Source organism: Nipponia nippon, unplaced genomic scaffold (assembly GCF_047370975.1).
Source record: "Nipponia nippon isolate SJK-2023a ecotype South Korea unplaced genomic scaffold, ASM4737097v1 scaffold_7, whole genome shotgun sequence".
In the NCBI taxonomy this organism is placed as follows: Eukaryota; Metazoa; Chordata; class Aves; order Pelecaniformes; family Threskiornithidae; genus Nipponia; species Nipponia nippon.
The window spans coordinates 12,893,808-13,435,969 of NW_028262391.1; the positions used below are offsets into that span (position 1 = coordinate 12,893,808).

Consider the following 542,162-nt stretch of genomic DNA (forward strand, 5'->3'; position numbering starts at 1 on the left):
TGCTTGTGTTTTTGAGCAGTTCAGATATCCACATGGCTGGTTTTCCCCCTTCTCCTGCTGGTCTGTCACTGGTGCTGCACTGGACCTGTGCTCCGCCAGTTGAGGTGCCCTGAGCAGGACATGGGGCGGCTACAGGAGGGGAGGAGGATGCCACACACAAGGCAGAACAGAGGTTTGCACACCAGACTTTCTGGCTTAGTAAAGCACTGCAAGTCAAGCAAAACTGCCTAGGATCTGAAGAGCTTTGAGGGAAGCAAAGAAACTGCACCAGCTTTACTCCTGCTGCTGCCCTTTAGAAGTCTCTAGCTGTGCGCACACAGGCAGCCAGTCTGCATTGCTCATTCTGAGCTCCTGTGTGGTGAATGGGGACAGCAGGAACCTTTGCCAACTGTTGGCTAGTAGCAGCAAGGATGTTTTTAGTGGTTAAGGCGTAAGACAGGTAGCAGAGACCAGGCTTCCATCCTGGGTGTTGTTACCAGTAAACTGTGTGTGAACAAATCCCTCAGGGCAAAATTTTCATTGCCCTGCCCTTCTGAAAATCAGGCCACGAGTTGCGTAAATATGGGTGTAGGTACTTAGCAGTAGGCAGCCAGGTTGGAACATTTTGGCTTTAATCCCTGTGCCTGAGTTACCTCCTTTATAAAATGCGGATAATTCTCTGCTACCTCGAGGGATGCTCTGAAGCACAACTCTATTGATGCTGGTAAAGCATGTACCAGCTCGCTGGATAGTTATTATTCTACACTTGACAGAAATTGAATATGGCAGAGCTGAACAAGTGCTCTTGGTGTAGTTTTCTCTGTTTCCACTGGACAGCCTTTGACTCACAATTCCTCCCCTCCCCGCAGTGAGATAGAGCAGACTAGGTGCACTTTTGGCATTGCCAAAGCTCCATGTTGCAGCTTTAAAAAACCCAAGTGTCCCATTAGCTCTGCCACTGCCTGTCACTGCTCCAGGGTACTCTGACTGGCAATAGGACATGCATCTTTCCCCCTGGGAAGGGAGATAAGACTTGCCATGACACTGTCTAGGGTAACTTTGGAAGCTCCTCTTGTTAGGAACAAATTGTGTTTACATCTTCTCAAGTTTATGCAGTTTGCTTTCTGGTAGCATGAATCCAGCATCTCTGCTGCGGGGCCAGCTACATGTAGAAGCCAATTAAAAGAGCAAACTGATACAGAATAGCTCTGGATTTGGACACTTCTGGGATAAGAGGGTCTCTTCCTCTGCTAGCATGAGCTGTTGATAACAGGAAGCATTCCCATCATTTTCCCATATAGATAAATCCTTAATTCATCCCATGATTTCTGCATCATTTTCATAGTCATCAGCAAGACACTCTTCCCAATAGAACTGTTCTCCATCTTCCTTTTCCCCGGCACCCTGTCTCAGATGCTCCTGGGAGAAACATAGATGATGCATCATTTTATACTAAGAAACACATTTTTATATTTGAAAAACGCTAATGCAACAAGATTCTTATTTGCACAATGCTGGCAGAACAAATACCTCAAAATCTTGCACTTAGAGTCACTTCCCAATTTAAATCATAAGACGCAGACAATAAGACTTTCTGATTGAATTGGAACTGGCTGCTTGGTTTTCATCTTCTGTCCTGTTGGAAACTAAAGCATAGAGGAAACCTTGAGAGAAGCATATTATCCTAGGATTCCCTCTTTGGCCTCATCTTCACGGTGAGGTGATTTAAGTTTGGGTGCCTATCTTCAATTACAGCTGCTCTGTCTTCTGAGTTTCAACCCTTACCATAATGACAAATGAACCTCCATGCCCACCTTTGCACCCAGCTGGTTTCATATCAGGTAGTTTCACTGCCTACACATTGGTTAGATAAAAGAGGAGTCTTCGGCTCTTTTGCAATCCTCTTACCTCCTCAGAAACCTTCTGCAATCTGCATTGTCTTGAACAAAGGGCGAGCTAAAAGATGAGTGGGATACTTCATTATAACCTCTGGCTGTGCAATGAGTCACACCTGTGATTTTGAAATGCAAAATAATAAATTAAGAGGGCAGTAGCGAGACTGAGCTGACAACCTGATAATAAAAATACTGGGCAACTTGTCAACTTCAGCTGAGTAACCAAAGAACGACACTTTCTGCCAAGCATAGGCAAATGAAAGGCTCTCTTTGCTGCACTGTTGTCATGTTGTGGCCAACAGCAATGTCTACTGGTTCAATAAAATGTAAACACCAACTCTATTTTCTAGAGCCAACTTTTCTTTTTGTCCTCATGGAGAAGGAAGGTTGGCATCTAGGAGTCTGAAGTAAGGAATGAGAGCTGGGACTCTTGTCTTTGTCCTATATTTGTGCCAACACAAAAATCTCTATGACTCAGTTTACCTAAATGTAGATGACTTCATAAATGGGGTTTAGAAAAGTTTAATTACTGTTAGTCTGATTCTCAGAGGGAATAAATATTCTTTAAGTTTATTTATCATCATACACAGTCATTTCACTGCAGCTGTCAAACTAACTGTCAAACTCTTTTCTTAATTTACTTCATTTGCTCAGTGGTACAAGACTGTGCGGTGCAGGGCAGGCTCGTTACACTGAGCCAATTCAGTGTACACCATGCCACAAAGCCATAATGCAAGGTGTTGCCAACAACTTGGGACAAAACTCCATGAACTAGCTTTGCAGAAGAAGGAACAGCAAAATGCCATGCCCCAATCATCATGTGGGTTCAACAGCAGTTTAACACCCTCTGCATGGTGATGCCTTTTTCATAAAACAAAAAAGAAAAAAAAAAAACCAGAATCAGAATTTGGGTAGGAAACAATGCCCCTCCCCATGGAAAGAACAAAAAAAGGAAAAGACTTGTCACCAACATGTCTTCTCCTTTGGGTGATTATATGAATAGGTATTTGCTACCAGGAAAGCCAGGCTCCTCTGTTGCTCTGGGCAAAGAGCTCACTCTCTTTGTCTGTGAGGGGAAGGAATGCTCTTGGTGTTTCTTCGGAGAAAGGTGGGGCTGCAGCTGTGTAACTGAGGTGTTCATGTGGAGGTCTGGCATGATCCAAAATTGTCATCAGGACAAAAACTTCCCCAAAAAAACCAGAAAACTTCTCAATGGAGTAAAATCCCTACTGAAATCATATACAGAAAGCTACTGTCAGTAGCAAGGTGGGAAAGCTCCTACCCACAAGCACAAGATTTCTGGTTTTAAGAGTAAAAGATAAAGTTTAAAAAAAAAAAAAAAATTGCCAATTTTTTAATCTTTTCCTATCATTCCAATAAATATGGTGTTGGAGAATGGACATTTTGGTGTGAGGCAGAGCCATTGTGTTGCTTGTTACTGGGCAAAATTACAGAGTATTTTACTTCTTGGATATTCTAAGCAGGAACTCTTGGCTTTTGAGCATTGCTGATACAAAACAAAGCACTGGAGTTTTTGCCCATCACTACAATTGCACATTTAGTTTCATGATGTGACATCTTGGCTGAGCCTGTGTATACTATAATGTCTGAAATAATGACATTTCCAGCCGATGGGATAGCAATGATTGAACTGCCAAGGACATACCCATTTGGAGTAGCTGTGAGCTGGAGGACAGTTCATGGGAGTGGATGGGTGATTTCCTTGCACGTACAAGCACCTCTGACCCAATCAGCACTATTCCACTGGTCATTTTTCTGTCTTCGGTTTCAGAGTTTGTTAGTGTTTGGCTTGCTGGGCACTGGATACTGCAATGACAGAGATCTAGATTGCACCTAGTTGGCAAGTGGAGCATGCCCTTTTCAGCAGGAAGTATATCTTTTTATATTGCAGCAAGATAACTGATGTATTACAGTAGGTCAGCACTGTCTTGAGGGATTTGGGGCCATGGGGCAGGCTGTACCCCAGTGTCATTCACAACCTCGTGTTCACGTTACATCCTGCAATAGTACATGCCTGTGTCTGTACTTTATAAAAACAGCTCCAGGTCAAGATGCAAATTGTTCTTTAAGTAAGTGAAACTGGCACTTAGAGGAAAGACACAAGGAAAGAGTTCAGCCTGTCTTCCTGGCCATACAGTGGCGATGCAAGGGTGAACAGAATATATGGTGGTTGCTATATCAGCTGCCTGGCGCTGCTCAGCCTTGACTCTCCCTGTTGTTTTACCCAGAAGCCTTAAGAGTAGTTCTGAACCCTGCCAGGATGATCACCCCCGCTTCCCCAAGCATGTACGTGGATTTAATCCAGTGGGACGTAGAAAAGCCAATCGGACACACGCCCATAGTGAACAACCCTTCAGAAGGTGTCATGGCTACTATTGCAGCCTGTAATCTTTAACTCCTCGAATTGAATGATGACATACCTATTTACAACCAGGGGCATCCATCAGCATGACCAGAGAGAGACTTGAATTCATACTCTGACCTATGCAGTGAGACACCTCTGTTTCTCCACTGCTCCTGCCTGTCAGGGAATGCATAGATAAAGCAAGATGCTACCTTCTGTCACCAAGGACAATGTCAATAGCTGTTGGTAAGCCCTGGAGGCTGGACATGTTTCTCATTTCAGCAACCTGGAGTGAACATGGAAAGCACCTGGCTACTGTGGCAACAAGGGCTGTAAACAAATAGAGACTTGACTGGGAGTTGCCACCGCAATCCTGCACATAGCACAGGTGTTTAAATGAGATACAAAGCAAGGCACCTCCTATTACTAAGGAAAACTCAAGCCACCATTTGTCCCTGCACGGTTCTGTTTCCAGTGCCGACACACCCAGTCAAGAGACAGTTTGGGATGGAGGATTCGCCGGGCCTGATGCAATGTTCTCATTCTGGGATCAGATTAGTCCTAACCCAGGATCTTATGCAAATCCGAGGCTGAAGGAAGCTAGAGAATGAAATAAGAGAAAATCCCCATGATCAAGGTTGCTGATAAAAGCAACCGCCTCCAGCCGGTGAGCAGCACCGCCCACAGCCTGGCTTCTGGCATGCCAGGCTGGGCAGAGGCTCAGGTGGCTAATGACAGTCCAGCACGGTGAGTGCGCCCATCGGGTAAGAGCATAACAGGATGTTGTCCCATCCCACACACAGAACAACTCCATCTGAGCAAGCAGGAGGCCATGCCAAAAACGTGGACAGATGCAAACATCTATTACACACCATACGCAGGGAGTCCTGGGGCAGCTGTACTAATCTCTCAGCTGTAATGGCTGTGTGGACTGGCTGAGTGTAGGCACCATGCAACCCTCCGTTTTCCTGGGCTTTCTAGATACCCTCTGTTCCGTGCATTATACATCTACTTTCTAGTGTGGACAAGATTTGGGAGTTAAGAGGATCTCCAGGGTGACCGTGTCTCCTACCTGCTCACAGACAGTGCTCACAGAGTGTTTGTTGTGGCGTCCCTTTAACAAGAAGGGATCTGCTCTAGTTATCCCAATTATTAGGAATAGAACCAGGTCCCACCATTTGTTTCACATGAGCTGATAAAAGCCATCCAAATGGCGGCATCTTGTCTCCCCTGCACTCAGTGCACAGGGTGCACACTGCAGAGGGTGCACATAGAAGTAGAAAGCACTGCAATTGCAGAAACAACTTCTACTAAACATTGTGATCCCTGATAATTACTCTTCCTAACCTTCCCCAGTGCCTTACGGATGCTTGATGGATGCTCAGCAAAGCCAACTGCATGTCCTACCTGCACAACACTCTTGGTATCTGGTATCAATGTGACTAAGACCGACTTGCAGGTTCTGTCACTTACCGTTCCCAAGAAACTTTCTCCCAAAGGGAGTGAAGACACAGGGTTGCAATGGCAGGTATGTTGCCCAATTAAGCAAGTGAACAGCACTATGCTGCTGGTTGACATTTAGAGCACAGCAGCGCAAGACATATTGGAGGAAGATGTTGCAACCTTGTTTATGTTGGCGGTGGATGGGGTTGCGAAAAAGCCCTAAGAGAAAGTAACAAACAAAGGGTGTGTCTTGAAAGGAGGCTGAGTTCAGAAACCTTTGCACAATGTGTAGGCAACACGTGCAAGAGCCAGGTGATTCAGAGCTGCCTTTCCTACGCTCTTGTGACCTAAATCCTCCAACAAAAGGGAATAGTATGTGCAAATATGACAAGAGCCTCCTGGCCTCTGGAACTGGTGTTTCCAGGAAGAGCTCTTCCTCCTGGCCCTGTTGTACAGAATTGCACGCTTAGGTGCAGCACGGTACGTTTTTAGGTTGTGTTTCAAGCCTCAGGGATTGTCTAAGACCAGACTCAGGGGTAGTGGCCCAGTATTTTAATCTTTGTGTGGCTCGGTTCCTTCTAACATAAAGCTGCTCTTTACATTGCCTCTTGTAAGTTGACCCTTGTATAAATATTTTAGATTCTTTCCATTTGTTTTTTGCCAAAATAGGAAACAGCTTTTGTTTCCTTGGGGGAGCAGAGGGTTAGTACCCCGTGCTGAGTGTGATGCTTTAAGAAGTCTTCTCTCAGCTCCAGGCCTCTAGAAGAGCGCAGCAGGCAGAATCAGCAGTATATGTTGGTTACAGGGAAAACGTGCTTTGCAACTTCTTTTGGAGCTCCAGGAGGTAGTGCAGGTGTTTCTTGGTCCTTCATTTCAACCCACAATATTACTCTTCCATCTGCTGTGGGAGCTCCTCCATAGGACAGTGCTGTGTCACTTCACAGAAAAATTTTCTGAGCCCATGTTATTTCCTGGGAGGAGTGTTCATGAGATGACCATGAGCTTTTTACTCCCTTTAGGGACCTCTTGAGAGGTCAGGCCCAGCTTTCTACCATTATAGACAGACCTTCTCCCCATCTTGCATGGCCAAGAGGAGATCGCACAATGATGCTGACTCAGCACTACAGAGAGAGGTTGTGTTATGAGGCACTGATGAGGTGAGATGATGCAGTGATGTCATGAGGGTGGAATCTGCATATCCTGCTGGAATAAATGGATGAATGCCAAGCTGAGCTCCTCCATCATCTACTGCATTCTTAGATGTTTTTGCCATCTTGTTTGTGACTCAATATTTTGAGACACCTGGTATTTGTCTGTTTTTCCCCACTACTGAATCATATTCTCATTTGCACATTATTCCTTGCCTGAATTTCCATGATCAGTGTCTAGACAGATATCGCTGCTCTGCAAGGAAGACAGGTGGAAAAGCACATTTTTACTCCTGGGGATCTCAGAAGCTTTTCTGAGAGGCAGAAAGTACGCTCTCTTCTTTGAACAATATACAGACTATCTAAAATCAGACCACGGCATGGGCAAAGATAGGAACACAGTGTGTAGGAAATACAATATTCAGGTAGGGCAGCCAACACAGAGCTCGACTGTGTCTTAGTCTCTGTAAATCAGCCAGATTTCTTGCAGGCAGAACAGCACAAATAAGGTCTCCAGAAAGCACTCAAATACAGTGAAAGAAGAAACTTTATGAATCAGCTCGGTGTGTATTGAGGTCAGTGAGGAGGAAGGCAGAAGGACATTAACATGAGAAGAGTCATTTATTAAAACACTGCAGCCCTGAGAAAGAGGAGTAGGAATTGTTGATTTTGGAGATCATGTGCAACAACTGCCAGACGGGGGACTTCCCTTCTTCTCTCCCGGAGTGTGACCTCCACTCATACTTCATCTGTTCTGTTTTATATCTATATGTTGTAGCTCCCAGACCCTCAGAGCTGAGTTCCTCTGCAATATTTTTATGTAATGCATTTATTTTAACAGGTTCCCTACATGGACTGTGTGCAGTTCTTTGGGGACAAGGCCATTTTTCAAAGTTAGTGCTGCAGAGACAATAAAAAAGAGTTAAAACAGATTAGAGTTTTGACTCTTACTATATATCAGGGAAATCTTACTGGAAACCTCAGACAGATGCACAGTAAAAAGGCTAAGCATGCTGCTTCTGTGATATATTTGCCTGAAATTGCTAGAAGACTCATCTAACTTTTCCCTGTTTGCACTTCAGAAACAGATTGCTTCACTTCTTGATCCAAAGTTTGAGCAGTTCACGCTTGAAAAACTGCAAACCAAGGCGCATTGGCTGATAATCATGTAATTGTGCTGCTTTTTTCTTCTTTTTTTTTTTTTAGTGTATTTTGACAGCACATAAATCATTGTAGCTTTCCAGATAGTTATAATGGTAGAGCTCTGCTCCCAAGATTTTAAGGCAAAGTCTTGCAATATGAGGACTGAACATCAGCTGAGCCATGGTAACTATCACTGTCAGCTTAGCTGACAATAAAAGGAGGTTAAGCTAAATTGCATAGACTGCAAGCCTATGCACTGCAAAGTCACACTGGTTTTGTTTATTATGGGCTGAGGGAGCACATGGAGAGTTACCACAGCTCAGCTGATATATGGTTAAGTTGTTAAGCTTGTAAGTCTTGAGTCCCTATTTTCTAATTTAGACCTGACACAGGAAATGGAAGACAATAATTAATGAGTGGAAGAGGCGATATGGCTTTACAATAGAGAGAGATGGTGAGATAACCTTATTACATATTTCATTGGATCTTTTACCAAACAGATGATAGACTCATTATAAAGGGTGCACAGAACAAAGGGAACATTGACATTTAAAGAGATTCTGCTCCGGAAAGCAGCCACAGAATTGGCATGATGGGTTTCCGTGACTTTTGTGTTTGGTTTTCGGGTGAAGGAACAGCTTTGTGTCTATGAGACCTGCAAACTGTTGCAATGTGGGAGTTGCACTGATTTTGAGTCTGATGAGATTACAGTCTTGAAGTAGGTTTCTGTTTCTTTCCCTCCTCTCTTTTTTTCCTTTTTTTCCCCCTCTTTTTTTTCAGGAAGACCAGGTAGCAGCAGGTTTTCCTCCATTGCTTTCTTTGTTTTGTTTTTCTCATTTGTTCACAGGGTAGGGCTGTTTTTCCTGCTATATTATTGCTGCTTCAGAGTGGCCTACACACAAGCTTATCTCAGCTTAGTTCAACCAGTGTGAACTTTTGCATTTGATGCTCTTTATCAGCTGTAGAATGTCTTATTCTCGTTCATTTAAAAAACTTTTCTAACCAACCAGAGCTGAAAAAACAGCTCTATTGATAACTAAATAAGAGGGTCTGCACAGCCTTGTGCCCTGATTTAATTAAAACTTCTTAAAGTTGCACTCTTTTAAATTAGTGTCATTTGATATGCACTCGATATGTTGGAAATATCATGCTGGCCTTGCACAACCTATTGTCTTTGAATTATATCCTCAGTGAGATATAGTAAAAGCCTTTGCTTTCAGTGAGGCTGGAAAATAAGAATTTAAATGCTTGTAAGCTCGAAGTACATAAGTGCACTGGTGGAATCGAAGCAGCGATAATACTAGAACAAGTACACGGGGTGAGACAAAACTGCATCTGGCTCAGTGTCACATCTCCAGATGTGTTTCCTTACTCCGTCTCTCTGGCAGAGCACCCTCGGCAGAATATGTGGCTCCCTGGGTGTCTTCGAGAACAGTGGGTGCTGCCTGGGTGCATTTGGGATCACTTGGAATGTCATGCATTTTAAGCTAGCTTAACTCTCACATAAAAACCTGTAGGTAACACCCAAACAAAAGGCTGCAGTGAGGCCATTTTGCTCTTTCTGAAATGACGTTTCTCTGAATTTGGGTTCAAAGGAAATTGCAACTTTCCGGTTTGATTCAGGAAAACATGAAATGTCAGATTTTTCTGTGGAACAGAGATTTCGGCGTTCATTCAGCTCAGCCAGCAGGTGAGGAGAAGCTTAACAGTAGCACACGGAGTTAGCAGCCACTGCAGTAATCCCTTGAGCAAAGAGCACATGAGGCTGGAAAGCTCTGAAAGGGAAGTCAGAATGACCCTAGCAGAAAACCTTTCCTAAAGGAAGCCACATCTGTTCGAGCTGGCATGCAGGACTGTTCTCAGGAGGAGCGAGATGCAAAGTTCAAGGGAACTGCCTGCGAAGACACACCGTGACTGCGCTGGGGTTCTATAATGAGCCTCTGTGCGAGGAAGCTCTTTGTTCTATTTACAAATCTCTGTATTACTGACAAGGAAACTTCGGTGGCTGCCTTCCAAAGAAAACAATGAGAAAGAAAGAAAGGGGTTTTTCTTTGTCTTGCAGCTCCCATAAATCCCCTCCCATTCTGAAATGTGATTTTTAAAAATTATTTTCCCCCCATGCGTAACCCCATTGCACATTTTACAAGTATAATTACAAAGCAGTCAAAGGTGGGAGCAGTAATGAAGAGTGCATCAAGGAACCCTGAGCCTATTTGTTTGAAAACTCCACAGGTACTGGTTACAGCTTTGAACACCAAGGCTACTGTGTCTGAAGAATATTGTTTCAGCCACAAAGAGGTCAAATACTAGAGAACATTCTTGGATATTAAGTGAGATTTAAGTCAGACTTGTTCCTCAAAGACAACCTTCTGCTAAAGAGGCTTGTAAACCAGCTTCTCTGATACAAAAGCCCCCAAACCCTGAGAAAACTCAGGGTGAGATGAGAACACCAAGGGAGAGGATAGAGCAGAGGTCGGAAAATCATGAATAATGCAGAGAAAAGGAATAGGGAATGATTAATCACTGTTTGCTATAGCATGAGAACACTGATTTTCATTTAAAAAAAAAAAATCACAATCATTTTTCTGTGCAGCAACAGGCTCTCATTAAAGAGACTTCACTAAGCCAATCTCTGGGAGTCTGCCTCTACCACTCAGACACTTTTCTCTACTCCTCAGTAAATATTTAGACTGAATGGTGTAGAGCTGTAATGTCCTCTGGGAATTAACCCTTGGTACCTGCTACTAAATCTATTCTGTATATTTACTGGTGAACAATTTGACTGTAGACTAAAACCGAGCTGCAGTTCTTATGTTGCTCTTGCTATTCAATGAAAAATTTATTCTGTGAGATCCACATCTTCATCTTTAGCTATTAACAAGTCCACATTTAATTTCCTAGGTATTTTGGGGGGAAAAGGCATTCATTTGGTAAAAGCACAATACAAAGAACTATAAGGTAGGGATAGTCCTTCTGAGTCTTGTTCAAACTCCATTTCAGACATCAGGAGTCCTTTATCTCAGCTCTCTATCTAGGAAAATATTTACCCATTATAATGATCTAATCACAGAAAGGGGCCAGGGCCCTATTTTTCTCATTTGCCTGCCTGTCTCATCATGGGGTGAGGCTTGACGCAGGGCGTGTACCAGTCCCAGATGCTTGTGCAGAGCTTTCAGTTGGTGTTCAACACCAACAGCGTCAACTGGTGCAACGCTCTGGGTGGCCGTGACAGAGTCCGGGTGCTTTCAAACGCTTCCATGTGACATTCAGCTTCTCCGTCAGCGCCTTGCTACCACGTGTGCGGAGTGGTCACCTCACCTAGGCATCTCTGGAGCAGCGCCAACTTGGCTAAAGCAAGGCTGAGTAGCTTGTTCCTACCTGAAGGTAAAGAAGGAGTGAAAGGTCTTAATTGGAAGGTGCTGGAACCAGTCTATTTAGGACAAAGGCAGAGCAGGAGTGAGCCCAGATGAAGTCTTGGACATTCAAAGAGTTGAGCTGGCTAGTTCTGCTGTGTTCCCATAAGCGAAGATGAAAGCTGATCTCTGATTGTAATAAGATAGGGTGGGAACAGTTACATTCTTAGGTTGCTTGTTGCCTTAAACCCTCCCTCTCTGTAATGCTAAATAAAACAGATGCTTCAAGGATATAGGTCATTATCCCTGGTCAGCTGCCCAAAGGGAGGGAATGGAGGGTGTTAAACAGCTGACACAAGGGTGTAGCCAGCTTTTGATTTAATAGTGGAGAAAAGTGGCATTTTTCAGCCTGTGCTCAGGAAGGGTGAGATGCTGAACACGTGAGATGGGCGTCCAGATGTTCTGCAAATGCTGGAACTGTGTGGTTGAAACATAGACAGGATAATGCAAATACCAATTGAAAACTTTTTTTTTTTCCCCTGTGGCAGGTGTGATCCTGAAAAATATGGGTGACACCAAACTGTCAGCTTTCCTGAAGTTTTGAAGCCATCTGACCCTTTCTAAAAGCTCTATGCAGAACAGGTATTTGTAAGCGTATCGCTTCATATTCACAAGCTCAGTCCAGAGTGCCAGCCCTTGCTTGGACCGTTACCATGTTCCTGCAGCTGCAGTGGCTGTGGTGGGTCTACAGCATCAAACAAGTAATTGAAGTAGACGTGTCCTGCAAGTGTGGAAAGGATATGCATAGGTGGCTCTAACATCTTATGCACTTGCCAAGGCACTAGCAAGATCCTAAGGTTTCTCCAGTGCAGCCATCTCGTAATATCTGTGCACAAACTCAATGTTCTCAAGTAATTATGCTGAAGGGGCAGCGGGGGGGGGGAAGGGGGGGGAAGACAGTGCTCCCCGTGCACGTTTACTCTCAAATTGTCTGCTAGATTAGAGGCGAGCAATTTAGAAGAGATGTATGAGCAATCTGGTTTAGCTCTCTGCAGACATTCCTCTCCAGCCACAGGCAGCTCAGGAGCAGCTCGAGCCCATCTCCAGTGCCAGGGATCTGTCACCTCACTGGCAGCAGGGCTGGGCTGGCTCCTCAGCAATCCAAATTCCCGATGGTGTGAGGAAATGTGCATGCGGGAATGGCTGAGCCCAGGGCTGCTGGGGTGCCCTGCGTTGCCTCCGTGTCCCACAGGAGCAGATGGAGCAGCCCATGGGCAGAGATGCTGCTGGTCAAGGTCAAACACTTGGGTTATAACAGGCCTATAAAAATTCTTGATCCAGTCTATACTTATGTGCTATAAGGTATACAGAGCTCTTAGGGTAACTAATGGAGGTAGCGAGTCCATCACTTTATTTTCTGAATGTATTCTCCCAGCGGCTGGGAAGGGCTGTTGTTTCTTTTTATAGATGATGCGCTGAGGCACAAAGCTCCAGAGTCACTGGGGAGGAACATGTTGGATAAATGTTTCTCATTAGAAAATGTTTATTTGTCAGACGTGATTCCTTTCATGTTGTGTGTGTGGGAGTGTATCCATTTCAGCAAGACACTCTAGGAAATGTTTTCTTGGAATCAGCATGGGATTTCTGGCCGAATGGTCCTCCATCATAGCATGGTCATTCCTGGGGTGGCTGGGAGACTGCAGGTCAGGTCTTGGAGCTGAGGCTGGCAAGACGGGGAAATAAAGCAGGCAGAACAGTGCCCTGATCCTCAGTCAGTTCTGGCACTGATTTGTTTTTCATTGCATGCTTTTTGTCCTTTATTACAAGGGAGAAAAGTCCTCCAAAAATGTTGAGAAGTCCTGTTTTTGTCACAGTAGAGATGGGAAAGCTTCCAGACTCTCCAAGATATTGCCAAATGGTGGAAGCTGTTTCCAGTTTAGCTCAATCTGCAACTTTCCCAAGGTCCCACATCTGCTCTGTTGCAGAACAGGAGACTTAACCCTGGTTTCCTGCAAAGAAAATGATGGTACACGGACTGCCTAATCATGTAGCTGGAATGGCCAAAGCTGGCAGCCAAGAACTGGGGACCCAGCAGCCACATCCTCTTCTTTTGACTTCATTGTCCTCTGTTTACAAGCTGGTCCGTCAAATTTGTCACACCCGTCAATCCTCATCCCTTATACCATCTTAAACTCTTGCTCCTTCAAGGCTTTAAACTATTTAGGACCTCTGTAGGAGACACCTAGGGATTTTGAAGCACTCCATGGAAGATAGATACCTCCTGAGCCAGCAAATCCAGACTTTTGCTGTTACACAGGGAACTATTTTATGGCATGGGATCTGGGCCTACCTAGTCCTCCTGGAAAGTCCACCTCAAGTTACTCATCTTTGGCATTAGCCAAACTGCACAGCTTTTGATTTCTTAAACTCTTCCCATCAATCCTGTAGTTCTTCCCTCAAGTCTGCCCAAAGCTCAGGGAAATGGAAATGCCCAGGGGCCAAGCAGAGAGTTCAAGTTTTGTTCAGATGAAAACTACCTTTGAGCAGGGAGGCCAGAAGGTCACTGGCTTATTTTGCAGTCTTGTCAAACAAGTCCTCTCCGATCTGTTGTTCACCACAGCTCAGACTGTTTTTCATCCAGAATAGCTCTCCATATTTCAATTTTGGTTTCTTTCCCCCCCCCCCCCTTTTTTTTTTTGTGAATTACTTCTCTTATATTTCACCAGGGGGGATCTAATTTTTTCTTCTCCTCCCTTCCTAATATTTTGGATCTCTCTAGCTGTCTCTGTACTACACCCATCTTCCCTGATTGAAGGAGTTACATGTGCAATTCACAGTTGGCATTTCTAGCTTGCAGAGATTATATTCATGTGGCTGTACACATTTTTACGCGCTGTAACTCTATTTACTTTAGAAGAAGAGCCCACAAGATTGATGAGTGAGGCAACATATTTAAAATATACATCTTGTAAATGTGTTAATGACTGTATAGGCTATAGGTCCCTGTGGAAATAAGAAGAGGCATTCTTTTAATAAACAATGGAGTGAATCCAGTTTTTCTTCCTACTTAAGTTATTTCCAGCACATTCACTAAAATGCTACCAGATTCAATAATATTTGTCTCTTTCTTGGCTTCTTACATACATAGCTTTCTTCCTTGACAACAAGTCCAAGATTTTTTGGAGCCAAGGCAGGAATGATGATGTGTTTTTGTTGTTGTTGTTCTTCTAACCAGCTGTCTCTGCTCATCTTGCTGTCACTAGGAGAAGACATCTGCTTAGTACATTCAATATTTTTGCTTTGATTCTCAACAGGGAGGTCAGAGCCTATGCAAAAATGCCCCCCAAAAATGCCCCCCAAAATATTTGTTACCGCAAACATTTCTTTTAAGACTGGGGTACTCCGTTGTTTATTCAGTGTAGACTCCTTAAAGAATTTGACCAATTCCCTTCCTGTAAAGCAAAGCACTCATGATTTCAATGCTAAAATCTGGACATGAGACATTCACCATAAGCAAGATATCGTGCAAGATACCAGATGGTGTAAAATACCAAGTCTAGTGACTTCTGCTTTAATTATATCACACCATTCTGATGAGATACTATAAACCTGTTTTTTTCCCCACTAAGCTGAGACCCAGAGAGTGAGGATTCTTAATGAAGTTGTCAACTTCTTTACCAATTCTATTTACTAATTTCATCAATTTTGATTAGAAAAACGGAGTAGTGCTAGTTATGGCTTGCCTGTGGACACAGAGCTCCAGGCAGTTCTTTCTTCTAGGCACTAGCAACCCTCCTTCCTCAGGAACCAAAGATCCAGTCTAGCAAAACACTTCAATCCTTAAATCCACCCCTGTTCAACAGAATGCTTAAACCTAAGCTAAAATCTCTCTGGGCTCAAATTGGATTTAAGTATGTCCCTAAAATTAAGTATGCTACACTGGCACATTGCTAAACCACACTTTTCAGCATTGGGATTTAGCAGTTTTACAAAGCTTTACTGTTCCTTCCAAGTGTGGCACAGGCAGCTACAGCTGGATGGTGGATGGAGCAGAGCAGGGAGCAGAGCCTGAAACGAGTGCAGGGAGGTTTATACTTCCCTGAGCTACCCAAAACTCACTGTGGCCAACAGTAAAATGATATGGAATTATATAGAACTAATTGCCAGGTAAAACGGAGTGTCTGGTGAACCACGTGCAACTCAAAGATGTGCGCAGAGATGCAGAAGGGTTTGATGACGGTCACTTTGTCTGATATACTCATGGGAAGTTGGGGAGGTTGTTGGAAATTGTATTTCTCATCAGTGAAGATTCCCTCGGGGTTCTGGCCCAGACTCGATCACTGTCAGTGATCTGTGATTTACTAATGCCTGCCCAGTACGTGCCTTGCATTCCTGTCTGGATGCAAACATACCTGCAAAATGGGGAATGACAAAGCTTGGCCCAATGCTGTTCCTAGATGCCTTCCACCAGGCAGCAAGCACGCCTGTATCTCTAAATCAGGAACACGCACCCTGGTTGGAAATGAATTCAGGCTTGCAGGTTGAGTCTTTTCTCTCCTGTCTGCCTAGCGTCCATGCTGGTGTTTCCTTATTCCTTCCCCAGTGCCACAGGAATGCTATTGCTGTGAGCTCAGATTTTCATGTCCTTCCAAGAACACCCTTTGGAGACCAAAGGGTCAAGTGTGCCGCTGCAGCCTGTGTCTTGATGGAAATGGGCGTCCTCGTGGTGAGGTGGGTGAAAAGTGCTGTGGTTTGGGGCAGAGGAGTCTCCAGTTGATCTAAGGCTAATTGCATCTGATCTTTGTCTGAAAATTAGGTGGCAACTCTCCCAAGAACACGTGCTTAGTGTGTTTTCCAGCCTCTCTGGCTTTTACCCACAGAAGGATTAGTTCACCAGGTGGGCGACTTTCCTGTTGTTCTGGAATTGTTGCTAGTGAGGGAATACGTCAGATCTCCACAACTTCATCTGATTAAGAGTTGAATTGCAGCAAAAATGACTTGGGTTAGAGATAAGGAAAGTTCTTCTAACTGTGAAGCTCTGGAATGGATCCTCTAGATATCCTCGTGAGCAGGGTAGGTGAACCTCTGCCTGCTTCATGGCCCGAGGGATGAATTCCCATGGCTTCCCAAGGGCTCTCCCCTTCCTTTTTGGTTTTCTTTTGTGATTTTACATCTGAAATCTCACCAAAAAGCAGAGACCCAAACTCTGAAAAGCAGACATGGGGAGGTGAACCAACTGGTCTAAAATCGTACAGCACAGGAAAAGTAGGAACAGAGGCCAGGTTTCCAGGCTTCTAGTCATGCACCTTAACCACTAAAAAACTTCATTTCCTTGAATTAATATTGGCCCAGGCTGACTCTTGTATTACTGCCTCCTAAGTGGCCTATGCAATGTCAGGCATTTCAGTCTTTCGCTGTTTAATTCATTTTGCTGCTATGGTGCAGGGTGCGGTAGATATTACCGAAGGAATGATTGCACGTTGCCAGTATTTTTTGATTCTTTCCAGGCAAAGAGCAGATTTTCACAGCCAGGCTCAACACCTTGAATTTTCTACTTTCATTTCCAAAGTGTATGATATTGCTCATGATAGGAAACTGAAAAAAATAGAAAATTCACGCTGTGCTTGACAAGGCAGTGACCATTCTGGGCAGCGCGTTACAGGGGTAATGGGCTGCGAATCAAACTTCTGCTGCTGTGCTGCAGAGGATTAGTCACAGTTCATCTATCCGCAAAATGGAGGTACTAGTAGTTACTATCTCACATTCTGGAGGCTCAAAGCTTAAAACTTTTGGGATCATTCAAAGGAGGCTGCTACGAATGTGCAAAGTATTCTCTCTTCTGTTAACACGACTGGAAAATTGCATAAGCTTGATGGATAAAGAAGCAATAATTGTTGGATACAGGACAAGGAAAATATTTGACCACTGGTTTTCCCTGAAATACTAAATGGAGAACACTTGTCTCTCATCTTGGGCCAAGCAGTTTCTTTCAGTTTTCAGATGCTTCCCCTAGATACCAGTTGACTCAACACAAGGGTTGTTGCAGATTTGGAAGAGAGATCGAACAGAAAAGAAAAAACTCAGGCAATGATCTCCCTGTAAATCTGTTTCTCCAGAGCATTAAAAACCAGGACTCCATCGAGAGCCCCGCCACGCTGGGGCTGACAGACATCGGTGCCAGGAAGTCCCTCATGATGACTGCCTGACCCATGTGGCAGAAAATACCATCATGAGCTTTCCTCGGAGCACGATGAAGGAGGAGCATGACCTTGCAGCCTGGTGGTCAAAGCACTCAGCTGGAAGGAGACACTTGAACCGTAGGTTCTCCAGGGAGGGAACTGAACCCAGGTTTATAGGGCCTTGGGCAAAGGCTTTGGCTGCTCAGCTTGTGCTGGTGCTACGGTTTCATACAGCGGTGCTTTAGAAAGCAGCCATGCCCTTCTCTTTCACAACAGGCCATGTTCACAGAGCACTATCGGCACTCTAGGTACACCTATGGCATGGGGCCCTAGTGACTCATGCGCTATTCTGCTTTGCTTTTGGATCTCAGCAGGGTTTAAACACAGGGTAGGCGGCTAGGACAAGGCTAGAGTATTTCTAGTCATAGTCATAATGCCTAGAAAATGTCTGTGGCTGTGATTGACAGGCTTATGCAGATTTAGCTGCAGTGCTTCTAAGATAGCATCTGACTCTGCCAGCCCTCTCCATCCCTTGGGAGGAATTTAGCACCCCTGGTACAGCGGGCCAGTGCAGGACACCAAATCAACCATAGACGGGGGATTTTCACTGAGGACTGAAACTGGGATATGTCATGCTTCCCCTGCTGCAGTGCCTGCTGAGGAAGGGGTGCCCGTTGGGGTGGGGTGGTATCGCCTGGGATCTTCAATCTGTCGGAGCGCTTGGGTCAATCTGGGAGCACGCTTGCTTGTTTTAGACACTCTGGCAGCCAGGGAAGGGGGAGAAAGGCTGGATCACAACTCTGTGCTCCAGCTTCTGAAGTCTTTTAGGCACTCCATGTCCTTTTTTGGGTCCTTACGTGCAAACTTTCCCTCCCAGGGCTGTCAAGGGGTGACTGCGGACATTAAAGCTGGTAACAGGATGAGATTGTAAACGTCTTCTGGAAGCACACAGCAGAGCCCTTTATTGTCAAAATGAAATACATTTAAAGTGCTTAAAAACTCATCCAGAAATGTCTTTCCAAATGAGTAAGGCTTGGCAACTCTCCCCCTCCACAGCCTGAACGCAATGTAACCCTTCTGTCTTCCCCTTCTCTTCAGGGCAAATGCAGATACCCAACAGCTACTTAAAGGGTAACGTTCCGTTATAAAAATAATCACACTCAAAATCCAAATTATTTTAATTGCAGTCCTTATAAATAGCCACAGAACAATCACACGGAAAGCGATCAGAAAACAGTTTCCCTTCCCCCTCTCCTTAGTATGCTCGACAGGTTTTGTTTTGAATCTCTGAGCAAGCAGCTCCTTTGTAGCTCCGAGCATCGTTTACCTCCCCCCACCTTCTTATGCGCCCCGGCTGGGAAAGAACAGAGAAAAAGTTGGTTGGAAAAGCACCAAAAAAAAAAATCATCAAGAGCCCTGGACAAAACTTCTCCGTGAAAAGTTGAATACTGCAAGCCACGGTGCGCATTTCTGGGCCTAACCCTCCGGGTTACAGGGCAGGAGGGTGATGCTCGCAGGGTCGGGACTGCCTCCAGCGCCGTCGTTCCCCCCCCGAGGTACCGGTAGCTGCCCCCCCCGCCCCGCCGTGCGCGCAGCGCAGCCCCCTCCCGCCCTGCGGCCGCCCCGGCCCCGGCCCCGGCCCCAGCCCCGGCCCCAGCCCTTACATGGACAAATCTGCCTGCAGGGAAAGGCAGGAATTTGGGCCCTTGACGTCAGCCCCGGGCAGAGCGCAGCAGCCCGGCGGGGCGGGAGGCAGCGGCCGCCGCTTTCGCTTTTTGTTTCGGGGGCGTCCCGCCGAGCTCGGGGCTGCCGGTCCCCCCCTTCCTCCGCCCGAGGGGAGGTAAGGGCCGCGGGGGGCGCGGAGGGGCCGGGGGGAGGGATGCAGGCGGCGGGAGCGCCGCCGCCGGGGGATGCAGGGGGGCGCGGGAGGGGGCTGGCAGGACCGGAGGGCGGGATGCGGGGGGGGCCGGCCGGGGGGGTGCCGGCGGGGCGCGGGGGGGCGCGGAAGCGGGGGGGGCGGGAGGGGCCGCCCGGGGGACGCGGCGGGGCAGCGGCGCGCAGCGCGGAAGGGGCCGGCGGGCGGAAGGGGCCGGCGGCGGGGCCGAGGGGCGGGCGCGGCGGGGCGGTCCCGGGCACCTCCGCGGCCCCGTCCCCGCCCCCGGCCCCACCTCCCCCCGGCGCCTCCTCCCGCCGCCGCCGCCGCCGCGCTCGCCTCCGCTGCCTCCTCCCCCCGAGGTATTGTTGCAGATAATAACTTGCCCCCTTCCTCTCCCCCCCCCTCCGCCCGCCGAGGCAGCTGTGCAACAGCTGGGGCCCCCGGCCGGGGCGGGGAGCGCTGCCGGCCGCCTGGGGGGGGGGCCGCGCCTGGCTCCTCCCTCCGCCCGGGGCGCCGAGGCCGCCGGGGGGGGGGGGCCCGGCCCGGTGCGAGCTCGGCGGCGGGGCGGGGGCAGCTCCCGGGTGCGGGGCGGGGGGAAACTTCCCCGGTGCTTCAGCGGCTGGGCTGCGCGGCCCCCCCTCTCCGCGCCGGGCAGGGGCTGCCCGCGGGCCGGGGTCCCCCCGCGGACGGCCGGGGCTCCCCCGCGGACGGCCGGGGCTCGGCGGCGCGGTGCTGCCGGCCGCAGGTGCACCTGGCCCGGGCGGGGGCAGCCGCGCCGCCGCAGCACCTTGCGCCGGCCGACCCCTCGGCCGCGGCTCGGTAGTAAATAACACGTTGAGTAAAGCCCTGGCACTTTTTATACGCCAGGGGAGGCCCACCCTTCCCCAGCAGGTAAGGACGTAAAAGTTTCCCACACCCTTACGTCACCCTGGGCTTTTTTTTTTTTTTATAATTTTTTTTTTCTCCCCCTTCTCTTGCCCTCCCCTTTTGAACAGTGAAATCTTATTCCTGCCATTGTTCAGGAGCACTCTCCACGCCCTGGGGCTGTGCTGGGGAGAAGGCAGTGCTCCGGAGTAGGAGGTGTTGATGGAGAAACTCATGCCGTAATTGCTCTGGCTACTGTACCTCGAGGTGCAGTTTGGCCCGTTGGTGAAACAAACGAGTGTTGGATTATCCTGCTTTGTTTTGATTATTTTTTTTTGTTTGTTTTTTCTATGCCTGTACCAGTTGACTTTTTGGCCCAGTTGTTTGTTTGTTTATGTTGGGTTCCTGTTTGGTATCTTTCTCTCTTGCTGGGTGATTGGTACACAAAGCTTTAAAAGCTTGCAGGAACCGTCAAGCTTGCTGATGTGTTGTCCTACACATCCACGACACCTTGGCCCGGGTGCAGAACGTGGTTTTGACCCCTGTGAAATGCAAGGTCTTTCATGGAAATGTTTAAGTTTTTGTAAGCACTCTAGATTTGAGAATTTCTTTGCCTCCTTGGACTCATTTACCTGTGGAGTTTGTGCTTATACCTTCCAGGAATGATTTTTGGGGCAAGATCTGAGAGAGAGAGAGAAGGGTGTCCCTGGATGTGTGGGAGCTGGGTGATAGCAGGTGCTGGCTCACCAAGTAATTACAGATAGGGGTAGGGGATATTAGGAAGGCTTGGAGCCAGGAAATGGGACACAGCATTTCATCTGTACCATGTCCACTACCAACCGTGTTCATGGTGGAAAATGGTGGTCGCTGTCCTGTGTGTAGCCCAGCTTGCTGTGCAGTGGCACAGTTTGGGGATCTGAGGGACTTTCTGATTATCTCCACCCTTGCTGCAGCAGGACTGGCCCAGGCAAGGCTAAGTAGTACCCTGGAATATGGGATTTCCCTTGGGAAATATTTTCATCTGAGGATAAAGATTTACTGTTGCAAACTTCCCTCTGCCCGTTGGCTTACTCTGTCCCCGCCTGTCCGCCCCATGACCTTTCATCCTATCTGTCACTCCTAAATTTAGTAGCTCTGTTATTCCCCTCTTTCGGTTGTTTAGCCTTCGTTGGAGGGTTTTTTCCCTGCAGGATGGGCTGCCAGAAGGTGATGGTGTGGGTGGTGGCTATAGGGCCACCTGGAAGCGAGCTCCTACCTTCAGTGTCGAATCCTGCCTGCAGCTCCAGTGAGATGCTGACGCTGCTAATGGGGCCTTCAGCCCTGCTGCCCTCTGATCGTTGAATTTCATATATAGTTTTCCTTTAATTATTTTTTTCAGTTGGTTTTTTTTCCCCACCAGAGTCAGCTTGTTTTGGCTGTTGTTGGGAAAAGCTACCAAGCTGCGGGAACCTGGTCCAGGATGGTGGCAGCGCAAAGTCCTCATCAGTTATGGTGCTGGGGTCTCTCCTGCCATCAGATGTCTTCTGGTTCTTGTAGGGTCTTCTCCCAGCCCTGAGGTTGGAGGGCCTGTTTGGAGCACATGGGTTGCTGAAGATCACCATAGGCTTTTTGTGAGTCTCTTGGCTGGAGAGAGGTGCCTGGTAGTGGGTGGGTGGTGTGCGATGAGTCTGTTGGACTGTGAAAATGAGCTCCTTGTGCACAGAGAGGGCCCTTGAGTGATTTTTTTAATGCCCTCTTCCCAAAAGTCATCCCCAGAGTGTGTGCGTTGTGTGGAGGCCGTGGACATGTTGGCTGTGCACATGTGCTGTGTTGCCAACGGTCCTGCTGTCCAGAAGTTCCAGTCAGGGATACGCGGCCTTTGTATGCTGCCTGGGTAAACTCTTGGGTGGAAATGGAGGACGCGTCCAGGAAAATGACGCTAAAACTGTGTCTCATTGAAGCTTCTGTAGGTACAGCCCCAAACTGCAATGCATCACTGTTGTGCGGTCTCCACGGTGCGTGGTGCCCAGGTCGGTGAGGATCACAGCTTTCGTTGTTGCGCGGCTGTCTCTGTCGTGCAAGTCCCAGTCTCTCGGTGTGGTTGGTACCAGCTGCCGCCCCATAAGCTGGCTGGGCAGAGAAGCTCCAATTTCCGTTTCACTGAGGTGAGATTTTCACCTTTGGAGCATGTTTGGAGATCAGCCCGGGTGTTGGGGCAGGATACTGGTGAGCAGGCCCATCTCGGTGCAGGCTCCAGCTCCGTGGGTCCTGTCCCCTTCTGTTAGTTGCCATTTGGACAAGCAGTCACCCAGCTTGGGGGGGTAAAAGCGTTGAATGATATTGTCTGTGATGTGGTCTAGTGAAACCAGGGCAAACTGGCAAAAACCTGCCTCTAGATTGATGGGCCAGGAGTGGATTTCAGGTCCTGTATCCCGGCAGTCATGGTTAGGGTACAGAAAATCCCAGGTTCCTGTGCAGTTTAGCTGCCTTGTCTCATGGAAACTTATGGAGCCCATCGGGTCTCAAAGTTGCATTGCTCTGAATATCATCTTCAGCTGTCACTAATGAGGGGTAATGGGCTCTATCTTACCAGAATCGGGAACTGGTGGAGTGTAATTCAAGCTTTCAAATAATGAAAGTGCAGATTCAGCTGTGTATGCCTTGCTAAAGCACTCGTTTCTCTAGGATGTTCAGGCGTGAAGCTCCAGAGCTGGACTAGTGAGTTTTGTGAGGCACCTAATAGTGTCAGCTACGGTCTAAGTGGAGCTGGAGTGCTTTTAAATATATAATATGATTGTCAGTATGTACTTTTAATTAAAACTCATAGTATGAGTTACGGTGTGGGGGTTCACGGTCAGAGTAGAGACAACACTCACTTAATTTCAAAGCCTGACTGTTGCCTTGTTTGTTAAAATCGCTGCCTGTGTTTGTTTGTATAACGCCTGACTATAAAACTTAAGTGACTCCCTTCTGGTCAGTGAAGCCTGGTGTATGCAGTTTTGCAGAGGGATAGTAAAAATGGTGGGTAGCTGGAAAACCTGAGGGAGTTTGAGCAGTAGTTTGGGAATGCTCCTATATAAAGGACGCATGTTAGAAAGGTGTCACAGAAACAGCGAGTGCTGTGGAAAAGGGGTCTCTGTTCCTTTGTACCAATGCAAGGCAAGGTGTAAGTGGCTGATGCAAAATGAACAAAATGAAGTGCTTTTCCATGTCACTAAATGGTGGCATTCATCATGCAGAATGTTGCTGAGGACAAGAATTTAGCCAAGTCTGGAAAGGAGATGGGATGGTTGTATGAATGTCAGGTACATTCAGAGTTATACCAGCTAGTGGTGGTGCCTCTTATATTGTAAACATCTCATTGGAAAGAAGAGATTGTTTCACGCGTGTTTCTCTGAAACATCTCTTGCTGACTATAGCTGGAGAAAAGCAGTAGCTTGGGTGGATGACAAATTGTAAAAAGACGGTTTCCGTGCATCTGTGGAAACATATACCCTCAGGGTGCTGCAGTGGTTTCTCTATTCCTTTGCCCATCATGGTTGTGTGAACAATGCATCCTTGGTAGCGTTTTGTTCCTCGTTCAGCGTCTGAAAGCCTGACACGGCTCTGCCTTTCTGCTAATGAACTTTTCCGTCCCTGACATGGCTCTGGGCAGCACCCGCACCCTCCGCTCCAGCTGGCCCTGGACCACGCTGGGTTTCACCTCCAGCCGGTCATCTGTGCTCTTCCCTGTGCAGCCTGTGGCAGCCCTGGTAATCCCTTCAGGTGGAGGGAAGTCCCTGTGGATGCATGGAGAGGTTTTAAAGATGGCATTGGGATGACGAAGAATTATACATTTCTTTTAGCTACATCTGTGCTTTTTACGTACGTTATTTTTTTGATGGAGAGAAGCCTTCAGGCAAGCAAGATGAATACCAAGTCTATGTGACCCGCCAGAAGTCTGGGATTCAGCATCTGTGTTTGCTGTGTGCACACGTGAGCGAGACAGCAATGCTCTTGCCTGCTTTTGGTCCTCCGCAGCCTGCTTTTTTACCCCGGTAGCTTCATCATCTCCCTTTGCTCTTGCTCTCGTAGCAGGGTAATTCTGCTAAAAGCTAGAGAGCTTACTGGAACTGCAGCCACACTTCAAAAGCAGGCAGGAGCGGAGGAGACGGAAACCATAGCTTATCTAAGGATGTGGGTTATCTGAGGGACGGATTTGCAAGGAACGATACCTTTAAAGAGTGTGGGTTATATGTAGGAAAATACAGGACTTGAAATAACTTTATGAACAACGGTTCCAGAGGAGGGATTAGAGGGAAGGTGCAGCAGTTGGCCTTCACATGTGCATTGGGATGCTGGAGGAGAACATTGGTAAAGTCTGAAGAGCTCTTTTTAATTTAGTGAGCTTTTTGTTTTGTAAAATAGAAACAAACAGAGAAAAGAGAACAACAAATCAAACCGAAAACCACAGACCAGAAAAACCCCACAAAGTTTAAAAGCTTTCTGAGAGCTTGTGCCGGCCCCAGAAGCGGGGGTTAGTGGGGTGCAAGGCTCGGCTCTTTCCGTTCCTCCTGGCACGGCTGGGCAGGTAGGGCTCACGCTGTTTCCAATCCAGACGTGAAAAATAAACCTGCTACCCACACTTAATCGTTGTGATTAAGGTTACCGGTAGAGACACCTCGGTGGAGATTCTGCTTTCATCTCAAAAGAGCTGGTTTCAATCACGTTCTGAGCAAGCGCAAGAGCTGGCATGAAAGTGATAATTTTTAAGTCGCTGTCAGCAAGTCTCTGTCATTTTAGACTGTCAGTATCTGTTGTTGGGATCTGTGGGTGACAGTGACACACATGTGAGTCACTCATAAGCACTTCCAAACTATCGCAATATGCTCAGGAAAAGAAAACAAACATCGGTGGAGCTGTGGGCTGCTGGTAACCTTTTCTTAGAAAAAGATACAAGCTTTTGAGATTGCAGGCTGCTAGTGAGGGTGTTTTCTGATGTCCTTGATGCCACAAGGGAACCTCGTAATAGTGATTCCTCGGTAACCCATAAATTGCTTCATTTGGTTTGGGGGGGTTGGGATGCTTGAAGGTCTCCAGTTTATGCCAGCTTTGTTTCTGTGCGAGAGCCCCTGTCAGCCCGCTTTGGGGTTTCCCGATCTGGCTGGGAGGGATCCCATTTTGTGCCTAAGTGGGCTTATGCATTTGAGCATCCCCTAAGTAGGTGCCATTCAGCACTTGGCTGCCATCCTCCCCCTGTTACCGCTGCCCAGTGATGCTTCAAGGCAGGCAAACTTCCGCCAAGTCTTGGATGATTGTGCCGCCAGTGGAATAGTTAGTTGAGATTTAATATGGCCATTATCTTTAGGTAATAAAATATCAACTAACTTGCCATAACTATCTTGTTTAATGTCTATTAAAAGCCTCACATACTTCATTCACTGGGTGAAATTTAATAGAAGTTCATCTAAGCATTTATTGCTTATTTAATTTAAAAATAAGTTGATCTCCACAGTTGGTAACAGGCACTGAGGATTTAATTAACATTCAGTAAACTACCCTGTTAGCTCCGAATTACACAGTCAGGTCTTGTTTATGCATCAATTTGTAACTTCCCCCTCCCCTTTTTTAGGCCAGTGGATTTCATTGTGGGGAGCTGCAGACGTCTCCTCTTCTCCCTTTGCTCCTGCTCTCTCCTTCCAGCTGGAGAGCCCCTGCCAGGGCTGCGCAGCTGAGGGCCGTAACGCTGCTGAGGAACCAGGACCCAGCTGCTTTATTGTGGGACCAGCCTGGCCAGCTGGGCGCAGGCAGGATGGATGGATGGAGGAGGCTGACAGATTATGCTGCAGACCTTGAAGAAGGGGCTGTACAGCACAGTGGGGTGGGTAGGGATGCACTGCGTGATGGGGTAAAAGCGGTCCAGCTCCAAGCCTTAGTTAAGCATAAAAGAGCAAATTTAAAATATCTCCTCTAGGGCTTTTTCAGAAATGTGGCTGGCTGCATGAAACTCAGGTTGGTGAGGGTGGTTTTTTTGATTTTTTGGAAGAGAAACTTAGGGTGCTTCACAGGTGACTTGCAGGCGGTCCTGGTGCGGTTGCTGTGTTTCTTGTACCCCAGCTGCAGTGGTTTATGTCTCATAACGTACATGTGCATCTTGGATGTGCTGCGTGCACGTACCCTAAGGAGCTCTCTCTGTTTCAGCAGTTTATTACCTCACCTTAACAGACTTGAATTACTCCATGAAATGAGGCGAGCTTGAATGAAAGCGAGGAGTTTCCCAGCCAGTGTGTGGCACGAAGCAACTGGGTTGGGAGAGTGATTGGATTAGCAGCTGATAAGTGGTTGTAACTCCAGCTGCTGCATCTCCCCTGCCTTGCTCACACGCGTGTCAGCTGCGTTCCTGCTTCAGCTCAGCCCCGAAGGAGATCAGCTGGCTTGAATTTCACACACCTCATCACTTGAGGTAGAGACTTGATGTGCTTTTCATGGGTTTGGGCAAATCTTGAGAGCTACCTCAAGCTATTACTGTGGCCAGGACAAGCCTTTAATCTCGATTTCCCAAGAGAAACAGATAGTGACTGTGGCAGCCACATGGCAGTTCTGTAGTTAATTACAAGCAATGTATTTGGTTAAAAGAATGGTGTTAAAGTTGCAAAGTCCAAGTGCTCCGAAGCTACAAAATGCCAGAATGAAGGTTGTTGATGAAACCTTGATTTGGCCTCCCCTGCAAGCGGGTATTATGATATAGCCACTTAATTGCCAGAGCACCTACTCTTTGTGCCCAGGGTGGAAGGTGATACTTAACGAGCAGCTCTTCATTTTCTTTTCTTGTTCAGTGTGTGGCCCCAAGCCTTATATAATACATACTATTCAAACTCGGGACTGAATGCAGAATTATTAATTTCCTTTTGTGCTGTTCTGGAGTGCTCTTTGGTCTTTCATTGGAGTGCTTTGCAAGTTGGGGGGGACTATTTTTGCAGTGCTTTCCTGAGGTGAAGGAAAATTATTCTTGCAATTTTACTGTCAGGACACTGAGGCTTGTAGAGTAGTGAGGCTGGGAGTCTTGTGTCATCCCTGACACTGAAATCCAGGAGAAAAAAGCCAGTTAGACCAGGGTTGTTCTCTTTAATTTGCAGTCATAACTGATAATCAGAGAAATGGTTGAAAAGAATTGTTTGTAATTACAGACTGAAGTTAGCATCCTTTCCACCTAACTCTGGAGATTACTCTGAACTGCTTATTGCAGTTAAGCCTATCTTTACAGTCCATCTCCCCCATCTTTTCTGCTTTTACCTGCCTCTTATGCATTATCATCGTCATCTAGGGGCAGATGTACTGGGGGCAAGGCCTGTACTTACCTTGCATGGGTATTGAAATGCTTAGCTTAGTATGGAAGCTGGTCTTTGCCTCTGGCATTTAGAAACCAGGGCAGTTTAATGCTGTTGAATCTGAAACATGATGGTGAGGAGGTCCAGAAATGAACCACAGAAATGGTTAAGGTCCAGGTGGTATTTATGTATAAAAACATGTTTTGACGAGTAGAATATGGGTAATGGGGGACTTCACATCATCAGCTGGACGCTTCCTCAGTGGCTTGTTTGCCTGCGTACAGTAAGACTGCCATTTTTTTAGGGTAGTTTAAGCTTCCTTTAGAGCTGTGGTGGTTCTCCATCACTTTTGATCCCACAGGCCATTTTTTGGGAGAATGAAAATTATGCCTTCCATAGCACAGTTCCACTTCAGTGCTCTTTTAAAGAATCCATTTCTTTCTCTGGTTCCTTGGGATACACAGAGTCGAGCTTGGAAAACACGGCACTGCATCTTTGCCATTTAAGGAGGGCTCGGTGAACTTTCCGCGGAGTAAGTCTGAAATTCAAGTGTATGAGTAATCCAGCTGAACTCTCTGCAGCTACTTGTGTGACTAAAGATAAGCAAGTGTTTAAACACTGTCCTGTACCTGAATCCCAATTTGCTCCCAAGGCAGACAGATGGGGAAGAAATGATGGGCAAAAGGTTTAAAGTTACCTGGGGAGATGTCTGTCTGCTTTTCTTCTGAAGCGGTGCTGTAGCATGCAGAATGGCCGTAGCCTCACTGCAATGAAGAGTCGGCCTCGTAGAGCGCAGGAGGTCATATTGTGAGTGAAGCAGACAAGTTGCAAGCCTCTAACAGTGGCATTAAGCGTCAAATTGTAGGGCGGAAGCATATTTTGGAAGTTAAGAATAACGCCTTGGGCCTCCATGTCGTTGCGGGGATGAGTGCGGCGTTCTTGGCACGTAATGCCTCTTCGAGTGTCTCCCTCGGTATACGAGATTTGGGAATGAGGCCAGAGCAGCAGGTGAACTTAAAACAATATAAATGAGTGTGTCTTTCCAAGGCACTCCGCCCACCCAGGTTCTCAAAGCGTCTGGGTGAAAGGATGGCAGCTTACGGAGTGCCTGTGCGCCTCCTTCCATGGCTTGGCACGGCGTGTTTTGCTCTGCTGCGTGGGAGAGCTGTGAACTCGGGGTGTGCGGAGGCTGGGGAAGTCGGTGGAGAAGTTTTTAAGGACCGCATTATAGAGCAGGAGGAGAATGAGCTACGAGAGCAGAGCTCATTGCCTTACTACACACAAGGATTCCTGTAGTGGTGGGTTCATTTATAAGTTATTCTGTGTGAAGTTAGCTCCCATCCCCTCATTGCATACACGACCTATGGGTAGTGTTTTGTGGTCACTGTTTCTGCAGGTGGGTATTGGATATCTCTGAGGATGCAGGGCAGATAGGTTGGCATCACCTTGCCTTTTGTCATGGTTTAACCCCAGCCAGGTTGGCATCACCTCTGTCCCAGCTGGAACCAGGACACCTTTGCACTGCCTGGTGTATTGTCTTGCTGTGATGTACCCTGGGGTGAAAAAGAGAGGACTCATGCTCCGGTGTGTTACAATGATCATCTGTGCTGGTAGTGCCCCACCTTGTCTGGGGTCAGGCCACTCACCGGGGTGTCATACCCATACCTGCACCACTCTGGTTCCCTGCCTGCTGGGCTTCCCTGGATGCCGTAGCCCAAGCCTGTGGTCTGTATGCATTTGCACGCCTGAGGTGGTGTTTTAGGTCTTGGGTCATGCCGTCATGTGCAAGAAGTCCTAGTGAAAATGATCTGCTCCGGCTTTCTTCAGTGTTCAGGGCAGCTGTCTGTCTGCATCGGCTGCTCCCCATCCCTTGAAGGTGAAGTGCAGTGAGGCACAAGCAACCTTATGGGTGTTTGCAGCAGCTCTTGATAAATTTCTCATGTCTCAGATGATTTGATTCATACCTGATTAAGGGTGTGCCCAATTTCATGGGTGGAACTGGATGTACAAAGGTAGCTGTGTGTTATCAGAAATTCCCACATTGGATCATCTGGTTTAATTCTAGCTGTCTTGGTAGATGCACCTGCTAGGATGAGAATATTTTCTGCGTGTTTTAGTTGTGCACATTCTACCTGATATGTAATGGAAGTGATTGCAGGTGCTCTTGATCTCCAGAACAAGACAAGGCCTATCCATCTAATGAAAGACATGAGTAATTCTGGGTATGGTATTGGTATGCTCCTGGGCTCCTCTTCATCCTTCTCTTTGTTTTTGCTTCCATATTCCGTGGACAACATTTTCTTGTGTTGTCTATGTCTCTAAATTTGACCTGTGGCATCTTGGGCTGAGCCTGCCGCTTGTTACGTTGCCCAAAGGAGAGTGGTGAGTCTGCCAAACTGTGCGTGTTGAAGTCCTGTGAACCCCAGCAGAGAGCACAGACTGCACACGTGGAATGGCGTCTGGGTCTTAGGGGCTCCTGCCCTGGGAGATGAAGATAAAGTGGAGAATGGTGAGAGAAGAGCAGAGCGATTGACTTGAGGACATAAAGACTGATTATGAGGGAAGATGAAAAGGATGTAAAAAGTGTGTGTTAGCAGAATGTGACTAAGATGGAGACCTGATAAGTACTGAAATGTGTTTGCGGAGGAAAGGGGAGCAGTAGCTCCTGGCAGAGCAAAGCTATACGTCTAGGACTTGCAACTTGGTGCAAAGCAATTCTGAGTCACAGGAGCGTATGGCTCCTGTGGCCCTGCCGTCACAAGCCATTGCCACCTATAATCCGTTTAACAAACATGCTCGGTTTCATCTGAAACCTACTTGGGCTCTTCCCTGTCCTTCCTGGGGAGTTCATCTCCCTCATGGCTGTTTATCACCATGGTTTCTGAGCTGTGCAGGCTCGCTGTCTCATTCCTCAGCTCTTACTCACAGGAGGCCTGTGTGGGAGGGAGGGACACCCAAGAGAAATGTGAAACTTGATGCAAAGTCCCTTGCCACGAGGAATTTGGGTGGCTGATCTGCTGCAGCTTGGCCTCTGCGAGCCTGCCGGAGATCTGTGGGCTGAAAGTCTGTGATCTGCAGCCCTGGTGGGGCTCCAGAGAGTGGGATGGAGGTTTGAGGGAAGGTGGGTTTCTCCTGCAGAGGGTAACCCATATGGCATTTGGGGGCTCCTGGTAGAGCTGCACTAGCCCAGCTTGTTAACAAAATTCAGTTGTGCAATTGGATAGGGTAAAGTAGAGGAGGGGAGCAGTATGACTCACTTAAATTAGCAGTGACCAAAAGTGGGCTGTAAGCTATAGGTGACACCTCATCCCTCCATCCTAGCTTCATACAGTAAAATCTGGCAGGGGAGATACAGCCATATGTGCAAATATAGTATGTGGGTTTGGGTCTTGGTCCAGCATTCACATCCATAAATAGGTCAGCCCCTTCCTTACGACCGCATTTGTGTGCACTTTACAAACATGAACCAACTAATCCCAACAGATGTTTGGCAGCCTCCTGAGCCCACAAGGAAGTTAAATATCATTGCACTTTGCTAGAGAGATGCCCAGGATTCAAATAACACCTGCTGGAAGAGCCAGTCTAAGCTGGGGCATGTTCATGGCTGTGTGGGTTCAGCTTTGTAGAGCACCTGCTGCTGCTGTGTTGGGCTGGTCTGAGCAAAGCAGCTTTCCCTGCCTTCAGCTATGCAAGGGCCAAGCTGTGCTTCCATTGAAATCAAAGACACCACTTTTTTTAGTTTTTGAGGGGGAATGGGATTTAGCTCTATGTTTGCACACTCATACTTTATTAAAATCCACTTGAAAGGAGGGAGCCGTGGATTTTGCTTGCTGCCTGCCTTTGTCTGCATGCTGACGTGCCCGCCTCCTTGTTGATGGTGTGTGAAGGCATGATGCTCCTGGCTGGCCTGAATCCTTTGCTTGCCTCCCTCTCTTTCTCCAGTTGTGAACATTTAGTTGCAATCTCCATGATGCCTCAGAGGTCAAGCAGGTTATTTGGATGTGTGTTGCTGAAGCAGCAGTTTATTCTGGAGTTGTCTCTGGACTCTGCAGTTCGCGATTCATGTCCTGGCTGTTCCTGCTCCATCCCACCATGAAGTGCAGCCCCAGCCAGCTGCTGCAGATAACACACTGAGGACCAGGGAACTCCACTGCGATAACTTTGCTTGTATGGAGTATTCGGGGATCTCGGATAATGAATGTCTTGCAGCCTTTTTTGTCAGGAGAGGTTTGCTCAGTGTTGTATGGGTCGGAAGCTGCCTGACGCGTTGCTTTCCCCTGAAAAAGAAAAGGCTATTTGTCTAACTTTACAAAAAGAAAAAGAAGCTGTAGCATATCATAGAGGGAGTGAAGAGTAAGGAAGGCCTCTATATGTCACTGTAGTCTGCAAGGTCCGTATTTATCCTCTTAATGAAATTCAGCTGCACAAGGAGGAAAAACCAGGAATTGATCCTCTTCATATGGATCATTAGTGCCCCAACAGCCTGTCTGCAAAGAGCAACGGGGAACCAAAATGAGCTCCTGCTGCATCTAATTTTTTTTTCCTGGGTGCTTTGAAAGGTGATGGGGATGCTTTAGACACTTGCTTTCTTGCTCAAGCAGGGCTGAGGATTGTACTCGTTTCTCCTGGCCTCTATTTTGTGCTCTGGCTTGATGGCTGTCCTGATTTTCAGGCAGAGTTATAATTATAAGGCTGCTGAGTGGAGAGGGAGGCAGTGATAGGATAGTTCTGGATTACTAATAAATCAAGGACTTTCTTAGGTGTTTCCTCACTCAGATCTTTACCGGTCTCCGTTAAATATGGATGACAGCTCAGGATACCAGGGGGTGCTTCTAACTTCTCAGTTAAAGCTTCCTGAAAGTCTCCTCAGGGCACGGACCCCACCAGTTTTTGCCGTTCAGCATCTCAAGGAGAAGTCTTGTGTGTCTTCTGCGATGACGGAGACTGTGGATCATGCCTCCTCTCCCTCATCACTCTGAACCTGCTGCGGTTGCTCCGCGTGTGCCAAGTGCGTGCATCTGACTCGCCCCGTGCTGCCGGCTGCTGCTGCCTGGCCTTTTTGTCTGCATTAGTTTAATTGAGTGAGGAGCTTGAAGGAGAAGCTATTCATTCCCCTGGTAACTGTGCTTGACAATCAGAAGTTATTCTGGGGGTGAAGGACCGGTACAGATTTGTTTTCCTTGGCTGCAGATCCGTAGCCCCTAATAGTTTCTCACTCGTCTGAACTGAGGTTGACTTGCTTTGGCAGTAATTAAAAGCCAAAAGGATAGGCAGTCCTCTCCAAAATAATTACCATCTTCAGTGAATGGAAGAAAACTCCACTTGCTCCCCGTTTGTTTCCAAACCCCTCCGTTTTGCTGTGTTACCCTTGCACTGGCCATGATGCGTGGGAGGGCCCCAGCAGGGCCAGCAGCTCCATCCTGGTGCAGGGGGAGTTTGTGCTTGAATCCTTTCTCTGCTTTTGGACCAAAGGGTAAATATAGGAAAAGCATGGACTTATGAAAAATTTTATGAAACCTAATAGTTGCATTTGGGAAGAAGGATGTGTTTTCTCGGTGGGAAGCCACTAAAGGTGACAGAGGCAAGTGCGTGCGCCCTGTGTGCAGGAGCACGTTTTTATCTTGACTTTTTATGGGCTAAAAAGCAACAACAAAAAAAAGGTTTTGACTGCCTGTGCTCACTACCGGGAACCCTGAATGCAGCAGCTGGAGTTCCTAGATAGTTTGGTTTCTATCAGTAATGGGTTTCAGATACGCATTAACTTTGATTCATGCGTTGTTCTGGGCCTGGTGATGTAGTGGAAGGTGTCCTCTCTCCTCCCCGTTTGCTCGACCTCTGCTTTTGTCATGTTTCTGTCGTGACTGGGGCTGGGCCTGCAGCAGGAGGAGGACAGAGGGTATCTTCCCTTCAGCTGGTCCTAAGTGTCCATGGAAATGTTCATGCTCCTTCAGTGCAAATCGGAGGGGCTGTCTGAAGTCATTACTGGGTTGAGGGCTGGAAGATGTCCAGTCCAAAGCGGTCAGGCTCCCTGGGAGTGAGGGCTGGAGCCCTGTGGATGCTGCTTGCTCTGTGCGTGCAAAGGCAGAAGCACATCTCCAGTCTTGCTACTTATCCTCACCATTCATGGTGGGGTTTTGGCCTCCGAGCGCCAGCTGGTGTAGGAGGAATAGCCGTCTGGGCAGTGGTCACCAGCTGAATGCATCTCCTCTCAAAGCAGTGGTACAGGGGTGGGCAGAAGTCTCCCAGGACCAGGTTCAGAGGCCGGGGCAGGATCAGCTCCATCCATAATGCTCCTTACGAGGATGTGCCTAACCTGCTGTTGGAGGTTGGTGATGGCAGCTGTGCCTGCTCGCCTGCAATCCCTTCCTTTGCTTTGCTACCTTGGGTGCAGGAGCGGGTCATGTTCACTTTGCACAGGGAACGTTCGTTCCCAAAGTTGCTATGCTCAGCCGCAGGGCTTGCAAGGAGCAGCAAAGGGCCTGTTTCATGAGGCAGTATCTGGCTGTGCCCTTAGTAACAATTTTTTTTTTTGAATGCAGATTGAGTCCCCTGTTTTAATTGACTAAGAATAAAGAACTTGAAGAGGGTATGAACCCACGACCTCGAGATAAATAGTTTCTTATTGAGTCCCTGAGCCCCTAAGCCACCCCCTCTTCTGAGAGTAGTGTGGTTTAATCAAAGGTCAGAGGTTTTGTCGTCTTTGAGAGCCTCAGAAAAAGAGGGTGATGCGAGCAAGCTCTCCTCGGTCCTCCGTGACTGCAGTCATTCTTGGCCTGTCAAGTTCCCATTGAGCTTGCTGTGTTTGTCCTCTGTTCCTCGATGATGGCTCTCTTGACCTTCTCTGGTCTCTGTGAATGCTGATAAAGGCCTGGTGATCAAGTCAGCTGTGTTTCTGGGGGTTGTAACTAGATATACAGTGGCTATGGGCAAATGGCTTATGTGAGGCTGCTGTGGGCCTCTGTGTGCAACGTGCAGATTTGCAGGCTTGATAGGACGCAGTCTTCACTTGCCAGCTCTTCCCACACAGCCTCGCACGTGTGTCTCCTGTTTCTAGGCTGAAGGCCAAGTGTGGTATCTCACACACCGCTGTGTGGTCAGTCTTGGTAGAGTGTTGACTTGTGCATGGCCACTGCTGTCTGAGACATCGCAGTTGCTCGCAGAGGTCCCCCCTCATTTTATTCTCTCTGTTTCTTTCTTGTGTGGTGACCAGACGTGTGGCTGTACCTCTTGTAACAGGCGCAGTATCAGTCTGTCTTTCTCTTTGCTCCTCTCCTTCCTTCTTCCTGACTGCAGTCGCTAATGCTCCTTGAGCCTGGCTGAGGGCTGGCGTGGAGCTGGTCTTGCTTGCTTGCGTGTTGGGTGCTGGCTTCCTTGATGCTGTGCCAAGTCAGTCTTTTGAAAATATCAGCTGGCACGTCCTGGAGAGATCTTTGTCTCCAAAAGCTTCTGCAGTTCCTTTCTGTTTTTCCCCATCACCAAGCGCAAAAAAAAAAGAAAAACCCCCAAAAACCCCCCAAAACCCCAAAAAACAAAAAACAAACCCACCCCCCCAAAAAAACCAAAAAACAAACAAACCCCCCAAAAAACCAAAACAAAAACACTTGGCTTGATAACATAAATGCTGGCTTCAGGGCTGGTGACAAAATTCCTGCTGACAAGCTCAGTAGGGTAGGAGTAGGCAAGGACAGGTACGATGGTGGTGTTACGCTGTTAGGTGCTCCTGTGAATCACACCAGCGAGGTGGAAGAAGGTTGAAAAGACCTTTCTTGGTCTCAAGTGTTTTGTCCCTTCGGTGTGATGTTGCACCCATGCACCGTAGCTAATGTTTCAAGCAAATAGGTGTGTACTTTTCCAAAATACAGCGTTGGTGCAGCAGGCTGGAGGATATCGTGTGGCAAACCCTTGGAAAGAACACAGAGAATTAGTAGTCAAGAAAACTTTGTGCTGAGAAAACATCAGGTACATGGGGAAGAAGTGTGATCTCTTCCTGTGAGTACTGATGAGGTCCTGTAAGGGTGCTGAGGATGTTTAATGTTTAACTTTGCCATTCTGCAAACCAAAAGCCTCTTTCCACTGAGAAGCAGGAATGCAAAGTGAACCAAATCGTACAGGTCCAGGGTGCAGTTTTATAGTCACTGTTGGCACTAGGCAAAAAAATAAAGGAAATGCAGTGCAAGTCCAGTGTATGTACTTCTCCAGGTCATGATATAATGGCACACAGGGGCTAAAGACTTGCTATCCTTAATTTTTAAGGGGAGGAAAGATGTGACAATACTTGCACTTACTGTGCTGAAAGAAGTTATGTGATAAATCACAATCCGCTTTTACAGGCAATTAATTAAGCTCCTTTGGGGGGAGGATAATCCACAGAATTCCTGTGGAAGCCTGCATGGCTGGTTCTCCCGCACAGGGTAATGGAGGGATGTCCAAGCTCTACTGCCTTCCCTTTACTTGAGCCCGAGCCCCAGCTGGGAGGACGGGAGCGTGTATAGGGCTGGGTGCTGGGCAAACGGCATGACGGCTGCATGCTTGTATCCCCTGTCCCCACTGCTGTCACCTCAAGGGGGATAAAGTCCCTGCCTGAAATGTAGGAGAAGCGCGTGGAGCTGCGTGTCATCCCGCAGGCAGATTAGCAGGTGGTTGTGCTGAGGTAGATGGGCATTTGACAGCTATGCTGCGGGACGGCGTGTGCGCAGTCCTGCTGAGCCGGGGGATTAGGATCGCCTTTCCTTCCCATTGTCCTGCTGCTGTGTACGCTGGAGACCCCCTCCCTCATTTAGTTATTCGTGCTGGGCTGAGGCTCGCGCACCCCAGGGGTGGTGGCGATGATGTTCAGGTCTCCTTTGGGGGAGAAGAGGGGCAGCGGCTTTGCCATGAAGGTCTGGTGGCTCGGTGGGGTTAGGGGCAGCACAGAGCGCCCTCGCCATCATCCCAGCCCGGGAGCAGGGGCTCTGCGGTGGCAGGCCAATTTCCCCATCACAGGGAGGAAAGTGTAAAGCATGGCCTGAAACACTGCCTCTGCTAATTTTTTTTTTTTTTTTATTCCCTTGGTGATAAGGGCCAAATCAATGAGGAGCCTGGCTTCCAGCTGAAGTTGGGGTAATTTAGGAAATAAACCAGCTTTTTAATGTATTTTCTGTATGTCTCAGTCTCCATCTATGATGGAAGTAATGGTACTTTCTTGTTCAGAAGGTGGATGCATCCAGAGGCATCTGTGGTCCTCCTAGTCTTGAAATGTAGTAAGAGCAGTTATTAGGGCTTGTCAGAATCGCTCCAGAATTTTTTATCTGTATTTGGTATAAATGGCTCCTTTCTCAAAATGGAGTTTTCTGCGGGAAGCATCAGCTTGCAACTCAGTTCTTGTTTTGTAAAGGGAAAAAAAGTTTAGGGCTTTTTTTTTTACTCTGTTTGTAACAACATTTGTTGAAAACAAAAATGTTTTCATGAAAAGCAGTTGGTGGTGAGGCTGCTCCACTCTCTGCTGGCTGATTGCCATGCTTCCATGTTAACTTGGGCCTTTCTGCCCCATCAGAGCTTTTTCTGGTTTTGAAGGAATATACTTCCTTGGCCTCTCGATCCAGTTGTTTGGAAAGAGCAGCAGCTGCACTGAGAAAATCTTTTTTTTTTTTTTTAATACAGGTGTTTGAGGCCCCTTGTCGCTCCTTCCATCTGAAGGTACTTGTTCCAAGGCTAAAAGTGGGGCAGTTTGCTATTAAGGTATAAAAATGAAAGATGACAGCTAATGCTCGGTCATCCTTGGAGATGGGGGGAAGGAGGTGACAGGCATTTCTAAACCAGAGAGGTTTACTGGTCCTGGCTGGTTGTGCTTTTTTTGAACATCATGATGGATTCTAACACTTCCAAAAATACTTAGCCTGACCAAGTGGGCATGGGAGTGGGGAATCCAGTTGGTTGCCAGGTATTTGTTGGCATTTTCAAATGATCTGGCCAAAACTGGATAAAATGGAAGCCTTGAACACAAAGGCTATCTGGTCATATAGGCTCTAAGTTTTAAAAGTTTCATTTACAAATGGTTTTAAGAAGATTGATACAAGAGCCTGCGATGGTATTAAGGGTTTCGTTCTGGTGGCACCCAAGCAAGCCAGGGAGAAGGTGACCTTTGCCTTCAGATTTTGGCCATTTAAAGCCAAAATGGTCAAATGAACATTGTCCTTTAAAATAAAACTTTATAAAAAAACCCCTTAGATTTCAACAAATGTGCACAAAAATATGCCATCTCTGCTGTAGGAGACTTCGACTGAAGGGTGGACTGCTGAAGAGCCTGGGCTGGGAGCGGGGAGAGCCGGGTGCCTTCCTGACCCCCACGCCTTGGGGCACAGCACTTCTCCTCTGCTCCCTTGTGCTCTTGGTCACTGTTGGTCTGCTTTTCTTGACCAAGCATCTTAACGACGTGGGAGGCGTGTTAGGGCAGCATTCTAGTGGTGGTGCCTGGTGAGGATGGCCATTTCTCGGGGCGGGGGGGAACTACATTTTTTTGGTTTTGAAATGCAAAACATTATCCTTTATTTGAAACCTGGGCTCTGGGATGCTCTGGTACTGCATGAGAACTTGAAAGCGAAATCAATTATCCTTCTTTGATCATGAAGCTGGGGTGCATTCGAGTGAGAAAGTGAAACTGCCCCCCTCGTGCTTGAGGTCTCTCTGACCAGGCTTAGTGAAATGCAGACAGCAAACGGGGTGGGGGGAAGAAAAAAAAAATCAATGAGGCTGTTTTGAAAATCTTCCACTTCCAGTAGACTGAGGGAGTGTGAACAGCATGAGACTGGTAGCCTGTGCTTGAAAATACAGGGTCCAATCCTGGTGTCAATTACAGACACATAAATCACAGGCAGCGCTGCTGGCAGTGACGGGGAGCTGCTGAAAGGTCGCTCCAGCATGGGACCCGCAGCCTTTCTGGCATAGATGTGCTCATTCCTCTCGTTCCTTAGCCATCCTTCTTTTCTAGCTGTCCTCGTGCATTTAAAATAACAGGGGTACGACGTGGCTGGTCCTGCTGATGGGTTGATCCCCAACCATCGCCCAGTGGCTCCAGCTGAGAGCCAGTGGGGTGGCTCCTGGCTGCCATAGGTAGAGCTGTCCTGCAGCTTCCTTGGCCACTGCTTAAATCTGTCCTGCCCAAAATAATTTTTTTGTTTGTTATAATACAGCAGTCTCCATCCGGGAAAGCTGGATGCCATCCCTTTGATGCAAGCTGGATCTCATCCCTTTAGTGCTGCCATGCCACTGGAGTGGTCTCTCCTTCTTCCCCCTACTCTCCTGCTCCTTTTTTCCCCCTCTTGTTTTAGTCTCATTTTATGAACCTCAGGACAAACCTGAAAATCTAGTGCGACAGCAAAGATAAAAATGAGACCCCTGGCCCCAAAGCCAGGTGTGCTGCTGCTGCAGGACACTGGGGCTCCCATAGGGCAATGCTGTAATGCCAGGCTCTGCGCCCTGCAGTGTGCAGGGGCTGCCAGCGAGTTTGCTCTTTTATGGGAGCTAATTTTCCCCATCAGAGCTGACAGTCTGTGCTGCAGCCGGCATCAGCCTTCCTCCAGCGTGATGGCTGGACCAGGAGTTCGGAAGCGATAAGTCCCATTATGGCCAATTTTGACACATGGGGTTGTGGCAGATTTAAAAGCAGCTCCGTGCCGAGTATGATAAAGGAGGGGTGTGTGCTTCCTTGCAGATCAAAACTCACCATTCGCATAGTTGCTTCTTTACACCAACACAGGATCTGGCCTCCCAAATGGCAGCAGCCAGGCGTATTAGCTGTTGCTGTTTGTATGGATGACTCTCTGAGCAGGTGCCGCTGCTGGCAGCAGAACGGAGGAAACACGTCTCCAGCTTTTGTTATCTTGCGTGATCTTTTTATTAGATGACTTCAGCAGTGTACTTTTGAATTGAGCAGTTTAATTTTAATAAATGAAACCTGAGAAGCACAGAAGCAAACATTGAAAGCTGTTAGTCAGAGCCAGATCCTGCAGGCATCATTGTCCCGGGATAGCAAGATCAGTCCGTGTCTCTGGGTGGCTGTGTTCAAGTGCAAAGCTACCCATGCATATAAGCTGAATTTTAGATCAGGGTTGGACTCTGAATTGAGGTTTGCATGCAAGGGGTCTGATTTTCTGATGTGTGAGGGTGTGGAGGCCTCAGACGGCTCCCTCAGCGCTGGTGGTGGCCAGCACGGCTGAGGATCAGAGCTCCCGCAGTGGAGGAGATTACGTGAGATTTCTGAGTTTGGGGACTTTGGCCAGCAAATAACAAATATATTGGCACAGCATGGGAAAGACTTAAAAATACGTATGTCAGAATGGGGCAGGCTTTTACGTGTGTTTCATTTAAAGTGAAAAGGTCAGATTGAATAGGGTTGTTGTCTGGGGACCTGTACGTGCACCTGCCAATCATACGGGGGGGGACCTGTGTCAGTTCGTGATGATGGCTGACTCACTGGGAGCTTGTCTGCGCTTAAAAATTGATGACTGGAACGGGTAAAATGACAATTTTCCTTGTGGCGGTCAGGCTGAGCCATCTGCTCCATGAAGGAATGGGAACAAAGGATCTAAGCGCAAGGCAGCTTTATCCCGGTTCAACTGGTGTTCGCGCTTTGGCTTCTACAAGTATAGCCATACTGATTTAAAAAAAAAAAAAAATAAAAAGGTCTGAATATTGGTAAGACTTTCAAGTGTAAACGAGATTTAAAAGTGAATGCAACTTTTGAGCAGTCAGAAAAACAGACCCCGTTCAGCCAGGCAGTTTTGCGAGACGTGTAATTAGCACTTGCTGAAATTATTTTCACAGGTATGGTTTTCTTTTAAAGGGATTGGGGAGTCTGGTTACTTCAATTTTGAAGTGGCCACTGTGAAGTTGTGCTAGGGACGTCTGTTTTCCCGAAAGTGCTGACTGCACTTCTCTGAACCTTGGGCTTCTTGCAGAGGTTTTAAACTGTGCATTTCTGAAAAATCTGAACTGTATAAGAAAACTCAAACCATACCAGAGGATTGATATTTAAATTCAGGCATTATAAACTACTGCTTTTAGATTTAAATCTGCAAACAGGAAACCTTGCTTTCCATACTCTACTTATGCATTACATTTATATTGCTTTTTTTTTTCTTGAGAAATGTTGATTCTTACTGTTGATACTACAGCATCAGTATTATCAGACAGTGAGTGAACAGACTGTTTTGATCATTATGTCTTTAAGGATTTTAGAGTTCATAGATCTCAGCCTCTCACTTTATTTTCCTTTCAGCTTGGGGTGGCTTTTTAAACTTCTAATCACTTTCTCAGCTTTTTATGAGCTGTACCTTAAATTTAACTAGTTGGAAGGAACAAATGAAGAAAACTATCTTTTGTGGAAGATGTGCTCTTTTGGTAAATTCGTGTTCCAGTAGTTTGTTCAGAGACTCTACTTAGTGCTTTAACTGTGGTAGCAGATTCCTACTGTTTGGGCATTTGCTTTAAATTACTTTTAAATGATAAATTGCCTATTGAAATGGTGCATAAAAAATAAGTGGTCTGTATTGTGCTAAGCATAAAAATGAAGATGCAGATGTGCACATGTAGGTGTATACAGACTCTGAAGTCTTGGCCACTGTAGCAGGTGATCTGGAGGCAAAAGAGTCTACAGAGTTATGCCAGATGGGAGCTTGACAGTGTAAAGCTGTGTTACTAAAGAGACTTTCCTGCTGTTCTCTCTTGCAGGACTGTGATAGAAAGCTGGGATTTCTTGTTGCAAGATGAAAGTCAGAATTAGCTGTGCACAGACCACTGAGCATCTGTTGCGGTGGCTCTGAACTAGGAGGACCTCAGTTTTGCAGAGCTAAAAGCCTGCCTGTTGTTACTATTTCTGTTGTAAAAGCACCTGGATATTTGCTGTAAAGGTTGTTGGGGGATGTATGAAACCCTGAGGTGGCTCCTTACGGACAGTCTTTGCATGTATTTCTTTGGGGACTTCAGTGGGGGAAAGACTTGTGCTGGAATTGATGGCGGTGATTTGGATATGTCTGTGCTGCGCACTCGTTTGTCTTTCCTTACCTAAGCCAAAGCAGGAATGAGCGTGACTGCGAGGGGCAGACCCTTTTTCTGGGACTTGTTGCTGTCTCTCAAGATCTGTATCTCTTGCCTGCTTCCCCAGCAGAGCTGGCCTGGTTAAGGTGTTCCTTTGCTAAGCCACTGTATAGTCCTCTCTGGTGCGAGGCTCTTGGGGGTGCTCCTTGCTGAGGGGTGTGTACAGGCAACTGAGAAGAGGGACTTTGCGGAGAGGAGCTCTGCTGATCTTGGGGTTTGGGGGCCTTGAGTCTTGAGAAATGCTTGCTAGCAAGAAATGCTTGTTGAGACCATGTCTTGAAGATGTCTGATCTCTGGTGGCATCATGGCTTGATGACTTGTGATGCAGCAGATGTGCAGCTCTTCTGGCATCTTGGGTCTGTCCTCTACATCTGTATTCTGGGTATTTCTGCACTGAAAGACCCAAACTTACTTTTGCAGCCTTTTACTAAAGAAATGTGGTCACAAATAGAGTAGTTTGATAGACTGGCTCAGGTGGATATTGCTGTGACCAGTCAGGCTGTCCCTGTCCTGCCCGGCTGTGGATGTGTGGCCAGGAGGGAGTGTGTGCCTGGGCATCAGTGGGTTGCTGCCCCTCTGGGACCATGCTGGGCCCCACTTGCTGCTGAGGAGGGTGGTTTCACAGCAGGCTTCAGCTGGGTGGCTTGGGTAGGGCACGTGGGGTCCTGCTCACCTTGCTGCAGGAACCCCAGTCACAGGGTGATGGGATCAGCTGGCATGGGAAATAAAGCCAGGCAGATGCCGTTCAACTAGCCAAGTCTGCTGAGTCCTGTAACTGATCTTGTAAACGTTTCTTGAGTTAAACCTGGTGAAAGACAAGCCCGAGCCAAGATCTTTTAAACACAGGTTGGGTCCCAAGAAATATTGTCTTACCTGGAGCTCCCGAAGGTGCTGTTGTGGGTTGAATTGAAATGGTGTTGGAACCAGAGGGGAATGTTGTTGTCTTCTGCCTTTGCAGATAAGACTGAAGGGCATTTTGCCAGGAGCCTGTGGGAAGGACCTAAATTGTATATAACTCTATATCATTTTAAAATGAAAAGTAAACATGCACAACCATAATATTTGCTTGTACTTGTCTCCTCCTTGATGGATGGAGAGAAATTGCTCTTTGGCTGAGTTCACCAGCAATAAAACCCTGCAGTTAACTCATCTTCATCCCAAGCCTACAGTGAGTGGGAGAGGCCTTTGCAATCTCTGGTTGAATTTGTCCTTGTCACACCTGAGGGGAGCGCTGAGGGTCCTGGGGGACTTTTATATCTGCCCAGCCCTGTGGGGAATCAGGGCAGGGTGCCACTGCAGGGACTGTGGGACTGAGCCGGGGAGGCGCCTCCTGGATCAGGGTGGACCTCATCATGCTCTTGTGGTGTTGGCGCAATGGAGATCTACCACCACTTGGGAGAGGCAAGAGCCCTGTCTCTCTCCTGGCTGCTGTAGCCTCAGGCATGGTGTGGGGGACAAGGGGTGCTGACATGGGCAGGAAGCTGTCCCACCAGGTGACAGGGACGAGGGACCTGGACTGTGAGCCACCAGCACTCTTTTGCATTTTGCTGCATGTTGGTTGTAGACTCATGCTCACGTTGTAGGCTCACGTGCACCCTCATGGGCAGCACAGGTACAACAAACGCGAGCCTGAACTGAGCATTTCCATCACAGCAGCAAATAGCAGTAACTTTCTCTGCTGAGTGGTGATGACAAGGCAAGCCTGTGCTTGTCACGAGCAGAGATAGGGCCATCAAGGCAACCAGGATGTGGCCGGGATGGGATGCCGGCGATGGGCTGGCCGGGGGCAGGAAGGAGCGTGTGATGCAGATGCCGCCTATCTCCGTGGGATGCACCTGGCGGTGTGTCCTGGCAGTGCCACATGCAAGACGCCGGTTGCGTGGCCTGGCTGTCCCCTCTGCTCTACCTTCATCTTCTGCAGAGGGGAAAAATGGCACCAGGTCGGTCACTTCAAGAAAGGGTCGTGTCTGCTTTGCAGCTACAGGAAAGAGTGAGGCAGTTTCCAATGCGAACTGGGCAGAGCTCCTCAGAGAAAAGGCTGTGCTGAGGTGGAGAATGGGGTGAACTGGATGGCGGTGGTAGCTCTGCTTGTGGTAGTGGTAAACCCCATGGGCTTCAAACTGAATTAAATGATGCCTCCTGGCTCCCTTGCTGTGCCTGAGGTCCTACAGATGAGCAACGAATTCACCCTGTTCTCTCATTTTATGCCTCGTTTTATGTCTCCTTTTACCCTCCACCCTTCTCAGGGGCATTAAAGGAGCTGTGGCTTGAGGAGGTGCAAGTTGTTGACCAAGCTGTGGCAGCTGACAGCCAGTGTTGGTCGTTGGCCCAGTTTGAGGTGGTGATGTTCGCTTTTGGGGTCCAGGAGTATGGAGGCTTCTGCCTAAGAAAGCTGAGGAAAATGCTGCATTTCCCAGAAGTTGTGTGGGTTAAACTGCAAGTTTTAGAGACGAGCCATTGGGAGGCTCATCCGGCGTGCATCACACGGGTATCTCTCTCTCTTTACAGGGCTGGGAAAGAAACCCAAAGTCGTGACTCCAGCGGAGCCCTGCGTGTCCCTGCTCCGAGTTCGTCCCACCAGCAAGGCTGTGCAGTGTGAGAACGGGTACGTAAACACATTTCACAGGCGTGAGGGGCAACTTTTCAGAAGGATTTGTGGCTTTTCTGACAGTAGCGCCTTGGTCATGGTTCTCTGCAAGTCCTCTCCTAATGGAGTGTGTGTGTGGGTGGGATCACTGGAAAATACAAGACAAACTGGTGGTTGCCTGGTGGTGCTTGCACCCGGAGGCTTTGGTGGGGAAGGGCTCGGCAGCAGAGAGAAGCTGTGGGTGTTCAGAAGTGATCCTGGACTATGGTGCTGAGGCTTTAGGCACGCCCTGTCGAGCGGTGTGTTGTGTGACAGCACGCACGGGTAGGTGATGGGGGTAATGACAAATGCACGCATGAGAAATGCACATACATACATACATATATATATACACACACACAGGCTGTACAAATCTAGGCACGTGGAAACAAAGCTGCGCAATGCATATATAGTATATACTATACGGTGGCGTATGAGAGCTTGGGGGTGTATATACCAAATGTCTGTATATACTATATATGGCGATAAAAGAATGCATATGCATTCATGTTCTCTTTTTTCTTTTTCTGTCTTTTCTGTCTTTCTGTGGAACTGTTGCAAAACTACCAGATTCAACCTCCTGGGGAGCCTTTCTGGCCAAGATTTTACAAGCCAGCACCTGCTTTGCCTGCCTGACTTCTTTCTATATTTACTCCTCTGCACCCGGTTTTTGCCTTTGCCTGCAAAGTGGAACTGTCACAAACATTTGTGCTAACTTTTGGCTGCACAGGACTTCAGCTTGCAGTCCCAAGTCTGCTTTTGTGCATGATGGGGGAGGAGGCATATGTGTGCATAGTTGTGCATGTGTGTATGAGCATCCCTGGTCCTTGCTGTCTGCATTACGTGGTCTGTGTTCCTGTGATGCTGTGGCAGTCCCTGTGTTCTGTGTGCCACACAAGTTGTTCTCTCTGCCCCTTCAAGGCATTTTTATGAATCAAATACTCAGTCGTCCTGCTTATGTAATGTCATTTAAATGAAATTAGTCACGCCTGACCTGGTGGCTGATTGATAACGATCTGTACTGCTGTGCAGGAGGCTTGGATTGGATTTTATTCCCCCCCCACCAAGCTTTTACTTTCCAGGGTTAGGACTATGGCATGGAGAGGGACTTGCGGTGCCATATAGCAAGGAGCTCCTGGTTAGGCTGTGGTTGGACCACGGATGTGTCCATCCCTCTGGTTTCTTTCCTCTGCGTTGTTTGGGGTGGAAGGTGCTCTAAAGCAGAGACACTGAATGCCAGCTGGTGCTTAGGTACCACTGTTTAAAGTGAGCACAGTAGCAAGGAAGAGGCTATAATCCCATTTCAGCTGGGTAACTGAGGGGAGATCCTAATGCTGTCCTGGGAAATGCGAATCTGGGGGAATAGCTGTGTGGTGGGTCTCCAGTCAGCAAATGCTGCTTGGAGGAGATGCACACTTGTTCGCGGTCCGATGGGTACGACTTGTGCTTATTGAAAAGCAGTGCTGGGCTGCCTGCCAGGAGCCGGCAACCGGCTTGTCCTTGTGTGCTCAGGCCCCTGAGCTCCCAGCCCCTCTAACAGCTATATTAATTTCTGGCATGGGAGTCCCTCTAAGGTCACAAAGCCATTAGTCCCAGGTTTCAACCCCAGGAGCCATAAAATACCCTCCCTGACCCCTGTGCAAAGGCAGAGGCAGCACGGGCAGCCCGCGTTCCCCTGGGTTGCATTTCCATGTCCCCACGGCGTGTGCCACTGCAGCCTGCATTCCTCTCCAGTTCGGTAAGCCCTTTGCCTCTCGAGCTGACACAGCTAATATTTCCCCCGCTGGCAGGGCAGGCGAGGTAGTGGCATTTAACTGTTAAGGAGAACCTCGATCTGTTTGTGCTGTGGGAGCCCGGAGCACTGAGGGCTGGTGCATGCCTGGGATGGGGGTTTCTGCTGTTCCGGGTGCTGCTCCTCCATGCTTTTGTTCCCTTCCTTGACCGACATTATTCCCTACTTCACCCTGCTGTTTGTCCTTGCAAAAAGTAATGCCTTGGCAATTGTTTTCTTCAAGGAGCTGGAAAACTGAGTCAGAGTTTGTAAAACCTGCACCTACCTGACCCTTCTTAGCCTGCTTTTGGAGCATCTTCCAGCACCATGACTACAGTGCTCAGAACGTCTCCATTTCCGACCATGGAAAACGCTCCTGGTGACCTGGCTGCTCTCTGGGGCACATGGCTCTGGGGGTGGTTTTAGTGGGTTTTTAGAAAAATAAAGAGCTAGTCCCAGCCTGCATTGCATTGATGTTGCCCTGGTGTACCACTTAGTGCCACTTGTACTGTTGGCTCTTTAAAACTGCCTTTATAACTGCCAGTGTAATGGACATGTGCTGGTGCTGCCTTGCAAGGTTTATTTTTTGCAGCAGTAGTGATGGATCACTAAGTTAAATGTGGTTCTTATTCAGAAAGGCAGAAAGCTTTGTTTTCTTCCAAAGCAAAGGTTTACGTGTTTTCTGTCATCTGTGGTATCAGGGGCTAAGCTCGTGCTGTCACGGGCCCCTGACCTCTGCCTAGTTACTGGAGGTAACTGTACAGCCTCTGTCACTGCAGGATTTCGGCTCCTCCCGAAGCCTGTGCTTCAGTACCAGTGAAAGCCAGATGTATTATAATGTCGCTTTTTTACAGTTTGTTTTGGCCATACATGGGCAGAGTCAGCTCTGGAATTCCTTCCCTATAAATTCAATAGCATCTTGTGGGTGGTGCTGGAGAATCACTCTGGTCTGGTTGGATCGCCTAGGCAGCCTGTTCCCCTTGAAAACATCCTGATTTGCACATTCCTGAGAGGCTGCCTGCTCCTGGATCTGATGGCTGCAGCTACCAGGAGGCTGTCGGTCCCATGCTGGCAAGCGTAGTCACCTCCCTGCTGTGTTGGCTGTTGCAGCTGAGGAATGATGCCCGTGGGAGCGGTGGCATAGGTATATTGCTCCTGTGTGCAGGCAGACTCTGCAGGGACAGTTGTGCCCTCTAAGTGTAACTGTTCTGCCTCCTAAATTTGCTGTATGGGCTTGAGCATTGACCCTCAAGCCCCTCTCCCGGTGGTGGGGAGGCTGGGTGCTCCCCGTGTTCCTGCCTGCCATGGGATGCTGTGTTGTGTGTCCCAGCAGGGATTGAGGGGTGCTGCCATCTTGGAGCTCCTTGTCCCTGCAGGGAGATCTTGCCTTGTCCAAGCAGCATGTTCCTTTCCCCAGAGCTGTGTTTTTTCCTTTTGTAAAGCAAAATCAAATACGTGCTTTTTGCAAAGCACCAGCTAGATGAGTCGGCCAGGGAATCTTTCCCTGCCCCAGGTGCGCAGCCGGTGTGGGACCTGGCAGCAGGACCTCTCTAGTGGGACTGATTGCTGAGCCTTGCATTTTCTGGCACTGAGCTGGTGTCGCTACAAACACAGCCTGAATTTGCCTATTTGCCTTTGAAGTGCACTCCAAAAAATAGTTCTTGGAGGTTTTCTGCTGATGAGTTGAGGGGATAAGAGGGAGGTTTGCTGTAGGGGATGAGGCGCGACAGCTCCTGTGCATCTCCCCGTGCATTCCTGGGAGGGGATAGAGATGCAGTGTCAGCCTCTGAGACAGGAGCCACCAAAGCGCAGGTCAAGACAGCGACACATGGCCCTGTGTCCTGGCTGCGTGTGGGCTGGTGACAGTGATGTGTTCAGCTCAGGCTTCAGAGGGACAAGTCATCCCCGTAGCAAAGCCAGGGAGAGAAGGGTGATTTTTTTTTTGACATCCTTTGGAGTTTTGATCTCCATATTTGGAAATGTTTACCCATTGCTCTGATCTATTGCAAGGGAGGGGAGGTGACTCAGGGTCTGGTGGAAGCAGGATTTGAATTCCTGTAGTAAGGTTTTTTTTTTTTTTTTCCTCCCCCCCTTTCTTGTTTTGGAAGCTTGTTGTGGTCAGTTTTCAGTTCTCTCTTGCTCCTGGACCTTGTTCCAAATTTGATCTGCTCGAGAGGGAAGTGTGTTAGCAGAGCTTGCCTGGATGCTGGTAAGTGCATCATTGCTGCTTTAGCAAGCAACTTAGGATTTTTTTGTTTTGTTTAGATGGATTGCATCAAAGCGTGTGCATTGCTGGTGGAGGCAGGCATGTGGATCGCCAGTCAACAGCAAGGGACCCAATGAAACCTTCTGTAGCAGGGAAGGTTGGCTTAGTGGATTGGTCTCAAAGGCAAAATATTTCTTCAGGCCTAGGTATAAAGATAATTTAAGCCAGCTCCCATTCAGTCACACTCTTCCTTTTCGTTTCACTGGTTAATGCAGCAAGGCAGCAGAGCACTGTAGAGTTAAACGAGTATATGTGCATGTGGTCAGCAAGTAAAATACAGCTTAAGTATGATTTCTGTCTCCTAAGCAAGAGTGTGTGTTAAAAAGGCTGCATAATGTATGGATATATTTCTCTCAAATGTTAATATTTAACTCTGTTAAATATTTGTTAGGGACCTGAAGAAGTTTAACTGCTGTTACTGGATGAAGGTTCGGTGTCTGGTTTTTCCTGTTATTCTTTATTTTTCCTTAGTGTGAAGTTTTTAATGTTTGGTATTGCAGCTGGCTGCTTCTCTTCCCCCCCTCCTTCTTTCTTTTTCCTGAAAGGAAACTGCAGTTCATCCGGACGGTCAGGGGTGTGGGGGGACCTGGAAGATGCTCGGCTTCCTGTTTTATTCATGGCAGCTAAAACCGTGATGGGGAATCTGGAGCGGAGATCCACCGTCCCGCATTCCTCTTGTCATTTGGAGCATGTAACACGTAGAGAGTGCTTTTAACACTGCGCCGGGGGTTGCGTAGCAGCCAGTCCTGTGCCTCAGACAGAAAGCACTGTGCTTTGCCCTTTTACTTGAGAAGGGGCCTTGGTGAAACACGGTTTATAGTTCCTACTGCTGGTTAGTGATGCCTGTATCTTCTTGGCTAACTGGTATTTTTAGGCTGATTCAAACCTGTTGTTATCATACGCTTTTTTATCAGACCTTTGTTATAAAGTTAAATCTCTTGTTGGTTTTCTTTTGCCCTTTTAAATAGGGATTAATACTCAGTGTGAGGCTTGGTTTTCCAGAGATGTGGATTTGCAGCAGGTCCTTGGGATGTGAGACTGGCTCAATTGTCCTGGGCAGGGAAAGATACCTGGCTTAGTTTGCATGAGGATGGGAGGCAAGCTGAAAAGCACTCCGCCACAAAAGGTGATGAAGGGACTGCTGGAGTGTATTCCTGTGGATAGGATGTGTTGGGAGTTTGCAGACTTGAGCTGCATTTTAATCCTTGTTGTTTCAACAAGCTACTTGGATTACTGCAGGTTTTGGGGTCAGGGCCCTGCTGTGCTGGGCTTGGTAGGGGTGCAAAGGAAAGAACTGCTGTCCTAAAGAGTGCACAGCCTGAACAGGCAGTGTAGGTGATGGGTTGGAAAACAGGGCACCGGGGAGACCTATGGAGCTGTTGCAGCACGCGAAGCCTCAGCCCATCAACTCGCCAAAGAACCACCCATTCTCTGTCACGCGTGGTGGTGCAAAGCCTTGGAGGGCAGCAAACCAGTGGTCTGTGTTGCTCCTCGTCCGCTGCGCTTTGCCTTTGCATGCGTGGCCCTGCGCGATGGGCGATGCCTCCTCCCCACGCAGCGCTTCCCCTGCTCGGTCGTGCCCTGGATCAGCCTCTGCTTCTGGTGGCACTTGGATGTGGTGTGTCCAGGCTTCGCCAGCTGCTTGTGGTCAAGCTTGGTGTTTCGGGGAGATCATGGCAGTACTGGAAATGATGATGTTCTGTTCCCCTTGCAGTTTCCCCCCTTTTCTGCTCGCCAGGACAGGCTGCTTGTTGGAAGACAAGGACGAGCAGTGCCTGGGTGCCATAACCCGGGGCTCAGGGCAGTGCTACTCTGGCATGCCGGGAGAAGCACCTTGGGGCCCTTAATCTTCATGTGCTGATCCTTCTCTGTGCAGCATCTCATCGCCATGAGGACATGACTTTAGAGCTGGATGGACTGTGAAGGATGAGCTCCCCAAGTGCCGCCTGTGTCCTCCCTGATGGGTGCTGGGCAGGGCTGGGGGAGCTCACGAGGATGGAGGATGCCTACGGCTGGGACCACAGGCTGCCAGGGCTCTCTGTCTGCTATTTCTCCAGCACCTGGGCAGGTCCAGTGATCACTGATGCTAACCAGGATCCACAGCGGATTTTCTTCTGCTCCAGGAACAGAGCCACTAAGGGCTGACCTGTAAATTAATACAGGTGTCTAAAGATTTTTCCTCCTGCAGCCTGGCACCCTGTAAACACTCAACTCTGAGAAGCCTTCCATGGTGCTGGACCACGAGCATGCTCAAAGAGCTCCATGCCTGCCTTTAAGTGTCTCTCAATCACTTCTAACGATGTATTAAGTGCAGAGGATTTGCTTTAGCTCCCATGTAAGGAGGATTGGTTCGCAACCCATCCTTCGTCCTGGCTGTTGCACTGATCGATCCAGGGCCGGCACCACACAGGACATGGTGAAATGGCGACACCGTCACTGTGCGACTTGGGTGCTGGGAGGGATTTAGCATGCACTAAGGGCTGGGTTCACGTGCCCCACAGCAGGTAAGCTGCCCCAGATAGCATGGGGCTAGCACAGGTGGGCATGGAGGGGATGAAGGCGAGACAAGATTATGAGCCTAGATGGCTCTGCACATCTGGTACTTTGCATTTCTGTAGGCAAAGGTTTCAGAGCCCTTAAACAGTAAACTGTGCCCACAGGCTGAGGAAAGCTGTATTATCTTGGCGTGCAGGTGTAGAAACTGAGGCACTGTGTGGTAAATTTGTGAGAAGTGCAAATCTCTGGATTCCACGTGATGGTTCACACTCAGCTCCTGCAGACAGGCGGGCGCTTTGCAGCCTCGTGCCCAGTGGTACTGTGAAACCCATCTCTCTTACTCTAATAAAGTCATACTTTTCTGAGCACTAAATATTTCTGCATCGATTGTTCAAAGGTAAACCAAGTTGTATTGAGTATTTCATACAGTTGATATATGTTGCTGGTGTGTGACATGATCCCAACATGTATTGTTACTTTAGGAATTTCCAGATAGCACCTTTCCTAATCGTACCACTGCTCCTTCCTAGGATCTGAGCAGAGTGCAGGCTTTTAAGAAATGTCTGTTGTTATTAGCTTTATAATACACATTCTTGTGTAACAGCTGTTGCAAGCAGCAGGAGGTCTTACTTGCAGCCCAGTTCTTCAGTCCACTTTGCAGGGGGGAATTTGCTCCTGTGAACTAGGTATTTGCATTTGGGATGAGATCTCCCAAATGAGAAAAACTTGTTTGCCTCCAGTGAGCGTGTCGATTCAAGGACTAGTGTGCCCGGGAGGAGGAAACAAGTTGCTCTTGTTCCTTTACCACTGTCTTCTAATAGTTAACCGTGCTTATTGCTTTACATGGGGGGGGATGACTACGTTTTAAAGAAACATCAGGTTTCGAAAGCCTGGCTGCCTGCAGTGGGGAGGAAAGAAGTCCTTGCGCTGTGCTGTCTCACACCCCTACTGTGAAAATATCACAGAGATGAGTTCCAGCGGAGCTGCCCATTTTTGGCAGCCACTTCCCTCCTACATCCTTTTTCTTCAGGTAAATCCCTCTTCAACTCCGTTAGCCGTTCCCCTTTCCTCCCTGAAAAGTCATTATCACCCCTTGAAATTAAGGAAAAGACAGGAGGAGGGAATAAATGGATGTTAAGAAGTAGAAAACAATCAATTAAATAGTACATAGCATGTAATTTTCCTTGGAAACTTACCATGAAATTGAGGAGCACTTTAACAACTAGTAATTTAAATTGCATTTGAACACTGCTAATGGGTTGTTTGCATGGGAATTTCGGTCATTTCACAGCGGGTCGTTGTCTTTAGTACCCCTTCATTCAGTTTAAAAATAAATAAATAAATCTCATAATGAGGAAGGTGCTGTAGACAACTGGTCCAACTGTTGCTAGTAAAAGGTTGTACCAAAACAGGGCATTTGCAAGGCCCTGTTACATTCAGAGCCATTTATATCCTCAGCGTCAGCTCTTCCAGTGTTAAATTCATGGGAATTTGGTGCTTTTTATCTAAAAAAGCTTGTTATTGCTAAAAGGTAGGAAAATAACCTTATCCCGGTTGCACTCACAAACATGATGGAGGTGGTGTGGCTGAAGAGGCTCCTCCAGGCTCACAGGGTTGAGGTTTGCAGCCATGGGACCAACCTGGGAACACAGCCCACGGCTCCGTCTTTATCGTCTCGAACGAATCATAACAACATTTGGGATCTGATCCTGGCTTGCTCTATCCGAAGAGGATCAACAGAGAGGTGCTGATCAGCTGTAGCTGTGGGGTATTTTTGCTTAACTTATTAGTCTTGTTTTTCCAGTGTTTAATGCTCTCCTCCGCCACTGTTTTACTTACAAAATGCCAGCGATTTTCAGCAAAAGGCAATATCAGCCTAATTGTGTGCTATTTTGCCACTGATTGCACTGGGAACAGACTCTATAGGAAGGCAAATGCAAGTTACTTGTTGCCTGTTGCTGAATGAACATCCCATTTTCAGAGCTGGGTTTTTGCAGATCTGTGGGCATGCTTAGCATATGGAAGGGGGTTCCATATCAAAACAAATCTGGCCTCCTGTTTCTGGATGTGTAGGTTGTTTCTTAGAAGATGGAACCTTTAAAATCTGTCCCTGCAAACATGGCTGTTAAATCCTGCTATTTCTAGAGACGTGAGGCAGCTGTCTGTACTGAGATAAGCTATAAAAAGGCAGTATTTTCCAAAAATGGCTTTTTTAGCTATACCTGCCAGAGAGCTTGGCCAGCAGGAGTTCAGCAGGAGTGTCGCCACTGCTGCCCTTTTATGCACAGGGTGCTGAGCAATGTAAAAACTTCTGGGCAAGTCTCCAGGGGCAGCGTTAAGCACCAGCTCTTCAATCTCTCTTGTGAAATGCTGCTATGCAGAAAAGCACATTCAGTGCGAAGGAAGGGGTGCTTGTTGGTTTGATTTGTTCATACGTGATCTGTTGATTTCTAGGTGATTGCTTTGTCCTCGACTTTTGTTCTTAATTTTCATTGTGTCTTGTTGCCGACTCAGTGACCATTTCCTTTAATCACAGGATGGTTTGAATGCCCCCCCACCCCACCCCCAAATTATTTACTTGAAGGCATTCCTGTTTGCTGTGTAGTCTGAGGATAGCTGGTGAGTTCAGATGAAACCAATAACAAAAATCGTAATTTTTCCTGAGGGTCTGGATGAGGTTTCTCAGAGCATAAGTGTTATCGCTTATGCTTCCTGACGCACGCGCTACCCGCAGTGCTTTGTTAGTTATCAGCTAATTCTCCGCCGAGATGTATGAGTGTAAGAAAGCTACACCAGATAATCTCGTAGAGGCTGTTAAGACTGTAGGGACAGAAAAGGACGTGGCTTTTGAGCATGCTCCCCGTGAAGAATTTCTGAAAGCTGGGAGGGCACTGGAGATGGGTATTTTGAAGTGACTGAGGTGGTGCCCTTGTGTAGGGGGGAGGCGGGGGGTGAAGTCCACATGGTGGAAGAGTGCAGGGGGCCAGAGAGCAGCAACTTGGGGCGTTAGAAAACCCCAGACAACTCAGGTTCTCATGAGATAAGGAACAGCTGATAGCATCAACTCTGTGAACTGTCTAGTGAGTACTGTTGCCCTCTTCTTTTTTTATTTTTTTGGTTGAATGAGCATTTTATCACATCGATTCCTGAGAAGTGCTACTCCCTCTATGCAAATCCCACATCATGCATGGGCGTTGTTGCCAAACAGCCAGCCGCTTTGATGTATCGGCTCAGCCCTGACATGGATGGGGGTTTTTCCCTTTGCTGGTGTGGTGGTTTTTTTTTGTTTTGTTTTGTTTTTTTTTCCTTGGAGCATGAGCTGCCTCTTAGTCACCTCTTGATGTTGTATGTGTTGTGGGTAATCTTTTCTTTATAACTTTTCTTCCTTACCCCAGCTTTCCGTTTCAACATCCTGCTTGCCTCTTTTCCAACCTCCTTCCAAAGGGGGAGACACACTTGGGTGGTGGAAGTCGATGTAGCTTTGATAGCTGCTCCCCCAGCAAACAGCCGTGTGTGTCTGCTTGTCCAGAAACTGACTGAAAACTGAATAGAAATGAGGCATGTGGGGTTTGAAATAATCCCAGTGAGTTATTTCTGGCCATGATTTCCCCTCACTAGTGCATACGGTGCTCCCACGAGCATCTCTGCATCTTGGGGTTTGAGCTTAAGGGTGAGCAGCACTGGTAAAGGCCCTTTGTTTCCTTACCTTCCTCTCTCAGCTTTTTTTTTTTTTTTTAAGAATGCCGATAAATTTAAGTGATAACCTTGTAACTGAGAGATAAGGAAGAAAAAGTCTTATGGGTAGATTAGTTTGCAGTGGAGAGAAGGCAAACACCAAGGAGGCTCGGTGGAGGGAGCCCATGCTGAGCTACCCTGAAATGCTGAGACTGCTTATTTATCATTTACCCGCCCCGTAAATGTATACTGGGCTTTACAAGTGGAGAAGACAGTCCTTGTTCTAAGGAGTCTGCAATCCCAGGCAGACAAATATGCACTTGAGGGCTGGGGAAGGGAGGGCATGGGTGATTGCTGGAGATAGAAAACCAGATAAAGTGGATTCCTAGAAGAAAAGGACTTCTGAGGTGGGAGTTGTGGGTGATGAGAAGGGTATTTAAGGTGCCGGAGGAGTGGATAGACAGAGGAGGGTAAATGAGTATGGAAGGAGGTGAGAAGACCTGAAAGGAAATAAGGTTGAAGGGGAGGGTAGAAAGCGAGAAAAGAAGTAGGAGGAAAAAAAGAGCAACGAGTCAGCTGTGGGAGGGGATACTGTGGGATGCTGTAGATGAGAGCTGAGATGACCTTAATGTCTCTTCGTTGTGTGTTAAAAGCTATGCTGTAACTCGGCTACTGGGATTAGTCATCTCCCAGTGTATGAAGTACCAGTTTCTTCTCTCAATAGAGAGTACTGGTCCTGGCTGAAGTCCAGTGCTGGAAGATCTCTTGGCTGGGCTCAAATGCCCCGTGCGTCTGGTGGGGTGCTGGGTGGTTACACGCTGTGCAATCCTGTGTGTGCACCATTGCCAAACCTTAATAGGCAAGTGCATAAGTAACTTGCCACCTGCTGCTTAATGCCATCAAAGGTTAGTTTTCTAGAGAGACTTAGACAGCAAATCAGAGATTGGCTTGTGTGTGTGTGCGTATATATATTTAATATGAACGTATATGGTCTGGGTAGGTTTTCGAGTGCAGCAGTCTGTGCTTCAGTGACATCTGATGAGATATGGGTGGGATCAGTGGTTTGTGTTGTGTCATACCCACTCCACAGCAAAAGAGCGGTAATCTTTGCACAAAGGTCCTTGTGCATTAAATTCCATGGAACTGAGGTGGGAAAACTCACTGGCTGTCTGGTTCCTATGTATGTACCTTTCATGTCCCTAAAAAGACCTTGGGACTTCCACAGCTTCCTTAGGGGCTTTGTTTCATCCTCAAGGACTGAAGGTGTCGAGGAAGAATTTACTGTCACCAGCCTTATTTCCCTTTCTCTGATTTTTTTTTTCCTCTCTTTTTGGAAGTGGTTATCCTTGATGTTTGGCATTTATACCCTGGCAAGTGCCTGTAGACTGGAAAGTCCACAGAGTTCTCCTGAAGCAGCAGCAGTAGCTTCACCTAGACCCTTTTCCTCCCCGGTTTGATCTCCTTCCAGCTTGCTTATCTTTTTTTTGGAGCTTGTGTCTGATCCCCATCTGTGTTTCGGGTCTCCTTTCACTGCTAATGCTTTCCACATCTTCCTTCTGGTTCCTTATTTCTTCTCCAAAGTAGTCCCCCGTCCTTCTAGTCCTTTCCTAACTACCCATTAGTTGCACACAACTTCTTTGTAGCTGCTAAAAGGCATGGGAACATGAAGGGCATCTCCTCTGGAGCTCAGTCCATCTACTGTCATGGCACGCTGTTCCAGCAGGAGAAAAACCTGAGTTTAGAACATCTGAAATTGCCCATTATCTCAGCTCATTTCTTGCAGTCCATAATTTGGGGGTGGGGAAGTGAGGGGAAGAGGAGGCGAGTCACTCTAAAAATGACTCATTCCACAATAGATCGATACAAAATGTTCCATTACATTTTCATTGCCAAAAATGACTCCCCTCTCCCACCTCCCCTTCTGTGAGATGCTGCACAGGCTGCTTTGCTAGACCTAGTGGTGATGTCTCTTGGTGCACGTAGGTCAGTGGCATAGCCAGCCCCAGCAAAAGGGTATCTGAGTTTTGGTTCAGACCTTACTTTCTGGGTGGGCTGACGTTGAGCATGGGGGAGATGACCTGCTTTCAGAGGGGAAAGAGATTCCTGGCTGCTCTCAGGGGATTTCACGTCGCTGAGCAGACCTGTTTGACAAGAGGAGTCACTCCCAGCCTTCGTCTTTGGGAGGGAGGCCAACAGGTGTGCAAGGCATAAGGCAATATAAAGGGACATATAGAAAGTATCGCGGGATATCTGCCAGCAACCTCCTTGGGCTGGTGCCACTGATCGCTCCCTTGGGCTGATGAGACGTTTCAGTGGTGCGTCCTTGCTGAAGTTTCTTGCTCTTTGCGGTGATGGGGTGAAGATGGAGATGCTGGGCTTTCTCTTGCCTGCAGGTGTTTACACGGTCCTTGGGTTTTAAAGCGTGTTTAGGGCAGTGATATTACCCTCCATTTACTGACCGGTAAGGGAGGGAGGCTAAGGGACTTGCCCAAAGTTGCACAGATGTATATAAGCATTTGTATGTATGCATGTGTATGTATATACATGGTAAGGCCAAGAATTGATCCAAGTTTCCTGACTCCCTTTGCCCTGTCCTTCTTCCTGGGATCTTCAGGGGCACCTTTATGGGCAGCCCTGCTGTAGCAGCTAGCAATAATTGTGCCGGTGCACAGGAGGATGCTCTCCTCTGGGGCACTTTCCATCAGGTGGTACCCATCTGCTGCTCTCACCTGCAAGAGCTGTGTGCCTGCGAATAGGATGGGAAGCATCACTGGGCTGACCTCAACGGCCTCTTCAAAAGGCTGCAAATATTTGCGATTATAGCACATCTTCCACCTGCCATGAGCAAGGCCTCGATCTGCTGGTAAACTTGCAATACTACTTTAATAAACAAACCCCACAGCTAACAGGTAGGGTTTTGCTGGGACAACTTCAACCTGCGAGGGAGGTGGCTGCGTTCATGGGCACTCGCTCCTGCTAATGTTATCTGTTAGTACAGATGGCACCGACGGCATCTTCTGCTTCATCCTGGACTGGGAGAGGGTCTTGCAAGGAGTCAGACGATGTGGGGTTCTGCATCGTGGTGTGCCGTGATGGCAGGGGCAGGATCCAGGATGCTTGGCAGTCTCTGGTGAGCTGTCTGGATAGCTGCTGCTCTGCTACGAAGCTGCTGTTGCAGAAACTGAATGTTACGGGATTCAGGGTGCACACAAATGTGTTTACTGAGCAAATAAAGGTGGGAGAGAAAAAAGGAAAAGCCTCAAAGTGGCTTTGGGTGGTTTTTAAGTGGTAAAACCGAGAAATTCCTGAGTGTGTGCAATTAATGTCTGTTTAAACAGAAACCGGCAGGGTATGTGGGGGGGATTACTCCGAAGGTGCTGGGCTTGGCGTTTTTGGTTAGGCTTGTTAGGTGTTTGCAAAGGGCGATGCCTTCCTTCATTCCCGGCTTGCTCCCACCTCCCTGGTTGCGTGGGGGCAGAAGTGGTAAAGTCATAGAAAAACTTACCTATTTGTGTCACAAGGGTCCGATGCCTGATGTCGTTTGGTGGAGTGTCATTTGGCATCACTGTGTGTATATATGGGTATATATGTTTAAGTACATATGTTTAAGTATATACAGCAGTTGAGAGGGGCAGGTATAGCACACTGGGATTTCTCAGGGCTTCAGACAAGATATCAAGATGTTACTATTTAATCCTGGAGGAATAAGGTGCAGAATGGGCTAAAGGGCTTTTCTTCTGTTTGAGCTGTATGCGCAGTGTCTGCGAGCCTGCTGCTGTCTCTGAGCAGCTTTGCTGGTGAAAGCCTGTGAAGTTGTTGGAGTAAAACCTCTGGGGAATGGGGTATGTGGTGGAGACGGAACAGGCGGTGACAAAATCTTTGCTGGCATGACCTACCCATTAAAACTTCACAGGGTCTTACTGGTGGTATGGATGTCATACCAGCAGTCTGCTGTGGACATGATGCTGTTTGTGTATAGTTAATTTGATTTAAAAAAAAAAAAAAAAAGGCATGAGGATGTTTCAGAGCACTGTGCTGAGCGGTGACAGTGGGGCACCTGCTCAGAACAGCCTCGCTGAGCTTGAAAGAGTGCAGTGAGCACTGCCGTTGCCCTCCTGGTTAGCTGCAGCAGTGACCTGGGGCTTTCTGCTTGTGCTGGAACATGCAAAGGTATGCTTTTCACCTTTTTCCTTTTATCTTTTCCTTTCAAAAAACACCATTTAAGTGCCTTTGTGGTGCTTCGGCAGCAGTTGCTCAACCCTCTGCCGTTGTCCATGTGCTGGTTGGAGGCTCCTTTGTTATTTTGATACTGCTTTCACAAGTAGACCAGCTGTAAGGAATAGTCTGTGGGACCTGCTTCAGTGGGGCTACATCATACCTGAGCTTGGTGGTGCACAGGGCTGGATCCATAGCAGGTGGAAATGGCAAAGCATGGTACCTCACAGCCTGCTCTGTCAAGGCTGTTCTTCTTTGAATATAAAGGAACTGTGTTGAACTCCTCACAGTTTATAAGGCTTTGAAAGCTTGACACGGACATGATGTTCCTCCCCGAGCTGTAGCTGCTGGATCTCAGTGCAGTTCTTTTGTTGCTCCCGAGTGCTGGAATTAATGTGGAGCAAACTCTGAAATGTTTGAACAAGCTGTGATCTCCTTGTAATATCTCTTTTTTTCCCGACACAAACACATGGAGATGTTCAGCCCTCCCTCCCTGCTTTCCTTCCTCCTCCCAACCTTGAGACTGTCCCGCTATTGTGGATTGCTTGTGTCATGCAAAAGTGTGTTGCATTTGTCCCTTGAGAATGTAGCAGTCACTGCTGATTTGTTTCTAAATCATTGTCCTTGCTGTCTTGAATAATACCCACGTTAAGCAGGTGGAGCTGATTACAATCACTTCCAACGCAGCTGATGGCAACTGGGTCAGATCCTTTCTCACTGTTTCCTGACAGAGGAGAAAACAAAGCACATGTGAAGGCAAAATACACGAGTTTTCCCCTTTGTCTCCCCTCCCCGGCCCCCAAATCATGGTTTCCTCAACAACAAAAAAAAGAGTCTCAGCCAATATGTTTCACAGAAGAGGCTGAATTTCTTAGAGTCAACATTTCCATGTCTGACAAAGTTTAAAAAAGTAAAAAAGAAAAAAAAAAAAAAAAGAAAAAAGGGCAGAGAGGCTGCATGTGGTCTGGCAGGCAGCCAGGCAAGGAGTGCTTTTGGGGGTTATTATTAGGCAGATAACTGTATCAACAGCTTAAACATCAACCTGGTTCTGAAGGCTGCGGCGCTCTGTTTGAAATGCTGATGCACGTTTGATGCTTGTGAGAAAACGTATTGCACTATCTCAAGCCACTTTTTTTTTTTCTTCCCCCTGCAATAACTTGGGTGCCAGTAGAGTTCCTGGGAAGCGATTATAGGTGCTCCACAGGGAGCTATTGCTAGTTTTGAACTTTCAAATCCTTTTCTGTTCTTACGAGCAGCTCTTTGTTCCTGCCTCTAATAGGAACCGTACCTAGAGTTTGCATGTGTCAGATGGAGGCGTCCCTGAGTGAGCTGGACTGCCTGGAAGATCTTCTCACCCCTTCTCAGGACCTGTCTCAGCAAGGAGGGAGGAAGTTTTGGGGCCCATGGGTTCTTGTTCGGAAAGTGTATGTACAGAGGGGTGCTCAGGGGTGTGGACAAACCCAATCACCAGCACTGCAGAGTGCTGTAGCAGAGGGGACACATGGGGAGGTGGATGATCCTTGAGAACTGAGGCACAGTACTTAACACACTTGAGGAGCAGGAGCCGATGGAGAGATGCACGGGGCAGGGTGACACAGGCAGGGCTGCTGGCTGGGAAGTTTCTTCTCAAGTGCTTCAAGACCAGCAGAAGAACGTCTGTTTGTAATGCTGCTAGATACCACGTATCTGTCTGTGTTCCCATCTATAGATGGTATGTGCAAGGCTATATATAAATGCTATGATGGCTGGTATTTTGGTTGATATGCTCACAGTTTTGTGCCACATTGAGAGATTTAAAAATATCTCCCTGTTCCAGGAACATCTATACCGTGGCAGATGTCATCTGGCATGGGGAGTGGCTTCTGAAAAGGGAGCACAACATTATTACTATGAGCCTTAGTAGTCTATTAGATTATTTATTGCTTCACTGCCACCATAAGACGTGAGGTGCGTTATTTCTGCCTGTCAGAGTTTTTTCACACATGCAGGCAGGCAGCATCTGTCATTCCTCCCTGCGAGTCACTAGCTTTCATTCTCAATGAACTTTCTTTCCAGCTGGAAGGAAGGCAAAATAAAGGCTTCAGGACTACACGGAGCTGATGAGCAAGGAGTTCATTAACAATTATTTACCTTGGAGTTGTGCCTCTGAGGGCTGTCTTGAATTTGGGTCCTTCTTGGCCAAGACACAGTCACCTCATGCGTGCTGTTGTTTTATTTCAAGGCGAGTCTGTCGACCTGTTGTGTCAGGCCCTGCGGAAACCTGCTATGAGTCAGACCTGTCTCGGTTGCACGAGACAAAGAGTAGGATAGGAAACAAATGAGAAATGACTTGCTCAGGACTTTCTTTTGGGAGTAGCTCTCAGGTTCTCTGGGCCTCAGTTCATCGGCTGAGGACCTGGCAGCACTGCCTCATCCCCAGGACCTGTCAGAGTGTGGGCAAGTCCCATTTTTGTGTGTCCTTGCGGAGCTGTAGCATTTTTGTGGTGATTGTGAAGCATTGGCTGTGCCAGCCATCTTATGATGGAAGTGCTCAGAGTGTGAACGCTGGCATCGTCAGCAAGCTCTGCTTGTACACGCAGGGGTAATTCTCCATTGCTCATGATTTGGACCGGGTTTGGGTGGAGTCTTTCAGACTGGAAGGGCTGGAGAATGTGTTGGCGTTTGTACCTCTGTTGCAGGGAGTTTCTGGGCCCATAAAGAAAGTAAGGCAGGGAAAAACAAAAAGGCAATAGAGATGTGAGAAGTCACACCTGAACCTTGCCCTGTTCATATCCTCTTCTGTGTGCTGGGGTGGGATGCTTGTCCTGTAACCGAAAGCAGGGGAGCCAAAACTTTCCCTTCTGTGTTGGTGGGTGAGGATGGAGGCTTTGGATGTGGGTCCATCTCTCACATTCACTGGTAACTGGGAAAAAACGTTCAGTGGAGCAGCAAACGTGTGGAAAGTGGGATTAGAAGCAATCAGCTCTTACGAAGATTGACCAGGTAGGAAGAGTCTCTGTGGGGCTTGTTACTTGTCTGAGCCTGGCAGGTGTGCCATGTTCCTTGCCGAATTTGCCTGTGGCTTGGTAGGATGTTGTCAACACTGGCCAGGCATCCTTGTCTGCCAGCTCTTTGCGGTGTTACTGGGGGAAGGTTTGCTGTAGAGGCTGCTCCATGGAACTGGCCTAGTGAGTTGCCATTGCCGTGACGTTGGTGCTTGGGGAGGTGTTGAACGGCCAGAGGATTTCTGCTTCCCCTTTAAGGGCAGCCCAGGAGCAGAAGAGTATTGTGGGTTTACGTTCACTGGAGGCACGAGGGACTGTTGGATCTGGACCGAGGTAGAACCTCAACTTTTTCTATCATTTCATTCAGTCCATCATTGATCTCAGCAGTAGAGGGATGTTTGTAGGGTTTTTCTGTAGATCACCTGTTTCTTGTATCCATCCCACAATTCTGGCCTGGACCCACTCGCTCTTGCCAGGCCAATGTACGCAAGTGATAATTCAAATGAGATGAAGCTTGGTACCTCCCTCTAACCTGGAGATGGACCTTTGGTGTTTTCCTGACATGAGAGGAGTGGGAGGGAGATGTCTTGGGGCTATCTCCTCCCTGCTGTAGCTGGGCCTAAGGCTTACAGCAGCGACAACAAGTTGGTTCAGACCACGTCCATCCAGCCCAGGGTCCACCTCTGCCCATGGCCATCAGCAGATGCTGAGGGAAGGCTATCAGCTTCCTCACGTCACTAGCAGAGAGACATGGCTGCAGTGAGCCCTGACCTTGCATGACGCCCTTCCCGCTCTGACCTTGCAAAAACCCTGAGCATCCATGGTGCGGCCCTGCTGGCAGATGAAAAACAAAATACATAGAAAGCTTCAGCAGTGTGGGTGTGCGTTGGGGGAATGGGGAGGAGGTGGTGGAAAAATAGCTCCAGTGTCACCTCACTGGGTGCCAGGAAGCAGCCTAGCATCAGGGTGAAAGACGAGCAGGGTCTGGCCACGGCGGGGTCGGAGGAGCCGGCAGCCGCAGCGTGGCGGCACATTCTGTACATTCTGCAGCCCCGCAGCACGTGGGGCTGCCCAGCAGCCTTGGATTGTGCTGCCAGGCATGCAGCTTAGCTAGTATTTCATTATCCTGATACCCGCTAAGTCTGTCTTTCTGCTTTTCTCCCCCCCACTCTACTTTTAACTGAGGTGCACTTGTTTATCCATTGGGGCTCTACAGCCTATAAACAGGATGTCTCTCTATTTCCTTCCAGCCCAGTAACACTAAACCGCTTCGAGTGCAGATAACACTTTAGTAACCTTCCTCCTGGCTGAATGAGCCTTGTGTCAGTCACGGTTAGCTCCAGATGAGACAGCACACACCTATATATATATGTATCTAATATATGGATGTGGTGTGATTTGGCCATGGTGAACAAATTCACGTTGCTGAAAAGGAAGTGCATGTTTAGGCAGGGTGGCTATAACAAGACACTGATTTAAACCGGATCCTGAATTTACATTTTGTAAAAATGAGCTATTGTATAAAACCCTAAGCCTGTGAAACCTTTTGGGGGAAAAATTTCTGCAGTTTATTTTGTTTAAATGTCTCTACCTAAAGATTTTCCCACTGTGCCAGAGACCTGGATACTGAGAGCCTGACAGTGAAATGGAGCATGCGGAGAGGGATTGCATTAACTAGTGCCTGTAATACTGAGTGAAATTTTGAAGGGGAAAAAAAATAAGAAAAATACTGACACTGTATTTCAAGAAATTGTCTCCCTTCAGAAAGGCAGTGTTCAGCCTGTGTGAAAGCAACAAGGATAAAGGTCATTCTTCTGAAGTACTTTTTGATCTGGGACCTTGCAATAATGAATAATAGTAGCAAGCAAAACGGAGTTCTAGTTTGAGATGTTCAATGTCTTAGCTTTAATGTTCAAGTTCAGTGATTTCTACTGATTGTGATCTTGTTGTAAGCTTTGCCCTATATCAAGTCTTTTATAGCCCCTGGTCCCTTAAATCTGTAATTTCCTTTAATATCTAATCTTTCATTTAAAATAAACTTAAGGTTCTGGGCCTCGTGGTTGTGTAGGAAAGCTTTGGGAAAAGGGCTGTCTGTACAGAGTGCCAAGAGGGGGAAAACTGTAAACACACTAATTTTTATTGTGTTAGTTTTTAAGCCAGTCTTACCAACTTTGAGGCTGGGCTGATGAGATTTGAACATGAGGTTGGAAAGCAGGTCTCTAGAAAAGAAGCGAATGACATCTGGTTTTTCTTGGGTTGGTGTGCCCTTAGTTCAAGGGAATTGTCAGTGAGAGCTTATGCTTTTGTAAAGGTTTTAAGCTTCTACCCACAGCTTTAACTGGGTTGTCAGATCAACACAACGTCTCGTTTACAGAGACGTACTCTGGATCTGTTAGTGAGCCGTGGTTCAGAATAGCTATTGAGGAACAAGTTGTTCTGCCACAGCTCTTCTGCGAGCGCTTCATATGCATGCTGCTTTATTCCAAAATGAACATGCCTTTTTTTGACTTAGTTCAGGCTATTTTGGAAGGTGGAGTAAGCTAAAACACGGAGGAAAAAAGCTCTGTTCTTCCTGAAATAAGGTGATCTGCATTGGGCATCTTTTCTGTGAGCTTTTTGTGTTTTGAAGTCACTACCTACCTGGGCAGGCAGATCCCAAGCCGTGCGGCTGGCCCTGAAATTCTTGCAATTCATTTTGTGGTAACAGGGAGTCCTTAGGAGATCAGCTGTTTTCTATAAAAAGCTGGATGATGCTGATTTTAATAGAGTGGTCAGTGTGCTTGCCTTGGCACATCATCCTTTTGTATGAGCAGGCTGGGTGAGTGACGGGGCATACTTGTACCCAGTTGCATAAGGGGTTGACACAAATGAATTGGGTGATGAAGCTGATGTTCCACCTGCCATACAGATGCCATTTAAATAAAGATGTCCCCCTGATCCCAAAAGCATTTACAAGGGCTGGCAGCGCTGGGTAATACTTAAGCTGTTTTGCTTAGCTCATGGAAAACAGGAGTAGATTTCAGCGTTGCCTTTCTGGGTGGGGAGTGTGACATTGTGAGCAGTCATGGGCCTCTTGGCCGGTGAGAAACCCTTGTGGAGCTGGTGGCCAGGGGAGCAGACAGTGCTGGAGGAGTGGTTGATGCTCTGCGGCAGAGCCAAGGCTTGTGAAATGACCTGTCCCTACAGACTGCTGGGGCAGTGGGGGATGTTGAGATTGGGTTTTGCTTTCCCACGGTGCTGTGTAACCCCTCCTGCCTCCCATTTAGTGTGGCATTACCCAACTGCCATTGCTTCTCTGGTAACATTCTTGCATCCCCCCCGTCTCATGTTTCCCAGGAGAAAGCGGAGCCGAATGTGAGATCCGTAACTGGGCTAATTGCCCACTCACGTGTTGGCATTCGGATCAGAGGGATTGGTTGGATCAGTGGCAAAGCTTCCTCTTCCCTCTGCCACACCTGGGTGCTGCAGCAGGGCTTATCTTGCACAAGCAGTGTGGCACCTCCAGTGTGCTTCTTTTACCCTATTTTATTTTGTTTTATATTTTTCTTTCGGAAAAGGACAGAGCAGGCCTGAAGGGGAAGGGTAAAGCTGAATTTCCATGGTGCCTAATGTCAACAGTCAAACTGCTTGTCCCTGCAAGCCCAGTGACCACAGTAGAGTGCACTGATGGAGAGCCAGTGGCTTTCCTTACTAGTGACGGGAGATCCTCTCCTCCTTGTTCCTTTCCTTTATGAAAAAGCATTTGCTGGAACAGAAGTAACAGCAAATCCTTGCTTTTGGGTACCAGACCTTGGTCCAGAAAGCAAGATGCTGGTTAAATAGTGCAGGCTGGGTTTCTGCTTAGATTGACCATCAGGAATGGTGCCTGCTCCACACCTTCCTGCTGGAAGGAGGGCAGCGCTGAGGAGCTGGGATGCTCTTGGCAGCCGACGGATGGACACACCAGTGGGTGAGAGCAAATTGCCACGAGGGTATATAAAACAGATGAGGTTTTACTTCTCACCTGCAAGCTTGAGTCCTCTTTATGTAATTGGTGACCACAAGTCAGTAGTGTGTGGACAGATTATACGGGGTACCAGCTTGATTTTTTTGGGTGGGGGGGAGGGTGGGGGAGAAATGGGAAGTGTGTTGGGGAAGGATTTAGATGAAAAGAAAGTTGGAGTGGAACTTGGTGAGGCTCTTGGAGTACACTGGTGACTGCTGTGGTCTAATCCTGCTATGTTCTTTTCCTATTCTAAATAAGTCTTGCATTTTACACACTTGAGCTAAATGTAATCATGAGGAACAGCTTTTAAGCTGGTGGTGTGGGAAAACCTACCTTTGTTTTCCTGAGGTTGATCTGATAACCTCAGCTGCTTTAGGAGTGGTGTATGGAGCACACCAGGGGCTTCTAATCAGGGAGACGCTTACCATCCTGTTTATCAGGGTGAGGAGGCTGGACTTGTTGGTGAGCACTCAAAATATTGATGTATGCTGTAGGAGAGAAAGCATTGTCTCCCTAGAAACTTCTGGGACTGGGAGCAGAGCGTCTGAAGAGGGAGGAAAACAAGAAGTATTGCGTTCATGCCTAAGAGATGGATGTTAGAACAGCCCCTTCACTTCTCCCTGCCAGAAGTCACTATGGATATAAGGTGGTTCCCCTCCCTGTTCTCCCTGTGTCCAAGCAGTTGCTTGCTGTCCTGGCCATCTCTTGAAGTGGTCTCCATGGTTAAAGCTGCTCCGTGCTCCATGCATCAAAGTCAAGAACTGTGTGTTTCCCTCTCTTGTATTGTGCAGAGAAGCGCTCCTTCCCCATTGCTCACTTTGGCAAACATGAGGTGCTCTCATCTGACAGGACCGACCAGTGTGTGGTTCCTGTTTGAGCAGGAAGATGAACTGGGCTAAAAATGTTAAGTATTGTCATTAGTGTGCCTGGGAGGGGACAAAAATTACCTTTGTCTTGTGTCAAACATTTGTTGATGCTCCAGTAGGCTGAGGAGGTGATATGGCATGATAATTTCCAAGTGCTGCTGCCTTCATTGCGTGTGTGGCTGACTTTTGTTGACAAGACAAGGGACTTTATAAGTTAAACTTTAGTCCTAAACCTTGCACTCAATTCCTGTGTATTAGCCTGGAGTGGCTTTAGAGGATTTGTCTGGTGTGTGTTCCTGATGCCTGAGCTGCTCTGCACCTTGTGGCATTTGAAAGCAGGAGGGACATTGTATATAATGTGAAGAAGCTTGGTAAAAGACACAAGAGAGCAGCTATTTCTAATGCATTCAGCAATGCTAATTGAAAAGTGGTAGAAAAGAGAGAATGTATAGGCCAAGCATCTTGGTAGGTAATTTCTCTGCAGTATTTAAACATCTTGGTGAAAGAAATATATTTGAAAAGTGCTGCTACTGCGTAAGAGAGTAAGGGCAATGTTGCATCAAACTGTAGGAGAAAGATGAACTGATTAGTTTGCTCACCGTTTCGCCCCCTACACTCTTGTTAACATTTAAAGTGGAAAAAGTAATCTGGTTTGAAAAATGTCACTTGGTTAAAGAAAAAACCCAACCAACCAAAAAGTCTAAGCAAGCATTTACTACCTTGTGTGGTGGGTGGGATTGTAGGACCTACACAAAAGCAATGCTTGGGAGTTGGACTGGCCCAGGAAGGAGCGGAGGGGAGTGAGGTGCCGGGGCTGGATGTGGCACGTCAGCAGATCTGGTGTGAAAACAAGGCGGTGTAAATAGTTCCTCCTCCCAAAACTGAGATGTGTTGATTCAGTCCACCGGTTAGTAATACCTAAGAGGGGGAGCAATGGTTAATTTGATGGAAGAAAATGAATGTTAACATGAGCAGGGGATTAATTCGTAGTTTGGAAGGAGGGCATTGCAAATGCTGGGGGAGTGCAAGCCTGTCAAAGTGCTCCCCATCGTCAGTGGGGGAGCAGAGGCTGCTGCTGTGCAGGGTTCAAAACTAGCGCTTGGGTGGAAAATGGGAAGTGTTTTCTGTGGGGGGAAAAATTTAGAAAGAAACAGGAAAAAGCACGTCCTGTTTTTGATAAAAAATAACTCCTTAACACCTTCCCCCTGCCCCCAGTAAAACCCACAGACCTCTCCAGAATCTGAACTTTCTAGTTCCTCTTTGGTTTAAGAAAAACAGTACAACACAAAGCTCCCTCCTCTCCAGAACACCAAAATATTGACTAAAATCATGCACAAACGTTGTTCTTGGTGGTGGGAGATAAGCAGAGTTCTCCTGGGGAATAAAGTGATGGGAGACCTCCAGGTGCTGCCTGGTGTTCAGATGCTCTCTGTTGCTACATGGCACTGTGTGGGCTTTCTGGGAAGAGGTAGATTTAAGTTTCTTGAGGACTTTTTTTTTTTTTTTTTTTAAATGCTGGTGGATGCTGTGTAATGCCTAGTATTTTAATGTAATGCCCGTGGTCAGTTTTGCCTGTTGTCTGTGCTTTGTGTATTTTGGGAACTTAACAGCACTCTGCCTTCCTTGGGTTTTCACCCTCCTCCTCTCAGCTGTGTAACTGGGTAATTCTGTCTGGTTGATAATCCCCGGCCTCAAATTCCTACCTTAAATCAGCAGGGAAGTGTTATCTCCTCCTCTTCTCCCTCCCCGATTTCCTCATTGCCTGCACCCTGCAGATGTGCTCCTGAGATGCTGGGTGTGGGTTACAAGTTCCTGAGAAAATCTGTGAGTAAATAATTAACATGGTGTAACACTGAGCTCCCTCTCTCTGCTCCCCTCCCTGGTGACAGTGAATATTCCCCTTTTGAGCTTGTCCTGTCTGTCCCAAAGAGCAGATCTCCTTTGACTGGGATCTCTCTCTTTTTTTTGTTGTTTTCTTTTGCCCCCTGTTTGTGAGAGTAAATTATGCGCAAACTGCAAATGAGAGGTGGAACTGCAGATGACGAGCTGATCTATAAGTCTTTGTTGATTTGGTTACATCCCTGCTCAGTGGAGAAAACAGCTTCTTGCTTGAAAGAAAGTAAAGTGAATTCTTTCGGCTCAAACTGGTGCAAGGATAAAGCCACTCTATGCAAAGAGCTGCACTTGGTTGGGGTCTGGTTTGAGCTTCCAGAGCAAACTTGCATCAGGAAGCAGCAGCACCCAGACTCTGTGCTGCATGTGCCTGGTGTGTGCTCACCTCTCCTACCTGCTTCCTCCTCACGTGAGCGGAGTGTGTGCTGCAAAGAGAAACATCACTCCAAAAAGCCTTCCATAACCAACCTGGCCTGGAACAAAACGTTCCTCTGGGTGAACAGGTCTTCCTCTGGCAGAAGGCAGACCTGAAGGTCATTCTGGCTGCTGTAAAGCATGAGTTTCATGAGTTGGACATGAGGATGGGAATGAATGGACAATGAGTGGGAGTTAAAACCTTGGTGGGAGTTATGACCTGTAAAGAAGTGGCTTTGAAAAGGAGTTTTGAGGTGTGTGTCAATGAGCAGTTCAGTGCAAGCTTCTAGCATGATGTGATGGCAAAAAGGGCCTGGAGTGATCAGTGCCTCTGCAGCAGAGTAGTGGATGAAGATACCAAGGATTGACTCTCTTGATATCATATTCATATGATACTCGTATGAAAATAAGTGAAAAGTTGTGTCCTGTTTGGCTGTCTCTGGGTAGGTGGTGTCTGATGACTTGGGTTGTGTGTGCACCAGTATGAGGGTTCCTCATGGGTTTGTGGCTCCGTGGATGACAAGCACGGGATCTGAGCTGTCCTGCCATTCTCAGAAAGTGCTTCAGTACAGTGGGGACGGAGGGTGGGGGAAATGGCTGGGGAAGAGTTGGTTTGCACCATCCCTTGCTGCTTGTTATACCATCTCTGAAAGGAAAGTGGTGGTAGCCCTTCAGGAGGTGGGGGAGTGGGAGGACTCGCAGCAATATCTGAAATCCTTTCCCCTAAGCCTCCGCATCAAGGCAGGGCACAGCAGTCCTGGTTGCATTGATTAGAGGTCACGCACTTGAAAGCTGCAGTAAAGTGTGAAGTGCAAGTGCTCTGTGTATTGTATTCTTCATTGGGAAGACCCCCCCGAGTTGCCCTATGAATAAAAGTGATACTTACAGTAATGAAGAAGTTCAGGGCAAGTGGGTTGTTGGGAACTGCGGTGTTGAGATTGTCAGAAGCGGCGTGGCCTCCCCAGCACCCAGGGCAGTAGGTATGGATTAGACTGTGAACATAGTTGCTTGCAGTCCTGGAAACTTTGGGATTACCCTATTTTTTTGCTATTTGTCCCAAAGCCCTTCATGAAACAGCAAGAAGTTCCAGCTCCTTTGGGCATTTCATCTGTACACCAAATCCCTGCTGTGTGCAACTGTGTCAGCCCCCCTTGCTCCCTAGGGACCTGGGACACTGCCAGCTGGTGTGGATGTCACCCTAAAGTGCCTCTGCTCTGGGCTGATTTAAAACCAAAGGTATATTATGGGCCGGAGCAATGGCTCTGCCGATGCTCTGGTTTTAGGCATGCTGTCAGGCTGTGCAGTGATGTGCACCGGTCAGAGTCTGTGTGCTGGGGGCTCCAGGGAGGTGAGGAGATGTGGTGCTGCTGCAGCATTGCTGGGGTCCTGTGTGGTCCCAGTCTGGAAGCTGGACATGGAGCATGAAGGGCTTGGTCCATCCTGCCCGGAAGCTCTCCTACCCAGAGGCCTGTTGTCTTCCTACAAAGGTGGGCCTCTTACTTGCTATCTTTCCTGCCCTTTTTCAAGGCAGGTGGAAGGAGAGGAGAAGAGATGACAGTTCGTATGCTTTAATAGGACCAAACCTTGTGCCCTGTGCTGTCCCTCCTAGGGCACCAAACCATTAGTACCTGTCCTCATGAGAGTCCACCTGGCTCGAAAAAAAGCCAAGGTCTTTTTTTGTTTTATTTGTCCTGGGTGCCACTTTGTGTATAAAATCCTAGGAATCCTATAAAACAGACACCCTTGAGAGATGGAGAAATATTTTATACGGTAAGCTGGGTTGTGAACCCACAAAACTCAATACTGCTGTTTTCAGCTCTTGTTACAGATTCCTTGTGTAATTTTGGGCCCCTTCAGTGCTTCCCAGAAGACTGGTGTGACTGTTGTTGTGTTTTGGTGGGGTTTATGTGGAAATTCCTAAGTTAAAAAGGCGAGGCTCAGGGTTAGTACCAGAATCAATAGTCTCAAGTGAATTGATTCTTGAAGTTTGGAAAAGCACCTCTTATGCTTCTCTGTGCCTCAGCTTCCCTTTCTGGTAAGTGGTGCTGTGGAAACCTCCTCCTGGGGGTTGTACAACAGTAGCTCAGCCTCAGTCAGACATGTACTATGGCAATGATGGCTGTGGAAAGACCTGCTGCTGGTGAGACCAAGAGGAAGAAAATGGGAAATACCCAATGTGTCTGCAAAGAAAAGGAACCCAAAGAGGCCTTTGATCTCAAGCTTTTGTGGGTTTCTCTTTATTTTGCTTGCTCATGCTCCTTGGAGGATTTCTGGAGGAGCTCCAAAATTCAGTGTTGGTGAAAGCCACCTTCAGACCTACGGGCCATGTCCCCACTGGGGCTGTGTGTGTGGGGAGAGCTCTGGCCATGGGGCAGGCACTGCTGTTTATGTGACTGCCTGGGCCAGTTCCTAAAGGAAAGTACCCAAAGTATGGCCAGGCAGATTAAGTGTTTCCCCTACCAAGTGGTATTTGTTGTGATGTAAAGCTGGAATGGTTCCTAGAAAGCATTAAAACACAAATAATATTAACTAGAACCGAGAGAGAACAGCTAGTCGCTCGGAAATGAGAAATATGTTATGGTGAGAATGGGTCAGTAGGAATGAGGCCGCCTGGTTTCTACTACTAAATCCCTTGAGAGCTTCGGTGAAGCCCAGTCCAGTAGGACAGGGCACAAGCAAGGTGCTTGTCTGCGCTGGGGTGGGACTGGGAGGCTTCGATTGCAGGTGATGCTGCTGAAGTGGAGCATGCTGGGCAAGGCTAGTCCTGCCTGAGGACCCTGAGATCGCGAGCTGGGGAGTCAGTCCCTCTGACTCAACTTATCTGCCTGTCAGCTGGGACTGATCCAGCCCACCCACCCCAGGGAGGCTTAAAAAAAGTATTTCTTTGTAAGGTGTTTCAGGATCCTGGGAGGTGTCATGCTAATCACATGCAAAGTGCTCTTCATTGAATGCACCAACTGTTTGTTTATTGAGATATTTACCTGGATGAGTTTATTGAGATATTTACCTAGATGATAACATCTCCGCCCCTTCCCTCCAATATAAAACGTGCTTGTGAGTGCTCATAAGGCCAAAGGCACAGTCAGCCCTTTTAATCTGTGCTGTCATGGAATAAATAACCCACTGGGCTAATTCCCTGTGAGCTTGTCCTAATCTCATCTCATCCTCATCTGTGTTCACATGTGGAAATGCATGCCATCAGCAGTATGTAATGTGCTTCCCTTTCTTGCAGCTTAAATGAGTAAATTTTACAAGACCAAAGCTTTAGAAATGGAAATGGCATCACATTGGTGGTCTTGGGCATGTGATTCAGACGACTGAAGCATGTCTTGAAAGGATGATGCTGGCTTCAAAGAAAATACATTCTCTCTTATTGAAATTTCACACTATAATTCAGGGGAAACCATCTTTTTCAGTTTTGCTTCATGTTAAATAGATGTGTGCAATCATGTTTGTGTTTCAAAGTAGTTAGTTTCTACCATGGTTTGTGCAAGACTTTCCCACAGCAACCAGGAGAGAAAGAAACGACTGAAAACCACTAAAATATTTTTTTAACGTACTGAAAAGGTGGGCAAGGGACTCAGCGCAAGTGTAGGTCTTGAAACTACCTGTATTTTTCTCAAGTCTTACCCTTTATTGATACTCAGTTGAACTTGATGGTAGAAAGATTTTGTTGCTTTGAAATGGGAAGTTGCAGCACCCTGCAACTCTCCTCCTCCTGCTTCTTTCTCACTCCTGATCTTATTTGCTCTCTTGTCACCTTTGGAGGAAGGCGATGTGTTTCCGTGCAGGGGCTGAGGGAGGGAGGCAGGCTCCTGATGTGTTTCTGTAATAGAAATCCATATTTAAATGGCACAGGCAGTAAACTTTTCTATTTTCTTTTCACTTTTGGATGGTCCTTGGTTTTAGTCTTATGGGAGGCACATTGGGATGCTGCACTTCCCCGGGACAGACTTGCAGCGAAGGCTCTCCTCCCTGCAGTCACTATGTGATCTCTAATTGTTTTTGTAATTTGTCTGATCAGCAGATATTTCAACATCTGTGTGTTTTGAGAAGGGAAGGCAGGCAATTAGCCTTCAGCTGGAGCAAGGCTCAGCATCACTGTACATCTCGTATTCAACACAGGACTTGCACAGAGGCCCTCCAGTTCAAACCCCCTCGCCCCTCTGTGTGGAGTGCAGGTTGAGACTTCTCCCTGGCTCTGCGAGCCCCCGTGCTACTGGAGATGCAGGATCCCATTGCACAGGGTGCAGGAGGTCCCGGGGCAGGGGAAAGCCCTGAAGTTGTCTTGCAGCAGGGAACAGTGTCACTTGGTGCCCCTCTGCGCAGCAGCCCTGGTAAGCAGCGCCTTTGGTCTTGACTTTGGGCACAAAGCTGACAGATCAGGCAGCTCCATTGCCTCTGGAGCTCGTTTCACCATGTTGGGGAGAAATAGTTTAAAAAGGCCAGCATGGGTTTGAATCGGACACCAGTCCCAGGCACAGAGAAGTTGTAGGTGCACTGGGAGCACGTGGTTTGCTGTCCTGATCCTTTCCTGCTGCCAGGCAAAGGGCTTGATCTTAAGACCTTGAGATCTTGAATCTACAGATTTCTCATCGTGATATTTTCACCAGGTGGCATCGAAAAGAGAGAGAGGGATTTTAAATTGTAAACATAAAGTCATCCTGCACTGCTGAACAGAGTGTTGAAGCAGAGTTTGGTTTTGTTCAGTTGGGGCTTCTTCAAATGAAAGGTTGTGTGGAGCCATTGAGCTGGTAGAATCCAAAATCTGGACGCAGCATTTGATGCCTTACTGTGAAGGGTTTCTTCTCCCATGCTAACTTCAGCATAGAAGAGCTTGTTGATCCCTTATGTGGGTGCTTTGGGAGTGATGATTAATGTAGGGGAAGCACCAGGGCTTGGAAAGGATAGCGTGCATTGCTCTTCTGTGCAAGTAACCCAAGGGGTGTGTGGGTGTGGGAGCAGCTAGACTGTAGTGTGGGTCATTGAGGACAGGGGAAGGGTGAGGCCCTGTGACCTAGAGAGGTTTGGGCTCTGCCCCGGGCTAGAAAAATAAACATTGGTGTCAACATCTGGCCCATCAATTTTTCCATTAGAAACTCAGTTCTTTGTGGGATTTTAATACCTTGGCTATTTCAGATCACACTGAGAAACAGCATGACCCCGTGCAGGCACTCAGCATGGATGCTTTAGTTGTTTGTAAAGCCGACATATATAATAATAATTTATTGCATTGCCTTGAGAATTGGCAAAATGGGAAAACCAAGCCCCTACGTAGTAGGAGTTCTTTTCTATCAGACAAGCTGTAGGAACAATGTGCTTGTGGTTAACTGTAATAGCAAGAGAGTGGCTGGTAAGAGGAGGGGTTGGGCAAAGGGTTTTTCTTTTTTTGCTGAGGTTCCATTTTGAAATGTGAGCTCCTTGATGATAGGGCTGGTTCAGATGCCTTTTGGTCATTGCTGTAGTCCTTCAGCCCACCTTGCTGGGCAGGGCTAAAGACTGCTTTCTGTCACTTCTTGTATCTTTCCTTATTCTTGGCTCTGCGGTTGCCTGTGTGAGACAAAGCTGCACTAGTTGCCGTGGCGGGGGGATACGTTGGATTGCATGGTGGTGGCCGCAAGCATAATGCGGGCCAGTAACTCTGGTCCTTTGCGAGCAGTTGGCTGCAGCACCGCGCCATAACCCTTCTCCTCTGTGGCGCGGTGAACCGGGAACGTCTGGTCTGGGAATCCAAGACCTCACTGGGTTTGGCACGGAGCGTCCTGGGAGGAAAGGGATGCCAGTGGGGTCCTGATACACCTGTTTTTCTGGTGTCTACTTATATTGCTCTCCTGGGCCACAGAAGACCCCAGGCATCTGAGAGACTGGAAATGACATGGAAGTTTAGCAGTTCCAGATGCCCAGTGAAGAAGTGTGGTGGAAGACTGGGAGGCAATCACAGTCTTTGTCATGGGTAGCATGAAGAGGAGTTGAAACGTGGTGTCCCATTCGAAGCTGAGAGGCTTCTTGGTTGTGGGTCTGTATGTCTTTGTACATGTGGACAAAACCCTGTGGCGTTTTGAGCCATAACCCATACCTCACCAGGCAAAGTGCTGGCTCAGAAGGGACCAGTGAAAGGTCCCCCTGGTACCTTCTGGGTGTGCATAGCCCAGGACTGGTCCACAGTGTGGTCCAGAGAAGATGCAACAGGGCCCAGGGACATCTTCTCTTCTTGGATGGATCTGCAACTCCAGTGTGTTGTAGTGTCTCTCATCAGCCTTTGCATCACTTACCAAGTCTAAAACCTAGAGCTGACCCTTCATAAAGTCCCTGTCCCAGATAAAGCACTTCCATACCTCAGGGTGGTTATTTAAAGCTCTGGGTGAACCATTTTGGTCCATATGTGGGCACAAAATGAAGGCGGTCCGGTTTGCAGCTAGGCTGAGGAGCCAGAGCTTTCCTGAGGGCATGAGCTGCACCTGAATAAGTGTGTGTGTATGCAGCATCTCTACAGAACAGGATCTGGTTTAAGAGAGTGTTTCTGTACAGAAAGCATGTGTTTGCTGAAGTCCTACGGAAGTCAAAGTAACTTAAATGCGTATTAAAGTTAATCATGTACTTAAGTGTTTTTCTGAGTTGGCCTGGATCTGGAATGGCACATAAGGCTCCCCTGAGTTGGGATTTGCAGCCCTGTTCTGTAGTTCCTTCCCAAGGCAGGTGCTGATTGATTTATTTTTAGTTCTTTCCTTAAAGATGGCCTGTTTTGGCCTTACTGCTTTGCAAGTTATTGGAAAAGATGATGTGAAAAGTTAAAGCGCTCTGAGCAACTCAGTCCTTTTGAAATGACTAAGAGAATTTGTACCATTCATTTCAAAAGGGCTCAGCGTAGCAAGAATAATGCCGTAACAAGGATGTTTCACTGAAGGATACTGTTGGAGTCGAAATGCCGTCTGGTGCGATCAGAATGACAGCCTGCTTGAAATTGGTGTGGTGTAATGTGCTACTATAGATTACTTTCCTTTAATGTCATTTTTTTTCCTTCCTGAAGTCTTTTGGCAATGAGTGGGATGCTTGCAGCGTGGATTTGAATGCGATATTGTGTAATAAAAATAATAAGCAGGTGCATTTAAGTGGAAAGCTACTGCCTAGAAGGGAAAAGTAACGTGGTTACTGCTGCATCTTTTCCCCATATGAGCATTGTTCCCCAAGCACTTACCGGTTTCCCTGTGTGTGAGGTTTATTTAAGTAAATTCCTGTTCAGGTGGATGGGGATACTTTGCTTCTCAATTGATTTTTTTGGTAGAACTTTTTACATTTATAACAATAGACCATACTAATATATAGGTTCTTCATAAGAAGACTAACGTTTTGCCTGGAAATAACACGATCATTTGATGAATGCTTGAGTGTTGCTAATGAAAAAAGAGGTGGGAGAGGAAATTACCTTTAATAAGGAGTTTAAGTGACATTTTACTTATAAAATGCCACTGTGTTTGATTTTCACAGAAAAGAGAAACCAAAGGTGTTCGCGAGGCAGGTGCGGTGCAGCTGGGTGCCTGAAGACTTGCCTTGGCTAGTTTTCTCGGTGTGCCTCGGTACTTACCCTGTCCTCGCTCTACTGCGGGTCAGTGCTTCCTGGAGCCCAGCAGCATCCTTTGCTGTCTGGGGAGAGCCCAGCAGATGCAGTCCTCCTGGTGTTTCAGTCCATGTTTGCAAAGCGCTGTCCGTTCTTGTGTTCCGTGTCCCCGCTCGGCCTGGCCGGGAATGAACCCTTGTCTTGACCTGCCACATCCTCTGGTAGGAAGGCTGCCAAGCGACTTCCAGCTGAAAACACAGTTTGTTAGGAAAGGGTACAAGTTACTTTTTGGCTTGCCTTTTGGACCTCTGGCCTCCAGACTAGGCAGATCCTCTTTCTAGTCCTTGCTGGAGTAAATCTAACCTTGCCAAGACCAGCAGTGACACTGGATGCTTTTCTGATTGAGTCCTCTCTCCAGTGTTGGCCCATACAAAACCTTCCAATGCCAGGTCACTCTAAGGAGGGGGTTTGCTCCTGTGAAGGTGCCCAGATGACCCCCTTCACTGAGGAGAGTCCTCAGCTAATGTTTAAAACCCATTTTAAGTCCCACTAATACAAATGGTCCTTTAGCAAGAGGAGGACAGGATCTCAGGGCTTTCATCTCCATGTATGATGTGGTGCTGAAGGCTTGTTTGCACAATGCTGACATCTCCTAGCTGTACTGATGAACGTTTCTTTGCATCAGATGTCCATTTGTTTTTATCGGAGGACTAGTGCAAAAATGGACTTGTCAATCTAGAAGGAGGACTGTAGACTATCTTTTGGGAACCAAGGAGGTTGGCAGAAACTGGAAGGTGCCAGCTTTGATCTACTGAGAGGTTCTGTTCAGGAGTGTCCAGTCTCTCAGAGAAGCAGCAGCTCACAGGTCCCCTTAGCTCCTCATGGCTTACACATGCTAAAATGGGAACAAAAACCAAAGCTTGAAGTGTCACCCGGGAAAGGTGGTTGATTCCTCGTTTAATGAGGAAAGACTTGGGTTCTTGGGACCATGTGTCTGTGACAGGCTGGAAAATGGGGCAAACCTGAGTTCTTTCCTTGACTGTAGTACTTTGTCTCTCTGAGAACCCACTGCTGTTCCGGGTGCCTAAATTTCCTTCTCTGGAAATGCAGTAATAGTTTACTGTAAGTGTGTTATGACATTTGTAGCGAACGTGTTCTTGCATGGTATAGGTACAAAGTTTTGAGTCCTTGGTGGGATCGATGTATTAGTGTGTTTAACCTGATAAATTCCAATAGTGCTCTGAAGCAAATTCTAGAGCTATTTTAGTCCATAAGGGCTACTGGTCCCAGTGTTGATTTCCACTCTGAGCTGTAGCTGGTTATTTCACTGAGACTTTGAAGGGAATCTGCTCTGAAAGGGGATCACCCTCCTCCTTGGGTGTCAGCAGCACCTCAGCTGTTAACAGCAAAATATCTTAGAGGAGATGAGCGAGGAATGGATTTGAACTGAATAAATTTTTGGAAGAGTGTATGCAGGTGGCCCATCCTGATTTCACTCAGATGATTGTTGGTAAAGTCTCTAAGGGAAGGCAGTGCTCAGTGCTTGCCTGATTTTGGCCATTTGGGGTGTCTGAGCAGATGGGGATTCTTCTTCTGGAACTGGAAGCACACAGGTTTTTAAGAGAAGGAGCAGCCCCGCTTGAGACCAGCTATAGCGTTGATCACCATCTGTCTGTGCAGGGATGGACATTACTTGCACCCAAAAAGTTGTGATGTAGAGGGTCACAAATTCTGGGGCGAAAGGGGGAATCTTTCTCAATGCAGTTGTCCTATGTAGGATAAAGACTGTAGCATCTATTTGTAAGGACAGGATCTGAATTGTCCAAGTGCAAATTTCCGTGCTGTGCATTTTGGCCATTTCTAAAGAGATGCGCCATGGGCTCCACCTCCTCTTCATGGGTAGCTGGATGACAGTCTTGTTTCTGCCTCTGATAAAGGTTACGAGTGGTCTGGTTAAAAGCATGATTGGTTACAATGGGTTGAAACTTTTCTAGGATTAGCTGGGGGGCCTGGGGTCCAGTTACTGCTCTGGACATCCTTGCTCCCTCTTCTAGCTCCACTGTGAGCTCTCCTGCTTCAGAAGAGCTCTTTTTTGCCACGTGCCTTATGGCTACAGCATCTTTCTTGTTGGCTGGCACTTGCTCAGCTCGTCCTGGTGCCGTGTTTTCCTGAAGCCCCAGCCCATTTACCTCCTGCCAGGCTGTACCTGGTGCAGCTATCATCCCGCATCCTTCAAGAATCCCCTTCTTTTCATCCAGGAGTGAGTGTGATGGGGCAACACAGCTCCAAACTTCACCTCTTGGGTGTGTTTTTTTTTTTTTCTGCCTTTTTTTTTTTGTGGTTGGTTGTTCTTGAGCTCCCATTTCTCCTGTCTGCAAAATGGGGGTAATGCTTCCCTTCGTGGGGCTGTGAGGCTGCAGGGAGGTGGTATGTTATCACTGCTGAACGTTGGCTGAGCTCAGGCAACCGTTGTGTGCTCCCAGCCTGCTGCAAATGGGAGGCAAAGCCCTTCAGCTGAAACCACCGAGAAGTCACTTCACCCAAATTTGTTAAGCCACGGTGACTTTTGGTTGCAGTCACCTTGGTATTTAGAAAGTGTTCTGGTGTCTGAGAAAGAAAGTGTATTGTGGGGTTTTAGTTTTAATTTAAATGTTTTTGAAACACTGGACTTCTGCTGGGAAAAAGAAAGGAGGTTTTGGTTTGCTTGTGCTATCAAACCAGCCCTGTGCAGACAGCTGTGTGGTTGCTGGGGACTTGCCACCTTAGCTGTGATATTTTTGCAGACATGGCTTCAAGTACAGTTCTATTGAAGCCCTTCGTAGCCCTACAGTGAAGGGAATTATACAGGGTTTGCACAGCCTGGCTTGGAGTTTCTGAGCTTATGAAAATGAACAGTGTAAAATGTTCTTGGCAGGCTTTTGACAGCAGCTGTGTAGACACATGCATTGTCATATAACGATGGATCTTCTTCATTTGGGTTGGGCATCATCATCCTTCATTACAGCACCAAAAACTTACCTGAATCCACCATTCTGTCTCCAAAAATGAAGAAGGCTTTTTCTGTCAACTAATAGTCACATCCCTGTTAAGGGAGCTTTGATCCCTTATAGAAAATGATTCTGCATCCATCCCAGAGCAAGAACAGGGCTCAGATCTGTTGGGTGCTCCCAGCGTTGCCTTTACTGCTGGGGTGCTGCAGCCGTGAGGACCAAATTTGTCCTGTGTATCCCCATGGGAAACACTGGAGGAATCTGGGTCTGTTGTCTTGGGTGCAGATGACCACCGTTGTGTCGGGAGGTTGGCTCTGGAGCATCGCAGCTCTGTGTTAGATGCAGAAATTTGTTGCCTAGAGCGTATCTCTATGGATGTCCTTTGGTCATGGGGTTTATATCCACATAGTGCAAAGAAGGCAGCTTTGGTTGATGGGTTAGGTTTGAGTTGATTTTGAAGGCCAAGCCTTCTGCAGTGGTGGAAGAGCTGTAGGAGTGGCTGTGTTTGCCTTCCTGCAGTGCTGTGGCTGCACTTGCTTTCTTCTGTTGTTTAAAGGCAAAAGCAACAGTGAAATAAAAGAAGTAAAAGAAATCCTAAACTCCAAAGCTTCTGGGCAACTGGGCTATGCACCTGTGAGGGCAGAGGGGAGAAACATTGCTGAGAAAAAGCAAGTGAGAGCCTTGTGTGTGATATTTTTGGCCCATAAAGGACTCGTGGTGTTCAGTAGCTTTGCAGTGAACATAGATGATTTCCCTGGAAATGTTACCTTTTGGTTTTTATCCCATCTTGAAAGAGATGAAAGGTGCTAAGCTTAAAACCATGGCAATCTTCATGGTAATGATGATAAAAAGAAATGGTTAAAGATCATCTCTTACTTGCTGAATGTGGACCTCCTGTTTCTGTGCCCCGCAAAACTGGAGGGGAGCAGTGGGTCCTGCTGTTCATGCTGAGATGGTGGGAGGTCCCGCACGGGCATCAGGGTGGGCTGCTCCTCACAGCCCCCATCCCTGGGCTGGGGGCTGCCCCTGCTCAGGATTTTGGGGTGTGAAGAATCATTCATCCTTGGAGACCTGGAGAAACAGCTTTGAATGTCTATTTTGACTGCTCCCATTCTGTTTGTTGGCTCACGTGCGTGCACAGAGGTGATTCTTTATTTTTAATTTTTTTTTTTTTATTTTCACTTCTGTTTCCCAGGGCTTTTAAGGCCCCCACGTAGCTCCTGGTCCCATAGCTGTTTCTGTGGAGGTCTGGGGGTCTCCCCGCCTTGGGAAGAGCTGGGCTTGTAGCCAGCTGATTGCCAAATCCGTGCCTAGTTGGTGGTTCAGCTGCAGAGATTTGGCCCTCTCAGTGAGCTGCCAGTGCTTGAAAAGAAAGAGGGGCATGTTCTGTATCAGGAAGGGGGGGGGGGGGGGGAAGAGGAGAAGGGAGATAGTTTTCCTCTTTCTCATGAATTTATTGCTTTTAATTCTTATAAAGAAGAGAAAGTAGGTTCAAAGCTGAGCATTATTGACCAAGCCCTCACAGGCAGCGACTATTGTATCGAGACACGACAAACTGAGGCTTCCCACTGGCTCCTCATCCCGTTCTCATCCCAGCTGGCAGCAGGGCTGCTGTGGGCAGGCCTTGGGGCATGCAGGGCGATTGCCTTTTCAGAAACCATTGGTCACCTGGCGCACCTCCAAGAGATGCGGGCACACTTCTGCTTGCCTCTTGCAAGTGGCCACATGGGTCCGCCGATCCTCCCTACCTCTCGCCCCTCCACCTCCTCTGGCTGCTCAGTGAGGACTGGTGCCTCCTGAGAAGTTCCAGGCATATTAGTCATTTACTGCAAGACTTTTTTTATTTTCCTTTTTTTCTTAATGCCATAGCATTTAGGCAGCAGGAGTGAGGAAGATTTCCAAGCCGTCTGCTTGGAGCAGGGTGGTTGCAGAGCACCTACTCTGGGGCAGGAGGTGACACCCCATGGGGGACCGACGGTGGCTGGTGCTGAGCCACAGGGCACTGCGTGGTTTCCTGTGGCTAAGGGACAAATATACTTGGTGGGGGGCATGTGTGGGCCTGTTGGCAGCAGGCAAGGAAGCATTCACTCTTGCTCCTCACGGTTCACAAATTTTTTTTCTTAATCATTCCAGCCCACAGGAATTTTTTATTTTACTGATTTTTTTGTTGTTGTTGGTTCTTTCGTTCATTTGTGTTTTGTTTTTGGTTTTTTTTTTTTCTTTTTTCCCCTCATTTAATTGTTGGAGCTGTTTTTAATCCCTGACCATAATAAAGCCACACTGTTAACACAAGCAGCAGGGTAGCTGGAATTGCAGCTGTACTACAAGCTCTGCTTTTAATTTCAGGCTGTTATTAATGAGGCTAGAAACCTTCCCCTCCCCCAGTCAAGTTTCAACTGTATGTCTTCATCCAGATCACTCCACTGGATGCTTCAGAGCATCTCTGACTCCACCTGAATACAACAGGTGAAGGTCGAAGACTGGATTTGGATGTCACAAAGAGGTTTCTGGCTGCTATCCTTCCCATTCCTCAGTGCAGGCAACTCTGCACAGGTGGAGGGTTGGGAGCAGGCAGCTGCAGGAGGTGGGAGTGGACCTCCAAGGAGAGGGTGGCAATGGGAAACTGCAGCCCAAAGGTGCTGGTGCTGGGAAGGGGATGGGACCATCAGAGTCCATCATGCTTGGCAGAGGTGGGAGGACAGGATAGGGCAGTTGGGTCGGTTTGGGTTGTTCATGAGCTGCTGCCTGCTGCTGTGGTCCAAGCATGAGGGGCTCTGATGGTCAGTGTTGTCATTCAACGGGGCAGCACCCATAAGTCTCCATGGAGAAGGAAGTTAGTGCAGTGCTGATGGGAAGCATTCCGCTTCTGCCCAGGCAGCACCCTGCCCTCTAAATGTGTTTGCAGAGTGACTGAAAGCATTAGGATCATCCTCTTGGAAGCATAGAGAGAAGTGTGTAAGTGAGGAGGCAGCTTTGGTGTGTCTATTCTCCTTGTCCTGATACACAGACACCTAGGACAGTCAGTCGAAGCTGAAAGATGAGAATCTTGAAGCTGGTAAAAACAAACAAAATACCCCCAAACAAACAAAAAACCCCAAACAAAAAAAACCCCCCAAACTCAGGATTAAGTCAGTCTTTATATTTTGGACACTGGAATGAGATGGTATCTGGGGCAGAAGACTGTGAACCTGCCTGTTATGGAGGATTTGCATCATCCTTCAAGGCACTGAGAACGAGCCTGGGTCGAAGGCAACACCCTTGGGGAAGTGGGCCAAGTTGCTGCTTTCTTTAAGGTTTCCCATCATCTTCCTGGCCAGCTCTATTGTGGCCTCGCTGGGGACCCCGATGCCTGACTTAGGAAAGCAGACAGGAGCACATTGCTCTGAAGTAGCTGAGCGTAAGGAACAGCATAGATGGTTGTGCAGATCTTTTCAGGTCTTCCGTATGGAAGGAAAAGCCGGGACTGAACTGGAGACAATGCAGACATTGGCAGTCTGTTTGCGGGCTTCCTTCTTTCCTGGGGCTGTTTGCTATGCTCTGACGGTGATGGTGACTGATCCCATGTTTGTCTCCCCATCCCTGTGGTTGTTGTCACCACTTTTCCTCTGTAGCATAAATGAGAGCTGTTCTGATGCCGAACAGGGTTGAGAAAGGGGAGTTGATGCAGATTCTTCCTGGGTATTTGTGATCCAGGATTTCCTGCCTTTGGCAGAGGAGTGTGTCTTTCTCTTCTCCTTTTTGCTCCTGCAAAGTCCTGGGTGCCCACAGGTATAGTCTGTTGTTACAGCAGAAGCAGCAATGGCAAAAAGGTTTTATTTTTTAGAATGTAATATTGCAATTGCATCCTGGATGTGGAAATCCCAGTCTGCTACTGAAATTGCTGCAATAGACTTTAACTTAGAGATTGTCAGGACTTTAGGAAAAATTCCCAACGATTTGCATCTCTAAAGCATGGTCCCACACTCCTGTTTATAACTTGTGCGTGTTAGAGAGGATGTAGTTCTCTGTGGCAGAGGGTGCGTAATCCTCCTGGCCCCAGGTGCATGTGTTGAAGGCCAGGTTGCCTTTTATTTCCTGTGCAAATATGACTGGAGGAACCTGGGACACAACCCTTTAGGACTGTAGCTGCAACAGTCTCGAGTTTTTAAGTTAGCACCCTGCTCCCTGCCAGTGTAACTAAGAAAATTACTGCCTGTGCATATGCACATGTGCATGCAGCTCTGCGGGAGCCCTTGTTGGGCTGGTTTAGTTCAGCTTGTTCCTCTTTTTATCCCACATCTCAGGAGTGTGATATCTGAGCCCAATGCTCCATGGTGTATGCAGTAGCCTTTTTCCTAGATGGATTGATTGGATTTCTAGTAAAGACAAACAAAGTCAGAAGTGTAACGGCGCTGAGCAGGCAGTGCTGCGCTCCCCGGCCCAGCCTGCTGTGCTCAGCTCCTTATACGGCCAAAAAGAGGAAGAGGAAAAGAGGGCGCAGCATGAATACCAGACATACGATGCATTCCTCCCAGCTGCAAGCTCGGAATTTGCTTTTCCCCGGAAAGTGGACCCTCTGCACATCCTTTAATTCAGGCTCTGTGCTGTTTAGCAGGGAGAGGGAAGCCAGAATTGAGCTGGCTCTGGGCAATGCTTATTTGTCATGTGTAAAGGAATTTATTTTCTGTGAGGGTTTTTTCTTTCCTTGGTGGGGGACCGAGGAGGGAAAGAGGCTGGGATGAGGAAGGGGAGAGGAGGCCAGGTTGTCCTGAAACTCGCTATGTCTTGGCAAGCTGCAAGCAGGTAGACTGCAATTACATCTATTTTCTTGTCCTAAAAATCAATCTGATTCATCATTAGCCTCTGCCTTTAAATTATATTTTCCCTGAATAGCATCTTCCAGTTAGTGGGAGGCGGAGGGTAGATAAGAGAATCGATTCTGGTGCTTCATTCATAATCTGGCTTCAGCCTTCCCTCTGCGTGCAGTCTTTGTTGCTTGAATAACTATGGGCATGAATGGCCAGCTGTGCTCAGGCGTGGCTCTCATCCAAGCTCAGACTGTAGGTACAAAGCACAGGCCCTGTATTTATTAGATATGGGCCCTGATATCTCCAAGCATGCCCAGGTTTCCGAAGCACTGGTTTGTTAGCTTGGGTTTAGCATCCTCTCGAGAGTTTGAATGAGGAAGGTCAGGCCAGTGCATCACCTTTCCTGGTTTGCCACTGACTCATGGTGTGCAAAGGCGCCTCCTTCAACAACACGGGAGCTGAACCACCATGGCAGGTGTTGTGGTTTCCTAGATTGTTTGGAAGCCAAATTGTGGACTGGAAGCCACGGTGGAGTGAATCACGGTGCTGCCTGCTCACGGGCGGCTTGCCTGCCTGCCTGCCAGCACCTGGGGCCACGCTAGCAGGGACACCTCCAGCCAGCCTTGCTTGCACTCACTTCTGAAAGGAGAGCTGTTCCACGACCATGGACGTGACCTGTGCATCTTTCTGTGGATGCTCTCTGTGTTTTGTGGGGGCCAAGCAGGTGGGAGAATTGGGCAATTGTACTCAGCCAAAAGGCATTTCTAATAGGGGGAAAAAAACAGCCTAACAACTTTGAGTCATGTTTTATTGCCTTGGGATCAGAGTGCCTGGAAAGCAATTCTCTATTGTCTCTTCACAGGCCTTGTGGAGGTGATGATGCTACTTAATTTCACAAGCTCCTTTCATCTAGCTCCTGCACCGTGCTTTCCCATCTCGAGGATGGGCTGTGACAGCACTTGACTAAGGCAATCTGTGTAGCTTTGTGAGGATCCCATCTGTTTCTCTACTTGACAGCTGGGTTGTTCGATGTTACTTGCCTTCTTGCTTTCCTGTAAAACCAAGCACGTTATTAGGACCCAAAATAGTACCTCCTCTGGGCCATGTTGTAATAGGAGGGTGTTTCATGATGACAAGTTCCAGCATTGCATGAAGGCAAAGCCCTTTTATACATGCAAGGAAATAGCAACAATCTGCTTGCAGGTCGTGCATGGCTCAGCTCTTTGAACTTTTACATTATCAAGTGTATACTGTCTCTGTTCTCAGAGACTGTACTTTGCAACAAGCACTGTAAATTATCCAGTGAGGATAATAGAGGAGTTTGATGGTAGGAGAAAGAGGAATGAATGGCAAATTTATGCTAATGAAAACATCTGTTGAGTATTCATGTTAATCTTTCCTCATCCATCCCCACACGCATCCGGAGGTTGTTTGAAGCCAGGTGGAGTAAAGAGACTTTTTTTTTTCTCTGAGTGGACCTTCAGCTCTTGCATAATGGGTAGCTATGGGTGCTCTTGCATAATGGGTAGCTATGGGTGCAAGGCCAAACATTTGGGGTAGAACTGGCAGGTACTGGTTTTTTGGCACTAGTTCACATAAGCACGTTCTTGAGTACTTTTCAATACCTGGGACTTAATGGTGCTCCTTATATGTTATCCAGAGCTCACTAACAAGTTTCACAGTGTGCTTGGTGAGTGTTGGACTTGGTAGTGCCTGAATTTCTTGACTGAGTTCCTTACGATGATACTGAAATGGATGATGTCTACCAGGTGACAACAGGAGACGGGCAGGCTGGGAGGACTGGGTATGCTCATAGCATAGGTGAGAATAGAGGTGAGAATAGTGATTGCTTGGGGTGCTGGACTTGCCGTTGGGTTCCTGTGTGCATCTGGCCTCCTCCTGGAGATGGAGAGATCCAGCTGCCCCGTCTGCCACAGCTCCACAGCTGGTGCTGGATGAAACGCTGGAGGGGAGCTGCGCTTGGGCAAACCCCAGCTGCGGGTCAGGCGTTGTGGCCGCCCATTGCGGGAAGCCACCGAGCCTGGTGGGGGAAATCGGTGTCGGGACTCCACTCCTGTGTCCCCAGTGGGTGTATTGCTTGCAGAAGGTTTTCAGATTCTGCAGATGCCTGACCTGTGTGCATGGTTAAGGACCGTCATGCATTTTGTGGGTGCTGAAAGGTCCCAGCCTCTCTCTCTTGCTTCCATTTCTGCTAGGTTTAAATGGGAGTGAATCTCCCCTAGGTGCTTTTCTAATGCAACAAAACACTGGAACTGGTGGAGAAGGAGACAGGCGACTAGTAAATATTTCTGTAAATGTTGTGGTGTTTTTGTTTCCAGAATGTTATCATCTTGCTGGGGAAAAAAAAAAAAAGTAATTCAATAAACACAAAGCAGGCAATGTGTTTGCACCCTCTAAGTGCAGGGGAATGCTGAGCTTCTGTTGCTTTTTCTTTATTTATATTTTTTTGTGGTACTGCCTTAAGGTGTCTTACCAGAAGTAGAGACCATCATTATTAGAGAATCCTGTAAAACAGCTGTAATAATTGCACAATGTTCTCTATTGCTATCAGTTTTATAATTATTCATAGATTTTTTTAAAAGCCATGAGGGACTGTCTCTGCACACATCATTGATTTTGCTAATAAAATCTTATATTTTAATGGTACATTTCATTGGAAAAACATCAACTGCTCCATAAAATTAAGACTCATAGTATCGTGGGATGGGAATGTTTCCTGTTGTCTTGATGGAGAGGTTGATCTAGATGGATTTATTCAGTCGCTTAACAGCTATTGAGGAAGGGTACAAAATTGGATGCCTCATCTCCTCTGCTCCATCCTTTCTGACCAGGGGTTTGGAGTTCAGTGCCCAGCTCTTACCCTTTGTTTTCTCAGTGGGCTGCCATGATGGCCTGATGTCTGTCCCCTGGGCCCTTCCGTGATGCAGAAGGGTGCTGCACGGCTGGTGCTGAGCTCAGTGGGACTATAGGAACATAACTAGCCATGCGGCTCCAGCCTGGCATCGTGCCAGAGGCTGTGCCACAGCGGGTGCTTGCACATGTGGAGCACAGTCGTCCCTTGCCCGATTCCCTTATTTCATAGGGCATCAGCTTCCCCACCTTGATTTCATTTTCTTCCTTCCAGCCCATGAGAAACCTGTTGCAGCTCCTGACCAGTGGCTCTGATCTTTGCCAAGTTGTGCCTCTGCTTTCTTAAATGTCTCTCCCAAGGTCCCAGTTCCCCCATTTGCAATAGGGCTCCCGAGGACCACAGGGATTAATGTGCCTGGCACAGAGAGGTGGTAAGGCTCCCAGGGCTGCCATCGCTCCCTGCCCTCCTTGCTCAGGGGCGTGTGAGGACTGGGGGATCCGTGGTTTGCAGAGGGGGTCTCAGTGCGTTGCTCTGGGCTGCTGATGGAGAGTGTGCTGGAGGAGAACGTCCCAGAGGCATGGAGGTGATGCAGCCCTGTGCCCACGCATCTTTACTTGTTGCAGGGAGTGGGGATGGTGCTTAAAACCTGTTTGAAATTATTCCAGCGCAAGGTATGGGAAGAGGACAGCCGTCAGACCGTGGCCACCGTGTTGTTTGCAGCGGTCACTCCACATAAGGTTCCTACTTGGCTGCTGTGACCGCAGGTCAGCTGTTCAGGTGGAGGATGGTGTTTCTATTCAGGCTATTCAAGGACCAATGGCAGGTTAAACTGTCTCCATCCAGTATCAGCTAGAACATGCTTGGAAGCCCCCAGCTGAGCTTTCTCTGGCCCTTGCTAGCTGAGCTCTGCAGGAGCCTGGATCACAGAACATTGCTTTAGATCCCGCTGCAAGCCCAGAGCACATGAAAGGGCCCAGAGCGAGGTGAATCTGGGCACTGCTCTGGTTTGTTTGCCAAATACCACCCTGCCATCAAATATCTTTCCCCCTCTAAGGCAGCGGTCGGTGTTGAACTGGCAGTCAGAAAGCCACTGCTGAGGCAAAAAACTCCAGTCCTGTATTTTGCAGTAATTAGCAGATTTGAGCACGTCCTTGGTTCAGCAAAAAAGAAGCTGGGAGATGGCACAAGACTGTATTTTATTGTATTTATTTAGAGAGCGTGTGTGTGTTGTATTTCAAGGAATGTTGAGTGTTCAGGTTCGTAGCGCTGAATCCGATTTAGTTTTACAGGAGACAGCGCAGTTGTCCGTAGCAACCTGAAATTGATTCCCCCCCCCCCCCCCGCCTACCGAAAGCTGTTCCCTCTTGAATCATCCCTTTAATTTAATACAGCAAACAGGATGTCCCTGCATGCGGAAACTTTTTTTTTTAACAAGTAACCTAGGCAAAAAAAAATTTCTTATTTGAGCAATAGCCCTGACTCTGTCTATATTACTGCTTGGCATTAGTCCTTTCTATGCCATTTCCTTGTGCTTCGTTTCAGGCATTAGAGGCCATTATCAGTATCAGTTAATCACTGCTGCCGCCGCAGGGAGACCTCTCCCTGCATGCTCTGGCCACCTCAGCCACCTTGTCTTCTCGGCAGCAGGTCCCTCTGTGGCGTGAAACCCTTCAGGCTACTCTCCCCAGCCTCTGCTGTGTGAGTTGGCCTGGTGTGTGCAGTCATACTGAAAAATATATTCTTTGTGGTCTGTGTAGCATCAGTCCTGTGCTTTCCCCTTACGTGCAGCGGTGCCCGCGTGTGGCTCTGGCGATGGCGTGCATCAAGGAGCGGGGCGAGTGCTCCCTGCAACGGCGATGCACTGCACGGCTTTTCATCCCGACTCGAGGAGAAGGGATGAGGCATGCTGCTGTTCAGGGCAATGAGATCGATGTTAAGCGTCTTCTCCGCCTTTTGCTCATTAGGGTGCTTAGGGCCGGGAGCTGCTGGTGGCTCTGCTGCAGAGACCCAGTGTGAGAGAGGTGGTTGCCTTTAGCATAGTGCTGTCAGTGCCTATAGCCTGGGGTGTACACAGGCCCGGAGATAACTTCATGCTTCGTGTTGACCTTGCTGAATATTTTAAACTCAAAAAGCATTATAATACTGCTGCTTACAGTCGTCTCTGACTTGTACCAGTTTGGCTCTGGTTTCTCATGCTAGCTCTCTACTTCTGTCAAAACTTCTTTTTGTGGGTCTTTCCAGCTAAAGCAGTGGATCTGCTTCGGAGGAGGCTGGTCGGAAAGTGTTTGGGAAGAATGAGAAGAACTGCAGTACTGTTTTGCTCCTATTTATAAAAGAAATCTGTGTCCTTGACGTCTCTGTGGTGCCTGAGGACTCCAAAGAAGTGACTTGCCTTGTCAGAGGAGTGCCAGGGATGAAGGATTTAGAGCATTTGTGGTTTTGCTATCTGGAAGAGCATTTGACTACGTTTTGGAAGAGCGACAGCTTGCACGTGGTCAGCAGAGACTGCAACCTTTTTCCACCACTGCTTGCCCCTGTTTTTTTGCACACCATTGCAAGGCAGCACAGACTTTCTCCTGTGCTCTTAGTTCTTGCCCTGCTCATTACAAAGCTGTGCATTGGAGGAGGTTTTGCTGGGCTGGGGCAAGGTGTGCCGTGGTAGCAGTTGTCCCACAAGAACTTGTCCCTGTTGACTGTTCCACATGAAGAGAAGCGAGCTGCTGCTTGCATCTATGCTTAGGCCATTAGCACAAATTGCACCAATCTGTGCTGTGAAATGTCTGCCTTTTCCTGGCTTGTTTTCTGAAAAAGAAAGAAAAAGTTCGCAAAATCAATATGGCAGAGCTTTCAGTTGTGTGTTCACCTGCTGTCGCTTTGAGAGGAAACCATGTCACTCAACATGCCTGGTGTACGGTACTTGTTGAGAAGATAGTTATTTAATCTTTCTGTTTTTTTTCGCATCAGTCAAAAAATTGGTTTGTTTAATGTGCATCATCTGAACATTTCACTGAATAAGCTACCCAGAAAGGTTAATCTCCAATTCCATACTGCTTTTACTGTCACATCCGACTGCTTCAAAGACAGTAATGAGTGTGTCTCTAATGACAATTTTCAGATGCAGGGGTAGCAGAGGCATCTACTACTTTCAGGTGCCAAAACTGCGACTTAGAAGGCATGTTTTTTCAGAACACTTCATGTTTTGTACTGCTGTACATGGTTGTAGTACAAATCTCAATTAGAGATTGAACAGAGAATCTCAATTCATGACTGCTAGTTCTTGTCTCTTCTGGACATGGTCTTTCTGTGTCTTTAGTTAGCCAGAAAAGGTGCAGTCATGAATATCTTGGAAAAATTTGATATATGTTGCTTTCCTCTTATCGTTCAGGAGGCTTATGGCAGAGGCATAAACAGGATCTAATCTTTCAAAGTGATGCTCAGCTGCCAGACCACGAAGCATCCTCTCTGGTCTCCTTACCATTGTCTGCCTTACATGCTCCCCATCTTCTGAAAACTGAATGAAGGTGAGGAGGCCACTGTCCCACATGGTTGCAGCATCCTTTTCCACATAACCTGGCTTTCATACACCACTAGCAGGTAGAGTAGGCATTGCTCCAGGTCTCAGTGAGCTTCCATGTGTCCTTGTTTGCATTCCTCCCTTCAGCAGGAGCACTGCCTGCCTGAGAGCTGGGTTAGAGCTAGGTGTGACCGGGCTGGGATACGCAGAAGTTCCTTGACTGTTTTCTGTAACTTCTGACAGCGGCATATTTGTAAATTTAAATGCTTCCTCCCAGAAGTATCAAAGGAACTAAGGCCACTTTTCAGCATGAACATGAAAGGCTTTCGCGCTCTAGTGCAGCAAGGATTGCCATGGAGAACAAAGGCTTTTGCTAATCGCTTCTAATGCCTTTCAAGTTTATGCCTCATTTTTTCCCCTTTTTCAGACAGCCTCCCAAAGTACTGAGACTTCAGTGGCTGACTCACCAAATAATTAACAGGAGGAGGACTCCATCTCTGAAACTTTTGAACACCTCTTTTAATTTTCTTAAACCAGCCAGTACCCTGGCCAGGTTCCAGTTCATGTAATTACATTTGACCTAACTTAATCCCTTGGTAGTTTCAATTGCATGTGGTAGTCTTCTTGGCTCCCTGTCCTGGGCTGCCATTCAATGCTACTCCATGGTTTTCAACAGCTGTTGTAATTCAGCCATAGAAATGGATATATTTTCTTGGTGGAAGCACTCCTTGTATCTCTGTCCCTTTCTAAACATCCTTATCTCATGAATGTTTTTGGAGGTAATGTGTCTGATGCTGCAGATGATCTTGTTGAAGTCCTTGGAGATACTTTCGCCCTCAAAGACGGGCATGTATTTAAACTCTTTTATTAGTTGGCCATCGTACATTTTGAGATTACTTTGAGTTCTTTGTCTTCAGTGAAAGGCATTTATTGCTCAGTCTCCTCAGCTACTATATGCTGCTGTAGGGACATTATTGGTGCAGGTATTCCTCTTTAGCCTTGGAAACAGCACTTCTGTTATCAAATCTGTGCTAAATAGGAGTGTGTCACCTTCCTGTGCTGACAGCAGTTGTGCTGGCTCTAAGTGTTTGTATTGGTAAGAGCGAAATGTTCAAGGAAAGCAAAAGCCCAGGGCAGCTGAGAAGGACTGCAAAGTAAATTGCAAAAACACCATCCCAAGTGGAAACTTGGAGATGGACAAAGTGCAGTAGCGAAAGGGGTAGTCAGATGGATGGTGCATGCAAGAGAGAAGACACTGAGTCGTTGCATTGGCACATCCTTAGATGTGCAACAGGCATCTTGTTTTCACAGCAGTTGGCAAATTGAGTGTTTCTTGGCTTCAGCCCTCGGAAAAGGCGTATTTGTTACAAAGCCACTTGATCCTTTGGGGCTAGCAGCAGCCCCTGTTAAGGGGAGACAGGAATTTAGACGAGATGGGGTGCAAAAGGTGATCCACTGGTGAAAGATGCTGTTGTGGCAAATTGTCTGCTACTGTCTAGCTCTGTTTTTCTGAGAGCCTCCAAAAGTAGGATGGCAAATGAATTATTGCTGCTTTCCCTTGTTGCTTGCGCTCTCTCATGAAATTTGGGATATTTTGTTATTCAGAGCTCTCCCCTGTGTTTCCAAACACTGCTCATGTAAATTCTTTCTTTATTCTTTCCTTGTTGTCACCAAACCCTTGTGTTCAGGAGAAAGATTTCTTTTTGCTAGATAGAACATTTGAAGTTTGGGAGGTAAGGACTATATTGTGAACACAAAAGTTACTTGATCTTTCATGAGACCTGACTTTTCTCCTCTGGGTCTATCCCATAATTACACACACTCAAATTTCAGAGTAGACTAGAAGTCTTGCCTCTGTTGGTTTCAGTGACACTGTAAATCAAGTCACTGGTGGCAACATTAAGATTTGTCCTCTGTCACAGTGAATAAAGCTTTGGACTTGGAGCCATCTGATTTTGATGTGTGCTGGGTATTGCTTATAGCTTGGCAGAACTTTCTGCAAAGTCAGTGAGCACTTTGTTTCCTAGAGCACAGTTTTATCGAACCCTTATGGTGGTTGTCAGGGAAAATGTGGCCAAGTTTGAGTGGTGGCGCGTGATGTATCTACAGTCATTGATGTTGCTTTTGAACATCTGTTTGAATGTTAAGTAATGGGGTGGAAGAAATTTGCATTTCAGAGTTGTTGTTTTTCCCTTACTACTGGACCCTCTGCCTGCCATCCTAAAGACAAATTTTTTCTTTTTCTTGTTTCAGAGTACTTTATAACTGGGTGTGCCTGAACGCATCAGCCCTTGGATGTGAGCGTCTTCTCTTGAAACAGCTTTGTGATATCCTAGCTGCTTGTTCTTTTGGGGTAAGAAAAGAAATACACATTCAGAGACACAAGATTAAGAATGTGCTTTGAGCAGGAGCAGAATGGCAGAGAGAGGGCCAAGCCACACTGGTGCCTCAGCTTGTAAATTCTGGAAAGAGTGAAATTGTGAAGAGAGGGAATAAACTGTAAATCTGCCCACTGTAAATAAGACAAGTTACAATCTTAAGTTGCAGCAGGAGAAATCTAGATGAGACGTTAGTAAATGATAGCTTAGCAAGTTTCAGTTGTTGGAACAAGTTTAAGGGCAAGTTAGCAAAATTCCATCAGATGTGCTTTTAGGAGAACTGATCCTTCCATGTGGTGCGGAAGTGGACTAGATGACTTCTGGAGAGTCCTCCTAACCTATTGATTGTTAGAAATTGGAGAATGTGCAATTCTTATCTTAACAACCTTATTCAAAACTGGTAAGGTAAAAAGCAAAGCTCAGTGTATCTGTGCAGAAGGAGCTGTCTGGTCTGATGATGAGCTTTGATGTAGCAATTAACTCTGGCGTTCAGTGTCTTTGTTACCTGAATGGTGATGTTCTTCTGGAGGGAAGCGTAAGCTCATGGAAAAGGAGTTCAGTCCTTGGCATGTAATGTAAACTTGTGACAAAACCAGGAGGTTGTATCAGTTCTGGTTCCTTTGTAGCACGTTCCTGGGAGTTTGGGCATCCTCTGTGATCCATGTAAGGGCTTTACTCTTACTCTCGGATGGGTAATCTCATCTATTTTATTGTGACATGAGAACGCAGTGCTACAAATGCAGGTATACTGAGCAAAATACAAATATCATGTGGAACATGTAGACAGGAACCAAAAGATTACTTTTCCTCTTTGTTTCCAGGGGCAGATGAGGTGGTGGAGAGTTTCATTTTTCTTTTCTTGTTCTTCTGTTCCTGTTGTCCATTGTGTTTCTTTGTCCTGTCTTGACAACAAACGCAGCAGGCTTTTTATGTGCTTAAAAACGGTAGCTCACCAGCTGGGTCTTGAAATTGTCCTGAAGATGGCTGCTCATTTAGTTCCCTTGCTTCTCCCTTGGGAGCTGCAAATGAAAAACCTAGCCTGGGCTTAGGCAGCCTCTGAGCCATCATCATGAGAGGAACAGGGTTCAGGTGCTTCATCTTCCTTGGTCCGATTAAGAAGGATAGTGAGATCCTTTCTGGACACCTGTCCTGTGTCTTAGGACTCCTGAAATTCAATAGGAAATTTTTCAACCTCCTGTTGGACTTCGTTTGGGATTCTTGTGGTTTCTCTAATATTTACCTTGCATCCTTAATGTCAGCAAATACTGGTGTCTCCCCTGGAGTTGTACTAGTGTCTTATTGTTTGTTATCATCTTCTGCTTAGCAGAGATAAGCTGTTGTGTCCCAGGGGCATAGGAACATGGAATAAACTTTCAAATAGCTCTAAGAAATGCAGGTCATGTCAAGAGAGAAATAAGGGGGTGTCTTTCTGAAGTCACCTTTGTACATGTTTTTTTTCTCTTTTTTTCTTTTTCATCTTGAGCTTTTCAATTCCTGCAACTATCTGCTCAAATCCTGAAAGCAAAATGCGTTCATGGAAAGATACAATTTACTGTGTGCCCCCTGATCTTTTGATCTCAATCAGTCAAATAAATCTAAGACCTTTCAGTTCACCTTGTTGCAAGGATAGTTAATAAATTGAGGGGTTGTGCCAATGGCAGTGATGGTTTTCCAGCCTTCTGCTTTTTTATTGTTGTTGTTATTATTTTTTATGATTCTGACCTTTCAGACTGATCAGGGTAAGATTATTTGCAAAGAATACTCCATAAATATGCCTGTCAGGACCAGAGTTAACATTCAGGCATTGCTGCTTAGCAAAAGAAAACAATATGCCAAAGTTCAATTTAGATTTCCCTTCAGGGTTGAAAATAATGACAAGACTCACTTAACATGGCAGAGATGAGTCCTGCCACCTTTATGGGAGTGGTTGCCTTATGGTCCTGCAGCACATCGCAGCTATGTGCCTGGTTAACTTGCTGGCTGTGCCTGAAGATTTGGTGTCTGGCATCTCGTGCTGGGGGTAACTTGGGGCAGAGGAACCCTGAGGTGCATCTCCCAACTCTCCAAGGTGCGAGCTCGGTTGACTATGTAGTTTTCTTTGATTTTGCAACTGAACATTCCTTTTTTCTAGTGCTGCGCTCCTTGCTTATACCTGCAGATGAGGTTTTGTGGAGGTGCTCTGAGCTCTGTGTCATGCAAAACAATCCTTGCACTCCATCCTTGCGCTCTGAGTGCAAGGTGGCATGCGTTGCAAATGTTGCTCGAGGAAGTCCCAGCGTGTTCTGGTGTGTTGTGAGTGGTGCCCTGTGGGTTGCTCATGGTGATCTTTGAGCGCTTTGGGAATCCCAGATTCTGGTGGGCAGCCGGGTGGGTTTTCCCCGCTGTGATTATTCATCAAAACAGTTCCTAGACATCTCCCGCCTAACATTTGCCGCTCGGGAGGCTTGCAGTGTCCAGCAGCAAGAATCTTGCTTGTCTGTCAGAAAGTATAATGGTGATTATCGATGTTTCTGTGCTCCTGTCAGCTGACTTGACTTCTGTGGGCAAGAGCAGCATCAGGAGTGAAGCTGGTAGCCAGCAGCTGCTATTTAAGCATCAACCTGCAGTATTTGAAAACCACACCAGTCCGTTGTATAGAAATGGTCTCTATAGCCTGGTCATGGATGTAAATATAGTTTGTCAGAAGCACCTCTTCTCAGGTTATTTTATTGTACTTTCATAGATGAGAAAGTGAAGGTGTTGAAGACCTCTTGCTTTACCCACAAGAAAGTGTGCGGCAGTGGAGCCCTGAGGTTGGGTCTGAGACCCATAGGTTTGGCCAAAAAAAAAAAAAAAATTACATGTGGTGAAAGGGAGCTTGTTCCCTGAAAAAATTATGCCATCAATTGAGAAATCAGACTTGGACTGGGTGGTAAAATAACGGCGCAAAATGCAATGTGACTTGTGGAGAGTCATGCGGCACCTCAGTGACAAATCCCCTGCATCAGCCCAGCAGCTCTGGGTCCAACTCTGCAACACCGTAACTTGCAGTGAAACAGATGGGTCTGGTTCCTTGTCAGCATTGACTGAAAAGTTTAAAAATAAAATAAATAAATTAATGTTTGGTCCCATCTTAGACTTCAAAAGCTGTTTCTCCAGCACCTGTAAATAGCTTAACCCTTTGCTGGATTTACCTGCCTTGCACATAAAACTAGAGATATTGGGAAAAATAGATGACTGAGTGTGGCAGAGCAGTGCCTTTGCTGTGTGCTGCTGCACCCTCCCAAGCCCAGTGTCCCTGCCACAAGATGGGGAGAGGTGTCCCCGTCCCCATGGATAGCTGCCATCCTTGAGGTGCCAAGGGCAAAAGCCTTGCAATATGCAGGAGTTTTGCATGGCCTGGATGCCGACACTCTTTTTTCTTATTGCAAAAGGGACTGGCAATTAGCAGCACAGGTAATAGCCACCTTGAATTAAATCATATGGAGGCATGAGAAATAGCAGGGTATATTTGGAAATATCTATTGCATATATACATTCCTCTTAAGAAACATATTGGAGATGCTATACCCATAAATACTAATAAGGCTGTTTGATTCCAATTTTCAGGTAAGATTAACATTTTATTGAGTATTATATCTGTCACATTCAATGCTTTAGTGTACCATCCTCTCAGGCTTATTAGCATAATTGCAGTGCTTAAGCAACAATAAAAAAATTCAACAGTAAAATAGCAGTTAGCACAGGCAATTTGTTATCAAAAGCTTTTACTTAAGGACAGCTTTTGAGCATATTTATTATCAAGTTAGGGCTATACATTATTTTTATTTAGAAAAACAAGAGGGAAACATTGTAGGATTTTTTTTTTCTTTTTTAATGGCTAAATCAGAAGGCCTGAAAATTGGTCACAGCCTTTTTCTCTGTTTCTTAAAATTGCTCAGCAAATCTGCTTGGGGTAGGAAGACGAGATAATGAAACAAACCCAGGTCTGGAGCAGGGTTGCGATGTTAATAACTCAGCAGAACAATATCAATAAGTCCTGATGCTGTCTTGAGCGCCCTTTTAAAACCCCCTCACCATGTCCCAGGCTCTGAAGACACCATCCTTCCTCTCTGTAACCAATGGCACTGTCATCAGAGCAGGGCAAGGACAGGGGTGGCCCAGCCTTGCGCCCCGACGGTGTCTGCAGACAAGGGGAGAGACTAGACAGGACCTTGTGGGAAGATGGGACTTGGCTGTTGTTGCTGGTTGTCTTTGAGGTTGGAGCGGAGGAGTACAGTGTGGCTGTGTGACAGCACTGCACGCTCCCCCTGTTTCTGTTCTCCCTTTGAGGACACTTAGGGAAGCAGTCCTTTTCTAGAAAATCTATAGCGGAGATGTGAATGTGCATGTGCTTGTGCACATACACCTGCTTGTGCATGTACACACATGTGTGCACATACACACAGAAAATCCGTGTTACCAGCATGGCAAGATTTCATGTGTGTATTTTAATTTTCAGCAAAAGGCATTTTGGAGGCAAATTTTCTATGTGTGTTTAAAATATGAAATTGTCCCTCATAAATAAAGAAGTGAGTTTTAAACAACACAAGAAGCCCTCAAAAGACGAGGTCTATCAAGAAAAGCACAAGCATTTGGCAAGAGGAAGACCATTGCTGTGATTACTGATGGGTAAATGCAGACCTGAATCTTTTGCAGTCCTCTGAGGTGACAGCTGACAGGGACATGCAATGTGTCATATTTATTCGAGGGGAATGTGCCCCCTTTTCTGTATGATTCCTTTGTGGGTGGAGGGCATTTTCAGACCCCTCTTTGCAGAGCTGGCTCCTCCACACCCTTCAGCTTCTGCTTGACTTCTTCAGATTGTTGTCGTCTGTTGTCCTTGTTCCTCAGACATCTGTTCACCTCCAGCATCCTTGTTCTCCTCCCTCTCATTGAACCTTGGGATCTTTTTCCTCCTGTGTGTTTTCCTGATCCTCCCTTGCTCTGGGAGACCTTCTTTACCTTGTGCTGCTTTTTCAAAGGTCACTCTCCCATCTTCTCAATGGATGACTAATGGTGGACCTGTCCCTGTTTGCCATTTCGGTGGTGCCCAACACCCATGGTGGAGAGCTGCTGCAGCCCTCGCAATGCCTTGATTGGGCTTGCAGCCTGGACAAGCAAGAGGGCTAAACTTGTTTGTTTGTTTGTTTGTTTTTCCCCTCCCAGTTTGACTGTTATCTAAGCTCACCCCATGAGGAGAAGTGAAGGCAGTGCTGCCCTGGGGCAGAAGCTCGTGTTCATAGTGAAACAGGATGTGCAAGCAGGTTGTAGGAATTGGGAAGGGAGTGCATGGAAACAGGTGAAACTAAACGGGGCACATATTGGAGAAGTGATGTGCTTGTGGGGTCCTCTTCACAAACACCCTCTTCTGCGAATATGAGAAATTTGAAAGGAGCTGGTTGTTTCAGATCCCATTTCTTTTTTTTTTTTGGGTACAAAAAACCATGTTGTTCTCTGGAGGTAAACTGTGTGTTTCAGATTCTTGGGTAGTCGTGAGTATTGCATTGGTACACAGGTTGCTCCCACGAAACTGCCTAGTACTGCATGGTGTTTGGACTTTCTGTCAACTAGAGAGCTTGGTGATGTTCCTGGGAAGATGGAATTCACAGAAGCTGACTGTGGAGAGCTAAAATTCCTGGGAACTTCGCTCTTAGTGAAAATTTGACTGTGATTTGAATTGCAGTTGAAATATGCCCTCTCTGCCTCCGTGGTCGCCTCCAGGAATAGGGACTTGTTGCTGCTCTCCCAAGAACAAGCAGGTTCCTGCACAGTCCTGCAGGTCCTCGCTATTGCTCCTTCTGGCTCTGCTCATTTGGCTTTAGTAGCGTCCAACACGTTAGCTACCTGAGCATCTCCTGCTTGCATCTAGCCTTGTAGCTAGGTAGTGATGTGCGTCTTCTGCTGCGGCCAGGGAAGCACCTTTCTAAGTGCTGTGTACAGGCAGAGGGTTCCCACATCCATAGGAGGAGCTGGGGGACCAGGGAAGGTGTGTTTCCTTGGGGTGTTGATGTGATTGAGGGCATTTCCATGTGGCTCCTATCTGAGATCTATAGTCCTCCGACAGTTCAGGTAGGAAGGAGGTCTCTTGCAGGTCTCTTGTGCAGCCCCTGGCCCGAAGCAGGATTAGCTTCAAGGTTGGGTGAGGGTGCTCAGGGCTTGTCACGGCAGTGGCGGTCTGGTGTGATCCCAAGGGATGGTGATGGTGTGCACCTTGGTCAAGAAAAAGAAAACTTATGGAGGGCTTTGGAGGCTGTAGTCTGGTGTGAAGGTAGTGGAGCAATGAGGTTTCTGGGAGAGGGTCTGTATGAACAATCAGCCAAGAGCCAGAGTCTGCACTACAGTGGTACAGGTCCTACATTGAATTCCCCTTGTGAAGTGGGGAACACCATGCCCAGCTCTGCAGGACCAGAGCTGCTTGAGGTTGGCTGGCACTGTAGCTCCTGGGGAAACCACATGGCTCTTGTTCATGATGGATGGGGAGGGATGATGGAAGGAGAAGGTCAGAGGCTGGAGCTGGGGCTGTGCGTGAACATGTCCTCCTCAAGGAGGAAAGTGTCTCCGTGCTTCTTGCAGGGAAAAAAATTGGCTGAAAGAATTTAGCAGTGATAAATGTCATAAAAATACTTATGCTGGAATTTGTAAAGCTTGGAACATCTGTTCTTGACAGTGCTTTGATCATGTTGTGAGGCTTTTAAAATGATACTTCCATGAAATAAGTGAGATCCTTATGGCTGCAGGATTCCTTTCAGTGCCCTTTTTTTCATGGAGCAAAAAAGGCAAATTTCACAGGGAACATTACATGACTTGAAACACATATTTTAATGGTTAGTATCAACCAAACAATGTTTTATTAGGTGCTAGAAAAATGTTCCAGTTACATTCCCCAGGAAGCAAAGCACTCCCATTTACTTTTAAGCTTATGGGAGCTGTACTTTGGAAAAAAAAAAAATAAATCAAGAATTCATTGCTTGTATGTTATGGTATTCAAAACCAAAACAAACAGGGTGAAATGAACTTAAACATTTTGAAGTTGTTGTCAGAAAAGGGCCTTTTTGGGTTTCATTTCCAGGCAGAGGTGCAGACGAGCCGGGATCAGCATGTTTTCAGAGAGACACGCAGCGAACAATTGCGAGACACTGACAATTTACTTTCCTTGGTGCACTGCTTTGGATTGAATAACTTTTTAGTCATCCTCTTTTCTCTGAGGAATCATCCTTTCCCCTTTCCTCATCATTTTGGCAGGCTTCTGCCTGTTTCCCTTCAAGCAGCTGCACGTTTGCAGCTGAAATGTTGTGATGCTGAACGTCTCCGGTGTTTTAAGGAGCGTGGAGAGCTCCGATGGCAGAGCTGGGTTCTTTGCAGCGCAACACCTGGCAGGAGGATTTCTGCTCCTCTGCCTTCCTGCTACGTGTAGGGGGAAGAAAAAATCTCCTGGGCTGTGTTTGCAGAAACAGCCTGTAGGACACCAGGAGCAGCAGGAAGGAGGGAGAAATTGAAGAGGAGATGTGGAACAAGGGGGTCTCCTTCTCTGCCACATTCATGTGTTCATACTCGGCAAATCCTTTCCCACTGCTGCAGCCAGCGAGTCCGGCAGCTCCCAGCGGGATGCCGGGGCAGCCTCCTTGCTTCCATCTCCCCTTTCCTCTGCTGGATGGATGAACAGGCCCAGCCGTGGCACCAGGGCTCTCCCCAGCAAGAGGAGCTTGGGGCGGTCCACCGTTTCTTCATTTTAAAGACTGCCCAAGCTGTGAAAGTAGAAAGAGTTATGGTCGTGAACAACAGAGAAGGAACACGACTGTGCTTTCTAGTAATGTTCTGGGTGTCAGGGGTTAATTTATGAAAACTAAATTGTTTGATTAATTTCTGCAGCACCCAACAGGTGAACAGGCAGCTTATTACTGTGATATATCCATTTATAGCAGTTTTCCTTCACTAACACCTGCGACTCAGTTCTGTTATGTGCTTATGCTGTCTGTTAATTATCTACCAAGGATTTACAAGTATGGAGTGCAAATAAAATGCTTTTATGCTGAAGACTGCATTGCACACCTAAGATTCCTGGGATTTATGCCACTGTACTACCAGGTACAATCCCATCATCATCCTTGAGGACTCATGCATGCTGGAGGACTCCTCCTGCCCGCCAGAGCTTGCATGCTGAGGAGCTGTGTTTCTGGTGAAGGGCTTGCTACGCACATGGCTGTGGTGTATGAGGGGATCTGTGTCCTTTGCTTCCTTGCAGATCGATTTTTGCTGTTTTGATTGACTTTCTTCCCCCCTACAAAGGTTCAGTCTTCTTCATAAGTGATGGCAGAAGCAAACTGTTTAAAAAAACCCAGTGTGATGTGTTTGGTTTTTTTTTTTTTTTAAAAAGAGAGTAAAATAGTATAAAAGTCAAGTAGCAGATCAAGTTCTGACTCAGCTGGTAGCTTATGATCCTATGCTATTTCTGTAACATTTTTAGCTTATGACCAAATTTTTCTAATATTAGGCCATTGCTGTAGAAAATGTGTCAAGAGTCCCAGGCTGCAGTATCACTGTACAGAATGTGTACATTTCTGGGCAAATGTGCAGGAGCAGTCCAGTAAGTTCTTTGTTGTGGTTTTAAATTGCTGCAATTTTTTTGTTTTTGTTTTGTTGATTCACTTAGCAAACAGTGCCATGCAGAACAACGTAGCTGCTTTTTGTTTCTCACGCAGTCAGGCACCGAGCTCCCGTCCCCAGCTGTGCCTCTTGCAGACTGGAGTTGCTTTACTGGTAGATTTTCAGTGGTGTAAACTGCTGGAAGTCAATTCAAGCTGTACTAACTATGTGGATTTTATGGAAGCTGAGAATCCGGTCATACAGCTCGTGGTTTTAGTAAGGAAGGAATTCTGGAGATGGTTGTCCTGTTCTAGGCAGGCAAGAAAGTACATGCAAAGTTTCTCTAAGCTCAAGGAAAGCGTGTGTGAATAAATAAGCATCTGTGTTGCAGTACCAGAGAAGGCGATTACTGAGGAAATCTCAAAGTTTACAAGCAGGATTTTTTTATAGGTTCAAATCTGCTGTGGTTTCAGAGTACCTAAGGACACTTAAAATAATGAAACTCCAGACAGCCCAGCCCAAACATGCATGACACACAGCAGCAAAGCAATCGTTGTATTTAGCACTACCAATCAGCTAGCTAATGCAACAGCTGCTCTGGGATTGTGCATTTAATTTTTGTCTGGATAATAACGAGGAACGCAGGGTTAATGATCTGTGTCCGGTTTCCCTCCAAAGTGCTTTATTTGCACTTTGTGGCTGCTTTTCATGGTTCTTTGCAGCAGCCCCAAAATGTCAACTGACCTGAAGAAGTCGACAATGGATGCTTAAAAAATCCGAAAGAAAAGCTAGAAAGGATGTTGCTTTCTAGCTTTTTGTGTGGACACCTTGTACTCGGACTCCCTTTGATTAAGTAACTAGCAAAACCTATTCACATGTACTCCAATTAAAATTTAATGAAGCAAGAGGATGTATTCATATATGCTGACTAATGCGGGAGGAATAGATTCCAGTAACTTGGCTCTGCAAGCCCTTTGCTTCGCATTCAGGGCTCGATTTACTAGAAAGCTCCTCAGTGACTGTGGAGCTCCTCTGGCCTGATCAACCCTTGCGAGTCTGGTGGGTTCATGCAGTTATAGTGAGAGGCAACGATGGCTTATACAGAAAATACTGTGGCTCTTTTGTAGGGCAGAGCCTTATCAATGAAGCTTGGTTTGGCTGATTGCAAGAGCTGAGGCAGGGCTCCTGCCCTAATGTGCTCTATCAGAAGAGGTCTGGGAGTCGCTGAATGTCTGTGTTATATCTGCCCTTGTATCAAAACTGTCATCAAGCCGCAGTTGGATGAGTTGAAGCAACACGTAGCAAGAAGGGAAGCCCTATTGCCCCTGATTTTTAAGTAGGGAAATCGGTGCTCAAGTGGAGGCTGTATGACAGCTCAGCTGGTGTCAGAAAATAGCCAGGCTTTTAGTGCTTCTGCCTTCGCTGCAGGTTTGCTGGGCAGTTGCTTTGGTATTTGCGTTTCCAAAGGGATATGGCGTTGCTTTGCAGAGCGTTTCACTTCTAAAAATGTTGCTCCCACCAGTGGGGCATGCACAGACATCTGCATGGACAATTAAATGACCTGCCAGGAGAGGTGCGGAGACTTGCTTACTTGCACACTGTCTCTTCCTGAGCATTTCCACCTCTCGGGCTGCTGCAGAGCTCCTGCATCGTCTCACAGCCAGGATGGGGGTTGGAGAAATGGTGTAAAAAGAGCTCATCTGCTCGTTGCGCAGTGCCCTGAGTCTTCAGCTCTGCGTGGGGACTAATATCCCACCTCTGAAGTGGCATGTGGCAGCGGGGTGATGCTGCACAGCTATGTTAAATGGCATTTTTGGATAAGCAATGAAAGATCCTGCTGTATCCACTCTTAGTAATGGGTTGGGCGACAGAACGGAAATGTAATGGTGGAATTTGCCTTTGCTGCTGACCCTTGCATGACACACGAGAGCTCCTCATCACCAGACCTTTGTTTTGCCTTATCCAGAATACAAAGCAGTGCTTCATCAGCATGGCTGGCTGTTTTCCTTCTGGCTTGACTCAGTGGCAGGACTGCAGCAAACTTTCCTGAGGTACAGTAGGTTTTCCAGTTACCAGCCGCTTCAATCCCCATTCCCTCCTGCAAAAGCTCTCGCTTGCTCTGCTGCAATTAAGTGCTGAAGAAGCCTTCAAAGGGAGATGTGACTCTCGAGCTGAGATCTTGTGCTTCGTTTTTGGCCTGGAAAGCTGCTCTTGGAACAGTAAGCATGAGATTTTTCTTGAAACCTTCTTTGTGTGCCTCTCTGAAGAAACAGCTGGAAGGAGAAGACCTGTCAGTTGAGCTCTAAGAGAGCAACCTATTGGCTCTGAATACACTGGGGACGTTATTTAAGGTCAGTTGTGACCTTCTCTGTGAGAAGGCATGACTTATCTAGCGCGGCCTAAGGTTAGTTATGCAACAGATGGGCTGTTCTTTGTTGTGAAGAACAACTTCAGTGTGTGCCTGTGAAAATCAAAGGTCTTGCTGAAGGCGTGTTGTGTTCTGACTGGAAGCTATTGGGTGTCCTCCTCTAGTGATTTTCCTCCTGTAGTAGCTTATCAATGCAGAAAGGTTTCCAGCGCAAAAAGCGTTCAGCAGTTGCAGGCTGCAGAAGTTGAGCTGCTAGTAGATGTGTACTTTGGCGGGTGGTGGTGCATATGGTATTGTTTCAGACCAGCCTTTACTTCCTTCTCTTCCCCACCGTACATCTCTGTGGCATAGACCAGATCACTGGATTGTCCAGGTGCCTACATGGGGCAGTGTTTTTAAGGTAAACACTGAAGAGGGGCGTTATCGGACTTCTAAAGAATGAGATGTAACAATTTGCCATTTATATTGGCTTGAAATACGAGGTTTGCAGCATACTGGCTGCATGGCACTGACATCTCCTTTCTTAGAGAACCTTTCTTCCCTCTATCATCTTGTATTAAAACACACTGCCCAGCCAAAGTGCTGTTATCTCCCCGGAGAGATTCAGCGTCATTCAGCAAATCAAAGAAAGGGGATTTTTCTTTAAAACTAGGATTGGTCTCCTGTGCCTTGTGGGGTGGGTAGGATTGAGCAGTTCTGGGTAGCCAGTTTTGGGTTGGAGCCTTTGTGCACGCTGAAAAATGCTTTATTGCTTGTGCAACGCTAAGCATAATATTCAGCAAGGTTGCCTGACGTGCTTGTGGACCGTCTTCTTTCTGAGCTTTTTATTTGTGTGGTGTCTGTTGGGAGGTTTAGTATGTGCAGAATGAGGATATTTTAACTAGCTTTGCATAAATATTGGTCTTGTGTGGTTTGTTAGCTGCGCACTCCTGGGCAGAACTAGGGGATGGTGAAAATCAAGTTTCTTGAGCGTTTTTTTGAGGACTTTATGTAAGAGATGGAAAAATTAAACCTTAAAAGGAAATAACCAAGGTGTATATTCATAAAATGTTTTTCCTAGACATTCAACTTTATATATAGATGGCTTGGCGAAATCCAAATTGTCTGTGGCGGAAAGGTGACGACTGTGATATGGTGTGACAGCGGGGGTGCTTGGGGAGCAAACTGGTCTGGCTGCAGCGATCCCTCGTCTGGGCGCCTCAGAGATGATGATACCCCGAGCTCAGGGAGAGTGTTCACATCTCCCTCGATGCAGCTTGGGACTGAAAGGGTTTTTTCTAGTTGCCTCTTTCTCTGGAAGTCTTTTGGCTGTCCAGCTCTGTGTTCCTGTAAGCTGCCTTTGAAGTATGCTAAGGCATTACAGTTAATGAGCGATTTCCTTTGCTTTACAAATTCAGACTCCGCCTTCCCCCTTCTCAGCATCCAAAATTATTAGCAGTTTCTATAAATCCAGGCCTATGGATTTTATGAGGACCCCTGAGAGCCAGAGGTGATTGTGTTCTCCCCGAGTGTTTCCTAAGTAGTAAGAAATCAATGCATCGGGAGGACTGTGCCTGACATCTATTAATTACACTGTCACCTTACGTCTAACGTACCAGAAAAGGGTCTGAAAGGTAACCCCCTTTGCCCTGGCTAATTGATACAAAACCAATTTGGTGCAAGTGGATGTAAACTGGTTCCTTAGAAAAAAAAGGGGGGGGGAGCGCATTTGTTTGGTAGTTGGAATGGGAAGGAGCAGTTGCAAACCGAAATAAAATGTACAGTAGCGTGAGATACTTGGCTGCCACAGGCCCTGTAAATGATCCCACCAGCTCCTCAGTGCCCCACGCTAAATACTTGGGAATAAAACACGTCCTGCTGTTAATGCTGCATCAAATGAAGGCATTGTGGTACATGCCCGGGGCGATGGGCTGGGGGATAATTACTGCTTTCTTCCCATATACCATAGATGAGATGATTTTGAAGCTTTACCATCCTGACTTCTGCAGCACACATTAAAATATGACATCAGAGTTAAGAGTTGTGGCACTTGTGGTTACGGCTTTGGGATTCCTTATATTTACTTTCTAGGGAACTAAAATTCAAAGCAGCTTTTATGGCTGTCACGAGAATACTGTCAGTTTCGAAAGGTGGGTAAATGTGCATTGACCTTTAACTAATACGGCCATATCCTATTTTCTGTGTGTTTCCAATTAAGAGAAGTATGTTACGATTTTTTTTTTTTTAAATTATTAAAATAGGAAAGTTATTTAACTGCAAGACTTCTTCTGCTTTTTCCCAAAATAGTGAGTTGTTGTCCAAGGGCAGAAGTTTTCATACAATTACTATTATGAGCTGGAAATCAAGATTTAATAATAGCATGTACCATCTGCCACCAGTGGTGGAAGAACAAGACCAAACCCTAGACTGCTGTAAGCAGTTTTAATTCGCAGCTTGCAGCAAGGCTGCAGGGCTTCACATCCTTTTGTGGAGGAGAGGACGGGATTCTTGGTTGCCGCTGCTAATCCTCTTCCTGAGCTTTTGGGTTTTTGGCACTATAAATCCCACATGCAACGTCTTGTCATTGCTCAGTGTGGCGAGTTGTGCCTTCAGAGTAAAATAGAGTGGTGACTGTGCCAGACTTGACCCAGCTCTGTCTGAAGCCAGCTGCAAGCTCCTGGTTGTCACTGATGAGGGCTGGACCCGCTCTTTGGGAAGACCATGGCTAGTTTTTTGATGTGTTTTGGTGGTGGTGGTAGGTGATGGGCACATCTGGTTGAGATGGAGGGGGGGTCTTTCCCCGTGCTGCTTCTTAAAGGGCATGTCCCTCCTCCTTATTTTTCTAGGTATGTGTTGCAAAATAATTTTATACCTTTCTTCTTAGGACTTGGGATCCTTTTCATGAATTGCGGTGGATCTTTTGCTACCTTAGAAAAAACAAAACGTATTTTCCCAGTTTTTAAAATGTACTTTGCTAAACAGGTATTTTTGTAAAATTGCAGTTTCCTCCAAAACACTTTTCTTTATATAGAAAATGGGATTCCACCTCTCCTAGACCTTTGCTAACAGCTGTTCTGCTAGCTAAATGTCACTGAATTAAAAAGAAATAAAAATAAGTATATGATGTTTTCGGATAAAGATTTTTAGTTGACCATTTCAGTCCCAGATAGAAGAAATCCTCCTCTCTTTTTGAATGTTGAGAAATTCTGGGGATTACTACCCTGTTGTTTTACTTTACAGAACATTGTAATACTGCAGCATTTCTGGAAAACTCTTATACATGTATATAAACATGCTCCCTGCTCGCTTTTCCCTTGCTGCCTTGCCCAGGGAAGTGCTGGGGCACCTCTGTAGGACCCTTGGGAAATGAGTGTGCTGCTGGTTTTGGTACCTCAGCTTTTGGAGCTGACCTGTAATGAAGTTGGTGCAATGGGATAGTTTTAGGTCGGGGTGTGTAGGAAAAGGGGACCTGTACCAGCCTTTTTTTTGAAGGTTGCTTTGATTTGTTGCTGGGCACAATGAGGACTCCTGGGGTATTATCTGAGGATTAAGTGCAACATTAAACATCGGAGCTGGCTTGTCAAAGAAAGGGCAGTTTATCAAAATATAATTTATAACCAACAGTTTACTACCAGCTACAGTAATTAATACGGAACATGATGGGGCCCATCATTAATGTGCTTTGTTGTCTCAGCTTGCATTACTGCTGCTGGCAAGGCCAGCTTCTGAGGCTAATGAAGGACAGGGAAGAAAGAAATTTGTGCTGTTGTTAGCTGATGGTAATATTTCTCCAGGTCACACACTGTACCGTGCATTGCATCTGATCACAAATCTCAGCCAGACGTATCTGTCCAGTAAAAGCTGGTTTTCCAAATTCTTGCTTAGAGAGGCAAGAATTATTGTTTGCGCCAAGGTCACTCAGAGCTGATGACAAACTCCATCAGTGTTGGGATGGGGGAGAGGGTGTGCAGGCAGGTCTGGAGGATGGGGAGAAAACTTTTCACCTCATCTGCGGTGGTCCAAGTCCTGCTTGGGTTATTGGTGAGGGAAGGCAGTTGGCATCCAGTGCTGGTGGTTAGTGAACTTGTCTGAGGGAGGAGGAAAATGGAAGAGGCGTTTCCAACGTTTTCTAATGGCCAAGCACCCAGATGAGCGCAACAGCTGGTGCTGTGTTGCTGCTGGGAATCTCTGTTGATGAGGAGCTTGTGGTTGGTTGGAGATGGGTCCCAGTTCCTGATAGCCTGTCTTGAGCTGCCTGAGAGCCACATGACTTCAGCAGAAGTTTTATTATCACGCTAGTTTCCAGAGAGGTTTTTGGAGCCATTCTCAGCATTGGGTTAAACTGCAGAAGCAGCGTGAGCTCCTTTCTGGTGTTTTGGCGAGGGATAGGTCAGCTGATGGCTCTCCTGAGATGTGCAAGGAGTTCATGTTAAAATAAACAAAGCTGTTCCCATGGTCTGTTTGTGCATCAAGTCTGTCTTTGGCTATATTCCAAATAAAGATCCCACAATGTCATCAAACTTTGAGAAATACCTGGGCCTGGAGGGGCTTGGACACAGGGGGCAGTCAGGTCTCCTGCATGGAGATAGCAGTGGGAAAATGAAGTGCCATTGAAATTTGGCCCACTTGAGCTCTATGGTCGCTGTGATCTATTGTGACATTGATTTAGAAGAATATTTTCGATTTAGCAATCACCCTTAATTTAAACATTTGGTCACACGGCACATTCTGACCTGTGGCTGCCCACAGTGGCAACACCTATCTGGGGTGCTTTTATAGCAGAGTTTGTTGTATGTTAGTTTTATTGAGCATTGCCTAAACAGTTGAGAAGGATGTTTTAAAGTGCCTTGTGTTAGTCCGGATTTAGCTACTGCCATTTGCCGATAGCATCGGGGCTATCTGCAGGGAATCCAAAGGAACGAAGCTAGAAGGTTTCAGCAGTTCTGCTCCAGCTAGAACCAAAGTAAACAATATTCTTAGAGTTCTCTCTGTGCATCTCTTTCAAACATGTTCTTTTTGGCATGTTTGATGATAAAATCAACTAAATTCACTTCATGTTAGGTTGACAGGGTAAATGGTACATTTGCCACTTTCATTTCCATGGCCTTGGTTGTAATGGTTTTTGCTGCGTGCCCTTAGTCGTCCCTGTTGCTGGCTGTAACAGTTGGAGGGATGTGCCTTGTGAGGGATTATATATACACCCGTTATGGCCTTTTTTAGATCACAGTGCTTGACCTCCTTACTTATCCCATAAAGGAGCCTCTTGAACGTTAGCTAATCCCACTAGGGTTTATGCAGACTGGCTGAAAGCCAAGTCTTCCCTGGATAAGTGCAAGATGCATCAAGGAGTTTGAACATTTGTGTCCTGGCTTGCTTGAATTAATCTTAGTTGAAGCAGCTGGATGAGTAGGTAATGCAGTGTTATGCCATTGGTGTTAAATTAATGCCAGGTAGGGCATGACAATTTTATGACTGTTAAGAATATTTGTGTGCAAACTATGAGGCTGGTCCAGAGAGGTGCAGAACAGGGAAATCGCTGAGAAGTGGAGAGTCCTTAGCGTGTGCACTTAGTAGGTTCAAGCTCCAGAGCTGACCAGATGACTTGCCACAGGGTTGAAAACCTTGCTGTTGGTGATTTACTTTTCTTCTTAAGAGATATTTAGTATTCCCTTTTTTTCAAGATTTTTATTGTTGGATTGATGTTTATGTTTTAGCAGAAGGTGAATTCTCTCTTTGGGACCTTCAGTATATTTGATGAAGATGCATTTCTCTGAGAGCCACAGGGACAGCACAGTCAAGGATTCTGGAGTAGACCACGTGACCAGAAACAGCTATCTGGAAAATGAACATTTCTGTCTAAAATATCAGTGCTCTTGTCTGTTGTAGAGAGAGTCAAAATGCTGTAAATGGCATGGTTTGGTTTGATGCTGGAGCCAGCAGATCACCCATCTCCAGCAGTTGCAGTGTCCTTCCCGTTTGGAGGGTTCTTAAAAAATTTTTGCTAGAATTAGATTCATGCTCTGCAGCGGGGAGGGGAGGGGGGAAGTTCTAAATATTTTGAATACTTTTGAAAATAGTAATAATCTAATCATAATGAATAGCACGGTAGTGATGTGTAAACATTGGTTCAAATGTCGCTCGGTAATCTTTACCCACTGCGCGTAGTGCCTTGGGACCCTCAGCATGGATTGCAACTGAATTCTAGTTGCTTTTCCAAACACAAAACCAGTCCTTTTCCTCAAAGAAAAGCTTGTGTTTGCTGCTTTGTATGTCTGTATACACAGACACATGCATAGGTAGACTTGGTAAAACTAAAGCTGTCTTCTGTGATTTCGTGCTCTATTAGTGAGGAGTGCGTTGTCGGCAAGCTTTCCAGTATTTGTAAAAGGTCCACACAGGGTAATAAAATCTTGTTTTTGGGAAAATTGGTCTAATTTTGAGATTGAGAGGTGTGAGAATAAAAGATGCTTTACTGTAAATTGTAGGTAGATAACAACAGAAACTCAAATATTAGAAGAAACTGGGTATCGCACAAACCACACACTTTCACATCACTAAAACAAGAACTGTGCTCACACAGAAACATGAACCTCTTTGCAAACCACAGAAAGTAAAAGGGAGCACTCCTGTTTCATTATTGATCTAATTGTTCTTTTCTTGATATGAGAATAGATATGAAATTCTCTTGAATATTCCAGCATGCACAAAAAAGACCATCACTTTTGGAAACTTTTAAAGGCACAACACATACTGATAAATAGCAAGGCCATTTAATTCTGAGAGTTACAACTATCTATCTAATGTCACCTAATTATTCTTCTGCAGCTGAACATATTATAGCTTTGATGAGAACTTTCCACTGGGGAGTGATATTAAATGAAGAGAGCCTAGCCCGTAATTTTATGTGACTAATAAGTTTTGGAAGATCAGTCAGTGCAATCTTTTAAGTGAGTCCTGTTTTAAGAAAAAGATCCTTTGAAGATTGGGTGTTTTGGGGAACCTCTGTGTTGGGCTCCTCCAAAGCTCTGTTCCAACCCAAATTGCTCTGCCGTTCTTTGTGGTCTTTGCCTTTATCTGTAATCTCTTTCCTTTGGGTTACAATCCCATTTAAGACCAAGTTTCCCAAGTAACCTGTAAGTTAGGGCCTACGGGACTTGTGCAAAATGTGTGTGGTTAAAACCTTGCCGTGTTTGCGTGTGAGTACAAATATGCATGCGAATGAGGTTCCTGGATCAATCCAGTGAAGGCTGGATGCATTTCAAAGATTTGAGAGTCTAGCGAGGCGTGCTTTTCTGTGGGGGAACTGTGAAGGTGAGTGTCAGTCTGTGCTCACCTCCATGTTTTACAACACACTTCCATTTATGATTTCCACCAGCTTTGCTGCTCTGCCTGCTCCTGCCAGCAATTGCACCTCCTACTCTTCTGCCAGGCTGAGCAGATTCTGGAGTCAGGCAAGCTCTCTGTGCTGGCTGCAGCAATGCCAGCTCCCTGCCTAAGCTCTTCCCGAGGCTGCGGGCAAAGCTGAGGGATGGGGCTCCTTGGTTCTCACTACTGGCTTGCTCCAGTGGCATCAGGTTCCTTCTTTCTCCCTTGGTTTCAGCAGCTTCTCTCTCCCTCGGTTTCTACAACTTGATAAGCACCTGTGTCACCGAATCAGCTAGAACTGCACAGTGGCTGTTTTCTTGTAGTCAGTAGTTCATCCTAAATACCCAAAGGTGAGAGAGAAGCAAGATGTAACCTTTAATAAAATGTTTTTGAAGCAGTTTAGTTCCTTTTAAGAACCAATTTTCACTTCCTGAAGTCTCCAGCACTTAAAAATGGTCTAGAGATTTGCAGAAAAGATCATTTCCAGCAGTAAGTAATAATAAGAGGTGGAGAGGAAGAGCGACTTCTCTTGATAGCTTGTTCTTAAGACATCTCAATGACTTCTTTGATGAATCAGCGATGAATTTTTGCTGGAATCCCCTGGCAATTCACTTTACCTGTAAATCATGTTCAGCACATGTTAACTTTCCTTTCTTGTTTATTGATTTGTTGATTATGCTCCCTCCTCAGGAAAACCAAATTAATTAGTTCTGTTTAAAGCAAGATGAGGGTGAGTCTCCAACTGGCAAGAACATGACTGCATGGTTGGAGAGAGGTCACTTCTACAGGGACATGGCTTGGTAGTAGTTGTCCAAATTGATGTATTACCATCCGTGTTCCTTCTAAGGGCATTTTCCCTTGAATTATCATGCAGTCCCAAGGCACTGAAGACAAACTTGCACAAACCCATCCAAAAGTCAGCCTCTCAGAAACACTAGGAACTTACTGGCTTTGGATCTCTGTTGCTGAGCCAGTAGGAGAAGCTGGCTTTTGGCTTAGGCAGATCAGGCCAAACCCTGATTCGTTTGCATTTGTGCACCAAATTTTGTTCTGTTTCTGGAATGGCAGCTGTATATAGAATACCATGTCGGAAAAGATTAAGTAAGCTCCTTTCAGAAAAGCTTTATCACACATTTGCCAAAAAAAGAAAAAAAAAAAAAAAAAAGATGATTTTGTTCATTGTTTCCTCAGAGCTCAGAAAACTATTCTTTTGAGTCAAGGTGAATTGTTGATGTGTTTGTAGGATTAAATAGCTGTTTCCAAGATGCAGGTAAATATTCTGCAAGCTTCCAGATGCTGCCAGGAGGAGAAGTAAATATTTAGCTCTGGAAATGTGCAGATCACTTGCTCAGGGTCTCTTACTTGAACGATTTCTGTACTTCTTGTTTGTTGGTATTTCAGTAGCATGTGAAAGGCCTGAGATTGGATTGAGTCTCTGTTGCCCAACACTGTAACAACAGGCCATGACTATCTCCGGTGAGGTGACAGTGTGGACTGTGGGCACAGCAGGTGGATGGGAAGAGTGAAGGCGCAAAGGAGAGAGGATGAAAATGGTGCTTCTCTCAGTGTTTTGGCAGAGCTGGTGATAGGCAAGACCCGCTTTCTGAAGCAGTGTTGAACAATAACGCTTTGCTTTCTTCCAGACTGTTCCTAGTAGTGGCTGAATATCAGTGTGCCTGCTGGATGTGAGCTGGGTAGAGAAGTGATTTACCCTGAACTCCATATGAAGATAGCCGCTGAACCAGGGGCAGGAATTCCTTGTCCTGTGGATGATAAGAAATTCATTTGTAATCCCCAGGCAGGTTCAGATATATTAATCCTCTACCTTGCCGCTGTTTTCTGTAACCTTTTGAATCAGAAGCTGGAGAGCACCAGCATATGTGAGTTTGATTTCCATCCTTTTTACAGCTGGTCACTTTTAAGTACAACATCATGTGCAGCTGGTATTCAGGTGCTCAGCCCACATAATGCCATTTTGAATCGCAGGAATCAAAATTAAACCAGCTTCCACTTTCTAGAAGAATGATCCAGTTCCCACTGAAGGATCATGCCTTCCTAAACTCACACAGTTTCTGCTCGATGATGTTCTCTCCATCATGAACTACGGTGTGGTGCTGAGCTGAGTACCCACCCAGAGATGTCCGTGTTTCTGTGGCAGATGAAATGGTTCCTACCTCTATGAGCCTGTAAAGCACTTCGGGATCCTCTAGGATGGAAAGTATTGTTGTTTGTTTGACTGAGCCAGTATTTTCACCATGCTTTACTTCCATTGCTCCTGTTAGATGTGTTGGTTTTCATTATATCTTCAGATAAGGTTCATGTGAAATGGGCTTCTGTTTTGTTTTCTCACCAGAGGAGTGATTCATATTCAAATTGAAATGTTGTATTGCTCTAAGCCAACCTTTTCCCTGTGTGCTAATGGGAGGAGAGGGAGATGCAGACGTGGACTGAGCGGGATTATTTTTCTTCTGCTGCATTTAGAAACTTTCCAAATGGCTTTTTAGGAAGGCACGGGGACGTAACTGCCTGGCATGGGAGAATCCTGGTCTTGCATGTTTTAAGAACACGAGATGAGCCTAAATCTCATCACTTGTCTGTTTAGGCTGCAGAGCCATATGCTACCAGCAATATTGTCCAAAAAAAAGAGAATTTATGATCCCCTTTAAGTTGAGGTTTTTTGTTGTTTTTTTTTTTGTCATCCGCATTAATGCGGTCCAACATTTTCTCTTTATTCATAACACTAGTTTTTGAGAAAGTTGCTTGCACTTCTCTCAAGGCAGTGACTCTGCAGACACTTTCTGCAGCACAGCTGAGGACATCAGCTCACAATCTCTGCTGCTACCTGATGCTTTCTTCAAAGGAGCTGGTTGCCACCCGCAGAAGAGGAGAGCTACACAGTCTAGCACATGTTTCTGACCTTGTCAGAAATGGATATTGGCTAGTTCTGTCCAAACTTGCTCAAGAAACTTTATCACAGGAACTCTAAAATACAGAGAACGGATGCTGAGATTCCAGCTGGGGGTTCCGTATGTCCTCAGAGCTGTTGCTCTGTCACCTATAGCTCAAGGTGAATGTCACTATAGATCTCGTGGAGTCTACTGCCTGTCCCATAAACACCCAGACTGAGATAATAGTGTGTTTCATGGAAATCTATAATTAAGGTGAGGATATTCACCTGTTTTAAAGTGACCTTAACTAAGCGAGCCTACTCAAGAGGAGATTTGCCATGTTTGAAACTTACAGCTCAGCTCAGTCTATTTGCTTCCCTGGTTCTTCCAAGTTGGACTTGGCTGTGTGAAATGATCCTTCACCATTTGCCCTTTTCATTCCCACAGACTTTGTGAAACTGCTTGAATATTCCTAAGGTGCCCTGAGGTTTTTAGATAAATGGGATACATGAAGAGATATTGACACTTTTAGTAGCACCTGAGGAACCACTGAGCCTTGGAGGATCTGTTGACTTTAATGGACTATCCATGGCCGTGTCCTTTGCATTGTGTTGACAGTTCAATTACACCAACAGGCTGAGGGCATTGTGAGGATCAAAAACGTTCTGCATTTTTGTTGGCATAAATTTAGAATTTACTTGAAAGTGTTTCCAAGGAGGAGAAAAGAAAAGAGACATTGGCAGGTCTTCATAGCTGATTGTAGGTTCGTTCACCACTGAAGAGCTGCTGAGACAAATATGAGACCTTGGTTACACGTCACCTAAATTCTGACTTAAGAGCATTTGAACTGGAATCACTTACAATTAGCATGGGCTTGGCAGAAACTGGCACTGCTGCTGTTTGCACCGAAACTGTTTGCATAGTCCAGTTGTGCCATGAGGAAAACTGCCGTTAGCAAGTAGCGCAAGTGTAGTCTTGAGGTGGTGTCTGTGCAGTGACTGCTCTTACAGTCCTTGATGGCACAGTAGCAACTCTAAAAGTGAGAGCATAGCTGTTTGTCTCCTGTACCTGGTCTCTCTGACCCAAATGTTATGGTCTTGAACCTATTTATCATCATAGCCACACATTTTTTAGGCAGCTGTTGGTGTCTGGGAGCTTTTAGCTGCATTGCTTGTGAGAACCCAGGCCTGTGCATGGTCCAGGGAGATGTGACCATTGCTCTGCTCTTGGATGAGGCAGTTTCCACTACAGTTGACTGTGGTCAGGCTGATGCAGAGTGCAACCTGTTGTAGACTCAAATGACCCTTCTGGGATCAATTGCCCAAATGACACAATAAATTATACCTAGGAGTTTGTTAAATTAAGTAAATAATGAGGACCAGAGGGCACCTGCTGATCCCTATAACCGGTGTTGCTGCTCAGAGGTTGGGCAAGGTGGCTCCTGCCTGCTTGATGGAGCCTGGGAGCTTGTGAGTGGGTGGCGTGGGAACTGGGGACAATTGAGGATTCGTACAGGGATGCAGAGTTGCTCCCCAGGGCAGAAAAATAAATGTATGATTCTTGGCCCTAGAACGAAGAAAGCAAGACGCTGTGGACTTGTTGCAACCCGTGCAGTCTGTGAATGTTTTCTTCTTGTCAGATGCTGCTGTCACATAAGTAATTTTATTGCCAAAGGGCAGGGAATGAACTAATGAAGTGGGAGAGAGGGCTACTTATTGCAGGGCTATGTGTTGTGAAAATCAGTGCACCAAATGTACAATTCTTCACTTTCTGCTCTTTCAGTGTTTATCTATATGATTTGGGCAGGGAGAAGGGGTGGTGGTGCAGGAGGTACGTCTGTCTCGTCCAGGAGAAAGCACGTGTTCAGATGAGAAGGCATTATGCATACAATGCCTGAAATTAGCCCTTAAAATAGCACACTCCACATCTTAGTAATGTGCTGAATATACCTTGATAAGAAACAGTCTGATTGAAGTATTGAGCTTATTGTGGTGGATCTGCTGTGACTCATCAGGAAATTGAAAGTCTTGAGACAACACTCACCCCCCTTCAGACTTCTTGGAAGAGAATGGAATTAATCTTAGACGGGAAGTAATTAATTGTTCTGTGATTGTCATAAATAGGTACCAAACAACAAGCTCACACTGAAGTATTTTATATCCTAAGCCCTGTCTTGTGAGCCCCACTATCAAGAGTCTCCATCAGACAGAGACAGTGAAAAAGAAAGTTCTCTGGAAAGAGCAGCACTTCCACCTACATGTGTTTAAGTGAGACAGGATGGAGGTGAGCTGGTAGGCTGCATGCTGTAATAAGCCATTTACTAGGATAATGGCTGCAGGCTACAAATGCCGTTTCTACTTAGTCTGTCTATTCAATGCAAACATTAAAAAAGAAAAAAGAAAAAAACCTCCTACCTCAGTAAAGTCTATAATAGAGCCGATGTGGCAAAACCCCACGGAGGCAGATGACATGTACGCGCAGCCGCCTTCATCTGCCTGAGAAACTGAGGCAGCGGGAAGGACTTTAATTGTTGGAGGCTTTTGATTTTAGACTGGGGCAAAATCCTGGGCAAGAGCCTGGAATGCCAGTGAGCAAGATGGAGCCATCCTTCTGTCCTTGCTGGGAGCGTGGGAATTCTGACTTTCAGGGACTAATCCCATAAATTTAGGGTTTCCTTCGGAGAGGTTTGCTGCCTGCTGTTGTGGGCAGCACTGCCCTGCGTGTTGGAGTCACAGAGGGCACATGGGCACAGCTGGCAGAGATGGATTGTGAGGGGATGAATATGTGCAGGAATATCTCTCTAATGAGTAGCTGTAGCCATTATGTATCTGTTTGACTGTGGGTTATTGCTGGAAATCCAGATGTTAGGAAAAGAAAGAAGAGAATCAAGATGATCAAATACCTGTTTAAAAAAAACAACGCCCAAGGAAAAGGAGCTTGATGGCTTTGTGTTTGTCTGCAGTGAAGTCATGGCAACAGAGCACTCATTTAGCAAAATTAACTGTTTCTCTATCTTACAAAAAATATCAGATGAAAATGATGCAAGGGAACATCCTTTTATCTCAACCAAATGAGTCCATTTGTGCCAAAGCAAAGGACTCATCTTGGGGAGTTTGCTCCAGAGAGCACGTACTTTATTAGAACACAATGTAATAGTTGTCCCAAAGCCATAACCGTAAGAGCCTGGTGCCCTAGGTGAGCACTTTCAGTAACAGTAAAACCAAAGTTAGGTTCCTGCACCCGTATGATGTTGAAATATGCACTTTGGAGCATGATTTTAAGCTCTCAGTTGTTTGGGATTTCAGCTTAGTTAAGCTCTGGATACAGCTTTCAGAAGGGCTGTAATCTCTTTGAAGTTCCTTAGGGGTAGTGCTTAGTTTCAGAATTATTTAGGCACCTAGGGACGAAATGCTGATGCTGCTTCACTTTGGGTGTACCCAAATACTTGTAAAAAAACCAGTTGCCTTTAAGTCCCTTTGGCTTTAATTGAGACATAGGCTTCATTGTGCCTAAGACTCCTTTTTACCTTAGTAGTATTTGAAATAATTCTCACACAAACCCTGGAAATAACACTTCTGTGCTACTTCTGGTTTGATGTTCGCTGCCCATCGCTGTGCACAGACCACTCTGCGAAGCAGTACGCGAGGGTGAACCGCACAATGACTGTATTGGTAGGCACGAAAGCTCATTTTACATCACTGAGAATCTCATATTTGGAATTCAGAAATTGTTCATCTTGGTGACGAGCGGGAGCAAGCTCCAGGGAAAATACCACGAACTCGAATGCGTGCTTGAGACACCTGGAAAGTGGTGTTTCTTTTAAGTAGTGTTTTCCAACCAGATCAAATTTTATTTTGTGGCTCTCCTGAAGATGGTTTTAGGCAATGCCTTCTGGTTCCCATGAAAGTGTCTGACAGCAGAGATACAGAGCTTTTATCTGTACAAAGGAGTGAAACAGTTTGGGGGAGATGTTTCAGGATGATTCAACTTTGATGTGGTTTCTGTCAAAAATGTTGGGGAAGCTTCAGACTAATTGGAAGCCTGACCATTTATTGACATCAGTGCTCACCAAGTGAACGTGAGTTGTTTGCCATTGCTTCTCATACCTGGATGAAACGTCTGCCTTTCTCCTGCATCTTAAACTTTGGTTGAATGAAAGAAAAGTGAGAACTGAGTGTAGGTGGATGAGTTTTGGTCAGGGAAGGAAAGCCACAATCATTTTATATACAGGTAGATATCTCGGATGTTGTTGTGGAGGTCTTCCATGTAAAAAGCCAATGTTTGAGGAGTTTTTTGGAAACCGTTTCTTTCAGGAGGGACCTCATGTGAATAGTGGGGTTCTTCACGTTGCTGAATTGTGCTTGTCAAACGGGGTGCAGAGGCTGGCTGGGGGTGCATGATGTTTCCCAGTTCAGCCTCAGACTGGTGTATTTGCAGCAGTGGCCAGCTGTTTCTTTCCTCTTGTTTCTCTTCTCCAAGGCTGAATGTAGCTCTCGCTTTAGCCATTAATACGAGAGCAGAAGGGCCAGGCTGTAGCAGCCTCCTGCCAGAGTGATGCCCGTGGGCTTGGGTATGGCTGCCTGGAGGGAGGAGAGCGAGTGGGCGAGGGTGCAAGTGCAACTCCAAGGTGGTTGCTTGGGAGATTATGTCTAAAGGCTTTTAAGGAGTAACAGCTCACATTTTGGGCTTTTTCTAGGGAGGGATGAGATCCCCAAACAGGAACACTAGCAAGTTTTAGGGAGCCCTAGCCCCGTGGGTTGTCCCACCACGCATGGGGTGAATAAGTGCGGCGGAAAAGCCTGAGCAACTGCTGCCAAAGGACTGGGAAGATGCAGCCCACGATGTCTGTTGTGTCTGAGATCTCTGTAAAGTCTCTCGCATCCTTCCTCGAGTTTAGTTTTCCAGTGGAGGCTTTCGCAGTAATGAGAATGTCTCCCATCTGCTCCTCACATGGCTTGGCACATTTAGCTAGAATATATATTTTTATTATGGGGTTAGCCAGTGGTAACCATGACAATTAGACTTATCACGCAGCATTTTTTTCCCTCCTCAAGTCAGTTTGAAATGCTGACAATTAAATAGATACAGTACACTTTAGAGATCCATCAGTCTCTGTTGTCTTGACAACCAGAGTATATTTAGAAATGTAACAAGTACATGGAGTTCAATTGCACTTTTGCTAAAACATAGTTTTGTAGCTTGAGAATTTAATCTGTTGTTTGTAGATCCAGGTGCTTATTTCAGCTGTGCCTGACTTTCTCTTTGGTCTCTCTGGGAAGCTCCTATGTAGCAGCAGGGAGACTTGACTGGTGGAAAGAGGGTCCTCGTCAGGCAGGGAGCCTGTTGGAGAAGCTGTGCATGGCAAGGGCTTAGGCGAGGGGCTGGCAGCCCCTGTGTACTTGGGTACTGGCTGTCCTGCACCCCTGGGTACTTGTGGTGCCTTGTACCCCGGGGTACTCATGGTTTGGCTATTGATTTGCAGTGCAAGAGGAACGTCTGTGATCATTGTCCCAGGTCTGCTGTTCCTACAGTTCCAGCTCAGCAAACGGTGCTGGGGAGCAGTAAGCAGCATGTCTGGGCATCCTCTCCCCTCTCACCCTCCTGTAAAAGCTGTTCTCATGGTTCAGTAGCACGTTGGTATGGGAGGACTGTGCTATGGTGTGCAATGATGGCAGACCATGATGGCTTGCCTCCTGCACCTGAGCTACCCGAGCTTGGGTTGCAACTGGGTGCTGCTCTCTGCCACTGAAGGAATAGTGGAAACTGTTTCTCCGTATCCCTTCTTCTCTTTTGTCTTTGATTTGCTGGGGGCGTGTTTGTTTGATTTTAACAAAATACCATCACTAAAATTTTTTTTTTGTCCCTTCCCATTTGACTGGCAAAATTAAGCTCATCCTCTCCTCATTGAGCTGTAGTAGCAGCATGTGGGCTAGGTGCCTGGAGCTATGGATTTTTAAAGCTGCATGCAGGGCTGGAAAAGCAGAAGGGAATATGATGGAGTACACTTTGGGGGGCTGTAAATGTCCCTGTCTCCCACCACCCCTGTGCACACACTGATGGTGGGTGCATGTTGTGTTGCTGTAGTACTCTCTGCTCTTTCCCTTTTGAGCCAGCGGAGAGCTGTGGTTGATGCAGGCACATGCGACCGGGGAGCACGGTTTGGGTGTCACTGTAAGCGTGGTGACGTGCCAGCCCAGAAGAGCAGCTGAGACATGTGGCTCCCATCTGCTGCCATCCTGCAGCCCGATGGCTGTGAGACACGGGCTGGCAGCACAGTGCCCTTGTTGTGCTCTTAGCACAGGACCCGTCAGTGCCACCACCTTGCTTAACGCTCTGGCTTGCAAAGCTGTTTGTGAGGCAGGAGACTCCCAAACACCAGGATCTCAGAGTATTTTCCTGCCTTGAGTGATAAATGAGTGAAATTAAAAGCAGCCGAGGAAATAGTGGAAATGTTCCCCACCACTCCTCTATCTGGATGAAACAGGTTGCAATGCTGGTCAGGGCTGCCCTTTCTGAAGGCTTGCAGGTCGAGGGGCTGCTAAAAAGGGCTTCTATCCAGCGAGGTGTTGGTGACCCTTCCTAATCAGCACCTGAACCCCAGGGCAGGGCCTGGGATGCTCGCAGATTTTCTGCGAAACGTCAGGTGAGACTCTTCTACCTCCCCCTGTCTGAGGCTTGGCTTATAATTGATTCTTGGCAGTATAATTTGGGGAGGACAACTGAAAAAACTGAACAAACCAAGACTCTCCATGAACAAAGCTGTGGCAATGCAACAATCCAAACAGGAGCTTGATTACAGTGGATGGAGTGGCCTTTTGCCCAAGGGAACCAGTTCATTGGGTGAGATGGTTTAAAGACGACAACTGTGGGTCCATGGTATGGATGTAGTGATGGTCAATACCATCAGCCCTTGGGCAGAGAGCTGTAAAACGGGTTGTAGCATTGCTCTGCTGTCAGGGAGCATGGTCAGCATGAGATTGTTGCTGGGATGCTTTATTACAGGGAGGTGAGGAAGGCTCGAGGGAGAGGAGCCCAACCTGAGATCAGCTGTTATGGCCAGTGATGGCCAACGAAGTGAATCAGTATTTCCTGGGGTGTGTGTTGTCTTGTCTATCCACTATACCTGAAATATAATTTAGTAAGGTTCAAAGGGAGGAGAGGATTGTTTTTTTTTCTAGCGTGATTTTGCTTCCCTCACCCCTGTTTCTTTTTAATTCAGTATCTGTCAAATAACATGGGTGATTTTTTCAGTGTGCACACAGCTCAGTTTCATTGTTCTGTTTTCTTTGTTCCCTCCATTTTACCAATTTCCCAATGAAAAGCCAAAAACATAGTTATATCTCCACTCCAGCTTTGTTTGTAAACTGTTAATATACCCTTTTCAAGTGTTTTTTATAACTGTTGGGGTTTATTCTTAAAATACAACCACGAAAACCCAAAGATGCTAATGAGTCTTCAAGAGTGCTTTAAACAAGTTGTTCAAATCAATCTGACAAAGATAATGGTCTTCTATTAGAAGATATTTAGCTGGAGGTTGGATAAGCTGTAATGTTTATGGGTCTCCAGATCCGTAACCAGACAAAATCAGAATAACTCCTTCGATTTCAGTGGAGCTGTATCTGTTTATTGCAACTGGGGCTTAGGCAGCGCTTTAGATGCAAATCGCAACCTCTCTGAAGTTAAGTGGGGTTTTGATTTAGTTCCTGGAAGTAGTAATGTCAGCAAAGAAGCAAAGAGCTGGGACCCACATACCCTGAAGTCTGTAACTTTGGGTTGCTCTCTTTCCCTCACTGTCAAGATCAGATTCCCTTGATTTGGGCTATTAATTAAAATGCAGCTTCTCTTAAGCATCTCCCAAAGGCAGGCAGAGAGAGTGGAAGTGCAGCCTATGCAGATTATATATATATATTATATGACATATATATATATATGTGATATATATATATCATAGAATCATATAATGCTTTGGGGTGGAAGGGACCTTTAAAGGTCATCTAGTCCAACCCCCCTGCAGTGGGCAGGGACATCTTCAACTAGATCAGGTTGCTCAGAGCCCTGTCCAGCCTGTCCTTGAATGTTTCCAAGGATGGGGCATCTACCACCTCCCTGGGCAACCTGTTCCAGTGTTTCACCACCCTCATTGTAAAAAATGTCTTCCTTGTGTTCAGTCTGAATCTACCCTCCTTTAGTTTAAAACCATTACCCCTTGTCCTGTTGCAGCAGACCTTGCTAAAAAGACGATCCCCATCTTTCTTGTAGGCCCCCTTTAAGTACTGGAAGGCTGCAATAAGGTCTCCCTGGAGCCTTCTCTTCTCCAGGCTGAACAACCCCAGCTCTCTCAGACTTCCTTCATAGGAGAGGTGTTCCATCCCTCTGATCATTTTTGTGGCCCTCCTCTGGACCCGCTCCAACAGGTCCATGTCCTTCCTGTGCTGAGGACCCCAGAGCTGGACACAGTACTGCAGGTGGGGTCTCACCAGAGCAGAGTAGAGGGGCAGAATCACCTCCCTCGACCTGCTGGCCACAGTTCTTGTGATGCAGCCCAGGATGTGGTTGGCTTTCTGGGCTGCGAGAGCACATTGCTGGCTCATGTCTGGCTTTTCATCCACCAGTACCCCCAAGTCCTTCTCTGCAGGGCTGCTCTCAATCCCTTCATCCCCCAGCCTGTATTGATACTGGGGGTTGCCCTGACCCAGGTGCAGGACCTTGCACTTGTCCTTGTTGAACCTCATGAGGTTCACATGGGCCCACATCTTGAGCTTGTCTAGGTCCCTCTGGATGGCTTCCCATCCCTCAGTCTCTGTGTACTTTGCAGAAAATGCCAGTAGTTATGTTGTTCTCTCTGTCTGCTCATGGTTGGGCTGTTGACCTGGAGCTTGTGCTTTCCAGCTCCAAACATGCAAAGGCACAATTGCTGAATTATCAGGCTGTGATGCAGAGAGGGCTGGGATCTCCTTTCCCCCAACGTGTTTGTGTCTATGCGGCGCTTGGGAGTCATGGACCACCGCTCATCACCCCCACTGTGTGTGGCGTAAATGATTCACCATGCATTCATTTCTGGTCACATAAGGGGCATTAGTTTAAAGCAGGCTTGAGGCATAGGTTAGCATTAGCTATTTGAAGTCTTCAGTCTGAAAGCAACATCAAACGGGGAGCAGAAAATGTGTCATGCACAGAAAAATCTCTAGGATTTGTTTCCTCCTTTAAAAAATAACAATAATAATAAATTCCAAACTGTTCGCATATGCTGTCTCCTCTGTGGTCAGGACACCTGTCTGCCTCTTTGCTGTTACTTGATATGGGCTTACAGTGCTTGCAGAAATGCCAACGTGAATTTTTTGTCATGGCGAATATGAAAGGAATATCCAGCGTCTGTGTGGGCAGGTCCTCAGCAAATTTCTCTGTGCTTCTTGTGCTTTGGTGTGGATCTGAAGCAACTGCTGCAGTTTTCCTCCCCTGTGCTCCCCTTCCTCCACCGCAGACCAGGAGGGCGAAGCTCCTGCCCTACCAGACCCAGTTCTCCTGAGCAAAGACAGTTGATGGTGGGGCTGATGGGTTTCAGCCCGGTTTCCTTAAAAAAATAATGTATTTGACTGGCTAGATATGTCTCTCCTCCCTCTCTAATGACTTTTAACTCCTTGGCTAATCTCAGCCACGTTTGTTAAGAGAAAATTAGGCTTTAGGAAAATAGGGGTAAAGATGCAGTTAGGAGGAGCTGGGGGTGACCTGGGGCAGCTGGGAGCATGGTGGGCTGGGAGAGCTGGGGCAGGCAGAGGTGGACTGGACCTTTCACTAATCATTGCTACTATTATTTAAACTTGCTGATTTCTTCTCCAGAACTATGATGAAAGGAAATAGAAAACACCAAAGTAGGCTCAGATATCAATAAGCTGAAAGTATGAAAGGCTGCTGGTTGAAAGCAGCTTGTGGTAACTTAGAAAACCTGTGTTTTCTTTTTAGCTAGGTGTCTTTGGAGGCACCCAGAGGGAAACCAGAGGTGGAGGGTTTGGACTGTCCCACCCTGCCGCTTGTTTTTTTTCCACAATTGGTGTGTGTTTAATGCATCCCATCTCAGCTTCGGTTCTTCTTGGCGCTCGCATGGCAAAGCCAACGCCGTGGGAGTGACTCACCAGCAGCCTGAGCGGTGGAGGAGGCTTAGGAAGAAGAGGCCCTTTAAGCATGAGAGGCAGAAGGGTGTCTGGTCAGGCTTTGAAAGAGACCTTGTTACCTGCAGCGCTTACGTCATTGCCTTTCACCAGCTCTACAGTGATTTAAAACAAGTAGCTTCTCTCCCAAATAAATCTCAGTTACTCTGGGGCTTGCTCAGATGTAATCTGTCCCACCAGCCTGTGAAAAACCCTTACATGGGTCAAAACAGGGACAGACTGACACAAGTTGTATCAGAGGGGAGAAAAAGCTATGGTCTGCTCTGTACAGGAGGGCAGCTGGCGTTAGGGGCCGTTTTGGGGCTGTTTTCTTGGCGAGGTGTCACAGCCAGCTTGATTTACTTTCTGCTTTTACGATGAGCAAAATGTTGATTCTGACCTTTCTGTTTGCACCTGCAGAAGTCCCTTGGAAAAGCCTGTGTGTACGTCTGTCTGGGTGCCTGACGGGGCTGCCTTGCTTCCAGGTGAGGCGTGGATCAGGTCCTGGGGCTTCTGCCAACTGCTGAGTTTGGAGAGAGTGGGAAGACCCTGAGATCATGGTCATTCAGCAAATGATGGGAATTTCTCCAAAGCCCAGGGTGGTGGAGACCAGGCTAACCTATGAGGCTCGAGGTGGTTTTACTATTTCTGGGTCCAAGTCTGGAACCAGTAAACATGCAGGGCCTCCTGGGAATGGGAGTGTTGCTTTGGAAAGTTTGCGTGGTGCTGCGCAGAGCTGCGCTGGTCCTGTGGGCTGTGTTACTTCAGCTTCTTTTTGAATGAGACTTTCCTGCTTGTGGACCTGAACTCACTCCCCATCCATAGCGTGGCTCTCTGTGGCCTGAATACGCTCCCAACTGATGATAGAAAGCTGACTGTATTGCTAGCTTTAATCTAACCATGCTTCAGTGGACAAAAGCAGAAAAGCATATAAGCCTATTAAGAATAACCTGAATAGAAATATATGTGATGAACAAGTTCACAGAATCACAGAATGGTTTGGGTTGGAAGGGACCTTTAAAGGTCATCTAGTCCGATCCCCCTGCCATGGGCAGGGACATCTTCCGCTAGATCAGGTTGCTCAAAGCCCCATCCAACCTGACCTTGAATACTTCCAATGATGGGGCATCCACAACCTCTCTGGGAAACTGTTGTAGTGTCTCACCTCATCATAAAAAATTTCTTCCTTCTATCCAATGTTAACATGTCCTTCAGAATTACTGGTTCCATTAAATTCACTGGAGATACTTAGCTGTGATTTCAAGATCAGCCTGATAAACCACCCCAAACTCTTGTAGGAGTTCCTTGCCGGGTTATGTGTAGGACGTGAATTGGGCTTTATGCCCATCCCATGATGTGAAGATTAATTGCAGCAAGGGTGAACCTTCAGGTAAGACTGCAAAAAAGGAGTAGTGTCAGGGCAGTAGGTCTGTCCTCAAGCCTCTCTCAGTTGTGCCATCCCAGGAGGCAAAAGAGGTGCTAGAGGTGCTACAAAGTCATGGCAACTGGGGTAAGAAAGGAGCGAGCAGCCCTGTTGAGAAGCAGGTAACAAATGAACAGGTATAGCTAGCTGGTCTATAACAGCTCAATGGCCGTGAAGTTCTCCAGGAGGAGATGTGCCTTAGGAGAGTGTGGTGGCTCTGGGCAATCTTTGCTGCAGTGGTGGTTTCCTGAGCCTGGTGGCAGCACCAGAAGGCCATGCATGGCGCATGCTTTGGGGGCTGCGTTGTCATTGTGAGCCAGCATTGGTCCAGAGCAGCCTATTGCCATGTGGGAGGGTGTGTGCTGGGTTTTCTTCTTCCGCTACCCTGATGGTTTTGACTAGTGGAGTTACTTCATTTGCCTTGATGTTACTTGACTTGAGAATCATTAAGACGTGTGTACAGCATGCCAAAATCGAGAGTGCTTCTTCTTTAGCCTGTTATCTCCCTGAATATAATGGCACTTTTGTTCTGCCCCTTTGATATGCAATGCACATCCCTCCTTTCTTCCTTTACCCTCTTCTTGGGTTTATTTTTTGTGGTTTTTTTTTTTTGTCTTGTAAATTATGGCTAGCTGGAGATGAGATTTCAGCATCCTGTTTGCTGCAAACAGTTGGGGAGATTAATAAATGTTGAAAGACAAAGACAGACAAGGGATTAATAAGTAGAGGACAGGAGATTAATAGCAAGAGAGTAGAATTTGGTTCAAGGCCTGGTCTTCCCATTTGCTGGGTTATGGAAGATTAATGGCAGCTCTTCTGTTAGTCTCACTCTTTCTGTGGCAGCTTTCCTGGCTAAGTCTAATAAACCGTCCCAGTGGGTTGTTGTAAATATGAAATCTAGGAAGAAGTCCATCCCTATAGACTGTTAACTAATGAGACAGCATTAGTTTTGCTTTCTATTCAAAGCAACAGCGTCAATATATTTGTGAATGGTGAAGTCAGATGTTCAGGTGCTTACAACTTCTGTCAGGACAAAAACATATCATAAAATGTATCTTGTCAAGCAAGCCGTCTCCGACAAATTTTTTTACTCTGTGCCCTGTGCAAGAGATTGATTTCTCTTCTCTTGACTGTTTCTTCAGCTTTGTTTCTGTGGAAAATTGGGCTCTTGACCTATTGCATCTGTCCTCCCATTAGGCTTTGTGTGAGATTAGATCATTGTAAGGAAATGCTAACTTTGCAAAGAGCATTCCTGGTTAAATTTGCTGGAGAACTGTAGAACATGGGACTGCATCACAGAAAGTCTTTATTCTGGTAGAAGGGTGCATGCTGTTCTGGGTGTCCTATGTAGAAGGCAAGTCAAGCACTACAGTAGTCCTTTGGCATCTGCCCTTGTGTATTGTCATAGTCTTCACAAAGATGATCCCAAGCTCTCCGTGCATAGGGCTATAGCCATATACAGGTATGTGCACGGCCATTTTGGGAAGGAAGCAGCTGCGTTCCCATAACAGTGAGCGGGATGAAGACAGGGCTAACATCAGAACTTCATGCAGCAATAGCTGAATTTCTTTTCCAGGGAAGAAAGGCTGCGCACTGCTTCAGTGTCCCTGTAACAAAGCTCTTCCCCTCTCATCTGCTCTTGTATGCGGTGCCCTTGGCTTTTCAGAAGTTAATTGATTTGTCCATATTATGATTTTCTCTTTAATTTTATTTGTGTAAAGAAGAACATGCGCTAATCTTTCTCCAGAGAAATGTTTCACGCTGCTCCTCTTTGAACGTTGGCCCTGGGTCTGCCGCATTTCTTAATGAGTCTCTAAACAGCTATGGTTCCCACATGCTCCAGCCTTGACACACGCATACTTGTGCACCCACGTGCCTGCTCCCAGTTGAACTGAGCAGCCTGCCTGCTCCCCTCACACCCTTGCTGCTTTGCGATTTGCATTACCAAGGCAGCACCTCCCTGGGAAGCCCTACATGTGGGAGGGGGCTTTATACCTGCAGGGATAGAGAGATTTGGCATCAAATGAGCTGTCCTGTGAATTGGAAAGGCTGTAACCTCTTTATCACACTGTCCGCCCCACCAGGCTCGTTTAATGTGCTTCTCTGGGAGCCTGGATTCCTGTGGGCTGCGTTACCCGTGGTGAGGACCCGAGCTAGCATTGAACATGGAGCCGAACACCCAACACTGAATTACTGTCTGGTATGCCACCGGCTGCCAGATCTTTGATAGCTTGTTTTTAATGAAGATTCCTCCTGTAATTCCTAGAATATCTTGCAGTGCAAAAAAATGAGCTGCATGTGTATTTTGCTGTGGGCTGAATTTTTTTCCTGCTCTTCACAGTTCCCTCCGTGAACAGAGAGGAAAGGGAGGGGGAAGCAGCTGACTGCTTTTTTTGTTGTTGTTTTTCTACTTGACTTCTGTGAAATATGGGGCGATCAATTGCTCACGACTAACAAAATGTTTTTGTTTCTCTTTGCAAAAGCATATGGGAACTGCAGGAAAAGCATATGGGCATTTTTAGGAAAACATATTGGTGAATGGACAAATTATAGTGGTGCCAATATGTTTTGGATGTCTGGCTAGACCACTACTACTACCGCACTTGCTGGCATACAAACCCATCCACGAAATTTCCAGCATGTGAGTGGTGTGTAGCTGCTCCTAGGGAAACGCAGGCTGTGCTGGATCAGACCCCTGTTAAGACAGCATTGTGATCCATCTTTGGTGTGCGTGACTGCCTCACCATGTCCCGGACCAGGCTTCAGGCTCATGTTTATGGCAGCATATCCATTTTCTCAGTAGACTGAGCCCAGAGCTCCACTTGCAGCTGGCTGCAAGTAATGGTAATGGTAACCATTTTTCTTTCTAAAGCCCGTGACTGCAGTCCTAATAACACCTGAGCATCTTGCAAACAGGCTAGACAGCCTCTGGTTTCCCTCTGCTGCTCTATCAGGTCTTTCTCTGTTAGCTGGAGCTGTTATTCTTAATTTCTCTATCATGCGGGCTGCTTTTAAGGAAATGCAAAACATTTGCATTATTGCTTCTGGACCCAGTCCTGTTTGCCTTGATACTGGTGATCCAGGGCAGGGACCCACCTACTGGGAGGGACTTAGTGAGGAGTGGTAGGGGGGTTAAGTGGTCTTGGTTGGTGGGTCGGTTCTGGTGGCTTACAGCATCCTTACAGTTTGAGCTGCCATGCTGTGGATCCCTGTGCAAAGAGAAGTCCTCGATAGCTCTGTCTGGGCAGCCTTTCCTACTCGCCCTGGCAGTGAGGGAGTGCTGCCTGCCCTGCCCCTGCCTGCGATGGGCACAGCCGTGCTGGGTTGCAGGGGTGGTAGCAGCTCTCTGCCCACGCGTGGGTTTCAGCGGGTGTCCTGGTGGGTCCTAGGGGACTGGCTGAGGTCTCCTTGTGCAGGCGTGCGTGGGAGAGACACCTCCAGTCCATAAGAGCTCACAGTCTAAATAGACAAAGCAGAGCCACTGAGAAGGATGTAATGGTCTCTGAGTGTTGAGGAGATGGGCAATAAATGAACTCAGGAGGCAGTTTCATGAGCAGGTTCAACCAGTCTGAGTTTGTACTGTTGCTAGAAGAGGTGGTCCTGCTGTCCGTGTGTCCCCGACCCTCATTTCTGTCCGTACAGTCACTTTTATCCTTTACAGGTGAGTGATGAGACAGAGGAGGGGCAAAACATGTGGCTAGAGACTGAGGGGATAAGCAAGGTGCATGCTTGGACAGTCATTTGGGTGTTGCTGTGCTTATCTTGGTTATGAACCTGCACTCTCAGATATTCTGAGTGGTAATTCAGCACCTTTTAGTGTTCTTCCTCTTATGCCAACTTCGGGATGATTTGCTATGGAGTAATTTTACATTATTTAATGTAGCCACTTTCCTTATAGCTCTTTTGTTCCGCGAGACAATTCCCTATTTTATTATGCAAACAGTACATTAAGATCCTTGTGGGCCAAAGTTCCCAGCAGTGCTCGAGATGACAGCAAAGAAGTAGGTTATTTCAGAAATAATGATTCTCTCCTCTAGAAGCTTTCTTGGAGTTCTGCTTTAACTGCTTTTGATATTATACATGCTTTAAAAAAAAATATAAAAAAAATCCAGTACTTCCTAAATGTTATAGACCTCAAAAAATACACTGTATGGCTTGTCACAATATTTAATACAGAGTGCTATTTACAGTAATGAATCAAAATGTCAGTTTTTAAAATATGAACTGTCAGAATGTTCCTACTTTGCAGAAAACTTTGATGTGACAGTTTGTTAATCATATGACTATTACATCAAATGTCTCAGAGTACTTTTGCTCAACAAAGTCTTTTTTTTTTTTTTTTTTTTTTTTTTATTCCTTCCCCCTCCCTTTTTCACTGTTAATTTTGGTACAGTTGTTTGACTGAATGCACTTTGATTAGAAGTTGGAAGAATCCAGAGCTCAATGCTTTTGCATATTGACAGATGGGGTATATCAATGCCTGGGTTCATGCTGTTTGTGGTCACCTAGTCTTAGGTACAGCCTGGTTTGGATCGCCTTTACCTTGTGTCCCCAGTGTTTGCCCCAAGCCTACTGTGTGCTGGGGCTCAGCCAGTAGCGCTGGTGAAAATGAGTCCTGACTGAGCAGCGCTGATGCTTCCAGGTATAACTCTACATTTGGGGCAGCTGGGGTAAAACTGTCTCTTAAGTAATAAAAAGCTGGCTTGTACAGTAACATTTCTTATCCCTATAGCTTTAGCATGAGGGGACAAGTAAAATAAAGATCTCAAGGCTGCCTGTGCATCCTCGTGTGAGCTGAAGGGGTTGTTGTGCAGGGCAGGGTTGGTTTTCCTCCTGAAGGAGGAGGAGGCAGGGGACGGGGGATGCCAAGGTTGTCTCCCCAGTGGCTTTGGTTACTCTGGACCCAGGTCAAGGAGTGTGTTTGTGCTCTGAACTCCCCTTTGTGAATTTAGACCAGGGTACTTCCCTTTTTTTATTCTTTTGTTTGCTTATCTGCAAAATGGGAGTAATTAATTGATGTTAGTTAACTCGCGAGTCTCCTTAAAGCCGATTACTCAAACAACTGTGATTCTTGATGAAGATGAGGGGGAACTTATGTAGATAACTCTGCTTTAGAAAACAGCCCCTGGAAGGAGAGGGTTTGGCATGCCAATATGAAGGCTGATGGCAAGAGAGGAGTCTCAGGTGTAGCAGAGCCATGTACCTCTGCCCATAATGTCTTTGTGCCACATTGCCTGCGGCTTCAGATGGATTCCCATTGCTTATTAAAACTCGCAGAGTTACTGTTGTGTAGGTCTTACAAGTGCAATATTTCTGATTTGGAATTGGCCCAGCATGACTGTGGGAATAGGAGGAGTCTAAAAAGGCAAAAGCTGTGTATCAGCAGTCCAGAAGAGGAGTGTGGGCAATGCAAGACAGTAAATCTTAGAATCGTAAAATCATAGAAAAGTTTGGGTTGGAAGGGAATTTTAAAGATCATCTAGTCCAACCCCCCTGCCATGGGCAGAGACGTCTTTCAGTAGATCAGGTTGCTCAAAGCCCCATCCAACCTGACCTTGAACAGTTCCAACGATGGGGCATCCACAGCTTCTCTGGGCAACCTGTTCCAGTGTCTCATTGCAAAAAATTCCCTCCTTAGGTCAAATCAGATGGTCGTCTTGATTGTGGGTGTTTCTTGGGGCCTGATTAGCTTGTCATTTCAGCTGGGCATGTCTATTAAATAACAACCTCAACTCTTTCACTAACGTTATTGAAGAGATAACAACTTGTTTTCAGGGGTGTAATCACGCATGTAACCGCACTTTTGAGTAGCACATTAGCCAGCTCTTGTATGTGGAACACACAGGTACGGGCGCTGAACACATCTGAAGTTTGGTACACTGAGGCCCACTGGCTCTCACTGGTGGAAAGAGGTTTGGGAAGGAGGAGGAATTGCTGTAGCATCTCTCACAGTAATATCCTGCTGATAGAGGAGGCGAGGAAAAAATAGAGGGGAAAGGAAGGGGGGAAGGAGGTGCGTGAGGCGATGATGGCACGAGAGGCTCTGCTGGTGGCGGTGCCTGGTGTGGACCACCAGGAAGCCTGAGAGAAGCTGTCTGGTGAAGCCAGTCCCAAAAAGGCTCTTAAGCAAACACGGCTGGTGGCAGAGGGGCTGCCAGCAGCGAGGGCCACTGGCAAGGTGAATGTGAAGGTGTCACTTTTCTGTCACCTCCATCAAGCAAGTGCTGCTGTTTGCTGCATTCCCTCATCCCGTGGAGGAAAACTGATTATTATTCAATTTTCATTTTAGAAAAACCACATTGTTAGTGGGATGATTTTTCTTTTATTATCGTTACTGCAATGGATGGAAAAGGAGCTCTAACAGATGTATGATTAGCAGGGCATGAAATTAAAAATGTTTGTGTGCAAGGAAAAGGTTGTTTACTACCAAATTCCTCATTTGAAAATTAAGCGATACTAAGATTGGCCATGCAATTCTGCAGCAGGCACTCAGCCCCCTTACCTCCCTCTCTCCCAGCAGCATTGGCTGAAAAGTAACAATATTTTAAACGTTACCTTTATTAAAAAAAGTAATAACACAACTAAAAGGTCAGTACCTGCCTTTGGAGTCAGATTATCTAAAGAGCTTTTTCTCCCGCTCTGGCACCGATGGTGTCAATTCAAGAAAATATTTTGACTGATGCTTAAGCCCCATTGATTAGGGCAAATTGAACATTTTCTATCAAAACTCTTCTGGGTGGAAAATAAGGTTCTGATTGAATAATTCTGAGTGTGGGTGTGTACCTGGGTGAAAAATACTTGTTGTCAAAATGATGAAAAATTGATATTTGGAGTTACTGCTGCAGCATATGCGGAGGGGTGTGGATTGGTATGCAGTACCCAGTCCTTTCCCCCTCATTGTGGATCAGTCTTTAGCCAAACCACATCTTGTCAGTCCGTGCAGCCTGGGAGTCCCCAGTGCACTGGGATGGTGTTGCCCAGGGGTGTGTAGACATGGCCACTTCAGAAACTGGGAACCAGCCTTCCACACCTGCAAATGCTGTCAGCGCTGGAATGGTAGTTTTGCACGGGAATGCTTTCAGGCTCTGGTAGAAAGCCATCAGCATTCAGATTTTTCTCTTAAAAGTGGTGTGGGGTCCCCTGTCCCGTGTTGTGTCATCGCCTCGTCCCATCCCCCCCCCCCCCTTTTTTGTCTGTCCTTTTTTGTCTTTTTTTTCTGTGCTAATGAAATTTTTAGTTTGAGAAAATGATCTGTTGTCTTATGAGCTCTACCTGTGATGCACAATTCTCAGGTACAGCTGCTCTCTCCTGATTTCCCTTAAAAATCTGGTAATAAATTTTGAAAGAGCTAGGTTAAGAAATGTGCATCAGAAACACTTTGTTTATCTGTTGAGATAAGCCTGGTCCTACCTAGGACTGGACATTTCCCAGGTACTTTTAAGCTTCTCACCTATCTTGTTCCGTTCATTTTGTCCTCTAAAAACTTTGTGGCCGAGTTCAAGCCTGGCACAAGTTGAAGTCTGTAGGGCTACTCGTGTGAAGTTTCACCTGGGTGAGTGTTTTCAGGACCCAGACCTGAGACATCGTCGCGATGGATTCTGCCCACTGAGTGTGGATGGCATTGAGCAGAAAATAGGAGGAGGGCTAAAAGATTGTTCCTGTGCTCTGGGAACAATTGAGACAGAAAATTGCTTCCAGGATTTCTTCACTTTTCCGTGGAGGATAATCAGCCTGTGTAATTTTCTGCCACAGGAAATACTGCCTGAATCTGTTACCCAAAGACAGCAAGCAAAGTTTAGATAGCACCCTGAATACCAAACGTACTGCAGAGCAAGGACTGTCCCTTACTTGGTTTTGGGTTATTTTTGGTGTAGTGACTGCTATATATGTCATAGGGTATCACAGTGATGCAACTAATATGACAGATGATTGAGTATTGGCTTAGATACTCAGTGTGTTCCTGGTACACAGTTGGACTGGTCTCCAGACTTTGGTGCCCTAAACAAGGAGACAAGTTTGTATGCTGAGATTGTAAATAGAGTTTTGCTTAGCGTGGTGCTCAGATGCTGAGATTGTGGGGGAGGTTAGAGCAATTCCAGTGAGATGATAGGTGTCCAGTAACTTCAGTCCTATTCTTGGCTCTTTTTTTATCTTTGCTTCATAAATATAAGCAAATCGCTATTCCTGCACCTTTATTTATTCATCTGGAGGATGGGGCAGCACTTGGGCTACTTGCAGGCGTTTGTGTTAAGTTTCAAATAAAGCCTTTCAACCACATGTTTTATTGCAACTTTTAGGGGAAATAATGTAAATTTTTTAAATGAGTGAGAATAGTTGTGGCCAGACCACTGTGTGAGCACTATACCTGTTGGGCACCAAAATTTGATCCCTAAATTTCCATTAGCAGGTCATACTGGGCCAGAGGATCTTGAGCTGCTAGAAGAGAAAAGAATAAAACAGAATGAAGTTGGTGTTTGGTTATGGGCTCTGGATGTCATTGTTCCTGGCTGTTCATCTGGCTAATGTTTGCTTTTGTGTAGTACTCGTCTGTGTCTGTGCTTCTGTGCACATGGGGAAAAGGAGGACAAATATCACTGGGGTGGATTAGCATTAAAAAATAGTTAACTGATCAAAGCCATAAAGCTTGTCCAAGTGAATTCTTCAGAGAAATAGCTTTGAATTTCCCAAGCAGCCGCAGGCCATAAAAGCGAAGCACTATCATTCAGAGATGCAAAAAATCCCCTTCTGTTGGAGTGTTGGACCTATTTGTTCCTTTTTAGGAGGGCATTCAAAATGTTTTCTTAATTTTCTTCTGAACAACTCACTGCTATCCATCATGAGCCTTCACCAGCTGAGATAGCTCTGCTCCCCCACAGTTTTAACCCTCCACTGAAATCTGTATATCTGTACTTTGCGTTTTGGATGCCTTTTGGCTCTGTGCGTTTTGCAGTGGGATAGCCCTTACAGAGCACTTTTTGCCTCTGAGCTCAACGCGTTGTGAAGAAGGGGCTAAATGTTGTCCCCAGTGTCTGGATGGAGGTGACAGGGAAGGGAGGATGCAGATGGAGACTGATGCCTAGAAAGATTTCCTACATGGCCCGAAGGGATGGCGGGGGAGCCCTGTTCTCTGATGCCATGTTCTGTCTTGTCATCGGTCCTGCCTCAGCAGGAGCACCAGCCCCACCAGGTCTGCAGAGCAGGTAGGGCAAAGTGGGAGGGAATTTCATTTTACTTATATGGAGGAAAGAAAGCACATTGTTCGACTGCTCAGAGAAAGTTATTGAAGGCTCATACTGAAGGTTAGGCAACCAGCCTCTGGGAATTGGGCACATAAATTTGCTTTATGCTTATGAAAGTCTCTCTTTCACAGTGTTTTGCTTTGTCACTTCTTCCTAAGATGTACAAAAGAGTGAAGTGCTGTTGTATGGTCCATACACAGAATATTTGGATAGCACCATCGTAAATAGGAATGAAAATTACACTGGCGTGGCTCAGAACTTGCCAAGAAAAAAAGAAAAAAGAAAAAAAGAAAGAAAAAACTCTCAGAAGACATGAGGTGCTTTGTAGCTGGAAGTGCCTGTTGCCCTGCAAGGAACTCAGCTGTCCTTTTCAGTTCCAGTCTTCTCTTACTGAAAATATTGTGCTGCCTAATACCTGCTAGCTTTGTAATGCTGCTTAATTGTATGCCCACCCCCCAAAAAGAAAGCCACACATATTCTTCTGCTCTTGTAAATGTTCAGCTTCAGGGCCCCCAGGGAAGGGTGTTAATGGCTGTGTCCCCAGTGCCTTTCAAGCAGAAAATTCCACTTTTGCTTCCCTTCTGAAACTTGGAGTCTCATTCTCCAGATAACCCAAGTTTTAATATAAAGACATCTGAAGTCTGTGTGTGTGTGTGTGTGTATACATATATAAAAATGTTTTTTCCTGGTGAGTTAATGGAAGTCCTAAGTAGATTCTCCTAGAAACTGAGGTGATCTTTGTAACAGGTGGGCAGTGCGTGGAGGGCAAAGCTGTGACTGAGGGACAGGGCTGCAGCTTTTGGAAAGGGATTAGATCCTTGCACAGGTGTGGGCATGACATTTGTGTGTGCCATGTATACACATCCTGTGCTTGGTTTCTGTGGTAAAGCAGAGATCATTTACCCACATACCAGGGCCATTTGCTAGGGTGAAGTCATCAGTGTTCAGTAATTAAAGCAATATAGAGGCGCATCTATATACAGGATAGTGCAAAGTAAGTGTGAAGCTCATCCTTCCTCCCAGATTGTACTTTGGCCTCCTCTATAGGCCATATCCTGCCCTCCGATGGGACCAGTGCTTAGCTATTGATAATATGGGCAGAAATTGAATCTGAAGCCTAGGGCCTTTCTGCACAGGGAGAGAATTGTGAAACAAAGCCAGGGTGTGAATTTAAAGTGCAATAGCTGTTACGAGCATACTTCTCATGTGGGCAGTCTTATTCTGCTCTGAGAGGGCCTTTGTGCAGTTCTGCTTCATCCATTGCCAAAGGCACTCTTAGTGCAGAAAGAAGAATGCCCACACAGGGAGCGAATAGCTTTTCCAGGCTATTTCACCATGCTGAGGACTCCCAGGAGATGCACATGGTTTCGTGTCCCCATGAATGTTACAGGAGCTTACCCTTCAGCTCTCCTTTCCACCAGAGCTTTCGCATGGGGAGACACTGTTTGGGATGGGCGATTGGTAGAGTTGTGTCTTCTGGACCCTGCTAGATGCAGCGTGCATCACTCATTTGCCTGCAGTTATGGGACTGGCCTCAGGGGTCCCTGAGATCATGGACTTCTCTAGACGTTGCTGGTGTTGCACTTTGGCATCCTCCATCAGTATCATTGCCTCTCGCGGTGTATCCTAGCTGCTGAAGAGAGCTCCTATGAGACCATGTCTGTGTTCATGTGTTGTTCCTTTTTATATGAAATCGTCAAGCAAACCTGTGCACTGGGTGTGATCGTTATCTGAATATTGTTGAAGAGAAAAAAAATAACCAAGCCCATCTGTTCTACAAAGAGGCAGTGTAAAGAGCAGGCTCTGTGACTAAATAAATTCACATCTGTTTAGCAGAACCATCAAATGGAGAGCAGAGGGTCCTAATGTGAATCACATGTTGAAACCACAAGTATGAGTGAGATGAGCTGCAAAAGAGAGAGGCTGGAAGTGTTGATCCATGTGAGCAACTGTTGGTTTCTGTCCTTATTCTTTCCCTCTACCGGTTTCTTGAGCAATTGATGTAGAATCAAAAACACAGGGATGTGCACATGTGTATGCATATATATGTGCACATGTTCATATTCTTTGCATGATTAAATAACTTTTTTATATCATCTTGAGCCATTAGATCATAACTTCAATTGGAAGGGCCATGGCTTGTAGAGGGGGCTGCAGAGGAGGGAGGGCAGAGCTGGCATGAAGAGAGCAGGTGAAGCTGTTCCCTGGTGGTGCTGCTTCACAAAAAATGGCCCTGAGGTAGTTTGCTTTAAAAAGAGACTTGCCTTGGAGGTGATTCCTCAGGATGACATCTCCAGCAGTGTCATCTCAAGGCACCGGATGGGAGCAACCTAGAAACTTCAAACGGCAGGTTATGCCTTCATGTGCTCAAGCTAGTTTCAAAATAGGTGTACTAACTGCATACCAGTTCTATCAGACTGCATCTTTCCATGGATCAATTGAATTTGTTGCTTAGGTTTTCCCCTTAGTGTTTTAAATTCTGCAGAAACAAAGGGCAGCTCAAGTTTCTGTATTGGTTGCATTTGCAGTTTATTTTTTTTTCTGTGCCAAGGACATATCAATACAATTTCAAAACATAGTATTTTTGTGACTTGAGGCAGCAGTTTCTAACTTAAAAACAAGAAAGCTTTGGGGATGTACACGCAACTCAGGTGCCTCAGTTAATGTTATTTGGCTGGTCTCCATAGCCCCTTAGAGAGTCCATGCAGAGGAGCAAGCATCTTCTCTCCCACAGGATCTCATGAAAAGAAACATGCAATAATTTTGGTCTCAAAGGTGGTTTCTTGTTGCTGTCTTGCCTTTTGTCCTAGATACTTTGCCGTAAACGAGGCCAAACTTGTAGGAACAAAGAGTGATGGTAGACCTGACTTGCACAGATTCTGATCTCCTGCAGTTCAGTCTGCTTTCTTTAGCTGACAGAGAGCTGTGCTCATATAGCTCACCTGGGATGTGAGCTCTGCAGGAGTGTGCTGGAGGTAATGAAGCACTTAAGGGGCTGGCAGGGTTGAAGGTCCCCATGGAATGATTAAGGTGTTGGCAACTGTGTTACTTTGAAAGAGAAATATGTGCATTACACAGCGAAGGCATGCTGAAATGCCTTGAAGACGCTTAGTTGTGCATGGGAACATGCTTTGCCATAGACCTGTGAGACAGCAGTAGCAAATATTGGAGGGCATTTGATTAACTGAGCTGTGTGTGCACTTACCAGCTGCATGGCCCAGCTGCCCTAGCGTAGTTCAAAGGCAGAACACAAGTAGTTGCCAGCAGTGGCTAAAACGCAGCAGTATATCGCTGTCTCCAGATACATTAAAAGTTTGATTCTTCCTTCCCTCCAAAAATTCCCTCTGCTCATGATTCATTTCCTCTCTTCCACCCCCTGCCCCACGCTCTCTTCTTAGAAGGTGCAGTGAAGATAGATGAGCACTAATGTTTTCGTGGTGACTGTCAGATTTGAGCCATTTCACATCTAGGGAACCGATGTGGCCAGTCTAGTATGGAAATTCTTTTGTCAAAACAAAACTTCATACTGATTTCTGGGAAGGGGAACAAATGATTAATTTGGGTGGTCAAAAACAGAAGACACCAATGTGCTAGTGGTGGAGGAATTCAAGTTAGCTTTTTAATATGATGAGCTTGTTTAGCAGAATTGCAAGGCCAGTGTGGATGCCTGGCTGGGTTAACTTAATTGCTGGCACTGTGGTTTGCACCAGCTGAGGAATTACCTCCCAGAGCTTTGGGTATCACTGTTCTTGAATGAATGGACACTGAGCTAAAAGGGAAGAGCAACAGTTTGCTAGGCTGGTGCTCGGTGGTTTTATGAGTTTCAAAGAAGAATTGAAAATCAAATCTCAAGCACTTGTCTTCAGTCATAAGTTTCTATTCAGAGCAGAACTAAAGCCCCACAATCACTAAAACAGAGCTTTATCTTGATGTGCTCCAGAATGTCATGGCATGCATGCCTTTGCTCTTAATGTTCCTCTTCACCCATTTCCCCATGGTTCCAGAACACCCCGCTTTGAACAGCCATCTTCTTAATGAGGTCTGTGTTGTGTTTATTGCAAATGGCATGGGGATAGCTAATGTCACAGTATGACTTACCTTCCTATCCCTGTGGCCATGGACATTCTGGAGCTCCTCCAGCTTCGGCACTATCTCAAAATATGCCTTTTATTCTTCTTTATTCCTTGATGAAAGGACCTGGACTCGGCAGTGGACACCAGGTCAAATATGAGTCCAATGTGTGCCAGTAAAGCAAACTGCATATGGGGTTGCTTCAGAAGAATCCCAGATAGTAGACTGAGAAGAGTTATTGTTCACCTTCTTAAAGAAGGAAGCACTTAAATCTTTATTTTTGCTTCATGTTGCAAAAGCGAGACAAGAATACATTGGGGTGCTTATGTCTTGATAATGTCAAATCACCTGTTGTTGCGAAACTCAGAGAAATGTAGTCTTTTTTTTCTGACCATCTATACAAAGGGGTCTGTGTACTTCATTTCCTACAGTTTTTGTGCACTCCGGTATCTTGCTTCCATTAGCAATCTCTACACAGCATCAGTTCCCAGCCATCTGGCAGCAATCACTCTTCTGTGGGTTAGGATATAGGATTTTCCATAGGAAAAAGGCTATTTCGCTTGATTATTTGCAAGGTGCCCTGGGCTGAGCTGCCAAAAACGAGGAACAGGTTGGTGCAGTGCTCAGGAAGGAGGAGAAATCATCCAGGGATTTGGCATACTCGAGGCTGTGACTTCCAGGACGGCTTGGTATCTGGGGGAGGAAAAGTTAAGTGGATCAGGTAGGAGGAAAAGAATCAGGGATTAAAGATTTTCATGCTGGACACAGTTCCTGCCCGTTAATTGATTTAATTGCTTGCTTTTTAGTTTTATTACAGCTGCAAACTCTGGTTCATACTGCCAGCTCCTTGAGGTGCTACAAGAAGGTTATAGCGACATTGGCCCTGCACTCGCATCCTTCTTGAGTGGAGCTTGTGCTGTGCCCATATTCTGGGCTGCAGCTCCTTTGCCGTTCACAGAAATCCTCTCACTGGCTTGGGGTTTAGACTGCCAGTTGCAGATCTGTTTTCTTCCAGGGACGGTGGCAGCTGACTCTTCCTGTGACCACAGCTATTTTAGAAGAGGAGTGCAGGGAGCCCATTGTAAATAAAAAAACCCCACCTACACCTGCGCCAGCCTTGCTGGATAGGACCTCAAGCTCTGCACTGCTTCCTTGTTCACTCTCTATCAGTTTCCCACTCTCTACTGAGCTCAGATCCCTGCTGTTTCTCCCCAGGCTGAGACACATACACACAGCGCTCTGCAAAGCTGATACAATTATCTACGTGTCAATATGCTGCCATGGTCCCATTTGGTCCCACTGGAGGTCTTTGTTGATATCTTACTGCTGAGCTGAATGTTAGTTCTGCACGGTTCCTTCTTGGTTACTGCCAGCATCAGCATCCAAACAGCCTGGGCTTGCTCGAACAGTTTTAACCTTGCCATCTCTTGTTGTCCTGATTTCTCTCCTCTTCTGTGGGACCGTCTTGATAGGCCTGATTCCAGTATGTCTCCGCTGTTCGAGAAGTCCAGTCCCTTAACCAGTTTATTTGATGGCTAAGCTCGATGTTGCTTGACAGTGCCTTGCTGAAACCATGTACTGAGCTGTGCTATAGGCAAGACAATGAATGTGGGCACAGAAGGAATAAAGGCAGTTATTTTTGGCAGAGGGATCTTGAAAATAAATCATGCGCGGGAAAACATTTGTTTAAGGGAGCTCGTGGTCTGAGACTCCCAAAATAACCTTTCTGTATCATTCCGCCTGTTCTTTTGCTGTCCTTATTAATATATTTCCTCTCTCATTTTATACACAAAATTCTGAAACGTTGAACTCAAACTTTTCTTTGTGGTGCAGCAACACCCTCACAAACTTGTAGGTCAAGTTATCAGGAAGAGAAGCTTTAAGAATTGGAAGAAATTTGTCTGGCTCAGAGCTACCTCCTGGCTCAGCTCTTAAGGCTCAACCACAAACTTTGCTGTATTTGAGTAAGCATCTTGGGCAGGCCACCAGGTCTACCTCCTCCATTGCAATTGCCCTGGGGTTTGTTGTGACCACAAGCGGCTGAGGCCTTGGATTAACGTTTTATCCAATATGATTATGTTTGGAGTTGCTGAGGATTCTCTCGTACCACAGAAGTCAAGAATCAGCCTGCTCTCTGGTGAAACTGTAATGCGGTCATTAGAGTTGTATTGGATTAGATAGATCTATCTATCTCCAGGGAGCCAGTACTATCTCTTTGTTTCAATGCACATGGGCCAGTCAAGTACAATTTATTGGGATTGTAAAGCCTAATTTGTCATCCAACACCAGGATGTGACATGGCTGTGAAAGGAAGATCTTGTTCATCAGCTTTTATGTGCGTGTTTTGCAGCAGCAGTCAAATTCAAATAGCCTGCATCTAATCCCAAAACTACTAATGCAATTATATTGGGAAAGAAAAGGAGTTTTATGTTTAGTTTGCCCTTCTACCTTTTCCACTATTGAAGGTGGTACGAGAGAAATGAGCTAAGAAAAAAACTTAAGAAAGGGTAACTTTTTGGTTGAAACCAAAAGTGTCCCAGAAGCAGGATTTTGGTGTAAGAATGAATGTGATATTGAGTTGGTATCTGATGAACTATATTCATGGTGAGGTTAACCTACAGTAAGTATCTTTTTAGCATGTAGAATGTTCTTTACTATCATGTCTTTACTATCTCCACTATGGAGTTGCTGTCTTCCTGTTATGTCTGAGTAATACTGTAGTAGCTGTAGTGACTTAGTACATAAAACAAAAGTTACATACCAAACTGGCATGGGTCTGCTGGCAAGAAATTAAGCGTGGATGCAGCCATGCTAGGAAAAAAAAAGTTATTTTCCAAGTATTGGTTATTTAGTTAAAAGAATGGATACATGCTGTGTTCATTTGCAAACCATTGCAACCAGAGAATAAGGAATATAATGTTGTATTGCCAGTAGGTGATATTGCTGGCATATCTTAAGTGGGATACAGCTATATTGCTGCAAACCCTTTTGAGTGCAGATAAAGTCACAGCTGGAAGTCTGGGGTTTTCAAGTCGTAGAATAATTGATTTTGGAAGGGATCTCTGGAGGTCATCTGGGCCAACCCTTTGCTCAAAGCAGGGCGAACTTTGAATTTAAATCAGGTCTTCTGGAGGATCCCATGGAAATGTGATTGAAGCTGTTAAAGCTGGAGTGAGATGATACTAGATTATATGCTTCGAGGAATAATTCGGCACAGGCAGTGCTCTGACTGATTTTCTTTCTCCTTTAATTCCTGTGATTATGTTAGTGATGTCCCACAGCAGGAAATTGGTGAATGTTTTCAGCCCTGTTTAACTGAAGAAGTGACTTTGATTTTATTTATTTATTTATTTATTTATTTAGTGGGGATTGAGCTGAAGATAGAAAACTTTGCCTTATCCAGGCAGTTGGAAGAAACTCTTTGTCTGGGGGGAGAGGAAGATTTAAACTTGCTCCAGCTGACACCTGCTGTGAAAGACTAAAGCAAAGCATCAAGAAATGTCCAGAAACAGTGTAAAATGGGTGCAAGCAAAGAAACCTGATTTCAGGGAGAGGTGTGCCACAAGGAGTCGGAGTCCATGTGCATCAAGTTTGCATGTGGTCGAGAAGGCAGTCACTGGAGGGTGACAGCATGTTAGCATGTTCCGTTCTTCTTCTTCATGTCTCCGAGTTGCTTGGTGGCTCCGTTGGCTCCTGTTAGCTCTCCACTGCTCACTGGCGATCAGGGTCACATCACCTCCATGCACAGGATTCCCAGTGCTCGGTTGTTCTTGTGGCTTTGCAGTTCTGGTTGCTGACGTGACGTTTGAGGAGCACGAAGGGCCAGAGTCAATTTGCTGCTGGGAGGGTCTGAGGGAGGAGCTTCTTTGGACTGGTTAATATTACAGTACTTAAATTTGGTGGGATGTTGTGCAGATCGGCAATGATTAAGGGAGTTCAAAAGGAATCACAATTTCCCCAAATCACATAATTTCCCATATGATGTAAAATTGATGAGGATAAGTAGTACCATATGGGAAAGACATCCCAGGAGAGCTTGGGCTGAGTTTGTAAGTTCCTATGGCACTTCCTGTGTTTGGTTAAAGACCTCTAATGAGACCAGAATTTTGACATTATATCCTCTTTTGGAGGCCACAAGAAGCAGGAAAGCTTCATGGCTAGAGATCATCGGCCATAAATGGAGAAATAAATTCATTTAGCATTCAAAGGGGAACAGTGCCAAGAGAAACAAGCAGCTCTGGGAGTCTGTAAAGAGCACATCTCTGTGGTCAGCCTCAATTACTGCTTTTGGCTAATTAGTGGAGTGGAGGTGATGAGGACAAAGCAAAGGACTGTATTTTAGCAGGGCATTTGGGTTTGTGCTTTTGGGAGTTTCAGGCGAAAAAAAAGAAGACAAATAAGCTTAGAGTAGAAACATCCAGTCTTGTGGGTTGCACCAATAACTGAAAGGGGCAATATGTGGCATGATTTTGCATCATGAAAGGTGTCCCCTTGGTTCAGTGCTAGAACTGATCTTTAAAACTTGGAAGGTGAAATAAAGTCAAAAGTTTTCTCTTTGAGTTCTTTTATGTGGATGGAAGAGAAGGGAGAGTGCAGTCTGCCTTTCTACACATGGCTTTTGCAAGCCCTTGGAGACAAACTTGGGTTATCCAGGGAAGGGGATGTCTTGATCATGTTCCTAAATAGTATCAGAGAGAAGCTGCAGTAGGGCTTCCAGTTGCATCTACTGTCAGCAGACAAGGTCCTGGCTCCCTGTATCTGGTCAATCCCTTGGCGTTAGGAGTGATGGTTAACTGTGCATGGGTAATACTAAGGCAGAACATTATGGACCTGCATCAAGCCAGTGGATTTAGGAAGGAGTGGGATGGAAGACAGAGCAGACTGACTGGAAGCACAGACTGTTGTTGCTTGTTTTTTGTTAAACACACTTTCTACCCACTATGAGGCATTAGCTTAATTAACTCAGGGACAAATTCTTCTGTCTTGGCAAAGTCCATCAACATCCGAGGAGTATTTGCTCCATGTTATAAATATGAAAATGAAATGAAGATTTATTTGGGTACAGTCTAATCACAGAAAAGCCAGCCTGTCTCGGAGATGAATGTACCAACAACTTCAAGAGTAGACAAATTGGTATTCTACCCTTCCATTGCTTATCTGATGTGAGGCTAAATTGACTTGGAACCCTCTTTGTTTTACCTTTGCTTCTCAAAGGTGAACGACATCCTGTAATTAAAAGCAAAAACAAGCACTTATGCCCACACATTAAAAAAAAAAAAAGGGGGGGGGGAGGAACAAAAAACCTTGTCAGGCTTTTATTACTACCTGGTATTATCTTCTATTGATATTCCTGGTCTGACATTTTTAGATAATGTGGTCTCATCTTGGGATTCGTGGATTCCAGATCCTGTGCTGCGGTGTATTCTTTCATGGTTAGAATTTTCTGAACTTACAGCATTAAGATTGTCCTAACGATAGAACCAGAGCACAGTGTTTTCCTTAGTTATGTGGCGTGATTTCACTCTTTGCTCTTAATGTTATTTATCATGGTTAGTCCGGTCTTTGTCCTCTGCCTCCAAAAGTAGGTGATGACTAATGCTTCCAAGGAAGGAAGGATAACAGAACCGCAGGCAGCCACAGCTGATTTCAGTCTGGTTTTTGTCTTTGGTATTATTCATCACTTTACCCCTTACATTTTAAGTTACCATTCTTGAAAAAATGGTCTTGTGCTAGCATCCACCATTTCATAAAAGGTTGCTGAAAAATTGAAGAGAGTTCAGAGTGAATGTACATGAATGAATCAAGAGAAGTCTGCTCTTTACAGTGAGTTTAATTGATACTTAATTTAAATGTTTTGATTTGATTTAACCAATGACCTGGCTGTGTTCTGAAAGGATCTGTGTAAGAGAGAGAGGCAGGTCTGTAATGCAGATGACAGGAGCGTAACAAAATCCAATGGTTGGAAGCGGAGCTAGATAAATTTAAAGCCAGACATAAAGGAGAAGCTGTAATTATGGTGCTTAATTGCTTGCCCAAACAATTTACCTAATGCTGCGGTGGATTCTCCAATACTTGCATTCTTTCAGTTGAGGTTATGTGTACTTTCTAACAAATATTCTTCAGCTCAACAAAAGCTTCATGGAGAAATAGTTGGGTAGAGTTCAGTGCCCTGCACAGTGCAGAAGAGTTAGACAAGAGGGTCAACAGGACTTTCAAAGCAGTGACATAAGGAAGATTTAGGAGATTTTTGTCTGGGGTAGGGCAGTGAATTTGGGAAAAGGGTATTGACAGAGTGGTCAGTGAGTAAGGAGTCATGGGAAAAGCTTGTAGCAGCTAGATCAGGAACAGAGCTGTTGAGTTACTGCTGACTGAGGAGGATGGCTATGTGAGAGTGGCAGGCAGAAACACAGAAGGCTTCAGCCAAAAGCGAGGGAGATGTGGCACTGATGGGGAAAGCAAGAGATTGCTGTCTCTGCGGGAAGGTTCCCTGGGGCATGGGCTCTGATGACAAAGGTCATTCCAGCCTGGCTGTATTAAATGGTGAGTGGCTAGATGTATTCAGGTTTGCTAGGAAGGGGCTCATTGAAGGGAAACCATGCCTGATGAATGATTTGCGTGGAGCAGAAATGTGGGGGCAACTGTAGATTTGACCTGCAGTTTAACTTTTGAGTGAGAGCTTTGTGGTCCAGCCATTGACTTGAGCAGCAGATGGATCAGGCCCTTAATGCATTGCATTTGGCATACAAGGAGCAGTAACAGCTGGCTTGTCCAGTAAAAGGCTGGTGAGATTCCCTGTTCTTCAGTAGGGGGGATTGTTTCTGGAGAACTAGAGCGGGTTTGATGTTTTTTTTTTTACTCCATTTGCTATTACCCTTGAAGGAGGAGCTTGCTGTATTCACCCTCAAAAATATATAATGCAGCTATTGTAACAGCTCCATCCCTGACAGCCAAGGTGAGCAGATCCACTTTACCACATTATCCCCTACCAGCGTGTATGCTTCCAGGATCTTTTTTCTAGTCCTGCTTCTTGGGTTCCCCCCATCCCTCCATCTTGATGCTCCCTTCATTGTGTTTTTCCTGTTCCTTGTTTCTCTCAAGTCTGCAATATCCAATGCAGCTTGTTCTTTTTATTCTCTTGAGTTTCTCGGTGACTTTAGCCTTCTTGCAGCAACTGACTTCTTCAATCCCCCACATCCCACGTCTAGCTAGAAACTTCTGAAAACAATACTGTTTATTGCAGAACCGGCAGAGAGAACTTTTTTTGGAAGGAAACACCTCTGAGACAAAAGTGAAACATGTGTTTGCTAGTTGTGTTTGCTAGCTAGCCAGAAAAGCACTGCCTTTATCCATTGGAGGTTCTCATCCAAGTGCAGGAACCACAGCGACACAGAGGCAGTGGCATGTGTAAGAGTAAGTTTAGAGTAAGAGAATTGGTTATAAGCCCAAGTTTGCCTGTACTGTTACTTGTCCGTATCACAAAATGTTCATCTGTTTTGCTCCAAAGAAGCTTCTGATTGAAAACCAAGCAATATTGCAGGGAATGGTGAGGGAGCACTGATGGCTTAGCCAGGGTGCTCCACCATGGAGAAGTCTGCAGAGAGAGGTGGGGTGCTGTGCCCATCTGCAAGCCACTTTGTCTTATATTTTGCCTTGCTCTTGGCCTTTTACCAGATGAAAAAATGGGGGGGAAATAACAACAAACCCAGAAGTTTAGCTTGAGCTGTTAAAAAGATTAATTCATTTTCCTTTTAAATGATCTCACAAAGCAGTTAGGCTAAATTTAATTGAGGCTAGGGAGCCAGGGCTGGAACAGACAATGAAAAAGGAACTTGCTGAAAACATTGTCAAGGCATAGATAGCAAAACCGAGTGGCAGCAAATGCGTAACAGAAAATGAGAGGGGGAGAAAGAGGAAGAGAAAAGGCTAATGGGGAAACAATTAGAAGATAGAACCACCGCCAAAACAAATGCATTAGAGGGTAGCCAAGATGGAGCTGCATGCCAACTTGCAGTCAGCAATTGAGTTAGAGCAGAGTGGTCTTCCCGCTCCCAAACTGTCCATAAGAGCACTGTGCTTTTTAAGCTCATTCATTGAGATTTACATCGTCTTCAGGCATCCTCAGCACTGTGCAACCTGGCTACTGAAGCAGATATTCTTGGTTTGTGCATCACTCAACCCATCCCTGCCATGAACCTGGCAGACCATGAGAGCTCAGTGGGACCAAGGCATGTTGCCTAGGAGGTGGTTGAGGCACAACCAGAGAGCTGCCAGGACAGGAATGACAATAATCTGGTCAGTACTGGGATTTTTTTTTTTTTGCTTTGAATCAGTACGGAGGTAATGCCCAGGGTCTGGGGATGCTTCACAGAGCGGGACACTCTTTCATATGAGATGTCAAGCTAGGGGCTGAAAACCTGTCAGAATAAAACTCCAGGATGCTTTTAGCAATGGGTAAGGTATAGTCATCTTTGGATGTAATAACTGCAGAGTGCAGAGTTGTCCTATTTAGCTCTTAAGGCTGAGTGCCCTCATTGCTTTCTGCTCTTAAAACCTAGATAGTTGCCTGAGTTTTATTGTTGCATTTTACATTTTTGAAGGGTGTGGGATGAGGAGGCAGCAGTGTAGGTGAATCTTACTGCTCAAGTGGCAGTCGTTTCCAGGCCCATCAGGGCTGATGTTGGTAATGGGAAGTACCAGGCGGTGGGAGCATGGTTCGCGTGCCCTCTGCCCCCACCCGTCGCAGCTGGTTTCCTCTCTGGCTCTGTGGGGAGGACCTGCCTTTCACTTCTTGCTTTCAGAATGATGCTCCTCACTGTTAATGTAAGGTCGTAAGGCAGGCATATGTGGGAAGGAAAGTTGCATCCTTGCAGCTCAGCCTTGGATGCTTGTCCATCTCCAGGGTGCTCCTGCCATGCTCCTGTCTGCCTCATTTCTAGCCAATCCCTCCATACTGGTCCCGGTGGCTTCCTTTCACTGGTATCACATGTCTAGCACAACAGGCTTATCCTCCAGTGGTAGGGATCATGAAACCACTGCGTGCTTGCTGAGCAGTCAGACTGCACGGTGAGGAAGAGCCACAAGTGTTGGGGCTGATGTTTGGCACTTGCCAGTTCCTCTCCCACGTAAGGGGTGATGGAGGTGGAAGATGACCACAAATTGGCTGTCTCCTAGTGTTGGGTCAGACATTGGGTCTTTAAGTAGAAATGATTTCTCAAACCTGTTACCTGGAGTAAATGTACTGGGCTGGAATAAGCACACGTACATGCATCAGTTTCAACAGTCATTGCTGTTAGCTGGAGGTACTGTCCCCACACTACCATGTGGAGACTTTGCTCCTTTCCCCCAGACTGACTCAGCATTACGAACACAAATTGCTAGGACAAGGTTATCTCTGCAGGAACCCACAGGACTACTTTCTCTAGTTTATACCCAAGAGTCTTCATTTGCTTCTTTGATAAAGGACTCAGCTGAATTTGCTCCACCATGAAGCTTGTAGGATGCAGATGCTTTGCCAGCCAGGATGAGTTGGCAAAATAGCTCTGCTCCTAAGTCCTAACAGCTTAGTCTTGACATTTCTGGTGATGTGTGAGCCCAAATTAGGAGAAAGGGGAAATGAAGTGTGATTTATGCTTTGTTTTCTTGAGGTAGACTTAAATATGCTATCAGATATGCCTTCTTCCTGCCTAAATGTTCCACATAATCCTGAGGGCTGGTTGAAGAGCTCAGTGTTGTTTGTTTCTCTGAGAAGCATGTGTGCATGGAAGTGTTAGCTGTGAGGCACCAAGAATATGCCCAAGTAGGCTAGGAGTTGGCCTGTGGCTGCATTCCTGCATAGTATCAGTGAGCTGTATGTGGCTGTACTTCTCAGCTTTGGAAATACCTCCTTGTGAGCTGTTCAAATAGATGGCTGCATGCATGACCGCAGAGCTGTGTCAGAATAGTTAGAGAGCTGTAGCACTCTGGACTTTGGTAATGATTTCACTCCAAGGGGGTCTACACCTGCCAGAGGCCACCTTTCGTCTGTCCCCTTTCCTCTTCCCACCCTGAGCTCAGGAGACTGTTCACACCAGCTAACACAGCCCTTTGCTGCCACGCTTGGCAGAGCTACAACTCTCTCTTGCATCTCAGCCCCAGCAGATTGCACTGGCTGCTGCAGTTAAGACACCACCTCTTTGCAAATCCAGCAGCGCCTTTGCTTTGTCCCATTGTTCCCAGATGGAAGTGCTTTTCTGCAATGGCAGTCTGCTAATGTCTCCCATGGCCTGGTGCTATCTCTTGCACTGATCCTTTTCTGTGATGAAAACAAATCTTTCCTGATTGGGTCGCAGCTGCCTGCTGGTTTTGGTGGCTTTGAGGAGTCCTGACACCAAAGCAGAGCATGGGCAGAAGCGACAAGGTGCTCAAGAGCTCCAGAATGGGCTTTTGTCTTTGTGGGGTCTTCGTTTCCTCATGGCATCTCAAATCCAGGTCTGTAGGACCATCTGATGGTACTATAGGACCATCGCTGCCGCCCAGCGAGTGTGGTTTGTGTGTGGTGAAAAGCACTTGTTCACTGCAACGAACAGGTTTTTTATGGGCAACATTTTCAGCAGTGTCTGAGTCCAGTTCTCAAAAGTGATGTAGGCTTTTAAGAGGCCAAAGCCAAGATTTTCATAAATAAGTAATGATTTGGGCTGCCTCTGTTTTCTGTTACACAAGTTGAGATGTCTAAAAGGAGCCTGGTTGTCAGCGGTTGTGGGATTCTGGCGTTTTTTCAAAATTGACATGCTTTTAAAACATCTTAAGCTGGGCATTCAGAAATGGAGGCATCAAGAATGATTAGCTGCTTTTGAAATCCTTTTTCTTAAAAGTTTGAATGAAAGTCGCTGGGATGTGGGGTCCTAAATGACATGTGAAAAAGTGTCAAAGGTGTATTTTGGAAGTGTGTCTGCCTGTCTGTGACTGCACTTGTCCCCAGAGCACCTGCGCTGTTGTATGTTAAAGTACTCACAAAAGCCTAACAGGGAAAGGCAAATATATCACTACTGTGCTGAATGGATGGTGGGGTTGATAGGCTTCTCCAGGGTATCAGCCTGCCTCCGCTTTGGTTTGAAGAGGAAAATAGCAACGCTTTTTGCAGGCACCACCAGTGAGCTGCTCAGTAATTCTGACTTACTGGGGAAAGAAAGACAAGTTTGTATCGTAAGTCCTATACATTAGGACCAATGTATTTAAAGATAAGCATGCACAAGTTAAACATGTTAAAGCGTTTTGTGGGTTTGATTTTACAAACCAGCAAAGCAGTAGGTTTGCGACTGTGTTTTCTGCAGCCTGAATTCCTAACGTACGTGTGATTCTCTCTGCCTCTCCTCTTAGATCTGAACCATGTCCCACCCGTCCTGGCTGCCACCCAAGAGTACTAACGAGCCTGTTGGTCACGTTACTGCGAGGATGGAGACGACGCACACCTTTGGGACTCCCAGCATTTCGGTGTCCACCCAGCAGACACCAAAGAAGTTTGCGCCTGTTGTTGCCCCCAAGCCAAAGTACAACCCATACAAGCAACCAGGAGGTGATGGTAAGTATTTATTTTTTTAGGAAGGAACCACAACTGTCTAATTCGGAGGAGCTGACTGCTAACGCAGGCTGTTCTTGACTTGCTCTTTGTTGATGAGTTTGTGGGAGCCTCCCTGTTTCAGATCACTCAGATCAAGCAGAACGTGAAGGTAGCTCTTACCCTTGCTCTGGCTCGCTACCCTCCTGAGGTGCAGGGCTGGGGGAGGACATGGGGACAGATCTTTCTTGTTTTTAATTGGAAGCAGATGTCCTATGTCCAAGACTGGTACTTTTCAAGGGGCTTTGCTTGTTGGTCTCTGCTGGTATGTGTTGATCCAAGGAGCTGGGGCTTGAACAACCCTTTTCAGAATTGGTTCTTTCATCCCAGCACAATGGGAATCCTTTACAACCGTGGGCCTGAGCTGTGGGAGTATGAGTATAATTGGGGTGGTAGGGCATAAGTTTGGTAGAATGGGTCTTAGCAGTGCTTCTTCTCTAGCCTGCTGGTTTGATTCAGTTTTACTTTTATTCTTTTCCCTCTGCTATGAAACGGTCTTGAATATGAAATAATTTAATGATGTAATTCTGAGGATATTTACATGACCATTGCAATAGCCTCTGGAGCTGCTATGTCAGTAAAACAAATGCCTGCCAATCACCGTGTGTTGGCCTTCCTCTGCCTTCTGCTATAAAAGTCCTCCTGTCTTCACGTAGTCAAGCAGCAAGCATGGGAGTTGGGTTCCTGGCTTGTGGACACATGGAGGGAGGGAGTTCCCAGCAGCGGGAGCGCATGGCTGGGAGCACCCCTGGGGTTTGCAACTGGAAACCTGCCGGTTAGAGCACCCGAGATGCCCCAAGCTGACAGCAGAGAGTATGTGATGGAGCCTTACTGCAGCAGAAACAAGGTGGAAACCAAGGATTTTAGGAGGGAGTGGTAGCTGTCTTGGCAGAGTAGTGACTTTTCTATTCCCAGTGATTTAGTATGGTTAGAAATGGGTGGAAAACTCTTTTCTCTCCTCCTCTCCATCCTCCCCCCAAAGAAGAAAGCTGTATTCAAGAAAATTGCCAAACCAGCTTTTGATTTTTGGTTTTGGATGGTCTAGTTTGTTCCATCACCACTTTTCCCTCTTTTGTGTTGAAAGCAATAAGATAAATGTCATCTGTATCTTTTTTTCCTTTTTCTACTCTATCTTTTGAAAGCATATGCATTTTCAGGAAGACCACAGAATAATGGAAAGGAGAAATAAAAACAAAGCAGCATATTAAATCTTGCAGTTGAGTGATTTTCTAAAGTTAAGGGCATTTTGTAGGAAAGTTGGAAAAGTCTGACAAGTATTTCATTTTTTTTTTTTTTCCCTCTGCCGCTCTAACTTTGGAGAATTCAGAACGAAAAAAGAAAATGTGTTGGAGGGGAAAAGCGAAGTCTTATGCACCTGTTCTGTTGCCTTCAGTAACAAAACATTAGCGAGTAAGAGGAAGACATTTGGAATTAAAAAAGTAAAAAATAATCTATTTCTGAAATGCAATGAAAATGTCACCTTCAAGTCAAGTGGAAATTCTTGTTTTTCTCATTATCTTAAAATATAAAATAATGGAAAATGACACTTTTTTCTAGGAAAACTGTTGTTGATTAGCCACTATTTTTTATGTGAAAAATGTCAGTATGCCTTAATTGTTGGTGCTTTAGTGATTGCAGATCCGATTATATATGACTCAGGAACATTATCACCTTCTAAAGAATTCTTTCTTGGCAGTTGGGGAAGAAGGCTTTCCCTAAAAGCAGTCTTGAGAAGTGGGGACAAGGCATGCAAACATTTCTCATGCAACACTGACTACCCAGTCCCGCAAGCAGCTGAGCATCGCCAGGTCTGTTAGAAACCAGGAGACATCGGGGGAGCTCACAGGAGGCCTTTTTCAGTGCCAGTCCCTTGCCTTGTCTGATGCTGGGCTTTTGGAGATCCCATTGTCATCTGACAGGCCTGGAAGAGCTAAGGTTGGCCAAGACCTGGTCAGGGACTGGCTCAGTGATGTGAAAGTGTGCCTGCAGCTTAAGCTAATCCACTTTCAGAAGGTGACATGCTGCTACTCGGTGTCAGCAGCCGGTGCAAAGCCGTTAGCCCAGCCATATATAACCCTGAGAACATGAGACTTCTGGGATCTAGCAGGCGAGGGGGGACAGCAAGAAAATATTTAGCCCAACATGCTTCATTCACTTTCTATGGCTCCCTTCTCTCCTCCAGGCTCCCTAATTGTTTCTTCAATGACCTCCGTTGTTTTTGCAGCAATAATTCAGCCTGGGAGATGGCTCCATGCCTCACTGGTTCCCTGTGTAAAGGGGCACTGCGAGTTGTTTTGCCTAAATTTGTTCTCCGTTGCTCACAAGTCTTTCCCATCTGGTTAGCTGTGAGTCTGTAGGTGGGAGGAGCTGCAGCATCCCCTTGTACCCCAGTGTGTTTTCATCCTTTCTGCCCCTCCGGAGGTGCTTCGCTGGAGGCACGTGGGCTTTCTGCCCAGGTAGCACACAGCGCAGCATCCTTCTGCCAGAGATGAGCACAAGCAGCAGCGCTGCTGCAGGGAAGGGCTGTCCCAGGGTGACGATGGGGCAGAAGGTGGCCGTGCACATCACAGCCTGGCACAGCCTTGCCTGCTCCAGCTGTGTTGCTGGAGTTGGTTCCCTGCTACCAGAGGCTGCAGGGATGGTATCGGGAATCTCTTTGGGAGACCGGAAAATTCTGTTCCCGGTAATTTCTTCAGCTTGTTGCTTTTACCATTCGGAAAAATGCATCCTCTGGCCTCATGTTTGTTTATTATTATTTTGTAGGCATTTTGCTTGCACGTAGTGGGTCTGCCTGGTTGACAGCTTTTGTGGTTTTGTTTCTTGAACGCATTGAAAGCGCTGGGGAAAGACGCTGGAGTGACAGGCTGTGGAGCAGACGCTGTGTGCATGGCAGGGGAATGGCTGTACCCCCCCCCCCCAAGGCATTTCCTTGGTCTCACCTTGACTTTGATTTTATTTTTTTTTTCCCCCGACACCTGCACAGAAATCAGCCAGATTAAAAGCTACTCAATGGAACTTTAAAACAAGTTAGAAATGGTTAAATGACTGGAAAAAAAAAATGAAATCGCAACAGCCAGCGGTTTATAAAACAGCAGCATTTTAATGTGACTGGAAGCACTCAAGGCGTGGATGGTTTAGACCAGCTAAGTGAGCAATTTTCCCAGCGCTGCCAGCTCCCTCCTCGCTGTGTGCCACGCTGACTCGCTGCCACTTGTTTCAAACTAGTTTTGTCAACTCATCAAAGCAAAGACCATGTCTTGTCGCAGGGATCCATTTGGGGGCCTCCGGGTATGACTGAAGTAGTAGTAGTAGTAATAATAATAATCAATAAGACCACATCTCTGGTTAACGTCCTTCATGGGTCTCTGCCGTACAGCTGGCTGGAGAGGCGAGCACAGCTGTGTTTTTATAGGTCCTACAAACACCAGACCAGACTTCCACGTGCTGTGGTCTGGGCTGGGTTTCTGGAGGATTTAGTGCTAGTGTTCCCCGCTGCGAAAATTCACAGGGGATTAACCTTGCCTGATCCTGGGAGGCGTGAGCAACATGGTCCCTGGGATGTACAGGTGCCACACATCTTACACAGCTCTGTATTTACCCCACAGAGGGCGGAGAGCAGTTTGAGCTTGGAGAAGATGATTTTCTACAAGATAAACAAGTGTGCATGGGGAGGAAGTGTAGTTGCTAATGAGTTAGGCTGGAAATTAAAATTAAGTGTCCAGACACTTGAGCACCGGGGCCAACGGTGGTCCATAGATGGAGCTGGACACGTTTGCAGTTAGTTGGAAAGCATCTTCTGCATGTTGGGAGAAGATGGGTACCGAGATGGATGAGACCTCATCCAGCCGTGGGTCCTGACAGTCCACCTCTTGTATTTGGCCCCTTTCTCCCTGCTCACATGTGTTTGGTGCTACCTGCCTCTTCCGTCTGTTCCTCAGCAGACCCCATCCAACAGCATGCATAGCAGATCTCATCCTCTGTACTCACTGAGCAAAAAAATCTCTTAAGCAAAATAATGCCTTCTTCCAAGGAAACAGTATTAATTTTATTTCCTTTAAAAGCATTGGATGCCGCATCATTGGAAGTATTCAAGGTCAGGTTGAATGAGGCTTTGAGTATCCTGATCAAAGCATCCTGAAAGATGTCCCTGCCCATGGCAGGATGGTTGGACTAGATGATCTTTGAAGGTCCCTTCCAACCCAAACCCAATCTGTGATTCTATGGTTGCCCTCCCTCCTTTCCTTGCCGCTTATTTCTCTCCTGCTTTCCAGCTTTGACACTTAAATTGGTGTTTCAGCATCATCAACAGAGCTGGGGCCCTGGGGAAACACCGCCACACAGCTGTTCCTGTCTACACTGGTCTCAGGAAGATGGGGAGGATGTATAGCTTGCAGATGAAGCAAATTCCATTTTCTCCTCCTTTCACTAGTCCCAGAAAATGGCCTCACCCTCCAGGGCAGACAAAGGAGAGGCGTCTGTCACAGGGCGAGGTTGGTGATGGTTGATCCAGTGGCTTCGTGCACGCTGCCATGGGCCTGGTGGCAGCGGTGCCGACGCGAGCTTGCACGCCGTGTGGCACGGGGAGGAGGGCTGGCAGCCACTCCCGAGCAAGTGTCACTGTGGCAGCCCAGTCGGGTTGCGCTGGGATGGTGCCAGAGGTTGTGAGGCCAAAATCAGGGGCTTCAAAAAGATGTAAAAATCTGTCGTCAGCCTGAGGTGCCTGGAAAAGCCTGAGTTAGGTCTCTTCAGGCCATCGGATGGCTCGAGCGCAGTGAGTGGCAGGCTTCGCGGTGTGATTTGCCTTTCAGTTTAGATCCTTTTGGTTTCAAGCTTGTTTTCATAACCACAAAAGCTGTTTTCCCCTTGCTTTCCCCCCTCCCCTCCAAATCACACCTCGCAGACATGAGCAGTGCAAGTCCAGGAGAAACAACACTGCTGACGAAGCCTGGCCAGGTTGCAGGATTAGGTTTCCAGTCCAGCATTCATGAGCACTGCCACAGCTCCTGCGCGTTGAATACACCTCCTCTGCCATCATGTGTAGTCACTTGAAGGGTGATTTGATGGCGGCAGGGAAGGGAACAAGTCCATCCTCGCCTGCTGGGAAGTGCCAGATCATTGCTTGGCACCCAGGAGATCTCCTGCTCCTGCAAAGATGACCATCTCCACTCCCAAGAAACCAAGTTCCTCATATTCTTGCAGTGTCTTTCATTCATATGAATTCGACCATGCGTGTTTCTCAAGCTGCCTGAGACAGACTGAGATACCACAGTGCCAACCCTGGCCAGAAAGGGATGTGCAGACAGCATCCCTCCCAGGACAGTTGCTTGGTTTAAGGGGCTGCACAGCGCTTGGACGTGCTTCTCTGTCACCCTCTGGGGCTCTGAGGACATGCTTTGCAAAATTAGCTGCTTTAGTTTATGCTGCTGGGTCCATTTAAATTCAGTATTTAATAGTGCTGATGTCTTTTCTTTGTGATTGCCACCCTTGGTGAATATAATACCTGCAGAAATGGATTTAATAATGGAAACTAAATGAAGAAGGGATGAGAATCAAAGCAAGCTCTCCCTTCTCCTTCCTTTCCTTGAGTAACTTTCAGATATGGTGAACAACAAGACTCAGGTGAAGGTCTTCAAGGTTTTAATTACTTTTTTTTTAAAAAAACCCCAAACATTTCCTTCCATTTACCTTGGTTGGAGGACAGGGCGGTGATTCATGAGACAAGACACAACAGCAGTGCCAGTTCCAGGGCAAGGTTATGTGGTTGACAGCCACGTGTATGCTTGAACCCGGCTGATCCAGGTTTTCCAGGACTTGGCCCTCCCTGCCCTCCTCCTCTTCATGCGTGTGGAGGCTCTTGAGCACTGGTGAATTATATTCTGCGGTGTCTGTAGGGGACTGGTGGTGTGAACTATCAGGCTGTTTGTTGGGGTTTTTTTTATAGGTAGATATACCTGGTGGGTTTTGTTTACAGCAGCCACTATATCAGTAGCTCTGTCTAATTTTTGAAGCTTGGGTATGGATTTATTGGACTAGACATTCTGTGTTTTAGCTGTGCTGTTCCCTGCTCTGCAATCTTTGACAGTTCATAGCAGCTAACCAGGTCCAGAGTCTATTCATTACTTGGATGAGAGCCCTGAAAGAATAAATTCAGGCTGGCTTGGGAGATTCTGCAGGTTTTGTGTCTTTTTTTCTGGTTGTCTGGGTCTGCAGCCTAGCAAGCGGAATCCTCGCTAGTGGGAGGGCTGTGTTGGTTGAGAGGCGGCATACCTGCTCCTTGGTGCTTCTCCTGAGCTTCTGCAGCGCTGTGCTCGTCGTCGGAAGGAGGCTAGGGCGTAGGAGCGGTGAGCTGCATCTCAGCCGCGCTCCGGTGGTGGTTTGTGTGCGCCTCATCCAACGCTAACATGAGATAATGTGATTTAGTCTTTCATCGCGGTGGAAGCAGAGGCTCGCTGTCTTGCACATGTTGTGAGTTATGCACGTGGACTGTTGCTGCTGCTCAGATAAGGCATGGGAATACGTTGTTACTCGGTCGTTTTGATGCTGAATTGAGTCCTGTGAGTACCAGGGTTTTTCCAGTGGGATCTGCTGGTCTCTGCCTCCTGCCTTGCTCCTCAGCTCTGCCACCAGCTCAGAAAATCACCGATGCTCTAGGGGGGAGGCAGCGTCTCAGTGATGGGACAAAAAAAATAGGCTGAGAAGTGCTCTAACCCTTTTCTGGTCCCATGGAGCTTGCGGAGATGAAAAATGTTGTGGGAATAGAGAGGTAACCTTACTGTAGCAAATCATCCTTACTGTTGCAAATCATCCTGACTGTGCCGGAGCACAGTCCCCACGTTAGTGCTTGCTTTTTAGGGAAAGCTTTTTTTAAAGTGCATATTATAAACTTTTAAAGCCCTTCTTAATCCTTGCTCTCGTTCTTCCAAGTGTTTCTTGTGCTGAACGAAATGGAGCAGATGAAGCAATACTTTATTCATTAGTGTCAGGACTGCATCATCCACAGGCTCTTACAAAATACAGCCAGTGAAAATGAACTTGAAGCTCCAGGCCTCTTTGTGGTGTCTTTGCTACCTTCTACACAAGAGCATTTAAAGCACGAACAAAGCCCCCGAACCCCGCAGAACAAGTGGGAAGGCGGGGGTCCCTCATTAAGGGGTAGCTGCAAACCAGTTCAGAGCAGCCTTTCGGAAGTCTCCATTGATTTCTATCTAATGACATCCTCTTCCCCGTAGGTTAAGAACCAAGTGAAACCAGTTGGAGATGAGTGGTAGTTCTCATTTGTATAACAGTAGATTTAAACTGCCCCAAGCAAGTTGAGCTGTGTTGAAGAGGCGTGAGACCAAGCTGGTGCCTTTGTGCCTGGGCAGCATCCCTCTACTTGATAGCTTATGAGTTACGGAGACGTGGAGTTTTGCTCAGTTGTCCACTGCATGGTGACCAGTGTCAGGAGTTGTGATTCTCACCAGTGTAAATAAACTGGCTCTGGGTGGGTCCTTCTGTTTTGATTGCAGTCATCCCAAAAGTTGTTATTGCTTGGGCTGGATAATAGTGTCTGCATCTGTTTTTTTTTTTTTGTTGGAGACAAATACATAGGTCTGTGCTCTTAGCTTTGCTCTCGTGATGAACATTTTCTTTTTTGAAATACCACCTCAGATAATGGCACTGGGAAAAATGCAACATAAAACAGGTGCATAAAAACTATTATTGAACCAGTATACTTATCCATAGTTCACAAAATGTCAAGTCAAGCCACCTGGTTTTATTAACAATTCTGACTGTGTCTTGTTAGAATTACAAATATTAAACTTTCACAGGTTCTGGAACACGTTGCCTCTTATTTGGGAACTACTTGAAGTAGTGCCTAGCCTTGTTTTTAATTCCGGTGAGTGAGCTCGTATTTTCTCTGTTTGGTATCATAAAGCAAACGTTACACTCCTCAGCAGGTAGATTTTTAATTTTTTCTTCCATGCCTGTTTTTTTTCTCATTTTCTTTTCTTCCTGTCTGTCTGTTCTTCCAAGATACTATATTTAATTTTTCCACTTCATTATTTCAAACATTGAATAGTGATTCATCTTTGCAATGGCCTGTTCTGTGAACCACAATAGTTTGGGGAGAATAAAGAAAAAGGGCAAAAAAGGGAAGGAAAAAAGAGAAAAAAAGACAGTTCTGACATACACTGGAATGGAAAGAAGCCATCTTTTTATAACTCAAATTGCAAACATCTGTCATCGACTACATCAAACCTACTTTAAAAAAGATAATGTTTGTCCTCTATATAGTTTTAAAGGGCTGTGGTGCCCAATCAAAGCAAGAGAGCAATGCTAATACAGAAATAGCTTGAATTCAAGCAGGCAGCACTTGTCCTTTTATTTTAATCTGAAATTTTAACATCCTCCAGATGCTAGTCTGTTAAATAATAACAATTGTTATGTGACAGTTAACAGTCAAGTAACATTTTTTATTTTTTTGCCCTTGTTCACACAACGCAGCTCTTCTATGCCCTGAAAACTAGCTGTTATAATGAAGGATTACACATATATTTTTCCTTTTCTCTGCCTACAGCTTTTTTACTCTGCCAGACGGAGTACTGCTAAGTCAGAGCAACCAATAAATGTCTATTGGATTATATTACAGGTTGGTCTAATAAAAGGTTAGAAGAATGAATGAGCAACTCTTGTAGCCACAGAAACTGTACTTGTGGCCAAAGAGCAGGCATTTCTGGCAGTGAACACTACACAATTACAATTTGGACTGAATATACGAGGCCTGAAATGCTCGTTGCTTAAGCAAAGCGCATGGAGCTGAGGGTCCATGAGTAGGACTGGGAGTCCCACAGCTCTGGCTGCCCCAGTGTGGGTGGTTATGCAGAAGGGGATGAGGAGGGATCTGGTCTAGTTCCTAATAAGTAGACATCACTATCTAAAAATTCCCCTTCTGTCTTCTTCTTTAGCTAGCAGGCACGCTGGAAAGTCGTAGCCACAGAAGAATGTGCAAGCATGCTCTAGGAGCTCAATTGGGGATTTACCCAAACTATTTGAGGAGCTGTGAAGTGCAAAAGGCTCGCAGGTCTTTTCCAGCTCTTAATTCCTGTGATGGTAATGACTAAGGAAAGGTTTTGGTTTAATCTAGACGTGCCCAAGCCATAATGCAAAGCCTGGCGTGAAGGACTTGTTGGTAGACATCACACTGACATGAGAACTGGCATTTGTTTTGCTGAGCACTGAGTTTATGGGAAATGCTGTGGGGGTGAGGAATAATTATAAGAGGAGGGACCTGTACGTTTGGGCCACCTCTGTTACAAGATGGATTTGGAAAGATTTAGCAACTGGCTTTTCTAGATATTCTGCAGTGGCATTGGGCTTTGTACAGTGTGGGTGCCTGTGGTGTGAGGGTCTGCCCAGGGGTCCTGCCCCAGGGACTGCCCCTGAGCAAGCTGGTGGGAGGAGAAGTGGCCCTCAAGAGTAGGAAAACGGTACTAGAACAGTGCTAGTAAACACAGTCTTCTCAAAAGTAAGTTTAATATAAGAAATTATAAATGTTTGAAATTTATGTTATGAAAAGTGAATGTGACGAGGATTAAATTCTTACTAAGTGGAGACTGATGGTCTCTGAGTTCGATGACCGCATCCTGACCCATACCAGCTGGCAGCAGACCTGTTCTTTGGTAACAACACCAACAAAATCAACTTTCCTTAACTTCTTGTCCCACGTGCCCCTCAGCACAAGCTCGCAATCTGAGCTCTATGTTTCTCATCTCAACTCGCTTCCCCGCCAAGCCCCACCACCTAGGGCTCTTATGAAAAAGACACAGTGCCAGGCTGTGGCCATTTCAGCACATACCGGGAGCATGTTGGGCATCCCAGTGGCTTCCTTGGGATCACTGTGCACCTACAGTTGGGTGCATTTTCATCTGCTTTTCTCACTCAGAGCAATCCAGCTCAGCTCTTTGCAGGACCAGGTCACCGCTCGGCCCCTGAAGTGTCAAGATCGGCTTTACAATGTGCTGTAGAACTGTTCAAGGGAATGTGCTAACCCAATCTACGTTATGTATTTGCAGAGTTTTTTTGCAGGAGAGAGAAAAGGGATAATCATAGCTCCTGGGCCACTTCTCGGGAAGGGTAAGGAAAGGAGGGTTCCTCAATGAGGATCCATTAACACCGCTCTGGCTGACACGCAGCAAACACAGGAGGTAAAAGCGCATTCTTCTTCCTTCCCAGTCCTGTGATTTAAAATGTTTGAACGTGCACTTCAGAAGCTGGGGAAGTAAAAGCCCCCAGTTGTGCCAGGAGACTCTAAAGGCCATGGCGAGCAAAGGGGCTGCGGAGTGTTAATACAGTCCATCGTTTTGTAACGAGCCCAATATTCTTGTATGAGCTGTGTCAGGCTGTTGTCTGCACGCTGTCTTTGCTGATCATAGTAATCGGGTCATAAGAGAGGGAGAAGTAATAGCGCGTCTCTTAGCAACCAGCCCCAGGAGAAAGAGAAAATTACTCAAACAGACTATCCAGCCAGGGAAGTAGAAAGATGAAATTTTCTGAAAGTCTGTTGGAAAGTGCTCAGGGACATAATTCTTTTATGTGTGAGATCCTTATAGGCTGGATCCAATGATATCAGACACGTTTTTGTTCTTGTCGTCTTCCTGGTAAACTTTTCTTTTTAATTAGCCTCAGAAAAACAGGGGGGAAAAAAACCCTCTGAAACAGAGACATTTTAAAAAATAAGTGGCAGATTTTTGTATTATCTTTAACAATGCCAGGGAGAAGGGAGGGAGGGGAGGTCAGTGTGTCTCAGGGAGGAGATGAGGGGAGCCTCTTATCTCCGCGCGAGTGCTTTGAATGCTTCCCATGTCAGTACTAGCCAAAGCACGTTTCTGTATCTACTGACGCCGTGGTGGCATGTACAAAACAAACTCGTTGGGTCTCCATTGCATTGCACAGGGTGTCATGTCCCATGAGTGTCACAGACCGTGTGCTGTGCTGATTGACAGCTTGGCAGAGAGCTGGACCTCCTGTGCCCTCCCAGCAGCTGTGCTGGGACAGCCCAGCAGAGAGGTCAAATGGGGCAGGTACTCACCGAGTTCATGCCAGCGGCCTTTCCCTCATTACCCTGGTTTTCTGTCCCCTTCCAAGCTACTGGTTTGTGTAAGACGTGTAGGGGAACATCTCTGAGGCCTTCTCAAAGGTCATTTGGCCAACGTTGGCCCCATGGCTCAGAGGGAAGGGCGGTGGTGGGGACAGTCTGGAAGTCATAGTAATATGATTAGGCATTTGCACTTTGTGTGTGGGACAGGGACAAGCTCGTGTGCTTGTATCTTGTGCTTTTAAAAGATTTTTTTTTTTTTTTTTTTTTATTCCAGAAAGTTGCACTTCTGTGGTCAACTAGTCTACATCCTTCCCACTGGGGTATACTGGCTTAGGGGAAGGGGACCATGTCTGGGATAGTCTGCCCACCCTTGCTAAGCAAGAGCATAAATCCATGTTTTTGTAATGGAAAGGCACATGCTCTAAGATGGTCGAGCCTCCCAGATTTGCAGTTGCATCCTTAAAACTATTGTGGGGACAAAATGTTTCTGAAAGCCTGGCTTGGTCCCTGGCTCTAAGGAGACATAAGGAAACTGTTGCATATGTGGAGGGGAACAGCCAGTTTTAGGTGACTGATCTGGCTACTAATCTTTGCCTTTCCTCTGCCTTTGTCCACTCTGCGATCCCAGGGCCTGTCTAGGTTGTGCAGAGGGATCAGCTCCCTTTGCATGGGATAGCTTGACTTCCAGTAACAGGTTTACCTGCAGATTTGTGTGGTTTAATGAAGGCTGCAACCATTCCCCCAAATGGGGATCCTGGACAGTTGGTTAAAGGGCTCAGGCTGACCTCTGGGCTGCCATGGTTGATCTGTTGTTAGTACGTGGGTTCGCTCTGTGTGCACGGGCTTGGGTTCAACCTCAGGGTGGTATTGCAGACATGTTCCAGCAGAGAATTACTAAAGTTTTCGGAGGCAAGGCTGACTTCAGCATCTTATCCTGGAAATAATCAGTACAAGAGAAAGGAAGAAAAAAACCCAAACCAACCTTGCAGCTGTACAGAATTAATAGCTTAGGAACAACATCTACTACTGTCAAAGAAAAGTGAGATAAGGAGCAATGTTAATTGTAACTGCTTCCAAGCAAGTCATAGAGGCTGCTGCTTGGCTGTCTTGTCATAAAGAAGGAAGACTTTCTTCCTTAAAAGTTTAGTAATTGAAGAGTTTCCTTGCTATTTTTGTGAGTGCCAGTAAGTGATGTTTCCTGGAAATTTTCCCCCAGCTCTATAAATACCGCCCCAGGGCTTACAACAGTGACTCAGTTTGGGAAGTCAACACCATGCGCTTCCTCAATGCAGCCAGGCAGCCCCCCGGGTGGAGCGCCCGACTTCTGCAAAACCATTAGTTGGTTGTTAAACTGCAGTACAATTACGCTCCTTCTTGACAACTGAATTCCTGTTGCTCAAGCTTACCTTCCTGTCATGTTAGAGATGAAGACACAGGGGGCAGAGGAGGCTGAAGCACAGTTTGGCTCTGGAAAGTTGTAATTGATGTTTCAAGGTGCTAGCTTTCCTCTTGGTAACATGCTCATCGAACGACCCCAACTGACAGATAGATGAGATGTTCCTAGTTGCCACCCCTCACTGTCCTGGGACCAAGATTATCTCACAGGTCTTGCTTTTGTAATTGGGTCCTTTCCTCCTTCCTGTTATGCTTTTGACATCACTTTTTGCACTGACTGGGCACAAATAGAGCCATTTGTAATTCTTTGTGTGGTGCCCACGGAGAAATAGGACCTGGCTGACTGAATTCATTCTGCAAGTATAGAAGGAAAACTGCACTGGGAGCTCAGGTCTGACACAGCTGTCTTATGTAAAAATGAATTTATAAAGACAAGAGGCAACACATGAAAGAAGTGTGAGCTGGGTAAAATCACAGCTGGCCTGCGTCTCCTCCGGTATCAGTATGGACATGAGACCACACAGTAATAATGGGTAATGTATGAAGTGTTGCAGTATATTCCTCATCTTCTGCTTAGTTCATTCAATGCCTTAGATTTGGATTAAATTCATCATTGAATTTTCCTTGTTAACCCATCCCTGCCAGCAATGGTCCTGTGGAGTTTGAGGCTGTAACTGTTGTCTACAGCAAAGGCAGCAGTTGGGTTTGTAACATGAGAACACTTGACCGACTTCTCTTGGTGCATCAGGCGCTCAGCCTGTGTGTGTAAAAACAGGACATACGCCCTCAAGAAGGAGAAACGGCCTTGTGGCAGCCGGAGGACATCAGGCTGGTGGATCTCCAGCTGCCAGATCTCTAGGTTTCGTTCAATTGTTCACTTCCTTCAGTAGGGGCAAGAGTCTTTTACAGAGCTGCAGGAACGGCTGGTTTGGCTGAAAACTCTTGATATTTAAAACATTTCTCCATGCCAGTAAATCGCTCTTGTTGGCCAGACAGAAAATACTTTAAACTTAGCTAATCCAAGACAAGAGATGTGATGCGTGATCATAGCTGAGCTCTTTCCCTACAATCACAGTTGGACTTTTCAAACAAATAATTGCTGAATAACCATGTTTCCATTCTGAGTATATGGTGCTTTCCTAAGATATTACTGAGACAAGCTAACGGAGGATCCGTTTGCCTTGTTATGCCTTCTCACGTGGGAAGACTATTAATCTTACTGTTCCTGGTGCACATTTAGTGCTGCCCGTTTGTATGTGTCCAAAAGTGCCTTTGCTAATGATCCCTTTTGCCCCAGCGAGAATGTGTTGTGTAACTGTGGTAGGGAAACAAATAAAAGAGAAATAACGTAGTAGGGTAACTATTTTGAGAGATGAGCTTTCGCTTGGCATGTTGATTTTCCCAAGAGATACGGCTCATCCAATACCTCGTGTAAGTTGACCATCCAGCATGGCATGGGTCTCCGGAGCGGGAATATTCCATTTTAAGAATCTGTTGGGTAAGACGCGGGCTAGTGTTTGATGGACACGGCCAACTATTTAAACGTTAAAGTGCTATGAATTCCACCTGTGAAACTGGAGGCGGAGGTAACACAAGTTGGGAAATCTGGGCCTAAATGTCAGGGCCTAAAGGTCACATTTCAGCGGTGGAAAGTGCAGTTGTCACCACAAACGTGAGGCTGCAGGAAGGGAATTGTGAGGCTCCCTATCTATTTGATCTCCTAGTACCTGACCAAATATTCTTTGTTTATAGAAAGTCCAGAGATTGTTTTTTCCTAATAAACCTGTCCAGCAAACGCAGTTCTGATCTTAGGACTCAAACTTCCCTTTTCTTGTTTTTTTGTTTGCTTGTATGTTTTTTGTTTTGTTTGGTTTTGCTTTAGTTTTTTGCTTTTTTTTTTTTTTCTTTTTCTTTTTCTTCCCCCATGGTCCAAGAGTAGTGATGAAGGTTCTGGGCATTCGGTCAGTGACTGGGATGGAGCTGAAATCAGAGCTTTCTCTTGTAGCAGTTCTGGCTCCATCATGCCCAGAGTAATGAAAGCTTTTTATGAGAGGAGCCAGAAAACTCATGAGGCTTCAGAAGGAGCAGGAAGATGCATCTTATTTCTATAAACATTTAATTGCGAAATCTTCTGGCTACTTAGAAAAATGATTAGTCAAGTCTATTGGAAGGCAGCGAATGTCTATTTGTGGGGACTAGGGAAGGTTTGATTGTATCAGATTTCTTTTACCTTCTTGTTTTTCCTTCTTCGCTATTGCAAACGGTAAATGATTAAAATGAGGGCGTGTTTTGAAAAGAAGATTTCTAAAGAGAGCTTGGAGGATTCTGTCCTTGTTTGTTATTTATTTCATATGGAATAATCACCGTTTGCAAGTGGTCAAGAAACAACAAAGCATTTGTTTGCTAATTCCAGTGTTTTAGCATGCTGTTTGAGAATGAAATCTTGGTTTTGTCTGGTTGTCCCTCGTTCAGCGGTACTGCAGGTCACGTTTCCCTCTGACACTTGCGCAGCCCAGTTGCCGTGAAGTTAGGTCAGCAATGTCTCCTCTGAGTGGATTTACATAAATGCAGCTGTCTGGACCTTGCAAATACATTTGTTATTTATGCACAAGGAAGACCTGAATCCAGATCCTTCTTGTCAGGGCTGGCCCAGTTGAGCTGAGGAAAGGCAAGAAAAAAAAACACTTTCAGCTTTAGCCAGTAGCTCCAGTTCTTATTGGGAATAATCTGCACCAGGACACAGATGTGTTTACTGTGAAAAGGCCAATTTTATATCATCATATCTATGTGTTTTTTTATATTTGTTGGAAAATAAGAGAATGGAGTTTTCTGTCTTTGATTAAATATTGTCCTGTTAGGCTTTGGAAGCTGTGTCCCAGCAGGCTTGTTCACATACTGTACTTCTGCTGTGGGCTTATCTTAATGGGGAGTTTGCCTCACAGTTAGCTGGCATGTGGAGGCTAGGGGCTGGTGAAATCTCAGTTGAAGTTGACTGTTTGTAGCTGTCATGAGTTAGCAGGTGGAGTAAAACTGTAAGCACTGCGTTGTCTTCAGGTCACCCTAATAACTCCAGTGAAAATCACTGATCACAATTTTGCTGCCTCCTAGTCATCACATGTGAGCTACTAGAGTTAAGACGGCATCTTTAGCCCTAAGGAGGTCCTTACTGAGCTTCTCGGATCTTATGACCAGTAGCATGGTAGTTACAATGCAAATGGGCTGGTGAATTTGTATCAGTCAGCTGGCGTATGGTCTTCACTGGGGGTTTGGGACGTTGCTTTGAGCACAGTGGTGAACCCTCATCTATTTCTCATCAGCTTGACACGTTCTTCATCGACATCGGTACCTGATAAGTGAAGCGTTGCTTCTCAGCCTTCATTGACACGTTGTCTGTTGCCTGTCGTCTCGTAAATCTCCCCATGAAGCTCTAAGTAAACACCCCTGGGTGGAATCAACAGATCATCTTTGTGGCATTTCTTGTCATCTAAACAACAATTCATTAAAAATTTAATGACTCTTTTACTCAAGAGAGGAAAAAAGAGAGCTGGCGCCTGTCTTTAAAGTTTCTGTCTTGTATTGTTTGGTGATTTTTGTTTTGGAGTTTTTTTTATTTTATTTTGGAGGAAATCAAGTTGATAAACTGAAAGAAAACCATCTTATTACAAAAAGCTTGAGTGCTTCTGAGAACATTTAAAACAAGGATGACTAGAAATGACCTTTCCATCCTGAAGCAAACTTTGAGTGTATTCTCCCTTTGGCATTTCTAATGATAGACTTTCCATCTGGTCTTTGCTTAAAAGCTAAGATGCAACTTGGGTTTCTTCACATTAAAACTGTGCATAGTCTAAAATTAATCCTCTTGATCATTTCACTTCAGGGAGAGGAGTGCAGAAACACTGGGAATATTTGCTTATTTTTAGCAACTCCATTCAGTCCTCCTGGCAGCAAATTTCTCTTGTCCCAAATTGAGTAGTTTCTGATTTGGGGGAACCCTGGATTTCCCTCTGCTTGAATTTGGGGAGATTATACCCCTTAGAGGAGATTTTTAAAAGAAATTGAAGAGATGTCAGTGGCCCTCATGGGGGGCATGATCTGGATCAGTGGGTGGGATTTGTGGTTACATTAGCTACCCCTGGTAATACTGTCATTTCTAATGCTGCAGATTCCCTGGTCCCAGTTTCCCATACTGATTCCCCAAAGCTGAAATGTTCAAGAGTGAAATCCCAGCAAATGAATGCTTTGGGGAAGAACTGGGGATCTCCTGAGAGGTACCATTGCAACCATTCAGCCTCATTTCAGCAGAATCTTTGGGGAAAGTACGTAAACTGATCCTTTTGCTTAGCAAAGCATTTCAACAAATGCCTAATTTGACACATGCTTTCCAAAGGCCTGTGGGATGTAACATTTAAGTGTATGCTTGAACTTAAGCATGTAACTGAGTCCGTGCTACATGCAAGCACGTGCATGCACGAGGGTAACATTTCTTTGGATCACGTGTAGGAAAATCAGACACCAGATTTTTATTTCCCCCCCCCCCCCCTCCCTGTAACACTGGTCAACTACTGTGAATGTGTTTTCTCTCTCTCTTTTTTCCTTCTTCATCCTTCTGTTCAATGAAGTTCTACAAAAATATACGTAGGTGGGAGATTACTGGTGAGCCATCCATTCCTCAAACGTTATTCTGGTGGGAACAGCAGAAAGTCATGTTTCTATCAGAACTGCCTATGGGATGTGCACAGAAAACATGTTTTCTGGACATTGCAAAGGCTCTGTGGAAGAGCAGATGTTGTTTGGGGCTCTTGGCAGGTAGATGCTCTGCTGAGGGTATCGGCATTTTTGCTGCAGGTTCTTCTGGTGACCAACTCTATTAAAACAATGGGAGGGAGAAAGGATGTTGCAAATAATGGAAGAGAACAATTCTGGCATACGTAGCTTCCTCTTCATAAAGCTGTGTTTCCCTTGAGGCAATATATCTTGCATCTTATGGGAAGGAAATCTTACAGTATAAAAGGAAGTCTGAACAGCTTACCAATGAATTTAGAAGCCTAGAAGTTGGATTCCTTTTATGAAGAGATAATATGGGTCCTGTTCCAGTACATTAGGGAAGCCTTTTTAAGGTGCATCTCCAAAAATAGGAGAACTATGGGAATCACTTCTTTAAAAAAATATTTGCGTGTGGCTTATGTTAATATTCCTGGAACTTTAGGGAGTGTATGCTCAGCAAAATGAAGGTGTTCAGAGAACAAAAGCAGCAGAGAGACAGTATCTTTAGCCTGAGCTGCTTGGCAGGACAGAACATGGGAGTATGGTTTTATGTTCCTGGGGATGCCTGTGATGTGGGTTAGAGTGGTCCGAGGGCTGTCCTCGCTTCACTCTCCTGCAATAGCTCCTGAGGGGCTGTTCTGCCTCCAAGAATAGATGGCACATTGCAGTGCTCTAATTATGCTCGTTTTCCTGCCGCATCTCCTGCACTGGGAACGGCGTGCCTCCTGCAGGCTTTACTGCCCAAAGGCTGCCTGTCTGCCAGGTTTGCTCCATGGTGGCCCCGCTGCTGCAGATTTGCAGCTCCCTGTTGTGTATCAGGGTAAAAAGCAGGGTCCATCCAAACGTTTGCAACCTTTTAGCCCCTCCTCAGTGCTCTTCCCTCTTCCCATTCCCCTCAATTAAAATAAAGGCATGGAGAGAGGGAGGGAAAGACAACGGAGTTGATTTTCTATGAGTAGCACAAGTGGTGAAGTCCAGATAACTTCAGTGGGCGTATCCAAGGAAGGATATTTTATGCAGACCCTAGCAAGCCAAAAAACAACAAACAAAAAAAGGGGGAAAAAAAGCAGCTAGAATCCTTCCAAAGAATTTCTGCTTTTTCTGCAAAGTACATAATTGAAAGGGATTTTTTTGATAAAGGCTAAATTGTGTATGGGCATGAAAAATTCAGCAGGGAATTTAAGCCATTTCCAAACCACATGAAACATTGAACATTTCGCTCAAGAATAGCTTGAAGATGGCGTGCATCATCCCAAGCTTTAAGCAGTCATCTGATTTTTCTCTTGCAAATGTTAAATATATAGTAAAGGAAAGCCAAAGCAGGTTTTATCTTCTTTCTCATGATGATTGCGGAGCCATTGCCTTGAAAGATTGTGCTGGCCGACCTGACACACACCTTTGTTTACCCATCTTGGCTAGGTGATTTCAGCTGCAACGTTTTGAAGAACCAGGGGAGCAGATATCAGTGCAGCAGTCTCAGCATGCCATTCTGTGCTTGTGAACAACTCCAGCCTTGGGCTCTTGTCTGAGTGGCTCTCAAATTAGCCTTTTAAATCCAGCTGTATTAAAGATTTTAATCCAGCAAGATGCTAATCACCATGACATGATGTGATATTTATGGCCTGATAAGGATATAGAGTAAATCTCTCAGTCTCTTGAAAGCAGAGAATCCTTAAATGATCTTCAACATCCACATCTAGGTTTTGCATAGATGCAGTACTGGATTTTAAAGCTAGATTATGCCTGTATTTTTAAATTTAAAATTCTTCCTTTGTGTAGAAAGATAAACATTGGCTAATTTCAGATCATTCTCAGGTGTGTTCTTGATTACTTCTTGTTTTCTTGACAGCCCAAACATGCCATGTTTTCTTTTTAAATAAGGTTGTTATTCACTCCAGTGTCTTTCATCAAGGAAATCTGACTGTGATTGTTTAAATCCTCTAGGAATGAGCTTTGCTTTTGCATGAAGCAGTCACCTTGGATGACTGCATGCAGCAAGTCATGCATTGCAAAATTGCAGTGTGAGTTTTCAAAACCTACTGTTGTTCCATTTCATTTAGCAAAGCTGGTTAGTGCTCTCCAAAGGAGGATGGTTCTCTTCTTCCCTAGGTGGACACTAGGGCTGTGACTCTCAAGTTTGTCTTCCTGTGGCAAAGACAGGCTTCTAAGAAAACTCTTCACTCTTGAGTATCTCCACATGCGCTCCTACCAGGGCAAACAGCGTGCATTCTCATCGTTAACGCTGTAAAAACACCGTGGTGGCAAGCAGCAACACAACCTTCCCATTATTTCACTTGGGACTGGAAAAAGGCAAGAGAGTAGTGGTAGTTCTCAGCTCCAGGGCACCACTTTAGTCATGGGGGAGGTCTAGACCGGGGGCCGGATGGTGTTGATGCAGCCAGTCTGCTACAGAGAGCACTAACCTTGAGCAGTGTGGAGACAAGCCAGTCCAGAGCAGTTGGCCCAGAAGATGCTTCTCTTCTTGTGATTCATGAAGAAAGTAGAGACATTGGCTCCCAGATTCTCAGAGCTCAGGGAAACTGGGCTAATAAGCAGCTCCGAATGATGTAGGCTCCATGATTCATCATACAGTCTCAACACATCAGGCATCTCTATGCATTAAAATAATTTCCGAGCAAACCACCTGCTTGGGCTCTCTCTGGCTCTTTACGCTTGCTAGTAACGTAGAATTGAAGTCATTCTACTTCCCACGGCATCTTCTGCCTGATAGAGGAAAAGGTCTATTCTTTTAGTCTCACTGATGGAGGGATTTTCGTTAGAAGGTGAGATGGGCCATCCACTCTTCCCCTGTGCTGCTAAGCACTCTCTCCTTCCCATTCACTGCTCCAGGAATGTGCTTCTGGTAGCATAGGGAGATGCATATGTTACAGTGATAAACCTTTGTATGTCACTGCAGGCATCAGCAGGTCTCAAAGAATGATAGAGGTCTTTGCGCTCGTAGAAGATTTATCCTCTTCTCTTGCTCCCTGAGCACACACTCAAACAATCCATTTAAATTGTTTTCTGAGAGGTTATTAATATTGGAGTGGGGATTTAGAATGAAGATCAATCATTAATCTGAAAAGAATGGATTTGCACTTTCCTGCAGCAAGGCTGGAAAAGAAGTTAGGACAAAAGAAAATCAAGAGAGATTCCCCACCTAACCTAATTTAATTTTTTTGCCTAAAATTGTCCAAGTAGCAGCTCTGAGGGAAAACCAAACCTCAGAGTGAACACTTCAAAAGTCCAGCCTAGAAACTGTAGCAATATGTTACTGCAATTTGTTATCATTTTTCCCCACAACATTTTATTTCAAGAATAAAATCTCTGGCTTTTCAAACAAAACCACAATCTTTGCAGCAGATTTTAATTTTCTTCCGCATTTTTCCTTTTAACAATATCCACAAATATTTCAGTAATTCATTTTCTATTGGTTAAATAGAAAAGTTGGAATTCAATCTGAAAACGATCTCACCCAGGTTTCTCTACACCAAATAATTGACCCAGCTTTTGGTGCGGTATGTTTGACTGCAAGGGCACCCTCTCAGTTACCCTGGGCTGGTGCCAGACCCTAATACTTTTTCTCTTGGGAGGGAGGCACCATATGCTGAGCAGAGTTATATCAAAACTGCTGGTTTGATTGACTGCTTTCTCAGAATGGTCAGAAGCTTGAAATGTGTGCTTGGATAACTACAACATCACGGTCATTCCTGCTGGGAATGCAAAATGAGAGCCACGTGTTCCCCAAAACCAGCACAGGTACCACGCTGCCACCATTTATCCCTACTTCTATTCTGAGAATAGGCGGTCTGCCTGGGTCAGTTTAGGGAGTGAATTTTATCAGCAGTGTCATGAATGGGAATATCATTCTCATCCTTGTGAAGTCCTTTCTGTGCCTCTGTCATTCACCTCTTCCTCGCCCACTGTAGGATGCTCCTGATGGGAAGTGCTCTCTCTGCTCTTGTATTCTCCACCACGGTGCTCTGGGCTCTGACCAGCAAGGAGAAGGATGGGGTGGTTCTTTTGTGGAACATGGAAAACATAAATGTAGTTACTTATCTAAAAAGTCAGGTTATCACATTGTTTCCTAACCAGTTACTTTGTTGAATTATGTAAAAATTGTAAGATTTAAAGCATTTCTGCTCAAAAGATGGTGATAACTGTAAGTGTGTATAGTAACTTTGGGGTGTAGGACAGTGATCCTTGGTACAGAAAGCTTGTGCATCAGTGTTTTAGGGTAAACTTCATCTCAAAGAAGAGAAAGCTTGCATCATTTTTTATCTCCTCTGCCTTCCCTGTTATCCAAAAGTACGATAAAGAGGATGTAGAGCACCTCCAGGTGGAATCTACCTGGGGAAAGATACATACACACCCCCCACCCCCCTTTTTTTTTTTTCTTTTGATTATAATCCCATTTCTCTTCCATGGTCTAGCCAGACCATGTGTGACATTTCTAGTAGGTACCAGTGAAAGGAACCAAACTCCCTCCACAAAACCCATCACCACTCCACATATATATTTATATAAATGTGTATATGGAGATACAGAGCATTAGTTATTTACTTTGAAAGAAGATGATGGAGGTGAATTCTATTTATCCAACACTTGATTTTATCTTAAATTATCTTCAGGGATTAGGGATGTCATTTATTATTCGTTACACTGGTGAATAAGCAAGGGATTCATTTTGTAGCATGAAGAAAATCTAGCTACTTTTTCTGCTCCCCGGTAGCACTGGCTAATTGCAATAGAAGGAAGAAAGCCAGGGCTGTTTGTATTGGTGAAAACAGTGAACTAAGACACATCTGATAAAGACATGTTTTGCTTTAATCTTTCAAATTTTGGATGTTTATAAGAGTTACATAGGGAGGGGTGAGGAAGAGGATGGGGGGAACTAAATGAGCCAGTTTGAAAATCAGTTTATGGGTTGGTGTTTTTTTTTTTTTTTTTTTTTGGGGTCAGTTCATCTGTGAGTGGTTTTGCTCCAGTCTCTTAAGCCAGCAGCAGCAGACTTTGAGAAGAGGACGCCTTGCAGGAAGGTTGACCCTGTCACCCAGGGAAATGGTCTAGTTATGGCAGTGTTTTTTGTTGTCCCTCTCCTTTGTATGCTGGGCAGGCAGAATGGATCCAGCACTTCCAGATGTTCTGCAGCACAGGCCACTGCTGGCTCCAAGGCTCAAGCCAAAGCTGCAGCACGTAGGGTTTCCTCTGACCGCTCACATTGCAATTCACCCCCAAAGTGGGAAAACAACACAAAAACAATTATACACAAAGATAAGTCCAAGATTGCTTAAAAACTGTTGGCTGCAGCTTCCAAAACTTCAGGAAGTCCCTTGGCAGTGAAGAGCTCTGGGAGACGGTGTTTGCGATCTGTGCAGTGTTTTGTATTTCATCACTAGGCACTGAGAGGGTTTGGTTGGTGATAAGAAAAGATATATTTGAAGGACATGGTCCCCATCTTCCCTGGCTGCTCCCTCAGGGGAGAAAGCTGACCGAAAAACCAGATTCGTTTTGATTGTGCCATGCAACAACAGCCAGGGAGAACGAAATCTTAATCCAGTGGCATAGCTATTTTTTTTTTTTCCTCAACTCCTTCACAACAGCCCTCTTCAGTAAATTAATGCATATGTCAACTCTTGTTGGGTGCTCTTAGCAATGAAGAAATGAGTTGAACACGATAATCTAATAAACAAATAGATAACTCATTTCGGTTTTGTTCCGAGTGAGGCAGTGTTTCCCTCATTGAGTTGTTTCATGGACCTTTCACTCTGCAGAGGAGGAGGGATAGCATGTGGGAATGCAGCCCATGTTTCCCCTCTGAGGACAGGGTTTGCTCTTCTGACTTAGATGCCCTGATTTCCAGCATATTTCCAGTTGTTTGTGTTGAAATCTTGCCCTCTCAGCAGGCTGTTTTGTGTCTTTTTTTTTGTTTTTACATCATTCGGAACTACTTTTGTCCCCGTTATTGGACCTGAGCAGCTGCAACTGAACGTGGGATCTCATCGTACTAATTGCTGCACAGACCAAGTAAGACAGACTCTATCCTTATGTCTACAGATAAAGACTGGAGGGAAGGCAAAGGAAGGCTTTGCATCCCATGAAGTGAGGCACAGCGGGGCTAGGTGGCTTCCCCAAAGTCCTAAAAGAAGTCTATGACAAGGAATAGTACTTAGAGCTTTTCTCTTAATCTTATGGCCCTTTTCCTCCTTCTATTTTAGCACACATTTTAATTAGTTTCACAGTGCTGTGGGCTGTTTCTTGCATTGGCTCAGCTTTAGTCCTTCACTAAGCTTTAGTAAAAGACTGATTTATTTTCTGTAGAGCTGAGTTCTGATACTAGCAGACCTCTCCTCTAAGCAGGTATCAGTGTTATGGAGATAACTGTTGCGTGTAAAGTGATCTGAGCGGGAGCAGAACTGGCTCATTCGCATCGTGTTTGCAAAACGGGTTGTTGAGGTGAGCAAAATAAGTCATCTCTATTGCAGAGAGGCTGGCAAGGGACATTAGCTGGAATGCTTTGCCCCATAGTCATGGAAAAATAAGATGAAGAATCAAAATGCAGCTTTGTATCAATGCCTTCGTACTTAGCGGCATGTATCGTAAGCGTACGATGTGTAGGATGCTTGGCTGATGTGCATGGGGGAAAACAACCCAGCATATGGTTATACCTGCAACCGTTGGGGCTGCAGGAGCGTTGGTTGTGTTTTGCTGGGAAGGATGGCACAGCTAGGTATCTACAGACAGGCGGAATAAAAACGCAGTCTCATAAAAAAAAAAAAAAAAAGCGTTGTTTTTACAATGAGGGGCATCCACTGTGGCGAAGCGGCTGAGATTTTTGCATAATTTGGGGAACTGAGCACTTGTTTCCTACCCTCGTGCTAATTACTGCCTCTGGGGTGTTTTGAGAGGGAGGTCAGTGAGTTCTGACCTGAACCAGAGGTAGGTGGGATTTTCCCCACTGGTGACCAGAGCTGGAATGAAAGATCTGTGTACAGGACACTAAAGATAGCATCGGTCTGTGCTAAATCAAGTTGCTCAATAAAAGCTTTATCATCTAAAGTGTGTGGCAGGGTGTGCCAGCGGCGCTCCTTTTAGCGGTCACAAACTTGTAGGCAATGCAAGGGGTCCAGCTCCAGTCCCACCAAAGTACCTGGCGATGCCTAAATGGTGGTAAAACCCAGTTACCTCTTGAGAGGTGGAAAAAAATGGCTTTTGAGACGCTGCCTCAGCTCAGACCGAAATGTCAAAGCAGCCCGTGTTGGATCTCCCTGTTAGCATTCTCCCACACGGCTCCTCTGTCCCCATCAGAGTCTCATCTGCTACTCCTGAAAGCTTCAGTAACTTATTCTGGCTCTAGTAACACTGGAATAAATCCAGAGCGATTCCAGTGGAGCTATTTTGGATTTGTGTTTGCAGGAGGAATTGTACCTAGAGGTTTTAAGTTAATCGCACGGTCATTTTTCCTCTGTATATTTAACCACTGAAGTTAATTAACATTTGAAAGTTTCACAGGCTGCTTCTTTCATTATCTCAGCTAGCTGTGGTAAAAGGTGGCATGGCAGGAGGGTGGTAGTCCAGCTGAAATTGTGCAGAGAGGAGAAATGCTGGGAATTGTTTCCAGTGAATCCCAGGGGTTTGGGTAGTTGGACGAGGGGATGAAGGTGGAGGTGAGGATGTGTAAGCTGCCACGGTACACGTTGCCTATTGACTTTCCATGTAGTAAACAAAATTACGACATGATTGTTGGCATGTGGTTGGTTTTTTGGGTTTTTTTGTTGGGTTTTTTTGGTTTTTTTTTTTTCTTTGAAGAGAATATTTTAAGCAGGACTGCGATTGATAGTCCTGAACTGTAGGGGACTAATGTTCCTGTTCTCCAGCTGGGAGAAACTAATTCAACATCTTGTGTTGTAAACACTCACTCATTTTAACTGATTACACCTCCAATGTTCCTCAAATCACTAAAATTACTAATTGCTATTCCTTACACATCAGAGAGTGAATCCTGAATAATTAACCCCAAATAAAATTAGATGAATTGGCCCTTTTAATTAGAATCCCTGCTGCTGTTTGTTCTGAGCTTCCTTTTCTTACTGTTAAGAGACTTTTAGAATGATTAAAACTGTTTAAGACTTAAACAGCCAGTGACCTTTTAATACAATATAAATCCATAAAAGCAATATTTCAGCTAGCAGGTGGTGAAGTAAATTTTCAGTGCAACTACCTGACAGACTCAGTATTCCTTTTCTAAATGCTGAGGGTGAAATTAGCCAGTGTGAGTGTTTTTTTTTCCTTTCTCTTGCTTATTAATACAGTAGCTGGTTAGCAAAAGTAGTTCAAATGGTAGGATTAGCGATTGGTAAGAGAGTGGTAATTTAAACAGTGCTTTGGGTTGGTGGAGCTGCTTTATTTTAGGAATCACAGGTCAATGTGGTATATTTAGGTAGATAGTAGAGCTGGTGTGTAATCCTGCGACGGTTTCCTCTGCACTGATGTGGTGTCGGTGACCCCTCATGACATGGCTTTGACCAAGGATGCACTGATGCAAAGCATGATTTTAATCGTGTGCTTTCCTTTTCCAGTGATACATGTTAAATACAGATGTTACGGGAAAATGTTCATTTTTAGAAGTTTAGTAAGATGCATGTTCACACCTAAGAGTCACCAGGACATATCTAGCTGAAGTTTTCTATAAAAATCCTGCGGCATCGCTTCTGCAGTAAGAAGTTTCCCAGACCACTTGGTAATACTGCAATATTCTGCAGGTTTTTGCAGTGGTTATTGTGGAATTCATGGCAGCCTCAATCAAAAGGATTTTAGCCCAGTGCTAAATGAATTAGAATTTAAGTGTAAATCTTAATTGTTTCAATGTAGATCACCGTCAAATTGCAAACTTTGGCTTTCTGCAGTAGAAGTTAGATACTTGACAGGGCAATGGGAAGTGTCTGTATCTGCTCAGTGCTTTCCCAAATGGAGTCTGTTTGGATCAGAATGGAAACACATCAGTGGGGGTTTGCTCCGTCACTGTCCTTATTCTGGTCTCTGAGTCAGGAGGGAGCTGTGTTTTTCAGGTGATTCAAACCGATTCTGTACCAGCATCAGAGTCAGAAATTATCAAGATGACAATGAGAAAGGGTTATTTTTGTCTGGAAGGAGAAAAATGAAAAACATCTGGGCATATAGTCTTCAGATGTCAGCCAGAGATCTGGGAAGACCAGTGTGAACCCTGTTTTGTTGGTGGATAGATTTCGTTAAGTTATTGTTTCAGGGAAAAATATGATGGTTTGCTCTTTTGTGTTTCTGAGGGTTTTTCCCCCAAACAGTCTCTTCTTACTGAACATGTGAGATCTTCTTTGTGTCTAGAAGTTTCAAAGCTGCAAATCTTCGTGTCTAAACAACTGTGTCAGTCAAGGGGGGAGGCAATTACTGTGCTGCAACTCATTTGTTGACTGGCAGATATATCTCCCTGAAAACAAAGGCTTGAGACATACGAGCCTGATCCTGCAAAAAACTGAAGTGCACTTAAAAATTTAAAGGTTAGACTGTAAGTGAGAGAGGTGCTTGGTGCATGAGCCAGGATGTTTTTCTCAGCTTGTACTTGTACCCAGAAGGTATCAGGCAGCCAACGGCAGAAATATTAAGAGTTTCTATTCAGCCTGACAGGCTCGTGCTGATCTGTTAAGGCTTTGAACAATTTTTTATTTGTACATTTGAAAAGTGTAATAATGAAATGTCCGGATCTCCTTGGAAAATGTAAGAGGGGAGATTTTGGGGATGAGAGGGGTAAAACCTTGCAAATGCATCTGCATGGCACAGATTTGATTGGAGCCAAAAGCCAGGCTGGGTCTTGGGAGGCATCACTTCTGTTTATGGCTCTGCTATAGTTTCCAAACATAGCCATGATGGACTGACTTAATTTCTGTCTAATTACTTGATTGTAAAATATCAGGGAGAGCATTACTGGGGCTGACAGTATCATCTCTCGTGGTTGTGCTGGGTGATGCTCCGGCACAGGAGTGGGCACGGGCGCTGAGAGAAGAGCTCAGAGCTGCGGTTTCATGGCATGTTGCGCCGTCATATCTGAAATAACTGAGCTGGCGCATGTGTCGCGCCGCGCAGCCGCTTCGTAGGTTGACTCACGGTCTTCACAGCTGTAAGAAGAAGAAACGAGTAGCTGGCGCAATGAGGAGTGTTTATTTTCTCCTCTAAACGTATGGTGATGGGTAGAGATTTCTCATTGTGAGAGCTGAAGGCAGGCTGCGCCGTGGTGCGAGGAAGGGCAGGATGCGGCTCCGTGCCTGCAAGCCTGCCTGCCCCGGGCTCCCTCCACAGGGGGACTTGCCATCAGAAGGTAATTTCACCTGCCTTGAAGCAGAAATTGCCTCCTGGAGGTGCGTTGATGTCTCTCCATTGATGGAGCTCGGTGCAGTCACTCTCATAACTTAAGTACTTCCAAGTGTTCAGGCTGATGCCAGGTGAAGATCAACCAAAACAGCAGTCTCTGTGCTGAGCAGCAATCAATACTAATAAGCCTTTTGCCCGTTGTATCCCTTATTCATGGAGGAGCAGCAGGGTTAAATCAGGCAGGAGAGGGTGAGTGCTCAGGGTGGGATGTGTCCTCCCCCAGCCCATGGTCAATGGGTAACCCCACAGCCCCATTCGCCCTGCGGCCGCCAGTGCATCCATGCAGACCAGGGGACGGTCCCTTCTCCAGATGGCTCCCCACATAGCTGGCTGGTGCTGGAGGTGGTCAGCAGTGGGTGGCAGTGATACACTCTGCCTGTACATGGACTTTCCTGCCTCCTCCCACGGCTTGCCTGGCTCTAAGCAAGTGAAATCTGTCTGGCTTGCAAAGCTTCTGGGGTGAGGGAAGGTCCCCGAGGTGTGTTGGAGCAGTCCATAGGGAGATGCTGCTTAAATGGAGTGTAAGCTTGCTTTCAACTTTTTTTTCTCCTTTAGTCCCTCAAATGTAGACCTATTTCTTCCACGTGTTGTCTAAAACTGTATGCTGCTCAGGACAGAGATTTTTATGGTCTTTGCATGCTTCCCTCTCTGTTGGAGGAAGACTTCCAGCAGTGCCAATAATAATAATACAGTAACAGCTTTCCCTCCTGCATCTGAGGGAATACTCTCCTGCGAGTGCAGTGGGAACAGCATTGGGTCCTATAGTTGTGTGTGGGAAAGAGGAAAGTGCAGTGGCAGAATAAATAACTAAAGCTGTGAAGGAGAAAAGTCCATCTGTTTGCAGAGGACCAGGAAAAGGCCAAACATCTGCAAGGTCCCCCCAGTTCATCAGGCATCTGCTTTCTGCTTCCCAGTCTAAAAACCTTCCCGTTTGTGGGGAGAGCGGAGCCAGCAGCTTATCTGACACAGATGTCAAGAGTCAGCAGAGCTGGGCTGGGATGCGGTAAAGCCAGCTATCTCCTACTGCAAAGAAAAGTGTTTTCTTCCAAGCTCTAGAAAAGGGCTCTTCTCTGTTTCTGTCCTTTGCTCCTTTTCTGAAAAATCTTGCTGATGTTTTTTTTCTTTTGGGAGGAACGGATCTTCCAAAGGGGCAAAATGGTGTTTGTTTTGTGTTTGTTCTAGCGATTGTTGTTTTCCCTTTCTGTTACAGCAATTGTTATTCTTCCCTTCTGTTTATGCACAAACCCTGTCCCTTTCCCTGTCTGATCCCTTTCAACATATTCTCTACCTTTTGCTTAGGTGCTTTGAAGGGTTGTAATAAAGCAAGAGTGTCTGACTAATGTGCTGTGCAGGGAGATGAGTCTTTGGCATTGGAGATGGGGCTAACTGGAGAAACATCATCTGAAGTGTATTCTTTGGGAAGGATGTGTCCGCTGGAGTTGAATTTGTTTGCAAAATCACGTTGGTTGGAGGGTTATTTTCAGAGGAAAGGAGAAAAGTTTACTTAGCACTCAAACATCCCAGTGTTTTTTAGAACTGAACATGAAGATATTAATTTCAAAATATTTCTTCTTTTCTTTTTACTCTGTATTGTATTTCATCTGATTTGAAATAAAAGATTGGATTAATTATAGGGCAAAGAGGATGCTGCTGCAGATGTTATTGGACGTAATTTTTTTTTAAATCAGTCTTGAACTCTATAATATCACGAGCCAGTAGGTTTCATGGGATTTTATGTATTGGAGCAACATGGTTGTCTTAAATTAGTTTTCAGTGTGTTGTTTTTGAACTGTCTTTGTGCATCTGTATTTAGGACGATACTTTCTTAGGGATTCAGGGGGAGTTTTTGGAGTCATATCCATGCTCGCTTTGGGGAAAATGGGAAGAAATTACTTTCCTGGGAAATAAGATCCCTAAAAGTCCTAGGGAGAGTTTGTGCCTTTCAGAGAGTGATTTGAATTCGAACAGAAAAGCTTTCCAGGGATGCAGACCCGTCTGCTTCCCATGGCAAATAGCATGAAGGTGCTGTGCCAGCGGTGCTGCCCAGCTGGTGCCTGCACCCGGGGCAAGCTGAGCCCAGGGCTTTGAACCTGGGCACTGGTGGTCCAGGGGACTGCAGGTCACTGGGGTTTGGCTCAGCACCTCTCTGAGCAGTTTGGAGCCTGCTCCTTGCAATTTGGGGATGGCACTGAGGGCCTGTAGCCAGGAGGTGGTGTGGCACTGCATGGAGATGTGGAGGGTCAAGTAGGGAGCCCATGTTTCTTCCCCAAAGGGTTAAAACCCCCCAAAAGCAACAGTTCCTATATACATGAAATTTCACACTTTTATTTATCTTGAACTTCCGTCCCAGATGCTACACACAGGAGAGCCAACAGTGAACAGCTCTACTTGAAGCATCATAGAATCATAGAATCATTAAGGTTGGAAAAGACCCTTAAGATCATTGAGTCCATCAAACTTTATGAGAAGAAATAAAATATACCAAAGTGGTCCAAATTACAGGCAGCTGCCTCCCCAGGAGCCAAATCCAGTGCTAATGGCAAACGCCCTTTTTTCCTCCTTAGGAGGTGCTTTCAGAGCCTGGTGTCCTGCTCCCCACAGCCTGTGCTGCTCTGTCCTGGTTTTCTCCTTTTTTACCTCCCATGAAGTTCTTAAGGAGACATCTCCAATCTCTATGCTAAGCTGGATGGCTTCACAGCCAGTATGCTGCTTTGTCTTCACGTCAGCACTTCTGGAAGTTTAAGACGAGCAAATTAAAGTGTAGATATTTTGTACATCAGTCCCATGTAAAAAGCCTCCTCAGAGTTAAAAGAGGTGGATACTTCTGAGCTTGCAACTGGCCCATCACGTGGCTGTTGTCATTGAGAAGAGCCTGTGATCTTCCCAGCAGTTCTTTACATGAAGCTATGAAGTCCCTATAGGAAGAGGGAGATGCAAAGAGCGTGGCTGCCTGCAAGCAGTAGGGATGCAGGAGATGGGCTGGTCTAGATTTTGGGCTCCAGCCCTCCATGTGTCTTCTGCAACAGGGAATCTCTGCTTTTAGACAGCACCCGATGCTGTCTTTATAGCGATCAAGAAGAGCTGGCATAATTTAGCACACAACGGGGGTGAATTGGATGGGATCCATTGCAAGGCTGCACACGGGGCGTTCGTTATTGCAAGTTTTTTAGTTGCCTGCGGCAGGTTTGAGATGCAAGCTTTGATCTGTGGAGCCGGTTGTTGGTGCCTTCAGGCTTTGTGGCAAATCACCTTCTGCTGCAGGGTCTGAGCACCTCTAAGCAATCTGCCAACGTTACTGAGCTGTTGTAGCCATCTCCTGAAGCAGCGAGGGGTGCAGCTGAGCATTTAATGGTTAAACGATGTGTTACTTGCTGTGCCGCAAAACTGATGGCAGAGCTGTGAGTTTTGCAGGGTTCATCCTGATCATCCATGCCATAATGTGGGGAAAGGCTGGTGAGTCTAAGTCCTCCCATTCTCTCTCCTAGGGGACTTCCTTCCTCCACCCCCACCTCCTGTGGATGACCTTGGGAACATCACATCATCACAAGGTGCCTTTCCTCCCCCGCCCCCTCTGGATGACGTTACTTTCAATGTGCAGGTAAGAAGACAAAAATTTTATCATTTGTGCAGAACTGATCCAAAAATTGTGGAAATGAATGGGTGATAATAAAACGAGGTGGCAAAGTGCTGTGGTTAGAAGTCATGTGTCAGGAACAACCAAGTCAGCTTTAGCAAGCTGTGTTTCCCAAGAAGGGAATATTTCCATTCAAAACTTGCTGGGCTATTAAAGGATTTTTCCCATCCGGCTTGAATTAGAAGACTAATTGCCTTATGTCCTTGTGATGGTGGATGGGAGTGAAACCTTCCCAGAATGAATTGTTTTCTGGAAGGGCCATCTCCTTCCATGGACTGTGGAGAGACTTTAGGGCAGTAATCTGATCCTAAAAGTGCTTTGTTTAGATGCCTAAAATTAAGTGAAGCAAATAAGCCCTGGCCCAGGCTCCAGTGATGTCACTGAAACCCTTTTCACCCCCTTTTTGCTGGCTTGGATCCTCTAGATTTGCCATCTGGGTGAAAGTGCAACTTCTAAGATGCATCAGGTGATGATGGCATGTCCTGTGTGGACAGGGACATACCTTGAACACCTTTGAAAGGTATGAACATGTTTGCACAGACATTGCCGGCTTGCCTGGAGTGCCGGGCGCTGTTGCGTTAGCTCAGGCGCAATCAGGAAAGATGTATTCAGACTGCAGGGACAGGCTGTCAAGGTGATCAAGGAGTGAGGAGCTGATCTTGCCAGTGGAGACCAGAGGAGTTTGACTTGTTAGCTGAGCAAAAGAAAGGCTGAAGAGGGGGTATGATTGCAAATTTGAAATACATTTGGGGAATAAGCACCAGAGAAGATCAACTATTTCAGCTCTGAGCTGAGTGTTGATGCAGGAACAGGAGAGGCTGAGCTTGCCAGAAGTACCTTCGTGCTGGGTTTTAGAAAATTTCTAAGCACTGAGGCTGCAAAGGTCTGGAAGAGCCTTCTGGGAGGAGTAGTGAGAGCAAAGCGAGCGTGATCTAGGTTTGAGGCTGATGAGATTTGTGTAACCACGTATCCACAGCCATGGGGCTGCCCTTGGTGACCCTGGAAGGCTGTGGCAGTCCTGTGTCCCTTGATGGATTTGAACCTTAGAATAGGCTAGCAGGCAGATATTAAACAGGATTTAAGAGACCTGACTTAGTTGCTGACCCCACCACAAACTCTAGAGTCGATTCATCTACTTTGTGCCTCTGTAAAAAGAAAACATTTCCCTCCCTCGTGGGCTTCTTGTGATCTCTTGCCTGTGGCGAGATGGTCAGATGCTATCACAAAGTCTCAATGTGTTCCTGCAGTGGGTTCAGCGATAGCAACAGACTTCGAGAGGGAAGGGGTTAATAAGGATTGTGTTCTCCCTTGCCAGGAAAGGCTGCAGCCGTCAGGGACATTATCCAAGTGTGGAGCACGGCTTTTCCCAGCCTTGGGGGAATGAAGTAATTCCCCAGCAAGTGTTGTTCTGTCTCTTATCTCTCTGAGAAGAGTGGACCCCGTGGGAGCAGGGGAGCTTCCAGACCGCCCTGGGAAGCAACAAGCAGCAGGCTCCTGGCAAGGGCAGGGCTGCCTGTGCGGCAGCCTGGGCAGCAGAAAGGGGCTGTGGTGCCTCACGTGCTTCTCCGGGGTCAGGCTTCCCCCTTGCTGGGTCGCCCAAGGAGGGGACCTCACCGTGTTTGTTGGAAGGGACTTGTGTCTTCAGCTCCTCATGCCTCCCTCTTGCTATGGGTCCAAAGATGCGCCTGAGCCGCTAAGGGCTGTCACTGGGACGTGCCCCTTGGTAGAACCACCCGACGGGACAGCTCTTCCCTGCTGTGCTCATGAAATTGCTATTTGTCACACCTTTTCTCTCTGGCTTTGGGAAGCTGGGGCTGGAGCCATGTTCACAGTGTTGGGTTTTGGCAGGAGCTTGGTTAGAGCAAGATTCCTTCGCATGGCATCCCGTTAGGAGGAAGGCGAGCTTACCAGTCATACCCCAGCACTCCTGCCTGTCACCACCCCCAGATGTACTATACGCAGCAAACACGGGTCCCTGCCTTTAATCTGTGCTCTCTTGTCACCTTTTTCGCCTTTCTTTTCCCTTCCATCCTCTGAAGGAGATTGGGAGCAGACAAAAGCCAGGGATAAGTCAGGAGCCGGTGGGGTCTCGTTTTGCAAGATCAGCTCCTTATCTTGCAGGAGCAGCAAAAGCCATGCTGAAGTAAGGCATAAGGCCCAAGAGAGGAGGGAAAAGGGCAGGTGGCATTTGAGAAAGCTGCTCAGTGCCTTTGTGCATTGAATGCAGTCATTTTCACAACTCCAGACGGAGGTGCACATGCTGAAGGAGCAGAACGAATGGTGGCTGCGTTACTTTGCTGTGAATCCTTTCTCAGCCCTCAGGACATGGTTGCCTGAAGGCAGGGATCTCACGAGCATATGTTGGATCAGGCTCCAACAAGCTAAAGCCAAGCCTGATTCTGCTCTCTGATGCCAGGCCACTTCATTTCCATGCCTCAGTTTCCCCATTGCTAAATGTAAGTGCTGGAGCAGATGACCCCATTCCTGAGCATGGACCAGATCTGAGGCTGCTGCCTGGGGTGGTTCAGCCCCTGCAGACCCTGTGCGAGCCATCCGGATTTACTCCAGCATTTGAAATTTATTTGCTCCAGCAAATCAGCCCCTTTACAACAGAAATCTCTCTCTGGATGGCAGAGTGCTGATGACAGCTTATGAAATATGTGTGCTGTGGCTCCAGGTAAAGCTTTTTATACTGGGTGTTAAGTTGATGAGGGCAGCAGAATGCATATGTTTAGTTTATTATCATGTCGTGCGTTACCGTTAGCAGACAGCTAAAAGCTGCACAGATTATTACAGTTTAAGTTGTAGCTTAAAAGCAGCAGTTAAAATAATAATGCCCAGTTTTCATAGGCCTGTTTATCTCTGGATCTCTATTTGAATGGTGGAACTGGCCACTTAGGATCAGATCCAAAAAGGTACTTTCGTGTCTGACTTCCCTTGAGGTTCTTATGCTCTGATGGAAATCAGAGGAGGACTGCGTCGTGAAATACCTTTGCAATAGATCTGGCATTTTCTTGTAATTTCTGTTTTCGCATCTAGATCTGTCATGTTCAGATTCACAGCGTGGCTGGGGAGGAAAGGGGAAGGAAATTTAAACTCTTTTCTTATTAACTGTAATGCTTCAAAGAAAAAAAAAAAAAAAGAAAATGAAACGTTTATTTTAAAAAAGAGTGCATGGGGCTGGGGGAGAGTTGTGTTGGGAAGTTCCCCTTCGGCTGAAGGCAGCTGGCGAAGGCGAGGGCTTGTTCCTAGAATGGTGGTGAGGGCGCGGCGATGGCGTGTTTGACAAATAAGGACATGAGCAAAGAGCCTGTTGCCACGTTGGCTTAGGCTCAGTTTAAAAGAGGGAAAAAAAAAATCCTGGATGGGAAGAAAAATGAAATCACTGTTTGTCAAAGGGAAATAGATAGATCTGGGAGGGAGGGAGGGAGGCAGGCAGGGTTTTTTTTGTTGGTTTTTTTTTTTTTTTGCCTTCTAGTTTCAAACCAGGCATTCTGCCCAGGCCAGGGAGAGCACAAGTGAAAAACTCTCATAATCAACCTCTTGAGTGCCCTGTTTGCTCACAGAGAGGGACCCTCGCTCATGGCACCAGCAATTTCTTTCTTCCTCACCAGGCGGGGTTACTCGGGCATGAGGACTGTGCACAGCAGTGTGAAAAGCTGGTCCCTATCCCGTGTCCCGTCCCCAGGAAGGCTGGCTCTGGAGCCACATGTGCCTCGGGTGCATCTTGATAAGCTGTATCGTGGGGGCTTCAGATCTCCACTGTCTTTGAAACAACCAGTTCTTCTTAAAGGAGAGGTTCAGAGCCCAGCGTTTTGTGTCGGGGCAGGACCTGGGTGGCTCAGAGCAGATGTGACCCTCAGCTGCGGACCTGCCAAGGGCCACCTTGGAAGAATGTGCGTTTATGAACTGCTGCTAATTACCCGCAGGTGCTGCACCTGCATTGTGGGTCTGATTTTCATTTGGGACCATATAGATGCTACCACAGCACAGAAAGGAGAGGATTGTATTCAGCTGGGAGATTGCCTCTTTCCCAACAACGCCTGGCTGTTATCAGTGTGGTTTTTATTGACAGGCCACAAAACACTTTACAAAAGAAATACCAGTCTCTCCCTGATAAGGGAGCTGAAGCAGGGAAAGTGCTTTGCCTAGGTCACCAGGCTGACCAGCGGCAGGCTAAAAATAGGACCCAGATCTCTTGCGTCCCAGAGCAATTGTCTGCTACATTGCACTGCCTCATTACTGTAAAAAACGCGAATTAATGAGTAAATACCACCAGTGGCTGAGACCAGAAAGAATTTGGGATATACCAAAAAGGATGTGCAAAAGTGGTTTAGGATGGGGTTTAGAGTGAAGAAACAGTCAGACTTTGAAGAGTTGCAGGAAGGGTAGATTTAGATTAGATATTAGGAAGAAATTCTTTACTGTGAGGGTGGTGAGGCACTGGAACAGGTTGCCCAGAGAAGTTATGGATGTCCACTCCCTGGAAGTGTTCAAGGCCAGGTTGGACAGGGCTTTGAGCAACCTGGTCTAGTGGAAGGTGTCCCTGCCCATGGCAGGGGGGTTGGAACTAGACAATCTTTAAGATCTCTTCCAACCCAAACCATTCTATGATTCTCCAATAAAATAGTTCAATACACCAGTTCTTGTTATAACCACCTATGCATGGAGGGGCTGCAGCGCTGTGCTGTACATGGGCAGGAGCAGACCAGGTTGTATTGTCCTGTTTCGAAACTCAGGAAATCAGCTGAAGGGCTCAAATTCCTATTGCCAAGGAATTTTGGGAGGAGAAATGCCAAAATGCGGTCTGAAGGCGTATGCGCCTTTCTCTACGAGGCTGTTCAGAGAGACCCGTCTCGCTCCTCCCTAGCAGTCGCGCCTGGGAGAAGGTGGGAATGTGTTGATAGATCCGAGCGGTGAGAGCCTCATCCTTGTTACGGAGGAGGTTGCCAGGCATTTTTCTGTCTGACTCCTTCCCAGCGAGCGGTGGCGGTGGTTCCTCTTCGTGGGCTGTGACTCACCGGCAAGGAAACAGCCAGAACGGAGGATTTTTTTTTTTTCTTTTTTTAATTTGGGTGCACATATTGACAAATAGTTGGGGAGGGAAGAGCATGATTTTTGCCTACAGGGGGTGCTGCCTTAAATAGCACATCTCCTGCTCGGCGGCATGGTGGCTGCGCTCTGCATGGGTGCTGGGCTTGCTTTAAATCATGTGCCTTCTAATGTTTGGTGAAGCCGAAAAGGCCAAAGAGAGCAGAACATGTGTTCAGCCTCCCTCTAGTGCTAGGTTCTGTTAATCATCGGGATTATTGGCCTGGGTGTAGGTGCTCGCTGGCGAGGAACATGGGTAACGCGGCACAGCTCTTGCTGCCATCAGGGCTTCCTGGCTCCAGGCAAGGAGCGGCAGCTCCCAGTGACTCTGTAAATAAAGCTATAGTCTGTTGCTTGCCATTTGAGATCCAGCTTTTGCAGACTTCTGGGACTCCTAACCTAATTTATTAAAATCCATGTGATAAGCAACTGCCTTTTATCTAAATTGAAGCAGTGTCCAACAGTATAAATAAATTACTTGGTAATGTTAAGCCTCTTACTCAAACCTTGGCTTTGCAGGAATGCTTTTGATCCGTCTCCCTTCTTCTACCTTCCTTGTGTGTGTGAGAAACAGGAATGTGCTGTGCTCCGAATTAGACTTGAACAAGTTACATGTATGCTCTCTGAATGTTTAAATGCTCACTGGCTCTCTGCAGGTCAATATGTGTTTGCTCTATAATAGGAGTTTCTAGGCACTAAGGTGAGAAAAATCAGTAATACAAAGTCTGTATATGTTGATGAATATCTGGATGCATGATAGATAAAATGCATGTTTTTCTCATATGCGTATATATACACACTCTATACATGTATGAGAAATGCATAAAGAGTGGGGATATAGAGCAGACCTCCACATTGTTGGGGAACAAGCAAGCACATTTTATCCCTGCTGCTTTTTTATCCCTTTCTGTGGGAAGCATGACCAGTAGATCCAGGATCACAAGAGAAACGGAACACTGAGCATTTCTTTCAGGCAGTTCTTGATGCAACCAATCTTATACGCATGTTTGTTTTACAATGCCAAACCACATTCTATTTTAAATCTTTAATGAACCTCTGTTCCCATCTATGTAACTTTCCAATCCTTACTCTCTTCAGAATAGACAAAGATGGTTATTATAAACCACAAATTTTACTGAAAGGGTGAACTGGAAAAGTTTTAATTGTACAGCGTAAGCCTGCCATTCATCTCTCTCCCTGGCTATTAATATCTTGGCAGTGTTATAATGCAATACTGCCTTTAATAGCTAAACCTCTCGGCAAGGACTACAAAGGAAGCAAGGATCCAAACAGTTAACTGTGCTCATTATTTTCATCATGCTTATTACTGTGTTATTTAATGTATTTGTTATGTTATTGTTTAATATAGTAACACAGCGCGCAGGATGCGCCAGGACCTGCACTGGTGCACAGTTGTGCCTTCCTTGGGAGGAGGGCTGTGACTGAGGCTGGGAGATGCTGTTGGAGATGGAACAGAGCGGCTTTTGATCATCTGCCATACAGCGGGTGATGAGGTGAAGGAGGAGAAGAAAGCAAAAGCCTAATACAGATCACATGTAAATAAGAGTATAGGACCATCTAAGAAGTTGTGATAGGAAACAGAAAGGTCAGAGATGTTGCTGATGGTGATGTTGAGAGATCATCAAGCTAGAACCATCCCAGGTTAAGACACAAGGCAGTGTTATGCACATGTGCCGGCTTGGGTCCAAACAGCATGGCTGTGGTCCCCCGGTGCTGTGCCCGAGGTTACAAGCCCCGGTGGGCACCTCCTGGCTCCTGTGGGTACGTCTCTTTGTGGGCCACTGTCATGCTGCTGGCGCTGGAGTTGGGTTCAGTGCTGGCACCTGTGGAGAGGTTAATCTATAACTGGATTATCCACCCGTGGGTAATAGAGACATGAATGTGCAAAGTAATAGGGGAGGCATGGAGACCATGCAGAAAAAGCAGGCAATTTTATCCTGTCAGAACTACTACTGGCCTGTGACAGACAAAAAGGAAGCAAAACTATCATTGTATCCAAGGTAGAATTATTTAAGCAGAGGGAAAATAAAAAGATAATGAAGACGTGGGAATTCTCCCATCAAAGCAGATGAGCTGAGTGATGGACGAGAGTGAGATAACATGATCGGAATTGAAGCAATTTCTGTTCTTCTCATTTCTGAGTGCTATTCAAATCTTCTGGTGGATTAGCAGGTCCTAGGAAAGATCTCTTGCAAGATCAGTTTCTCCTGTGTCAAATCCTGGGTAGCCTGTGCTGCATTAGGAAACTGTAGTGCAGTGGTGAAAGTAAGAGAAACAGATTGTCAGTAGCAAGAAGGAATTCTGAAAATTGTAGCAGACAAATTATTACACCTTTTCTGTGAAGGTGGCTGGGATTGGAAGATGTGGTTTAGAAAGTCAAAGTCTTTCCATGCAGCTTGGGCATGGTGGTAGGCTGGAAGAGCAGACAGAGTCAGATTCCCACCTTGGTTTTAGTGCTTGAAGTACTGTGATGCTGTGTGGTAAAGAAATGAGCTTTGGTTAAACAAGATGAAAGGAAATACAGCTATACTGATTGGAGAATCCAGTTGTCTGTCTAAATTCAGTTTCACAGCCCTGGAGTAGTTCAAAGAGCAGGGCAAACTTCATCCTATTTTTGATGCAAATTTTGCCTGGCGTTTGAGACATGGATATAGAGAAGTTCTGAGAGCATCTAATTTCCAAGAATGGAAGTGGCTCAAATGCAGGTCCCTGTCTCTGGTTTTTAGTTTCCATTGCTGGTGACATCAACTGCCATGACAGGTGGTTTTGTTGTCAGAAAACGTTGCCTCTGTGAAGACCTGCAGCACAGTGACTGAGCAAGCTGAAAGGTTGTAGAAATACCAATGGGAAATGATGTTGTAGCCAGAGCTGGAGGAATCTGTTCCAGGACAGAAGGGCAGGCATGATTTTTAAGTGCCTGCTGCCATTAAACTCCATCTTTGCAGGACCATTCCCTACAATTGTATTTTTCAGTTTTGATTTGCTGATGAATCATAGAATCATAGAGTCGTTAAGGCTGGAAAGGACCTCTGAGATCACAGAGTCCAACCTGTTAACCTAACTGCCTGGTCCACCTCTAGACCATGTCCCTAAGCACCACATCCACACATTTTTTGAATACTTCCAGGAACTGTGATTGCACCACTGCCCAGGGCAGTCTGTTCCAATGCCTGACCACTCTCTCCGTGAAGAAATTCTTCCTAATATCTAATCTAAATCTCCCCTGGCACAACTTGAACCTATTTCCTCTTGTTGTATCACTTTTTACTTGGGAGAAGAGACCGACCCCCACCTCACTACAGCCTCCTTTCAGGCAGTTGTAGAGAGTGATAAGGTCTCCCCTCAGCCTCCTCTTCTCCAAACTAAACAACCCCAGCTCCCTCAGCTGCTCCTCATAAGACACGTGCTCCAGACCCTTCACCAGCTTCGTTGCCCTTCTCTGGACATTGATTAGCTTTAATACACAAAGAACAGGTAAGGAAGAGCATAAAAAGCCGTAGCAACCGCACATGCTGCTGAAGCCAGCAAGTGACAGCTTCACCAGAGGTGCTATGCAAACTCCTCTCATTCAGCAGTCCTGAACTACAGCTCCTTCCCTCTCCATCTCCTCATTTCCACGTCTCTCTTTTGCCATGGAAACAGCCTCATGTCTTGTCACATCCCAGATCTCGCCTTCCTCTTCAGCTCTGTTACTCCACTCACTCCTGGGTTGCTCTCACCTTCCTCCCCCTGTCTCTGGCTCTGCAAATTCCCCTGGTTCTGCCCCCTGTGTGTTCCCCAAAGATGCCACTGCTGAGGTCTGTGCAGATGTTCGGGTGTCAGTGCTTCCCACGGGTGGTGGTAGGGCTGCCCTCTGGGAGCGGCATCTGGTCGGTGCTAAGGACGGGAGAGCCTCTTAAAGACATTTAGGTAGGGAATATACTTTCTGTGCAGAAGTAAATCCCGTTTGGCTTTTGTGGCTGTGTTGGCCTGAAGCAGAAATGCAGTTAAAAGATATTTTCCTGAGGTCTAATGTGTACTGGGGACACCATGTTTTCTGATGCATGAATTCTTGTTGAAAAAAAACCAACAACTTACATTCGTTTTTCTGCGTATGGACAGTATCAAAATAAACCTCGGAGCTCACTTGGCAGGGATCTGCACACCGGGGATTCCTTCTGTAGGGTTTTGCAGTGGTCTCTGGGCAGCGCAAGTTACTCATTGTTCAGCTTTCTGTGTATTTCGGGTCCTTTTTCTTCAGCTGAGGTTCTTACTTAGGAAATGTGTAGAAGGTAAGGTGTCCGAACGAGGAGGTGGTTATTAAAAAAAGAAAGAAAACCCGTGGTCATCCAGCCAAATCAAATACCAGACACACATCTGGCAGCCTTGAAGGGAAGGTAAAAGTGGGCCTAATGGTTTGGAAAATGAGATTGCAAACTTCTTGAAGGCAAAGACCTTCCTCCGTGAATCAGAACTGCAGGGTCTGCCCAGCTGAAGCTTGCCTGCCCTGTGGACTGCAGCCATCAACTGCCCCAAAAACGTGCGGACTAAGGCAGAGGCCAGATTTTCCTCTTCTCAGCTTTGAGAGACATATAGTAGATTTTTAATGTGACTCATTTCTGCAGAAGCCAAGGCCAAGCGATTGACTTTCATGTAGTTTTATACATCCATTTTGCTGACTTTTTGCCAGGCTCGCTGGGAGATTCTTGAATCCTTGCACACGTTTTGGCGCACACCCCTTCCTATTACAGCAAAACAAGCAAACAAATTCAGAAGTATGTTATATGTTTAACTTCTGGACTTGGAGCTTATTCAGGCTGTGAAAATTGACTGGCCAATTTTAATTTTACTTTTTTTTTCAGTGGTGATTTCCTAATAGCTTCACAGCCCATGTTCAGGAATGCTTTCTCAAATTGGGAGAAGCTTGACTGTGTGCTTAAGCTTCATTAAAGTTGATAGAACTTACGCACACGTGTAAAATTAAGCATATGCTTATGTTTTATACAGCCTTTTTGCAGGTGACACAAGCAGCTGCATATGGGTTTCCAACATGTGATTAAATTCCAAAAGGAGTTTTTAAAAACAGTTTTAGTCAACCTTAATTTTCTGAAATTGGTAGCTTTAACAAAACCTATCTTTTTTGATTAAAATTGCCTGAGATGTGTCCCTTTTAAAAAGCTCTTCATTTAACTGTCACAATATACAGTCTTGTGTGGGATAGAGTTTGTTCATGTAAATTTAATTTCCAGTTAAAGTGGTACAAACACAAAGTGATTTCAATGGATCTCTGTGATTGCAGCAGTGCTGTTGCTTTCTCACCTCTGTCGATGCTGGGACCAGGCAGAGCCATTAAATTGTCAGCTATGCCCTTTTGCGTATCACAGATCATAAAGCTTCACCCAGTCACCCAGGGAGAGCAAAGGCATCCAGCCTTGATCCGCAGACATCAAGAGATGGGGAAATCTTGGAAGTTTGTTCTAGCATTTCATTACCTGCACTATTATGCATAAGTGAATATCTCTGTTATTTTTAAATAGAATTTCCCTGGCTTTGGCTTCCCAGCTGCTGCATGTTTTTCTGTTTCGCTAGATTGGGCAGTCTTGTGGTATCTGGCATTTTCATTCTGTGAAGCTGTTTAGATACTGCTATTGAGCTATTCAATCACCTTCATAAATGAAACCAACTGAGCTCTCTGTGTCTTGTTGTCAGCTGTTTCTGCTTTTCTGGCGCGTCTCTCAAGTTTTTAAAACGCTGCCTTCCAAACTGGACATGGTATTTCAGTGTCAAACTGACCAGAAGTGTTGAAAGGAGTAAAATCACCTTCAACTCTGTGCTTTCCCTGCTCCAGGATGGCACGGCACCAGCCTGGAGCTGGTGTTTGGTGTGGTTTTCCCCTGTGGAATATAAATCCAGAGTCGGGGGGCTGTGTGTGACAGCGTACCCTGTGCGTAGGCGTGTGTAATTCATGGCTTGTCAGACACGTCCTGGGCCGTTGGAGGCATCCTCCTCTTCCCTCTTCTCGTACACCACAAAAGGAAAGAGGAAGATCACAGCTTGGCCAGGATGTGGAGGTGAAGGGAGTCTTTGTTCTTGGACATCACCATGGGATCTTTTATAAATGTAACATTCATGTTGTACGAGTCAGTGGGAAAGTCTTCCTTTGCTGCAGCAGACACTTAATGAGCTATTTGGTTTCTACATTGATTAAACTTTGCAACTATATTGGGGTAATTGGTTACTCTTGGGTTATGGTTCCCCTTGGAGGTAGATGATGAAATATTCGATATCTCCTCTTAGTTCTCAGTTTTTCTGCAAGCAGCAATACTCTGCGGGGAACATCAGCTCTGCTTGATGGCTAATTAAACATTAATTTGTGACGATATTGGAGCAGATTTTAAGTTGGTGGGGGAGTGGGCAAAGAAAGGGGAAACTTTTAACAGTCACCATAATTATCAATACCGAGTCCTAATGTAATTGCATTAATTAAAAGAAAAAGGATATATTCCCTGCTGCTGTAAAGTTAGTTACAGTCAGTGAAAGTCATGCTGGGTCAAAAGGATTTCATGGCCAGCTGGTTTTGCCCCATGAACAGAGAGGTAGTGATGTCCCGCAGAAGGCATAAAGAAAAAAATTCTATATTCCACTTCGTATTGTATATTCTGCAGATGAACAGGAACGTTTCACTAATTCAATTTAATTCCCAAGGACGAGTGATTGTAACTCCACCCGGAGAATATTAAATTGCCTTAATGGAAAAATAAACTGGTTTTATTCTCCCCCTTCTCTCCCCATCTTCCCCATTCAGTTTTCAAATAACTTTATGTGCCTCCTTAGTTTATTAATACACTTCTCATCTTGCTGCTGATTTTGCATCTGGTAGCACTTAACACAGACAAGACTCCCAAAGCTTTTGATCAGACATGTAAAGTAAACTATCAGGACTGTCGGGTCTGCTGCTCTGGCAGATGTCAGCTCGTGGGACTCCTCCTCTCTCTTCATCCCTCGACTGTTCCTTGTCAAATCCATCCTGTTGCTTTCATGTGCTTGAGGATCACAGTGCCTCTTCCCCATGTACTAGCTGGCCTGTAGTATGCAGGTTCTTCGGTCAACTGAATGACGTTTGCCGTTTTGCTGTTTTTCAGTAGCACGGCAGTTTTGAAAGCCCCGTTTAGCCAACCTTGAAATCTCCAGACCTTCCTTCCATGAGCAAAATGCAGCAGTCAGAAACCCGAAAAAGCTGGGTGCAGGTTTGAATGCCCGAGGTAGAGGTGTCAGTCTGTGATGTGGGGAGCAGGGGGCTGGATAATGCTGTCCTGGGGCTGAGGGGACCAGATAGCATAGGATCTCTGTGTTGGCATCTCCAGCTTTGGGGCACCTACAAGCGCACACCTAGGCTGCAAGGTGGATCTTGTTGAGTGCTTTGACCTATTTGCTGTATCCTCTTTATTCCTGTCTTGTTGCCTTCTGTTGTCCTCAAGGGTGGCAACGGGACAGGGAGTGTTGCCTATCTCCTCATGGCTATTCCATGTCCCATCACAGCCACTGGGGTCATCAGTTGCTGGCCATGGACCCAGTGCTTCAGCAGAGTGTGCCCCAGGTCATGGAGCCTGTTGGCTAAACCTCTATGATACAGCTTCATCCTTTTTTGTTTCTCCTCGCTCATCTAATATCCAGGGCCAAATCCTCTTCTGTGGTCTTGAGAAGTCTGGACAAACTGTGGGTGTTTGCGGCAAAAGCTTCTCTCCAGTGTTAGGGGCAGGAGCTGTTTGGAAGGGAGCCTAGTCCTGGGCTCTGCCCTGGCATTACTGCTGCCCATCTGCACTGGTGGCATCCTGTCCCTGCGTGGAGCCAAGATGCTGGTTTCGGGTTTGGGGCCCCTCTCAGGATGTGCAGAGGGCAATGGCTCGTTAAACAGTGATGGAAGAAGGGCCACTGGCCCATGAGCCAGCGCTCAGCATGGTGGCAGCTCGGATCCAGCCCTCTGATCATGGGAAATCAGGGCCATCCTGCAGTAAAATTGCAGCTGGAGCTTGGATGGCTTGGACGGTGGTTTGTTGTCTTCTGGCATGTTTTGTCAGGGCTGGGACAACAAATACAGAGAACGAAATGTCCCTTAAGGAGCTGGGTTGGCCCAGTGGATTAGTGTCTTCATCTGGTGGCCAAAAGGAGCTTGGTTGTGTCTCTTGAGTTGCAGCACCTCACTCCCACCGCTCTACCTGCTTTCCCTTCCCGGGTCTGGTACCCAGTTGACAATAAGCTCCTTGGGAGGGGAATGTTTCCTAACACATAACTGTATGTGAACAGTGCCAGTCACGCTGATCTCTAGGGAAATACACATCTTTATTTGTCATACAGATTCATAACTGCAACAAAGTCTTTGCTGTCTTTCATGTATGTGTCCCAGGAGGCTGAGTGCAATTGGCTGTGATTTCTGTTGTCTCGGCTACAAGGAGGGAAGAAGTGGGTTTCCAGGTGTGGGTCCAAGCCCTGGCACGAAGGTGATAGTCAGTTGTTAACCTTCAGAGACTGACATGTACCCACCAGCAGAAGAAGTGACTCCTGGCTGGTGTCAGCTGGTGGATATAAAGCACAAGTGGAGGCTTCATGTAAATGTCTACAGAGAGCCAATCAGATCAGCAATGGTCAGTAGTGAGTGTCCAGAGAACAATGTAAAAAAGGAAGCACAGAGGATTTTTTAATTTGTTTTTAAAGTATCTTGGTGGAGTTTTCTTCCATGTGTTTCTCCAGCTGCTTTTGAAGTCCATGTAAACTCATAGCAGCAACAGCGTCTTGCGGCAGAAGTAGCTCCGCAGCTTAGCAGCACGTTGTGTGACAAAACACCCCTTTTTCTTTGGTTTGCGACTGATGCCTTCTAGTTTCTTGCTTTCTTCTTCTGTTATCTGCTTTCTCCGTTTTCATTTGTCTTTTTTTAATTTATTTTTATTATTTGTCTTTTTTATAAGCCTCCTACATCACAGTAAGTTTATAAATTGGTTTTTAAGGTTTCACAAGATGTCTCCTAGCAATACTTAGCAAATAACTTGTTCATCTGCTTTTTCATTTGCCTCAGCTGTAAGCCCGTGCAGTTCTTTACAACACCTTGCCGCTTCAGAGATAAAATCAGTTAACGGTCAGGATACGCAGTGCTATTTACATTTTACACTGGTGGAGAAATCGAATGTGGGACTGTGGCTCATGTCGTAGGTCTGGGACTGAGCTGAGCTTGAACTTCAGGAGTGCAGCCCCCCTTGCCTTGCTGTGTCTCCTGCGGTTTGCTGCGGCACAGCTGCTGGTGTGAACTTTGCCAAGGGAAGATACTTGGCACATTTATTGGCCCTTTTTGGGGCAGTAAGGTAGGCTGGTGTTTAGTGGATGATCAGCCCCCAGCCCATTTAAGTCCTGTTGCAGGTAGACCCGCCTGCCTCCGTCCTTACGGGGAGTTCTTCAAAAGTGGCCAGAGTTGTAGAAATGTTCCTCAGTTAAATGACAGCAGCATCCGAGACGCTGAACGACGTCTTTGAACAGCCCACTTCAAACTTTTGAAGTGTTTTCCTTTGGTCCGGCTAATATCCAGCAACACAAACCAGGTAAAACTATTCCGTGTCTGAAAAAAAAGAAAGAGCAGGGGAAAAAATAAATCAAAACCTAACTTCCCTTTGGCTTTTATCCTTGATGTCATCAAAAGACTAAAAAGGATATTTCAGGCCTGGCTTCAGCCTGATGGAACAGCAGGGAAGTTCTTTTCTGTTAGATCCTTGATACAATCACGTCTGGTGAAATCACTGCGGTCACATCTGCTGAAATCTTCCATCATTTCGGATTTGTTTCAAAAGACTCAATCTTTCTGTTTTTAAAGGGCACGACTACTTTTCCAGCTCCTCCTTGGTGCCTGGAACGGTGATTAGGCATCAATCAAGCATCTTAGACCCCCTCACGCTGAATGCTGCAGTCAGCTTGTGTCTCCATGTGTGTGCTTGGTGGCGCCGCCTTTTGGGACTGTTTTTGGGACTGTTTTAATTTACATTAGGGAATTTGAAACTAAACGTTTGCACTTGTCTTTAGGCTCAGGGGGAATAGATGCAGCAGCTCATCTTCAAGGTGCTTCATTCTCCTGATATATGCCTTTGAGGGTGCATCTTTTTTTGCCACTGCAGTGTCTTTTGTGCTTTGGATGGCTTTTGTGACCTTGGAAAGAAAACTGGAAAATTCTACAGTGAGAGAGACGGGGTAGCAAGGATGTGTGTCTGAAAAGGATCTTGCCTCTGGCAGTGGTATTGTTGGAGAAAGTGCAAAGAAATGAAGAAAAAAAAAAAAAAAAAGGGGAAAATTTAAACACAGACCCCAGCCTGAAGTATATAAAGACTGAATCACTTCTTTTCTTCTTCCTGGTTAAAATTTCTCACAGTCTCTTCTTGTATGTATAGCAGATGCCATCAAAATCAAACATCTTTCCATGCTCTTCCTTGCCTGCCCCCAGCTAAAATAGGAAATAAGAGCCCCATCCTTCTTGCTCTGTCTGCGGCTCTGTCTAAGCCCAGTGCCTGAGGCCATAGAGTAGAAAGAGATGCTAACTCCGTGTTTGGAGAGCTGTTTCATTTGCTCTTCCTATCACCTCAGTGTCTACCTGAGGATTTCAACATCCTACAAAGCGTGGCAGGTGGCTGCTGTGGGTGCAACCTGGTGGAAGCAGGCAGCAGTCACTGAATTTATCAGCTCTGCCACCTCATCTATGGCTCAGTTGCATTTGCTGGAGATAAAGACAATAGAGTCTTTCAGGACAAAAGTCTTTATTTACTATCTACCCCTGATTTGCCTAAATTCCCCTCTTCCTCACTCCCCTTGTTGCTTTAGTCCTTCCTTTCCATGATTGCCTTTGCTGCAAAGGGCTTTTCTGCTCCCTGCTTTTCCCTATTCTTGGATGTGTAAATGCAAATAGTGTTGACCTGTTGCAGCCAAAAGAGAGCTCCCCAAGCACCTTGGGGTCCCCGTAAAACCAGCGTACCAAGAGTGGTTGGGGGCACTGGGGGCCCCCAGCCCATTTGTTTCGAGTCATTAGCTACAACCTTTCTTAATATCCATGGTGTTCATCTCCATTCTTCCAGTTGTGAGTTATGAGGTTATCAGTGACGTGTGATAGCATGGCGTGCAGAGCAAGCTGATGCTACAAGGAAGGTTGTGTGTCTAGCTGGAGCTCTGCTGTCTTGGATGTGTCCGTACATATATAATGGCATTGCATTTTCCAATAATGACAGCTCGCGTTCCTGGGGTGCGGCTCAGGGGATGGGCTGGCCGCAATGCTCAGGAAACCCACTCAGCTCAACCTACTTTAGAGAAGACTTGAGCAAGGCTAAGGTGGATGGGGAGAAGGTGGATCTTGATGCTGGAAAATTGCACTGTGGTGAGCAAAGTCCTGATGCTCTGAAAGTGTTCAGGAGTTTGGATGTTGCCTTGTTTTGGAAGAAAATACACCCTGGGACTCTGGAGTCACTTCTAACCTGCTGTCCATGTAACTCAGCAGGTTGCTACTGCAAAGTCACCCTCCGTCTTTCCCTGACACAGCAACACCACTGGGCATTAACATGATTCTCATAAAGGCTCAGAAGCCAACCTGGCAGCACAGGCCACATTGCATCTCTTGTCTCACGGGCTAACGACTGTCCCAGGCTGCGGCACTGCATGGCAGCAAACAGGGTACGGAGGGAGGGGAAAACAGAGAATAAAAGAGAAGCAGCTGGGTCTTGGTAGGGAAAGGAATTTGGAGCAGGAGCTAGGAAGGACATCTGGGAGCCAGATTCTTCTCTTTCAGCCCATTGCAAGGAGCTGGCTTGGACAAACGAGAACCTTTCTTGTTTCTGTGCTGTAACCTACAAAATGTGATAAGAGTAAGTGATCTAGGTTGTAGGAAAAGGTGGCGTCTAGGGAAGTCATTGTGCTTTTGATGTCTTCTAGCTCGATGAATAGTCTTACGGCCTTTTTAGCACAGTGAGGCAAACTTTGAGGCCCTGCATTGCCCTCTGCGCTGCATGTTCTGTAATGAATGTCCCTTGGGGTGGTGCGGGGGGACCTGTGGCGCTGACTGGTGTTGGGTGGTAGTATTAGCAAAATTAAAGCCAGTTTTCATCAGAACAGAGTGGGTTGATATGGCTCATGAGTGGATTACCACCATCACAGCTGCCCTGAGCTGCACACCAGGAATTCAGGGGCGAACAAACAAGCCAAGCAGTGAAGCGGTCTGCTGTTTTTCTCTCTTTTGCCTTGCAGCAGGGACTGAGCCAGGGGATAGGAGTGTAGGCGTTGCAGAAGTTCACGTGAGTGGATAGTCTCTGGCATGAGTAATTTGTTGGACTGGGTTGGCTTATGTTTGTTTTTTGTCGAACTCACGTTGGCTGGGCCAAAGATAGCATCCTTTTTCTTTTTAAACCCGTTTTTCCATATTCTGCTGGCTGAAAGGGAGGGTGCGCAAGTGACATGTCTGCAACAATGCCATAAATCCAGACAGAAATAGAATTAGCAGTTCTTTCTGGTTCCGGTGTTTGTATCTGAGAGGTCGTGAGCTTAACCAGTCTGGGTTCCTCGGAGCAGAGCTGTGTCTGTGCGAACCTGTTGTGCCTTGGGACCTGGCGCTTGCGTTTTGTTCCAGAGCAATATCATAAAACTTTTATAGCAACGTCATGGTGAAGAGCATGAGAAGAGAAATAACTTAACCCTCTCTTGCTAAAGTTAGCGTTGCAAATTCTTCTCCTGTTTCCACATGCAGCAAATCCCTCGGTTGAATCTGGAGCACTGTGGGGAGAAAAATGCAAGGTTCGTGGAGATGGGGAAGAGAGAGCAAGCAGAAACCTGTCTTTGTGAGGATTACTATTTCTTAAATGAACTTAAAGTCCAGTCCTGTCCCAGTAGGCCCTTACATCGGTAGCATTATTCGTTGGCACTGTCATACTGCATTGTGCTCCAGCATTTGTAGGATTGGGCTCTTAATCTATGTTGGTTATGTTTTAATTGAATAAATAACTCTTTTACAGAGCCTAGAATCAATAGAGATGTTTCCATGCTATTTTATTTTATTTTTCTGGGTTTCCTAAGGACATTTAACTTTTACAACCTTACAACTTGTTCTGCAGCATTTGCTAGTCAGCTATTGCGTAATTGTTCTGGGGAATGAGAACCTGGGAATAACATGGCCCAGAAATGCTAAGAAGCAGAAATGAAATCGGCTGATCTTCTCATCTGCCACCATCCCTCCTCTCCAGGGTCAGGGTACCAAACAGGTCGTGCGTGGGCTCTGGTTTTATTCCTGGGTCTGCCATTGACTTGATTTATCACCTCAAGTGTTGGGGCCTTGGGTGCCCTTTGCATTCCCCGCCTTTCCAGGCTAGTTTTTGGCTGCTTAGCTTAAAAATTCTCTGACGTGGAGCAATCACAGTTTTTGTGTCTGGGAAGCCTGTGGCTGCCCTGTAGTTACAGGCCAACAACTGGAGGATGGAGAAAAACCAAACAAGAGCCATGAAGTGCACTAATAGTGGAAAGGAAATTGGACTTTTGCAGATTTAAAAATCCAGGTGCCTACAGCTAGCCAGGAGTAACGGTCTGGGTTAATTCCTGTGAAAAGTATTTCTTTTTTTGAACAACAGTTTGGATGGAAAAACTTTGGCTCTATAATAAAAATAAGCAAGAAGAATTGAGTTTGTACGTAGTTTCTACCCTGACTCTCAGCCTCTTAAATGACATGTTCTTGCATAAAGCACATTGGAGCTTCCATTTTCTTGTTAGTCAAGCCAAATTTATTGTAATCCAGTAAGATTTAATAATCATCAGGAACTAATGAATGCCTTAGCACGTATAAGCTTGGCAGATCAGAGCCTGCCTGCTTTGCATAGTCTGTCTCTCTTTGACCAACTGGCCGTTTATGTGTCGGGCTGATGACTGGGGAGTTCTGTAAAACAGGTAATGATCGAGTGCTCCTGAAATGAAATTTAAATAAAAACTATCTGGAGCAGACAGTGAGCCAAAGGGAAAGGCGAATTTTTGGCTTGGAAAATTGAAGTAACTTGGTGAGAGTGAAGGCAAACAGAGCTGCATTGTCTGTGGGGAGGTGCTGGTATGGTCTGAACAGGCTTTACAGCTGAAATTAGGTGAGTAGTTAGGTAATTCTTTAGTATTTTTATTATTGTAGTAGTCAAGCTGCAAGTGAGCTCTTCTGCACTGAGCTCTGTAGTTGCACGTATGCGGAGAGACTTCGTCTGGAGAATTTGCAGATAAGTCAGACATGGAAGGACAGAAGAAAAATATTGACTATGACTCAGGTTGAGAAAAGACTTTCAATGTGTAATATTTCACTTGAGTCAAGAACTTTGGTTTCTGCGCATGCCCTAAATGTGGCTGGCTATGTTGGGTAAGCTCCTGGTACCTACATCACACCTGATGGGGATCCTTAGCTGGTTTTCTTGAACTTCTCATTCCTGCCAGAGCCTAATTTCCAAAGCACTGAAAACGTTGAGGAGGGAGATGTTTTCTAGCTTGTACCCACCTTCGTGAACTGCCGAGAGATACTGGTGTTGGGTTGGGCTGTACAGCACAGATCTTTCCCAGAGGTTTTGGACTAAGTTGATTTTTCAAAAACAGAGGGTGTGAATGAGTCCTCTTTTAAAATGCTTATTGTAGCAGGGATTACAGTGCAGCCCTTGAACAGTAGCTTGGGGATCACATACTCTTCCTGTGGTGCTGAGACCTCGGTTTTACTTTTGGAGATGGGTGGTGGTGGTGAAAATTTGTGTCTCTTCCTTTCCAAGTGAGCGTCCCTACCAGCCTAGGTACAAGTGGGGCTGGGCTGTTTTGAAAGCAGAGAGAAAGCAAGATATATTGAATCAGAAAGGGTCCTGGCTGTAGGCTGGTATTTGCTCTGGGCGTGAGCTTTCCTGCGTAATAGCCCTTTTTACAAGGACCTTATTTATGTTATTTTGTGACTGCTTATTGCAACTCATGCCCTTCACCTTGAATCTGCTAGAAATGAATTGAACTTTTTCACGCCTCCTTGAAGGAGCTAATTTTTTAGATGGAAATTGCGAAGAAGTGTTGAATCAGACAGGTACAGCTACCACAGATTGATGTAAAATAGTAACAGGTGCAGGTGGCCGGTCGCTGGCCACTGTGGCTTGCAGCTCTGCTCTGTTTGTGCTTCATCTGGGATGGGGATGTGGCAGAAGAGATGCTCTCAGAATGGAGGTGCTCCAAGCCTACTCCAGCCTCGCTGCCAAGCTGGGTGTCCTGCTAAAATACATCGTCTCTGTCCACAGGAGCGGGGATTGTCCTGCCTCCTCACCTCGGTAACAGATTGCGTGCCTAATTGCATAATCTTCCAAGTCAGCTTTAGACGATGGGGCCATTGTGGGAAATGCATGAAGGAAAGCCCCAAAGCAGCCTGAATCCTTCTGAGATGGAGGCTTGCTGCTGGTCTGGGAGAGAGCTATAGCATTTCAGTGTGTTTGTCCCTGCAACCTGAGAGTTATTGCTGGGGCATGGTAGCAGCTGCATGAGGACGGTAAGAAACCATGTGCTGGGCCAAGTGGTTTGAATAACTGAAACTCTTCTTTCTTCTTTAAGGTGAATCCTGGTGGCAAGACGCTTGAGGAGAGGCGGTCCAGTTTAGATGCAGAAATCGACTCTCTGACCAGCATCCTGGCCGACCTAGAGAGTAGCTCTCCTTACAAACCTCGGACTCAACAGGTCAGTGGCACACTGTGTAAGCAGAGAGTGGGAAAGTGGCCAGCATTGACTGCTGGAGTCAATTTGCTAACCGCTTGGTATTTGTTGCGAGAAGGCATGCCAGTTCGTCTTGATAGCATCCAGATGTGGCTGTCAATGGGGAGAAGGGTGCAGCCACTCTGAAGGGGGCACTGGCTCAAAAGCTGCCGTACCTCTGAGCGAAGGGCCTCTGATCCCGATCGTTAGATTGCCATGGAGATTGTTAGAAAAATACTTCAAAAAATGGCATTTCATTCACCTTGACTTTCCACCAACAACAGCTTGCGAATTAAAACCTGCTCAGTTCACAAGTACTTTTATGCTTGTATTTTTTGGTTGGTTTTCTGTTTTGTTGACTCTTATCTGTCACACTGCCAGAAAGATCCAGATATCCACATCTCAAGTTGTTGTCTTTTGTTTTTGTTGTCTAATCAGTGGCGATGAAGTGGCTTGGATCATAGCTCAGCTCTCAGGGTGGCTGTAGCCCAGCAAGGCAGACTGGAATTCGCACTTACTCTGCTGTGTCTAGACAAGGACTGCAGGGGTGACAGCAGCTCAGCTAATTTTTGTCGCTCATCTAGGTAGTGCTTGAGTGGAGCTATTTAAGTTGTGGTAAGATGTCATCTATTTATCAGAGGAAGCAGTGACACCCCAGTGGCACTTTAAAAAGGGCAATTCTTGAGATCTCTAAAATCATCCCAGATGTGTTTGTGCCCGGTTATGCAGTGCCTTCGCTTCCTGACCTCATGACCGGTATAATTTCTAATAGGTATATGGGTCTGTAGGCATGTTTGCAGCTGTATGTATATGTTGTGTTTGTCTTAACCAATGTCAGCCCTAAATAAAACCCCAAAAGTCAAAAGAACCAAAGGGAAAGCTGACTGATGCAGTGCACACCCATTATCCGTATAGGCCATGTCTTTAAGTGTGTGGCTTTTTTGGTTCTTTTCATTGTTGTATTTGTTTTAAGTAATTGAGAACCGATACCTTTGGAGCAGAACTAAAGCAGTGATCAGAATTTGTTTAGATTTGCTCTTGTTTAAGTGTATGAACTTAGCAAAAGCAGAGTTAAATCAGATTTATGCACTTTTGAAAGCGTCCATCTGCATGCAGAGGCTCTGGTGTGGTGGCCTGTGTGGTGGCCTGTGTGGTTTCCATCCCTTCTGCAGGGATCTTCTGATAAACTCTTCTATCATTCTAGCAGCATGTACACAGTTATTGCATCAACTTGCAGACTTCTCCTTGAAAAACAGTCTGATTTGGGTCTGTCAGTTAAAAAGAGCACCAATGTAAACCAGATAAAATTCAGTCCTTTTCCCAGTGGGTTTTTGTTGTTGTGATAAGAGAGACAAGTTTTAACAGTGATCAGTGATAGTGCTCAGGCACTGGGTCGGATAACCTGTGTTCATTTGGTTTGTGTGGACCAAACACATGCGGATGCACACTGTTACTGGGAAGTGCTTTATGGAGTCAAAACACTGTGAGAGTTAAGTGGAAGAGATTTGAACTCACCATTTTCCGTGGCAATGCCTGCGGTCAGCTCCAGCGTCTTTGTAGAGACACGTAACTTCTGTAACCACTTCGCTGAGCATTTGCAGTTTGCTGACAGTACTGCTGACTGTCTCCTGACACTTCTTCCTTTGGGATCTGGCATTCTCTGAATAGATTGGTTCTTCACTTTTGTTTTATAGCGTTAATAAATAAATAAATAAATCACAAGTGGTTCAGTGCAAAGTTCTGCAGATATATTTCAGTTTCTGGAGGATCGGAAGGCATAGCCCAAGTTTTGGACTTGATCTGACTTCTAAAATTCATTAGCCTCCAAGACAATGTGTGCTGCTCTGCACATGCTCGTTCCTGTGGCTTTTTGCCCACAGTTCAGGTGGGGGCTTTGAAGACTTGTCCCCTGTACCCAGGAGCGATGGGATGCTGCTGCTCCCTTGTCCATTACAATAACTGTGTGAGATCCAGTGGGCAGGAGAAGCTGAATTTCATCTCTGGGACGAAATCCCAACTTTCTTTGTTCAGTTTATCAGACTTTTCAGGATTTATTGGTTAACATAATGATGTACCATGAAAAAAAGTACAGCTACAGCAACTTCTAACTATAGCTGTTAGAAAAAGAAAATGCCGGAGTTGAATGTATCATCTGCTGTAATTAAAGAGTACTCAAACAAGTCCTTGAAAGGTGGAACTAGAATGTAAAGCTTAGATATTTCCTTTGTTTGATCTGTACTACGTATTAAAACTGGTGAGTCATTTGATGGTCTCATAGTAGGATAATAGATTAGGCTGCAAATTGTGAGGTACTTACTCAGAACATCAGTACGTTTATTGGATTACACCTTAGGTGACCTTCCCAAATTTGTCAGGATAATGGCTGCAGATAAGAAAATAGAGTTACGGCTTGTTTTCAGAGAAGACGTTTCAAGTTGTGCTTATGCGGTTAAAGCATTATAGTAATTTTACAGGTATACCTTGCCCTTGGGGATACTCCTATTCTGGAATAAGAGAAATTTTGTTGTTAGGTTTCTTTTTTATTTTATCTTCAAAACAGTTTTAAAGCAACATAAACTAAAGTGTAAAATAGTCCTCTCTCACTGGAGTAGGAGTGATAGCGGGATAATGACAAGCAGTTTATTTAACATACCCTACCCATTGGCATACACTCACACAGAGGGAAGCTCTTTTGATCCTTGGTATGAGTTCAGGATTGGAGTGAGACACACTGCCCTGGGAGGTGCCTCTGAAGCAGGGGGATTTGTACCCTCCGCAGTAGGTTTGGGAAGTCCATGATACTTGTCAGAATGGGTGGGCCAATGTCAGCCCCGGACAATTCCCCTTGGCCAGCAGACCTGCTGTTGAGGGCAGGGATGACTGTGAATCTCTGCACCATCCCTGCATTGCTTACCCGGGCATCATTTTGGTAACATTTTTTGTGTGCCAGGCAGGTGACAAGGACATTGCCATGAGCTAAAAATGACTGCCATTAGTAGAGGGCAGGGAGAGAATTTTGACACCTGTGGTCAGCATCCTCCTCCTTGTACCCAGTGGTCCTGACTAATTCAAGGGAGCTGAGCTGGAAAGTGAAGGTAAAGGAGTCCTCCAGGTCCTGCTGGCTGCTTCCCGTACCTTGGGCGGAGGTGGTAGGATGCTGTTGTCCTGCAGAGCTGTGTTGCCCTGTTCTCTGAAGTGATGAGTTTGAAAAACATTTTCTCAACATAGATCCTTTATGGAGCAGAAGAGATCTGTCCTCCCCATAGCAGCAGCTTTGGTGGGAGGAGGTCTTTCTGTGAGTCTGGTACCCCAGTGTGATTCAATCCCGATGCTGCCGAACCTCGAAGTGAAGCATTCTCTCAGGCTTCATTTCTGGTTAGTTCTTGTCTCTGTCTTGAGGCAGTTGTTGAGAGAGTCCCCTGCAGCAGAGGTTTTCTAGGCATTGATAGTTTACTTCATATTGGCCATCAGCAACATGTGGGTAAGAAGCAGCTTTCGATCACCATCACCTCAGCCCCAGGCTGAGACCATGACTTGCAAGTGAAAGTCTCTCTGACTGAGTCACAGAAGCAGTCAAAAGTGATTAAAATGCTATTTTTTTTTCTTTCAAAATTGCATATATCAAAAAGAGCAGAAAATCACAAGACTAAATCATCATCTTTAGCTGCGACACAGCAGCATCTAAGGATGCTTTCTGTCATGTGAGGTGGTGTAGGAGAGACTATATTTCAAGAATTCAGCTGGAGCTGGAGTTTTAGAAAGGACCAAATATCACCTGAGCTTGAGAGGTTTGTGAGTGACCTTCACCAGCATGGCCAGTTCCAGCCTTCTGGTACAGTGAATAGAAATGGAGGAGACCAACATGATCTCAAAATTACCATGACTGCAATGGCATGTTAATAGATGAGCTTGCCTTAGGTGTATTGTTTGAAGAACTGCAGAAACGTTATGAAAAAAATCCAATTAATATTTTCCTCCTGTTTGGTAAAGTTTAGAAATGCTAGTGTGATGAGTAAAGTACAGAGCTCCTCTTGTGTAGCTGCACTGTGTTTTCTGTTTACATATCACACCTTCTAAATTGCAGTAACCCATTGGAAAGTTCAGAGGCAGAGAACCCACTATGCCTTTCATTAGTAAAAGGAGGTTGTATAGACAAGGCATTTAGGTGCATAACTTCCATGGATGGGAGCAGGGGCTATTCCTAAATTGGGTGAACCCTGACTAAGGGGCCTGGTGAATGCTGTGGTCATCTGGCTCCTCTATTAAAGGGTATTCTGCCCAATTTTTACCTGTTGTGCTTAAATCCTTGCTTAAGAGATGAGTGCAGCAAGGCCTGTAGCAAAAAAACACATGCCAAAATTCAGCCCATAAAATAAATGTTTGCATTTTTTTCAAAACAAGAAAACTTTGTGGTGCTGGAGAGAGGGCTTCCAGCAGAGGCTGTGAAAATGAAATACTGGAAATAGCAGCATACGAAAGCTCAGGATTTTTTGTCCCTGCTGTGAATTATGTATTGAATGCTGATTGCTTTGTCCAGAATTGGACACCTACCTTCTGAAACTCTTGAGTTTTATCCTGAATTTCCAACAGATTGTCTGTTTGGCAAAATACCACTTTGTGGGAGGTATACCAGGTAGTAAGATGTACCTGGTCCAAACGTAATTAGCCTTTTTTTAAAAGCAAATACTGGGTGGCCAAAATTTATGGAGTATTTAAAGAGCAAAAAACCGTGCTTTGATGGTCAAGATCAAATCTACTTGTGTACAGCTCTCGGAGGCAGCTTGATCCAGAGGGGACTGGGCTGGCACTCTGGAGACTTGTTTCATTCCCAGCTACCACCACTGTGCTAAATTACCTTCAACGTAGCATTTCTACTCTGCTTCCTCTCAAAATCTCTTCTGTCCTTGTAGCTTGGCAACCTCTTCAATGTGATTTGCCTCTTACTGCCCATGTGCATGGCATCTAGCAAAATGAAACCTTGGTCTGGGTTGAAGGCCTTTATGTGATGTGGTTGTACAAATAATGAAAAAGAAAGAAATTATTTTTTTTCATTTAACAGATGGGGAAGGTGAAGGCAGAGTTAGGCGAGGTGTCTAAGGATTCATGCCTACATCCCTGCCTCTGTATCATTGCCCCGGGTACTAGACATCTGCTCCTATCCAACACTGTCAGCCTGAGTGAGTAATATTTTGAAGGATAAGAAGCTCATTCTTAGTGTGAGCTGCAGAACAATAAAAAAGTAAAGAAAATTAAATTAAAAAATCAGTGATACATTTTCATTAAGTTTCAAACATACTGGGAAATAATGTCTTCTAATGACTGGAATTTAAAAGGGATTTAAATGTTTGACAGCATTAGTTGTTACTCCATCACTTCTTTTGACAGCCAGTTGGGGATAACAAAAGCAGTGAAAAGGCAGTGGACATATTTGCTTGTGGAGTGATGGGACAGGATTAAACAGTTTCAGCTGTAGGGTGGCAAACCACAAAACAAGGCAAAATGTTGAGTGCTGAAGACTCCTAGGAGCACTTTTCCATGTGCATTTCTAATTTTAGTGCCCCACTTATAGCTGCACCAGGAATGCACGGCTAAGGGTTCCAGTGTTTTATCTTTGTTTACACGGAGCTGTATCTCCAACCATGAACAAAGCCTCCTACTCAGCAAAGAGGGATGCATTCCCCCAGCATCGAAAAAAAGCCCTATGATTGCTCTTGGTTTGGGCTGTGGGATTGACATACGGGCTCTGTGAAAAACAGATCGCTAAATCTGTATTCAAAACAGTCTGTGCAAATTTGCTAGTCCAGGCTCAGAGTCTGATTTCCTTGTTCCTGTTGTTTGCCCAAGCCTGGCTTGTTAGGTTGGTATGCACCAAAAGGATTTTGCAAGCACGGTCCAGAGAGTATTTGCTAGCATCCCAGTTGTTGTCAGGAATGTTTTTCTTTCTTTTAAGAAAGAAAATTTAGGGGTACAAGCAGATTAAGATTAATTTGGCAGGTTCAGAATTAACTCCCCCCTCACAGAGAGTTTGTGGATCCTGAATTACAGGGCTCAGTGGGATTCAGCTGTTTCAGATGTTCAGAATGGTGCTTAGTCTTTTTCAATGTGATTTGGGCTGAAATCAATGGCTGAGCTTCTGCTGTCTTCAGTTATGGTATTTGGGGTAAATAAAAGTACCCACGCCTCCTTCTGCTGGTCTGAGCACATCTAATCTGTGGGCATCTGCGTAACTGGGCCAAAAAGGTTTCTGAGTCCAGCAGCACAGTGTGGTACCCAGGCAGGGCTTTCCCAGTGGCAAGGGCGCTCTCTGTATTTGTTCACTTGAGGTCTGTGCATTTTGGTTTTTGTGGGTTTTTAATCTTGTTGGTTGTGTGACAGAAAGGCTTGTTGGGAGTGAGCCCATCTGCTGAAACTGAGAAGCATCTCCTGTCCATCCTAAGTGTTGATGACCTTTTAGTAGGACCATCCAGCTACTCCAGAGCTACATGCGCTACACAACGCTTTTCATGAAGGCAGTGAGTTGCCGCCATTTCCCTACTGACTTGGATGGCATGTGTGGACACAGAGGGATGACGGTGTCTCATAGAGGTGTGCCCAAGCTGGTGTCGAGCTGGTGAGCTCTGACGCTTGTAGCAGCACTGGAGGGCTTGTGCAGGCTCACTGCAGGGCTGCTGGTAAGGGCTGTTCTCGGCGGGCTGTGACATTTTTGTTGTAGTCACGGACATCAGGAATTGCATGGACTGTTTTAAAGATGGGGTCACCTCTGAGAGCTGCGCTTCCACTTCTGGTTGCAGCACGCTGGCTTTGTGCTGTTTAGAAAATCTGGGTGGATTACTTAAAGTAGAAAAGGAAGCATCCCATCTGGAGCAATTTCAGTGGGTTCCTCCCAGCACTCGAGAAGCAAAACCTCTATGTCCAGGAAACTCTCCTCCTGCTGTTCCCCTCCAATGACATTCCCACCCTACGTGGGTGGTGTTTGAGATAGTCCTAAGGTTGAAGCTTTCTAGGAGCACCGCTGCAGGCGTGCTGGCTGCGAGCGGGGCACGTCTGTCACGCCGTCCCCCACACGCCTGTGGGCAGGGGAGCGTGCACAGGGCAGGGATGTTCAGCCGCGTACGTGTGAGTTGAGAGGCGTAGCCAACAGATGATTTCATGTATGTTTGGATTTGGCCTCTCTCTCTACAAGAAGGGGAAACCTTCCTGTGCTCATCAGCTCCAGCCGGCGCATGCGGCAAACTGACGCTGCTCTGATTAGCAGATGCTCAAATCGGTTGCATCTGCTGGTATGTATTAAACCTTAATCCTTTTGATAAGAGCACGTCCGTGAAGATTTTTAAAGAAAGTTTTCTGAGATCCCAGATTATCAGCTCGTCACAGATGAACAGGATAAGAGTGACCTTTGCAGGGTATTATTTCTTCCTCTTGTACTATCATCAGAGTGAAAATAAAGCAGCACTACTCCTGCTGTTTCTTTTTTCTAATATATAATCAAGTTCACAGAAATCTCTGTAAGGTTTACTTTTCCCCTTTCCCCTTTCTCTTTTTTGCATCCATTTGGGTTTTCTGCCTACGTGCTTGGCTACAGCGTTAGATGACGACTAGTGTTGGATATATTGGACTTCAAAATCTGTGCAGGCATCTCAAATTTGTGTATGGTTAAAGATAAACATTTACTTCGGGAACAGTGATAAAAAGCAAATAGTACCTCATAATTTGGTCTTTTTTTCCTTCTGCATTTGTGATTATTTTGTTGTGAGCGGTTGAGAGCTGGGCTCTTACTCTCTAAAGTTGTCCAAGGCCTTCTACCTATTGTTATGGTTTGTTTTCTATCTTTTTCCTCGCAATGGGACCAAGCTGCTGTATACCATCACCTCAGGAAGCCTGTCATTTCCCCATCCTCAGTTTTTGGCACTCCCTGTGGTTTGGCACTCATCTCAAAGGGACCTGGCGCGCTTCACAAGCTGTCCGTGTGTCCAGCCAGCAAAGAGCAGCCGCCTCTGGGACGGAGACCTGCATTTCATTGGGACGCAGTCTCTGCTTGCATCCTTGCACGGGTGGATGCATCTGAGTGCTTCAGCGGCATTCGATTTACCACCACGACAGCAGCCCTGTGAAATACGGAAGTATGCTTGCTATTTCACGGGTGAGGGAGGAACCGAGGCACAGGGAGGTTAGATGACTTGGTTTGTGCATGGGTCGCCAGAGGAGCTGAAGCCAGACCATGGGCACCCCGCCACCCCATCGCTAATTTATCCTCCTCTCGTAGCACATGCAAGTGGACGGGCAGAGCATACATGTGAACGTTCCCTGTTAATAGGCTTTGGAGGGATGTGAGGTGTGGGGAAATGCACCCACCTTTGTCCTGGAGTGTGTGAACCAGGCAGGGGCGATAAAAAAATCTTAGGTTTCTTCTGTGGGAGGGTGCTTCTTGATGCTCAGCTGCAATTTTGTGATATACAGGCAATAGACTTTGATGCACTGTCTTGCAAGCAAACCCTGAAAGATTCAAACCCCCAGATCTAGAAAGTTGCGATGTTCTGGACCTATATCATCACTCTCTGATCTCACCAGCACTTTAAAAGTGGGAATTTGTTCTCCCCACCTGCATATGACTGGAAGGAAGCGTATGAAGTTGAATGTAGTCCTATGGCACAAATTGGCGATGTCCCCACGCGTGCAGCAGCCGCTCTCCTACTCACTGCTTGCCAAAGGAATAGCTGGCACATTTTGAAATGAAAGTGTAGTTGATGAGTTCTTCCCACCCGGCACCCATCGGTGTCCAGCAGTTGGCTCCTCCCCACATACCAGTGGCCACTTTTAAGTGGGTCTAAGAGAGGGGTACATGCATGCAAAACTCAGTAGCTGGGGAGGAGGGACTTGGACCTGTGTCTCTCAGGGAGCGGCAGCGTGGTGCTGGCTGTCCTCGCTGTGGCCCGTGGGCTGGCTCATCCACACACGTGCACAGCAAGCTCCGAGCCTGCTGACTTTCTTGCAGGCAACCTGAACTTTTGCTCTTCCAGACTGTGCTTTAACCAGGATCTCTGACCTGAAACATGGATTGTTTGGCTGACATACACAGATAAATGCCAAGGCTAATACTAGGGGGGAAGGGAAGCAGGAGGAGGGCGGTCAGGAGAGGTAATGGAGGAGAACAGGAAGGGTCAGAGTCTACTCAAGATGCAAGACACAAGTCCATAGGAAATTAGGCTTCCTTTGCTCTGCTCTTTATGGTTTCTGTTCCTTTTGTCTTGACTATTTCTCTTCTGCACACACTAGGAACCAGCTGCGTTTCCCTTGCTGTTAGGGAAAGGAAATAGTTCAGAGCCAAGGGAACAGCACAGCAACTTAAACACCTGCGTGGCAATGCATCACTTGGGACTTTGCTCCCACTGTGGCCTGTGCTGGACGTCTTCCCCACGCCATTTCCACCAAAGTGGGAATGACGACTTTGTGATTTGTGCATTACACTCACAGCAAGGAGAGTATTGCCTTGATATGTCTTCGAATTGCCTCGCATCTATCCAGAGACTGTTGAAGGGCAGGCGTAGATCCTGCTAACGTGACCTACTGTTGAGTTGCACTCTTTAAAAGAGGAGGGCAACTAACTTCTGCGGTTGCAGTTTCTAAATACATTTGAGAGGTGAAGGCTAAAACACATTAGGGAGCCCTAGCATTTAAAGTACGGGCCTTCACAAGTTTGTCTTGATTACTTACTGGTGCCTGTTTGCGTGAGCACGTACAGCTTTTCATGCATTTATCCTTGTAATGCCCTGAGGAAGGAGAGGTTTGATTCTTCTGTCTTCTGCAAATGGAGAGATGAGGCACAGAGAGACCATGCAGCTTGTTGTAAAACAGAGCTTTGGACACACATGGGTGACGTTCTGGGATGGCGTTGTCATTTGCTGGTCCATCCTGTCTTTCATGGTCTGTTTTTACAAGGGTCTGTCCTACCGGGGAGAGAGGACCCCTCCCTAGAGTCCTTGCTGGTCCGAAGGCAGGGCTGATCTGTTTCCAGCCTCATTTCAGGTAGGGCTGCCTGGAACAATCTAGAGCCCTGCTGAAAAGTGAGAGCTGGCCATGCATTTTCTACATTAGACCCTGCTACCAGAGCATAAATAAACATGATACGTTTATAGCCTGAACATATCTCAGGATTGTTGCAAGATGTTCCTAGTTCAAAACCGTTACCATTAAAGTAAGAGGCAGATGCATCTGTGGACGGTTTAAGGGGCTGTGTCTATATTTTCTCTTATTGATTGCCTTTTGCCTTCCTGTCTGGAACCTTTTGAGAGATGACTGCGGTGCTGAGATGCATTGTCTCTTTCTGTATATCAAAGCTGCCTAGGCTAAAAAAAGCCCCAACCCACACCCAGCCCATATCTGAAAGCTATGAATTGATAGATCCTTGCTATAGCTCTTCAAATAACTGTAAATTACTCCAGGCTGTTACAGTTTCATTGTAAGGAAGTTCCTTCTTGACTCAGACTTCTTTGCATCGCAGTAAAATGCAATTAGGTGACGTACATATTGTGGCTTGGAAGCACTTACAATTTTCTCAGCCTTATGTTGTCAACTTTTGCTCAATAGCAGGCTTGTGGACTGTGTCACTGTGCCTGTGTTAGCATATATTATCACCATATGGTGTTTCAATAGTGAATAGGAAACTTCTGTGAGTATGTAAAAGAGGATGAAATGGAAAAAAAAATATTACAGCAAGATAAACCTAACATGCTGCTTCACAGCTGAAAGTGAGTGCTCTAACTAACTGCTGTTTCTGTGGGCAATCAATAATGTGTTGGTCCAATGAGTATTACTGTCTTCTCCCACAGATTTAAAAACAAAAAAGAACACCAAACAAAAAATGGACCTGACCAGAAAAATGAGATTTTGATGCAGTTGTTATAAATATTTCTGCCAATGTTTGCAGCCTGAGACTGATTCCTCCCTTCCCAAACAAAATATTCAAAGACTTACAATGAATTCATTGCTCGGAAGGAAGTAGTTTCATGTGCATAAATACAGCGAGAGCAAGGGCAGGTTGCACAGTTCTATGGCATTATACAGGTAAAGACAGATAGGATTGTTGCAATCATCTCATCTGGTTGTTAGCATAGCCCAGGTCAGAGACCTTGCTAGCTTGTCATAAGTAGCACTGTTCTTTATCTTTGGGTTGATGAGAGACTAGGTATGTTACCCTCTCTGGTGTGATTTGTAAGAAGTCGATGAGAGCCCGTTGCTGTCCTGAGAAGCTCAGAGCCATGAAGAATTGCCATCTTGCATACCAGCAATCACTCCAGTCATCTTGGGGGCTCAGGCAATTTTGATTCCCTCTTCCAAAACCATTAACTCGTGATCCAAGGAGAATTCAAGAAAGATGGGAGGCACAGTTCTGTTTCTATCCGCCAGAAAGCTGGGATGCACATGCAGTTTCAAGCTGTGATGATCAAGAGAGGAAGAGAAGGTGTCGGGGTTGATTACTGTGCTGGTTTGCAGAAAGACTAACTGTGCATTACATGAGATATCTGTGCAGTTAAGACCATTTTGGAGTCTTAAAAAGTGATGGATAAGCCACTGTTGTTCAGCTGGGATTTTTTGAGCACTGTATAGTTCATCAGGGAGATAGTACAGATATTGTATTGAACTCTATTTAATCTTTTTCTGGAAACATTTTGACTGGAGTCTGCATCAGCAGCTAATGTCCAAAGTGCAAGACAGGGGATCTGGCTGTGGAGCAGGGTGGCCATGAAGGTCATGGTGTTTTAAGAGGCCCCAGTGACAGAGAGCTGCTACTGTGCTCAAGACAGCACTGTCCACTTTGCGCGAAAAGCCAGGGAGATACCACGCAGAGGATGCAATCATTAAGTGCTTCTTTAGGGTAAATGTAGATCACTGTTAGGTTTTGGAGGTATCTGGAAGAGCCAGCCCCCTAAACCAGGCCTGTATAACACTGCAAATCAACAGGCTTTTTAGCTTTTTGGCAAGACTTGCCTTTGACAAGACTCAGCTTTGACACTGTTGAGTAATGTGGTCATTTCTAACTAATGGCAATACAACTTTAGAGAACACCTGCTGTTTCTATATTGAACATATGTGTGCGTGCTCATGTAAAATCACAAATGCATGCAGGTCTAGAGAATACAATTTATATTTGGCATCTTTCCTGCACATTGTATTTTAGAACACCTTAAAGTCTTCCTGTAAATAAAATCATTTCAGAATAGAGCTCACTAACGTAGAGAAGGAGATGAGGTAAGGCACAAAGGCAAAGGAGGAAAAAGGGGGGTTTTTGTTTTGTTTTGTGGGCTTTTTAAAGGCAAAACAACCATTTGACAAATTCGATCATTTGCTGAGTGTACTCAGTGATTTCTCAGGAGGATATGTGGACAATCTCAGGAGACTGCATAGGAACTGTATGGAGCCAAAACCGAAATGATGGGCTGATCGCTTAGAGAGTATAAATGGAGGGAACATATGAGGATCTCTGGCTCTTTCGCTTATGAGCCAGTGCTGGATTATCCCCTATAATCAGTGCTTTCCCCAGCCCAGTTTCAAATAAATTAAATGTAAATATCTCATTGCTTTCTTTGGGTGATTGTTCCAGACTGAAACATATACAGCTGCTAAGAGCTATTTGACTTGAGCATTTCCTTGCTTAATTTAATCTCCTTGTTCTGAGTGATGCTTCATATATGTGCCCATGCGTGTGCACTCCTACCATGTGGATGCATTCACTGCCCATACCATGTCTATACCTACAGAGTACAAGGTGGTTGAAATTCCCCAGTACAAAGCTGTAATAAAAGGACTGACAGACTGCGTCTGTAATATGCCTTACCTGACAATTAAGCAAACTTATTACCATGTCAGCCTGCCAGATGGATCATCTACTCATGATGTAATGTGTATTGCTTCTGAATGTATTGGAGTGCAGTTTCCTATTTTATGTTTGTTGAGCTGAGAAACGGAGAGGGAAGAGGCAGTTTTATTTGAACTAAACCCACTCGTTTCAAGTGTGTTTAATGATAGCAATATGTGACAGATAAAATCCTAGGCCCTCGTCCATGTTTATTTTAATTTCAAGCAATGGGGAAAGATGGAAGAGAGAAAATTATAGGCTAAAAATGTCTCTTGTTGTAAAGCAGCAGCTTGAGCCCTGAAGGGGCTTTCCTTGCTGCACTCTGCAGGACTCTGATATGTCGGTCAGAGCTTTGCCAGGTAGGAATTTGGGTCTTTGGCCCTGAGAAAGGGCAGGTTGGACTATTTGGCATCAGCTTTTCTAATTGTTTCCTCTAAGCTTGCTAAAGATAGTAAGGCTATACTGAAAGAGGGAGGAGGAAGGAAATACTCAGTCTGAAGCATCTATCACTAATGTGGACTTTCTTTTAACGTAGTCCCACCCTGAACCTGAGAAGGAGGTGAGTTCTTCTCAGACCTGTGTTGTAGATGTGTGCCTGAGACTCCAAGACCTCTCACCTGCTGTTGTGTAACCTTGGCTGAACCATCTTGTGTCTCTGGGCTGCGCTTCTCCTTCTCTTAAATAGGGATAAACCCATTTCTTTGCCCGCCTGCTCAGTGTAAGGTGTTTGGGTGAGTGTTTAGTACCTGGTGCAGCGAGGATGCGTAGGTAATGTTGTGCTATTTGTGACCTGTAGTAGTTGCATCTGGACCTCTGGGGCTTTCTTCTCTTCACTCTTCTGTGACTGCAGCATGGGTGGATTGGGATAAATTGTCTCTCTTCAAGGCTTATGTTGAGCACAACCTTGCAAATTTGTGCAGCTGTTTCACTTTTCTGTGTGGCTAAACTGGCACAGCCAACACCAAAGCAGGTGTCTGTCTTTGACATACTTACCAAGGTGCCGTTCTCCATTTTCAAGCCGTTCTCTGCTTGAACAGCTTAAGAACTCCCTATACATCCAAACCAGATCCCTCAATCTGCTAATACACCTCTGAGGAGCTGTAAGCTGACTACTCAAGGAAATGTGAAGGAAATCCTCTTGTTCTGCAAAGATGCTTGAACTGGCTTCCCAAGTGGGATGCTGTGCCTAACAGCTGGGAAGTTTTCCTGCACACAAGTGCAGTACAGTATAAGGGAGGCAGTGAAGCTTTGTGCTTAGGAGTGCCCTCTTCCTTGGAGATGCATTATGTGTGGACGTACCAGTGCATCCAGCACTAGCTCCATCACATGCTGTTAACTGGCCCTCCATTAATTTGACTTCTCACATGCAGAAGAGACTGCAGTTTCACTCTGTTGAAAGACTATCCCCTGGGGAATTTTTAATATCTTATTTACCTGCCAAGTTTTCTTGAGCATCTTAAATGCTTAAATGCTGGCTGTTGTGAAGATCCAGCTTCAGCTCTGGCTTGGCTCATTTGATGAAAGCATTGGTATCCTGCTTCCTGGACTCGGATAAATGCTTTTGTAATGCTGTAAGGCCTTGTAGTCTGCAACTGAGCTTGGAGGGAAGTCACATCTTGAGTGCACTCAGTCAAGTATGTTTTGTTCCATTTCCTATCACTATAGTGTTGGTCTACTGCTGTTTTTTGTGTTTGTTTTTTTTTAAGACAGAAGTAGCACAAATATGGTTTCTAGAAAAAGAACCTGCCTGGATCAGAAATTGGAATTTAAGCCTTGGCTTTTCAGTATCTTTCTGTCAAGTGTCAGTGTATATAGGCCTGAAATTAAGAACCTAAGATTGTCCATCCTGCATCAGATGAATAGTCACTCCAGCTCAGTGTCCTTCCCAGTAAATACCAAAGGAAGAAGACAAGAGTAGTGCAACTTCATAGCAATACTGCCCCAGAATATTTCCCTTTATCTAAGAATTTGCTGTTCACAGAGATTGGCTTGATAAAATTAATGTCTTCCATAATAGTCAGGGATTTTTCCTCCATCAGATCATCCAATTGCTTTATGAACTCATGTAAATCTCTGGAATTTAAAGCATTCCATGGCAAAGGAGTCCCATGGAGGTGGGGCAGACCCACCTTCTTTATGTTCTCCATTTGCCTCCCACTAGGGTGGTTTCATGTTGCTTCTTCCTAGCACTGGAAGAGACAGAACAATCATTCCTCCTGTTTGTACCGCTCAGAGTTTTAGCTGTCCCTTTTCAAGGCTGAAGGTTCCTGGTATGCTTAGTTGTTTCAGAGGAATTTGAAAAATTTAAGTGCAGTATCCATTTGTTTCTGATCAGGTATTACTGTCTAACTGCAAACTGGTGAGTTTGCCAAAAAAATGGAAGTGGCTCCTGGACCTGTGTTATTCCCTTTGTTATTTGCTATTGACTTACTCTGAAGCAATGGATTAACTGTGGATTTTGTATGTTAGAGGTGAAGCCTGTGATTCAGCTGTGGGACTTTCTTTTCAGAGTAACTTCCCTAGTGCCCTGTTTTTTCAATTTTTTTTTCCAGTCATTGCAGGATTAAACAATTTGACTAGATTTTGACCTCTTTGTCAAGGTTTTTGCATGATAGTTTCCAAAGACAGTATCCATGGGCACTTTGATGCTCACAATTACAAAGTAATAGGAGAGATATGAGTGATCTGGGAGAGGTCTGATGCAGCCATGGTACTTTGGAACCAAATGGGATCTGCTGTTTTCCCTTTCCTCCCAGATCTCTGACATATCCCCTGTATTTTCAGTAAGATTTTTGAACCGTTCTAGCATTAAGTTTCCCATCTGTAAACCAGAGATTGTAATAATCACATATCCCACCTGGCTGTCTGACTTCAGAAAGGTTTTTCAGATCTTCAGCTGAAAATTCTTCTGAAAGCACAAAATATTATGGTTTTGCCAGTTTATGTAAAAAATTGTCTCTTACAGTGAAAAATGAGTATATCAAATACTTTTATTTTCTATACGGGAATTCAGCATCAGACTCTTCCAAATGTGTTAGCTAATGTTTCGCATTGTAGATTGTATGCTGTTAATTTAATTTCAAGTTCTATGCAGAGAAGAAAATGTTGAGTGTACTTTAGTGATTTATGTTATGATTTGATCAGTTTGTTAGTAGTCTGGCAGATCTTGACTTTCAGAAACATCTAAGAGCTCAATACATTAGAGATGAATAAGATATGTACATGAACATGTGTGCTTTCATTGCTAAAGCTAAATTAAAACTTGAGCCCTTTTGGGCTGAAAGAACTAGCACTTCTCCAGCTCTTTTTGTGTCTTCCGAAACTCCTCTGTGCAACCAGTATGAATCTAATGTGCTCTGCATTATTTTGCTGCTTTAACATGGGGACCTGTAGAGACAGTGAAAGCTCTGTATGGAAAGTATTGTAAAGTGAGGGAGGGAGCCCAACAAAGCTAATTATACAGACACTCCCACTCTATTACCCTTTAGAGAAATTGAGCCTAACATTCTGCTCTTAAGCTCGTTAAACTGTTCTTTTTGGGTGCAAGGATCTTATTGAGGGAATGAAATAGCTACACTGTGTAATCAGAATGGGAATTGGAGCAGATCATTATATTTACTCATTTGATTAGCCATAAAATAGCTACTGAAGTCCCCATTTTAAATCTGCTTAGCAATTGTGCAGCAGGGCAAACTGTGTGTTTTAATTACAAAAGAAAAGAGATTGCGGTATTTTTTTAATAAGTAATAAATATATAAACACATGCACATTGTGATCCTGTTTATGTAAATAACCTCTTCCCTGGGGGTGTTCTTGCCTTCTAATTGTTCAGGGTCTGTCTGCTTCCAGCTGCAAAGAAAAGGGGAATGAAAGGTTCTGCACATCTACTTTGGAAAGCGCAATGTCTGGGCCTTAAAATCCAGCTGAAGAGATTTAGATTAGCCATTAGGGTAAAACTGCTATAGATGGGATAGGTAACCCCAGAAAAAGATGGCATGGAGAAACGGTAGGTCCTCGATTACTGGAGGAGCTTCAGGTCAGGTTGTGCAAACTTCTGTCAGGAACAGTTTAGGCAGGGTCAGTCCTACCTTATGGGAGAGGACTGAGCTGAGCAGCCTCCTGAGGTCCTTTTCAGCCTGTGAGATTTGCTTAAGAAAAGCGAGGCCATACTACATCATCAGGGGTTGCCTTTGACCAGTTCCCATTCCCTGAGGGAGCTGAAGTCTCAGGTGCACTCAGCCAGGGGCAGCACGTGGCCTCCCCTGGCAGATCTGCAAGTCTCCGGCTGCCCTGCAGTCATTGACCGCCTTTGTGCACAGCAAACAGCTGGGGATGACCTGCTTTCTCTCTAAGAATAATTCAGTGCCCTGCCACTGATCTGTCCATAAAGGCTTGGAAATGAGCCATTACCGAAGGTTTCATATTCTGGCTTCCATTGCAATCCGAGGGACTTGCAAAGCAGAGCAGATGTTCCAAAGCTCGTGAGCTCTGTAGCCAGTGGTTTCTCTGTTCAAGCTGGTCACTGTCTTAATGTTTCTTAAGTATATGATATGCCTTTAGGAAGCTGAACAGCTGCAAAAATATTTCAGCTTTTTATTTATTTATTTGGTTTTGAGACAACCTGAAACAGTGAAATAAGCTTGGTTACAGAGAGCAGACCTGTTTTTTAAAGGCATTAGACTATATGTGGAGTGATGGCAGTTGGCAAGCGTGTGTTGTGCTGCTCTACCTTTGTGGGTCACTGAAAAAGTCATGTTAATAATGAAAATAACAAAATCATTCTTGTGATGTTGACTGTGGATGACAAGGCCTTTGGGCAGCAGGAAGGGGCACAGCAGTACTTTAGCATTACACTTGTAAGGGGTGAAATAAGTATTTGGCCTGGTGACTCTTTTTTCATGGACAAATTCTCCAGTATTTTCCTTTTTCATCATTGATTTAACTGGTGCCCAGGGTTAGGACCTACTTGCAAAAGGCCAGAAAACCTACTGTGTTGAGAAGTCCTCTCCAGAGCGGCTCAGAGCAATCTCTCCCAGATGCTGTAGGGACCTAAAAGAAGCCGCCTCAGGGAAAGAAATGCCAGTGCTGGCTGTTCTGCATCTGCCGAGGAAGACACAGGTACCTGGAGTTGTTACTCTGGCATCACTCCACAGCACTAAATTGAATAAGCAGGACGTTGGGCAGGCAAAAAAACCCCAAAAGAGCCATTATTAGGCCCAGCATACCTAATATAACTTCATGGCTAAGAGAACAAGCCCCTAAGTATAAAGAGGTTAGAAGTGTACTGTAAATTTTAATTAACACCTAATTCTCTTTTTAATGTGGCTGGGACACCTGCAGCTGGATGGGGCACTTCTGCATTGCCCTGCATTGCTGTAACCACCTCAGGGCCCACCTGGCTGGCAGGAGGAGCACGGTCTAAGGGGCAAAAGGGAGGCTGCATGGTTCAGTTTTCACTTGATTGTGGTAGCGAAGCTATTTAAGGGCTTTCCCTGAAGTGGTGCACACCTGTAGCTCCCATTGAAACTAATGGAACACTCAACATCGATGCCAATTCTTCTCCTTTTCTTTCCATCCATCAGTCTTTGCTCAGATCCTTTCTGTGCCACAAGGATGGGGAGAGGCCCAGGGTCCAGTCTCACAAGCGCGGTATATGCAGAATAACTGGCCGAGTGACCATCCTGGAAGAGCATTTCTGATATTGCATCCTCCCTCTTTGATACGTGCCTTTCCCAAGTGAGCAGCTGCTTTGCACCCAGGGAAGCAGGGTTTGTGTTTAGAGCATGTCTGCGAATTGCGATTGTTGGACTGGATCAAGCTGTCGCTGTGTCACTTAAATGTTACAATCTCTCAAGCTGTCACGATGACTTTTAAATTGAAGCAAAGGTGATGGCTTCCTTTTCACATCAACAGTCGCGCCATTTCCAGAGCTGTGCTTTCTGGTGCTCTGCTGTCTGCCTTTTGGTTTGAGGATTTTTATCCCCCCAACCTCCTTTCCTGGAGCTACTCGTGGCTCACCTGCCTGGCTGCCGTGAGGGCATGGTTAGATCAGGACACACAACTCCGTGCTTTCAGCCAGTCAGGTGTTTCCAGCCAAGAGCGTAACTTCTCATAGTAATTTGGTGTCATTTGCATAGGATTCTCTCCCTTCCAGGGAAAAGTGTACTCCTGTAATCTGATTTAAAAGGGCTCCTAAAGGAACTATTTAACTATTTCTCCAGAAGTATGTAATAAATTTCCCGGGAGGATTGGTGCTCTTCTGCGTGGTGGAGGAGTGAGAAAGTATTTAGTGAGATTTCCCAAGAGATGAGTCTGAATGCGTCTGTTCTATAGACAAATCTGCTATTATTGCAGGGACATGCAACAGTGCACAGAAGCAGCTTTGGCTTTGCCGGTGTTCTGCCACTTCAGAAAGGGCTTTCTCTTCTGGAAGAGCAGATCTCGCTAATGCTTGTTTTGGGTCCAGACGCTTGGGTACCTCTGCTTGGTGAAAAAGTGCTGGGTTGGCTTGCTGAGACAGTCTCCCATAGGTGGAATGAGCTGCCCTCATGCAATCTCACCACCAAAACACACAGAGCTTTGATCTGTGAAATGAAGGCAAGGGCACAGCCGTTTCTATACGTGTCCAGTTGTAAATGTTGGGAAGTCTCTGTGGATTTTTTCCAAGGGCTGCAGGAGCTGCATTTTGGCACTTACAAAGCAACAAGACTGATGCATGTGTTTATGTGACAGGCAATGGAGAATTCATTGCGCTCTTGGTGAATCCATCAAAAGTTATTGGCCTCATGCTAATTCCTTAAGATCCTGCCTGGACTGGAGCAATACCCCCCAGGAGCCTGATGAGCCCGAGGTTACGGTGCGCACTCCTGCTCCTGATTCAGTTGTAGCGTTTGGTGTTCTCAGATGAGGCGAGGAGGTGGTGACTTGCAGTAACGGCAGATGAAATGCCTGAGCTGCTCTGGCAGGTGGGCACTTAGATGCTGGTGTTTGAGCTCATAGCTGCTGAGATTTTGGGTAGGAGGAAAAGAAAATCAGATCTTGAAAGCTATAGGAAATTTAGTCTTTGGCATCTGAGTAGGAAAATGTGTGGCATTCAGCATCCACAGGGAGCTTTGTACTCAGTCGGGCAAAGAGCTAGAGGAGTTGAAGAGTATGATCTTCCGTCCATTTTAAGGCAGGGATATCACTGCCTTTTAGCCCATCGAGGCTAGCGCTTTGCAAGGGATGTCCTTTCCCAGGCTAAGCTGGGAGGTGAGTAGGCTGCTGGCTTTGCAGAGCTGTCTGAACTCAGGAAAGCCCAGAGCCCCATTTCAGCCCTCCCTGCAAAGGACCAAGTCACCTCCGCTTCTGGGTTGGTGACACTGCAGTTGAGTTTCTGCCTGGCCCTTGGGCTGCCCACTTTTGGGTCACCTCCAGTTTGGGATGAGCAGGAGTTGATGTGGAAATGCCCCCCTCCTGGCAGGGTTGGGCAGTGACTAAACCCACTGTTGCAGTCGGCTCTTGGCCCAAGCACTCCATTGGTATAATTAATGCTGCATGGCAGTGAGCAACTATTTCTCTGAAGCCCTTTGCAGGCTCTTTGGAGTCTGCCTGTGCGGCATTTCTGTCTGTGTGTCCCTCTTCCATTCAGGGTTGGTGGAATGACTAAGTAGTGCTGACGGCATTAGTTGTTGGCCCGTATTAATTATTTCCGCGGGTTTTATTTACTTGTGTGTTCCCTATGGGAATGCTGTGCATACAGATCACAGCAGCACTTAATTTTATTGCAGTAAGCGGCTGAGGTTGGGGAAGGGGAGGGGGAAGAGGAGAGAAAGGGTCGTGTATGCGTCAGCCCTGTCAGACTTTTCCTTCTGTTTCATTTGTGCTGAGGTTTTTATTATCATTAAGCCGATTGTATCTGTGGCACAAAGGGCTGAGTTACCTCGGTAACCACACTAGCTGGGATGGTAATCCACTTATAGCATCACTGCTCAGGTCTGATTAAATTAGCATGCTGATGACGTAAATGCTTGGCTGGGTGATGCTGACGAGGCTGCTCCTAATAGGAACTCTCGCCCTTACATTTATTCTCATTTATTTCATGAGACCCCTGCAGGAAATGTACAGAAATAAGGCTACAGATGATTGACTCTTGTTTTCAGAACAACTTGTGCTGCTAGCAACAGACAGAGCTTTATCTGAATGCAGACGGCAGCCTGCACATTTCGCCTTGTTTCCTCCCGCTGCAGAATTCCCCACGCAGCCCTGCCGAAGCAGAGCCCCGGTCTCGAGCCCTGCTTGCCATCTGCCACAGCAGCAGCGGGAGCAGCTCCTCTGTCTGATGGTTTATTTCCAGACACCGCTACAAAAGAAATAAAAAGGGTAATAATAAGAGAAAAGGAACACCCTGGTTCTTTACTCCCTCTTGTGAGTTTCCTGCAAACACAGACATCCTTTTACTCATTCGAAACAAGTCAGTTATTTATGCCTGAATTTTCATCATTGAACAATAACATTCAGTGCTAGCCTTTAATACCATGTGGATCAAATGCTTTCAGCATCTTCTGTCCAGCCCCCTTGAGGGAAAACACTGACAACTGCATGATCACATAGCTGTGCCTGTTGTTTGATGAAGTGGTGAGAACAAGAGGACTGAGAGTTGCTGAAACTCCTGGCTTCCCTTCCCAGCTGATTTACTGGATAAGCAGTCTTTGGGGCAGGCGGCTTCCTAGCGGGCTGTTTTGGACTCCCAGGACCTCCGTTTTTCATCTGTGAAGAGAGAATTAAAAAGGATGCTTTATTTTTTTTTTTTTTCCTTTTTGCAAGGGGCATGGGAGTGATTAAGTACGTTTAAGTTCCAAAAGTGTTTGGAGATCCTCAGGTGGAAACTCTGAGGTTCTGAACAATTTACCGTTTTAATTGTCAGATTTGATTTATTCAGTCAGCATAGAAGGATTTAAAAGGAATTTTTGAACAAAAGCAGTTTCGGGATGGAGGACTAAAAATGCAATAAATTTTAAGTAGCAATAAATAGTTTGGCGTTTGCCCTGAAGTGTGAGCAGATGTGCCTGCACAGAAACCACTGGAGCTACACCTGCTTTGAGTCGGGTTTGGACGTGGAAATCTGTTATTTGTGAAATAAAGAGCATGGTTTTGAGACACGAATGCAAACAGGCCAGTGCTGTCTTTTTCTGGGCCTGCGAATTCTCATCTAGAGCTTACAGGTCTTTTCCTTGGGAACGATGGGGACAAGGGATGGTGTTTGGGTGCATGGAGCCCTTCTCCCCATGCGTTGCCCAGCCCTGGTCGCTCTCTTTGGGAAGTATCCGATGCTTGGGGGACCCTGCCCAAAATTTCAAGACATTGCTCTATAAAGATAAGAGGCACTGAATTTGTCAGCTGCGGTGCTTCACCTGCCTGGCAGCCAGCTGAGCCAGAGCATCCGAACGCTGCTCGATTTGCTTGGTGCTCCCTATGCAGCGATGGGGAGCAGCCGGGGTGGGGATGCTCCTGCCCACTCCTTGGTCTGTGTGGGACACACGTGTGCTCCAGCCGCAGCCCCGCCAGCACCACGCTGAGATGTCGGCTCTGCTCACCAGCCTCCTGCCAGAGCAGGTGCACTTTATTAATGAAGGTATTTCAAAGGGTTTGATTCTACCTCTGGCTCAGTTCAAAGCATCCCTCTGTCGAGAAATCCCGCACCCATGGCCCAAGATGCCTTACCCTGGGGCTTTCCTTTAAATTTAAACTTTAATGGCTAGTACTATTAATTTTCAATTTCCAGCATAAAAAATGTAAAAGCCACCAGCAGCAGCGTGTTCAGGAGGGGCTGCGGTGCTCTTTGGCTGGACTCTGCTTCCTCCAGAGGTGACGGGCAGGAGCAGCATTTTGCTGCTTTATTTCCTAGATAATTTTCAGTTCCTGGTAGAGTGAGCTGCCTGCGAGGGACACGGACTCATGGTGGCCCACTCAGCACATGAGGTGGTGGAAGCTCTTAGCAGAAATGTCCATGACTCAGAAAGGGGGACTCCAGACTGTACTGGGACTTGGAAAGTCACCCCTTCCCTCCTCAAGTCCACAGCATCTCTGCTTAATAAGTAAATAATCAGCCCTCTCTTAATTACCACACTTTGTTTACTTCACCTGCGTGCCGGGGCTGACAGGAATGTATGGAAAGGAGGTAGCTGTCTCTGTTCCCGCAGCATTCGCAAGCTGACTGGTAATATTTTGGCATCATGACCATGCCTGTTCATTTCAGGGGCGTCATAAGAGCCTAGCTGAGGTCTGAGCCTCTCCTTTTCAGTCTTTTTTTTTTTTTCAAAGATTTGTCCAAAATAAGAATCATATTTTGGTCTGCAGGATCTGCCGCTGACTTGGTTTGCTGAAGGAGAAGTTACTCTGGCTCTAACGAGCGCAAGTCAGACAACGACCACAGTGCAGGAGGGAAAGTCCCACTGAAATTCCCCTCCCTTCCCCACAGGTTCTGTGATTTTTGGCATGAGTGCGTTGCCTTAGAGTGCCTGGAAATTTTCATTATAGGTGAGCAAAATTTCAACTCATTTGTCTACCAAATTAGAGCAAGGCAGGGGATGAACAGTAATAAAATTCCTCTTTGTTGAAACAGACCCGTTCTTGCTCATTTGGAGAAAAACAAAAGCCTCTCGGGTTTGCATGTGTTTTGATTTTGATGCTGCTTAAGCCTGGTCCCTCTCCTCTCTGAAGTCCTTGGGATATTTGTATTTTATTCCAGTGGGAGAGGAATCCATTGGCAGAATTTGGTTTAAGACCATGGGGATTTCCTTTTTTTTTTTTTTTTTTGGGGGGGGGGGGAGAGTTGTTTTTTTAACCATTTTTATTGTTCTAAAGGAAAGTTTGCTGCTTATTATCTCACAAGCTTTTATCTGGTGCTGAGTCATGGAAGTGAGAGAATGTGTAGGCGTCTTAGCATAAGAGAGAGTAATTCTGTCATTTACATTTACAGACAGTTATGCTTTCCAGAAAACTTTTTTTTTTGTGGGTTACAAAAGTGATTAATCTGCTGCTGAAACTGTCAAAGGAGGTTTTCTGTTTAAGAATTTTTTGAAAGAGAGAAAAATCTGTTTCTACTTATAGGAAATAATAAGGTGGAAATTGAAATGCAAAAAAAATCATACTGAAAGAACAGACAAGAAAATGTTCCCTTTCCTAATGACATTTTTCCTTTTTCTTTTTATGTATCTATCCATCTGTCTATCAGCCTATATATCTATCTGTCTGTCTCAAGGAAAAGTCGTGTGGACTTTGATAGATACAAACCTAAATATAGTAGAATTATTGCTGAGTTCAGCATTATCAGTTCCAGCGGTTTAAAATATCATGGGATCAGATTAAAATAATTTTCTCTTAAAAAAAAACTTACTTCAGTTCTTCTTAATTTTCCATCAGACTGTTTAGGTTTTATCATGTTTTAAGCTTTTTATTCAATTTTGAAAACTACTTTTTTTTAATGAAGACCAAAATCCTCAATTAAATATTTCTCTGCAGTAATGGTAGGATAAACTGTATCTTTTCTTTTCCTTCTTCCTGTTTTCCTTTTTCTTTTTTTCATTTTTTTCCTTTTTTCCTTTTCAATCTTTTCCATTTAAAAAAAAAAAAAAAATTGCTGGTAGGTTTTTCTTTTAGTATTAAAAAAAGAATTAATTGCAGCTGAGGCAAAACCTTTCCTCCTTAGAATATATTCTCGGTGGTGAAAACTGTAGTGTTGTTGGAAGGTTAAAATGTTTACCAGTTTCAACTAAATTTGTATTGATCATCAAAATGAATGGCATGATCTGCTGTGATTTTTGTTTGTTGTACCTGTTCCTAAGAACAAGCTGGACATGAAATATTTAGCCTGGGTATTTAGGGTTTTTTTCTAACAAACTAGGCAGTGATGTTTTTCACATGATCTTCCAGCAGAGTAGGGGTGGGAGTACAAAAACTTGAGCTACTTTCAGCATAGTTTATCCCTTCATGAAGAATATGATCAAAAATTTTCTTTGTGGGGTTCCAGTGTAGCTGATACTGCGTGGTTACTCAGAGGCGAGGTAACTAAAGCAGGATGCCGTGCTGCGAGCTGTAGTTGTCACAAGGAGCCTTGGGCAGAGAGAATGAGTGATCAGAGGGCTGGAGCACCTCTGCTATGAGGAAAGGCTGAAAGAGCTGGGGTTGTTCAGCCTGGAGAAGAGAAGGCTCCAGGGAGACCTTATTGCGGCCTTTCAATACTTATAGGGGGCTTATAAGAAAGATGGGGACAGACTTTTTAGCAGGGCCAGTAGTGATAGGACAAGGGGTAATGGTTTTAAGCTAAAAGAGGGTAGATTCAGACTAGATAAAAGGAAGAAATTTTTTGTGGTGAGGGTGGTGGAACACTGGAACGGGTTGCCCAGAGAGGTGGTAGATGCCCCATCCTTGGAAACATTCAAGGGCAGGCTGGACGGGGCTCTGAGCAACCTGATCTGGTTGTAGATATCCCTGCCAATTGCAGGGGGGTTGGACTAGATGACCTTTAAAGGTCCCTTCCATCCCAAAGCATTCTATGATCATCTCTCCTCCCACTGAGGAGAGCATGCTGGGCAGAGGGGATGTCCTCTCCATGTCCCACCTAGCTGTAGCCCTGAGCCCAACCCCAAATGCCACATCTGCTCACTTGCTTTGGTTAGAAGGGTTGGTTTTGGTGTCTGCCTTGTCCCTGCTCTGATTAAAGTGTCTGCTCTCCTCATTCCCCATTTCTTACAGCTGCCCTTTCCCCCTCCCCCACCATAGTAGCTTCAACTATGGTCCTTTGGCCTTCAGCAGAAAATGATTTGTGCCATGTGGGAGGAATATTGATTTTTACATCACATGGCCCATGAGGCTTTGGAAATCACATTTTTTTCCCGTTACTGTGGCTTATCTCTAGCTTTTAGGAAAAGGCGAGCTTTGGGCCCCATGAGATTTCCTGTTCGGGGTGAATGGGCTCTGCATTTAGATCTTTTCACTGGAAAGCCACGCGCTGCAGCTGGACTTCTAAATTAAAGGGGGGAGGGAATTAACCTGGCTTAACCTAAGTTTTGACAATTCCGTTGAGAGGCCAGTGACTCATTTAGAGAATTCAGCGAGTCCACAAGGGCTAGAATGATACTTCTGAAAGCTTATAGAATGTCATTGCTTTGTGTTTTAACAATTGGGTCCTGCAGTGAATTCTTGTGGGTTATGGAAAAGAGATTTATTGATGACTTGTGATGCCAGGACGCTTGCTCCGTGCATAATTTTTTTTTTTTAAATACAAATACGTCATGAACCGCAGGATAAAAAAAAAGATGCAGTGCAAGCTAGAAATGAAATACGATTTAATCCCGCCGTAAATTCAGAACCAGACCTGAATTCTCCCCACTCCCCTCAAGTTCAGGTTTGGAACTTAATTTGACCTGTGACAAACAAGAACGAAAGCCACAAAACTCCGGTTTGGATCCAAAATTCCTTGCAGTTTTTGGGCGTCCGCTGCTGAGTTTTGGAGAGCATTGAGCCCTTGTTAGAACATTGTTGAAGCCAAGCTGCTCAGAAGGACTAAATTAATACTCCCTAGTCCCAAAGTTTTTAGCATTTAGCACTCCTGCCCCAGGGCTAGAAAGTCACTGTTTCAAATTCTGAAGTTAAAAATGTCAAAATCAGGTAGGCTATAAATTCCAGTAGCTATCCGTATGCATTTATACATCCACCACAAGGAAAGAAGTGAGGAGAGAGGGAGGATATGTCTGTTTGTTTTGAATTAGCACACTTGTTTTTAATTCCTAATGCAAAAGTGTTTGTGGACAAGTGCACAGTTCAGGGTGCACAGCTGGCCTGAGAGCTGGACTGGTCGACACTGCTGCCGTTACGTGCCGAGCTGGGTGCTTGGAGGTGCTGAGGTTTAGCCCAATGCAGGCAATATTTAGCCTCGATTATAAATTTCATTTGCTTTCATTCAGGTTGCAGCAGTATGAATTGCCTTACATTTTGAGTTTTAAGCAAAGCTAGGCAATTATTACCTGGAGGGGGTTAGATCTGTAGGATTCATTACAGTTTGCATAGAAACCTTCACTTTGTTCCCAGTGGGGAGAAAAACTCTCCAAATTCAGAGGCAGTAGTAGGCCAAATCCCAATCTGCAACAGCCAGCGTATTTGGAGTACATCTGCTGGAGTCACAGACGTGCTTAAGCTGGCACCAGTGTCACTGAGATCAGAATCTGGCTTGATATAAGGCACTTTTAAAAAAAAAAACTGATTCAGGCAGCAAGAGGTATTGAAGAATATTCTGGTTTTCAGCTGTGACTGAGATAACCTTAACCCAATCAGCAGCCATGGAGCAAATGTCTTGGGATGTTATTTTGGTCTAAGAACAGTGTAAGTGAGGAAAATTATAAATCATAACTTAATTGGGCTCATTAGGTCGTTGTTGATGAAGTTTAGCAACCTTTTTCTTTTTTCTGAAAACTGAGCTGAGAGGAGCGTGGCATAGAAGAAAGCCTGGTATTAAACTAGTATGTGGGACTAAGCTGCATCAAAAAAAGTTGACATTTTTGGACTAATTATATAACCTATTCAGGAATATCAGTTGTTAAAAACACAGCTCTTGCGTTCCAGTTAAGAATGAAGAGAATATTTTGTGCTTCGTTTTTTTTGTGTGTGCTTTTAATATTAAAACTTACAATGGCTATTTGTGGTTTTGTTTCCTCAAGGCATATTTAGGAAAACTGGATTAATTTATAATGCCATTTGCAACAGAACCAAGCCTGGTGAGGCAATGGTTTGACATTGCTTTACACAGGCTTTTCAGAGTGATACTGTTATGATTCTAAATTTTTATCAATGTGTCTTTTGAGTAAACACTTTAGTAACCATTCATTTAATGTAATTATATGTTCTCTATGAAGAGAGGAAAGTAGTGAGGAAACAGTGATTATTCTGAGTTAATACCTTAATTTAAAAATATTCTAACTTTCTGTATTGTTTTATACTCGAGTATTTCTGTGGTACAGATGGCATTTTTTCTTGTGCTATAAATTAATGCTCTCTCTTTCACTTTCCTGACTTATTACAGTACTGCCCTGGTGTTTTGACTAGACATGTTTCAGTGGGTAAATTCTATGTATCTTGGTGTATGTATTTATATACCTACAGAATAATTTAAAAAGCCACAGCAGGTGAAAGAAAACCTTTCCAATCAGATAGATTTCTCAACATCATACTTGGAATCTGCGATATTGTGGAAAGACTAAGGTATTTCGGGCAGCGGTGATAACCCAGGCAGACGGATAAATGAGGGAACGTTCCACTCCACTTCCCAGAAGGAGCCATCTGGGAAAACAGTTAAATTTGACCTGTTGTTGGAGCTCGTCAGCCTTTTGGAAAGGTGTACGTTGGACCTAATAGGAAAATAACCTCTCTGTCACATCTGCCTGTCTTTTATAGGTCTTTTTGGTTGAGCTGTTATTTTTTTGGTGAGACTGTATAGTTTTTCTCTGCTGCTAACCACTCAAGTTACTAACTTGAATCATTTTGTAGCCCACTAAAAATATTGGCGGATGACAGTGGGTTCTGGACCTCAAGTGAACCATAAGAAAGCAGATGTTGTATGAACACGGAATTGTTCACTGATGCTTCTGCTCTTCTGTACTACTATTCGCGCAGGCTTTAAAATGTGGGGAAAAGAAGAATAAAAACACATGGTTTTCACAGGAAATAGAGACAGTACTAACATTGGAAAATGTTTATGCCCTCTGGTAGGATAATTTTTTAAATCTGGTTTAATAGAGTTTTGGAATTTGAAAAGATAAATGGGTTATAAATGCAAGCAATGCAGCAAATAAATGGAATCGTAAACAAATAACAAGTAACACAAAGTAAACCAAGTAGTGTCTGAGTGCATATGTATTTCGTACTATTTTATGTGTGCATATGCACACTCTTTTAATGTTCCCTAGAATTAATAGAAGAAGAAAGCTTGCATACTTTATAAACACTCTAAAACTCCTTTGCAATTTAGTAGGAAACGAGAAGCTTTTGTAGAGGTTTTGGACTGTTCTTTAAATCCGTTGTTCAACACACAGTAGAAAATGGTAACTTTTCCATATAAGTTGTGGAAGACTTCTCCAGAAGACTTCATGTATTTCGTCCTGTCACTCACAGGTGCACGTTCCTTCCCCTCTCTCACGCATCTTCCATTATACCTTTTTAAGCCATTTTTTATAATCATGATACACGTCTATGGACAGCGGCATAATCTGTATAACCCTCCAACCTGCCCATATTTATCATGCACATGAGCTTCTTTTCCATTACAAATAGCAAGTTATAAAAGGAAGAAAAAAACGTTTTTAAGTCTGTGGACAGTGTAATTATGATACTTTAAGCTTCACTAGCTTACTAATAGCAAAAGTCATAAAAATACTTTGCTTACCCAAAGTTCTTATTTATAGGGTGTGGGGGCTTCCCCATTGTCAGGCAGGGCAACATTTTGCCTAAATTAAGCAAGGAGACTTGTTCAGCCCGTTAGAAGGGCCCAGTTTGTTGAATGGAAACGCTTTGGACATTCCTGCCTTGCTAGGCCTTAGAGAAGGTGCTCCTTAAGAAGCTCAGTTTCACTGCTCCATGCACATAGTGACTTGTCTTCACATGGTACCGCTCTACCCTTTTTGTGGTCTTCTGTTCCGGGATTGTATTCAGTAGTTCTGCATTTTGATGTAACCAAAGGGCTGTGGTGTACAGCTCCTTACATAATTTATTGCTGAGTTGATGTGCCACCGATTCAGCCAGTGCAGGGGGCTGCCGTTGCATGTTCCTGAGGTCCAGATTGGCTCAAATTTGTCATTTTAGTGATGAGAGTGGGAAATTACAGAAATATCCCAAGACGAAGTCAGAAAACATTTAACTTCTCATGACTGGCATCTTCTGTAGCTTTTGGACAAAGATATTTCTCGTGCTGATATCCAGTGTTCTTGTAGATGAACTTGCTACTGCATTTGAACTGGTCGAGTGGAATTGCTTAAATAGGAGACTTTTAATCGTAACTAGCCCTTTTGATGAATTAAGCTAAAATTATGGGCCTTGACCATCCACCAGAACTAGAAGTATTTAGGTCAATTGCTTGCACAACTTTTAAAACTGGTCACTCACATAGTCCTTCTCATAAATACCAGATGATCACTCATCAGAAAGGGAAAAACAAATAAAAAAGCTCATAGTAGTCATCGTAGTGATAGTATTGGTGTAAACAAATAAAAAAGTAAATATGAAACTGAGAAGGAAAAGCAAAATTCTTCCCAGGCATAACACTGTTGTGTGTTGGAGACCAAACTTTTCAGATGTGTTCAGACTTTTTGGAATTAATGGAGTGTTGGAAAGTGGAAACCCAGATTGCCGACAACACTTGACACCCATACTGAAAGTTGAACCAAGGAGTGTGTCTATAACTGTGTGCGTCAGTTGTGAAAGGCTGTTTTCCATGGTAAAACATTGGAGGTCAACTTGTTATCACCTTTTCTTTTGTGCACCCTCTTCTGCCTTGTGTTTCAGGCTGGGCCGTCACAAGGAGTACAAAAGAGGTTGTGAACAGAAACATTAACAACTATGTTGACTCCTTTTCCACCCGTGGTAGCAGCTGAAAAACAGATCAAAGCTCAGAAGCAGTTGTGTTCTTGTAACACATTATGGCATCTGTAAGGTATTCTCTTCATTTGAGAACCAGAGATGAACACTTTATTAGATTTCTCCTCTTCTTGTTTTGGTATAATGCCTAGGAGCAATCCATTTGAATACCTTGATAGCTTCTGGTGATCAAGCCAACAAGCTGAATCCCATATAAACACATCTGGGAAGTATGAGTGTGGCTGCTGATCTGTGCACAGCCCATGCCTCCATGACATTCGCTTGTCAGCCGTAAACTAGAAATGAGAGAATGATGAAACTGTAAAAAAAAAATGCTTCACCTGATTATAAACGTGTTTTGGCTGAGGGTTTTAAGGTTTTGGACCAGACTTCAAAATTTTGGACCAGTTTCTAAGGGCATTTTGACACCTAAAGAAATCTGTGTTAGCAGCTGAGCTGTGTGCACCACATAGCAGCAGCGCAAAGGGGACTGGCGTGTCCTCAGTGTGCTTGGCCTACTATCTGGACATTATAAAGAAGGCCAGAAAGTCCTCTATATTGAAAATGCATCAGGAATGCTGAATGGGGGCAGTGCATCTGCCCAGTATCTCTGGACATTCAGCAACGCAGCTGGAGCTCTACCAGGACTCCAGGCATCTGCAAGTCCCAAATGAAAGGCCAGATTTCTCTTTTTAACCCAGATGTTATTTCAGAAAGAAGAAGAGGATATGTTCAGGGGAACCTGGCCATACGTTATCACTGGCAAGGCAGCTTGTTCAAATATAGAATTTGAAGTCAGCAGGAGTTAGATGTGTCTGCACATCAGGAAACCCCGTAAAATGCCTGTTCGCATTTTCAGGTACCTAAAGGCCCAGGTTTCAAAGCAGAGTATTTGATTTTTCCCTGGGGTTATCCTTCCCAAATTGAGAGGGAGCTGGGATCTCCTACCTCAGGCAGGAGGGAGGCTCAGCCCAGTCACTGCTCCTGGCAAGGCAGCAGCTCCAGTTCCAGCGGGAGCCACTGTTCAGCACGGAGGTGGAAAAGGAGGTGGGAAAGGGCAGCCCACCCACGTCACCCACCCTTCATACGCTGGACACGCCTTTGCAGCCCAGCCTCTCAGTCTTACGTTGGCTGCACCCTGGTCCTGGCTGATTGTCTGAGCTGCTGCCACTCAGAAATCCCCTTGGTGCACAGCACTAGCTGAGCTTGAGTGGCAGTGCACTTAACGCAGGGAAAGGTATCTGTGCTTCTTACAGTCACGCCAAAATTACCTGCTTATTGTGGAATTTGTCTCCACTAACTTGTGCTGTCTAAATATTCAGTGTCTTGCCTTGGCTGTTTTTATGCTTCTTTTACATTCAGTGGAGTGAAATAGATTCCCCCAGTGGATGATTCATCTCCCCCGTTTTAGGCTTCAATATTAGAATGGGATAAATGACCCCGTGGAGATGCATTTCGCAGAGGGAGCTTTAAGCACCTCCAGCTAGCCGAGGTGAATGCTAATCCACGGCATCAGGAGAAGCCAAGTTTATTTTCCACCCTCCGCTGCCTTTCCCACCCAGGCCTCCCACCGCCACCACCACTGGGCGATACTTAAAAGATTTCAGCTGGCACATGCCTGAGCTGGCCCCATGTGTCAGTCCAGCTTGTGCTGGTGGACCATGCAGAAGAGTGGCTGAGTTAGGAAGAGAGATGCTGCGCCGGCACTGTGAACTAGCAGCCCCCTGGGAATGCTGCATCCTGGGTTCAGCCCGCTGGTACTTGCCAGGTTTCTGCCTTTCGAGGAAGAAGGGTTGTTTCATTCCTATCCTGGAGTAAATAGTGACTGAAATGCTTGAAAAAGGCAGCCCCAGCTACAGCCGTGGTTCTCAACCTGTGCTCTGCAAACGCTGGGGGTCCGTGGATCACTCCTAAGGTAACTAAGAAGAATTCAGTGAAAGGTAACTTAAAAACCCATGTTTATTGTCAGTAGATTAACTCTCTCTGTAAAGGAGCTTGTCTCTCCTGAAAAACATTTTGGGGGCTGCCAAGCATAAAGGTTGAAAACCACTGAGCTGGAGTAATGTATCTTTATATGTGGTAATTTGACAGCTAAAGGGCTAAAGCTATTCAACTATACCTTTATGAAAAATGCCTGGAGAATTGAATAGAATGTGATAAACTTTGTGTTGGTATTTTTGATCCAGTCTGTGAAGCTGAATAACTGAAGGGATTCTATAGGAAATACTCTACAAATGCACAAAATAAAAGGAGAATAAAGTCCTTTTCATAAGTGTTCCGGCTGATCATATAGAATCATGCTCCTGCGGTAGACTATAGTTACTCTTTTTAAGATTTAACCCCGCAAACGGTATAGTATTATAGGCTAATTTCTGTAGAACAACAGGTTTCATCCCTAGTACCTATGTGATGACTTTTTAGTTGTAGGTATACACTGAATTTAATTTAAGATCTGTGTAAGTAATTTCTACAGAATGAAGAAACACAGAGTTACTCAGGATTTTGGGTTTCCCCACCAGGGTAGGTTTGAATCCAGATACCCGGCTTTGGCAGTCAGACTCATACGATAGCATGGGTTTATCGCAACACCATAGACTTCTCGTATGATGGTTGGTACAAGAAACTCCTGCAAATGTTTATAAACTTTCACTGTGTTTAAAAAGACAGGGCAGGAGTTACCAAGCAAAATGATTCTCCTCATGGTTACACATGGTAACTTTTTTTAGGAGAAGTGTTTTGGGGGTTTTTTCCTCCCACATTGATTGAGTTTTACTTGATTTTGTCAGTATTAGTTCACCTTTATTTGAACTGCTGGATAATTCATTTGTAGAAGAGGCAGTACATTTAGGTACTTCCATCTGTGTTTAAACAAGGCTCTTGTGCTTTCCCCATTAAAAAAAAAAAAGATTTTGTATTATAATGCTTGTGGTAGATGAGGTTCTGAATTTAACTCCTTCCTACTCTAGTTTCTCTTAACAACTCTGCGTTATCAGCACCTGGGGTTTCTAGTTTACTCTCTCTTTGCAAATATGAATTTGCAAGAAGGGGTTGATGGTAAGTAGCGTGGTTCTAATTTGCACTTGCGAACTGTGTCAGACAGTTTCATCTAGTGCATGGCGAGCAGAGGAAAGCCTGTCTTCCTCTGAAAACAGCCCTTAGAGGATGTCAGAGAGCGTGTTTGGCTACGATAGTCACTTGCAAACGTGATATCGTTTTGAAATGAGCTGTCCAGGAGCTGCTGGAGGAAGGGATGCCTGCACTCCTATGAATCCAGTCTTTGTCTTTTGCCGTTTTCTTTCTCCTGTTTCTACTTGTTTTCGTGCTTCTGGGCTGTCATTTTGATGTGCTTTTGGACGAGTCTGCTTCGTTGTACCGGTAGAAGTTCTGAGGACTCATTTGGGTGAAACATTTGTGACAGTCATCTGTTTTGCTGAGACTGTACCCAGTGATATAGGTAGCCCTTTCCAGCTTTCTGTTCATTACTCCCTCTCCATCTCCCTGGCATCTTTATAGCCTTATCCATCCATCCTATCCTCCTAGTGCCTTCCAGACATCTGCTGAAATCACTCTTCCCCGTGGTATCCGAGTACCCTTTTCTCATCCTTCTGCACATGCCTGTCCTCAGAGCAGGAATCTTGTCCATAGTTCATGTATGTTTATAAAGTCTTTTCTTAATCCATTAATAATCTAGAGGTTTAAGCCTGGGGTGATATTTGAGTGTGTGGCTGGGCATACAGAAGGCTGGACTGTGGCCACCTGTCTCTCTTTCAGGCAAAAGGGCAGAGGATTTATGGTGATACCTCACCTGTGCCCATGCTCACGAGCTATAGCCAATGTTCCTCTTCGCGTCCCTGTAAATCATCAGTGCTCCAGAAGTGTTAAATTCTGTCCTATTTCTCTACTACACCACATTAACTAGCTTTACACCCTCTTGCCCCGCCCCCCCAAGCTCAGCTTTCATCACACACTTGCCCAGCACCCTCAGAGGAATTCAGAATGAGTCACGCAGGGTGCCTCTGGGGACTCCTACTGATGCAAACTTCCTCCTCCTCAAGGCAGCCTGTGGTTTGAATGCCACAATGCAGCCGGTACTGGTTAGCTTGAGCCTTGGCTGTGAATTTGATGGCAGAGCCGGGTCTCTGGCCCAGGCACCCCCACTCATTGCCTTCCTTCACTGGGCTCCAGTGCAGGAGGGGGGACATCCTCTTTGCAGTGTCAAACGTGGGAGCTGCTCAGAGCCTTTCAGAATGGCAGCCAATAGGCAGTGAAGAGTTTTTTGGAGGAAGGGGTTATTCTTTCTTAAGGTGTATTCCGCTCCAGGCAGGAGACTGGCATCAATGCATTAAGTGTTATGTGGATATTTACATGTAAAGATTAAAGTCCCCCGGTTAGGCTTCCATTGCAAGAGCTTTACTAGTGGTCCGTCATCACCTGCTTCCAGAATCTGCATTCAGAAACATAAGATGTGATGAATAAGGCTCATTTATGTTGTTTTGGTTAGGGCTTTCCCCCTCCCCCCAAGAGGCCATTGTCTTTAAAACATTATCTACCTTCTCCCTCTTCACATGGACAAAAAAAATGCTTTTCTGGTGGTAATTACACAGTGCCGCATTGTGGACCTTTCATCCCATTACAGTAAGTGGACAAACTACTGTCATTTACAAGAATGAAATAGGTGAGGAAATGGGAAAGTTTCTAGCACTCCCTGGCATAAATGCCAAGCTGACATGGGAGAATAATTCCAACAGAAAGCAAATTTTCTTGCTAGCAACGAGCACTGGTGCAGTTGTGCTCTGAAGCAGGGATGGAGGAATGCTTGCTGCTCATCAGGTGTTTCAGAAATAGAAGAATCAGGCAATATTAATGGGAGGGCTACAGACCCTTAACCTGTCTCTGCCCTTGCAGTTCAACTGAGGCACGCTTCAGCTCTTCCTTGCTCTCAGTTTCAAAATCTCTTCAGTCTGCCTATGTACTGCCTTGTCATGGATCTGTTGGCAAGGTCAGGGTTTGAATACGTTGAGATGTTTTTTCTCTAGCATAAATTTGCTGCTTTATTATTCCCCACCTCTGCATACACACTGTTTACATCTCTCAAAATAGATTGATGCTCTTATTTGCCTGTTTTTTTTTTCTCATTTATAGTGATTCCTCATGGGAGGTTTACCCTGAAGGTGTGATTGCAGGAGTAAGGTCTTTACCACTAGTGCATCAGCAAAAATGTATTTGCACGTCACTAAGGAAGAGCTACCAGTTGGGTAGTAGAGCTTCCTTATTCTTTTGGTAGATTTGCTTGTGGGCTGTGGACTAGAAGTTGAGTGGCTTGCTCTTATCTCCCTTTTCTTCATATGTGGTGGTTGCCAAATGTTGGGGGGGGGGGGTGGGGAGGGGGTGTCTGCCTTTCTCCCACCTTCTATGGAAGGTGAGCTTTGTACCCTTGGAGGCCCAGAGAAATGTGTTTGAAGTTCCTCTCCAGCCACTGGCCTGGGTTGGTTTGGCAGCAATTTATTGCCGCCACCTGCTGACCAGGCAGAGGATTTCTCTGTCCCGGGTAGAGCTTGTGAGGGGGGTGTCCCCATGAGCCCCCAACGCTCTCTCACTTGACCAGTGGTCCCAGCAAGAGGGTGATGGGGCAGTAGGTAGAGGTCAGGGTGCCTGCATAAAGCAGGAACACCTGGGGACAAATACAAGATTGGTCATTTAGGGAAAGGTGGCACGTGCCTTAGTGTGAACACAACCATTGGTGAGGGCTGAGCTGGTCTGACTTTGGGCTGCTGTGAACTTGTAGGTTATCAAGCAGATCACAAGTGAGATCAAGCCCGGTGCAGGAAGTTTGGATGAGATATAACCTCATATAACTCTGGTGTTAAGTGCAACAGCAAAGAAATACTGTCAGACTGCATGTCTTCACTTTAATGAATCTCTGTATAGGAAGGCATGAAATTCAGGTACTCTTCGAGAAAATAGGGAGGCAAGAAGTTTTACTTAATCCTAAACTCCAGAAATTCAAGTTTTCTCTTCTTTGATTTAGTGAAAAGACTTAAGGGTGATCTTCAGTGCTCTTCAGAAACTATTTCCCATTGTTAGCTCTTTAACAAAGATGTCCTTTCACACCAGTGTTTTTGGACATGGGATTTAAATAAGAGATAAGCCAGAAAAACAAGTATGTTAGACAGAAGGATGTATGATGCCTATTAGGACAGTGTCACTGCACTAAATCTTCATTGGGTGGCCAAATCGCAGGAAGCGGCGGCACTTGCTGTGAACCTCTTCCCTGGCTGCCCAAGCACTGCTGTGCCCGGGGCGCCGGTGCAGGGTTACATGGCTCCGTGGCAGGAGCTGACTTCTGAAGCTCAGGAATCCTGGCCTGCTTTCTGCCCTTTAATGAGCCATGGGTAACATTTGCCTTCTCTGGGGTCACTCCAGGCTTTCAACCAGAAGTGCTTAGGAGCAGAGCCAGGGACAGGGACACCTCTGTATTTTGCTTTGATCTAAGTTAATTCTTATGGTTTGGGAGCTGCTTTTAGGCCATCGCATTCTGCTGCCTCCTGTGTTCTTAAAGGAGCTCCCTAATAGGGGGCAGTACCCTACAAGTGCTCTAGGAACCCAAGGAATTCCGTGTCTCCGTAGAGACTGTAATCTCATTTTTTCTCTTTTTCAAAACACTCTCCATTTTCACAGGAATGCATGGGTTTTCTCCTAATTATTCTCCAGCAAGTCTCCCTTTATCTTGCGTTTATCACTTTTTAGTTTGTTTGTTTGTTTTGAGGCGGAGGAGAAAACTCCAAGGAGAGACGAAATGGCGTGCGCGGCAGTTCTGCTCGGCTGCCGTGGTGCCGTCCCTGTTCTGTCAGAGCAGGGAAAGGTTGCTATTACCATTTTATACCGTGTGGTCTCAGGTACATTCCTGCTTTCCTAAGCAGTTTGAGTTGCTGTGCAGATGTTACTGTAAAACCCCCATTTCCACTTAACCCCTCACTGCTCGGGCTGATGCCTGCTGACATTGCAGTTCTCTCTCCTTGCTCCCTAGGGCTCTGGGACCTCGAGCAGCTCTGCTGCCACCACCCCATCCGTGTCCACCCCCGTCACCAGCCACAAGCGGATGATTATCCCCAACCAGCCTCCCCTCACCGCCACCAAGAAGTCCACTGCTAAGGGCCCGGGGCAGCCGGCGCCCATCCCGGTGACTCCCGTCGGCACCCTGAAGCCGCAGCCAGTGCCTGCCTCCTACGCCACGGCCTCCACTCCGAGCCGCCCGGCCTTCAACGTCCAGGTGAGGACGGCGCAGCCCAGCCCGCACTACCAGCCGCCCGGCCCACAGCCCGCGCACTACGGCAGCCTCGGGCCCGGCCAGCCCTACGCTCCCCCGCCGGCCCGCCCGCCCGGTGCCCCGCAGTACGGCCCTCCACAGCCCCGCGGGCCCGACTACGGCTACGCCCCGCCGCCCACCCGGCCCTCGGAGCCCGCCTACGGCTATGCACCTCCACAGGGCCGCTACCAGGACCCCTACTATGGGGGGTACGGGGGGAGGAACGGCTCCGAAGCACCCTATGTGCCACAGAGCACCTGGAAGGCCGAGCCAGCGTATCCTGCCAGTAACACCGTGGGCCAGGCTCCTCCTGGCCTCTACCAGCCATCTGGCACGAAGAAGACCTACATCACTGACCCAGTGCTGGCCCCGCAGCCGCCCGCCATGCAGCAAAAGGTAGGAGATGCGGGTGCTTGCTGGCATCCCAGGGGAGCGGAGAGCCGCACGGCTGAACATGTCCTGGGACCCTTCCTGAAAGGCGGCGTGGGGGGGTTAAATGGTGGCTGTGGGGACTTGGGGCAAGTCTCCCTCCATATGGCTTCTTAAAAGCTGGAAGTAGAGAGCTCTCGTCTGGTTTGAAAAGAGGCTTTTGTCGGGGCTTAGAAATGCTGTCAGCCTCGAAGGGCGAGACGGTGTCACGTGCAGAGGTGTGGTGTCACCCTGCGGGCAGGAGGGAGGTTTCGTCCCTCTGACATGACGTTACCCAAGGAGCTCGCTGGCCGTACCTCCGTACGGCTTTGCTGAACGTGGGTCTTCCCTTCCGGGCCTTCCCAAGATGAAATGAGAGGTTGGGTGTGAGCTTCTGCTCCGTGTGCTTGCAGACACCTCTGGTTCACCGGACAAATCCTTCCTCAGGCAGATAGGAGGTACACAAGAGGCTGGTTTTGATTGTGGTTCAGAGCGATTGCGGAGGTTGACCTCTGGCGTGTTGCTGTTCAAAAATCACTTATCGCTGAAACCACATGGAAATGAGTTCCCACAGAGCTCAGCTCTGATTTTCCTCTCAGGTGATGGTACAGCGAGTGGCCTCCATCCACTTGAACCAATGCCCAGACCTCATAAAGCGAAGCCAATTTGAGATAGAAAGTTAAGCTGGTCTGCCTGGTTTCTCTGCCCAAACTTTCACCCTGGCTTGCTTTTGTTGCTTCTGCTGGTGGCCGTCTCTAATGTGGCTCTGGGGTGGGACAGGAGCTTTAGCTTTGTGGGGTCCTCGTAGTGTATGACGGGCTTAGGCTTCACCAAAGGGTGAAGATGGCCAAGCCCGGTCGGGGAGGCGGTGAACCCATCGTTGCCCAGGCCCACCCAGGCTTGTCTCAGCATGTCCCTGCTCTCCAGCTTTTCAGTGCTCACAGAGAAAGGGGAAAAAGCTTCTGACACATAAGAGAAAGTCTGTCCTTCTGGCATTTCCTTCACTAGAAGCACACAGACTGTTTTCCCTGAATTCCACATTTCCTGACAGTGGGAACTTTTGAGGGCAAAGCTGCTTCTCCAGACAGTTTAGAGAGGGCAATAAATTACAAAAGTCACTGAAATATTATCTACTAGCAGCTAAGAAACTGCTTTTTCTCTTTTCTTCCCCTTCCTTACCAAGAAGCTAGGAGTGCGGAAAGAAGTAATAAACTCTCAACTCTGCAGGTACTTGGTATAGAGCTCAGATTGGAAAGTAGTGAAAGACACAAAATTTGCACATAGCCTTAACTCGTGTAAATTGCTGTGATTCCAGTGGAGTCACTGAGGAAGTGCTGAGGTACAGCAAATCCACATTTAGACTTTTATAGATACAAGTAGGCTTATATATATAAAAAATTTAAAAACTTTAGTTCAGTCAGCATCTCTATGGAAACGCAAATCATCTCGAACCACAAACAGCGCAAGCCTGTTAGTCTCATTTGCATTACAAAGCTGGAGGGACAATTTAATTTAGCTCAAGTTTGGGGTTTCATGTGTGCATATATATATATATTTCTATATATATGTTTGTGTGTGTGCACGTGGCATTTGCAAATACACATGCAGAAATACTTCATATATATCTCTACAAAAATAATTTCAGTTCTTCTGCCAAATAGACTATTATCTGCTTGGTGATAAATCCCTCCAGAACTTTCATTCTCTTCAAGCTTGCTAAGTATCTGCATTATTACCTATTTCACTTTTGAACATGGAACTGTTCTCTGACATATTGGCGGCAGACTCTGCTTGGTTGCTGCTTTGTAACATATGTAGTTTAATTGGTGAAGAACTGAAGGTGATCTTACAGTCTAACAGGAAATGCTCAGTAATAAAACACTGTATGCTTTGCCAATGAAGTAGTGTTGTCCAGTTTTCTTCTGTTCTCTTCCTTTGCAGACTAACTCATTCATAAAATCAACTTTGGAATCATTTTATTTAGAAAGAAAAAAAAGAAGGCTATGTTAGAGCCAGGTATCTGATAGGGAGAATTGTCACTGTAATTTGACTTGTTGGCTACAATGTGAATTTTAACGTATTTTCCTACACGCAACTGGCTTCTGCATTTTGTTGTTTTGCGTTTTCAAGGTTGATTTGAGGCCTTTCAGTTAAGGAAATTGATTTGAGAAGCCAGGGTAAGAAGCAGGCATTAATATATAACACATAAAATGCAAGAAGACCTTTAGGAATTTTTCTTCTTCCAAGGGAATGATCTTAAAATATAAAACAATTTCTAAATGTATTCAAAAAAGTGCATTCTTAATTTTGACCACACTTTGTGTGCAAAATATTAAGGATGTTGTAAAAACTCCATCTCAGATTAGAAGTTCATGGTCCTTAGTTCTAGTGCATACCATGATCCATCACTGAGAGAGGTAAAATTTTTCATTAAATTTGTTTAGGGTTTTTAATGGGTTAAAAAAAAAAAAAAAAGATGTTTATATTTTGCATTCTGGCTAGAAAGAGGTTCACGGTACTGTGGCTCTGTGTTTTTTGCTGTGTACTAATCGTGTTGAAGTCGCTGCTGATCCAAAATAAATCTGGATCGGTATGGGAACAGCAAATAATCTGTACTGGTTCTTAAAGCCCACTGAGAACAATGAGTTTTACTCACACACAACACTGTGTTGCATTCTGTCCTTGGGCCAGTTATGGAAGTGAGCGTCATGCATGTGAAACCTCTGTGCATTTTAGTCTTCTGTAGCACCCCGTCTAGCATTAATGCCCAAGTCCTAGTTAGGAAATGAACTGGTGGAGTACATGCCCTCATTTAAACCTTCATGTGCTTCAGGGCACTCCTGGCCAAAAACCACAGGAGCTTTCTCCTCTGGGTGGTAGATGGTGGGGATTTCTGTAGGAGCAGCAGTGGAGTTGTCATGAGACCATCACAGAAACATGTAGCACAACTGGCGTCTCTTGTGTTTTTTGCCAGCGGTGCTGTGCCTGCTCAGACCAAGTCAATGTCTGAAGCCTCTCTCTTAACTTCTCCCCTCCCAAAGGCCAGAGAGCACAAGACCAGGGTGACTCATAGGTATGCTGATTTCTGGCACCAAGATGTCCACAGTAGAAAACAAAAATGGCAAAGTCAGTTTCTGACATGGAGAATTCCTGCAAGTTTGCCCTGTAGCCAGAACAGAGTTGATGAAACTACCACCAGTGATTAGTGCAGCTATCATCAAATGTTTCTGTGCTGGACTGGTTAAGACACCAAATACCCTTGTCGAGCTCTCATATTTCCAATTAGGTCTAGGTCCTTTCACTGTTTTTGGTCATGTTTGAGTGGTTTTGAGACACTATTGCCTGTCTCCCAGGTGGCTTTGTGGAACTTTCAGGGACCTCATGTGGCTCCTGGTGTATTTGAGGGGTGACCACTGCAGACACCTGGGAGGTCTGCACTTCTTAGGTCTCAGATCCCTTGTATTCTCCTTCCTCTTTCTGAATCTACTCCTAGGCCTGGGGAACCACATTCCCTCCCAAAGGAACCTGCACATTTTCGGCATCCAGACTGGGTGCCACTGAAATCACTGGAGACAGCTTGTGGTTTTGGTCCAGAATGGTGGAAATTTTAACAAAAACATTGATCTCTTGAGAGCGATCTGCCGATTTGGGGAGGACAGAAGTGTCTTGTAGCTCTGATTTAATATAGCATCCAAATTCATGCTCCTTTGCTGCAGATTTGCTGGAAGGAGTAGGGGAGCAGTGTCCCTTTGGTAGCTGTGTCTGTTTTCACTAAAATGGCACAAGCGTACAAGTTTCCTAACGTGCTTAGTCCACACCAGCCACGAGTCCCATTGTCCCCATTTACATATGTACAGGCATCGGTGCATATGGACCATGACCTCCTCTTCAGACAGCCTTTCAGTGTTGTGCACTGTTCTAGGTGAGCACTGTGGAGATTAAGAGAGGAGACAACTGGAAATCAGGAGGTAAAATTAAGGAGGCAGCTTATGCTTTTGTCATGGTTTAGGTGGTGGTGGCCGCTCGTGATTAGCAGACCTCAACCACCGCATCGTTTCCGCACTGCCGGAGGTGGTGTTTCTTTGCTGCCTGCTGCAACCAGCATCGACACGGTCTTATGAAACTTGCAGTGCCCAAAAGGGGACTGTGACGGCTCGCTGTTTTCTCATTTTACACAGGTTTTGTCAGTTTTTCCACTGATTTAATACCTGTGATGGAGACATTCGCTTGGAAGTTTCATCTTTGCCTCAGAAACATCTGCTCACCAGTGTTCTTTGCTATGACTGATACACTTCTCTTGTACTGGTTTAATAATTTTTACAGTCTGCCATCACTCACATAAAGTAGATACCTCCGGCGCTTGTGTTTGAACTGAGACTAATGCTCTTGCTGTTTGCTGTTAATCTAGTGACTAGGAATTTTTTGTTCTCTGCAGATGAATAAATGCAATCTGCCAGATTCCCTCCTGCTGTCACAGGGATATATTCTTTCTTAGCATCGCTTTTTGCTTGCGGAGAAAGGCAGGCAGCTTGCTGTACACTGTCTGCCTCCCCCTGAGTGTCTTCTCCCCTAGAATCTCGTATCTCCACCCAAGTGTCCTCTTCCCAGAAGTCATGTATCGAAAACTTCCACTGGGTGGGATTCAGAAATGGTGTAAAATGATGATTGAAGTTGGTTTTCTGTCAGTGTGAGACAGTTGCTTCCCATAGTTTTAAAATGCTAAAATAAAGGAAAACCAAGTAAAATGAAAAAGGCTTATTTAAAATATTATACTTTGGCATTTAATGAATTAAAGAAGACAGAAAGCTAACGTAAAACGAAATAAAAGGTGAAATTCCAAAATTCAGAGTTGAATTTGTGATTTCAATGTGACATTTCAAAATTTCCAGATGAATATGCAGTTCCTTTCCACCCTGAGAATAGCAACAAATGTCAAAATGTTGACATGCTTCACGAAACAGTAATTCCAAGTTCTAACCAGTAGTAGCTGTATATCAGCTGCTGACTCTGTCATTGCTTCTGGGTGGATTAAATTAAATGCTGTTGCTTCTGTTAAAACGAGGAGGAGGGGAAGAAGGCAGTGGTGTCTAACAATGAGATGAGAAGCTCAGAGTTAGGACTTGGTGGTACTCTGTAGCATTGAGAATGATGTTTTCCTCTTCAAGGTATTACAAATGTCTGCATCAAAATCTTTGTGGATTTCTTCAGGATTTTGGGGTGAAAAGGTGCTGGCAAGAGGTGCAAAGAGGTGTTTTCAGAATGGCATGCTTATCCTGACTGCCGGAATCTGACACAGTCTGGTTTATACCCTAAACTTTTGAAAGAGCCCAATTCTTGGCTTGAAATGTGTTTGACATTTTCGTTTCAGAACTTTACTGTTTGTTCTTTGTATTATATTTTTATTATTTAAGCACTCCATATACTAGCAGGAACCAGCTGATGACAGAGCAATTAATCAGATTTGTCTCTTAGGAATCATATATTTGAGTTGCTTTCCTGAAATAGAGAAACAACGAGTTGCCAAACAATTACCTTAAAGTTAAAGATAACAGGGAGCCTGCAGTTACAGGAGTAAGTCAGGTCAGCACATACTGAGAAACCAACTTAAATTTACAGCTTCAGGATGCAGCTTTTGCAGCTTTAGCCTTTAGTCAGCCACAATGGGTTAGTAATATAAGAGGAATAATTGAGAAAGAGGCTTTTGGCATAATACCTGGATGTTCTTTCTTGCTCCTTCTTAAAATAAGCTGAGGACAATGCCTCCATACATGATAAGGCATGGGGCAACCTTGAAGTTAATTAAGGGCTCTGTTTCTGTGCTGTTTAACTCTTGATAACCAAGTGTCTACCTTGACAGATACTGCCAGATCATGTTACAGTCTAACAGATAAGGATTTTGTATCTGAGGCCATGAAATGTAGTGAGCGTGCATTTACCTATAGGTGGAAAGGAACACCTGATGGGGAGGCTGGCTGGTTTTCGAGCAATGGTGCTTGCCTGAACCCTGGGGCCGGCTGAGCTCAGGTCTCTAATGGGCAGTCTGGTCTGTAGCACGATGAGGCAAGGACAGTTGGCCTTGCTACCGGTTTACAGCTTTCAGTTCAAACAGCAGCACCCATAAAAGTGAGTGCCACTTAATTAGTTGGCAGGCATACTCTGGCTGTTGCGTGTGATGCTGCTGCTGATTACTGGAGGAGCTGTTTCCTTCCATTTTAAAATACACTGGAGTGCAAGCACACTGTAATTCTTCCAAAGCCAAGGCACCAGAGCACATGGTGAAGCTGTTCTTCTATCAAATAACCTCTGTGCCATCGTCAAGTTTATTGCAATGAAGCTAGGACATGAATGGGTAGGGAAACTTGCCCAAGCTGGGGAGAACGAGGAGACATGGAGCATCTTGGTGTCGTTGGATAGCTGTTCTGTTTGAGGTGAGAAGGGCTCTGGCTGTCCTGTCGGTGTGAAACTATTTGGGCTTATGACCCGATGGTAATGCTAGTATTAAGACAAGGAACTGCTTACATCATAGTGGTGCTTTGGGTGATGTGATGCTTTGGTCAAGTCATTTGGAGTGGATTGCCCTACGTTTGGGTGATTTTCCCACTGACCTGTGTGAAGCATATTTGTGGTCTTAATCCAGTTCTTAATAGCACATGTACACATATTACAGTAATGGTTCATTACTAAAGCACCACTTTGTGTAGGGAGCTGTGCACAATTTAAAAGATGATTCATTTCTCCATTGATAGGCATAGCTGTCCACAACTTCACACTTGAGCCTAGTATTTCTATGAGCAGGCAAGTTAGAAAATGGTTATGGTGCATAGTGAGCAGTGCAAGCCATGTAGAATCCCACCTAAAATAGATGTTCAGTTATAAAGAGTAGAAGGTAGTCCATAATGGCTGCTGATATCGTATTTTTTCCTCCAAGAGTAATGGTAAGAAATAGTTGGTAATATATGGTTACATTTCCTGATCATAAATGTTCTGGTACTAAACTGACTTAGGCCCCTGCATAATGGGCTTCCTGTTACGATTTACCTCTGAATAACTATAAAGAAACACAATATAGTAAATTAAATAGCAGCCTTTGGAGAAAAAAAAAGTTAAAAAAAAAAAAAAAAGAGGAGGTTTCCTATCACACAAGCTGAAAGAACTCCTGCAAGGCAAACAGAATCTGCAATTATACTGACAGTTTTGTTCTTAAATGAAAATAATAGTGAATTATAAAGCTGTAAATTTGTTTTCACAACAATATTTTGTTTTTATAACTCATACTAGTTCACTTAGTAGCTGCCTGGCTCCAGAACAAGTTACATAACATGATATTATGAATATGGTGCCTCAACTTTTTGTCTAGGGAATTAATTTAAGGGCTCTAAACTTTCCAATCACATTTTCTTCTTTGTTCCAGACGCAGTGTATTCTCTCTGCTTGAAAAAATATCAGATGAACTGTGTCTTGCTTGTAGCAGAGTAGTATTCGTTTGCCTCTTTATCCACACTAATAGGGCAGTAACTTAGTTTTACATGATTCTCAAAATAGTCCAGATTGAAATGTGTCGTCTAAAGTCAGCTACATAAAACAAATTAGAAGAGCAGAGCTGCTGTGTGTTAGCTGATCAGTCTAGCATTAGCAAGGATTTTCCACAGTGTGGTTTAGCACCAGCACAGACAGAGGAATTATTATTACTGTCAGTATCACTCACCCCCCCCCCCCAATTAAATCTTTTTCTAAACAAACAAACAAAATTTCCTCAAATAAATTGGCAGTAACTTAAACTGACGTATTAGGATTACTTTAGTCATCAGTAAAATGGAACCACACCTGAGCTATAATAGAGCAGATTAGCTATAATAATTTTCATCCTGTTATTGCCTAGTTAGACTCTGTTTTACCAGCACCTGAAGGATATTTTTTTCAGGGGTTTCCTCCAGCTTTGTGAGAGCTGGTCGCTCATTAAATGAATCACCTTCTTTTCTGCTGTTGCTGTGAGAGAGCTTGAAGTGAAAACTCATGGCTTTTTCAGGGGAAAAAAATGTGTAAGTGGCCAAGGAAGCTCCTGCTGTGTATATGCCACTGATGGATTCCTTCTGGGCTGTCACAAGGAAGCCCGTTGGGGTTTATTTTTCGGTGTAAGTCAGATGACAGAAGAAGTCTCCATGAAGAAGTGCCCTGCAACATTTGTACTCTTGTAAACCTCAGTTTCATGAGTATCTTGCAGACTTAAAGTCCCAGGTGACTATTGTGTTCCCCTGGTCTGATGATCAGTGTCAGAGAGGTGCCCTGCACCTCCTTCTCCAGCTTGTGTTAGAAGGCTCTTCTGTTTCCTTTGCCACATCAAAGTCCTTTCTCCCTCCTGTTAAGCAACACTTATGTGTGACCTCTCTTCCCCTAGACTGCATACCAAGAACATGCTTTAGAAACCCATCAATTCTTGCATGGCCTCATTTGAATATTTCAGTTAAAACTTTCTCCTGAAGTCATTTCTTTAACTGCATTTCCCATCATCTGGATTTTTCATGACTTCTATGTGTTTCCACATCATTTTCCCTGAGGGTGCTTGTCCCCCAAGACTTAAGCTTAAAATTGGGGCTTTTCCTGCTGCTGAATTTCTGTATCACTGAGCAAGTGGTGGATGAGTCTTTCTAGTAGATTTTAAGTAGGAAGAAACAACACAGTTGTATTGCAGGCAGACATCGCCCTGTAGATAACAGAGGGTGTTGGAAGCACATGTGCTTGTGTTTGTTTCTTTGTGAGACTGCTCACCAATAAATATGTCCAAATATAGTTTCCAAATCTGAATTCAGCTTCCCGCCCATCTTTCTTTACTCTTTCATCAACAGGTCACCTTCTGGTGAATAAATACAGCACAGCAATTAGAACCATATGTGTAATTAAAAGAAATTCAGCATAAATTTAAACAGCATGAAGATATGAAAGGTAAAACGATAAAGACAACTGGAAGCTCAGTTCTGTGTGACCCGCTTTTGAATAAACAACATTATATTCCACAGTCAATTATCCAAAAAGTACAATGTGTTCTGTTGCCAAAAAAAGGTTGTCAGATAGAAGTGGTTAGTCAAAAGGACACATGCACTGGAGTGAACATTAGTCTATTGTACTCAGTATAATATTATACAAACAGGGCTGGTTTGTTGCTGGCTTTTTTTTGTTGTTGTTTAATTTTTGACCACAGACAAGATTATGCAGCTTTTTAATATTATTTCATAAACATCTAATTGCAGGCTTCAGCAAGAGATGCAGGCATTGCTAGGGAAATCAAGTAAGGTATGCTCTGTGCAGCCCAATAATAAGGCTTCCAATACAAAAGTGGAAAAACAAGTCATTAGTTACAACCATCGAACGGAAGAGGTCTAATGGGAGCCACAGGATAAACATTCCATTTTATTATGTCTTCGTTATATGTTTTGCAAGACTCCGTGGTTATAAATTAAAATTGCTTTTTGCAGCAGTGGCTGTAAAAAGTTCAAAATCTGTGAATGTACCTATTATTTTTATTTATAACACAGCAGGCTGCTAGCAAAATTAACTTTTTTTTCCTCCTGTTTGTTAGTTAAAAGATGGAAAATGCATACAAACGCATATCTGCAGGAAGCACTCAAAAAAGCCCCCCTCCTTTTTTTTTTTTTTTTTTTTTAAATCAAGGTGGCATCAATTTAAAGTGGGAGAGAAAAGAGGGAGGGGAAACCCAAATGTCTCAGATAAAATTAACTTCATCATCATTACACAAGTTGGTAGGGTCTGGTGTTTGATTAGAAATTTAAATTAATGCTAGCAAAAGCATCCAGACTGTGTACTTCGACAGATGAGATGGGGTTTGTACTTGAGACCATGTCACTGACGAAGCAGAAGACTTTCCAGGGCTCTTCTCCAGTTGAACTGGCAGTCTTGAAGACCCTGATTACCAGCAGAAAAAGCAGTGTCAGGACAGGGTTTTCCCATGCTGTCTCCTGCCTTCTGAGCAGGCAGGAGACGTGCTGCTCTGTGAGGGAATGCGTTCAACCTCTGACTCTCTGCTCCAGACTCTTCTGAACCTTTCAGCAAAATAATTAATTTGTTTGTTAATTCAGCTTTTGGAAGTCACTGCCCCAAGGTAACAGCTGGAGCAAGAGATTTGTGGAATGGAGGTTTGTGGTGGTTGGAAACATCTGTTTCTACTTTTAAAAAGGATACAAAGGACATGTAGTTGTAAACCCTCATCAGCCCTTCTGCTTCCATTTAGGAGTTAATCATTAACTGTGGGACCATAGACAGCTGCTTCTCTCCACGACAGGCTATCCTGTACTTGTACAGTAGATCAGTGGCTTTCACCTTGCAAATCCCAAGTGTCAGCAAATCACTTCTGAGATGTACTTCCCCCTGACCTATGAAAGCCTGTTGTCGGAAGCCTAAATTCATTATGTGGGGACTTGCATGTCCAAGGGAGAAATATGAAATGGTATGCAAATTAAAAGAGGCAGAAAACCACTGCCCTAGGGACTTTCCTACCCTTTCACATTAGCATTCCCCATGAGCCGTTGAGGAGGCAAGCCGAGGTGGTCTCACTTGGGCTGGGAATTCCTGCTGTAGGGGGGACGAGATTCATGAGCATCTTTCTCCAGGGACTGGACAGAGAGCGCCTCCAGCCAGGGACCATGGGACATCACTAAGATGCATCACATCAAAGGAAAAAATGATACGTGCTTCTGAGTCTACACAGTGCTGCTGCTGCTGCTTCCTGGTTATTACCATTATAATTTTGCTAGTGTTGCTTAATAATTGTTCTAAATACTAGATAATGCCAAGAAATCAATACCATGGGACCTAATTGGTTTTCTATCATCAGAAAATTTTTAAAAAGTGTGTTTAGTGCTGAGGGACCTATTTTAGAGTAGAAACGTGAATTTTTCTACACAAGCTGAGTTCCTGCAAACTTTGCCTCCCACTGTGCTGACAGTTTCTGAGAAATTATTTTATTTCCCATTTTAGATGTTGGACAGTGACTCAGTATGCCCTGGAAATACTATCATTCTAGCAATTTTCTCATGTGGTAGCTCAGCTTAATGTCAGAGAAATGGGTAGTTATGAGTCCAGACACTGTAACGTCGGACTTAGGTTCTAAAAATAAATGTTTGGTTAACTTTTAGTTGTCAACAACTTTTCTACTGCCACACATGCTAGAAAATGGAATAAGCAGCCTCACACAATTCTAGGCACTCTCTGTGGTCAACAGAAGTATCTATAGAAGATGAAATATGCTGGTAATACAGATAAATGCTGTGGCCACTCTTGCTATGTAGTGTGTGCGCCCTGCTGTGTAGAAGTTTGGGAGCAGAAGAGTTAACTGTTTACTAAGAAGAGCAAGTGTGGGTCTAGATAGGCCTTGCTAGCATGCCTGATTTCTCAAATGTCTCCTTTCTGGCTCTAGGCTAGGTAGTTTAACCTTTTTCCCCTCTTAGTTTCCTCTGTAAAGTGGATATAATGTTTGCCTCCTGTATCACAGTGGGGTTTTTGAGACTTGATTGTCTGCAAAGTAGTTTTAAAGTCTATAAATGCAAAGTATTATTCCTATTTTCTATGTGAAAGGCAATTGAAATCATGTGCAGGGCCTCTCACAGCAGGCACAGTGGTTATTTGCAATGAAGGATATTTCTGCACCTTTGTATGGAAACGAAGAAAAGACCTCTCTTAAATCTGTGGCTATTAAAAACAGTTAACTTTTAGCATTTACGTACTGTTTTATATTTTCAGAGCGCTCTTATGAATCTTAACTAAATTCTTCACAAGGCCTCTGAAAGGCGTACAGCAATATCCTGCTTTTATGGATATTTCCCCATACTCGCGGAGGGAGAAAATAACTCAGCCAGGCACACAAGGGTAGCAGCCGCATGGCTTTCTCCTCCATTGGTCTGCATCTTGATGCAGTGACAGAGGGATAGCTAGGTACCTGTGCTAAGGAGATAAAAAGGTTGCCTCAGAGGTGGAGAATGAATTAATTAACCAAGTCATGTGGTTTTAAGGATGAGGTAGCTTTAGGATAGTGAGGTATATACATGCGAGCCTTGAGGAACGATGCAGTGTTCTGACCTTGTCTGGGTCTAAGGGCTTTGGTGGGATTTAGGGTGAATGTGGGTCACTCTCTCATCTGCTGAGTGTGTGCTTAGAGAAGGAATAGACAATGCCTTGCCATGGCATAAGTCCCTGTTTTGTTTTGTTGACAAGCATGGGGCTTTCCCAGTGAGACCAGGCATGACTATTAGCATTCTGGGCTTTTCTGTTACTGAAGCATCTGCATGTTTTATGGTGAACCAGATGCAAAGAATGTGGGAAATGAGGCAGAGGATAAATGTTTGTTGCCCAGTGTTCAGGATTGTTCAACCAGTTTCCTTTGGTGTTCAATCCGGGATGGTTCATCTGACATTTGGTGGCCATGTTATGCCCCATTCGGTTTTAGAAGGCTGTAAAACAAACTCATTTATGAGAGGATCTGTTTTGCAGCTGCAGTCAGGCTATCTCCATACAGTAATTCCAGCTGTTGGGAGTTTATGAGACGAGAAGCTAGGAATGGAAACATGCAAACATCCAAAAAAGCTGCAGCAGATATGACAACACATATATGAAGCCCATACACAGAATATGTAATATGTATGGAATGATATTTTAGCAGTGAGTTTGATCTATCCTGTGAAGGCACTTGAGTTGTAATGTACAGCTTACCATTTTTTGATACGTATATTGGACCAGAGCGATGTCGGTATAGCTGTATTAACTTTGGAGCAACTGTGTTGGTTTAATAACAGCTGGGAGTATAGATCAGAGGCTAACGTAGTGTTTGTCGTCTGGGGTTCTCAAGCAACAACGAGGAGACCGAGTAAATCACAGAGTGGCCTCTTCTGTTACTCCTTGCCTGCCTAAAACAATTACACATTGAACCTAATTCTGGTGTTGCGGTGACTTTACGGTTAGCTCTGGGGCAATCCACACCTTATACTTGGTATGTAGGAGAGCTTGGACTGGTGTATATTAGCCTTAACGTTTTTCGATACTTTCTTTCATGATACATTGATTCTGAGCAAACAGAGATTTTACTTCCCATATAACAAGGTATCCATGTGTGAGTTCTTGTAAAGAAGCAGGAAGACAAATGCAGTAACAGAACATCTCAGGTAAATGACGCCCCACAGTGGTTACCCATCCATTTCTGGGGAGGTTTGCTGTAGCTTTCAGAGGGGGATGTGGCTGATTGGGGTTGTTTGTGCACAGACACCACCAGTGATGTGGGACTGGTCAGAAAAGACTGTTGGCAGTATAGGTAGAGAGCAAAGATAGGTGTCAGAAGGGGTTGGTTGTGAACACGCATCCTCACAGATACAAAGCAGAAATAATATTGAAAACTTGGGCCATTTTTAGAGATACGTGTTTCCTCCTAAGCTTTCTTTCCAAGCCCCTTACTCCTGACTTTTTCCAGAAGGATTTCTCTGTATCTCACATCCTATTTTTCTTGAAGAGGTTTTTCCCGGCTTCTCTTACGCTCTGCACAAGAGGCAGCTGTTCACTCCTCAGCAATGAATATATCTGTGTGTGAGCTTCAATATACAAGGTCCAGAGCATTGTGATGACAGTGAGCAAGGCAGCTACACTGAGCTTTTGCTGATGAGAGTTTATTGCTGATGGTTTCGTATCAGCTCATATCTGCCTCAGCTGTTCTGCAGATGCCTTTCTTCCCCAGCACTGCTTTTTCACTTGAATTGCAGGAGACTGTGGTTCCTCGGCAAAGGTGTGCAGTTTTCCTCAGACCTGTGTGATTGCCACTGGATAGATTTAGATTGGCAGGAGCCCAAGAGATTTGAGTGCTGGGAAAACCAGGAAGACTCATAAATGAGGGGACTACAAGAATGAATATAAAAACCTACCTGACAAAAGGAAGCAACCTGGAAACTGCCTGACATACGTTGAGTCTGGGGTTTGCTGTGGGATGTTAATACCCGCATGCAAGCGCATGTATGTAGGCAGATATCAGCGGGGTAATTGCAATTCTAGAGCTCTACCCCTGTTCTCAGTGTTGGCTGTTCACCTGTGATCACCCATGACTTCTGCTCCTTTTGTGCCTCCTGTCCAAGAAGTTCAAAGTACCAACGCTAAGGACTGCAACTTACGGCCTTCAGCTGAACATGGGCAATGAGTTGTTTTCAACCAAAATGTGGGTTAGTTTAAGTGGCCTAATGTCAGCCTTTAGCACACTCTGACCAAAGAATTTGCCATCTTGGTTTGACAGCTTGGACCCTGTGTTACCTTCCTTTCTCCTGGGGGGTTACTGTGGATGAGCTGTTCCACACCGATTTCCCACATAGGCCTGCTTGCTCCAGGCATGTGTGATTCAAGTGGCTCATTCTTCTTTCATAGGGACCCTGGTGGGATCTCTAAATCTACCCTCAAGAGAAGCAGCCTGGGGTCTTCTGTGTGCAAGCAGTGAAGGACCGTAAGAATGCCTCTGAATAGCCAGCATTCATCATGCAGACGGGGAAACCAAACCTTACTTGAGTTAATTAACATGCCCAAGTCCAAAGAGCGAGTTGGTGCTGAAGTGGGGAAGTGAACCCAGAGGTTTTGACACGCAGCGGTCTGTGCTTCCTCTTAAAAGGAGAAGTTGTGATGGCACCTGTCAGGTTTGAGGGTTGTTGTGTGAGGCCATCCAAACCGCCAAATCCAAGTTTCAGTGAGTCTTTCAGTTTTCCTTTGTTCCTGCTGTGCTGGGTTGTCAGAGAAGCTCTGAGGGAAAAGGGAATGTCTGGGTGTCCTCCTGGGACCTGCTGGGCACCACAGGTGAGCCTAGGCCAGAAACTGGAGTTGGGATGTCTTTCAGGTGATGCTACAGAACGACATTGCCTCACTGGCTGGGATGCACAGGCACGGGGCAGTGAGCAAAGCAGATACGGGTGGGTTTGTGTGTGTGTGTGTTTGCACATCAGAGCACACCTGCCTTGTCTGCTTGTTTCAGAGCACAAGGGAAAGGAGGCAGCCAGCGGTCACCAGCCGCCTTTAGTAAAACGTTATCTCAATGAATCATTTGGTTGTGTTGTTTATTAGGGGACAGCTCTGTCCACACAGCATCTAAGTTTATCTCTGCCTTGTCTTAGTCCAAAGGCTAGGGCAGCCTGACGATGGAGCAAGCCCAAAATTCCTCCTGTGGATGGCACTGAAAGAGCAAACCTCAAGAAAGGCTTTGAGTGTAGCTCAAGGCATAGTCAGCCCTGCTTGTTTGATCTCTCCCTGTTCTCACTCTCTTGCCACCACAACATACATTAGTACTAGCTGACTCATGAATGTACATATTCCCTTCTCCTCACTCTACATCTCTCTCTCTCTTGCATCTTCTAACATATAAGAAGGAATTTGTGCAACTGTCTGGCTTTTGTTGAAAGCATTGGGCACCTTGTAGGGTTGACCTTCAGCATTTCCCTCCCTCGTTGTTCATGTTTTAACATGAACATGTTTTAACCTAGAAGCTACAGGTCAAGACGAGGGCCAGGCCTCCATCGTGTTTGGTGCTCTGTTGACCCAGCAGTCTTTGTCCTGGTTATTTCTTGCAGCAGTGAGTTCCAGCAGTTCACTGCTATTTCTTTTCCTGTTTCCTTAGCACCCTGGCCTGTAATACCAGTAGTCCTTCCTTTTTTCACTTTTTCCACAAGGCAAGAGCCTGTTAGGCTTACCAGTTTCTGCAGTCCCCTGTGTTGTGGAAGGCCATTGCATATATCCATTGCTCTCTTTATCTGGGTTATTTGCAAATCTGTTGGTGCCACGTATACAGATCAGCATCTTGGGAGACCTGCTAATTTTCCGATCAGTGCGTGAACTGTTTTGGTCCCAGTCTTTGCTTTGGAGAGTTTCCCATTATCATTCAGTGTCCAGGGAGCTGCTGGCTTTCTTCAGCACCTTTGTTTGCTTGTTCTGGGACCCTGACGCTTGTGCAGCTGGGGCCGTTGATCTGTGTGTATTTGCCGTATTGTTTGCTCTTGTCACGCCATGTGTCCTCTAATTACACTGTCCTGGATGAATGCCAGCAGGAGGAGGACAAGACGTACAGCACAACATGAGATGGCACGGAGAGGTTTTACTCATGTGTGAGGGAAGACTTCATCCTGCCCTTTTAGCAAATGTTTAATATTCACAGGAATGTCCAACGTGCTCTCCTTGTTCTCAGCGAGCTAGGGCTGGGCCCTGAGCAGTTGCAAATAGCCACCCGCAGCCTTGCACGTGAGGCTGTGCGTGATGCGAACACGTGGCTGTTTTCACATAGGTCTTCGCTCTGTACGAGTGGTGTCCTTGATGCCAAATCACCTTTGAGCCACGAGGCACTTACTGATCCCGCCAAAAGCTCTCTGACCGACTGAGACAAATCCACCTTTGAAAACTGAACTAATGCAATGTGATGACTCAGAAACATCAAGGGATTTTTTGTTTGTTTGTTTGCTTTAAACCACAAATGATTCTGTTTGAGGTTTACCTAGGGTCAAGCTACAAACTATAGAGCCAAATTTTGACTGTGCTGATGTTTGGGGCTTAGCTCATTATAAGGAGGCCGGTCCTTAACTGGGATACATAATCAGATTTGAATTTCACCTCGGAGCCAAGGACTGATGTGTAACTTCTACAGTTCTGCATTTTCTGTGAAGTGTGTATTTATAGTCAATGTAATGCTGCTACACGGCTCGTAAACAAACAAGTCCCCAAAGTAAATACCATAAAATAGGAAAGCTTTGGACAGGATTTACATCATCAAAGTTTCCCTGAATATTTTCAACGATTATCTTTAGTCTTATGTTGTCATCGTCTTGTTTGTTTGTTTGTCTGTTTTTGTTTTTCTTAATTGACTCTGTACAGATTTCTTTTAATGTGAGCTATACACCATGTTCTACTGATCTTACGTGTCAGGGAAAAATGTGAATCTGATTTGGAGGGAAATCCTGTTCAGGCATGAAGATAAAGCAATATTTGTGTAGTAGGTGCAAATTATAGATTTGTTTTCACCCTTTGCCTTAGTACGAGTGTAGTATTTATGTGGGGATAGGTGGTGCTTGTTTCTAGTGCAAAACCAGTTGTTGATCCTCCTGAACTGAGTGAAAGTAGCTGAAAATCCCAGGGAAAAGTAAAGAAGGATTTTTTGGGGCATCTTCCATCTCAGGCTGGGGAATGTAACTTTTGCTTTTTGTATCTTCACATGTGATCTTGCCAAAATTTCTAGCGTGCTCATAGCTTTCTGTCTTCGTTGCTGCTTTGCTTTTTTTGACTCGTGATCATCTCAGCTTCATTAATAACAACTAACCCCTTTCATCACTCTGTCTCTCTGTTTATTTAGAGATTGACCTTTTGAGTGTTTGCACTAACAGTTTCTCTTTGTGAAATGTTCAACTGCCGAAAATAAGTTCCAAGAAAGGGAATGTTATTTTTCTCTTGCATACTTGCAGTGTTCAGAAGATGTGCCTGTGCACCTGCTTTTCAAAAGGAGCGTGCCCAGCTGCTCTTGCCTGTTTTGGGGTGCCCAGAGCTTAGGAGATGGTGCCCTGTAATGAATGTTAACAATTGTGATTTGGCCTGGAGGGTAGCATTAGGGCGTATTGGCAGCAGTAATCACAAGGGGGTCAAGTAGTTTGTTTTGCATCCCGTTTGAAAACTCCCCTCTCAGGGATGCATTACTAAACACAGTTTCTCCAGAGCTAGCTACATGAACATTTTCTACCACTTGTGGGGCTGCCTATGAGAGAAATCCTGCAGAACCTGCAGCATTTAGAAGAACAAGAGACAATATTGTCTCTTTATTACCTTACAGCAGCTAAAACGCAAATAAAAGGCAGAGAGATCTTGCATATAGAAAAGCCTGTACATTTGTAGTTCTCTGTGATCCTTGGCTACAGTCAGAAATACAATGTAGATATGTTGACAGGACAGTCTTGATTTGGCAGTCGTTCTAGAGGTGAATATGTTGCCTTCTGAACCATTGATATAATTTCCTGTATGAAGAAGAGAAGGTAGAAAATTTCAGCAGGAAAAAGCAGAAACTTTGACCAAAGTAGAGAAGCAAGCACTGAAAAAGCACAGAAGCCCTGTTCCCTCCAGAGCAAACCAGAACTTGGGGAATGAAGGACTTGGAGAAAGCAGGACACTAAGGATTCGTGTCTACCACAAACAAAGCAGCTTTGAAACGGTTGTTGCATAGGACAGCACCCCAGTGCTTGGAATTAGGCTAGAGTGACTCTGAAGGTTTTTACAGAGCTCTAGCATGCGACTCCTCTGCTAAGTGTGAGAGAAGCAAGAAACCACAGGGAAACAACTGCAAACCCCTTTGTCAAAAGCTTTGAGAAACCTTCCTGTCTTTGTCTTTTCCAAACTTGTCACGTCAACTCGAGCCATTGCTATTCCTAAATCTGTTACACTACAAAACACAGCACATGTGCAAGCTGCTGAGTTGCTGTTTAATGAAGCATAGTTTCCTATTGCCTGCGAGACAGCTTTTACAGACATGAGGTTTGCACTTCAGTTTGGTTACAAGAGCCCAGGCCTGAGCTGGAGAGGCTGCAACGTCTTCAAGCAAGGGACAGTCCTTCTGTTATTTCTGCACCTAATTTAGCAACCCTGTTGAACTTACTAAGACTGATCAGATGAAAGCAATGGTCAGATTCCACCTCTTCTGCCCCAAGAAGAGCTATGAGAAGTTAGTCTTTGCGGTATGTGGTGTCACCATTCAGCTGCACTGTCACCTGCACTGTTGTAACCACACGGTGCAGGAAACAGCAATGCATTAAAAAGAGAAAACATGCTGCTCCCATCACAGTCATTTCAGGCTCAGAGCCTGGTCTGGCCATGTCCTCTGGTGCGTAACAACTTTCACTGGCTGTGGGTTCTGGCACCCGCCTCTCACTTAGGTTTCTCAACATTCAATCTGTTGATTAAGAGCCACGTTTTATTTAAGTCCTGTAGGATTTGCAGCTGGCCAGGTTGCTCATGCTGAAATATATGAGTGCCGTACCTTGCAGGGCCCTGTGATGCATCTGTGAGAGCCAGTAACCTGGGTGTTGCTTGCCCAGTCCCTGAGCCTAGATGTGACCGGGCTCTTCCTCAGCCAGTAACTCATGCTGGTGCTGATGCCTATTTCCCAGTATGTCTGGGTTAGCCTGTAAGGTTGTTGTTCGTTTTATTCCTTCCCCTTAATTCATCATCTCTGAGACTGTCCAAAGCATGCTGCCTTTCTTTGGACTTGTTAGAGTAGGTTTGGCTTTGCTCACTGCATTTATACGGACTTTTCCTTCCTGGTTATCTGGCTGTAGTTTGCACCCCCAGAATCCATGATTTATTAACCTGTCTGCAGCTTCTTTACTGTGGTCCTCACCCTTCTCCTTTTTGACACCGCCTCTATTCAGATGTCTGGTTGGACCTTGTCATGACTGCCACCAGTTGGCCCCGGGTGTTTAGCTTTGTACATCCACCGCCTGCTTTTGTCCATGGTGACAATCCACCACTCCCTCCATGTTGCTGCTGTTCTGCACTGACAGCCATGCCGATAGGGTTTGGTGCAAAGCCGAGCAAATTAAGCAGAAAGATTCACACCCAATGACTTTCTTTGGGTTTCGGGTCATGTTATGGGGACAGACTGAAGCATTTAGCACCCAACATGCCACTAGTGTGCTGAAAGCAAAATTTTAACAATGTGGTCACCACCCTAACTCTGCTCCATCACAGGACAGCAGCTCCATAATGAAGTATCCAAGCCGGGCAGCCTCTGCCCTGCTTGCTTTTTCACGGCATTACAAGAAGGGTGCTTTGGAGATGGGCGGTCATGGCAGACCAGCTCTGTGCATCTGTGACCTTCATTAGGGATGGGGCATCGTTTCCTACGTGCCCTGTCCTGCAGCAATGGGGAGCATGGAACAAGTGGGGTGATGCTGACCAACAGTTATAGGGAAAATGGGGGGCACCCTGTGACTGTGTGGAAAGAGGCAGGGAGAGGGAGTAGGGAAACTCCCTGGTGACAGTGGCATATAACTAATAGGTCCCTGCAGCTGTCTCCCCTTTCTGGCTACGCTTTCCCTCTTGATTTCCAGCATGGAGAGCAGCAGGGGAAGCCAAAAGTCTTTCCTGCTGGCAGAGAGGAGCAATTTGGACATCTCTTTGCCAAAAATGTGCATTCTTGAGGGAACAGTCAGATGCCTTGGTGTCACCCAAGATGCCTCAGTTCATTGAATCTTAGAAATGTAAAGGCTGGGAGGGATGGAGACTATCTCATCCCATTCCCATCAGCAAAGCAGGATTAAGTATATCCCAGGGAGCAGCTCCCAGGCACTCCTTCTGGGAAAGCCCATTTCTGTTTGGGAATCCTGCTGTTGCTACCAAATATCTGCTGGGCTCCTGACCCAAGTTCCTGCTGGTGTGGTGCCATGAGGACACCCAGGCTCTCCCGGCATACATTTGTCAAGCCAGCCCTGTCAAGATGTTCCCTCCATGCCAAGTCTGATATCAACAGAGATGCATGCCTGCTGTGGGGGCGGTGAGCTGCAGGGCTTTTAGGAGTAGATTTGGGAGGGTTTGAGAACTGGGCTGCCTTATCTTCTCTGTTCTTAAAAAGAAGGAAATCTGCAGTTCTGCTGCCAAACGGTGATTTTTTTTATTTTTCTACAATATAAAATCAAGGCCTCGAACCCTCATGTTGCAAACACAAGTTAGAAGCTGATCTTTCTCATTAGAAATAACTGTGCAGCGAGAGAGTGATACTGCAGCTGTAACACATTGCAATCTCTCTTCTCATTTTTCTTTCCTTTGAGGCCAATTTTCTCTCTCTGGCACCCAGCATTAGACGTGTACATCTATATTTGGCTACTAAAGAAGCAGCCTGAGGTATGATTTTCCATAGCACAATGCATTTGACTTCAATAGAGGTTGCAGGGACGCAGCAGTTCAGAATAGCTGACCTCTGATTTAGTGGTTACAGATGCGTTTCAAAGCTTGACTTCAGGCATGTGAATTTGAAAATGTTTGACCTAAAGTCCTTTTCCCCTTTCGGTTTATTGCCAGCCCTTATCTGGTCGTTACTGTAGCAGGTCACCACATTATCCCTTAGCAGCAGCCATCAGTAAGTGTCAATTCCCAGCAAATGAATTCAGCAACTTGCCAATATTTTTTTTTTTTTATGATGGCTATTTAAAGATGACAAAAATCATAAATCTTCCAGGCTTGTCACTGAGAGTTTATATTGAGTTTGTTGATGAAACAACTTCACAGTTCAGCTGAAGAGGAACTGCAGGGTTTGACGAAGCAAAAGGCTTTTGATAGTGTGCAGTAGTCCAAGAAATTGAAGATAAAAACCAACTTGCTGGCATTTTGTCCATATTCCTTCTTCCTAGTCAGAGCGAGAGCTTCTCTTCACACCCCTGAGAGAGTCTGAGCACTTTCCAGCCCCTATAGAGGCCAACCACCATGTACAGCAAGGGGATGTATTTAACCCTGGGGGTTAGAGAAGGGGAATTAAGGCCTGGAAGGTGGCAGTGGCGGGGAGCGTGACCTCCCTGAGCGCAGCAGCATTTCTTTCTCTCCCTCTTCACATCCTGCAGTGGAAAGTTCCATTGCAATGTTGTTTTACAATTGCAAATTTTATTTGCTGAGGAAAGTTTGAATCTTGTGACATTTTGATAACGGCCAATAAAATCTCCTCCGTAAATCTGTTTGGTGAATCCCCTGGTTTCCATTTGCATTCTCATCCTCTGTGCAGGCCAATGGCTCTCATTGACACTTACTTATTTGGCAGTCAACGAACTGACTAGCAGAGTTTATGGAGTAATTGCAGCATTATGCAACAAGTGGGAAGGTTTATGGCTTTGGGTAGAAGGAAGATATAATTGTTACAACTAATATAACTGCTTCAGCAACCACCATAACACCGGGTTGGTCCATAAAACTCCAAATTGGATTGAAAATAAAGCGTCTAAAAAGTGTGTTTCAGGAATAAACCTCTATTTGATAGAGAGGAATGTATTTTAGCTGGTTTTAGCTGTTGAAGTTATTTTAGGTATCATTTCCTTTTTCTTGAAAAGCAGGGATTTGCTGATCTTCCAAGCTTCAGCTGACTGCTGTTTCTGAAAACTGGCATGGTGGTTCTGCAGTAGTATATTTATCAGTCAAAATAAAGTTAAATGTAATAGTAATATCTTTTGTTATAGCAATAGTTATCTTGTGTATCTTGTATATTCACTCAGTGGAACAGTCGCTCTTGTGTTTCCCCCCAAAAAAATCCCCATTCTCCAGAGATAAAATCAGAACATGAGATAAATCTGATACTAGATGATGCTAGCCACTGAAGAGAAGTTATGGTTTGAAAACCTGGCCCTTGGCTAAACTCCCACTGATGCTGGCTGAGCCAAAATTTCACCTGTGATATAGGAAGCACCGATTTTTTTTCCCTTAAGTGAAATTGAGTCACATCAGAGGCCCTTTAAGTGTCCTTGTGTTTTTCAGTCTTCCTTCAAATTACATTCTCATACTTGACCAGAGCCATTATTGTATGCTAACAATAATGTGTTCCACAAATATCTCTCATCATGCATATTTTAAAATGCCATTTTAATAACTAAAGGCTTAATGCTAAACTTCCAAACTTTTAATGTTGTTTATGCAACATAGAAATTAGACCAATTTTGACAAGCCCTGATCCTTTGTCAGGTGCAGTTATGAGCTTGTTCTGTAACAGCACTGGACTTTCAGGAATTGCAATAAATAAATTCATGAAATTAAAAGCCCTGTGGTGAACTCCAACCAGGGCAGTGGATCAACTGGAGGCTGTCTGCTTGCTGCAGAACACCACTCCATCTTCCCTGATGAATCACCGAGTTGTGTGTGGCATTAATAAACATGAGCCAGAGAGCAAAAAGGGTGTTATCGAGATGTAATGAACTCCTGAACTGACTTGGAGAACGTGGCATGCTGACAAGGTGTCATCAACTATGAAGCAAGGCAGGCCCCCTCACCTCTGAAGCCCAGCGATAGGTGTCACAAAGCCACTGTTATCTGAACCATTATCTGTGGAACCAGCCGTGTGTGGTTGCCCCATTAACGTTTCATGTGCAAAGAGAAGAGGCTGCGAATGCTTAAAAGTCTCCCAGTGGCTAAACTGTAAAGCTTTTATATTTTCTTTAATTGAAGACTGAGCACACAGGCGTGCGTGCGCACATAATCTTCAGCCTGGAGATTTCAAGCTGTTAGGTAAATGAAATATTTCAATGAGAACTTTCAGGGTTTTGTCACTGGATACTGTTAGCCCTTAGTAATTTAGGAATAAATACTTGCAAAGAGAGTTTCATTTTTCTTTAGCACTATTTTCTGATGGCAGCTGGACAGATAATGCAGCCACAAAGTGGAACTCCTTTATAAAGAAGTGCAAGTACAAGCTCTTCTGAGGCTTGCAGGCAAAACCCTGCAGCTTCATAGCAGTAGTCAGCAGTATTTCCAACAGTGAGAAGATAATGGTCACTCTGAAAGGTAAGAAATGGATTTCTACGGTGGGATTTCAAAACAAAGCACCATTCCAACAATTGTGACCATGTCTGGTTGCATCAGAATCATGCTGAAGGGAGGCCTGAATCATGGTCACACTTGAAGACTTTATGCATCCCTCTGGTTGTAAAAAAAATGGTTTTAACACAGGTGGGTAACTAATCTGCACCTGCCCACTGCAGGAATTCCTAAAAAGGTGTAGGGCGGATGTGAACCAGGCATCTGGTGGGCAGCAGACTGATTCTTTCAGTGTATGGGCACTTACAGAACACAGGTATTTTGGTTCGCTTTTAGTTTTCCCCTCTTGCAATTAAGTGAATGTGGTTGTCTCCGGTATTCTTCTGCCCACCTTGAAAACAGTGGACTTTTCTGATTGTTAAAGGGTGTTCAGTAGTTTTTAAAAAGCCCAGTTCCTTTGAGAGGTCAGGCAGCAAGATGTGTCAGTGTCTTTAGCAAATCTTGGGTTAGGTTTTTGAATGTGATTTAAGGTACTGTGAGCTGTTAATTAACTTATTTTTTAGTCTGTCCTGCCCTCTTGTGAACCCAGATGTTGTGCTTAAACCCTAAGAAGGGGAAAGTGAACCTGACCAATGAGTGTCTGTAGGTGAGAGACTTGCAAAAAAAGTAATGAGAACTGCAAAAATGGAGAGAAGTCTGCTGTGTCTTTGGTCTTTCTCCTGCATTCCTTCAACATGGACAAGTCTTTAAATGCATGTCTTTTCTAAAACACCCCATTTCCCTCTCCCCCTCTGTAATGGCTCTTGCTAGCCACCACTATCTACTCAGCTCCTGAGTTGAGCTCCAGCTGTTGCGTTCCTTCCTGCTTCATGAATTAATGAGAGGGACAAAACCTGCGTTAAGAAGAGAGACGAGGGGATGCAGCCGGAGGAGCCCTGCGGTTCGCCCGCTGCCGCCACCACGGCTCTTTCAGCATTGGACAGAGCTCCGTGGCGGGGCCGGCACGGGAGAGCGAACGCCCCAGGCTGCCTTAGGCAGCGGCAGGACCTCCAGAGGCGTGCAGCATTGGGCCAACCTTGCTGAGGTCTGAGAGGGTTTTGCCACATGTACTAGCAGCACCAGCGAAAGGCCATAAGAAGAAATCACAGTAGCTTTCTTGGGTAAAAGCTTCCACAGAATTTGGTTTAGGCTGGATGGGGACTGTAGGAGTGTGCTCCTTTGATAGTAATTCAGATAACCTAGTGGAAACTTAAATATTCACTTATAAACCAGTATAAAAATAATACTGCCCATCTGTTTAACTAGTCTTGGTCTGTCTTGTAACAGTTCACTGACCATCTGTTACCGTGGCGTAGAGACAGACATGTATCCACTTGACTGTATGCATTTCAGACTTCAGTTTATTTTTGGTTACTAGTACATATGGACCATGTTCTGTTACTCTCCATGTGTTTGTTCACAAGGACTTCTCAGCACAAATTTCCCTGGGAGGGGTGTTTCAGAATGGGGGAAGAAGGGGAAGAAAAGCAATTAATTTTCTACTTCAACAATCCTAAATAGTTTCTAATTTGGATCCCACCTCACTCTTTTCCCCCAGCAAGCTCTGTGGATGGATGCAGCAGCCAGGGGAGGGTGGCAACCCAGATGTGAGCTATCTGATTAATGATGTCACTGTCAGGCATGCATAGTAAAACTCAGACAAAATGAATCATTTCAGAGTTCTCTTATTGGTGTTTCTCCTCTCCCCCCTCTTTCACATGCTTAAACGTCGGGCAGAGTGTTCAGGCACACACCCGCTACCTTGGTGCTCGTTAGTCTCCATATCCAACAGGTGCTGTAAATTAGAACTGCACTTAGCCGGTTGGATGCATTTGCAGGACCTGCTTGTGAGACCTCTTGGTTTTAGCAGCAATGCTCTCCATTATATTGGTGATGCTCTTAGTAGCCCATGTCGGAGTAGTCTCTGCACCAGGCAAAGATCAGGGAGAAGTGGCTCCTTTCCAGGAGCAAGCAGCATTATGAAAAGGAGATGGTATTTGGTTGGGCTTCTTCATGCTGCAGATCACCATTTGTTGCTGCATCTGTGGTGTGTGGCTGTTTTATTGACCCTTACTGAGTTCAGTCTTGGTGAAATGCATTGGAAGCAAGTTTTTCATAAGATGATAATGTTGTTCCTTGTGGACAGCTTCCAGGCAGGGGCTTTGTAGTCCAGCAGAGCTGGAAGGGGTGCTGTGTGCCAGGGCTGGCTTTTCTTCCTGCTCCTGTTTTACAACAGGGTAACTTCATTCATGTCTGTAGTACTCCTGCCTTTGGGTGGCATGAGGTGGAAGTGAAACTTCCACAGCCTAACCAGGTATGAGCTAGGCAGCCGCGCAGCTGCTAGGCGATTAAGGTGAATGTTGACATAGTCTCCATTCCTTTGATGGAAACGCTTTAGAAAGGGTGTGCAGGTGACACAGGAACGTTCCAGGTGTTAGTCTGTACTTGTTCCCGTTGCTCATAAAATGTTTTGAGCTTTCTTTCTAAGTTAGCTTATTTAGACAAGCAACAGCACCCATTCAGGCATCACCTCATGCTCCAAAAGAATCAAGTTCAGCTCCACATCAGCTATAAGCTATCACAACTCCCTTTGTCAAGAAACCCTTCTAGCACACACAAATGTTCTTGGGAAAAATACAGCAACATAAAGACCTGGATGAAGCAGTGCCTTGGCAAAGTGCTGTTTCCAGACTGGGGAAGTGCTTCAGGATCCTACCAGGACCCACAGTATTATTGACTGTTGAGCAGAAGGAGTGGGCTCCTGTGCAGTGTGGAGAAGCAACCAAATCCCTCTCATCGGGAACCGACAGCACTTCTGTGTATATAACTATAACAGACATGTAGACCAAACAGGATTATGGTTCTGCATTAATTATCAGCTAATTAGCCCCCTTGTTTTTAGACAAGGCCTACTTTATAAAAATCAGGTGAAAGGATTTCTTGCATATATTACTTACCAAAGCTTTGTTAACACCTCACCACCTTTGATCCCTCTCTGTTCTTATTTGTATTTAGTAATCTATCTGAATTAGCTGTGGTGTGACCCATTCTCTGCTGAGGCCAGACTGCCAGCTTATAGAAATTACTGAAACGAGGCGCCAAAGTAATGTAAGGACAAATGCCTCCCTGTACAGATTGGCATGAACACTGGAGGCAGCATTTGAGCGTAATATTGACTAATTATTTAACCATGAGTGGCAGCTTTGAACATTGTGTTCTTTTTGCTTCGCTTCCCGCATTTACTGTGAATCTAATTACAAAGGGAACAAGTATTTCTTCTCAGGTCGCTGAAAACACAGCAGCTAGCTTTGGGAAAGTGCATGGGATGCAAAGTGGAGGCAGCCGTGAACTGTGCGTCAGCTAGTTCCCGTACTAGAGCTAGTACTAGCATGCTACCAGTAGTATTCACTGAGCAGAGAGCAGGTGTTGGTGGGGATCCGGTCCGAAAATCCGAGAGCTGCTGATAAGAGAAAAATACATCTTGGACTAAAAATGCATAGTTAGAAATGAGCTGCTCAGATTATTAGCAACATGATTTTTTTTTTCCTCCCTTTGCAGAGGGCTTGGCTTTTTAATGATGATTCTTTCTGTGATGCTAGCAAGAAGTGTCCCCAGTTGGATGCTTTTCAGTAGGGGTCACATGTATCAGGAGATATGATCCCTAAGAGAGGAATGTAAGCTTCTGGCATTCAATTTGTGTGCAAAATGTCCCTGCTGTAGACAGAAACTTTCCTGGATTTAAAGGAATATACATGTACAGCAAACAGCTGGATCCCCTGAATGACAGGAGACAACTTTCAGTTGCTTGAGAAGGCGGATGGTCATCTTATTCTTTCTCTTTCCACTATCTTTTGGTCTCCTAACCCGCGAGATGAGAAATAATAGACTTCAGCTCCTAAAGGGCTGAACCAATAAACATGGCAGTAAGGGAGGGAATTCATTTTTAGGTGCTGCACTGAAGTTTGTGACACCCTGAGCAATTAGACATGTATCTGATAAGAAATTTGAGTCTGATCCTATTTATTCTGCAGCCCCTAGATAGAAAGACTGTCTCTTCAAGTGGGTTTGTGCAGTCAAGTCAGACTCATGACATGGACCTCACTGGAGACTTGTGTCCCAGAGTTACCCTGGACTAACCCCTCTTTGTGCTGAGGAGTGTAGACTGTCCTGTTGAGGTGGCCTTGTGCCTTGCCTCAGTCCTTTGAGGTGAGCCTGTCTTCACTGTTGGATTTGCCCAATTCAGAGAACATGGTTTTAGCTCAGCCCAGAGGTGAGCTGTGAAACCCAAGTCCATGCATACTTGCTGGCTGTGTGCACATTGCTGGGATCTCCGAGGGCACCCATCTGCCGCAGCTCCTTGTGTGGCTGCCAGCTCAGTCTCTCTATGGCTTGTTGGGTTTCTCTTCCATAAGCAAAAAGTCACCTGGAAGATTTTGCTTGGTCCTCGGGCTCATTCAGAGTTGTGGGAGGCAGCTGGAAGACAGTGAGTGCCTCAGTGGTGGAGCAAAGCATGCTGGATTGCTAACCATACTCCAGCCTCCCCCCAGCAAGCCTGGCTGCACACACCTGTGTTTTTGTGGCAGATTAGCACAGTAGTTGTGGCAGGCTAAGGACACCATTGGGTAAAAGACCACATTGCTACTGTCTTGAGATGCATTCTTGGAGGCTGGAGTCACGTGCAGTATAAATATATCCTCTTACTCTTTCATCTGGAGTCAGATGATGCCAGGCTATTGCATTAAACGCTGTGTTGCAGTATGTACTCTATGGATGACTTTGTGAATGATACTTTTTTCCACAATAAATTAAGTTAAAATTCCCTAGCTCTGGAGCAGGGTGTTAATACCAGCTGTAGCCCTTGCTTCCTTTCCATTAAACTTTATTGAGTTAGCTATGGTTGCTACTTGCTGATTTTCCTCTGTGAGAAATCTACTGACCGTCTTTCCTGGAAGTGCCCAATGGATGATTTTAACTACAGAGGTTATTGAGACATGCCAAGACCAAGATGTCAAGGGTGGCCTTGAGCCTTTGTCTCCGTACTACCGGAAGATTTATTTCTGAAGTAAAATGGTTGCCAAAAACCCATTAGATAACTTGATGTCCTCTGTTCCTGGTTATTTCCAAAGTCTGCTACAGGGCTCTGATCCCAAAACGCACTTTTAATAAACTTGCAGTTGCTTTGTTTGTTTTAATTTAAGGTACCGTTTCTGCAAACACATAGTTGTACCGCATTCTCTTTGCCCTTGATGCTGAATTGGTTGTGAATATTAATTAAGGGCCATTAGTAGAGCAAGTGCAGAGCAGTGCAAAATGTGACTGAGCACATGTGCTGTGCTGCAGTCTGCAGTGTTCTGTGTTGCACCACTTTTTGATGGGATTTGAAAAATTACAGGTGAAAACATACTCTTCCTTTATTAGCCACTATTATTAGAGCCATATGGCTTGAACTGAGGAATAAAGTGTGCCTGGCATGTATCAACCTGGCATGTCTCTGCAGATGAATATAATTTTTGAAATGTAGATTAACGGGGAAATGAAGGTGGGCTAGTGTTGTTCACACAATTGCTCTAGGAGATGCTGGCACTATTTCTCATTTTTAAGGTCATGCCACAGGGTCAGTGGAGGATGACGCAGTGGTGCAGGGCAAGTTCTCTATAGGAATGCAGATGTACTGGCGTACACTTGCATTCTACTTTCTGTATTCCCTCATAAAAGGAGAATCATCCTTGTTTGTGTAGAGGTTAACACGTGATACATAACACAAATCTGTGGAGGGTATTTGCATATTGGTGTGCCGCTGCTGAGTGAAGTTCAAGATGAGACCTTGACCATCCTTGCCTGGCTTGTCATGAGATAAGAAAGCATGCTGTCACACTGCCTAAGAGTCTTTGTTTTTGAGAAGAAACATAAATCCTCTTATCTTGAAGCAGTCTAATTACAAATTACCTGGAGTCAAGGAGGAATTAGTCTTTTGACACACTATTTAGTATTTTATTGGTTTGTGTCTTGTATTTTTTACCACTTCATCATCAGGTGATGGTCCCTCTTGAAGACAGGACCCTGCAGCGGGTAGAAACTGCAGATCTGGTCAGCCCTGGGGATTACATGAATTTCCCCTTGTCTAGAGGGCGTTGTGAGTACAAGCACTGTGGACACCCAAGATTTGTGCTGTGCTGTTACTAGGAAAATGAAATGCTTCTTCCTCGGTCTCCAGAATTAACATGTCTAATAGGTCCTCAAACACATACTTTATTTTCCTCCTTCCTGGGGTAAGGAGGTTTATTAAGCGATCTCTCAAAATCACTTCCAAATCTGTTCTCTCTTGTTATTTCTGAGAGTTATGCAGGCTTGTTAGGTGTCTCCTCTCTGCCGCTTTTAGAGTTTAATTAAGTCCCTGTTGGTACTGAAGGACATTTGACCAGGCCCACAGCCTCAATGTGTGAGTACAGACCTGGGGAACCAGCCACTGCGCTGCTGTTGCGCTGCCTCCTTGTGCAGCGAGGGGCTCCAGCAACAGGCACCATCGCGGGGCGAACGAGATCCCATTACCGATTGCCTCTCACCCAGCTGCCATCACAGGAGAGCCTCATCGATCCGACAGCAGCCACCACCAGCCTAGTATCAACTAGTAGCTAAAAATAACGCAGGGTGGAAAAAAACACCCAACATCTAAATATAAATCTCTAATGCCTCAGTAGGGAGCATTGCATTTCCTAATCATTCAGTCAAATTGTTTAAAGATTGATTAATACTGGAAAGCCTTTTGTTTCCACCTTGGTCACTGGTCTCTCCTTACCCCAGCTCTTTCTTGAGAAGGCAGAAATTTCCTTTTCCTTCCCTCCTGGTTCTCCAGCAGCCCTTCCCTTGCTTGTGTGCCCTTTCTCATAAGCCTTGCTGCCCACTGGAGTGGTGGGAGCACCGTGCGGTGCCCAGCTGTGTTCGCAGAGCTGTGCTGGCTCCTGCAGCAATCTCCTGAAGAGCAGCATGTTAGGGCAAGAGGAGGGGTCCAGAGGGCACAGCGTGGCATTCAGGGCACCATGTCTTGCTGGCTGCAAGCTGTCACGGCTCCCATGAAGTGAACCCATTGAGTTGCACCACCTGGGCTTCCCACGCACCCTTAATTGTAGCACAGGTTGAATGAAATAACACGCAGACGTGGAGAAAATGGCGAGAGTGTTTTTTCCCCAACCCATCAGCTGGCTGCCTTTGAAAATCAAAGGCTAGAGAGATTTCTTTCCTTGGGAACACATGCCAAGCAATCATGCTCCAATGTTGCCGGCAGATTTGTTTTTGCACACTTCAGACAGGAAGAACGGCGCTCTCGGGGCGAAGAAGCTGGCACAGCGCAAGCGAGGTGGGAAGAGGGGAAAGAGCCAGCAAGTGGCAGCGAAATCTGCGGCGGCTTCACGACATTCCCTAGCAACTCGCGCCCCGGAGAGCCACTTGCAGTGTGTCCTCTTTATCAGCGCAGCTGCATGTGATGTGCTAGCCTTGCCGTGGTCTGGCTCGCGCTATTTTGGGTTTAAAAACCGAAGCATGTGATTGCGGTGCTGTCATGGGCATAAGGACTTTGGATTGCTCTCTTGCACAGATGGGAGCAATTCACAAGGAGGGTTGGGAAAGTGACTTTCTGTTCTTGCTTGAATGTTGTCTGGTACCAGCTAGTAAATACCGTCTTGTGGCTTAAAGATTTTGCAATGAGTAGATTAGATAGCTCCTCTACCATTTGTTTTCCCCATAAGGTGGTATTGCAGGGAGGGCTTGCGTGGATGTTTCTGGAGTAGCAATCCATCTTTCCTTCCATCCACTGCAGACACACGTGTGTCTTTGCACAACAGACACGTGGAGCATTTTGCTGTCTGGGGCACCTATGCTGATTTTCTAAATGCTTCCTGGCCTGCCATTTCCCTCCTCCTGGCCAGACTCACTGCATCCTGTCTAGCTTCTGGGAGGTTCTAATGGGGATTCAGCACCGAGTGCCAGATGGGCATTCCTGTGGACCAGGACAAAAGAAGCCTTCTATTTGTCTAACACAAATATTTACAGCCCATACAGTGGGTGCTCTGAATGTGAGCTGCCTCACGCAGCTGAAGTCTAAGCTGGAGATACAGCATCTTGGAGACGGTAAAAGAAGGGCAGTCACTGTGCCTGCTTAGGACGCGGCTTCTTTGTCATACTACTTCTGAACAAAGTTTCTTTGATTTAGTGTCTGGAACAAAACCATAAAGTAACTTAATACTGCACATGAGCTTCCTTTCCTGTAAGCAGCTTCAGCCCTGAAGAAGATCCATAGGGCCTTCAGCTGGCTTTGCTCAACTCCATTGCAGAATATGTCACAACTGATATCACAGTCATAGAAGCATAAACAATAAGGCTGCAACAGACTTGAAGATCCGTTTGCTGCTCAGAGACAGGATCAACTCTGCCTAAGCCATTCTTCACAAATATTTGTTTGTTCCTACTCTGAAAAGCCTCAGTGATGGAAATCACAGACTCTCCCCAGGCAAACTCTTCCAGCACTTTGCTGGCCTCACTGTTTCTCCTCCTCCACATTGCAAACCCTGTAAAGTGTGTGAGTGATTTTCAGATGTGTCCCCTACACAGGGAGGGAGCCTGAGCCCCCTATTTAATAGTGTAAAACTAATGCAGAGGGGCAGGAAGGGAGCATGGAGAGCAAAATACACAGTTTTGAGGAAAAGAAGAGGAAGGAGTTTGCAGAATGTTTGATGTTCACAACTTTTTTCTAGGTATGCTTTTGAAATTTGCTTGGCTTTTAGGAACAAGGGTAGGTGAGAAGGGAGGTGGAGGAGGCATGCTTGCTCAGAGGTCCTGTCCCAGAGGGAGCCAGCTCCTTAAAAGGAGCAAGGAGAGATGAGGCCCTGAAAACCAGGTTAGTCTGAGCTGAGAGGTGGTAGCAGGAGTCTATGAAAGCCAGACCAAGAGGGGCCCCAGAGCTGGGGACAGGGACTTTAACTAAGTAATCCCTAGACTGTCACCTGCAAGGAAGCAGGTTTCAATCACCTGTATCCCCAGAGAGTGGGGTCTTTGTCTGCAGTGTTTGCTCTTGGTCTGGCAGCCCGGGAGCTGGTTTTCTCCCTGTGTCATATGTTCCTGTGAAAGACAAATGCAGCTGAGGGCTCAGGGGGCTGCAGTTAGTCTGGGCCAGGCTTGGACAGCCTAGTTGACTCAAATAGTGCCTCTCGACCAGCCGATGTACACCTGAGTACATTGCTCACTTTGGCACGCTGAGCTAGATCCTCCGCTGCTGTGTAAATCAGCGAGTTCCCTGGAGTGACTCTGATTTGCACCGTCTGAATGTCTAGCCCATCCTTTTTAAGTAAATGCTGCAAGCAGAATTATATATATATATATCTTTGTTTTTCCCCTTCAGCCTTTGCTCAGTCAACCTGCGAGCTGCTTAATCATTAAAAAACAGAAGGGAGCTGCTGCTGTTGTTGTGGTTGGACAGGACACAAAAACGTTTCATGGACAAAGTGATCTTTTTAATATATCAAAGTGGTCCAGGCACAACGTTACATCCTGCCACAGCCCTCAGCCTCCTCAGCTCTAATTGCCCACGCCACTGCCTCTTTCAGTTCGCTCCATTCTCCACAAAGTACCGCTTGACCAATTAGCGAGATACGTTTGTCTCTAGCCCAGGAGGTATGTGGACAGCCTTCTTAGCTGCATTTCTGTACATGGAGGATTGTTTTGACAGCTAAACATGGATCTTGTTGAGCTGTCAGTTCTGCTAACTCTCCCAAGTGTCTCTTATTTATTGAGCCATCAGGTTCTTCCTGACCTCCTCAAAGTCAGTCGCAGACTCACACAAAAGACGGCACAGAAATACAGCTCGAGCATGGCCTTCTGAGCAGGGCAAGTTTCTTCAAGCATTTGATGCCTTGAACAGCCCAGATCATTAGGTCTGTATGTCAGTGCAGTGGCTGTGCCCTCAGGCTGGTGGCAGTCTTAGAGGCTGCAGCTGGGGAAATTCAGATTCCCTTCCTTAGTGCACAGCCTGGTTTGGCTGCCAAGATCTTGGGGCTTTTTAAGAGGCTGATGGCAAAGCAGAGAACCAGGGAAAGCAGTAGAATGGCTCTGAATCCAGGGAGCCTTGCATCCCCTTCTGGCTCCAGCACTGAGCAGGAAATTTCTTCTCCTTGCTCTTTATTCCTAAGCTGATCTGGCTTGGAGACCATACGTACTTCTGCAGTACACAGCACAATCCCCACAGCACAAGCACCTATGCACTTACCATCTGGAGCACTGTGACCACAAAGTAGTTTTCTGTTTGGCTGGAAAGTGTGCCTGTGACGGATGTGGGATCACGCAATAGATGCAGCAGGGGAAGTGGAGTGGGTGACATCTGAAGCCCATATAACCCTTCCATGTGGGAATCAAGTGAGACTGAGGGTGTAGTGCTCTGTTCTGGCTGCCCACCCTCCCTGATGCCCCAGCAAAAACACACATACACATGTGTCTGGAAGCATCTGACCAATCCCATAGTCTGAAACTGGTGGGTTTTGGTTAGCATTGGATAGTTCTCGTACAAGGGAGCTGATTCAGTAAAATCAGCTGATGCTGATACCTCTCATTTGCTCTTGCTTTCCTCCTTGCTCCCTGCTCTGAGGATGCTGTTAGTCCATCCTTTCATTTCATCCAGCTCCTTTGCACATTAGCCTTCCCTAAGCCACTCTCCTTCATGCAGTGGGTGCACACATCCCTCTCTTTGTGGGCTCTTGCCAGCTCTAGGAGCTACTAGCCAGGTTGCACTTTCTTCTCCTTCCTCTCTGCCTCATCCCATCCTCTCCTCTGATGCTGGGGTCTGTCTCAAATCCCCTACTGCACATTGCCTTCTGCCTGGTTTTCCCCTCTCCCTGCCAGCACTTCTCTCTTGCCTTTGTAGTTCTGCCTTTTTTGATTATTATATCTGTGTTGGGAAAGGCTAATTTGCTCCTTCCCCTGGCTCTTTTGCCATGTTGCCAGAGCCCTCGTTCCAGCTCTGACCTTGACCTCTCTGCTCCTGTGGCTCTTGCCTCCAAGGGCGATCTCCTGCCCTCTCCACAAGCAGCACGAGTAGCATCCGCAACAGCCGTGAGTAGCAGAGCTGACTCAGATCTTCACTCCCGTTGCAGCAGGTTGTAAGGAGAAGGTTGAGACCCTTTGAATATTGAATAGCCACGCTGAAACTTCCTGCAGCGTTTTTCCGTAGCCCATAACCCCTGCTGCCCTGCCATGATTTGGCCACCAGGTGGGACGTGCTGGGTCCTCAGCCTGTGGTTCTCTCTGAGGGAAAATCATTCCTCATCCCTTGCTGTGCTTTTCTCAGCTCCTACCTCCCTCTGATTGTGGGAAATTCCTGAGCAGGAACAATGTTTCAAGGGAGACTTGGAGCTTTTATCTGAGTAATACTTAACTGCCCTGGACTGTATTTCAGGAGAATTATGACTTTGTTGAGAAATTTCTACTGCCGTGAGCCAAATGAGAGATCATTTTCATAAGTACATTGGGTGAAATAAATGATAATCTAGACGACGGGCATTTGCCCTGGCCTTTTTCCCCCAAGTGCAGTATAGAATTTGGCACTGCTTTGTTCTGAAAATATTATTACTGATTATCCTGAGGTAATTGATAGTGAAACGTGTACAAGTCTCTTCTAAAGCAGCGGTGCTTAGGCTATCAAGATGACGTTCACTGGGGGCTGCAGCCCCTCACTCTCTCCTCCTTCTGTTCTTGTGTATTACTCCCTCTGCTCCTGATGGCACTGTTTAATTTCACCACCTTTTTCCTTACTGCCCATGTGTCGTACCCTCTGCCTGGCAGTGGTCAGCATCGCAGTAGCACCTGCAAGTACAGCTAATGCCTTGTGGATGCGAGCTGCACTGTGAGCTTGCTGCCAAACATTTTCCTAGACTCTAATGTGGGCAAGTAGCATTAGGTCTGCAAGCAAACTGCCAACTTTTGATGGACACCTCCATTTCACAAAAGGTGAGAGGGATCTTCAAGCTTTTAATCACCAGTCATTATGATCAGCTCTAGTCTGGTAATTTTGTAAAGAGGCCATTGTCGTAGCTTGGGCTGGAGATAACAGAGAGGCCAGGGCTTGCTGGTAGAAATGGTATGTGTGAGCTGCTGTGAGCCTCAACACTGACAGTCCGGGCAATTGCTCCTCATGAATTAAATAACGCATCTTTGCAAATGGTACTTGACATGATATTAGATGACTGAGCTGAGATACAGGCGACCTAGAGATACCTGCAGAGGGCTCTTCATGAGGAGAATTAATTGTTTTAAATGCAGTAAAGTTTCAGTCTCTTAAAGGTGTATAGACCAATTCAGCAACAAAACCATCTACATAGATGTTATAAAATACAGAGGCGCTCTAACTGAGGCAGAAATTAGAGGACGAATTCTGATCTTTATTGCTTACATATTGTCTTGAGCTGTGCCAGTACCCTTTTAATACTCTTCTCTACAATCTTTCACCACAAGTCCTTGAGGTGCAAGCAAATGAGCTCTCCCTCTGACTTTGAAGAACAGCAATCTTCTCATTATTATTTGCAAATTCTCTTTTCTCTTGCATCACTAGAAGAGGTGTCATTTTGAATATTTTTTTGTCATCCTTGAAGCACGGCTCAGCTGAGGGGCAAGGACAGTAGATGACCTGGGCAGAATCCAGATGTCTGGTCTGCCTGTTAAGTTGCTGCCTCCTTTCCCCCGACTCAGTCACCTGAGAGACTGAAAGTCAAATGAAGGATCGTACCCAGTGCTTACACTCTCTGACGTGTTCAGAGCTTCCCATCCACTTTCGAAAAGAACTTGTACTTACTTTGTTAAAAGGGGTTGGGACCCTCCAGTAAGCACTTCAAGAAACATGACCTGTGCAAAGCTTAAATTAAAACAGCAAAGCTCTTAGGGCAAAAGCAGCTACACATGAGCAAAAGAGAACAGGTGATTCTGTGATCAGAACATGAGTAAAATGGAGAAATCTTCCTGTCCTGAGATAAGGAAGAAATTTCTGAGTCCAGCAGGAATGTAATTTGCTTTTGCCACACTATTGTTTTTGCTAATATTATTCTTATCACTTTTATTTATACAACAAGACCACTGAGGGGCATGTTGGGAGACCAGTGTTTGTTTTGAAGATGTTATAATCTTAAAAGACAAAACATAGGCACATGTGAGTGGAAAGAGGCACAACTTGGCTACCGAAGATAATTAATAATAGTCATAATTTGTACTCATTCAGCATCTTTCATTCAAGGATCTCAAAGCATTTTGTAATCAAGAGTTCATTGAGACTCTCAAACTCTCTTGAGACAGCCAAGCATTATGAGTACCATTTATAACAGCAGGGTGCAGGATCAGACTGGTTAAGAATATTGCTGAGGATAAAACTCAGGAATCCTGCCCTCCGATGCTATGGATGCTGAACCAAGCACCCGCTCCAGTCTGAGAAGCTTTTTTTACTGTAATTTATATATATAATCTTTTAATGTTAAGCAAAATATGTAGTCTTCATTTAAGTCACTGGTGTCCTGGGAAGTGTAATGGCCCATGTCACAGTTGACTAAAAGTGAGACTACAGATAGTGGGTTAAACACATTTGGTTAACCATTTGTTTGCTGTTATAGTTTTCACATGAAAAAAGCTTAGATTGAAACCTGTCTTAGTGATGGAAAGTGATGTGATTTTAAGTTTCTTTGTGTATTAAAACAGAAACCCAATTTGCATATTTTAAGTATCTTTTCTAGTATATTCAGGCATCTGGCAAGAAAGCTATATTTAAACTGTTAATACAGTATGAATGCAAGTTTCACATGCAAAATTAGTACCATTAAAATTGTGAGATTTATTTTTCTTTTGAAACAAGTGATGCCCCAGCACTTCTGTTTTTGTTACCTGATAAGGCACTGCAGCTGGGACGGCCTATTTTTTCAATAGGCGACGAACCTGAACCGCAGGGCAGGTGGTGCTCATTGCACAAACACCCAGTCCAACCCCCAGCACTGCATGGTGAATGGCGGTGAGCTCCCTCATCGCTGTGGTCTGTCGGAGAAGGCACTGCACCAGAGGTGTGTGTAAGCCTGTCGTGCCCTGTCATTTTTCATCGTCTGTGAAAATGGTTGAGCTCTGCCTTTGTGAAGTGTTTTGCAAAAGAAAAACTTAAAAAAGAATAAAGCTCAGTTATTTCCTTGTATTTTAGGGCTGCTCCTGGAAGGGTAGGTTTTGGAAGGAGAGTACTTTTTTCGGTTTTCTTGTGGCAATGAATTGCCTGTGCTAGTTGTGTGCTGTGTGAGCAAACACATCTCTTTTTGTCACTATAAATTTTGGAGCATTCCCATTTTTACTAGGTGTGCCCCTGTGCTTGTCCTATAAGATGGGAATGTGACATGGTTGGTAGGAAGACCATGAGCCCCACTTTGGAGTGCCAGTCACTGTGACCAGAGTCCCCCACAGCTCTATGTCTTTCAGTAGTGCTACCTTGGATTTACACAAGGGAGCTCTGTACAGGTCTTGAGGCTCATCATCTCCCCAGGCAAGAAGCCCTAGGTGGCACTATGTACCCCAAGACATATACAAGAAGCGAATTCAAACCCATCTACAGCACTTCCCTGTGCAGCTTGGAACTAAGGCTTGAAGACTATCATCTACTGTGAATGCTTATGGCTCCTACTCTGAAATGCAGATTTTGACCTGCTGATAGTAGTAAATACAATGCTTAATTAATTAATGCTTTGAAGGCAGCCATGGAAGCCTACAGTATTATGACATAAAGAGGAGGGGAGTTGATAAACAGCCTATAGGGTCTTTACTGCTGGTGATGACACATGGGAGTAAGAGAGCACTTGACTCTGAGCCCAGAGAGATGTGGTAAGGCAAGCAGCTTAGAGCAGAATAAAGCCTTCAGTCTTGAAACAAATAGATGAGTACACATAGGACCTCCTGATGTAATTTTATGAAGCAGATCAAGCTTTTCTAGCCAAAAACATAGGGCTAGAATGATGCAATCTCTTTATCCATATATTGGTATAATGGTGATGCTTCATTCTCCCTCTCAGTAGTACCATCCAGCTTGTGCCTTGAGTTCCTGGCTTTTTTAAAAAGTGCCTAAAATGTCTGTTAACAAAGTAAGTGGGATTAATAGGAAAACACAAAACGGCCCGCTCCCCTTTTCATATGAGATAAGCCTTGACAAGTAAAGTGTATTTGTGTAATGATAGGGCCAAGAGGCCCCAGGCTAGATCAGGCACTGCTGCACTTGTTTCTGTGTATACATTTAAGCACCAATGGGACATTAAAATGTAGTATTTTATAGTTGTTCTTATTTGAAATATAGTTTAAATCTACTGTTTCCTGAGATAACATGTAAAAAATTTATTACTTGGAGATCTGTTTGGTTTGCTTTTTCTAATGAGAAACGGCCAATGTTGCTCCATAAAAATTTATCTCCTGTTAACCCTGAATATACAAGCAAACCACGGTGTCCAGCAGAAACAATGACTCTCCATAACAGAAGCAGAAGCTGTCATTTAACACAGTCATGCTCAATGCAGAAGCAAGCAGCAGATAGCGGTGTTTACAGATTCTCCAACTCTTGTAATACCTAGCAAAAATAACCAGCCCTTCCAGATTCAAAACATTAGTAAGAATGTGAAGAATAGCAAGAAAAGCTACTTAGTCTGTTTGCATATTATAGAATACAAACAACCCAAGGACAAAACAGTCATGTTCATTTATTACCATGCTTGTAATAAAACACTGTCTCTGTGTAGTCACTTGCATCACAGAAGCTTTGAGAGCTTTGCAGGCACTGATTAATTAAGAGAGAAATATTGTTAAACCCATTTTACAGAGTAATTAGGGTGCATGTATGGAGATCCTATTGAATTCAGTATCACTACACAGAGACCAAGATTTCGTGTTCATGAGTATAAGCTAAAGCCTGGGCTCTAGAAAGTCAAAAGAGGCATCAGTATGAGCAGCCTGATTTTCAGAAGTCCTGGGAGCTTCTCAGCTATTTAATGATTTTTCATTCTGGCTCTGTTGTCTTCCTTTTAAAACTATCAGACAAGATACCTCCTCTTCCACCTGTCTACATCGCAGTTTCACAGTGTAAGAAAAAGACGTATTTGGGCAAAATTGCAGGCTGTGAAGGTAAAACGGAGAAAAATATTTTTATTATTAGTATTATCACTCAAATTCTGTGTAACTTACTGTCACAAGAGATCGTTGAAACTAAGAGCTTAGCAGGATTAGAATAGGACTGGGAATGTGCATGGATAGCTAAGTGAGGATACAGTTACAATAATGAAGTTTAAAAATAAAGAAAAATATCCTCTAGAGCTTTGAAATAGTTACAAAAGTGTCCTATTTCAAAGCAAGCCAGTGTTTAACAAATGAGGGCTCTGCTGCCAGAAGTGCCCGTTCTGGATTGCCGGTTTGCTGCAGGAAGCGGTGGCGGGGCAGGTAGGCAGCGAGGGAGCCCATGCCTTGTCCCGCTCCGGCATGTCCCAGGGGAGGCCTCGCTCCTGCCTGCCCAAAGACTTGTGATTTTGGGCTGCTGGTGTGGGCGGGAGGTCACTGGCTGTCAGTGGGTACCTCCTTGTGCAGGGCAGCTTCTTCAAAGGATCTTGATGAATTATTGTCTGACTAGGAGTAGACCCAGGAACGTGCGTGTCGCAGGGAATCTAGGCAGAATTGTCTTTTCAGGAATCTGTATGTACTCTGGCAGCTCTAACTTTTCACTGGGAAAATAAATCAAGAATTAGAATATTTTTTTCCAGTGCATATCCTCTGTGAGAGGGATCCGTTGGCCTTAATTATAAACTGAATTACAGCTGCAGGCAATCTTGATATTTCTTTGGAAGCTCGACTCATGAGAGATGTGGCACCATGCTGGATTTTTGGTCTGAAAGTTTGCGATTGTTTTGGAGAGTCAATAACTTTAAATGAAAAAGTATGGTCTTTGTCAGGCCATTGAATAAAAAATGTGCTGCGATGCTATTTAACTGTTTACTTAACTGGTGATCAGTTTTGGTGAGTGAAGTGAAAGGGAAGTGCTAACTTTATGCTGATGAACAAGAAGAAAAAAATGAAAGGGAAAGTAAGTATCAGTGAAAGATGTTTCTGGCTGCCTTTCAATTCCAAATTGAGCTAATTCTACCTTCTGAAAAGAAGATAATTTCCACGTTTCTGTAATTGGGAACACATAATTGAAGTTATTTTCTCTCAGAGAGAAGAAGCTGCTTCTACAGCATTTGCAAATGGACAAGAAAAATGACCACATACAGTGCACTCTGAATGATGGTGCATTCATCACACCATCATCTTCAGATGTCTTTGCAGATTTTGCGCTGTGCTTTTTACCCATTCGGGTAAAAATTTATAGGTGGGTGGGGAAGGTTCATGTTGGTGACTGCACCTCACTAACAGCAGAGCTCCCTTTTCTGGGCAGCCGTTACATCAGAGACAGCTGATTACCACTGAGGTCTGGAGTAGAAAACATGCGCCCGAGAAGCACTGAAACAAGCATCAACTTTGTGTACCAAAATAATTATGCAGTGATTCCACCCGACTGCTTCTTTTGACCTGGCTTTTTAGGAACTGAACTTTAATGAGGAAGATGAGCCAGATGTTGTTGCAGTGCTTTGAGAGTGGCACAAGCAATTAACTCACTTCCTTTCGTTTGTAGCATGAAGACAGTTTCTTCCATGGGGTTTAACCCTGGGAATGCTGGCATTTTCCTAAACATCCCACTAACTAAGCATGCAGGACAGTGTTTCTTAATGAATGCATTTGCATCTGCACATGCGACTGCAATCATCATGCTGTTCCCTGAGGTTGCTTGGTATTTGATGGCAGTAGCAAGGGTTGGACTCAGGTGTTCCTGCTCCCAAAGCATGCTAGCTTTTTGCTGACCAAGGCTCTTTTCCATTTTCATGGGTCAGTTTTTCATCCCTGATGTTGCTGGGATTAGCCAGACAGAGTGATGCTCAGAGGATTTGGGAGGCCATGTTGCAATTCGGCCCCAGCTTTGACCTGTCTGTAGCTCAGAAATATATATTTGTGTGCATTGAGGCATTGTGGAGAAAGGAGAATGCATGAAGATAACTGTGGTAGATTAGACAGCAAGCTGGATTTCTAGACAGCCTTGATCATTGTACAGATCAGGAGAAAATAGAGGAAGTTTAATAAAAACAACACAACTCTGTTTTGTAAGGAAAGCCAGAGTTGTTTTTTTTCCCTGACCTAACAAAGAAGAAGGAAGGAAACTGTTTTGCTGAAACAAGCATTTTAGATTGGGCTAAAGTTACACTTTTCTCTCTACATTTGTGTGCGTGCGTGTCCTAACAAATTCAACAGCATGTTCATATGCATGAAATGCATTTTCCTGGAGGCACATAGTCAGCATGTGCCATGCGAGGAGGAAAAAGATGTGCCTAGCACTGCTTAAATGTTGGTCAAAAAGGCATAGCATTTTAGTCAAAATAAGTTAAAGCGTCTCATAACATTGTGGTTGCTATTTGTTATTTCTGCTGACATTGGGTACTGGATAAGAAATCTTCCTGGTTTGGAAAAGTGCAATGTAGATAAAATACAAGAGCAGCCTGTTTATTGTGTGTACGAGGCAACGTGGCCTCCAAAACCAGAGAAATTCAGACAGAAATGAAAATCTGCAGATTTTGGCCTTTCATTTTAAATGGCACAGCCCAAGTCCTGGCCGAACGGGGCATGAGCAGGGCCCCTGACTGGGAGGTGTGGGAAGCTGGCGTGGAAGAGAGGGGGAGGCTTCACACACCGCCTGCCCAGGGTGTCCTGCCGAAGCCCAGTTGGTCTCGGGCTGCAGATGCAGTGGCTTTGGGTCGGAGAGTGGCCAGTGTAGGTCTGCAACGCTGAGTCTGGCCCCAGCGGGCTGCATGTGAGGCTGAAGATTTTGCAGGTTTTGTCTTTGCCTTAGAGCCCACGTGTGATGATGGGCAAATCACTTCAGCTCCATGCATCTGGCTTCCCTTTTCTGTGAACAGACAGCAGCTCATACCTTCTGGTTTGGTCCATTTATATTAGAAGGCCCAAGGGTAAAAGCAGTGTTTCAGATTATGTGTGGACAGAGCCCAGCAGAAAGGCTGGAGCATGGCGCTTCCACGCATTTGTGCCGCGCTGGTGATTGCTAACAGGGAAAATACAGAGATGGGGGCCACCATCAGCTTCGTGCCGTAATGTCTTCTCCATGCAAAGTCTAGGGAAGGAGTTTCAGTCGATGGGGTAGCAATGGTCATTCCTTTCTGCATGGAAACTGAAATAGGTACAATAGATGGAATAATATTTTAAGAGGCTCGGTTGCCAGATTGATTTCTCAAGCTAATAAATCCTTGGCTGCACTTGCTGTGTTAAAATATATGTTCAGGCGAGATTCATGATCATCTCTTAGGAACAAGAGAGCAAAGGAAGAAAATAGGTTGTTCCAAGATTAAATGTTTTACATTTGGCACCTTTAATTGGCTTATTAATAAACCTTTTTTTTTTTAGGGTTATGCTATTTATTGTTTCTAATGAAATAGTTGTCAACTAGCCTTCTAAAAACAGCCACAAAGCACTGGCCAAGGGCGGCTGGATGTGCTGGGTCAAGTACCTGGCTCTGAAACTCCTAGCCATACGAGTGGCCTTATCCCCACCAAAATTATATATCCCACAGAGGTGGCGCTTACATGGCTTAGAAAGCAAATGCAAGGCCTGTGCATCATACAGGCCTGTCTCCCCGTAGGAAAAAATAAGTTGTGGTAACCCAAACACATCAGCGTGGTTACATTTGTACAATAGAGCGTTCTGAGCTGTGTGTGGATGTTCAGGATTTCCAGATGTTCAGCAGCTTCCTCAGAACAACTGCTAGGCATCCAGAAATCCTGGACAAAAGCACAAAATCCTTGAATATTGCTCAGAAAAATATCCCCGAGCAGAAAAAGAAAACATCTCTGGGAATACCTGAATGTATGGAAGGTCCAGTCTGTATTCTCAGTCAGGGAGACTGAGTGTACGGCAAATAGACCTCTCACAGCCCTCCAGGAAAATTCATCCAGCCTGGGGCTTATTCCAGGTGCCCTTTCTTCCCAGGGACTGTGCCACCCATCTCCCTTGTGCACTGCTGCTACTCTGTCGGAGAGCAATCGGCAGGCAGGCAGCGGGTGCAACTGCCGTATTGCGTGTGTGCGGAAAATCCAGCACTTCCAGGGAGTGCAGTCATGCTGCAGCGCTCGTGGCTGTGGCGCCAGTGAGACAGATCAGGTCACCAAGCGAGGGGGGTGATGGTGCACAGCTTAGCATGGGCCCTAGAAAAATAAATATGACAAGGTCAGGAACATGCAAGTGTTTGGTTTCTGGGAGTGGATGATTGAAGTATTATTGCTAAGCGCCGTTCTGAGACCTTCTCTACATTGATTGATGTCTCATTTGAAATCTCCTTCTTGCCTGAAAGAAAAAAGCGTGAAAGCATTTAGTTAATTCTCTTGCAGTGCTTTAAAGCTGCTGTTCTCTGTTGAACATGACTGGCTCGATAAAGATTCATCATGTCAGATGTAGTCTCTCTAAGCCAGATAGAGATGGCCAGTGTGTTGTTTCTCCAGTGATTTTACATTTTCTTCCCATTTAAGTAGGTACAGAGCATGGAAAAATGCTTCCTTGTAGACTAAGGCTCTTAAGTTTCATATCTAAGGTCCAATCCTTGATGAAGGCAGCAATTAATCAATGAAATCACCTGCTTTACTGAAATGCTGCATTTCATAAATAAGTTAGTTTTCACATGCAAGTCTTTCAAGAAAGCAGTGCACGCAAGGAAAGCTGGTGTCAGCATTTTTTAATCCTGAAATGACCGAGTTTCTCATTATGGACACCAAACTTAGCTTCTTCTAAGAAACTTCTAGGCATGAGACTATTTCTGTGCTTCTCAAAATATGCCCATACTTCTGCTGTTTTCCAGGGAGAAGACTCACTGAGACAGACTGCAAATACTGTATGCCAGCTGTTAGCATATGAAGGCCAAGAGGTCTCAGTTTCTAAGCACGTATTAAAACCTTTGTATCCCTAGTACTAAAAATCTGTGGACCAGCTCCGGCTCTCACTAATGTTAACAGCAGGATTTGTGTCAAAACAACCAAGAAGAGAACGTAACTAGCAGCTCGGGATTATCTATCTTTGTCCATATACTCTACCACTGTAGGAATGATTGTTCTAGCATCTTTTATATTGCATTGTTAAGTGATTGAAGCTTTTGCCAAATCCAAACTGAAATGCTTCCAAAGCCTTTTTCAGTGTTGGAAAATGTTTGTATCAAGTTATCCTTGGAATAATTTTCTCCTTTATTTATTATTATGTGCTACCCAGTAGACACCTAATTATGAGGCACAGAATATTTCTCATTCTAGGAGGATATACAGCACTTCACTGGATGTTTTTAGGAGTCCATTTTCATTACATTAAATGAGATGTTTACTTGTGTGAATCCCTTGGGTTTTAAAAATGGCAAAAATAAGATAAAGAATGAAGTTCCAACACTGAACAGCCAGTAGACCTTCTTACTGTGGGAAAATGCTTTTATACCACATCACAGACTGTTTGTCCTTTTTTTTTTTTCAGAGTGGGTATCCAAGCTCTGGACCTGCATCAAGCACTCCTGCCTTCAGGCCTGAGGATGAGCTGGAACATCTGACCAAGAAAATGCTGTATGACATGGAGAATCCTCCCTCTGATAACTACTTTGGTAAGCAGTGCCATGTCACAAGTGTCCATAGCCCCTTTCTTTATTTGCCAGGCTTCGTAATGGGGAGGCCTGGCAGCTGCGCTGTTAATGTAGTCACATTCGTATTGATGGATTTGCTTTCCATGCTTGGGCTGGAAGTGTAATCATCCATAGGAATTCCTCTGTAATTTCAGCATAAATCTCATACGCACTTGCTGTATGTTTATAGTCTTTCTGGTTATAAAGTTGAATTTTTCAGTGTCTGGTTCATTTTCACACCATCTGTCCCCAGCTTCTAGGCTACCAGGCTGAATTCAGGTGCGGTGCACTGTCTTGCCTACCTGCCCCATCCCTTCTCATTGCAGCTGCAAAAAAACTTGGCAGTGTAAATGTGTTCTGCTCCCAAGGCATGGATTTTCATGTTCTGTATGCTGGCATAGATTAAAAGGAAATCCATTTTGAGTCAATCAGGTTGGTTTTACATGGGCACCTGTTAGCCCAGAACTGGGTCCAACAAGTACGAGGAAGACAAATCTGAACTGATTGGCTCATAACCATGTCATCTTCCTTGCCTGGAAAAAGACAAGCAGCTAATTTCCTTTTTAAGTGGTATAGAATGGAATTCTCTCAGGCATCTATAGGTGTAAAATATGTATCTTACCTTTATATAAAACACAGGTGATATGGCCTCTGAACTCTGCATTAAAGTTAAGATCCTTGGGCACATTTGATGCATCTTGTCTGTATGCTTAGTTTCTTACAGGCTTGGGTGATAGTGTTGTTAGGAAACAAATTGCTGTATTTTGTAGAGTTAAAGATTGGGGTAGGCCGTTCATTTTCTGTTCTTTATCTTCCTGTATTTCATCGTTTCTTAAAAACTTCATTGAGATTGCCCCCTAGATCTGTTTGCTGTAGATTTTGATTGGACCAAAACATTTCTGGCTTAAAGAAACTTTTGTGGTTTGGTTTAATCAGAAAGCAGGTGGGACCAAGGTTTCACTAAGAAACAAGGATCTTGCAGTGACAAGAATCTGATTACCTGAGAAGGTCAAGATGTTCTCATCAAACAAACCTTGCCCTTGTAGATGGGGTTGATATCAGTCCCCATTCTCCATCAGTACCTTCTACCTTTTATGGTCTCCACCCTCACAGCCGAAATGTCTTCTCTATAAACATTGATTGCCATCAGAGTTGATTACTTGCACAGATCTGAGGTGTGAGCAAGAATGAGTAACTGAAGAGAGGATAACCAGAGAACATTTTCTGTGCTGCTGCATTTGACTCTGCCCTATCCCATTTGTGTTCATTCTCTGATGTTTTAAAAGCAAAGCAACAACGAAACAAACATAACATGTATTTAGCCATTAGCGTGGGCTGGCAAGAGGGAGAAACCTTTTTCCCACTCCCTTCAGGCAAATGGCTGAAGCCCTGAAGCATGAGATTTGATTACAGTCATTTTCTTAATGCAGAGCTGTGAGTGGCAGGAGCTGGTTGGTGGACCAAAGTCTACCCAGTTCTCATAGCCCAAGGTAGGCAGGTGAACAAAGAACTTGGAGATTCACAGGATCCAAGGTCAGAAAGGACCTTGCCATTATACTGCCTAATATCCTACTCTCAGTTTCTCCCAGAAACATGATTGAATCATGACTTTAAAAAAAAAAAAATCTAATCTTATCTTAAAGACTTCAAGCAATGGTGAGTCAACCACCTACCTTGATAAGCTGTTCCAGTCATTAATTTTCCTCACAGCTCAGAAATTGCTTCCTGAAGTGGAGCTTTAGTTTTGTTTCGCACTTGCATTTATGAAGCTGAAATGCTTGGATTTTGCAGACTAGTACTGTATCACTAAGATGGCCCTGCTCTGTTTGAGAGTGTGGTACATCAAAGTTTTTTCATCCAAAAGGGATGCATACCTCAGAGGGTTGGAACATAAAGTCTTTCAATGTTAGGTCGTCAATCTGGCTATCAGGAGGGCAGACCATTGCCATGCCAATAGCTCTTAATTCAGCAGGAGACAATAAAATGGAAAGGAGGCACCAGAGCATTCAGAAATTTTGCTAGTGTTGTTTATATAATGATCAAAGATGGAATAATCATGCATGATGCAAGCTGGAAGATGAAAACCAAACACCAACCCTAGTCCTACCTGAGGCAGGTGATGTTTAATTACAAGCTGCACCTGACTGATCTTCTAATTGCACTGAGTCTATGCCACTGAAGGTCATCTCTGAGGCGGTGACCAGCCTTGGCATTCTTGATGTGCAGAAGAACCTTGTGTTGGGCAGAATTCTTCCTCAGCTCTGTAAGCATGCTGTGCCCCATGCACCATTTAGGAGACACGGCCACAACTAATTATATACCTACCAAGAAAAACATAAAACAAAATTAGCAGTTCTGGAGCAGAACTGCTTTTTATGGTTGGATGAAATCAAAGAGGGGGGCTGCCCTCATCCTCCTAAGTTTGTTCCAGCCCGAGCTGCTCCCAGAGGAAGATGGTCTCTGGAGTCACAGTGGATGAGGCTTTTTGATATGGCAGTGCAGGCCGGGAGTTTTATACTAATTCTGGCTATGTCAGAGCTAAATACCCATCTATGCGAGCTGTCAGCCAGTGCCTTTCAGTAACTTCACGCTCATGTGGAAAGAACAAATTAAGTGTGGGAGGGAAAAAAGAGTCTTTCAACTTTGGTTAACTGTCTCAACCAATATCTCTGTCTTTGTTCTTTATTTGTTTAGCATGGTATCGTGGATTGTACAAGATTCATATGGCACATTGATCAAATAATCAGAAAAAGGACAAATGGGCAGAGACGTTGACTCTGATTTGCATTAAGTATCTTCTGCCTGAGGTCTAAACGCCATGGTAATTGTAGCATACCAGATAGCTGTCAGCTAATCACTTTTATTAGTTTGAATTTAGAAACCTGGATTTCAGCATATTAAAAGTTGGTTAAGAGCAGATAGGTTTTGAATTGAGGAATCTAATTAACCTTGCTAGAAAGCTGCAAGGCGTTATATTAAGTCATGAAAATAATTTGTTGGAATAATTACATTTGAACTGTCAGGCTGGAGAAAGGTCATTTTACTTGGCCCGTCAGCACTCTGGGATCTTTTCTGTAGTCATCTGCCTTCTGCAATTTCACTTGCTGTATCTCTGGTTTTCGATCAAGCCGTCTTGATTCTGGAGTCAGCATGGGCAGAGTGGAGGTTCCTGGGGAGGGAAGAGGAATAGGAGCCACTAAAGTTGTCTCTTTGCCCTGGGAAGTGCCAACTGGTACTACTGGCAGACCAGGTGAGCTGAGTTCAGGAGCAGGACAGCCAGCACTTCCGTCAGGTCTGTGCTCACTACACCTCTCTGCAGCTTCCCTGGGTGGAAATTACCGAAAGTGGTTTCAGAGTCGGGGGAACTGTTCTAGCCAGTGATCGCTCATGCAAGCACACACAGCTGGCAGCACAGCATGGTTCACAGTGCGTTCCCGGGGAGCCCAGGTGCATGGTGAGAGCCAGAAGAAGCATGCTGGAGGCACACTTTGGAGCAGCAAGATCACAGTTTGCAGCTGTTTGTTGCCTAGACTTGCCACAGGAGCACGATCCAGTCACTGGGAAATCCTCTAGCTGCCATTGGCAAGGCAGTGCTTAAGCATGGAAATATCATCACTAAGCATAATAATTAGAAAAAATGCTGTGAATTTTTAGGAGTTAAACATGTATGCTGGATATTCTGCCTAACTTAGTTTTGTTGAAAGGCCACACTACCATACTAAGTCTAAGTAGCCCGATCTTTGGTGTATGTCCCCTCCTACCCTCCTGTAGGTTATGGAGTGACTTATGGAATGCCTTCTCCTGGGAAGTCCTTGGCAGATCAGCAAATGGAAGTCTCTTAAGTCTAGGCTACTCTTCCTTCTTTGCTAGTGATTCAGTTGCTGATCCGTGGTAGTTGGGTGTCTTTAATCAAATCCCTTTTTATTAGAAAGGATTCCCAAATGTGTTATGCACTGTGCAGTAGGGATGGTTTCTCTCTGTCACAGCCCTCCCCGTTGATAAATCTGCTGTTGTAGATAGGCATGTCTGATTTGTTGGGAAAAAAAAGAATACTTTGTGGAGTGGAAATTGGGTAAGGTTGTAGGAGTAGAAATGGATATTTACAGGAGCTTAGGATGAAACTATCAAAATTGTTTGTTGGCCACCATGGGAAATTAAAGCCCTTGATTTTGCATTAAAAAACCAAAATCCACACATACAAAGTTCACAACTGTTCTGGACCACTGTTTCAAGTCTCATAGAAAGAAATTACTTCTGGCAGCTTATCAGTCTCTATCACCATGCAGACAGTGCTGATTAAGACTGGAAAAGTGCCATTGGGGCCCCTCATCCTCTGTTGCCTTCTGGACTATGTCCCAGCTGAGTCAATCCCCACAGCAGAGGAGTTTCCCTGACTGGTGGGAAGAAACTTTTACTGGTATTTTACTGTAAGCGCTCAGAGCTACCAAAGGAACCACCAGTTTTATGTATTTGATAACGTAGCAGTCTCCTTTTGTAGTTCCAGTGCTGTAGGGATGCACATGGGGAGAAGAGAGGTACTAAGATGGTCCTGCTGTGCAATAAAGGGCCCTTGATTTGTCTCAGGGCTGATAACGCAGGTTATATAGTTTTCTTACATATATTTGCTGTATGCCCTGACTTTGGCAATGGGAGAGGTGGTGCAGTTAGACTGAGGAGCAAGGCCAACAAGCAGGATGCTCGACTTCCTTTTCTACTTCTCATCCTGACCTCTTGTGAGACTTGTGGCTGATCATTTTACCTTTCTAAATTTCCTTTTTTCCCCTTTCGCCCTATTTGCAGCACACTTAATCTGCATAGTCCTTCAGACAGCAGCAGTTGTATGAGTGCCCCCCATGGGGAAGCCTTCACCTCCAATGGTTCTTTGAGACGCTGTGCCACAGTTAAGACTAAAGAATAGTAAGTGGCACCAGTATTGAATCTGTCAAGGCTCTGTCAACCTTGCCACTCGCTGGCTTTGCATCTCCAGTAGGCTTCTGTTCATAAGCTAAAAATCCTTCACTAGGACCAGAGGCGTGGTGTCCGAACGGTGTTGAAGGTGTTCCCTAATTTTGCTTCTGGAGAGGCAGGACATGGGTTAGCAGGTAGCAGTCCAAGTAAGATATGGGAGAGAGTGGTAGAGTCACAGAAGCTTCAGGTGAGGAGGCACACTAGGTTGTCCAGGTGCGGCTTCCTTCAGTTTATGGTGTATTTGTTTCCTTTGACATGGCTCTGTGAGCTGAACAGTTTTACTGTCTGTAAATTGAACATGTTCTGTATTGCATTTCAGTTTTCTTTGGGCATTTCCATAGCTTCTAAGAGGCTCAGGTAGCCTCTTAGTTTCATCTGAATTACCACCAGAAAAAGAAAATGAAAGTTGTCGTATCTTGCCTGTATTCCTAGGTCTCTTCTGAAAAGGTTATCATTAAAAGATGCAGCTTATTATTACAAGAGCATAATTACATCGTAATTTTGCCATGTAATGTGATGTGTCATCATGCCTTTTGTTTAAAGGCAGGTTTTCTGGTGCAAGATAGCATACGTCCTCATCTGAACAACATCTGGGTCAGAAAATAGTAGGTTAGATTTTCAATGACTGATGAGCCGACAGTCATTTTCTGTTATGTAACTGCTCACAAAAGCAGGAAGAACAGACACATAATGGGGACCCTTTTCTCCGTTGTAGTCCAAGTTATTATTTTTTATGTTCAAGCCATATTCCAGCATTTGCGCACAGGCTACAAAGGCTGGGAGCAGCCTGCGCTCAGGGAGGTCATAGTGCGGTACCATCAACAGCCAGCTGCCCTCTTGTGGCCTGCCGCAAGGGGAGTCACCCTCCCTCTGCTCCCCAGGGGCTTTAATTACCCTGGTAAATGGCTTTCAGAGCCGGTTTCTTCAGTCTCACTTCTGTCAATGCTTGCCACCCTGTCTAGCTGTCTTTCAGGGAGTCCTGTGGCTGCCACCCTCCTTGCACAGCAAGTGCAGGTAGAGTTTGGAGAGCAAATTTATAAGGATAGTCTCAGTGCAACCTACAGGGTGAATTTTGGCCCACAGTTCCAAAGTGGGAAGAGAAAAAGAGGAGGCCAGTGAATGGTTGGAGAGCAAAATGTACCATGTCTACATGCGTTTATCTCCAGTCATGAGAGAGGCAAGAGAAAAAAGGCATGCAGAGACTGTGAGCTGGTTTAAGTTGCTTTTCAGCATTTGAAAGACTGTGTAAATGGATGCAAAAGTTTGATTCTTCCTGCTATTGATGTGATCCACATTCTACTCTACAGTAATTGTGGGGAAAAATGCTTCGTGAAACTAAGCGCCTAGATCTTTTTATGCCAGGGATCGTAGTCTTACAAAGTTTTGAGTGCACATCTCTTAATGAAGATCAAGCAGATGTAGCAGTCAGGAATAAGGGAAGGTTGCACTCCTGTAAGCCCTCAGCACCTGGTACCCACCTGTACCAGGAGGCAGGAGACTCATGTCCCTCTTCTTTTTCCACTTCTTATCCACACAAGAATGGATGAGACTTTGCAATATGAGTGTTTCTGAAGCACAGTCTCTTCAGAGACCAGCACTGCTTCACAGATGTGATCTAAATCTTACATCAAAACCAAAATTACCCTTTGTTACTGTAGGTGATAAAATGCCAGCTGGAACAGGTAGCAAGCAGCATGACTTCCTTGGTGTTTTTAAGTCCCTGGTTTAGCTTGAATTGCTGGCAGTCAACCTGGACATATTTTTACTTTTAAACACAACTGATTTGATGCAGAAGTCATTTAATGGAGAATCAGTGCAGAGTACCAAGCTATCATTTTAGCAAAGGGATTTCCACGGTCACCTGTGTGCTGTGAAAGAATGGTGAGTTTCAGGCCGTGAGTGGAATTAGGTTTGTCCCAACAGTCACTAAATGGAAGCTGGCAACCTCCTGCTGTCTTCTAAGAGGGGTGAAATGTGATAATGAAATATCAGGGATGTGTCTTTCTGAAATACAGCAATATTCTACAGGATTCTTCAGCATGTTTAAAACTGAATATATCCATGGAAAGAAATTAATCCATGAGGGTGGTAGATATTTCTTACGTTGTGATAGGGCCCTTAGTGTGCTAGGAGCTGTACAAATGGATAGCAAAGCTCAGCCTCCTTCTGAAAAGACTTTGGAAAATGATGAGGCTACTAGCAAACCCCCAAAAAATTAATAGTCCTACATGAAAACAAAGTAAATCTTTCTACCTTTGTTTGAGAAGCAGTTCAAAGAGAATCCAGCTTGTTCATGATAAGCTTACATGCCGAAAGTAAACTTTCTATGATGGCTGAAGGATTGATAATGAGCCATCATGTCTTCGGCTGCAGGTCATTAGTCCGTAGCTAACTCAGGTCATTAAGAAGCGAAAGTGTGACCTACCTTATGGCTGTTTCCTGTCCCACATGAAATGAGTTGGCTGGTCTCAGGGGGATTCTCTGTGGGTACGTCATCACCTCACTAAAAACCATAAATTGTGGCACCCAGAGGACCCCTGGTTGGGAATCTCCTCGAGGGGGCCAGGAGCTGGAGGCAGACTTAGTCTAGGCGCATGTGGGATGGAGAAGGTTTGTTCTCCCTCTCCTCCTGTTAGATCTGTTTTATGGAGACAAGTGAAACCAGGAGTTTCCATCCAGGATTTCATAACCAATAAATTCTCACGCACAGGTATTTTAAGAGAGGGTGTATGTATGTGTGTCTATGAATGAGTGAGAATGTTTTTCTGGATTGTGGTGTTATAGAAATAATTTTCACTTCAGATAGAGCTTTGGAGTGTTTTAAGCCTCAAGACATGCTGTTTTTGGTCATAACTTATGGCTAAGTTGTGGAGATATACAGGCAGTCAATTTTGGAGCTGGAGTTAGAAACCACACTTCCAGCCATGCAGTCCTGGACAAATCTTTGTCCCAGTAACATGAAAACAGTTTAATTTCTCTTTGTTTCGAGTGAATTATGCACATGACCTGGCATAAATGAACCCTTTTTTTCCTTTTTTAAAACTGAAAACAGCTCACCTATTGTTTGAAGCTGGTTCTACTAAATTTGCAGTTGCTTCCATGTTATTGTATGGCTTATTTCTACTGCAGTAATATCTAAGGCCTGCTAGCAAGACTGTGGTCACGCTGCACTATGTGCAAATTAAACATGAAGTAGCAAACAGTATGCATCCCTCAGAGCTCCCAAACTGAAAATACAGCAAGGACCAGGAAATGATTATTGTCCTTAATTTACAAACAAGGGGCTGACTGGCAGAGTTCAGATGACTCACCCATTGTCATGCAGAGAACCAGTAGCAAAGTGGGAATTGAGCCTAGAATTCCTTCAAGTCCCGTGCCTTACCCACAGCCGTGGCCACACTTTATTTTATGTGAAAATCAACAAAATGGACTCATGAGCCTTGTCTGATGAGAAACCACAACCGGTCTGAAGGCTCTTCCCAGCATTTGGATCACAAGCCCTATTTTCCAGGGTTAATAACATGGCTGTGAAAATAAGAAAGGGGGAAAAAAGTGCTCCAGGATCACACTTGGTAATTTTAACTGCTGTTAATGTAATGTACTCACTAATGCTATCACAATTCAGCATTTAGATAGTTCAAGGCTATTAGGAAAATCAATAATTCACCATATTAATCTGTTACTTTCCAGTCTAGCAATCACCGTTCCACAGGGGTGGGGGCACGGTGTGGCTTTTGTTTTTTCTTCTTCTGGTGGCATTTGTCTCATGCTGTCTTTTTTGGTACGGTGGTTTGTCTCTTGCCAGTAACTTTTGGGGGTATTTTGAGTGTCATTTGAAGTTTTGCTGGGGGGAAAGGCCAGATTTTATCTGAGAGTGAAATGTGGTAAAAAAAGAATTAAACGGGGCTGTCTCATTTGCTGAGTGTTCTCCTCCAGCCTGTTCTCTTCTGATGGAAACGCATCAAAACTGTTTGGTTTTTTCTTTTCTTTTCTTTATTTTTTTTAAGGAATCGCTTTGACTCAGATTGTGTGAGATGAATCATAACCCACTTTCTCATCTGAGATGCTCAAAAAAAAAAAAAAATTCCAGATCTGCTGTCAGTGTCAGCATAATCAATACAGAGTGTTTCTCGGTGGTGCAAAGAGGTAGGGGAGGATTAAAAGAATGAAAAGAATCAAAAGTAGCCAAACTTTCCTGCTGCTTTTAGTGAGCTGCACTGTTTTCATGTCTGCAAGTGCACCTTGCTGTTCATCATGTCATCTTGGACATGAACACAGTTTTCACATCGCTGGCTACAACCCAAGGTCACAACAGGTGCTCAAAAGTCAGGAGACTGTCATCCCAAACTGGCAGGCAGATCACGAGAAGCCAGCCCTGGCAGACGTTCGGGATGCTACCAGCAGCCGAGAGTAAACCTGTTTCGACTTGTGAAACTTGCTGTTAAGATGTCACCTGCCTGGATTGTGCCAGCACAGATTTTGTCAGCTGATCAGGAGAGTGTGGCAAAGCACCGTGCCTGTCCCGTGGCCCTGCCTGAGCCAGCCCCATTGAGGGAAATGGAAAACTTCAATAGCAATAGGATCGCTGTGGGTGCAAACCGGAGATAGGAGACCACATCTGATACCTCCGTCACCAGCTTTCATTTATGAACTTGCTCATTTGCATTTATTTTTTGTTTTTCTTTCTTGTGTGTCTGCCAAGGCATACACAGAGATGTAGAAATAGTTACCTCTGGTAGTGTGAGTTAAGAGTGAAAAACTATGTTCACAGCACCAGGGTCAAAAGGGAACAGCACAGGTAGGTGTATGGGTTTTAACAGTTGACAAAATTAATCTGCACATTGAGCACAGTGGTTCACTAGAACACCGAGGCAATAACAAACACCTTTGTAGAAAGTTTAGAGGTGTGGGTGCAACCATCTTCCAAAGCGCAAGACACTGTCCACAGCTAAAGACAGGCACCTGGACTTGGGATGTGAATGATTTTTCTCTCATAGATCCTTCCAAATTACTGTCCCAGCCATGCTAAACTATTTGTTTAAAGCTGTGAATCAGGCTGTATTCAGTTAGCAGCAGTGTTCAGCTTTAATATACAATTTCCTCAACAAATTCTGGTTCCAGGCAGTATCTTGAGAGGTTAATAACTTACTGTCTTCTAAGTGTGTGTTCTGATTCTGTCTGTGCTGTCAGGGACAGATGATTGGCAGACCGGACAGATGATGTGCAGCATTTTATGTGAGGGCAGGTTGGAAGTAGGGGAAGTTTGGGGGGGGGGGGGGGGGTTGGTTGTTTTTGTTGTCATTTAAAATTACACTCTGAAAAAAAACAGCTTTTAAAATGCCACTATTTCCTCATTATCTGCTTGCCCTGAAAGGCAAGTGAATTCAGCTGTTGGCTTCCAAAAAACCTGCAGAAAGCCCGTAGTCTTTCACCTTGACTTTTCTCTTGTGTTGATGAATGGCTGGGACATGACAGTGCTGACTTTCCACCTCTTTTTAACACGGGGATTGTTTGTGATCACATGAGCTAAGGAATTGTGTCTGGCTGAGCTTTCCTGGAGGGAGACATTTGGAAGGGACGCTAATGTGGGTCATTTATGCTCTGCAGAAGACTGTCATGTGCAGTCAGCTCTTCTGGACAGGAAAGTCCTAGCGATCGTCATTGCCAATGTGGAGCTAATTCTGGTCATGTGCTCTCGCTGTCATCTCCATGAGCTGGGCAGCTGCTTCTTATTTCTGTCCCTTGGCTGAAATCAGTGAGAATCCTAAAATGCATATATATACATGTGTGTGTGTGCGCATATGTATATAGTGCAGAATGCTGCATGGACCCTGAATTCTAATGGTGTTCCCTTCTTTCCCATTCTCCATGTCAACATCTTGCATCAACTGATCCAGCTTTCAATGCCTACGTGGTCTTGTGAAGTGTGACTGTCTCCAGTGTTGGCAAATCCAATGTGTGTGTTTAGAGGAGGGAAGAAAGTGTGGAAGGAGGACAGGACTGGGAAGGGTATGGCTACAATAAGATGGGTGTTTGAGTGGGACATTTTTAAATATTCCATCATTTACCTGTATATGTCTAAAAACATTGGCTTCTTCTAAAGATAAAATGGCAAAGCACAGGCTTCAGCGTGCCGTGCTTGTGTAATTCCGTTAGGCCACTACCAATGGCCACAACCTACAACCATAACCTCTTATTGTATGTATACTCAATTTCCATGCAAGGCAATGAGAAGAGGAAGGGAGTCAAAAAGGAAGGTTGCTTATGGTCAGAATTATTCCACTTTTTTTTTTTTCACAGGCATAATTCAAAAGGTAAAGAAAGTGGAGCGTGTGCACTGCAGATGTGCACAGCTGGTGCATTGCCATCTCTGTGCCATCCCTCCTGCAGAAGGCTGGCTGAGGGGAGCCAGAAGGGCTGTGTCAGTTATATGGCCAGCTCCTAGTGAAAGCTTGTCATTTAAACTGTTGCAGTCTCTTTCTGCACTGCTGTCTCTATACCGAGTGAGGAATGGAGACTGCTCTGTTTGCTCACATAGGGAAGAGACACATACTTTCAGGTCTAGAGGGCTTAGGTGAAAAACTGTGCAGTCAACACCAGTTTCAGCAGCCTCAGCAGGAGGGTCAGAGATGGGCATCTGAAAAGAGGCCACTCTCAACCTTATGACAGAGGGACATTGCTGTTCTGGGGTTGCAGATCTGTGCCCTGAGCTGGCCCTGGTCATGCCATGTTCATGAGTAAAGGGCTTTGTTTGTAAGGCCCATTGATCTAAATGTGGCTTGGTCTTTTAAACAAAAACAATACTTCACAGAAAGCCAATTAGTCTTGGGATCTTGGTGGTTTTTCTGTTACTTCTTTGCTCTGATTATAGCAGGGCATTGGGTGAGGAGCCATAACTAATCTGTTTCAGGTCTGCCAGCCTCGGCTTCCTTGTGTTTTGTATAATTGCAAGGTGTTTACACACAGTCTCACTGCCTATTGTCCTTTGCAGAACAACTTTCTTCCATTTAGAAGGGAAGAGAAGGCGGCTGACCTGTGACCTTGAGTCTCTTGTAAATGACCAAAGTCCTGAGACTATGAATAACAGCTGTTAGGCAGCAAGCAGGAATGGTGTGCATCCAGCAAATGTCTGATTACAAGAGCTGTTCTGGCCTAGGAAAATTGCAGCTGTTCGGAAGGACAAGTAACGTTTTACAGGATGATGTTTTGGAGCATGCTCTAATCGTGACGCATAGTGGGTCACATCTCAATAGGTGTGTGTTGACTAGAAGATGCTCAAACTGACATCAGCTTGGCTAGAGGTCTGCCTGACTAAATATAGCCTAAGCTCTCAGGAGATCGGTGTGTGTGGTGGCTTCATGCTTGTGCTCTGAAGACAGGGGAGAACAAAACAATATGCAGCGGAAATAGCACTATAAAATGAGATATTCATATTGTTTCCCCTGGGCAAGTGTTTTACTAATTTTGTGTCCCTCTTAGCTAGGAATGTCCCATGGTGACTCCTAGTACCTCAGACAGGGCTTATTTGCAGGAAAAGAAGTTCATAAGTCCTTAGTCTGTGGTTTCCAAAATGCCAGTCTCTCTTGTTATGGAGAGGTTGCTTTGACTTTCTTGTGAAGCAGGACTGGAATTCAGACTTTTTCCAGGTGTTCTAATGTTTGGACATGGATCTGAAGCTTAACTCAAATGCTTCTGGAGTTGTCTGGTCTAGAACATAGGCTGGAGACTTCCTAGGAGCTGCACAATGCATGTTATTTCACAGGTCCTCATCTGTGCAGAGCCTGCAAAGGGGATGCTTAGAGCAGTGCAAAACAATGAAAGATATTTCCAAAATCTTTGAAGTCTCAAACATTTGCATTGGGTCTCACTTTGCTTCAGTTCTCTGTTTTGGATGCTTACTTTTGCAAGTTGTAGCCTTTCACTGGGACGAAAATCTCCCACGCAGTTTCCTATGCTGGGGTGTGAATAATAGCTTTCCCGACCTACCCATCACATCTGACTTTGTCAACATAACAGAGTTGCATCATTTTAGGTGCAAATGGAAACCAACTGACTTAAACCAGCATTGGCTTTCTGGGATTGGTCATATAAATTCAAAAGTACCTGAAGTTGACTAAGTTTACATCAGTTAAAATCAGGCTTGGGATAAACTGAAGTGAGTGTCTCTACACGTACCTCAGATCTAAATTTGGAGGTCTAGTGGATTTCAAATGATTCTGTTATCGCATGTAAATAAGTCCATCAGTTTTCCCTAGGGTCATACCAAAGTACTTAATGAGGATTAAATATACTCACTGTCTTTGCAGTGAACTCCCATGTATGTAGGAAACCAGTAAAGAAAGCCCTGAAAGTTCAGAGCACAACGATTTGCCAACTTTCTTCATACGGAGGTTGTCATCACTGGTTCGGGATGTTCAGGAGGTTTTTCAACACCAAGTTTTTGGCAAATGCTTATAATCCCCACTGATGATAGCTTTTTCTAATGCCTGCTCAAGGGCATTGGACTGGCAGAACTCATCATGACCTCTGGATATTGGATCGGTCCTTTCTGATTGGTTCAGCCCTGTCACGAGGAGAGAAAGCTTTTGGGGTTTCAGTTTCCATTGGCGCAAAATTCTCAGGTCAAGAATTGTGTGAATAATTCAGGAGACAGGGATTGGTGCCCTTCGCGCAGAAGCCAATTTAGAAAGAACCTTCCATCTTAGAAATGCGATGAGTAATACGTTGAGCGCGCCTTTGTAGATGCTGATCAACATCAGACCCTCCTCATGGAGGACCTCAGGTTAAATGTCAGGACAATCTGTATGCCGATAAATATGGATCAGAACCCACATTTCCCATGTCTCCCACTGTTAGTCAGCAGGCTCTGGAGTCTAAACCACCACCTCAAACAGAGCAGTCTTAGGGCCACTAAAGAGCTTGGCTTTATGGTGTGAGGTTTTTTTAAACTTACTATTTTTTAAGTCTTGCTAATTATGTATCAAAAGCTGTAGGATGTGTGAGAGTGACACATGCAATTGTGCAGATGGGTTTTCCACATACTTTCTTTAAATAAAAGAATAATTTTTATAAATATGTATCTCATACTTTACACTAAGTCACTTCTAATGGAGGCCAAGCAAGAAAACTTTTGTTTCCTTTTCCATCAAGCTCTGAGAATGTGACAGACAGTTGAGAATAATGATCTATGGATACTTGATACTGTACTGCTCCATCATGGACTCCAGATATGCAGTGTGTGCCACAGGGAGGTCATTTTGAAAATAGTTTAGAGTTATCAGTATTACTTTCCAGCTACCTCAGCCAGTAAAAGCAGGTCCCATGACCCAAAGGATGAGCAGAATTGTAATTATTGCATAATTACATGAGTATAATTAATATGGTGTCACCAACATCAAATGTTATTTTAAAAGGATTTTTGCTCTCAATACCAATGTCACATTTCAAGGTTATGACGTGTCTGGTCATCCTAAGTAGAAACAAATGTTACACGTTCCCTCCAGAATGGGAGTGTCTCTCCATCCCAGGTTGCAAAGCTCCTGTTACTTGTCCAAGAGAGTAAACAAACATTGGACCTTGCACCTGGTTGGAAAAGTCCCAGATTTTGGGGCAAAGAAGGAGACCTCTGTCCAGTAGGTTGCTTTAATGAGAAAAAACAGAGTTAGTTGATTCCAGCTGCTCAGAACTTTGGAGTGATGGAATTCACTGCAAGGGGCGGCGGATGGTTGGCGTACAGGTGAGGTGGTTTCCAGCGCCTGGTGGATGTGATTTATGGTAGGGCTGCTGTCGACACGCAGACAGCGCATGTTTCAAAACAGCAAGGAAGCTTTGGGCTGGTGCCGGATTGTGAAAGGCAGGGTTTTCAAAAGACCTTAAACAAATGAGGTGCTGGTTGAAATTTGGTGGGACATCTTCTAATGCAGTCAGACACCTTTGAAAACCCCAGGCCTCAAAGCTGTTGGGGATTTGAGAGCTGCCATTTATTCAGGACTCTACTCTTTGTGGGATCCAGCCTTTCTTTACCTTTTTTTTTTTACTTTTTTTTTTTCACTTTTGGCAAGAGGAAGACAGGTTCCCTCCCTGTTTCTTGGGTTTTGTCAGACGTTTTTCCTCAGGCAGGCATGCAGGAGGCATGCCAGGTTGGTAGGCCAGAGCCATTGGCACGAGAAGTATCTCTGACTCAAAACTTTGCCATTACTCAGGCGTTTTCACCTTCTCCACTGAACAGAGCCTTTGGTAAAAATCACTGCATGCCATCACCCTCCTAGTGATGCAGCGAGGCAGAGACAAGCTGCCGAATACCAGCTGGAGCACAGCCAGGCTATGGAAGAGTGAATTGAGTCATTCATGCCCAGCAGCGGATGTGATTTTTGGCTGGGCTTAAGTCTGGTGAACATACTGATGGCGCCTGTCCTGGGCTTATGAAATGGGTTGGCTGGGCTGGGGAACAGAAGTGGTTTGAAGTGCCCTTGCGCAACATGGAAGGAGTTGGGGGTGAAAGTCTTTGGGAAGGGGGACATTGTTTCCTCTGTCTTTGTTCAGCCCCTAACACCTCAGGGTCTCAACCCGTTGCTTGGGCTCCTTGGGACTGCTTTCGTGCTGCAAGTGGCAAACCTAACTGTACTCCTTTGGGAACGCAATAAAAGACAACTAATTTTTTGACCTAGACGTAAAGGCTGCTATCTATTTTAGTGTGAGTCTTAGCTGTTAGTGTGAGTCCCTTCTGACTGCACCCTTGGTTCAGCTCATAAGAAAGCAAGCACTAAGGAGAATTTGATCTGCATTTAAGGCATGCTTGCACTGAGCAGCAGCATGAGCCCGTGGGCAGCCGGTCGCTGGTCCTCCCCACCTGGAGGAGTGGGTGGGAGAAGATGCACAAACCGTTGCATAACGAACATGAAGCATCTGAAGAGGAGACCAGCTTGTCTGGCCCCCAGATCTGCTCTGTTTTGCAGCCACCACTTACATATGGGGTTAGGTGCAGCAGCCCCTGAAACTACCCTCCACTGCTCTACCAGCACGTCTTAATCTCCTGAGTCAGTGGGCGAGCAGGCTGGGACAACACGCTCGGAGACACACCTGCAAGGGGGCCCAGACAGGCCGGGGAGAGCTGCCCCCACATAGCCGCTGGCTGGGGCTTCCACTGGCCCTCCCAGTAATTGCAAGGTATTTTTTTGTGGCTTTCCGAAAGAGGATCCTGAAATTTGGTGCAACATTACAGAGCAAGCCCAGTGGGCCAGGGGATCGCCAAGGAAATCCCCCCCTGCCCATCACCACTGATGAGGGTGGGAGGAGGAGTGATTTCTGCCTCCTGTCCTGCCTTCCTTTCCCTGCAAGAGATTCAGACAAGCGTGGTTCCTGACCTTGTGTGCTGTCATATATTTGGTACTTCCACTGTCCAGGGTTTATCATGCAATGTGGCTTTGCAAGCGTAAGTGCAAAGGGACCTGGCTCAGTGGTGGTCGCTGTTGGGATCACGAAAACTGCCAACATTTGACTGATCCACAGCTCTGCCAGCAACAGTTTCCCTCGCTAAGGTCCTTCCCAGGAGGGGCAAAACCCCACAATATAAGCTTTGGAATACGTTGCCCGGAGAGAATTTTCCCGCCTGCCCCACTAGGATTTGACTGGTACCTTCACCTTCACTCCCTCACCGGGGTTTTAGGGAAGAGCTGCTGAGGTTGTTCCCTGGGTGCCATGTAATGGTAAGGTCTCACTAAAAAATAAGATTTCAACATTAGTGATGTGTTCCAAGGAGAAGAGTCATCTTCGTTTTAAAAACTCTCATTTTCCTATGAAAGTAAAATAAAAGAAGAGCTTTCTCAGCTTTTGAAAGCATGGGAAAGCCCCACTTTCTCACAGCCTTTACAAATTTTGCCCCATTTTATTTTGGAAAAAAAGGAGGTTTTTATGTCTCTTGCTTTTTTAACTTCCTATATGTGATCAGTTTCCCCTGAAGGAGAGGAGTGGTAGCACAGGCAGGTAGGGGACTTTTGTGAAAGTAGGAATTTTTTTAAACTATTTTTTTTACCAAATGAAATGATTGCGTTCCTTATTTAGTTAAGTGTTTGTCGGCTGGGGTTTTTGGTGCAAATCAGTGCTTTGAAAGTCTTGTCCCCAAACACAAACATCTTTCTAATTTAAGAAAAAAAATTATTAAATGTTACTTCTTTCATCCAACTCTATACTTGCAACTTAAAACTACTTTTCTGTATCATATCCATGCCTAGTGTTAAGCCCAGGCTGGGAGCAGTAGTGAAGAGAAGCAGGTAGCAAGGAGTGCCCAGGAAGCAGCATGGGGCATGGCACCCTGCTTGCAGTGTTGGAGAGCCGGGGGGAGGCAGGGGCTGGAGGAGGAATTGCTGTTGCTTCCAGAGACAACATCCCGTGCCACGGCTGAGAGCGCCTGGCAAAGCTACACAAACAACTTGCTCCTCTGTTTCCCGAGCTGGGGCTCTTCAGTGGATATACAACTGTAGTCTCTGTCATCTGGCAACTTTCATCAGCATTAAAGGAAACATTTATAAAGGAAATACAGTACATTTTACTCTCTCCCTTGCATTTCCTTGATTGATCAGCAAAGGGAGGAATGTTTCCTCTCTTGCACTCTTTTTTTCACTCCCTTTCTTTTGTTTCCAGATGTTACTGAGGCTCTATTTCAACCCGTTTGCACATGGTAAAACATGTGCCAAAAAGCTGACACAATGTAAGGGGGAAAAAAAAAACAACAAAAAAAAAGCAGAGCGTGCTGCAGAAAAAGTATCTGGGACCTTAAATATTGTAGAGCATCACTGACCCCCACTGGGCTGGGACACTCACTGCAGATCACCCAAGTTGGGGACTGGTACCTCATCGATGTGTTGGGCATACGGTCAGATCAACATTTGCCTGCATTGCAAGGTGCCTTGCCTGAGCAGGGAGGGGTGGCAACTTTGCTTTAGGTCCCATACAACTGGTGTAGACCAAACCAAGCCTATATGTGTTCTTTATGTCCATCGTGAGTAGAGTAAAAAGGCATTGGCTTAGATTACTGCAAGGGACATTTTGGTTGGATGGAAAGAAAGGCTTGCTAGTGGTAAGGCTAGGTACTCACTGAAATTTTTTGCCAAAGTTGTTGGTGAAATCTCCTTTGCTGCAGGTTCTTAGGAACAAGTTAAACAAGTATCTGTCAAGAATGTTGCAGGGAGAGTTGATCCTGCCTTCGAGGCAGTAAGATAGTTTCCATGACCTCTCAAGATCCTGTTCAACTTGAATTTTTATAGCTTTGTGGGAAAATCAGGAGTGCTCCTCTCCAAACCTTTATTTTGTGGCAGTGATGCATTGTGCTTGCAATAATTTAGGAAGGTACCTCTACTGCATTGGTAAGCACTCGTCATAACCTGCTTTATATCAGAAACAAGCTAAATTGTCTCTTGCGTCCCAGGGAGTTGAGGAGATGGTGATGTAGATGTGTAAGGGACAAGGACCATCACCACATGGATGCTGAAGGAAACATAGGCTGTTATTCCTCTCTCATTAGACAGAGAACAGTAGCAGAGGCACAAAACTCTTCATGCTCAGTTGCTACGTGGCTCAGCCAGGCTGCCAGCGAGCGATGGTGTGACCTGCACAGGGAGCACGTTCCTCCTGCCAGGGAGGGGATTCCAGCAGGGCTGGTGCTGGGAGCTCCCTCTGAAACAGAGCTGCAAGGCTTTTCAGAGATGGTCCTGTGGTTAAAGAGACTAGACTGGGATTGAGAAGATGCGGTTTTAGTTCCTGGCTCCATCACAAACTCCTTGTGTGACCCTCGGCAAGTTATTTAACCTGTGTGGGTCTCAAGTTCCTGAGCTGCATGTTGGGTGTCCTAACAGTCCTCTACCTTCCTGGGATGTTGGAAAGATTCACCATGAGGGCTAGTGACTGGCTGGGATAGTAACCTTGTGGTGAATGGCATGGAGAAGCATTTGAAAAGGTACAGTAAAGTGTTAGCAGCATGAGCCTGCACAGTTGCAGTGCATTTGCTGTGTGGAGTGGAATGAGACCTCCAGGGCATACTGGGAATGTGTCAGGTTTGCAGCCAAGCAAAGTGAGAACATGAAGTTGTATTGTGGTTGGAGGAAAGGGATGCAAACAACAGGAGAGTGCAGCTACTGCTGGACAAGCACAGTACAAATGACAAGGAGGTCACTGTAGGGACCTGTACATCTGGAGCACAAGTGCAACACAGTTAAAGCAGAATAACCAGGACACAGTAATTAAATCACGTCCCTGGATTTAATTTATGAAGCATTACAGGCACACGTAGCAGTATGAAACACTGTTTACTGTGAAAGATTGTGTTTCCTGACGTCTGCTGAAGAAGAGGGAATTAAGATTGATCTGTCTCGTGTCCAAAGGCTGTGTAAGACAACTGATGCATACAGCCTGCTACTGTCAAATGGCGAAACTTCAAGCTTGGATCCTGGCACAATAAACCATTGCCAAGGGCTTCCCACTCAGTGAGAAGTCTGAGTTCAACAGCAAAACAAGGGTAGGTAAGGAAGGCAAGGATAAGATGAGAAAAATACCATAGTTTCCCAGAAAATGCACAAACTACCTTTGGGTTTGCCTTTGTACTATTATTGCAGTGCCCTGAGTGCCAAAGTGTTGGAATAACCCCAGGACAGATATGATCAGTGCATCTTTCCCTAACATAATCAAAGTTGGACACATACCTCCCATGCTCCACAGGAAGGGAATAAACCCTCTCTTGTGGATCGGAGATTCCTATTTTATTCCCTTTGGACAAATCAAGGAACCCAGGACTTGTTAGGTGCTTATGAGTTGCAGGATGTCTACCATTGAGACTTATCTCAATTAAGGTGTACTGGCTGTTAAGCTCTGCTGTTCTACCGTTATCCTAATGGATAAGCCTCTGCTCCTGTATCCCTTTAAAATGGAATAATGGTGCCTGTCTGACATAGATGCCCTGGGGAATCCCACGTGCTTGGGAAATGCTTGAAAACCCTTGGATAAAAGTCACTAGGAGAGAGGAGGGAGAGAGGGGAAAATCTTGTTACATTGTTGACTTACGGTCAACGTTGTCCTCGAAATGCTGTTTTGTCATCAATATTTCTTCATTAGGAATAATGATTTTTCCACATTTACTGCCAGCTGATTCAAAGCCGTCCAAAAGCAGAATGTGTCATGAATCTCTAAAATGCATTCGCTGGCGAACTCTAAACAGAGATGATTAGAAAAATAATGCAGCGGAAATACTGGGTGTCTTGAGGCTGCCAGGGGAACTTTTAGCGAGATATTTTGTTCAATGTATTTACATATTTAAAAAATGTTCTTAGTACGCTTTTGTAAAGGCAGTATGCTGTATTTCTTTAGTTCTTTCTTGCATAGGGTATCAGGGCTGCAGAGAGAACCGGGAAATACACTTAGCTGATCAAGGGAAATTGTGTAATTGAGAAGCACTGAGGATATGACCTTGTGGTATATTCCCACAGTACTGTTAGGTGGGAAACAGTTTTTTTCATCATGCAGAAGTTTTTGAGATATCAACGTTTTTTGTCCCCACATTTCAGCAAATGCAGAACCTTCCTACATTGATGCTTTTATCAGAAAATTATCCCCTATCTCCTCTCTACATAGAATGCATGCTTTGAATTCATGAATTTAAGCCTTTTGTAGAGAGAAGGTTTGCACATTTTCTCTCTTAATATCTCTAGTTATTGCCTGAATTGTCTTGTTAGGCACTGTACATCACGTAGCAAGAGACAGTCGGTGCCCCTGACAGCTTAGTGTCTAAGTAGGTATGACAGACAAATAATGCTGTAGCCTAAAAGAGGCTAATGCAATCCTTGGATGTACAAACAGGAGCATCTCAAGCTAGCTGGATGGAGCGATGTTACCTCTGTATTTGGCTCCAGTGTGATTGCTATCGGAATATTATGCCATAAGCATTAGTATGGCATGTACCTATTCCATCATCCATCTTCAGTGGTAGATGTTTGTCTGATTGGCTCACATTCTTAATCTGACATTTAAAAGTGACTCATGTCCCAGATAAGGTTGGACACCCGGTATCTAATTCCTCATCTCCAGATCACGCCCAGGCTCTGGCCAAATCTTAAGAATCTTGCTGAGTAACAGCCCAGATTATGGCCTTTCCTGTTCATCTTCACAGATAAAACCTGCATCCAAGCTCCAGTGACCTTGAATCTCTGCAACACGCTTTTCTAAAAATGCAATTTCTCCCTTTTCATGCTCAACTGGAATTGAGCTGCAGAAATCACTCCCTAGCTTGTAAATTAGGCCAGATCATTCCTGCCTCTTAATCTCTCCTCTGGTTTAATTTCTGCATCATATCAAACGGAAGCTTCTTGTCTTTACTTGTATGGCCTGTAATGACCTATTCCCACCCTTTTCTCCTCGAGTATTCTCCAGTGACATATCAACTCATCCTTCCCGTCTGCAGGTGTCTATGTTCAATCTTCAAGCACTTACATTCCCTTTTGTGCTGTCTTTGTCCTTTCCTCAGAAGCATCCCATTAAACTTCCCTCAAACTCCCTCCGGATCCTCTTTCAAATTCTTCCTTAACCTTTTCCTTTGCTGGGCTATCTACAAACTCCTTGTCAATAGTAAAACATTTAGAGTGCTGAGACCACAGTTTTCCTTGCTGACCGGTTTTGTCTGATTGCTTCTTTGTATTTTCTATCTATACTCAGTTGTTATTGCTTGTATTAGATTATAAACTCCTGCAGTCGGGCCCTCCTTTGTATTCTGTGTTTGTCCAATACCCAGCACAACAGGGCTAAGCAGCCAGGATCTGTGGTGGTATAAGCAAGAAACATGTAATAATAGTAATAAAATAACGAGAAGTTAGAATTTGGCATCACGTGCAATATGAGCTCCTCTCCTCCCTTGCCCCTCTTCCTTCAGATTTGCAATATTTCAAATTTTTTATACAACAGAAGACAGTAAATGAGGAGATTTCAGAATAAAGTATAGTAGCTGATGTGTTCTTTCAGCTGCTGAAGTGTTTCCGTGTGATCCACTCAATAATGATGGCATTTCCAGCAGTTTCAGCAGGGAAGCCTCTGTAGGCACCTCTGTATGTCCCCCCAAGGTAAGACCAACACGTGGCAGCCAGGCTAGGCTGAAGGAAGGTCACGGCCAAGGTTATGAACCTCTTTCACGCAAAAATAGAGGACTCCAGTCTCCCAGGCTTGCCGCCAACGTATCACCTTCTAGTTTCGCTGAAATGATCTTGAAAAAGGACCTAAAAAGGGCTGAAGGGGCAAAAGAAGAATGTTGAAATGACATAGTTTCATCTTCATGCAGTTTAGTACTAATTTTGTCCTTTGTCTTTAAGCTGCCTTTTAAGTGCTGTTTGTCTCTGTGGGAAGCAAATGGGTCACGTTGTTCTATGTTTCTACTGTAATACGCTGCCTGCTATTTTTCTCTTAGATTATTTGTGTAATCTTTTTTTGTGCAATCTGTTTGTTCTTGAGTCTTGCTTTGCCTTTGCCACTTCTTTCCCAATAAGCAGTGCAACTTGTTCTGTATTCACTCATGGGTATTCTGCACACAACGGACTGGGTTATTTCAACCAGTGTGAAAATATTAAAATGGGGAACATGTGTGGGCACTTAATTGTGGTGAGTCCGACCACAAATACCTTCGCTGTTGGTAATTGGCACACAGGAAAAGCAGACCTTTGTTTTGTTTTTATCAGGCATAATGATAGATACATTGTTTTTAGTGGGGTTTTTCTGGTTTTCTAAGGAAATGAGGCTTGTGCAATCGCACTGCCTGTGTGCATGTGCCTCTCTGTTTGTCAGTTCCTCCCTCACCAGTAACACTTGAAACTAATAGCCATTTTCAACCAAATTTGAGCGAGGCACAGGAGTCGGGGGAAGAGACCTGGTTTTACACAAGTCTCGTGAGTTCCCAGGTTGCACCAAAGTCTGCAGAAGGTGTAGCCGCTAATGGCTGCATCACTGCAAGCCAGATCGGTTGTGTATTTGCCTGCGTGCCTTTACATGGATCCAACCACCTAACTGTAAGCTCCCAAATTTGAATATTTTGGCTTACTTGCTTTTACCCTTCAGGCGAGTGAGTCAGTTGGGGGTGGTGCTAGGCACAGAGCTTGTGTTTTGATTCTCACTGGAGTGGCCATGTCTCATGAAAAACATGGTTTGCTCCAGGCCACAGTGTTACAATTTGCATATAAACTTATGAAAAAGGAAGCTTTCTTTAAGCTTTCCTGTGTGAGAGTTTACAGGAGCATTTCTGTCTGTGTACATAATAGCAGAAGCTGGACTTCTCATAAATGTAGATGGGTTAAGTCTGTCACTGCCTGAATGGGAATCTTCTGTGGAAAAACCCAGAAAGAGGAAGGAAAGCCTAAGGAAATACCAACTTCAAGGGGAGAAGTTGGCCAAGACTTCTGTTGTGCTGCTCTTTGGTTTGTACCTGGCCACCAGCAGTCTAGTTGGGGAATGCCTCGGAGCCGTGCAGGAAGGTAGCCTCAGGGCACCTTTGGGAGGCAGAGAAGATCTCTTTATGCCCTTTGGTCAAAGAGAGGACAGAGGTACAAAGACACCAAGCGATTTGCCAGAAATCACAAGAGTATATATTTGAGCTAGGAAACAGACCCAGGTCTCCTGACACAAGAAGTACAGCCAAAAGTATGGTCTACATATAGACAGCTTCTCCAGCAAATGGAGAGATGCCTTGGTGAAAAAGGAAGATAAATGTTGAAGTATACAAGAGCTAGCTAAATTATGAATGTGAGGAGAAGGACAAGAAAAGATTCCCACATGTTCCACTCAGATGTTAACAAAGAAAGCTGAGAAGTGTTTGCATAGACACTACATTATTCCATGTCCAAATGCCTCATAAAAATAATACCGGATGATCACAGAATGGCACACCAGGGAAAATAAATTCTTCAGCAGAATATTCCCTCTGGAAAAACACTGTGTAAAGTAATACACTAATGGCTTTCAATTTCATGTTTTATATATAGAGATATTAACTAGTCCCCAGACGTCTCTTCATATTACAGCCCAGCTACATGAGCAGTTTGGAGAAGGCCCCGGAGCACGCTCGGTCTTGTCCGCACACAGGACCAAGCAGTGCTCTCCTGTTGTACGTGCAACTCCTGTAGTGTATACAGTAGGTTTCTTCTGCCTCCTTCCCAGAGCAGTACTGCTCCTGTGGTTCTCTCCAGTGGCATTTTTTTTCTTCTTCTTGCTAGTCCTCATGTTTTTTTCCGTTCTTCCCCCATGCTCTGTAGCCTCACCACCATGCGGGGAATCCTGCATTCCTTCTCTGCTCATGAAAAAGGAGTCCTCACAAGAAGCATTACAGTGGAGTGATTAAAGCACAACGCTGTCAATCAAAATGCTAATAACAAGTGCTAAAGAAAGTGAAGTATAAAAACAACATTATTAATTCCTTTTTGGAGGGTTTCCAGGCTTGTCTGGATTTATCTGGTGACTTTTCTCTCCACATTGCTCAGACTGGGAGCTGTTTGAGTCAGGAACTGTCTGTCCTGTATAATGCCAACTATGGTTATGCCGTTGTAGCAAATTAGAATGATCTGGGTTCGTTTCCAAGCTTTCCTAATATATCTAAAATGTGTGTATATATCATCCTGCTGCATCCTGAGAGATCCAAAAGTAGCTTACATGCTTTGTTCCCTGGACGTAGCCTATTGGAGTCTGGGACAGGCAGGGAAGAAGTTGTGAGTGCAAGGACATTGATGTTGCACTGCGCAAGGACAGCAGTCCTGCTGTTGGGATGATGAGGCATGTCCAGGTCCTTTTAGGAAGTTTTGCAGTATTTGTTTGAAAAGGCCAATAAACACAGACTGTGGTATGAGAGAACATCGTGTCGTTGCTGGATTATTTAATTATTATTAGGGAGATAATATTTGTATACGCATATATGAGTATCATCATCTCTGCACCACAATCTTCCCTAGAAAAATGTCTTTCCCATGATCTAAGAAACCCTCTTTCTTTGAAATCCTGTCTTCACTTTAAATCTATCTGCCACATAACATTTTCAACAACAATCTGAACAAGGCAGCAAGCCTTTTTTATGTGTGTGTGTGTGTGCACAGATTTTTTTGTGTGTTATGTATTTGTATGTGGCATTAGGAACCTTTTTCAGAAACAGACAGAGCTCTTAGATCTTGTCTTTACTTAGAGTCCATACTAGCAGCTTTTGATACACCTTTCTTGAAGGATGGTAAGAATAAAGTATCCACACATTTGTTTCTTGAGGAATAGTTTCTGTGCTTTAAATAGACACAATATCTTAATCCGTATTAATCTTCAAACAGAGAAGTCATTTTTCCATGTAAAAGATGATATTGCACTCCTTGTAATCACTCAGTCTTTAGCTACTACTTTTTATTTAAAATACCAACTAGCTCAGCATCATCACGTTAGCAAAAGCATGAGGATTGATACTGCTATACTGGAAAAAGCATAAAAAGTGAAATCCTTTTGCCAGTGTAATTGGCTCCATTGAGGGAATTGGTTTAAGCTGTACAAGCAAAAACTACTCTTTAAATGGTAACAATTGCGCTGCCACCAGGCAGCTTTACGAGGCATCCTACCACAAAATTCTTTCATGTGGAGGCAAGGCTTTAGGCACAGGTTTATCCCATCTAACTGAGGAGCTGAGGATGACTATATAGCTGGGTTAGATGATAACAGAATGGTTTGCATCTGGGGCTCAGACTCCTTACAATGATCACTGCCTAGCAGCAGTAGCAGTAGAATTTATATCAGTGCAGTCTTGGGAGCCAGTTTCAGGCCTTCCTAGATCTTTTCATATGAGCCAGCACCAGAGTGCCTTTCAGTGGTGCTGGATCTTTGCCAGCAGTGGCACAAATTGCTCTTCTGTTGACTGAGCTGCTGTGTCCCCCTTACCTGCTATGCAGCACAGGTGTGTGGGAAGACCTTCTCTGCAGTTGAGACCAGGAGCTTGCTCTGACTCATGTCCTTTCCCTTTGGTGACAGGCCGCTGTGCCCGCTGTGGGGAGAATGTTGTTGGGGAAGGCACCGGCTGCACAGCCATGGACCAGGTCTTTCACGTGGAGTGCTTCACCTGCATGATGTGCAACAACAAGCTGAGGGGACAGCCTTTCTATGCAGTGGAGAAGAAGGCCTACTGTGAACCCTGCTATATTGTAAGTACCCATTCTTCTTTGCACCCTGATTTTAATGCACAGACATTGGAAAGATTGATTTCTTTCACTGCTGTACAGTTGCCTTACAGTTAAAACCTGACAATCCCATGGCAGTACTGTGAGCACCGGTTTTTCCATGCTCTTCAGAAGAACTCTGATCTTTTCAGCTTCTGGGTGAATTTCATTTCCTGGTCTAACCTATCTCTGAAATGAAGTGGCCAAAGCACAGGAAACATGCTTTTTGTGATTATTTCAGCTCTGTAAGGAGCAGGCTACACAGTGATTTTTAAGTGGTAGTGTTGCTCTCGGAAGCTTTCTGTGTTGAGAAACCTGATACCAAAACGCTTACAGACTGTGGTGCCCACTAAGATTAAGGAGGTGGGATGCAAGATAGCACTAAAACTTCTAAAATCAAGACCTTTGCATTGCTTGATGGAAGTCCTGCTGATCTAAAGGTCTTTGGATTGGATATCTTTGATGCTTACCTTGCCCTAAAATTTCATTTCATGCTTCCAACAAGCTTTTAAAGCAAACAATTAACAGTTGCTCTGAGGAGCTGCACCTTTTAAAAGGCTCCCATAAGAGCTAGCTGGAACCAGTTGCACAGTTGCAAATTAAAGAAACATCACATAAGGTGCCTGAGGCCTTACCTTGGTGTGACCTTAGCATACAGTATATAGCGGATAATCCTTGTAATTTAGAATGAGAAAAGTGCCTAAACATTCTTAAAGCTTTGATAGGTCTTTCTCTAAACCTCCAATGCAGAGTTCTTTTTATAAACACTGGACCTGAGACCTTTCCAGAATTGGATTTGCACTTCTGAAAGTAAAAATTGATGCTTTTCTTGACATTTCTGGCATTCTAATAATAATTAAAGCAATAATATGTATTTCTGAAAATGCCACCAATATCCCATTATTCCTTCTGTTTCTGCAGAGCCTTTGCAGCGGGATTATTGCTGAAATATTGAGTATAAAATGGGAAGATTCTGTCTTATTTACAGTGGCAGTGATATATGGGCCTTGCTAATTGGGTTTTAAAAACTAAATGATCTTTTGATGGAATATGTACCTTTTAAACCATTTCCATTTTTGTTTGCACTAAAATGATTGCACCATAAAAAATTTAAGGTTAATTTTGTGGCAAGTTTGATCATGTGCAAAGCACTGCAGACTTTAGGAAGGTGCATTCATAATACGATTGGAGCAACTTTATGTAACTGGAATTAAATGTTTCGTTGACTTCAGGCTGGAGTTGACTTCATCTGCTTGCAGATTGATACTTTCTTTTCCTCTTTTTTAAATCAAGCACACATTCTTCACCACTCATCTGCTTTAGTTTGTGAAAACATCTGCATTACCCACTGTAGTAATGGTTTAAGATTATTTAATCCTGTTACTTATACACTTCATTAGCCTGAGTGAATTGTTGGCAAGGGTTCAGTAAACTTCCTACATTGGGAGATAAAAGGATAAAAAGGGAAAGGGAGAAGGATTCTGTTCCTCATTTTCTTTCAAATTTATCTTCTATCTATTTAAGGGATAAAGGAATGATAATTGCCTGGTTGCATCTGCATTTGTATGTTCTGTGATACGGCTTTGCAGCTCCCAGTACAGAGGAAAGAGTAAACGTTTAATAGCTTTCTTTTATATAACCAGAAGGGGCCTTTAAATGTTTATCCATGCAGTCCACAAAAACCTGGTATGGACTTAGCCCAAAACACGTCTGGATCCATCTGCTGCTGCACATGCAGGGGAAAGGATGGCGATGGTGATGGGGCTACGTACGTGTGGCTGGACAGCTGGTACTGTGAGTGGGAAATGGAAAGCAGGAATCTAGCAATCTGATGCAGCAAAGAAAAAAAAACATCCAAGCACACATTAAACTCTTAAATGTAGAAGAAACAAGTGTTGGGAGCCTAAGTCTCAATACCCTTCAGAAAGCTCAGGACTTTGTTGTGCTGAAAGCCAGATCTACAAGGGATCTAGGCACCTGCCATGCTATTGGCTTTAGGCCTGAGGAATTTGTGTTGTAGAGCATCTCTCATTGATTTTTTTTTTTTTTTCTTCAATGAAATGAGGTCTGCATTGGCTTCAGTAGGGTGATGAGTGCCTAAGTACACTGAGGGCCTGAGCTAGGCTTGCAAGTTGTTCTTCCAAATGGATTGGGGGCCCTTAAATTTCTGAGGTGCAATCTGAATGCTTTTGCCTTCAGATGTATGATGCGGTCATACTGAAGTCAATGAGAGTTAATGACCTGCTTAAAATCTAGCCTGTGCTTAAGGACTTTGCTGAATTGTGGCCTCTGATTTTTTTTTTTTTGAGCTTTCCCAAGTCCCATTATCAGAAAATAACTTGGACACTTGGAGCCCTAGCTCTGTAGGAAATCAATGGGACTGAAGGACCCAGACTCAGATTCCTGTGGACCTGAATTCCTATGAAAGGTGGAGCCTGTGTGACTAGACCAAGATTGCACAGCTAATCCATGGCTGTGGCAAGCTGAGAAAACAGGATTCTCAGCTGGTATAAATCTGAGTAATTCAATGAAGCTTGTTTACTGGTCTGCCTAATTCACACTGATTTCTAGCACACATCCCCACTTCCCCAAGTCCAAAACTTGACCTATTATGCAAGCCATTAGGCCAAGCTGCTTCATTTATATAAATAAAATGAACTATAGTATTTGCCTGGTCGTGATATATAAATTCATGAATTCTTTGATTTTTTTTTTAATGATTCCCTTGTGTGACTTGTGGCTGTACATGCATAAAAACTATGCACAAAAATAAAAATACATGTTTTTCAGCAGTTAGAATTGGCTAATCTCAGTTTATTATGTGACTCTTCTTAGTTGTGGTGGAGTAAAACTTACTGTATTAAAAAAAAATTAAGATTACTGCAGAGAGCTGTATTTAATTACTTGTTAGTCAATACCAAGCCTAAATAACCTGCAGGAGGGTTGGGGTTTTTTGTTTTTGTTTCTGGTTTTATTTATCAGTGACCCATTTAAGATGAAATTCCCCAAAAGTCTGAATTAACATGTAAGGAGATCCATCACTTGTTTAAAAAAATATTTTTCCTAATGGGAATTTGAGTACCAGAGTTAATTTTTCACACAAAAATCCCCTTACCCAAAATCTGGTCACTATCATTTCCTGTTACATCTTATGAATGCAGCGAGTTCTGTTGCCAATGTGTTTGCTGGTTTTGCTCTGCATCCAAGGATTCTTTCATTATTAATGTTATTTCTAAAAGAGTACCAGTCTTCTCCATTAAGACACTTCTGCTGAACTAGAAGCAACTGTAAAAAATAAAGTGTAAATAGGAGACAGATGTCTCCTAGTCATTACGACAGTCAAGTAACATCTGAAATATCATGATAGGGTTTCCAGTGTAACCAGCATATTGCTGTACACATGATGAATGCTGTGTCTGCAGTATGTTATCAGTATACTTTTCCCCTCCCTTACAGGGCAAATTACTGACAAAAAAAATTTGGTTTGCTTCCTCTGAGTAGTTGAAGAGATTTTAGCGCTGGGCTCAGTGCAGAGAAAAGGTTAAGAGTAATATCAGTGGAACCGTTGTTATAAAAGATTGAAGAGAAAGATGTTCGAGCAGTGCCAGCTGTCTGCTTTCCAAATACTGTATTATCATAAGGACCGAACACAAGGTTAACCAGACACGCCAGCCTGGCAAGAGTGATGCTGCTGTTTTGTGAATGGGATGTTCTTTGATGTCCCGATGACTTTCTCTGTGATGTGGAAATTTTCCTCCATTCTTTATCCCCTTTCCTGGCAGTTGGAGATAAACTCTCTGAGGATGAGAGGTGCTGAGCACTTGCAGTTAGCGCAGAAAGATCTTGCAGATGCTCCTGGCCTCTGAGGGTTTCTTCTGTTGTGTCCAAGTCAATGTGACCCAGCACTGGGCCCTGAGGGAAGGACCATGGTGTGATGGGGAAGGGGACGAGAAAGCAGAAATAACTAACCAAGCAAAGCAGAAATAGCCAGGGTCAGATGAAAGAGAGCTCGGAGAAGTGGTGGGCTAGAAATGATGAGCAGTTGAAGGAGAGGAAAAAAACTGTCTCCTGTCTGTCTAGCTAGAGTAGGGGAAGGCGGTGGGTATACTCTGCAGTGCCCTATGGAGACCCAGGCATCGAGGTTTCCTGTTCCTGCTGCGTGCTGTGAGACATTGAGGACATGATCTTAAACCCTACCCCAAAGATGACTTACAAGGATTTTGCAGGGTGAGGTTCGTCTTTCCGTAGTACTGAAGCTGTGGAAGTGTTTGAAGGGGGAAGAATTGTGCATGGACGTCATGCCCTGATCACTGCTGTTCCCCAGCTTTAAACTCAGGATCATAGTGCTCCACTCTTTTTCCCCTGCTTGTTTGTTTTGCGAGCAAAAAAAACCCATATCTTCAGGGTTTCTCTCTCTTACTAGCTTCTACCTTCCTGGCCTATCAGAGGCTGTAGTTCAGTAGGAGAAGATAGTTCAGACCAGAACACAAGAGAAATGCTGGTGTTTTAGGAAATGGTATGACTAGAGCCACTGGTGCTATGGAGCATCCTGGGAAAGCTTAAGTTTGCTAATAATTCTGAAATGTCAGTGTTAACTCAATTTGTGCCCATTGAAATCTCTGGTAAAACTGCTGTCAGCTTCAGTGCGGTTCGTATTGTAAGCCTCACCCTGTGTGCGCACAGGAGTGTGGTTGCTTGAAAGCTGTGCAAGAGCAACTACCTCTAGCATATACGGTTTAAAATGTAAGGTTGATCCCTGCAGTAAAATTACATCTATTTTTAAAAATAGTTCTGCAATTTGTAAGCAGAGATTACAGCACTAATTTAGCAACCATGTAACAATTTAAATTGGACCAGAAAAGAGAAACTATAATTTAAAGATTTTTTTTTTTTATGATACAAGTTTTCTTCTTTTTAAAGTAAAAAGCCCTTTATTCTTGTTTTTGTCAAGCAACGTATTGAATTTGAGAGTAATTTATGGAAAGTGCTGCCAGCATGGTATTGCGAGTGCTCCACAATTTGAATTTAAACTGCTCAATGGGATCATTAAGACTATTATGCCTGCTTTCCAAAGAGTTTGAATTCAAAATGACAACTGGAACAAAAATATAAAATAAACTAAAGAGAAGTCACGCACTCTTTATGTGGTGGAATTTTTCTGCCCTCGAAATATTTCATTGAGATCAATGCTCTTCTTCAGTCCTCTCCTAGAAAAAAAGCTGCTGTTGCTAGTTTTAGTTCGGTGCTCCTGTGTGAGTCATCAGCAGCAGTGAGCTGAACCTATGACCCGTGGATCTAAAAGCATTAAGTCTCGGCTGCTGTAGCGGAGAGATGCAGCTTGGCTGCACCAGGCAGCAGCGGGCTCCTGCCCTGGGTGTTTCTTACCCACAACAGAAGAGGTCCGTGGGCACAGCAGACACAAAACAGGTCCAGAGTTTTGGTTTGCTTACAGGCATGTTTTAATCCTGTTGATTATTAGCTTTGATGATGTTGCTAGTCTAGGCCCAAATGGTAACTTCTTTGGGAAAAAATAATGGCAAGGGAAGACTGTCATTCCTGGTAAACTGATCATCACTTGTAAAACTGAAAAATGAATAAATCCTTTAAGAGTGTAACAGCCCCTTCTATTAATACCACCTAGCAACAGTTGATCTAAAAAATACAGATGGAAGCTGGGGGAGGAGTGGTGGCCATAAGCTCAGTGCTACTATGAGTGGTAAATGGTCTTGTGCAATCAGGGCATAAAATAGAGGAGGATGGGGTGCTATTGCATAAGCTGCACCTGGAGCTTCCAGGAGTCCAAGTCTAGGAGGTACAGAAACGCGTGTGTGTGAAAGAATATGTCAATGAAGCAGCTTCCGTCAAAACTGGGACGGATGCTGAACTTAGCTGACCCTCCTGAAGCCTGCATCTGTTTTTTCAGTGGCCTATGAGCTGTTATAGGGGGTGAGTCGTGCCTCTTTGTCACTAGACAGGAGGAAAAGGTTCCGGGGGGGGGGGGGGGGCGGGGCAGGGGTCAATAACCTCCTTTCTAAACTGGAATTATAAAGAAAGGGGAGAAGGCATACCATGAGGTGATGAGGTATGCTATATAGGAACTCCTCTGTGGAGACTGAAAGGCTCATATCAAAGAGGACAGGGACAATTCATCTTGCTGTCCAGCAAGGACAGAACAAGAAGTCTACAAACTAAAGCTGTAAGAGGAAGAATTCCTAGTGCTCTTAGAAGACATGAGAGCGTAAGCCCTGCCAAGATTTGCACTGGGCTCACCTTGGTGGAGGATTCTCTGAGTGAGACCGCACACTTGTCTGCTGAGGGTGGCTTAGAGGATGAAATTACTCTTTTTATCAATGCAGCAGGATGTGCTTGGCTAACTTGCCCAAATCACTTGATGGGATTAAAGAGATAGTGCACCCTGTTTTCAATCTATAGTTGCTGTTTGCCTTCATGGTGTTGACTGTTGCGAATGCAGCTGATTGATGTTGAAGTAGATAGTGAGAGGATCAGGCCACACCTTGGTATAATTGACTTTCCAGAAAGCTGAGCGAACTGTTGCTGGAACTGGAAGACCAGCTATGGACTGTGGAGGTAAAGCAACTTGATGGTACCAATGATAGCACTGTTATGAGAGGGATGTTTTTGGAAAAGTCACCACAGTGCTGGACAGCATCTTAAAAGATACATCTGTGTTGGAAGATTGGGCATGAAGTGCCGATTAACTAGTTCAGTGATATCTTGGTAGCTCAGAGTTTTGCAAGGGATGGATGGATAGTTTCCCACTCCTCTCCATGGTCCATCTTTAAGAATGTGTCCTTATTAGGTGAAGATGGCTCCTCCACACCTGGGCTTGCTTGAGACTTTTGTGATGGCTTGCTAGAATCTGTATCTTTCCTCCTGTATGTGTTAGCAGCCATAACAACATGAATTGTCTTCTTGTCTCTGCCTTGCACTTTTATAATTGGAGGCATTTTTCATATTTGATTATATGAACTGAGCATTGATTTGACATGTATAATCTAGAAAAACTATACCATGGGAAACTTTGTGGAGGGAGTTCTTAGTGTAGCTGAAATAAGATGATGTTGTGAAGGACCAGCTGCTGCCATTCAGTGAATTTCTCACCTCACAAGGTGAATTCCACTGACCAACTGTATATTCTTAGGAAGAAAATAGTCTCCCTTTCTGCAGGACCAGTGGGATTTTATGGCTCCTGACTATACATCTGCTTATGGATCGTACTACAGCAGAGGGGATGGTGAAGTCATTTAGCAATGACTTCAAGCTGTGCGTTGAGCTTTCCCTTTAGAAGGTAGTCCAACTCTTGTCTGCCTTTGAAAGCTAGCAGAAATGCCTTATAAGGAAAGAATAAAGTCTTATGCACCAGCATCTTTGTAGTAGTGAGAAAATCTTCCTCATTTGCGGTCAAGTGTGGATGGGTATTAAATGGCAAGCCACATCTAATGTTTGTAGTGTTCATCTTTGCTTTTCTTTCAGTTGTACTTCACCACCTTCTCAGCAAACTATTTGCTGCTTTCACACTTTGCTACCTGAGTAGCATCTAGAGATCCCACTGTAATAAACTCCCATTGTGGTGTGTCAGTGAATGATAGGCGATAGCCTCTGCCTCTAAAAACCTTCCTGGCAAACAGCAGCAAGTGGACGGGGGGAAGGGCAGTGGCATTGCCTCCATGTTGCAGATAGAGAACTGACCCCAAGAAGATTAAATGCAGTTTGTTTAGGGCATGGATCTCCATTGCTGGAAGCCTTCAAGGACAGGTGGGGCAGCCATTTGTAAAGAACAGTTAAGATCCAGTCAAGCCTTCTCTAGGCAGGGGCAGACCCGGGGGTCTTTTCTGGCCCTGTTTCCTCCAGTTCTGAGCTCGAGTGACCTGTCCAGGACCACAAACACGGCCTGCAGCATACAGCTCAGGTTTTCCACATCCTAATATTCTGCCTAGTTGCAGTTCCGCCTGGAAAGATCTTCAAGTGAAGGAGCTACCTTTCTTTTCTTCCCCTCCTCAAATCACTGCTGTTTAGGGACTGGGCATGAATATGAATGAGTAGCTGAAAGCTGAGTGAGGGCTCTTGGAAAACGTGGGAGGGGAGGAGGTACCATGACTGTGTTCCCTTCCATGAAGTCCTACTGCTTGCTTGTAGCCCCACATAGTTATTTGTCAATTCAAACTGCTGAAGACAATTATTTTGGAAAGGCTGTGATTTATTTGAAATAGGGCCTGTAATTTAGGTGTGTGTTTCCATCAGATCCATGTATTATTGAGTTTGCTCTGTCCTTCCTAATGCAGTGATGTCAAAGTGCTGCACAGTGTCCAGAGATGATAAAATCAGAACTCACTGAAGTAAATACAGGGTTAACATTTCTAGCAAATCTTTTTTATTATTTTGCACCACTGATCCTATGCTAGCAGAGCTGCTGGTAAAGCATAGGCCTTGCAGCCAGGCTGTGATACCTTCCAGTAACAGAGCTGAATCTGTCCTGGAAGGGGTGTTTGGATTTAGCAGGTATGATTTCCCCTTAGCAGCCTTGCAGAGAACAGAAAGTCTTGTCTCGGTCGCTCTCTGATTCCAGATGCCCTCTTACTTTGGTCCAGACAGCGATTTGCAAGCCTGAGCGCTGGGGAGGCGAGCGGGCTTTTGCAGCGTGCCACTTCAGCCGTCTCCTTGGTGAAGCCACACTCCAAGGAATTTGCTCTGGCAAAAGCTCAGTCTGTGACTCGATCCTCCCTCTAGCGTCCTGCCTCTGTTTCTTCACTCCAGGACATCAGTTTGCCTGCGTGCAATGTTTGCAGTAGAGGAAACTGTTGAACTTGCCATCGCACACACACACAAACCCCAGTAGGCTTGGTAGATTTCTGGTTAGGAAAAAACAAAATCACGCCAGTTTAGGGAAAGCGCAACAAGCATGAATGATGACAGGAGAAAAAGTTTATTGATTCTAAGAGTATGGTGAGTGTTTGGTGCTCATGGAGGGTCAAAGCAAATTGCAAGTATGTTGGTTTTTCTCAGCTGCATTGATTATAAAGCTGCGGGCCAAGTACAATATTGACAGTAGAGGCAGATCATCCACTGGGGTATTTTGGGCAGAAGGAAGACCAGATTATAGCTCAACTCTGGTGCTGTAGCATTTGCTGGGGACAAGACATTATTGTGCACTGGTAGGTAGCAGATTTCACAGGAGCAGAGAGCACGTTGGTTAATGTGGCCAGTGAGACCTGCAGTCCTTGTGCCTGCACCCATCCCTGTGAGGACCATCTGTACAAGCCAAGGCAGCGATGGGACCATGCACATCAGTGAGTGTGGAGCTGGTGGGGCGTCTGGATGGTTTAAAATGAGTGATGAGATCCGTACAGTGTTGCCCCTGCTTTTCACTGGCTGCTATTCCCTGACAAACGTTTGACATGAAAGCACTACGTGGGTTTTTCACAGCAACCCGATGCTGTAAACCTCTGAGCAGACTTACCATCCAGCTCTGAGGCAGTTCAGTAAGTGCAGGGAATCGGAAACTGGTGTCAATCTTTATGCTACATGGCCATGTTTCCAAAAGCTTTCGCTGTTGTCAAAAATGGAGCTTCATGGGGGAAGAAAACCAAACTAGGAACCCTTGTAACATCTTTTGGTTTCAGGTATAAAGCAGGGATTTGATAGGCGCCTTCAGGCACCGTAGGAATGTGCTCCTGCAGACAGTGGGTATTGGAAAAGATCATTGTATTGTTTTGATTTTTATTGCCTTGCTGAAGTTAATCTGCTAACATGTGATAGTTTAATGCTGCAGCTCACTGTATTTACATCCTTGCTGTTTGACTCTTTAACACAAAGTGGCCTTCTGTTGTTTTCAGATTCTCATGTTACCTAATGCTCTTTATGTAGGTATTTTTTTCAAACTATTCTGAAAATCTAAACAAATACTGATTATGGTGCCCAAAACCTAAAAGTTGCTACTGACCAAACCTGGATATTTTCCCTTGCTTGTGAAGGGAAATATAGCAAGGGGCGGGGGGGGGAAGTGTTGAAATGTAAATTAACTTTCAGATGTTATCAGGGATTGAGATTTTAAGTATGAATATTCCATTAGCTCCTGACAATGTAGTTTTTTGTTTAAGGACGTGTTTGAACCAATACAACATCTTGGTGTTCCACCAACAGAGGTATCTGTGTAAATGCAATCTGTGTTAAAGCCAGACAACGCTTTTAAAAATTTATTTAATATTTCCTACAGCAAGCCATCTGTGACTGGTCATATTTTAGGAAGCAAACGAACATCATAGCAACGTTCTCCACTCTATTTGAGTAACTTTTAGACTTTTTAACTTAAATGTGCTGCCAAATATTTATGTTCTGTTATGAAAAGAAAAATATTTGTTTGACATCCTAGTCTCCCTGGCAATTTGCAGTCGGTTGCTCCTCTTAGGAGCTGTGCTTTTCTCATGGGTAGCGTAGGGCAAAAGAAGGGTACGGGCATCCCTGAAGCTGCTTTCTGGGCTCGCTCCTCAGCTGCAAGTAGAGGCAGCGGTAGCACACGATGAGGCTTTGCAGGGAGCAAGAGAGGCTGAGCCCTGGATCCTTGCATGGAGGATGCAAGGTGGGACAGGGGCAGGTTGCGCCCACTGCTGGCATTGGTGGGTCAGAGGGTGGTGGACTAGCCACTGTGGCCCAGGTGACCATCGCAACACTCTTGCCAATATGCAAAAGGCTCAAGAGTTCCTGGAAAAGCCAAACCACTTTGCAAGATGTCTTCCAGTGCATCTGCCACAGACACTGCAGCCATCACCAAGGCAACCAAGTTGCCAGAATTTAGCGGCAGCAAGGCAGAAGGAAAAATTAGTGATAGCCTAAATCGTGGCTGGCAAATGCTACTGAGCCTCAACTGCCCTAATGGAGCTGAGCTCTGCTCTGAGTAATATATGCTCTGCTTTTAGTAATAATTTTCACGGAAGTCTTGTATTGTATCCTGTTGCACAGATTTATGTCTTGCTTAAACTTTGCCTAAGGTAGTGAAATGCATTTGTTCAAGGGCTCAGAAATTGATGTGATCCTCTTATTACACAAATGTAGCAATAAACAACTGAAATGTCTGAAACAGTCCTGAAATAGTTAATTCCATTTTCGAAAGGCTGAAATGTTCCAAAGAGTCCCTGGTGGCGTAGCACCAATTTTTGCTCAGTACGCATTTGGAATGGTCCATATAACTTGCCTGTACTTACCACCTTGGGACTATCGCAACCAGCAGAAGTCCAGGTGAATCACCAGCACATAACCTGTCTACATATGTCTGTCACCTATAGTATCAATGCCATACATAGAATGTACATATTCTTACTCATATGCTGGAGGCCTTTGCAACATAGAGAAGGAAGAGAAAGCAGTCCTGATTTGCTCTATTACCTCTGACAGGTTTACTTTCACTGTGGCATGGCAATAAGATTAAAGTTTTATAGCAATATCACCTCCATCCAGACAAAAAAAAAAAAAAAAAACATAAAACCTCTCCTCTCTGCTACTTAGATTTCAAACTCTTTTATAGAGCTTCTGCATCTGTTAATAAAATCCTTAATTCATTTTGAACATTTTATTGTCACTTCAGATAAAAGTTTAATCAGGTAGAATTATTGCCCTTCTAATATTCCCTTAACCTTTGCATTTTAGACTTAGACCATATCAGATAAATTTTGAAATCACTTTTTTATAGACTTGAATGCCCCCATCTCTGTTTTAGAGGGTACTTCTGCACAGAAATGCCGTAGTCTGTCTTGAGGTCATGTGAAAACTTAAAAGGCTCTAATGTGAGCACTGCTCACTTTCCGCTGAAGTGTCTTGCATGCCCTATTAATTACTTTAATGGTGACATGCTGGTTTAAGGGAGTTCTTTATTAATACCACTAAATCTTTTTTTATTGTTGTTTAAACACTTTTTCTTTCCTTTATGTAGATGTATTTAATCCTTTCTGTCTTTAAAGTAAATGAGTGCATAACTCCACATGAGGCGTTTGACACTTCCATTTTGCATTCTCAGGAGGGGGCAGGGGAGCATTTTGCTCCCTTGCCTGCAATGTCTGCATCCCAGCAGAGAAGTGCACACCTGTACTTGTGTCTGTAATCATGTGTTAGATTGTTGTGGTAGAAGCAATTTTTAAAATCTGGTATCTGTCTTTCCAGAAATAATATGCAGTGAACTTGCCGTTACTCTTCCAGGATGTTGAGATTTTAGAGGTCAGTTTGGCTTTCTTGTTGAAAAGTGCAGCGTTCCCAGTTTACGAGAGGATTTGCTTATGTTTGAGCCTTTTCTCAGCAAGGAGGACACATCAATTTGCTCTCTTCAGTCTGAACTCTTTAAGTAATAGTATTCTAGTAGTTCATTCTAACTTTAAAGATGTAGAGCATTCACTATACCAGTTTATTTAATGAACTAGCTAGCTGGTAAAGCATTGACATCCATGCCTGCAGTTGGATTTAAGTCTATTATATCTCTACTTTTTAAGGTGATATCTTTTGCAAAATATGTGGTTTGATCCATATTAGTTGCAGAATTTCTTGGCCTGGGGAGGGGGAACAAGGTATGAGAAAGAAATTATCTTTGAGACCTGGAGAAATATTTTCAAAAGCATGTAAATGGTTGAGGAACTTACTGCTTTTTGGTCTACTAACCTGCTCTTGACAATGAGACTTGAACTCCTAGTAGTAAGTAATCTGATTCTGTAGCACTTTTGAAAATGTTGCCTCCAAAGTGTTGCCTCTCCAATAGCTGTGGATGGTGGGTTTGCCATGAGATCTATAAATAACCTTCACTGGTCTTAAAGAAAATCACAATGGATTATTGAAAAACTAACTTTGAAGAGGTTTCACCAACAGCAACTAGTCTTTTCTTCAGTGAGGGGGCAGCGGTTTTAGGCTGGGCGTTGTCTTTTGTTTTGTATGGGCAAAGTATGAAAACTTATGTTACACTGTGGCATCTGTCTCTTGACCTCTTCTCTCCCAGATGACTTCTGGCTCCCAAAAGCTTCTGTGCCTAACTGGGTAGTAAAGTTCCTGTGGACCCTTCCATGGCCAATGTATGCTTGTACATACACACAGACTTGCACAGGAAGAGTCTGGAAGCCTGAATTCAGTCTGAAATGACTTGGCATTTGCCTGAGAAAGGTATTCCTTCCTCTCATGGACTTTCCCTCAGGTTTGTCCAAATCACTCTGCAGTTATCAGTAGCACACTTTGCTGTTGAGTGGGCAAAGCCTTTTGCTCACAATTGCTGTTTTAATTTTGGAAGCAGGCAGTATGCTCGTGCACTTATATGGTACTAAATGGTACCTTGTACGTTTTCAATTTTTCCTAAATGGTACCCTTTGCATTTTAGAATAAGTAGCTAATTAAATGGCAATGCTAAGTGCTGTTTTGCGGGCCACGGGTGTAGAGTCACTCTAGATTAGACAAGGGACCTGATCCTGTAAATCCAATTAGTCTAAGGTATGGGCCTGCTCCCACTGATCCCAATTTGAATGTTTTCTTTGATATTACTGGGAGCTGAATCAGACTTCTGGTATGCAAGACAATGTGGTTAATGAAAGTGTAAGAGGCATAGACCCCATCTCATAAAGTGACCCTCTTGGTTGTGTGTGGAATCTAGACTGGCTACATTAACAGAGTTTTCAATTTCTAGTTTTCAAAGTCAAAGATAAGTAAGGAGGATTCACGTGAATTTTAGTGGAAATTCCCTAAAATTAACTGAAAAGCTAAAAAGATGCTATTTTTTCCCCCTTTAGCTTGTGTTTACTTCCCCTTTCCCTTGTGAATACCTTGTTTATTTTTTAAATAAATAATCATATTTTAAAGCAGTGTAAATAAATTGCAAAGTGTGCTCCAATGGGGTGGATAAATATATTCCATCTGCTGGGGAGTGATTATTAAATAATTCACCAGTGGCAAACCCAGGAGTGGTTATCCATTTTCCCCTCATTCATGAGTAATTTTTTCTACATCCCATAGGAGCTCATTATGTTTTCTTTGTACATAATGTTTAATAATTTTAAAATCTGGCACTAACCCCTCCATCTACAGATTCTTCAATTTTTCCAAAATATTTGTGCATGTGTATGCATGTATGTGTTGGCAGAGCAAGGTGTTTGTTTCCTTTCTTCCCTTTTTTTTTTTTTGTGTTGAGAGAAGATGAGCATTGATGTATAAAGTGAGACGGGGAGCTGGGAAGCAAATTTCCTCATGTGCAAGGGAGTTTGCTCCTGCACGGATGGTGGATGGGTCACATCCCCGCTCTCACCCTTGTATGGGAATCAGTGTGACTTCAGGGCTGTGGCAGCTGTCGAGGTTTAACTCGTACTTCAACATTTATAAACAAAGCAATAAGAAGCAAGGAGAGGGAGCAGGACATGCATTTGAAGGACTGTTGTCTTTTACTCTATGTTAGGAAGAGTTTGGTTATCTTCTAAGGGACCAAGAGTGAGCCCGATGAGCCTGGCTTTTGGATAAGCAGCAATTACCTGATAAAAGCTAGAGCCATATCCCATCAGTGGAAAAATTGCCACAGATATGTGGATTGTTGCGCTTTGAGTCCAACCTTAAGGGAAGAGCTCGGCTCCTCCTGGTAGCTAGCAGACCCAGAGGCCTCCTGTGTGGGCTTTAAGCTGGCAAGGAGGGTGGCTGGGAAAGAGGACTGGATGGGGCTGGCACATAGTGGGAGGCTGGCACATAGTGGGAGGCTGTACAGTCAGCAGCTGGCACCTCTGGTGCTGGATCCCATTTCAGGTTCACGTTCCCGTAACTGCGTCTGCATCACTCACTGGGCAGGAGGTGAGGGACCACCATCCCGTCCTGCAGCCGCCCGATGCCAGTGCCCAAGGTCCTGTGGTCAGAGCTGGGCTTTATCCCATGCTGGAGGCAGATGTTTGCAGTTAGAGGACAGTCACTATCTTGGTGCTAAAATGTGTAATTAGCCACAAGAAATTCTTTCCTCAGCTGATGAAGACAGGAAGGTAAAAGTGTCTCTTAATGCTTTCACTGTTTTCGTAGGGAGTTGAGGGAATCTGGCCCCCCACACAGGGGGGGAACAGCAGTCCTATTTCCAACAGCTCTCTGCTGTTTTCTTGCACGTGTCCAAAGGTCCATGCTGTCAGCCAGAGAGGAACAAAACCTTCTCACTGAGAGGCAGAGAGCTATTTTCTTTCTGTCTCCCTCTTTTTCACATTCCCTGTAGGCATGTGCAGACTCCAGGTTTCAGAGGCAGCTGTGCTTTGTACTAAGCAGCAGCAGCAAACAGCTTTTCCCTGGGACAAAGAGCAGACCCCAACAATTTGGTTTTGGCTATAATTCCCAAATGATCCTTGACCTGGAAACTCCTCCTTTTGTTACTCTGCTAATCCCTTCTCCTAACTGGAGAACAGTTTTGGGGTTATTTGTGGGGGTTTTTTTTTTGGGGGGGGGGGGCAGGGAGGAGTAGTCTGCATGTGAATTAGCAGAACCTTGAATATTTTGCTTGTTTGTGAAGAAAGGTTCTTTTGCTTGGTTGTGAAGAAAGGTTCTTCCTTTCTTCACAAGACACTTCCCAAGCTCATACTTTGCATAGCTCCATCATAGTCAAAACTATGGCCAGAACAACATTTCCCATGACTGGTTTCTGTGCAGAACATGAGTTTTGCTGCTCTCAGTCTAGGATTGAAGTGCTGCAACTACTGAGGCTGGTGCTGACTCTGGGCTCCCTTCCCCATCTCATTTTCTGCTCCAAACGGTTGGTAATTTTCACTTCTGGCAATGATATTCCAGGATGGAAGAGCACAGGGAAGCTAATATCCAGGTGAAAGAACCATGGCAAGTGATCAGATTGAATATGAAGTCCTAGAGCAAATGAACAATGTGTTCAGCACTGTATGCACTACAGACATACAAAAGAGGAGGTTACACCTTGCAGAGCAAGGGCTGGGAGGGTAAGCTGAGGTGTGCTGGCCAGCATGCCAGCTGCAGGAAGAGTTGTGTGAACTCAGGGTTTACTGGGCTGCTCTAATTTAAACCTCAAGAAACTGGAAAAAAAAGCTGAGGATCGGAAGGGTGTTTGAAGGATATGGCTGGTGCTGGGGAGTACAAAATTACTGCCATGCTGGCTCTTCCATGCCCAAGGCTCATCCTTACATTAGCAGTTCTCCAGCCGTACAGCACGGGAGACACCTGTGTTCTGCTTGCAGACCCGGCCTGCCGGCACTTCCATTGGGGATGCCATTTAATTCCGTTTTCATTGATGTCCTTGATATTAACCAGGACTGAGCATCGTTGCTTGAAAGCAGCAGGGACAGCAAGCTCAGTTCTCTAGAAACCTGAGCTCAGGATGTAGATATAGATAGAGATATTTCCATGACATCCTTTTTTTCTTCTTACCCGCACATGCTGCCTCTCCCCCTGGACCTTGCTGTTTTCAGGTCTCTGTCTCCTTCTTTTTGTGTGAATTTTCGGTCTATTACGGTGATCCAATTGCTGCTCTTGCCCTCTCTGTCAAGCACATTGAGAGTGAGAAAAGTGGTTGGGTCAAATGACAGGTTAAGTCCAAGAGCAGAGCTGGGAAGATGGCTAGGCTTCCCTGCGCCCTGTACCACACATACCTACCATAACCTAAGCACCATAATCAGCTTCATGCTGATTTTTCTGTAGTGGCAATGCTGGCAGCACCTCTGCCTAAACACACAGAGAAGGCCCTGCACAGAAGACTCCCACCGCAGGGCATGCACTCTCAGTACTGATACAAAGCCTGTCTGCTGGGCTGTAATGCGGTGTAGCATGTATTACAATGTGCCGTTAATAAAACTGTAGTTGCCAAATGTTTCTGTTTTTTACATAAAGCTATTCCAACGAGGTTATCTGATTTTTCTCTGGTACAAGAGACCTTGTGGGTTGAATACATTATGTCCAAAAATCAATCATAAGGTAAGGTAGGAATAGAATTGAGTTTATTTACAGTCCGTTGACTTTTATAGTTAGCACCATTTATTAGAGAAGATGAAGAAAAAGAAGAAAATTAAGCAGAGGGCAGGGAAATGTTTCTTTGTGATATTTTTGTGCCTGGCAATGAAAAGAGATGTGTGTACGAGCTGACAATTTATCTTCTGCCCTGAAGAGAAATGACTTGTTCTCAAATGGGCATGAAATGAAATAGTGCAGAACACGATAGGAACTTTTCTGAGTAAATGGGTCAATTTCCTGTCATTCTCTCGATAATTGTATGTAGAGCACACTACGCTCCAAACACTGGCAAATGTGATTTTTTTTTTTTTCTTCCCCCCTCCTGTTATTTTACTCCTCTTGTAAATGGGTGGAAAACATATTCCAGTGCTGGCACTATTATAATCAGCTTTTGCCGGTGGCTAATAGCAGTCCATTTTTGGTGAATGCTTATTACCTCCAAGCAGTCCAAGACACTACATAATAACCCAGCACTGTGTAGATTGGTACCACTAGGAACAAGATGTAGTTATAAGGACTCTATTGCAAATGCCCCATCACAGCAGGAAATTCACGTGTCCCTTTATCTTCTCTTTCCTAATTGCAAAATAAGCCCTGATGCTCTAGCTGGAGAAGGAGCCTTGTTTGCCTTCTGAAACTTTCTGGTATGGTTACAGCCTTTCTGCCTCGCTATCCCTTAGCAGGCTGATGCATTTTCCTCTGCTTACAGCAGACCTAGCTGTTACCGAGGGGGCATAGATTCAAGTCAGACTCACTGAAGACTGAGTTGGTAATTTTACTTTGGCTGTTGTTAATTAAAAATAGCAGAAGTGCTGTAGCAGGTGCTCGATGGGTGACAATTAGGGCCTCTGTGGCAGATCGGGTAAATCTCACTGGTTCAGGTTAATACAGTGATAGAGCTTCATGAGTGCCTTTGAACCTCAATCTGAGGAAGCCTCTTAGGAAAAGAGGGAGAATGTTATAGGGTTCGCTCCAAGGAGCTGGATTCTGGCTGTGGGAACATCTGGATAAATCCCAAGCGCTTGATTTCAATAACTCTGTTCCCTCTTAACTCTAAGCTGAACAAGACCCAAACTTGTTCAGTCCATCTCATCATGCATAGCATTATACTTCTACTTGGAGGTTATAGGAAGGATAAAAACACAATCCCAGCCTGATGAGGACTGCAGATATCTGAGCGGTGATGCATCACCTGATGGGGTAACACAGCCCCGTGAGAGCTAATACCCATCACTGCCTCTGCGGTGACTTAGGGACTCAGAGTTGCACAAGAAATGGATTTCAGCTGAAGATAGTTGGGAATTGCTGTTTTTACCCCACGTATCCCCCAAAAGGAAAATCTTAATTACATGTTTTGAAGGATGGAATCTAAAAACTTTGACAGAAAACCCCAAGAACAGATTTTTCTTTTATTCTCCCCACTAGTGAAAAGCAGCTTCTCAAAAGTGTGTCAGGATGATACATTTCCCATGGAAATTTCCATTTGGGGGGGCAAGTCAGGGGCATTTCTGAAGCTATAAACAAGATATTTTTTACAAGCCCTAGCTACAGTCCTACTGAGAGTACCCCCCCAGGGTCAGTGTCACCTTCATTCTGTGTACATGGGACAGGTCCCATTCCAATACAGGTTGGATTGGGTCACAGCTTAAAAAAGTCTATTGAAAGTTTATAAACCCCAAATTTCTTTTTTTGGTTGTTTTTTGGTTGTTTTTTGGTTTGGTGTGTTTTTTTCCTAGGATAGGAAAAAAGCAGCTTCTAGTAGATGTCTGTAAGATCGGACAGGTCTATTTGTCTTTTATGTATACTCTTGATGCAAATGAACTGGAAATAAGGATACCCACAGGACAGATCTTCAATAACTTCTGCATCTGCTATGAGGAGAGGGGAGGAATTCATGTAGCAAACCCACTCCATGAATCAGCAGTTGCTAAAGTACGCTTATGACTGCTCAATGGAGTTGGCCCTGCTTGGCATATGCGTAAGGCTCCAGACTCCGCGCAAGTCATGAGGAACTGGAAGTAAATGATCTCTGACCTCCGTCAGCAGGGAGCATGGAGAAATGTGCGCTGTTTATTCCACCTGTCTTTGGAAATGTGCAGCCCTGAAGGACTGATTCAGAAGCCAGTTATGCTCAGTATGCCTGGAGTAACTCAGCTGCAGGGGATAGGATTGGCCCGCTGTAAAAGCCACTGGGGGAATTGGGTCAGAATTCGGCTGTGCTGCTGCTTCGACCAGAGAATAAGATCTACTGACTCTTACTTGGAGCAAAATATGAAAAGATCAAGGGCAGAATTAGTCATTTTCCCCGTGTTACATAACAATATTTTAGCAAACATTCTTCTCCCTGGATGTTTAAATGCATTGCTTGAATAATCACTGAAGACAATGTGGTAATAATATGTTCCTTATGTGTTGGAGGCAAAGCAGTTATTCTGGTTTTACTTTTGCAAAATGTATTAAACAGCTTCGTTTTTGTTGATGTTTACGCACAAGGAATTGGAGGGGGGTGTTTTGGGTTTTACTGCTATTTCTTTAAGGGAGCAAATTTTTTTATCTGATTTGGAGACAACTGGATTTCTGTTAAATGGGTCTGATGCCTGTGGTGGGATTCATCCCAGATAACTTCATCTAGCTACAAGCCATGTTCTTGGTCTGACGTGCATGTCTCTTGGGAGTGATGGTGGAGACTTGCTGGTACCTCTCAGGGAAGAATATTTTAACCAGCCCTACCTGCAACCCTCTTGCAGTCACCCCAGTGTCTGTGTCACCTTTGCTCGGTGTATTTAAGGCAAGCCTCATCTGAGTACCTAGAAAGTAGGTTTTCCTCCACCTATAGCTCCCGAGTGGCCTGGTTGTTTAGTCATGCTCTAATTCACCCTCGTTCAGGGCTGGCTCCACCAGAAAAGGCAGTTCTGACCATTTTCTTTGACAGAGCCAGGAAAAAAAAGTGAAGGTGCGGTATGTCCTGACTGTTTTATGAGATGTATGTGGTTAGGAAACGGGCCCTGGCAATGAGTGACCTGGGCTCTGAAACCTCCTCAACTGGAGGGCAAAACCACCCCAAAACTGCCATTTCTTTGAGATGTAGGGGAGACGTGAGCAGAGAGGCTGCTCAGGGTAGAGGTCTTGTAGCAGCTCCAGCTGGGGCCAGCATGCAGAAAGTACCCTGGGATGTGCAGGGCTGGAGAGGGGCAAGGAAGGGATGGGAGTGCTTTTTGGGAAGATGTGGGTCAGGACTGCACCTGCCCTCCCACTCTGGGCTCCCAGCCTGCTCCAGCTCCCCACTTGGAAAAGCACAGGGCTAATACTGCCGACTGCAAAAAGGGAGTAGTAAAGGGTCTTGCTCCACGGGAGATGTGTGGTGGGCACTGCAATGGGCATGGGGATGCTGGAGGGGTGCAGCTGTATGGGCTACCATGCTACCTGTGGGGAAAAGGTGAGTTGAGGAGGAGTGGCATGATTTCTTTGGCTGGCTGGCCAGGAGGGGTTCTTATTGTCAGAAATAGATTTTACTGGGCTTGAAACTTGGATTAAAAAAATGTCTATATTAGCTCCAGACAGAGATGCACCCTGGAATCTTGGAAACTGTTTCACTGCTGCCTTTGGGAGGAGATTTTGGCTTTCTAAGTTACAACATGACTGATATGTTCTATTTGTTTTTTTGAGAATCTTTTTTTTTCATACTCCCATGACTCAAATCCATTTAAATTTTTTTCCCTTTGAAGCATGTGTTTGTAAGCTCTGGTTAGCCTAGCATTGCATTTGATATTCTGGCATTGGGCAGTGGAGGATGGAGGAGTGTTTTTCCACTGCTACCACAGCGGTCTTCAGCTCAGTGTTGCAAAGCACAACTTTGAGCATAATCCACCACACTCAGTGAGGCTCTGACACTTCCCAGGAGGAGCAAGCATGGGGATTTTGATCCACCAAGGCCAGCTCTGCTGAATAGAAGCACTACAAAGACAGATGCACAAGCCTTGCCTCTTATTTTGGCATCTCTTTCTGGCCTGAAAAGTACCATCTCCTCCCTCGTCTGAGTTTTGCTGCTCTTCTGTACTTAAGCAGGGTCTGTCCTTTAATGATATAATCAGGTTAGGGGGGTGTCTTCTTCACCCACCCTCAGGCCCTTCGTACAGTCCCACTGTTTAGAGCACTGACCTGAGAAGTAGGATATTTAGAGCTGATTTTGAAGTGAAAGTTGGAAGGCAGCCCCCAATCTTCCCCCTTGCATTGCAGGGTGCAGATGGTTGGTGTAGGCATCTCTTGATTTCTGCTGGGCAAGCATTTCTGCTTTGCACAGGTAAATATTTGCTGGGCCAGAGAGAGACAGGCAGAGGAATTGATGCTATCACTGTAAGGTCAAGCTGTTTGCTGGAGAGAGAGGACATGAGCCCTCCAGGCATGCTCTGAGAACACACTGCAGATCCAGCTCTGCATACAAGATGTACAAGGGCATGTCCCATTTGTGACCCGCCACCAGCCCCAAGTCTCCAGCCAGCATTGAACAATCAGTGCATAAATGGTTGTGTGAACGCCTAGTGATGAAAAATGGAGGCACCTTAGGGACTTTATTGAAAGCCTGCGTGTTTTCCCTTCCTGCCATCTTCACCAGCTCCCTAAGGGCTCTGAGAGCTGAGTCTGCAAGCTCATTTGCTCCCTTACGTGCTGTTTATCCAACTAGGCAGGCCCAGCGAGGCTCTCCAGGACATCCTTCCCACATGAGGAACATCACCACCACCAGGGTGCTGACACGGTGCTGGTGCCTGGTGGAAACACAGCTAACATATCTCCTGATGCCTGGGAAATATTGGAGTACACCTTGCTTTCTGGGAGCTGGGTTGCCTGCAGGGCTAAAAGGGGTAAAAACTTATCTTTGGTTGCTGCTGTCAGCCGACGTAGCTCTGATGCACTCATGTAAGTGGGCAGCATCTTCACATCCGTGCTGTTTGCTTTAACATGTCAAACAGCTGATATTTTTGCAAGGTTTCCCTACCTCCTCCCTCCCTCCCCTTCTCTTCTGTCTCTATAAAATAATACTGCTATAATCCAGTTTGACTCAGCAGGATCCCTTTCACGCTGGCTAATCCCCATATATAGGCATCAGTTCAGGGAGGTGCACCAGAACACTGCAATATTTTCCCTAACATTTTGTTTAACCAGGATGACATTATTCAGACAAATTAATTCCTCCAAGATGTAAACTTGTTCTGACTGAGTGCTGCAGCAGCCTCCCTGAGAGCAACAAACCATGATCTGACATCTTAACAGCTCTCCACACGGTCAGGGGGAGTCTTACATAAAAGATCTTCAGCTGTGCATATCTGCAAGGTGCAGCTGCCCCTTTCTGTAGATAGATTTCTTTTCCAGCAGGTTTTGGTGAAAAATATCTTTTTTTTTTTTTTTTTTTAAGAAGTGAATGGGATCTAAGGCACAAGCCATTTTGGAAAATAGCCTGTCATATGAAAACAGAGGGTAGAGACTACCCTACCCTGTGAGATCCTTGCCAAAGATTTGAAAAATGGGGGGCTACTTATGTCACTCTTCTTCCATTATGCATTGAGTTCATCTTGCGTGTCTGAGCTAGCACGTTCTTACACGGGATTTACAAAGCTCAGATGCACGTGCAGCTGATATGTCAGCTGTATGTGCCAAATGGCAGCACCTGTAGGAATAGGAGAGGAAAATGTAACCAGTCCTTCATAAGTCTGCCAAATGAAGGAACTCCTGGTGTGCTTCATGGGGAGGAGGTCCCAGCATGGGAAAGCAGCCCTGTGGTGCTGCTTTTGCCCCATATGGGGTATATATAGGGAGGTGAGCTACCTTATGCCCCTCTGTGACACCATCTGTTTGGGGTGGCATGGCCAGGCTGCTAGGGCTGCATTCAACCCTGAGGTTTTCTGTCCACATTCTCCCATGATGTTTTCCTGGTGCTTGGGTTGCCTCTTGTACTCTGTAATGTCTGGGCTTTGGGAGCCAGCTGGGAAATAGCTTTTTCCTCCTTCTGCCCAGAGCATCGTTATGTCCATTCAGGTGCCTACCAGTCCTTCCCTCGGTGCTTCCCTTAGCTCCTAGATCCATAATCCAGCAGGTCTGTGTGCTGGCCTCGAGCGTGCCGAAGATGCCGAGAGTGCCGTAAAGCAGGAGGAAGGAAATGAGAAAACTGATTAACTTAAAGTAGCTGGGGCTAAGCTATTTGAACACAGTCCTGGGTCCGTATCTCCCAGCCCTTGCTCCCATTCTAAATTCTTCTGCTGCTTTATGGCTATCTTTTGCTCAGCTTGAGTTGCTTCCCTGTGTGTGTGTCTTACCTGCCTGAGAAATGGGTTGATGTTAATTGTTTGTTCACTGAGACTTGCATGGAATTACTTCAGAGGGCTTAGCTGACTGGATGGCCACAGTCCTGGGGCACTGGGAGCTTCTCCTAGCTGGATTTCTCTTCTACACTTTATCATCTCCTAGGCTAGCCAGAGCAGCTTTGGGAAAACACGTTCTCTGCAGCAGTGTATTGACAGAAGGCATTGCTAGAGCCTCCAGGTACTCCACTTTAAGTACCTTAATTTAATATCATCACCATTAATTCAAACTGAGTTAAGGTTACAGCAAATAAGTGTAACATCCAAAAGACACTGAATAATTAAAAAGGTTTATAAAGTTGCAGCTTACGGAAATGGAGTTACAGATGCATAAAACTACCTTATACTTAGATTAGTTTCAGTGGTTCCTCTTGCTCTGTATCGGCTGTGGCAGATGCTTCTCAGTTTCCTCCACAGGGATCTTTCACATCTCTTTCTCCTGGTTCTGTTTGTGAAAGGTCTTGCATTGGGAATGCACTTTCTTTTATACTGTAGTTTTGTCTTTTGGGGGATAGTCAGTCTCCCAAGTTCTCTCCATGCTTCCGGCCCTGGGATCACCTCTGCCTGGTGATTTTGAGTCCTTGTTGCAGAAGTAGGCTTGACCAGTAGCTTTGAAAATGTTACTCAGACATGCCTAGATGCAACTATCACCTACACACCTACACAATGGTAACCAGAGCTTGTTGCTTTCCAGGGGCTTGTCAGTGATTAGCTTTTTTTTCTTTTTCCCCTTCCCCTGTAGTAAGGTAAAATACTTTTTCTTCCTGTTGAAGCAATTCTTAAATCTTTCTGCAAAACCTTTTATACACTGAAGTTTTTATTTCATATAGACATGTGGAGTAACTACCACACATTATACAAACCCTGAAATGCCATTAAATCACACAGCTCATTAATAGCTTCTGTTTAAGACTCCCTTTGATGGTAACCAGGCAGCCTGGGATAAACTGTCTGTCCCCAGACCATGTCTTTGGGGCCAGTCTGAGTATCCCTGGAAGAGAAACCTTGTGAAAAGAGCATGGCTGAAATAAATTTCTAGTGTGGTACTGCAGAGCTGTTATGTCTGATAGTACTTGATGCTTATCTGTTATTAGCAACAAAGAAAAAAAAAACCTGCTGATAAAATGAGTGGATTAGTAAGGTGTCAGAGCAGTGGAATGGAGGGGCATAGACTGATGAACATCCTGGACTCATTTGAACAAAATTGGCTTAATACACCCAACTGTGAGGCCATCTATCTGTCCAGGAACAAAACCATCATCTTCTGGCACACCAGCGCTATCTACAGCTGAAGGCTCATCCTGCCTTCCTTAGGGAGGAGCAGAGCTTTCGGAACAGCCAGCTAAGGAAGACTTCCAGTGTTGTGGAAAAAAGAGCTGATACCAGCCCTTGCAAAAAGACTTAAGTTGAAGAATTGTTTTATATCAAGTTCAGAGAGTGGAGTCCCCTATCTAGGTGTCTGTCCCTTAGAAGGACACTGAAAGACTGAAGAAGGTGGAGAAAAGAGCCAAAGGTTGGAGAAAAAAAACTCTTTAAGTTCAGACAGTTTAGCTTTGCAGAGGTGGTGTGATGTAATGTATAAGGCGAAGTACTGGCTAATACAGAAACTTTTATAGTGGTGAAAGGTGGAACAATGGTGGAAGCAATAGCCAAAACCACTTACACTAGAAATGAGACAAACACTTTAACAGTATGACTGGTTACTACTGGAACAAAAGACTGGTAAGTGATGATTCTTCATCTCTTGATGTCTTCAGACTAGGCCTGGACACTGTCGTGGAAGTCCTGATTTAGTCAAACCTGTAAAGCACTAAATCTCATAAGTGGATCAGTTGCCAGGGATTCTGCACAGAAACAATGCTGTGATAGCGCCAAGGACCTCACAAACTGTGGATTTGGGGTAGAAGGGGTGGCGCCTTGTTTTGTTTGCTTTTTGTCACGTTCCCAAAAGAAAGCAGAGAGCCCAGGCATGGTGGGAAGATGGGAAGCATGCACATCGTATGCTGGCAAGGTCCCTGCATCCTGTACATGGTACTAGCTGACACATTCCTCCTGTTAGACCACTGCCATGGCAGGTCCAGATGTCAGTAACTCCAGCTGATACCACTGAAGAATGATGATTTATGGCCACTGGAGATTTGTCTGCCTTTGTTCAAGGAGCAAGAGAAAAGCAGTTAGAGGTGGTGCTTGGGGTGGTCAGCCATTTAGGTCAGAAGAGGTAAAAGCTGGTGTTTTCAAAAATTGGCCTTCTTTCTAGCCATCTTGCGGCTTGTCTTCTCCGTGACTGACTATGGGCTGCTTTGTTTGTGTTTGTTTTTTCCAAGATGCTGAACATACCCCAACTCAAGCTGCAGGCATAGAGCGTCTTTAAGAAAAGGTGGTTTGAATTAACCACCCTAAAATATAGAACACCCCATCCCTGAGGACACTTGCAGTGTGTGACTGTGAGCGATTGGTAGTTAAAAGGAGGGTTGTAGCCAAAGTGAATTAATTCACACATCAGGCCCTGAAAAGATCAGCTCTACGCCCAGCTGTAGTCCTAGGAATGCCAGGCAAAGAGGCGAGTTTAAAGTGCATGGAAGGAGGAGAACTAAATTGGAAAGACAGGTCTTTGGTATCCAGGCAGTATTTTCTCACCAGCAGATATCAAAGCACTTTCCAAAGCCTGGTAAGAACAAGGATATATGGGGTCAGATGAACCCTGTAGTGAGTGCCTGGTTTTCAGTCACACATTCCAGATCTCAGCTCAAATATTTTTCTGTTGGGTTTCTTTCAGAAAAGTACAGAAAGACCCTGGAGCCAGAAATACTGTATAAAACACGCAGGATAATTAGCAGCCTCCTGGAAACATGTGCAACTTTAATAAAATTTAAACTCCAGTTCCTTCCCACAGGTGGAGTCCAGCAGTACTGTAGGCAATATGCACAGTTAAGCTATTTTTATGCCTCTTCATCTAAAAATGTGAGTGTTAAAACATATGTAGGTAAAGCAAATGGAAAGCTTAAACTTGCCTGCGTGCCATGCTCATTTGAACTTGCTGCATTACCTCTGCAAAAAGCCTGGATCACTGCTGAACAGTGTACTCAAGCAAAGATTTTGCAAAGAGAAATGTCTTCACCTACAAACCTGGCTTCTTAAAAAGCCCTATGACTTTGCAGCTCCAGAAGATATTGACTTTCCCTGCCAACCACAAAGGGGAATAAATGACTCTGGGAGGGCTCAAGTAATTATACAAAGTGCCTGGATCAACTTTTCCATGGGGATCCTGTAGCTACTGGTCTGATGGCTTAATAATGTGCTTCTGAAATGGCTGCCTTCCATTGCTGTTTCTCTCTGCGGCCAGATTTCCAGCAAGACTCCTTAGCTGCCCTTGCAGAACTGGCAGGAGGATGCTCACTGGACTCGCGCTGCATGTGAAGGAGCCAACATTAACTTTTCCATAGGAAAACTTAGAGGTAGGGCAGAGTTGGGCTATGCTGCCCCAGCAGCAAACCCGGAAAAAGAGGATGACTCCAAAAGTCCTAGATCACTTCCTCGCTCCCCACCCTTTGCTGCCACTCCCTGTCCCTCTGTCCTTCTCCCTCATTACTTTGGAAGCTGGTGTGGCAGTGCATGTGGGGAGGGGCCGCTTTGCACAGTAGGGTAGTATGGTGCCAGCAACAAAATGTTTCTTTCATTAGGAGACCACCAGCACTTGTCCATATTGCCTGCGTTAGCTGGATCAATTAGATACATGAGCCACATGTTATTACCTGACTGTCTTCTCCCTTTGCACCTGGATCTGGTCCATAGAGCATGATGAAGAATGGCCCTTCCTTCTGTTGTTCCTAGTAGGTCCATTAAATCAGCAGCTATGGAAAGATGTGGGCCATACCAGTTTTACTTTGCGTGAGCTGCTTGGCAAAAGGCAAGGGTCAGATTAGTTTGGGTGATCAGATGTTCTTGCTGGGGAAATGGCAATTTCTGGTCTTCAGAAAGGAAAGTTGGAAGTCCTCGTATTAGGATGGAGATGAGCAATTCAGCAGTTACGTTAATAAGAAACAACCATTGGTGCAGGTGATCTCAGACCTTTTAAAATACTGTGTGAAGCACCAGAGCACAGTCTTTTCCACTGTTATGGAAAGAAAATCCCCATAACAGAATGGAACAGTTACAGAACAGAATGATCCTGGAATAATGTTATTTTTTCCCCTGTATTCCATAACCACTGTGATTTCAGCCCAAGAGTCCATGCACTGAGAGGACACGATCGACTGGAGAATGGACACGTTATATGTATTATACATTCGGTGTGTTTATGCAAATGGACATTTCTTATGTAACTGTGTCACTAGGAAAACAGTGGGGTTGGACAAGTTGGTTTCTCCTTCCGTTGCTGCTCCGCTTTGCTTGTTGATTCTCCAGTGCTGTCACAAGACTGTGGAGTTTGTGTTACTGCTGTGTGTGCCCAAGTGAATCTCTTCTTTTCAAAAGCTCCATTCACGTTTGGGTTTTGCTGTTTTTTCTCAACTGTTGTTTCTTTTTAAAAATGTAATATTTGGCTGAAAGCCTTTGGTGTTGCTTTCACGAACTCGGGAGTAATCTGGCTAGTATATGTTGGGGACTGACAGTTAGTTGAGTAGCACAGTGTTCAGTGGCTGTGCTTTTCAACTTTAAATAACATCCAGGGCAGCCTCCTCCAGTCATGTAAAAGACCTGGTAAAGAAATGCCAAATGTCAGCTTGATTTTCAGTCTGCTCTGCTCTGACATAAACCTTCCCGACAGCTCAGACCAGTGTCCTTCATATTCCAAATTAATCCAGAATTTCTTGTGGTGATGAAAGGGAAAGAAATGACACTAGAGTGAAGGTTTCATGCTCTGAACATCCTTGACTAACCCTGCTGACACCAGAGAATTACCACCTACTCAGACACGCCCATCTGCACTTGATGGCAACTTTAAGCCCAAGACATTTTTATTTGCATTCCAATGGTTTTGCTATCCAAGATCTCTGTATCCAAGTCTCCCTGTTGTCTGTCCAAAATAAGAAAACTTTTTTTTTTTCGCAAGGAGCCTTATTTTTTCTAGTTTGAGAGCAAAAGAACAGTGCCAAGAGGTTAAATCAACTAGGTAGGTAATTGCGTTGCAAGGAATCTTCCACCTAGCAGTGCCACCACAGCGTCTTGAACAGAGGAGTAGCCCAAAGCTTCTGGCCTACTTTCCACACATTGTTCCAGGAAGGATCTGATCTGTAGCGCAGGTATTGGTTAGTAAGGTTAGAAGGAATAAGGTATCATCCTTTTTCTCCCAACTGTACATCGAGCTGAGTTCTAGCAGAAGCACCCTCAGAGGTGGGCTGGAGGTGCAGAGGGGCTGATGTAAATCATCTTCCCTATCTCTGTCTTTCTGTGGATGAGATCATCTCACAGGGGAGGAAGGAAGGCGATGGATGGGTTCTCAGTCTCCAGCTGGAAAGCAGATGGATTTTCACTTCTCTCACATCTCACCTGACTTCTTTGGGAAGTTCTCTTATCTGTGCCACACCTTGTCTGGATTCTTCTTATATAGCTGTCTCCATTTTCCCTTTTTGTACCCCTTTCCTTCTTTGTCCCTCTTATCTCAGCAGGTGGCTCAAACTTGCTTCTCCGGACCAGGAACTGAAGTAAGCATCCAGGTCATCTGAATGAACAGGGATGTCATTGCATCTAAAAATAATCCCAGTACCTGCTAGGTGATATATTTGGCCCTGGACTTACTCAGCAGCCTGCGTTTATTTCCAATTAGAGTCTGACTTTAGATAGAAGAATGGGTCTTGCTCCAGGGGATAACTCAGTTCAAGCCTCTGAAGAAATCCTGGCCCCAAAAAAGAAGAAATTCCTGGTCTTAGTATAGAGGGGAAAGAGCATAGAAACACAGTTCTTGCCTTATATTGACTCACTAAATTCTGCTTTCTGTTATTTTTGACAGTGGCCAGTGCTGGCTGCCTGTGGTCCCTGCCCAGTGTTCTTCCAAAGTCTTTAAAATATGCATTTCACTCAAGAGGGTTTCTTCAGGAAATAAGAAACCACCTTTTCCCCTCCCTTTGGAAGGACCTCAGAGCACTCATAAGGTTTTCAGCCCTCGTATTCCAGGCACAGAGAAGTCTCCCATTGCCCTAAGGGCTCCAACACGTTCTCCTCACATCAGGGACTTAAATGCGTTTGGCAACTCTTTAAGAAACACATCAGGGTTTTGGGACAATCATATTCTCCCTGTCAGTTTAGGTAGCAGCAGCATCCAAGTGCTGTAAGAGTTTGGGTTTTTTTTTCCAAGCTTTATACTGGGTTACATTATCTATTAAAAGCAGCTATTTTTATGCTGAACTGTTGCCATGACCTGTATTTCACAACTTGCACGTATACACTGAAAAGTTATCTTGCACTCAAAAGGTGTTTCAGTGAAAGCTCTGTGAAATTCTGTGCAAAATCTCATTACCTTCTTGCTTGTTTTTTGGTTTGGATCAGTTTGGGGAGTTGTGTATTACTTGGTAGTTCTAGGTGCCAACTTTGGTGTTCGTAATAGAGAAGTGACTTCTCTCAGAGCATCACAGGCCTCCCAATACTTTACTAAACCCGCTCCACAGATAATGTGAAGCACAGAGGTGGAAAACAATGAAATTAAACTCTCAGAAAGAGTCACTGGTGAACCCAAGGACGGAAGCTAGGCATCCTTCGTTTCCAGTGCTCTGCCCCTGCCACTAGAAAACATGACTTTCTCTTGTGACTTGTATGAGAGATACACAAGAAGCTTTGCATTCTGTTTACTTGAGCAGTTTAGGTGATAAAGGGGAGCTGTTAAACTGATATTCAGCTGAAATATTTAACCTTTGGTAGCTATTAGAAGCAACTTAGAGATGCCCTTATCTGTGACTCAAAATAACCAGGGGAAAATGGGTTGTGTGCCTTTCCTTGTGGCTTAGAGAGATGACGGGTTTTTTATTCTCAAGGAGTGAAAGGGAAGGATTCTGCCTTTTTTTTTTTTTTTTTGTACAAACTTTAGAAATACCCAGACTCTCAAGTAGGAGCCCTGTCTTTTCCCTTGGTTTCTCCAGGAAATCTCTCTTGGAGAGCACAGGAGGCATAAAATGCCAACTTTAAACAGGCTGTAGTTAAAAGGCTGGTGGTGTTCAATCTGTAACCAAAAAAAGCTCATCTTTGCTGGATGCTAGTTTATTGACAGAGTTTCCAACTTAAATTTGATTTCCATGTTAATCAACAAGATTCCATTTTCTTGATGGTTTTTGTGTCACAAATTCTTGCACTGCTCAGACAGACCTTCAGGAAAAGCATGGCAGGCGAGAATTCATTTCTAATGTAAAAATACCAAGAAAGAGGAGGGTGAGGGGAACTATAAATAACCACGAAAATGTCACAGAGTCAGTCATTTTTTCCTCCGCAAGTCAGCTTTAGCAGTTAAGGTCAAGATAACATTTCCATGTCAATGGTCAGTTACATCAAAATTCTAAAACAGGAAGATTGAATGGAATTTTGGATTTTTTTTTTCTTGTATTCTGCCCAGATTTGACCAATTTATAGTCTCTTCAGTCTGCCAGCTATGAGTTCCAGTGTTATTTTGGTTAAGCTCTTTGCCAGAGTGGCAAGCTTGGATTGGAGCATCAGGTTTATTAAAGGCTATGAAATTAAGTTCTCTACAAAAGAAAAGAAAAAAGCCCACTTCTTGCCGATAGTCACTCCTTTGTATTTCCTTTGATGCGGTTCAGTTTGACTTGAATTTTAGCCTAACAATTTGCTACACAATTTTGTTTTGTTTTCACAAAGTTCTAATCAGTTTAAACTGCAAGCGGTTTGAAATGCCTCTCTAACAGCTTCCTCGGCATTGCTAATTAAGCTTGAAATCTCTGTGTTGTCCACAATTGTATCTAAACAAGGAGCAGAGTGTATCTGCTCACTGTTTGCCACATCTCCCAGCTGCATATAATTCTGCTGCCTGTGCAGAAAGTAATCACAACAGGACAGATCCTTCGGTCCTTATTTAGGCAAAACTCCCAGGGTGGCGTGCAAGGTCAGGCACATCATGTGTTGAAGGAACGGATGGATTTGATGGTGAGAACATGTAAGGCAACCAGTATGACATCTATAGCGCAAAGACTGGAAGCACTTGGGCATAGGGAACAGCTTTGCTTTATCCCCTAGAGCAGTTTGTACCACAGAGCCCTGAGTTATGATTATGGTTTGTAGGTGCTCTCACCTGACGTGCGAGTGTTAATAATAGGTAAAAGCACAGGCTATCAAAACCTGCGATGTATTCCCCCTGTCCCTTAGGAGCAAAGCTAATAGAATATCATCGTTTTTAAATCTGCCAAGGTTCACTCCAGTGGAGAAAAAGAGTCCTAACAAATCCTCGAACCCATCTTTCTGCATTCGGCAAGGCCGGTGGAGATTTATCTCTAGGTAGTGACCCCAGTGGTATGAAGCAATACTAATCTTCCGAGGCATGGCTGCCTTTGTGCGACAGGGTCCAGGGATTTCGGTGGTAGCTCTGTGCCAGTTCGTCTGAGCTGCAGAAGCCTTGAACTGTTTACTTCTGGCATTCTGGGAGGGATTCTGAGGGATTTCCTTCAAATTAGAAATCTTCGAAAATCAGCATCTTGCACCAGGCGTTGTATTACACAACGGTTTGGAACGAGAGCCAAAGGTCTGATCGTGAGCTCAGGATCTCCTCAGGTTGAAGAAGTCCAAGGTGGAAACTGTCTTATCAGATCAGCCCTCCTTGCCAAGGCAGGCTCATCTCCTGTGCGCCACTGGTGCTGCTGTGCTTTATGGATGCTCATCTCTCCAGCACTCCAAAAGCCTGCCCCAGCTTAGTGGTTGGATGTTTTCTGGACCAGATGCAGTCCTGGCATAGTGCAACTGACTTCCCATAGTTATACTGGCGCTCGTACCTGGTGTGTGGTGTGTTTAGCAGTGCTAACACCAAACGTGAGCTGCGTGCACCAAAATACACCATGCACTGTTTCAATTTTGTGGAGAATGTGCAGTTCTTTTTTGGTGTCAGTAGACAAGATGTGAGAAGGTTTGGAAATACACCTCCGCCAGAAGGAAAATTACTGAAGGAACAGGAGCTGATTACCAAGATACATAGCAATGTCCTTTTACACAGTAGTTGCTAAGGATGTTTTCAATTGCATGGCTTACTGTAGTATTATGTGTGACTATAATTATTGTTGTTGAAAAAATTTCATTGGCATAGATTTTTTTGGTTTTTATTCTCCATGCTTTTTTAAAGTCACCTGTGAGTTAGGAGCATTTCCCTAGTGTTAAAATCTTTTTCTCTTGCAAATTGCTGTAGTCAACATTGGAGTATTCCAAGTAAGAGCTCAGGTGCTATTCCCCAGTACTGCACCTCCCAAAGTCAGACCTTGTTGACTTTTGAGGTGTGTGCAGTTGTGATACCTAAAAAACTGGAGTTGTTTTTGTTAAAAATACCTTGTTTCCATAAAGTAACTATTTGAGCACACAAACTACTTTACAAGTATTTATGAAACCTAACAGCATCCGGTTTCTCACTGGAATATGCAACTTTTACAGCCATTTTATTTACAGGCATACTGAGGCACAGAGCATGGGAGTGCTTTGCCTCTGACAGTTACTTGGTTGAAAAGCCAGAAGTAAAATCCAGGCATTTTATCTTCCAGCCCACCAGTTTAGAGAACGAATCCCTCATTTGTTACATTCATAAGCATTGCTGTTTTAAAGTGACAAAGATCTCAGTGTTGTCAGAGCAAGGAATGTACAGAAGATGAGTAGCTTTGAGTGCCAGAAAGTAGTTAAGTAATTTCCAACATCAGGCTTCTTGTGGATTTTTAGCTGGAAGGAGTCAGTGTGATTGTGGTTGGACACGGAGCCTAATGCAGAGCCGACTGTTTAACCCTGACGTTCCGTCATCACTCTCAACTTGGTGGTACTAGAGATGGGCCTAGGTCTTCTCTAAACTGGCACTGAGCAAGAGAGAAGTCGCCCTGTCCCTGCCCGTGCTGTTCCAAACATTGATTACGTTGACCATTAAAAATATATCCCTTCTCCAGGTAGTACGGCCAGCTCATGTGCCTGCCAGACCCAGCAGCCTTCTCTAGGTTTCCTCTCCAGCCTTTGGTATGCTCAAACAATGGCAAAGCCATCCCTTAGCCTTCACTTGATAAGACAGCTATCTTAAGAACGAGCAAATGGAGCTCCTTCCTCCTCTCGCTGTAGAGCATATTTTGACATCTGCATATCATTTGTGAAGCATTTCTCAAACCCTGTTCCATTTTCATCATGGCCTTTATGTTATTGCACATTTGTGGACTCAATTGCATGTCATTGTCATCTTTGCTACCAATATAAGCCATAAAATATATCTAGTCTTTCTCTAATAGTCACAGGGCAAGGGGAAGGGACTCCTTCACCCTGTATGCTGAGAGGAGACTGCCAGATTCACCTCCAGCTGCTCTGAGTCCCAAAATACAAAGCCGAATTAGGTTTTCCTGACAAGAAAAGCAGATTCCAGCAGAGGGGAAGCATGCCAGCTGTGGTATTGCTACTGTGCTGGGAAAGCCACTAAAAATTGAGCCGAATGGAAGAACTATTTGAAAGCCACTGGATACAGCAACCACCAGGGCCTGAGTCTACACTATGCAGTTGGTAGCTGTATGCCCAGCTCAGACCCACATCATGCTGGTAATGTTGCGGGGGTGCCAATGTCATTTATTCCAGTATCTTCCCTCCTTCTCCCAGCAAAACAAGCTATACCACCTAAGGAGCACCCTCACTGCTTACCACTGTGTCTGAATTAGAGGGTTTTGCCAGGATATTTTGGGCTGTCAGGGGTCACATCTCTTGCCCCAACACACTGACACATCTATGGCAATGTGGCCTGAACATCAGAGAATTGGCCGAGGTGCTTCCCCAGGGCTCCCCCTGCTCCTACCCCTCTGAGAGCAGCAGGAAGGGGAGTGTCACCCACTGCTAATAGTGTGTCCAGCTGCTCAAGCTAAGTGAGAAAGATTAACTCACACATGTCCAAATTCTCCCCTCAAATATGGAGGAAGGAATTTCATGCTGGCCATTAGCAAATTAAATGTTGTGTTTACCAAGATTTACCCATCTGTGGAGACAGCAATTGGGGATGGCTGGGGATTTTGGGGGAGGAAATCGGGTCTTGGATTTTCCTTTTCTAGAAATAATGCCAAAAAAAAGGTTTTGAAAGTGTTGAAATTACATCTTGACACTTAACCCCTCCATGAAAGTCTGCTTTATATTTAATTTATAATCCAACTATATATTTGCAGACCCAAAACCTAAATGAAACCATTTGAAATTATTTGAAGTGCAGTTTCAATTGACCTGATCTAATTTGTGGTTTATAAATTCACCAGTCTTCTTGAGATTAAAGTGTTCTGTCTTCACTTAAGTATGGAAACATTTTCAAGCCTCAAAAATTATCCCACAATGGGGAAAATGTCTCCTGCTCTGCTCTCCTCGCTGTCTGAGGAAATGAAGGACGGAGTCACAAGATTTAAAGCAATTCACTTACCGCACTTTACTAAGTTACAGTTCAACTACAGTAGTTGACCATGTGCCTGCTTTTAGCACAACAGTCACTTTTGATTCCCGCAGCTAATACCATCTCCTCTGCGCAGTCACTCCAAAAAATGTATTTCTTCTGCAGTGCTCACAGAAAGTGAGTTCATGTCCCTGTGCATGAGTTGCCAATGTAATTTATTCCAGCAACTTCCCTCCCTTCTCCCAGCAAAACAAGCTATACCATGCTCATGTCCCTGTGCATGAGCTCTCCCCAGTCTGCTGTTCAGAGCGCAGGAGAGATTATTTATGTTCATTAGAGCTCCGGATGAATTGCCAATACATTGCCAATACGTAAGAAGCAATGACTAATTGCTTTTCTTCTTACATTCATTGCTAGGTCATTGTGGGAGGGTCCTTGTGCTGCACTGTATTGCAAGTTACTGCTGTCACCCCAAATTTGGTTACGAGGGGTTTAATCTACAGCATTAGGGAAGCAGGATGAGCTGCAGCTCACAGGCTGTCACTGCAGCTCTGCTCCCCGAAGCCATTTGCCAGCTTTCCATCTGGGATGTGAAGTTTTCAGGAGGGGATTCAAACACTTCCCACTTCCAGTCTTCAATAGTTCTTGCACCCCAGAAGTCTTTCCCAGCAGTATGGATTTTCACTGTGTCTCCCATGTTTAAACGTAACATCTGCAGAGCAACTCCCTTTGGCTTTCTGTGGTTTCTGAAGGGCCAAGTATTGCTATAGGGAGGCCCTCAAACAACTCCCCCTGCCACTTGCTGTCAGATACTTGTTCCCAAGCAGCTTGTTCCCACTTTGCTGCTGATTGTGCTGTACATGTTTAAGTCTCTTAGTTTTTACTTGCAAGCTGATGCTTGATGTCCTTGTCATTTCAGTTGTTCTTTGGTTGTGTTTTAGTGTATCTTTGCTTGGGGTTATTTTTCTTACTGACATATTAGGGTACATTATTCTCTGCAGGTGAGATTCTTTTTCTTTGCCATGAATAAGCAGCTCTGCCTTCAAGAGACATGGACCCGGACTCAGCCTTTGGGGCCAACCTTCCATTTAGAAATGGATGGTTCCTTCCCCAATCTTTTCAAACACAAAAAAACTAGTTGGATTTGGAGACACAAGTGTCTCCAAAAAAGAAGGACGCTCCCTGCCTCTTAGCCAAAAACATGGGAAAAGGATGGTAAACTTTCCTCTTAGCCCATGCTGGTTTTGTGGTCCATATTCTTATGACGTGATTTTGACCATAGCCCCTAGGTCCGATGTTTCCTAGCTGGTTCTTATCTTTCTTCTCTGTGCCTTGCTTTGGCCAGTTGTGTAGCTCATCAGATGCACTCATCTCTACCTGCTGATTACAGAGAGGGCTGGCAACCGTAGCTTGGGAGAAAAGAAGAAAACCAGGGCTGTTAGTTTTTTCTTCATCTTGTACGGCTTTCTGAAGGCCTGAAAGCTCCAGGAGGTGCTAGGAGAGTTAGCTAAACTGTGGAAGAGAGCAAAATTAAGAAGCCAAATTTATAATCCTACAGGGATGCTATTCCCATAATGTGCAGAAATACCTTTGTGCAGGTTGTTAGCTGCTGGGGCAGCATTTAGGCGTGTGGGATAACCTGATTAAGGAATCAAAGAAAACCCTGTTAGCTCCACAGGCCAAATCCTGCCTTACAGCAACCTGATGTCAAATGGGTTTGAATCAAGGAAGCTTTCCCTTTGGCATCTTCTGGTAACACCTTGAAGAGAAGGGTCTGAGCCAGGGTTCTAGCGAGGAAAGAGGCTTAAGCAAATATACTCCCAGACAGGGAGTGAGCTAGAGTCTGCAACTAATGACTTTGTTTTTCCTCACTGGTACAGACTTGGAAGGATGAAAAGAATAAATTTCTCAGGTCTGATTTTCAGATTGTGTAGAATGTTTAATCAGGAGCTGGTTAATTTAAAACGCTTGTCTGTCTTAGCTGCGAGAATGTCAAACAGTGTGACTGAGCTGAGATTTGGGAGCAGAAGATGTGTTTTCTGAAGGCATAATCCAGAAGCTTGATTGCCTGCTGCCCTGGTCACTGCAAAACTCTCACCAAAGTCAGCGTTAATGTGAGATGTCAGACAATATGATTGTAATGATCCCTTGCGGTCTTAAACTCTGTGTGACTGAAACGTATGAGTAGGAGCTGTATCAGATCTGTAGTGAGAGCATTTCCAGGCCATGCTGTTTGGTGTTAAATCCCTTTGCAAGGTGGATTGCAGCTGCAGGTTTCTGCGCTGTTCACAGTACCAGGTGGGCTGTGCTCAGTGTTGCTGTCTGGAGCGCGCTTACGTAGGCTGTGGCAGCAGACCAGGGGAACTGCTTAGCAGATCAGTCCCCAACGCGTAGGTAAGCCGTGAAACTCCTGGCCATGTTGTGAGTGGTCAATGTTTATCAGAATTCAAAAAGTGACCAGGAAGGTTCATGGGAAACATCCGCTTGAGGTGAAGTATGGAGAAGACGAGCTCTGGCTCAGGAAGTTCCTAAGCCAGAAATTGCTGGAGGCTGGGAGCATATCCTAAAGAATTGCTGTGTTTTGCTTGCCCTGTTCTCATACCTTGGCCTCTGTTGTTGGCAACTGTTGGAAACGAAGCAAGCAGTGACTTGGTGAGGCAAATGCTCCATACCTGCACATATACAGAAGTTGTCATAGAAAATGCCTTATGAGTGGCACAATCTTCCATTGGTATCTGCAGGTATGCTGCATTCCTTCCTTGGCAATACAGAGAACAGCATGGATACGGACCAAGATGATGTGATCTGCTTATGCAAAGCAAAATGGTAAATTTGCCAGGTTATTTCTCCAAGGAGAAAATTATTGACCTTGCTTTTTCTGGCATACCAGCTACTGTTATAATGATGATGATTGTGACAGCAACCAGACAGAAAGGCCAGCAATAATTCTTTCCTGCCCATTATTATAAGGCATAAAGCAAAATCTAGTCTGAAACCAACGCTAGGCTGGCTGTGCTCTCTTTACAAATGTGTGAGGCAGTTCTCATATGGGTTGAAATTCAGGCCTTTTCGTATCGATCTTTCCAAAAACAATCCTTTTGATCTTCTGGTATGAACGTGTGTATTTCTATGTTTGTGTCTTACCAGTGATTTGCAGCCCAGAGATAATGTTCAATAGCAAGTATGTGAGTGTAGAAGTAACCTCTCTGAGCTCCTGGGTGGTTCATCTCCTGATAATACATTTTGGCTGCACATGTAAGGGCTGGATCTTGCCCCTGAGAATATTGGCTCAAAGAAGCAATAACAATGCAGTCAGTCAAAGCACTACTTTCCCTGGGAATTTTGTTGCATGAGGAAGCAGAACTTTAGCCTTCCTGTGTTTGTCAACATTATCTGCCTTCCAGCAGCTTTTTATATTTCTGTCCCATTAGATTTTTCCCTTTCCTTTTTTCCCCCCTCCTTATTTTTGTGTATCTTAATCATAATCAATATTGTAATTATAGACTTTTTACCTCATCCAAGATTCAAACACTGGTTGATAACATTATTTGATGACTCCAGATGCATCAAGCAAGAGTAGTAGGTGAAGTTTGCTTTCCTAAAGTCCAGTGAAATGACCCAAATCATTGCCACAGATTTATTGTTTGCATCTATGTAGGTTGCACCCACCATTCTTGGCATGTGTCTTTAAGCTGCTTGGTTTGAAAGGGTAGGTTGCACAGTTGGTGTCAGAAGGGCTGGTGTGGCTCACGGAAAACCATCTGAAGCGGAATTATCTTGGTGTTTCTATAACTAACTGCAAGAGTGAGTGAGGGTTGAAATGGGATGAATCGTTCAGTGAACCCCACTTGAAAGGTGGAGGATTTTTTGGCTCCAGCACTTCAGGAGAAGGCCAGTATGTAAAACCTGTGCGGCAAGGATCATGGCCTTAGAGCTGGCATTTCAGAGTCATTAGCTCAAACATCATGGGCCAGAGATAAACGAACAGTTTAAGTCATCCTGAACTCCTGTCCTTGTGATGCTTTCATTGCAGGTACTGCATTGTTCTCTCCCCAGACTCAACAGTAGTCTCTGTGGTGGGAGAGGAAGATCAAGATTTTCTTACAAGGCAGATAAAGATCCTTTATGGGAGCCGTATTGGCAGAGCAGTTAGGGGGTCTCTGTGGAGCCCCAGGAGTTTGAGCTGCAGCTTTCACTGCACATTGTGGAGGTTGTCTCTAATCAACGCAGCTGCAAAAGGTCATTCAGACTGGGCAGTCTGGAGGCAAAAAAACAGGAGTGTAGGCTGCATAACTCCTTCGTGTGCTCTTGGCTACAGAACCTGCAATGTCTCAGATACACCCACCTGATGGACCATCTCTGATCATTTATCAGAGCTGCTGAGAGAAGCGTCTGGTTTGTGTTCTCACACTATGCTAAAGACTTAACCCAGGCCCTGTGCTGTTATCATACTCTTTGTTGACTGTACTGTGCTTATCTAGAAGAAATGAAAAGAAAGTACCTAACGCTTCTAAGTAGACAAGCAGCAGCCTCCAACCCAACTGACCTTTGTAAATGTCCTGCTGAGATGGTGCTCACATCTGTTGCGTATGTTTTGTTTTCAGAACACACTGGAGCAATGCAGCGTCTGCGCAAAGCCCATCATGGAAAGGATCCTCCGAGCCACTGGGAAGGCCTATCATCCCCACTGCTTCACCTGCGTGATGTGCCATCGCAGCCTGGATGGGATCCCCTTTACTGTGGATGCCGGTGGGAACATCCACTGCATCGAGGATTTCCATAAGTATGGCCCAAGCTACTCTCAGTGGCTGTGCTTATTATGTTTCTCTTTTGTCCCTAAAAATAATTCTTTTTTATTCTGAGTGTCCAAAAAGATCTGAACCCTCTGCTGACTTCCTCCCAGGGCTCTTAAATAGTAGGCAGAGCTCTGCTCCAAGCAGGCACACCATGGCATACAAGATAAATTGGCGAGGGGCCAGTGCTGCTTGATCTCGGTTTTGCTTAGATCTGAATTTATGGATAACCTCTGTGTTCCTCCATTTTAAATGCTCTGCATTCCCCCCGCCTTCCCTGCACTCAGCATGTGCACGTTTCTCCTCACTGCCTGTACCTGCGCTTCCACATCAGTGTCTCCCCCGTTCTTCCACCAAGCAATTAAGAGAGGTCCTGTACTGTTGCACTCTGCAGGTGTTTGCTTACTGGCTAGAGGGATCTGGGTGGCCACAGGATGCTCACACAAGCTCCTCTTGTTTCTAGTTGCTAATTAGCTTTTTAAAGCTGCTAAAAATACAGCCCTGGTAATAATTTATAGTGAAACTGCTATTTAAAGTAAGTTGAAAGGTATAGTTGCAAGTAGTTTCTGTCACTGCCACGCTACCACCCCCATCATCACAACTAATCTAGGGAAGACAGGTAGATATAATCAGAGCACAAATGTTTTCCCTGTATGGAAAAGACAGACACATTACACCCCTCAATTAAAAGAGGAAATCAATACTGACAAATGTGAGTTTACATCTCAACCATTTATCTCTTCATTTCTAAGGGAGAGGGAGCCTCGTGACACCAGTGTGTGGGCCTGAAACCTCAAAGAAGCAGGTTGACTTGACAGAAAGTGAAGCAGCCATGATCAACTAGCATGTTAAAATCCAATGTGAGGGTGTTCCCTGTAGCTCAGATAGGCTGGGTTAATTGGCAGCTGCTGTGTTGCCTTGCTTTTCTGTGCTAGCAGTTGTGTGTAAGGTAAAATTTGGTCCTGAGCACAGGTCCAACAGAAAGCTTATGCACTGCTCAGGCTCCTGAAGGGTTTCCCTCACACCCATGTATGATTTGGAGACTGCTCCTTCCCCAAGCCCTGCAGGCTAAGGGCTCACAAGCCTTCAGGAGGAAGGTTGGGAGCAAGAGCTGATGCCCCATGTTGAAGTCTTTTGGCAGTGTCTGGATGTGGACCTCAGGGTTCTGAGAGTGGGAAGTGGGAGGCTGTCAATCCAAGGAAAGGACATAGAATCATTGAGTGAAAGATTGAGGGGAAGATGGCAAGAATAGCATGAGATCTAATTGTAGAATATCTCGAGTTGAAAGGGACCCATCAGGATCATCGAGTCCAACTCCCTGCTCCTCTCAGGAGGATAACTGTTATGTGACACTCAGAATGTCTTTGGCCAACCACACATTTAGCAGCACTTCAGCCAGCCCAGTTTTAATTGATCAGGGATGACATGTCCTCCTGGTCTGGAGCTCGAGTGCTCTACATCTGGTACATCCTCTTGATAACAAAACTGTACCTGATGCTCACACTGTCGCTTAGCTACCCCCTGAGCTTGGGCCCCACAGTAGCACATCCACATCCCCTGAAATCTGCAGGAGTCATCTCTGGGTCCTGGGAGTTAATATCTGGCTCATAATGAATCCAGTGGCCTGGACAGAGAAATGTTGAAGTATTTTTAAGCACCACATTTGAGCTAAATGGCACAAGGAAGCGCTTGCATGAAGCAGCATATAATTAACAGCGATTACAGCTCCGGTCATATCATGATCCATTTAAGTTATTTTTCAGAGCGCTCGCTATAGCCACTGTTTAATTCATTTTTTTGTTAGATTTCAGCTACACAGACATCTTTCATCTGCTGCCAGTGAAATTAATATTTTTCTTTATTCCTGGTACAGATAGATTTTTTTTTTTCTTTTCTAAGCTCGTTAATTCTGAGGTGGTTCATGTGACAGGCTGGGTGGCAGAGTCAATCTTTCCTATGCATTTCAGAAGAGAAGGGCCTTTGATCTCCTCGCGTTCCGATGTTTGCCATAAGCATTGCCCTCTGCCACTCCATAGCCTGTGACCCCGGCTCTCATTACATGGCAGCAGCTTCTGTAGGTACAAGTTTCTTTTTTTGTGAGCAGAATTTGCAGCCAGGGAATTGGTACCCATAGGTTTTGAACCTAAACAGCAAATAACGATTCACCACAGGCTATATGTTCTCAAGCATCTCCACCTGCCTGGAAGCAGAGATGGCTGCTTCCCATGGGCAACTGGGGGGAGCAAAACCAGAGCTAATATAGAACATATGGGAATTAGCCAGAAGGGCATATAGTAGCCAATATAAGGGGAAAAACAAAGGTCTGTGCTCCTCTTGATCCCTGAGCTGGCTAAGCCAGCTGATTCAAGCCAGTCCCTTTACACGGTGAGTGATTGTCACCATACAGCTCTGACTCAGGCTGACTGTGGAAAAGTTTTGGGGTGTTTGCACCCAGACCTGTTCCCTTTTAAGCCTGGGCAACCCACTAATGAGTAACTGAGAGCTGGTTTTAGCTAGAAAATGCAGCTACTCAAAATTTCCCTGATGCTTCTTGTTTGAGAGTGAGCACAGCCAGGAGTGTGCTCCTATGTGCATAAGTGGGTAAGATGGCTCAGAAGTTTAGAATGGATGGGATAAACCTCAACAGATTAGTGTAGCGTAAGGCAAATCTTTTTACCGTCTCTATTAAGACTTTTTACCTATTTGTTCCAAGCTCCAATTTTTAATATTTTGATATTTTTTTCAAGAGATGCTCTTGAAGCAGGTCCTGGTCATCTTTCTAACCTTAGGAATTGCATAGACTTTCTTAGAGTTAGGCTGGGGGTTGAGCCTGATGGTTGCGGGAGTGCAAAGGTGTCACGATCGTGGGTCATTCAACAGCCACTTTAGTTGTTAATGAGGGCAACCAGAATATGCTTTGCTGCCTGTTAGATATTCTTGAAGTCCTCTCCTAATAGTCTGCAAAATGCTCTTTAATATCCTGCAAGCCTGGAATTGCATTGCAAGACTAAAGTGCTCCTTCCTGTCTTCTTTCCAAGGAGGCAGCTGTGCAAAGCTGCAAACCGTGACATATGCGTACGTGTGTGTGTGTGTGTTTGTACAAATGTCCATTTTTCTGGCTTGCTGGTGCAGTTAACAAAAACTTTCACTCTGACTTTGAGGATGACTGGGACTCGTCTCTTCTTTCTTCAGGAAATTTGCACCGAGATGTTCAGTGTGTAAGGAGCCCATCATGCCGGCCCCAGGACAAGAGGAGACTGTACGCATTGTTGCCTTGGATCGTGACTTCCATGTCCAGTGCTACCGGTGTGAGGTTAGTATTCTAATCACGTGAAGGACAGAAAGCAAAGGTTGACTTAATTTCATCACCGCCTCGTGTTAGACACACGACAGGCGTACCCTGTTGTAACACTGGCTCTACAATCAAATTACTTCATTGACTTCAGCATGCAAGGAATTTTTCCTCATTTATATCAACGCAAATGAGAAGAAAATCAGGTCCCTTGTTTATAACAGGTTCATTAGGAGAGCAAGAGAATGTGACTCAGGTAATTAGAGCTTAATATTTGAGAACATCATAAATTATAGCTTGGACACAAACGTTGCTCATGTTTATGTTCTTAAAATGAAAGCTAATGCATGTTAGAATTTGAGCAAGATTGTACAGGAAACTCAACATATGGCTCTGGGTTGAAGAATTTTAATGGACACATAAACATGATCATTCTTGTTTTGTGTAATGCTTTTTGTGCTACTTTCCTGTTCAGTTTTCATTACGCACTTCATATAATTTTGATGGTAAGAATCTGAAGACAGAGAAGAAAAATCACCTTAAAGCAATTAACATGTGGGAACAGCTGTGTTAGGGAACCTTCAAGAATTCTTCAATGCAAGTGTTACTTGTTGGATAATACATCAGCCAGATGGCAGGGTAAGAAAATGAGACCAAATGTATTTCTTATCACAGTTGCAGGTTTTAATAACTTTAACCGGAAAGAAGGATGGACTAAGGCTTAAAGGTCTAGGCTGAGACGTGAGGCATCTGGTTTGCTTCTCAATCTGACCTTGGCTTCCAGGGTACATATCAGCCCATTACTTAGGCCCAGTTTTTTAATGATGCTGGGGCATTCCTACACTAAATTTTGTAGAGCCAGTTCATCATACAGCATGTCCCTGTGCTGGCTGCTGAGATACCAAGGCTTCACGCACATGAATGTCAGAAGCAGGTGCAGTGCAGAGCCCAGGACATAGACACGCACTTGGCCCTTTTGGGCCAATTGCAATACAAACACAGGTGACAGTTCTGGTAAGGGGAGACAGGCAGGGAGTTTGCTTAGCTGTCACCCCTGGAATGGATGCTATAGCTTTGTGGCATTAACTCTTCCAAAGGAGATTACCTGCAGTCAGATATTGGTACCAAACTTCCTTCCCAGTGATGCTTCTTTTTTTATCCTTTTTTGCATTACTAAATATGTGCTTAGTTTGATGTTTTCTCCAATGCTAAAGACCTTTCCTTCCTCAGAAATGTGAAGGGAATAATCTCCTTTTATTTTCAATTGGATTAAATTCAGCAGAGAGCTTGGGAACCCATCTTCTCTGCAGCATTGTCTCTTATCAGGAAATGGCCTAATCATGAAAGACATCACGTACCTCAGCTTCGTGCTTTATGCTGACTCAGGCTGGATCCTGTTACAAGGTGGAGAGTGAGGAGAGAATTTCTTTGACTAATAGATTCTTTGGTTAATCTTGTTCTTCTTTCTTATATACTTTGCTCTTTCTGTCTGCTTATTTCCTAGGACTGTGGCGGCCTCCTGTCTGAAGGGGACAATCAGGGCTGTTACCCTCTGGATGGGCACATCCTTTGCAAGACCTGCAACTCTGCTCGGATCCAGGCTCTGACTGCCAAGGCCAGCACTGATCTCTGAGTATCAACTGTGACCCTCCCCAGGATGCCCATTGGGGGATATTGCACAAGCTTTGCATGATTTCTTTCCAGCCTAGGGTCTGAATCTCTGTTTGTTTTTTTTTGTTTTTTTTTTTAAAAGTAAAACTGGAAGGCCTTGGAACAAGAGGGCAGTTCGAGAGGCCATGTTCAGACTGCCCATGACAGGCACCTGATTTAGACATGACTTTTCAGGAGGGTGGCGAGTGAGTCAGACCACCTGCTGTGTCTGCAGCTGATGGAGATAAGTGGTTACAGCACCTAAGTTATCTGCCTGTAGAAGGAGGTCTGAACATGGTCCTTTACTATGTTTCTGTGTTTGATTCCTGTCTCTTAAGAAGTACATGAAGGTAGAAGGTGAAAGATGGCTGAGCTAGTTGTTTCTCCCAAGATATTTTGAGAACCTGACCAGCTCTCATTGAAGTCCTGGGGAGCTTCCCTTTGACTTTAATAGGATCTGGATCACCAGCAGAAGTAGCTCCACTGCCCTAGAAGGTGTTGAGAGCGGACCCAGCACTCCTCTCATCACAACACAAACAATGCAACTTCAACTGTACTGCATCTAAGAGTGTAGGTGTGACCTTGTATCCTTGGGACACCGATTTGTTATCTATATCGTTTTTCTTAGGCCCTTACTTGTCTCCATTTCCTTCCAGTTCGATAGGGTTTTTTCTTTTTCGTATGAAATTATATTTTGCTATTGCATAAATTTATTCAGTAGTGATGCTTCTAATTCACAATGTATGAGCAATCACAGAAAGATGTGAGCTTGCACACACTATACACTACACACACACTACACACACACACAATGTGCTTTTGATTTACCAGAGGTATAAGCCAATCATGCCCGTTGAGAAGGTGTTTTAAGGATGTGGGGCTGGAAACACATTTTTAAAATCCCAGTGGTAAAAAAAAAAAAAAAAAAAAAAAAGACAACTACATAGAACTGCTGTGCAAAGCGATGCTCAAAAAATCTTATGCCACTCTCACGCACCCCAGTCTAGTGGGACCACTGGCAGTTTTGCTTTCTGGGTAGACGTTCAAGCAATAGAGTCTTGTTCCATCTCCTGTTTATTGCAATGGGAGGATTTTCCTTCAACTGTAACAGAGATTCAATCAAGCCTTGGGATATGCTTTTCTCTCGTGTTAACACGCAGGATCAGGAGTTCTCATTAAAAAAATTAAGGATCTTATTTCAACAACAGCAAAAAGGATCCTCCTAAATACATGCTTTTATTCAGTTTTTATGTTAAGAAAGCTAAAGAAGATATTAAACCCTTCTCTATGCCGTTCCAAAAAGTAAGCATTTTTTTTCCTCTTTCATTTTCATCCTAGCCACTTATAACTTCTCTTTGGTGAAATGTCATTGCAGAAGAGTGCTGGGCCAGCAGCAGCATTTTCATCTTCTGTCCAGAATTAATACATGTGCCAAGGTAAATAAAAGCTGGGCACAGATAATCTTTTTTTCTCATGTTGGTGGGTTTTTTTTTTCAGTTTGGTTAATTAAAAAAAAATAAAAAAATAGAAATCCACAGCATTCTGAGCAGCTATAATATTCTTGTTCATGAAACCCATAATAACTAAGGTGCAAATTACATAGTGAGGGAGTAATTTTCATATCACTGAATTGACATTAATATCTTATTTGCAGATGTAATCAAAGAAAATACCTTTCTTTGCACTTAACAAATTAAGAAGCAGAACTGAAACAGTCGCAGGCTGATTGACCATGTAAGTGACAAACTGGTACTTTTCAAGAGTAAATTATAAGAATTTTTTTCATGCACCCACTGAAAAACAATAAGAATGTGGTGCTTTCATCTTTATTCTCTATAACAGAAGCCTGATATAATTATACCCACTAATGCTAAAATGAAAAGTTAGATGAGCTAGACCGATAGGAAACAAAGATGAAAAATGGAGATACTCACTGCAGCTCCTGCAAATGGTGCATTTCCTTTCAGTTTAGCACTAACCTTTATGGAAGAGCACTGTGAAATTTAATACCTTTAGCTGTATACAGTAAATTTAAATACAGAAATGCCAGTCTGAAACCTCTGTTCCTTACATGGTTTATATGTTGGCAAACTCCACCGGTGTCAGGGAAGATTCCCAAAATTCACAGCTCAGAATGAATCCTTCTTTGTAGAAGGGTGGCATCATTAAGCAAAAGAAATCGTTCTCCACCATAGTGGCTGTGCTGAAGCAGTTTACCTTTTTATACTAGATTTCTGCCTTGGCCTTCAAGAATTTTACTGCCTCAGACATAAACAGATTTTTTTGCACCGTGACTCCTGCCAGGTTCCATCTGGGCTCCTGCTCCCTGAACCGTGGCACGTAAGGTACTTCTGAGCTCGCTTCTTTACATGCAGTCTGCACCACCACTAGTCAAAAAAACCTCACAACTATTGAGCAAATCCAGTTTGAACTAACCCTACAAAAACACGGGAGGTCAGAGCTGGGATTGCTAACACCATTGTATCCCTGTGGAGGATTTTACATCTCTGCAAGCACAAGGGAGGATGTGATGCACTTGGGTGCAGAATAAGCTGTCCATCAGGCAGCAAACATAGCTCTGATCTTCCTTATTCTTGTTAGTGTTAAATCAAGTGGCTGATGAGACTCTTCTGAGTAACACTGGGGTAATTGATGGAAGCAAGTTATTGTGCTTTCCTGCAGAATGTGGCCTAGACTAAGGAGGACTGAAGTCCAGAGCCTTTGGGCCTTTTATGGCCCTGCCATAGGTTGGCCTTGGAGAAAGTCACATGGCTTCTCGTCTTCTGCCCTCTGCATGAGAGGGCTTCTTTCCAACTTCCCAGGGACATTATGGGAATTAAACGAATCACAGATTGGCCCAAACTACTGATTTTCGGAGTTCTGTCTTCTCTTTCCAGAAAAGTTTGCTGATATGTAGGTTTGGGATTCCAGCCCATTTCAAAGCTAAGGGCCAGCCAGGAGATCTAGATCTGAATCCTCTGTGCTATTAGGGTGCTGTGGTGAGTTGGGCTGGCGTGCAGGGAGGCGAGAGCCAAACTTTTCAAGCATTAAATACTCCATGGATGGAAGATGTTTGACAAAGATTGAGCAGTGTTGATATTTGAGGTACTGTGGCTAATTTCTAGACCTGACGCATCTGGGCAAAGGTACTATCATGCTTTTGTTTTCACCTCTGAAACACCAAAGCCATCTGCCAGTTGGAAGGAGTAAGCATCCAAAACACTCTTCTTTATTTTCTGTAATGCGTGTGGGTTTGGCTTCTAAAATTGTTATAAATATATTCAGAAGATATTGCATAAATGTATGTACATCACAGAGGCTCTCATCACCTGCATGTGTATGGAAATCTCCCCTCTCATGCTTCAGGATTTAATTAGGAAATGCTGGTGGACTTATCTCAATTGCACTGCAATTAAGAATCACTGGGATATTGCTTCATCACAATATTTATCACATATTTATAACATATCCTGTTTTATCTGTTCCAAAGGAGTCTTTTTGCCAAAGAGACCTTGCTTTTCTTAAGGTGCACTTCTTAGCCATGATAAAAATTCACATCATCTGTGGCTGTGGTTATGTCCAAACTGTTCCTTTCAGAAAGAGCTGGAAGATCACAAAGACATTTCTGTTCAAGTCTGCAGAGTTTTTGCTTGTGCTGTTTTGGCGTTTTCTAGCATTTATTGGCAAGTAGGGCCTGGTCCCATGATTTGTGTGGCCAGATGGGTCCCAGGAGAGTCCAGGATCAGGTTTTAATTTAGCAAAATATTTAAGCCCATGGAGTTTGTTTAAGCACAGGCTTAAAGCCATTGCATGGTGTGACGTAAACCATGGGTCTACAGTCAGGAATACTAGACCGATTCTGTGTCACCCAGTCATACAGATTTGATCTGGATAGGATGTGGGCACAGTCAAATTTCTGTCAAATTACCTAGAACACATGAAATGGCTCCTGTGTCACCCTTATGCCAACTGCAGGAGGGCACCCGGTGGCTGATCCAATGTAACATTTGGACAACAGGAGGATGAGTTATTACTAGATCAGTACTTTGTGTTGGATGGCTGTGGCACTTTCCTTATGTCACAAGTAGCCCTACAGCCAGATTTACTGTACCTTTGAACCATGGCCTTAAAACTGTCTACTTAAACTTTCTCCAGAAGATCGGGTTGCCTTGGTTACAGCCCAATCCTTAAGCATATCCCCAAGGCTAACACTAGTATTTTGTGAATGTGATGGTTTTATTGTGACTTATTTCAATAATTGCCTGAACGTTGCTTTTGAAAACAGAAGGCAACACCGTTGCCTTAGCCTATCAGATAATGCACCTTTAATTTTGTTTTTATTTTTTTTAATATTTTAATTCTTAGATTTTTATCATGGCTGCAAAACACTTTGGTAATGACTTAATCATAGAGGTGTGGGAGTACCAAAGTGTTTATCATAGCGAACTCTACATAATAGCATTCATCCTGACGGCAGGAGCAAGACTTTCATGAGACACAGGCCTTAAGTTGACTTTCTGCCTATCAGCAAAATGTGCCTGAGAAGAATGAGAAAAAAGTGTCTTTTAGGTAAATGGTGGTTGTTGAAGAGAATATGCAACAAGTCATACTGAAATCTCTTTGGACCTGTTACAGCTGCTGCCTGGCCATGGTCAGCCAAGCCTATCTTAGATTTGATAAATGCTGGTTCCTTTTGATTTTGAGAACGTCCATCAGATGAGGGATAACAAGACCTAAGAGAAGGTCCTTGAGAGAAGTCCTGTGTCTTTGCCCTCCTTCAGCATCCTAGATAAATGTTAGGCACCTGGTGCTTCAGCTGAAAGGCTCAGAAAGGATTTGAGTTTATAACTCTTTTCTATTGATATCTGATATCTGTTCCTGCAGTTGGTTCATCATGTTGATTTGCTATTTGTTCACCAAGTTGGGTTGACTACACTGTATATAGACTTTGATACTGTAAGCAGGGCTAGCAGAGAGAGATGTGCTGAAGAATCTCACTGTGGTGAAATTCCCAGGAGAAAACACTAGTGATGGTAATTGAGGGTTTGTTGCCAAAGGATAGCAGGAACTACTTAGTACTATCTAGAAGTTAGTAAAGCATAAACTAAGCGAGAGCTGTGAGAACACTGTTTCCAGTAGAGCTGGTCACAATTTTTACACTAAGTTATGTGATGTCAGAAGGGCCATTTTTTTAATGAGAAATTATCTTTTTGCAATGTTATCCCAACAGTTTCTTTTCTTGCTGTTATAATTAAAACCATATTGAATTTTTATCTAAACAAACTTCAGAATTGTTAACAAATATTTTCATTTCTCAAAAACCCATGTCTTTCTCAGTTTTTTGTAGTTCTTGGGTTTCTTCTGCTGGTAAATTAAAGTTTCTGTGGCGATTTTGAAAACTTCTTTGGATAAAAATTCTGTTTAAAAACAAGCACATGTGTTCTTGGGAAATGGTTCAATATTGGACCTGGTGAAATAAAAAAAGCTTTGAAACTTTTCACAAGATATTTTTTCCCTATTTTTAACTAGTTTTGCTAACTTTGAAGTCACTGTTTCCTTTGTTAGAACAATCCAAATAATGTGACTCTTCTTAAAATAACAGTGTTACTTCTGTTGGGTTCATTTTGCTTTCCTGTCTTAAAGCCATGGGGTGGCTGGCTATGGAGAATGCCAGGGTCTTTTTCTGTGGCAATTGCAATTTTCTTCTTTGGGTTTTTTTTCCCCCTGAAATTACTGAAGAATGTAAGCGTGTTATGGCAACTGCCGTGAAGATCAAGAGATACTGATTGAACTTCATCTCCATGTACCCTTCTGGGCTTGGGAATAGCATTTCTTCTTAAACATTTCTAGAAATACTACCTGGCTTCCTCAGCATTTCAAGTTTGAATTTGCAACAGTCGATTGCCTGACTGGCATTTGGAGCATGAGAGAGAGTAGACTTTAAACTTGTGAAATTATAACGTTTACCCAGCATCTAAAAATCTAAGGAAAAAAACATAACCTTGGTAGGTTTCCTGGTGGAGATTGGGGAACAGGTCTCATTTCAGCCTGGAAATTCTCTGCCGTGATCTGAAAAAAACTAAGCTCAAACAATTGCAGACCGCTCTGGCATATGCACTCACACACACACATAAGGTGGTTGTGGGGCTACAACTAAGTAGAAATACAGGCTGCAATATTGAGCGTTGCTACTTAAACCCCACTGGGCTTTGTTCCTGGCTGTGTGTTCCTGGTCTCTTTGGCTTCATGTTACATGTGGAAGCAACGGGATTGATCACTGGCATCAAGAGCACTCAGTTCAAACTTTTTTTTTTTTTTAATTTTGCTGTTTGTCCACATTTCTCATCATACCTAGATCTTTTAGAAAATGAGGAAGGAAACAGAAGCCGCAGGTGGTGGCATTACCTTAACGTTTCTGGGGTTAGAGTCCTTCACTGGGAACGTGACACTTGGGATGTCTCTACTTTTTTGCCTCTGCCTCCCTTTGTCTGCAAGCAGCTCTCTTACCCGCTTTTTCCATTTGCTCAACGTACACTCATCTTTGCAGTGAAGATGTTATGTTACTTACTTCACAGAGGTATTGTGAGTCTTAGCTAGTAGTTGGAAAAACTTTTCCAGATCTTTAATCAAGTAGTTTTGTGCATCCATAGCATCAGTGGCCTGCCACATGGATATCAAAGAAAATGATTATAATTATTGCTTTTAAAATGATTATGAAATTGTGCCTTACTTTTTCAGTCATATTTAACCATGTAATTTAGAACCACATGATTGCAGGGATTTATCATGAAGAAATTTGTTTGAAGGATAGTTTGTTTGTTTTTAAATATATTTTTTCTCCAGAAATGAATTTATTAGGTTTTCCTCTTTTATTTTTTCCTCCAGTTTTATCACTTTAATATGTTTGTGTAAAAGGGCAGCCAGGATTTGCATTCATGAGAGACAGAAGATTTTATTTGGTCTTGTATGTAGAGCTTTCATTTTCTTTTATGTTCCTTCAGGAAAATTCCTCTTTGCCTGATTACTCATACTTAGATGTCTTTAAATGCAGGCTGACCACTAAGGGTTTTTTGTCGTTGTTTAATTTAGTGTGTGGTTTGCTTTGTGTTTTGTTTTTTTTTTAATTAACCAGATACGGGGTACCGGGGAGGAATTGCACATTAATGCAGAATGGTAATGCTAATTTTCATAGAAAAGACAAAATTAGAGTCTTTCCCTGTCTACAGTGCAGTTTTGTTACTGTTTTGTGTACAACACTAATATTAAGCCAGACTGTAAAGGCAAAATACTCAGAGTGACCTACTTCCATTCACCGGCAAGAACCCTTTGTCAGCTGACTCCTGTTTGTTTGTTCGTTTTTAAATGTCGGATTACAGAAAAAGCATCTCCTAAAGATGAAAGGAAACAGTGTTTTCATGTGCAGGAAATTCGGGGTTGCATTTGAAATGCAGTTCATTTTCTTTGTGAATTTGGATGTCATGGTGTTTTAAGCTTCTGCCTGAAGCCTATATCAATTTGGCCTCTCATCCAGTTCATCTCACTGGTGCTCCTAAAAGGCTGCAGCCCTGCAAAAGCTCATGCAGCATTTTTGGCTGCCTTCCCTTGCTCCCATGTGGTACATATTTGCACAATTTAACTGAGCTTTTCTTTCTGCTGAAGGTCAGATGCAAGCGATACGAAACACTAAACTTTATAAACAAGCAAAGCCATTTCAACCACAGCATTTTGGACTAGAATGGATTTTTAGGTGGCGCACTGTCTGTTGGCCTTTGGAGAGGGGATCCTGAGACTACATTGAACTGGAACAGGATGCAAAGCCACAAGCCTTGGGTTTTTTTTAATAAACTTACTGTAATCCAGCTACACAGTTTCAGCCTCACACTTCAGAAGCTTCCAGCAGCAATGCACGTACAGGCACTTTCTCTCTTGCAGAAAGTGAAACTTTCCCAACCAGAGTAAATTTAACCTATTGCATAAGATGCTGGAAGTTTTTTTTTTTTTTTCCTTGGGATTCTCGCTGTAACCTCTATGTGCAGAGGATGAATAGCTTTTCTTTTCCCCCTCTTTTTTTTTTTTTTTGACAAGATTAGATGTTGCATATTGATGAGCTAGCATTTCAAAGGTCCGTGGGGCTTTGGAATGTATTAAGAATCTCTGAAGTTTAATATTCACCATGTTTTAAATATTCAGAAGGAAAAATCTGCATAAAATGGCTTTTGATAAATACATTCTAGGGATTCTTTCTTTCTGTCTTACGCAAGCATTGTGGGGATTGTGGCTGTGCCAGTTTTGTTCCAAAGTGTCTTTTGTTTCAGTGTTTCAGGACCATTTTGATCCCATTTGTATGCCCAGTGCTTGTCCTGAAGTCTTTTATGGTTTCTACTGGAACTGTACAGCAGGCAGGTGGATGTGACCAAGGCAAAGGCGCAGCTGAGCATCCTAACTCCTGAGTGTCTGCTTGATTGCTCCCCTCCTTATGACAGCTGGGCACGTTCAGCCTCTTTCTGTGCCTGCTTTTTGTGATGCAGGTTGGGATTAGCCCAGTGGTCAGGCCTGGCCGAGATCTTTCTGCAAAGGTGCTCCACACCAGTGGGGATTTGAGAATGGAGAGGGCAAGATCCTGGGTGCAGGAGCAAAGCAAAGTGCCATTCAGTGCATCTCAGATCTCACAGGGTAGTTTCCCCTTCCTTGGATGTCCCTCTTTGGTAAGAGTCTTAGCAGTAAGAGAGGTGCTTTTAGGAGAAATCTTCCCTTGGGGATGCCCTATTTCCCATACTGTTGAAAAATCCGATTGAAGCTTTAGATGAGGAGGATCAGTTACGGGCTGCAAACACACAGCTATTTTACTGTATTATTAACTCTCGTTTACCTTACCTTCAACATCCCATGGTACATACCATGGTGTGCAGGACAGCTTCTTTGGTCCTGCTCACACACAGCCTTGACTTTGTCATGCCAGTCCCTGTTGAATCAGCGCCTGGTACTTGTTCTCAGGACCTCTCTGGCTTGAGCCAAGGGCATCTCATGCTCCTATGCAAAAGGTGGTGCTTTCAGGTTTTGGCTTACAAATAATGCAGCCCTTCCAAACTCACCTTTCCCCTCTCACATATTCCTGACAGAAGTAAGATTTTAAATATTTCACAGCATTCTTCTTTTTTCTTCCTTTTTGCCAGATGCCTTGAAAACATTGGCAGATTACGATCTGGGTGGGGGTTTTCAGGATCGATTTCCTTTCCTCCTTGATTGGATGGTGTAGGTTTGCAATGATGGTTTTTTCCTTTTTTTTTTTTCTTTTTTTCCTCTTTTTTTCTCTTTTTTCAGTCTTATGGAACAGATGCCTTGAGTTTATGCAGAGAAAGACTGACTATGATTAGAGCTAATCCAGGATGGCAGGATTGGACCCCCACAGTGAAAGCTAGAAAAGTGATTGCAAAAGTATTCTGTTTCTCCTTTATTAATTACACAGGAAGTTTCCACCGAAGGCTCATGTAGCACAACTGGCCTATGTAATAAGTAGCAGGGCCTGTAATTACAGTCTGTCTTCTGATCCTATCTGTGCTCTAACTTTCTAAGCACCGCAGTTCTATTTACATCTGTGTCTTTGTCACCTTTTAAATTTTTGATCGGTCACTAAGGGAAGAAGAGTACAAGCTGTGAGCCCTGCAGCGAGTCTAAACAAGGGGGTCCTCCTCCTTCTCAGGTATCTGCCTGATTTGGGACACAGAGCAGAGCATGGGGAACAGGGGGGATTTTACCAGCCATGCAGCAGAGTGGGCTGCATCCGAACTGAGTATCTTTCAAGATCTTGGAGTCTTTGTAGGACTGGAAATGTGAACTTTTTACAGGTCTTAACTAGTGTACTATCCTGTGAGGGAGTTCGTATATCAGCATTTCTTTGCTCAGAGCAGTTTCTACAGGATTTGACCTTTCTTTTCTGTAGGATACAGGGTTTTATGGTTGCAAAGAGGTCCTTCCACATATGGCATGAGGAGGGAGATGGCTTTTGGCATCATGCAGAGAAGCTGGGCAACAAATCCTGGTATCAATGTAAAGGAAGAGTAACTTGAGTGGAAGGGGGAAGGCAGTGATTTACACGTGGTTCAGTACCAGGTTCACCAGCTCTGAGCAGCAGCGAGCGCAGCCTCGGGCAGATCAGTTCGCTGGGGCGTCAATCCAGAGACCTGGCAATGAGTAAATGGGTTCCTTGTGAAAGTGTTTGGTGCTGATCACTCTGGCAGTAATCTTTTGTCTCTTCGGAAATGTGCGCTAAAGTTAGGGCAAAACTACAGAATGGTGTCCCCCAGTCTTTTTTTCCAAGGCATGCTCCCAGTACTACGTGTGATCAAGAGGAACGAAAGCCATTGTGCAAATACTATACTCCACGCAAAAAAAAAAATTAACAGTCCACTACGGATACTTTAATGTCCATTAAACTGTTATGCAAATTGTCCCTTTTCTGCAGCTTGCACTGTTATTTAATTATTTTTGGTCTGATGTCTGTTTAAAAAAAACAACTCAATTATTTTTTAAATTTTTTTCTAACTCTACTTCTAAGAAAGTTGATGCTTTAAAGGAAAAAAACCCTTACTTTCAAACATGGGTTTTTCAGGCTTCGAAATTAATAATTTCTACACCTGACCCAGTTCCTGCAGCTGCCAAAAATGAAAAGAGAAAGCTATTTAAATTTCTCATAGAACCATTTATCTCTTAAAATATGCCAAGGCAATTTGAGGTGGGGGTGGAGACTCAGCTATTTATCTCAGCAGCTTGATTTTTCTCTTTATGTTTCTAACTGTCAGGGGAAAAAAAACGGTAGGAAGCTATTCTTGGGCTATTATTGATGTATTGTGTTGCCATTATGCAGGATGTCTGCTTTGCTATATACGGAAGGACATTAATAATAGCCATCTCCCCTGCCCCCACCCTCGGTTCCTCTTTGGGAAGATATGGTTTAAACTGGAGCATCTGCCGTGTTCAAATTGTTGCTCCCTCCTCCCCTCCCCTCAGTTCTTTCCCAAACTAGTTTTGGGAACAGGGCTAAGGGAATAAGGAGACAGGTTATATTTGCCATTTTTCTGCCTACTTGTGTGGTTGCTCCAGGCAAGTCATTTCCATGCCATGTACCTGTCTACCCTCTTCCTTTCCATGTATTGCGCCTCCTTTCATTTTTAAGTTCATCAGTGCAAAAAAACCCTTTCTCGCTGTCTTTTTCTCACAGGGGCTGGCTGGCAGAACGGGCTCAGCAACAGACCTCTGATTTGTTATTACCCAGCGTTTCATATCCAGAAACGTTGGTCTCTTCATTATTTCCCATAAGTAGGAAAATGTATTCCTGTTCCCATCCCTCCTACCCTAGGTTTAAAACATTGTTATGAAACTTTAAAGGGTCCGTCCACTTGTTTAAAGACTCGGATGCTTGTTTTATTTTTGGAAGAAGAGGGTATAGTGAACAGGAATAGTTTGATGTTTAAAAAATAACCCCACTTCAGCATTCCCCTGAAGTGCGGGAAGTCCTGTCTCCGCAGGTCTGTGCCAGCAACGTGACAGCCCAGAGAGCAAAGCCGACTCGAATAGGAAAAAGAACTGGCCTGCCCCATTTCATCTGTGAGAAGAGAGAGGTGAAAATAATAAATGTGGCAAAAAATAAAGGGCATAATTGCTCTGTTTGTTTTTTTTTTAATGGCTGTTCCTACATCTCATGCTAATTTTCTTCCATAGAAGCTTTGCTTATTCAGCATTTCTCATGGTCATGACCGTGTGCTTTTTAATGGTGTCATTATTTTTACTCTTCGCTTGTTGTGTCTGTGTCTTGCTTTGGTCCCTGTATGGTATGGAGCCATTTTGGTTTGGGCACTGAATTAAAACAAAGTTAGGAGCTCTGTCTAGGAAAGCTCACCTAGAGTTCAGGACCAGAAAATGCAATCAGAATATTTTCCAGTTCTGATATAGGGAGGTTTTCCAAATATGAATTCTAGATGGGAGGAATGCCTTCACTTGGGAAAGTGCGCAGATTTCAAAATGAAAGGGAGATGGCCATTCAGTGTAGTTTCTCATTGCTTTTATTGTCTTCCTTGGTGGTGGCCAAGGAGAAAAATGCCACTCTGAAGTGTTCCCTAAACTAGAGCCAGAGCCCAGCACCTCCTCTGCAAACGTTTGCTCTAGCTCCAGCTTGCCACGCTGCTGCAGCATGAGAGCAAGGAAGGCCTGCTACCGAAGCAAGTCAGAGCTGCTCCCTGTGGTGAGTCTCTGTCCAGCCTAGGGCTTGATCCTGCCTTCCTAGTGCAAGTATTTTGCCAGAAACAGGTGTTTTCTCTCTGCTGTTAGCTATGGGATTGTGTGCAATGATTAGGATTTGCAGGGAGGGAGGAGAAGATCCTGTTCCAATTAGGCTGCCTTTGTGCTAATGTTTCATTCAGGGCTGTATGAGATAAGAGCAGTTTGCACTGAAATGCACAGCCGGAGGCTGTGGTTTGCGTTTCAACTATGTTGAGATGGTACCCATTTAAAATACAGAACTGGGGCACTTTTTTTTACATCTGCCAGTGCTTTACTGACAGCTCTGTATGGGTTGGAAACCCATTTTGGTTTGGCAAATGGGCATTTTCTGCCTTGTCCCCTGAGCCTGATCTAGTTCTTTGCTTTAGCCACCTAAAAAGTAGTATTTCTAATGCACCTAATGCCAAAGTAGCTGAGCACCTGACAAGCATCTAACAGAACAGCCAGCAAGGTGAAGAGTAGGCTGTTAACTGAGCTGCCTTTACAAAAGGTGTATTCCACTTCCTTCACTATGTGCCTTTTTGGAGACCTGCAGTGCTCCTTTATGGGCAGCAGCGAAATAGTCCTAGTGCCAAGCAGGGATGGGAACTAGGAGAATGATGTAGAACAGAAGCAAGAGGTTAATTTTGAGCATCTGTTCTCCGTTGGGATAAGCAAAGGAATGGCTTTACCCCATCAGCACTGCTTGTCATCTTGCTTAACACACCTCATTGTCTGGTAGGCAACTGTTCAGTAGCAGAGGTACTTGGGTATGTCTCCTCAAACGTCTCTGTCTTATCAGAACTCCAGAGTCATTCATATCTGGAGATTTTATTTGCTTAATATTGTCTCTTATAAGCTCTCCATTATTCATTTTTTATATAATGTTAGAGAGAAAATTTGAAGGTGAACCAAAGGCTGGATGTTTGATTGGTGCTACTGTAATAAAAAGGCTGACATGCTCTCACTTTTAATCCCCAAAATCATGTTTTAGGAAACTTTTCCCTGCTGCGGTCAGAGAGGAAACGCAAGGTTTATTGGAAATGCAGCAAAGGGAAAGGTTTGATGTTTCGATGCTCAGTACTGCACCACTGTGATCTCCTCTGCTGTCCTTCTGGAGAGTGAGGACTGAATACTGGCAGAGGTATGGGCAGAGCAAAGTTATGCTTGGACTTTCTCATGGTCTTGCTAGACAGGATCTGCCTTGGTGAAACTTCAGCTTCCTTATGGGTCCTATAATTTCCCATGCCACAGCTTGTGTTTTGGATCATCAGAGAGACTGGAGGGCAGCCTCCAGTGCCTTCTCTCCAGTTAGTCAAATGAGAGACCAGGAGTGCTAATTCTGCAGTTTTGATAACAGCACTTTTCCAGCTCAGAGCAAGCAGCAGAGGTTTGTTGTGTTTCAGAGCCTGATCACTCACACTGGCTTTACCTGTGGGCTGATACAAGGGGGTCTGAACCACACATGGGTGATTCCAGAAGGATTCCTCTTGGCTAAATCCCCCATGGTGAACCCCCCCAAGGGCTGTGAGATTGGCTTAGCTCTTCCAGACTGCAAGGAAGGAGTGCCCCCAGGAATGTATTTGTCCTATGCAGCTGCTATGCTTTGGCCTATCCCTGCCAACTGTAGACCTGTCTGCTCTAGGGTTCACCGGCGATGATGTTTATTGGATGTGCAGTAATTCATAGTGGATGACTAGGCCAGGTTTGAGGTGGTGTTTCAGGTTTATGGCAGCTGTTGGTTTAGCCCTTGAGATAAGAGAAGGTTTTGCATTGCTGCCTTTGTTGCAGTTCGGAGGGGAGTGTGACTGACCACACTTCTCCTTGTCCTGTGCCAGCAGACAGAGGCTCTCAGTGGTATGGGAAGCATCTTCCTTTTAAATGTGAATCACTAGCCTAGGTATCTGGGCAAGAAAGGGGCACAAGGAGGCATTCCCTATATGAGGGATGCCTTCTGCTGCATGCTCAGATCCTAATGGAAGTAACATTACTTGAGCTTTTAGGACCGGTTTCCTGTCTGTCAGAGCTTGGGGGTACCAGAGTTTTACCCCTTGCTGAGCACAAGCACTACCCAAGTCTGTGAGGGGCCCAATCCTGCTGCCATTGGAGTTTTCCGAATCCTGTGAGTTGCTGAGTACGCCTCCTGTGAGCTGCTGAGTAGCCCCCTTCTCACTGAACCTGTCAGGCCGCTTGTCTCCTTCATTGGCTACTTCCCTAGGGCTTTGAGGGCACTCAGGAAATGTGATCAGCACCTTACAGGATTGGTCCACTAGGTAATATATGAAGTTTTTTCTCTGGTTACTTGTGTGCATGAATTGAAAAACATTTATTCCAGTTTGTTCTGAGGACAGATGCAGCATATACACACGTTTTCTATATTTATAAATATATATAGATATATATATTTTGTTCTCAGCTAGTTACCTCTTCTAAACTGCAATTTTCAGAGCAACCGGCATATATTTTTTATTCAACACGTAAAATGACTTTTTACAGTAAGAGAATGAAAGCTGTTTTAAGCATGTGTTTTCTGTATTTTTATTACGCATTATCCAATTATATTGAGATGTATTTTCCTCTTTGCTCTTCTCTTTCAGTTGTTATCCTTTTTTATCAGTTATGCTTTTCTAATGTTTTGTAAGGGAAAATAAATATGCAAAATCACCAGATGCCTTTTTTCTTTGCAGAAGAAGTATCACAAATGCTTTTTTATTACATTTTACCAATCCAATAAACTCCTTATAAATTTCATTTTTGTTTGCTAGCGTGTGAAATTATTTTTTCAAGTCGAATGGTATTTACTTTCTCCCAGCCTCCACCTGCAATTATGCTTCATATCCTCCATCTCTCTCTCTTTTGGGTTCAAAATTTCACTGTATGGCTCCTCAACGTACTTAATTCAAGAGCCTCTTTCACTGTTGGGTGAAGCAAGGATGCTAGAAATATGTCACAAGAGAGGCTACCCCCTGCTTGTACTGGCCATCTCTTGATGAATTTTGCGCTGTTCTTAAAAACGTGAGCCTTTGAGGTAGAGACCACTCCATTCCTAAAACATGAGGTAATCTGCAGAGGTGGGTTATATGTGGAGGTTGTCCACAAATATTCTCAGATTTGAGTTGTGATGGGGTTACGGCAGAGCCAAGCACCTTGCTTTGCAGCTGAATGGAGGAACATTATTCAAGCTATTATGGGGAGAGTAGAAAGCAGTGTGGTTTGCAAAGCCTGTCTCTTCTGGGAAATTGTTTCTAGGCTGCCACTGCGGTAAATAATCAGGATTGTTCCCGGTCCAGTAAATAATCAGGATTGTTCCCGGTCCAGTCCAATCTGCTTCAAAAATACCACTGATCACTGCACAGCCTGACCTTCACCTCTCCAGTCAGAGAACCTGGCACAGCACCAGACCCTTACCGAACGCTTTCCCTGACAGAAACGCTTCAAGTGACGGGGAATCCAGTGTATCCTGGTAAGCTTTTCCAATGACTGTTTTTTGCCTGCTAAATATCTGCACCCTGCTTATAGCCTCTGTTTTTCTACCCTCTCTTTTATAAAAGTCCTTTGCTCTCAGAAACCTCCTCCTGTGCAGAGCTGCACAGGCGGTCTTCAAGGTGGGATTCATCTCGATGAACTTCAGCAGCCTGGAAGACAGCTTCATTGTCCGAGGTGGCCCTCTAGTCCTCTGTAGTCAGTGGAGAAGGTCTGTCATCTTTTCTTTAGGTGAGCGTCTGAGACAGGCTTGGTTTGTGTCTTTAAGGATTAACTGAGATGAATACTGTCCTCCATTCATACCAGCAAAAGTAGTTTTCTTAAAATGGTTTTTCACGGAGTTGTAGAAAGATCCCGAGGCACAGCATACAGCTAAACCCGTTCCCTGTTTGTCACTCCCAACAAAATTTTATCTAGCGTCCCCTTGAAGACATCCACAGATGGAGATCCCACAACATCCCTTGTCAGTCCATTCCATAGTGGTGTTGTCTTCACCCTTGGACAGTCTTTCCTACTTGGCTGCAAATTAAATCTTGTACTTCCTTTCCCACCTCCAGTGAACATGAAGGACTTCTTTAGTAGGTTAGGTATTGTCAGGGGATGCTTTGTTAGCCATGGAAAGAGGCACAAGTAGCAGCTTCGCTCCCAGCTCCTCCTCCCCTTCCCCAGGGGACTTTAGGAAGGGCCTGTGTTCTCCCTCAGGAAAGGACGAACCCTGCAGCTTGTTCCTACAGGACATGGGAGTCTGACAGGCTTTGTCTTGGCAGTAAAGGGAGCATGATGGTGTAGGCTTTCAAGTCCATTCAAACTGCTATATAGTTTTCCAAACTCGATATTATTACTTCCTTTATAGCACAAGGTATTTTTTCCTAAACTTGTTACGATGGAAAAGTTCCAGGGATATGTTGTCCATGCACAAATCAAAATGCATTAGCAGGCCAGGGGCCAGAGGCGAGGTCCAAGGGTGGGGGAGCTATTAATTCGATAGTTTGGCACTGCTTTTCTTGCAGTCAAAGGCAACAAGAATCCTTTGAAGACAACGAAAGCTCTGCGAGGGAAGTGTGTCTAAAACCCAGGTGCCAAGGCTAGGCGTACCGGGGGTTTAGGGCGGGATGGAGGTGGTGTAGACTATTTGGCAGCCCAACAGGTTTCTCTGTTGGTGATGTTCCTGGTCAAATGAAGAAGCAGTTGTACAGCTGCATTCTCCTGGCATGACAGCTGTCTCCAACTGTGGCTACTGTAGATTTAACCACCTGTCTTTAAACAAAGATGGGTCTTGTATGTTTATCTTGAAGATATCTAAGCTAACTTGCTGTGTGACTTCCTCTGTGTCACAAATGGAGTTTTATTACTGAGCAAGGATGACTTCTGCTTTCTAGCCAATTTTGAGAAGATTTTGGGGGCTTTGTAAGCTTCCTCAGGAGGGTTTCAAAGCTGTGAAGAAACTTGGAGAGCTGGGGAATCTGACCACAGTGCCGGTCTTAGCAAGCAGTATTGGTGTTCTGGACGGTGTTCATGTCTTCCATCTCTAATAGTTTGGAAAAGTCCAAGGCAAGCGAGCTGCAGGGCGCTCTCTCTGATAGATGGACACCTCCAAAGGGCCATTCCTCCAACGTCTCTTAGTCGTTGGCAGGGTGAACTGGTTTCTAGAGATGCCTCTCTCACTCCATTAACTGTCAAGGGGTTCTGAAAGACCAGCATAGACCAGATCTCTTCCTTTCAGACAACTGAAATTGGAGAAGATAAATGGACAATGAGTGGGCTCTTTCACCACTGTCTATTCGCCACAAAACGGCAAGTGGCTGCATAACACCGCACCACCTCCGCTGCAAAAACAAGCAGGGAAAGGGGGGAAGAGGAGTTTGGACTGGGCTGTCAGGAGAATTGCTGCTGCTGTCAGTGTCATCCGTCACAACCTGCCTGGGTCTTGCAAGACAAAGTACCACTCCTCCGGTGACACAGAGAAGCTCCCTTCCCCAAGGAGCTTTTGGGAGGAAGGCTGGGAGCTCTCTGCCTCTGGTCTGCTGGACCAGATCCAGGCAGTCCTGGTAATGGTGAGCCAAAGTGGGGACCTCTTGTGCTGCTGAGAGTTTCTGGGGACAATGTTTTATTGGTACTGAAGCCACTTGAAATACACAAGGTCAGTCCTGAAGCGGAGCAGAGACGTAGCGACTGCTTTCAAAGTGCTAACTGCAGCTCCAGTGTGGTGTCACCAGGAGATGCACATGACACTGTTTTCTACAAGGTAAGGAAAAATAAATAAGCCCAAGTCATTGCATAGCAGAATGGGCTGCTTTTTTATCTTGCAATATTGTTGATGTTGGACTGAATCTGCTGTCTTAAAGTATAAATATAAAGACGCTGCTAAATCATCACTATTTCAGCAACTAATTAAGGGGTAATGCTCATGGTGCAGCAGTATATGAGGCAATAAACGGCTTTGGCGGCTGATTAAACACTGGCACCGAGGCATTTAATTACAGCAAAAGCCAATTACCATGCACATATTCCAACACCACGGACATTACTCCTGTTATATGACAGAACAAGGAAAGGCAATAAACCATGCTATAGAAATGTATAGTGCAGGACTCTCTAGCTTTGCCAAAACCAGCACCCTTCCTCTCCACTGGCTCTGAGATGGGAGCTCTGTCTCTATAGGGAAGGCTCAAAACAAGGCCACAAAGTGAAAATTCTTTGTAGGACTCATTTAAGATCTAGAAACAGAGTCAAATGTTGCAAATCCTCTCTGTACTAAAGAGCATTTGACCATTTGTAGAAGATAATATTCCCACACTCAGCTAACAGGTGCATTTAAAGCCTCACCTTAGTGTATTTAGCATCGATGGGCAAGTCAGTGGCACTGGTGGAAGAGGTTATGCGTGGCCTTTTTTTTCTTTCAGTTATTGCGTTGCAGAAAGCATAATCAGTTGCAAAACACCACATGCCATTCTTCAGCTAATTGATTTAAAAGCTGGAGTTTGATTTTCACAGGCTTTCAGCTCTTGCACCATCCGTTTGACTTAACCAGCTCAGCATCTCTTCAAATTAAGCCTTCGCTCTCTTTAACCAGAAGTGAATTCTTCTTTTGAAGGAGTTTCCTAGAGAAATTATCTCTTAGAAAATCCTTGGCACGAAACCTTAGCCAGCCTTGGCATGCAAACCTGCCTCATGCTGGCATTAACAAGCCTCTTATTTAAATGTTGATGAGCTCTTTGCTGCCAGTTAGCAATGGGAAATGCAGTCTGTGTGTTAAATGAGAGCTGGGAATGACTTCCAAATACCAAAATGTTTGTTAAACTCACAGCCCACCTCTTCCCTCCTTGGGGGTGGGAAGCTTCCCAGCAAATTGGCCCCATTTTGCACAGAAACTGCCAGGCAGGATCAGACCAAAGATCCCTCTCGTTCTGTGGCCCAGATGGGACTGACGCCAGAAGCACGGCTTCCCAGGACGAGCTGCCGTACCGCTGAGGTGCCGGTCTGCCCCAGGGAACCTTTCCCCGACCCCGTTAATTAGTGATGGTCTCATGCTTTGAAGACAGGCTCCCCCCACTCTAGTGTGCATTTGGGTTTACTTGTTTGGTTTTAACCTTTACTGTTATACGGTGGGTCTGGTGGCTGTTACCTTTATTGAGAGCTGATGAATCGTCACTCCCCAAACCTTTTTAGAGTCACTTGGTTCTCTACAGTGCTTTATAGAAAAGCATTCCACAAGCTGATTGCAATATTATATATATTGATAGCTCTTTAGCGAGACAGACACCCCTTAAAATTCAGCCTGAGGCTGTGGGACCAGCTTCTATTTGCTTGCCATCCCATGGAGACCAAATGCTTTGTTGCCTCTAAACCAGGAATCTCTCATATATGGTGGGGGCTCTTCAGTCCTTCTGGGACTCTCCCCCTTTGTAGTGAGTCTGAGGTGAGTCAAAGGACGAGTTTCAAATAATAAATGCCAGAAGAGGGAGTCTCCCTGTATCCTCGTGTTACCTTTGCTGCCTTCTGAAATCAACATGTTCCCCAGCCAAGGAACGTGTAAATTCTTTTGGCTATCACTCACTTTTGGATGAATCCCAACTGCGCATATATACAATAGGCAGTTTCTTCAGTGTTTGAATGAACCAGAAGGGCTTTGTCTGCTATAGATGGGAGCTTTCAATCCCATTTATGGTACATTATATCAGTCTGAAATAGCATCTGTGAGGTCCTTAAACTGAACCACCATCAGATTTACAGCCACCGCAGAAGGCTTAGCAGGCTGGCTCCAGAGAGCTATAAGCAGTAACCATATTCTCTTGAAATATTTGCTTTCTCTGCAAAGTTGACCTGAGGAAGAATGTGTTGTTCGTTTGAAAATCTCTTTTTGTTCATTTATTCAGGGAATGTCTTCATTGACAGCCACTGTAAAGAAATGAGCTTCAGAGCTGAGAGCTGCTTCTCGTCATTGCAGAGCTGGTGACAGCTGCTCAGGCAGGGAGCTTCCCGTGCTACATCCACACACCTGCAAGGTAAAACCTGGGGGATCTGAGTTGTTCAACACCATGGGATGAGCAAGACAGTTCAACTAAGCACAATCTCCCACTCAAACCTCTGCCCAGAGGATGACCAGGACCTTGACTGAAACTCAGCAGACAGAATAGCCAATGCATGCACTAACATGTTCTCAGTTTTTCATATCTCTGCTGCCTTTAAGAGCACTTGAAATACCTTGGCAAGGCTGCAACAGCAGGGCCAAAATAGGATGCACCAAAAAATCTTCCCTGGGAGCCTACTCTTGGTTCGCTTCCAGTCTGTTGGTCACCTGTGCTCTAACGCAGGCCAGACTCAGGGCCTACCTATCCCACCTACCATCCTCCCTGGAAACAGCTGGAGGAATGGCTGTTTGTTGTCAGTTGTCCTGGGGAAGTGCAGGAAGCCAACTGAGATGGGGGAGGTTCTGCTTGATGCTGTGCAGACATGGCCAGTGACAGCCCATGCCTCAGACGCTCCCAGTCTATGTAGGCAGGACACATGAAGAGCGGGCAGCGCTGCCAACTCAAGCTGCCAGAGCCCTGTGTTTATGTGAAATTCTTGGCTTTCATTTAAAATAATAATAATCATAATAAAAAAAATCTGACCCGCTCAGTTGGAAATATGATCCCTAAAGAGTCAGAAACCACAAGGCCATTCAAAAAGGCCCATAATTCATATGTATATGCTTATAGCTCTTGATTTTTAAGCCAAAATCATGGTGTTTGGAGGCCCAACTAAAGACTTATGAATTCCTAGAGGCTGACAGTACCAAGCGGGGAAAGGGCAAAATTAGCACATGGGAAGAAAGAGAGTTGCCAAAGGTATGACAGCAGGTCAGTGGGAGAGCCAGGCCTCCTGCCTCCTCGCCCCATGTACTAGCCACATTGCCTGGCCTCCTTCCCCAAAGGAAATTAAGAGTCCTTAAAGCAATCCTGGCTATTTTAGTCTTGTGTTTCCGTCTTCTTTTTGATGCTCTTATTTTCAGCAACATGCAGATCTTTCAGCATCCTGCTGCTCCCCATAGGATATTATTCCATCTCTGGGGCTCGTGGCCATGGTACTGTGTGCTGATGACAGCTGTGAGAGTTTGCAAGTAGCTTAACATTTGCATGCCATGAATATGCAGCTCTGAGCATGGCCCAGTTCTCCATGCAGCCAGCCTGTGCATGTTTGCCAGGAACAGCAGCATCCTGCATGTGTCTAGATCCCAGGAGACACCAGTTCCTGGTGCCTTGGGTGACATTTTTGTGTATGCTTGGATGTTTACAATCTCAAACACCTGGATAACCAGCTTTCTGTTCAGCACCCTGGGAAAACTGGGCTTGCTTTTAATCACAGCAAAAATCAGGGTCTTCGTGGTTGAGTAGCAATCATACCTACCTGACCCATTTCCAGGATCTGATTTCTACCCGTGAGGAGAGCATGGAAACCTCCTGGCACACAGCACAGCGCTGGCCAAGGGCAGAGCCTGCCAGCGGCTCCTCTCCCTGTCACACCGACTTCTAATTTCTGTTTACACCAGCACAATGTCAAACATCGCAGCAGCAGCTCTGGCGGAAGGTGAGTCTGTTAGAACGGAGGTGTCGCTTCCTCTGCTGAGGCCTCTCTAATAACGCCAAGATGCTTTTCTAACTAATTAATTACAGGGCTTTGGCTGAGTCTCCTTAATGATTCCCATCTTCCTGCTGCTGCTCTGCAATCAGCACTACTTGCAGTGCTGTTCAGAGCAACACTGATGCCATCAGAGCAGACGGATGAGTGCTATGGGGTGGGGGGGAAATTTTTTTTTTAAGCCAGTCGTACTGTGAGCTGCTTGACTTTTTGCTCTCTGATGTACTTTCCTGGAGAAGAGGATAAAGATATGGTAGGTAGGTAGCTCTAGCAGGCCCTTAGCTCTGCCCGGGATTGCTGTCTCAAGGGAAAAGCTTATGCAGAGTATAAATAGTTCTCACCTTCTCATTAAAAAGCCATAAGGTCCTCAGGGTCCAGCTTGCTTGCACATCCAGTTCACTTGATGGATTGCAAAAAATTGAAGCTGTAGTCTGGAAACTTTGTTCCTGGACCTTGAATATCAAGACTGGCCCTAGATGGAAGGCTCTGGTCAGATACAGCATGCTAGCCCACCTATTATTTATGCTTTGATAGCATATAGTCATAGTCCATGGCCTCCCATGCTTGAAAAAATCAAAACCTTGGATCCAAATACTTGTAGACTCAGTGGACAAAGACTACTGCACAACTCGACTAGGCTAGACCAGACTATATTATACTATAGCATGACTGTGTGTAGGGGTGATCTCCAGCTGTGAAGCCACATTAACTGTTGTGGCTACTTACTGCCTGCTTCATTAATCAGCTCTTCATATTCCAGTAGGAACCAGCTGCCCCTGTCTCGCCCAGCACTTTACTGCAATGGCGATGACAATTCCTCACCTCAAAAAAATTATAAGAGTAGAAAATGAAAGGCAGCAAGAGAAGGCAGCTGGGAGAGCAGCAAGTCAGCACAAAGGCAGCAGCCTCAGGAAACCAGCTCTTGAATGGCTGTAGGTCACGGCAAAGCGAGATGTCAGGAAGAATTCAAAGGCAGACACTGGTGTCCTGTAAGGCCCATTCCAGGAATAAGCATGAAGAAATGTTATGGTATTTTTCTGAGATAGATAATGTGGGATGGAATGGGTACATTAAAAGAAATTTTTTTTTGTTTTTCCATAAAGGTGGTGTTTTTCTTTTCAGTACTTCTAAGTGCCTGTATAGGTACTCCCATTTCAATGCCTGTGGCATGAGCCAAATAGAGGAGATGAGACAAAGTTTTTTGAGCTCTATAATTAACAGCTGGTCCCCTGAGCAGCAGAAGCAATTGAGCCTGCTTTCCTATGGATCTGTGCCATATGTGGATTTTTTCTAAGAAGGAGCCAATTCACTCTCCAGTCCTTTGCTTACAGAAGGCCTTACTGAGGTATTTCTCTCTGACAAAACTTGCTGGAATGTAGTATCTTTAAGACCTCTCCACCACCTTCCTTCCCCTCCAGTGTGAGGGAGTGAAATTGGTGAGAGAGTCCTGAAGTTATCAGAGGGTGGGAAAGATGGATGGTAAGGAAAAGCTGGCAAACAGATGACAGCAAATTATGCCATTATATATAATAAGAAATCTCTTGCGGGGGGGGGGGGGGTGTATCTGAAAGGAGATAAATTAAGGTTAGAGACCCATTTGCCATGATTCCTTCCTGGGGCACCTATAACACCAAATAAATGATACACTGGTCTCTAGCACACCAACTCATCAGACGGACCTGCTGCACTTGGTACAGCTCTTCCAAAGACATTCCTGCAGCCAAACATCCAAAGAGTCACCCCATGACTACAGCCTCTATCCCAAGAACATCTAGAACTAAGCAGAAGTTCAAACGCAAAGTGCTGTGACATCCCTCAGTGTAATTGAAAAATATTAGCAGCGCCTTTGTACTGGCTTGAAGCTTTTGTGCTGATTTTGCATCTAATAAGAAGGGGCCTTTTAAGGAGCAAATAAATAAATAAATGGAGGAAACCTTCTCTTTGAGCTAATTTTAGGCACATCCATGCTGACAGCTGCTCTTCCCTGATATATCTCAGCCACATCCTGGAGGGGCCAGGGGGACTGAGCTCCGTTCATGCCACTGCAGCTGAGAAAAGGCCTTTGTTTGTTTTGTTTTTAAGGGACTGATGGTAGCTGGCTCTCCAGAGCCTCCCCTCATCCTGGTTTCCCTTATAATACAGGTGGGAAGAGGGGAAGGGAGTCATGACACTTGTATGGGTGTCCAAGCTGTACATGAGCCAGCGAGGGGCTGCAATTGCCAGGCACGGGGTGTCAGGCTGAGGTTTGCACTCGGTGGCCTCTTCCCGTGTTTCTAGGTGGGGAAGAAATCCTGGAGCCCTGAGATGTGAGCCCTGGAGATATCCCAAACATCCAGCAAACAAGTCTGGCACATGGGGTCACCTTGAGGGAGAGAGGCCCTGATGGACTGCAGATGTGCGAGAGACAGCTCCGGGGAGGGGAGCGAGGCAGGACTTGCTCACGTGAACCTCATGTTCAGCTGTCAGTGACTTGACAGATCTGGCCACGGAGAGCCGTAGGGAAGGCTTCCTCCTTTAGGCCTGAAGTAAGCCAAGAACTGCTCCTTGCAGTGCTTTAGTCCCTGGGCTAACCCTTTCGTCTCTCCTTGCTCAGTCTCACAAGGCACTGTATAGATGCATAAAACTGAGATGAGCACGGTAGGAAAAGTCCCAGCCCATGTCTGCTTGGAGAGTGAGAGACAACGTGGCATAGATACTGCTCTTTGATCTTCATCTGTAGCTTTTTTTTTTTTTCTCCCCAGCTCAAATTAGAAACTCAGGACTTGTCTAGCTTGGATGATTGTTTCATTTCCTCGTCAAAAAGGTGATTACCCCTTTAGTTCTCATAATTACCTAATCAGCAAAAATCAAATCAATCAATGTTAATTTCAACCCTAATAAATATTCTCTGGTATTCTATACATTTATGTAGATCTCAAAACTCATCCTAATTTAAAGGAAAATATGATTTCATAAGTCAGACCAACTCGCTCAGCATCAGGTTCAGCAGCGTGCCACACATCCTGTGAACATGCAGAGAGGGGACAGAGTGTGACAGAGAGAAGCCGAACAAACGCACCTGGAAACTGGGATGGGAAAGGCCGATGCATAACAAGAGGTCAGCGGGTCCATAGTGTGCCACAAGATAGGACCAGGTGGACCCAAACAAGTCCAGACAGATGTTTGCCTCTGTCCTGTTCTTGAAAGCATTTGAGGATACAGGCTCCATGGTCTCCCCAGGCAATCTTTTCAGTGCTTAACTGTGTCTAAACATCTAGTTAAGACATTTAGAGATAGTGCTAAAGTTAAACCTTCCTTGATGCACTTTAAGCTTATTGTTTCCTGCCCTGCCCACACTGGACTAATAAACTGGACTCGACTTGGGTTACTCCTTCCTCTGGCGGGTAGATCTGAAGGTGATGTTATCCAGTGAGAAATTGAGCCTGGACTGGCTGTAGCTGTTTCACAAAAACTGTCTGATGGTTTCTGTGAGTTGGTAAATTCAGGAGTCAGCTGATATGGGAGTGAAGCCTTCACTAGTCTCCTAAAACCACAAAAAGTCTCAGCTTTTGAGATAAGCTTCCCCACTCAGGACAAGTCACGCGGGGGACCCACCTGGTGCTCGCCTGGCTCGACCTGCTCCATAAATAGGGCTGGAACATTTTTCTGTCTTTATACGTGTTGGCCTTGATGCTTGTTCATTGCCATGGTTTCTACTCCACACGGATCTGTGGGGAAAGGGAAGGGTGGAAAAAAGTAGCACGAACTTAGCAGTCACCTACCTGCTATTTTTTACCCCGATAAGGGGGCAAATTTTTCTTCTGGCATTGGTAATAGCAGCAATACTTAAACTGTAATTGTCCCAACTTAAGTCTTCTCGGCATTGTACCAGATGCTGAGACGCCTCTGGCAATTTTTTCCCCATTTGCACACCATCATCATCTGTGCCCTCCCTGCTGCCTGAAATTGCTCCACTTGCAAACAGCTCTGCTGGGTAGCAAAATGGCAGGAGCATTGGGCCAGGACTCCGACTTCACACTGGGTTCGTGCAGCACCTAACACGGTGTGCTGTGAGGTGGGTTCATCTCCATAGCAGGGCATCTGCTGTGGAAGGATGTGAGCCAGACCAAGAGGATGAGGCTGACTTTGCTGGAAAACTGAGACTCCATGTATGCCTCCACCCAGCTCCTCTTGTAAGGGTACTCCTGGGGAGGAGCTGCTTCTTTCCTGCAACCTGTGCCTTTCTCTCAGCTGTCCTACATCGCAGGACTGTGTCTGGACCTTCTCATCCTTTGGAGGCGGCTGACGTGTGGCTTAGAAGTTTGGAGGGTTGCATGTTTGTGGTTAGCCTAGGCTTATGTTTTAGAGGATGCTTTGGCCCCTGATGACTCTCTCTGTGGGGCTAGCCTTGAGGACAGATGCTTAGCAGTGAAGTAATGCAGTGCCAGATTTTCAGATGCTGGCATTTACTGTGGTTTTTGAGGAAGTTCCTCTCCACAGAAACACACATTTTTTTCAGGACTTTCCTGAGCAACTCCTGGTACAGGTAAACCCGACTCATCTCTTTCTTGTGCTGCAGGTGGTGAAAAAATCCTCCTAAAGCCATGTCTGGCAAGTGCAGTGAGCAATCGTGGCCTCCCAGCACCCAGCCCCCGCATGGCAGATGGAGCTGAGCAAGAGGCAGTTTTGTGCTGTTTCTTGTCTTTCAAGGAAATAATTCCTGAAGAGGAGGGAGGGCTCCGCTCCGGGGAGATAAGCAGTCCCACTGAGCCAGACCTCTCATGTTTCTTCTCTTCCCACAAGACGGCATCCTGAGGGATGGTGCAAAGGGGGCTGTCAAGCCTATGGGAGCAGGCTGAGAGCCTCGAGATGCTGCCAGGGAGCCTGGCTCCCATCCATCCACCCTCAAACGGGGGAGCAGACCCTCTGCCTGGCACAGGCCCTGGCTGCACTGCAATGCCAGGGACTAAACCTTTCTCCAAGCCCTGAGCGCAGACCCTGCCTGACCACTCCTGCCATGCCATGGAGAGAGAGCAGGGCTTGGAGCAAAGCTGGGCATGCCCATGGCATGGGCCTGACCATGGGGTATCTGCCTGTGGGCAGGCTTTGACAGTGGCAACCTGTTCCCCTGAGTTCTCCCTAGGCCTCCTGCTTTGCTTGGTGGAGTCCCACCTTCATTCACTGCTCCTGACACCGTCCATGCACACCTTGGTCAGAGGTGGCTCACAAAGCTCGTTTCCCACCGTGTCGCCTTGCGAGAGGGCTGTGCCAGCAGGCTCAGCCGTGAGCATGCTGGCAGCAGGAGAGGAGACCCCCCCACCCTTCATGCCCTACAACAGCAGGCTGTGCCCTGGAGAGGCCAGGCTGGAGCGGGACAGGCAACATGGGAGCAGGCAGATATGGCAGGAGTGGGACAGGAGTGGGAATGAGTTGGGATTCGGACCATGATGGCTCTGTCTGAGAAGAGCAGCAGAGGAAGAATGGGACCAGGTGAGCTGCTACAGCCGTGTGGGGCTTGGGTAGAGGAGCCCAAGGCTGGGATGTCTATGAGGGATATGCTGGGACTAGCTGGAGTTGACACAGCCGTAGGAGGGTGGGAAGGAAGGAAAGCCCAGGCCTGGCAAGTGTTGGGGCTGAGAACTGGCATGACCATATGCCAGAGGCTGTGCCCTGAGTGAGGAAAGGCTTGTGGTACATCATCAGGGCAGTGCATGCAGCCCAGGGCACGATGGAGCTGCAGGTCTGGCTGGAAGGTTCCCAGAGCAGCTGAGAGCAAGGCCCAGAACTGAACTAGCAGGAGATACTGCACCTAGGTAGGATGGAAAACTGTAACAGAGATGCCAGCCTGGGAGAGGAGGGGTTGCAAGGGTTCCTCTCGGGTCAGGACCCCAAACCTGGTTCTCAACACTGCCAACATGTGAGACCTAGACATGTGACACCTAGAAAACAATGTGGGTTTTATCAGAAACGTGGCACAGGATGCCTGGGAGGGGAGGTTTGCAAGGGCCAAGGGGGTCTCAGTGCATGTAACGGCCAAGGGATCTCAGTAGAGCTGCAGGGGAAGACCCCAGCGTGGCTCAGGAGAGGACACCAGACTGTTCACTGGGTAAAGGCTTGTGGGCATGTGTGGAGTGTATCATCATGTTGGCCTCCAGCAATGGCAGGCACCTGCTGTAACAGGTTTGGTATCTCAGCTGCTCTGCGAGCTGCACATTCAAGCCCTGCCAACAGAGCCTTCCCTAAGGTCTGACTTTCCTCCCCTTACTGTGCAAGTGACTGGATCTGAAGCAGTCAGGCACAGTGCATCTGAAGAGCATCTTTTGCCCTGCATAAAAAAGACAAATAAAAGATCATGCAGGAACTTCTTCCTCTTCTCTCCCCTCACTCTCCATTTCCCTGTTCCTCTTGGGATACTGGACTCTCATTCAAGAAAGCAGCCCAGGTTCCCTAGCAGTATTTGTCCTGGGCACAAGGGCATCAGAAGCAGGAGCCTGACTGTCAGAGGAGCTGGGAAGCGCAGGCCTGCAGGGTCCCTAGGGGGAAATTATTTGCTGATTGCATCTGTTTCCCAGAAGCATCACTCCAATTTATCCTGGGATTCACGTTTTTATCCAGAAAATAAGCACCTTGGGAGCTTCATTTCCATCTCAGATGTTAAATTTAGAAGTGGTGCTTCCCCTTCTCCCACCCTCTCCCTGCCCCCTTCCCAACGGCTCCTGTATCTCCCCTCCAGCCCCCCACCCTCACCTCCAGCTCTCCCTCTTTGTCGCATTACATAGTAATCTGAGATGCATTGGCCGAGCTCCAGGGAACAGAATGTACTTGGCAGGGAGACGGGTCTTGATGTCTGCAAAATGTCGGGAAATGCAGCCAAGAGCTGCTAACTGGGTCATTAACCTCTAGAAGAAGAGCAAGTTGTGGAGCTGTGCTCTGTCTCCCTTCATTTCGCCAATAAAAACGTCCCAGCAATGAGCGAGGGAAGAAGAGGTTTACAGCTTTAAGTCCTAAGCAGTCAATGCAACCACCCCTCCCTGACCCCCCCTTCTCCTTACCCTCTCCCCCAGCGCAGTATTAAAGCTTATAAGTGGCCTTTTAAAAACCGAGCGGTCCCCGAGGAGCTGTCCCTCGGTGCTTGTAAAGAGGCTACTGGAGCAAACCAGTCACTTCCAGCGGTGTGCTGCTCCTGCCGTTCGTGGTTAAAGGGGCTCAAAGGAAGGGCTTTTGCTGGGTTGCAGCCCCCTTGTGCAAGTTGGAACCCAGTCCTGCTATCGCCCCATGGAGCTAGGTACCCTCCTTCGCCAGCCCCAGCATAGCTGTATGGGATGTTTCTGGCCACCCCGTGTCCATGAGTTGCCTTCCTGCGCTGGAGGCGCTCGGGGCCCGGCGGAACTGGCTGCTTCTCCTCCATGGGAAGGGGTGCAGTGTGGCGAAACAGCTGTCAATGGGCCAAGGAGGGTCCTGAGCTCAAACGATGCAGCCCATGTCACTTGGTGCAACTTGAAACAGAGCAAACTTGTTTGGCAATGGCAATGAGGGCTCTGCAGGCTGGGAGGGGGTGGATCCCCCAGAAATGATGGTCCTGGCCAGAGGCAGCCAAGGGGCAGGGGGAGGGCACTGCATCTCCAGAAAACCCTGTCTCCTGCAATCCTCGGTGGTTGTTCAGCGAGGAGATCACAGGATGAAGGCTAGTGGGGTGGATGGGAGAGGGGAAGAAAGGTGTCACATTGCCAGACTCCTTCCTCAGAAGTGCTTTGTTTCCGTCCCTCTCCTCCGGAGGAGGAGATCCATCCCTAGGAGCCGTTTGGCTGGGCTGGCCAAGGACTCCACTGCTTACTTCTGTGCCCGGTGCCTTTATGTTGGGACCCCCGTGACTTTTTCCACCCACTCATTTCCTTTGCTCTTAATCCATTCCCCATTTTAAAAGAAGCCATAGCACTTCTGAGACAGATAGGTAGAAAGATGGGACAGTGCTGCCTTCAGAAGCTGGGTCTCTCCAGGTGAGCCAGGTTGGCCAAGGTGGAAATGAGCCAGATCCCAGGAGCACATTGGGTCCTACAGCAGACCAGGCCAAAGGACAGCACCCGATCTGGACATCTGGTGCAATTCCCTCCTCTATCACAGCCCATCCGTGTGACACCGCGTCCTGGCGGCAAAGCCCCTGGAAGGGGAGCCCGGGGTGATCCCAGCGGGATGCCGGCCCCGGCAGCCCCTCTCTGGTTGACAGCAGCATCCTGCGCCTACCTGCACCGCAGAAACCACAGCCTCCCCCCCCCCCCCCCCCGCCTTTCGGGGCCGTCTCAACACAGACCGGGCAGCCCAGCTGCCCGCACCCGGGGCCCACACCCCCGCCTCCGCAGGACCCCTCCCCGCCGCCACGCTGCCCTCGGGCCCGGGCCCGGCCGCCCCTTCCCCGCCGGCCCCAGGGCAATCCTTCTCCCCGAGTGCCCTCTGCTGACGAGCCGGGGCTGGCGCAGGCCGGGGCGCTGGGGGCCGGTGGCGGAGGGGAGGGCGCCGGGCCCGGCCGCCCGCCCGGCCCAGGGCTGCGGCGGGAGGAGCGGCCGGGAGGCGGCGGGGCGGCCGCGCAGGTGGCTGCGGGCATCCACCGCCTGGGAGCCACGGGGCTGGGGAGCCGAAAACGTGATGGGAAACCTCCACGGGGAGGGGGGAGCACGCCTAGGCTGGTGTCGGGGGCGTGGGGGGTGGCGGCAGCATTTTGGGGGATTACAGCTCTCCTGAGGACGTGATGGAGTCATGTAGGGGTCTGTTTGGGGAGGTGTCGGTCACTGAGGAACCCCACCTCTAGGAAATCTTCTGTAAGTGGTTCAGTTTGGTTTGTTTTAACTTAAAAGTTCTTGTAAGGTCAGGGAATATTAATTTCTTCCTTAGCAAATGCACAGATTAACACCTTCTCCCTTAGCCAGCAAGGATAACTTTGTCACCTGCCAAAAAACTTTTAAATTAATGCAGCCTCCCCTTCTCCAACACAGACAGTTCCCCTAGCCCCTCAATGTCAAAGGCAGTGGCAGTAAAGCCATGCTATAAATCAAGCCACATTCATTTCCTCCTCCCCTTTCCCACCCCACGCCGTAATTGCCAAAGCACGAACTACCCCAGTTCTCCCTGACTTCCCTAAATGCTTCCTTGGGTTTGCTGGGTGCCTTGAAGACTGCAGAGCAAATGCCAAAAATCAAGAAGCCTCTGTAGGCTGTCTTGCCTGTGCTCACTCCAGGATGTCCAGCACCTCTGCTGGGATGTGCTGTAGGAAAACGGGCCAGGCAAAGCTGGCTTCTAAGGTAGAGTGATCTCAGGTCTCTACCAATTGCCTCTGTAAGCCTTTTTAGAAGAAATATTATCTCTAAGGGAGGAGCTGAGTGAAGGCCCCTTTGAAATCACTGACCCAGATGAAGAAGCAGCTAGTGACATCCAAGCCCCCATGCCTATGGTAGCAGCCACAGCGACACTGTCCTCCTTTCAGCAGCATTTTGCTCAGAGGAAATGAAAGCATCGGAAAAGGAAACGGGGCTGAAAAGGCTTAGATCCCCAGCAGGCGGGCCTTTGTTTTCCCATTGTGCTAGCCCAGCTGAGCCTGTGTTGGAGCAGAGCCCTCCTGCAGCTGGGCCCAAAAGCAGCAGCCAAAGAAAAACCCCGGCAACCATCTGTGGCAAGAGGAGGAGGGATGTGCGGAGGCTGGAGTGCTCATCCATGCTGGGGAGGAGAGGAGAAGGGCTGGTGGCACTCACAGCCCACCTCTGCAGCCTGCCCTAGGGGAATGGGATCATCTTGCCGGCTCTGAGCAGAAATCACAGAGAAGGAGCCTGCAGGGATAGGTCAGAGGAAGCAGAGGTCTTGGAGAGCAGGACAACGGCTTTCAGTTGGCCCTGGACCACAGCAGCACTGGCCAAGGATCCTGAGGGCCACGGCTGTGAACCAATCTCCCAGGCCACAGCACGGCTGTGTGCCATGACCAACCACTCCATCACCAGCCAGCCCAGAAACACCATAGGCCATGCTTATGCTTCTCGGCATGCAGTGAGAGCCTGTTTCTAGACATCCCAAGGGGTGCTGGGACCAAAAGTGGCTTTTGAAAAACACCACAGCACATTGGTGATGCACCTGCTGAGTTCCACATGTGGAGTTGGTGGGAAATCTGACAACTTCTCTGGTGAAATGTTTTCTCTAATGGCATACCCAAAACAACTGGGCAGGAGCAAGTACCCTGCAGAGCACAGCCCTGCCAGTGAACTCGGCTGGCTTGGTGTCAGCACAGGGGCAGCACTGCCTTCTTCTTCAGTAAGCAAGGGGTTAAATTCAGCTCTGCTTCCCCTTTTTGCCCTGTTGAGGGAATGGTCTGTGAATCAGCCATGGTCCCACCTCCATTACAAGCTGAAGGGCTGTGCATGCTTTCCAGCCTCAACTACTGCTCTCTGAAGGGGCGACATCAGTGTAGATGCTGGTCTTACCATGATTTGCCCTAAAATGACCAGGTACCTCTTGAAGGCAGGTCACTGATCAGTGGATGAGAAATCAGTGATGAGTCTCAGGGAGCTGGGCAAGAGGGCAAGACCTGGGAACATTGGGTTTGGAGGTGGCAAGGCTTCCTCGTGGCTTTTCATGCCTTCCTTGGGCAGAACAGGTCTGCAGGAACAGTTAAGCAGCTCTGCTTGAGCTGAAGATGGTGGTGTCCTCAGTGACCAGCAGAGCCTCCTCAGGTGTCCAAGCTGCCCTCAGCCCAGCTGGCAAACCAGAGATGGGAGAAACCTTTTCTTCTCACTTGGGTGAAGTTGGAGAACGATGCCTTGGGGACTGTGCCTTGCAACAACCCTGTTTCGTCTTTCTTGGCCTAGCTCTGAAGAACATGACATGACTTAAATAAAGCAGCTAGAGACACAGATTTCACGATGACTTCTTCATTCCCAGACTAAGGGTTTATCTCCCCTGAACTCATACTTTAAGGAGACTGTGAGGGAAGGACTCTGCCCACTAACCCTGCTACTTAACACTACCACAGCTGCTAGCGACTTTTAAGAGCAAAACGATGTTGCTGGTGTCATTGCACTGTCATGCAAATGTCCAGCTGAGTAAGGGTCCTTAGGGTTTCTGCTTAAGTTTTTTCAGTCTGATATAACATTTGGTGGTTTTTTTAAAGCCCTTCTGCCTGGATTTGTTCTATTGCATGGATGTTTTTATTTATTTTTTGAGAAAGGGCTTTTAGGCTGCATAATTACTGAAGGAAAAAGCTTGGTCCTTAAAGGGTCCCCAAAGTGAATAAATTAAAAGAACCAGCACTTAAATTTTGTCTTTAAGCTAATGATAGGACAGACCAATGACCTGGGGCCTCTGAAGTCCTGGAGTCAAACAACATCGCTTTTACTTCCTGAAATGTCTTTTTCTTAAAGTACCTGCGTGTGTTTTCTCCAGCTGATGAAGGAGCTACAATGTTTTATTCATGCACAACCCGGGATTATCAGCACTGTTTTACATTTCAAACCAACCATTGCCAAGACTTCCCCTGCTTGAGGAAGCTGCACTTCCTCGGTGCAGCTTGAAGCTATTCCTAGGGAAGGTGTCACAGGTACTAATATTTGTTACCCTTTTTCGTTAACCTCTGGGATGAACTCTTCATGCTTGTCTCCGGTGCTGCCTTTGCTGGCTCATTTGCCTTTTTTTTTTTTAATGCTCCCAAAACACTATGGCAAGTGATCATCTTTGTATGAGTCAGTGCTGAACCAGTTGTTGCAGTGAAGTGTCAGATTTTATCCAAAGAAGGAGCTGCACTTCGGCACTGGGTAAAGCATTTCTTGGATATACATGAATACCTAGACAGCAATATTCAGATATCCATGGCTAGCGGGGATGTCTAGCGAGTGTCTCTGCCTGTCCAGGGACCACTTGGAGCTTCATGGCGACTGCTTCCTTTTCCAAAGTGTCACCCTTCCTACGAGTGACAAATTCCCCTTTGTAGTTAATCCTGCAGGGACTAAAACACACAACAAGTTCTGCTCACTAAAGAGAAGGAGTGGTCCGTTGCATTTCTAAACAAGAAAGGCCTAACTGCTGAATCTTAGTGAAGACAAAGTGGTTGCAACAGCAAGTAATTCAGCCATCTGAAGGAAATACATGGAGAAAACCCTGTGTCTCCTGCTGCATGGTTACTGCACAGCAAAGAGGGTCATATATTAAAATTGTGAGACGGTTTAAGCACTCTGTAATTAACTGCTGTCTATTTAACTAGACAGCTAAAGCAAGTTAATTCAGTGTCAGTTAGGAGACTTATTAAGTGTCTGTATTTTTTTAACAATTTACTGATCCATCATTAACTACCCCTAGATTATCTTGTCAAATTGATAATTAAATGCCTCAAAAATTCATTACAGACTCGATATATTAATAGGAATATAATTAAGTAATGTTTGCTTATGTGATCTGCAGTTTATTACCTGCATGCTGATTTATCTCCAAGGCATTTACTAAACCTTAGCTGTAGACTATTCAGAATCAATACAGGCCCAGGAGTCAATAAATGTCGTATGAGATCTAAACGAGCTATTTAATTGGGAGAACACATTGAAGTTGTCTTCTGGATCTCCAGTGAGTTTGATGAGGGGAGTGTGGCCTTACAAACACCGACTGAAGAACCTGCAGTTGCTGTTTTATGGCTGAGTCAGAATCCCACCCCAAAGCACAGGTTTTTGATCTACTTTAGTTGACTGTTTGGTTTGGGTTTTGTAGTCTGTTAGAAACTGCCTAAATTGGTCTTACTGTGCTAGTCAGTTGGTGCAGTGATGAATCAGAGGCTCTATTTTGTGTAAAAAGCCAGAGTTAACTCCTCTTGTCCTGCACAGGGAAGATAGATAGCCTAATGATTTCCTTAAATTTGTAACCCTTGGACTTCGCATGTCATGTGGATTTTTCAGAGAGCTTACAAGTTGCTTCATTAACTAGTTTGAATAATAGGAGAACTTAAATTTTTAAATCATGAGGGGAAAATAAATGCTGCTTCTGCTCTGTATAACCGTAAGGATGGAACAAAACAGCATCTGAGATTTGCTGTACTGCTGAAATGCAGAGAGAACCTGTGCACAGCTGTGTTTAAAGACATCAGCTTGCTATTAAGGTATGTTATCACTGGTTACCATCTGTTAGGATTAACCAGCCTGCAGATAGGCTATTGATCAAGATAAATCTGCGGAGGGGCGATGATCGCGCTTCCTCTGCAGCTGTGTGTGCCAAGAGATGCTATGGTCTTGGTGACTTGATGGGAGGAGGGGGGTGTCCGGGCCCTGGGATCGGCTGTGGCTCTGGGTGCTATTGCTGCGTCCAGCTGCGGAGCCTGGGTTCTTGCTGGGTTTGTAGGGTAGAGCTCCGTGTATGGTTGTGTGGCTTTCTTGGTGATTTTAAAGACTAGGGAATGCTCATTAAGATGGATTTGAGTTTGTGCGTATACATGTGTATGAAATGCATAGTTTAAAAATAAATAGTAGGCTGGTTGAATTATTCCAAATCACAGTGTCATAAACCCCATGAAGTAGACAGTTATATATTAAAAGAAATTTTAAAAGGTTAAAGTTAAAATAATATCACTGTAGCAGTATTCTCAGGGACTTGAACTTCCCTCTGCTGTTCAGCAAGGTTATGAAATAACCATATTGTCATAAAGAAGATATTTCAGTGTTCTTTGGCCCAGATTAGGTTAGATTAATTTTTTACATGGCATATCAACATATTTGTTGCACTATTTTCCATTGTGGCATTATCACAAGCTTGGGGGGTGACTATGTTATTGCTTTGCTGTCCTACTTTGAGCTATGGTACTTTTTCTGGGCTGAGGCAGGAGGGAAGAAGCTGATGGGGTATCTGATGGTTCCCTTTCCCCACTGTCAAACTGATGTTAATCACAAACAACCTACAAAGAAGTGTGTGAATACAGATCCAAGACAGGCTTTGGCATGGAAATATTTTGTGAGCGTGTCTGGGTTTAACTTTTTTTCTCTAACTTTAGGCAAATTCAGCTTTGCTTTTCACACTTAAATATATTTGGACTATTTTGTTTTCAAAACTGGTATTCTACTGTTTGAATTATATGAAAAGCTGGCCAGATCCAAGCCGAGCATTCCTGGGGGAGAGTTCCCAGCAAGCATGCTTGTGTGCGTGCAGCCTTTGGTGTCTGCCAGGCTCTTCCATAAAGTGATTATAGCGCTTCAAAAACAACAACAAAAACAAAAAAAAAGAGGCTGAATTCTGCTCTGAAACACTTCTGCAGTTCCAGGGAAGTCTGTTGGCCGTGGGAGTAGAGCTGAGGGCAAAACTTGAGCTGGTATCTACAGGGCGTTTTTCCATGTGTTCTGTATGTGCATTTTCCTTCCCATCATCTGGATGTGGAACCTCACAGGTCCTGACCAGGAATGTAAAACTGTTGTAAAATTTACACATGCTTGTCTACTAAGAGCCTTTGCATGGGGAATTTGGTTAGGAAATATTTTTCTGCTTCATCCTTTTCTGAGCTTTACTGGAATTAAAGCTGAACCAAACTTTTCTGAAAACTCTGAAATGCTTCAGTAACTTCTGTTTGTTTTCCTCATGCCTCTGTACTTGGCTTCTGGCAAGGACTGAAAGCAGCACTGAGTCACTCAGTAAAGAAGTCTATTTTGACAGCATCCCCCTGGCCTAGGCAGGAAGTTCTCAAAGTCTGAAGATGTCGAGAGTTCTGGATCTCGCATGGTTAAGGCCAGATGTGCAAACCCTAAGGGCTTCGGGGAGGTGTTGAAGATTCTGGAGCTGCTTAGACCATGCAAAACTGGCAGTAGGGAGAACCTCATCTATCACTGGAGTTAACCAAAAAGGTGGCTGCAGCAGAAATCTTTAATCATATAGTAATTTTAAGAAAGAGTCAAATTTGTTGAAGTTTTTCTGTTCTCTAATGTGACTATTTAAAAAAAAAAAAAGAAAAGGGGGGTGTGGGGAGAAAAAACTCCATCTTACTCACCAGATCTGCAGCCTCTGTGTGTTCTGAGTCATAGCTGCTGGCTGCACTGACGATGGTACGGTTGTTTAATTTGCTTTCTATCCTCATTAGTCTAGTAAGAGGGGGCACAGCAAAGGCAGGGACAGAGATAAGATTGGGCAAGCATCAACAAGATGATAAATTAGCCCATTGGTTTTCCTTGCTTGGGATAATACTCAGTAAGGAAGAGCCCAGCTTTAATCTCAGGGTCCGGTGGGAGTTTTGCAAGGTAGAAATTGGGAATGGGAAGTGAGAAGGCCAGTAGCTGTTCAGTAAGAGAGGTACCCATTTATAAACATTTGATGTGCAGACTAGAAGACAGCTGTGTTCCTCTGTACAATGTCACATTAGCATTGCTTTACATAAAAGAGGCACTGAAGCAGATTCCTCCACAAACTTTAGATTTGGCACATGGGTGTTTCCCAGTAGTGCTGGTGTTTGTCACCTTGTAAGGGAAGTCACAGAGGAGGTCACCCCGTGTGAATTCAGCTACCTTCTTTCATCTTTCAAGATGAAGAAGGAAGAAATAAGCAAAAGATGTGAAAGGGGAAGAGTTAGGTCTCTTTTGATATTTGCTAGCTATATCTCTGCCATGAAAAATCAGTGCTTGTTAACACTTCCTACGTGGTGGGATGTGGCACACCATGCTCCTCACCCTGCGCGCAGAAGAGGAAATTGCTGATAACTGTGATAGTTTGCTGTTGGGGCTACCTCCCTCTAGTTATCTAAACTGTTATAAAATATATCAAGGTGAAGAAAGGCTCCCTTTCATTTCAGTTGCAGGCTAAATACTGCTCTGCTTCCCGTACTCAAATGTTATCTGTTGCTGCTCTGCACTAGTAAGCAGCCTCTGAGTTCTCACCCTGAAGTAGTTGTATTTTAGTATTGAATACAGCACTTCGTCACATGTGAATAGCCACATGCCCTACAGTCCCGCAGCCAAAAATCTCCAATAGAGTTTATTTTAAAGCAGTTTGTATCTTTGTGTTTGTAGATGACTTTGGGTACCATCTGGGAAAAATTGTTCTTTGTTAAATTCCCCTTTATTCCCCTTGGGATATGTATTTAAGGCAGGAGATGCTGAAGGATGTACTGAGGACTGTAAAAGCAGCTTGAAGTAAAGATGTAGGAGGAAAAGTACTCAAGCTGTTTTTCTGCTTTTGCAATTGAAAGGAAACTCATGATATAGCAAATTTTAAATGGCACAAGAAATTCTGCTGTCTACTTGAACATGGCCCTATTAGGCCAGCAACAGGGGGAGCAGCTGCTCAGCCATTGTGTAATTGACATCGCTGAAAACGACCTTGGATTCATTATTAGGGTTCATGAGGATCAGGAGAAAAAAAAAAAAAACAAAAAAAACAAAAAACCCACCCTTAAAAAAGGTTACAAACAACTGTATGAGTGAGCACATCGGAATGCAATGAAGGCTGAAGAAACCCTGCCTGTCCCAGGGCCCCACAGAGGGTGAGATGTGAGCGCTTGTGCTGGGAGCTCTCTTGGTGATACTGAGCATTTGACCAGAAGTGCTGACATTTTAGGAGGAGGCCAGAGAAGTCTAGATTAGAATACATTGCTGTAAAAAAATGTATTTTTTTTTTTCCTGGGAATGAATAAACAGGTTCATGCCAGTAACACCAAATCTACAGCAAGGCACACACGGCCTGCTGCCTCCAGGTATAATCAGTGCTTAAAAAAAACCCCATGCAAGCACACATTGCATGTGGATACCTCCTCTATCATACATATTTGAGAGCTTGGACTTTGATTGTCACCTGAAACTGGGCACTGTGGTTTTCTTTCCCCATTCAGTAGGTCGTTTGGTTATGATCCTGCATCCTTTCATGAGGCTCTTCGGAGTCCCACGTAACCTTTATCCATTTCTCTTTCTAGCAAAAATATATTTCAGGAAGTTCCATAATTGCACATGTCTATATGGTGAGGTTTGGCATACAAAACTTAATGTGAGGTTGGCTTCTTTTTCTTCCCTTTAACTTACAATGTTTAAATTGGGTTCCTCCACATTCTGCTGGGTCACGCTGGAGCTTTGAATCACAGCTTTTGTCAAATGGGAAAGAAAAATACATTGAGCTTTCTGCTGCAAGTTGCCTTTACAGAAAATCCCATGGTGTTCCTGTGTGTAGGGAATTGGCCATTCAGTTTGCACTGAACCTGTCTTGAGCTGCAAATAGTCACAAACCTGTAGATGGATGTGGCAGTGCTCAGAGTCCACAGCACCTGCATGCTCTGGATTTCGCTCGGGTTGTGCTCTATTTAGACTTAGGACCCACCAGCTGTTCAGGGAGGGGACTCCAATTTCCTTTAAGAAAAAATGTGTGTCTTTGGGAAATGCCAATCACGTTTTGGCAGCTACTGAAACCTAGTGCATAAGAAATGTAAAGCTGGATGAGCACGGTTTTCTTCCAGAACAGTTTGTGTTGCATTCCTGGAGGGGGTTATGTGCCTTTTTTACTGTGGGGTAGGAGGTTTGAACCTATTGCTTTCAGAGCTGCCTTAAAATCCGATTAAATGGCTGCTTTCATGAAGCTGGTTCTTAATCAGAAGGCCTCTGATACCTTGTGGAAGATGGATCCTGTCAAGCTAAACTTGGGATTATTTGTGATGAAATTAAAAATAAGGTCAATAAAGATACTTGTGGTTTGAGACTCATGAAAAATATTTGTCTTGGTACTCATAACACTTAAACTAGAATGATTCAAAATCAATGTGGCAGAGTAAAAGGATTAAACACGGGCTTGGAAGCACATCCCAAAACGTCATTGTAAACAGGAAATCAGGACTGAGTGGGAGTATTTCTCGTGGGGTCTCCGAGATTGCTTTGGGGCCCCGAATAACCCACTGTTTTAAGAGCGGCCAAGCAGAAAACAGCACATCGGTGGTTGGCATGGCACAAAGCCTGGTCAGGGACACACAGCGACCTGGGCCACTTCGTGAGCTGGGCAGGCGAAATGCTTTGCTCTCTGGAGTCACCCAGTGCCCAGATAGGAAAGGTCTGGCTACAGCCAGCTTCCTTCTGCTGCAGCCATTTGCACAGAGCTGCTGGTGCAGTCCAAGAGCACACGCTCCTCTGGGGGGAGGAGGAGAAACAGTGATAAAATATTTGAACTGCAGCTGTCCCTTATGAGAAGCATATTAATTAAATAGAAAACACTGTCAGGGTGCCAGGGTTCCTGTCTGGCTTTCCAGTCTGTATTAGAAGAGTTGTCATTGGTACAAGGATGAGCCTTACCAGTTTTGGGTGAGATTGCACTAGAGAAGAAGTTGAAATGCAGAAGAGAAGTTGCTCATGGCATGTGAAGAATGTTGTGGGCAGGATGCCTTGAGGTCCCTGACCTCCTAGTCAATGGAGAAAGGTCCCTTCTTTGGTTCCGGTGTATGCCTGGATTCAGACGAAATGGGGTTCACTCCAACCAAACTTCCAGTCATTTTCCCTGCAGCCTTTTCCCCGTGCCTTTTAAACTCAGAAAGGAGACTGCTGCTCCTAGAGTGCTGCCTGCCCCTGCTGCTGAGTTTTCCTGTTTACTCCCTCTGCACAGAGTGGACTGGTGGAGCTGAGACTTGAACAGAGGAGCAGAAGCTAAATGTGGCATCTGAAAGAATAAACAATCAGGATTAAATGCTGCACAGGCTGTGAGGCTGAATTAATGCCATTCGTTGCAAGAAAGAAATGATAGTGGTATGCATTTCCAGACCTGGATTTAAGCGTAGCTGGAAGGAAAGAGCTACAGGGCAGCAGGACCTCGTGCTCTAGATAAAATATAACAGTGCTTCCAGAGCTCCCTGAAATACTCTTCCATCAAAATACCCTGCAATCATCTTTGCTCTCTGCCAGTGCAGGGGACCAGTTTAGTGCTGGAATAGGTAATATCACCATTTAAAGCCTGCTCCAACTCTGTCATCGGGGCGTCACGGTAGAGGGGCAGCTTAAATTTGCTCATTTGAGAACTGGACCAAGAGTGACTGGGGTTATTCTGGGGGGAGATAAGAGGCAACATGCCCATGCATGCCCATACGTTGTTCATAGAACTGTTGATTGGGTGGTCTTGACTGTGACAGTGATGTCCTGTGCCCGCTGACGGGGCCTTCTCCTGCCTCACCTCCGGCTGCTTGCTGGCTGCAGAGGAGCTGACGGAGGTTGTGCGGGCAGCACCACCCCTTGCCCGCAGCTGATGTGGATATTTCAGGCGTAGGGAGGCCAGGCTGGGTTTCTGGGCCCTGTGAAGCTTGGCTTTTTTTTTGCTTTTTTTTTTTTCTTTTTAAGGGCTTAGTTCTGTTTAGTTTTGCTTTTAAAGGGTGAAGAGGGGAAAAAACAGCTTCCAGAAAAAAAACAACAGCTCAAGCTCCAGGAGCCAGATCTTAGCATGAGAACCCGACCCAGCGTGGAGGAGAGCTGTGTCAGATCACTGTATGCCCGAGGAGCAAGAATTCGCTGCCTGCCAAAAAGCCGCAGAGCTCAGACCCTTTTTGAAAGAGTAACATCTTTGATATAAAAAAAAAAAAACAACAACAACCAACAACCCAAAACCACCCAGCCAATAAAAAGCCTCAGACATACAGGATCCCATTCATGGTGGGAGGGATTTAGTGGAAGTATTTTCCTTCTTTAAGGTTTGGCACAGCCTTAAAGGAGTCTCTTTAAAAGCTTCCAGAGCCGATTATATTTTGGATTGTGTTTCAAATCACCCCTCCCCCACCATGTTTGGTGCGTCCTCAAACAAGTTCCCAGAATAAATTAGACATAACGGTAGCGGGATTTTTTTTTCTTTTCTTGAGGAGGAGGAAGGAATAAATGACACCAAATTCTGTAATGGAAAGAAAAAAGAAAAAAAAAAAAGTGTGTATCGGAAACTGCTGCTGAGTGACTCATGCTGCCGGACAAACGGAACCTCACTCATCACTCCATCTTCATCCTTCTCCTCTGGTGAGAGAAAAAGTCTTGGAAAAATATCAGCTCCCCCCCGCCCTGCTTCTTCTCCCGTGGCATCCGTACACAGGGAAAGAGTCCAAGCCACAGCGATGGCTTCATGCACTTCTTGGGGCAGGCGTTTTTTTTGTTTTAATAGCCAACTAGGAAAAGCCTCCGAGGTGACCTTGGAAAAATGTATGCACCAAAGGAAAAAGTTGTGGAAGGGGGGGGGGGGGCAGTGTTGGAATCCTTGTGTGCTTTATGTTTGGAGGCTTTTTTTTTCCTCATAATGTTTTTCCAAATTTCCACTGAAATAAATTTGCAAGTTATTATTATTTTTTTTTACGAGTGGGAAGAGAGGGGAGGATGCGCCGTGTGAAAGGCAGAACGAGCTGGGCACAATTCCGACTTAAATAAATGCTGCGTCATAAAAGTATAAAGGGTAGTGCAGGGGGGAGGGTGGGATGCAAAAAATTGCTCTGTTTCTCCTCTGTTTGGGAGAGTAATTAGCATTTTTATGAAGCATATAAACTGTATAGAAATCAAATATGTTTTTATTACCATAAAAATGGGGGGGAGTCTTTTTTTTTTCTTTTCCCCTTCTCAAAACATCTTCTGCAAATGTTTGGCACTGCCTGCCAGAAAGCCACTTAAAATGCAGCTTTTTTGACTACCAGCTCCAGCCAGCCCTGCTGTGGGCACGAGGGCTATTAGCCAGCGGCAGCCCCTTCCCAGCAAATGCCTTTTCAGCTGTTGGGCAGTGGGGTTGAGCGGATAGATACAATGGCTGTGCTCCGCCTCGCAAAAAAATCTTGCCTAAGGAGATGCCATGTTTTTCCAGGCTGTTGGTTCTTGGTTTTCATCAACAGGTTACTTCTCCCTCCACCCTGGCTTTTGAGATGATTTGAGTTAGATTGTGCATGGTGTGAAAATGGCCATGAAGTGTAATATTCTGTTCTTCCACGCTTTTTGTGACTGTGGTCAATCCCATGCAGCCTCTTTCAAGGCTCCCACTTTTCCCTCATATCTTCCCACTGTAACTCTTCCCTTCTTCCAGCACCACTCGCTGTCTCCAGCCCAGGTTTGCACACCACACCGTCTGCAGAGCTGGAGGTGCTCCCAGGATGCTGGATAGGAGTGGTACCAAGAGCAGAGGGGTGGCCTGTGACAGCAGTTTGGGGTGGCCAGAAGCCATGTGAGGATGCAGGACAACAGCACTGAGCCACTTTGCCTAAGCAACTCCTCATGGGGACACACACATGATAAGAAATGTTGCTGATGGCAGCAGCAGCTGCAAGTCCCTGACCTGAGTGGACCCTGTGGACCTCATCCCTTGTACTCCTTCCCTGACCCCCAGCCCGTCCCTGGGCTTCATAGCCCATGGCATGATGGTTCAGAGCTGGCTGCTCACCCCATCCCCCATGCTGTTCTGTGCACGGATGGGACAACAGCCAGCCCTCCTCCTGCACCCAAAGGCCTATGGGCAGACCGGAGAGAAGCACCCGGCTGTGTTTCCCAGCTGAGGCCTGTGAGCAATTGCGGGATGATAAATGACTTTCAGCTGGACTGCATTAGCCATGGGTGGTGCTGCCCGGAGAGATGGCTGCAGGGAGCAGCAGCTCTATTTAAGGCAGTCTCTGCCAGCTGCCTCTGGGCTATCAGCAGTGGGAGCAGCTGGGCCAGGCTGGGATCTTGGGTGCTCTCCTGTGGGCTGAGGTTCCCGGGAGAGCTGTGCCTGTGCTGGAAAAGCCTTCCTGACTGTAAGTGCAAGGGTTCACTCACCTTCCCTCCCCCACCTCTTCTTCCCTTTCCTTCATTCCACAGGAAAGCAATCATAGTATCAAGTGTTTTCTAATAACTTTTTAGGTTGATGACTAATTTTTCAGCCATGCTGAATGAAGGGTAATAGTCAGATATTAAGCCCTGCTATGAAATAGGTGTCCAAGTGAGAAAAGCATCAGGGAAGCTGTGCAAGAGAGGGAGGCTTTTAAAATATCCCAGTTTCAGGAAAGCCTCTGTTCAGAGCTTGTGCACCTGGGAGGCTGAAACCAATCCATCGCCAGGTAGAAACCCATAAGAAAATGAGCTTTGGTGGAGTTAATGTTTGTGGCCTTGCTTTGCTGGCTATGGGAGGGAGACCTAAGTAGTTTTCTCTTAAAACCCCCATCATACCCTGGGGAAGGATATTAGATTTCAATCTAGGCTTTGCAGACGGGCCCGAAATGAACTCAAGGACTTGTGAAAAACACGAGGAAGTCAGATGTGGGTTTGGATCCCAAAATTCCTGTTCCTAACAAGGAGCCATCTGAGTGCTGCTTTGGAGGCTTTCAGCCCTGAATTGCTAGACTCCTTGTGGTGTCCCCGTTTATGGTGCATTGTGGCTCCGAGGCACTTTGTAGGGCAGGACAAGCTCACTGCTTTAGGCTTGCAGTCCCCATTTGGGGACTGTAAGCTCCAGGCAGACCTGTGCTGTGCCTTCCCTGCTCTCCAGCTGCAGTCTTCCTTGAAGATTTAGGATAGTGGGGAGGACTGAGCAAGAACAGGATGAAATCAGCTTTTTGTGTAAATCAGCTGATGTGCGGTATAAAATACAGGTCTAGGTTTTGAACCTAGAATTTTCTTTAATAACCAACCAGGGTCAGTGAATGTAAAACCCCGTCCAGAGCTTTTTACTGTGTTAGTCATAGCTTGAATCCTTTATGTTCCCTCTTCTAATGGCAAGTATTATCCAGCATGCCTTGTTACAGTATGGTCTTTGGAGGGTGTGGAAGCTAGTTATGATGGTAGCTGAATGCTGTTCCAGAGATCGCTGCTACAATTCACAGCCAATAATAGGAGCCACAGCCAGACAGATAATAGAACTGACTGAGATCCATTTATTGCTAAGAGACTGTCTGAATATTTGTACATAGCCTGACCCACTCCACCCTCCTTCATGACATTTCCCAGGAAAGGGGGTGGGGGGGAAACAAAACAAAACACAAGCCTAGGGTAGAATGGGGAGGAAGGGAGAGATTTGCAGACTCCGATGCATTCATAGCTTTTTTTTTTTATGGACCTTGTCATAATTGAGCCATAATGGTGTAGATTGCTAACGTATTCACTGCCTGCTTATACAAGTGGAGGTGTGGGACGACCACAGGGAGCAAGTGGTGGACTAGGATGGGAGCTGACCCCAGCCTGTCTGAAACCTAAACTAACATCTGATCACAAAGCCATCTTTTCTCACAGGTAAACGAGCAGCATGATGGAAGGTTTCAGTGATGGGTTGCAGGCAAAACCGAAGTCAGGCCTAATAGAAGTAGGCAGGCTAGGAAATCTTGACCTAATTCAGAGCAGCGTAGTTCATTGCCACTTGAAATTTTCTTGGTCTTCACATGCTTGTTAGGCTGCTTAGGCCTTGCAGAAGCTGTCTGGAGAGGCAATTGTGTGCCAAAATGTATATCTGTCATTCCATTTACTTGGTGTTTTTGGTGTTTGACTGACCCTTCCCTTCCCTTTCCCTGTCTGGGAAGCGTTGGCAGCTTTTAAGGAGCAGAAGGGGATTTTTTTTCTTGCTTTCCAGAGAATTTTCTAATGTGGTGTTTGTGTGTGTGGGAAGTAAAATACCTGTAGTTTCTATTCCCGATGGTTGCACCTTGTCTTTCAAGAGGGCCCATGACTGTGCTAGGTCCTCTCTTATGCCTGGTGCTGGCTCTGTCTGTTCAGAGTCGGCTGTTTCTAGGATGCTCTTGGTGAGGAGCAAGGAACAGGCAATGACAAAGTCCAACCCAGCAACAAAGACAATACTGATGATGCCACCTCTACCCAGCAACAAAGGCAATACTGATGATGCCACCTCTTCCTACTTCTTTTTCAAGGTGATGGAGGGTAGAGAAGTTATGCTGTAGAGCTCCTAGCTCTGGAGAAGGACTGTGGTTTGGTAGGTTGGGGAGAGCAGCTTTGGTGTAGTTAGGTGATGGTCACTGCCAACTCCTCACAGCAAGCCTGGCCGTGCTAATGGAGGAACTGAGACTCTGATGGAAGTGGATGACGTGCTGTGAGATGGCTCCCTACCTGCCTGCTGAGTGATAACTGGCTGTCCTCCCCAACTGGCTTGGTTTCCTGGCCCCCTCTGTCAGCACGTGTTTGGATGCTGCTAGTAAGTAAATCCAGCCTGGCCCCCACCTTACCCTTTGTTTTGAAACACTTTGTTCGTGGTGTTGAGCGCATGTCTGGGAGCCCATGATCTGAGGCACTCATGGCTCCCAGATGTTAGAGTTGCTCAGCTGGCATGGAGTCCTTGCCAAGCTGGTGTTCTGTGACCATTTAATTTTATGGTCCACATTTATTTTTTTTTGCTTTCATCCCAGAGGTTCTAAGGCCTTTCCTTTACTGAACAGACAGTTCATTAGCAGGGCTTCTTTTTTCTGTGGTCCTTAGAAGGTCCTTTGTTCTGTTCAGTAGTGATTTAGGTTAGACTTGTGCTAAGGAGGAAAAAGTTCACTCTGTTTTGATGTGCCAACATGTTCAGATGCAAGTCTGTTTTCACCCCCAGATCTGCATCATGTGCTGTCAGTTGGTGATAGCAAGCATGCAGGTGAAGGGGATAAGGGCTTTGATTGCAAACCAGGGCTCCTGGGCTCTGTTCTTGGCTTTGAACTGGTGTGTGTCATTGGACAACTTGTGTTACCTTTCTCTGTCATCAGGTCTGTGAGCTGCTTTGGGCAGGGACCACCTCTGTGTGCTTTTGAGTGACTAGTCAGGGCTGACAGATGCTACCTGTGATGGACAGTGAGGGAGTAACAAGAGCTTTTACCTGCACCTCTCTGAATGGGGGAGGTGTGTATGGACAGTGGCAAATCAAGCAACTGAGTGTTCACTCATCCCTGGATACAGCAGGTATACAATGCTGGGGAGTCCCGATCTCCCCTGTGCTACTCTAATAAGGGTGCCAGATACAAGACCACAAATTAGAAGTCCCCATTGTAGGCTTCTTCTCCCACCCATCCCTTCTTTCACATTGTCTTTGGAGACCAGAAATCTGTAATATGAGGTATTGTACAAATCCGTAGCATAGCTCTGCAAAATTCCCAGTATCTTGAGTAGATTTTAATGAAGGCATGTTGTTTTCTAGCTGGTTGGAAGAGATCTTTGTCTTGGAGAGCCTTTCTTCTTGTGAGACTTCCCCTGGGAGGTTATGTGGAATAAGGCTTCTGCTAGCAGCAAATACTGGTCCTGAAGCATTTCCTGAAGCTTTTGTGGAAGGAGGAGGGATGGGATTTCTCTTCTACGCTGAAAGTAAATGCCAGCATTTTATGACCCCTCAGTTGGCCCTTTCAGCCAAAAGATCCCACCAATGCTCTGGGAAGCATTTGGTGTTTGGGTTTTGGGTTTGTTTTTTTTCCAGATCGTGTAGGAAGGGCCACTTTGAGACAACAGGGTAGATGTTAAGAAAACTGGACTCACTCTGATATTAAGAAATATGTTCATCACAAAAGACACAGGTAAATTCCAGGCTAGATTTGGACTTTTCTAAGATGTTCTGTTACCCTAACTGAAATCTACAGTTTAGATAGTGGACCTTCCCTGACTTCAAGATTAATTTATTGCATTCCTTCACATACAGTTCGGCTCACTTATCAAAAGTCTTTCAGAGTTCTCACAACTCTTAATTTTAGGTCAAACAGGCATATATGTTAAGGGAAAAGGAATGTCTTGAACTGTGCTCAAAAACAATGACTATATAGTTTAAATATCACTTTGGAGAAAAGAATTTATATCCCAGAGGAATGAGTTCTAGCAACTCCAGCATTGACGCTGCGCATGACAAAGTATTACTAAGATGTTTTTCAAAGACTGTACTGAGGCTCTCTGGAGATTAGCCCTTTCCTTACCATCTTTCAGAATGATGGTGGACAAAATTTTTCCATACTAGGAGTTGGTCAGTGGTCAGTCTTCACCACAGTGTCTGCATGAAATTACTGTGACTTGTGCTCCCAAATCACTGAGGCATTTTGGAAATGTTACTGTTGGGCACTTGAATCTAGACTCAGGAGGAGCTTTAAGGGAAGAAAAAAGAACCCTATTTTCTTTAAAGCTTAGGAGCTGGCAGAGTTTGAGGTTGCCTAACCCTCAAACAGATGGCTGGAGCTCAGACTGTGCTTTCCTAGTGGCCAGGAAGACTTGAGCTCTAACTGTAGTTGTGGCTATAAATAAGTTGTGGACCACAGGCAAATTCTTGTGCCTTGCTTCTTCCCTTGCAGAATGGGTGAACTGGTTCTTAGAAAATGCAGCTGGTCCATCCTGCATGCCAGGGGTTGTCAGGATGTGTGTGTCCTAGCTGCTCCTGTGGTGATCCCTTTTTATCAGATTCTGAGTTTCTCAAAGAAACAAGGGAGAAGTCTGCTGGGGTAAGCAAAGGGCATCTTCCTATATGGTTTTTCAGTTCAGCCCTGAAGTAGCATGAAACAACCACGCCTTGATGCAGATTAGTTTTCCTGACAAAAGGAGCGATTTCTTTTTTAACACTGATAGATATGCTTAAATCCTTCTTCATGCATGAAATCCTTTCTTGAACCATACCTTGCTTCTGCTCACCCTGTATAGTCAACATATACTGCTACAAGAGTGAAGTGAGAGTGTATCGGCATCACCATCACAAATACAAAACTAGGAAAAAATCCTGGTTGAAATCCAAGACCTGAGCATGAACTTGCCTGCAGAAATGATCCAAAAATGCTTTGTAAAATATGGCTGCCTGGAGAGTTGGACATGACCACCCGGGAACTCCCTTGGGTTTTATGCCCAAGTTCCTAACTACAAAGCTTTTCACTTGCATTGTCTACCAAATGCATGTGTAGTTCAAAACTGAAGTATCTGAAAATCATCTCCTCTAATTTTGTTGGCCTGAAAGTAGGGATCTGTGTTCCTTTTGTTCTAGATCTGATAAATGTCTCAAACATGAAGAATAAGCAGAAAGTTATAATAAGGCATGCATGATGAATTCCAAACATCATTGTGCTTTGCCTTCCACCATCAATATAATAGCTATAGACTAGTACTTAGACTATAACGCATCAATTTGAATTTGTACTTTTGTATGTCCACAATGATACATAGTCAGTGCATGAGGAATCAAAGCCTATGACCACTCTTCCACTCTGGTGTCGCAGGTTTAATGGACAGTTAAGGAACACTTTTAGAGGGTCTTTTCTCTCTTCTGCCTGTCCATTTAGATCAAGCCCAAGACAGCAGATGGAAAGCCATCACTGTCCAGTGACCTGAGCAAGAGAAGCTGGAGAGTGTGACTTATGAGTAAACAGCAAGAAAAATAGTCTATGATCAAAGCCTGCCTGAGTGGTCCTATGGTGGAACCCTCTTGAATACCAGTGCTCTGAGGTAATGCTACTTGTCTGTGCAACAGGGTCTAGTGTGACCCACTGAGCCGCTTGTCCCCAGACTCTGGTCTGGTTCAGGTTTGCCCCTCGTTATGTTCTCCAGTTTTCAGCTGTGACTGGTCTGGGCACTGATGTGCTTTGCTGCTCAAATCCTGCTGAACATCTCTTTATACTGGAAGAGGCAACCATAATTCTCCTGAACCTACAGCACAGTCAGAACCTACAGCACAGTGAAGCTGTTACACCTACCTCTAAAGGACAGATAACTTTTACTGTATACTGACTTCAGCCTCTGCTTCAAATCTGGGCTAGGTGATTTGGTTTGGTTTGCTGTAGTACTGGAGATATCTCACAGAGGTCTTGGGATGAATCTTATTGTTTACTATGTACATCTATAAGTAATAAGAGGTATTGCCTATAACTGTACAGATTAAAAGGGAATATCACAGCTTTTTGCCTAAGAATACAATCTACTCTCCAGTTTGTCAGGCCAGGAAAAGATTTCATGACCCTGGGCAGGAGGTCTAAACTTACTTTGTCTCTCTGCTGCTGCTGTTAGGGAGGGACAGGTTTAATAGACCATCGCTCTGATCTGTTTGGCACTTCTGACTTCCTATGCCTCCCCAGAGAGTAAACTTCAGGTTTGGTCCTCAGCTGAAAAACTACAGTGAGGGTCTCTTATTACAAGCTTTGAGATTGATCAGCTACTAACTCTAAAGAAAGCCCAAGCCAAGGAAAATCAGAAGGCTGCTAGCCAGAAAATATCCCTGGATAGGAAAGGAACTTTCCAGAGTGTAGTTTCAGATCCTCAGCTTGTATTAATGGACCTGATTCTGTGTTTTGGGGAGTTGTATGCTTGAAAATAAACTCAAGTGTAAAGGAGAGAAAGAATTTAGTCATGGTAGCTTAAATTCTCTTCTTTTGAACCATGTGAAATGTCAGGAGAACAGAAAGCTCTCCTGGGGGTAATTCCATCCGAGACTCTAGCTGCTGCTGAATTAACAAAGTCCCCAAGTAGTCTGATACCACAGGATGCAGATGTTTTAATTCTGGCAAGTAACATGAAACTGCAGGCCAAGACTATGTTAAAATTTTCTTTTTTTCATACATATTGCTTTTTTTAAAAAAAAAAAGTTAAATGCTCACCCAGATGATAAGCCTTGTTTAGAAATGTGAATGAGTGTAAGTTCTCCTGCTGGCTTGGTAATTTGGTAGATGTTAACACAATGTAAATACAGTACAAATACAGTTTGGCATGGTGTTTATAAGGGCATATGGGATCTATCATTTTTATGCAACCTAGTACTGGGTTAGTGCTTCTGAAGAGCTTCTGCTTTGATTGTGTGAGCTAGACTATAGTGGGAATGAATTATAAAGAGGAGCAAAATGTGCATGTCTTGTAAAGATAACAACATTGAAAGACCCAGATAGATAGGTAAATGCTGTTCAAAGCCAATACAAAAAAAGAGCAAATCTAAGGTCAGATGGCAAAATCTTTGAAATGCAGGACTGAGTGTTTCTCCTCCTGTTCACAGGAAGACTTGAGAATATTTGCCTGTCATGCCATAGGGGGACCAATCATTGATACTGCTTGTCAGCCTAGACCTGTTCTGGCCCAGAAGAGAGGTGGGTTGCCAGCTACAGATCCTACAATGAGCCCATGTGTTAATTGCTAGTGATTTGCTTGTGTAGCAGAAATGTTGGACATTGTTGCCAGCCAGAAAAAAAACACTAGGAATGTGAGTATGAAATGCACTGCCTGAATCAATGAATCAAATTTGCCACAATCTTAATTTACTGCATATGGGATGTTTAGACCAGCAGGGTCTTCCTAACCTTTGCTAATATAACATGTTGCAGAACATCTCTCTGTATCCCATGACAAAAGATGAGTGTATGTATGCAAGGCAGAATGCCAGCAAAGGCTTCCCAGTGCTGCTGTAAGGGTGTTTGCCAGGAGAGAATGGATGGATGCCACTGAGGATGTACCAGGCCCCAAACTGCAGGGCAGGGAAAAGACAAACAAGTTATTTACATAACGGTTGCTGCAAACTGACTTGAAGATTCCTTCCTGTCCCCAAATCTGGCAATTGGTCTAACTTTGCATGGGTGAGGACAAACAAACCAACTGTGCATGTGGGAGGCTTCTCAGTGCTGGAAGAAATCCTGGCACACACTCCTCACCTGCTCATCTGCACCAAAGGCTGATCTCTGCTCCTTCTGTCCAAGGTGAAATGCTTTGGGTGCCCAAGCTCATTGGTCAGAAGGAGAAAAACATCTTCTCTTGTGGCCTATACCGCAGTTGGAGCAAGTCAGAGAAAAGTCCATTATTCTGTCTCTTGCCTGCAAGGGACAAGAGAGCATCATTAGGAAGGGTGACAACACAGGGTTTTCATTAGGCAAAAGGAAGGTTTCATGCAGAGCCAAGTTACTTTCATTGCTATGGAGGCTTCATGGCACTCTGCTTCTTGGGTGTGGGCTCAGTCCCCCCATTGAGACTTGTTTATTCCAGAGCTCAGTAGGTTTCTGGGAAGTGCTGTAATAGCTGGGAGGAGATCCCATGGAGAGGGTGGATTCTCTCGGACACATGCTGTTTAACAATGCCACTGTCTGCGGAGGAACAGAAAATAAACAATGCAAAATCCCTGCCGTAAACCATGCAGTGTGCACAAACACTAGAATATGAATAGCCTCTCAGAAGATGGCTAGTGCCAAGCAGCTTTGCTGCTATTGTTTATTGTGGCAGAGGAACTAGAACCATCTCTTCAAAATAGGCCAATATTGCCCATTCATAATGGGTTAATGGTTTCTGCAACTGAAACTGAAGTATGATGGTTCCTGGTGAAGTGGGGGAAACATCTGTAGAAAGCAAGTTTGGAAGCAGTAAAAACTGCAATGAATTAATTTCATTTTATCCAGACAGGGAGAGCTAAGGGCCCTGTTTGAGTAGCTGTTGCAATTGCATGGAATAAAAGCTGAGGGATTGTCTTTGAGGACTGATTGTCTAAGCACCAGGTGAAAGAAGCAGGTGAAAGCAGTCAGATGGGTGGGAGCAATGTGTAGCTGGAGTGGCTCTGAAGGTGTCACTGAGCAGTGTGAGTGGCTCTGTGGGGTAAATCAGATGGGGGTGAGAACATAACATCACTGCTATCTGCATTTCCAGGGGGTTTTATTTTGGATTAGCTCTGCTTTGGAGGACCAGTCCTTAGGATTAGATGTTGGTGGTTGGAATGCATTTGGTATGCTCTGGCATGTATCTCCCAGTCTAGCTTCATCTGAAAGGAGTCCACGTTGTGTACTCTAAGATCACCCTGTGATGTGAACCAAAGTGCAGTAAGTGGGGACAATTGGGAGATCTGCTTCTAAAGCACCCTGCTTATCTGAATTTGGATGCTTGTGTAGATATGCTCTAGGCATGCTAATGTATCTCTGAAGATGGAAGTAGCTCCTGGAGCATGCTGGCTGCATATCTGTAAAGCCCAAGAACATGTGTTTGGGCTGAGAGGGTGCCTTGATCCTGCCAATTGTCTCCTGCGTGTTTATTCTTTTCATGTAGGTCACTTGAGAGAAGATTGTTTTATTCTTCCATCCACAAGTTGTGGGCAACCTGTGGGGAATCTGGGGAATCTATGGTTTTTGGAAAGCATCTCCCTGAGCCTTTGACGTGGCCACTGAGACTTATATGTGGACTCTGGGGGAGGACTCCAGCTCTTTAGTGGTGAGCCTGTGCATACTCAGTGCCTAGGTGGTGGTGGTGACTCTTATTTACCCTATACTCATCCATCCCAACCATTTGCAAGGTCACTTCATGCTGAGAGGAGAGAAGCAACTACTGTGTCTTTCTGAGTGAACTGGAGACAAGGGCTTTCCCCAGAGGAGCAAGGTCACTCTAAAATAAGATAAACAACACCTATGCTAATTGCAGTGGAAAACTGAGAGCAGCTTGTGCTGGGCTGCTGTGTGCTGTCCCTGAGTAGGGATTTAGTAGAGCAGGTGGGTTCCAGAAGGGCTCTGGAAAAAAAGATGATGCTCAGAAGGGAACAGTGTCTTCTGCACTTGGGGGCAGTTTCCAGGCATGGTTTTTTTGAGATGCATTTTAAGAGCTGCTGTGGGGTGGGGAGCTGTGAGATTGAGAGCCCTGTTTTCTATTCACAAATGCATCCTGTAGTGAAGATCAAGTCTATCTGCTCTCATGTTTTGGTTTTGTTTTTTTTCTAATGTGAGACCCACCCAGGGTCATATATGTAGGAGACATGGATGGTATGTGATAGGAGAGAGGCTGCAATCTGCAGCTGACTCTCCAGCAGAGTTTTGGGTACTTGGAGCATTCCCAGCTGCAGCATCTCCTGCTCCAGCCCTGTGGGCCAGTGCAGCCGAGAACAGCACAGGGTAAGTGGTGTGTCTGGGACACAGAGCTGGGTGGTGCCTTGGTATTGTGTTGTACTTAGGTGAGATGTGACAGGCTGGACATTCAGCACCTCCTGCCCCGGTTACTGACATGGTCAGGAAAGAATAGCCACTAAAGGGACACTGAGAGGTGAGTGAAACGCAATGCTTTTCCCTGAACAGCAGCAATGTAGACCAGCCCTTCTGCATCAGTGGGTAGTAAGTACAGTGCTGTGGCTCCCCGCAAATATCCAGCAGGGCCAGGTTCTAAACTTGGCTATAAGAAGCTCTCAAAGCTTAGTGCTACACCTTAGAGTGCTTCTGGTCCTCCCTAGCAGCAGGCACTGTAATGATTAAAGCTCTGAGAGTGACAATATAAAAGCCTGCTGCTGCTGCAGGTGATTGGAGCTATTCCTTAGTCAGGCATTGACATTTACAACCTGGTGCAGGGTTACACTTCTGCCAGTGAGTCCCAGCGAGCATTATCCCAAGGCACATAAATGCCATCCAGTTGCTGCCAGGGTTCATGCCATTCTTGCCAAACCATGTCTGTATTGTCTCCATTGCAAACCAAGTCTTGAAAAGAGCCAGAATCATAAGGACTCTTTTGGACCTGACCTGCAAGCATGGGAATCAATTCTGTTTGTCCTGCAAGCTCTGCAGCAATGAAGAAAGCAAATACCAGCCTGGAAATGGTTTGTCTTGACTCTTTGATCTTGCTAGAGTGCAGACTAATACTGCTTGCCTTGGTGCAGTTGTGCTCTGAGCTTTCTACCAAGGACAACCATCCATGTATATAAAGCAAGCCATAGTAAGCCAGAGCAATGTGCTAGACAAGCTTTTGAAAGCTCAAGAACTAAAGAGGTCTGGATGGATGAGAGAATCAAAAATCTTTGAAGGATTATTTGGCCTTACAGAACAGACCAAATTCTAGTTATTTTAGGAGTAGATATTTCCAATTTATTCTTTTAGGTACCCCTTCAATGAGTTATTAAGCACTCCTGACAGTCTGCTGCACAGAATACCTTGCAGAATTAGGGAAATTTTATCTCTTCTCAAACACCAGGGAGGTGAGACATGGAGACTAAAATCCACATCCTCAATAATTTGCACTGGAAACTGGTGGAGATAGCAGGATTTCCCTAGGGTTAGGGTTAAGCTGATTGACTTTTCTGGTATATAGGCATGTAATTGATTATCTTGGAGGCTCTGGGTCTGAGCACTTTCCTTAGATCATGTCTGTAGGGGAGGATGGAAATTAGCCGGTGTCTCCTGAGCCACAATCTTCCCTCGCCTGAGTCACTGCCAGTGCCCATGATGGTGTTTCTTAGTCTTGCCTCTGAATCAGCTGATTTAAGCTTTGTGGGAGCCAGGTGGGAAAATGCTCCGATTTTGGTAAAGTTATTACAGGCCTCTCCTTTCAGATGTGAAACACAAGATCCTTCTCTTATTTTTCCTGTTATCGCCTCATTTTCAGCTGCGTGGTTTGGAGAGCCCAGGCCAGCCTTGCCTCTCCTTGCCTAACCTCTCACAAACAGCCATGAATTTTTTGTAAAGGGCCCTGGCTTGGTCTGCCAGCACTCCTTAATTTTGCCTTTCCTTCTTGCAAGCCACACTGAAGCAGTGCTTTGCTATTCTCTGAGAGGGAGAAAAAAAGTAGGTCATGGTGTCATGTAAGGCAGCTGAGCGCTAACATGGAGCCAGGCGAGCAGAGCAAAAAAACCTGTTGGATTGGAGGAGATGAATGACCAGCTGTGCGGGATAAACAGGGATGAAAGCATTGATTAGGGAGAGCCCTGGGAAGCGCGGGAGCCCGGGGCGCGGCGGCGGCGGCGCTGCCTGCCTGTCCCGCTCCCGCTGCCGGCGGGCGAGCGGGGCTGTAGGCTTCTACTGCGGCTGGTCAATGCGCCCTCTCCTGGCACAGGTGAGTCCTATTCCTTCTCCCTTTGAAAAACCTCTCTTTGCTCTTGCAAGCAATGGTGGTGCCTTTTTTTCATGGTTTTCTTCCCTCCTCTGCAGTTCAGCCCGAATAGCCAATGCAGAAAGCATGAGACACGCATGGAAAATCACTCTCAGCAGTCCAAAAAACCTTGGTTGCAAATAATTTTATTTTTTTTTACCCCCTCAATTTTATAGGTTTGAGTCCTCTGGTTTACTTCATTTGTGGTTTACATCTTGCAGAATGAACATATGAAAAAGGGAAGGGGGTTTTATGCCCTCCAGCTCTCTTGACTCTCACCCAGCATTACTCACTGGGCCTGGAATAGATCTGTTTGAAAGATGGATGCAAGCCTTGCCTTATCTCTGAGGCAGGATTTCAAGCCATCCTAGTGTTTAAGGAGAGAGATTCAGGTCTGGAGATGTGGCTTATCCCTGTAAGCACCCCTTAATTTGGGGTACTGTTTACAATTTGGTGTGGATGGTGATCTCTGCTGCTTGCTTAATTTAGAATTTTAGCCTATTTAAAAAAAAAAAAGGGTGGGAGGCAATCTTAAAAGACAAAAGCATTTCAAAGCAATGCCTGCTGAGAGTTTGGGGTGCTAATCTTCTTGCTGTATTACTGTAGGCATAGTGATTGTTTTTCATTTTTGCCAGCCTGTTTATGGCATTGCTATTGTCACTCAAGACAAATTCACTTTGAATTTGTCCTGGGTCAACACATGCTGCAGGGCTCCCAGTCCTTCAAAGCACATGCAGCAAAGATATCATCACTTGCCTCTTCACCAGGTCAAAACTCCCAGCCTCAGAAGTGGGGTGGAAATGACCCTGGATTAAGGAAGGCTCAAACTGTCGAAGCCTAGAAAGGAAGGTCCTCTTTGAATTCGGAGGGCTTGACTGTCTCTGTAGTCCTGTTCACAGGAACCCAAAGTTTTCTCTGGAGGGCTGATATTTAAATCCTGCTCTTAGCTGCTGTCCTCCAAATGTAAAAGCCTCTTTGGCAACTTGGAGAAAACCTTCCCTTGCACCCAGGTACTGAGGGATCTAGCTGTCAAGTTTTGCAAGCTGAAATCCTCTTGTTTTTTCACTCTTTACAGGTAACAAGTAAGGCTGGTGGAACAGAATTGGGCAGCCTCCTGGCACTGTCAGCATCTGCTGCCTAAGCTGCACAAAACTAGTGCTAAAGTCCTGTGTCTGAAAGATTCCTGAAACCTCCATCTTTTGCTGTTCTTCAGCCAACTTACTTCTGCAAATGCTTGGAAATGCTGGTGAATGGTGGAAGCAGCAGTCTCCAGTCTACCCAGGGTTTTTTTTGTGCTGCTGGCTCTGTGGAAGAGATTTTAAGGTTAGTTTTAAATTAGTTCTGTCTAGAAAAAGCAGGGTTCAGGAGGATGGCATTAGCTAATATACACAGGCCAGAGATCTGCAGGCAGCCTGTATCTGGTGGTTGAGCTGAACCATGACATGCAGAAAGCTCTCCTGTCCAGAGTGAGAGTCTCGGAAGTGCCAAGGGCCAATTACCCCTTCCCTGTTAAAAACAAGCGTTCTGTTTACTGTTTGAACTGGCTGACTTAAAATTCCAGCTTTAGTCTGTGCTTTTAAAAGTTCTTGATTCCAAGGATCTTTGAATACTGTGTAGGCATTAATGAGCCTTGATGATGCCCCTAGAAGGCTGATTGGTAAGTAAGATTACTCTTGCTTCAGTAAAGGGGGCACAGGAGGCGAGGGGATGTGGCTGCCCATCTCTGTCCCTGTGCTGGTGTTCCTGGCTTCTGCTGCCATGCTTGATGCATGTGACAACTTTGTGCCTCCCCCTGCCCCCCCCCTCCCCCCCAAGATGGCACTGCTTGTCCTTGAGTTAACAGCCTGATTTATTAAGGAAACTGAATCAGCACGTGGTGCTCACCCATGTAGGCTGCTGCTGCTGCTTCTCCTATCCACTAGATGTGAGCTTGGAAAATAGTTTGAAACAGAAGCATAAAATGGACTTTGAAATGCATTAGTTCAGCTGGAGTTTCCAGAACCTGTGTGTGTATTTTGCAAGCAGAATATACCAACTTTAAACTTGCAGTATTTAGAAGCACAATGTGGTTATGTGGCTGGTCCAGCCCTCATGAGACAGAGATGGGAATGGTGGTGGTTGGGGTAGTGAGTGGGGTGAAGGGAGCCTTTTGGAAGCAGCAGTAGATGAAATGATATCAAAGCAGAGGTGGTGTTCATATTGCTTCCTCAAAGGTCTTTAAGTCTTATATTATCTGTCCCTAATTATTTCCAAGGTTATAAATCCAATCAAAATACCGAAAGGAGTTCACCCAGAACCAAGAACTGTGTTTGAATGTTCATTCTAGTACCTTCCGTTATTAATCAAATATGTCTAAAAGACTGGATGATGCCACTTTTTGTTTCTCATCTTCTGTTCCTGGTGATCAGGAGTTTTTCTGATATTCAGGGTTTCAGCATTTCACAGGGCTCTTGTACCAAATCATCTCTCTACTCATTTCTTTCTTCCCTTACTCTTTAAATGTCAGGAGTTGCAACAAAGCCTGCTGTCAGCTGTTGGATTGGATTCTAAATATTGACCAGCATCCAAATTTTGCAATTGGTTCCATTTATTACAATGGGTGGAACTAATTCTCTGGATCCAAGTACAATTAGATGAATCTAGATCATAATTCTGAGCGTTGCACCCAAAAAATATGAAGTGTTTCCCTTTGTCTTGTAGTTCTATTGAATAACAATGGTCAAGTACTAGCTTTTGCTGTTCAACATCTATTACAAGACACCTCAAAGGCCAATGAAGCCTGTAAAGAAGGAGCATGACAACCTGTGAGGGAACAGCATGTCTTCACAAGCTTGCAGAACCAAAGTGGTGGAGGAAGGTGTAAATATATGCCTCAGGGAACTTGCAGACAATCCCCTTTTTTATTTTTGCCTAATACCCTGGCTTTTGTATTTCAACCCACACTGGATTGTTTTGATTACCTGTGTTGACTCTACCTGTTGAAGTGCATGGCAATGACTTTGTGCTTTTTTTTCTCTAGACAGCAGCTTAACCATTGCTTTCTCCTGCAGAAGTGGTGCAGGACCTGTGTAGTACCTTGTCAGTGTCAGGATGCCTCTGAGGCCACTACTTCTATGCTGATATGGAAAGAATAAAAGGCTGCTTAATATCTGCAATGAGTCTGGGTTTGGTGCTCTCCCTCCTGAGAGATGGCTCCTCTGTCAACAACCCCAGCACAAACTGGAAAACAATGCTGCTGTCTCTGTAGAAAAAGAGCTTAACTCTGTAGGAAAAGAGCTTAACTCTGTCCCAATAGCATCACTCTTTCAACATGAAGCTGAAATTTTGAGTAGCCTAGAACTTTTAGGTTAGTTGCTGTTCTGCTAAAATACAAACCTGAGCTCATGAGTGACCCTATGGTGAGACTGCTGAATGACTTATTTGCTTTTCGGGACTGATTCATAAAATAGGCCCAGAGGAAACAGCTGGCAACACATGCTATTCATAATAATGCCTCCAGAGAATAGCTCATTTCTTTTTCTCTTCCTATGGTTTTGTCAGCCTTCAGTGTACTTAAAAAAAAAAAAAAAAAAGCCTGGCACAGAGAGTACAGATAAGTCAATGAAAGGATGAAGAGACTTTTTTTTTCTCTTAAACAAAGGATGATGATGACTTCTAATGAAATCCTCTTTTAAATTGGGATTCTATTTAACATCCCGTACTGTAGTTTTGAAGACCTTTGCCTGCTTGCTCTAGATCTTGAAGAATAAAAGATAATAATATATGGAGCTGGTATGCAGCTGCAGGAAAATGAACAAATCTTAAATTTATGAAGAACTATGAGTACTCATGTCGTGTCAGGAGAGTCAGCTGTAATTCTTTTACTCTACGCAGTCCTGGGAAAACAGCTGGAACATTGTGTACAATTTGTTGGGTACACTTCAGGGAAAATGTGGACAATGGGGAGATGCCAAAGGAGAACAGGGTGAACAACTGTAGATCTTGAAAGCATAACCTCAAAATAAGGAGGGGGAAAAAGCTGACTAAACTGGAACTAAAATAAAGCAAGTGCAATGGAACTTTCAAAATATGTAGAAAGACTCATGCAGAGAGGGGGGAAAAGACACCGTTCTCCATAGCAATAGAGATAGGATGGGAAATAATGCAGTTAAACTGTAACAAGAAAGAGCCAGGCTGGACACTTTCTAGTGGTAAAGATATTGATGCAGGGGTTCCTGGTCACTAGAGGTTTTTAAGACTAGGTTAACCAAACATGTTAAAAATAACATACCTCATGCTCAGTTACCAGAAGTGACCAATGTTTGCTTAGGACATTTTCTAATAACTGTCTAATGCATCCTTAGAACTTTTTGAGTTGTGGGAAACTTATTCCCACTATCTTTGCAAACCTTAAGCCTTAGAATAGAGAAATAAGCTTTATTTTAACTACCTCCTCTGACTTCAGCAAATTTTGGATTGTTTGCAGATACTACAGAGACAGTAAACCAGGTAGAGATGTCTGAGGAGTTGATGCCTGAGACCTGAGCTGAGGCTGCTTTGAAATAATGTAAGAGGAAGCCAAGTTACTTAGTCAAAATGTAATTCTCATGGTGTTTAGTCCACATTAACCCCAGAGGGAAATGTTAGCTGGTTTTCCCAACACTGATGCTTATTAGACCACGAAGTAATTTTCCCTCTGGGAGATATTTAGAAGTGAATTGGACAAAGTGCTGGAAAATGTAGGGTCCTGTACACTTTGGAGACAACAAGTTCCATACAGTCAGGGCATCCAAACTGGGTTCAGTTTCCTATTTTGTCACTGATTTACTGTGTACTTGTGTTGATTTTATTTTGAGAGCTACCTTTGGGAAGAGCAAGAAGTGCTGAGATACTTAGGACCTAGTTTTACTGCTGCTTTCTGGTTTCAAGTTCGTGTTTCAGATATACCGTGTGTGTGCCATTTAGCAACAGTGGAGCTAGAGCAATAGACTTAAGCACATAAATACCTGTGTTTGGAAGTTAGTAGTTAGTCTATCACAAAACTGTGGGCCAGCAATTAGTCGCAGGTGCTCAGGCAAAGTTCTTATATGTCAGCTGACTCCCTGCTGTTTTGCTTTTAGAGGGCAGCATGACATCTGTAACAGCTGTATAGGGGGTTATGTCCATCATGCAGCCATAGAGGCAGCAGTGTAATGAGAATGGCGCATTTTCTTGCATATTGGCCTCCAACTCAAAAAAAGTAGGTCTCAAACTCCTCCTCTTTGCTCAGAAGGGAGTAATACCTGGTTTTTTGCATTACCTATAGAGATATTTCTTCAGGAACTTACCCAGAGCCCTGCTCCAAGAGCATTTTTCCAAGTGGCACAATAGGCATGCAGTTTGGTATGATCTGGCTCCATTTTTAATGTTTTCCAGAGAATAGCTTAAAATTGATTGGCGTTTTTGTGTTCCTTATTGTTCTCGTGTCAACTACTACACTCTGAAGCGCACTGTTTTGATTATTGGCACAGCTAACAAAGCAATACCACTTACTTTGCTGTTAGCATGTCCTTTCCAGATTGCAACCAAGGAGCAGGATTGCAGGCTTGCCTTGACTTCTGAGTGTGCACCCAAATGTAGTTGAACTCTGAAGACATTTAAAGAGGGGGTCTAGATATATATATCAAAAAGATTGTTGTAACACTCCAAATACTCCTGAATCAGTCACTCAAAATGAGAGGTCAGAATTTAGGTTGATAGTGGGATTTTTTTTGCATATGGCTGAGGATAAATTGTAAATGGCTCTGAAAGGACTCTAAACAGTAGGAAAATTATGTAACCTGGTTTATTCTGGTGTTCCCATTTGGGAAACGCAAAGCTGTGGTACCCACCAGAGAGCCTTTTCTGTTGTTTCCTAGGTTTGCAGATCCACTGCTTCTGGGTATTCAAATTCTTTGCCTGCTTTTGGCTATCTTGTTTTTTATCCTAGCTTCTCACAGCTCCATTAGACTCTGGTTTGGGTCTAATCAATCCTTACAGTTCTTCAACTTTTGGCTGTCTGTCTTACAAATTTGTAATGCAGGGATATAAGAAGCTCCAGGAGGTTTTCTAGCTCAGTGTGACACCATATCAATATTAACATCTGAATGTGTGACCTTGTTAGCTCAGTATACACCGGGTAGGTATTTTTCTTCTAACTGTCCAATGCATTACTTATTATTAAAGAGATGTGCTGTATAAAACAGTACCATTAAATTTCTCACAGCTGGAAGCCTTACTGTAATGTTAACTTACACACCATAGGATTTGGGGAAAACTTCAGCCAAGGCTTAGAATAAAATTCTGGATGCAAATGATCCTTTAGCTTGGTGCTAATGTTGTGTGACACCCCATAGCCATTGTATCAATAGCTCATGAACAGAATTCTGAATTTGTGTACTAAGCACAACCACCTTTTTGGTGTCATGGTTTGTTTCTTATGGGACTTGCTAGAAGCCAAGCTAAGCCTACTATTTCCAAAGCCATCAGGCAGAAATTAATGAATCAACAGAGTAAATAATCCACTGCTTATTTCCTGAAACAAAGAGCACCTGTAATGTAGAAGGGATAGCTGCCTGGCAGGAGGCTGGTGGTTCTTTTAGACATATAGGAATGTTGCGACTGGGTAGAGAGCTAGGAACAAGTGGATACACAGAGCCAAGCGTAAGCGTGGTTTGGGCTATGAGACCTTTTTGTCAGGTGTTGGTGCCTGACAAATGCCTCTTTCAGTTCCTTGATAATAAGCCCATGTTTGTGTGGGATGTGACCTCAGGGGAGGTTAACACTTCTCCTAGTGAAGAAAGCCAAGTCACACTCCTTTCAGTCTTGGATGTTTGCTGTTGCTTGCAAGGCTGTTTGTATTTGCGTTGTCCTTTAGGTGTGATGCCTGCAAGGTGGGAATTGCCTTAAGCTTGGTTTGTCTGGTGAGAGAAGGGAGGCCTGTTTGTCAAGTATGTTCTCTTCTGAACTTCAGCTTTTGCCAAGTTGCCAATTCAGGCTGAAGAGGCAGGTGTGAAGTGAGGTGAGCTACAAAAAAAAATCCACCCCAACAGCAACAAAAAAAACCCCAACAAAACCAAAACACATGGAGCAGGCTTGTGATGGGGGAGGAGAAGGTTTTCTGCCAAGCCTGGGTGGTGTAGAAGGCAATGAGGGTCTGGACCTGCTTCTCCAACCCAGGGTATTGCTGAGGCCCTGCATGTGCCTCTTGGCAATACTGTGGCAGGTAGCTGCAGGCCAGGGCCTCTCATGTAGGAGGCCACTGGCTATGCCTAGGGTGGGAGAGGCTGCTTTTCTCCTTGTCTTTAGGGATTTAGTCTGCCTACAGCAGAACAGATAATGTGGGAGCTGCATAACCAGCTGCCACACACGAGCCCTTCCTCTCTGAGCAGGCTGCCAGACTGGAGCTTTCTTGTTAAATGGGCATTAAGGTCACCCTTGAAATCAATTTCACGCTTGAACTGCAGCCCTTGCATTTGCAAGGTATTGCTGCTTTGCAGTACCTCAAGGAGCACCCATGGACACAGGCATCTTTAATGTTGACATTGCACAGTGTTGGCATAAGAGAAGTGCTTTCCCTTCTTGCAGACTTTACTTTAGCAATACCGGGGCTGAATCAACTTTATGTGTTTGAGTGGATTTGAGAGGAGGGTTCTCTAAGTGCCAGTTCCTCTTTTGGGGAAGTGGAAGTTGCTTAAACAACTGATGACTCAGTTTCTCTGGCTGTAGGATGCAGATGAGAAATGTTGGCTTTCTAGATAATGAATGGTATTTTTCAGTTTGGGACATGGTTTAAAAAATGCGAGTGTTAAAAACAGTGGTATGAAGGTCAACGGGCAAACTCATATTCAGTCTTTGACTCTTCATAAGATGGCATAGCCATGCAGTCATCTTCAGTCTGATGGTACAGAAGGTGGCAATGAGGTTTCTGCTCATGTGCTGTTGAACAGCAAGAAGGATGAGCACAGAATTACTTCTTCCACAGACGTTTTTCATACACAATGCTGTAAAGAGGAACTCTGGGAGATAAGGAAATACAGATAAAGTGCTCACAAATCTTCCAGTGATGTCTTGGGAGTCACTGTAGCATGACACAGACTTAGAAACGTTTGGGTGGTGATAGCTGAATTAGAGTGGGGAAGTGGCTTTTACTTTCTAGCAGGATATGGATTCTCTGTGGCAAGGTCTTTGCTCCACTTGTGTAATACTGACTCCCTTTTAAGACTTTGCATTTGATGGCAGTCTTCAACAAAAGCTGAAGTAGGTGAGGCTCTCTGAACAGAAATTTTGGATAAGATCGCAGAGGAATAAGCAGAGTTAGTTCCAGTGAGGCCCTTCCCAACACTGTGGCACATAGTTGGGCTCAGTGGTGAATTCTCACAACAAATCATGGAATACTTGGCAAGATGCCATACAGAGCTGCTCTGTGAGTGACCTTGCTATGCTACCCACTGATGCCAAACCATGAGTGGGGTTTATTGGATGGGAGAGGGAGGTAATGCGGAAGAGGGATGTTTGCCCATTGGCCTGCTATTGGTCGTGGAATGCTGACGGGTGACTGCCAAGGTTACATGGGAAAGTATTTTATTTATCATTTAAGCAGATAAATTATTGCTGTGTCTTACCAAAATGGTGTTTCATTTTTGCACTTTTTTCCTGAATAAAGCTGTCCTTGTTTCCTACCAGGCTCTGCATTGGCATGTGGAGGAACAGTACTTGGCTAATGATGCTGGAGATTAAGGAAATGCAGCTGTCCCAGAAGAACAAGCAAGTATATGGGGATGGTGACCATGGTGCTCTGTACTTCTAAGAGGGAACTTGTGTGAATCCATACATTATGGATGCTGGCATCTCCTGACAAAGGGTTTATAAACCCTAGTGGTCATCTTGATGGCAAGGATTCATTCTCATTGGTCTGCCAGCAGCATTGGCTGCTTCCAAAGTTATGCATGTTTTCCCTTGTAAATATTTCCAGTGAGCTGTTTTCCGAGGACCATTTTCCCTACCATCACCTTCCATCCTTCCTGTCTGCATAGCTCTTTTTTTAGACCAAGAGAGGGGAGAGGATGTTTGTAGCAATCAGTGCCACAAACATGCCCTGTATACTTATTTTGGAAGATTAACAACTCTCCCCATCAATCTGTAGAGTGACTACCTCTCCCGATGTCTTCCTGCTTTGTCCCCAGGAATAAGACTTGTCTTTCACCTGGCTACTCTGTGCAGCTAAGGAGAGAGGAAACAGAAGTTGGAGCAAGGATTCACTATGAATCATGACTCCTTGCTTCCCCACCTTAGCTCATCCTAGAGCTGCCTGGAGGCTGCTCTGGCTTAACACTGCCGGCAACATTACACTCCTGCCGCTTTTCTTCCTTGCCCTGGCTTGCCCTCTGTTAGGGAAGCTGCCAGGAATCCCCTGCTATGTATGCAATTGCGGGGGTGATACAAGCACAGCTTTGTGTTCAACATGGCATTTAGAAGCTGTTTTCCCATTGCTGATGATCAGAGCAACATCTGTCTCTTTGTTTACAAGGATGCAATTGTAAGATGATCAGAAAAGCTGGGTTTCTGTGGCTGCCACTTATTATAACTACTGAAATGCATTCCTGCACCAGCAGGAAGAATCTCATAATATATAGACAGACCTTCTAATCTGTTCTGCATTAGCAAATGATGGAGACAGTCCAAGCAGTGATAATGAAAGCTAGCCTGATAGAAGGCTGTCAAGATCTTTTTAGCTAGAGCTTGGTGATTCAAGTTGGGCTGAATGCTGTCCTGCTTAACTCTTATGCACTGGGGTTTGACCTGGGTGGGGACTGCAGATCCCTGCATGCACTGTTACTAGCCCTGCCTGGGCTAGTTGACAGGCATGCTTGGCTGGGCTGTTCCAGGGATGCTTTCTTCAGTGTGATGCTGGCCATAAAAGGTGGTATCTTCAGCACTAGTCCCAGGTGTTGTCCCTAGTACTAGGGTGAGAGCCACTAGCTTTGAACTTAGTTTGAGCACATGCACGTTCAGGGAGATGCTGAAGCACATGCATGTAGTTGAGTCATGCATGAGAACTGCTTGTCTCAAGGAGCCACTTGTGATTGCGTCTTTGGGGGCACCTGGGTTTGGTGTATCTCTGACTGAGGCCGCTTTCATGTTCTGTTACTTGCCTGTGTCTGGGCACAATCCATGACTTCTGTAACTCTTTCTCAAAGTGGCACCTCTTCTTTCCCACTTGCTGTTCCCCATGGGGATCCTTGTTCTGCTGGTGGTTGCCTGGTTTCTGTGCTGCTTTTTTCAGCTCCTTAGCTCTGTGGCCTCTCCCTTGCACAGAGGGATAAGGGTTATGCTGGTGGGTTTCCTTGAGGAGCAGAGACTGGATAAAGGGAAAAAATTTTCAGGCCTCTTGTCCTTTAATGTGCCTGGACAGAGTTCAATTGTGTTGCGTCTGTGGGACATCTGAGTCCACTTTGCATGGCTGTTTCCATGGGCTTAGAGCTCTTTACATGGCTTCCCCTTTTCAGCCTTATGATCTTGCATCTATCCTACTGTTTCTGTCTTCATCTATTGCTTTCTGGTGTGTGAGAACAGTGTCTAGCTCTTCAAGAGCTCTACCCCACACTTAACAGATAAAAAGAAGGCTAAGATGGCATTTTGGGCTGATGATGTTCCCAGGACTAGAGCAGTTGACCCACGGCTGGCCATTTTTCACCTGAGGAAGCACATAGGCATGTCTCGGTAACCCTATGATAACTACAGAACAAGTGACGTAAACCAAAAAAGATGGAGAGCCTTTTCCTGCAGAAAGACAACTTGCCCCTATAATGATGCAAGGGCAGCAAGCAGAGATGGATTGCCCAGATGTTTTGCTATCTTTCAAAGTAAATGTATATATGCTTAGGGTGTTGATTGCAGAAAGCTCTGTTTTCTTGTCAGTGGAGTAACTTTTATGTGTCTGTGTCAGTTCTTCAGGAAGTATCGTGTCAGTGGGAGTGTAGAGTCTCCTGATCTTTTAACTCTTTGACCTTACTTAAATTCTCTGAGTTCTCAGCAAACTAAGATTAATTGAATGGCTTTAGACATTCAATGGGAGCTCATGCTGCAGTGACCTTACCGATTGCCACTGACAAAAGTGGGAAGAATAGTAATTTTGAGCTTCTACAGAAGCAGCTTTTCATCACTGTGTTGGAGACAGATCCCATGGGTAAGGAACATGATGGTGTGCAGAAGAAGGTGCTGTTATTTTCAGCACTTTTGGAGGTTTGACTTGCAAATGGAGATATTTGGAAAAAAATAGCAATTAGTTGACACTAGATGGAGAAACATAGTTGTTGGCCTCTTTTAAAGGTGTTCATTTCCAGTGCAAAGGCTGTACTGTAGTTCGAAGTGTCTTTTCTGTGGCCTGCTTTGTTTAAGAGAAGGAAGTACTGGCTAAGGACAAGGTGGGGTGTTTGGACAGAATGCTAGGCTGGAGCTCAGGACATATTAGCTGGATTTTTTTCGTAGACTACCAATGACACATATGACCACAGGCAAGCCATTAAATGTGTCTGTGACCTTGTCTTTATCTTATTTACTTGAATCTCGAGCTCTTTGGAACAGAGTCTGCCCTTGTTGAATGTTTGCAGAGCGTAGTGCAGTGAACCTGCTTTCTGGGCCAAACCTTTGGACACTGGTGTTATACAAGCAGTAGATCATGATCACCTGCTTCAACTGTGTCATTAGTCTGCAGAAATCCATAACTTCTGCTGAAGCTTCCTTTGCACTAGTTTCACCAGCTGTGTGTTTGGAAGGACTGTGTGCCTAGACATTGGCAGAGGCACTGACAGTCTGCATCCCATTATCTTTTAAGTATTTGCGCACTTCCTTTTAATGTGCATGGCCAGTGCTGGCTGCCTTTTGCCACTATCATAAGCAAAGCAGTCGTTGCTCATCTAGGTAATGTGTTGTGTCCTTACAAAGTCATTGGCGCAGATTTCCCTGGCACTGGGTTTTACCTTGGTGCCAGATCCCCTCTGTCACCTCAGTGGGTTGCGGTGACACTCAGCAGTAATGCTCTCAGCTATGCCGATTCCTCTGGGGTATGCCCTTATAAGTCTTACTGCAAGCTGCTGGGAGCAAGCAATGATCACCATCACTTATACTACATTTCTCTAAAACTATTCCTCCTGTCTACCTTTTTCTGCCAATCTATTTCTGTCTCCCTTGCCTATCTAGACTATAAACCCTTGGAGAAAGGGGTTAGCCGTGTTACTTCTGCTGTACTCAGTCATAGCTTGTCACTTGGTGGGGAATAGCCCCTAAACATTCACTCACAGGACAGATTTGATTATATTAGGCAGGTCTAATTATAGGCCAGCTAAGATCTCAGGTGCAGCCTCTAAGCACAATACTAATATACATAATAATTTGGGTAGCTGCATATGTTCTGAGACCTCATAATTACCAGAGGTGGACCAGGTCATATTCTGGCTTTCCCTGAGATTACATTTTGATAGATGCAATGGGGATGTCTGCAGTGTGCTTGCCCTATTAAAATTGCTTCTATTATGAGATTTCCCACTTGGAGAAGTGATTACAGGTGCAATCCCATATAACACCAGTTTACACTCTCCTGATCCTACAGTAGATATCCTGTTATGGGCCCAAGAGTGCTAAAACTTATTTCCACAGATTTTTGCTTCCCAGGCTCCTCAGTAAAACAGCAACACAAATACCTGCTGCTCTGATGTTTTACTCTGTGCAGTACAAACTCAGCATTAGCTGACTGGCTACTGTATTTACCAACACTGATTCTGGAGTGGCATACAGTCTGGCAAAATCCAAATTCGCAGCAGCCCAGCACTGAGTATGCAACAACTGCTGGATCCCTGCAGTGGCCTAGGATAAATGATATCACTGGCAAAAATACCAACCAGGGCAGAGAATGAGAGCTGGTGTCAGGGGACTCACTTCTACCTCAGTCTGTGGGTGGCCATAAAGGATCAAGAAGTTATGCTGACAGAGCAAGTAAAATTCATCTTGTGCATGCTAGGGAAGTTGCTGTCTCAGACTAGGACATCAAAGTTCAGTTTTGCCATTCCAGGTGAATGAAAGAGTAGACTTGCCCCCTCTCTCTGTTCCTTGGCTAAGGCTATGACAGCTGTGTTGTGCTGATGCCTACCAGAGGAGTATTAAAACTGCCTCTCCTAGACGTTCTGATGTGTATTTTAGCTTCTTCCATTCTAAATGTGCCTAAAGCACATCCAAAGTACTGGATGTCCTGACACATGTCTCCACCTCTGGCTGGAATTATGTTGCAGAACAACGTTTACTTGTGAGGGATAAAGCAGGACAGCCTTTCTGGTTACCGCTGAGAATTGAGTTTAGGTGTGCAGACTCTGATGACCCAAGCTGAATGTTGGCCAAGGACATGAAGGTTAACAGTCCTGTTTTTGGGTAAAGTGGTATAATACCTTTAATGACCAGAGGAACTTAGGTTTCTTTCTCATAAACTGTTATCATAAGAGGTTTTTTTTAATGCTGTTCTTAGGTTTGCAATGAGAGGCAAAGGGAGAGCACCATCTTAAGTGGAGGCTCCTGGGGAGTAGAAAGAAGGCACTTTTCTCAAAACCCTGACATGTGGCACACGCCCATAACCCTCCACCCAGCTCATGCCAGCAATACAGATGTTCCCTGCTGGCATTTCCCCGTCTTTCATTGTCAGTTGATCTTACTAAGTCTTGTTTCAGCACTGTAGTTGCATTTTTCCCACAGCTTCTCTCAAACTTAGTTTTTAACTGTGTTCTGCTTCAGCCTGCAGGGCTGGCTGTGAAGAGAGGCCCCTTCAGCACTGGGAGAGCTCCAGCAGGGCATTCAGCAGGCTCTGTGCTGTTCAGCACGAGGTCTGCAGGGATCACAACTTCAGGCGGTGTTGATGCGAAACATCCGATGTTATCTGGCAGATGGGAGATGTTTACTAGTTAGTTTGCCTTAAACAGATTTTAAGTAATTCTGTTCAGATTAGGGTTTACGCTCGGCCGAGCTCCATACTGAGTTTCTGAGTCAAGCTGAAGTATTGGATTTTGATCGGTGATAGTGATGTTTTTTCTTGACTGGGCACACCTCTGTGGTCAGATGCATCCTCCCCAGCTGTGCTCTGAGCAAGCAGGGCCTATGCCCAGTCCAAGCCTCATTATCATGGGCAAGTTTCCTGCACTTTGCTCAGAGACTTTCTGAATAGGGATTGCATTTTGCCTTACATCTGCACTTCACTGCATTGAGTGCAGTATGGACCTGTCCTTAAAAGAGAAGGATCTGGTTCTATATGGAAGAATCCTTTAACAAAGTCATTTAACAAAAATGAGAATAGCGGAGGATTTGCAGGATAGATAAACCCTTATCCCAGAAGCTAAAGGCAAGATCATAGAAAACATGAAGTGGTGAATAAGAGCAGGCAACAACAACTTCAGATACTGTGCATAGGTAGAGCACACTTACTTTTGGCCCTTGTCATGTATTTGGAGCAAAAGTTCCTTTCTGTCCATGTGAAACAGAATGCTGTGAGGTTTTAAGTTCTCCATGTGACCAGATGGGGTTTACCGCAACAATAGGGTTTCTGTTTGGTTTTGGGAAGGGCAGCAGTTTTGCTGGCATTACACAAGGCTATGTGTGATAAAATAAGGAACCTTCGTTCTCCAACTCTTCTGATTTATGAAACTGCTGGAAATCAAAACTCCATTGCCATTTGTGTAATTTTTTTATTCCTCCAAACTGTACTGGATGTTCTTCACATATTAATTTGTGGATTACAGAATGTTCTAGGCAAAACATCAGTGGGACAGTAAAATGTTAATGCAAGAGTTCAGCTAACATAAAATAAAACCACAGTGTTCTTCTATCCTGCTTAATAATGATTCGAGTGAAATGGGGACAGTTGTGTGGTCTAGTGGCTAGTGAGGGGTGTGGTCCTCTGGATTCCTGGAGCTGCTTCCCAGCTCTTTCCCATGCTGGGTGACCTTAAACGAGTTTACCCCTTGTAAATTGGAGCCTGATGTCTGGCTAGGAAGCTTATTAGGAAACTTAATTTTTGAGAGAGCATTTTGGGAACTTGAGATGACAGGTGCTAAATAAAGACACTTCTCTCTATTAAGTAGCTCTAAGAAAACACACTGAGATTCCAATTTTGTGACACTGGTACTTAGAGAACTCATCTTTTGGCTTTTTATGAATTGAGCACTCTTGATCTGGAGTCATCAAGAGATGACAAACGTGGATACTCCTGACCATTTTGCTGGAATGACTGTTTCAATTGTCAGCACTTTGGTTTATTGGCATCAGAAGAACAATGGTTTAATTTCCATGTCAGCAAACTATTCTGGATTTAAACAGAACTGTGTGGCAGTGGTCTTGAGCACAGCAAAAGGTGCCCCAGAGCCAGGAAGTTAAATTGATTATAAATGGGAGTAAAGCAGGTTGTCTGAGCTTTGCTTTCCAAGTTGAGTGTAAGGCATCAGTGGGGAAAAGCAAACAGTAGGAAAAAGTGTGTTGCACTTGACATGCAAGAGGAAAGGGTTACCCTACAGAATACCACTGTTAGGACACAGACTAATTCTGCAGAGATGTATCTGTTGAAAGGGGACAGCAGATATCATCCTGCCTCAAAGAGTAATTAGAAAGTGAGGTTGTAAAATGCTGAGGTGTTGTGATACAGGTAGCAAGAAAGAACAAGCTGTGAACTGGATTCCTGGCTGAAGGATCTTCATGCAAGTTTCATCCTAATTAATTTGGTTCTCTACATTAAAAGTACAAAGAAAACTTTCTTATGAAGAAAACTTTTACACATCAGCCTGTCTTTCCCCTCCCAGTCCCCACTCCCAAGGGAGCTCAAGTCCAAATACTTTAATCAGAACTTCCCCTAGCAAGGTGACAGAGAGGGTCTGATTGCTTATACACAGTGAAGTGTGAGTTAAAGTCTTTGGGAAGAAAGTCTGGCACATTCAGTATTGTGCACCAGAGTTTTGCCATTGGATTTTGCTGGAACTGGATCAAGCTGTTACTTTGAATGCACCCACGATCAATTAATTTCAAGCTGTGTCCTCATCTATGGCCAGAACAAATCAAGATTTTCTCCTCCTCCCACATATGCATAAGTGACATCATGTTGTTGGGTAAATGTTGCTTTCTTGTCCAGCCAGCAATTTGTCCTGGCTTGAAGTTTGGTAGCAGTTTTCTGCACAGTATGTATTGTACAAGACACCTGGAGAATATGCTTTGCATTTGCAAGTGGTTGCTATGTATTTAGCTAGCAGAGAGGCAAAGATTGCTGATCTGTGTGTTAGACAGGCAAAGGCAGGCTCATGGCAATTCAGTGCTTGAGCCTTCGTTGCATCGAAGACTAAATTTTTGCAGATACTTGTTCCCAGTATTAAGATTTAGGCAGTACATACTTCCAAGGAACGCTTTTCAAACCAGTTTGGTCTGAGCTGTTGCATACCAGTCTAGTCAGCCTGTACAAATCTCTTGGCTGTGAAAAGCTGGTGTGGATTGGAAAGCCAAAGTCCCATTGGAATATTGGGCAAAGGAGTGCTGTGATGTTACCCCAGTGTGCCGATTAATGTGGTCCTCATGCCTAATATGACAGTACAGCTCTTCCAGAGGTGAGGGTCTCATTTGCACTTGGGTTTCTTTAAACTGTTCTAGCACCTGTGTCATAAATAGGGCCCCACTGTCTTGCCACACCAGTAAAAATGGAAATTAGTTTTTTAAAAGAATTTTTGGAACTGTGTCCCCTTGAAGACAACATCCAGATTCCAGGACCACCAGAAGAAGGGAGAAGAGTGAAATAATTCACCTAAGATCTTATGGTTAGAAGTGGCCATGACTTTCTACTTGACAATCCAGTTTATCTCATGGAGGAGCTGTTACAGGTTCAGCGATGTCCTGATCCTCATTCCACCCAAGTTGGAGAATCAGTAAGGAACAGAGTTACCTTTAGCACCATCCCAGTAAGAAAAAGTGATGAGATGTGCTTCTGTGATCAATTAGTGTGGCCTAATGTGGAACCAGCAAGACAGTCTGGTTTTCTTTTGAAAGCAAGCCAGGATACTGGAGAAGAGGCATGGGTAGGTATGTGAGCCTGGCTGGCTCTGTGGCACCTGGACCCTCTCCTCTGTGCTGTAGGGATCCAGCAGCATGTTCAGCCGGAGCAACTGGGTAAGTCATCTCCTTGGTTTGGATCTTGATAACAGGGCTTTGGTGCATCTTTGATAGCACTAACCATGACCCAGTGGTTGGCAATAGTCCTGGGGAAGGGATGTTCACTGAGCCCACTGTGCCTCAAGCTGGTCCTTCTTCCTCTAGTCCCGTCCTTCACCACTGAGCTAAGAGAAGAGCTCTTTCCTTCTGGGTTGTTTGAGGCAAGCAGAGGTGCAGCTAATAAACACAATTTTTCTTGATGCTCTCTGTCCTTAGTGCCTGTCATTCTATGGCGAGTCAATGACTTGGGTCCTGGAGCACTTTCACCAGGATAAAAAAATGAAGAGAGTCTGCCCACCCTGCAAATCTGGCCAAGGTTTTGCAAAGCCCACAGGAGTTCCTCCATACAGACACAGTCTGACTAGTTCACGTTAATGCACTGGTTTATAACATGTCATGGAAATTCCCAGTAGGCTGGGACTCTGCCATAGACAGATGTGTTACCATTTTGCAAATGTGGAGTTAACAATATAATAGAATTATTTAGAGAGCTGGTGATAGGATTATGACTCTAGAGTGTCTGACTGTCAAATCTATGCTTTCCTATATCTATCCTCCCTAGATATTATTTAGAATAATTTCTCCTTCCAAACAAAAAATAATTTTGGGAAAGGCAGATTCCCAACTCAGCTATGAAATGTCATCTCTGTGATGATGATGATTATGGGATGCAGAAAATGCATGCATAATTATTCTCATTGCTCACAGAGCAGTAGATAGGCCCATTTGCTGCCTCCTGAAATATATAACCAAAGACTTTTCCTCATGCTGTCTGCTTTGTGCATTTTCATGAGCTCATTCCCCAGGGCTCATTGTGAAATTGTTCTAATTTTTCGAAGTAGGGAGAAAAAATGAAATAATTCTGTTGGAAATGGCATTGATTTGTCTGTGAAGTCATTACAGCTGTTGCTCTCTTGAAGGCACAAGAAGAGGAATTCCTGACTTTTTTATTTTTAACACAGGGAGGTGGGGAGCATTCTTGACAGTAAATATGCAGTGAATTTTGGAAGCAGTTCTGAAAGTGCTTTCATGTTATGCATGTGAGAATGCAGAACAAAGATAATAACAAAGTTAAGAATGTTTTCTGACTTTCAGGTGTGTAGCTTGGTCTGTGTCAATAGTTACAACTGGGTCTTGGTGTAGGGTAATTTACTTGATGCAAAGGGTTGTGTTTGACAGCCTGAACTTGTCAGCCTTGAGTCGCATAAGGGAAGGCCCAGTGGAATATAATGCAAATGTTCAAATAATATAATGAAAAATACCCTTCTGAACTCTTTCCCATTAAATATGAAAATTAAAATGACTTAACAAAACACTTTTCTGTCCCTGTCTTTTAACAACAAACAAAAGCTCCAATGTGGAGTCTGAAATTGCTCATCAAGGGAAGAGACCAGGCTAGGATTTAGTAAATGGCTTTTTTTGAATAAAGCAATTAGTTCTAAAGGGAACATGTCATCTTCTGTACATTGCTAAGGTAGAACAGTCATTTTGCTTTCTGGCATTCCATCAAACTGCTCCTTGTGCATAGTTATTGGAGAAAGTGCATTTACACGTACTGTCAACGTCCGATGCCGGGAAGAGGTTTCTTAAATAACAAGACACAGGCTATTATGTGCATTAGCTTTATTATTTTTTTAAAAGTGTCTTAGCCTTTGGGGACTGAAGGTACTTAATAATATGTTGCAATTACAGTGTGCCAATGTGTTGTCGTCATATCTCAGGTACTTGACAATCAAACAAGTACAGATTAACCCTTAGTTGTCCGTTGAATTTCTAGCTAGCTGCTTTTACTTCTAGAGCTTGCCATGAGTCGACAGTGCAGCAAAGGCCAGCATACCTCTGTCATCTTGGTATATTGCCAGAGGCTGTCCCTGGAGAAATGTCCTCCACCACCCTCAGGTGAGCTTAGCCCGCATAGGAGATGCAAGCTCTATGCTTTTTGTTAAGATAGCACGTGACATTCTGTACAGAGGTACAGGGTGCTCTGGAGAGAGAGCATGATCAGACAGCTTGCACCTTATAAAGCATGTGTTTGTGGAGGTCACTTGCAATTGATACAAAGGGAAGGAAGGATGGAGCATGCTCCCAGTCCCATATCACACAACTCTTGAACCTTCAACTGAGGTATTACATTCCTGCAAGTTTTCAAAGAAGGGGGTTGCCAGAAACAAAAGAAATACTGTCTGAGTAGCTCCAAAGAGGGGAAAAGACTGAAACATTTGCTTGCTTGTTATTAGACATCAGAGACACAACAAGGGAGAACTTGCCCCAGGGAATCGCTCACAGAGCAACAGGAATTGTCTGTTTTCTTCAGGAAAATGGTTCCTGGTACTCCCAGGAAGACGGGGTGGTACCTGGTAGCCAGCTCAGCCAGTAGTAAGCTAAGAGCAAAGTCCCAAGTCACAAAATCACCAAGATGAGGTTGAACAGTGAGTGATTTGATAGTGGTGTAGATGGGACCTGAACTAAAACCTCTCATGGACTGAGCTGTTTTAGTCCTCAAATCAGGACAATATGAAATTACTTCTCCATTGTGGGTTTTTTGTTTGTTTTCCCCTTCCAGCATCCTTTGTATTGAAAAAGCTCCCAGAATGGATGTCAAGGAGCTGTCTTGTTGAAGCATGGCAGGCACATCACCCTTAAGTCATGGAAAAGATCCAGTTTGAGTTGATCTCTGCTAGCTATCCAGATACAATTTGTCATTCATCATTTGTGATCTGTTTTTCATAACTGTGACCCACCAGTATGTCTGGGTGTGGAGGGAAGGAGGCAAAGGGAGAAACAGCTGCTGTCTCTAGGTACCAAATAGCAAGAACTCAAAGCAGACAGCCTTTGTTTGTTGGATGATATAAGAGCTTTATAGGTGGTGCCTAGGTGTTTGGTTTTTTGTGGTTTTATTTTTTGGTGTTGTTTTTTTTTTCCTTTGGAGCTTGAGTACAACTCAGAGAGAAAGTTTTGGTATCCAAGAAATTCAAAGAAGTTTTAAAGACCAGGTCAAGCCTAGTTGAGGCAAGGTTCTTGCATGCTGCCTGGTCAGTAGTGGGCTTATGGGGAGATGACTTGTACAGTGGCAGCAATCATAGCACTTTGTTTGTTTGTTTAATTGTGGAAAAAAAAGTTGTCTACTGCTGAGGAAGTTTGGCTGGCACCCAAACCTGTCATACTGTTGTAATCTTTAGGGTGTCTTTTCTCTGTGCAGTGTGAAATGGGGTGATGTGATAGTGCAGTAGACAAGCTGCAATACCTTGTCCAGTGCAGAGCAGAATTGCTCCCTGAGTCAAACCTTGTATCTGCAGCCAAGCCAACTGTGGAACGCTGGTGGGCCCGGGTCTTTTCCTTTATGTAGCAGGAGTATGTAATTCTCCCCTGTTGTGCAGGACATTCAGCAGACAGCAGTGCCAGTCTTTACAGCGTAGGCGTTATGGGTGGAGATGTTAGGAGCACCAGCGTGGTTAATGCTTTTCCATCAGAGACCACTGTTTTCAGGAGCTCACAGGTTGCAGAGTTTAACTCTTTCAGCTGATGCCTACTGTGCAAAAGGTCGTTCTTTTCTCTGATTTTGGTCTTGTTTTTGTTTTCTTTCTTTGTGTTTTGGAAAGTTCCAGTTAAAGTGGTTCAGCTGTTTTGGAGAACAAGACTGGAAATTGTTTGCTAATAACAAAAATAAGCTTAATTGTTCTTTTCAAGTTCCGTATTTTAGAGCAGGATCTTGGGCTTTAGGGGACAAAGGGTTCACTGGGTCCTCATGGTGGTAAGGAGGTGCCTTGCATGACATGTCTATGGGAAGTCAGGTATTGCCAAATGTTACATCTCTCAAAAAATGGAAAATGGGAACAAAAATAAGCAGTTTCAGTGTGTTCAATGTCTGCCAACAAATCCTCCTGATATTTCCTCTGCTGGGATGGGAATGTGGGTGAGGCTGAGCAGGTCTGTCTTTGGTGTTGTTTCTCCCAGCTGAAGGGGATTATTGCAGGGCCAGGCTCTAGGAAATGGGAAGTGTCAATCAGATGGACGTGGCTAGGACCTGGCAGATATTCTCAGCCACAGTACTTCAGTTAGATTTCAGAGCCTTGTTCCAAAGTGTGGAAAATCTGTATCTTAACATCTCGCTTGGAAAAACTGAATATGGGCTACAGAGTTCTCATCTTTCTAATAGATGCGTTACCAAAAAAACACCCTTATATGATCATATTAGACACATCTTCCCTAAGTCTAAGGAAAGCCCTTCTGTAGGCTCCTGTTCTGACAGAAACAAGAGTTATGCTGCTAGTATTGGTATGAACAGGGAAGTCTCTACAGTCATTGGCTCCTGTCCCTGATTTGGCTGCTCAGACCAAACCTGTGAAAGCTACAGGAACAATTGAAGGTCTTAAGGAAAATCCTGTGCAGGAGAAGACTGAGGAAGACTGATAAAAACACAGGTGAGACGGATGAATGGGGCAGGGAAGAGGAAGCATGACTCAGTGCAGGAAATAATTATGGATCCCATCACTAAGATTCTACATGGTGGAGGTTAGGATTACACTTCTTAGCTTTTTTGTTTACCGATAATACATAAACTAAAGGAGATCTCTGTACTGCAGACAATACTAGAAGAGCCCTGTTTTTCTCTGCTCATAGTCATAAGAAAACAGTCAATCTTGCACTCTGAGAGTTCATTGCAGCTTCACAACTTTGCTTGGAGCAACAATTCTTTTATGAGCTTCAGGAATCCACTTACCTTCCCCTCATGCCTCTTGAATTCAGGACAGGGGCTTGCTCTTGGAAATGCTGGTATTCCTCAGGGTGATATTTTTGGGTGCCTTGCAGCTGTGATAGCTGTGATTAAGACTGAGCATTGAGGTGTGACTAAGTGAAAGAGCTGATGATGAGAGTTGACCACTAAACTCAGTATATTGCGTGCCCTTAGTATTTGTATCATTCTGGACCTTGGCTTGCTCAGCACACAAAATGGGGTGCTGCAAGAACACTACAAAACAATCCATGTTTGAGTGCAAAAAGGAGTCTGTTGCCTCGCAAAGAACTCCAAGCAGTGGAAGGAAACCCTAACCCACCAATTTCTATAACAAAAAAAAAAAAAAGTGGAAAATGAAAGTGAAGAACTGCATAAAAGCATGGGCATTTTCTGCCTTTAAGGGATGAAGCATGCATGCCTGGAAGCACAGAACAAGTTTCATGGGAGCATCCAGCTCCAGCTGGGAACCGGATTCCACTTTCATGTCTACTTTGCGGGTCTAAATTGATTTGCTCAGCTGCATGGACACCCAAGAGGCAGCCAGCTCCATGGCTCACTACCAGCCAACTCAGCAGCTACCTGCTCGAGTGTGTTTGCTTCCTATGCAGAGCTTCTTGCTGACTGTTCAAACAACTTGGGGTGCTTGGCTGTCTTCTCCCAGCAACTCCTATTGCTGTATTTTGGTCTGGGATTGAGAGCTGAGCTCTTGCTGGGAGCTTTACCCTGGTCTCTTGGACATCCCTAGACACGTGACTAATGCACTTTAGATGTTTTGTGGGTAGGAAAAGAGGTCTTCCTTGGAGAAGCTTGATGTTTGGTAGCCCTATATAGACCATCCTTGCTCCTTATGAAAACCTCCTAGCTCCCTAGACATGGAGCCCTCTGCCAACAGGTCTGTAGTGTGGGCAGAGCTGGAGAGTGCTTCTCTCTTTCTTACTATCTGAAATCCTAAGCTCCTCTATGATGTCTATGATTTTTATTTTTTTTTTTTCTGCTTGGGTTTTACTAAGAAACCTCCTGGGAAACTGGCTCTTTTCTTTCTCTCTCTTCATTGGGATGCTTGATTCCTGGGAATGTGTTTAGAGGGAGTCTGAAAAACGCCTTTTGCCTAGCAGTGAAGTTGTTGCCCAGAAATGTAAAGCCAATGCCACAGGGGACTGCTGAGCCATAGCGCTTTATTCCTGGAACTGCATGAGGCAGCTCGCAGCACATGGGACCTATTGCCACCTCGCTGATACGGAGCATTAGGAAATTATGCAAATGCTTTCATGTCTGAGCAACCTGGAGCCCTGGATCTTCTGACTGGTGGTTACTCATCTGTGAAACTACAGAAGCGTGGTACGCAGCACGCTCCTGTCTGCCCCTGTGGTTTCTGGTAACACATGGTGGGAGAGAGGGGGGAGAAATGAACCCCTTTATGCACCTGGTGGACAGTTCAATCCCTTATGTGATGTATGTGTGGGAGCAATTCCTTCCTGACCCTGGGGAAGATTGGCTCATGTCCTAAACTGCAGGATTTAGATCACTTTTATCTTTATTCTCCAAGCTACAGTGATTATTAATGGCTATAAAATGACCCAGCTGCAGTGTTTGACTTGGTGACCTTCAGTAACAGTGAATTTCGCAGGCTAGCTGTACAGTGGGGGGTTGGGAAAGCTTTTCCTTATTCTTCAGGAATGTGGGAATACTTCATAGAGATGTCAGACTAGAAAGGGGCCTTGAGAGATAGTCTGCTTCATTTACCAACACTGATCTAAGCAGCTGAACCATGTGATGCTTTCCGATGAGTAGGGCAGAGGAGGAAGGAAGAGGTCTCACCTGATTCACATGGAGCAGAGCATTTATCCTGCAGCATAAGGGCTGTGTTTATATGCAGTACTTCTGCACCTGTGGTTCTATTTCATATTTAGAAGTGCTCAAGTTATCTGTGCATTGGTGCTGGCCTGGGAGCTTTGGATACTGAAACCCTCTGTACCACCCCATCAAAACATTGCCAGGCATCTTCATATTGTCCTGGATCTGTGCGCCAGTGGCTCAGGCAAGGGAGTGAAAAGTCCTTGGCCTCCCTGTTCAGCTTGCTCATCAAAAGTCCCATTAGGATGAGCTGAGCTGAGTATTTTTGTGGCATAGGCCCTGGACAGAGGCCACCGAGTTGATTTGGTTGATCATGCGCAAGTAAGCAGAGAAGAGCTCTTGTTCTCTACTAGGTCCGAGCGGATCCATGAGCTGAGAGAAAAACCTGCCCGAGTCATTTAGTCTCGTCATACTTTCAGTTGTGTGAGGTCTGTTGTAAGAGCTAAGAGGTGCACTTTGCAGCCAACCCAGGGAGACATGGCACACTCGGACTAGAAACCCATCTCATCTCATGCTGACCTGTTTTGAAAGAGTAAATTCCTCTTCTCTGGCTTTATTTACGTGTTGGCTGTCAAGTTATAATAGCAGCATTTGACAGGGCCGATAATGCTGTTTGTATCAGCAGACAATCGCCAACCTAGTAAGAGTTTGTAATTTGACTAACAGCTCATGACATTATTCTTATTATTTGTTTCTGGCAGAACAAATGCAGCAGCAACTTTCTTCCATGGCATCAGCTCCGAATGTCTGTGGCTCCCAATCAGCCAAGGCTCTTTTTTAAAAATTCAGCCATACTCCTCCACCTCTTGCTAACTTTACAGTCCCCCATGGCATCTGTGTGCAGTGAACTGAGCTGTTGAGACTAAATGCAATTTGCAATCAGGCTTCTGTTAACGTGGAAATGTACCGGCTGCTCTCCTGCAGTATGGATTCTCATTCTGTCTAGCATATGGTAGCATTAAATCCAGTCTGGAGTGCCTCTCGTTACCACACTGTCAGTCCTTGCGGAGTGGAGAACCCTGAAAAACAAGTGTGAGAGAAATAAATTTCAGGAACCAGCTCTCCTCTAGCAGAGCTTGTTGGGAGCTATCAAAGGGAGACTGTACCTCAAAAACTAACCCTGACAGCCTTCTAAGCAAGTACAGAAAACTGACTTGAACACTGATGCAAAAGCCGTGTACTTCCCAAGGCAGGTATTGCACAGGGAGAAAGGGACAAGGAGAATCAGACAAGAGCAAGTTCATTATTAACAAGTTAAAAAGCTAGAAGCAGTCTATTCTTCTGCTACCAGTATGGGAGCGATTTTGATTCAGGAAGATAGCCTTGGGTGTGAAGCCGACAGTTATGTAAAAACTTGATATAAATGTAGGCAAAACAAGAAATAAATCCATCCACAGAGAAAACAGGCAAGACTTTTAGCCATTAAGTATTTCATTCCAGCTTCAGCTTGTTGTACTGCACATAAAAGCAGCCCTGGAATTTCTTCAGTGTTAGCATATCTCCCATTGTCATGTAAGGTAGTTTAATTTTAATTTTGCTATTTGAATGTTATGAATAATTCAGAGTGTTTTCTCACTGTCTGCTCTGATGGATGTCCTCGGCTCTTCTTCCCTGAGGTGCTCAGAGCTCTGGCCTTAGTGGAAAAGATACAAGCTGGATCTGAAGAGAATTGGGTTTGAGGGAAGAAATCTGTTGCCATGGCCCAGCAGAGACATGGGCATCTGAGTCATGAGCTCTCAGTGCTGGCTTATTCATAGCTCTCTTTGGTCAATCCCACCCTGAGGACCATGAGCATCTGTTCTACTCGTGCACACTCATGTTATTTGTTACTTGCAAAACCACCAATTTGTGTTTGGTGCCCTGAGCCTTTGATGTGTGAAGAATCCCAGAGTTAAGGTTGTGGGCTAAGGTTGGAAGTAAAAGTTATTGAGTGCATTTGATCTTAACACCTGCTTTTTCTTAGGCATTTCTCTGACAATTTCTTATGAGTGGAAGTTATTTCAATGTAGGCCTGTATCTGGCTGTCGAGAAGAGCTGGAGACAGAAGTAATGTCTTCTACTCAGGAGTGTGATTACAACAACCTTGAGTCCTGAGGTGTAGGAGGGAAAGGTGGCAGAAGATCAAAGGCTACTTTTCCATCCTGGAAGATTCAACCCTGTATGGTTGAAGCTGTGAGTGACTGTAGCATCCCAAAGTGCTTCCTGACAGTATTATGTTTAAATAAGAATAATGTGCCTGTTGGATATAGCTGCTTCTTTCTTTATTACACTTCTCTATACTTCTTGGTAGAGCTAAGACATAGGAAGCTGTGTATTACCTAGCTTGGACTCTGGCTCTGTCATTGGTTCTCATATCTGCAATATCACTTTGTGAATATTTTAGTGTCCTGACCCATAATGCTGTGGCAATCTTAGAAGGGGACAGCTATAGGCAGATTTGTGAGAAAAACAGAAACAAGCTGTTGGCTAATGAAGTTTTTTCTCAGAGAATGGTTATAGATAGGAGAAAGCCCTGGACCAAAGAGCAGATGAGGTAGACTTTGGACCTTCCTCAGTTCCAGATGGCCAGAATATTTCATGTGTGCTCACATGGAGAAAACTCTATACTTTACATGGAGACAGAAAATAGGTGTGCTCAGCCTCAATCTAACCTCATATTTCTGTTATCTTCAATTAAAAATGTGAGGATTGACCTAGAACAGTCTCATTTTTGAGCTTTAAGCTACTGCAGTATTTGCTTATTGTGGCTGGTGAAAATGAGGGTAATCTCCATCATGAGAACTGAGTAGACCAAGATAAATCTCATCTCCCCCAGGAGGTGACTAATCCAAATTTAATCCAGGAAGATAAAAATGTGGTTCGAGAGAGTATTTTAGCACAGGTTTAAATTCTGAAAAATATGATGGAATTCAAGAATAAACATGTATGTTTACATGCTTATGTGAATATGGGTAGAAAAGGGGGTATTTCCAAGTAACCTCCCAAGTCAGATTCTTAAACCTCTTTCTGAGAAAACCTGGGTGTCCATTTTTTCCTGTCTGTGAGTGGTTAGTTTGTCCTTAGTAGCTGGAGGACAAGCAGCTCTTGCTTGTCATGTTTACCCTAAATGTGACAACAGACAGTTCCTAACTGTGTAACTCTCTCTTCTCCTCCTCCACAAGGCATACTCACTTAGTCGCCTCAGTGATATCCAACTGGGCTCCATCCCAATAATTTGTTTTTCTGGTAATCATCCATATTTCCATGTAAGAAAAAAAAAATAGCATTGGAATAACTGTGGTTTTGCAAAGTAAATAATTGAGCAGAAACTCTCTCCATCTGGAAAGGGAAGAAGGGAGGATTCTTTTTTGAGGAGGCGTTTTCTTTGTTTTTAACCTGTATCCTCAGGTTCCATCACCAGAGACCTTAAGCTGTGCTGCACTCCTCTCTGCTCCTGTGCTTTGGTGCCCTGTGACAAGGACAGACAAGGCCTGTGAGGTTCTGCGCAAGGTTTTGTTGGCACTGATACCACTGTGTGCTGGGGAAATACCTACAGCTGTCAGCCCTCAAATGCTTGTGGATTCAGTCTGGCAGAGTTCATTTCAGCTGACTTTAGATCCCTGCCCTAAATGCTACCCCTACCTTGAAAAGCAAGAGGTCTGGTTTGCAGAGGTATGGTGTCCTCATAGTGTCTGGTGGAGACCTCCTCTGTCCTGTCACTGCTGGTCAGCTTGGTGATCTTAGCACTTTTGATGACCAAAAGTGCTTGGGCTTTATGTGCCTTTGACATGAGTGACCCCTGGTTACACAGGAGCACTGTTTGTGGCCATCTCTCCAAAAGGAGGTCGTCCAACAGGGATGCTGTGTACATGGCTTGTGACTTGAATTTTGGTTGACTCAAGAGTTTTCTGCCGGAGCCACCTTTGCGATGGGTTGTGTTTTCTGCTTCGACTTAGGCCTTGCTGATCTTTTGCTACCTGTTTCTCATTTGGTTTGTATCCTAACCCCTTACTGCAGCTTTGACTGTCCTGTTTCTAGTTCCGATTTCTGGGAAAACTTTACAAAAAGAAAACTGCAGTATAAACAATAGAAATAGATGAAAATTCCTGTAGTTTCTGCAAACTGTAGTGAACTGTCAAGAAGTTGGTACAGAGGAAGTAGTATTAAGGCCAAGATTAACAGGTGCTGCACCTTGGGCTGGTGAAATAAAAAGGGGAAAGTTGAAGCCATATTTTGAGACCTGTAGATCATAGATAATGGTGTTGCCATGGTGGTGATTACAGAAAAGGACCGTTAGTTTACTTGTAATGATCTAAAAGAAAAAATGTAGTAGCCGTGACTTGAAGGCTGTTGGGAATCAATGGACAGTGATAGTGATATCAAATATTTGATATTCTTAGTTCTCCTACTCTGACGCTGTGCAAAGTAATTTACAATAATTCCTTAGAAATATGCTTGAGGAGAAGGGAGCATGATTATTCATGCTTGATGGGATTTGTCTGTGTTATTTCTGGGGACAGATATCAAAGTTTTTGGGAACTTAGCAGCAAGTGAAGCCATCAGTTCTCTGATGGGACTTCAAAAGAAGAATCGTAAGGCTGTAAAATGTGTATCTTTGACCTTCATCTCTTGGTCAGTTGAGTTCCCCTTGGCCAAACTTGGGATAAAACAAACCAATTCACTAGAGATGTTTACTAGTGCATAGCATGTGAAACGCTCTAATCACGGGCAATTTTTGAATGGCCAAAAATAAGAACTTCTGACTTTTGTGTAACATGGTCTGTTTACAGAATAATGAAGGGAAGGATGTCTCCATAGTAACCTGTAAAGCAGTCAAGTCTACATCTTCCACTCTGATACAGTCTTCTGTAAACAGATTGTACATCTGGTTTAAAAGAAAAAATAAACCACACTTTTGGATTATGTGATTTCCATTACTACTAAAGAGCTGCCAGGTTCAAGATCTGTCCCTCTGCTTCCCCTTATTTGTTATATTTGAAATGTTCTAAGAAAGTCAATAAATTTGAACAGATGTGAGTTGCCGTTACATCAAGTTGTCTCTACCTGAAGGGTTCTTCTGCAGGTGAAGAGACAGGGAACTGTGAATAGTCGTCAAGCATGTAAGCAGATACTGCAAGGAAAAAACATTCACGTTGCCTGTGGATAGGGCCAAAAGTCTTGGGCTTACCTTGAAACAGAAAATATGATCAAGCCTCGACATGAGACAGTATTTTCTGAGGGTTAAGAGGAGTTCACCTTTAATGGATGTCTGAACAAGGTTATACAATTTTCCTTGCTGGAGATTTAAAAAAAACCCAAACACACACACACAGACCCTTCATTCCCCAGAAAAACCCAAACCCAACTCCCAAAAAATCCAGACCAGGAATTGTTTAAGTAGAGATGATCGTGTCTTAAGGCATTGGGGATGGTGTCAGTGACTTTTTGAGTTCCCATTCAGTACTGCATTCTATGACCCATTATGTTTCCTAGGGGTTTCTCCTAGGAAGCAGGTCTGTTTTTTTTTTTCTGGGAAGAAAGCTGTGTGCTGGTTTCTGTCTGATGCCACTTCTGGCAGGCAGCTGTGTGTGAACCTCTCCTGTGGGAAGGGCAGATACTATGTGGGAGAGGTGAGGTCCAGCACATGAAAATAAAAAAGGACAGTTGAAGGAGCGACTTCAATCATCACAGCTCCTTTCCCTGAAAGATGAAGTTTCACTCAGGGCTAGGGGAGCAAACTAAGCCAGTGGCACACTGCCTGGGGGCTGGCTGTGTGAGACGGGCATCTGAATGGGGACAAAGGCTGGAGTGACCCAGGCACCAGACTGTGGAGATGGGATGAAAGGTAGGGGTTGGCCAACAGGGTGTCCCAGACCATTCCTTGTACTGGTGTCCATGCTGTTTTGTGTCATTGTTTCAGTACACTATTACCAAACCCTCAAATTTCCTTTGCAGCTCTGGAGCGATGACTTGTAGGAACTCTAAAATCCAGGGTTTTTTTCAGGCTTTAGAGGTCTGAGGAATGTAGCCCTAAGGATCCAGAGGGAACAGATTTCTGGGACTCCCTGTTTCAGCTGGGCTGGTCTGTTTGCCCATTGGTATTTCCTAAGCTGGCAAATAGAAATGGAAATTTCAAAACGTTGGAAAATAATTCCAGTTACTATTTTTTTTTTTTTTAAAAAAACTTCAGAAAAGGTTTTATTCTGGTGAAGACTGACAGACGATGCAGGGGACAAACATTTGTGAATCATGATGGTATCTGAGCATGATTCCTGATTGTTGAGAGCATGTTGAGACCTGGGCAGCATGTCTGTCTCCTTCCTTGTGCATTTGCTTCATGGGTTTTTTCCCCTTCCACTGGTTAACATCTGCATTAATTTCTGCTGCTCCCAATATCTGCTATTGCCAACAGTAATCCTGCATTAATCAATAATAATCAGAGCTTCCTAGCTGCTGCCATCTGTTTTCTCAATACAGGCTGTTTTTAAAACATCTCAATTAGTGGCAAAGCGCTTCCAGGGTGTGGCATGTGTAAAAATGGATGGGGACTACAGAGCCAGCGGGGCAGGGATGGGGAGAAGGCGCACCCCAGGGAGGAGGGATGCTCTCAGGGAGCACCTCCCGCCATCCTTCCCAGTCCCTGGGAGTCGGGAAGGGTTTCTCCCCTGGGTACCAGGGTGTCTCCGGGAGATGCTCCCGGGCCTGGCTGGGCGCTATAGGCGGCCATCTGCTGCCACCTCCTGTCCGAGCAGGCGATGGCATGTGGGGAGGGACCACGGGGGCCCGGCGCTGCCTGGTCCCTGCACGAAGCCGAGGGAGCCAAGATGAGCAGATGGGAAACCACCTCCAACCTTCAGGTTGGAAATTGCCATCTCCTTGAGGCTTTGACAGTGGTGTCTGCGTGTGCAAGGGCAGCGAGGATTTCAGTCGTCTTGGGTGATATTGCTGGGTGCTGACCTGTCTCGTTGCATTTTTCCCGTCTCCCCCGTGCAATGGTCTCACTTCCTTTTGCAGTTTATTCTTTCTGGGTATCTTGGCCACTCGCATCCCCCAGCCAAAGAATAACCAACACTAACATCTTGGAGGCACCCGGCCAGCAGCAATTGCAGGAGGAGGCAAGCTGGCCACTTCTCTCCATCCCCTGCGGCAGGGCTGCAGTGGGGAGCAGAACTCCTCTCCTTCCTTCCCCTCGCCACAGTTCACGGCCGCTCCCAGCTCCGCTGGCCTTCCTCATCGGCTCTGGGCTGCTTGGCTGGGACTTGAACGCCTGAGGAGGGTGTGCCACGCTTGCTGCGCCAGAGCCGTTTGCTGGCAGACAGGCTCTGGCTGGGGCGGCTGTCCTGCTGCTGGCCAGCCCACAGTGACTTGCTGGTACTGGTGACTAGTAGTTGCTTTTTAATTTGCATCCCTGTGCCTCCTTTCTGTTTTTAGGGGAGGGCAAGGGCTACTCTTTGTCTCTGCTGGCTTTTACTTCTTTGGCTTGTTCTCTAATAGCTATTGCAGCTTCCCTGCTGCCTGCGGTGACTACAAATTTGAGCTGAATTAATCCCAGACAGAGGCTCAGTCCGAGGCGAACTTTCCTTCCAAAATGTTCAGTCTGAAAAGACATGAAAGCAAGACGGGCTTGCCGCCTACCTTCCCCATGCCTGTCTCATCCCGGGCGAAGGTTTGCTCTCTCCCTTCAAGCAGGACTGAGAGGCCCTTGGTGCTATGCTGGGCACTGACCAGGCAGACATCGAAGGGCAAGTCTGTCTGCCAGACCTCAGCGAACAGACAAACAGAAAGCAGCAGCGTGGCTGGCACTGACAGGTTTTGCTTGCCGCCCTGGAAGCAGCCTTTGGTTGCAGCAGAGGTGTTGCTGCACCTTCCCCAGCTGGCCCAGGTTGCTGGCCCTGCTCAGGCCCCCAGCCTGCCCTCGTGCAACCCTGTGCTGGCCATGTCTCATCCTGTTCAGTTATCCCTCTCCACGTCTCCTAGAAGCATCAAGATTTCAGCTTTGGTTTCTCCCCGTTTCCTTTCCCAAGGACTCTTATTTCACGGCGTCCTGCTCTTTTGTGCTGAGGTTTGTTTTCGTGCTGCCTGGCTGAGGTCAGCATCTGCTCCCACAGTCCCTGCCCAAGGGGCCTTTCTGATACCGGATAACACAGCTGCAGGCCCCAGACCCTCTCTTATAAGAGCTGGGTGTTAGATCCCAAAGCAACCACTCCTCCTCAATCAAACATAAGGAAACCAACTGCCTTCCTCTTCATTTCTGGGTCTGTGCAAGCAGGTATTCCCCATAAAGAAAGTGGTACAGCTACCCTGTGGTGGGGACCACAGCAGGAGCCCACCTCCCTCAAGGAGCCTCATGGTTGGTGTTCCTGGCAAGACCTTTCTCTGCATTTGGATACTGCTTCTTCCTTGATGTGAGACTAACAGCGAAGTCCATCCAACCCCATGCCTGTGACAGGTAAAAGTCCTCTGAGCTGTCTTTTTGTAGGATTTTTTTTTTCTTTTTTTCTGTGGAGCTCCCTGTGCTGCAATATTTCAAGAGAGGCTGAAGAGCTACAGCAGAAAGCACAGAAAGCCCCTGCATCCCCAGACACAGTGCTGTGCCATGCAACAAGCTTTTTCTTTGGAATTCACAGATAATTGCTAGTCCCGTCAAGGGCCAGTCACTTTAGTAGTGTAAAAATCACTATGGTTTTATTTCAAGCTTGAGAAACCACTTTGTCAGACTGGGCAAATTCTACCAAGCCAGTATGTGGGCTGTGGGCACAGCTGGAGTTAAACAGAGCCCAGTTCCACAAATACTAGATTTTCTCTTATTTGGTTAGAAACAGGGAAACAAAGTAAACAAGAGAAGGAAGGGCTGGGGAAGTGGGGAGAAGGGAAGGGGAGAAAACTTCCTTCTTTCTGACAAAACTGTTTTCACCCCCTCCTTCCAAAGAGATGTTTTCTGCCATATGGAGTTTCAAATGTTTGTTTGCTCTGCCTACTTGGTTATTTACCGCTCTGAGTGTCTATGCTGTCTTTGCTGGTATGCTCAGTCTTTCAGGGAGTATAACGGAGTGCAAAGCTGTTTACCTAGTTCTACTAGCACTTATTTAGCAGTGAAGTTGTTTTTTCGCCAGGAATTCTTGCACTTAGAAACTGTAGCAGGAGCATGGTGGTGGTGGGGACCTTGAGGGAGAATTTCTTTCTCCTCTTCTAGGCAATAATAACTTTTGTTATATGCTTTGCTATCACTGGTGTATTTGACTCATGGAAGAGAGGAAAGTTCTTTTATTCCTGAGTTTTTCCAGGTAGAGAAACAAAGGACTTTGCAGAGCAGAAGATGGAGAAGGAAGGGAAGGGAGATGTTTAGCAAAAGGCCATGCAGAACGTCTATGGGAGAACCAAAGTCAGCCAGGAATTTTCTGGTTCCCTTGTCCCTGTTCTGTGACCATCCACCATCCTCGCTTCCCCTCCACCAGCTTTTCTCTTCCAACCTGGCCCAAGCAGAGGCAGGCTGTGTGCTGTCTCAGGGCTGGTTCCAGTGGTGCAGCACAGCTGCTGGCCCTGGAGGGCCTGGAGAGTCAAAGGATGAACCTGATCTTTGCCATCAGTTCTGGGCTAGCTAGACTGGAAACCTGCATTCCTAGACAAGCTGACTACTGTTCTTTTCAATGTTTATTACCATTATTAAGTTTCATGCTCCTTTTACCACCTTTCTGTAGGGCTGCAGTCATCTTTCAAGGGCCATGAGGTGAATGCATCTTTTCCTTCATCCTCTTAAATGCAGTGTTGGGAAGGACCACTTTTGCTGACAAAGCCTGTTGTAGTACGCCTGTAGACTAAACAGCATTCTCTGGACCAGCTTCAGGCTGGTACATTGACCCAGTGCTAACAAGTCTGCTCTGGGCTGCAAGAGGCCCCAAGTGCCCCAAGGGATCTGGGCTTGAAAGCTGCATAGTCCTGCTTCATAGTGTGGGTCTGCTTAACTACTTTTGGGAGTTTCAGTAGCACTTTGATATGTCTTTATTGTTTAATCCTGGATCCTGCTCTTCCTTCAGAATGACCTGTCACCCGTTGTTTTCTCTGTTTTTCCAGGACAGGGAGAATGAATGCCACTGCATTTTATTAAAACCAGAAAGGATGCTGTTGGCCACTTTGCCCAACATCCTGAACAGTACTGCCCATGGGGCTTACTGATTGCTCTCTGGATTGGGTCAACAATATGCCTCTGGCCCAGGACTTTTCCAGGCAGTATTCTGAGTGCTACTGATGCTTACTGAGCAATATTATTCTGCAATTATTCTGCAAGAGAAGTTCTTTCTATATATTTCTGTTTTATCATTTAAGGATCCTAAAACCCAGATCTTTCTTAACTGTCTTTCAAGGAGGCAATGACTGCTTGCTACGTGCTGGAAAGTGTCCTTTATATTTGATATTAACTAATGGGGGTGAAATTGCTCTTGGCTCTTGATATCCCTAAGTGTTCCCCTTTGGGGGCTGGATTCCTTCCCAGCAAGTGGCAGCAGCCACCAGCAAAGGTGAGTTTGACATTGCTGAAAACTCTCCCTGCAGCAACCCATGCAACTGTGCCAGCACTGACTCCCTTTGTTCAGATTATTTATTGAAGGTGAACTCCTTGAGCACACAGAGCACAGCATGTTTTCCTGAGTACAAGCAAGGACCCCAGAGATGTGCTGGAGGAAAAGATCTTGGGGTAAAACCATGTCAGGCACTGCATAGGCTTCAGGCTGCTACCTCCAGTTACTCTTGGCTACTCAGTTCCAGGCAAGGGGCAGCTTCCCTTTTTCTGAAAGAGCCTTTTGGCTCCAGTGACCGGGAGAAGGATTATTGTTGTTTATAGTTTAGAAAGAAGGGAGGGAGAACTGGGATACTTGGCTCTCTGTGCCTCACTTTTCCTACCTGTAAAGTGTGGGTGACAATATTTTACCTTCTTCAGAGGGACATTTGCAAGCTAATGGACAGAAAGTGCTCAGAAACTCCCCACCTCAGCAGCTGGGACACTTTGGCAATCCCCCCAATAGGTTTTAGGTGTGCCTTACCTAAGCAACAGTGGGTGATAAATGGTATAAACATGTTGTCTCTAATGTGCTGGCTGCTCCCTAGGTGCTGTGTGGTCTATGTATCTGCAGGGAGTGCTGCTATTTTACTATGTGTTGGGAGCCTTCTCCTCCCTTTGTTCTGGGTTGTGCAGAAGCCGCCTGCGACTTTGCTGGCAGAACTGCCTTTTTAGCCGAGTGAGAGGGTTCCTGTGTTCCAGCATTGCCATCAGCACAAATGAAGTTTGGCTAACGGGCCATAGTGCCTGCAGGCTCTTGAAGGCCAGCATGCTTCTGCAAGCACCAGACTGGGACAGCGCCTGCGACCTTCAGCCTCTTGCATGAATTACAAATGTTGACATTTTTTATGGCATTGCAATTATGCTCTCTGCTGGCTCTGGATGTTCAGAACTAACCTTCTGTCATGACAGCAAGGCATTTCTCTGGATATTTATGCTGCGAGACTGGGAGCAGAATGCAACCCTGAAGGCTTTCAGCGGTGTTAACTCACCCTCATTGCTAGTATATGAGAAACCTGCCATGCTGTCTCTTCCTTGATATCTTTCCTGGATTTGTGCTGCTGCAAGGCTTCTCTGATCTCTGCCGCTAAATGACACAACGTAGAAGAGCAATGTAGACGTGAACTTAGCAGAAAAGGGTCTCTGTGTTTTAAAACTAGAGTGATCTTTGGGAAAGGAATTACTTAGATCTTTGATGCTGCAAAAGGCCAGGCAATTGGGGCATACAGGAGAAATCCAATTGTTCAAATAGTGGGAACACCAAGAGAAAAATGTTAGTGTCAATCTCAGGTTAATTGGAAAATATTCAAAGGACTTTGTTTTGCTTAATTTTGAGGTTAGAAGTTCCCTGGGGTTCAATGTAAAGAACGTAACACTGGCAGCTCCATTGAAATGAGCAGGAGTAAGCTGTAAAGCTTACCAAATTGTTAGAGGGGATGTGACCTCTTCATGGATGGCTGGATGGGGCAGCAGGAAAGCAAAGATGAGAATGCTGTGCAACTGCTCTTGCTTCAAAAGAAGTTTGTGGTGTGGCATAAGTTGATAGGTATGAAGACACTGCTTCGAAGATGGATTCATCCTCTGTTCATCCCAACATCCAACATCAAAGACAAGGTCGCCTAGCTCCAAGCGCTTCCCGGATGCTTGCACAGCCTGTGGGAAGCACCAGACGCACCAGGTGTGTTGTGACTCCACTGGTCTATTAGAAATATCAACAGCAGCATCAGTGGTAAACCTTGTATTGCTCTGCAACAAAAGCCTGGTTCTTGGATTAAATGTGTGCACTCGTTAAGGCCACCCCTTTATTTTGTTATATTTTGTTTTTCTTTTCTGCTTAAACATAAAACGTTTCAGGGCAGGGAGTGTCTTAGCTTACATTTATACAGTATCCTGTAGAACGGGAACCTGCCCGTGGCACTGGGACCTCTTGGCAGCGCCGATTGTAACCTGTGTGTATGGGAGGGTGGGGGGACTCACCTGGCGAGTCCGGAGCCCACAGAGCCAGTTCAGCTCAAGGAGTCACACGGGGAGCCTTTGGGGCTCCGTGAAGCAATGGGGGAGAGACAGAGCAACCACGTTGTCTGTCTTTCTCCCTGTGCCTTATGCCAGGGTAATTCCTGCTGAGCACCTTTCTACGTCATCTGTAATAAGGCAGTACGAGGAGATACAGAGTAGTATCGCTCCTTTAGGAAGATATTCTTCTTAACTGATTCCGTAATGGAAATAAACTGTCATCTAGAGGCAAGAAAAGAATATTGGGAACTTTGCTTTGTATTTCAGCTCTGCAGTGTGCAGGGTCTGAGCTTCCAGCTTTGTGAGACTTATTTCTTGTGGTAATCCTGAAGTAGACGGGCCGCTTGGGAAGTCTGGGTGACCCAAAACAACACAGAGGGAAGGTGTTCCTTCCCTCTGATGGAAGCATAGCCCAGAGGGAATCAAAATCAATGTAAAATGTGGTTTTGGACAGAGATTGGAGTGATGCCCTTTGACAAGATGTGTTGAAAACTTCCATTAAATAAATGTCCATGACCAGTTTTACAAAAGATGCAAAAGAGAGACATGAGTGAAAGCCAAGCACGTTTTCTGTGCCTTGGAAATGAATTGCCTTCAACGAGCCCTCCTAGGAAGCTTAGGCTGTTTACCATGTAGAAGTTACCATGGCCTTATCTTTGTGCTTGTACATGAGTGGCTAGCAACCAGTCCAGCTGTACCAGTGCAGCTGTGCTAAACTGCTATTTGCCTGAAACCTGGGTGAATTCGGCTAACGTTCGTCACTGCTCACTTTAACTGTGCAGTGTGTTGCTCTTAGGCCTCATGCCACTTTTTGTTCCTCGCTAAATGCAAGTTGAGGCCTCCTCTTCCTTGGTTTACCTGGTTGTGCACAAAAGGATAAATGACTATGAGACTTAAAAAGGTGAGGGAAAGAAGATGAGTGGTTAAACTAGTGTTTTAGTTTTCCTGGTTGCTTTCTCTTGTATAAATTAAATCTGGATTGGTTTAGATTTGGGTCTGGTGTTATTAGGGTTGCCAAAAGTGGCATGCAGGTTTGGATGATACTCTGGACAAGCTTCCAGAGATTCAGACATACATAAAATTTTTAGAAAGTCATATTTCTGTTGTCCGAGTCTTTTACAGAACTTTTGAATAACCTTAGCCGGAGCATTCAACCTTTCTGAACTTGGAGAATAGCACTAACCTCCTATGAGCTGAGTGGCATGGGGTGAGATTCAGCTAATATTTGTAGAAGAGTACGAGTTCTTTAGAGGCATTGGAGTCTTAGCTAATATTTGCAGAACACTTTGAGGTCTTGAGAGAGATGCTGCTACCAAAGGGTGAAGTGGTATTCACATGTTCTGTCATGTCTGTGTTGTTTACAAATAGAATAGAATGATGTTTTGAAGGTCAGAGACCTTGAGAACAATAGTGGGTTTGAAGCACTCATTTATTTTTACCAAGTTCAGATGCCTGGCATACACTAGCATTTCATTTATATAAAAGATTTGATCAAATATTTTGGTTGTTTAAAGGGGTTGTTTTGCTTGTTTTTAGGCTGTTGAAATGTCAGATGGTAAAAACAAGCAAGACTTCCAGATGGGGCAACTGGAAGAGAAACATGACAAAGATGGTAATGGGAAAGCTTCAGGTTCTCACTTGATTGGGATTCCCATGCCCTCACCTGTGACTTCCAAACCCACTCTCTGTGCAAGCCCTTGTGCAAAGCAACACCCCATGAAGAAGTTCTTCATTACCAGGGTAAGCAAAGCCAGTAACAGTTTATTTTCACTGTTCACTAGTCCATCCATGCTGGGAATTGTTTGGGAGCTGGAGTCTCATCTGGAATACTCAGCTTTTATACGGCCAAGAAAATCATAAGCACTCTGCTTTAATGACCCCAAATTTGAATTCAAGTTTCATGACTTAGATTAACAGGGTGAAGAAGTGCGCAGTAATTTGATCTCATTCACTGGCATTCATGCTGTGATTTGCACCAGCAGATGAATCTCTGTCTCCCTAACTTCTAGTGAGGATACAGGCTAAATCTATATTTGAGTAATGGTGGAAGACAAGGGATATAATAAATGCTGTAAAATCCCTGGTCATTGATGGAGAAGGAAAAGCTGCTGAAAAGGGATCTATCTAATCAGACAGCTCATTTAATACAAAAAAATTGTCTCAGTTGCTCTAGTCTATGGCCAGCTTTCTTGAAGACAAAGGGAGGCATAATTTGTGCTGGCAAAGCTAACCCTGACTTAAAATCAGAGTAAACAGTTGGCGCAAATTGCAGCTTTTGTTTGTTTACACTTGAAGCTGTGCTAGTCACTGAGGGCTGGAGTTGCAGCAAATTCCTAACGTATGTTGCTGTCTAATTTGTTATATTGGTGGTGGTTTATTCCCTAATGCTTAGGAAGCAGAGCACAGTAGAGGAGACTGAAATTACCTTGCAGTGACCGACTGCAACACCTTCTTTGATGGAAGTAAATGTAATATGGGAATGTACAAGGATGGTATTAGGGTGTGCTTGGTCGATCACTGCCATTTATTGTGTCAATCATTTATTGCAAGGGCTCAATTCGAAGCGCTTTAAACTCCTGTTACTTTCACTGAGACAGCAGTTGCTTGGCACCTTGCAAGGCTGTGTCCTTAGTTTCTGTACCAATCTAAGGGATGGGCAGAGAGATTTTCTGGAAGGAAAAAAGCAGCATTGAAAGCTGCTAATCTGTGACATGTTGTGAATATAGTCTTTAGTTCTGTCTTGGAGACTGCTGTTCCAAAATATCACCTCAGGAAAGCCATACTCATCAGCAGAGATATTTATAAGCTACCATCAGTGGTTGTCCATGAGCTATTGTACCCAAAAGACAAAGCAGGGGGTGGAAATAATTATCCCTGAATTTGACAGTTAAGAACATGTGATGTATAGAGGAATGGAACTAAACCCATGGGATCATTACTGCCTAATTAATGGCTTTTTGTTGCTGTGCCATAGCCTGCACTGTGCTGTGAGCAGCAACACTCTAATAGGCAAGTTCCCTGTGCTTAGGTTTGGATGTTGCCAATTCAGGCTTGCTACGTACTCCCAAAAACTAATCTGGATATTTCAGCCACATAATACCTTGCCTGTATGAGTCAAATAACATGAATGTATGAAATCAAACATATAAGCACACTCATAATGGAGCCTTCATTTTAGAGGTTAATATTCAGATGGTTAAAACCCCAAGTGTAATGATTATGTGAGAAAGTCATTATTTACTAGCTTTGAATCTAATGTTGGGAGGCAGATCAGAGGTACTTTGGGGGCTAAAGGTAAAGACAGTAACTTGCAGAACTGAATCCTACTTGCCAGTAGAAAAAATATCTGGCTTTGTTAATTATGGTCCTTTCTGTCTAATCCTTTTGCTCTGCATTTCTCTGTGGAAAGCAGCTTTATCTCCTCTGAGCAAAGATAATCAATAAAGTCAAATCAGAGCTGTGCAGGAGGAATGTTAGGGAGGCTGAAACAATCTAAAATGCTCCTGGTTCTGCATTTTCCTACTGACATGAAAAGCCACTCATGTTGAAGCTTGTGGGCTTTCTAGGTAGAGAAATATGTGAGGTCTGGGGGCTTCACACAACTCCTACACCTTCTCATCTCAGAAGAGATTGCCAGTAGCTCCACACTTTTCCCCCTCCAGCTCTGCCTTTTGCGTCAGCTGTTGATACTAATGCTTCATACAGAATCAGCCAGATTTTCTTTTTATTTTTTTTTCCTTCTTTTTTTAACATTGCTCTAAATTTGATGTAGTTTCAGGAAAGCTGCTGCAATAACATGTGTGCATCAAGGAATCCACTTAAACATGTTAGAAATGTCTATAAACCAACAGATGATTGTAGTAACCCATGAGGATCCCTGTGCTTCCACCTCAGGTTGTGTTGTAACAGCTCAAGATCTTCGAGATCGCTTTGGTAGTTTTCAACATTTTGTTTTCAGTGACTGAGATATTGCTTGCTCAGAGCTAGTAGGTCTTCCCTTGTGATGAATCCTGTGACAGACTGTCAGTGAGAATGTCACGGCTGCCTTGTTGCCACCTGCATGAGACATGTTGGGATACAGATTTTTTTTTTTTTTAATTTTTAGCCAGATAGAGATAGGTGATGGGCTAGCTGAATAATTTTGACTTGGCCACTACGTAGTACAGGATGTAAAGCAAACTAATGTTAATGGCTTTCTGCGAAGGCATCACCTACACATTTGACATTGATCTGATGAGCCAGAAATGAAGCAGACGCAGTTGTATTTTAGCTGTGGTCTTTTATTGTCAGGTTTATTTTACTATTCTTTTGCAACATTCCCTTATTTTAGCCAGGATTGTTTGACCAAGCCGTAGAAGGTCCACGTCATCAAGAGTACAGAGAAAACTTCTCAAGCTTCTGGATTTTGACTGAGAGGTCATGAAGGTACATGTGGTGTCTGGCTGTGGTGATGGTGTGGATGATGTGTTGTTGGAAAGAAGACATAGGAGGGCTGGGAGGGGCCCAGCACAGTGGTACATGTGAGGCATGTGAACGCAGAACAAATGCCCAAGCAGTTGGATTATGCTGGCCTTGGTGCTAGCGTTGCTTCACATGGAGCTGGTATTTGGCCTAGCTCATCTAGAGGTAGGTGTATATTTAGAATGCAGACCTATTTCCAATAATATTCTTTCTGAAGTGACTGCTAGATAAGTCAATTATCTCACTCCTCTTAGAATGGGAACTATTAATTACATGAATTATAGGCACAGAGCAAAGATGATCAAAGCAGGTGGTGCAATGGGATACTGAGATGCACAGTGTGGTTTAACACTGATGATGTATGTTCACCATTTGTGAAATTCTTTGAAGATGGGTGATACATAATGTTTCTAATTGATTATGTTAGCAAGAGTGTTATCTGGAGGGCATTTGATGAGGATTCAGGATATCTGGCTCTATTCCTTGGTATTGCGTTGGCCAGCTGAGCAAGTTAATTCCTCTTCCTGTGCCTTAGTTATTCCACTATTAAAATGCAGATAATCGCCCATAAAACTGAGATAATTACACTGTCCTTTTTGAAAAGTACTTGGAGACCTACTGATTACAAGTTCTGGATGCATTTTTGAAGTTATTACTCTTTTCTTTGTTTAGACAAGATAATAATAATAATAATAACAACAGACATGTCAATGTCAGTGAATCTGTGAGTTGCTTAGAGCAGGCAAGGGGAGATGGGAACTTGAATCATTATTAATTTTACTTTAAAGGTCTCTGCTAGCAATTTCTTTAAAGGAAACAATAAAGGTTGATGCCAGAGGTCCTCTTTATGCTGGAACTTGGTGCGAGAAGCACAAGTGTAGTGCTTATTTCTAGTTAAGAAAATCCTAGCAGTTGGCAAATGACAACTCTTCAGTCTAATAGGTGGCACATCACTCTCGTCTGGGAGTGTAAATGTTCTGTACTTAAGAATCTTTGCAGGTGGCACCCTAGATTTAGTGGAGACAAGTATAACATCTATTGCTGTTCCTGACAATTCTGAGGTCTCCCAAAGCCATTTGAAAGTACAGAAGTAGATACTGGCAGGATCAGGTTTAGGGGCTTTGGAAAGCCATTTTGTGCTGAACAGCTGTATATCAGCCTGAGGCATCATCCACAAATTGTCTTCCATTGAGAAAAGGCCTTTTTTTCCAAGTCTTAAATACTGCTTCCCCTCTTGATACTTTCTGAAAAACTTGTCATGTTTATATTTGCCACCCTAAAGAGGAGCAGAAAAGAAGTCCCTACCTGATCTTGAGTTAGTGAAGGCTAATGTGGCTGGAAGGAAGGTGGCCATTTATACCAGTAAGGGAATGGATAGCTGCTAGAGGAGCCAGCATCACTGATAAAGAACTGGCATTGATGTACTCTCTCACTCTCATATTATTGTTATTCAATGTGCCTGAAAAGACTGTTGAAAGGAGGAGATAGCTTAGCTTAGAATTACTGCAAGGCATCCATTTCCATGACAGTGTCGTGGCAGTGAATGCTGTTCTCCAAGGCTGGATCTGAACTCAGGACCAACCCATTCTGCAGCTGATTGCTGCTCAGGCCAAGCGCATAACCAAAAGTCACTTTCTGTTTTTGCAGGCAGCGACACTTCAACACAAGAAGCATCAATTGATCTTAGTGGAGCAGGTGAAGGCAGAAAAGACTAGAGGAGATTGAGTAAATGGCTTTCCCACTTGCAGAGACTGGTCTTGCTAAAACAATATTAAGATCTTCCAAGCCAGCAGACAGCCATTACTACGTGGCCGGAGAGCTTTCTTCTCAGATGTCACTGAAATACCTTCTTGTTGCTAAATCCCAGGTTGAAGGTGCCAACTCTGCCTTTTATGTGGTCTTGCCACAAGAGACCAAAACTGATGCTGCATTTCCTAGTGCTGGGTGATGTTTGCACATGCCCTGAGCCTCAGCCAGTCCCTTCTCCAAAGAATTTATGATTGGAACAGACCAGACAAAACAGGGATGAAGAAGCTCCTTTTTCAAAGCTAGTTTTAAGCTGGTGTTGGCACAGAGGAATATGCACTCAGAAACATTGCTATTATCCAGTTGTTGCAGACAGCATAGGGAATATACCTGGATTCCTGCAACAACTAATTTGATCATTTGGCAACAAGAAGATATGCTGTTAACAGCGGCTTCTTCCGCCTCCTTTGGGGATATAGTATCCTCAATACACGCATCTCTTCAAATGGCTGCTTCCCAGGATCTATACCACTGCACCGAATAGGCTCTGAGATCCAGGGAGTTTCTGGCAAAAGATGGGAATCCAGATCTGTGGAGTCCCCCAAACACAAGGACTAACTTTCTGCTTTCTTGCTTGGCATTTTATCCCTGCCATTGACTTTTGCCTCCTGCTTTCACTTCTTGCCCTTCTTGGGAGGGGATGCTAACTTTTTTAAGGATGCAATTAGTTAGGTGACAACTCCGCACTGTCATAGTGGTGTTTGGTCTGGCAAGTGGCAGCCCTCAGGCTACCATCCATACAGCAAAGCCTCTAGCATCCTGGTAACTACAGTGAAATTATCTTATAACGGCTGGGTGCATACTGCCATGGCAGTGTAATTACACTGCATGTACTGGAGGTTGCTTAACCTAATGACAGGCTAAATGCCAACTGGAAACAACAGCAAGTGCAGGTCTCTCATGGGTAGGGAATGGTGCTGTGATCCTCTGATGCTGTCAGGTCCACCTGCATTCTTCCTGGACTACTGGAGGTAATACCTCCTTTCAGCAACAATACTCAAGTTAGCACTTGTCCGTCCTGGCAATCATGCATATTTGCTTTATTTTTTAAATAGCCCATCTAGCAAAGGAGGGTAGCACAGGGTAGATGCAATGCGACCTGCTCTTCCTTATGTGAAGTGTAGCTGAGTTGCTGAGGATGTCAGGCTGGCTTGTGTGACAATTTTCCCTTCTCTGGGACAGCCTGCTGCCATCCTCCAGGTCCTGTGCTTTGTTGCATGTTGTGGCGATGTGTCAAAGTGGCTTTCAAGCCGGTTCAGCTTGAAAGTGATGATTTGTATAAGGTTTGAAAGTGGTGATTTGTGTAAGGTTTGAAAATATTTGGCGTGCATTCCTTATAAAGAGTAGTTGTCATTTGTTTAATGTTGATGCCTTAATTTCTGCCTATAGACAGAAGTTTTTAAAGCTGCCCGTCCAGTGGCTACCAAATACAGATAGTGCCCATGCAACTTTCACTGAGACACTCTGGGACCCAGGAGCTTTTGAGATTTCTTTGTTGACAAACACTGGGGAATCAGGCTACCTAAAAATACCTGCTTGTAGCCCACAAGTCCACTGATAAATGAGTTTCTTTTGAGTCTTCAACATTTTCCCTCCTTCCCCAGACATCAAAATTTGAAGTATTCTTTTCTTCTTCAGAGCATGAACCCTGTGATCAGCAAGCTGAATGTCTGAGGGTGGCTTCACTAAAAGACGACACCCAAATAATCTGCTCACAATAAAATCAAGCTAGTTTGACACTGCAACTTCTAAGCGGCTTTGGAAAATAACTTCCAGAACTACAGCTAATTATTTGTGATTCTCTGGGAATGTTCATCTGAGAGGGTCCCAAGTACTTTCTGGATCTTGCATAGAGCATAGCATTCAGGTCCTGTAGTCTCAGTTTGGAAAATTGTCACTATTCAGGAGCAAAAGTCTACTAAAAAAAATTAAAAGGTGAATATACTTTATATTTTAAAATATTAAAGCTGTTAGTTAAGGCTCCTAAGTCACATAGACACTATCGTGGCTGTTTATACCAAGTCCGTTTAGTTGTTGGCTTGGAGCTCTTTACAGTACAAGCCAGCTTAGTTAATGAGTGCGGTTCTGTGTTATTAGTTACCCCAAGTCAGCTGGAAAAGCTGCTGGCTTTTATTTCTAAAATGGAACTGAATATGCTCAGTCTCCACATGACGGGAACGAAGAATCATTCTGTCAATTCTCTTCCTGCCAGCTGATGCCAGGGTCAGAGAAGCAGGTCACACCTTTCTGGTTTTGAGATGGAGCAATACTCATTTTAGACCAATTTGCTCTGAGCACGGAGCTCATCTGCTGGGTTGAACCAGGGCATTGTTGCTTTCTCTAGTGCATTGTTCTGCTCTCCCTCTAATTAGCTCCAAATGTTTCTTATGCCTGGAACACAGTGGTAGTGATGAATAATGGGCTCTCTTCTCTTAACCCTTCGACCCCTAATTCGGCTGTGCACTCCCACCTAGATGCTTTCACTTTCCTACATCCACCAGCGCTGTGTCAGTCTGACAGGTGCTTGTATCAGTCTTGCTGCCCCATAACCTCCTCTCTCCTGTTCTGCAAATTGAGTAGGAGAGTGTAGGAGCATGGTCTTGGCTCCAGCATTTACTTTTAAGGTCATGGTGTTTGCTTTGCGTGTGAGTGTGCATAAAGGTGCACCCCATATGCCATTGGCCCTGGAAAGGGGGAGAGCCACTGTCACTCCAGGCCTTGTGTTTTGCAGATGACCTGCCCAGAAAAGTAGTGCAACTTGTTGATTTGTAGAACTGCTCTAGTTACACGCCAGAAGAAGAAAGGCAATGTAGGCTGATCCTAAGGGGTGGATTTTAATTGCTGATCACTTTAACTATACAGGAGTCTCCTTCAGATGTGGTTTCTTTATCAGGGGTAGGCTGCAGATGTTAGAGAACACGTGTGAGCAGACATGTGAGAGTCCAAGCCTGAAGAAAGCAGGAGTGACACCTATGGGGGACTTACATATGACCCCAGGGTTAGGGGGAGGAAGGAGAGGGGGAGACTTGCTGCAGATGACTCATGGGGGGAATGCTTGGAAGAGGCTGGACCACGGCATATCCTGTCCTACAAAACAGTACAACATCCAGACACGTTCTTGTCACCTTCCTTTTCACAGCAAATCCTCTTTCTTTAATTTGGTGGGGTTTTTTTCCAACTCGGAAAACGGAGCCATTGGCCCAGCATGTTGAGTTCCCCCTTGCTGCTGCAGCCAGGCTTTTGGAGGTCTGGCAGGTGTAGTCACCTGGGCCAGCACTCCCACTTCAGCACATGCGGCCATCGTCCCCTGCCCGGTGCAGCGTGCCATGTCTGATGTGTCTGCGCTGTTTCCCAGTGAGCTCCCTCAGCTTGCTGACAGCGCCTTTCAGCCTTGACAAAACACTCGGAAGCATCTGCAAGCCCTTCCTCCCCAGAGGAGTGTGAGCACCGAGTGCTGTGTGCTTCTGCTGCTCTCTGCCTGTACTCTACCTGCCTTATTCCTGCACCACCCTGTGCTGTTTCCGCAGAGAAATGTCCCCGAGTTTATTGCAAAGGCCAATGTGCTGTCATCACATGCTGTCTGTTTTATAACTGTCCAGTCTTGTAAAGCACTGACATTTGGTTAGGTTGGAAACAGTTTGCAGTCTCTGGTGGGAAAGGCTGAGCTTTTGTTTACGTTGGTGTTGTCTGTCCTGCAGCACACAAGGGCTGGGCTGAGGCTGGGGGTGTTTCAGTGGCATGATGGTTTTGGATGCTTGAGTCACAGGTCTGTGTCTGTCTGTGCAACACACAACTCCCAAGGAGCTGCGTTCACTATAAATTCCTTTTCCTTCACTAAAGATCTCCCTGTGGCAGAGGACTGGGAAGGAAAAGGGTAGGCACTGCAGACATTACTTTCTGTGCTATATGACCTCTGTGTGACTAACATGTCTGGAGGCTCAAAACATTGAAACTGGCCCACGTCTCTTCTCCACCACTCCCACATATCAGTTCCAAATCTCTTCCCAGCTGGTACCACAGTTCAGGAACCAGTACCCCAGCGGGGGTACAGAATGACGCTGCTGTTGGTCCTGGACTGTTTGGTGTAGAGAACAGTTTCTTTAGGCTCATGCTCTTTTTCTTTGAAGAGAAAGAAGCTGCCCCATTAGCCAAAGGCCACCTCTGCTCCTTGTGTGGTGGAGTCCTTGGAGCTGCTGTCACTGCTGCGTCGACACAGCCTGTGAAGTGAGTTTGCAAAGGTGGGAGTCAGCCCCTACAGCTGAAAGACAATGCTCTCTGACAGGAACCTTGATATTTGTAGACTGTAATTACAAGAAGAGACCATGCTGCTAATCTAGTCTCACCTTCTGCCTCATTCAGATGAGACCTGTACCCGTAATGTCTGCATCAAGGCTAATAATTCACTGTTAAGCTACAGCACATATTTTAGGAAGACAGCAAATCCTGTTTTAAGAGCTCCAAGGGTGGAGAATAAAACTCTCCCCTACATGATTTGTTCAAGTGATTAACTACTGGCATTATTGCAAGTTTTAATTTTTAAATGCTCATATTATTTCCAGTTCGATTTTATCCAGCTTTTACTTTAAGCTTCTGGATCTAGTTACAGTTTTGTTTGTTAGGTTCTTGGAGCCTTTTAGCATCTCTCACAGTCCCCCACTAAGAAATGTTAATAAATTTAGATCAAATCACCTCCACACCTTCCCTTCAGTAAGTCAAATAGATCAGGCTGCTGAAGTCTCTCCATCTCCCTTTCTCGCTCCCTGCAACATCTGGAATTGAATGATGTGTTATGTTGGATCAATCATCTGTTCAGAGCGGCATCTGACCACCTATTTGATGATGCTTAAATACATGCCGTTAAAAGTGCTTCTTTTACTTGTGGCTGTTTTCTAGACCAAAACCATCTGTGAATATTTTCCACTGACTAACCCAGACGAACCAAAACCCGGAGCTGATGGCAGGCGCTACCTGCCTGCTGCCCGGGGGTCGAGAGAGCCGGGGCCGGGCCGGCGGGGCCCCACGCTGCTCCCGGGGAGCTGCCGAGCCGCCCGGGACCGGCGCTCACCGGGAACCCGCGGCTCCGGCCTCAGTAAACACAACTTGACAATTTTTTACCAGTTCCTCGCAATCAACTCCTTTTTTTGTCGCTTGTTTGCTATTGCCCTCTAGTGGCAATAGGGTAGCTGGTGGCTTGGCTTCCCAAGTTTTGTTTTCTGCTAATTTTCCACCACTTACTACTCTGGGGCAATCGTCCTGTTGATACGATGGACTTCAATAATATTATTTACCTGAATTTTAACATTTATCTTTATTATTTAGAGCTTTATGCTATGCAGTAAAGAAAAAATTGCTCTCTGCAGTGGATAACTAATGTCCTGCCGTGTCTGAGAGTAGAATAGACTTTCCTGCTCATTGAAATATTTTGACAACAGAAACTGCAGAAAATGTTGCCATTTCAGGTTTAAAATAATTCAGTCCTGCAGAGTCTGAAGTCTGAAGTGAACTTTGTATATACTGCCAGCACCCGCCAGCCTGGTGCATGAAGTTATCTTCTGTTGAAGCAGAAATACTGCCTTTTTACTATTTGTGTTTCTATCTAAAGTCTTTGTTTTTATTACAAAGAGTGAACTATTTAAAGCACACTCCCTTCCAATCCATCATTTCTTTTTGTCAGACAAGCCAAATCATTTATTGAAAGATCTTGGCTAATCAGATTCTGTCCTCTTATAGTGATCCTAGAAGATGATTTATTAATGAGACCTAGATGTTTTCCCTGGTTGTAATGCAGGGAAGTCTTAATAAGCAATGAATTGCTGTGTCTGCAATCACTTTTGAGACTCTGAAAAGGAAAATAATAATACTGCGACTAATATGATTGCTCTCCCTACACTGCCATCCGGTGGATGCAAAATTCATTTCCTTTTGTAAATGGGAAGGGAAATTCTCCTACTGATATCACAGCTTGCAAACTCGCACCAAAGCGACTCTCACTTGTAATGCAATTTCCAGACCAGTGAGGAAAATGTTAGTTATTCTTTAATTTTAGTTGTTTCATATTAGAGAAAGAAGCTTTCCAGTCTCTCATCTACAAAAAAATATCCTTTACCCTGGAATGGGAAGTAAACCTGTCTGGATCTTGAAAAAGGGCTCTGAAAACCTTCCAGACTCTCTGCTTTCATTATCTGGCAAGGACAGCCCAAGCCACTGAGCACTGCTACTCCGATGCTTTTGGAAAATGAAGGTTGAGCTCCTATTTTGATTTTCAGATAATCAGTGTGTGGGCTAAAAACAACAGAGCCTTGGGTCAGATGCAGCACTGCATTTTTGGTTTGGGGTGGGGAGGCATGGGGCCAGGGGTTAACTCAGCTTTTCCCCCTAGGACTGGTGACTGAAATAATTAGAAGGAGCAAGTTGTGGTGCTCACAGACCTGCTGGTCTGCAAACGGGACTTCACCACACTGAGCTGCTTCCCAGTGCAGCAAATCTCGCTGACCACCATTGACTGTGTTGGCTACTTCACCATCCCAGAGAAATCTGGAGAAGTGAGGACTGGGAGTGGATGGAGGCAATGTGAGAGACCAGGTCCCTTGGCTGAGCACACATCTGTTAGGGCTCTGTCATTGCCTCCATCTTCCTCTATTTCTGGACCCTGCATGAATTAATCCAACAGCTGCAGCAATGGGATTTCCTGTGCTTCTCTGCAGGAGGGATGTAGAAGTGGAGCAGAATAGCCGGCCCCAGGGAGCTGAGCTGGGAGGACCAACTCTAGCATTTCAGCTGCTGCAGGTGGGCCAGGTAATCACCAGGAGGTGGCATCCGTCCCCTGGAGACACCACAGCCCATGCTGGGCATGGTGCCAGTCCTTATCTGGGAGCCTTGAGTTTTTCTCTAGCACATGCTAGCTCTCTAAAGAGGCTCCGCAGTGGGGTATTTGGGGCCAGCAAGGTCCCACTCTGGAGGTGGGAAGTCCTGCCGCCTCACAGCACTGCCAGCACGTTCCAGTTCTGAGTCATTCCCTTGCCTGTTTATTTTTGGTATTTATTTATTTACCACTGAGGTGTCGGCCCAGAGCAGGCTGGCTGCGCCGAACTCCTCCGGTGGCCTGGTGGCCGCTGCCAGCTCTGTCAAAGTCCCACAGTGTTGGGAGTGTTTCCACCCTAAGCCGAGGGGGAAAGAGGTCGGGTTCCTGCAAGAGCAATGCCATCGCAATCTCCCATCAAAAGCGTGCTTGGCTCTAGGTAATGAGTGCAGTAGCACAGGGTAAACTACTTTCACCCTCCCCACAGAGCCCCCGGCTCCCAGCTCTCTCCCTGAGCTGGCTGGGGGGGTGGAAGGAGGTTAAGAGGCATATCCTTTGCTGTAATTATATCCTGTTGCTGGAGATATTGTGCTCTGCTTAAAGAAATCATCATAATACAGCCTCCTGGAGAAGGTAATTACTATGCATCTTATGAATGGCTGCATGTGAATGTCTGCTCAAACTGCTGTCAGCAGCAAGTTTCAACACATCTTACATACCAGGCATTTTACAGCCTTAGTTTTATTTGTTTTCATCACCCCTTGCCTTGTGCTTTATTTTTCATTAATGGATCTGGTTTTTTGTTTGTGTTCGTTTTTTTTTTTCTCTTTTTTTTTTTTTTTTAAGAGTTCATGTCTTTGTTGGAGCATTTGGGTGGTGGCCACAGCTTTTATTTGCTGCATTTCCATTGCTCTGTGGTGGCTTGAGGGGAACTGTCTGGAAGATGCCATTTCCGAGCAGTTCCCATATGGTAGCATCTGAGTGGGCCCTAGTTTCCATCCTGAAGCCCAGAAAAAATGGACCATACCACCACTGACAAAACTTGGTGTCACTCTACGTCTAGTATAACTGCACAGATTTAAGCCCGTGAGACAACTTATTTTTCCTGTTCTACTTCCCCAGTTTCTCTCTCATATTGAAAAAGAGTTGGCAACTATCCCACCTGCTCCCAAACAGGGATGTCAGACCTTTGAACTTTCTGAAGCTCCTCTGAAGCAAATCTCTCTCCTGCCACTGGCACCAATGACTCCCCGCCTTGGTTAGCAATCAATGTAAGTGTCACTGCAGTGTGGCTAAAGTTTTGGAGAATCATAGCCTGGTAATGCTGCACGCAGATCTTGCCATATAACTGGCTTCAGAGCCATATCCTTGGCTTTGCAGGGATGCTTGAGCTAAAGAGATGGGGGAATGCCAACAGAGCCCTGGTTTGTCACAGTAGGAGTGATCTGGCTACTCTTCCTTTCTCAAAGGTCACTCGTGTTTGCCTTTCCCCAGCAGTATGTGTGGCAATCTGGCCTCGCGTTGTGCGTGTAGGGCCACAGTGTGTGATCGTGACACCCTGCATGGCTGTAAAAACATCATGTCCATCTCCTGGCCAGCTCAAGGGAGGATTTGAAACTGCTGCTTGGATTGCTTCCTTGTGCAAATGGCTGGGGCTTGCTCTTGCAATGCTGAAGTTGAATTGTTTTAGTCCCCTCGATGATTTGTTGTGTTTGTGGCCAGGCTTCTGTGTGTGCTGAGCATCCACTGTGTTGCATGCAGAGGTGGCTCCATCCCGGTGCTGTGCAGAGCGCGGTGTCCGTCTCTCTTCGTGATTCCTGGTGAAGCCTGAAAGGCAGCCTGGCTCCTGGAGGATGGAAGGTGCTGTAATAAATGGGAGCTCATAATGCTGTTGTTAAAAATAACTGGAGCTAAATTAAAAAGAAAAAAATCATCTTATTCAGCCCTACCCCAAGGGGGAAATGGACATGAGGAACTGGGCAATCCTTCTGTAAGTTCTCTTTCTTTAGACTATATTTAAACCACACCCAGAGCCAGATTCTCAGCTGGTGTCAATTGTTGTTGACTTCAGTGGAGTGAAGCTGGTTTACACAAGTTGAGGCTGCTAAATGCGAGCATCTGGATGAAGCTGAGACACAGCTGCAATTACTTTTGCAGAAACCTCCAGTCTGAGGATGGTTCAAAAGCTCTGAGCCCTCCTGAGTGCTTGAGCCATCAGCACTCTGATTCAGCAGCTTTTTCAGGATGTGAAGGGTTATGAAAGGACCTTTACTCAGGTCAAAATTGGCTCTAATCTCAGCTGGGTTCTGCAAGTCTTGTGTCTGTCATTCTGTTGTAATCACTGCTTGAGCTGGGCTCCTCTGAAAAACTCTGCAAAACCTTTTTACTTGCTGCTTCACCAGCATCATCTCCTGTCTAGACACTCTAATTATGAGAAGCAGGGAGCGTACAGCGTGATGGGTAGATAACCCTGGATAACTCCAAGGCAACCGTGTGCTGCTTCCATCCCTCCCCTGACTGCCTGCCGAACTAGTTTTGCCAATTTGTTGGCTGCTCCAGCATGAAGATTAGCAAAGTGGGGACTGTACAGTGCTACCTGGGCAATATTCATTTGAACTTTGCCTTCAGAAGCAAGTGCTCCAAGTCATAGAAATTGATAGGCAAACCTCCTCAAATTGCAGTGGGATCTAGGTTTAGCCTTACTTACTTCTGTTTTTCTGTATGCCTAAAAGCTCTCTGGATTAAATAAGCAACCCCCCCGCCCCATCCACAGAATACATTACATCTGTAAGCTGCTTTGCGTATTTTTTTGTGTACTCATTGTATCCACTTTAATTCTGTTCTTATTCATGGACTTGTTTTTGATTTACGCCAGCATAGATGATATCCAAACTTGAGCTCTATGTATTTCAGCTACGTCCTTTACATAAGAGCTTTTAAAGCTACTGATTTAACAGGAGACTGTGAAATAATCAATACATATAAAATAGTGGAATGCATTTGCTTAATTCACTTGCTCTCCACAGTATGCCTCCTCCAGGAGTGCGTAATGAGAGGAAAAAAACCATTTTTTTTTTCAGTTGCCCTTCTTTAATATGTCATCTTCCCTGATTCCTTTGCTGTAACTGGTACCAAAGAGAATTGTCTGTGATATTTAGCAAGGCCCCTGGGATTCAGACTGTTTCCCAAATCTCTGCACTAGCCCTGGGGTGCCGTGCGGGTTTACATGGGTCTCTGCAGGAGCTGAGGCATGCGAGAATAATCTGTTCTCTGCATTTTGATTCCAAATCAATGTGCTTTGAAGTGTTGGTTTTTGGGGTTTTTTTGTAGCAGCTTTTGAAAAGCACCATACTGATCCATGGGGGGAGTGCCACCGAGAAGCCCGCTTCTCCTCTGTGGGAGGCACCTTTTGTACTCCTCCTGGCAGTGACATGGGTGAGCTAACGCTCTGGGACATGCTTTTAGGTTACAGCTCTTTATAGTCTGGATCGAAAAGCCTCTTTTTATGGGTCCTGGTAATTGAAACATGCCATGAGCATGGATGACATGAAAGAAGTTGGTACTAGAGCCAGTTAATGAGTGACCTGCATAATCTCCCAGCTTTGGGCTCTGGCAGGAGCTGCTGAGTTCAAGCTGCACAGTGCTGCCTCTTTGGGAAAATTGCACAGGTTTAACTAGAGTCTGTTTCTCAACTGGTGGAAAAATCTATCTGAGTACTCTTCCTTTAGTGTAAGGTTGGGTTTTCATCTGAATTCATTTAGGACACATTGAAGCATATCCTTGTAAAGATCTGAATTTGGTGGCTGACATACTGAAAGAGTGGACCTCAAATCCTGAGCCCCTGAAGCCAAACTCCAGGTGGGATTTGTGGCCCAGTCAAAGTGGGGTTGTCCTCAGCCTGCATCCAGCCAAACCTGAGACTCCAGCTGGAGCTGTGATGCTAGGACTCTTCCCAAAGGAGAAGGACCCCCAGCTCAGGAATCATTGGAGCCAAAGCCAGGCCAGCTCACGGCCTTGTGTGGAAATGGGAGACTTGTCTTTCTCCTCCCCGGCCCTTTCTACTCTCAGGCTGGTGGTCTGCACTGGCTGAGGATCAGTTTTGGGTTGAGTTGTTGGACATTTGCTCATATCCCAGAATTCAGTGCTTGCACATGAACCCAAGGAAAAAGGAAGCCCCATGTGAAGAAAGCACAGTTCTTTCCCTTCTTTTTTTCTCCATCACTGCGTCATCACATTGCTGTGAATGGATGCAGAGATACTGTGTTGCAATGGCTTCCTGCACCTGATGCCGCTCTCAACCAGCCCATAACCAGCTCTGCCACGCAGCCAGTCAACAGGGCCATGTAATCCCTTCTCCCTGTGCCATCTGGATGATCTTTGCACCATTTGCAGTGCACTGCCACTAAACCTGCAGTCATAGCAGGAAGCTGGTCGGCATATAACTTATGTGACAGCAGTAGGAAGACTAGGTTTGTACTTCCTTAGCTGTTTTGCAGGTAAGGATGCCTGGCTGAGTGTGCATTGAAGGTCCCACTATGGTTATTTTACTCCTGTCTCAGCTGGGGGATGTTTCCAGAGTGTACTGCGGCAGGCTTTGAACCGATTTGTTGTTCCTTTGCTTACAATGAAATTAGTGCACTTTTTTGATGTAAACTAGCCATGAGATTCTTTACTTTGGCACAGGGATGCATGTACTTTCTGACAAGCAAGGAATTCAGCTACCGGGGGGTTGTTTAGTTTGTTGCACTTGCAAAACAGCTAGTGGTGGGGAAAATGTGGTGGGGGGAGGCTTTAGGACAGAGTTTTCTTAATGTTTGCTGCCTCTGTAGTTTCCTTTGTTGTTTGCTGGCTGAAGCAGGGTGGGTTTCCATCACAGGGACAAGAAAGACAACACATAAGACCAAGATGCATTTTACACCCAAGGAAAATAAATATAATTTGGACTTGAGCTGTCACTTCTTGGGCATCTTTGCCGATGTGGGACCCCCCTCTTCCTAGGGCTGTTGGAGGTACAGAAGCACCATGGAGCCCTTGCACGTTGGCCTGGTTCTGCCCTCCTGACTCCTCCAGAGCCTTGTGGGCCTCAGCAGATCTGCAAGGCACATGTGATGGCATTGCCATGCTGCTGCAGAGCAAAAGGAGGGAAATCTTCACAAGATGTGTGCCCCAGAGCTGGCTGGGGTGGGGTGAGGCCATCGCAATGTTACCATAGTGTCCTCTCAGTGTTAATGAGTTCAGGCATGGCTCTCTGTTGAGGTGAGGAAGGACCATTGTCCTCAATGGAGAACTGAAGCACAGAGTAGAGAAGGCAGGACTCATTCAAGGTCCCACAGAGGGTGCCCGAAGGAGAATGAGGGTGGATCCCAGCTCTGCTCAGCCAAGTATTTGAGCCTTGTGTCAGGCAGATCATTTTGGAAAAGGCCAGAGCTTCTCTGTTCCAAGGGCCAAGTCGGTGCCAAGTTGGAAGGGGTGCCTGGAAGGCTCTGCCCTGTCCATTTGTGGTGACTTGTGCATGCTGGGTTGTAGGGCACCCAGAGAAGTGCGACTTTCTACTCTACTTCTGACCAGAAAGAGCATCTGTTCTCATGGGCTCTGCCACTCTGCTTCCTACCTCTGGGCGACTTGGCCGAACTCCCTGCAAACCTTCATGTTCTTGCCTCTGGGCTTGTTCTGGGTGGCCAGTAACTCCCTCTTTGCAAGATCCTTGCAGGAAGGATCTTGGAGCGATCAACCCTAATCAAACTTGGCTCTTGCTTGGGGCAGGATCGTGTTCCCCTACATACCACTGTGGGTATGGCAGGCAAAGAATTCGTCGTCGTGTCTGATGACCTTGCCTTCAGGGCGAAGTGCCAAGAATGCCCCATGTTTTCTCAGGGTGGGGTGCTGTCCACCACTAATGCCCAGCAAAGCGTGATGACAGGGGTGAACGCACACTGGGATTGCTGGGGTATTTGCTGGCGGGCTTGGTGGGGGAGGATCCCGGATGCCACCACCTTGTTATTTTGGGCAATGGACCGAGCTGCTAAGCTAGGTCTTTCGTGGCTTCAGCCAATTTTCTGCCCCTACAGAAACATTTCAGAGACATTAATGCTTTACCCATCTAGGTATCATGTTTCTGGGAGACCTTTACGCATCCTGCTGAGCCCATTGCCAGATGCTCTTACCCTTCCTCAAATCTCAGAGCTGAAGCACTGTTAAAGGTGCTTGAGCACTTAGCGAGCCTCCACTGGCAGAACAATGGCTGTCTTGCAGGTCAAAAGGTTTTCTGTCTGCTTATTGACTTCTTTTTACCAAGGCTAGTTGGATATCAGCTGTGTGTAGACAGATGCTGTCGAGGCAAGTGGGGAGTTACTGGGGTTTATTAGCAACCATCAGCTATTTAACCCTTGTCCCTTTTAGATCTTTTGGAGCTTCAGAAGTCCAGTATTCCTCCAATTTCCCTATGGAGAAGTTGAGGCATAGTGAGTTGCGGTGGTTTGTTCCAAGCAAGTCTAACTAGAAAAGTGCTTAAACTCCACATTTCTTGTTACTCAGTCTGGGTCTTGATCAGAATATCCCTCTGTTTCTGGTACTAGAGCCTGCTTGGAAGGGACAGAGTGTGTCTATGTGAAGAGAGAGGGCATCCTGGGCAAAGGCAATTTCCTGGAGCATGCCTTCTTGCTTCTCCCACCGCACCCCAAATGAACAGAGAGTTGGCTGGAGTAGGAGGTGGTAATTTTCATGGACGGACCAGCTATGGAGGATAAAGAAAGTAAGTGTCTTCCTCGAGCAAGGTGGCGTTTGCCATATATGCTGTAGCATCACAGTGCCTCCGTGCAGGGTGGGGCCTGCAAGCTGAAATGTAGCCTCCGGTGATCACCTTGGAGCATTGCTTTCCAGCCTCGGCTGGATTTTGCCCTGCTTTGTATGCAAGTGTGGTTGCCAACACCTGTACAAAGCAAAGGTATCATGCTAACAGACCTGAAGAACAGCATCTGGTACCTGTTTGGCCATGGCAGGGTGCAGGGCCAGGTGAAAGTGTAAGCAGCAGCACCAAAGGTCAAAACAAAGCTGGCGGTCTTAGGCTATGGGGTTTCTATCAGGCTCCAGCATTGTGTCTGTGTAGTCTTCCCTCCTGTCTCACTCCATCGTACAGTCCTGTCTTTCTAGTAACTGCCCATCTGGATCAATTTGCACATTAAGCCCTGCAGCCACCTTCGGGAAGCATAGAGGTGTGCCACCATGCAGCATGTCCAGGGATGGCCTGGCCCCGCTCGGTGGTCCCACTTGGAGCTCCAAGCTCTTCCCAAACTCCATTGTATTGCAGGTAAACTGGGAAGGAGGAGGAGCACATGTAAGAGGAAGGAGGAACACCAGTGTGTCTGCATTTTCCTGCCTCTTTGCAGGCTTTTCGATAAAAGATAGCATAGTTGCATGTTCCCTTGGTACTCCAGATTTGCAGATTCCCTCTTGGAGCCTTTAGATGTGGATCCCAGCCCTGTGTTGGTGGATGCTACACAGACAGCTAACAAGGAGACCATCCCAGTCAAGCTTCCAGACTAGATACCAGATAAAAGGCCAAAATGGGATAGCTCAGACATGTGGGCGGAGTAGAGTTGGAAGGAGAAAGTGACAATGCAATGCAAGGGTGTAGTGGAAAATCAGGAATTACACCTTGCAACTAGTCTAACCAGGACCCTAAGCAAGAAGGTTTCCAGGCATTGTGGAAGGCCAATTTTTATGGGGAGTTGGATGGTTTTTTGTTGTTTTATTTTTCCATGCATATGAATGAGCACAGATGTGTTTGGCAAAGAGCTAAGATTCAAACTTTGGTGTGTTTCCCCTCACTTAAACATTGATTAGAGGGTGCTGCAGGACATCATTAATTCAGTTCATGGGAAAAGACAGTTAGAGAGGGAGGAAAAGGGAGTCTATAGGAAAGGAGAGCATTTTGGGAATTCCTGGGAAGTCCTTTCCTTGGCTGGCTGTTTCAGACCCTCTGCACTTTCCAGACTGCCCTCTTGGCTGCAGCTCCTGTTGCGGTGCCAGCACAAGACCTCCCCTGCTTGTGCACTTTGGAGACTCGCCTTCTTCTGGTGGGACGGGGTAGGGAACTCATTGGGAATGGTAGGTGTAAGGGGGAAAAACGCAACAGAGATGTATGGTGTGTTGGTAAGAGAAGGGCTGTGGCTCCTACACAGATTTAAGCTGAAAGCTACTTTGTCACCTGGTTGTGCAAGAATGTCTGTGGCAGAGGGGATTTGTGCGATGGACAGGAAGGGGGCCGTGCCTGCATGTGTGCATAAGGAAGTACATGCAGCAGCTGTTGTAAATGTTTTAACAAAAGAATATTTCCCTGAATTTCTTCTTTGGCACCTGAGGGCCCTTCCCAGGATGCTCTTTCTAAAGCTGCTGTTTGATTTCCAGGGCAGATGCAGTGTACGCAGGCACACATACACACACAGACACACATATAGTTGGCCCCATCTTCTTCATGCAAAACCCACAATCCCATCAGTACATGGCTCCTTTCCCCTTTGCTGACAGGGAAGGGGGGGGATGCGGGGGTTGAAATAATGACAGAGCTGACTATAATTAATATTTTTTTATGTCTGAAGAGTGAAAGTCCTGCCCAAGTCCCCCAGCCGAGCACAAGCCAAAGTGCTAAATCCCTGTAGGGGTGTGTTTTATTACTGACGCTCTGCGTGTTGAGGCTGGTTGCGGGGTCTGATGCTGTGTGTGTGGAATTTTTGTGGCTATTTTCTATTGTGCCAATGAAAAGCAGGATCCCATCCATATAATAAAAAGGAAACTTGAAGGTTTCCACGCCTACATGAAGGTGAATGTTTGCAGTATTAGTGTTTTAATTAAGTGTTTTACCTTCATGTGACTTCCCTGTATGAGCCCATTGCAAATGATGGAGCAGATGTTACAGGAGACGGAAGACGATGGGATTCCCAACACCCCTTCCCCAAGCATTTTTGACTACTCCTTAGTTAGGTTGGTCTGTAGCTGGGTTGTTCTACAGTCTCATAATGTTTCATTGGGTGGAATTTTCTGGATTTGATTCATCCCTGACTGTTCCTCTTTCAGGAGCAGGGCTCTGCTGGGAGAATGGGGACTGAGGGACGCTGATTGCTTCTTGATCCTCCCTTGATCGGCTGGGTGATCTTTCAGGTTCTTTCAGCTCCTCAGGACTCTGTTTTGTCTGCTTGCGTGGTGTCACACATCAGTTTGAAGGCTGAGCTGGGTATTGAAGCCCCTCTTAGCCAGCCTGTGGCCATAGGGCAATATTGAGGGAGCAGTGGGGCAGCTACCCCTCCCAAATCAGTCCAAAACCATATCCTGCAAGCACTGAGCACTTCAGTGGGCTGAAAGGGAGACCCTCAGCATGCACCAAATTAATGGCAAGAGGAAGTAGTAGTTTCTTATGTGATACCTTAGAGGGACCTTTAACTGGGAATAGTAGCAAAACTGGCTGCAATCCTGTAAGCTTTCCAAGATGGTCCAAGCATTTCAGATGGGAAAACCCAGAGAGCAACCAGGAGTCTTGGGGACCTGAATTGTGTTTGTACCTGTGCAGCCCTTAGTCTCCCAAAGTAAATTTGGGCCAGCAGAGTGTGGCACTCCCCTGGGACAGGGGCTGCCTGGGCACAGACCCTGGGAGTTTCCAGAGTTCCCTCCTCTCTCTGTCCTCCTTGCAAAGGAAGGGTGTTTTGTCTTTGCTGTAGCTCTCTTTCTCTTGCCACCTTAGCGGGTGAGAGCCTGTTGGACACAGGCCTATGGGTGGCAGCTCACAGCTTTCTCAACCGGCTTCCACCTTGTCTCAGGTGAAGAAGAGGATGTGCCTGTACAAGGTGGCTCACTGTTACGTGTCCCCAAGTCTATCGGGACTGTCAGCTGCCCCCCAGAAATACAGCTGAACAAACACCAGCCTTGGTGACTGCTCTCTTCATTTCAGGATGGTTGTCTTTCCATCTCCCACACAGCTGGCCTGTACACTGCTGTTGCTCAACCTCTTCCTTTCTGCCCTCTTGGCAGTGATGTGGACAAAAGCAACCTGTAAAGCTGTTCAGCTTATGAGCTTCAGTGCTTGACCCTGACTCCCCAGCTTGTACTTGCAATACCTGCAGTCCCCAAGTGATCTGTCATCCAAGGGTGAGATGCTTTGGGCTTTGAACTTTGCATCCCAAAAAATACATTCAGCTCTGTTTGACAGAGATCTCGGAGGCTTTCTCTGAAACTCTATTACTGTTTTCACTGAGTTTTTTTGACCTTCTAAATCCTCTTTTTTTTTCCTCACCCCCAGAACAGCATGCTCAGCATCTAAAGGACAAAGCTGGCTGGGGCACACAGGCTCTGAGCAGTGTAGGAGCTGCCGGGAGAGAGGAAGGGCAGCAGGACGGCTGCGACAGAGCACACGTGGCTACTGCCCTCAATTAGCCCATGTGGCCGTCACATTTGAAATGAAAGCACAGCAGGTCTCCAAAGAGTTCCCTCTTGGGTCTTGCTGAACTTATAAGCTGGGACCACAGTATAGCTTAATTTCCTGAAATGTCAAGTGGCTCGTATTGCCTGCTTGCTCTATTGGTGTTTTTCTTATGAACTCATTGTACTCCCATTTCCTGCGAAAAACTCCTATCAGTGCTTGATGATTGCTTAATAAGAGAAATCAGTAAGGACAGGGAAAGTTCACATCCTGCAGATGAATATAATGACTATTAGCTTCCTTCTGGGTTGCCAGAGGCTTTTTTTGGTTGTGGTTTGATTTATTTGTGTTTTTATCCATCCAGCCGAGAACATTGATCTGAAGCTGTATCCTGCAAGTGCTGAGCACACCAGTGAGCTGTAGGAGGCCCTCAGCACCCATCAACCTCACATGAGAAGGAAAGGGTAGAATTTCCTGGATGATAAAGCTGTGAAAAGTCTCAAATTGAGAATAGTAGCAATGTTGAGGGTAAAACTGTCAATCTCATGTTTTTGTTACCTGTCTTGTGATAGCCCGTGTTTTCTGCTTGATTTTGCAAGAGAAGAGGGCTTGTATAATCGTAGAGTGGGTGTGAACTCTTATGAAGGTGACTTTAAGGCTCGCAGGCAAGTCTGAAGGATCCCAAATGGATTTGTTGTTATTCTTTAAATCTGAGTTTCTAGGCAAGCCTTGCTAACATTTTTTAGGTATGATTTCTGAGGCCTGTTGGCTGTTTTATTCAAGATGAGGCTTTTATCATTCTTGTGTGAGCTAATACTCTTTTAGTCCTGGATATACTGGGTTTATAGGGAACCTCGTGGAAAACAAAAAAAGCCTTTTCTTCATGATAGCTTTCATATGACTAAGGCTCCTCTGTCTAGAGCTTTCCTGCTTCAAAGTGCTGTGCAAGCTATTAGCTAACCATACAGCTTAGGTAAATAAAACTGTCTGCCATTTGGAGGGCATTTGAACTCCTCCTAAGTCCTTAGTACTCCTGATCAGCACTGTGTCTCTGAGGAGTCATTCCTGGGATCACAGTATGGAGCTGAGCAGGGAGCCCCTTAGAGCCACCCAATGGGAAATATTTGGCAGAGGGACTGGCTGACTTCTAGACTGTCTGACCATGGGCCTGAAAGTCAAATGTTGTCTTGTGGTGGCTGTTTGCTTTCCGAACATCTCTTGCAGCCTGGGTCCTCTCCTCTCCCAGCTTTGCTTCCTGGCTCTTGTCTCAGTTCCTTGCAGGAGATATTGGGCTCCTAGGGTCTGAGGAAGGAAAGAACTAGCAAGTGGTTGCAACTGAAAGCCTTGCCTGATTAAATGTCAGGAACGTATTGAAGTTAATGCAATTTTAATGCCACTCCCTATATTTTAGAACCTAAGGGCCAATAAGAGAGAAACTCGTCAAGCAAAAATAAAAAACCATAATGAGCATTTTAATACTAAAATGATAGTCAGCCTTGGTCTGCAGCTGAGGAGCGCACCAGCCTTTTTGAGAAGGAGCAAAGCATATTTTCTCATCACACCACAGGCATAAACATATTCCTTAGTTTAGCTCCTTCCCATCTCAGTGCATTACATATGCCATGTGTGGGGGTAATCATCTGGTTACACAATAATGTCTTGGTACCCTAAATATTGGAGTGTATTAAGACACTGGAGTAAGTAAACCTTGATGTAGGCTACTGCCAGTTGCAGAGAGCAGATACATTAATTCTTTGTTGTTGTGTCCTCATATCATCTCTTTCTCTGGATGTGTTTACATAGCCTTGCTATAGAAAGCACTAATGTCTAATCACATTCTGCAGAAGGATTTTTGAGATGATTAAAAAAAAATCTCCTATTTGCTTGCTTTTAAGGAATGTAATTACAAGCAGGTGCTCATAGCATGGCAAAGCTTGGACAAGGTGTTACGAAAGAAAAATATATCAGTCTTGTGGCTTTGGGTACAACAAACCTGCAACTGTCCCAGCATTTGCAGTTACCCTCCGGGCTTTGAGGGCCTTTTTGACCCAAGGGGAAGTGCCTGTTATGGGGCAAAGGATGCAGTGACTGATGGTTTCATGCCTAGCCAGTGCGAAGGCAGTGGGCTGTAAATCCGTGCACTTTCTCACTAATAAGGCCATTACTTTGCATTAATTTTACCACTCTCGCCACCTGACTTTCTGTTATGACTTTAAGAAGGGTTACCTGAATTGAGGAAAGTGAGAATTTTTGCACTTCACAGATAAATAGTCTTTTTGGGGGTCTAGCCCTGCTGGCACCCTCTGCCCCCAAATGAGTTGGAAGCGGTTCTTGGGTGCTCCCGGGGGAGCAGCCAGCTGGGGTCACTGAAGAGCATTGCAAGAGGCTCCCTTGTCTCCTCGCCCCAAGGGGCCGAGATATTTAGACAGCTGCCTCACTGTGAATGGGACTCTCTGGCAAAAGAATTAAGCAAAGATTAAAATCAGTTTTAGCTGTTAAATGTGTGCTTTGCACAGCATTTAGCAACTAAAAGGCTAATTATCTTTGAACTTATGCAAGTGGTTTTAGATGTGATCCACACAAGTTGCTATTTTTTTTATTGTTGTCTGCAAGGAACTGAAAATGAGGATAAAAATGAGATGCTGGTGTCAGTACGGGCACAGCTTTTTGAGTAGGCTGAAGACAGTGCCCAGTCTGCAGGGAAGCAGGGCACTTACTGTATGAGAATAGGTTAAAAAAATTATTTTAACACTTGTCATTTAGACTCTCCTGTTTAATGGGAGTTCAAGCTCTTTAAGGAAATACAAGTGTGCATGAAGATAGGAAAATGAGACTTCTCTGAAAGAAAGCCAAGCTCATACCTAGAGGGAAAACTTACTCTGAATGTTAATGCTTGCTGGATACAGGGAGTGAAATTTGGGAGGTGAAGAGTGCTGCAAGACCTACATAGGTCAGTGCGGAGCAAATCAGATTGAGATTTAGAAAGTTCTGCAGAAAAACAAGGAATAATTTGGTGCTAGGTTGCAATTGAATAGAGAGAGGGCCTCCACGCCCCTGTGCAGCCTGGGTGCTTTGGAAAGCTGCATCAGGCTCAAGATATCCAAGTCAGTAAAACATAGACAATAGGAGGAGGTAACATGTTTGATATAATGTTGGTGCCATTTTAAAACCCTTTAGGGAAGCAAGCATTGCCAAATGGTGATCAAAAATTCTGGATCTTCTCATCCAACATGAGCCAAATCATGACATAAGACAAACTTCTTTCAAGCTTTTTTTTTTTAACTTCAACTTTTTTAACCTTTAGGTTATCTGTAAATTATATTTCAAACTTCTTTCTTAACCATAAAGCATACAATTATTACAGAAATGACAGTAGGAGTCAAAAGTGAAATTATCATAGAGCCACTGAAGGAGGGCTGGTTGGAAGTCCTGATGTCAAACCGATTTCTTGCATGGCTTTTTGCACAGTTGAAGATGTCCATCTTGCTCCCCTTAACCAGCTCTCCCCTTGCCTAAACACCCCAGCTCATGTGGTTGCTGGAGGTCATGTTTCCCAGCCCTCTGCTTTTCTCTGGACTCCGTGGTCCATGTCTTTCTTGAAGGGTGAGTCTGAGGCTAGAGGCAATCCACCAGCTGAGACCTTACCTATGTTGAGCAGGGAGGAAGGATGCCTCTATAGGTGTAGTATCTTGCACTGATTTTTACTGAATTAAACCTTCCACACACACACAATTTTTCCAGATCATCAAGATCATTTTGATTTCTGATCCTCTGCTGTGTATAATGTCAGCTCTTCCTAGCTTTGTTGCCTACAGAAGTAGTATACATATTCTCAATTATTTAATTTGATTTTGTTTGTGAAACTATTGAATGGAACTAATTCCCAGGTACAAGTCTGTGAAGCAGAATGCCCAAGATGATGAGACTTATGAAATGGTCATTAGATGTACCAGTTACATACTTCAGGCAGCAGCACTTTTGCTCTAGCTAGGGGAGGATTAGTAGCTATTTTTCTCCTTTTCTTTCTGTGTTTCATGGTTCTTTGTGTTGCAAAGTGCCTAATGGAAAGTGGTAGGTACTGGTTAAAGAGTTATCTTGGGTCCAGAGTTCAGGTCTGATCTCAGCTCAGAGTCACAACTTGACCTTTCACGAATCTCTGCAGCTTGTCATACCCGTTTTGTCACACCTAAGGTATGGATGAATAAAGTTCCTTCTTTAAGCAGTGGTGAAGGTTTCTGCATTGAGGTCAGAGAACCAATGCTATGAAAAGGCCAGATCCAAGAAAAAGGCAATGAGAACTTTTTGCTTTTGCTTCAGGAGGTGTTGGGCCAGGCCTGAATTGTAGGACAATAAGATTTTATGACTTCTGAAGTGTAAGGTATGGATTATGCATTTGAGAAACCCATTAAGAGTAGTAACATGCTTTAACAAAAGAAAGATCTCTAGCCCAGGCAGATTTGATTTTAAGTTATCAAGGGAAAAAATTTCTCTTAGTGATTTAACAAGGCAAATAGGTTCTGAAGTGATGATCGGAAGATGAATATGCTACTCAGAGCAGAACTGAGCGACAGCAAAGTGTTGATGCAGCAGGGTTCACAAAAGGCAGCCTTTGAATGACAAGCAGCAGCTTGGGTGAGAGGATTTCACTGAGAGTCAGCCAGGAGAGGTTAGAGCTCTGCGCAGCACATGTTCCTGATGACTCTACTGCTCTGTCCTTATTTCCATGGCTCTGATGGTTACCTACCACCTCTGAGAGGTGCTGCAGGCACTTTCCAGTGGGCTTATGTCATTGGTCAGAGATCTTTGTGTATGTAAAATCTGGGAGAGATCCGTACCATTCCTGCACAACTGATGTTTGTAGACGATGGGTGAGGCAGTGATGTCCCAGAGAGCTACAGTGCCTTGGGCTATGATCTCATAAGTTAAGCAGGGTTGGGCCTGTTTGTTTTTGGATGGGGACTTAGAAGGAAAAGTTGATTGCTACAGTCAATTTGACTTGGTAATTCAGAAGGTGGTGCTCTTCCCCCTAGGTAGCACAGGCTGACATGCCAGAATGGCTAGGCTCACCACAACTCCCTAACCTTTTAGAAAAAATGTAAAACCAACATCCTCACCTCTCGAGAGTGAACATCACGGGACTCCTGCTATTACCCCCAAGTCTCAACCAAATTCCATCTCAAGGCAACCGCACCCTGCAGATGGAGATCCACCCTGCCTTTCAGGGGGATGCAGTAAACTTTGCTTTCACTGCTCGGTCACGTTGTACCTCCAGCTGAACCGCTGCAGAGCTCAGTACAGGTGGCAGCAGTATTACTCGGGCGGGCAGCAAATGCCCTTTCAATTAACTTGTGCAAGTGTCCTCACTGGAAACGGACTGTTTAAATGGGAGGTGTTTTCCCCCAGTAGGGATTTTGGAAGCCTTGGTGGGACCTGATTTGGGCAATAGCTTCCTTGTGCTGAATGTGGTGTATTGGAGGACCCTCCCTCCGCTTAGCCCTTGGCTCTTCCTACTGCAACGCATTGTAAGGCTCTCACAGCACAGGCACGCTCTGCTGCCCGCTGCCATCTTAGAGGGACAAAAAACATTTGCTTAGCTGTTTTGTACACTTCTTCATATGCCAGTGTGGCTACTTGGGCCAAATTCTGGAGTGATGTAAGTTATTTAGCAGTATGTAGGTGTAAAGTGCAGCAATTTTCTGTACCGAGTGGGTGGCAAGGTAGGGTTGCAGCAGGAAAAGCAGCCAAGAGGATGGCATTAGATAAAATGCTCTCTGTGAGAAGGGTTGCTGGGAACGGAACTCTGGTTGCTTTGGCCGTGTTTAAAGGCAGATTTTCTCTGTATTTGTTTATTTTCTAAGCTGTGAAAACATTTGTGTGCCTTCTTCTCTTTTAGCTTAAACCTTTCCTAATCCTGTCAGCAGAAATAAACCTCCCTGAACCCCAAGTAAGTGTCTGCACAGGAGTTTGCACCGGGTGAATTAAATCTGTGTGAAATCACGCAGGGTGCCCTTCTGTCAACCTCATGTTGATACCTTCCTTCCAGCGTCCTTGTCTTTCCCTGCTTTTGCTGCTCCTGCTTTCCCCTCTTGGCAGGCGAACAGCAGCAGCTTCCTGGTGGGGAGGTCACATCGTGACTTATTCTTCTCAGTTCCCACAGGAAAATGAGCAACCCCCCGCCCATCACAGTGATTGTGCAGCAAAAGAGTTGAGTGAAATGAAACTAGGTTCTCCATTTAGGGTCCTTCTACCCAAGAAAGGCTCACTAAAAGGAAGGCTGTGTGCCAGCAGGACCAAGTCCCTTCCCTAGTGACATACAGAAGGGGGGATTGCTCCCAGTACCAGCCCCGGCTGATCTCTGCTGTCCTGGCAGAGCACAGTGGGAGAGGCAGGCAGCTGGGCTTAGCTCTGGCTTTTGCATATTCTTTACCATGCGTGTCCTGTCTTGACAGTATTTATGCAAATTTTTAAGTAGGGGAAAAAGCTGTCACGTAAAACCAAAAATTCATCTGAAGGCCAAATATGTAGGTTGGTTGGCTTCTATGTTTTCTTTTTTTTTTTTTTCTAATTAAAAATAAAGTAACCTATAAAATGACGATCTAGTTTAATATCCTCATTATATGTTCCAGGCAGTATCTGAGTCATGCCATTTGCTCTGTGCTTTGTACCCCTGCGGGGGATGTAAAAGTTCCATTTTTGGAATACTTCTTGGTCCACCCAATGAGATATGCCAGGTGAGAGTGCCGGGGTACAGGGTTGCAGGTAGCGTGAGTGAATTCTCTCTGGACAGGAATTGACAGAATTGCTGTCAGGACAGGACCCTCAGGTCACTGTTTCAAGTAATTGGTTCAGTGGTCCCGTCTTTGCAGTCCATGTCATCTTTTTGAGTGGAAACACACCGAAAGTCCAAAGAAGTTCCCAATGGATTGTCTTGTCCTTATTTTATTTTTGGTTAGTGGAGCTCCATTCAATTTAATTCCCAGCCAGTGCTGAGATCCATCACCTTTAATTGTCATCGAAAAAAATTTATAAAGAGCTACAAAAGGAGCTGCTGGATGAAGTCCCTTCTCCAGCACTGGCAGATCTGCTGCATGTTCTCATGTCCTGAGCATCCAATTCATATCAGTGTGGACATTTATCATGCAGGTAGGGGTCTTCTGGCTTGCCTGGGCCATTTCAACTGGGTATTTTTGCAGACATAATTAGCAAGATGCTTGCTGGTTAATGCCAACTGTGATAATGGGTTTTGTGACGCAGATTCCCGTTTGCTAAGAGCCAGAGTAAACCAGACTTGCCTCCTGGGATCTGCATACCACAACAGTCCAGAGATGATAATTATGAAGATTTTTCTTCCTGAGGACTCAAGGTCACAGTTGACGTACAGCAATCTAATAATTTACTGCTGATCAGCTCACAGCCCCTGTTATAAGCCAAGGTGACAAACCTACCCTTCACATAACTAAGAGCGTGTATACGGAGGGTTACCACTGCTTAGCTAATGCACAAGTGTCTACATTTGTGGGACAGCACTTGTGAGCCTTTTCCACCATTGCAGGATCATGAAAAGCAAGGATGAATGAACATTATCTTCACTTTAGAGCACTTTGTACCCAATAGGAAGGGGCTAGAAAAAGGGACACTCCTTTGGGCCACAGACCCCCATCTGCTCTATCTCCATCCCGCTCCCACTGCTGTGAGCTCCGGGGACTTGGCAAGTCTCAGCCGTTTTTCCACTAGAATTGCATTTTTTTCCTTGGGTTGTGTCTAAATTTCCTTGGCATGGAGGGGAGGGATGATGTTACCACCACTCCAGGGAATGCAGTAGCATACAATTATTGCTTTTCAGATATGCTATACAGATACACGTGGAAATCTCCATTCTTTCCTTCCTTTGAAATACATGGCTCTAGTTAGTGCATTTGGAGGCTGTGGGTCTCTGACTCTCTAATGCCTGCTCAGAGGGGTGACAGCCTGCAGTAAATATATCTACACTGCCAGACATCTCAGCCTCCCAACCCATTTTTTGTCTGATGTTGAGGTGAGCCACCTAGACCCCACTGAGAGAAGACCTGCAGGACCAGTCTCAGCAGGCAACACAGCACTGTGCCTGGTTTGGCTTCTCTCTGCCCCTCGCAATCCTTCCATGCCATCTCAGACCTTCTGCTCTTGGCTGTACCTTGCCACCACCACCCCCTTCTGCAGGGCATGCAACACAGCCCTGCAGTGTCAGGCTGTGAAAACATTGCCCTTGTGGGATGCAACACAGCTCTCAAATTATTTTAGGCATGTTGACTTCAAGCACACACACAAGCAACTATTATGTCTTACGGCCACAAGGCCAAGCGCCACGCATTATGGGCATGGCCAGTCTGCTCTAGAGCCAAGCTAGCCCTGGGCAGTGTTGACATGAGATATTCTGTGCTACCTGTCCTGGGAGGCTGGGAGTCGCTCCCTAGGGTGGATAAGATTAGTGATATAGATATAACCTTTAGCTAGTAACTAATGAAATTACTTTTCCCAGTGCAGGGGTATAGCTGCATACTATTAGCATTAGAAATAGCAAGTTCCAGACCTACTGCAGGCTTAGATGAGGCTGTTATAAGATTATCTGAAATACTGTCTTTTTTGCATTTTTTTTCCTGAAAGTTGACAGCCAGAATTTCTTTTCTGTTTAAGGCCTAAACATCTTCCTTTCCCTGATTTGCCCTTTTCCTCCCCAGAACCATAGACACACAAAAAAATTAACTTCTGGAAGTCTGGATACTTTCCTAAAACATTTAATAGCACTGAGGACATGAAATACTGTACTGAGTCCTTTGGGAAACCTACAATTAGTGGGATGAAAATACCTTCTGTAAATGATTGAGGTCCTGAAACAGTGTGAGTAATTAAAATGCTATACAGGACAGAGTTGAAAATCCTTACAGGATTATCAGTGAGGCATTGTTTAAAAGATGTCCTTGGGTTGGACAGTAGCAGCAACATTGTGTGCAGGCATTACTCAGAGTGCCTGCTGGGGGTGGGAGGTGGCAGATAGCATGTGCAGTACCTGGTTAGCGTCTTGGTTTTTTCCATTTTTATCCTCACTGTTCCAGCTCAGAGAAGGTCTTCATAGCATATTTATTTCATCCCAGGATGACTACAGATTGATTGTTTGAGTGTATTGTTGTGGGGTTTTTTGTTTGTTTGTTTTGTTCTGTTTTTTAAACCAGTCTGTAATGATGCTAGGTTGGGAGTGCAGAGCCAGGGAAGGGACAGATTTGAAAAGGTGGTGTGTGGTGGCCTTACCTAGTGCATGTGTGCATCTGATCTTATCCAGGGATAGGCACCAACGAGCTGCCCACAGACCTGGTTAAATGTTTAAAAGCTACTTGCAATTTACAAAGGCATTTTCGTTCCTGAAGATGCATACAGAGCTTTCACAGGGCTTCAGCTCGTTGGATACCCAAACTGCTGTGATTTTGATGGGACTGAATTGTCTAACTTTATCAGGATCCTTTGAAATTCCCACTAGGGATTCGTCTGCCATGCACCTAAAAGCCTTACAAAATACGATCTAGGTGGATAAAGAGATTGTTTGTTTGTTTGGTTTTCTGCCTGTTAGGAAAGGCTTCCTGGAGGTGTACTTCTCAGCATGGCAGTACTGCGTAGCTCCATTGTGGAGCACACATAGAAATAGCTTCAGAAATGGCAGAGGCTGCAAGATACTTATAAATTATCATAACCAATTGGACAGGATTGAAAAGGACAGTGACAGATTATGTAAGTGAGCAGTGGTTAATTTACTTTTGGGAAGATGTTTAAAACTTCACATTGTTTTGGGCTCATGAGTAAAAGTTTATGATGATAAATTTGTTGGAGGGTAAGGTCACATTTTTGTTTCCTGGGTGAAAAGTGAGGCCAGACAAATACATAAATACAGTTACAAGCACAGTTAGCAGATGTCTGCATCCTATCTGATGTGGGGTGGCATTCGTGAGCTGATAGGTGTGGGTTGGAGGTGGGATGTGAAAGGGGACACGCTTTGCACACAGTAGGCCTGGGGTGAATTTAAGAACTTTGTAGGGAAGACAGGAATGAGAGAAAGGGAAGAAGAAAGGAAAAAAGAAATTTTCCTTGGTTGGGTGAAGGTAATGGGATTGGAGGGAGCTGGTGTGAAGGCGTGTGTGAGTGGGCCACACCTAAGCCATGCGCATGGGCAGGGGGGAGCTGACTTGGGTATGAAATGGGTTAAACAAGGACACATGGTAAGAAGATAGGAAAGGGAGGGGAGCTGATGGCTGGAAAGGTAGAAGCTGAGTCCAGCATGACAAGGGAGCTGTGAGATGGCAGGCAGGCCTTTCCTTTTCCAGATGCAGTTGCTTCTGACTACCCATTATGTCTCTCTATCTCTCTACAAGGAAGCTTTCCAAAAGCATGAATAATACCTTATTAGGTAGATGGTAAAGCCCCTCCCTTTCATCCTGCTTTAATTCATGCTTCCTCTGCTTTGGTGGCTGCCTTGTACATAGTGCTGTTAAAAGTGCAATTATCATTCTTCCTGGTTGCGTGGTATTAAGGGCGTATCCTCTCGCAGCATCTCCTGGAGGCTTATTACTCAGAGAGAGGAGTTGTGCACTAGAAGCCAAATTAAACTGAGCAAAGAGTAGGCTGTTTCCACCACAGGGAGGGAACAGATCGTTTTGCTGAAGACTAGGTCAGGAGCTGCTCTATAGGAGAATATGTAGCTGGAAGCATGTGATGTAGGGAATTTGTGCCATGCTGGAAGACACAACCCCAGGGTTCTTTGTAGCTTAGCCCGACTCCCTCCCTTCTGTCCACTGCTGTAGGGACGTGGGTTGGTGAGCATCCCCTGCTTGACAGTGGTATATTGTTCTGCACAGGTTTCAAGGCTAGGAGTTGTAACTCTGACTGTCTCCTCTAATCTTCTGTAGGCTTTTGAGTGTTTCTTCTTACAGAGTTATCCAGACCTAGCTTAAAGGTCCCAAGTGATGGAGAATTCAGTGCATCCCTGAAAGAACCACCTTCTCCCTTTATCTTTTAAAAAGTATCTCTTTTCTCAGCATGAATTCATCTAGTTTTTAGTTGTCTTTTACCCTTGCATGGCCACCATTTTCCCTCTGCTTGTTGGAAAAATTCCTTACACACCACTCACTGGTCGGCTTTGAGGGGTGACTGGAGTTGCCATCTCCTTTTGCCAGGATCCCAGATGTCTCTCAAGCTCCTCAGCTTTCTGAGCACCAGGCAGCAAACAGTTAAGGCAGCTGAGCCACAGGCTTCAGAACATTTTGCTAGGGAGCCAGGTGAGCAAAGAACAGATAAAGGGAGCACCTGCCTATGGGTTTGGAACAGCCTGGGGCCATGTATAGAATGTAAATACACTCTGAAAATCTTATTGTCTGACTCTGTGCCAGCGTCTTCTGGGCTCTTGTCATGGAAAATATTTCAGCTGAGGTCATTCAGTCAGCAAAAAAACAGCATTTAATACCCTCTGAGGTGCCAACTTGCTTCTTTCTTTGTGTCGATAAATAAACAAAGTAGGGTAGCATTTCATGTTGCCAGGATGATCTTTGTTTTATTAGGAAGGGTTTAAAGGTTGTTGATTTTTTTTTTCTTCCCCTTCTCTTTCCTCCTCTTTAAATGCAAAGACTCTGTATGTTCTGCTCCCTTTCTCTGTGTTTGCTCCTTCTGGCTCACGCATACACGCCCAGCCTTTAGAGTGAGAACTAATGTCTGCTTTTTGTAAATCTCTGCTGGCTGCCCCAGGCTATGTTTTTAATTCCTTTATTCAGCTTTGAGATGAGTAGGAGAAAGGTGCAGCTTTTTGAGATGATGGAAGTTGCCATTTCCCTTCTTCAGTCAATTAGGTGCTTTGGTTGTTTTCAGCTAATTCTCAAAACTTTCCATTGATGATAGGTCTGAAGGGGGGAAAAAATGTTGAGGGGAGCTGAGGGATCTGGGAGGGAGAAGAAAGTGGGCTGGTAACTGGATTATCTACTGGTAGAATGACTGATTTGCTGTGTATGCCTCTAGGAGAGAGAAAAAACCTGACTTCAGAGCTGTACTCAGGGCAGCTGAGCTTCTGGTCAGTCAGATTTATGGCTTTTGATTATATTTGTGCAGTGCTTGTCCTTTCTCAAGTGTGATATGAGACATGGTGATCCTGTCAGTGTTCTTGGAGAAACTATTGCTTTTTCTCCCAAATACTTGCAATAGAAAATTTGTTCAAAGTTTGCATGGAGTGTCCCTTAATCATGTGTCTTTGAGCCCACTCCCCACATTCTTCAGCTCCAGACTCTGCTGCTCATTTGGGTAAATCAAGGTTGTGCAGGCAGTACTGGGTGAGGAGGCACCGTTTGTCCAGGGATGATCCCGACCTATGGAAAGCCTTCATCTCATCTATTTTTTGGCCAACAATCTCTCCCTGGCTCCCCTGGGCCTTGCTTACTGGCCTGTAGTACCCATACACTTCGTGGATGGTGACTACCTCATGTAGACGTTGTAGAAAGCGCCACAGGGTCCTGTGAAGTGAAACAATGGTGTTCCCTTTCTTCCACTATGCTTCAGCAATGACGTGAGAGCAAAAGACGGGCTTTGCCCTCTGAAACATAAGCTCTTTCTGCTTTCAGGCAGGGAAGGAATGAGATCAGTCCTTCCACATCAGCACTTTTCTTTATCTAGTTGTTTTCTGCTCTAAGTCTGTCAGGGTCTGCGGCTCATCTGGAAATGACTCTGCAAACCTTGGGGCTGGGAATCATCTCACCTGATTTTAGTTATCTAAAACTTAGCCATAAAGTCTAAGATTGTCATCTAGGCTTTCTGTCTGGTTGGTGAGGAGTGATAAACAGCCCATGCCATTCATCTTACCCATTCTAGACATCTGCCTTAGGTTGGGATGATTCACACTTTGGAAGCTCCTGTGCTTTCCACAAACTGTCAGGGAGGCATAGGTGAGCATTCAGATCTGGACCCCTAACTCTCACAGGGCTCTTCATCTGAGAAATCCAGCAGCTATCTTCTTTTTACCATTTACCATGGATGTTGTCTATGTGCAGGGTAGAATTATACTGCCTCTTGTTTTAAGAAGAGTGATCTGTGCCCATCTGTCTGTTGAGATGACTTTGTGCTGATTTTGGAGATGCTGTTCTGCCTGTGATGGCCCTGAGGAACAGAGGAGGTTTTTAAAGTGAGAAGGTGATAAGTACTTTGTCAAATGCTGTCATTCTGCTATCAATTTTTCAATCAGTTAGGTGGATTTTAAGGTCAAAATTTCAGAGCTGATGAAAGAATATGGACGCCTAGTTTCCATCAAAATTAAAGATCTCATCTTAACTGCTGTATATTTATTCTTGTGTTAATCTGTGATGTGATTGCTTATCCCTGTGTATATCTTTGAAGGAGAAAGACCGCAGGCAGTCCCTACCCCACACAAGATACAGACCTCAAAATATAGAGGAAAGAATAGAGCTTGGAGCTAGGCTAATCTTCTTGGGTTGCTGCTGGGAGCACAATGGTGGTAAATTGCTGTGGCAGGGGTCCCTGCTCTTGAACCGAAGACAGGAACTAGGCTGACAAGACAATAATAGTGTGTTGGCTCAATTGGCAAACACACATCCCTTTTGGATAGACTCAAAATGTTACATTGAGAAGCAGTTAATACACCGTTGTGTAAGATTCCTAATGGACTAGAGCCAGAATGCTCCATTAACCACACACATATAAAATATTCATTGAGCTTGGTTTTTGTTGCCAAGCTGGAGAAAGGGAGAGAAGCTTTGTGTATAGAGATAAAACTGTCAGTAATGAGGGCTGAAGGGACGAGTTGATGATGTGTTCTGAAATCTTTTATTCTTTTTAAGAGGAGAAGGATTTCTTATCTTTGGCAGGGGGCTAAGGGTGCAAAGAGGATTAAATGCAAGCCTTGCTGGGTTTTACATTTCACATTTAGTTGTCCAAAGGGTGAAGGTACCTCCTGTCTCTGTGCCAGACTCCCTGATCTGTTCTATACCACGTGGTCTCTGCAAATTAAACCCAGGGTCAGTCTTTAGAAAATAAAATAAATGTGAAAATCACAATTGCGTTCCCCAAAATATTGGCTTCTAAATGGAAGAAAATTTTCCTAAGCACATGAAGGTGAGGACTATGGTGATAGGAAGTATAAGCACTGGATTTTCTCTCTGGAAAATACATGTTCACCTGTTTTTGTGTTGGTTTTAGATGTGCAGTAAAAGAAGCTTTCTGTATTCTGGCTGCTGAATGTACAATGTACATAGAAGAGATTTGATTGGGAGAATTGGCATGATTTGCTGTTGGTACTTGAATTAGGAGATAATAAGGCAAATCATAAAATTGTGTTTCAGACTGAATGAGTAAACATATGTGCAAAAGATACTGTCCGTGTGACCCCTCTCTCTTGCTGGAAGATGGCTTTATGTGTCCACTTAAGCAAGACACATGGCAAAAGGACGACAGTCCTGCTGGGTAGGACGAGGCAGGCTGTGGTGCTGTGTGGGATTGATAACTGGGATAACGAGGCCAGGAAGGAGCATGTGGTGGTTTGCCTAAACTCTGGAGGCTTTGTATCTTGTGGTGACTGGCCAGCCTTTGAGAGGATATTGAAAAGGAGCTGGTGACCTTCCTTGTGTGTCATGTCTGCTCATGGTCATATGAGCACCAAGAAAATATAAGGGAGAGCTCCAGAAGGCAAAACATAACATTTTGATAGGAAAGGATGGTAAAGACCAAGAACTCTGTTACAGCATTCAAGAAATGTTTGTTCCAGGCAAGCAGAGATTCAATGTATGTCTAAGGAAGTGGTGTGGGAAGAAGGGATTATTCAGACTACTTGGAAACAGGTGAGACACTAAGAATGAATGGGAGGGATGGTGTCCTCTGAAATGGGTGCAACCAGGCACTGGGAATGAAAACAAATACTAGGGGAGTCCTTAAAATTATTTGAAATGAGGACCTGAAGAAGAACACGCTCATCTTGATGACAAGCTCCCGAGCACGCAAAGCTCTGTGCCCTCGTGGCAGGATAGGACAGCCACCAGTGAAGTTCAGGTTGTAAATAAAATAGAGCAGTCTAAACAAATTCATAGTTAAGGCACGTGCAGATAGGCAGCTAGACCAAGACCAAAAGTATCTGTGCTTTTCTATAAATATTAAATGTATATAAAATAAGGATGGGTGAATTGTAATGCACTGGTCTCTCACAAATCTTACTGAATAAAACCGGTCAGTACAAACTTGTACTATTAGGGTACTTATTATGTAGAAATGACAAGAATAGATTTTGCCGTTGGAGGAGTGACTCACAGTCTGTTGGAAATCAGAGTCCAATAAGATAAATCAGTTATCTGTATGATCATTTACCACCTACTCTCTACGGATTGAAAGTTGCCATGCCAAATCAAGAAAAACATTATAATAAGCTTACTCTGTTAAACAGCTGACCATGGCAGTGACAATATCCATGAAATATTAGAAAGATCAGAGGCAATGGAAAGACAGTATACAAGAAGAGAGACTGCAGAAGATTTGTCCTAGTTAACATATAAAGAGCAAATTTTAGTCAACATTTTTAAACAGACCAATAAAAGGGAAAGACGCTCTTGACTGAGACCTTGTTTAAACAATAGCTGTTTCACTGAAGAGTTGCTTGGCAGTAGTGACCATTGCATGGTCAAATTCAATACTTCTGTAGGAATAATAACGTTAAGGAAAACGCCAAAGACCATGACAATATTTTTCTTTCAAAAGCAGTTTAAATAACATTAAAGGAGCAGGTAAATGCGATAAGAGTGTAAGTAGCATCCCTGTAAATTAGAGAAAATATATTTCATCAGTTCCTAAAATAAACCTAACCCCCCCAAAAAGTTACTACAGTTAAACAATGGAGAAAGGGGGACTATTAGAAATAAAAAGGTGTCCTTTAAAGAGCAGAAATCATGCCTAAACAAAGAAAACAGAGAGGAATATAATTTCTTACAAGTTAAATGTAAAACTATAACAACACAAAGTAAAATAGTTTGAGGAGTGACTCACAAAACTCATGAAAAGTAATAACAAAAGCTCGTCCAAATACAACAGGAGCTGGCAGTCTGCCTGCAAATGGTGGGCTCAGCAAATGACCAAGGTGTGAAAGGAGCAACCGACCACTTACTGTATCTGCTATACAGTAAGACCACTGTATAGCAGATAGCAGAACGGAATGGCAAATAGGAAGTCCTCTAAGGTTTGAGCCCAAGGAATGGCCTCTAATTGAATTGTTAATAGAAGGGCTTTTAAAACAGATCAATTAAATGAACAATAACAAATTACCAGGACAAATTATATTCACTCAAATGTTTTAAAATACTTTGGTATGAAACTTTTGGGTTCAGTTAGCCTTGATCCCAGAGGAGGTAAATAATGTGACGCCAATCTTAAAAAGGATTCCAGCAGGGATTAAAAAAAACTACAGACTACTCAAGTCTGGCTTCTGTACCAGGAAAAATTGAGAGGAAATTATAACAGATTTAGTGGCAGCATACATAAATACGATGTATTGAGGATGTGTTAACATGGCCTTTGTAATTTAAAGGCGTGCATCACAAACCCTGGAGTTCTTCAAAGGAATGAATAAGCATCTGGAGACGCATGTGACACTTAATATAGTGTACTTGGGGTTTTGAATGGATTTTGAAAAGGTCTCACCAGGGTAAGAAGAAAGGGATAGCTATAATTAGCCAATTTTCACAATAGAAAATTTTCATGTTCCTTACAGTGATCCTTTTGGGGGGCAGTCCTTGTAGAGTTCCTGGGGCAGGGGGAGCTGTGTTCTTCAACAGTCCTATCTGGAAAAAAGAATTAATAGCGAGGAGAGGGAGTTTGTTCATGCCAGAAAATCACTATGACAGTGATAACTAAAGCTTTTTGGTCCTTTGCAGGAAGATCTTGAGAGACTGGGCAGTACAGTGGCAGATGAAATGTCAATGAAATGTCAATATACATAAATAATACAGCGGAAAATAATCTTGACCATTCATGCCTCTAGGTAGCTATTTTTTCTATGGTTTCCATGTTCAGTAAAATGATTAATAAAATAATTGTTGCTGATTTTCCAGAAATATCAGACCAGTACTAGAAGACCTATAAATAACAAAGAGAAATTTTTGGAGTTATTTGGAAAAATGGAGAACAAACCAAACAGCTTTTGCCACTGCAGTATATACAGGAGAGAGACAGAGATGTTGATCTTTCTGTAGTGTTCCTGTGTCTTGGCTGCTGCATGCAGGACTGCACGCTCAGTTTCAAGAAGGATGTATTAGAAGTAGAAAAGACATAGAAAAGAGCAGTAAGAACAGCTAGAGGTGTGAAATGTCTCTTTTTTTATGGAGAAGTCTAAATAAAGTAGTGCTCCTCAGCCTTGAAAACTGAAAAAGCATTTGACAGAGGCTTATAAAATCATGAGTCATGTGGAAGAGGTGAATGGGAACTGATTATTCCCTCCTCCTTGTAACACAAGAACGAGGTGTGCTAAAGAAGCTAAAAGGGCAGTAGCATAGAATAAAAGGAGTACTTTTTCATTATTATATTGTGGAAGTGATAATGAATATTGGAACTGGCAAAATGAAATAAATTTAAGATGGGATCGACCGAAATCCTGTAGGGTCCATTTATCAGAGGCTACTAAACACAATGGCCTGTGTGGGCTTGGAGGTTGACTCAAGTCCCTAAATTGTTGATGGCCAGAAACTGGAAGACGGTGACCATTCTGTTCATGGCTTGTATTTTGTGTCTGATAAGTATATGATTTTGGACAGTGTTGCAGGTAAACTGCTGGGCTAGATAAAGCTTGGCTTTACCTGCACCACCATTTTTGTATCCCTTTTCTACCAAGGTTGAACCTGCTTAACTCCAAATTTTGTTTCCTGCTTTGTGTCATTTTGCAGTTCTCTTTGAAGTATTCTTTTGGCTTTCTCTGGGTTTGTGTGAGCTTTTGGCCCAACTGCAAGTGCTCAGCTTTTCCTGCTTGATATGCAAGTTTCTGCATCCTGAGCCTATGGATCCCTTTTCATGTGTGGAGATCAGCAGTGTGTGCTTTCTTTTAAAAATAGCAAAATTTCAGCCAGATTCACAAAATCAGTTGATTTATAAGCCCTGACTTAACAATGCATGTAAACACAGGACTAACTTTAAGCATATGCTTAAGTTCTGTGGCTCTCAAGCACATGTTTAAGTTCTTTACCAGATAAAAATAGAAGCATGATTTAACAGTAGGCCTGACTTTCCATTGTGCTATTTTAGTTTTATGCTGATTTAACTCCAGCTAACTCAGCCAGGATACAGGCCTTAGTTTGGAGAAGACAGCTTTGGTCTGAAAACAAGATATTCCAAACCCTAGAGCTGGAAGAAGTTCTCTAGGACTGAAGATTTACAAGAAAGGGTGCGATGGCAGAGTGTTAGGCTGCTTCTTCTGGATTCATGGTGTGAGTTTGAGTTTCATGCTGGAATTGCACAACACCCAGATACAAGTGGGTGTCTGGCCATGCTGACAATGTTAAAAGCATCCAGATGTGAATGTTTTTGGCTATGGAAACTTTTGTGCTTTAAGTGTGCTAGCCCAATTTTCTTGGGAGAATGTTTGGACTTCTTCCTCTGGTGAGATTTTTTTTTTTCAGCATCATTTAAAACGTTGAGGGAAGTAGTGATTTGCCTATAGTATAATCTATAGATCTGCCCCTTGAAAGCTAATTACAGGCCATTTCACCTGGATTTCCCTAAATAATAAACAGAAATTAGGAGGGAGAAAGAAAAAGTACTGCCCCTGTTTTGAACTGAATTGAAAATCAAGGAACTTCAGCAGTGTTTGACAGAGGAATAGCAGAGTGTTGTAAATATTATGCTAGAAAGATGAGATGCTGCACCCCAGGTTTGATAGCAGTCCAGAGGCCTGTAAATGAGATAGGAGACTGGATTCTCTGATTTCTAATGTTGAATGCTCTTAAATCATAAAATCACTGGCCTGATTTTGCTTGTACTACAGTTCACCCAGCAGTTTGTAAAGGAGACATCAAACAGACTCTTCATAGAATAATCTGAATTTGTACTGATTGCGTTCAGCTGTACATGAATAGCTGCCCTAGAATCTGAAAGGCTACTGACTTGAAATGGTTGAGAACTCTTAGTTTTGAGTCATCTTACTGAACATATTTCTTTGTTCTGAACTGGTTATTTAGTAGGGGAAAGGAGAAGGCACGAGAAGTCCCTTGAAACATTTGAAGGAAGGATTGGTCCTGCTCCATTGATACTCTTGGTCTACAGATGTCCCCTATGAGACCTTCATTGAGCACCAGGCAAAGAATTGCAGTGGAAGTTTCAGCGCACTCTGTCAGGTAAGGGAAATTATGAATCAGAACAGCAGGTGAAACCCATAGGTTCCTAAAGGGTAATGGTCCTGTTTTGAATCTGAGTTGCTGAACTGCCTCATGTGTAAAAAAAATCTTGTGTCTTGTGATAGAAAGACCAACTGAGACAGCTTCCTTGTGAACCTTGCAGTCATGTGACAATGATCAAAAGTCATGTCAAAAACAGAGAAGAATTGACAGGGAACACAGAGTAATATTCAAAACGCTATACAAGTGGCTGTTTATTTGGAAATTTTTGCCTCTAACTCTAACGTAGCCTACAAAGGTCACTGATGACTAACTCTTGTGTATTCCTCTAAAATAAAAATAGATATGTGATGTTACAGAAAAATTAAAGGAATTTCTATATCTTTGAGTTGCATGTGTGGCTTACCCACTCACATTTGTACTGAAGTCTTTCAGGACTGGTAAGATTAGTTTCGTTTTTGGACTGGGGAAATGAAAACTAATGCCAAATTGTGTGGGCAGCTCTGGACTGATGTGAGTGAAACATCAAAACTCATCAATATCTGCAGATATTTTCTTGACAGCAGTAGAAAATGACATGGCTAAAGCCCCAGGGTGCTGGGATAAACATTTTTGCCAGCCCGTATGGGAAGGGAGGTAGATCCCAGGACGTGTTAGGTCCAGAGGCAGGAACAGCCACCTGCATGGAGATGTGTGGAAGCTTTGTTTTTCAATTCTGACGTAGGAATACTGAAATAGTGTGTTTCACTGTGATAATAAAGCCAGTCTAGTTTTGAAATGAGTGTCTGGTATCTTCTGCGAATAAGATTGCAGCAGATGGTTGCATTGCCTCCCAGTCCCAATCAGAAATACGAATTCTTCTTAGAACACTGAGGGAAATCTTATGAAAAAGCAGTGCAGACTCTGCATACCAATATGAAATGGGTGGAGAGATACAATGACTAAAAGCAGAGGTGTAGGACTTGCCTTTAATGGGTACCTTGCCTGGGTATATTACATAAACTTTAGAAATATAGGCTTATCTTGCAGTTCCATGCACAAATAGGCATGTGTACTGCCTCTGAATGCGGCAGAGACACAGCCTGCGTCAAGGAAGCAGAGCAAGTCTTGTTCACTGGGACCCCAAGTTGGGTTTTAGGAACATGGGGCTCCATTACTCATTTTGTTATAAAGTTCTTACATGGCTTTCAGCCAGTTCTGCCAGTTCATGTTCAGGTACATATGTATAATACTATAAGCTAAAGTATTTGTGCATCTGAAAATATATAGGGAGGTATGGTCTCCCACTCTTGCAGAGAAGCAGTGAAAGGGTTCCTGAATTCAGTTATGCCACCACTCTGGTTTTGGGATTGGGATTGGGATCTCAGCTGATGAAAAGTGCTGTCCTGGAAACAGCAAACAGTGGGTTCTCCCTCTAGCTGCAGACTGCAGAACACCCCCAAGTCCTGGTGCAAGGAAGTGTTTCATGGGAACAGTTGCATCTCCCGGAGCATTTACGTGCATATGCACATGGTCTCTCTGGGTTTTTACCACTTGAGCATAAAACATGAATTCTTTTCAGATGTGAAACCTGTCTATGTCCACATCTGGTTTGCTGTGTACCTCACTAGGAGTGATATGGGTGCACAGATAATGGCTTCTTTCGTAGTGTAGTTGTCCAGCTTCAATTTACTGTTCCTTTTCCCTTGTGCTGAAGTACTTGTTAATGCCGATATAACCTCTGTTTCACTCCCTCTCCATCCCAAATGGAAATCAACTTGCCACAACCTGCTACTCTCTAGAAATTACAAAGCCTCAGAAGATAATTTGTTGCTGGTGCTGATAGCATCTGTTTATTCTAATGCACCAGCCAGTCAGGCCGTGCTCGCCTGCAGATGGGGAGAAAATGACCTTCAGTAAAATCGCAAACTTAACAATTCTGAAACAGCATCTCCCTTGGCAGCTAGCTGCTGGTAATCTGAAGTCTGTGTTTTCAGGGAGGCCGCAGCCAAACCAGTGCAAAGTGACTCTGCCATCAGGCAGAAAGTAACCTACAGCTTTTTGGAGAATAAGGAACACTCACAGTATGGTTGTTGCCTGAAAAAAATGCTGTATGCCAGATCTTTTCAGGATGCTCGGATTCCTTGCTTTCATAAGCATGACAACTGCCTCTGCTCCTTTGCCCAACTCTTTAATTAGAGTTCAATTCTGGTGCCCCACAGAAGGTCTGACTAGAGCACTGTCACTCAGAAAATCAGATAAATGAAGAAAATAATAGAGTTTAAACTAAATAATCCATAGGAGTTTAACTGGTTGACTGGTTGTGATAGAATTGGCAGTAGTGGCACAAAAAAAGCCTGCTTTGTATCTTGTGAATAAACAGAGGATGAATGTTTTCTCTGGATAATGGAATAATTTTCACTTCATTGGTACTTGGAGAGTATGTTAACAATCAGGTTCTAAAGTTACATATGCAAATAATTGGATTTTTCTAATTCTAAATCCTAGAGTTCCAAAACTGAAGAGCTTTCTAGTTCTTTTATTTTGATTTCTAATAACCCTACAACACTGAGGAAGTTCTAGAGACAAAAAAAAAAAATCGAATTTTAGATCAATATTTTAAATAGTGCTATGATCATTAATAATTAACATTATGTCGTGGTTTAACCCCAGCTGGCAACTAAGCACCACACAGCCGCTCGCTCACTCCCCCCGGTGGGATGGGGGAGAGAGCTGGAAGGGTAAAAGTGCAAAAACTCCTGTGTTGAGATAAAGAGAGTTTAACAGGTAAAGCAAAAGCTATGCGTACAAGCAAAGCAAAACAAGGAATTCATTCACTGCTTCCCATCGGCAGGCAGGTGTTCAGCCATCTTCAGGAAAACAGGGCTCCATCACGTGTAATGGTTACTTTGGAAGACAAACTGCAAATGCCCCCCCCCCCCCTTCTTCTTCCCCTAGCTTTATATGCTCAGCATGACATCATATAGTGTGGAATATCCCTTTGGTCAGCTGGGGTCAGCTGTCCCAGCTGTGTCCCCTCCCAGCTTCTTGTGCACCCCAATCCTACTCTCTGGTGGGGTGGGGTGAGAAGCAGAAGAGGTCTTGACTCTGTGTCAGCACTGCTCAGCAATAACGAAAACATCCCTGTGTTATCAACATTGTTTTCAGCACAAATGCAAAACATATCCCCATACTAGCTACTATGAAGAAAATTAACTCTATCCCAGCCAAAACGAGCACACATTAATATTAATTAATTCAAGGAAATTTGAGGAGAATCATACAATGAATGACATACTAAAGAAATGTAACACATGAAGAGTCATCTAGTATTGATTTTTTGGAAAATAACTTTGGTGAACCTCAGTTGGATTTAAAAAAACCATATCTGGTTGATTATTATATTAATGTTCATGTAAGAATTTCCTATAAGCCTTTAACTTGCTCCTATACATATTCATTCATGAACTCAAATGGTACAGTATCAAATAGCAATCGGCACATGGATTCCGACTGTTTCAGTTACAGATCTCAAAGTGGGATTTGTAAATAGGTTTGAAGTGTAAACACATCAAATAGCTATGTTCCTAGTGGGATCTTGCCAGTCATCCAGTCATTGTGTTAGCTGTTTAATGGTGTGGCAGTGACTGGAAAGAGGCATTAACTCCACACTGCTGATGTTAGCAGATGACAGAAAGACTGGCTTAGCATAGTTTGGATCCCTTGATAGAGTGGAAATAGCAAATAATTTTTCTTTTCAGGATGCTACAGGTAAAGGAAATTAAAACTCTGAGATTTATGTACCAGATTGAACGGACTGTGTCGAGAAACAGGAATCTGGAAAAGGATTGAGGGTTTGAATGGATAATTGGCTGAATGTCATTTCTCACTCCAGTGCTGTAGCCAAAGGGGCTAAAACAATCCTTGGATCCTTTCTAACGCTTACTTGATATTCCCTGCTTATGTACCCAGGGATCACTTTACTGCTGTGTTTGGCATTGGTGCAACTGCTTCGGGAACACTCCATCCAGCTGTGGTACCCACAATTAAAGAAGGATGTTGAAAAACTGGAGATCTTTCAGAGAAGAGCCACAAGAATGACTGAAGGATTGGAAAACATGCTTTACAGTGGAACCCATCTCCTTAGCTTACTAAACAGCAAGTTAAGAAAAGCTCAAGTCTGGTTTTCAAGTATGCTATATAAGGAAGAGAAATTCAGAAACAGAAGATCCTCTAGGCAATAGTATAATAAGAATTGGTAGTCAGAAGTTGGATGAGTTCATACCGTACATAAGTCTTCAACTTTTAACAGCGGAAACCATTCTTGGAGCAAAACTCAGGGCTGTGATTTATTCTGTCATTGGTAAGCAGAGATTGGATGCTTTTTCCATCAGTTACACTCTGGTTCATGCAGGTATTCATTCAGAGCAGCCTTGTTGCTGGTGTTCTTTCAGAAGTCAAACCTAGCTGACCATGACTGCCCTTTCTGGCTTTGTTAATTTATAAATGAGAGTTCTCACTCCAAATTGTTCATAATCTATATACCCAAAATCCTTCAGATACAAATTCTGCTGTCTGATCTAAATCCTAAACTCTATTCTCCAGCTTCACCATAGGATTGGATAGGAAAAGCAAGAATTTGTGGAAGTATTTGTATGCAAGATTTTGTTTGATCATATTAAAAGCTTAGGGACTAGATGTTAATTTTAAATACCATTTTTCCAATTCCCATATCAGCACACAGCCTTTGGCAGGGGGCAGGGCAGGAGGTTTTGAATGAACAGGTAGAGTCAGGCTCCTTTTCTCAAAGGCTTGAAGTCATAGTATGGCAGAAGGATTTACCAACATTTTTGAAATGGACCACAGAGAGCAGGGAAGAGAAGAACCACATGCATGGTTCCAGGTCCTACCCCTGACGTTCCCTCTAGCAAAGCCTGAAATTGCAATTTGAACTACTGGGCAGTCTGTGCAGTGACCTGTGGCCTTGGCCATTATCCTGCCTTCCTCTCTAAGGAGAGGTTTTCTCCCGGGCAGCACAAAAGCATGTTAGCAATGGCACAGTGAGGAAGTCTGCCTTTCTGCTGCCCACACTCTGTATGCCCTGCAAGAAGGAAGTCTGCCTGCGGTCTTCCCCAGCCCTTAAAAATAGAAATGGGCATGGTACATCTCACTGTTCATTGAATTGGGATTGAATCCAAATATTCTTTGAATGTGATCAAACCTCAAGTTTGGAGGATGTCTAAGCCTTAGGTATGGGTTCTTTCCATTTTAGAAACACTACTTTCTGGTGTGCTTCTCTAGGACCACTTAAAAGTCTTCAAATCAAACCAGATCTGTGGCTTTCCCCACTTCCCTACTGGGCTGCTTTGATTTCTGAACCTTTGAGTTTAGCAAAGAGAGGCCACTTTGCTTCCTTCTACAGAAAGGTATTGTCACCACGATGATTTCGAGCAAGGAAATTTTGTTGAAGCCTTGATCTGAAATGTTTTATTTCAAGGTTTTTTGCTTACTTTCATGTCAATGTGCTTTCTCCAGAAGCTCCTTTATAAGACTCAGACTCTGCTATGATTGAAGTAGACTCAGTACTCTTCCTTTTCCCCATCTTTATTAGACAAACTATCTTCCTTTCCTTTTCTCCACCCAGGCTGTGGAGAGAGCCAGAACAAGGACCCAGCACCTAGCTGTGCTGGTTGTGGTCCTGCACCAGCCCTCCATGCTGACACCTACACAGGACTCTTGACCTATTTTGGGAATGAGAACAATTGTGGTTATTCAATTGCCTGTGCAAACCTGGGCTTTTGAAATCTCACCCCAGGGAACTGTAAGGGCTACTTCTTGTTCATTTTTTCTCTTTAAATCCCAAATGTAGTAACATTTCTATGAATGCTTAAGGAGGCAATACACCCCTTTTCAAAGGAGCACACAGCTTTTTCATCACAGAGGTCACAACTGTGTCTGTATTGGGAAGCATCCATATAACAGCAGTGGTGAGCTCTCTTTGCTGGCTCTCTGGCCAGGGTTGAATTTCACTCTTGAGCACATTTTTTCATGGGACTTTCATCCCTAGTGCATGTAAGTATTGGTCAGCTGTAAGCACTCCATCCTCTTCATAGAAATTAGTCCAAACCAGGACCCCAGACTGATGGGGAAGCTGTCCAGGGCACATGCTGTGCCAAAGTTTTGGAGGGGTTCAGCTGTGATCTTGGTGTTTGCAGTTTCTGCGCTTGTGCTAAGTGGTCTAGACCACTGTCAGCTGTCCATGCCATTGCTATAACAACATTATAAAAGCATTTGCTCTTGGATTGCAAAAACTGGGCTGCACACTAAATTATCTATGTCCTCTTCCATGTCCTTTTTGTTTTGAAATCTATTTTAAAGTCAAAATCCAGCAGCTTTGCAATGTGGTAAGAAATGCCCTTTACCAACCTAAGGTGCTATATGAATGTGGTAGATAGAGATGTAGTTCCCTAGTTCATCTGAAGGAATTTACTATTATGACTGTAAACTGATACTAGTATTTCAGTTATCAGCAGTTTATATTCAAGATAGATTGTGTGATGATTACATTTAGTACATTTGTGGATCAATGGTAGAAATATCATTAATGATATCTTTTAAGGCATCTTCTGTTCTTTAAAGAAGTGCCTTTGGTTTGGACCAGCTGGAGACCTCAGGACACCTCAATGATAAAACTGGAAAGAAATTTTCCCTTCTCCAATATACTGTCAATATTGGGTCTCCTTAGCCAAGGAAAAGATTGCTGTTGAAATTAACTTTGTAAGGATCCAATCAAAGCAAAAAATAATACTGAAATATGTTGTACTAGATCTTTCAAGGCAAACATTCTTTCTGGAGATATTCTGGAAGGGCATATCACCTGAAACAAAAAGATGAGGTGGGTAAGAATAAAATAAAATTGTTTCTGTTTTCTGGATGTTGTAAATTTTTTTGTAAGATAAATGTATTGTATCATTAGATTGAAGAAGGCTTTGTTTTTATAAGGATCAAAGTAAAGTTATGTGTTAACTTAGGATTTCCAGGCTTTCAAAACCCAATATCTTCCATACTTGTATTTACCTATGTTTCCAGAAAAAAACAGATGAATGACTGTGCTTGTTCTCTGGGATAATGTGTCTTTCAGGAACCCTATATTCTCCCTCAAAAGAGGCCCTCCATTGTAAATTTTACCTCTTCACCCAAACTCTCTTTGCCAGTAAGCTTTCCAGCTCCAAGCTATTCTGTTTGTGTTGAGAGAGCAAAGGGTGAATCACCATCTTAATTAAGGTCAGTGTGTGATGTTTTTGCTATTCTTCCCATTATTCTTGGCTGGTGAATAAAGAGTTAAAAATAGGGCATAGACTGTCCTCTCCTGTAGTCTTTGGTGATTGCCCAGTTTACAGGAAGGTCCTAAAAATTCTCAGTGATAGTGTGTTTTGATTAATATTCACATTTCCATCCAGGTTTTTCTTCAAAAGGCTGAGTAAGTTGAGTGCACACCACAAAATCAGTTGAATTTTTGTGTTTGCCCAGCACATCATTAAGAATAGAAGAGAAGTTAGGCCATTCGTCGCACTGGAATTTTTTTCAGTCTAACTCTATGAGTTGATAGATCTTCATATTTTTAGTGCCCCTTGGTACGTTTGTTTGAGTCTAAAATACTTAAGTAGAAATATCTCAAATCAAATCAATTTCTTGGACTCTATCTGGAACAGCAGTTGAAAGTCAGGGTCAGGAACTTAAAAAAAAAAAATGGGGACAGAGGAAAGAGGGAAGTGGGTTCTACATCATTACAGCATTTTCTCCCAATAACTTATAGGAGTTTCATTGCAGGCCCCAAGGCAAAGAATTTTCTACTCAGGCTGCAGGAGGGAGTGTTGAAGTGTTGGGAGAGGCAGGATGAGAAACCAGCTACGTTGCTTAGGTGGTTGTTCTTAGAAAAGCATCGTTGGCAAACTAGCACAATAATTTTGCAAAAGAAAAAAAATCTTGCCCAGGAAGGAGAATTTTGCTGACAAGGTGTTAAGAAATATCTGCTTTTCTTTCATTCCGTTCTCTAAAGGGATTTAGCATTTTGCTGCGTAGCTCTTTCATACCAAACTAACTTTCAAAGTAAACCCAGTTCCTCTGCCAACATACTTTTTAAAGGTGCAACACAACTCTATTTTCAGATCTCCATCTTGTTTTAAATATATTGAATTTGTTGTTTTTTCTGGCTTAAAGTGAGAGGCTGAGCTTCGGGGGCTGTAAAAATAGTGGTAACATGGTTGAATCCTACAGGAGTCAACCGTGGACAGAAATTGCTAACATTAGGTTGTATGTGGCTTCCCCCAGGATCAGAAGAGAGATCTCACACGGGTTCCTTAATACTGCTTGGAGGCTGATCACTGTGCTTATCCCTCTATGCCAGAGGCACAGCCAGTGGGGCAGCGTTGGGGAGTGTGTACTCTCCCTGCTAGTGCTCCAACTGGATCATTGGCATCAGGTTTTTAAGACATATTATGGCAGTGCTAAAAAATATTTTCATCGGATTACCAAAGAGCTTGGATTCAGCTTGTTGGTGTGGCATTTCAGTACGTTTGGAATGGGAATAGAAAAGCAGAAAATAGTTTTGGCCCGTCTTTCTCCTGAATTGTCTGTCACCATTCAGAGACTGTCCCACAGATGTGAGCATCTCTCTCACGGGGAAGGAGAAGGGTGGGTTTTGTATTTAGCTTGTATTGACATCAGAGCACTTGCAGTTATTCCCCCATCAAGGCACACTAAGTAGGGATGCCTCACAAGATAATATAAGCGCTGTATTTTATGACCTGAATGTAAAACCTGTATTAGTTTCAACCTGCTTCTGGTAACATGTGTCTAATGCTAAATTACCTCTTTTATGTGGTTTGTGTATTACACGCTAACCTCAGATTGCTTTCATGTGTTCAACTTTCAGGAGTTCAAGAGTTTTGCAGGAAGAGCAGCAAAATGTGTTTTTGTCAATCTCTTTAGTTTTTGGGCCAAGCTGGGTTTCTAATGGGCAATTTGAACAACAATGCCTGGAAGAGCAGGTGTAAGCAGCTTGCATGGTGCAGACATGTGTGAGTCCATGTGCATGGGAGGTGATTACCAGGGGAACCCATTTGGGAAGAACTGTAATGGTGTGGGTCAAAGGCTAGAACAACACAGTGACAAGCAGACCAGGATGGATTGGGAAGTAGCATTACAGAGTCCTTATTTTCTTAAGCAGCCATTCTTCTACAGGGGTAGATGTGAGTGTATAAATGACAGATCTAGCAAGGGTTCATGCTGAGCAATGCTGTGCCACAGTGGGGGACTGGACTGACAGCTCTAGAGCTGCTGTGCCCATTTCTTGCTGAGCTGCCTGAGCCTGAATCAGATTTTTTAGAATAAAACTAGTGCTTTCTAAATTAGTTTTAGATGCCTTGGGAAATGTTTTGGACAAGTGACCCCACGGCTGGTTATTGAGCTAGGCTTAGTACCAGCATGGCAATAGTCATGAAGACTTAGTGCTTCTCATGGTGCCATGTGGATTTCCTAATCCTCCTGCCTTTGAAGCCATATATCCACAGTCCCTTGCTCTACCTCAGCCTATAGTGGTCTTCCAGAGACTACCCATGTGAAGGATGAAGCCAGCAGTTACAAGGGGTTGTATTAATGCACATAGTAAGGCAGGAGAAAGGAGACTGCATTATGGTGGGGCAGCACAGTGGTTACAGCAAGGCTTGGGGAGAGGAGCGGAGGCATGCCAGCATGCTGGGGCCGCGTGCAGGGGGTGCTCCTCCCAGGCTGCCCATGGCCAAGGGCTGTCACTGTGATGGATGCCATAGCGTGGGCTGGCAGACAGCATGTTCCCCATGGCCTGTCTCCCTCTCCCCTGCACAAAACAGGGATCCAAGGAGTGAGGCAGCGGGAAGCCCCAAACCTCCCTGTTTGCAGCACTTGCTTTGCTCCTCCATGCCGCGAGCCCTCCCTGGAGGAAGAGGTGGAACCGTTCCTTCTGTCTCTTCCTGAGTGTGATGACCTCAGCATGAGTCACTTGCGGCACGATATGGACCCTGTTTCTTTGGAAACGGCACCCAACTAGCAGCTGCACAGCTCAGCACATCTCTGACGCAGCTTCTGGAATAGGGCAGGGCACCTTCCTAACTGAAGCATTCAAGGGCAAGGCTTGATCGTGCTCTAATTTTGCGAATGGTTATCGCCTGAGAGCAGGATGCAATGAGCAGAAGAGGGTGGGGATGCTGCGGATCCATTTCCCTCATTCTTGGTGTCCACTTAGTGCCCCTAAAGTGTTCCCTTCTGAGCCTACAGGGAAAGCCACAGGAGCAGTGAGCTCTCTGCTGGAGATATTAGCTGTAACACAAAGGGAGATCTTGGTTTATTGGTCACTGGTGTCCCAGTAGGGTTTCAACAGCTGAGGATTATTCTCAAAATCTCCACTTGAGTCCCAGCTTTTTTGCTGTGGGAAGCTGCCTTGCTCCTGCTTGAGTCTTCTTCTCTGGTCTTCATTTTTAATGTATCTCATGAGATTCTCAAGTATCTCCTACACCAACACCTTCCTTTCCTCACAGAGGTCTACCCTTCCCTCAAGTTGTTGGAAAACACTACCCTAAAGCCATTTGCTTCAGCTGAGTGACATGCTGGGCAGTTAATGAACCAGCACAGCTGTGTTGAAGCATCTCAGTAATGAATACAGGCTAAAATAGAAGCCACAAGCGGGAAACATGCAAACCCTTCCTGTGCCAGAGATGAAATCCAGGGAATGCTGGGCCGGATTGCTGGCTTTTCATGCCTCTCACTCACTAAATCCTAGTCTGTAGTCCACTTGTCCACTTCGTCTGAGTTGGTGTCTTCTTAAAATCTTTATGGAGGCATTTCCATTGGGGCATCTTCCAGTAACAACAGAAACCCTCATGCATCACCTTTAAGGCAGACACATGTAATTATGTTGGTTTTTGGAAGGTTGGTTTGCTACAGGCAAGTGGCCCATCACAGAGTTTAAATGGCCAGCTTGTCCAATTTTTAACCTCACAAAGATTTTGTTACAGTTAATCCTTTCCTGATGGTCCCTGCACCCTGTTCCAAGTGACTTTTAAATGATACAGCTTATGTCTATTTAAAAGGAGGGGTGGAGTACTTGTTCCACTCATTCTAGCAAAGAAACAAACCCAGGCCAGTCAAAAGGTTTCAAGTAAGATTGGGTGATACTTGAAATACGAAGATATTTGGGTTATTTAACAATCCAAATGTGGTGAGTGGCAGAAAGCTGTCTAGTTTTTAATCGACTCAACATTCGTGCAATGCTGCATGCAGAAGTGGGAGTAGTAGTTAGTATGTAGCCAGCTCTCATAATTTTATCCTGAATTTTGCAATGTGATGCTTCTGGAAAAAATAATCTGTTATTATCTAAGAAATTAAGTTCTCACTAAAAAAAAAAACCCAACATACAAAATGTGTTTCTAACCCTTACACTTATGTAGAATGTGACCCAAGTACACCCCAAAGTAAAACAAAACCAAAAAACCTCACCAAACCTTATGGTTTCAGAGTCAACCCCTGTACACTCATGTTCCATTTTGCATTTGACTTTTTTGTTGTTGGCATTTGTGCAGTTATAAGTCAATGAATGGCCTGAAGCAAAGATTTGATCTTTCTTGCCTGAGCTTGCCCCACAAAAGACTATCAGTAATAAATATTATCCCAAGTGACGGTGGTGTAAGTAATGGCATTCCTTACCCAAAGATCACCCAAAAAAAAAAATAAAATCACTCTCTGTTCACATTGGGAAAGAACTGCTGGGAAGAAAGGTGCAAATGACTCTTGTCTCTGCTCTTTATGTCAGATATAGCTCACCTGTGCACTAAGAATCATATTGACCCAGAAGGATCTGAGCAATTTCTAGTTCCTGATCTCTTCCTCTGTTTTGCTGGTGAAGCCCACATCTGAGGCTGTGCTCAAACTACCTTCTCCTTCCTTTCTATAAGCAAGTACTGAAAAGGCAGCCCCCTTCCCAAAGGGGAACACATGGTGCCTTCCCCTCATTTGGCCTGGCAGCTCAGGCCAGCTGTGCACAGTTGTGCATCATCCCAGCAGCAGAAAGTCCAAGCTCACTCTTCCTAAGCAAGGACCAATACCTTGGGCCTGAGTCTGGCCAGCAGCCACCAATACGGAGAGGCATGGAGGACACCAGACCCTGTATTTAAGCCCACCTTTGGTCCCATGCTTTCATCACAACCATTACTCCAGCATTGAACTGGAGAGGCTTCCATGCAGACAAAACTGTAAGGTAAGCACAGGCACTCCCTTCCTTTACTGCCTACAAAAGGTGAGTGTCGCTGGTGATCCTATGAGGAAAGAATGAATCTCCTCTTTTAGTATTCTTTTTCTTTTTTCCTTTGTTTTCAAATATATGTGGTAGAGGGTGGGAGGACTTGGAGATACACTGGTTTCTCTGTATTTTTAACTAAGTGCTTTGCATTTTAGGCTTCCCTGTAAAATATAATGATAGATTTCTTCAATAATAATTACAGTGGGGAAAAAAGCTTCATCCAAGTTGCATGAGACTGGGCTTTATCTGGGCATGTGGTTTTATGAGAGTTTAATTGTTGATTATCTAGGAAAGACCACAAGCTTTTGTTTAGTGATAAGAAGGGTCAAAAAAATTAAAGGAAACCCAAACCATAAACCCCTCTTTGAAGGTTTTTTTTTTTTTGTTCCACCACAGTACACTAGTGATTCTCACTGGAATCAGTGTGTGGTTCTCTTATTTTGTGGTGGGAAGATAGATAGTCCCTGGGGAAAGCAGTAAGCTGCCTGAGTCTTTGAGTCAAGTGATGGAAAACATGGAGTGTGATTTTCAGAATATCTGTCCATAATACATCCTTAAATCCATCCCATAGTTCTGTGCAGTTTGAATTCACTTCATTGTGTGATGGATTTACAGTTGAACATTTCAGATATAATTACCTCTATTATCGAAAACAAAGGAGACACGTGCCAGTCTGAAAGAGTAAAGATATAGCCTCAAGGAAAGGGATTAGTTCATCTTGTCTCTTCCCCTCACACATGCACATGCAGATATTTCTGCACAAATCCCTGTCTACCTACTTGTCAGTGCATTCATCGTCCCTTGACTTACAGGGCTGCCCTTTCTTCCTGCCTCTGGGAAGGCTCCTAGTGGTTGAAAAGTCCTTTGATTAAGTTCATGGTCATCATCATACCCCCGGTTACCAAAAGAGGTGCAGCTATTTGAATTTTGATATATGTGGCAAGAGCAAAATAAGCTGTTTAACAGTGCTTCCCAAGGTTTGGAGAACTGGCAACCTACAGGCCATCAGACAAGAGCACCAGGGCACTCTTGTGAAATCACTGTATCTGGTTAATAGAGAATAGAGTTCATCACATGAATGCCCAGTGTCTGAGGCAGTAAATCTCATTCATTAGATCCTCTCTTTGGAGTCCTTGTTGCATTTGGGACAGGCAAGTTGTCTGCAGGACCTTCCAGACCTCACTTGTTCTCTCACTGGGGGTATCTCCAGAGTTACTATTGGGACCTGTCTGCTCAAGGAATTGGCTACAAATGAAAGCAGGACTGGACTCCAAATTTTGTTTGCATTTAGACTTTTTTATGAAAACTATTCACTTACCACTATTCAGTCCCGGGCTATTTGAGCCCACTCCCAAAGACAAACATGATGATTATTGCCCTTTGCTACAGACGGCCATCATTAGGATTGGACCATGAGTAGTGACAATGAGCAACAACAAAAAAAAGAGATATTATGGTGTCTTGGAATGTGTTAGATATAGATTTTGGGCTTTCTTAACTTCTTTTAAGGTAAGCGGCGCTGGTACAACTGAGTGGTATTGTGACAAAGGGCAGTGAGGTGTGTCTGTATATATATGTACGTAGACACATAGTCAGCTTTTGAGAATGACACTGGAGAATTAGACACATTATAGCAGGGTGGTGTCATTTTTCATATCAGCCTCATTCATCTCTCTGTGCCCCGTGCCAGGAATAAAAGGTTGTGATGATGTTCAGTGGCACACAAGCAGCTACCTGATGGTCCTGTTGTGTACACACCGGTGGATGTTGCCCTGGAGACTAAGCGGCAGCAAGGGCAGTGTGCCTGTTTGCATCCAGATGCTGAGGGTTGCTTGGAGAAACCCATCCATCAGGCAGGTTAATTAGGAGCTTCGTCAATGCCTGCCTCCCTCACTGCACCGCTCCTTGATGTCTCTGCAGAGCTCCAAGAAGGGAGCAGCAGAGTTGCCAAAACACACTGGGAGCAAAGGGGAGCTGGGGTTTGGGCACTGGTTTTTGCATGCAGCCCACACATGGCTGTGTAAGGCAACCAGGAGTGAGGCCACTAAATCTGTGTGGGGGACAAGACCTCCCTTCCCTGTTTGTAGCACTCTGCCCGGCTTACCGAGGTGGTGTCAGAGGGCCTCCTTGGCACAGCACGTCGTTCTCCGAGGGGGATTCATCCCACTGAATGTGGACACAGCAATGCCTACACCTGAGCTCCCTAGACACCCCTTCTAATGAGCAAAGAGCAAGAGATGTGTCTAGGGGCTGAGTCACCTTAACCTGAAAGCCCTCATTAGCCCTGGCTAATCTCCCCTAAAAATTTGCTTATTTTTCTCCAGCAGCTATGACAGTGCTCAGGTCGGATGGCGATACCTGCACTGTAAGGCAAGCTCAATTCCTTTTCCTCTTCTTGGGTTGGCTGTGGCTATGTAAGCATTAACAGATGAGAAACCTGATTTGTTCTGCCCTTGTCCTTGTCTTTCAGGTCTGCTGCTGTCTCTGGGGATGAAAATGGAACAGCTAGGTATTAGCCAGTGCCCCATCTTGAATTTTTATATCTCCTTCTTCGCCTTGTAGTGAACTAGACACCTGGAGGTGTGCCTCAATGGTTAGTGCAACCAGTTGGGCACAGTGCTGAGCAATGATTGTCTTTCCTCTTTCTAGGACGTCAGACTCTACTGAGAGCTACCATCAGTTACACACAAAGTCCCCAGATCTCTTGGTATCTCCTTTGCCCAAGCATGAGACCATGCTACAGCCTATTGTGCTGGGGGGATGTTGGGTCCCATGGTGAAGAAAAGCCCATAGCATCAGGCTTCGGTCACAGAGGGGGATTTTTAAGTGATTTTAAGTGTTTGGCCAGGCGCCTGCTAGCCGTTCTCCAGCTCTGTGCTGGTTGCAGACCCTGGTGACAGATACGGGCGTTCAGAAGAGGCTGCACGCATCTAAAACCTGTCTACGGCCTGTGATGTTAAGCCATTTTCTGAGCTTCTCTTCATTGTGTTGTGCTCTTTCTGGCCATCATGTTTGTATAAAGCTTAAGCCTTTGGGGCAGGACTTTTCTTCCTTTGACACTCCTAACTCATTCTTGCAAGCTTACATTTGTTGTTGTTATTGTTGTTGCTGTTGTTGTTGAGTAACCAGTAATAAATAATGCTTTGGTCAAGGCTCTTAAAATGTGTAGCTGAACCTCAAAGCGTGTCTGAGTTGTCTGTATCATGAGTACCATTGCTCCAGATTTACGATTAGGGGAAGCATGGTGCAGACAGGTCACCTTAGAGTGAGACAAAAAATAAAAATCTGTGCTGTGTTGTATTTAGGAGGATGACACATTCCCTACCAGAAATCCTTCACACCTGGATGTAGACAAATGAAGAGAGGCCTGAACAGACTAAAAGAAAATACCTCCTTCATCTAGAAAATGTGTTTAGGAAAGGAGATTTTTACCTTGTGCCCCGTGTTTCAGGTTACAGTTGAACAAGCATCTTCCTTCCAGAGACACGGGGTTCCTGTAAGTGGCAGAACAAAAAATATTGCAGGGAAAAAAACCCAACCCTTGAATTCCAAAAATACCATTTCCTTTCAAAGAAAGATTTATATGCAAGAAGACAATCTCTCTTACAGCATTTTTCCTGTTGCTCAGAGTCCACTCACTGGAAACAAGCACACGATTTAAAAAGATATTGGAAGAACAGTTTGGACGCAGAGAAAGGAATGACCTGGAGTCTTAAAAAACAGACAAGCTTTTCAGTAGCTTGAAGCTTGGAACAAGAAGCTAAAAGTCATGTAAGGCCAGCAAAGTTTGGGGCATTCTTGTTACCTAAAAAATAACCATTCTTGGCTTCTCTCATTAGTATCTCTGCTCAGGGATTAAGTTAACTGTTTTGTGGGGAAGCTGGATGCAAATCTGCAGCTGTGGTGGTGAGTTTTCTTGAACGTGTAAAGGGTCGGGATGAGCAAGTGGTTAGGTTATTTGAGGGCTAGTGTTCATGAGTGCTCTTTGTCTGGGATCCAGACAAGCCTTCCTGTTGAGAAACACTGGCCTACTTCTTCAGTGCAAGACAAACAACATACCAGCTCCTACTCTAGCAGGACAGTGGAAGTAGTGAGCTATTTCTATTTAATGCTACAAGCATGTAATGGCTTCTGGAGCTATCTAAGTAGAAGTAGCACAGCTCCTCTCTCTCTCTCCCTCTCATTCCTTGGTTTTATTAAGGCAGTTTTGTCTCTTGCAAAATTTTAGGAGATGATGTGTGGGCTTCTTGCAAGGAAAAGGTTTGGTTTTGCTCTCAGACTCTGGCTCCTGAGGGTTAAGTATGCCCTGGTCAGAGCTGAGGATGCCCATGTGGGAACCTGTGCAGCTCCAGGGTGGAAACAATGGGGTGAGCAGAAAGTATGTGGGAATGCTTAGTAGCATTTCCTAAAAAAACCCAAAAAACAACAATGAACCAACCAACCAAAAAAACCCCTGCCCTCCCCGCCCCCCCCCAAAAAAAAACCAAAACCCAGAGGCATATGTGCTTCATTTAAAACAAACAAGCCCAGATAAACAAAATATATCTTTGGAACAGAATAGAGCAAAGACTTGTTTGTCATGCAATATGGCATCACAGCAATGCATGGAAATGACTCTGCTGCTTCGGCGTGCTGGTAAGGGTCTAAGCTGTGCTCTGAGGAGCACTTTCTTTGCTGTGTCCCTTAGGAGGCACTGTCTAGGAAATGGGGAAAGGGATACAGAAGATGTTTTGTGACACCTTTGAAACTGGTAATTTGTGGCTGTAAGTTGGGCTGTTTGTTGCAACTTGGTCCATGTTGTCATGGGGCTGTTTAAGAAACCCCGAAGTCCCTTAGTACCTACTACTACAATGGCTCTCCCTCTGTTCCGCCACAGATGCGCTCCACAGGGGTAAAAGCAGATGGAGAGACTGCCTTCAGCAGGTTTTTTTTTTATTATTCTTTATTTTGGTTTGTCTTCTTTATGGTTTTTGGGTGGGATAGTCCTTTCATCTCCTGCCCCTTATCTACCCTTGCAACAGTTTAAAGGGGTCAACAAACTGCCTGTATAAGAACATGTGTGTACACAGAGCCCGTATATGCTATTGATGACTGTATAGGCTATTACATATACATTTAATAATCGTATCACATGTCTCGTTTTCTGTGTGTGAAAAGCATAGAGGTACCTATCAACAGATATAAATGCATGCTAAAATGCTATGATGTGGTAGAAGGGCTCTTAGCAGGAGATGTGTGGGAAGTGCTCTTTGTTATGGCTGCACCAACCTTGACTAGCCCAACTGTGATGAACTCAAGCTGAAGAAACCTTTGTACCACACAGTATTTTCCAGTTAATTATATATATTTCTACATCTGGGCGTGTGTGTGTGGACAAGTGAGATCATCCATTCCTTTGGGACTTTTTTTATCCTATCCAGAACATTTTTCCTCTCCCTAGCTCCTTTCCAGGAGCTCAACAACAACAAGAGAGCCAAGAGCCTTCCCTCTCATGCGGTGTCTGCAGTCCAGTGTCTGCTCTGGGGTGTGGGCTCCAGGCACTCCCATGGTGTCAACTCCAAGGACTGGTCGAGCTTAAGACTGCTGCATTTCCAAGCTCAGATAACATGGGATGTTTTCAGGCCAGCTGGGCTGCTGGCCGGGTTCTTGCCAGAACCAGGAAATGGGAACCACGGAAACAAAAATGTTTTTAAGTTTTTAATTTTTTTTTCTTTGTATATGTCTGAATCTGAGAGAAACATGACAAAGAAAAACTCAAGGTTTTGAGCCATCCGGCATCCCTTAGTGGTGTGCATTCAAGAGTCTAGCTCACCTTTAATTCAAACAGATTTTCTCTATAGTTGTATTTGAAAAATTCTATTTTAGTACTTGCTTAGAAGTTTTGGGGTTAGTTTTGGTTGCTTTTTATAGAGGTGGTGGGTTGGTTTGTGGAGTTGGATTTGTTTTTTGTTTTTTTTTTAAAATGGCATTATTATTTTTTCCTTCCCGTATTTTCTTGGATGAGAAGGTTCACTGAGATGCCAAACTATGGCTGGCTACAGCTTCGGTACATCTTGTAACAATGCAGGCCATGACATGCCAGAGTGATGGAGCGTGATATGTACAGTCCAGGAAAGATGTGACAGATTAACACTACTGATAATGTTTGCCGCTGCAGATCTTCCACTAAAATCCCCTTCTTCCAGGTAGTTTAACTCTTGAGACACTGATAGTGAGTACCTGAAGAAAACAGATGCCTACAGAAAACCACAGCAGTGGTGGACAGTTGGAGTATTTTGTTGCTCCATCAGAACAATATTTCTTTGTTGTAGAACTGGGAAACAGTAGAAATGTGGGTTACTCTTTACTAGAAAGGGAACCATAACTTATGCTTAATTTCTGTGTAATTTCAGGCAGTGTCCTGGCTGGGATCTGCATCCTACTCCCTGCTTCCATGAGGAGTATGAGGAATGCTAAGCAGCACCCACCACAGCATGTTCCTCTGCAGCGTAAGGTGTGACATCTCCAAAAAACATTCCTCTTCCCTTGGTCAGAAAGGTCGGGGCAGGAGGAGGGTCGGAGGAGTATGAGGAAAGAAAACAACTGATGTGGGGAAAAAAACCCTTTTCTTCCTATTCCCTTTCATCTTCTCCCACTTTCCCCACCTAGAAAGAACAAAGTGGTGTGCAACACCTGCAAAACTTATGTAGCATAGGCCAGGCTTTGCAAAGGTACTGTAGTTGTGTCTTGTTTTTTGGGATATAAGCAGGTTATATTTACAGTTTTGCTTTGGGTAAGGTGCTCGTGAACCAGTGAGAGTCCTACAGCCCTGATCTACAGGCTAGCCCACAAGGGAAGGAGGCAAGCCTGGATTATGGGATAATTAGTTCTTAACCAGAAACAAGAGGGATGTGCAGGATGAATAGGTGTCATTGCTGAGTAAAATGCACCTTTCCAAAGGAAGTTGCACTCTCATCTGATGAAGTCTTAACTTTGTGGGAGGCAATGAAAATTGATTGCTGTACTGACCGGGCTCATGGTTTCCTTTGTAGTCTCTTTCTTTCTAAAGGTTTACAACATCTGCCTGAATGGAAGAAGAGACTGTAGAGATGGTCTGAATATCAGGATTGCTCACTTGCCCCTGAGGGCAGGTCTGGAGGACTCAGAAGCTTCCTCCTGCTCACCTGAGCAGTAGCAGGGGTCTCTTGGTGAAGCTCCATTCCCTTGTTTACAACAGGAGCTATAAGCAGTTTCCAAAAGTTGGAGAGGAAATACACTTACAGCTCTCTCTTCATTACAATAACTAGTGGGAGGAAAAAAAGAAAAGTCCTGCAATGATCATTATTGAGTTGAAAAGAAAAACTTCTAGGCTGCAGGATTCCCTAGTCACTGGGGTTAGAAAGACAGTGATTTTCCACCTAGCATTGCACAGGCTCAGGGCAGGCTCTGGGATGAATCCTTGATTTGGGATAGGAGCCCTGTTGTCCTGGTTTTAAATGATTTATCAGGAACACGCTCCTCAACAACTACATCCAGAAATTCTGGTCTTATTAAAGTCACAAGTGGAACTTGATGAATTTTGCTTGGCAGGATCCAGAGATGGAAAAGAAAGGGCAGATGACCAGAAGCAGTCTTACTTCAAATAGTTGTGTTTTTCTGGAAGAGAAAGGAGAGAAGGAAACTCTTGGTAGTTAGTAATTTTTCCCTGCCTCTTCAACAGAGCCACTGGTATAGGGTAGCTAGATCCCTGATTATTATTTGCAAGCATTTATTAATATATGTATTTATTGTTTTCATGAAGCAGAATCTCCACATTAGGTTCTATCCCTTTCCATTTAGCTTCTTGATTATCTGTGTCCATTTCTATGGCATTGGCTGCTGCATATAGTCCATCCATCCTTAAGTCTATGCTAGAGAGCAAAGTTACTAAAAGATCAGTTACTGCACAGATTTATTGCACCTTGGCTGTTCTGTTGTACCTAGCCACATGCATGCCCTCAGCCAGCAGCCCTCAAAGGGAAGCCTGTGCCACATTCAGCAAGGATTTAGCTGCCTCTCCTAGTCCCAGGACAAGAGCTGGCAAATGGGAAGTTACCTTATTGTAAGTGGTGTGCTCTAAAATTACACCCTAGCTTACCTTGCGGTAACTTGCTCGTGTAGTCATGGCCTTAAGGTTTTTCTTTAGTATCCATGGCCACAACATCTAAGCATTTTATGGTACAGCATACACTAAACATTAATTTCAAATTATTGAGAATATTTTCATGACTCAACAACTTTCTAATGACTGTGTACCTTATTAAAGTCTTGCAGCCCTTTAATAACAAAGTTTTCCCTGATACCTTGGCATTTAAACACCCTGTATAACTGAAATGAAATGCATAGCTGAAGTGTTTTTTTAGGACACTTGATTTAAAGTGAGCCCAAAGCAGCAAAGGACTCTTTGAACATCTCTAGACTGGACGTTCCCAGAGCTGTCTGTATACAGTTTGAATTAATTATTCCCTTCATGGAAATTGTACAAGATGTCCCCCAGGCTCTTTTTGACTGCCTTGCTGCCCTTTTGTGATAATCCCTTGCTATCCTCTGGGCTTTCTGTGGTCCTAAACTTAACATATAAAGCTATTTTTATCTAGGGGCTAGGGTGTGAATAAATGCAGAGAATGTCTCTCAACATGACTTTGTGTTTGTGAGCCTTCCTTCAACTTGATTAAAAATGCTCAAACTTTCTTGCAAGCTGCCTTTGAGCATCCTCCAGTGAAATAGCTGTAGTTAAGAAGAATTTCTTCTCCCGTGGGTCACACAAAGCAGCAATCAGCCAGGAGCAAAAGGGAAGCTTGGAGGCAGACCGGAGGCTTAGGAGGTGGAGCCTCTGGTCTCTATTCTTCAGTGCACCGCAGCTGCATGAAATGACCTTGGACAAATCTTCTCGCCACTCTTGGGTAACATAGGTGTGACGCAGGCATTCATCCCACAGCTACGCCAGAGCTGCACTGTATGCCTTTGCTAGGCTCAGCTCAACTCATTTAGCTGGGGTTTCAACAGCACCTTAAGGAGATGGGTTCCCAACCCTCCATTAATTTTAAATGGGGCCACAGGTGCCTCTAGGGTTCTTGAAGAAAACAACCCTTAATGTTCTATGGAAAAAGTATAACGTTCCAGGAGAAAAGAAGGATTTTGTTCATGTCATTAGTTGTGATGAGTCTTTAGGATGGAGGCAATTCATGAAGCATTGCAAAGATCCCCTGCAACAAGCCCCACAGCCTCTTATCTTTAGTGACCATCAGCAGAGAGAGCACACAGCACAACTGCTTGGTACCAAAATGCCAGTTCAGTTGGCCAGCAGCTACCAGTAGGTTACCTGCCCCGCAAGAGCCTCACTGAGCTCCTCCTGGCAGTAGGGCCACTTCCGAGAATTAAAAAGGTGTGCAACTCCAGTTGTTTCATCATTTAAACATCAGTTGAGAAATAGCTTCTGCTAGACTTAAAAAAAAAAAAACAAAAGCAAAACCACCAGACCACTGTACCAAGCCTGGGACCCAGCCATGGCAGGGCTGCTGTTCGGGGTCAGCCAGATGGGTGTCCTCAGGCACTGCCAGCTGTGTTCTGGCTGTGTTGGGGACCACACTGGCAGGTTTGCTGGCTCAGGCAAGCCTGGTCTTGATACTGCCTCGTACCTGCCTGGCCCAAGGCTTGCACAGTGGTACTACAGAGACCTGGTAAAGCCTTAGACTGGGATAAAGGCTGGCTTAGAGCCAATGTCAGCTTGCTTGTGAGAGGGACAAAACACCTACAAGCTCCACAGAGCACTGGACACCAACAGCACCAGGCAGGACCCTGCATGCATTCAGAGAAAGGTAGTCTGAGATGTTCTGGGCCCACGAGAGTTGCGGTCGGTCAGTTTGGGTCACAGGTAACGTGACCAGCGTTCTTTCAGGCCATCGTCCTTCTTATTTCAATGTAAACACTTCCCACCTGTCCCAAATATGCGTGCCATTCTCCAAGACTTTCCAGCATTGCTTACATTTGCAGAACTTTATTCCCTGCTCCCGCTCCCTGTGCCGCATCTGTTCCCATCACAGCTGTGGCCACCCTGTTCTGTCTGGCTGACACCCCCGGCCCCCCCCTTCCCCTCTAAACCACCTCCCCCTCCAAGATCAAAATACTCTGTTTTTATTTATTTACCTTGCAGCTGTCAGTGTTGTGTCTGGGTCAGTGCACTGCAACGTGGATGGACACGCGATACATGGAAAATCCTTAAAACTGCCAATCCTGGTAGTAACCAACATACACACCATCAACAAATATATCCCTTGGCCCTTTGCTCCTTTGAAAACAACAGGTCCGGGTGATGGAAGAAATGACATTGTTGGAGGCTGGTACAGACATCCTGGCCTGAACCAGCACCAGGTTTGCACGTGGTCAGGGAGAAGAGGCAGGGCTGAAGATAGGGGCTATCCTAGGGCTGCCCACCCCGATGTTTTTCGGCACTGTGCAGAAATGCACAAGGCAGAGACACGTCTGTGAGACACTGGGCAACAGCTTTGCTGTCTCTCTGCCCCACACACTGCTTTTTAAGATGAAGGGCAACACTGTAAGTGTCGCAAAGTGGAAGATGCTGTTGAGGACCAGGAAGCATCCAGGGTGGTACATGGTGGCAAAGAAAGGCATAGCCAGGAATGAGTCTGATTTTCTTCAGTTTTTCTGCTGATTTCACGCTCAGTATCCAGACACCAGCTTTGGTGGAGGTGAGGCCTCAGCCCTGTCCAGCTACAGCATCCTATAAAGACAGGCTGGTACATGGGCTCATCAGTGGACCTCTCATTCCTACATCAGTGCAAACCTTAACCTGGTGTAAAGACAAAAGTCTTTACCTGAGTAAAGCAATGAGTATGACTATGCTTTAAGGTTGGAGAAAAATAGGAAGAGCTTTTAAGTAGCCAGTGGCTTGCTGCTGACCGATGTTGACTGATACAACACACTTTCTGTGTTTTCAGGAGGGCTTGCACAGTGGCTGGATGAATAGACTTGGTCAAAATTCCCTGCTGTGCTGGTGATACAAAAGTGCAGTGACTCTTCTTCATGTTGCCCACCCTGTGTGGCCCAGCAGCCATGTTGAAAGCACATTGTGCAGGTGCTTGTGCTGCTGCATGAACAGACCTGCAGTACCAGATGCTGGTGGACGTGCAGGATGCCCAGTCCCCTCTGCTCTGGGTGTGTGATATGGAGTTGCTCTGCATGCAGAGCAATGAGTTCAAATTGTCCATCTCGCCTGTAAGGGGGTATTCAGAGGCTCTGCTCTCTTTAAGCAGCCTTTTGTTTCTGCACAGATGCTCAAGGAAGCTAAGTTAACTTTTCAGCAAACTCCAGATGTTGTGTGGTACCCAGCACCTTGCTGCACTGCATGCAGAACATTTAGTTGATTGGCTTGGGAGGCTGTTGTGGCTGCATGGCCACTGGGAGCCAGGGATGGATTGACTGGCTCAGGGCTACTGTGTGTCAGCAGCAATCTTTTTTTTTCAGTATGCTAGACCCTGGGTTTTAGGCAATCACTTCGTAACCTCTACCCCACCAAAATGCAAATATTTTCTAAAAAATAGCTGTAGTCTGCCCACTGTGAGTGTGCTTAAAGACGCTCACCCATGTTACAGCTACACCGCTAAACCAGGGCTGTGGTTTCCTGAACACAAAGAGCTGGGTGCAGCTGAAAGCAGCGTTCCCCTGCAAACCCGGGTGTTTGCTCCCACCAGCAGCTGTGATTCAGGCTTAGTTAGGATGCACACCGCAGCAGCTGGATGTGTGGCTAGAAACAAGGTCTTCTTCAGCTGCCAGCCACTGCCCCAGGCAGTGCTCAGGGCCACAAGAACTGCTCTTTCCTCTGTACCTTCTCAGGGTGTGGGAGAAAGGGGCATCACTCTCCCCTCTTTAGCTCCAGGTTGACATTAAGAAAGGCCAGCATGGAGAAAGGGATTTTTTTTCTCTCTTTCTCCTTCCCTAAGAATAGCCGGTTTGTAGGTCAGCCAAAAATCAGAACAGGAAGTAAACTAAAACCCAATTGAGGAAGGAGTTGGGAGCAGCATTATGACCAGGTCACAGGTGCCCTTGGTCAATCTTCTATCTGCTAAGCATCGTCTGCCTTGTCACTGGTGTCATCCCAAGTGCTGCAAGTCAACTAGCAGGTACCTCAACAAGAACCTTGCTGAAACCTCACCTTAACCTCCCTCCTTGCAGCTCTGCCTTTGCCTTCCCAATCTGCAGACTTACCTCCTTCTCGCATTGCTGCCTCTTCTGCCAGCTGCAGCCCCACATTTTGAGGCAGAGAGGAGAAGAGAAACCTGCAGGTGATGAGAGGTGGGAGAGAGAAGATGACTTTTTTCTGGCAATTTGACTCCTTTCCCAACTGGTGTTGGATTCTTTCTCAAAGGCATTCTTTGAGAAGGCATTACCCCTTCCAGAAGGCACAGAAGGTTGTGATCTACATTGATATTTATCTATTACTGGTCTGTAGTGTATCTAAGTGATGAAAACAGCTACCGACAGCCTAGCAAGTTAAGCAGAAATAGACTGCCTGGAACTACAGGTTCACATCCCAGCAGTAATATTTCCAGTCCTTCAGATGCAGCTAAACTTGTAGCTAGCAGCTTGCTGGGTGTTTGGAGATTGACATTAATGACATGTTATGCAAAAGTATCTCTTCCGGGACAGAATATTATTCCTCCTAGTGCAGCACATGCAGTTATAGCTGCCTTCCACCCCAGAAGTGGCCACATGTCTGATTCTGGCTACGTATACAGCAGCTTGTGAAACATGCCAAGACTCTCCAGCATGCAAGGCATTAGAGAAATGTAAGACAGGATTTGAGCTATGACAAGCAGAGTGCATGGCATCATATTCCATTGTGCAGCAGGGGAAATAGGGATGCAAAATATGTTCTTGAGCTGAATAAACCATTTGGACAAAATAAGCACTGAGGTGGACTTTAGTCTCCAAATTTAAACCAGAACTGGATCACAAGCCTTCTCACATTGGTGTGTCAGGGTTACCTCATGAAATTACCCCACCTCCATTGCCACCAGGTGTTTTCTAGTGTAGGAGTTTAATTCATAGTTCCAGTCGCTGAAAAACACCCAAAGATTGGGGCAGAGCAAACAGGAAATCTGGTAGCTCAACTATGGCAGGGTGAGTCATTTCAATACTCTGTGCATTGTAGAACCTCAAACCCCGATGATTGCTTTTCATTTCTCTTTTGACCTCATGGGACTTTTTATTTTTTGGACCTGCTTTGTGAGAAAGCATTTCAGATGTGAACATTTTTTTAGGTCTTCTTGGTGCTTCATGATTTGTGGTTAACATGGTGCTGGAGAAACCCAGCAAAAATCCCTCTGGTTAGCCCAGTCTAACCTAATCTAGTCCAGCTGCAGCCCCTGAGCACCAAATTGCAACACCTAAAGATTTTTCAGGCCAAGTAACACCTCATCACATCCAGTCACCACCTCCACTTGGAGCAAAGGGAAGAAGGGAGCCCCAGCAATGGGTGGATGATTTGTTTGGGCTTAGTTTGCATCCATGGGGAAAAGACCCTGATTGAAAAGTAGAGGAAGTAACTCTCTGTGCTCTTAAACAGGAGTTGTAGCAGTGTTAGCCAGGTAACCTGAACTCTCCATCCCATACTGGTTATAGTGGTGAATCTGTAGAGCCTCATGCTTGCAGCTACTGTTCAGCAGCATGTATCTGCAATCTGTGTTTCTCTTTGCCATGGGGAAGGCCTGGTGGGTGGAGCGCTGGTCACGTGGAAGAGCATGCAGAAGGTGATGGCTTTACTGTACTCTATAGCATGGATGTGATTCCTTAAAACCACGCAGGTAGCAGCACTGGTCTGCACCAGGGTTTCAAATTGCACAGGCTGGAGCTATCATCAGACTGACCAGCATAGGTAGCACTGGATATGCAGATGGGACAGCTGGCTTCATGTGTAGTAGTAACCCAAGAGTTCACCCAGCTTCTCAGGAAGGATTTGCTGAGCTCTCTGTTATGTGGCTGTGTGGCTAGACAGTTCAAAGCTGCTTTGGCTACCCGTGCATCAGCTGTGCTTGATGCCTAGAGTCACTTGGGATGTTTGTTTGATTGTCAAAACATTTTGGTGTTAAGGGCCTCTCCACACCCTCTGGTGCGATGTGATCCCTGATCAGTAGACTGAGCTTGACTGTCTGGGAGCCCATCCCAGTGCTATTTAGACCTGCACAGAGAAAGGGTAAGATACCACTGTGTCAGAATGGTAGCTAGTGTGATGGTACCTGCTGGAGCGAGTGGGGTGCTGGGTATGCAAGGTCTGAAGTAACGAGCAAGTATCTGAGGTCATTCGTCTGCTGTGGCAAGTGATTGAACAGAAGATAGCAGAGCCCAGACCCACCTGTCCCACCAGGGCCTGGTGCTCTTGAAGATGACCAGAGTGACTGTTTCTTGTTTTGGGGTTGGTTTTTGGTTTTGTTTTTGTTTTTTTTCCCTCTGCTTTAGTTCTTTTAGAGTCTTGGTCTGGGCTTGCCCAGAAGCTTGGCTACAGGCTTGGTTCTCCAGTGCCTGACCGTGGCTCAGTGAGCAAAGTTCAACTGTTGCCCACACTGGGGTTGGGCACAGTTCCGTTCCTCATGTGCGCCCTGGAGGAGGAGCTCACAGTGGGGCAAAACCTGCTTCCTCACCCGATTCCTGGTGGAGGAACAGCTGCACCATGTGCAGGGTGCAGCCCATGCAAGTAATGAGTGGCAAAAGCTGGCAGGTCTTGGGCCCTGGTGTTCTATCCTTCCCACCATCTGGTGCTGCAAAGGGGCACAGGCAGCAGCTGCTGACCTTCGAGGGTGCCCAGCTCCATAACTAACCTGGCGATCTCCCTGCCGGTCCCCACTCTGCACTCATTGGGATATCACAGCCATCAGCAGCCCCAGCGACTGGCAGCAGCAGCACAGTGACTCACCTGGCCTGGCCCTCCCTGCACTAAATCCTGCTATCAAGCTGATGATCTGCTGGTAATTTAGCTCCAGCTGAGTGCTGTAGACCTGCTCTCACGCATCCTGCTCTCCCTGTAGGCAGAAAGCTTCCCCCCAAATTACCCCACCCTTGCTCGGTGTACCCACAGCTTCTGGCCACTCTCCAGTGCATTGTCTGTTTTGGAAACCAAAAACCTCTGCCCTAATACCTAATTTCAGGAATTAGGCTCTGGAGGCCAGTGGGGTGCCATGGAGAGATGTGGGCGAGTGCATTTTTGTGGAGGTCGCAACACTGAGGTCATTCCTCATTAAGACAGGGAGGTGATGCCCACACTGGCCTGCTGAGCATGGGCATTATAGTTAATGCTGAGCAGCTTTTCTCTAAAAGCTCCCTCCTGGCCCCATTGTGCACAGGGAAGGACATGGCACACCATGGCACAGCAGCGAGAGAGGGCATTTAGAGCAGCTCCAGGGCACAGCCTATAAGCTGTGAAATGCAGATGTGTATTGCTGCACCAGTACAAGCACAGGGCATGAACTTTCTTTGTTGTGCTGTCTTCTCTATTCCTCCTGTCACCCATGTACCTCCATTTTCTTTTTCCCCTCTGTCTCTCCTTTGTGATGTTATACGCCATATAGGGGCTTTGCTCAAAGAGGATGCTATACTGCAAGGCTGGTCTGAGAACTCGTCAGCTCATTTCATGCAGGACACTGAACAACTGTCAGTCTAGCCTGCTTGGGCACAGCAGAAGTGCAGAGAGATACTTTAATAATTTATTTCCTGGTCTGACTTTGGGGTTTGGGCATTCATATATAGCTCCTATGGCACAATCAGTAGCATTTAAGAAAAAAAGAGTAAGAACTGAAATGGCTCTGTTACTTCTCCTAATTCCTAGGAGGAGCTCCATCTCGAGCACCTGAATGATTTACCAGTTTGGAAAGGGGCACCCTTCATGTCCTTGGAACGGGAGTCCGGATCATCTCCTCTGCTGGCACGGAGTGAAAAGGGAAGTGATCGATGCTGAAGGTAGAAAGCTGTGCCACCGGCCCCAAGCGCTGCAGTCCCACTTCGAGCAGGACGGCAGGAGCCTCGTGGGAAGGCTTTCTGCAGGAGGCAGGCAGAGACTTCTCTGGGCCCAGATAAGAGACATCCCTTATCCAGAGGGATAACAAAGCTATTAGCTAAGCTGAAAGGTCTGGTTGATGTTATAAGAGCATCTTGGGGCTTGTTTAGAAACTTCTGGGGCTTATCTTAGCTGAGATTGTGAGACTCCTTAATAATGTGTTTCTGCTTCACAGCTACTAGTAACACAGGAAAGCAAATATCCCTTTCATATGTGAATCCATGGCCAGGAGTAAAGTTAAGGATGATACGAATGATGTCTTCTTGCATATGCCCTTCCTGTGTCCCCCTTTGATTTAATTTATACTATTATTTATTTCAGGGTGACCAGTGTCCCACCTTTCCAGGGAGGTCAATGGAAGTTTAGCTGCTGACTTCATGAACAGGATTTCAACCCATGTCTGTGATTAGTGATGAAATGAAATCCATGGCTTGAAATCATTTAGCCAGCATATGGGATCAAACACAAACATCCTCTGTGCTTGGAAATAAATGAAGGTTGGAGCCAGCTTGCCCGCTGCAGAGGTTTGCAACATGTGTGATAGATTGATGAGCTGAGAACAAGCTGCCACCCTCCACCCCCGTCGGTGACTTTCCAGCCTGGGGAAGGGGACACTGAGGCCAGAGGTGAAGGATATACTTTCTGATAAGTGTTACAGTGGGAGGTGAGAAATATGAGCTCCCAGAGAAGGAGAAGGAAAAAAAGGCAGGCACTGTACTCTGTTAAGCAGGGTACAGTTTAGACAGAGCAGCTGCTTGACATGCTTCTGGCACGAGGGTCAGGGCAGGAGCAGCCCTGTGCTTGCGGCACCTGTTATTGAATGCTACCCGCAGGTACCAGGGCAGCACAGAGCACGCTTTCTGGCTGATACAGTCTTTTTCCAGTCGCGTGTGAAGCTAAAGGACCTGTGAGATGAAAGGAGAGAGCCGATGAAACGGCTGATGAGGTCTGCCCTCCATGAGATGCAGTGACACTGACAGTAACACAGAAGGACTTGCATCCAAGCGGCTTTTTGGGGTTAAAGCTGAAAATAAAGTCTGACTTTGAGTTCCAGTGTTACCGTTCAGTGATTTTTTTTAATTGGGAAATTCATGTTACTTGCCCTTTCCTTTTTTTCCCCCCCATAGCATGCCAGCTCCAGAAGCATGACAGGGAGTTCAGGCTCTCAGAGTAACACGCTTCCCCTGGTGTAGAGTAACTGCACCATCATCTGAATCAAGCTGTCGTGGTTGAGGTGGGAGAGTGGCAAACCTGTGGTTCAGCTGGGGAACGGTTATGTGTTAAGCCAGTCAGTCACTTGCACTTCGCTGCCCCATCTCAGTGTTCATTAAAGTCAAAGTGATCTGCAAAGGAAAGTTTGAAAGTGTGAAGCATGTGTTGCCTGAAAGTGAAGAAAACAGAAAGCCAAGGAAACCTTTAACTGATGCTTTTGAGTACACATTATTTGTGAGTGATTGATTTTTTTTTTTTTTTTAACTGGGGCAAACCATACTTCAGAGAGAGACTTTGTGATATGAGGCATTTTCTAAATTATGAGCTAATGCTGTAGGTTTTACAACCAAAGAAGGTGAAAGGTACGTCTCAGGAATGAGACCCTGGGTTGAGCTGGGTGCTTAGTGGGTGAGGGACTTTGAATTTGGTGACAAGTGCTGTGTGCTTAAACACAAGAGCACTGTGTTGGTGGACAGCTGGCAGGAGATGCTGCTACCAAATGCAGAGCCAGGGGAGCCCGCCAGGTCTGCACCCTGACAACACTGCATTTCAGGCTGTCTTCTAAAATGTCCTCTATCAGCATGTGCTGGAGAGACACAATCGCAAATGGCAGGGGAAAACACCGTACTGATCTTACTGAAAGGCACAGGTCAGTATCCCCTGCCTGTAGACTCAGATGGAGAAAGATGGATTGAAATTTTCTCTTCCTTGCAAAAGCAGCAGACAAATTATGTTGATTTCATAATTTAAAGCAGCTTCTGGGGTGCTCTAATTATGCATCTTTACTGGCGCTACCTCTGAAACCCCAAACCCACACAGTCTGAGTGATATGAGTAGCTCCTGCCTCCTACCACCTGCCAGATATTGTGTCCTTTCGCATGAGCCCCAGAGTGCTCCTCACATGGAGTGGCTTCGTCCTGGCTGCTGTAAGGTCTCTTCACATCCAGAAAGTGAGAAAGAGGCACCAAGGAACAGAAAAGCATCCTCCACCAGGAGAAGGGCTTATGAGACCCATGGGACTCTCTGCTATGCAGAACTACACAAAACCCCTCTGCTCATTCCTTCAGCAGGAAGCAATGTAGGACAGCATGGCTTTACCTCCCCAGTGCCAAATCAGCTCCACCGGCTGGCTGTACCTAGGGGAATTTTCTGGAAAGTGTCTGAAGCTGCTGTGCCAGCAACTGGCCAGACTCTGGTGGCTGTGGGAACCAGGTGCCTCTCCCGCTCTCTCAGACCAGTCTCTGGAAGCACATCCCTGTGAGATGAAAAGAGCCTCATCGCTGGATCCCAACTGTTGCACAGCAGCATGGAAGCAATGCTGGCTCTCCTAAAGCACTGTCCCATCAGCTCCTTTGCAAGGAAATGTGGAAGACATTTATTTTTAAGCCAAATCTAATTAGAAAAAAAAAAAAAAAAAAGACAGAAAGGAAGTGGTTAAGGTCATATTTTACTGTGCACTAATGAACTGTAAAGGATATAGAGTCTAAATTTTTCAGACGTTTTGAAAGCAGCCCCACAAAAAGCAAAAGCACTTCACAGAAATCTCTTTGATTTCTAGGTTGCTTCCTATGTGTTGGTGCTAAACCAGAGGTCCTCCAGCTGAGGATCTTTCCTTCTCCCCTTCCCCCCACCCCCCACTGCCTTCTAACCACTGACAGTGGGTAAAAATATTCATGTTTCAGTCCAGTACCTTTATGCGTGTAGAGGGTTTTTTCCATTCCCCTGGGGTTGGGCAGGCCACGATTACCACTCTAATAAGAGTTAATTAAGAGCCTTGAGGCCCTGACGTTTTGTTTTCTTTGGGACCAGACCTATGGCTTGGGCCTCTGAGCTACCTGCTCTGCCCCAACCCTTTCCCTGTAAAAACAGCCTGGCAAAATCCAGCAACTGGCTCTTCAGGAGCCGTGTGCACCCTCCTGCCTTAGCGTGTGCAAGGGGAACAGATGTAGATGTCTTCTCCTCAACAGCGTGTAGCTGAGCTCCGTTGGCTGCAGTAAGCTCACTGGAAAGGGGCAATGTGTGCTGATCCTTAACTGTGAATTAGACTATAGCTCAAACACATAAAAATAACCCTAGGAAATGAATCAGCAAGACAAGGCACATCCCCAAGAAGTCTGTCTCCAGGATGGGCTTGATGCTTGGGATGCTGGCAGAGCACTGGTCTGCTCAGGGAGCAGGTGAAGGCCATCAGGTTGGGGCTGTAATCACTTATGATTAGCACCTGGCAGAGCCATCCCCCAAAGTGAGATTTCCCCCTTGCCACAGCCTCACTCAACTCAATGGGAATCTCTGAGATCAGGTAAGGACTTTCCTTTTTAATAAATACAGGAGCATAGGGTCACTCCCACATATGGAATAAAATACTAAAAGGCTTTTATGTGGGAATCTGGCTGTCCTCTGGAGAGTTATAAAGATCAAAGACTTAAAACAGTGGCTAATTGCAGGTGAGGTTACTACTGTGAAACAATTAGCCCATGTGCATGCCTGTGAAAATGGAGCGAGTGCATTGCTAGCAAACTGAAGTGTCTGCTATAAAACTGCCCTCAATTTTAGGGGATGTTAACTATTCTCTTGCTGAGTTATAATTCTTCTAAGTGACCCGTTTGAGTCCATAAAACTTAGCACTCCACTGGATCCTGTCCTCTTGTAAGCTTATAACTGGAATATGAGTCCAAAGAGCAAGCACAGGACTTAAATGATGGGGAGAAAATCCTGAGGACAAACTAGTATGGCATTCTGGAAAGGAAACTATGTTCTTTAGTCTATGAGAGCTGTTAATGTAGCAAAGAGGAAAAAGGAGATTTGAAAGGTGTAATTGAGGGGGGTCTTGAAGCCTTTGTCTCAAACCTTTACAGGGCCATTCAGTAACTTGAGGGATGGCAGTAAACTATTGCTATGATTTGAAACTGTCAAACCTACAAAACCAGGATGAGAACAGACAGTTTTCCATAAAGCTAAAGGCCCCCAAGGAGGTCTCTGAGCTGGGCAGTCAACCCAAATTTGTTTACTAGTGCTGTGGAAACTATGATGAACTGTAGAAAAAAAAATGGCACTAAGAGTAGGGAAGAGGGGTTTCAAAGGGAGGGAGTTGAGCTGGTAATTGAACAACAAAACAGCCTTGGGAATTCATGCCTGAGAAATGTGGATCTGGAAAGGATGAGCAGAGCTGAACAGGCGCAGCCCTTGGATCCAGGGTAGCCGATGTTCAGGAGACAAGGCCTGGGGCTGGCTCTGTGGTGAGCTCTGTCTGGTCAGAGGAACAGACCAAACGAGCAGTGAGGGGTAGAAACAAAGACCTGATGTTTTCACAAGGGTAGTGGCCTGATCTGGGGTCTTGTTTTTCCCCCTCAGATAGAGGAGAGGCTGAAAAAGCCAAGGAGAAGGGATGGGGGCTTGGAGGACAGGGAGTGGTTCTGTGTCAAAGCAGAGCAAAAGGCTCTGCTTATGAGAGTTATTGAGATAGTAAAGAGGATTATGAAAAAGTGATGAAATGGCAAATAACAAGTACTCCTATTTTCCCTTTGCTTTTCTTCCCTATGAGAGGGATGTTTAGTGAAGAGGTGAACAACAAGCAGGTTTTCAACCAACTTGAAAGTAATCAAAGAAAAGTCTTCTATTAGCTTGTTAGGGAGTTGTTTTTTTTTTTCTTTTTCTTTTTTTTTTTTTTTTTTTTGCTAGTATCCATGAACTCTCCAGACTGATAAACTGCAAAAAGGCTACTGACATGCAGCTGGGCCTGGGGGGCATGTAGACTTGTAAGTGTGGCACTAGTCACATTGTGCAGTCAGTTGAGTTCCCTGTTCAGAGACAGGAAGCAAAAACCTTTATCCTTGTTGCCTCCTGGGCTTTTCCATTTCTGCTTCACATCCTTATAATGTCTGAGGTAAGACACCTGTCCTCTGAACTTTGAAACATGGCTGTGGCTGCTACTTTGAAACATGGCTGTGGCTGCTACTTAACCCCTCTTTTCACAACAGGTATCTCCTCTCCTCCTTGCGCCAATGGCCCAATTGCATGTGTGCAGGTTGACACAGGGTGGAAAGAAGAAAGTCTTTAGTTAAGCAATTAGTTGCTGCCATTGCAGGCCCTTCTACAAGATAATTGAGTGCCATTAAGTAATGTTTGGTTCCGAAATGTAGCAATTATCATGGTAATTGCAAGGATGTTCCTTGAATTCTAACCCATTTTTATTGCTCCTGCTCTGCATCTAAGCTGCTGGAGTGGCTGGTGTGAGACAGTGGGGGAAGCAAGCAGGGAGGAGGAAGGAAAAATGTTCTCTTGGAGAGCTTGCCAAGAGCCCAAATTTGGTGGTGGTTTCAAGCACCTTGATACCAAGCTGGATTCACCCTGCTCTTGCCAAGACCTCTCAGCCTGAGCAGGGGGATCTTCGCCCTCCTAAGGCCAAAGCAGAGATGGAGTGGTGGAGTGCACTCTGCCTGCGCTAATGCTTGACCTTGCCAGGTTTCTGCCTCCTTTCAAATGTGCAAGTCATTCTTGCACAGCACCAAGCTGGTTTGTGGTCTTGAAGGTTTGCAGTCCAATGCCTCTCCTCTGCCAGGAGCAATGATCTACGTTTCAAGGGGATGGGATTGGCCACTAGAGGGTAGCACAATTAAAAGCATAAGGAAGTCTCATTTCTTGAAGCTGGACTGGCTGTGCTGGGGGATGCACAGCGGGGACGGTCAGACCTCTGCAGACCCTGTGGATATACAATGCCTCCAGGCTGCCTGCTGCCCGATGGATGGGGCAGTGCAGGAACAGAAGCAAGCTCATGGTGAGGAGAGGACTTGCCACAGTGAAGCAGGAGCATGCGGCAGCAGAAGCAGAGCAGGGCTCCTAGTGCTGCTCCTGCTTTTCCTGGCCACCATCCTCCTTCCTTCCTCCCTCCTCATCAGAGTCCAGGGTCCCAAAGAAGCCTTTTGGCTTAGCTCTACTGTTGGCTTAATGTAATTTCTTGAGCTGTGGCTCTGAACGCAAGCTCAGAGCTGGGATACCACCAGGCCAGATGGACAATACCAAGGTCTTTCTCTGTTTTCTGAGTTAACACATCAATAAAGGACTTCTTGGGTTAAAAATATTAGAGTACGTACTGCTCTTCTCTTAGCCTCTGCTGGCATGTACAGAGTGCCATGCACACTAGCAGACAAGAATGTGACCAGTTCTTAAAATCAGTCTTGTATGAATGGAGAGAAATGAGTGCTGGGTCACACAAGAAGCAAGGTTTTAATTTTAAAGCATGCCTCTGGAGCCAAAGGTCAGAGTGGAGCTATCCTCCCTTGAACAAAATCCCCACCATGACACTGTATTAACATGATACTTAAAAATGCAGCTGTGCTCTCGTGTTAAAGTCCTGGCTCTGCAGAGAGCACACTCTGGCAGGATCAGTTTCGAGGATGGAGAAATGTGATGTCTGACGCACACTAAAATGTCTGTCTCCTGATCTGCTGTGCAGTAATGCATCAAGCACGTCTTGAAACGTGGGCTTTGCCTGTTGCCAGCATGCACCAGGGACAGAGGGTTACTTATGATGTTAATGTAGTTAACTGGGGATATGGAGAAGTCTGTGAAGGAGAAGGCAAATGCTTTTCTTATAGTCGTGTGGCTCATTAGAGCAATTGCATAGCACTGGCAGGGTGAAAGGGCTTTTTCTCTTCAAGGGTATTCGTAGCATGCTAAGAAGCCTCATTGCTTCATGGGGGTCACGATGATGTTTCCTCACCATGTTTTGGGCAGCATCAGGACACGAGCAGGTGCCCTGCAATACCACAGTGCAGTGTTATGACACTGTTGTGAAAGAATCTGAGTGACTCAAGGTAGAAATTTCTTATCGCATAGAAAAGGGCCAGCTTGAAACTGATCCTTACTAGTTGCAGGACATCACCACTGTGGTAGCAAAACACAACAGCACAGAGTGCTTGTTTAGCCGTGAATATGTCCTTGTAACTCATGGGACAAACTGTGGCCTTCGTGCTGCCTCTGCTCATTTTAAACCAAAAGATTTATTCACCACATCGCGACCCATCAGGTTAATGCATCTTCAGAGGTTGTTGCTGGTCAGATGACACCAAGGACAGCTTAATCTGCTTTTCCCAGATTGCCCTAACAGCCAGATGACTCCCTGACCACTCTTGCACACCAGTTGACCTCCAGGAATCCTTGCAATATTTCATCTTTTGAATGGGTTTTATACCATTGCTCCCCTCAGATACATACTCTCCTAGGAGCAGCAGGGGAAGCCATGTATATTTCCCACCTTGTTTTTACAGGCTGCCAGGTGATCTGGGGCTTTTGAGTTTGTGCTTTGGAGAGGAGTGTGTGTGTCTGTGCAGGGTTATAGTCATGTATGCAGTGAGGGTCATTGCCTTCTGGAAGAAAGGTGTCCTTTTGAGAGACATGGCTAAGGAAGCAGTGGCCCTTGAATGTACAAACTCCTTGGGAAGTGAGAAGCACATTCATTTTGTGCCTTCCCTGGCAGCCTCTAGGTCCCCTGTGCCTCCTGCTGCATTGCTCTGGGCTGGTGCTACACATGCAGGACTGCCCAGGGGTGGCAAGCAAAGACCAGGAGGCTCTGGAGTGCCTTGCTGAAAGAAATGACCATTCACCAGCTGGCAGCATGGGTGTGAACCACTCCCCCGGGGCATTGAAAGCATAAGCAAGTACAGTAGTGTTTTGAGTTGTGTGTGGTGGCTTTTTTCTCGTTGCCTTAGGGAACAAACAAGTCTCTCATTAGCCCTCAGGTGGCCTAGTCTGGGCTCTGTATCCAGGGTGGCACACTGCTTCCCTGGCCTGACCCTGACCCTGGAGCGCAGCGGGAGGAAGATGACTGGGAGGGGGAGAGCACGGGGGCTATTTTTGCTCCCGTATCGCTATCTCGTTAGACTCCAAGATGCTGTGCCTCACTGCTGTCTGCCACCTCGCTTGCTCTGTGGCTCTCAAGTGTTTACCATTGACAGGCTGTGAGCAGATGGACTGGCAAGAAGAGATAAATTTGACCCAAGAAGATGTCATTTGAGGAACAGCTGAGGCTAGTGTTTCACCAGATGTCCCAGCTTTAACCCATTAGCAACTTCAAGGAACTCAGCCTTGTCAATGGCTTAAACACACCCTGTTACCACGCAGGCAGGGCACAAAGGCTATTGTTAAAATTTGCACAATAAGCAGATATTCTAGGGTTTTCCAAGGGGCCTGCCATGAGCTCAAGCCCAATAGGGGAGTGCAGTAGCGATGGTTACACAATGGTTACATAGGTGTCCTCCCCAAGCTTGCCTTAAACAACTGGAGTTAGTCAAAATGTTACCCATTTAGTGCTACGTGAATCCGCTGGTGCATGAACCAGCAGATACGGTGTTATGACAATACTGACAAATGCTCTCAAAGGCATCCGCGTGATTGGGGTAGCTGGTTTTCCCCTTAGTGACTGTCTGTATTGAGCGTCCCAAGAGACATTGCTGTTTCTGCTGCCAGATTAAATATGTATGCATGGGCTTGGTGGCAGTGTACCTCAGGCCGTGACAGTGTGGGCTGTTTATCACCGGATTGTGCCTAGAAAATACTGCAGAGCGGCGAATGAGCCCACATGAGTGGGTGGATATGCACACACAGTCACCGAGCGAGAAAGTTATGTATAGTTGTAGAGAGCACTTTCCAGCATCCTCGACTGAGAGCAGGCACAGCACCAGAGCAGTGATGGTTCTGCATCTGCGCCTCTGCCTGTGTGGTCCTCCAGGAAGGGTGGCCACCTGGCATTTAGATAGGTTTAACGAACCACATTCAAACTGGTAAAATGAAGTTGTGGCTGTAAGGTCATCCCGTAGTGTAGAGATGTGGTATTTATAGGTATTTGAGCCAGTGAGATAAGCTAGCTGTGGCCTGAGCATCTCCCACCATGGTAGTATCTCCAACCATCCACTGATGGCTTTATGCTGGTGTTTGTTGGAGGTGACTTTATGACTGGTTTTGTTGGTGTGGCAGCTGCTGCCCTGGGACAGTGTCAGAGGGAGGGACACAGGCAGATGTCTGTGTGTTATTTGCCCAGGCACCCGTTCTTACTGTCAGTGTTGTGAAGAGCTGAGCATCTTGGGGTTGTTTCCTATGTGAAGTCTGAAAAAGACCAAGTTTACAGTGTCTCATGTTAAACCCCAACTTGTCACCTTTAGCTCTGACGGATCCACCCAAGTGCATGCTCCCAACTGACGCAGCCAGAAAGCCCAGGGGAAAATGAGCACCTTCCCATTAGCTGGTGTTTGTTAATGGATGTTTTTTACTCCAGGCAAATTTAAGTCTAATCAAATTGCCCTCTTCAAATTAATTGCCTTGTTCAAGGCTTGACCTGGGAGGTGGAAGAACAACTCCTCTCCCTTTATCTGGGAGAGTGTGAGGGAGTGTTTGGCACTGTTTGAGCCCATTTCAAATGCAGCAGTTCTCTTGCTCAGCCTCTACTGGATGATTTTGGGGAAGTCATAGGTTCAAATTTGCCTCTGTCTTTTCTCTAAAGCCCTGGGATGGAGCATCCCTCTTGGCAGTGGTCTGCACAGTTTTCTACTACATTATGTAAGATATTTAGGGCTAGATTTTCAGCCAGTATAAACCAATGTCCCCAGATCCCCATAAATCTGTCCTTTTCCCACTGAGGGGGTGCCATATATTTCTTGACCTATCCCTGCTCAATTAGGAGGATGTTAACCCTGAAGTCAGGGGCCAAAGTGTACCAGTGAAGTCTTTCCCTTGCAGCCACTTTAATCTGTGCTGGTTTCTGGGTTTTCAGGGAAACCACTCCTGGGCTTGATCATGAAGCTAAGAGCTCCCTACTGCAAAGACTGCACTGCAGACAAATTTTCCACTTGAGCAGGGCTCCAAGTGCTCGACTGCGAAGGCCAGCATTTACACAAGCTGCCCAGCTGCTTTCACATGTGTGTGCTGTTTACATGCAGACTCCAGCTGGTTGCTACAGTAGGATTTAGCCAGGCAGGGTCTGGTGGGGAAAAGCTTCCCTCTGCTACAGAGATGAGGCAGTGTCTGTGTTGCCAGTAGGACAAGCTGGCTGGTTTTATTACCCTGAGACTTGCCTTCTGGACAAGAAAAGCCATGAATGCTGCCCCAGAAAGGAGAAGGAGTTAGTGGTGTTAATCTACACAGGAGATGCCGGCACTCCCAGTGCTAGGGTATTCGATATCTCTGCCCTCCTTGAAGTGGCACCTCTGATGTGATTGGGGGGGGCAAGTAAATATTGAAGTACAGAACGCAAGAAATCCTTCTTTCTGCCCTAGCAATTACATTTGTTTGCCACAAAATGGCCTCTTTTCCTATGAGTTCACCTTCTCCCCACTTGCAGTCCCTTTGTGTGGCAGGATGCGAAGACACAATAATGAGGACAGGCTTTATTGGAAATAGTGCTCAGCTGGGCAAAACCAGAAGCTGTTTTATGCATTGTGCTGGGGAATCCAGCACCACTGCGGGCTGACCTTCCCAGGCTGTCCAAATGTGAGTGAATGTTTTAAATATCAACATTTTAATGGCGTTTACTTCAATGTTTTGTTCAAGAAGGATTTTCTACTCCTCCTGCTCCTCTCCCCCCCCCCCCCAGGGTGCTGGGAAGTTCATCCCAGAAAAAAACAAGACTGGAGAATGTGTGTCTCTTGGGGGGGGGGGGGGTGATAACTGATAAGAACTGTGGAAAGTCCCATAGGTGAGCATTTTCCTTCATTACTCAACGAGACTTGGCGCTAATATTTCTTAGGAACCGGTCTTTGTGTCTCTTTTCACGCAGTTCGATTGTTATGACATGTATAGTAGCTGAAATTTAAAATGCATTGAACTGGGGCCAACATCTTCTAAAATGGCCACTGATTGGGAATTCTGTGATTTTTGAGATACCTGATGCGGATGGTTCAGCCCTGCCTTTCCAGAGGAGCTGAGCATTCATGAGTGCTCTGAAATGGAGCATGCTGTGCTCCTAGGTTAGCAGTTTTAATGAGATCTGTGGAACAGCTCTGCTCTGCAATCTCATTTATTCTACTGCATAGTAATCATTAATGGGAATTTTCTTTGCAGAGAAAGTGAATATTTTGTCAGAATAAAAATTACTGAGGCTTATCAACTTCTTTCTGATTAGCTTCATCAGTCAACGTTTTCTGATTAGAAAAAGAAGAATATATTGGAAATGCAACATTTAGGAAAACTACTCTTGACAAGTGGAATTTTGGGAGTTTGCTGACACCTTTGCTTGACATATTTTTGATCTGAGATGCAAATTTTTTGGTTTAAAATATCGTATGAGAAAATGTGAGTTTGTTTTGTTGGGGATTTTTTATTATTTGTTTTGCATGGGGTTTTTTAATCAAGTGCAAAGCAAGAGGATAAGATGCCTTCCTGCATTGTACTGGACAAAAGTGTTGCCTTTTCAGTATTTTAAATGTATAACCCATGCTAAGCAGTAGAGCAATATTTTCTTCTTGATGGGTAATGGAAGTGAGAAGTCACTGATGCTACAATTAAGGTCAAACTCTGCAAGGACAAAACAATATTAAGCCCCTTGTGGCTGGTTACATCATGCATGCTGTATTTTGGGCAAGGCGCCTCGCCTGCCCTTCAGCCGCTGCTTTCCTTCAACCTACATTGCATGGATGCAAACTGACATGTGGTCTGTGGCTTCAGGTGACCTTCTGAGAGCAGTGGGGAGAGAAATCAGTGCTCTGTGTTGTCCCTTAGCATGCACCATCCTGTAGTGCCTTTGGCACAGGCATGCTTTTTCTAACCCAGTTCGCCGCTGTTCCTTGCAGCAATCCCAGGTGATGACAGAACTGTTCTTAGAAAGGTCCTCAAGTCATAGAGCTGGTGGGGTCAGTGGTGCTCTGAGTTCAAGCCATACCTGAGCTGTGTGGACATCTGCTTGTAGGCTGCCGGTGGCTATGCAGACCCTTGCCTCACTGGGGAGCGCACAGCGTTTGGCCTGGCCTCGAGGGCAGCCCGTGCTGAGAGTGGCAGGTGATTTCCAGAGCAGCCCTTACGGGAGATGCAGCCCAGGGAATCGCTGGGTTCACCTCCGGGACGGCTCTCAGGGGTTCACTGCGGGCCAGGCGGGAGGAAGTCACCACCGCTGCTTGGCTTAGATCTTCCAAAACTGCTGAAGGCAGAAAGGCGAACAAGCAGCAGACAGCAAAGGAAAGATTAATTGGCCAGCTGCCTGAAGGGCTGGTTGGGGTTGTATTTCTTGTTCTTACTCTTGCAAATTTCTACAGGATTGTAAATCTTGAGCTGCTTCCCAAATGGGGAGACTTCAGGTGTGTTTTTCTAAATAAGCAAACCTGAGCATACTTAAGTTCTTTGACTCAACACACAGGAATTCCCATTGGTTTTATTACACACTGACAAGTGTGCTGGGGAAAGCAGGACAGATCAATGGCTGTGTTTGAAGCGGGCCATAAATCACTTGTGACACCAGGCAGCAGATTGACTGACTAGCCTTGTTCCTCCTCCCCTCCCAGCACACCAGCGCTGACCCCGGCTTGCCACTGAGACGTCGGGGAGGGCTGCCTGTGATTAATGCTGCAAATGAAACCCTTGCCTGGTCGGCAGCAGGCACGCTTGAGCTGAAGGTCTCTGGAGGGAAAGGTCAGAGGACAGCGGTACAAGTCAGACAAGGAGTAAATGAAAACTGGTTAAATCCTCCCCAGCTCCCAGCATCATTGCCCCATGCTATATCCGCTCTTTTCTCGGTGCCTCTGTGAAATCCTTGCCTTACGTGAATGTCTATCCCTGCCCCAAACACGTTGTGTGAGTGTTTAACGTCATGAGTTGAGCAACAACGATGTTAAAACTGAAAAATTGACAGGAGGGTTTCTGATGCCAGATGTGGGAATTCAGCGTGTGACGGGTTTTGACTTTTCGGAAGGAGCCAAGATGGGTAGATGGCTTTGAATTTAATATTTTCTTCACTGGAAATTGTAGCCTTGGGGTGATAGAAAAATGAGATGTAGCCCTGGTCTAGACAGGAGAGGGGTGTGAGAACCTCCAGACTGCCAAGCATTCCCCTCCCCTGCCCCCGTGCACCAGGGCTGGCGTGGGAAGGGAGGGGCAATAAGAAAAACTGCTGAAAAAATCGTACCATTCTCGTTTGAAGCTTTCAGGCTGCTCTTTTGTTTTTACTGGTAGGTTGAGATAAAAAAATAGGGAAATTATAATTCAAAAATGAAAGCAATAGAAAGCATAGCCATTCATCCAGTTTGGTTGAAACCCATCTTTTTGGTGGGAGGAAAGAATGAGGAAGATCTAGGTTTTTCATCCAAATTGAAAAATAAAGCCTCCTCTAATTCCAACAGTGGCTTGTCACATTGCTTTGGAGCTGTCTCTCTGGAGGAAACAGTTAAGCAACTAAAGAAACCCATCCCTGCATGCACAGAGCTTGCTCCTTCCATGGGAGCACAGGATACTGAGAGTGCCTTGTGCTGGTAGACAAGAATGGAGATGCCAGGCCTGTGGGTCTGCCCACAGGCAAGATCTTAATTAAAATTTATCTATATTGTATCAAATATTTTTCTGAAAATTTTCAAAGTTGTTTCCATGTCTTGTGCTAAAAAGAAATCAAGGGCATATTTTGCAGGATACTGCAAAAAAAAACCTGTATTTTTTTCATCTGAATTACATTTTTTTCATCTAAAAAGGTCCAAGCTCTATGTTGACACAGTGTTTGACAAATAAGAAATCTTGGTAATATTGACAGAAAATTCTTTTTCTTTTATTTGGGGGTTGTTTTTTTTAAGTCAGTAAGAATTGTATATGAAGCAGGAAATGCCATTAATGATAGCATCTTCAAGGTTTTCCTCTTGAAAAAGCAGACCTGTAATGGACACCCAAGGGCCCTGCCCTTTCTGTGCAAATAACCTCAAAATTCAGCAAACTGCAGTAGAAATCAGCCAATGTCAGGATGGGGCCCTTCTACCTTCGCAAGCAGTGCAGTTGTGCAGTGTTAACACATGCCAGAGGACTTCTGCTGAATGGAGAAGAGGGAGTTTGATGTTTGTAGGCACTTTGGTTCCTGTGCTCTGGGAGCAGGCAGGCCTGGCCAGGTTGCTTTCATTTGAGTTTTTTCCGGGCAAAGTGAAGCTTTCAGAAATGGAAACTGTTGGTGAGGAGGTAGCTTTTCTTTCCCTACCATCGTGCTCCTCAAGCACAGCTCAGTTTTACTTTACAGGGTTTTCCTTTCATCTGAAACCTTCCAATTTCAGGCAGGTTAACTTGCCAAGGTGCACCTTCCCTTTCATAAATATTGCAGTAGCTACAGGCTATGGAGAGTTAGCCAAGCAAGTTCTCTTCATCTATCATGATCTCACCCCTCCCTTAACCCCCTCCTCTCCCGCCCTCTCATTAAATAAGAACAAAAGGTAAACCGTAACCCTCTCACATGCCGCATTAATATATGGTATAATTTTCCAGTTCTGCCCAGTTCTGGTATGGCAGCTGTGTGGTTGTGTAGAAAATGGGGCATCCCTCATGTTGAGAACACTTGCAATCTCCTGTCTAAACTTGCTCCAAGCTGGAACATCCTGGGCTGCCCAAACGCTGCTGAAATAACTTTTTATGCCCCTGGGCATCAGGGGTTGAAGGACACGTCCCTACTCTCTGGTACCTAAGCAGCAGCTTCCCAAACTCCTGTTTCCTTGACCTTCAGCTCATCGAGGGTTAGCAGAGCTGCTGTCTCTGATGTTTTGCAGGCCTTTGGGGAACTGGCACATGCTCTGTCCTTGCCTGCTGTGGAGGTTTCCTCCTCTCCAGCCTGGCTGGGTTGCAAGCTGCCCTCTGCATGTGTGGGGGCTACGGGGAGCTCTGCAGCTGGCATCCCTGCTGGGAGCGAGGGCTGCTCTGCCTCCCACCTGGGTCACAGGGGAGTTCAGCTTAGTTCTGCAAACAGAAATGACTTGAAATACAGGTTCCCAGCACTCAGCTAAGTAGAGAATGCTTTTCTTTCCCTGTGGCCTTCTGGCACTGCTAACACACTGGAGAATGGGATTTGTGTGCATCCTCACTGCAGTTCTGTTTGAGGCTCTATACGCATGCACGCGTGTGCGTACGTGAGTGCATAGAGACACACTTTAAATCAATGTTCTTTCACCATCCTTCAAGGATACAATTGTTTCTGTTAAAGAAGCCAAAGATAAATAACTAATGTAGTAGCTCATGGAGCCATTCCTTTGCTCTAATGTCCTGAACAGAGGATACCCCAGATGCTGAACTGCACATAGTCCTATTAGCGGCTGCATTACAGCAGTGCCAGAACCCAAGACAATGTGACCGTGCTCACTGCTGTGTGTAGTGAAGCTTACACATGTATGCAAGCCTGAGAACATAAGATGATGAAATGGGTGAAGGAGGAGAGCAGCATCTGTAAAATGATATGAAAATGTTCTTCCTTTCAGTAATTTCAGGCACATGAGGAAGCATAACAAGGAAACAAATTTTCCTGTCTATTTCAAATTTTCAGGGAAAATCGCTAAATCCAAACATTTTTTTTCTTGGAAAGCACAAACAATTCTTAACAAAAATGAAAACTGCCATTAAATCTTAAAATTTCACCAGAAAGTAGCTCAGATCTTGCAGCTTACATGAGAAATACATTCCATGGAGGACAGGGGTGATTGTGTGACAGCTTTGTCACGAACGTGGTCCAAAAAACATATTTCTCTTATGTTTTCTTAGAAACTTTTTAGCAAGCTCTTATCATCCCTAGACTAAGCAGATTACATGGAAGCTGATTTTGCATGGTAATACACTTTGCCATTAGTACCACTGCTCACTGCTCCCAGAGCAGAGATGCACCACTCTGCATTTTCTCCGGCCCCTAATTCCCTTTTACTCCAAGTAGCTTCAATTTTTGTTCAGTGTTGAACCTTTCATCAGGGGGCTCTGCCGGACCCTTCGTTGCCGCTGAGAGCGGTTTTGCCTTCTTCCCTATTTCTAAAATGCCTCCCCTCACATGCTCACACTTACGTCTGTCAAGGACACCAACAGGTGACACCTTCCTCCTCCCCATCGCGTCAAGGCTAGAAAAGGCTGTGGCAAGGGGAGCACTTACAAATAAGGCCAGATTTGGTGACCGAGGTTCATGATGCATTTTTTTATTTATACCCATGCACGCACGCTTGTGTGTATGTTACAATGACTTCAGGGGACTGAAGGGGACTTTCCGCAAGGATTAGCTGAGTGTGCCTTCAACAAGGTAATACAACGAACTTGCCTCGGCTGCCATGTGCTTAATTAGGGCCTTCCGTCATATAGAAACTGTTTTTTTAAAAGAGCTTAGTGTGGTTAACAAAAGATATGCCGTATCTGGAGTGGATCCTGCAGTCCTAATTTGGTGAAACTCTCACTGGAAAACTAAGCAGGTTTGTAATGGGTCTTCATTTAAAATTGCTGCTGTATTCTGTTACTGATAGCGCAGTACTACAGGGATGATGTCTGCTAGTTGCCATACGTATGTGAGCAATGAGTCTCTGCTCCAAAGAGTACACAGATCCAGATGTTGGATGCAATCTGATGGAGGGTGGAGAAGATCCAGAGACTGAAAAACAATGCAGAATTTGTGCCAAGTACATTTCTCTCCCTAAAGTCCAAAGTAACAAGCATTATGGCTGAACTGGGTCCTGAAAATAAATTAGGAGGGAAGACTGAGGGCTTTCCTTTTGCGCTACCCTTCCCTCTGCAAACACTCAATTCGCTAGGTGGATCTGTGCAAGAAGGTGACCAAGCAGTGGCCACAGAAAATGCTGCTGGTGGGGTGGGGAGGTGAAGGACTCAATGGTCCCTCTCTCAGACACTGAGAAGAGTTATGTGCCATTTTTTTTAATGTCCATGGTGCTCTCTTGCTATATTTAAACTTCAGTACAGCATCTTCTGATGAAGCATTTCTAGCCCATAGTAACTTCAAAGCATCCAGATTCTGCTCAGTACCTGCATTATCTATAAGCTACAGAGAGCTGTAGGCATCACTTATTGATGGTAAAGGCCACTTCTGAGGCAGAGACTGAAATGAAACAGATGAGTTAGAAAGCTGTGAATAGCACCCATATATGCAGCAAAACATATGCTCTCCCACATAACTAGCATTCACCGATGGAAGATGCAGTAAGTGCCCCTTGGACATTTGGTGTGTAACAGGGGTATTGAGCCTCTGAGACAGAGGTTTTCCGCAGTGGGTGATACACTTACATTTGAAGGCTTAGGGCTTGGGGAACCTTTATGAAGCATGAGAATAGTGCCACTGACATAATGGGGCCAAACTTCACTTTGATCCTATATGCAGGCCTTTGAGTCTGAGCCATATGTTATGAAAAAAGGCAGTTTCTAAACCAGAGGTTTGGTGCTGACCTATCCCTGAAACTGTCACAGATGTGGGCTAAAAAGCTTGCTGGTTAATAGTTTTGAGTGCAAGAAGAGGAGCCGGTTGTGTTGGTGCCCTAAATTGAGTTAAAAATGCTGTGAGAGCAGACTTTCTGAAAAAATGAAACCCAAACACTTAACTGGTTCTCTGGAGGTTATGCTACAGTGCTGAAGGACAGGGCTGGTGCATGTAGGAATCAAGAGAATTAGAGAGAGTGAACTTAAACTTTTCCAAAGCACAGTTTCATGTACTGAAGGGAGCAATAAGGGTTGCTTTTATTCCATCCCAGTCCACTCACTGATCCTTGACCCCATGTCTTTTGAGAGGTTGCCAGCTGTAAGGTAGGGAACCATCCAGCAGAAGTAGGATGCCCGATGTGAATTTTCTGCTTTGCTCTGAGCATCAGTGCAGGAGTTGCTCCCCAATAAAGGACTTGCCGTGGTGCCTGCTAGACTAGCCACACTGCAATCATGGGGAGCATGAACCCCATCCTCTCCTTCACCTGCTCTTGCCGCAGCTCCTTTCATGAGTTATGCACAAACTGCACTCTTGAGCACGAGCACAGACAGACAGTGAAAAATAATTTAATAGGGTTACTTTGCACATCCTGACCCCAGCATGTTTCTGCTCATCCCAGGAGCCAGCTGGTATTGGTAAATTATGACTTGGACTAACCACATTCAGTTTAGTGTCTGCAGAAGCACTTGAGGCTCTTCAACACTCATACTTGCAAAAAACACCTGCGTAGGGTGCCCAGGAAAGGTGAGCGGAGAGAGCCTTATCCTGCCCTAAAACCCCAACGTGCTGGAGAGAACAGGAGTGACTCAGCAGAGTGGCTGCTGACTGCACCTACTCTGCAACACTCAGGGGCTGTTTGCTTTCCTTCCCCCACTTTCCCTGACTGATGTTTAGGCTGTAGGACAGATGGGTAACATTTTCAAAGGCACATGGTCTCAATGGGGACACATGGGTTTTTTTGGCTGAAGGACAGTCTTCATGGAGCAGTGCAGAGTTTTAGGGAGGCTGAACCAGCTGCCACGGCGTTGGGCTCAGGTTCCAGTACTGGCATAGCCTGGTCAGGCCACTTCCAGTTGGTTATTTCATGAGCACTGAGATTTCTGTGCTGAGTTTTATCAAGCAGCATCAACGTTCTTCACTTCTCAGAGGGAGATCAATGGAAATTGGGCTCCTAAGGCTCCAAGGTAGCAGGGCTCAGCTCACTCCTGGCTTTCCTGTCCAACATCAGCCTCATCTCCAAAGCTTGGGATGGCTGAGAGTGATGGCTCCTGGTGACTGGGAACTTAATTGTACCTCTCCTGACTGAGTAGTGACGGGTGAACTCAAAAAGGCCTGGCTAGATATCTTGCATCAAGGAAGTATCCAGCATTTGTAAAATTAGCCTGCTTGTCAGTTTGGTCTTTTGATATTTCTATGAACAGGATTAAATTGAAAGGGTCTTCTTGCTGTTTTTTTATTTTCTTCTTCTGGTATTCCCTACAGATGAGAAGAGGTAGAAATGAAATCTAGCCATGTGCTTTACAAGGTTCGATTCAACGTTGGTAGGGCTGAGCCACATGCCTGTTCTGACTGATGCCATCACACCCGTGAGACACACAACATGTTATTCCTCAGTGGCTTAGCAACATGCACTATGGCTTGCCTTCTGCGAGCTTCTCACCTTTGCCTTCCCTTTCAGGGCCAGTATTTAGCAAACAGAATTTGCAGTGCCATGGTTACCAGCAAGGAGGGCTTGGGACCTTTGAGTCATTTGCCGGTGTCTTAGGTGATATCATCAGCCTATAATATTGTAGCACCTTTTGCAAATTCAGCTTTTCATGGAATTGGAGTGCTGGAGGGGAATCAAATCTGGGGGGAGTTCTCAAGATTGTGTCATTTGGTCTCTCACTGCAATGACAGCTGAAGCTTTCACATGCTGAAACCCAAGAGAGAATCAGAGAACTTGTGTTTAAGCTTTCCATACTATCTGCGAGCCCCGACCAGTGGATTATAACATCCAATGTGTGTACATTACTCCAATGAACATTTACGGACTTATATGGAAGTGAAGCAGTTCCAAGAGGAGAACTCCAGAAGGAGCCCACAGAGCTGCTAAGAAATGTCCATACTGGCTAAGGATATGTGTAGCCCAAACCCTGTCTCTGGCTGTACCCATTTATGGCTTGGAATAAGTCTGAAAACAGGACAAGTAGTGGTGCTTGCCCCAGGTGCTTTCCTAGACCATCCCGATACTCTCTTCATACTGAATAGCTGCAAATTCCATGAATATGTTCAGTCAGCTCTTCCACTCATGTGAGCTTTTAGTGACCTAACTGGTCTTTCCTTGAGCTGATCCCAGCCCTGGGTTTCCAGCTTTGCACATGATCATGGTGCCATTGTGCAGCAGGAGCTTGCTTGCCTTTTTCTTAATCTCCTTCCTCCTTTAGTTATCAGAAATCACACTCTGGATGTTAGAAACTTGTCCAACCCAAGGAGTTTCACAAAAGTTGGATTTTAATTGTGTGTCACATTTGGTGAAAAATGCTGGTATTTTGAAAAACAGACAATCTTATGGAAAAATCCTGCCCTGTTCTGGCCCCAGCAAGGTGCCCCAGTGCCCTCCTATGTTTTTGATCGCTGTTCCATGATTGAGCAGAGCTGTGCCCAATGATGTGGGTCGATCACCACTTAAAGCATGAAAATCATAGAATCATAGAATAGTTTGGGTTGGAAGGGACTTTTAAAGGTCATCTAGTCCAACCCCCCTGCAAGGAGGAGGAACATCTTCAACTAGATCAGGTTGCTCAGAGCCCTGTCCAACCTGACCTTGAATGTTTCCAGAGATGGGGCATCTGCCACCTCTCTGGGCAACCTGTTCCAGTGTTTCACCACCCTCATTGTAAAACATTTCTTCCTTATATCTAGTCTAAATCTACCTTCTTTTAGTTTAAAACCATTACCCCTTGTCCTGTCACAACAGGCCCTGCTAAAGAGTTTGTCACCATCTTTCTTATAAGCCGCCTTTAAGTACTGAAAGGCTGCAATAAGGTCTTCCTGGATCCTTCTCTTCTCCAGGCTGAACAACCTCAGCTCTTTCAGCCTTTCCTCATAGCAGAGGTGTTCCATCCCTCTGATCATTTTTGTGGCCCTCCTCTGGAACCTGCTCCAATAGGTCCATGTCCTTCCTGTGCTGAGGGCTCCAGAGCTGGACACAGTACTCCAGGTGGGATCAAAATGGGGAACCCACTGGTTTTATGTGAATAAGATGGGGATAAGACCAGCCTGGCTGAACAGAGAGCTTTGGGTGGAACTCAGGAAAAAAAGGAGAGCTTAACCACCTTTGGAAGAAAGGGCAGGCAACTCGGGAGGACTACAAGAATGTAAGTTTGTGGACGACACCAAGTTGAGTGGAAGTGTCGATCTGCCTGAAGGTAGGAAGGCCCTACAGAGGGATCTGGACAGACTGGATCGTTGGGCCGGGGCCAACTGTATGAGGTTCAACAAGGCTCAGTGCCAGGTCCTGCACTTGGGTCACAACCACCCCATGCAACGCTACAGGCTTGGGCAAGAGTGGCTGGAGAGCTGCCTGGCAGAAAAGGACCTGTGGGTATTGGTTGACAGCCGCCTGAACATGAGCCAGCAGTGTGCTCAGGTGGCCAAGAGGGCCAATGGCATCCTGGTTTGTATCAGGAATAGTGTGGCCAGCAGGACCAGGGAGGTGATACTGCCCCTGTACTCGGCACTGGTGAGGCCACACCTCAAGTAGTGTGTTCAGTTTTGGGCCCCTCACTACAAGAAGGACATCGAGGTGCTGGAGCGTGTCCAAAGAAGGGCAACGAAGCTGGTGAAAGGTCTGGAGCACAAGTCTTATGAGGAGTGGCTGAGGGAACTGGGGTTGTTTAGTTTGGAGAAGAGGAGGCTGAGGGGAGACCTTATTGCTCTCTACAGCTACCTGAAAGGAGGTTGTAGCGAGGTGGGGGTCAGTCTCTTCTCCCAGGTAACAAGCGATAGGACAAGAGGAAACAGCCTCAAGCTGCACCAGGGGAAGTTTAGGTTGGATATTAGGAAAAAGTTCTTCACCGAGAGGGTAGTCAGGTGCTGGAACAGGCTGCCCAGGGAAGTGGTTGAGTCTCCATCCCTGGAGGTATTTAAAAGACAGGTAGATGCGGTGCTTGAGGACATGGTTTAGTGGTGGACTTGGCAGTGCTAGGTTAACGGTTGGACTCGATGATCTTAAGGGTCTTTTCCAGCCTTCACGGTTCTATGATTCTACGAAATTCAGGTCAGTGTCTGCTTGAAAGGTTTACATACATGCTTGTGTGACAGAGGTGGCCCTCATATATGATGTAGGATTGTAAAGCACATCTAAGTGGGCTTTCTGCAGAAATAAGTGTTTGGCGAACACTAAACCTGCCCAGGCTGGCTGTGAGCCTCACCCTGACAGTTTTGGGTGTAAGGGACAGATATGTGCCGTTTTCTGCACTGAACTTACCTACATATCCGGGGTGTCAGGACTGGACCCAAATTTTGAGGGTAGATTGGGAGCCTTAGAGTCCCGTGGGAGCTGGCCAGCTCTTAGCACAGGTCAGGGCCTCTGCGGGGCGAAAGGATTTTCTC

At 45.1% G+C, this 542,162-nt stretch overlaps 2 protein-coding genes across 12 annotated transcripts; both read left to right on the forward strand.

Moving 5' to 3' along the window:
- The first annotated feature begins 18,781 nt into the window (after nt 1–18,781).
- Nucleotides 18,782–371,886, forward strand: LPP (LIM domain containing preferred translocation partner in lipoma). Of its 11 annotated transcripts, XM_087739192.1 has the most exons (14): nt 19,674–19,740; nt 44,113–44,209; nt 44,801–48,210; nt 92,767–92,866; nt 124,661–124,725; nt 150,329–150,530; nt 181,692–181,804; nt 202,532–202,654; nt 240,154–240,828; nt 286,003–286,126; nt 312,122–312,291; nt 351,750–351,928; nt 355,131–355,251; nt 356,735–371,886. In XM_087739192.1, the coding sequence occupies exons 6-14, from the start codon at nt 150,338–150,340 to the stop codon at nt 356,861–356,863; spliced, it is 1,827 nt and encodes a 608-aa protein (XP_087595318.1). In that variant the 5' UTR covers nt 19,674–19,740; nt 44,113–44,209; nt 44,801–48,210; nt 92,767–92,866; nt 124,661–124,725; nt 150,329–150,337; the 3' UTR covers nt 356,864–371,886. The 11 variants fall into 11 exon arrangements, 10 of the variants coding, with proteins under 10 accessions (XP_087595319.1, XP_087595323.1, XP_087595318.1 ...); XR_015700425.1 differs by lacking the exons at nt 44,801–48,210; nt 124,661–124,725 and having other exon boundaries at nt 356,735–358,316; nt 358,535–371,886; XM_087739191.1 differs by lacking the exon at nt 44,801–48,210.
- A 28,474-nt stretch (nt 371,887–400,360) lies between these two features.
- Nucleotides 400,361–427,155, forward strand: LOC148050827 (uncharacterized). Its single transcript, XM_087740524.1, has 4 exons — nt 400,361–400,405; nt 413,584–413,693; nt 421,053–421,137; nt 426,147–427,155. Exons 2-4 carry the CDS (start codon nt 413,611–413,613, stop codon nt 426,315–426,317), a joined length of 339 nt encoding a protein of 112 aa, XP_087596650.1. The 5' UTR covers nt 400,361–400,405; nt 413,584–413,610; the 3' UTR covers nt 426,318–427,155.
- The last annotated feature ends 115,007 nt before the right edge of the window (nt 427,156–542,162 follow it).

Coding starts and splice junctions, on each gene's coding strand:
- LPP (XM_087739193.1), top strand. CDS start 150,338: ATGTCCCACCCGTCCTGGCTGCCACCCAAGAGTACTAACGAGCCTGTT. Junction 150,531..181,691: donor CAAGCAACCAGGAGGTGATG/GTAAGTATTTAT, acceptor TCTCTCTCCTAG/GGGACTTCCTTCCTCCACCC. Junction 286,127..312,121: donor TCCCTCTGATAACTACTTTG/GTAAGCAGTGCC, acceptor CTTTGGTGACAG/GCCGCTGTGCCCGCTGTGGG.
- LOC148050827 (XM_087740524.1), top strand. CDS start 413,611: ATGCTGGTGAATGGTGGAAGCAGCAGTCTCCAGTCTACCCAGGGTTTT. Junction 413,694..421,052: donor TCTGTGGAAGAGATTTTAAG/GTTAGTTTTAAA, acceptor GTTTCCTACCAG/GCTCTGCATTGGCATGTGGA. Junction 421,138..426,146: donor TGTCCCAGAAGAACAAGCAA/GTATATGGGGAT, acceptor GTTCTGCTTCAG/CCTGCAGGGCTGGCTGTGAA.